At 38.7% G+C, this 540,366-nt stretch overlaps 2 protein-coding genes and 6 long non-coding RNA genes across 23 annotated transcripts; 3 read left to right on the top strand and 5 right to left on the bottom strand.

The window, feature by feature from the left end:
• The first annotated feature begins 9,066 nt into the window (after positions 1-9,066).
• Positions 9,067-12,872, top strand: LOC310881948. Of its 2 annotated transcripts, none has more exons than XR_014572706.1 (3): positions 9,067-9,110; positions 9,514-9,553; positions 9,639-12,872. It is a non-coding gene; the product is annotated as an uncharacterized lncRNA (long non-coding RNA). The 2 variants fall into 2 exon arrangements; XR_014572707.1 differs by lacking the exon at positions 9,067-9,110 and adding an exon at positions 9,126-9,246.
• Positions 12,873-52,808: 39,936 nt separating this feature from the next.
• Positions 52,809-58,592, bottom strand: LOC310882277. Its single transcript, XR_014572887.1, has 3 exons — positions 58,313-58,592; positions 55,931-56,034; positions 52,809-53,027 (listed from the first exon to the last, which is right to left on the bottom strand). It is a non-coding gene; the product is annotated as an uncharacterized lncRNA (long non-coding RNA).
• A 132,218-nt stretch (positions 58,593-190,810) lies between these two features.
• Positions 190,811-438,491, top strand: LOC310882273. 7 transcript variants are annotated; one of them, XR_014572877.1, is made up of 10 exons: positions 190,811-191,080; positions 193,847-193,953; positions 195,196-195,305; positions 199,789-199,886; positions 202,079-202,127; positions 307,861-335,421; positions 370,045-370,782; positions 374,701-376,839; positions 429,658-429,749; positions 435,492-438,491. It is a non-coding gene; the product is annotated as an uncharacterized lncRNA (long non-coding RNA). The 7 variants fall into 7 exon arrangements; XR_014572878.1 differs by lacking the exons at positions 429,658-429,749; positions 435,492-438,491 and having other exon boundaries at positions 374,701-394,969; XR_014572880.1 differs by lacking the exons at positions 307,861-335,421; positions 370,045-370,782; positions 374,701-376,839; positions 429,658-429,749; positions 435,492-438,491 and adding an exon at positions 202,986-205,135.
• On the bottom strand, positions 248,020-428,205 carry SHISA9 (shisa family member 9). Of its 2 annotated transcripts, XM_083800756.1 has the most exons (5): positions 427,785-428,205; positions 426,398-427,006; positions 419,119-419,246; positions 268,313-268,468; positions 248,020-250,728 (listed from the first exon to the last, which is right to left on the bottom strand). In XM_083800756.1, the coding sequence occupies exons 2-5, from the start codon at positions 426,919-426,921 to the stop codon at positions 250,358-250,360; spliced, it is 1,179 nt and encodes a 392-aa protein (XP_083656882.1). In that variant the 5' UTR covers positions 426,922-427,006; positions 427,785-428,205; the 3' UTR covers positions 248,020-250,357. The 2 variants fall into 2 exon arrangements, with proteins under 2 accessions (XP_083656882.1, XP_083656881.1); XM_083800755.1 differs by lacking the exon at positions 427,785-428,205 and having other exon boundaries at positions 426,398-427,773.
• Positions 438,492-442,876: 4,385 nt separating the features above from the next.
• LOC310882278 lies at positions 442,877-448,030 on the bottom strand. Its single transcript, XR_014572888.1, has 3 exons — positions 447,939-448,030; positions 445,563-445,616; positions 442,877-445,418 (listed from the first exon to the last, which is right to left on the bottom strand). It is a non-coding gene; the product is annotated as an uncharacterized lncRNA (long non-coding RNA).
• Positions 447,367-499,951, top strand: CPPED1 (calcineurin like phosphoesterase domain containing 1). Of its 8 annotated transcripts, none has more exons than XM_083800762.1 (5): positions 447,388-447,562; positions 457,869-458,087; positions 477,337-477,759; positions 478,770-478,977; positions 495,828-499,951. In XM_083800762.1, the coding sequence occupies exons 1-4, from the start codon at positions 447,463-447,465 to the stop codon at positions 478,949-478,951; spliced, it is 924 nt and encodes a 307-aa protein (XP_083656888.1). In that variant the 5' UTR covers positions 447,388-447,462; the 3' UTR covers positions 478,952-478,977; positions 495,828-499,951. The 8 variants fall into 8 exon arrangements, with proteins under 8 accessions (XP_083656886.1, XP_083656888.1, XP_083656889.1 ...); XM_083800763.1 differs by lacking the exon at positions 495,828-499,951 and adding an exon at positions 488,399-488,537; XM_083800765.1 differs by lacking the exons at positions 447,388-447,562; positions 457,869-458,087; positions 478,770-478,977 and adding exons at positions 465,469-465,614; positions 466,117-466,190; positions 469,971-470,061.
• Positions 448,145-455,309, bottom strand: LOC310882275. Its single transcript, XR_014572885.1, has 3 exons — positions 453,933-455,309; positions 453,093-453,383; positions 448,145-452,996 (listed from the first exon to the last, which is right to left on the bottom strand). It is a non-coding gene; the product is annotated as an uncharacterized lncRNA (long non-coding RNA).
• On the bottom strand, positions 489,897-526,236 carry LOC310882274. The gene is made up of 2 exons (XR_014572884.1): positions 525,991-526,236; positions 489,897-491,267 (listed from the first exon to the last, which is right to left on the bottom strand). It is a non-coding gene; the product is annotated as an uncharacterized lncRNA (long non-coding RNA).
• Positions 526,237-540,366: the final 14,130 nt, after the last annotated feature.

The raw sequence follows: 540,366 nt of genomic DNA, 5'->3' as shown, positions 1-540,366 counted from the left end.
GTTATTCTGGTGTAACTTGAAGAGATAAAAATGACTTAAAAGTTCTGCAGTTTGCATTGTCTCATTTTCTAATCCTTTCAAAGGAAAAAAATGAAGAAAATAAATAAAGGAATCCAAAAGGCATGCATTTACAATTCCTGTTTGTGTGCTTGCATGTACAATACATATTCATGTTTTAAATTTCTCCATGTTCTTGTCCTTCCATATAGAAATGATGAATATGCACTGAAGTATTGTTCTCTTTCTCCTTTAAATGGTGATGACATACTGGTGTTTTTCCCAATGTTTTTCTCAGGCAGATATACTAGTCAGTGTTGTATTTCATCTGTAATCTAACAAGCTTATTTAAAGTTGCTGACTTCTTTAATTTGATAAGGTAACACAATTTTTATAGGAGTCCTTTGTTGTATCAATGTGTGAACCAAAAACCAGTTTGTACTAAGGAACTGGCCTCATACTGTGTGAATATAGTGTGGCTCTCCCTGTGTGGCTTAATGCTGGCGTTGTCAATGGTCTTGGTGTATAAACTTCTAATTGATGCACTTAAAGAAAACATGAAATAAGATGAATGGAATGATTTCCACATTTTTCACTACTTAGCTTTCTAACAAAGATCTTTTGTCAATGTGTCTGCACATGTAAACCAGCTGAAATGTTATGTGTGCACATATATAGGCACAGGTATGTGCTAATAGAAATATATATGTATGTGTCTTAAGATTACTTCCTCTTCTGTAGAAGCAGAAATTTTCTGCAAGGGGTGATTAGCTTCTAGCTTGTAGGATCTGTTGTTTGTTTTTTTTCTCTCCTTTTTCCTTTTTTGAAGTCTTTATGTCAGTTTTACAAGCTTAGATACCAACCTTTTCTTAGCCGTATTGGTAAGTGGTGAAGGATGGTCTCTGGTGTATAAAGAAGTTCTGCAGTGAGTAAATTTAAGTTTAAATTCCAGCACATTTTCCCTGAGAAACTGTAATGTCTGCAGATCAGCCACTTTTGTTAATAACTTTGTGATTTCCTTAGAAAGAAGAGAGTTCACAGTATGTTACAGAAATATTTTTTTCAGTTAATCTGAGTATTTCATAAGCCCAAACCCAAAACAAGTTCAGAGAATATGATGCCTACATCCTCCATCTACAGTATGGAGTTATGCATCTACACTCAGACTTGGCCAGATACAAGTCTGCTGCAGCCAAAAAGCAGGCATGGGTCACTGGCCCGTCCTGCTCTTCTGGGTGCTTGTGGGGCTGCTGTGGTCCCCGTTAGCTGCTGGCTTGTCTCCGGGTAGAGCATCTTGCTCTTGCTGCTCCCTTGCACTGCAGTCACAACAGCTTCTGATTTGAAGGGCACTTGGACTGGTGGAGTTGGTGCCTGGCAGACCGCATCTGGAGATACATAAGCATGCATTTCCATGCAGGTTTTTTCTTGGATCTGAACATATGCAGGAATTTGTGAGTGTTAAATACTTTTATGATGGAAACTGCGGGAAGAGCAGATAGTAAGTAGCTGATTAATAATACTCATAGAGTGTATAAACAATTAGGTCTGTATAAATTAAAAAAGTCATTCTGGGTACCAGTACAGGAGTGGGTTTCCCTGGTCAATATTAGAAAAATCTGTCATGTCATCCAACCTGACTTGAACAGCTTCTGTAATCAGGTACTGTGTGTGGACCTGCATGTCAACATCTGCCTCTCACAGGCAACCTTTCTTTTCTTGAATAATCCAGCTATATACCTCTTCTTGTCTACCCCTAGTCCACTGGACTAAAAGAGCTTAAAAAGAACCAACAACCCTAAGAAGTTAATAGAAACTGCAAAAGCACGAGTGAGCTGAAAGGAAGAGGTGGAATAGGAGCTGAGGAATGTTACAAGCCAGTTTGCGGCATGCAGTGATTCTGAAATGGATAAACAGGAATGTCTTTTGGTAAAATGTACATGCAATATTCATGTGAAGATGAAGGCAATGAACTCATTCCATATCCTCTGGAAACAGGACTAGAAATCTCTCAGAAAGGGTTTAGGTAGTGTTATCTCTTAGGTATGGCTGGTGCCATGCAGGACTGGGGGACGAACTTTTTGTAGTGGTATAGTTAAAAAGGAAAGAACTACATATAAACGTTAAATCTGAGCATGTATGTAATAAGTAGAAATGAAGTAAAAGAATAATTATATGAATCTCCATGTTTTTATTACGTAAAAGGATTTTCTTGTTATTGATGCTGCATAAGTTTTTGTTTGTTTGTTTGTTTTTTCTTCTGAAATGAGTACAATGAATTTATGTGGGCAGACTGTTTCAGAGATTGACTGGCTTGGGTGTGTGAACCAAGCACAAGTATCTATAATAATAAGGAAAAAAAAAAACAAACACAAAGAAACTATTTAAAGACTGGTTAAAAAGGAGGTGCTTTTGCAGCTGAATGCATTTTTCCGATGTCTTCAACTGATGTAAGGAGGAAGGTGCCATCCATATTTATGCTTCATTAAATAAGCATAAGTAGACCTGAAAAATAAAAACTGCAACTTTCTTCCTTGTCAGCATGAAGGAACTTGTCAGTGAGAGATGCACTATTTAAACTTTGCCAGCCCAAAATGTGGAACAGAAACAAAACATAAAAGCTTTTATAAAACATATAAAAATAAAGTCTATTTCCCAGATTCCAAAAGAAAGAAAATGCAATTATTCAAAGTCAACAAACACCAAAAGCTTTTCTATGTGGTTCAAAATTCTGACATGAAGAATAAAATCAACAGCTACTAGACTGATTTGATATCTTCAATATTTCATAAAATGGAATAATTGTTTCTTCTTTTCTGAAAGTGGGAAGTTTTTTTTTATATAATGATGGTTCTAGAAGTTCTGCATTTATCCACTTTGCAAATACTGTTGCTAAAAATGTTTGCAACTACCCCTGAACATGATTATGTTATATCATAAATAGATACATATATATCTATTTCTGATTCCATCATGCATGTTTTGCTGTGATTTTATCATCAGTTCCATAACTGTGATGAAACTTCATGGTTTCCTTGATCTCCTAGGTTTTTACGTGGTAGAGGCATTTTATATTTGTGTTAAAAAATAGCATTTTCTTGGAAGGTATAGACAAACCTCAATGATGGTCAATATTAATGTTAAAATATCACAGAAGAGGTTTAGCTTTAGTATTCATGAATGATTTTTTTCTAACTTCGGCAGCATTATACCTTTCTCTATAGTGCTGGAGTCCTGCTGCACGTTAACAGGGTTTGATCAGAGTTCTATAAAACAATTTTTCTGCAGTGGCAGTGGTATGTATGCTTAGTGAATATCAATAGAATTGTAATACATAGCAGCAACTGATGATGCTAACACCTTAGCTCTTTCAACACAGGCTTTGTATTTTGTTCCTGCTGTCAATATTCTAGGTCTCCTAAATTTCCGTTAGTGTAATTTTTCTTCAGAAGTTCTATTGGCAGAGTTTATCTTTTAATTTTTCAGCTGAATGAATGTCACTCTATCTTCTTTCATATCCGTGTGTCCTTTGGTTTGGAAAGTCCATCTCTCAAGCACCTAGATTGGTTATAGGTTCTTCTCTGTTCACAGAAGTTTGCAGTTAGCTGTTTCTCAGCTTACCCTTTCCTTACTATGATTTAGAACTTCTCACTCAGGTCTCTGCGGATTATCAAAATGGTAAATAATGGAAGAGGCAAACCTAATAAGCAGGATTTTCAACTCTTGAGTGTTATAATACCTTGTTGTATTGTGGGGTAGTAGCTGCTTTAAAATATGTAACATTCAGAACAAAAGATGAATTTGATCAAGAACTGAAATATCAATGAATGTGTTTGAACTTTGGGGTTAACTGCGGTGTGGTTTATTGTGGAAATTCCTTTTGTATTCAGTATTCTGGTGATGGTTACTTGGAAATTCAGAAAATGCTTATAGCTGTTACAGGTTTTAAAATAAAATTGTGGGTTACTGCAACATGCTGATGTTGTTCAGTATATTGAAGAAGAGGGAAAGGCAGGACTATATATCAGGAAGGAGACTCCTCTGGTTTAATCAAATAAGCTATTGTCATATAATCCGTTATTGATTGTTGCAGTTCAGGTACCACCACTTCCTTTTGTCTTAGGCTGGAGCTGTATTGAATTAAACTGCTACTAGACATACCTCAACTCTAGTTATATAAAATGGCTTCAACCATTCTTTCTTATATGTGTTGCTATATTAAGTGTCTTGAAGTTTCTTACCTATAGGGTTCCATTAACTATTCAGAGAAAATTAACGTAGGTACATGCAGGAGATTGTTCTGTAAGTAAATGTTAAAAAGCATCCTTTAAAAATCACCATATAGGGGTTTATTTATTTATTTTTTTTCTGTTTGGACATACTCTTTCTGTTGTGCTTGCTAGAAGTCCCTCTTGTAGACTGTCACCACCATCATGTTATCCTGCTGTTGGGAAAAACTAAAACAAGAGGTAACATCACCTGTTGTTTTCTTTGCTGGTTATACATACTTTTAGTTGATATAGTCTAAGGTGTGTATTTGTGTGTGCTTGCATATCAGTTACTCTGCTTTTTACGTAATTCACCTAAGGTGTCTTACTCACTGCAAAGTAATCCATTACCCTCATGGTTTTTAGCTTCTTCTAGTATCTACATTCTGTATGTATCCTTGACAACTGATTTTAGGACAAGCTAACTTTTTTTAAAAAAACTGCCTATTAATTTTCTTTTTTTAAGAACAGTATGAATGCATTTTGAACATCGGAATGGAGATACATTAATAGCTCCAGTGCTATGACATACGTACAGGAAGAGAAGGTTTAAAGTAATGCATCTATTAAGAGCTGTTGGAAATAGCTCTTATCCAGAGCAGTCTGATCAGTGTCCACCAGAGCTTTTGAGCATGGTTGGACTGCAGACAGTTTAACAGCCCTTCTCTGATTTTCCCAACTTCCTTGCAGTTCATTCAAAAGCACCGAGATTTTTTCTCCTGCGATGTTCCGTTAAACCTCTCCTTTGTCAGTTTTGCTTCTTTGTCCCATTTGGTGACTGTGTTCTGCTACTCCCTCTGCAGAGAAGTTGGAGGAATTTGAAATGCTTTCAGTTTTAGCCAACTAATTGTCTTGATATGTTCCTGATTAAATCAGTCTGAGCTAGATAATGGAAACACCTGCTTCATTTGTTGTCAGGTTCTAGCTCCTTATACAAGCTTGTTAAAAGTACAATTATCCACACAACCAAAATCAGTTTTAACTTAGCAGCTAAGGCAGCCATCGTCAGTTTTACTGTTTTGCAACAGATTTGCTACATACTGTGAACCTTCAGCACATTCATAATTTTAACCAGAAGTTATAGAATACATATAACAAGAATATAGGCTTGAAATAAAAAACAGTTTTGAGATGAGTTTGACTGGCATTTTACACTAATTGAAATTCCTTTGTACGTCATTCAGAGCAGATAACCTCTCTCTCCCAGACATTCATGTCAATTTAATTTCAAAATTTTTTTCCTACAAACTTTTTGTGTTTTTCTTATTATCCTCAAAGACAGATATTAAGCTTTTTGTTTAAAAAATAAAAAAGGAAATCCTCCAAGGAAACACCCTCTCTCTGCAGTTTCCCATGCAGAAATGATGATGATCTGAAAGACAGAAATTTGAGTTATTATGATGTTGTAAATAGCCCTGTGTATTAAGTATTGTGTATTTAGCTCTAAATTGCTCAGATGTCATTATTTCTTCAGTCATAATAATGCCTCTTTATTCTCTTTGGAGAGAACAAAAAAAAACCACACAACAACATCTTCATAACAAAAAAAAAAAAAGGAAAGAGGCAGTTATTGCAAATATGTATTACCCATGTCATGTGTGATTGTTTTGCAACAACTTAACAGTGTATAGTGGGAAATTAGGCTTCAGTAGTAATCTGGCTAAGCAATGGGAAACCTTACATCAGAAGCTTAGATCAACTCCTTTGTTTCCCTGCTAATATTGTTTGAAAGGAGTAAATTGTTTAACTGTATGCTGTGATAAAGGAGAACACTTTATGCCATGGTAAAGATTTTTTTTTTTTTAAGAAATAATAAATGGTTTGTATAGTACTTTATTTTTATTTTTTCCCTCTCATTAGCAGGACCAGTTCCAGGAATCTAAACCGACAGTATTTTTAACTGAATTGAATGTGACCTCTTTCCTCTCTTCCTTTGCCAGTGCCCCATATCTTGCTGTATACTGAGCTACTCCAGGAAATCACAGCAGTGAAAAGCATGCATGTGGTACACCATACTGCGAGAAAAGTTCACTTGCCAGCTTGTAGTAGGAGGGATGCATATTCAAAAAGGCAGACTGTAGCTAGTTGCTGTTCTTTATAACTTTCTTTAACTTTGCCTTTTATTGTAGTATGCTTTCCTCAATACAGTTTCACAGAAAACTCAATTCTGTCATCTGGTGTGATCTAACATTGCACATATTTTTACCTTTCTACTGCTGTACTGTGGGTACACCAGTGGTATCCAACTCTTGTCCTCAATTGTTATGGCCACTTAAGGTCTGTTCCCCATTACCGTGTGAGTGTATATGCTTATCTCACAGAACCACTGTGCTCACTTTCCCTCATGTGATGCAAAGTATGTGCTTCATTATGTAAACCAGTAACTGCAAAAAGACACTACACTGTGTGGCACAGTTCAAGCACCCACTGCATATAAAACAAGTACTTGTGTCAGAGGTACCCCAGAAAAGTTGATGGCAAGAACCAAAAGTTCATAAAAGTCTATATGAGTTGTCCTGATGAGTTCTTCCTGGGCAGGAGAGTGGCAAATCTTATATGTGGTAGAGAAAGAACCTTATAATATCTACTAGCATATTACATATACCATTTCTTGGAGAGTTTTTTTTTTTCAAAGTTCACTATCCCTTTTATGTGGTGATTTTACATTTACATCCCACAATACTGGTTTTACCGCTACAGTTAATGTCCAGCTGAAAAATAAGGACTCTAACCAGTTTGGGAGGTCCATTGTCATTGTGGAAACTTGTGATTACAATTTTGGTAGACAAAACAGACTGTGAAAGGAAATGGAGTAGTGACTTACCTGAGGTCTCACTGTATTTCAATGGAGCCCAGGCATTCTGATTCCCAGTGCAGTGGGTCTTTTGATGGACTGCTGCATGACCTCAAAATTGTGTTCAAATAGTCTACTGAAAAGTTTAAGGATTTTTGTGAAATACTCCTCTGCAGAAGTCTCTGGTGTTTTTGAAATGAGGCTAAACTTTTCATTAAAGTTCAAGAATCTGAATGTTTGTATCTGGGAAGTGTTTACATCTTTGAATATTGTCCTGCTTAGCTAAGAAATGTTGAGTTACATTATCAATTGTACTATAGGCTATTTTTTTTTTTTTTGATAAATTAGTCATCCTAAAACTATTCCTTTCCCTTGCAAAAATGTGTATATGAAATACTGGATTTGTGAATCTTCACATCATGTTTTTGCAGTTACCAATTTTAGGACACAATTTTATCTGATGTCCAGACATTTAATTTCCATAAGTCTAGGCTGAAATTAAGAGGAGTTGCAGGTAGGCAGGGCCTCAGAAGAACAGATTTTGTTTGATAGATGAATGACAGTGAGACCAGGAAAATAAGCAGATGGTCATATGGTCATACAAATCAAGAAGGTCTTGACTGACAGTAACATGGGACTCAGTTCAATTCTTTGGACTTATTATTAAAATATTTGATATTTATGAAATATTTAGTATCATTTTGAACCCTTGCTCAGAAACCTAGGGGATTTTCCTTTTTCTTGTAGCTCAGAAATAAGCACTTTTTGCCATAACAAGCAAGAGAAAGGAACTACAGTAAAATACCAGTTTAGAAATATAGAAAAGGCCAAAAAAGCCAGGTTTCCTGTTAAATGTCCTTGCAAGCCATGCTCCCTGCTAGTTATTCTCACTTGCTTTTACTGGATTCTCCTAGTGTGGTTAATCGCTCCATCTGTTAGACGGCTAGCAGATTTTCCTTTGCTCTTTTGTGACTCTGATCGGGTTGGCTGTAGTTCACAGCAGCCTCTACGCTTCTCCAGTACATTCAGGACAAGATAAATGACAACTGAAGACTGCTGAAGATCAGAGCCTTTCCTTTAGCTGTCTTTGAAGAAATCATTGAGCTTGTTTTGCTTATAGCTTCTCTCGTTAAATTTGCAGGATCTACATTTAGTCAGAATAACATCTTCCCGGTGACACTTTATTGCTGGAGAAATGGGTGCAGTTTGGTTCCCCTTGCTAGAATGATCCTGCGTTGTGTCTCCCTCTGCTTTGCTTTTTGGCTGCTATTTTAAGGAGAGGTTCTGAAATACTGTGAGTATCAATTAGGCCTGCTCTGACCCAGTCCTTTGTCCTACTCTAGTCAACGCCGAGTGCTTTCATGGCTTTTCAGATCTGCATGGAGTGCTCCTACCCTTCGGAGCTCCTCCCCGGTTTTCAGCAGTAAGTGTGATTAACGGAACGGTGCGCAGTAGGCACTGGTGTCATGTGGAGAACACTTCAGAGCTCGCCGTCTGCAAAAAAGGACTTTCTCTTGTGCTCCAGGCAATTCACAGCACCTTAATACGGGAACTCTGCTTCTGATCTGCAATACACATTTTGATGAATCAGTCTTTTATGTTGTGTCCCAAATTATATATAGCGCAAAGGGAATTAATAGGCATTTGCATAATGGCAGAAGATGGCATTGTAAATTGTGATCATTAGAACATGTAGATTTTTAAAAAATGTTTGAAGCAGTTAAGTGTTTTTCTTTCATGTTGATTTTTTTTTTTTCCTTTTTGGTTCAACATTCCAAGCCTTTACAGAAAGGAATTAAACCACTGAGGATTTGGATTTTAGTTTGGATCCTTACCACAGTTTTTGCTTTTAAACTGTAATGGTAAAAGCCCTCCTTCCCCAACAAAAAACCCTCTCTCAAGCCTGTGGCTATTAAAGGTTTGCCATATGAAAATTTATCTAACTACCATGCTGTAGCAGAGGAGAGTTTATTAGCCTTAATTTATGCACCTGGTTATCTCTTAGAGTATGCAGAGGGTTCACTGAAGTTGGTGAGCAGCTGTGAGAGGAGCAGGTAGGATGGTTGGGCTAGGCTGGAGCGTGCTGTTAGGGGTAAGGGAGCAGAGGCAGAGTCAGCACTGACAGTGAGATGGGAGCGTAATTGGAGGGAGGCTTGAAACAGCGGAGCTTCACGGCTGCCGTGGAGCACGGTGAGTGGGCTCACAGGCCAGGGCTGAGCAGGTAAATTTCCTGTGCTTGTTACAGAGCAGTGCTTCTCCTCTCCTTGCCTTGAGCCTGAGGGATTTTCATGACCAAATTTGAATCAAACTTCTTTATCTGTTGGCCTCATGCTGAAGTCCTTTTCTCTAATCATATTCAAACAAGTTCTTCTTCGAATTATTAATGTCTTTATGCGCATTGGAAATGATGCTGTCAGGAGGGAAAAAAAAAAAAACTTATATGAAAAATCTTTCCAGGTATCTTTCATGTGTATTCCCTTCTGACTGAAGAATACATGTAAGTTGGAGTCAGCTCCTTTTTCTTTATAGCCTATTCTGAAACTGCTCTTATTCCAAAGTCTTTTTTTTTTTTTTCCTTTCAGTTGGTAGAAGCTGTATTTCTACCTCTTTCCTCCATAGTGTTTTTGGTAGACTTCAAATTCTTATCCTTGAATTCTGGCACAACTCACAAGGAGAAGGTTGTGCAATTCAGATGGGAGGGCCATTTGAGATACTGTTTTCACTGGGAAAACTGGGAGGGATTTTGCAGCTTGCAAAGAAAGAATACTTTCAGCCAGTCAACATCCTGCGGCACCTCCATCAGTAGAACACAGCAGCCCTTGCTTATAGGCTCGTAATGGGAGCAGCAGTAAAAGAGAAGCATCCTGACAAGAAGTAGTGGATTTTTGACATATGGGAAATAATGAAGTTGCCGACAACAGTTAAGAAATGGAGCAATTCATGTGGTCCTAACTGTGTGAGGACAGGCTCATAACAAAAGTAGTTGGTACTTTGGTATAAAATAAAATCTGAGGGTTTTTTTGTTGACTATGGTTTTTAAGGGTCCAGAATTCAAACCAGTAACAGCAAATTGAACGCACGCAGAGAGATGAAATAAAAAGGTGGCAGGCTGGCAAGTTCATTTAAATTTACACTTGAGCAGGGAAATGCTGATGCTCTTTACTTGAACATGCATCAGCCACTTGAATAACTGCATTGTAATCACCTAATGGAGAACACTGTAGATTTTATTTATTGCTCAGTAAAAAAAAAAAAAAGACAAATCTAAACTGTTAAATACTTGATGTCTCATCTCATTGTTTCATTGGGAGCTCTTATGTATCACTGAACAGCAAGAACATACCATGCTTGCTTACATTAGGGGGCTATTGTAAAACTTAAGTGTCACCAGCCAGGATAAATTATTTCAATTCTACACATTTCCAACTATTATGTTTTTTAATCAAGAGAAGGAAAAAGAGAAAATTGAGTCTTTACAATATGTTGCATCAAAATCCGCATTAAAGTTCCGATTACATGTTCATAAAAAAGGCATAACAGAAAATTAGATTTTTGAAATAATATGATCTTGCCATTTTTCCTCTCTTCCCCATCTCCCCCCAAGTCTGGTGTATTTCTGTTGGTTTCTTCTGATTTTGCATGGTTTTGTCTTTTTACCCATGATGTAGTTTTCAGAATTGGTAGCACTTCTCTTTTCAGCTGCACATCTGGTGACTGCAGGACTTAATTAGAACATTTCTAATGATCAGCTCTGTCATTTCTTCTTACAATATATAAAAAATGGGACATGGATGCCAAAGAGTCCTTTTGTCATTTCCTGTTTGATCATTCAATAGCACTGAAGCAGAACATTGATTCAGTATTTCACTTCTGCAGAGAGCATCATAAGGAGCTACAGTTTTTCTTTAGTTTGAGATCAGCGCTAAAGACTTCTGCTCATTTCAGATTGACTTTTTAATCTTCTGCAATTTAGTCTCAAGAGTTTCTTTGCTGTGGATGTTCAAAAATGAAAAGAATTCAGATCCCATGCCCTGCAACGTGAGATTGCAAGGATAAGATTCCTTTTAGTTTTCTTCCTTCTCTACTGTTTAAATATTTCCTTCTGTAAAATGAAGTTCTGACATATCAATTATGTGCAGATTTTTGGTGTTGTATGAGTTTTTCTGTAATTTGTTGGAAGGTTCTGTCTGCTTTCATGCCATGTAGAAATATTCCACTATCTGTTGTCTATACAACTGCAGATGAAACGGTATTCAAAATGCAATGATCACAGGGAGTTACAGCATGGACAATGGGGCTTCAGAATCAAATTCTGTTGAGCAGGTATTTTCAGTTACCCCACCTGTGGGGACAGAACCATTGCAAAGGCGCTCTGCTTCAGGAGCTAACAAAGTAGTGGTAATTGACAGTTTCTGTTGCAACCAGAATGAGTTGAGACTTGCATTTTGTCGCTGGTTTCATTTGCTGCTGTTGATACCAAAAGAATGTTAAATGGGGGACTCTGTACTTTACCAAAGGCTCCTAGCATGTACCCACAATGAGACTTTTCTGACATACCTTGTAAGCGTGTCTCTTCTTGACATTTCCCTTTGGTCCTCATGCCAGTTTCCTCCTGCTTTCTATGATTCTGTACGTCCTCCCTTTTGCTCAACCCTCAAAGCTCTTTCCAAGACCTCAAGCAACATTGGCATAAGTGACAGCAAAGTAACTAAACTCATTGCAAGAGCATACGTTGGTAGAGTGCCTTAAGAAGTTGTGCTGTCTGCAGCTCTCATCAAATTCTGCCCCTTTCCAAATGTCATTACAACTAGATGGGGTTTCTGCACGCCCTGAAGGTCAACTCACTGGCTGCTTTGGACAAAGACTAAGTAATAAAAAATTAAGTTTTCTTCTTTCTCAAATTTCTTCCTTTTTCTTTTTTGTTAATATGTTTGTTATCTCAGGTGCAGAACATTTCCTTTCTTCTTCAGTGACTCATTGTTCAGTGAACGCAATAGTAGACTACAAAAAAAACAGAAGACAAAAACATTAAAACTACTAACTGTGCACTTGATGCGTATACTTGATGACTCTTTCAGTGTTATTTACTAAAAAACAAACCAACAATTTACACTATAGCTTCTCAGTCTGCCTATTGTAGCAAAATATTAAATGGCAGAGAACAGTAGATACTTACTTCACAAAAAAAACTAGTGTTACTTATTGATTTCAGTAGCTGCTGACATGTCCTGGAGCTCTTTATAGCACTGTTAACTGGCGTTTTCTCCTATATGTATGTTTCAGTCATATTAAAAAATGAACAACTTTTCCTATTAGATGTAGTATTTAACATCAAAATCACATTTCACACAAATGTGGACTGTTTTTTCTTTTTTCCAGAAGTCCTGAATTCTGTTGTTGAGGGAAATACTACATGCTCATCAGACTGCATTTGTTTCTCTCTGTGCTTATAAACTTCAAAAACCACTGTCAATTGCTATTGCTCAGATAGGGGATTAAAAGAAAATGAGAATTACTTTTCCCAGTTAATGAAAAATTCCTAAAGAACATGAAATAGAATATTCTGAGTTAAAAATTTATTGTATTACAAGTAGTAAATCCATATTTATATTCCTGGGACTTGTTTTCTTGCACATAGTGGTGTTTCCAAGGTGATGGAAATCAAGAGAGCTACTGATACTGTGTAACTTGTGGACTAGTACAAGAAAATCTTTGAAGACAAATACTACATATTAACTAAGCGTTATAATGGTGCAAATTTCTGTGATTTGGTGTACATGTTGGACTTCAATTTCTGCTGTTAGTTTGTGTTATAACGTGAAGGCAACTTAATATTTAAAAGCATTTGACATACATTCAGAAAAAGTGGATAGTGGGAAGACTTGAGAAATATTTAAGTCTGTTTCCCTTGGTGGAAAGCCTTGTCTTCTGCTTAGACACAGAAATACGAGACGTACTGCTAGCCAGCGTCATCCTGTATAATTAATCTTCCTGGCATCAGGAAGTTTAATCCATAATATTGGGCTCTTGCAGGGCTTCTTGTAGTGTATTTGTAGGCTGTATTGAAGTCTTTGTTTGGGAGATGCTGGGAAATATAAATCTGTATTATAATCAATTTGGAACAGCAGTTCTCTGCTGCCTGCCTTCGCAAGGTACATTCTGACAATAATACAGATGCACTTCTAAAATAACGTAGGTGGCTGTTTACAAGTCTGCAAGCAACCTTCACTCCCTGCAACTGTTTTCAGGGAACAGAGTCAGTGACAGATGCCCTAGAAATAACTAAGCAGAGAGAGTGTGTGTTGCTATGGAAGCTATTTTACTGCTTTATGCACACTGTGTCATCCAATTTAGAACAACTTTGGAGCCAGTCAAATAGCTTACTTTTCCTTTTTTTTTTTCTTTTTTCTCCTCCTCCTTCCTCCCCCTCCCCACCCCCCCTTTTTTTTTTAAATAAAATTTGCCTTTGAGGGCAAATCCTGCAAATCAGAGCATAGCCTAAGTAAGCCGAGACCTCCAGGAGCAAAAAAGAAGTAATCTAAGCCTTGGTGTAGCTACTCAGATATTTTGCAGCTGTGTGACTTTCCGAGGCTGTGTTAGTGTTTGCTGTGTGCCTGTATTCTGGGGGGAAAACTGCAGTTTTCTGGCAGTTGAGTTTCTAGTTCTGGTAGACTTAAGGCGAAGCCTTGTACTACCAAGGGTAATTTCTGTGTGCTGGCTTCCCAGGTATAAATAAATGGTTTATTTCTCCCACTCTCTGTCTAATTTTTCTAGGCTGTAAGTGCTGCTAAGCAAAAGTTTTAAAGAAGTCTTTGTACAACTAGCGTGCTGGGACTCCGTTATCAAAGCTGCTGGAATACAAATAGCAACGACTGAGCTGGAGCCATTGCTCCTCCTCAGGTCCTCTCCCCTGCCCCAAGGCTGGTGCGAGACAAGGAAGAAGAGTTCTTCCTTTAGACAAGATGTGGTTTTCTGTATTCTACTCCTATTTTTGATGCAGTAAAACTGCTGGGTTCCAGCGTACTCAGGGGTGAAGAAAAGAAAGAATTGATTGCTGCATTGGAGCTAAGGGGGAGAAAACAACATCACTGGGTTGTTAAACATCTACGGGTTTTCTAAGAGTTGTGTAATCTTTACCACTTGCTTCTTTTCTCTCCATTTTTCCTTGTGCTGGTGCAGCACTGAATGCAATAAATTTACATGACAGGCTTTACATTTTGTGGTGCTGAGTACCTGCTGGCTTTCCTGAGCAGGGAATATTTGTAACTTTCCAGCAGAGGCAGGCACCAGTTTCTACTGGAAGTTTCAAACAGCTGAAGCAGTTTTAAGTATTGGGGAGGATATTTACAGTATCTAAATAATTACTTGTGCCATATATGAGATCTTGTTGTGATGTATGTTGAGGAGACCTTATAATTAGTTCCCTAGGGAACTGAAAGAAAATGTGACTCCCTTCTGCCCTTTTAAATAAAATGTGGCCTTGCTAATTAATCAATTTTAAGAATTCCAGGTACAGTCACATAAAAGTCACCATTAATATGGGCCCAGAGGTTAACTTTTGCTAAGAACACAAACGAAGGGGAGAACGGCAATGATTAATCATTCCCCTACTTGAAAGTAATTTTTATTTAAACCCATCCTCCTATTATATGTAACTGCAAGCTTGTTAATGTCTTAAAACTTTTTGCTGCATGTTGTTAAGTTGTTTGGGCAGATCACAAATGTTGCTCCAAATGAGCACTTAATAACACTGAGCTGGTGACTTTTTAATGTAGCTAGCAAAGTACTAATTCTTCCAGTGTGAAGTAACATTGTGTGAGACTATGGCATGTAAAAATGAGATGTATTTTCTTCAGAGCAGGACTCCAAAGAGTGCAGCACAGTGTTCCCTCTCTGCCGTTACTCCAAATGCAGCTGTGAAGAGACATCTGTACCTCACGTCTTCAAAATGTGTGAAATACCATTTCAACATCCTCTTGCTCACACTTAAACTATCTGGATGGATTGTTTGTTTTGTAGAATAAGGACAGGGGAGGGGAATAAATGTAACTGCAATTCCAGTTCTTTGCTGGGCCAGAGCAGATTTAGTACTCTTTAGCAATAATAACTTTGCACATTGGATACCATGGTTTAGCTCAGTAATAAACACCCTCTGTAATTCAGGATGGTGTTTTGGTGTCTAACTGAAGCATTAGTGGCAGAACGAACGTGCCAGTCGGTGCTGTCTGCATTCCTTACACCTTTTCTATGGAGGCTAATGTTTAATATTCAAGATAGCAAAAAGGATACCAAATTGATGTCCTGTGTCAGCAAAATATATTGCTACATCCATAACTGAATAATGTGAACTACAAGACGAAAATAATGTCAATATTAAAAACTTAAAGCTAGAGAAGAAAGTGAAAAATATTTGCTGTACAACCTACATATGTAGGGTGTGCATATATACATAGTATATGTATAAGCTTCCTCCATTATGAACACGTGTCCTAGACGCACCATGTCAGCCAGGTGGAACAGTCAGGATGACAGCATCTTCATTCATACAGCTGAAATCAGTTTCATGATCTCCAGAGCATGTGGCTTCATGGCTCTCACAACATCCTGTAAGTCACTCTGGCGTTCTGAGTGCTGTAAAAGCATTTCAAAGTTCGTCAGTGTCCAGAAGCTCAAGATAATTAATAATTAATTACTGTTGTTTAACCCAGCAGGCAGCCAAGCACCACACAGCTGCTCACCCATTCCCCTTCCCCCAGTGGGAAGGGGGAGAAAATCAGGGGAAAAAAATGGTAAAACTCATGGGTTGAGATAAAGGCTGTTTAATAGGACAGAAAAGAAATGGAAAATTATAATAATAGAAAAAGAATACACAAAACCAGTAGTGCACAATGCAATTGCTCACCGCCAGCCAACCAATGCCCAGCCCGTCTGCGAGCAGTGGCAGCCCCCTGGCCAAATCCCCCTGTTACTGCTGAGCACGAGGCCACACGGTGTGGGACATCGCTGGGCCAGTTTGGGTCACCTGTCCTGGCTGGGTCCCCTGCCAGCTCCTGGTGCACCCCCAGCCTCCTCGCTGGCAGGGCAGCACAAGAAGCAGAGAAGTCCTTGGCTCTGTGTAAGCACCGCTCAGCAACAACTAAACCATCAGTGTGCTCTTAGCGTTGGTCTCATCCTAAATCCAAAGCACAGCACCTCACCAGCTGCTAGGGGGAAAATTAACTCTAGCCCAGCTGAAACCAGACATATATGTGGATGTACTAGTCAGCGCTTTGGCTATGAGCTGGTGCTGCTGACTTCACGTGGATTTCATAATACATCTACTTTCCATTGGTAGGTGTCAGGCCCTAGGTGCAGCCCCCTCCCCTATCGTAAGGGTTTGGCTGCCTGTACTCAAAGCCAGCTTTCATGGGTTGCAGTTGTGTAACATTGGTCCAGAGTGCTGTGAGAAGAGCACTTTGAAGCCTTTGGGGACCTCCCCCTTTTCCTTGTGAGCTGTTTTTAAGCTCCATCTTGTTGTACTTGCTTGAGTTTTGTTGCCTGTGCTGGGCCACTTACCTCGCTGGTCCTGATCTTGACCCCCTGACTCTGTTTTGAGACTTGAACGCAGATCTGCGGCATCGCTACAGGCATGGGTGGCAGTCACCGGAGCGTGCCTCATCTTGGCTGCTGTTTCTGACCAGCTCTGCTCTTCTTGCTCAGGTACTGTGGGGATGTGCCCTGTGGCAATGAGAGGCTGCCTGTGCCTACCTTGTCACACTCAGCTCTGGGCTGTCTGCCTGTCCTGCTGCTCCCTGACACTGTCTTAGTACAGTTTGCAGTTGTGGCAGCCCTTGGGGCAGTTTTGTGATGCAGATTAACAAATACTTATTTCATTTTTATTTGTGATGTTAAAAAATGATTTGGAGATGAACCGTTTCATGTTTCCCGGGAATGAGTTTTACAATATTTATTTCATATCCCCAAGCTTTTGGAACACCTCTGTGTTTATAATCTTCCCTGGCAACATCCAATAAGCTATGCAAGGGCCACCTTTTTTTCCTCCCTGTGTTTGTTATATAAAAATGGTTTGCTTTTGAACACAGAAACTCTCTCTTATGGTGAGATTTTGAAAACAAAATGGCATCTGTTTGGAGAAGCTTGGAGAGGTAGATGACTTTAAAAAAATAAAACTGTGGAGTAAGTCACTGGGGAACACTATCCAGTGTGGCCTCGTATGTGCAAACTATCCCGACAACCTACACATATGTGTAGGTTATGCCAGTTTCCCACTACTTTGTTGTATATACAGCATGTATGTCAAACATCAGTTTTGATGTTTTTTTCCTATGGTTTGATAATGAGAACTTAGGGCACATAAATTGTTACTGTATTTGTAAATGCTACCAGTGCAATGAGTTCCTAATACTGGTGGCCCTAAGTAGGGTTCCTGTATGAGGACTAAGGACTCAGATTCCAACGTCCACCAATAGTGTCTGGATGTTGATGTCATAGCCCAGTGCTATGACAATTTGAAAATTCATCTGCATGTTATGAATGACATCCTTCTGATAATAGGATTTGCTGTTGCAGTGGAGTATGCTGCGGAAGAAATGCTTGTTTAATGTGGGATTGAATCACTGTAGTTACTGAAGATTAAAAGAAAATCTCAAATTAGAATCATTTCTCATTTTATTCTCTCCAGTAAGAAGTGTTTATTTTTCCTATGCAAATTTAATTTGGTAGTGCTTGTCAGTTAAATGGAGGAAAAAACTTTCTGACAGCAAAGTGAGAATTGTGGTGCATTCCGGTGCTTTACTTGAATAGGTGATTTTATTTTTTTTGAATTTTAAACTGCAAATAATGAAGAGTGTGTACACACACCTTTTTAAATGTGCAAGACTACAGTACAAGAAGCTATTCCTGAGAAGCTGAGCTAAGCTTGACTGAGCAGGCTCTCGCTGGACTAAACTTAATTCAGCATAGGGAGCAGATGCTGTACAACAAAAGGATCTGAAACGGGAAGGAGACCTACCAGGCAGGCAAACAAGGATGAGGAGAGACAGTGTGAGATGTTTCATTTGAACAAAGTCTTGCATGCACGTCCTAACTGTAAAGGTTGAGTGCCTTTTGAGGTGGAAGGGGTTTACGGATTCTGACATGCCATCCTGAAGCAAAAATAATGCGCTTCTTTCGATAGCACTGTGTCTGCCTCGTCTGAGTCTTTTTCCACTTCATAAAGAGTATTAATCTCCTATGTGGTGTGGCATGGCTCCAGTTGTTTGCTCAGGAGCACGGGCACTGTCTGCCTCTGTAAAAATCACTTCCACCTGAAGCATTACTCAGGTAGGGATTGCTGCTCAGTAGTCCATCTATAACATTTATTCTTATTTCTCAAATGTGCTCTTACAGTGAGGAAATAAAGAGGGAGAGAAGAAAAAAGTTGAAAGGCCAGTGCTTTACCTAATTATACAAGGAAACCTTTCAGGGAGGAATTTTGTTCAAGGAGAAAGGGATGCACAAAGCCTTTACCAAAACCGTTCTAAGGGCTGTAACCACAGAAGTCTGTGCTCCAATAGATGGGTCATGAGACTGATATTTAGGAGTGCCTGGATCTGCTGTAGCCCTGCTGACTACTTTCAGCTCTGTCTTGCCTGTTTAAAAATTAGTGATTTTCAGGGCCATGGACTCTTGACTTCTGAGTAGCATCAGTTTTGGAAATCATTATGCAAACTGACCTGAAGCAACACTTAGTAGAGACAATGGCTTTGGTGATCTGGACTTGAAGTTCTTTAAAAAGGACTGCCTTTATTAAAATAGAACCCCTGTGTTTCCAATCTTTTGTTCATTCATGTATTCTCGTTGACTTACTGACTCATGGGTTTTGTTTTGTTTTACTCCTCTTGGCACACACAAGGCATGCAGCTGCAGAAGAGCTAACTAAAGGTAGTGGGTTGTTTTTTTTGTTTGTTTGTTTTTTAACTACCTGTGCCAGAATCTTTCATCCCGTGTTTCAGTGCAGTGATATACCAGCTTTCTATCTCCGAACTGCTTGGAATGTTTGAGCTGCACAGGTGTCCATAAGGACCTCAATGAGCCTCCAACCTTTGTTGGTGATAGGGCCTGTGACAGAGAAGCCAACTTGGCTGTTAAATCAACTATGAGCATGCAGGGCTGTGATACTAAAGAAAAAAGAAAATCCAGCCAAATTTGAGATTGTTAATATAGAGAGTTTGAATCTATGATGTTTTGAATCCTGCTTCAGACAAAATGTTGATGAGAGGCTTGTATGGGATCTGATTCAATATTACTGTTTGAACGTTGGTCAAATACCTGAAGATTTGACAAATTATTTAAATAATAATTAAATACTGCTCTTCTGACCATCTCCTGAAGTTTCAAGTGTAATGTTTCCATGAAATACAGAGAAAACAAGCTTCGGATAACTTGGTGATGTATTATTAGATGTTTCATTGTCTGGTCTTTGACTGAGGTTCTTCACCCATATATTAAAATTAGTTTGCTTTATGTATTAGAGGAGGAGTTTGTGTGATGAGGCAGCAGTCTTATCCCAGAATAAATGTCTTAGTGCTTGCTCTATACTTGGAATTACTGACCAGCCTTTTAGCAGTGTGCTGTTTTGCCTACATGGTTGCAGCTGGGAGCTTGCCACTGGGAGGCAGGCCGCTGCTTTAGGCCATCCCAGATCCCTGGGATGCTGCAGTTAGTGTTAGTGCCTCTCCATACTTCCCACTCTATTTTGGCAACTCTCTCCTGACTTTGTCCATTTGCTTGCTGCCTCACAACAGTTTTTCATGAGCTTCTAATTAGTGTAGATCTCTAAGTACAATTAGAACAATTGAGAAATAAATGCATACCACAAGAGAGTTGTTTTTTTATTTAAAAAAAAAAAAAAGTATTAGGTAATTCATAGGCAATTTGGTCTTCCATGTAACCACAGGTATGATCAGGACCTGTTTATAGCACTAGACTTGGATATCCAGTAAAAAATCATTACATATGGCATATAAAAACTCTTACTCTGGAAAGGTCACTTGCATAGGGTTTTTTTTCTTTCTTCCTAAATTGAAATAAAATTACATCAGCAATGTATGTTTCTCTACATGTTTTAAATTTAGAATATGCATGGTGCTGGTAAAATCAGCAGCAGAAAAGTTATGGTTCCCAAACTAACCATCTTTTTTCTTTCCTTCCATTAAGCCAAGTTGAATTTCTTCTTCAAAGTCTCTAAAGATAAATGCAGTCTTCCATGCCAGGTTTCAGCACTTGAAAAACTTTTTATTTAGTAATAAATCCACCGGAAAAGAGGTTTACAAGAAAAGTGCTGACACAACCTTAACCATCATAGCACAATTAGTTTAGCTGCAGGTTTGTTGTAATCCCAGAACAATAACAGAGAAAATTGTCATGTCAAACAAATTCCATCTGTCCTTTGTATCATTCGGTCCCTGGATTATAACTCTTTACATATGATTATGTCCTCTTCAATCAAGCTTTTTAATATCAAAATTGCATCCAGCTTTTTAATTCAGTAAAGAAATACTGAGTAGAGAGGGAGTTAGCCAAAGACAAAGGACAGAATAAACACATCGTAAAGGAGATAGCAGTACTGTGCTCAGGGGTGTGTAGCGGTTTTTTTAACTTTTCTGTTACGAGAAAACAGTTCTGAGTTTAAGACAAACATGTTGACCACCCTAAGTCCTCTTGTATACTTGTTACAAAAACATGAACTATGAAGTGGGCAACAAGAACTTGCTTGTCTTCCTGACCCGCACTAAGAACAGACAGAAGAATGCACGTAATAGTGGTATGATTCTGTAAGCTATTCGTCACCACCATAACGAAATACCAAAGGGTAATGCTAAAATCTTTGCACTGGAAAAGTGGGAGGCAGAGAACCAAAAACCCTCTAAGTGTATATATAATTCCTTCACTTCTTCACTCTTAGATGTTACCTTTTAATATATCTTGAGACACTGAGAGCTGTATTTCTTAAAGGCTTGCAGAGGCAGTGTTTTCTCGACAGAGCAACATACCAAGATTGAACTTAATTGAAAGGGATATTTCTTACACAGGCTTTGTAGTGGCAGCAGAAAAAAATCTTTGACAAGGAAAAGGAAGAATTTTCTGTATGTGTGTATACGTATATATTTGCTGTAGAAAATTGAATCCTGTTCCAAGAAGAGAAGTGGAAACGGTATTTCTGCCTCCTATCTCTGCAAAATTTCTTGGACAAAATCCAGGATTAAAAATCTAGGAAATACTTCTCTTCCCAGGAGAGAAGAGGTAAAGAAATGAATTGGTGCTTTGCTTAGTTAAAGTTTTTATGAAGAAGTTGGATATTACTCAAAAGCTACACACTGGAAGCAAGCTAAGTAGCTTACTGAGGGCAAATGAACACTGAGAAGTTTGCATTTTCATTGTCACTCCCGGTGGTGAAACCCTCCTAGCTGTGGTGTGTGTGGCAGCGACGATCACAGCGTTGCAGTGGTGGGTCTCTTTCTTCCGCTTTAGACCAGGACTGTTTCTGTCCCTGCTGGAACAAAGGATTTGTGACAGGTTGTCACTTAAAAGATGGAAATTTAAATTCTAGCAGTGACCTTAGTTCTCGTGTAAGGTTAGTGCCCAGGAGCACCTTCCAGAATATCTGACATAAGGAGTGTTTTTTTTTTTCTCCCTAAAATTTTGGAGTTTTATGCCATTGTCAACCAGAGGGAACTAGAAACAGATGCATGCTTCGAATGTGCAGACTGTGTCTTTTGTCTGCCTAGTTAATGGTCTGTTTACCACCCTATGTGTAAAGGAATTTAAGCCAAGTGATAGGTATTAGCCGGAATCTTCACACTGATGTCAATGGCAGTGGGCTTTTATAAATGTTCTCAGTGGAGCAACATTTTTCTAGGGTTTTGAGGCATTCCTTTTTATCCAAGGCATGCTCTAGCACTAGCTAGTTCATTGATGGATACTGGGATCTCCTGTAAAGGTGCAGGGTGTATCTTGGCTCTGCCTGAGGGGTGTTTGCGTTTCTCATGCTCCCATAACAATGCTTCCTTACACAGAGCACATACTGCTGGATTTCTCTTTCCGTCTTTGCAGCCCTCAGGTGGTTGTGGTCTGCTTTAAGAGTGTATTCTCTATCTGAGCTTGCCATATGGGGTCAGTTGCCTTGCCACCTGCCCATATTTCCTGATGATACACAGTGTTTGTACAGCACACTGTTCCTTATAGGATGTCCTATTGTTTTTACCCTAATAGATTTCATTTTTGCTCTGTCCCATCTTCAGTTTCAAGTTAAATTGAAAAAAACCCCTCAGTACGGATGTAGTCATTGAACAACTTCATCACAAGGGATCTGAGAGTCTCTTTGGTTCCTTTATCACAGGCTAATGGTCTTAATATTCTGCGAGCGAGCTCTCTCCTTCCTGCGAGAGTGCAGATAAATGGCTCCAGCAGTACCAGATGAGGCGGCGGCACTTACAGCTGTTTCCAAAAAGCGCTTTTTGTGCTCAGAGATGGGGATGGATACTTTGCCGAATGTGCGTGCGTGGAGAGCGCTAGTTAAAACTTTCCCCAGTGAGTTTTTGTTTGAGTGTTTGGCAGGAACAAAAGAGCAGTTTCCACAACTGAATCTGTGCTTGTTGAGAATGAACTATGTTTATATGGAGGCGAGAATCCAAGCTCAAATAATGTTTTTTCCTCGATTATGATGCATTTCTCTTGTGAGGTTCCTTCACTTACATTTTCCGTAAACTGCCCCCATTCTTGCAGCCCATATGGAGGGAAAAACTGAGTCATAAACCGGAGTATTTTGGTGAAAAATAAAAAGCCCAGGCTGTTTTAGTGTAATATGCTAGAATGTGTCTTACAAACACCTCGAGCATGGTACTGCCCCCCTCCCCAGCATGTCATTGCTGTTATTTAGATTGGTTTAAAAGTGGACAATTCTGACTGTATCCCCTTTATGTAAATTGCTGCTCATGTGAAATGAGGCAGAGAATCAACTTGCTGTGTCTCTCTCTCTGAATCAGAGAGCTTGTGTGTGACTTCTGCAGAGGTATGCGCTGGGTATCAGTGCCACAGCTATGTAGCAAAGCCCTGGCTTCAGCAGCCACCAGCTGTAAACACAAGTTCTCAGGGCTTGCGTACGGAATAAATGAGTTTATGGAAATGAAGTGTTTGCTGACACCATTATGTGGTCACTCTTCTCAGCCTTCAAATTAACAGGGAGATGGATCGGCAGCTGTCCCTGAGTGTTCCTGCAGAAGGGACACCGAAAGGAGGGGTTTACTGGTAAATCCACCAGCAGCACCTGAAAACAGCATCTTTAATCTTCCTGTTGCAACTGAAGAAGCTTTACTCCACAAATGGAAAAGTGGCAGTGGCTTATCCAATGCCAAACATGGGGCAATTCTGGTACACATTTCAGGCTATGGGGTGTTTGTGCAGTCAGCACAGGAGCACTTGTAACTACAGAGGAGCTGGGGGCTGTCACAGCCTTACTGAATGGGAATTGCCTCACACTTTCTTGCTGTTTGAACCGTACTGTCTGCGCTTCACTTTCTTCCTTCTGAACCAGTGCTGTAGTGACAGAAAGTCATGTTACCTCCTGTGCAAAGAGCTTGCTCTTCCTACCGTGTGTCACTGCTATCGGGTCCACTGTGCGACAGTTCCTTCTCAACTAATCTGTAGCCCACAAAGCAGCGCAGCAACAAACAAATTGTTCAAAAGCATCATTTGTGTCGGCTGCCTCTCCTCACCTGGGGGCACGATTCATCAGTCACTTGCCAGGAGCCTCTGTCAGGCTTGGCCTGTCCACCATCACTTATTTATATTGCTGGTAAATTGTTTGCAGGCAGGCTGAGTGTGCTGGAATTGAGAAAGCCCAGAAGTTAAGCCCAACCTGCTGCTGCAGCAGGTAGCTCGTCTGCAACAGAGAAGTGAAGACCTTTATTATGCAGCTGAGTGGTGAATGATTGCTGAGGGCTTTGGGTATGAGTCCTTCGAGATCAATTGTTCTGTTTTGCTGAGTAAAGCAGCAGGGTTGAGCTCAGGGTTTAGGGATGGTTGTTTGGAAGGGAAAAAAAAAAGGCTAAGGTATTTGGGCAGGCAATTATCTTTAGCTTCAGTGGCTGTTAGGTGGCTAAATTCCCTGGTGGGGCTTGAGAACCTCAATGCTTCTTTACACTCTTAAAAAATAGACTTTTACCAAAAGCAGAGATTTATGAGCTTCTTCAGATTGAGGACTATTGCTGTTTCTCAGTTCTGTTTGCCTGAAATACCATGGGAAAGCATCAAACTGCTCTATTGTTATTTATTTATTTATTCTTGTGTTAAGTGCAGATATCAGACTTCTTCAGTGATTGATAAATACTATTGAGGAATTAGGTGAAAAAAGTCACAGGCATGTATATATTTTGTAAGAAACAACACAGTAACCATGCTGACTTTATGCAAGCTCCACAGAAAGGCCAGGAGCTGAGGAGTGTCTGAAAGAGGCTGAGGAAACACCCAAGTGAAGAAAAATATACGGTAGAATGGCAGTGTATAAAAATTTGGCTACAAGAATAACCACTTAAGTGTGTGTGTGTGGGGGGAACGGACAAAAAATTTCTTGTAGGTGGTTGTCTGTCAGCAGCTTCTGGATCTTCCATAGGGTGCTTGGATGGCTCTTCTTGTGCTCCCTCCTAAGATATCCTAAGATAGCCTGGGATACCTGACACAGCTTGAGCTGCACAGGGAAGTAAATCAGGCATTTTAAAAGGCATTCACCCACTGTGTGCAACAAATCTTAAAGCTTTAAGTCTTAAATTACTTGAACTTGAGGTGGCAACGAAGTTCCAAATCCCGTATCTATTCCTAATGCAACTTTTGATAGTAGGGGAATAGGTGAGAGCCTACAGCCATTTGCTGTTGTAAATGCAGGGGACAGGCTGGTTGCAGCGCATCCCCTGAGGACAATATTCCACCATTATGTGTACACAGATACGACCACAATTCCAGTCTGGCTTTGGACTGCACATACAGTTTTATTACTCGTGTTATTCTTTGCTCGCTTTTTGATGTTGAAGTGTTTAAAACTATTCCCAACCTTATCAAGAAAAGTGAGTCTGCCTTGTTTCTTTTTGTGAACTTTGTGAACTGCCTTAGACCATTTAATTTCAACTGACGCTGAGAGTAGCCTTCACTTTTTTTTAGAATTAGACTGGAATGTTTATATTGGTTGGCACAAGATCACAATCAGAAATACAGAGAGCAAATGAAGGTGTAGAGTTTGTTACTGAAAAAGAAATTACATATGTGATTGTAATATCTTTCTGATTTTTACTTGACATATCAGGGCCCAAGACTCTTGTCTCAAATGAGAAAGTCAGTGTGAAGTCTTAATATTTAAATTAGCAATTTCTTAATCAGTGACATACTTCAGAGTGTTTTCAATATAAGGCAGATATTGAGCAGTCAACTCCTTGTGTATGCGAAGTTTTTATATACAGCATAAAATAACAGATCCTGATTAGCTAGTAGTAAAAACCACTCCATATGTGAGCTGGATAATAACATTTTCTCCTTATAGTGCGGTATCATCTTTTCTGGAATTTCTCCAGTGCATACTGAATGTCGGCTTCATCTGCAGAGCAGTTTTGGTGTGCTTGTGCTAGATTCATGTTTCTTTTCTTTCAAAAATAAATACTGTTCCAGGTGCACAGCAGCTCTGCTTTGACACCTGATGGAGACGTAAGAGTCCAAACCAAGGACTAGCTTCTGGAACAGCTTTGAATGTCCCCATCATGAATGTGATTCAGTCCAAGGGATGAGATTAAACTGAGTTTGAAGTAATCTAAATCTAGATAGATACATGGAATTCTTGACTAGCTGCTTTGTCTTCCTAGTTAGGTACTGTTGTATCAAATGATTTGCTAAAGCATACATAACTGCGGGGAAGCACTCTGATAAGCTAAATTACTTCCAGAAGGCAAATAACAATATTTGTTTAACAAGATCTGAAACCGCGAAGCACAAGAACAACAGTATCATTTTGAGAACTTTTTAGATGTGGTATTGCTAACTTTTTCTTCTTCTTGATCCTCTTAGATTTTGTACATTGATGTGTATGTTTTGTTGATGAAATGTTACAATTTAAAACTAAGACTTTAAACACTTGCCTCTGTCAGTGAGCAGTATTTTTTTTACCAGAATCCTTTCTCATTGCTGTGAATCCTAGTGCTACAGAAACAGGTCACTCACTGAACTTCACTGCCTTGTCCGTTAGTGAGCACTGCACCCAAGTGAGTCATCTGTAACTTACATTTTTCTTGTCAATGTGTCTTTGGCAGTGTAACTTTTTCAATATTTTAGTATTTTAGAAACCCAAACTACTTTGTGATGCTAATGCATAGACTTGTAGACTTCATAATGGACAGAATATATAACTTAGCAGGTGTTTTCTTTCCTCTTCTGTGTGTGGATGACTGTTCCGGCACATGGATACTTGACAATATATGATACAGGATGTGGACGATAAATTGCCTGGACAATTGGGAATAGGAGCAAGCAGAGCAAGTTCCACATAGTGACACTGATTTTAAACTACCTATGATTCACAGGAGAACATGCGCATGAACATTGATCATGCAGCAACTTGTCTTGTAATTTGACTAGATCTGGCTGAAGGTTTTCCTGTATGCATGACATGCTAGCAGTGTGGGCCATCCTTGTTCTGCTATGCTATTGTTTTGCTGTAGATTCTGTTCTTTTGGGCAACTTCAATGGGCAAGGTTTTTCTTACATTTTGACCAGGACAGTAAGTAGCAATGTTGACAAAATTTATAAAATTTTATTTTGACTGGAGAAGATGCAACCTTGAAAAAGTAACTGGATTTTTCTGGCAGCTGTAGGAAAAGGGATAAAGGAAGTGCACATGAATGTTTTCTGAGCCTTTTGGAAGGCAGTAGGATGGGAGGACATTTTAGCACACAGCACACTTGCTGTGCTGTTCAGTGCTGTTCAGATAAATCAGTCTGTCTCACTTTCTTATGTGAAGCTGCTTCTGTTGTTATGTAGGGTCCCCTACCTAGCCCTGCTAGCTCATTTGAAAGTGTTACAAAGGATGGTGTGTATGTGAGTGAAATAACCTAGATGAAAACGTGGTTTTAGATGGCTGACATACTGCTTAATCTGTGAAACCATCGCTACTTCATCAGTATGCTATAAGAGACACAAGGTGAGCTTGAATTCAGAACGTGTCTTTTTTAAATGATTCTTTTGCTTTTATATTCAGTCATGCTGCCTTGTTGGGCAGTAGGGAGAGAAAACTATGATTGTGTCTGCAGAGAAAATCTTCTGAGTAATTGAACTAGATGTGTACTGGGCATGATGCATTTGCATCCCACCTTATATATTTGACTGGCCAGAATTAAGGGGGCACTTCTGAGCTGACAATTCCTTTTCACTTTCAATTCCTTTCCCTTCCACAACATTACAACTCTGCCTGATCTTCTATTAAAGAAAAAGAGATTGAGTAACTACAAACCATTTTAACGTAATAAGACTGAACTCATCAGCAGCACTGCAGAACATGTATTCAGTGCAGGTGAAATCAAATTATTTGTAAGTGTTTGTACTCACTGGCTGTTCCAGTGCTCGACTGTGGTGGAAAGGAAGGAGAGTATTGTTTGCAAACACTACAAGTTGCTGCCTCTGAGTATTGTCAGAATGGCAGCTGTGGTTTGCCTGCTAGACTTTTGTTAAAAATAAAGTGAAATCAGAAAATGTGTGTACTTGTATTTTATGACTTTCCATTTCTTTGTCCCCCCCCCCCCCGCCCCCCCCATCTGCATCTTTGTGATATTATGTGGAGTGTCAGAAATTCTGGTCTCATGGTTCAGGCCTCCTGGAGAGACAGCCCAAGTACTGGACTCACGTTCTGAGAATTTTGTGTATGCATACAATACCCCTGGGAATTTGAGACTAGCCTAAACAGTCACGTGAACATAACTTGAGATTCTTTTGTTATTAGAAATGTATTTTCTCAGGAGTTTTGACTGTGTGCCTGGACTCTGTTCCTTGGTTTGATCATTTAAGAGTAGCTTACCTGCTTATATATGTATATATTTATAAAGCAGATCTTATTTTGTGAGTCTGTTCAAAATATGGTTTTGTTGGAATGGAAATGTAGCCAGCAATTGACACAATAGTTAACTTCATAAATCATTGTTGAAAGTTTAATTCGAGTTCCTACTATGGGAAGTTACCTATTCCCACTTGTCTGTAGCCCGGCCTGAATGCAGATTATTGCAGCTGCAGTTTTGTTTAGGATTAGCATTTGTTGGTGCAAAGAGGAATGTGGGGTCCGGAGCAGTGAATGGGAAAACTGGCAGTATGCTTCCCCCCAGTGATGATTTGTGACCCCCAGCAGGACTGTCAGAAACCAGCATGTGTGTACCCCACAGTGCAGCGCACTGTATCTAGTGTATCCAATGCTCTTAAGGAGCCTGTCTCTGCAAAACTGGTTTTGTGCTAGTGTTAATTTGGATGTGCGGTTACTAGAGAATAGAAACCTACTACTAGTGGGAATACACTTTCCTTAAAAAAAAAAAAACAAACAAAAAAAACACAACACAAAACACTCAAAGCCTTACTTGATCTTCTCAAGTGTCCTGTACCCAGAGGCGCAGAGTCCCATTGAATGCTTTTTGAGTGGTAGGTGTTTGACACAAGCTACAACTAAGCTTTTCTTTGCTGTTGGAAAATGCATTTGCTCCTGAGCTGCTATGTTGTTTTCAGTTATAATTGTAGGCTAAAACATGCCTCATCAGATCGCAGATGTAAATCTCACAGCAGGATTACTAATATCAACATACAAAGATGTAAAAACAACAAAGAAACACCATGTTTTCTTCCCTTTGAATATACTTCACCCTTTACAGTCAAGTTACTTTGAAATGTGATTCCACTGAACAAAATACACTGCAAACTCAGGAATATTTGTTTAGCATCAGTGATACTCATATAAGCAAGAGTCTTTTTCTTTATACCTGTGGCTGACAGCCGGTCTGTCTTTGACATCCATTTTTGGTAGCTTGGGTTGTGCCCAACTTATGGAGAATCCTAGATTTCCCTCCATTACTTTACATCTGCTCTCTGCCCTTCTGTCTCTACATCAAATGAAAAACTTTTTCTGGTGTTCTGAACAGCAGCAGGAGGAGAGGCTTCTGAAACAGAAGTGTCTTCCTGCTTTCAGCTCGGTAGCTTGTTTCCTGCAGCCCAGACTGAGTGAGAGTCATGCTCAGTACTAGGCTGATCCTTGTAGAAGACTTTTGGTGGAGGCATCCTGAGGGATTTCTGCAAACTTCTGTTAAGTGGATAAAGTAATAATTTGATTTTACTTTAAAATGAGTAATATACTAGATGACTACAGATAACTTACTAAATGCAGCAGATATGACTATGAGGGCTTCCTGCCAAACTCTAGGGTGGCACGTCAAAGCACGTGAAAAGAGGATCGTCTTAAAAAAGGGGGAAAAATCTACATTTCTGTTTTTCTTTTCTTTTTAATATTTCTTGGAAAAAAAGGCATGGCAGGTGAAATAGGAGGAGATAGAGAGAAGATGAAAAGGAAACATTGGGTTTGTCAAAGCTGTAACTGAGAAGGGTCATATGGTTGTGTTTCTCACTTAAAACACTAAGAATAAAATTGGTCTATATGGCATGGCACATGCCCTGCAAAACTGCTGCTGTGTTTTAGTTATAATGTACCATACCAGCTCTTGCTATTGACAAGTTTGCTTTAAAATCTTCATTGTATGCTTGTGTTTTCTGGCTGGAGCTTACTTTTATCTATGTGGAAAAAAATAGTTTGCTTTGCCACTGTTTTCTTCTTGTCTTTGAGAACCTACTTGTTCCACTTGCAAGATGCTCTGTAGGCAAAATCAGAAGAGCGCTGAGTTTCTGTGCAAAAGTGGTGGGCTGGTGACCTGACAGTTCCTATGCAGAAACTTGGGCTGGTGACCTGACTGTCTCTGAGCTGTACTGCTTTGATATTTGGCTAGAACTTAGTGAAATAGAAGTTAAATAATGCAAGTTGAAAACATGTCATAAGTGGTACACAGATAGAAAAGATGCTCTGCATCTTAAAGCAGAGGTCACAAACCTATCCTGTGTTCTCTGTCTAATGAAAGAGTAACTGGCAGAAGTAGTAATAGCTGCTACTTCTGCCCTGAGCCTGGAGCTGGTTTACAGCCCAATGTCTCTTTTTTTTTTTTCTTTCACAACAGGGAAAACATCAAGCAGAGATCTGACTCTTAACTTCCCTTTGGAAGTTTCTGATTTTGCTGTCCTGTTCTTCCATCCTTGTTTTCTGTAAAGTCTGCATTTCCCGGTGACAAGAGTAAAAATGTTCATACATTGTTCAAATGTTCAAATGTACATACCAGTCCTATTAAGAATGGGGGGCCGCTCCTCAGACAGTAACTGCCTGGTTCCAGACATCCTGACTTCCAAAGTCTTTAAAGGTCTGCAAATGTAAATTAAGAAAATGCCAGTATCTTATTTGCTGTACTTCTTTTGTATACTGATGAATATTCTTTTAAATTTTGGTAAAGCCCTTTGGTGATGCCCTTTATGGACAATGAAAAAAGACACTAAGAGTTACAACTTAGCTGTTTCTGTGAATAACTCTACATCCCTTTCCATATAGATTTTGGGATGTGAGGAGAAAGAAGAGAGAGAATTAATGCCTATCCATACTTGCATCCCTACACAAAATAGATGCTGATGAGTTTCCTTTCTTTGTTCCTTCACCTCTTCATGTTGCTGACTGCTGAGAGTGGAAATCATGGACTTGATGATTCTAAAATATTACTGTAAGTGTTAATAACAAACAGGAAAAAAAAGCTCTAGAGTTCATTAAAAAAACCTCTGTACGTAAACCTTAGTTTATATACTAGTACACTTTAGCTTGCTCATGTAAAGGTTCCTGAATTAACAGTTCGAGAGGTTGATCTGTGCCTAAAGAAAGGTCTGGTATGACTTATCTGTATGTGCTCTTCAGAGACTTGTTATAAGCCTGAGGTATTACAGTAACGTGAAAATTATTGTAACTGTTGGTATCCAAAATTGTTAGAATCCGAATTCTGCATGGATGTATGATGCACAACTTGAATGAAGTCAATCATATGTGAATGCTCACTTTATATGAGAAGAAGGATCTTTCAGTGCTTTTCTTTGACGTATTACAAATTTTCTTTTAGAGAGCATACAATGATGGTGAACTGCTCTATAATACAGCAACATTAAATAGAAGTGCTGGGCGAGCTGGAAATTTGTCTTTCTGTTTGAATACCTATTTCAGTTCAAACAAATGTAGCAGTATTAAAAGACAAATAACTTACCTGAGACCAGCTGTCTTTGGATAAGATTATCTCTAGGATAAGTATCCTTGACAGAAGTCTGTTCAGGGAAGTTTTTCAGGGAGATCTTTAAGGATTTTATTAACGTACTGTGGTGCAAATAATGCTGTTCACAGTGTTATTTTATAGGACTTTATTTGGAAAGAATTTCCTTGTCATCTCTCTTATTTGATGTCCTCCAAGTTGGTAGTGAATTTGAAATTAATGTAGTACAAGGAGGTATGTTACCTTGAGCTACTTTGCTGTAAGATTTTAAGTTAAGCAAGCCACTACAATCCAGCCCAGAAGAGTGGAAATAGCTAAATTGCACTAGAAGTCATCGATTTGGTGAAATTTTTTCTTTAATGTTGTCAAGAAGCTATGGCCTAGCAAAGTGCAAATGTGTGGGGAAATGCTTGCTGAAATTGCTGTTTTCCAGGTAAAAAAAAAAAAGTGTGTGTGTGGGGGGGGAACCACCCATATAATGCCCAGGTTTTTCTGCAGTAACACGACTATTAGGGCCAGTGTCTTGACCAAACCTCCAATAATTCCTTGACTATTTACATTGTTTTCAAAAAGAAGAAAAATTGAAAACTGCTGCCTTTCTTTTTCCTCCCCCAGGCTTGCTCCTGAAGTAAAATTGTGTTATGTTGTATTGCTGTGCTTCATTAAACAGCTGCTCTGTTTTACCCTAGAGAGCTTTATGTCTGTGCTGTGTGAAATGATCTCTGGTTAGTAGCGGTCTTTATAGAACAATTTAAAAAAGGTTAGTAAATGTTATCATTACTTCTCTACTTCACATCTTCATTAGATGATCTGTAGAGTGTTTTTTGACCAATTGCAGCACTTACTGGGTGATTGTTTTTTTCTTTAATATTTTCCCTTCTCTGCTTTCTGCATATGGAGGAGATAATTCATTAGATTACTTAGAAACAAACAAACAAAAAAACACCACCACAACAAAAACTATAGAAAAAGCATGAAGAGCTCACCTCTAATCGCATATTACATAAGTTACATATGCCAAATATGTAGTTTTGAATTTCATTAATGCTTAGTGTTTGTAAGATAGTAGTGGCCATATGTGTCCAGGAGGATTTATTTCATGCATGTAATATTGTTACTATTTTCTGCTATTCTGCAAATCTATAATTCCTAAACTAATTTGTAGTGTTTACTTGAAGTTTTATAGAAAATTATATGGAGATTCATTTCATATTTTAAAGAGCCACCTGTGTCTACTTTTCCATGTATCCTGGTGTAAAAAATGCAATATTACATTGTTATAGTTAAACAGGTTATGTTTTAAGTAAAGGCAAAAATTGAAGATAGTGGTAAGATTAATTAGGAAGTAAAAGCAGTGACTCTGTGCATGCACCTTCTCCTTTTGTTGCTTATGAATGAAGCAGGTGGCAAACTTACCAGTTATTTCTCATTCCAGGATAGTTACTTATTAATTAATATAATTACCCTGCTCAAATTCCTGAGTGCTTTTAGCAACAGTTATGTCCAGTAGTCCAAAATTACAGGCTGAAGGAAAAAAAAAATCTGTAACTTCAAATTACTTACTTTAAAATAGCTGAATGCATTTCATGTAGATTTTAAGATCATTAATGTTTTAAGAGTTTATTCAGGTTTCTGTTGATTTTTTGTCTCTTTTGCCCTAGAAAGGACGCACTGATGTGCTGAAGATAACATTCTAAAATAGCATAATTTTCCCCATTATTAAACAATTCTACACCTACTGCCTATATTTTTTGTACTTTTCACAATTGATAACAGAATATTATGACTTTAAGAAAAAAATACAGTGGTTCATCAGAAATGCTGGTGGAGGTCACCCAGAGCACCCAGAGGTCACCCTCTCTTGCATTTTGATTAACCACATGGAGTCACAGAATAACTTGGGGACCTCAGGATTTAAAATAAAATTGGGTTTGGACAAGAAAAATGTGTTTTGGAGCTAACTTGATGGGTTGCTTCAGTTTTCGGCTATTTTCCTACTTCTCGTCCTATTTAACAATCCATTAGTTCTAATCGAAGGATTTTAACATATAGCTATTTAAAACAAAGCTTGCATTTTAATTGCACAAAGGAACTCAAAGAAACAGGTGGGAAGGCAGGTGTTTCCTTGCTATAAATTTTTCTGGTGGTTGGTGATTCACTTGTACTTCTCTCCATGGCAGTAGTGGATGTTATATATAATTCCACGTTGTTAGAGGGCCACCTGCCTCTCTGAGCTGGTCTCACTCTTATGTAATATACGAATGTATTCACCTTTTGCAGCAGCATTTCAATTCACATGCTTTAAGCTTTATAATTTAAAACAAAAAATTCTGAGTTTAGCATGTGTGTAACATTATACGTGACTCTAAGTGCCACTTACGAAAGTCAGTGATCTAAATTCAGATCAGATTTTGCTGTATATATAGTCCAGCTCATAATTTCGTTAGATTTAACAGGAAAAATATAAGGTAATATGAAGATATCAATTATAAACAACAGTAGTTGTACCATGTATATGGTAATTGAAAATGTATTTTCTATATCAAAAATGTATTTGTGACTTCAATTACAGTTGGATGGGATGCTATTAAAGTTGACTCACAGCCACAGCTATGGAGTGGCTTCTGCTAGCACTAGCTGAACAATTTGGGCTTTCTGGCTTGTCCAGACCCTTCCCACTTAAACTGCAGAGTTGTGACTGTTAACGGGCAGCATTAGCCAGCAGGAGCCCCTCAGCAGATCTGCCACAGACTGGGAAGTGGGGGGAAGATGCGTTCAAAAGCCAAAACCAGATGGCAACCTCTTAAATGTCACCTGAACACCGTGACACATCTCATCCTTAGAGTAATGAAATTTGAATTCAGATCTGCCATTGTAGACCTGTGCGTCTGAGTGAGGTGTGGGAAGGCATCCTACAGACCTCTGTAGGAGGTGTCTCCTCCTACTTCCCGCTGGCTCTGCGCTTGATCAGTTCATGAATTCATTACTTAATGGATTACTCTGGGAACTACCGGGGAACTAACTGGCTCCTCCCTTTATGAACATGCTGTGGTGATCATGTAAGGAACAAAATGCAGAATTACTGGCTTACCCTCAAAGCACACTGACCTGGCTTAGACCTTCACGCTGAGCTCATCATTGCTGTGTTTACTGTTTTCAGGGAGCTTCTGAACTTAGTAAATATGGTGTGAATGCTTATAACTGCTTAAAGGCATATCTGTCTGCTTTATATAAAGTACAAGGCAGAGCAGAGGGGCCGGGATAGATGTGATATACACTGCTAGCTGTTTGCTTGTGCCTACTGGTTTTGTACAGTGCCCTTCTGCATTGAACACGTGTGCTTGTTTGGGTTCTTACCTGCTGACACATTAATTTTTTCTTTCCTGGTATATGCATAGTTGAACTGTAGTCTGCAGATGGATAACATAAAAAAATATGATCCACTTGATACAGATTTTCTTAGACTGCACTAATGTAATCTTTTTGGTTTCACTTTGTCACCTCTTTTCTAACATTAAGCTCTAGCAATTGGAGGGCTGCAATGTGTTATGGACTGTGAAGCAGATGTCGTTTTAGCTCCTCATCTCTGTATTTAGTCTTAGGTCCAGGAACACATGTAAAGTTGAATATAGGCACCACAATATAAGGGCATAAAAACTATTAGAGTGCCCAAAGGAGGGCAACAAAGCTGTTGAAGGGCCTGGAGGGCAAGGTGTATGAGGAGCGGCTGAGGTCCCTGGATTTGTTCAGCCCAAAGCAGAGCAGGCCGAGGGAAGGCCTCATGGTGGCCTGCAGCTCCCTCACGAGGGGAGCAGAGGGGCAGGCGCTGAGCTCTGCTCTCTGGGGACAGTGACAGGATCCGAGGGAACGGCATGGAGCTGGGACAGGGGAGGGTCAGGCTGGGTGTTAGGGAAAGGTTCTGCAGCAAGAGGGTGGTTGGGCACTGGGACAGGCGGCCCAGGGCAGTGGTCACAGCACTGAGCCTCCCAGAGGTCAAGGAGTGTTTGGACACCGCTTTCAGAGAGGTGGTCTGATTTTGGGATGGTCCTGTGTGGAGCCAGGGGTTGTGCCCAATGATCCTTGTGGGTTCCATCCAACTTGGGATATTCTGTGGTTCATGTGCTCACTGTACAATGAGCAATGGAAGAATGGAAATGTCCCTGCCCAGGTGGCACTGAGCAGTGAGACGTACTCTTGCAGAATTATTGTTCTTCGCTGTTGCTACCAGCTAGTGAAAAATGTTCTCTTTATCCCCAAGCCCGAGCACAGGGAATGCAGTTTTGTAGTTTGCCTCTCTGTGGCTCTCTGTGGAAGACTGGAAAAGGAGTCTGTGTTGTTCCCAGGACTCCATATGAGCCTTATTGTGTATTCAGAGGCCAAGTCTGGCATCACTATGCATTTGGAAAGTAATTGTCAAGTATTGCTTAAGGTCTTGCCTTGCTTCTCTTCAGAAAATCATTAGATCTTAACCATATACAGCATATTTTGATATAAAAGTTATTCTATCCTCATCATTATTATCTTCTGAATTAGATTTTTTTTCCTCCCCCCTTTTAAATATCATTTTAGTTTTCCTCTCAAGTGGAAGCATTATATTGTTATAGTACACGGGCTCAAGAAGTCTGGTTCTGGACTCAACTTGTCATGCACAATTCAGTGCTGTTCTTCTGTGACGTGTTTATGGATCCAGGTCTCACACTGAATGTTAGAAGGACTGTGCGTGATTAAAAAAAAAATCTTGTCTTTCAAACTTACTGAAAAAGTATGAAAGGAAGAAGGGGAACTGAAGAGGAAACAGATGAAATGAAACACATTGTTGATGTTTTTGTAGGTTAGGAATTGCTTGGTTATTTTCCCTCAACTTTTTCTGATGTGTACTTCAGACTTTTAATTGCCATTCATGCATTTGGTGACTTGCTTTTTCTGTGGCAATTAGTCATGCTTGCATGATTAGTCTGTGTCGTCTGAGGTTGTTCTGATTCCTGCCATGTGACAAATGCACACGTGGTCCCACGTAATTTGGGGAATTATTGTTGCTCTATGTTTTTAAGATCCTTAAGATAGAAAGTTATTTGAAATTTGGTTTTGGTTTGGGTAAGGCTTAAACTCATTGTAGATGAAAGCAATCTGAGACATTTCTAGATCAGCTTATTAATGATTTAATATTCCTAAAGAAAAGCAGGATTAAACATAGAATAGATAAATCATATTGCTCTGGGATCACTTTTCTGATGCACAAGATTCAAGGATAGATGAGTAAGTTTTTCTTAAATATTTGATAGCGTTACTGGAAATCATTAACCAAGACAATAAAATAATACAATAAAACAATTCTGGGTTATAATTTACAATTAGTTTTTTCTTTCGTTGCTTTATTGTCTCTCTTTCCTGGCTTTATTGTCTCTTTTGCACAGCTTTATTGTCTTAGTCAGCTGGAAGGCTGGTTACTTACTGTCACTGATTCATTCCCCATGTCCTCCCCCTTCCTCAGTGACACCCTGCCTGGCTGCTGGTGCTGTACTCCCTGGCTCGTGCTTCCCAGTTTCCCTAGAGTTAGGTCACAGGCTTTGCACATTGCCCAGGTTTGCTTGGAAACCAGCGAGATAAGGTGAGACCAATCTTTGTTGTCAGCTGAATAACAGTACCTTTTGTGATGAGCAGCAAAAGGAGTGTTAAACTGATTTATGATTCAGAAAACATGCCTTCTTGTCAGAGAGATGATACTGTTTCTTTATTTCCAAAGGTGTTCTGAGGCCTAAATCACTGATGTTTGTGAAGTGCTTTTTGATTCTCCTTTGAAAGAATTATACTGTTCCATTTGGTAAGAGCAAAGTTTTGAGAAATTACTTAAAATTCTGACAAGTGCCCTCCTACCAAGGACTAAGCCAAGCCTAACGCAGAGCAATACTTCTTAAATTGTTAAAATGCTTTTCATTGTTACGCTTAGTGAATCACAATTCTGCTTTATGCTCCTTTCTCCAGGAGCACTAGCACAATTTGAAGAAATAGCTACTTTAATGGGATGTAATGAGCAATTAATGAGCAAAATAGTATCTGTGGTTTTCATGGTAACAGTATGTCATTGTGCTTTTGTTCATGTTCCCATCATTTTCAGAATCTGACCTATAACCAGTTTTCTTTTCATGTTTATCTACAGTATTATTACTTTAGGCAAGGCCTCATCCCCCCTTTCAGCACAGAGAAAGTCAATAGCATCAGGAATGCTTTTCCTCATGTAACTAGTTGCCCTCACACTCCACCTTTGTTGATAGCTATGACATCCCTAACCAACTTCTTGCTGTCTCTTTTTCCTCAAAGCAGTGGTGTTTATAAAATAAATGTCACCTTATAAGCTTCAGCGTTTCCATAATTCTGCAATAGTTTTTGCAAATACAGAGTTCTGAACATTTTTTTCAAGCCCTGATTTACATCTAATGTACTCCACTGGGCACCACATCCCAGTGCAGTTTTGCGAATCCCTTTCCTAGAGAATTCTGCTGGTGACAGCCTGTTCCAGCTCTGCCAGGACACAATCTGTGGGGAGGAGGTGACACGTGTCCAGTGCAACTCCTTGTCTTTGTGTGGCAGCTCCTGTCTCCACGTTGGGTTGGGCAAAGGAAAAGGCATTTACCTCCTTTTGTGGAGTAAGGGCGAATAGGGTCTTTTCCAACCAGCAGAAAACTCAGAAGAATAAAAACAAACTCTGAAGAAATCTGTTTCAGATGCAACTTTCTTTCAATAATTCAAGATTCTCAGAGCTATTTATTCTCATTCCCCAAATGGTGTTTGTCTTGAGAACTCAGGGGAATCAGCCGACTCCACTTCTGCCTCAAGGTGTATTAAGGATGGTATTCAAGAGCAGTAACTACACTGGAAGCCAGGAAGTAATAAAGCACAACTTGTTCCAGTATATATATATAATTTTTAATTTACATTTCTACAACATCAGGAGTTGATTTTTAATAGGGAGAAAACTATATTCTTCTATGAACTTTAATACTCCTGAGAATTCCAGTTTGCTTTAGTAAAAGAAGTAAAAGTTAGATAGCATGTAATCAAAATGCATTATTTCTGTACTCCCGGACAAAATATCATATTATATCTTTTTAATTTCATAGACTACCTGGGGAGAAAACAATATTGTGAAACTTAAGTATGCATTTTCCATAGTGATGACCAATGCTACAGTGCTCAGGTATTAGCATCACATAGTTCACCAGAACAGTATTGTGCTGGTCCTTGCAGGACTAGCATTGTAATTTGCCTGTAACAACCTAGAAGAATCTTTAAAAACAAACCTAGGCAGATGAACTTTTTTTTTCAAGATGTAGCGTAGATGTGATGAAAAGCAGGGCCAAAGCTCTTGCAGCATAACATGGCTGCCCCTTTTCTAGTGAATCTTCCTGCAATTACTTAAGTGTGAAGGTAAGCAAATGTATAATGTTTTGATCAGGTGAATGGAGAGGTGAAGGTTCAGTCAAATGTGGAGCCAGCTGTATAGTGGCAACTGTGTGCAAAAGGTCAGGCTGTGGTTTGGAAAGCATGAGAAACCTGTGGGCTGTGCTTTGGAAGGCAGGGACTTGCAAGCAGGAGGGAAAACTGCATGTCATTTATCCAGGAGAAAGCTTGCTGCAGTTTGCCTAGGTTTATATTTTTTACTGTTCTCATTGTAACTGTACAGCTTTAGTTACAGTTGTTTGAGTGTGTGTCAGGAGAGTTGGAAACTTGTGAGCCTAAGAAACAAATGTTCTCCAGGAAAGGACTTGGCCAAGCCCTTGTTTGCTCGTTTGTCATGTTAGGAGAACGCCGAGAGAGGTGAGGATGAAGCAGCAGTCCAAAGATGGAGCAGCAGGCCGTGCAGACTTTTCAAACTGATTTTGCATTGGAGGATCCAGATTAAGGGTTGCTGTGGCAGAAAGTGTTGGCAGTTGGAACTAATGATGAATCTGCATCTTAGCGTCCTGATGCACACACATTCTGAGTTTTAAAAACATTTGCTCGTATGGCTCTCTTATGAACACACCAAGGTTCATTTAGGAACACCCTGAAAAACTCTGGTGTTCTTCTGTGCAGAAGCAGGCATAGCATAATATGTGCTGATCTGTTTTCACTAAAATCCTCCTCATGTCCTGATAAAATTTTCCCACTGTGTTGATCTATGGAGCTGAATTGCTGATTTGATAAACTGTGATGAAAAAGTAATTTGTCTTCCTGAAATAAAGGTTAGCTGTCTGCCAGATTTCACTGTTCAAAACAACTGTTCTTTGCCTAGAGAAAAATGAGTTAGAGGAAAATATAAACCTAGGAAAAACGTCTTTTCCTGACCTTAATTATAAGGCTTAACTGGTTTTGCTAAATGCGAGTTGCTTCTTTTTAAAGTGAGGTGAAGTCTGTATGCGTAGATTCAAATCAAGAGTGATCTTCTCTTTGTAACCATGCCAAAGAGAAGAAAGAGTGTGGAGTTGATGTTGCCTCCTAAAGCACACCCAGATTCAGAGCACTTCGTGTTGTCTTGCTGCTGCATTGCACATGGAAGTTGGAAGGTGTGTTGTGAAATTCCCCTCTGTTCTGAACGGTCTGCTCTGTCTACCAGGCACCAGACGGCTGATGCAGGCACCCCAGTTCTGTTTCCTGAAACCATCCAGCAACATCAGCATATTCCTGTGCTCAGGTCAGCCACCCTGTCGCTGAGTGACTTGCCTAGGGTCACGCAAGAAAGCCAGATGTAGTCTTCAAGTTGCAGTCTATTGACTTAGTTTCAAGCAATACATTTAGAAAATACTGCAATACCTGAAGCTAAGAGCACTTAGGAGTTATTCTGAGCTTGATGTACTGCCTGGTTGTTTCCACACACAAGAAGTGTTCTTATCATGTAGTTAGGGGAACAGTTTGTAGGCATTGTTTATTTTTCTGATAAATACAAGAAAATAACTATTTACAGTAAAGATTCCCTTGCAAAGGGAATAAGCAGAGTTGTGCTGACAGGAAGTTACAGCGTTTTGCACATTTGTATACAGAATATAAATTTGGCTACCTACTGTAATATGTATTTCTTAATACATATTTTAACTTCAGTCATAATTTGAATACTATATAGCTGTCATTCTGCAGTAATAGTTTCCACGTATTAGGCATAAGGGTGTGTTTCATTTAGAGACATAATTTCTAGAATAATCTGATCTCTTTTGTTTTTAAGCAGGATTAAGTGCTGATATTTTAAAACCTGTTTCAGCACTGATCACGTACATACGGTGTAAAGGTCATACTGGTCAACATAGACAACTTTTGATTCATTAAAAACTTGAAGGTGGAATAACAGCCACTAATATTTGTCAAGCAATTGATTGGTTTCTCAGTGATAAACATGAAGGAAAATCTTTGTCACGAGCAGTTTTGTCAAGTAGCTCGGAGAGGCTGCATTTGATAGATAGAGCCTTCACGGAAGAACCAAAAAGGAAATCAATTGCTGTCCTGAATATAAGTTAGCATGAGTTCATCATTAAGCAGCTCTACTCATCATTTAATTCTCTGCAGTCCATCTACCATAGTTTTATGTTCATATACTACCTACTTTTCACGCTAATCACCTACAAAAAATTGAACTGAGTATTTAACATCCAGAATGTCTGTCCAATAGCAATAGCTTGAAGTTTTTGTTCCAGAAGCATACAATCACTTGCATTTGTTGGTTAGAACGAAACAGGTTGGAGACTGGGAAGGGAAAGGAATAGTTTACAATTAGACAAGGCAGTAATTTTTCTTCTTGTGTACTTGCAGGTTGCTGCTCTCACCTTCTGTCATACCTGCTCTCAGGTTAACAGTAAGCATTTCACAGCTAATTGAAGGTGGGCAAGGTTGTGTATTGTGTGTTCAAACCATAACAAGGACTGCATCATTTGCTGCATTTTCCTATGACCAATTTCCTTTTTTTCTTTTTATTTTTTGAATAACCTTAGGAGTTACATCCACTTTTCTGACCCTTTTCTGTTCAGATGCTTTGGGGATTATAAGGATAAAAATGACTTCATTATTCAGATTAAGGGACGATACTTGGCGATCAACACTGAAAATCAAAGGCAAATAAAGAATGAGAACAGGTTGTCATTAAAGGTTATGGAAATCTCTAGTAGTCTTAATTATGTGCAAGATGAGTAACTGAGATCGGGGTCCTTAAATCCTATCTTTGTTTTGAGCTTGGATGTGAGACTTTATCTAATCTTCATATTTCACATTATCATCTGTGCATTAGCAACCACTGACTTTAAGAATAAAATCTTTCTATTCATAATAACATGCCAAACATCAAAATGTTAAATAGCTTTCTTTATTCATCAGCGACTCTAATGCAACTATCACAACTGATGAATTTGATTTACTTAGAATTACTGACAGGATCTGGGAGGGGGGAGAATGCTTTTCGGCTTTTGTACTAAATGTTCTGTGTCAGTTTAGAAAGCGGGGGGACAATGTGCATAGTTTGCTTCTGGTGGTGGCAGAACCGGTGCCTGTACAGCACTCCTGCACGGCAGGAGGCAGGCGCTGGGGTGCGGTGGCTCACTCTGCAGCTCCAGACCTTGTGAATTTGGCTTTTAAATCCTAATGCGACTGCTCAGAGTATCTGCCATAGTAACAAATCAAAGCCAAGCAAGTACAATCACAATTCCTTCTGAAGAGAAGTACAGTCCTTTGGTAGCAACTGATGTCAGATTTATCTGGTATAGGTAACACGGGAAAAAACATTTAAACAATATTTCTTTTTTTACGTAACTTCTTTCCAGTTGGGAGGTAGAATGTGTTGAGTGAACTTCTTACATATCTTCCTGTCATTTTGAGAAGTAGAACTCTGGAAAACTTTGTCACATATGTAGTTGTACACATTTGTGTTTAAATGGCCACAGCAACACAAAGTTTCATAGAGAACATTTGTCTTCTGTGCCCCATTCTTTGTACGTAATGCTAGAAATGCCTGTTATTCTCACTGTAGAGCAGCCAGAGTAAGCATCCATAATTTATTGATTTATTCTGTGCTAGCTGCAGAGAAATGGCAGAAGGAGCATTAATTTCCTAAACAAAAGGTTAGCTCAGGTTTGGGTAGTCTTGTCACTCTGGAATGTTTTAGATTTCAGTATAAATTAAGTTTAGAGTTCTGTGAACTCTCAACTGGATATAATTGACTTAAAGCTGTACACGAAGTTTATTTTGGCAGTTGAGAACAAGGTCCCAGGATAGCTGTGTGTGAAGAGAGATATTGGAAGGGAAATGTAGGAAGTGTCATGGAAGGGGTAGCTGGGGCAGGGATGGAGCTGTGGAGCCTCGTGGAGCAGAGGAGGTTGGTGGCTGCTGGGAGCCTCACTTGCTTTTTGCAGCAGGTTTGTGATTTACAGTAAATTCAGCCAGCTGGAGCCTTCTGGTCTGTGCAGCTTTCCTACATGGGAATGAGGAAACTCAATAAGCAGATTTGAACTGCATTTTACCTGACTTTGCTCCAGGACTATCCCAATAATGGTTCCAAACCTAGAGAGGCAGAGGCTGGAGTGAATGCATCTGTGGGGAGAATATGAAGAAAAACTTGTATTAAATGAAGCTGGAGATCTAAAGTAATCAAAAACCTAAAAACCTCCCTCTTTCTATGCTCTGCATTATGCTGTTAACAGCAGTGGAAAGAATCAATGATTATGTATTTTTGGGGGGTGGGAAAAAAAAACAAGAGCAGACAACCTCCCACTGATGTTTTAATGAGGAATCCACTTAAGAAGAGTTCATTTTAAATTGTCTGTCTTGGTGTGCATTTTCTGTATTAATAAAAATGCACCATATGTGGAAGTTTAAAATTTCTGTTCAGAAATTATTTCAGGAAGCAGTTACTGGGGAGGAAAAATGGAGGTATGGCATCCTTATCTGACCTCTGGGGTCTCAGTGTAACCAGGGAGTCATTTTGGTTCTGGCTATAACGTGGCTGGGCAGTCACCAGAAATCTAGTCTAAAATCTAGTCTAAAGTCTTTAGATTTGGGGATGCAAAAAAGTCTGTGGAAACTCAGTGAAATGTTAGCCCTGCTTCTGGATTCTTTTTTTTTTTTTTTTTCCAGGCACTTCTTATCTTTTGCTTTTTCTGGTTGTCACAAACTTCTGTAACTGTGTGTGCAACTTGAGCTGTCGGTCAAACATCACCAAGCTCAAGTAGAACAAGTCTCAAAATTCTTATCTCTGTTTGACAACCCTGTTAAAAGGCTAGATCATAAAACACCCCTTACCATGGACAAAAAAGAATCAGTAAAGGGTTTGAGAATGAAGATGATGCTTCAGTTACAATTACATGTTTTGTACATTGAGCACAAACTTTGGAGAGACTTATCTTGTAGTCAGTGTCCAGACTATTTGAGAAAAGTACATTTAAGTAAGGCCCACGGTTGGCCTCTGTAGCTTAATTTTATTTTTATTATTTGAAAAATAAAGAATTGAAAACACCTTTTGGCCTCAAGGGAGAAGTGACCTACATTGCTACTCTTAGCTAAGTGGTCACTGAAGAAAAATCTCTGGAAGGTGGGCTGGTCATTCAGCACTTGGAAAAACTTTGTGAAGAACTTGGATGCTTTATGTAGGTCCCAAATGCATAGGGATGCTGACAAAACTACCAAGGCTCATATTATGTCCTGCAAATCCAGGCCAAGTCAAACAAAAATGCCCTGTGTTGGGAGCTGAAATTAAAAACAACATCAAAACAGGTAAATGTTTGTTTACCTAGACTGTAGCTATGATGCAGTGTTTGTAGACTAATACTCACCAAATACTTACCAAGAGGTTCCCCAATTCCCTGTATGTTTATGGGAATAATTTGTTGAGCATTGACATTGGGAATAACAGCTCTAAACGAGCCGTGGCAGCTGCTTTTGCATGATTAACACTGCAGCATTTACAGGTTTGTGGGTTTGCCTCTGCTAAAGCAGTATGAGGAAGCAGGATGGATCCTGGATCCTAGCCCGTGGACAACCCATATATTTTGATGTCACAGGGTCCAGGGCTGTAAAGGCCACAGATTTTGGCCTATTTGCTGATGTATTTTTAACAGCTAAATAAGGTGGAAGTGGGATGGCAGTTTGGGCCTGAGTAAAAAGAAATGACCACGAGCTGGGGGCCCTCCATGGAGGGGAAGGCTTGGCAGTGAGGGTCCCAAGGTTTGGTCCCTCCTGCTGTCCAGACCATCTTGTATTTTGCAAATGCTTTGCCCCTGTATTTGCCTTATTGACTGCTTCAGAGCTCTTGGTCCTTTCCAGCCTGCTCAGGATGTGCTTGGGTGCACCATCTCTGGGTCTGCCAACAGCCCATCCCAAACAACAGAGGTCACCAGTTCAGGGTCCCCCACCAGATTCTCTTTTCCAGGTTCCCTGGTCTCCTCCTTCTCTTCCAGTTCTCCCTAGCACTAGGACTCTTAGTTCAACTCCTTCATTTTTTGCCTCAAGGTTTTTAGTTTTCTCACACCCCAGGACTTCTGTTCCTATAAATCCACAGTTTGTATTTCTAGTCTTCAGTCTAATTAATGTTTTTGCATTTGATGCATTTTGATTTTATGTTCTTGCTGGTTTCTGTCACCACTACCTTCCTGCATTCTGTATTGAAGCAAGGTCGAAGCTTCTGTGCTCTTTGTTATTAGATTTCTTTTTTCCTATTTTTTTTCTTGGTTTGCTTGTTGAAAGAATAAAATCTTAGGTATGGGAGTGGTTATGGGAAACTGTGGGTGGTGAGAGCAGAAATGTAAAATATTTATAGCAATGAAGGTGAGTAATGACATATGTTGGTCAAAGTTTCTTTTTAAAAGCATAAGTGGAGAGACAAGGTTTTAGGTGCTGTTTGTGTGGAACATCTCTCTTTGCTTTTGAAATATCCAGGGGAGCCCAGCTGGGGTTGGTTGTACTGTTGGTCAAGTGTTTCAGCAAGCAAGAAGAGCAGCAGCTTTTGGCACTCTCTTTCCTGTAGGGCCAGAAGTTTAGTGCACATGGATGGGAAATTCAAGGTTTATAATAATTTGCAAACTGCAGTGATACCTACCTATCCATTTCCCTCACTCCCCCTAATTTATGCAGAGATACAAATTCTGCTTCTACAATATTCCTTGCTCTGGGCTTGTGTGCTTACTTTTGTACTTCTAGCAATGATGTCATCAAAATACTCTTTAATTACATCTGGTTATCCAAAATAGTGTAGAAAATGGAACAAATATGCTTTAGTGTAAATGATTACAAACACAAATGTAGTGTAAATAGAAGTGTAATATTTTATTTAATGACAGCATGGTAACTGCTGTGATCAAGATTTGGAAGTACTTTTTGAAATAAATGTTTTGTTTCTCAGCAGAAGCTGACAGCATCCAATCCAGAAAGCTGTAACTGGACTTCAGACATGAAATGCCAATTTCCCTTGCTCTCCTCTCCCCTCAATACAGCACAAGATTATATGTTTTTCTAAACCTGCCAAGCTGAAATCTCAAGGAATAGATTTACATGGAGCATTAACTGCAATATGTGGCTAGGAAGTTATGCAATAAAAGAAAGATATGCTGAAACTCCTGCAAATTACAAACCTAATCCACTTCCTGGCTGGCGACAGAGAGCTCCATTGTAAAGGATATCCTAATCTGAGCAAAAAAAAGACGAGCCTGGATGTATCTCATGTAATTAATGAGGAGAAAAACCCTGAAGGCTCATCTGAAAGAAGGCAAAATTGCAGAGAGCAGTGTGTGTAAAGAAGGGTTTTATATGAAGACTGGGACAATTAATTAGCTTTTTTTAATAGGAAATAGGGCTGTTCAATCATGTAGGAAGGTTGCGTAGTGGTAGTTGGCCACAGATGTAAGAAAGGAACTGGACTGTTACTAGTGAGTCCAAGTGTTTTGTTACTGATATGGAAATGGTCATTATGTTTAAGCGTTAAAATTGTGGATTAGTTGTGTTGTGAAGTGAGTTCAGGTAAGAGTGGATGACATAGCTGAAGGGTACCGGGGAACACTCTGAGGTGTGTGTCTTGAAGATATCTTAAGTTACCGAAATCTGATTGGGTTGTTTTCAGTCTCTCAAAACACCAGTGCGCGTACCTCAGCATCTTAAAGGAAAAGTTTGGGTTCGCCTGCATTTCCTTTTGGGAAGCACTGCCAAACTACATTGGACAACGAGAAAGGAGATAGTTGCATTGGTACTTAGGTCCACAAATGGATGCAATTATAAGTCTTATATTAATGAGCAGGATGGAATAAAGCATTAGTAGCAGATTCCGCATGAATATGCAGAGATTAGCACAACTTTAATGTGTTAGGTTTTGTGGCAGGATATTTGTGAAGAGACACATTTAGACACAAAATTTTATTTAGTTGCAGTGGTCTTTGTTGTGATGTGGTGGTTACTAACCTTTGCTAAGAAGTCACACAGATATGAAGAGAAGTACCAATGAATGTCCCTTCAGCAAAGTTTGACTACCTCCTCTTCAAGTGTTGCTGGAAAGTCTGCTTACATTGGTGTGAAATACTTGCATCTTCAAGAGGAGCTTTGGGTTTTGTGGCATAGAAACTGGTGTATTTATTCTGCACTTTAAATTTATCAAGAATTCTTCAGGTTCTTGAAATAACAATAGGTTAGCAGGGTATCTATCCATCAATCTGTATGGCATATTTTCCCAGAATGATGTTTCTCAATTGAACTTGATTACTGGAGCGCAGTGGATATTGCCACAGACGGACAGTTTACATAAGCAGTTGCCAGCCAGACCAGTGGTATTTTGTGTTTTGCTTTGAAACGAAGTCATTAGTCTAATCTTGGGGTGAAAGGCCGTTTGAAAGCTTATTTAGGCTGAGATCCTCAAAGATTTAAGTGTTGGTTTTTTTTTTTTTTTACAGGCAACTTTCAAATTAAATTTACGTTTGACATGTTATTGTTTCTTTAAAGCTTTAAAACTTAAACCTATTCTTTTATTAAAGAAAAATAAATTCAGAAAAATATGACTTAAATGTGTGCTACATAAAGATGTCAAACGTGCTATAATTATATTTCATCAAGTATAACTTAATGTTTTAATAGGTAGTGTCTAGGACTGATCTGACAAGGCATTTTTAAAGTTTTGAAATGAATGCTCAAAATAAGAAAACATGCCACTTAAATTTAATGAATCATTTCTGTAAGGCAGGGGCTTGCTAGGGATGCCGTAGAGGTGTTTCAGTTAGAAGGGGCTATATCTTGGCCTGAAGGGCTTTCAGGTAGGAGGTGTTTGTTCTTTTGATTTTTGAAGTTTAAAAAAAAAAAGTACAGTACCTTCATTTTACCTACTGTTAGGCAAGGAGAAGGCCAATGTTTTGCTAAAAGTCTCTAGCATAATTTTAGACTGAATCACTGAAAATTCTCCAAAATATAATTAATTGTATTACATTAAAGTTACCCAACCAGTCCTTCAAGTGTATAATCAACAGCGGTAAGTTGACAAGTTTATCAATCACTTTACAAGACAAATCCTGATTAAATAAGAAAGGGACTAAATCTTTATATTACAACATAAATCATGTGTACTGCTCACTAAGAGATGGGATTAATTTAATTTTCTACAGCTGTGCCACTGACAGCTATTGTTTATAAAGCAACATGGAATTACTTGCATTAAATCAAGAACTTGGCTGGAAGTATAACTTGTGTATCAGCTTGCCTGAACCAGGAGACCAAGAGCAGACATTTATCTCTGACTTCATCTGATGTAGCGTCTCCTTTTGCTGTGTGGTGTGACTGATACTTTCGTGTTGGAGGAGAGGCAGTGCAGCAGAGGAGCTTGGGGGTGGTGGGGGACAGAGCCTGTCTGCAGTCAGAGCTGGAGATAGGGAGATGTTACACCCTGCACATGGCCTATGAGTATCATTAGAGATTTTCCTGACTCATTTTATACCATTATGCATGACGTGTATACATGTTTGCATTTATATGGTTACATAGTGTATGATGTATCTACATTATGTATGAAGTTATTTTAAAATATGGCTCTAGTAAACCTTAATACAATAATTCAGTCCCTGTGAAATAGGCATCTATGATGACTGTAGCTTCTTACTTATGCTTCCTTCTCTTTTTCTTAGTTGTTATAATTGCCTTTATTTCTAATTTGGTTACTGAATTCTCACAGTGTATCTAATACTGGTGTACAGCACTGGAACTTAATGACTTCATTTATATGGGATTAAATGTAGAGACTTTGAAGTCCTTGACATGCAACTGGTAAATCCTCGTGTACTTAGTAGCATATTTGCAAAAGATAATCAGATGATGCTTAGCATCTGTCTGAATCTACAAAACCAAGATGGATACATAAAGCTGAGTGCCAAAATCTCTGCTTGAGTACACACGCATGATGGTTCCACCAAAGCCAATAATGGTTAAGCAAAGAGACGCTGCACACGTTTAACAGAGGGAAGGACTCCAAATGCTGGAATCTGGCTTGTTTTTAACGAGGCGGAGGCCCAGAATTTTGTGCTGTGCACTGCCAACAGGGCGCATGAGGCATGTAATTTTTTCAATGCTAAACCTCCTTTCTTTTAATTATATTCCTTTTCGGTTGTAGCTGTAATTTACTGAATATGCTTTGAAAACATACATTCATTTCCTTTAGTAAAGGATAGAAAAAAGTTTATTTCCTGCTGTTTGTGCATTACTTTTGGTACTTTAATTAATCGTCTGGACTAACAGTACGATATAGTTCTTGGTTCAGATGTCTCCTGCAGCTAAAGCGACGCATTTCCTTAAGGTATTAAGTAGCTATGAAGGCTAGGGAATGAATAGACTTTGGAAGTCTCCCAAACATTTCTTGTGTAATGATATTTGTCATGGTGAAAGCTACAGTTGCAGGTTCCAGGCAGGAAAATTAATCTCTGTTCCAACATACAGAAACAATTCCTAAATAGATCTATTGATGTTCCTCTTTTGCAGCAATTTGCTTATAAATATTTGTTCGTTCTGCAAGGAGTGAGAGTGACATGTTCTGCACTAGTGAGTAGTAGTGAGCTAATAAAATTCATTTATTTCCTAAGTCTTTCAAGTGTTGTTTTCTGGTACAAAGATGGTACTGACAGGCCTGTGCAACCATGAGACTGAATCTCTCAACATTCTGCAGGTGACAGGCTTGGGCTCAGTGGAAAGCTGCTGTTCTCCTTGGGATTTGTCTTTCCTTTCTCAAAGTTTGGAGCATATTCAAGTGGGCAGAGTCACAGCCCCTCTGTAACTACAGGAGGGAACATGACATTGTGGGTGCGGTGAAACAATGTCATGACAAAAGCAAGCTTTGTGACGAATTAAATTTGATGCATCCAGGCAGTATGCATGTAAGTTGATTTCAGTGATGACAAAATTGTAAAGCATTCATAGAAAAGTGAAAAATTGCAAGCAACTGTCAATATTATGGAATTTGTTCACTGATGTTGACTTGGAAGAAATAAAGATAGAAAAAAAATCTGAGCAAGATAAGCCACATTCAGGGAATATCTACAACAGGAAACTTAATTTTCTAGTCCATGGTTGTTCGCTTCATGTTTTACCGAGGACATTAATGGGATTTTTGGCTGATTGTAAGCATTGCATGTGTTGTTATGTCACCACAGTAAGGGCTAGACCTTGCTGTAAGATTTATTTAGTACATCTGTAAAATAGAAGGGTCCCTGTGCTGGCAAGATTATCATCAAGTAAATGTGATACACTGGTAAACTAAGCAGTGGTAAAGTACCGAAATACTATTAATAAAACTTCATACAGATAAGCAAGCAGATCGAATCAAAACCAGTCCTTTCATGTTCATTGAATATTTCCAAATACATTTCGTACGTTTTGAGCTGTGAAATGAAGGGACTACATGCTGAGTTGTATTTACAGGTAGGGCTTATTCTAAACTTCCAGCACTGCTGTTGAAACAGTCTGTTTTGATTCTTACATGAGAAAATAAAAATTTCAGTCTGAGAAATGCCAAGTCTTGGAATTCAAAATTAAACTAAAAGGGCTTTTTTTTTGCTGTTTTTAAAGCGTGCATTCCTTAGCAATGACACATGCTGCACTCTGTAATGTCATTGGTGCCCCATCCACTACTGATAAAAAATGTTTACCCAAGATTGATAAAAGGTTATGTTTCTGCGGTCTCCGAAATGCTTGGTAGAATATTCAAATGTCTTTTGATTGCCAAATTGTGAAATTCACTCTAATTCCTGATGATGATTCATTACACTGTTGCTCAGAGGTGACAGTGACTTTTTAATGCATACTGAGCGAAAATTGGGTGTGAGAAATGGCACTGGCAACAGTAGTTGTTGCAGTCATTAGTGCTGATCTGATTGTGGATTTTTTTTTATTCAACATGAGCTTCATATGCTTGTGCAAAGCCACCTTAGAGATGGGAACTGTTATAATGAGAAATGCACAACTTGAGTAGCATCCACACAAACAGTGTTATTACTGACACTTTACTGACAACTCTCTCCTGCTTTAGAGTTAATAGAAGTTAGCACAGAACTTAAAGTACTGAAATTCACCGTGGCTTTATTTCCCCCCACCTCGAGATTGTCAGCAGAACACCTGACTGTTGTACAAGGAGGAATTTTGCACTGAGAACTGCCGTCACGTTTTTCGGTTACTTCTAAGTCAGGCCCAGTTGTTGGTGTAATACTCTGGTCAGGTTCTTTCAGGTATTCCACATGAGGAGGCTTTAATACCCAATTTGCTTACTTGCTGCTATTTAGCATTATATGGGATTCTGCTGTAGCAGAATGATACAGCAGCACACTGAAATGACAACACAAAGGAACACATGGGCTGGACCCCACCCCGGCCCCTTGCTCTTTCCAAAGTTCATTTTGCTGGTTGTTCAGTTTTTATGTTGGGCTGAGCAAAGTATGCCCTTCTGCCATGCTGCCCTGGCCGGCTCAGCAGGATAATACTCTATTGATTATTTTAGGGAAGGCCATTTATATATAAAGCATAACATACATGTTTCATTTGTTCAATTCTTGCATTACTTATGGTAGAGGGAGTTCACAGAGCTTAGGGAACTGTTGTTTTCTAGAGATGCAGATCTTGGTTTGGACCACAAATTATTGATTTTTTTTCAGAAGACTCTTCTGGAACCATTTCAATATAGTGTGCATATACATATTTTTTAGAGGAAATATTTTGTATTGACTTTGGAATTTCTTCCAAGGTGTTTATGCATGCAAACCATTTCTGTGTCAAGTTGCAGTCTTAAAGTTACATTCATGCTTCTCATCCAGTTTTGATGTTTTTCTCTTGGCACTGACAGTATGTATCTAAGACTTCAACCCTCTGAATGAACAGAGACCTTAAAAAGAGCTGTCAGTGTAATGAGAAATGCTACTGGTGAATATAGTCTCAGGATTTTAATTTTGATGTTCTTGAAGGACTTTTCCAATCTAGGTGATTCTATGATCATTTTTCTTTGTTCATGCAATTCCTTCTTCAGCAATGTCTTTGACAAAATGACAGGCATGAAACCCTAGCCCACTGATGACCAGTGTAATTTAATTTGTACTTCTGTTTGAGAAGAAAAATAAAAAGACATCATTGCACATTACTTTGTGCAAATGCACACATTTTGTGTATATATATATATTGTCACTTCTGGGTGTCACTTTTCAGAAAAAAAGATGCCTTAAAAATACCTGATATCAACGTTTTAGAAAAAGAAAAAGCATTAAAGCAGTCTGGCCATGTTGCCTCTGATGTGGATCAAAGATAGTTGTATCTTTTTGAGGGTAGATGCCGAAGTAAAGGAAAACTTGCATGATCTTTAATCAGGTTCTTCGTGTATCTTGAGAAAGAAGACAAAGTAACATGATTTTGGGAGTAGCAGCTCTGGGGCTGTCAGGAAGATGTCAGAATTGATCTTCAAAAATAGATCTCTGTTACCACATTTAGATATACAAAAAAAAAATAAATGAGTGTAATTAAGTCGTGTGTCAAAACTAGTCAGATTTTTATAGCACTTCTTTAAGTCTTGACACAGCTATTTTTATTTCATCTGACAAATTAAATCTTATTGCTACTTCCTTTATGTTACTGAATCTCTGCTAATCTCTGAAGTGTATGTGAGAATATTTTGCCTATTCATTGTGTATTCTTTTCCTGGCCAGAAAAAAAGCCCTTTCCTTAGCTGAACATTACCAGCATCACAAGCATCTATGAACTTTTTCATTTTTCTGTAGAGTTCATTTCAGAAAGTCAAAGAACTTGAAATGTGTTATATTCCCAAATAGAATTGAAGATTTTGGATTGTCCTTGAAAAGGAAGTTATGAAGAATTCTGAGAAGACAAAATGCATACTAAATCCTCAAACAGATCACTCCAATAAAGTTGACGTTTTTTATTTGCCTTTATTGTTCATATTTTCATGAATATGCGCTTACTCTGAAATAATTTGGGGAATCAATAATGTGATAATTATCAGTTATCCATCAATATAAAACTGATGATTTAACTAACTCCAATATTTTGCACTTGCTGAAGTGAAAAACTTCTGCTGGCCATTCTCTGCAGCCGGTGTCTTCTACTGCCCTTCCTTCTCTGCCTGTTCTGTAAACAGAATTTGCACAGATGAACTCTACACCTGTTATTTTTGTATCTTAAAGCAAACAAATATATATACATACATACATACACACACACACACATATATATATATATAAAAAAAATATGAGCCATGCTATGGATATTTTCTCAGATTCTAGAAACTAGAAGGCTTTTCCAGGATCTGTATCTTTTCCTAGTCAAAAAAAAAACAAGCTTCATATTTCTTATCCTTATGATTTTTTGGTGGTAGCTGGGAAAATGTGAGGCAAAAGAGTAAAGACAACCTCTGTTTAAAAATGCAGTATAAAGAGCCTTCATCAAGATCCTGTGAAACAGTCAGAAGTCCAGAATTCACACTGAGGCAATGAAACTTTTCAGTTACACTAGAGGGAGGTTGTGACGTCTCTTCTGGTGCCAAGCCCAAACCTCTGATTAGTTTATTGTAGAAAAATGTAGAAGAAAAGGGACAAAAATGAGAGAGACTGACTGACTTGTAGGCATCTGCTGTCAGCCCCGGGTCAGATAACTAGTGTGAGCTCTGTAATCCCTCCTGCAGGAAGAAATACGAGGGGTGGTGATACAAATGTGTTTTGGTGTGGCTTAGCATGTGGTTGTATCATCTTGTATTTGGAGTGGATAGCTGGGCCTGTTGGTTTGTGCCAGTTTGACTCGGGATCACTTAATCGCGTCTCAGCTTTTTGGGTAGAGGTGCAGGGTGGCTTTCAGACACTTCAGGCCTGCACAGCACTTTGCTTATGGGGCACTTAACTAGTGGGATTTGCTTCCTCCTTCTCTGTCCTGGTGTCTCCCAATTACCTAGGTCAAAACTCTGCAACAAGTCCTGACAATATTGAAGTCTGTCAGACAGGCTTAGCTGTTAATTACTGATTATTAATGTCACAATTTTAGGTGAACGCAGGAGGTACTGCGTCTTTTATTTTGTTAGTAATAGTATTGGATTATAAGTAATGATGATGAAACTTGAAATCCATGGCAGAATTAAACCAAAGCGTTTCAAGGATGAGAGCCTTTGTAGTGTTCTGACATCAGCTTTCATAAACGTGCATGTGCTTGACAGCTACCAGACAGACCAAAGCACCCAGATGTGGCATAGACTTATTATAAAAAAAATATAGAATTTTGGTTCTTAGCTATGCTGGCATCCTACAAATTATATTCACTTCCTAAACAGTCTTTCAGCAGTTCAAAGCAAATGAGAGCTGTATTATTTCAGCTAGGCTCTGTTCTACCTTTGACAGTCAGTTTGCATATATACATTTAGTTTATTTTCTCTAAAGCTAGTTTTGGATACGTTGCAGCTAAAGCATCTCTTATTAGTGGTGAAAGACTATGAAGTTCTAGGAGAATAGTAAAGAATAAAAATGTGTTTGTAGCTACATTGTCCTTAATTGAAATAAAAACTGTCCTTGATTAAAATAAAAATAAATGTTTTAGATGAACTGCCTACTCCATTCATTTTTTTCCTTATTGATAAAGGAAAATAGTGAGACGAGATGATGAATTTTCCATCTATTAGGCTCAGATCTAAGAGCTGCTGGAACGTAGTTGCTGCAAGTGCTTGAGGTTGAGTGCCCAAAGTTATAAGCTATTTTTAGAAGTCTTTTCAGAAGAGTTTTCTGAATTGCTGTTTATAAACTGCACCAGTTTAAGAACTTCACAGAAGTACACTATAAACGTATAGAATGTGGTATAACTGCAGCCAGTGTGACTTCCATAAATAAGTTGATTTTATCCACTCACTAATTCTTTCATAGATTTCCTTTAATCACGCTCTGGGTACAGCTCAAGTGCAACATGACAATCATTTTGTCATGTTTATCTCTATATGCTGCTGCCTATCGGACAGAAAGGACTTTTTCCTTCATAAAATCTTCAGCATGGAGTTTAGAACTTGATCTGAAGTGAGAATGCATTTTTGGTGTAACTCATCATTTTGAGGCTACTCGAAACTATAAGGAGCTTATGTATGCCAAGAAACGTGCAAAAACCCAGAGTTACTGCAAACATTTCTGGAGGCAAGTTTCATGGTGTAGATGTTGTATGTCGACCTTTACAATGTAATGAATATCTTCCAAATGGAACACTTATGGCTTTTTCTTAGGAAGATTTTTGGAAACTGAAAGAAAATTGATGATGGTGAGAAGAAAAATGCTTTTTTCCTAAACTTAATCTCAGTTCCCATGCTAGCTAGTTCACTCATTTGCTTTGTTCGCGCTTCAGTCTGTGTCTGGTCAAGTTATAGATTTGTATCCAAGTGGCAGAGCTACTTCAAAAAACCTGTAATGAATAGTTGACTTCTAAGCATTTAGGTATCGCTTTCTTCCTTTATTTAGGAGAATTTCTCACTTAGAGTTCATGCACTGAATAGTGTCAGAGGATGCTTGTCAAAGTCTGAATCATTTCTGGGCCTGCACAAAGGTTTCAGGATATTTGTCTGTCATAGAGGAACGTTCGGGTCTAGTGGCTGCCTTGATAGAAAGGGAATCTGTGCACTTTAATCTGTGTTAGAATCCAATTTTGTCCTGAAGTAGAATATCTGTTTTCCTCATTCAGAGTTGAAATCAGAAATATGAGAGATCACAGCAAATCTAGGACTAGTAAAGACTATGAAATGAAGAGTTTCCATAAATATATAAGAAATTAATAATAAAGCAGTAAGGGAAGGGAAGGGAAATTGGGAATCGCTCTCAGTAAGGAAAAAAGAGGGGGGAAGAAGGGGAGAACCAACCCAAATTTATCCAAATGAGCCACATCCTCTGTCAGACAGGACACTTCAAGCAGATCTTGAAATGGTTTGTTCTGGGTTTGTTCAGGGCCCTGGTCTAAAGGATGTATTTGTTAGGAGCAGTAGACTTAAAATAGTAGAGTTGAAAGTGAGTTCTTACACAAACTGAAGCAAATGATTGCAATTCCAATTCATCTTGAAGACACTGGAGGCATGATCCCCTATTAAAAAGGCAGAATTTCATGAAGACAGGCGCAGTATAATCTGTTAAGAAAGCAAAAATCCTCAGCACAAATAGATTAGGGCATTTGTTGGCTTCACAGCATGCCATGGCATCGGTCCTGAAATACAGTGGATCAGAAGCAGGCTGTGTGCCAGTTTGTCAGGACTGTGGCTGCTTACTTCAGAAAGCTGCAGCTCGCTTGGGGATGTGTGAGAATGTCTCCTATGTGAGAAACAGGAGGTCATTAATCAGTGCTATTTGGTGCTAACAAGGCAGAAATAATGTTCAGCTCTGGATGTCATACTGATGTCCGACACGATGGTGTCAAAGATGCTGACAAATCTCAAAGGAGAGCAAAAAGAATGGAAGCATTTTGGAAATCGTAGCCTGCAAAGAAAGATTCAGTGAAGTAGGTTTCCTTAGTCCAGAGGATAGGGGAAGGCAAGACAACACGGCTCTCCATTGCTTGATGCCTTGGTCAGGCAGGCAGAAGAAAGGGGGCTGCTGTTGTTGCTGCCGCTGCTGAAACCAAGAAATTAGTCATGGGAGTGCTGCAATGCAGCTGCTGGGTTGGATGTTATGCCAGAATGCCTGTGTCTAATGCAAGTGATGAATTTTACCTAATTTTACATCGTCTGCAGCCATCGCAATGTTAACCCAAAGCTACAAGTACCAAAGGTTACCTGTTGCAATGTGAGAAGCCAGCATGAAACCCCCTGGGTCTGAGCCAGAGAAAACAGAGCTGACACAAGTTCTCTCAATGAGAGCAGCGCCCACCAGCAGGTGTTTATAATGGGCAGGCAGTGCTGTGTCACTCCATTGCCTATGCAGATATTCTTATCCTACATAAATATCATCTGAGTTAGTTTATGCCCAATGGGTTACAAATGTGTCTTCAAAAACTTAATACTGTTTAGAAAAATGAAACCAATTAAAACAAACAAAACAAAAACACAATGAAACCACAACCAAATAAAACCACCAACAAAACCAGCAAACTTCTCTATGGGACTGCATGTGATATTTATAGAGTCAAGGTTACTCTAGATTCAGTTAAGAATGTTACCCTGTATGTCTTTAGGAAAGTTTAATGATCATGAGTAGTAAAGGACTATGGCAGGCTATCTACAGAGGTTGTAGAATTTCCTTTGTTAAGAAGAGGCTTGATAAATATCTGTCCAAGATTATGTCAATATTCTGCAATCATTAATGCAACGTTTGTATTTCCTACTCTTATCTGTACCAGACCTCTATTTTGCTGATGCTACAAAAAATATACAAAACACTACCTTTTTTTCAGACTAAAGTTTTTTATTCTTCTATCAACTTTCGTTTCACTTAATTTTTTTTTTGTCATCTTGTATGATTAGTTTTCTGATCACATCTATTTTTCTCAACAAAATACATGCAACAAATAGTTAAAAGAGAAAAGTACTTAGCAGTAGAGAGGTAAAAGGAAGATTGGAGACAGGAAGGAGAAATAATAGTCTAATTACAATATCGTGTGTGCAGAATCCAAAGGGAATGCTCTTGCTGCGATAGAGCGAAATGCTGCAGGAGGAAGTAGGTGTAATAAAGAGGAAAGCAATGAATAAAGCAGGATAACAGAGCAGGTAAGGGGAAATTCAGGAAGCTTGTGGGAGTTGAAAGAAGAATGAAGACAGCCAAGGGAGCTGGGAGAGAGAGGCTGACAAATGAGGACAGGAGCTAAAGGGGACTGGATTGGAACAGTCTTTTTGGAGTGGGGGGAAAAACAGTGACATAACTGAAAACCTAGTTCAGAGAAGGTAGTAGAAATGGAAGAGGCAAAACAGCACTGTCTAGGGAGAGCTCAGTAAGAGGACTGGTGCTGGGGAGAACAGCTGAAGGATTCTGATGAGGAATTATGTTATCAGAGCCAGCAAAGAATAAAGAATTAATGTTTGAGAACAGCAGACAGGCTAATGAGCAGAGGAGCTCTGCAGAAGGCTGTTGCAGACCATCCAGCCAGCTCCTATTTTAGAGCTACTCTTGCCACCAGCCCTTTATCAGGCTCTGGTTATTTATCCCTAAGTGTTAATACAGCTTCTGCAGCTTTACCTGAAAATCCTGGTTTGATCTCCTGTTCACGAGATGTCAGTCTTCGCAAATTTAATAAACATTACCATTGCAAACACCTAGGAGAGAGCTTGTTTACCCTTCCTTTCCTGAAACAAGAAATTCTGAGCTGTGATTTCATCTATTTTACTGTGGTCATGTGGGACTTGGCTTCCTAGAAATTTTATGTTCATCTGGTTTACGTTTATCTAAATGGGTTAATAACATTTTAATGCTACTTACAGTTTCAACTTGAATAGATTTTTTTCATTGCTTTCCTGCTGTTTAAGTAGTTAATTGGGTTCAGTGAGTGTTCCCTGTACCGACTTTCTTTGCAGTAGCAAGAGCCGTGAACATACTAGCGAACAATGAGGCAGGCTTTGATGTGTCAGTGTGTTTGGGAATCACATTACAGGAAGTGAATTACGGTCTTGGCTGATGAAATCATTCCTATGAGTAAACACATGCTAATATTGCTAGAAGGAAATGAGCACTGGACTACTTTTATTGTGTTACTTCAAAATTCTCCCCTGGATTCACGAGGATTCATTAACCCAGTTGCTTACTAAGGCACCAGATACCCCTGTATATTTGCCTGGTATCTGTGGCATCAATCTGCAACACATCATGCCTGTACATCACGCCTGTCTCATAAACTCGTTGCTTTTCACTGTTTGCAGGACTGTTGCGATAGTGTGAAATACAAACCCGAACACGTGTGGCTCGTGTTTGTGTTATGGTGTGAACTGTGCCTCTCTCAAGAATGCGAAAGTGAGCTGGCAGTCTGTCTTGGCTGCAAGTTGAGAGCAATAGTTTTTCTCTACAGTCCAGAAATAAGCTCTCAGAAAAATCACAGGAAAAAAAAAAAAAGCTTTATAAAGGATACACTGAGAATGAAGACCAAACCGATAGCAGATATGAGAATACACATCTCCTAGATGATGCAAGTGTAAGAAAAGTAAGCCTAGGCTAGCTAGAATCAGTCTGGGCGTGATTGCCCCAGGACAGCAGAGTTAACATTGGGATTAGAAAATAACTGGAATTGCAAAGAATGGATTGAGTGATGTAACAAACACAATACATCACCAGAAGACTGTTTAAGTGAAAGTTTGTCTCAATATGAGCTTTCTGCTACGGCATATTCATCAAGCTGATAAGTGTTAGGCTTTCTTGGCAAACATTTTTCTATTCTATTCCATATTTCAGCAGAGGCTTTGGGACTTCCACCTTAATTTTACAGGGCTCAGCTTGCAAACACTTCTTGTTTCTTCTGCTTTAGAGATCAGCTCTGAATGAGTCTTTCCAGGGATGCTGCATGACTCTGCCCACAGTTTTTCTACCTCCAGTTGTCCATCCAGCTAACGTATCTTACAGTTCATATCTACATCATGGATTTTCCCAACCCTTGCCAATTTAGATGAATATTTATATTTGTGTGTGGTAATATCAAATCATGGGGGAGAACCTTCATGAGGGAAAGGCAAATTGTAAGGGAAGAACACAAGCAACTGTTAGTAGACGATCAAAGCCATGAATGTGCCTTTATGTATTCATCCATAAGTAATGTAACTTTCTGGAGTAATACACAAATTTTGCCCCAAGAAATTCTCTTTCCTGTGGAAAGGAATGCTGTCTGAGCAACATAAACAAAGTCAGCTGGAGAATTTAATAATCTGAGCTGAATTTCTTTAGTTTTTACTTACTTGTTAATAATCCTTTATTACTTGTTAACAAAAAGAAAAGAGAAGGTAAGAATAGTTCTTCCAATTACTTTGGTCAGGAATTGAAATTCAGCATTTACAAGAAAGGAGAAGTATGCTGAAAAACGGAAGGTGAAATCGTACCAGTTACAGATGTTGAAACTTCATGATTTGCTACTGTATAAATTATTTATATTGCTTTATAATGTAAGTAATAACTGGTTGGGGGATTTAAAATGTTTTTTGGATTATTGGCTTATGCTCTGAGGCACTTGTTTTTGTTCGTGGTAAGGGTTCTCAGAGTTATGAGAAAAACAGGACAATAAGTAAAAATATAATTGTAGGGTAATAGACAAACCAGGGAAAAATGAGACAAAGGAAGGATTACAATCATATTCGTCATTTTTCAAGGTTCGTAGTGTCAGCAGAAAATCCAAAGTCTGACAGTTGAATGTTTCCATTGTGCTCTTCCCAGAAAAGGAGAGTTCTAGCAGGGTTCTGCTTAAACACCTTGAAAGTCTCTCATGAACTGTAGCTTGTAACTAAGCTGCACTGTTTTGCTGGAGTAGGACTTGGACTCTATTTGAACACATAATAACAGTGCCTTAGCTACATGAAAATCAGCAGTCCTGCAGATACCAGTTCTTCCAGTGCTACGGATTATAATTGTTATCTTGTGTCTGATATGAGTGAAAACCGATAAGGAAAAGGTTGATGGAGAGGACAGTGGATACTCTTCTAGCCTCTGCCCCAAATCACCTCAAATACCATGTGCTGCACATAGTGGGAGAGTGAAGTGATAACGCCATGCACTCACCGTGGACTCCTTTGATGAAACTCCATGGTAGAGAAATGTAAATATTCTTGCACTGTCTTGTAGACTCTTCTTCTTTGTGTCCTGTCCTAAATTCAGCAGCTATTTCAGGGGGTGCCCGAATGCCCTACTAAGGTATGCAGGCTTTACAATATTTTGATTAAGGTAAGAATAGGATAGTATTTCCCTTTTTCCCAGATTTTCCTCATATTATTATTTAATCCCCTTGTTTGTGTTTTGTTGCATGAGGACACAGCAATTTTGATACTTAAAGTATTACTGTAGGTTACATTTCTTATTGTACAAGGTCCAACAGATATAGGCAGCTGTCGTGATACTCAGATCACTTACACTCCATTCACATTTCAAGGTTATCTCAGTAACTACAGCAGGCAAACACTTGTACCAAAATCTGCTAAGACAGATGGGTTCCCAGGATCAACTGAAAGGGCTGTTACCAGCCTTACTGCACACCACAATGAAAACCTTGAAAATGAAAAGGAAACAGGAAAGGGTGCCCGACAACCAAGCAACGTGTCCTGCTCCCACCCTGACTTTCTTCTGAAGCAGTATCCAATATTTAGTTTATATACTATGCACTCTGAACAGGCAAGTTTGTTCTCGTTTGTATAACAAACATAAACGAAAATTGTTTTATCAGACATGAGAGAGTATATAAGAAATAAGGCACTGGACATCAGCCTGTATTACATCACTGCTCATAGACTCATTTTCTACTACCTTCTGTTGTATTAGGGTCTGCTGAATTTCTGGGGCAGTAGAAATCCATGACTTTTCATATAAGTCTTGCATTCATTTAATTAACTTTTTTTTTGCAGTCAGACCCATGACTCTGGATCTCAGTAGTCAAATGGGTAATTGCATGTATGCTTAGGCACTCCTGGATTTATTATTTGGCCGTGCAATGGAAAGAATTAGGGAGTGCATGCTCGGAATCTTTAACATTAAATTTAATAGCTTTGATATACTATTGCTATAAAATTAGATCAGGAATCAAGTTTTCAATGTTTCTGTTTTTAAAGTTAGAAGTAGAAACTGTAAGATAAATCTCTCAATCTCTGTAAGAAGTCTTAATGAGACAAAATTTACCCTGAGAGAGACCTGTTTGGATCCTCTCTCTGGGCATGGAAGCTGTATGAAAACATACCAGAGTGTTTCTCTTTTATCAGACGCTTTAGCAGCATAGTTAAAACAGCTCGGTCTGCCATAGCTTCTGTTCTGCTAGCAGCCCTGTGTGCCAACTGGCCGATGTAACCATCTGTGTGGTGTTTTTTTTTTTTTTAAAGCATTTACCATTTTGAACTAGGGTATAAATGATCCAAGTCCTTGTAAATGTTTGGTGCATATGTATTAGAGTACCTTATGCATTATTCAGACGAGATATTTTATAAAATTCTAGTAAAATATTTTAAGAAATACTTCATATAAGTTTTTGTCAAAGAAAACAATTCCTGGTTAGAAATAGTAAAACACTTGCATGTCTGTATACAAGAATTTATTTATCTTTCAGTGTATTATCTCTGTAGAGTTAATGAGAAATGGGCTTTTTGTTGAATTTATTGGAACCATCTCGAAAATCAGAAGCCAAAGATTCTGCCACGTTCTTGAGCAGTTTGGGTATTGTGCCATGAGTACTGAAGGTCATTCTTACACCTTGCCACGGCTCTGATGTTGTTTCCAACTTGGCTGTAAAATCACGGAGAGGTTGTGAAATAGAGCTTGTTGTTGTTGGGGATGCATCTCGAATCATCCGATGACGTGAAATACTCTAAAAGATATTTGTTCCTAACAAATTTGTTTTCCGAAAAGTAATTAGTAATAGTAATTATTCTGGAGAGAGAATCCCATGTTCTTTAACATTGCTGGGGAAGAATTCAGAAACCTGGGAAAAAATGAAGTGGGAAGCGCAGGCACTTACCCAGCGGGTGGGATATTTATCCTGCACCACTGAGCTGAAGTGTGAGGCCAGGGTTATTTACAACTGCAGAATCCCATTGCAAGCATAGCGCTTTACACAGAATGTGAGTAAGGGAACTTTTTAGGGCTGGTGACTGAGTGGAAAAACCATGTACCTGCTTAGATCAGCAAAATTTAAACCTGCTGTTGCTCTCGCTAAAATGCTTTTCTTTTAATATCAAACATTGATTTGACCCAAAATGTTCAGGTTTTCAGAAGGGAAACATGCAACCAGAGTTATAAGCTTCTTTCAAGCAAAACGAGTGTCTTTGGGGCTTCTGGGTGAGCCACCGGAGAGGGGTTCCCAAAGGCGCCCTTCCTGCACCCCGGCATGGAGCGCCATCAAGCTGGCAGGGGAAGGCTGCCTGGTGGGCCATTAAATAATTCTATCTTGTTTCTTCCGTTTAATAAATAAATAAATCAGAGAACAAACTTCAAAATGAATTAAATAAATGTAGTGAATATGTTGAGATAGTCTTCTAACTATGCTTTTATTTAGACAGCATAATATATTGCAGAGAAAATGCTACTTTAGAGGGAAGCTAATGTTGCAAAACGAAGGTTCCAGAATGAAGGGCTGCTCTGTTGAAACATCACTGTCCTGAAAGCTGGACCGGGAGTAACTGGGGTAGAGTCTAGCCCTGTGAACACTTTGCTGTGAGTAGGATACTGTAGCTGGTGCTGGTGAGTGAAGTTACATCCCTTTTTCATTTTTGATAAATCCAGGAGGGGCATTTAGTTCAACCGCAGTCCCACCACATGACTTTAATTAGAATATATTTCGCCCCCCAGTCAGGAAGGAAGGGAGGAGTGATTTAGGTGCATGTATCTGTGCTGCTGGCACTTCAGGCAGATGCTTGTCCCTGTGAAGTGCAGGTGTAAGTCTGTTCTGATCTGTGAATAGTGTAAAGTGATGTTCTTGCCAGCTAGTTTGCGGACAAATGATTTGTTGTAAACATTTCAGGGTCTGTAGCAGTAATTTGTTAGTGAAATAAAAATATTGTTAAACTAACCCCTGATCTAGCTCCGTTGTTCACCAGTGCAAGTCTGCATTGATTTGGAGGTACCAATAGCAGCAGCATCCTGATTTCCATCACTGAGCAGAAGCTTGGGCTGCAAGTGAGGAACAGGCTTCGCAGCTCTAATTTGATTAGTGGCTGACCTAAAGGTTCATTCAGGCTTGCTTTCCATCAGAATAGATTGCTCGACATGTGTGCTATTGTATAATAATTTAGGCACTTTGTCTCAACAGGTAAATGGGCTGCATGGAAGACTAGAAGAACTGATATTTTTGAACCTAGGCAACTTTATAAAATGAGAGAGGAAAAAGTATCATTTCTTTGCACCCAAGTGATTTGAAGGGAAAAAAAAGTTCTAGTCATAAAGCTGTATTTGATGGTATTCAGTGGGAAATCAATCCCCAGTAGTGCTCTGCTAAGTATTCAGTTTAGATTCTGTGTTCAGATAGCACAGGCTGGAAAATTAAACATTCTCACATCAAGTAATTGAACAAGGGCAAAATCTGACTTATGGTTATTAGTTGCGTAAATGTGCTTTCTAATTTCCTTAGGTTGTAGGACACACAAATTTGGGTAGGAATCTGCTCAAATCTGTCTTACTTTCCTGATGCTCTTTGCATAAAGCAGAGCTCAGTACCAGCACATCTGCTGTTGGGGTAACTGTGCCACAGCTGCTCAGGCAGGGCTTTTCCAAGCAGTCCTGTGGGCAAAGTGGGCTGCGTGCAACTGCTTCAACTTCAGGACCTGCTCATCCTCACTCTGATCACATGAAGGGATAATATGCTTTCCATCCCCCGTGCTGTTACCCAAGCGAATGAAATCCTTCCTGCTGTCAGTTTCTGTGGGGGAGAAAAATTAGGTTTTATGTTTAAATAGCTTTCTCTTGGTCCATACATGAGTTAATGAGCTCATGAGTTCTCTCTCGCTTTCTGCCCCGTTGGGATCCTCCTGTCATATTTATGAGCTTTCTTTACAGCTGTGAGGGTGGAAATGGTATTTCGAAATAAAAGGCAGATATGTGTGCAGGTATGCTGTATTTTGATGGGAAAAAAATGCAGGATGTTATAAGGCGATAGCATTCTTTCCTCTTCCCATTACAACCAGACACATTCTGGAGGCTGCCCGAATGATGGAGGTGCAGCATGTAAAAACCTCTCCAGAGGAGAGAAGCTGAAAATGCAGAATATGTGGCATTTGTTTTATTGGACAGAAATAAGTACAGCGTGCTTTTAGTCAGTGACCTGCAGTTTTGGGCTGGCTTGGGAGTTCCTGTGGTGTCTGTACAGTCAGTAGCAGAGAGGGGCTGGAGAGGGTGGTTTGAGGAAGTTGGGCTTTGTCGTTATGCTGAGGGTACTTTCAGGCCAGATCCTGACCAATTAGCACAGTGTATTGGAGGTACAAATATGGCCAAGTAATGAATAAAACCCTCAAATCTTCAGTTCAGTTCAGGGTTGATACCTGTGATCCATGTGTAAATTAAAGACTGAGGTAGACAAAACAAACCTCCCCCCACCCCCACCCCCCAAACTTAACATGAAAGTCCATGGTTTGAATCCAGAGTGAAAGTCACTTATTGCACTAATAGTTTTTAATTTGTCTAACCACTACTGTTGAAACACTTTCTATTTGGCAAAAAATATCCTCAAACTGGCACAATGGTGTAATTATTGATGCATCCAAACTAATTATCTGTGCAGAGTTTTGATCCAAGGATACTACTGAAGTGCTTGTTGCCAAAATGTTTGTTAAAATCAGTGTTGATGCAATTCTGCTTGAGCGTTTGCAGTTTCAGCGCTGTGCTTCCCTTTGCACGCACAATGCGATGCAGTGTGAGTGCCTAACAAACCCACAGCTGCTGGTGGTCCTGCGCACTCTTTTTTAAAGGTTTAGCTGAGGTTTGCAAAGGAACCTCATCACAGGAGAATTTTTGTTTAAGGGGGGTGGCACAGTGCTGTTTTTTTTTTTTTTTTTGCAGCTTTTTGAGTGAGGAAGTTTGTTTTCTTAGGTGTGGATTTAAAAAACAAACAACTCATTCTGTAACTCCTTGGTGCTTGGAACTTGCCGTGCTGTGCTGAGCGCAGCACTGCAAAGTGAGGAAAAGAGGAGACCAAAACCAAGACAGTAGCCATTGGGCAATAAGGTGTGCTGAAATCATCGTCAGGCCTAAGCTAAGGCAATTGATATTCCATTCACAAAACAGATTTTGAGGTGGACAATGTTGGAAAAAGAAGTTCCTGTTTCAGAATGAAAATATCTCTGTGGTAAAGGGAGCTGTATGGAAAAGCGAGTTTGTCGAATTTCCAGGTGCAGCTCTTTCAACTACGGAGCTTCTCAGGGAAATACCAGGCCAAAAATCCAACACTGAACATTTTACTCTTCAGTTCACATTGCCATAACTTAGACTTTCACCTTTGATTTCTGTCTCAGCATTAAAAGAAAATACATATTTAGAGCGCCGCAGCCCTGTGTGTGGGCAGGCTGGGTCAGCCTGGGGCACGTTGCTGCCTCCTGCTCAAGGTGTGTCTGCAGCTGATTTTTGTGCCTCTCCGACTCCTGTCAGCCTTAGCACAGTGGGGCTGTTAATGAAACTTGGGGGGTTGTGCTGTCTTTCATAAAGGGAAGGAGAGGTCTGAATTTAAACAAGACTTAGCTGTGAAACCAGGCAGCTTTATACTACTATTTTAATAATATTGCTTTTCCAAGTAACAGACAAGTAATCTAGAAAGGCAGTGCTGCGTCCCCCAGCAAGCGTTCCCGGGAGGAAGTTGGGCAGCACAACCTGCACAAGCCTGTCAGGACCTGGTAGATGCCTCACCCCTGTTCTCTTACTTTCCTGATGCCTCTCGTCCTTCTGTCCCTAGTTGATACCTGTCCATACCTTCCAGCCACAGTGCATGAATCATGCTTCTCTTTGCAGCAAGGTTGGCCAGTCTCAAACAGGAGTTAATCAAGTTTACAGCCAGGAGTTGCGTGACCTCAGTGTGGATGAAGGGGCTCCTGGCAGGGTCTGATGGCAAGCCTTGCCTGCAATGCACCGTTTGCTGCAGCCGAAACGATTAACAGTGCTCATGACCTGTCTCAGGCAAGGGTTGCTTGTGTTGGTGTTATGCTGTATGCACAAAAAGTTTTTTTTTCTTCTTCTTCACTCGTCCTTCTACCACCAGTAAAACATTTATTTAGCTGTAGTGTAGTAGCTCTTCCGTTTTAGGGTGATGCATTAATAATAAGTGTATGAATGTATGTTGTGTACTGAGAACTGGGGAGTAGTGTTTGACTTAATGTGCAATTGCTGTGTGGTGGTTAATGGAATTTACATATTAAACATCAAAAAGTGGTTTTTGCCAGTATTGAGTGGAATTAATCTTACTAAATCACTTTAGGCGTGCACTTTCAAAGCAGTGACCTTGCTTCATTGCTGTGCTGATGCTGTTAACAAGAAGGTCTGAGTTCGGGAAGTTGGTAAGATACATAAAGCATTATTGCTTTCCCCTTTGGACTTTATTATTAGTAGGAAATTTATAATGAGCAAATCTTATTTTGTTTTCTGGGTAGTCCTGTGGGTTGTGCTTGGAGCACCTGCTACAGGAGTGCTGTGTGCTTTGCTGCCTGGTGTTGTACCAGGGAACTCTGGTTGGGGTGCCCTGCCAATATCACGTTGGATCAAACTCACTGCACATCATGTTACCCAAAATGCTCACATACAGCTAGAGATGAAATGACTGCGATATGTTTGGGAGCACAAAGATGGGCTTGCTGTCGTGGCTGACTCAATTGTTGCTATCTTTTTCTGAAGCCAATACTGATGGTATAGAAGGAAATCAGGAGTGTTAAGCTGCCAGGGATATTCCATGCTTTCTGCCTGGCTGTGCTTATTACTGGGCACAGATCCAGGTCTCAGGGGCTACTTGCTAGTGAGTTGGTGTGTTTCAATCAGAAGTGGCTGTGTTTGCCTGTTCTGAATGCCACTCAATTCCCCCCCAAGGCCCATCAAGTGTTATGAGCCTCATTCGAACACTGATAATTAACTGCCTGAAACTTGAAATACCCTTGAATTTTAAAACAGATTTTATAACATTTGTAAACAACAGTTAGCAGGAAAAAAGGTAAAATTGTATGTGTCATTCTGTTTTCTACCATACACAATTTGCAGTTCAAAGTGAATATATTTAAATGAACTCCCCTGCAGCTACTGTTTACAGTAGCCTTCAAAGAATGATGAAAGCTTTTAAATAATGTAGAATATTACATGACTTATTTTTCAAAACACATGCACTGAATGTTTTGGAGTGAAATGTCTGTGTTTCAGATTAGATGGATTGCAGACAGCTGCTGCATTTACCAAACGTTACAGATGGGAGAGAAAATAAATGTAGGGAGAAGATGTAGAAAATGAAGGATTCTTAAGAGTGCCTTATGCCCAAACAGCAGTAACTTAAACGCGAACCAGATCATCTCAGACATCATCTTGATAGACAAGAAAATTTCTCTCATTAAAAAAGAAGAAAGAAGGGAAAACAAAATATAGGGTCTCCGGTTTCTTATATGCATATTTTCTCCCAGTTTCTCTGGGAGAAGGATGTGCTGCTTCTCACATTGATTCCCCACTTCTCTTCTACTTGTACTGGGTGTTACCTAGTGGCAGCATTTAGCGTCTGCATTGTTTTATCAGGGAAGCCTTTAAGTGTTAATGTAACAAAGATATGTGAGAGGTTAGATAGACCAGATAGGCCTTTCTGTCCTCAACTGTATTATGGTTTAACCCGGCAGCTAAGCACCATACAGCCATTCACTCACAGTCCCCCCTCACTCTCTGGGATGGGGGAGAGAATTAAAAATGAAAATCTGTGGGTTGAGATAAAGACAGTTCTTTAGGACAGAAAACAAAGGAAAATAATGATAATAGTACTACTAATAAGAATGTGTACACAACAAGTGATGCACAATGTAATTGCTCACCACCCGCTGACCGATGCCCAGCCGATCCCTGAGCAGCCGGTCACCCACCCTGGCCAGCCCCCCCCCCCCATATTAATTGTTCAAATTGTTCAGCATGACATCATATGGCATGGAATACGCCTTTGGCCAGTTGGGGTAGGCTGTCCTGGGTCTGTCCCCTCCCAGCTCCTGCTGCACCCCCAGCCTGCCCGCTGGCAGGACAGTGTGAGAAGCTGAAAAGTCCTTGGCTTCGTGTAAGCACTGCTCTGCAACAACTAAAATGTCAGTGTGTTATCAGCATTCTTCTCATCCTAAATCCCAAACACAGCAGCATACCAGCTACTAGGAGGAAAATTAACTCTATCCTAGCCGAAACCAGGCCAACGTCTAACATTTTTACCCAGCAATTTTCTCTCGATACATTTATATCGCACCTCTTGACATATATTGCATCTCTTGATACGTTTATATTGCTGGTTATGTACGTATATCTGGGCTAGCTGCAGGGTAAGTAGTGAGAACACTGACCCAACTTCATGCTGGAGGCTGACCGGTCAGATATCTGCCCACCTCTATTGAGATGTTTTGCATTTTTACTAAGCTTTAGGCTATCAAAATTATAGTGCTTACACTATTAAGGTCAGACTAAAGTTGATTTAAAGTGTGTCTATGCAGTCCACAGGTGTTCCAGCCTCGTGAAGTATGATAGAAGATGCAAACAGAAAAATACTATCATACATATTTATGGAATAAGTAGGAAAAAAAATATTTCAGCTTAGCTATTGGATGAGTTATGCCTTGAGCACAAAGCTATACACTTTGCTTCTTTTGAAGTTCTCATTTCCTTTTAATGCACCCAAGTAGCTTTATGTTTTCTACCACACTTTTGTCTGCACTTTTATATGGAGGCAGCATATCACTGCTTAATTATGTATAGTATAAACTCATTTACCAGGTTTCCACTTGCTTTGCTCCTGATGCTTTGTTAAGAAGAGAATGTATTTGAATGGAACACTCAGGCCTCTCCTCTCTGAGTAGCGGTTCCTCCCTCTTAAGTTCCTTTTCTTAATAACTGTTCTTTTTTGCTGATTGCTGTAGTATGCATCTATTACTTAGCAAGGGCTAGATGTAATTCTAAGCATCTTAAACAGAAAATCAAATTCCTTTGTGGTATTGTAAACTCACTGTTTTGTCACTTTTTACTTTTTCCTAACTTGTTACAAATTCTCTCTTCTACTTACTAAAACAGATTGAGAGAGTTGTAGAAATGGTGCTACATCCCTCAGAAGCAGAGCACAGGACGTGTTCACCAGAAGGAGTAGGACTAATGGAGATTCTGCCTTCTCACCTGAAAAAAAAGGGTTACAGATCTTGTAGATAATGCTACATATACTTAAGTGGCCAGTAAAATTGTGGTGTATCCCAGAGCCATCTTATGGACTGCTGTAGGTATAGGAGTCTGTTCAGGGCTTGTTATTTTACCTCTCCTGGATGCTTATTATAGTGGGGCTTGGAGGACAAAGTGCTTACGTAGTTTTGTTGTGTGCGTGCTGGAAGAAGCAGGGCTTTTGAGAGGCAGTGTTCTCTGAAAACTTGCGCAGGAACAAGAATTTCAGTGGATAACTTTTTTTTTTTGTCTGGAGATTTCTGAGGCTTAATATTTAGGGGCTTTTCTTCCTTAGAAATGAGCATATATTGGATGTCTTACTCCTATTACCACATCTTATGTTGTGTCTTTGTCCTCTCTCTTTTTTAAAAAAAAAAAAAAAAAAAAGTACTTGCAGATGAACCACTTCTATGCGTAGTACCATGCGCCAACACAGAGCTGGCAGATGGTAACACACACCAGCTAACGTCCTGGCTGTCAGGTGCAGAACCCAGACTGAGATCAGGTAGGTGCAAAGGGCAAATTATTCTGTCACCATTACGAATGGCTCCACTAGCTTAGGAGAAGTTTTATTTGACAAGGCAGTTTGTGAAAGCTTGCGTCACAATGGGGTATGCATTTAGTATACTTGTTGAACCGTAGACAGAGCACTTAGATTGTAGGATTAATCAATCCATACATCTATTTTCCAGCATAAATTTAAACGCTTTTTAATAAAAAGCAGGTGTTCAAAACCAGTTACTAGCTATTATTCTCTGAAATCAGAATTGAAACTGGGCTGACAATACTTTCCTCTTTGAAAAGTGAAATTAAATACAAGCTATTCTATCACTGTATGCATCCATTTATGATGCCTTTATAAACGTAGTGTTTTGCAGAAGTAGAGTAGAAGAAACTAATATTTGTATCATGATGAGAGTTAATGAGAAGAAAAGAAACATAGTTTCTTTTCATAGCTTTCATAGGAAGCAATCTTACCAAAATCTCATTTCCCTAAAGAGGGAAGTGAGGGGGGTGTGATGGGGGAAAAAGTCTTCTGGTGAATATGCAGGAAGGCCTCCGTTCATCATAACACCTTCATCATAAGCTGCTTCTGTGCTGTTCTTGTAAAAACCATGCTGGAGTTTGGAAATGTTCTTCTCAGCAGGGTAAAATAGTCTATATGGAATGCTGTTCTGCAGTGTTCTGGTACTTTCCTTATTTCCTGATGTCAGTAGTAGTGCAGAGGAGAGGAAAATATTCAAAAATAAAATGAAAGTCTTTGTTTTTAATACAACTGATATGTCAAATGAAGGTGAGGGAATTTCTTAGAACTATGATTTATTTTTGTTCTGTTCCTGGAAGACTGATATTTAAAACTAAGACCTTATGCCCAGATCGGTATAGATTTATTATGCCTAACTGTTTTTCCTGAGCATATTTATAAATCTTTTGCACCCATATCAGTTAATATGAGCTATCTGTATAGCTGTAGTTTAACAGTCATGGTTCTACATCAGCTTGGGTTTCCCAGCAGAATATCCCTTCAGCTTCTCGGGATGCCCTGCAGCTCAGGCTGCCCCGGGGGCACAGTGCCACATCGCTGCCGGCATCTTTCCTAGCACAAGCTGCAGTTAGAGCTTTGACCTGCTGTTTGGATGCATCCTGAGTCTCAGGTTAGTTTTCTGACAACGGGTATGCTCATGTACTCAGGATATTAGAATATAATGTTGCCATACATCACCTTCCATGGACTTTTCTTTCTTTCTTGTGCCTTTCTAGACTGAGGATAGCAGTATTGCACTGTGTATAGAGATGTTCTGCAGAAACAAACACTAAAGATGTTAAAATGTATGGAAACAATATTAATGAGATCCTTCAGTATTCCACCTTGGGCTATAGATTTTTATGTTGTCATAAGACAAGGAGATGTGCCATCATCTTTTGAACGAGAAGTATCAAAACAGATTTAACAAAACTTGTATAGAGAAAAGGCATTCATTTGTTGGCTTCTCCTGTACAGTCACCTTTAAAAATAAGCATAATGCTTCTTAGGCGAGATTCCAAAAGTAGCGGTTCTTATTATAGTATTTTTATTCATATATATTATCATACACGCTCTTTATATTCAAATCTTGTTAATCTGTACAAATACAGTGAAGATTGTCCATATTGCTGTGTTTATTTTTTTGTATTTTCTATTAATCGAGCATGTCGTATGAAATGACTGTGCACTACTCTGAAGCTGCATGTCCCTGTTCACTTTTTCTTTTTGGGGAGAAAAAAAAAAGCAAATATTGAAAGACCTTTATTCTGTTATATGGTATGTATTGGTCACAATCTGAGAATTGTAATCCATCAGCTTCACCTATTCTATTGGCATACGTAAGTAGTGAGGAAAACAGGTCGTTGAGTTGAAAAATTGAGTCATAAGAAATAGATTTTTTTTTATGTGAGCAGAGAAGTAATACCCATTAAAAAGGAACCATTTCTGTTTAATCTCAATAAAATATTTTTCTTCCAAAGCATAAGTTGCAGCCAAGAAAACGTGAATATAAGAAGTCTATTTAATGCTGTAATACTTATTGATTTCTGTAGTTCAAGTATGATAAAGCTTTAAGCTGAACAATTACGCTATATTTCATGTGGTTCCAAGTCTAATGGAGTTATTTTATAGATAACTATATCAACAGTACAAAAGCCTTTTATTTATTAGCATAATTATTCCAGTCCTCTACTTTGAGTATTCTTTACATGTGTGTCTTAGTTACACAAAGCTTTATGGTTATAAAGTGTATTTCTCTGGCAGTGCTGTGAAACCTGCTCTAGGAAAGGCTGACAGCTGGAATGCATTTTGTCCTGTAAGAAGATTTTTTTTTGGAGCTGGATGATAAAGGAGCAGAACAAGGAAATATGCTCTGCATTGAAAGATGTAGAAATGTGGCAGTAGAAAATTAATGCTACTAAAATAATCAGAAGGGAATATCATAATATTTTCATCTCAGACAGCACAGGTTTGTAGAAGTGCTTCCTTTATTGGCTTCTGAATAATATTGCATTTGGTAAAAATGATAATAGCTATTGCCATATACATATAAGCTGTGTGCTTCCTCCTGTTGAAATCAGCATCCATGCTACAGGCAAGAAACTTCTGGTAGTTATTCTCAGAAGAACTTACTAAGAGTACAGATTTTCATCTGGGAATGGGAAAAACTTGTTTTGTGTTCTTCAGTACAAGCCCATGGTAATTTCTTTTTAAGCCCTTTTTTACAGAAGTAAGAGAAAGTTTTTGGTAGTTCTTCTGCAGGCAACTTCTTGACTGAATCAGGCTATCCTTATTCTTTCATATTTTAGTGAGTACCTCTTCTATGCTACCTATATGAAAATAATTATTTTCAGGAAGAAAAAACACCACATAACAAAAACAAAAAAAAACCACCATGATTAAAATATGTATGAGTTTATATGAGGTTTTGTTTTGCAAAAAGATGAAGAACCTCATGAAAAATAAATGACAAAAAAAAACAACCAACAAAACCTGTCCTAAATACTTATGTAGTGTGTCTGTGTTGTCTTCTCTGATATCAATTACGCTACCTGAGGGATGACTATAAGACGTTTCCACCTTGTCAGATAGTCTTCCTTTATTCATTTTTCTCTGTAAAATAAAAATAGAAATGAACTCTTTTGAACACAAATGGGTATTATTAATAAACAGACCCACGTCATTGAAATAATGTTTGATTTATCTATAAATATAAGGCAAAACATAAACTATATCATGAAAATGGTACACAAGACTGAGAATAACAGTGTGGTTTTATAGCAGGAGAATTGCCATCAAAGCATATTATTAAGTGAAATCATTAAGCCTAAAGATCTGTCTTTGCTGAGCAGCTGATTTGGGCTTCTTGCCAGGTTTCCAACCTCTTGCACATATATGCATACATTTGCATGTGTGCACACCCACACACTTTCCTTTACTGAAAGGTTCCTAAATTAAACTCAGGCAAAGTGGACCCTAGAGGAGATGCTCTTAATCTGTTTAACACCTCATTCTCATCTTCTCATCCTTTCCCACTATCCTTCTGTCCAGGATGAAACTTTTTCAGACTTTTTTTTTTTAAAGAAATTCTTAAGCTGGAGGACAGAATTGATCGTGGGACTTGTAGAGCAGGAGACCAGCTAGGAGCTACATGGAGAAGGGAGGGAGCAGAGTAGAGCAGCAGCACTTCAAGAAGTGTCAGGGAATGCAGAAAGCAGGAGAACCTGCAGGAAGCCTCACTGCTGCTCCTTACTGTGCCTTCTGGGCTTGAGGCTAACACAAAGAAAAGAGAAAGCTTCTGGTGGTCATGAGTTATCTCTGCTGCTCCTCTCTATATAATCAATCAGTCTGAAGCCTTGTCTTTAGCACTTAGTGCTGTTCTGAAACATCTTCTTATCCTATATGTTTTCTTCATATCAGATAAAGGAAAAAAAAAAAAGGCATTATCTCTGTACTTGTCTGCAGTCCTCTGCAAGATAAATTCTTCTGGGTATGATATGGTGGTCCTGAAAACAATTCCAGAAATTCTCAGCATACAAACCCCTGACACGTGCCTACAGTGTCTTGCAGAAGCAGTGGGAAGACATCATGATGTGTTTAACTCTGCTGTTGGAGTAATCACTGCTTCGTTAGGCTAAACCAGATCCCAGAGTGGTCAGGAAAGAATAGTCTGGTACTCTGCTGATGTTTTATGGGCTGAATGAGGCATGCTGTCAAGAAGTGTTTCATGCCTCATCTACCAGTGAGTGTACCAGTGAGTGTACCAAGTACTTTTAAAGGATTGAGTCTCACATTTATCCAACAGAATGACCTTGACAATTGATTTCATTATCTAGGCAAGTTATTACTGCAACTTGCTCTGGATTAACTGCAACTCTGTGTTCTTAATTCGAAATAACGTCTTAGCCTTGTGGTTACTGTGGCCAACCAAGTAAGAAACAGGAAAACAGCAGAAAGCACCAGTGGGAAATTTAGGAACTCTTTTGTTCATTAGCATTTTAAAGCTCCATTGAAATGCATAGCAATGGCTATAAAGATTTATTAATTTGATTTCATACAAGCATCCAGTTCTCAGGGTAAGCCAACATACTGAATTAAAGTCAGCTGAAGTCAGTGGACTGGGCTGTGAAAACGCTATTTTAAAACATTTTATCAAATCAGAAAGGAAAAAGACTAAAAATCCAGACACCTATGTATTTTTCTACTGAAAGCATCTGCAAGAGATTTATATTAAAATATGTATTTTTAGCATCTCTAACTCTTTTACACAGCATATGATCCTTAGAAACTCAAAGTCAGTTTTGATCTTCATCCACATAATGAAGCTTGAGTACTGCGTTATTTCTTGTTCATTGGAACCACGTCATTTCAGCATTCTCTTTCCCCAGAAGTGTTCAGTTCCCTCTGATAAGAGTTCTCTCTCTTCTGGAGCTTCTGTTACCCTGTCACACCTGACATACACTTAACAAGGTGAGCAGACAGTGTTGTAATTTTCCATCATATATGGGATGTCTTCCTGTGAATTATTGAACAGCTGGACATATCATGGAGTTTCTTGAAATCTGATCTTGTTATAATCTTGGACTCCATCCCTGGTTAATTGCTCTGTTAGTGGTATGTTGTGGGGATTTTCAAAAGCTCTCACCATGGTCCTATATCTGATCCCAAAGAAAGTTCTTGGATGCTGATCAGGATCCACCATAGGGTTTTATGAAATACCGCATGAGAGCTTTGAGACCAACACATCCTGTTCAGAGGTAAACTCTTTAGATCCAGGAAAATTTAGGTGGAGGTACATTATGTATTAAGGTTTCAAAAAGACAAACTGAAAAATGATAAGATTAGAAATTCTGAAAGATAAAGAAACTCCTAGTTGAGTCTTAGATGCCCTACTGTCAATATTTTGATCATCATCAAAGGAAGAGGCAAGGAAGCTAGCAAGCAATTGAGGTTATCCCATTAGAAAAGGACTGGCTATTGCTGATCTAAGCTTTGCTGCAATAAATCTATCACAGATCACATAAGAGTGAAGTGAGGTTTTTTTAATCACTAATATCTGAGGAATAATTAAGCTGAATAATAAGGGAAAGAGGGAAGCAGTTGCCTGCCATGACTTTTCAGCATACATTGCTCTTTCTTAATTCTTGAAGTTTGAGCTAGAGGGGTAACTTTTTTCCCCCCCAAGAGTTTCTTGACATTATACTACTGTGTTAGAGAATTTCTCTTTTTAATGAAAAGCATGAAAAAAAAAAAAAAGAAAAAAGAATCATCTTGATGCTTACATCAGAACTTTCCTTAACAGATTTTATTTATATCCTCAGTGTGCTTGTGGAAACGAGCTCTTTGGTCTTTCAAGTGCAAAGATAAATCCATATTTGTATTTCTTTTGCAGGGGCCCTCCACTGGAGATCTGTCCTGTGGAGAATACTTATAATGAAAGGAAGATTTTTTGTCTTTCTTGTCCATAGCTCAAGGAAAGTTAGTCTTATGTATAAGAAAATATAAGCCAAATATATTCATTGTATGCCTCAATCACATGTTAAAACTATTATCTGAGCAGAGTTTTGCACCCTGAGAAAGTCAGTGTTGAAATGGGATTCGGTTGATTTTTGAAAAATGTTTGAAGGTGTCCAGAATTCATACGTTTGAGACTTCTGTTGCTCCTTTATAAAATAAAATTTGATTATGTATCAGAGGAAAAGGGAAATATTTCATTAGGAAAGTGCTTTCAGACTTCAATCAGAATGGACAAGTGTCATCTTTTAAATATTTTTACAGATCATGTGTAGTTAAATGAGACTGACGAATTAATCAGTGCTTTTTTTTTTTTTTTTTTTGTCTAGTGTGGTTCTGCATTTTTGCTACAAACTTCTGTTAAGGAACTCTCTTATGAGACTTTTAAAATCTTGAAGTGTAAAGATTAGCAATGAAAGTCCTAGCTCTACAGTGCTTGTTCTTTTCTATTCTTGGTATGTTTTTTTCTGTTCTTTAATAAATTTTTACTTTTGACCTTCATTAATCCAATAGGGGAATTCTTCAGCTTGAAGCATTGTCGGGATGTCTAAAACCAGCACTAAGGTACTCGCATTTACCTAATAAATCTGTGAAATACTGAAAAAGCAAACAGTATACACATCTTCTATAACCTTTTACTGTCAGGGCCAGCCAAACCTTCTTGAGTTTCATGTTAATTGCTTCTTGCTTTTTACAGCAATTAATAAGCTGCCATATCAAGGGGAGAAAGTGGGAGGAAAAATGGCCGTTTTTCTGTGACACCAACAAAGGGGCAGCATTCTTAGTTCTGCATCAAACGTGATATATTTTAAATAGTGCTAATTAAATTATGAGCAGGTTGAAATAGGAGCACAGCTCCTCAGTGTTACCAGGGTCATCCCTGTGTGTACCAGGTAGATAAGTACATTTCAATAATGTATGAACAAAGCTCATTTCCTTAGGATGAAAAGGAAACATTGGCTTTTGTTTCAGAGCATTAGGGCAATGTAAGATGGATATGATGATTAAATACCTATATGGAAATGTCTTTTCATTATTTGAATTTTTCAGTGTCTCTCTTATCAATAATGCCTTCTTCTGTAGTTTTGTTATAAATATAAACCCAGATTTATAAAAATCTGAATGTCAGGAATGTTATCTTGCGTATCCTCAAAGGAGATGTATATTTTTGAGGTGTATTGTTCCATTCTCTTTATTAGAACTTAAGTTTTCAAAATATTTACAACTTACTAAAGTTACAGTCTGTGGCAGAAGGGACACAAATTTTCATGGTTCTGCATCAAAATTCCTGTTCAGTCACTGGATATTTAAAGATGTTCAGATGTTGCTTATTTAGCAAATTGTCTCTCCCATTTTAGAACTAAGGCTAGGGTTTAGAACATCTCTCCTATTGCGAGTGATGAATCTTTCTGAACTACAATCCTGAAAAGTAGCAAAGCAAGTTTTAAGTTCATTACTAATTATGATAAAAGGTTTTCCAAATGGGAATACAGATTTTCCTTTCGTCATGGAGAGTTTAAAAATGGAAGTTAGTTCATGGTGTCATACATTTTGAGACAATACAATTTTACATGAATAGATCATATACTTTTTAAAAAGTTTCCTTTCTTATATTATCTGAGCTGACATTGCTAGGAAATTATACAGGGACGCACCTGGCTGGTCCTGTTCATTGGACTTAGAAAAATGCAATATTTTGGGCTGTTTACCAAGCTTCCTGAACAGATTTGGATAGTGGTTTAAATTAGAGAATGCCTGAAACCTCTACTCATTTATGGATTTGTCTGTAGGCACTGCCTGCTCACAGCTGCATTGTATCTCTTCCTATTTCTTCACTGGAGAGGTACTAGAAAATGTATATGATGATTCTGTTTAATTGCTATTTAATATAAGAACATTTTAAAATGCTGGTTGAAAAACTGAAGATTTGAGAGAACTAATTCTAACGCTTCATTTAACGCAAAAGGAATAAATACTGGAAAAGTACTACAGAAGGATCAGAAAAAAAGAGCAAATTCTATAGCCTTTACCTAATTAAGTAGGCACGAGAGAAGTGTATGAGCAGCTAAACACTGCAGCCAGGCTGCCCAGGTCAGTTATGGAAGTACTGCAGGTTCTCAGAGCAGGAATGAGCAACCAGACGGAACTTTGCAGTTAGCTTGGCTATGATCAAGGGGTTAGGCTAGGTGATTTCCAGAGTTTTTCAGCACAAATGGCGCTGTGATTCTGTGAGAGTAAATGCTAATACTGCTGAAAAGCATCCATGCAGTGTGATTTTGAGTTCCCTGGTACCAGTATGGTTACACAAAGCTATTAGTTGTCAATCATCAGTACGCAGAATTATCATGTGAAATGAGGAGCAGAGTGCTCGCAACACTGAGTTGAGCGTACGATAATCGGGTTGGTTATAAACCAGCATATCAGTACTCCAAAGATCGGTCGCAGTGAAGTGTCAATGCAATTACCTGGTTGTGACCCACTTGAGCACCCTGCAAGAAGAAGTACATTAAATACTCATTAACTAGAATGCATATCATGATCCAATTCAGTTTTTTCTTAGAGAGTTAGGCTTGTAATTGGCTTGTTTCAGGAACTGCAGCAGCCATTTAATATAGGTAGAGGTTCATTAGTACTTTGCTAATTGGCATCAGTAAGTTTAAGGATCAAGAAAAAGAGACTAGAAAGTAATGCATCTGAACTAGTTTTCTGACCTCGTTCCTCTTTACTAGAAAACATTAGACTCTGAAAATGTTGGCACCAAACTAAATAGTATATAACCACTAGCTGTTAATTGCCAATGGAGGAATGAGAAAGGTAGCAAACTTTGAATATCTTCAGTTTTACTCTTTAAAGTCAAATTCTCTTACTAGGAAATGCAACCTGATGAGTCTCTATGCTGCTATCAAGTAAAAAGAATTGATCAAAGGTTTTAAACAAGGTTTCTTAGGGATTTTCTGGACCATCAGCAACCACAGCTGGCTAGTATCTCTTCCTATCTAGCCTTGAAGGCTGTCTGAATTCATGAAGACATCCATTAAAAACAAAACAAAAAAAGTTGAATAATTAAGCTAGTTACTTTCTCTAGTGATGCTTGTATTTACAATTTTTTAAGTTTCTCAACTGAATCAGGAAAACAAACAAACAAAAAAACAACACTAAAAGCCAGTATGCTTTCAATGTGTTATCTTAAGAGCTCCATGAAAACCTTCGCAGCTGTGATGGCTGGCTTGTCTGGCTGGGGAGGACATGCAGTTCCTCCCGCAGCAACAGCTCCTGTCTCCCTTCTTGGAAGGGATGGTCCTCAACCATCCCACGGAATGTAAACTGCAGTGCTGTCATTCCTCTGTCTCAACAGCACACTGTTGGCTCTCATCTTTTCAAGTGGATTGTTCTCCTCCTCTACCTTCTACAAAGAAGATGTGTTTTTGTTATATAGAATAACATGGGCTGGAAGGGATCTCTGGAGGTCATCAAGACCATGCCCTGCTTAAAGCAAAGCAGGGCTAACTTCAAAACTAGATCCACACGTTCGAGGCCTTGCCCAAGTGAAGAAACTGAAAGTCTTCAAATGGTGGGGATTTCATGGCTGCTTTGGGCCTGATGGAGGCTAGTGGTGAAAAACAAGTTCTTCTGTAGAGATGGAGGGTTAGCGTAAGCTGCCTTGGCCAAAAAAACTCATCCTGCTAGCTGCTCACTTCTGAAATGCCAGGGAAAATGCTGCTGGAAATGAGCTGTGGTGGACTGCAGTGGTCCCAAATGGGTAGGGCAGTGCTCTACAACACAGTTGTTGGGATTGACTGTGGAGGTCTTTGGATAACGAAGATAAAGAAGGACTGAGATGAATTCACTGGGAGTGACGCTGAAGTTTAACTATCTGTTGACCCAGTGCATTCTGAATGGCAACTTGGAATTCACTGGAAAAATATCCCTCAAGGAGGGAAGCAGAACATAGATGGCCTTGGTTAAAGGCTTACGGCAGGCTGGAAAAAATTGAATTAATCCTCATTCAATATAAAATTACTCTAGTTTTTCTGAAACTGTCAGTGCAAAGCAGAGAATATTCACCCACAAATTTTTAACTGGTGCTTCCAGGCCATGTGATTTTATGAGATAAACGTTCCTGTGAAAATAACAGAAGAGAAAAAATACAGACTTGAACATCAGTATCGGTTGATTTTGGTTGGATTCTGTCTCTGCAAGTAGATATTTAGTGTGATGTTGCCTGTTAGAGGCAGTGATTCATTTCACTCTTGCTGCTGCTGTATGAACAGCTCTCTAGACAGAAATAGCTTTTTCTTTTGATGGCTGGCTGAAAGATAACTCTCAGTTGATGCAAATCAGTGCAACAGTATTGTGATATGCACCATCTTTGAAGAAGCAGTAAGGTAAAGGACAGCCAATTATGCTGAATAATTGATATGTTAAATGGAAAGCAAATGGAGGATAATGAGAAAGAAGGAAGATCGTTGCCAACTGTTGCCTCTTTTGTTCTTCCTCCTGCCTCTCTATGGTTTCTATTTTCCCAAACATCTGGTATCCTGTTTGATGATAGTTTGCTTTGCTCTTACCACAGTCTCACACAGGATCTGATATTTGAGCATGTAAGGAAAAAGATATCACTGTATAAAATTAAATAGAATCTAAAGTAGTTTGAATATGTGTTTTTAAAAACATAAGCAACTGAATCGTGCATCAGAACAAGTTGTCCTTAAAGGATGTTTATTCCTGTGATCCCATTCTGATGGATAATGTTGGAGGTATTTACTGTGACCTGGAATAGTTAGCATGCTTTCTTAACAAATAAAACAAGACAAAAGGTAGTAAGCACATTAAATAAATGCGGTTTATTATTTAGACTTTTTTTCAGAAGCTTCTGCAGTTGCATATTCATGTCCTCTTGGGCAAATATGCAAATGAGATGACAATACTTGATTATGGTTGTCAAGTTTCTATTCTCATGTTTTACTTTTTTTAAAAAGAAAAATCTTTTAGAGCTTTCTTTTTCTTATCTGAAGGTTTCTTTTTTTTTCTTTTTTTTTTTTTTCTGTTTTGGTCTTGATAACAGTGAATTAAGAAAGAATATTTCTCCGCAGTTTAAGCAGATGGCAACTTTCTGATTTTGGTGGGTTTCTTGGTTCATGTGTACATTTTTACTACTGCCAAACTGGCTCCATGGATCTGAGTATCTTAACACTTCTGGGTATCCACCTGTATCTGTTCTCTGAATTGCAAAGAGAATTTGCAGTTGTAAGAAGATATATTATGTTTGGCTCTTGGAAACAGAGCAATGTAAGAGATAAAAGCATACTTATTTGATTAGAGATGTATACATCTAAAACACTAAAAAGTATAAAAGTATACAAACATTAAATGATCCCCAATAGCATATACGCATATGGTTTTGTCAGATTTTGCTTTCTGTTTTCTCAGGAAAATGCTTTGATATGAAATCTCATAGGAGGACTGGCTGAAGTAGAGTTGGAGCCAAGTGACAGAGAAATTTCCTAACACCTTTCATTTGTAAGGGCCTCTAGCAACAAATTCTGTTTCATCATGTAAGATAACTGCATAAAGTGTATAAATTAGTTGGTAGGCAGAGAAACAGGAATGAGGCAGGTTTAAATAACACAATTGATATGCTTGGTTGTGTTGCTCCAAGCACTTGGACGTGAAGGTCTGCATGCTATAGCAGAGGTTCCTTGGAAATTAAGGTGCCGTACAAGGTTATGCCATAATAAAAGGATCTTAGCAGGTTTAAGTCAGAAAGAAAAAAATATTTTCTCTAGTATTTCATGCAATATTGAGCATCGGTGTGAGGAAAAACAGCACTTTATTATGTAAAAGGAGCTGAGCTACTTTCCTTCTGCCTTCAGCTGCCATGGCTGTTCTGCAGTAGCTGTTAACCTTACGCTGTCCAGTGCCCTCAGCAACAATGGAAAAACATCCAGTCACTCTCTGTCCCACAACTGCAGCCTGCAGTTCTTAGGATAACATTAACAGCTTTTTTTAACAGTCTTTCTAACAGTGTTGGACATTTAAGACTATTCCTGTAAACTCAGCAATGGCTTGCTCTCTTCTGGCTAATTATTCCCGTTAACTTCCTGGTAGTTATCTCCTCCCTGGCATACCAGTGCACACGGGAACCTCTTGAACTTTCTTTATTCTGGATCTGTGGGATGAATGGAGTATAAATGGTTCTTAGTCAGGGCCACAGGGAGAAGGTTTATCAAGCAGCACTGTGCACCATCTGTGCTTATATGTAGAAATGCATTAAGGTTTAAAATGTCAACAATAAATTAAGCCAGGTGCTCCAACATAAAAGGTTTACTGCTGTTCTCTGGTGAGAGATCTTAATTAGGATGTCTTAGTTGGTAAAATAGTAGTTTCTCATGTACAGTGTGCTTTCAGCTTCCTTTCATGGTAATTTCTTCCTTTTTCCACAGTTTGTCATGGAAAGCTAATTTCCCTCTATTTGTCTTAGAAGTACAACAGATACCCATCTTATTATTTGTGCTGCCTTGTCCCTGTGGTATGAGATTTTCATGACTCTGATGTTAAGCTTGCTGCAGTAATAATATCTCCTGTGACAGATAAATCAGCTTCATGTGCACAATTCCCAAGCAACCCACCTCCTCTGAGGCTGGGTTTCCCCATATCCCTGGGGAGTGGGTGTTCCCAGAGCCACAGGTATGAGTCAGTTTCTCTCTTTCTAGGTCATGCTAATGAGAAGGAGACTTGGCCATCATTTGAAGACAGTCTGTTTTGTAGCAATGTGTGGTGTCACAAAAGACAAATGGACCATCTGAAACTGTGGGACACTTTAAATACTAATTTCAAAGGGATATGGGTGCACGTATGGGTGAGGTGTTAGAAACTGGTGTTAGAAAGAAAAGCCATGAGGAAGATCTAGCTAAAGAGATGGAACTAAAGCTTCTAGATGTGACTTTATATTCACTAAGAGGAATGTAAAATAAGGGACTGACTAACAAACTGGAAAGGTATAATAAGGGCAGAAGAAGGCAGTTAAGTTTGAATTAATTCTGTGTCTTGGTGTGACATCATCCCAGTGGTATTCTTGGTTGAGGGCAAGAAACTAAAGCTGAGAAGTTTGAGTGCATCCTTTAATTGCCTTAGGGATTTCAACAAAATGCCAAGTAATGCTGAAGGAATGAGACTGCTCTGTGATTCTGACTGTAAAGTCAGGAGCCAAAAGAGAATATGGTTGGGATTGCTGATCTGATAGCCAGATTGATTAGAAGGTATATATTCTTATTGATTCTAGGAGTCGTACTTGGCTAATGGATTGACCTCATAAGTGCATGCCTGTAGCATGGAGGAATGCAACACAAAAAAAACCAACAGACAATAGAAAGTTAAGGAAAGTGGCTTTTTAATATCATTCAACTAACCTGATGAGCTTGGTGCTTTCTTTTCAAAATGTTCAGGTAAGGGAACCTGGGATGTCTGTGGCTGTTAAGGTAAGTAACAGCTGGGTGCTTACACCTGGAGACGGCGGTAGTCTCATGCTGTGATTAATTGATGCGCTGTTTGGAAACTGTACATTGCAGGATGGAGTTGAAGATGAGGTGTCCATCTGAACACTGGACTTCCTAGTTGTCAGGTCAGGCAAGCTTTGTGTCTTGCTCAATGTGCTTGAAGACTTCTTTTGAACAGCATTCTGTAATAGGAAACAATTATGAGATCCATCCAGTCTTGCTGATTCAGTCTATGACGGACAGTTTACAAACAGAAAGCAAAATAAGAAATCCTTATAGTTCTACCTTTTCCTCTAATCTAGTCACAGGACAGGTTTCTGAGCTGCTCCAAGTCACACTGTCCTTTAAAATCAGGCATGGAAGAGAGAGAGCACGGGGGAAAATCAGTGGATTGAATCAAAGGCAGTGGAAATTGAGCTGGGAAGAAGCCAGAGGATTTTCAGCAATATTCCTCAGTGTAAAATTTTTCTATAGAAAATAGCAAAAGTAAAAAGGAGCCTCCAGATGGGTGGCTGACATCAAAATATATTTTATTGCTTTAGTGTAATTTAATATAATTTAATGTGATTTTTATATTGCTGGCTGTAATGCAGAGCTAGCAAAGTATTTGTTTTAAAAGCATTGGCAAAAAAAAAAAAAAAGGAAAGAAAGACCCACCAACAATTAATGCCATCAAAGACGTAAGAGCCATAGTGAAACAATGAGTAAATGGTGATGGGCTAAGGATTGCTGTGTTTATTTCTAGAATTAAATGTGAAGTCTTTCCACTGGGATTTCCATGCTCTCCTTTTACTGGTTGCCCAAATATAAATCCAGTGAGAATAGTTGTGCTTACACGATTTCTGGAATGAGATAACTGCATTAGAAAAGCCTGGGACCAAAAACTGCTATGTGTTCTTCACTCTAAGAGGATCCAGGCATTTTAAAGGTTGAATTAAATGCCACAACATTCTCAGTATGTGAATAATACCATTTTGCAAATGAAAAATGGATCTAAATGAGAGTGTTTACATGTTATTATCCATAAATGAGTGTTAATCTGAATGTATTCGGATTCAGTATGATGTTTGGAGGAGCTGAGGTGAAACTGAATGAACCTTTCACTGGCCTTTCACTCCAGACCTAGACAGAAATGTGAAGCAATTGCTTTCTAATAGAGAACTTTTTCCTACTAGAACCTAGATACCTTTTTCCTAGATACCATTTTCCTAGGTACAACCACTAGCTGTTAAATATATGATCTTGCCTGCCATTCACAGAAGAATCTGAAAGTAGGACAATCTAGTGGCACTATTTTTTAAGACAAATACTTCCTGAGTGACCATCTGAATATACTCATCCATGCAAATTTTCTGAGTCATGTGGCCTTTGAACATAGCTCTTCACAAATACTTGCTAAAATATACCGCATAAGATATTCTTTTATCTAGAGCCTATGGTGAATGTAGTTGTGACAAAGTGACATTGTTGACTGCAGAACAAATATAAATGTGTTTAGTTGGAGTGTTGGTCTGATAGTCTTAAATTTCACTGAGTCACTCATGAAAGTTTTCTTAGCTGAGCCTTTGCAATGAAAAAACAAAGTCAACTGAGCCTGTCTTGTTCCTTTTATAGTAAGCAAATATACATTTTTTGCGGGTTACAAGATGAATTTGTTAGAAAGAAGACTGAAATGAAAATGGTCCAAAGGATCATTTTTAATTAAAAAATCATCCAAGAAGTAATTTCTGTTGTTGTAGAATTCAGTAGGGAATGAGGAAAAAAATGTATTTTGAATTGTCTGATGGGGTTGTATATAAGGGCATGGTTCCTTGTAAAATTTTGTCAAAGCCATACTAAAATCAATTAAAAGTCTCTCTGAATGTGACTGGTGCCCTAGGTAACTGCTGCCACCTTGTCACATCATGACATGCAGAACAACAAATTACCACCACTAACCAGCAGTTAGAAAGAGAGCAACCTCTGCAGATCACAAGAAGTAGAGTGTTTCTTTGCTGGGATTTTGCAGGGTCACAACTGGTCCACTGAAGATCAGATAATCTCTAACTAAGCATGGAATTGTGCAACAAAACCCAGACTTGTCGTGCATGAACTGTATGTGAAGCTCCTCATGGCATTTAGGAGAAAATCAGCTCTTTTATCCATTCTGGCAGCTGTCACACCAACATGCATTCGGTGTGGGTTGCTTTTTCATTTTGAAATTGTTAATATTTTATATTTGAGAGGTTGCTTGACATTAGCATAAGAGGAAGAAATATAAATATAATATAATAATAATAATATGTAAATGATATAATATTTAAATATAAATTATGCTTAGCTAAAATGTACTTTCTGAGGAGCCTTCTGATTTCTTATGTGCGTGTGAAATGTGCTGGATGATTAACAGAAAGCTGTAGTCCTGGAATTTGAGTTGGACTGGTACACAAAGTGTTTCACTCTGATATGGTTTTAAGTTGTTTTCCACTGATCACCAGTATAGTTTACTCTATGGAAATACAGTCACTTCTATGAGCAGAAGAGATTGTATACAACAAAGAAGCAACAATAATATTACAGTAAAATGTTTTCTTCATTTAAAAGAACCCAAACTCCTGCCAAGGCTTTGCCATTTCAAATAAAAAGTGCTTATATTCTTGCCCTGTTTTCCCATCCATCGTTTGTCTGGAATACCTAGATGAAATAACAGTTGTACGTAGGTTTATGTACATAAGTAGAAATGTGTCCCTGCATCACTCCAAATGTTTCTTATCACTTAGCTCATCATAAAAATGTAATTCCTGTGCATATAAAAGAGGTGCATGATGTAGCTGTGCTTCAAGTGTAGGGTCTAAAAATGATAACATAGTGAAGGTGAAATTTATGTAATGAAATTTAGCAAGTACCAGATTCTGCATCTGGGGTGTGGCAGATACATGTACAGGGGATGAGAGGCTAGGGAGCAGCCCCATAGAAAGGGATCTGGGGGTTCTGGTCAACGGCAAGTTGAATCAGAGCCAACAGCATGTCCTGGCAGCCAAAAGGGCCAACCATGTCCTGGGGTGCTTCAGGCACAGCACTGCTAGCCGGGCAAGGGGAGCTTTCTCCTGATGTGTGAGGAGCGGCTGAGGGCCCTGGGTTTGTTCAGCCCAGAGCAGAGCAGGCCAAGGGGAGGCCTCATGGCCGCCTGCAGCTCCCTCACAAGGGGAGCGGAGGGGCAGGCGCTGAGCTCTGCTCTCTGGGGACAGCGACAGGACCCGAGGGAACGGCATGGAGCTGGGACAGGGGAGGGTCAGGCTGGGTGTTAGGGAAAGGTTCTGCACCCAGAGGGTGGTTGGGCACTGGGACAGGCTGCCCAGGGCAGTGGTCACAGCACTGAGCCTGACAGAGGTCAAGGAACGTTTGGACACCGCTCTCAGACATAGGGTCTGATTTTGGGGTGGTCCTGTGTGGAGCTGGGTGTTGTGCTCGATGATCCTCGTGGGTCCCTTCCAACTTGGGATATTCTATGATTCTTTGTGAGTCAAACCAAACAGATCTTGGCATGTGTCTGATACCAAAGTGTCCCTAAGTATTTCTCTGAGGTGTGCTGTGAGAGTACTGCATATCACAAGAAGGGTGGTTCTGATTTTTCACTCAGCAGCTTTTTGAGTCTGTGCTTATAAAGAGATGTGAGATGATAACATCCTACCCCCTGTGTGAGGTTAATCATTAGGATTGTTTTAGGTAGTGTCATGCCAAGGGTAGCAGATTTGAGCTACTGTCAAAAGTCTAATCTTTCGGTTTAGAAACTAGTGTTTATGAAATAGAGATAGAAAAAATCTATTTGAAAGGCAGATGTCACATTCTGTATAGGCATTGTTGTTTCACGTTAGACATATACAGCCACCTACATTCTTCTGCCAAATATATAAAGATGAAAAAAGATGGATTAGATGCTTTTCTGAGCACAGGTCTAGCAGGAGAGTTTCATGCTAACTCTGTAAGCGCTGCTAACTCTGTAAGCAACTTTTGTCACCCTAAACTAAAGAAATGTAAGATTTGTTATTGGAATGACTATTTGTTCTCTCACTTTGGTTTTTCAGTTTTTAACCTCCAATTATGTAAAGAAACACTGCATTCTGGTGAAACAATATTTCACCAGGAATTTAATGTGGAAAGACAGGGCGGCAAAATTGCTATCTAAATGTCAAAGAGATACCAACTGAAAGTGGTCAACTGCTCATTTTTGCTTTTAGTTTTGCCAGAGTTTTAAGAAGTACTTAAATCTACTCAAGTTTACCTGGTTTCTTTTTCATACTTGCACAGAACTATTAAGTGTAGTTAACACCAATGGGAATTTAGATACCAAGCAGAAAATGCATCCCACTGGACTGTGTATCCAATTTTTTAACCAGTATCTAATAGATTTTATTTCTATTTATTTTTTATGATACTTTTTTATTATTAATAGTGTTCTCAAAATAAGCTAATGAGCTGTAAAAGATTTGCATAGTTATGAAGCCTATTAATTTATTCATGGAGATGGCACACAGAATGAAGAATTGGCATTAATTCTGCTAGAAGTTAGCTGAGAATGCATGCTGCTCCTCACTGTGTCTGTTGTAGGGCTTTATTCCCCGTCAGTTTCAATGAAACAAAAAGAGGAAAATTCCACTTGACAAACGCTTCCTTTGTTAAATGTAATGTTGTAAAATTGTTAAATTGTAATATTTTGTAAAGTAGTTATAAAATACTTCTGGCGTTGAAATAATTTAGTATTTGAGATTTGATTTTAAAATTGTTGAGATACAAGAAATAGGAAATCCTGCTCAGAATAACTGCCAGCAGGTGTGTTCTGGATAGAGGTGAGTAGGGCAGATTTTTTTTTTCTATATTGACGTTAATCAAACACTTATTTTTCCTATTCAGAACAAACATGTAAGTCTATAGCTCTGCATATATGAAGGCAAATGAATCACTCATTATGCAATCTGCAATATGTTACCTGATTCTCTGTTACCTTTCGAGTCCTTGCAGCAGTTAGTGAGAATGAATCCTACAGAGGGCACTGTGACACGCTGGGCACACTTAGGGTGTTTCAGTGGCCCAGAATAAACGTGTGGATTTGCTGGGACTGAGCTGAAAATAATATATTGCTCCCCACACACACTCACACTTTCCTTCTAAGCATTGCATAGAGTTAAATCCTCACATCCTTCCCTGGAGGCAGTGGAACATGAAGGTAAACAGCTTATAGCAATCAATGCTCTTAGCAAGTGCAGCCCTCACTGCTGAGTACAAGTTGTCCATTGACCACAGTTTGGACAACTTTGATCATGATTTGAAATTCAAAACTGTCATTTTCTGAAGAAAATATATTAGGCTGTGGATTGTCTGAAACTTGCGCTGTTACAAATGCATGGAATATTTATTGTCCTGGGGTTTGATACCAGAAACATGTAAACAGTGGGAGCTGATCAGTCAGCTCATGTTTTGGGAGGAAGCCCTTTACCTGTTGAGTAAATTCACTTACTTGGTCATCTTAGTGGAGGAGTGTGTAGTGACTTGAATGAATCAGAGTTTTGGCCAGAATTTTACTTTGTGTGAATGTTTATGTCTAATTTTTTATTTTTTTTTTTTTTTTTTTTACATCTTAAAGAGCACTAAATAGAAAAAGGGTAAGGACTGATAATGGAATCATTGTAATTCAGATTTACGTGCAGTGCTGGAATTTACTCAGCAATAGATGATTGGGCAAATTGAAACATATGCTAGGTCTACTACAAAAATACGATGATAAAAAGGGTTGGGGCATAGGCAACTTGGGACTCATTGAGACCTAGAAATGTGCAGGAGAAGGCAATAAATTTTGTAACTTCCATTCATTATTAGAGGAATTGAAGCTGTGCATTTAAGATCTAAAGCTGAAATGGATTCAGACCTGGAATTATGGTTTAGGTTGCAAAAGAAAGAAAACAGGGTGGCAATGACAACCATATTTGGTTTATTTTTGTGGTGGCTCTTGATAATAAGTTTTGAAATGTTACTAGAAGAGTTTCTTAGTTTACTATACAGTAGATAATGCCAGATAGTAATTAATATTTTCTAATGTTTGGAGCAGAAATATGGATTTAATTTTTAACATGACACATTATAGGTGGCCACTGGAAACTCCTAATTTTCATTCTAATCTATCCCCACATACTTGGGCATTCATTCCTAAACTCATAAGTGGCATAAGCTACAGCTTTGCTTGAAAGTCAGATGAAACCATCCCTTCTCAGTTTTTTAACATGAAAATCTACCTGAAAAGAATTCCTTCAGTTACACAGGAAAATGTTTTGACCTCTTTCTCCTTGCCCTTCGATTGCCAGCACCTGTGGGTATCCAGCTATAAGCTAAAGAGGTTTTCATAACTAAAATAGTTATTGAAACAGAAATATGCTACGAAGACTAAAGTAGAGCTGGGAATATTTGTGTTTTTTTCTTCTCCCTATAACAGATGTTGTGAATCCTTCTTCTCAGTTACGTAGCTTATAGTCTGAGGCTGTTTGAGGACCTTGAAATGGCCAGATTTAAGTGGTTGTTTTGTTTTATAATATGGTGCTGCACCAGTTCATTTCTCATCTTTCATAAAAATACGAAGGTGATTGAAATTATATTAAATTGTAAGACTTTCTGGGTTGTCACAACTGATTGCCTGTCCTCGTGCTGTTATAGCGCAGGACGTAGACTTCATTTTGAATGCTTTAACTGGAGATAAACATGTTCCTGATAACTGGCAATTTACACTTTGGCTAGCAGAAACACTAATGTCTCTTTAGCAATAAGCTGCAAATACTGGTATGTTTCTGTATTATTTTTATTGCAGCAGAGAGGGGAAAGACTCTTAAAGGGAATTGTTATTGCATTATTAATTGTCTCTGGAACCTTATTCTTAATTCAAAGTACGGATGCTATCATTTGATGTAGATGCAGATAATTTCCTTACAGTCCTTGTTTTCAGTCAGAAAGAATTTATATGATGGATATCACAAATCAGAGAACAGTGGAGTTCAAGAGACATGACATGCATGTTAATTTACACACTTTGTGTTATGAAAGAACAAAGTACTTGCAGTGAAAGATTTTTTTTTCCCTTCTGAAGTGGACCAGTGTCAGTTATCCAATAGCTGAGAGCACACAACCGCCAGTGAAACAGAAGTCTCAATCTTTTGCAAATATTCTGTCTAGAATAAACGCAGTATCGTTCTTTGCCTCTGGTATCAGAACTGCTGGGTGATCCTGATTGCACTGATGATAGTAATGTCTCTTCTCATTGAAAAGATTTCAACCACATGCATCCTGTGATCCTGATACTTGGTTACCCAACTAGAGAAAACAGGAAGGAACTTTATATTAGAGGCAGAAGCTCTGTGCTGAAATGAGAGTTTAAATTTGGAAAGGCTTATGTTGTTTTCCTCATTAAAGAAGCATTTCAGTGTCACTATTTATGGAGAGGGTCATCTTCTCTGAGTTCTTTTTATGCTGTAAAAGGTTACTGGTTCCAAATGGACTATGGAGGAGACCACGGAGTATCACATAATGCTATACAGGGTAGAACATGTCCTGTGTGCTAGGAAGGAAAAGTAGGGTGTGAGAGAATTTGGACCACATCTAGAATTTCAATAGGTATCAGTCTGAGCCTGAAAGAGTAAGTTGCAGGATGTTTACCCTTTTTAGGAAATTCACCTTTCTTCCTTTGGATTGGTTTTTCATTTCTCTTCTCTTTGGGTAACTAGTGGATTTACTCATCCCTTCCATTTCAGTTGCTCTTCTGTTCCTGAAGTCTTTTTGAAGACCAAATTAACGGAAGAATTCAAAACAAGTCTTCAAATTAGATCATAGAATCAGAGAATCATTTGGGTTGGAAAAGACCCTTAAGATCATCGAGACCAACTGTGCTTGTAGGCAAGCAGCAGTTATGTAGTCCGTCATGATGCTGATTTTTGTTTGTAGATTAACTCTCAAACCAACTGTCAAACCAGCCATCTGCTTGGTCTAAACTTTCTTCCTGTTCCATCCAGGGGGAAGCAATTTAGCAGCACAAAAGCCTTATATAAAGAAAATTAGAATGGTTTTCAGAAAAGCTGAAGCTGCTGTGTTTTTAATTAAAATCCCCTTGTGTTTCCACATATAATAATTTGAGGTTTAGGAAAACAAGCATTTGAAATAAACTCCTGAAAGCATAAAAATGACCCAGGTATGGTTAGATATTCTCAGGGATTCTCAGTAAATGGTAGATAGGTTTTTTCTTTTTTTTTCTGTTATGAATTTGAGGAATAAACAAATGAACTATCGAAAGAAAGCTGTTGGTTTATTTAATGATTGGTTGAACCTAACTGCTAAGGATAGCAATATGTACAAACTGCTCTGTACTATTAGTACTTGCTTAATCATATTAACTAGTCACATTGGTGCTTTAATGCCCTTAGTTTACTGTGATAAGAAGACTAGCATATAATGGACATACACATGGCCTTTTATATAGTTGTGATCCAAACAGGAGGGTTCAGGACACCCGATTGTCTAATATTGTCTTTCAGCTTTAGTATATGACATCTTTTGAATTGCAAAAACAGTGCCATGGATGTTGTTGAAGTAGAAAATGTTTTCATGAGGTTTTCTCTTCAGATACCAGTTTAATCTTCTAAAGCTATTTAGAGTACATATCCTGTGATAACTCAGTTTCCTGTATTAATTATACATCGTTACTTCCCAAGCTGAAATGGGCATGCTGAAAATACTAATTCTCCGATTCGCTATGGAGAGGAAGACAGCACTGAGAAGCATGGACGTGGAAGAGTTCTAAGTGAACAACAGATACATGGGAGAGGCAGAGCAAATGTAGTCCTAGTACTTCACCTTGTCCTTTCAAAAATGAGTTGCTTAAGACTATCTTTTAAAATAATTTTAAATTCTAGAAAGATGTCAGTTTGACAATGCGGAAATAAGAGAGCTCTTTTTTTTGGCACAGTATTTGTTTCGTGCCTAACCTCTGTCAATCGTCTTTAACACTACAAGGAAGTATCCAATAGGCCAAAAATCTGCTGACACAAAGATGAAGACTACTATTGAAGTGCTATCAAGTTCAAGTTAATTTCACGGGAGCCCTCAAATATCAGTGACACACATCACAGATACATTCGAGCTGCACTGATGTTTTAGTGGTGAAAAGGCTCGGTGCAACGTTCTGATTCACCTGTTCTCTCCCCTCTTACTGCTGATTTTTTTCTTCTTGCTGAAAATGGTCATAATAGGCCATTGAATTTTGATGGTTATTTGAAACTTCATAGTAATCTCAATAACAAAAGAACTAAAATTATTCATTAATACTTTCATTTCCTGCTTCTGCTTCCTTCCTAGATGAAGACAGTATTCTCACTTCTGTTTTCATGGTGCAGTTTGTCAGCACTCATTTTCTGTGTTGCCCATTGTCTGTTGAATTTAGTTCTTGCCTTTATTGTCCTACGTTTGGAGTGTGGGCTTCAGTGAGGCAGGAATCATAAGTGTTTTTTTTTCCCCTGTATACATGTACACAGTAATACAGTTGTGGTTCATATTCTTGTTTTTTTTGTATGTATTGCCTCAGCAAAATGACTGAAAGGCAGAAAATGGAGGTGTCTCTTGACAAAAAAAGTGATTTTCAGAAGTGCCTAACTTCTATTCAGAAGCCTAACTCCTGCTGGGTGCCTCGTTCCATGGAAAAAATATATGGTATTCTGGGTTGTTTTCAGACATTACCCTAAATTATGTTTGGTCCTATATTGCACGCAGAATGAAGATCCAATGTCTGTTAAAAGGCTCCTGGAAATTTCATTGTGAAGAGAAATTGTGTATTCCCTGTGTGTCATCTCTGAGCTTGTTTCTTCTCATTATTGCTGTTCTAAAAATATTCATAAGGACTGCACAGACAAGGGGGTAAATAGATACAATTAAGTGGATCAAGTCTTAACTGTGATCAGGTGCATATTGCAGTATTTGGATAATATGCTCTGCTGAAGGAAATTAATTTTATTGATATTTACCCATGGTCTCAGCATAGAAGCTTTTGCCATCACTTAGGTGCCTGTTGTGAACTGGTGGTAGATCAAAAACAGAAAATATTTTGAAGAAAATGTATGTGATGAAAGCCCAGAGCAAACATTTGGTAAAATGAAACAATTTGCTAGTTGAGCTCCGAGACATAAAAGCTGAACATATGAGTTTGGCTGGCCTGGTGGCAGCAGCCTGCAGCCAGCTCCGAGCCTCAGAACTTGAGCACAAATGTGCACTGGGGAAGTTCATGCTGTAATGGCGTGAGAGGGTGAGCATTTGCTATGGATTTTACATCTTTTAGAGGGAGAAAAAAAGAGATTTGGGTGAGACTCAGCTATCCTTAGGTGTAGGTATATATGTGTAAGCCAGGCATCTCAATTCCCCTCATAATTAATGGACAGACTTTCTTTCATCTCATCTGAAGGCTGATATCTAAACCAAATTAAGTGAACACTGTGTTTCTCTTCATGGGCTTCAAAAGGAATCAAGATGACTAGCTTGCCTGAAGGTATCCAGGCACAGGGCAAAACTTAGGCCAAGCATCTAAAATCAAAAAACATTCAACAAGTTGAAATTAACTTTTCAAATTTAGTGACATAAGATGAGGGAATGTAGGTCCATTTCTAAGCAAAATTCATTGTGGCTCTAAAAGCAATTATCCTGTGGATGGAGAGACGAAGGGAAAGGTATTGAAGTCCATGCAAACAGAAAACAGGGGTACCTTCAGGTTCCTTGCCTGAATCTGTTTCTGTTGGTTCTGTGTTCGCAAGGTAAAACATTAAGTAAACTGACCAAAAAGTTCTGGCTTTCGTTGCCAGATATTCTGTTTACGCCTAAGGAGATAATAGCAAGATTAAAATGCCTTGGAAAGGAGCAAAATACATAGGACGTTTGCTGTGAGTTCATGTTCTTAAAACACCTCCCAGTAAAGCCTTGTTTCAGATGATGAAGTTACAGTTTAGGGCAATGTTTGCTTTGAAATCATCTGTGCAATAACTTATTCCGGCAGTTATTGGAAACAAGCAGAAAGTCCCCATAATTTTAGCATAAGCTAGCAGAATAGGATATCTTCATTACAGAGAGTTTGGGCTATTTAAATTTATGCCTCCTCTGAATGAAACACAGTACTATTAAATAACCATAGATTTAGTCAATGGGCAAAACTCCCACTGACTCGAGGTTCACTGCATTCGTATCATTCCAGACGAGCAAGGAGGAGAGATGCACGGTGCATTCCCATCCTGAATTACTTCACCTTATGACTTGGATAATGAGATATTGATTTTCACAGAGCAGGACGTAGTAAAGGAAAAATGAGAGACTCGGTTGCAATTATGAAAGTCATTTACAATTGAAAGTGAGGAAGGTTTTCTTTCTGTGCAGCAGATAATATTCTTTAGCTAAGCCTTTTCCACAGTTGCCAGGATTTGATACAAAGGGATATAAAACTGAAAGTAAGATAACTGTCCATGGAAGTATATATGCCTTTATTTTCCTAAGTCGGAAATATTTGTGATAAAGTGCTAATTAAAAGATGTCGTCAGTCTGTTTTGCAGGAATGATGGATGAAGTCTGTTAAATAATTAATATCTCAAAGTTACAGCCCTAAGTCACTGGGACTTTGCACAAAAACCTAGCAAGGCTCTCTGGTTTCACCTGCTCTTAGCAATCTTTTCAGCTGACCTACAACTGCTGAAACAGCAGAAAACATAACCTTGAAGGTACTCTTTTCTTTTTACAAGCACAACATTACTCATTCCAGAACTCAGTTAAATCAAGCTCTCCATCCCCAGGCAGAGCTTTCCGGTTCAGCCTTTCTCGTGCTGGAAGGCAGTGGGGAGCGCAGGGCCCTGCAAGGCTGATGGGGCTGAAGCACTGAGGGATGCTACTGTGCTGGGTCTGGCCAGGGGCAAGTAATGTCCTTCATAGCTACCTGTATGGTGCTATGCTCTGGATTGTTGACTGAAAGAGTGTTGATAACACGCTGGTTTCAGCTATTGCCAAACAGTGTTTCTCATCCTGCCCATGCAGAATAAATGAGGAGGTGGCAAGAGGTGGGGAGGGAACGCACGCAGGACAGCTGATCTGAATTGGCCAAAAGGATAGTCAGTGCTGTGTAACTCAGCAGTAAGTGTGGAGGGTTTGGTCTTTCCAAGGTAGTCATTGCTCAGAGACTGGTCTGGCATCGGTCTGCTGGTGGGAGGTGGTAAGTGATTGCTTTTTTTCTTTTTTTTTTTTTTTTCTTCCTTCACTTATTCAGCTGGCTTTATCGCAACCCACAAGTTTTCTTGCTTTAACACTTTCGATTCTCTCCCCGGTCCCGCTGCAGGAGGGGTGAGCAAATGACTGGGTGGCTGCTTTGCTGCTGGCGAGGCTCAACCCACTGCACCTAGCAGCTTTTTTCACAGGGCCCCTTGGAGGTATCACTTCTCCCCTTGGAAACAGTGGTGGCTTTTTTTTTTCCCCTTACAGAAGTAAGAGACTAGTCTCCTATTTTCTCATTTCTTCCTTTTGCATACTCCCCTGCTTTTCCATCCCAGTAGCCACCACCCCTTGCTCCACATCGTGCTGTTTGCTGGGGTTGTGCTTGCCCAGCTTGCTGTAGGTGCTGTGGCAGAGGGAGCACAGTGCTTTGTGTGCTCAGGCAGTCATTGCTGCAAGTGGTTCTTAAAAGTTTGATCACATTCTGCTTGTTGAGAATTTGCATCAATTTCTGTATGTGATTTCAGGTTTATACCTTAATAAATTTACTTCTAAAATCGAGTTTTTCTACCAGGAGTCTGATTATCAGCCTAATCTCTAGTCTTCCTCTCCATCCCTGTTTGGAGAAACTACATTATAAGGTCTTTTGATACCTAACTAAATCATTTGCTCAGGAAAAGTGTTTGTATGACTAACAGAGGTGATGTCTTCTGTGTGCTTTCTGTCTAGGAAAAAACCTGAATGAATGGCTCCTTCAGGATTTCCTTTACAGCTTTTCCCTGAAGATATTTTGTGTCTTTTTACTGCCCCCCTAGGAATACTTGTTGGAGGGTAGGAGTGCTCATTAAGGTCACTAATGTGTTCTTAACAGCTGAATGACTACGTGAAGAAGAGGGATGTTAGAGAAAATTTTGTTTAGTTATGGGCTGCTTTGCTGGAAGTGGGTGATGGAATTTTTGGAGAGGTAAAAAGTAAAGCACCTACTTGTCAGTGCTTTGCAACGTCCTCTCCTCTTGTTTTACCCCCACTTTATACTGTGCTTGTCTGTTTGAATGCATACAAGTTGCATTGCAACTTTCAGTATCTCCAAACCAGTAAAATGAATTTAAAATGTGACCATGAAAACATCATACTGAAGGAAAGTAATGCAATAAAGATGGAAAAATGCCATAATAAATAATATATTTTAATAAATGACTGTACGCTGTAGAATTTCAATTACAGAAACACATACTTTACACAAGTAATTGCTAAAGAAATTACTGGAGAAGCACATCCATTCATTGAATTACAGGACATAAATTCTTCCTCTGATTGCATCTTCCGTTGTGAGGAGAGCAATCACAGCAAACGCCAAGCTCTAATAACACAATCTTTTTAGGATTAGAGCTTACTGCTAGATGCGGAATGTGGAAGGACTAATAAAAGGTTGTTGCTTCATGTGCACAAAGGCAGTGAATGACACTAGCTAAAAGGAAAGCAGAAACCTTTACAAACCAGTTTAAGAGCAATGTGAATTTTAGGATACATACAGGCATGGCTTCGCAGTTGGAATCGGTTCCCATGAAGTAAAAATTTTATTTCTTGTGATGTGGAAAGAACTGTTTTCCCTGCTCGTGAACACTCAGAGTAGGTGTTTGCTGTTCAGTCCGACGTGCCAGCAGGACACCTGTGGGGTTACCTGGTGTGCTGACTCCCAAGTGCAGGCCTATTCCGGCAAAAAATAGCCAAAATGAGGCACATTGCTGTACTGTTAACTGCAGGTGACATGACAGTTTCAGCCCATGAAAGGTCTCTGATTTGGAGGAAATAAGAACTGTTGGCCTTTACAGCCACATTAGCTGGGCGCCAAAGTGATGTTTGTGTAGACCTGACCACAGGAACACTCTGAATTCAATGAACCCTAAGAACAGAAGATATGATTCTTGTCTTCACCATGCTGGTCATCAAAGCACAGCAAAAGGCCAGCCCTCCAAATACTGCTGAGATTGAGAAGTACGTGTGCATGTGACTGTCAAGAGGTCTGTAGACACGTGCCTTTTTCTCAAGAGATGTGACACTACCAGACCTTCCTGTTTGGAGGCAAGAATCATTATTTACTCCTTTGACAGGAATTCAAAATTTCACACGCTGCCAATGACTTTTGTTTGTGAATTTGAGCAAATGGGTTATTTCTGTTTCTGTGTAATCTCTGAGTCAAATTAGAAATGCTTGACTCATAGGACAGCAGCAACAATTACTCAAAGGGATATCAATTTAGTAAGTTCAAAACAAAACAGAGATGTGAAGCTGGGTAGTAGCAGATGTAGGCTAAATATTTCTCAGTTCCTAGCCTTCTTGCTATGGTTTTTGTTCTAGCTTTTGTCTTTTCTGTTTAGACCATGACCTTTTTTTTTTTTTTTTTTTTTTTTTTTTGGTCAGATAAGGGATTTCAAGACTCTCTGTCCTGTAGAGTGCTTGCATATTGGAGCTCTGCTTGTCTGATTATGGTTTGTTAGTGAAAAGAGCTGTAAAACAACCAAAAAACCACAATAACCCACAACCCAGCAACTAATATAAACAGTGAAAATTAACAGGCTGCATGGGAAAAACATGCAGTATAAGCTAAGTAATATTACATGCACAAAGTAAGCAAAAGGAAAACTAGAAAAGTACTCTCATTCATGTAGCATAACCTTTTCTTGAGGTGACGTATAGACCTGCATCCTGTTTCAGTTCAGACCTGAGACAAGTCTATTGATTTTTGTGTGTTTGTTTACATCTTAGGTGATAGAGCCTGTTTGATGAACTTTTTTTTTTTTAAATTGACTCTGTCTTCACAAGTCTGTGTTTTGAAAAGTATTTTGTTTGTACCCCAGTAAATGGCCTTTTCTTTTATTGTGCTATTAGACAGCTGTGTCTGCCCTGATGTTTCTGTGGATTGAATTTAGAAGCATTGATATATTTCTAACTGCTATCAAAACAAGGCATCTTGTTGATTTGTTTCCTCTAGGTTTTCTATTTTCTATTAAGGTCATCCTTCCCTCCTCCTGCTGCCCTGTTAAGACTTTGTGTTTCTTTAGCATATTCTTCTTGTGTTGTCAGTACAAGAATATTCTTCTAGAACCTGGTTATATTTTCATCCTAAAGACACCAGTGTGTCAGCTTAGCATACATTACAACGGTATTACTCTAGATGTTTTTTTATTTAGTAGATCTGAGTTCTTTGAATTTTTGCCACAAAAATAATTGATAAAGGTCTTCAGTGGCCTCTGCACTTAAAAACAAACAAACAAAAAGACATCTGTGGGAACACAGTTTATTCCTATTGCCTGGTATTGCTACAGGATTTTGATTAACCTTTAATGGAGGAAATGAGACTTTTTTTTTTAATTTCCCTTTTATTTAGTGTTGATAATGGTGTAAACATTTATCAGCTTCTATTCCTGAAATAATACATATGGTATGGGTAAAAATATCTATAAGATATTTAGTATATTACTTCAGAGCAAGAGTTAGAGGAACAAATCTTGTTCTGTTATGGTCTGACTGACCTTTATAAAGTAATTTCAGAATTCATGAAATGTTTGAACGTGAACGTTGCACAAATATTTGTGCTTCCTAAATCACAGTTACATACGTATTCGCTTCATGTTATTATTTTTCCATAATAATGTCATGAGGTGCTAATTTAAAAATCCACTAACAGATAACACAAACATCTTAAAAGGCCAGACAAACTGGGATCAAGCTTGTAGAGCTTGCGTATAATTCTGTTTTAGACCACAATTTTAAGGAAGGGCACTGATCTACCATTCCAAACCACTGTTTGTTATACACTCTGCACAAATTGTCTCAGGGACAAACTTAGATAGGGAATAGAGACCAAGAAATTGGCAAACACTTTGACAGCTTGGCATCACTTGCACAAATTTGTAAAACAATTGCTAATATTGTGAGTTTCTCTACACGGAGAAGTTAGTGCACCACCGTAAGTTCTGTTATAAATCTGCATCAGCTATTTTGCACTAACTCCATGTGGGCACGCTTGAATTTGCATACATACTTAACATGAAGTAAAGCAGGTATGTATTTGCAGCATATCCTTTGAAAGTGACTCTCCTAGCAATATTTAATGAGAATACTTGACAGTTGTTGCCTGATTGCCTGTTGTGGATTCAGCCCAAAGAGGCTACCAGATCCAGCTGCTTGAAACTTCTGCTTTCCAAAGTGACCACATCCACCAGTAGTTTAGTCTGTGAATTATCATCAGACTATTCACAGCAAAATCCCCACCATTAGCTTAGACAGTTTAAATTGGTAGGTGGTTACCAGGCTTGTTGTGTGTGCAATGACAGCAACCACTCCACCCACAGGAGGGGAGCTGCTGGGAGCTGTGCCCAGTGACCTTTTCTGTCAGCACAGCAAGACCAGGCTGTTCATGGTCTTAAGTACTTACAAGAGGCACCTCTATTTCTAAAACAATAAATTAACCCCCCAGTTTATTAGACACAAACTTCCACACAAATCTGAATCCTCAGTCTGTTGGTATGATTAGGTTGCAATTTTTCAGGAAAACAGTTTTCAGTGCAGATGGTTTTTATTAAATTCCACATCTGTTAAGACTGTCAACATTTGATTTAGAAAATATTGAGAAATTGTATCAAAATACATTGTTTCTACACTTTCAGAGAAGAGCATTTTGATTTTTGTATTGAACTGAACGTAGAAAAACAAACCCAAGCCTCCAGTTCCTGTATAAGATTTAAAATGTCAAGACCTGAATGGTATGTTTCAAGGGAACACAGAATGTTTCTATCATGTTTTCTACATGTCATCTTTCCGTGCTATATACATTAGGGAGCTTCTCATTAATGACATCCAGCCCTGCAGAGAAGGACTTGGAGGTACAGGTGGAGAAAGAACTAAATGTGACCCAGCAATGTGTGCTGGCAGCCCAGAAAGCCTCACATGCCCTGGGCTGCACCAACAGCAGCATGGCCAGCAGGGCGAGGGAGGGAATTCTCCCCCTCTGCTCTCATGAGACCCCACCCGGAGCCCTACTAAATACTAATATACAAATGCATTGTTGATGAGCATACTTTACTTTTACCACCAGTGAATCAAGACATTCAGGAAGGAAATTCTCCCATAATTCTCCCATACCTGCTTTGACCAGAAACCTTTTTTTTTTTTAGTATCTGCGTATCTGTATTTTTAGTATCAGTATCCGTGTCTATCAAATGCATCATTTACCTTGTATCCAGAAAGACTCATATGTTGCCTGTTTTGGACAAATGGGAATGATCTTGAAAAGTATTTGGAAATGTTCTGCAGTCATTATGCTCATTCGATTTGATATTAATGGGATAGATATGATATGAATGGGTTAGAGCAAGTCAGACTTACTCAGCATAAAGTTTCAATGTCTTGTAGTGCATTATAATGGATCAAGTTGAATGAGTCTCCAGGCATTCTCAAGTTGGAACACAAAAGCAGTTACACCTTGAATAATATTCTTGTTCTATCCAGATGTTGAGTTTCGTCATAACTTGTTCTTATGAGGCATTTAATCCACTTCCAATTTCCAGTGTAGGCTTATGTGGATGTTACAGAAGTCTTTGCAGATATGTGAATGGCTCCCTTCCCTTGTTCTCCACAGGAGAGGTTCATCCCTGTAACTGTACAAGGCTGATGTTCAGAGATGATGTAAATTGGGCACACTGAATCTAGTGAGATTTTGATTTCCAGATAGCTCCTGTCATCCTGTATACCGGCCACAAAGTTTAACAACCAAGTCTGGTAGGCAGATTTGGCCTCTGCTCCTGTGTTGAATTTGCTGGTGTCTTAAGATGTAAAGGGGGAAACTGCATCATTGCTAGTCAGAAGGTACCTGTGGTACTTATTTATTCCTGCAAATATGAATAGAGTTCACAGATTTAAATACAAACTGCTTGACAGTAGATACTGTAAAGGTTGTTCATACTTGTTTTTCCTTCTCCAGTCCTTTCCAGCATCCACTAGAATATGGACTAATTCTCTGTGTGATCAATTACACCAGTTACAATGTCATGTACATATAGCCTTAGTTACCGTTTTGTAACCATAGGTTGAAATGGATAATTTCAAGTCCAATTTTCCTTGTTATGAAGAGTTTAAACGCTAAGGAAAATAAGAGAGAACTGCATCTTTTTTTATTTGCAGAAAGGAAAACACTCTTCTTGGCAGAGTTTCCAACTTCCAGAAGTATGCATCAATTAGAGAACTGAGGGTGATTCTTGCCATGCATGCTGGTAGGTTGCACAGTTTAGTTTCTGTTAAGCTATCTTGGGCCATAGAGGTGGTAGCAAGCACGTTAAAGCCTGTATTAATAGAACAAGCTAACAAACTGTTGATGACGCCTTTCAGTTCTATGATAAAAAAATCGAAGATAAAAAGAAAATCTCGAAGAAAACTGTTTTTCTAAATAGCACATTTTTATAGCAGAAAACTGAAATGTAATATTAATAATTGAAAACCAAGCACATGTTTGCTGACATACTCTCTCGTTTAAAGCTTTGGATTTTGGGAACAGTGTTTCCTTTTATGATTTTGGCCCTTCCACATTTGATTGCTCCAACTTCAAATTGGCACCAACTACTAAAATTGATCTGAGCTTTATGGAGCAAAACTAATTCCAAACCTTAATCTCTATGGCAGAGGTTGAACCATTTTGAATAAATATGTGCTTTGGTTTACTCCATCAAAGCGAAGCATTGTCATTGAGAAGGTCTGGCTTGCTCCAAATGCCTCCAAGCAGCCTGCCAGGCTGCTTGAAAAGCTATACCAAGGAGTTAATGCCTTCCCAGTCCTTCTGTTTTGTGACAGTAGCCTGACCCCCGAATGCTCTGGCTCCATCTGCAGTGTACAACTGGGTGCTGACAGGGGCTGGCTAAGTGGGGAGGAGGAGAACTGGAACAGTTGAAGCATATAAAATTCCTTTTGAAATACCAGTTCTTGGGCATCCAGTTCAGTTGGTTTCATGTATCAGGCATCCTTTTAAGTTTTTTTTTAATTTATTATTATTATTATTTATTTTTTTTGCTTTGCTTTTAAAAGTACATGGAAGGCTTGTAAACAGTTTCAGATTTTTTTCCTGTACCTGTAAAAGTCCAATGTCAAAATGCCAAAGGCTGCAGAGCGCTGAAGGACATGGGAGGCAAACAGACAGGTAAATAACAATATGACCTAGAAGAAGAAAAACCTCTCTCTTTAGTAGCATATCTTTACTGCCCCTTGAATTTCATTCCAGTGGTATCTGAGAGTTTGCTGTACTGAATCTGCAGCATACCAGTATCTTAGGACACCTGTTATACTTGATTAGGGTTGCTATCTTATGGATGCTTCCTTGTAGCTCTGAGAGTTGTGCCAGTATGACTCAGCCATAACAGCAATACCTTACAAAATTAAAGTCATTTAAGTTAGTAGGAATATGTACATGACTTTATCTGTAAGAGACTGCTAGAAACAGAGGTGTTCATCAGTTCAATTCCTCTTTTGGAGAGTACAGAGTACAGTGAGTGGGAAAAAGTAAAGGAAATTCATAAAAAAAATAATACCTTGAGAGCATTTTGTAAGAGGGAAGAATCCAGGGAAATGAGCCTGGAGAGGAAGAGGCTGTGTGTTTACAGGCCTGTAATCTTTGGGTGACACTTCTGGTTTAATCTTAAATAAGCTTTTGCTTTCCATTCAGTCTGCACGCTCTGAAAAGCCCTCTGTGTTTATTAATATCTACTCGGTAGTTTAGGTATGTATATCTTTCTGACTGCTTCATGCTCTGCTTATGTCCTACAAGATACTGAACATCTGGAGGTTACTGATGGTATTACATTTTTACTAACATGAAAAGGAATTGAGAACTAAAGACCTAGTTCCTCCGTCGCTAACCAAGTGCTGCTTGACATGTCAGCGATTTTTATTTTTGCCAACCCAACTGATCATTAAACACAGTTTCTCTCATTTGGAAATCCAGATGATCTGATATGATTTACCATTTACATTTTTTAAAAAAGTGATTCAGTCGTGTTTAGAGTGAAGCACACAATGATATATTTGTGGTTTTTTTTTTCTCTAAATAATCAAGAGTAATAGAAGAAACAGGAAAAAAAATAAAACCATGTAACTGGAAGTTTGCAATTGTTCTTTGTTAGTTGAAGAAATACGGTACTTACTACCTTGAAGTACTACATGGGATCAAAACACACATAATGTTAATGGATACATTTTTTAAAGGACTTTTAAATGTGTTTTTTTCCTGTTAATTTTCAAGGTAAAAAGTGTTCTTTGGTTACAGCTGTTCTTCCCCCTAATATCAATACTCCCATTCTGTTATAAAACAGAAACATTGCCGTACATGTAGGATTATTAAACTCTGAGTCCAGTAGAACAAAGCCAGCTAGTCACAATATAATATCCTTATTTGTAGGTTTTGTTATTTGTGTGTGTGTATGTATATATTTCCCATTGCGGAAAGTCACAGGTTCTGTAAAGATTTGCTTGAAAATTCAATTGGTTGTTGTGGGGGAAGAAAAATAAGGGTTAAAATAAAATTAGAGCTCCCCGAAGATGAAGTTTTTGAACATCAGGCACAGCAAGGGCTTTTTGCTATGGGCTTGAATGCCTTTGGGGGAGCAGCAAGTGGGCTCTAATGAAGTCCATGGTTTGACAATTCATAAAGAACCTCATTGCTGACTTTTTTCTTTTACTTGATTTCTAAAATGGAAAATAACGATGGCTGATTTCAAGTCTCCCGATGCTGATGGGGAGATAATGCATCAAATTGGGCCTATTATGAAAAAAGTCCCTTAAAGAAAATTATATTCAAACCCCTACGTGGTTATAATTGCTGAGGAATGGTGTAAAAGGCTATTCAAATAACATCCCAGCTGTAGGCATTATGAACCATCTAACCAAATCTGAGGTTGGTTATTCCCAATTTTCTCACATTTTCTCCTTATGCCTAGATCTGCAGTTTTCCTTTAGGGTAAAGGTGTGCTAAACAACTCGTGCTAATTTAATTAAGACATTTTTGAAGTAAAACGTCTCAGGTTTTCAATATATGCAAATACATATGTAACCTCAGCTGAAGGGGCTCAGAGGTGGAAAATTGAGTGGTAGAAGTAGAATGTTAGACCAATATCCATTATCAAAGAAATCAGACCCTGACAAAACCTTTGTCATTTGTGTGGTCCCGATGCCGTCAGAGAACCTACTGTTGCTTCAGGGTGGGAATGGCAGTAAAGGATGGGCTGTACCGAGGAGGTGGAAGCGGAAATGAGACCTGTGTGTGAGCCTAGAACTGCAGGACAAGGTATGACAAAAACTGGTTGAACATCACATGTGGATGTTTTCTACCTTTCTGCTTCAGTCAAACACCTGAGCAAGGTGAGAGCTATTGTAAACAGACACGAAACTGCTGCTGATGTATCTAATCTGTAAAAACCTGGAGTCCTTCATATAAATTACAAGGATTAAACCCATTATTTACTTCTTTACATGCAAAATTCCCTGTGGAAGACCGTAAGAATTGCCAGTTGAATTCCCAGCAAACCCAGGGAGGTTCTGCTGGGATGATGCTCAACTCGTACTGCCAACCATACCAAGGGCTGTGAGGAAGCAGATGTCAAGTGGTGCCAGGGTGTGATATATCACAAGTGTCAAACTGTATTTTCTGAGTTTCAGGTGATCTTGCAGTGACCTGTAGATACTGAGCTGTGTTACAGTTTTGTTCAGGTAATTTATTACAGGAGATAACATTTGTTGATCAAAGCAAATGTTCTAATTGAAGTTAAAGGAACTAACATTTAAAAATAAATAAGTGCAATTAGACCCATGTTCTGCATGCAAGGCTTTCCCCAAGGAAGATGATTATTTCTAATGTTGAATGCCTGCTTCTCTTGAACTTAAAATTTCAGTTGAAATGCATCAAAAATTTATTGAATGAGATTATGGTGAGAAGCTGCAATGTGGAGCCCACTGACTAGAGGAAAAAGGAAAGGAGGACAGTATTAAACAGAAAAAATGAGTAATCTTAAAAGGACTACGTGATATAAAGGGAAAGAAAAATGAACAACCTTAACATAAGAATGGGAAGTAATCTGTATTTATTCCAAGAACTGAATTTATTCTCCAGTAAATTGTATGGGATGGTTTGTCAAACAAATTATTTGGTAACAACACCCATTATGAAAGCACCATAACTCTTTTCAGAAGTAATAGCTTTTATCATTATCATTGATTCAGGAAATTGAAATAAATATCTTTGTATATTAGCACATTATGTAGATGACTTTGGAAAAGGATCAAGGCTATTTACTATTTCATGCCCAAAATGAAGTTGTTCTGTTGCCTCAGAAAAGGAATTTAATTAATCTGTGATGGCTGAGAAGCAGGCAATAAGTACTGTGTTACTTTCAGAGCTCAGAACAAATCACCTAAAGTTGTGAGGCTGAATGAATAAAGATGGATATTCTACCTTTGAGTGTGAACTATAGCACATGGCTGTGGTAGGTTTATGAACTTAATGTACAGTAGGGATATATGTATACATAAAGTCAGAAGGTTCAGGACAACCCCGTGGAAAGGGATCTGGGGATTCTGGTCAACAGCAATTTGAATATGAACCCGCAGCGTGCCTTGGCAGCCAGGAGGGCCAGCTGTACCCCGGGGTGCCTCGGGCCCAGCACTGCCAGCTGGTGAGGGGAAGGGATTGTCCCGCTCTGCTCCGCCTGGTGAGGCCTCGCCCCAGGTACTGTGTGCAGGGTTGGGTGCCACAATATGGGAAGGACATAAAAGTACTAGAGAGTGCCCAAAGGAGGGCAACAAAGCTGTTGAAGGGCCTGGAGGGCAAGGTGTATGAGGAACGGCTGAGGTCCCTTGGTTTGTTCAGCCCAAAGCAGAGCAGGCCGAGGGGAGGCCTCACGGTGGCCTGCAGCTTCCTCACAAGGGTAAGAAATGATGTTTATCCATTAAATGTCTTGGGGCCTGATTTTTATATTCTTCTTTAGAAAAGGCATATTAAATAGGGTGTCCTAGCTCTTATCTGTATAAATAAGGAGAACATGTACTTTTGTAAAATCTAGTTTATTGCTCATCTTACTCAGTTTTTTCATATACTTGTATTTACATTTTTCTGTTACAAAATTGACTTAGGCATGGATGGTGATTTTATGGACAGTGTATTTCCAGGTCATGCCAACTCAGGTATAAATCAAGGGTCACTCAATACCTTCTGCAGTTCTATAAAAATCTAAAAATTAAGCTTTTTTTTTTTTTTCTTGGCGGGGGGGGCAATAGACTGTCTTTAAATGATGTACAACTGCACTTCTTTTTTTTGTAGACTGAATTACCATGCACTCACACATCTGTTGTTCAAACGAGCAATTCAGTACTCTGCATTCTATGTTAAAAATGTTTACCATTGCTGTAATATATATATATATTTCATGGTAGGATATGGGATTCTTCAGAGCGATTTCAAAGACTAGAAGTCAAACTAAAATACCCCTGTGATTCCATCCCAGGTATTCATTAATTTTACCAAGCTAATTTTGAGATGAAAAGTGAGATGAAAGATCAAGTGCAGAAGATGAGATAATTTAAGTATGAACAGAGTGAGACCATGATTTTGGAATCATCCAGTCAGGTGGATGAAGTATGTCTTTCTGTGATGTGCTTATGGCTTATGAACAAAACTAAGCAATCACTAAAATGCCATTATTCAGTGGGACCACTATCTGTGTAGTGACAGACAAATGATGTAGAATTGGAATAATTCATGATTGCTACACTTCTTAGAATGATGAAAGTCACTTTGCTGGATAGAAGCAAGTGCAGAATAAAATTTGGAGTTTTAGAGGCAGAAGACAATGTGACCCTGCCCTTTATTACAGAAGATGGTTGAATCAAGCTGCAGGTAGCTGTGATAGTTGAGGGCTGGGGAATAGTTATCAGTTATCAGTTTGATATTTGTTTGTTAGAGCTTTTGTCACAAAATTTGACCAAACTGAAAAAGTTGCTGCTATTCTCTTTTATAAACCATAGTAATGCCACCAAAGGTGTGTTCGGATGTAGTTTCTGAATCATACAGTGGCTGAAGAAGAGGCATGGTTGTCTCAAAACTTCATAACGAGGAAAAGTGTATTCCTAAAAGCAGCTGCAATGCTTGGGCAGTTTATTATTTAAGATGCACCAATATTAACATCAAAGAGTCTGCAGACTTCATAATTCATATCACTTTCAAAGTCAGACCTGTGTGTTAGTATGAACAAGTTAACATTTGCTGCTTGTTTGCTGTAATTAATGGGGTGTAATTCCTGTGATCACCTTGGTTCATTTAGCCTATGCTGTGTTGGCTATTGAGACAACTCACTGGACCTTTGGACAACAGAGAGGTATACATTTTTGTTGTACTAGCTTACATTGTTGGAAACAGCAGTTTAAAAATACCGGCAAAGTAATTCTGATAAAAACCTGCAGAGGAGGTCCTCTACTGATATGGGTATTAAGAACAGCACCTCTAAGATAGATTAGCCCTTTGTTTCCCACATTTGGAGACCCAGTGTCATCTGCATTAACAGTTGAAGGAACTGCTACAGGCATCCATCAATTAATGTGATTTGTCATTTTAAAGTACCCAGCTGGCTTGTAGCCTTTTCTTTGCCACCATCCAGCATGATCCAGCACACTGTTAAACAAGTGGTGACAGAAGGATGAGGCAGGTTCGTGCTGGTATCAAGAAGTAAAGAATCTTTGCAGCTCTTCAATGAATTGCTCTCCATAGGAAACATGGGATTTCTTTTAGGACCTGATTTTTGTAACCCTTGTGACAAAAGAAGTAAACTTCCCTGAACTTTGGTAATTTGACAAGTTTATGTGGAGCAGACCTAGTTGGTAAGGGTGAGGGTAAAATACTTTCATAGAGGATATTCTCATAGCCTGTACTGAATACATGAAGTACCCAATGCATGCACCTGCCTCGTATGCTACACTAATAAATGAGGGTCCTTTCACTGCCAGATCAGGGAGGAAAACAAAGAAGCAAGCAAGCCCACATCTATTAGAAGATGGCCTTGTTTCAGTGGCTTTTTGCTAAAGTGAATGTGTGATATAATGTAATAAAGTAGCCAAAACTGGGTACAGCTTTACTGCTTCCGTAGTAAAAGCAAACGGAAAGCTAATGTGAGAACTTCAAACTATAGATCTGTTACCCTGAGAGAGCCTATCCCTGCCCACTGCATTTTTATTTTTATTTTTATTTTTATTTTTATTTTTATTTTTATTTTTATTTTTATTTTTATTTTTATTTTTATTTTTATTTTTATTTTTATTTTTATTTTTATTTTTATTTTTATTTTTATTTTTATTTTTATTTTTATTTTTATTGTTAGATTTGTGCATGTAGTTATTTTGTGTAGAATTATGGGAAAGAGATATGTCTGTTTCCCTTATTTATCGTAAGAACACAACTTGAAAGTAGGAAACTTGCTTGCAGGAGTTTTTCCTTGATCTTTTCCATATTGTCTCAAAAATAAATTCTAAACTTAGTAAAAGGAGAGAGACATTCCCTTACAAAACTGGAATTAGCTGTTCTCTCTTAATCTACAATGAAATAAAAAAGCTACTTAGAGCCAAAAACTTTAACTGGGAGGAAAACAGTGAGGTGCATCTCTTTGAATTATGTACTTGGCAGATTGTGGCAAGACTGGGCAAGGCTTAGAGCCAAATACTCTGGAGCATACTTTTGTTGGCCTTTTGTCAAGAATCTGGTTCTCTATGCTTATTGTCATGGCAGAAATTTATCTGTATGTTATTAGTATTAGAAATCAAGAAAGGTTCTGCAGCTGGAATGCCATGTTAAAATAGTAGGGGAACGCTAGATATGTGTTGACAGGAATCTTTACTGAAATTGCCAAAAGCAGGCACTAAAGGTTCCATACATCTTCATGGGTAGGGACTGGATTGGTGTGTTTTTCTACAAACATTAGTGCTTAAATTTGAACTGACATTCTGGAAAAGAAATGATTCATGCCATATTTGTTACTAGTCATCTATATTATGTAAATATGATTTGGAGGGTTGAAGATGCATCTTTTTGAAATAGAAGCAAATATAATAACTTGGTATTATTCATTTTTACAGCTCAGCTAAAGCTCAAGATTTGCTATAAATTTTATCTTCTGTCTCCTGTTTATTACCCTCAATTTTTAGAAGAGTCCTATGCAGGAAAGAAGGTTTCCTGCTGTGACCTCCAACTGGGGAATTTACATTATTCTTCAAATTCCTATTTAGGATTTTTCTATCAACTTACCCAAAATATTTTTGCACAGATATTCTCTTTATTCTTTAGTATATTTTTTGGCCATTAAAGATAACTGCTAATGACACTGTATCAGTCAGAAAATATACTCGGAGGTTTGCCTGAACAAAGAATTCAGAACTGGATCCAGTATAGTCTTTTTTTTGAGCAACGTAATACAGCATACTCAGATAAGATGATAGAAAAACTAATTTGGCAAAATAATAAAAAGTACCCCCAGTCTTGATTCACTGCTGTAGGATTGGAGCTTTTCTGAGATTTCGTGAGATAATAGCATCACTTCTACAGAGAAGCACCGTACTTCTGGTACTCTTTGTGCTATTTCTCTGTATTCTGATCCTAAGGCTGTGTCTTTGAAAATAGACTTTCCTGGCATTAGGGCTTGCTGATTCTTCCCACTATCCATCTAATGTACAATTTTCTGTTTTGGCATTCAAGATGTTACATACATTTCTCTCTAAATGATTATCTATTGGCCTGAGCTTAAGACTGAAAATCTACTTTTTCATGATGTAAACATTTCAAAAATAAGGGCACCCATCAGTTTCAGGTTTCCTATCTCTTTTTCTGTTGTGCTTGTATATATTCCAGCTTCATAAGCCTTATTTCCATGGCAAACTATTACTGTCATATAGAGATAAAATATGCAATTAATGAGGCTGGACAATACATTGTATTCAAGCAAAGTATTGCCTGGCAAAGTCATCACAGACTCCTGGGTGTCTGCTCCATGCTGGCAGTGTAACACTGTTGTCTTTAGCACCAGCTGGTAGGTCCACTGTCATCCATAGTCACCAAGCATATACCGTGCAGTGATTTCCGTGGGCTGATTAGCTTATGCTACGGGATGTGTTAGAGCTTGGGTGCTCTCGGTAGTGTTGTGCTCTGCTGGTTACGTTTGCAATCCCGAAATAGTTATTAAAAGACAGGCAATTCAAAGGGCAGAACCTTGAAGCAGAACCTTTTTCACCCCTTGTATCTACACCTGCCAGTAGCTTTTTTATTACAGCACAGTGAAAACTGGACAGCAAGTAGTCTATGAATTTATCAGCTATTGCAGGCACTCACTACAGGCAGCTGCGTGTCATTATTAGAGCAGTTCCATAGCTCTAAGAACATTTCAGGATGTCTTGCCTTAGTGATCTGCCTGTGGTATGACTGACAGCATTATACGAGGCCGGTGAGCCATTTGGTGGGGACATTCCGACATTGCTTACAGAAAATGTAATGAGAATCATTGTTTTCCTGTAGCAAATAAAGTTCACAGAACCAAAAGTAATGAAGCTCAAAGACAACATTGTGAATTCCTTATAATAGAAAAATTGTAATGCTTACTTCAAAGTGGTCGAACACCTAGCACCAGCCATGGGTTAGCTAAGGTTTTCTTTCTGTTCTTGCCACTTCTATAAAGAAGAAAGCACATTCATCATCTGGGGAAGATAATAACTATGCTGTCTCAAGAAAGATTATACCTTCTTTGTCAGGGTAAATTTATTAAGCAGCAGAATATGTAACAGGCACAAAACCATACCAAACACTAAGGAACAGACACCCTTCCAGCTCTCTGCAATTGAGCAGAGGGAGGACATGAATTACGGTTTATTCTTCTTTCCTTTTTTCTGATCTCTTGGTACTTATGAAAGCACAGGTTTTCTGCACTGTGAGTAAACACCATAGAGTCTGCAGTTACTTGATCACTGCAACCAAATGTTACATGTTTACATTCTTTTTTCTTTGTTTTTAAAGCCATGTTTTAGAACAAAGTACTGCTGAATTCATACCCCCTCTGGTGGGGCTACAAGTTGCGTATGTATCCTGAAGCCTACTGAAGGCAGTGAGAAGATTCCTGTTGACTTCTTGGCTTTTGAACGGGACTTTGACCACACATTTTTATTGATATTTACAGTTAGGAAGAAGCACCATGCACTAGGTCAGCTAAGATAACTGTTAATACAAACACTGATTTTGCTTGCTGATAGTTTTAGAGAGTTTTCAGTTAATTATTATTTAATATTTAGTACTTCAGCCTATAACATGAACAGGGAAAAGTTAGAAAAATGGAAGGTGGAGAGGGAATGAACGGTAATGGAGAGCCTGCAAGCAGGCAAGGGTAGTGATCTGTAGTAGGTGTACACATTTGGCACAGTGCTCTGCACTCAGTATGAACACTGCAACAGAGCTGTTCTGCTCGCTGCTTGAGAGGACAGGCAGAGCCTGCCTGCAGCATGCCTGCCCTCTGTGCAGGCATACCATGAATTGGTTTCAAAGCAATTAAAAAAAATAGATTTTCTCTTTCTACTGGAGCAATCCAAGAGTAAGAGAAGGCAGCACTTATATATCTGTTCTGTTGATCTCCCAGGGATCCAGCATTGGTCTCTTCTCTTCTCTGTACTTCTTTCTGCTTCTACAGGGTGACTCTATAAAATTAGGTAGTAACAGCCTAGGACAAAAGTAGATTTTTGTGTGTTTAGAGCCACATAAAAGAGTCCTGTACAACTACTACTAGTAAGTTTTACAATACTAAAATGACTTGTATTATTATTTTTGTTAGCCAATTGATATTTAAAACGTATGACCTATGCTTGGTTATATTCCTATTGCATCCTATGGGACATTTCCATCAGAAATTCCATCAAACCCAAGAGCTTTTGATGTGCTATGGATAAGCTGTCGCAAGATCCAAAGACACTGCAGGTGATCTGAATTGAAAGCCTGAATCATGATCAGCTCTGTGCTTCATGGGATTTTCAGGCAGGTATGGGTCCTGTTGCAGTGCTGGCAGTATGCTTATTAGCAGTAGCAATGATGCCTAAGGCTCACATTGCAAATCAATGTAGGTGCTAGGATTTCCAGGTAGACAGGGACAGTTGGCTCCACACAAAGATTTCACATACAAATGCAAGCCAGAAGGTCATGAGCATTTGTAGTTCATCGTACTTCATGGCACATCCCTGCCAACAGTACAGTAGTACAATATTTGAAAAATGATTGAATCTCTAGGAATGATTCATAATCAATTTTTTTCTGCTTTTATTTAGCATATATTTTTCTCTGCTTGAGTTAAATGAATAGAGAATCTACCCATGGCTTAATCAGCAAAATAAGAAAAGGTGAAAAGGATGATTTAATATCATCTGGTGAAACCCTTTAGAAAAAAACAAACAAATAAAAACAAAACAAAAAACTTTTGGAAATTAAATAGTTTCAACCTCTTTTTGGTAAGGTGGTGTTACTATTCCATCATTCTGATCTTCAAAACCTGTACCCAATATTAGGCTATAAGGGAAAGACCAATGCGTTTCACTAGATGAAATACAAGGAGAAAAACAATCATTATCTTATCCTACTTTGTCATTCATAAGGGATATCAACATCAGGTAGGATGTTGATATCAACTTTTGATTCCTCAAGATTATCATCTCCAAAATGTTGTTAGTCTCCTGACTTGTAAACACAAAACCTTGTGTTTGTTTTCAGTCAATAACTGACTTCCACGCAGTAATGCCCAAAGCTCCAGCTAATGTAATTCCAGGTAAACAGCTGGAACCACAAACAAAATATCATCCCTTTAACATCTAAGTGAATTATGCCCCTATTTAATCACCTAATTTAAAATTAAGTGTATGATTCATAGAAATAATAATGCACAACAGATGGATTGTTACTGCTGGTAAATGGTGGGATACATAACATTCCTTCAACTTGATACGAGGTTTATAGTTAGTCATTAGATGTTTGTCAAAGAATTGACAACACATGCATTACAGTTCCAGTAATAATGACAAGGTACATTATTCTTTGTTACAAGAAAAGTGGAGGGGTTTTAACCCCTTCTGAGAGGGCAAAAATACAAACTCATAGACACAACAGAACTGTAGATTTCATGGGATTTTGTATGCAATTTAAGATCCCTTTTTGCAGGTTTGGCCCCATCAGATTAAACTTTACATATATTTGGGGGACAAATGCCATTGCATGCACTGAAAAAAGATGAAAGAGATGATGCTCATGTTTTTCATTTCCTGAAAAAAAGACAGAAAAAGGAGATGGAAAAATAATTCAAAATCAAGAAAAACAAAAAATCTGCAGCTTTTCAAATGGGATAGTTTCAAAATAATCTTCAAGGTAAAGGATTCAAGAGAATGTATGAATTTTTAAGTATCTGCTCAGTTGGAGAACTCAGGAATGTTCTCCACTTCATGTCGTACCTGAGAACTTCTAAAAGCTGCCAGTTGGTCAATATTTTATAGATACTTTGTACAGCTAGGCCAAGGATCATTTGAGAAGCTTTCATAGAAAGAGCAGGCTATGGATTTAAAAGCAAAAGTGACTGTAATATTTATAATAATCACTGTAAAAAACACTGAGGATCCTTACACTGAATCTAGTGGTTCTCAACCTTCTTCCTATACTGTTTCAGCCCACTTTTGAGGTATTTTCAATTGTTCAGTATAATGGAATTTACTGTGGTTTTTTTTTCTTTTTTTTTTTTTTCAGTTCTTTGACAGTTTTGCTGTACTGAGGATTTATGAAGGAGAAGCACTGACTTTTTTTTTTCATTTTAGAGCTCTGAAACTTATATAAACTTCAAGAGGACTTAAAAAGTTTAAAAAATTGAAAAAAAAAAAAAAGAAAAGAAAAAATGAGGAATAATATCCCTTCCTCTTAAGAAATAGCTGTTTTGATGAAAGGCTGGTACTGAAAATGGCCAAATTTTGTTAAAGCTGTTTTGAACAATAAACCTTGACTAACTGTAGCTGCTTCTACAGGAACTTGCCATTCACATTCTTGAAATTCACAATATCACACCATTTTCCTTAGAGAAAATTGAAAAAAAAAAAAAACCTTCTTGGGAAGGGATGGTGCAAAGGTTTAGTCATTTCCTTTAGGAGCTTATCCTCTCTACCAGTTTTCCACTTTCATTTTAGCATCCTCATTTTGTAGTTTTTTTTTCAAATCAGATGAAATGTGAAAAGCGGATCTGCCAGATAAGACCATAGTTATGCACAAAGAAACAGCACAGGGCTGCAGACTTCCAAGTCCTGTTGGCAATTTGAATCCTTCTTTCTTCCTGCCTGTGAATTCTACTTTAACGGACTTCAGGGTGCTGCTTTTTTTTTCTTTTTTCTTTTTTTTCTTTTTTTAATAGTTCTTTGCTCAAAATTGCTTGAGAAATTGTTGGTTAAGATCTATGTTAGACTAAGAATTGATCATTGCTTCTGCACTTAGTATCTACTATTTTAATTCACTAGTGAAAAAAATCACTTCTGGACCCAAGACTAGAATAAGAACATCTGCACTCGGTAAATCCACTTTCTATTTTGATGATTTCAGTGTGGTCATTGATAGTAGGGAAAAATTTCACCCTATTAGTATTGTGCAATGAATTTCCCAAGTCATTAACTCATATTTTGTAAACTGAAGAGATTTCAAGATCACTTCCAGACGTAGAAAATACTGCACCTGGAAATACTCCAGGTGCACATGCTGTTTTTTCTATTGCACATATGCCCTTGAAGTTTAGTTATTGTCACTTACTTGTTTCATCTGGATTGCAAAGCCCCAGAGGAGAATTTTTAACTTCAGTTCAAACAAAGGCTTGCAAACATTTATCAGTATCATTTACTGTTTTTAGATTAATATGAATTAAAAATACTGTTGCTTGAGTAAAGTTCCATGAGAATAAATAGATATTAAATATATTAACATTGCTTTTTTAAGCAATAGCTTTTGAGTCTAAGTTGAATAACTGGTAACTCTGTAAGCTGGTGTACTTGATAATGAAATTAAAAAAATAATATAAATATTGCAATCACTAGCCAGTAGTTGGTCACTGTAAAACAGTGGGAGCTAATTTGGTTTGAGATCTAAATGCCACACAAAGAACAAGGAGTTTTCAGAAATGCTCTCAGTTCTGCCGTAAGTTGAGTAGCAGTGCATCCTTGCTTGCCAGGGAATGTCTTGTTCCTTTGCTGGATACAGAAAAGATAACAGCCTGAGAAGCAGGTCACACATCCCCAGAACACTGTGGTGGGTCCTGTCAGGTGCTCTTATTTTTGGCTCTAGCTACGTTCTAGGGCAATGGGTGCATCCCCAGTTCCAGGGGCATTGACTGTGTTGTGAAATGCACCTCCTCATCCCTGGTTATTTCAGCAAGGTGTATACTGGAGCACACAGTGACGCCATCCAAATCTGTGTACTCAGTTTTCTTGCAAGGAAAACCAGGAACCATGAAGAGATGTTGTGTTGCAAGATCTTAACACAATTTGGACCTCAGATGTGAATGAGGAGCAGGGCTAGAAGCTAGGACTGCAAACTTTGGAGACAGACTCCATTAGGTGTCTGATGAGGCTTGGACGCCACTTTACTTCATCCTTTCTGGCAAGAACAGATTTCTGTATGTTGGCATTCTCTCTTCCCCATTCTCCTTTTTGGTACTAGACAGGCATGCTCGCTGTATGATGTAGATCCGTATCACATAAATAAAACTTTATGTGCATTCTAATCATAGGAGATACCTCTTCTTGATGCCCAGACACTCAACACTAATAGTGTTTTTCATTGCAGAAGTTGATTTTAACGACAGCAGCTCATAGCATAATGTAGCAAATCGTGAAGGTGATCTGTTGCAGATTATAAACAAGTTCCTAGCCCTTCATTCAAAAAGACGTGGTTAGAAGTTCTCTGATGCTAAAGATAAAATTTTGAAAGCTTTGCAGTACATTTTGGCAGTGTTATTGCAGGAGACATGTTTTAAACCCAATAGTTTTATGGGTATCTGAAACTACAAATGCCATTTTTTTATTACAGTTCAGAAGGCAGGGTAGACTATATTTAGTAGTGTTATTGAAAAACAATATATACCTGCCTTACAGCAGTTAAACATTCCAATCTTTCTGTCAATGTATCTTTCTATTGCTTTTATTTTTGTGTTTTTGCGGTTACAACTGGAAGGGTATGTGTTGGATTGTGTTGCTGAGAGCAGACTTAACCCTTGCCCAGTAGGAAATATCAAGCCTGTGAATTATGCAAAATTCGTTTAAATGCTGGAGGTTGATAGAACTTGTGATATTCTTGTGCCATTTGCCTATCCTTTTACAAGATTCAGTTTTATTCTAAAGGTCTGGTCTGAATAATGGTTCAGCCTAAAGGGAACGTAAGGGATCAAGCTTGAAAACTACATGTTGTTGCCCTATTTAGTACTTGCTTTAGCTCCTTTCCAGTTTCTCAAGTGTTACACGATAGCAAGTAAGTAATTTGCAGGAACAAATTCTGTTCTATCCATGTCCCTTAAATCTTCATTATCGTCGTATCTTAGCATCTTCTGGTAGCACATTAAACATTGCCATTTGTCATATATGCTTACATCTCTTAATCTCTCCGGAGGGAGAATTGTATGCAGAGTTGCATTTGGGATAATAAAGATAGTCAGCCGTCTGTAATTCCCCTGGGACAAGAAGAATTTGCTTTCCCATCAAATGTTACAGGTCATATACTTTGTACTTTGATCAAAACTTCAGCTGAAAGAGCTGAGAAAGAGATTTGTCTTGCTTTAAAAGAAAACACTCCACTTTTGTGAGTGCAGTTGCTTTGCAGTATACGAGACTCTCCAGTTCAAAACCATGTGGACTTTGTGCTCTTGCTCTAATGTCATAAATTCTTTTGATTGCTTTGATTTATTGTCTGTCTTCTGTTACTTTGTGTCCTGTTCAGGACCTCATATGCATTTTCTGACATAGAGCAGCGTTTAAAGGACATAGGAGAGTGAAACAAGTGGTGCTGTAAATTCTTCTGCTGAAGTTTTCCAGTGAGGAGTGTATTATTGCTCTTAAACTCATCAATAGAAAAAAAACCAGCATGATATTTTCTTGTATGTAGCCAAAAGTTCTCACTGTGCCTTGACATTAACTGAGAGGTAGAAGGAAAATAAACCCCAAAAGCTGAAACAGAGTGGTGCATTCATCTAAGAACAACGTAGGGTGGGGTTGGTAAAGATTAACTTCAACCATAATTCTCAGTTAAATTCAAGCATTTAGGACTTGGTTTTTCAAAATAGGTTGTGTTTAGTGCTATCAAAAATAGCAGCAACTAAGAATGGATTCACAGGCTTTCTGCCTCCAGCAGCTGTGTACTTCCAGCAAAACTTGAGGAAGACTGACCATGTTTCAAGGGCCACTGCTGAGATCATAGAATCACAGAATGGTTTGGGTTGGAAGGGCCTTAAAGCACAGCCAGTTCCAACCCCTGCCATGGGCAGGGACACCTCCCGCTATATCAGGGTGCCCAGGGGCTCGTCCAACCTGGTCTTGAACACCTCCAGGGATGGGGCATCCACAACCTCTCTGGGCAACCTGTGCCAGTGCCTCACCACTCTCTGAGTAAAGAATTTCTTCCTACGATTTAATCTAACTCTTCCCTTTTTTATTTTAACACCATTCTGCCTTGCTCTATCATTATCTGACTGAACAAAAAGTTGCTCTCCATCTTTTTTATAAGCCCCCTTTAGGTATTGAAAAGCTGCATTGAGGTCTCCCTGGAGCCTTCTCTTCTTCAGTCTGAAAGACATCTCAGGGTGAGCTTATTCTAAAATAATGCCCTAATTCCTGTCCAGTCTTTTTCATGTAAATCTTTCTTCAGTAGTTTATTTTGAAGAACTTGAAGGATCTGGCCAGGTCTGTTAAAACCTATAAGAAATTAGAATTTGTTTAGCAAAATGCCTACCAGTAAGAGTGTTTTCTAAACACTGATATGTTTTCAGCAGTCTCTACAACATCTGCAAATCTTGACATTTATCTTGGGAAATCAATATTTACATTTGAAATCGCAAGTTTTTAATATCAGTATTCCCATAAACCAGTGAACAACAACTGAGGAGGTTCGGTTTATCACTGAATCGACTAAAGAAATGTTTCAGGACAGTTCAACAAAATTAAGTACTTAAATTTGAATTAAACCATCTTAGAAATATATTTTAGTTGTAAAGAAAAGTTGAATAATTTGCAGTTTCCAAAAAAATCCAAAAATCTCCAGATATTCCTGGAAGCAAAGCATAACATACTGAGTTTCCAAAGAAGTATAGTTTCTTTGAAATACAGCAAGGAACAGCAAAAAAGGCCACAGAGTACTACTTAAATACATAGGTCCAATTAGTTAAATAATTTCTAGCCTTCTTAGCACTCCAGGCCTGCAGTATATGGGGAAAAAGTAGCTGGACAATTGTTGTTAGAATAGCATGTGGTTTGTGAAGTTCCTCTGTTATTTAAAATTTGATTTCATTGTTAAATTGTAAAATCTGGGAAACCAGGATGATTTAGGGGCATTCTGACAGGAGTTATACAGCACCTGTAGTAACTGTGATCTTGGATCAATTGTATTTACTCAGTAGAAATAGGATGGCTTCCTAAAGATAAATAAATTGTTCTAAATAGTTAAAAGCCTACTCTGGTTAATTAAATAAAGATAAGATGAATTCCACAGGTGATGTTGCATGAAGTAACATGAATTATACAGGTGGTTTATGGCGGGGCAGGAACAGACAAAAAGGAGGATAGCATTCAACCTCATTATCTATTTGTGTCATTCTTTGTAAATTCCTAAAAATCATTTAAGTTCTTTAAGAGAAAAAAAGTGGATTTCAGGGGCAGTTTTATTTGAAAGCAGCACTCACTCTTTATTGTCACATGTTTATCAGATTTGTTCCCTGTAGCCATATAAGTAACTAGCCCACATTTAATAATGACAAGAAATAGCTATAGTTTTCTGGAATTCACTGCAGCGTTGCACAGAGTGTTTTCTGAACTACCAGCAGCACTGTGCTGTGCCCATCAAGGATTCAAAGGGAAGTCATTCATGAAAGGAGGGGGAAACGTGTTCAGTGTGTTGAGAAATGATGCCAAGTACTTAAACAATGCCAGGCAAGCAATATATTTATCATTGCATGGCTAGAATAAAAATCATGTATTTCTTCAGTCCCTCTCTTCCATTCTTGGATAGTTGCATATGGTAAGACAGATGCAAGCACTGTGAAAACTAGGAATAAAAACCAAAACCCTTATATTCATAACCAGGATCTTCAGGTCTTGAAATCATGATTTATAGTGCTACTAACAGGTTCCCATCGTATTACACAGCCTAAAAGAGCTAGTGAAGGAGATTAGTTTGCTTGTTCATGGTAAGAATAGGCCATGACCAAAACATCGTTTCTGTAAAAGTATTCTAGGATGTTTCTTCCTGAATTTGATTATTTTCTTTTCAGAGATGAGATGTTTTAATAGCATTAATTCTTTTGTATTTTAGTACGTTATAATGTGATAGGGTGAAAGAGAAAAAAATGATATATACTACTGGGATTTGTGTCCTTTATGGAAAGCTCTAATTTCTGAAATGCAGATTGAATGCAGCTGAAGAACACATTTTGCTAACAATAGCAGTATCTAGATTCTCTGGAGTGGGATAGGTGACACATTTCTTCACAAAACAATCACTGAATCTGTGAGAAACTTTCTATTTTAAATGTGCTTTTGGTTATTAATGAAGATATTGTAGAAAATACAATAGAGCAGGAAATCACTAGTTAAAATCTTCTTATGTTAAATTGAAATATTAAAAGCATAGATTTCGTGTTATAAAAGATGAAGCTCTGAAAAATTTGAGAATGTAGGAAAGCAAGCCAGGCATTGCTAGCTCTTGACTCTACTCTCAATAAGATATAAGCCTTTAGAACATTTGTTTTATTGAACAAAATAATAAATAAAAATGTTAATAGAAAGTGGAATATGAGATGCTGGTTTTTTTACCACTGATAAGTCCTTCATTATTATTTTTGAAAAGATAACTGAGAAAGAATTTAATCAATCTGGATTTCAGAAACATAATACCGAATAGTAAATTAACTCAGGTGCAGAAATAATGTGCACATCTGTGCACAACTATATGCAAAAATTTTAAGGCCGGTACTGATGGTTTGCAGTGAAAGAGAAAGTATCAAGCTAATGCATTTAGAATTCCCAAGAAACTTTTCTTGTGATCTTGGCATAACAAGTACAGATGTGCTAATTAATTTGCCTGTAACTCAGATTTGAAGCTGACATCAATTTGGAGAAGTAATAGAATATTAAGAAGAAAAAAATGGATGATATTGAGTGTTATAGTGATAGAAATAGGATGAAAGTGGAAGAATACGGCATGCAAGATGAGGAAAATCTGCAAAAGTTGGAGACTCAGCAATTATAATCAAGAGTCAAAAACCCACCACTGTGCAAAGTTTTCTTGATGATCAGAAGGGAACTATTAGCTGCTGTGTGATATAAAAGTTAAAATTACACATGCAATTGGAGAAGTCCTTGCATGGGTGTTTACAGCAGAATTTAAAGGCTTTTAAAAAGTCACTAGTGGACCAAATCCAGGACACTTTAAACCATTCTGGTAAGCAGTTGCAAAAAATAACAACAACAACATCAACAACAAAGAAAAAAAACCACAAAAACAAATAAAAAACTCACCCCATCACCTACCAGGATAATTGTGAATGAAAAGCCAATTTTATAAGAAACTACACAATTATGGCTTGTGGTTGTGGTGCATTTCTGTCTCTAAATAGATCAATAAATTAAATACCAGTGAAAAAAGACGGATTTGTGCTAACACAAATCCAAATTCCAATTCGGTTATGAATAAATTTTATGTAGAAATTATCTAATTTCTAGCTGTAGTGGGTGTGTTGCTTTGGAATAGGCAGACAGGAAAAGGTGAAACAAAATGTAATGAATGCTAAGGTTGCTCACATTAGTTTATGCTGGAGAGTACATAGCACTGTTGGTGGCAATAAAAGGGGAACAGAGCTAAATAAACAAGGAGGTCTTTTCCAGTCCTATCTCCAGAGAAAGACTAAAAATCTTATGGAGTAAGCAGATCGATATCCATTTCTTTTTTGTTCTTGGGAATTGACTCTTGCACTCATTTTAACTTCAGAACTCTGGAGTTCAAACTTAGATCGCCCTACCTTTGGTTTTATATTAGGGGGAAAAAGTGCAGTGAGAGACAGAAAGATGATGAATGTAGTCTTCTAAGTGATCAGTGTCCCTGAATTCAATGTGGGTTCTTGCTTTCCCTCTCATTGAAGTTAGCAGTCTGAAAAAATGGAGCAGGAAGGAAATGAACATGTTTGCATTTGAATGTTGTGTACAAAAAGTCTCTCATTACAATTGTTAATGGTAGCATTTAGGAAAAGAATGTGACCTCAGCTAGAAAGTAGTATGTATGTTGAAACTGATAATTGGATTTAGCCACCCCTTCACAAAATGCCTTCATGAAAACATGAGAGACCAAGAACTTTAGTCATTAACAAGGCACATGTTTTTTTCAAGTTGAGACAATACATTGCATTGGCAATCAATTCTTCCCTGTCTTCTCTTGGTCCAATGTGATAATTTACTAATTTGACTTACTGTTGAAAGGAAAAAGTGAATCTACGACTTGTCCTACTGAGAAGCAAACCGTATATTCTTTAAGGAGGTTGAAAGTGAAATGTTGGATGGATTTGTTTGGTTGAACCTAAATCTCGATCTAAATCTGGACTGTGCACTTAATTTTTTTTTTTTTTTTAAATTCATGTTTTCTTGCTTGCCATTTAAAATATGTGTGAGGAGATCTAGTATATGACTGAAAGAAAAGCAAAATCTACAGAATGAGGTGCAGGCACTTTTTCTTCCATTTCACATTCATCCCCTATAGTAAGTACACACAGGCAAACACCGACACTTGTATTGTTGATATAAGTTGTGCTCATCTTGCATTTAATTAAATGCAGGACAGCTACTTAGTTTTAAATTGGACTATTACTACAATGTAGCTTTCTTTTTGTTTTGTCTTTTCTTAATGACCTTGCTGGGTATTTGCTTATTGTTGCTATTGGCAAATTGAAGGGTAGCTTGTTGTGAAAAAAGGAGGAAGGAAAAAAAAAAAAAGGAAAAAAACATTGCATTTGCCATTAATTGTAGCATAATTAAATGGTGAAGAATTCCTCTACATCTTTACCACGTATAAAATTTATTGGATCATCTGATTTTGCATGGCACCAGCAAGTGTATAAAGAACAACAAATGTTTCAAAAATCGTAATTCAAAGGGATTTTCTGCTTGTTTCAAATACATGCATTTGTATCTTTGCAAATTGGAGTACTCTATGGATGAGGTTGTGAATTTTATGTGGATGATAGCAATACATATACCCTAATGCACCAAGGATTTTATTCATGATACTACTTAAAAGCTTGAAATGATCTCTCTTAACCTCAAAGATTTCCCATATCATCCCCACGTTAATACACCAGGGCGATAAGCACAATGTAGGGAACTCCCATATGCATGCAGCTGACAACGTTCATTCAGATTTTGAGCCTGGATTTCTATCCTGTCATGAATTACACACAAATCCTAGTGACAGACACTATGCAGAATAGGCTTTGCTGAATCCTGTATTATTCATTAAAAATACCTCTCTGTATGCATATACAATTTCCTTTCTATGTGGATATTATTATTATTGTATTTCACAGTATGTATTGTATTTCCTTAGTTATTTACAGTATTAGTTAATTACAGTATTGTATTTCCTTAGTATGTGGATATTATATACCACAACTATATAGGTAACCTGAAGGACTTAGTACTACTTTGTGCTCATCTTTTACTTCTAACAGGAAAAAGAGCAATTTCAGTGTAAAAACATTCCTGTATTCTGGGCACGACCTGAGCTTACATCATCTTAGCTGATGCAGAGAGCCCTGCTTGGCCCTCTCGTGGCTTTTCCGCAGTCAGAGGAAAGAGGAGCAGCTCTGCTCCAGGCAGCTCTGTATGAGGTGCCTTGTTACTGTTGTGTCAGAGTAGGCTTTGAAAAGCAGCCCGTGGCACTGCAGCACAACTGGAAGGAGACGATGACTGTGGCTGACAGAATGGAGGAAAATGACTTTTGCATCAGCTTCTTGCATTGCTGTGCACTGCTAGTGACTAAGGCTGTTCTACAGCCTGTCAAGTGTGTTTAACCACAGCTAAATAGCAAGTGCCCGGGACTTCAAATCCGTGCTGTTACAAGGCATACTGAACACTGCAAATGTTAATTGTATCACTGCTTCTCAAAGTCCATGATATCTGTGAATGCAGACTAATGGGCAGTGTGGTTCTCAGTGAGGAGTTACCATGCAGAAAGTTGCAAGAAAGCAGGTCTGAGAAAGTGGAAAAGAGAGTGTTTGCGTGGATAAGATACTGCAGTGCTACTACTGGACAACTCTGAATGTGGAAAGCTGAAATTTGAACGCAAATATGCTGTGGTGCAGCCAGTAGACACTCAGTACTTCTGTAGTTCTTTAGAATGCCAGCCATGAGCGACAAGAATCAGTCAATTTTTGCAATGCCCAGGGCCAGGCCCAGAGGCAGTGGGCACAAACTGGAGCACAGGAGGCTCCCTGTGAGTACCTGGAGGCACTTCTGTGCTGTGCAGGTGCTGGAGCCCTGGCACAGGTTGCCCACAGAGATCTTCAAAAGTTGCCTGAACATGGGCCTAGGCAAGCAGCTCTGGGTGGCCCTGCTGGAGGCTGGACCTGATGGCCTCCTGAGGTCCCTTCCAACCTCAGCCATCCTGAGATTCTGTAGTTCTTGACCACAGAAAACACATTTATGACTGGTTTAGACAAGCTAAACTACTTGGTGCTAAAGGCATGACAATGCAAATTATAGCAAGCTGCTTTATTAAATCCAGTGACAATAATAGCTGGGTGTGTTGGTGACTGATTTACTTATAAAGCAGTGAATTTTTCTGAATTGTTGCATCCCTGCTGTGTAGCCTCCCTGCTCAGCTGTACAGAAACATATATTGTTTGTCACAGTGAAAGCAAGCCTTTGTCTCTGGTGGAAAAAGCTAAGGGATCATTCTGCAAGTTAGCGTGCCAGGTAAAGAAAATACAGGATTCCAAGTGCTAACCAGGAGAGAGAAGGAAACAACAACAATAACAAAACAACAAAAAACACACTTCATGGCTCTGACATCAAAGTGGAGAAATAGGAAGTGTGAGGAAGAATACAGTACAAATTTTATAGCATGTGAATAACTGAAGCCTGCTAGACACAGTTATGGAAGTGGATCAAAATCACTAACAGTTCTTAACCATCTGTTGAGAGGTGGGAGTTGGGTCTCTGCTAGGCCTCCTTTCCGTCTCATATTCCTCCAGCCTATTTGCAACTGCCTGAGACAATTGCTGTTCATGAGCTGTCTGTGATTGTTAAATCACAAGTCTATGTATATGTTTCAAGTAAGTTTTCTCTTTACATACTGGTGGCCTTCTCTAAATATCTGTTTAACTGGTACCCATTATATTAGCATTAGATCTATATAACTACTTCTGCCATTGTAGATGTCCAAGAAGTATCAGAGCCTAAAATACCAGATGGAAAAATTCCTTTTTCTGAACAAATGCACATGAGGTTTGTATATTTTTAGAATTGATTAAATTATTATGAATGCAATTTTGTTCTCGCAATGATTGTTTGGGGGCCTGAAGTTCATCAGTGGGATTGTAACATCTGTCCTGAGAGTGGCAAGATTTCTTATGGGGGTCTACGTCTGTTGTTAACTAGGGAAATTGTGTCCCATCAACCCCACTGTCATTAATAGGACTGAAGGATCCAGACTGCTATGAAGCACAGGGCTGTGAAGGGAACATATTGTTCACAAATCCTGGAGCTTAGTCTTCTGCCAGTAGGGGGTGAATAACGAAAAGAGCCCAGTCTGGGATCTCTAGAGAGCAGGGCTACTGTCTGAAGCTTTCATGAGGAATTCTTTTAGTTTTTGTGTGTTTACACAAACCTTTTCAGCTTTAAGTAGAAACCAAATTCTAATTTTGAAAACAGTGTTGCTACTATATTGTTGTAGTTAAAATGGTGTTTCTCTCAGTATTTAGTGAGAATTGATTGACGGAAACAGGGAATGGCAGAAATATGAACCAAAGTGCTCTGATAGACTCATAGCAAGTTAACTGTGCAAATGGGAAGAAGGAATGTTTATCAAACTTCCAGTTCTTAAGCTTTGTACTAACTTTATAATGAATTACATGTCTTTTCTTTTCTTTTCTTTTCTTTTCTTTTCTTTTCTTTTCTTTTCTTTTCTTTTCTTTTCTTTTCTTTTCTTTTCTTTTCTTTTCTTTTCTTTTCTTTTCTTTTCTTTTCTTTTCTTTTCTTTTCTTTTCTTTTCTTCTTTCTTCTTTCTTCTTTCTTCTTTCTTCTTTCTTTTTTTTTTTTTTTTTAACACCAGAAAAGTTGCTACTATATAAATGTAATCCAAGGCGGTTTCAGAGTATAGTTTAATTCATTTGATTTTTTTTTTTCTACCATAAAATTCCTCAGTGGTTGTTAGATCATTTCTTCTGTAAACCTTGGCCTTTATGACTGGACAATACAAATAGGGAAAAAGGCTTGGAAAAATGTGCAACCAAGTTGAAATGCAAAGCATATGAATGCTGAAGATGCCCCAAAACTTACACAGCAAAAAGGCTTCCGTAGGTACAAAAATGTACCACTAAATTCAATAGAATTACACGTGAAATTCAGCTGGATTGTGAGTATTGACTGCTGCAAATGATTACTAGTACTGTTTATCATGCTTGCACTAGAGCTATGCCCTACCATCACCACTGCAATGAGAAATGAATGGGGCATAAAATACCCAATTCAATACCCTGCTCTATATACCATGCAATGGTTTGATAAATCATGATATAAATAAAACAAAATGTTAATGAGACAAAATCATAATATATTCTTGTAAAGCCAAACAAACATTTAGCAAGCTATTCTTAAATTTACAGCAAGCTGTTTAGAAAAAAAAAAAAAAGTTTCATTCCCCCCCCCCCCCCAATGAAATTAGAAAGCAATACTGAGGGAATTTAGTGAGAAAAGTTAACTAAGAGCCAGGATATCATATAAAGCATTAATTTATCTTTGATCAAAGTATCTGAGCCACTCTAATTAGCCCAAGTGTTCTAGCTTTTGAAAATGGAATTGCTTTTCTAGCTGCAGTGTGATATTTCCTCTAATACTCTTGTGCCTAATCAGCAGAACAAAAGAGAAAGGTGAACTGTTCACTGAGAAATTAAAGTAAAATTCATATGAACAGCACAATTCTGCTATTACCATGACACTGCCTAATCTTAGCAGATCACATTTTCAACCTAAAACTCTTTTTGTGGAGCAGCTAAAGTAGCAACATGTACAAGGCATAAATAGTTGTGTTCATTTTAAAGAAGCTTTGAGAAAAGTAATTACATATTTAGAAAACAGTGCTGATTGTCTCTCTTCTGCACCAAAACTCACTGTGGGACAAGCTGGGGCCAAGAAAGCAGCTCTTGGACTGTGGAATGGGAAGCCCCCAAAGGTTGCCACCTTTGTAGTTAATAGGAGTAGTTGTGAGAACTCAGTATCTGGCCTCTTGTATTTGCTTGAGAATTGTAGGAGAGTATTTCCAGCGGAAGCCAAGGGCTGTGTGTGGCTCATGCTTGACTGACAGCAGTGAATTAGTTGGACATCTAGCTCTGGATGAACCTAAAGGCATACACATCTCAGCCTTAGGAAAGTAGCTAGTGCTTGACTTCAGAAAGCTAATACTTTGAAGGTTAGTACATTAGCCTAGAGAAATGTCTTCTTCTGATTTAAGCTCTTCTGAGGGTCTAAAATAACGCAGCTCCATTTAACATGAAAAATGGTGCAGTGTTGAGAGCTGTTCAAAACAGAACGAGCTCATGGCAACACACAACAAGAGAAGCCTCTCCCACCCCACACTTGTCACCCTTTCATTTAGCATAATACTCAGAAAGTCAAACAGAGACTTCCAGCACAGAATAACTAAATAAACTAAATACAAGGAGTTTAGCGGGTATTTGAAACCTCCCAGCATCTGGACAGACAGCCCTTAGAATACTTCTGCAAGTCATGCAACAGAAAGCCTTCACTCCCCAAGGCAGGCGAGGCACTTTTGGAAACTTTAGCTGTGCACATGAAAAAAACCAGCATCTTTCCTGGACAAGAGTATCTCAGAATGTTGTTATAAGGGTACTATTTACTTATCCATAGAATTAAGATTTAGAGACAAGTTAATAGCATTCTGAGTAGTTACATATATATAGTGAGGGCTGGTAGTGAGTCTAGTATTAATGCAACAGCTGTTGCCTATTGAGCCTCTGGACATTAGAGTATAAAGGACATTGTGTTTTTAAGTTTCTTTATGATTCTGCCACATTTTAGATCAAGCTGTTTGTTTATTCACTCAGGATGTTGCAAAGGTTAGGAAACCAGGTTTAAGGAGAACACTTCCACATTTTGATAAACTTCTGAAATGTCTCATCATTTTTTTATTACGGCGATGTGTTCTGTGCTGCTGATACTTTCTCCCCACTCAGAACAGCTGGGTTTTCAGTTTAAGGAAGCTCCTCACATTCCATCTGCTATCTGGCAGTCAGTATCACATCACTGCAGTCATTTGATCTTCTTTCACCTGAAGGCTCTGCAGCTGTTGTGTGCTTCTTGACAAAATACTTGTATTTGAGTTTTTGACTAAATGTCTTTGCTCCTTGTCTCCAGGACAGGACAGTGGCCTGGCCTGGGAACAGGACAAGGCATCAGCAAGCATATGAACAGGATTATTTTGCATGGTAGGGCAGGAAGTGTTATGCCAGCTAGTTCTATTGAGCAACGGTTTCTGTACTCTCCAGTAGTAAATCCAATCCTGGTGTCTCATTTAACTTTTTCCTTTGTTATTTATTCCAGTGGCATGAAACCTAATTTTTATTACATAAAAGTTCATGCCCAATAAATTGAAAGTGCTTTTAAAGATGGCAAAAAAAGGCAAAACTCTCTTTGACTAATAACCCTGTGATGAAAAGGACTGCAGCAGTATGAATATAAAGACCTTGTAAAGTTATCTAGTGGACTTGAAAGCACCTGAAATCTATCTTTTCCTCTGTGATCTGGACACTTAATGGAGTAAGGCAAGTTGGGGTTTCTTAGCTATGACTGCAGGCAGCTTCTGTGGAAACACAATTGCACCTTCAATCCAGTTTGTAGTTGATGAGCATCCTGTTTGCTGGCACTGTCAACAGAGAACAAAGGACTTAATTAGAGAGTTTCAAGTGAAAATCCCATAGTTATTCTCTGCAGATAAGAGATAAAGAACAGTGTTAGGAATAGGCCAAGGTTTCATCATCAGTGCCCACAATGAGAACAAACAAAATATTCCACTTGTAGGGTTTCTAGTAGTGCAGCTTTCAGTTGACTGAAATTCATTAAAACATTTTCTTGAAAATATATGTAATCATTAAAAAACATCTTGCATTGTTGTCATGACATACATAAATGTTCTTTTCTTCCTGAGATTGCAGCCAGCATAGGTTCACAAAGGGAAAGTCCTGCCTAACTAACTTAATTTCTTTTTATGACAAGATTACCCACCTAGCTGACCAAGGGAAGGCAGTAGATGTGATTTTTAAAAATTGTTTTATTTTAGCAAAGCTTTCAATACTGTCTCTCACAGTATCCTTCTGGACAAAATGTCCAGCATACAGCTAGAAAAGTAGAGAGTATCATGGATGAACAATGGGGATGTGGGTCAGGCTCAATGGTGTGTAAGAGGAGCTAAGTCAGGCTGGTGGCCAGTCACTAGTGGGGCTCCATTTTAGGGCCAGTTCTATTTATGTATTTATTATAAATGACCTGGATGCAAGAGTTGAAAGCATACTATGTCTGCAGACAACACTAAAGTAGGAGGAGCTGTTGAGTCCCTTAATTGCAGAAAGTTGTTTCAGACAGATCTTGACAAAATAGAAGGCTGGGCAGTCACCAACTGTATGAAATTTAACAAAAGTGAGTGCCTGGAATGGGGCAGATATTTGTATGTATGTGGGATGAGAGGATGGAGAGCAGCTCCACAGAATGGGATCGGGGGGTTCTGGTCAATAGCAATTTGAATATGAACCCGCAGCGTGCCCTGGCAGCCAGGAGGGCCAGCTGTACCCCGGGGTGCCTCGGGCCCAGCACTGCCAGCTGGTGAGGGGAAGGGATTGTCCCGCTCTGCTCCGCCTGGTGAGGCCTCGCCCCAGGTACTGTGTGCAGGGTTGGGTGCCACAATATGGGAAGGACATAAAAGTACTAGAGAGTGCCCAAAGGAGGGCAACAAAGCTGTTGAAGGGCCTGGAGGGCAAGGTGTATGAGGAACGGCTGAGGTCCCTTGGTTTGTTCAGCCCAAAGCAGAGCAGGCCAAGGGGAGGCCTCATGGCCGTCTGCAGCTCCCTCACGAGGGGAGTGGAGGGGCAGGCGCTGAGCTCTGCTCTCTGGGGACAGTGACAGGATCCGAGGGAATGGCATGGAGCTGGGACAGGGGAGGGTCAGGCTGGGTGACAGGAAAAAGGTTCTTCAATGAGAGGTTGTCAGGCAGTGGCACAGCTCTTCAGGACAGCGGTCATGGCACCAAGCCTGCCGGAGGTCAAGGAGTGTTTGGACACTGCGCTCAGACATAGGGTCTGATTTTGGGGTGGTCCTATGTGGAGCCAGGGGTTGTGCTTGATGATCCTTGTGGATTCCTTCCAACTCGGGATATTCAGTGAAAATAGTGAAAGGACTAAGTTGGAGTCTCAGATGTAGTTCCTGAAGCTTTCCTGACTTATCATTGAGGATAACCCAACACATGACTCTGTCAATAACAATTTCTAAATGTATCCATTAACTCCTTATCTGGAGTTTTTAAAATACTCTGTCATTGACTTGACAGAACAACTGGGACATCGTCACTGTACTGAATTACAAATTACTGGCACAGCTCTTTTGTCATTAACTAGTCAAACTTCAATACCTTACAGTATTGTACTCTCAGCACAGAACTGGGCTTATCACAGTGTGCTGTCCTGATTCCCCTCTGTCCTTTTTTAAGAAGGCAAGAGACAAGTAAACAGGACTCTGAAATACTCTTACTTATTTGCTATTGTATATTAGCCTCTTGAAGTCTCAATCATTTTATCTCACCTGTGCATCCAGGAACATCTCCTTCCTTTGGGTAATCAGAAGTTTAGATTAATTATGCTAATCAGCTACTCCAGGCTGACACAATTAGACAGAACATGCAGTATCTCTGGAAATCTGTACAGGATCTTTCCTGCTTGATGACTTTAATTTCATGATCCAGTGCAATAATTATGGAAAAAGAGAGTGCCCTCCATTTGTGTTTTCATCTCTATGGTTCCACATTTCAGCTAATTTTCATAAGAACTCCCCCCAGATTCTGAGTGCAGAAGCATCTTTCATCAGGCTGCCTTAGCATTTGCTGATCTGCAGGAATTTTTGTTTTCTCTTATCTCCCAACTTGAAAGATACGTTTATACACAGATACTGAACATTTAACCAAAGTACATTTCTGTTAGACTCAACACAGAAGGGTGCCAAGAAGCTCTCCCGCAGATCTGGCTACTGGAGTGATGGATCTGTGCGTGGCATTGTAGATATAACTTGATAGAGCTTATAGAGGGAATTAAATCCTAACTTGCTGCACTATGAGAATGCGAAGAAATATTTCTGTGGCAGTTTTTAAACAGCTATATATATTTGTATTTAATGTAATGGTGTCTCTTAGCACCTTCAAGACAAACAAGAAAAAAGATCTATCCATTTCATTTCACATTGGGTAAAGTTAAAAATCAGATTGTGCAGTGTGGCTTACAAGTTAGGTTTGAAACACCAGGATGAGCACATGTAGAGAGTGGCATTGTTTTCATTCACATTGTAGAAAAAATATATCTGCAACAAAATTATAAAAGAGACAAGTTAATCCATTTATTGTTTAACAACACTGTGGTAAAGATTATAAAGATTTAATGTTAAACAGGAATAGAGGGCCAAGAAGTCTTGAAATGATATTAGCTTGGTTGAGTTAATGGAGGTGGCTGCTGACTTAAGTTGGTTTTCACCAGGACTTACAAAGTTTTTTGGCTGTCCATTTCTGTGGACTCACTAGAGTTGGGGTACCTGACTTAATTTAGGACTTTGATTTCCAAACTGGGATTTAGATGGATTTTAAGAAGTAGATCCATTAAATTATCTGGTTTCCAACTTTCCACTGAAGCACCAATCCCCTGCCAGAGGTGTGAGCTAGAAGCACAGTCCTGTGGAGAAGAGTCAGACTCAGCTGTCCCTGCAGTACAGTCATTTTCTGACAGCCTCAAGCTGCTCCCAGTGTGTGCATTTATGGATCTGTGGTTATGAACACTTTCTGTGTGTGGCTTTAGTCTCTGTTTCTAGGCTTTTGATTTCACCTTGGGGGCAGCTACCCAAAATTTTGGTATGACATTGTCCAACTTGGAGATACCAGATTAATCCTCTTTTTGAATTGGGCCACTACCTCAGTTTCTGTATCTTTAAACTGAAAATGCCATTCCTAAACTGAATTACAAGGTTGTACAGAGAATTATTAGCGCTTGTAATGTTCTCCAGCGTGGCAGAATCCTGAGCACAAATGCTATTCTGCTTCTGTGTGCTGAACAGCGGCTGTTCAAGAGACATGACAAACACACACTCATCTTGATAGACTTTTGATGTTTTGAGTGAAAATATTACAAATTAGCTGAGCTGCATTGAATTGTTGAACTGTATGTATTTGTTTTGTGAAGATAGATAAGCAAGTAGCTATATTGCTTTCCTGTAGTGAGCATTGCTTGTTATCCTACCCTGTGCCTGAAACAGTTTGCTTATCTGTTATCTGTATCTTTTCCCTATCCAGGCAACTGTATAGCTTCTTAATATTGGAATTGTGAAAGTAGAATTTCTGCTTCATTGTGTTAAAAAAAAAAAAAATCCCTCTGTGAATTTAGAATTATTTTATTCATTTTTAATAATGATTGTATTAAATAAGGATTTTTCTAATATTGTTGTTAGTTTTATAAAGGAGAATTGTTTCCATAGGAATATAAATTTCCATAGGAATATTAGCATTTTAATTATTAACATAATTAAGAATATTTTAATGTATTTTATTGACATAAATTAAAAAATTAAAATATCTAGAAGAAATAGTGTACCAAATATGATTTAACCAATCTTTTGTGAGGTTATAAAGTAATTAGTAATGCCTGATATTAGATACTCTTCCGTAAAAATTATAATACTTTTCTGTCAAAATTCCTGTTCAGTCATATGAGAAACCATATTTCTAAGAAATCGTTCCTTATATTGAGGAAACTTTGATAAATGTAGTTTCAAGTTATATTTTTCTCTTGACCATGAGTATAAGTACCATTGATACTAACGCAAACATTCTGTGTAGAAGATTTGCAGACCTGTGACATCTACATTGTAAACAAGAAATCTAGAAGATTAGAATAAATTAGAAAAGAATCTTTTGCCCAGCATTTGAAAGAGAGGAGCTGGTATATTATTATAGACATAAGAAGCATAACTGTTTCCAAGTTATTTCCAAGTATCATGGGGAAGAAGAGTTTTGAGAAGTTTGAGGGAATATCATGACTAGAGGTGTTTGTGAAGAGATTTCGGTAAGTGTGAAGACAACTTAAGAGAAAACAAAAGACACTTATTTGAAAATATAGTCAGTGAGATTTGGAGGTGAGCATCATGGCTGCTTGATCTGTCACTACAGAATGAAACTGATAAGAGGCTGTGAATGACCTTTAACAGTGCAGGAAATAAAAAAGAAATCTAAAGGAAAGATGGAGAAAGGATGTTTGTTAGTTAGTTAGTTAGTTTTCCTGCAGTCTGTCATTTTAGTTTCTTTTCTTACTGTTGTATTACAGGTCAGCACTGAGGCTGCAGGTGCTTAGTCTCTCTTCTTTATTTTCTGTTTGGTAGTTTGTTTTTTTCACTTTCTATCACTTGTCTTAAAAGTCATAGTTTCAGAAGAGGAGAGTGACTTCTCTGAAAGCTATAAATTTTAAGTTATGCCTTTCTTAGTCTGAGCTCATCCCTGTGAACAGTGCTCACATTTTTTTGCCTGGGAAAATCACAATGTCCTCTGCAGACATAAAAATCTCTGCATTTGCTTTTGGAGCGAATGATGATTGCCTTGCTATCTATACCTGTAAAAAGTCTAATTCAGAATATTTTCTGCATCCTTCAGTCTACTGAAAATATCAGTGGGACTACAGGACACAGGTGAAACACATAATCAGCAGGCTGTCCCAGGGTACTCAGCCTTGCTTTCTCTTCCACTGGTTTCTCTCTAGAGATATTCTGGCCTCAGGAGGACCTGAGCTTTATGTGGCCCTGTATCATACTTTCAGCATGCTGTGGTTTGGTCTGTAGTGGAGAAGAAGAAATCTGAACATTAAATCCTTTCTTCTATGACATTCAGCAGCCATTTGATGATAGTATCTGCCATCATCTTCTTTGTTAGGAAGCTCTGAAATTGATGTTCAACTTTTTGTATATCTGCCTGTCATCTGTCTCCTTGTGTCCGAAGGATGATAAAGGATTAGCTCACCTTTTTTTTTTTTTTTTCTTCCCAGATTAGCTGAGGCAGATATGGGATGACATCCTCAGACTAATCTTCCAAGAGTGCAGTTATACTTGCTCCAACTAGAAATGCCATTTCTTCCATTGCAGAGCCATTATGGATCTTCTCGTCCAGTTACTGGTAAGTGACCTGTTTTTGCAGCAGTGATCTGAATGGCTATAAGCAGGCTAGAGAATGAGCTATTGCAATATTTGAGACATGAGATAATGAGATTCTTGACAAGAATCTGGCATGTAGATATTTAAAGTGATTAAAGTTTAATGTAGTGGTATTATGACTTGAAATAGGGAAAAGAGGTAGTAAGGGAAACCAATCAAATTTCTCTATATAGTGCCACTGATCTAGCTTTGAAATTCCTTAAAAGGATTACACTCTAGTTTAATTAAATCCTTTGCTCTCCCTAACATTGCTTAACAATTTTTAGTATCTCCCTAGATTTCTAACATTACAGAGCAGAGTTATGAGTCAGATTACTTTGTGTGTTGAGTTTTAAACATGAGCCATGAATCCCTGAAATCCTTTGTTGTTTAAGCAGAATACATTTAACTCTCTCCATTTAGGGTTTAGTCATCCTTTTCATAAGTCTTTTGATGAATAAGGTCATTAAAATTAACACAATATTAAAATAGCTGGTCTCAGTAATTATAATGTTTAACCATGGTTTCTCCTGAGATTAAACCCTGTTCATTTTATCTTCCAATCCAAGAGCTTTAACAAAGCTTATTTATAGCAGCCTGAAGACTTGTAGCTGGGTATAGCTTAAGGCTACCACAATATTCTTGTGTAAATCCTCTGTAAATGAGACATCAGTTACGTCATATGTTTCTGTGGTAAATTTTAGTGTTCTCTTTTTCCCTCTTCATCTCACATTTAAATATGTTTCTTGGTTTTTTAGTAATCATTTAAAAAATATTTCAGTCCTTCCTAATGCTAATAGGTATTTTGTTTGATACTCTCATTAAGTTTTCCATTAACAAATTTTACCTGTCACATATTCCCACCTACCCGTTAACTGAGTCACTGTATGTTGACATGTATTGTATGATGGGTTTTATGTAAGAAGAACCAAAAGTTTTGTGCATAATAAAATAGGGATTGAGATTAAATTTGTGGAAAAAAGTTTTCTCTAAAAACATATCACCAGGTTTCCACACTAGTTGAATATGATGACGCCAACATGATATAACGAGACATCCATAGCTAAAACTTCATCCTCTTAACAGAAGTGAATATATTTAATTTTCTGTATATAAATTGACCTCTTTTGTAAGCTGGAGTTGTAAATATTTGCTGAACACTGACTGCAAGTAGTAGCTCTAGGGAAAAAGTATATGAACTGGCTGAAGATGGGAATTACTTAACTGTAGTTGAGTTAAAGCCAGTAATCATAAATCCGTTAAAGTCAGAGATTCTGTCTTTCTGCAACTGAACACTAGCTAGTTGGAAAGCACATCAATGCAAAACGCTTGGCACAGCCTCTTGTGCACTTGCTTGTATCCATGTATCGTTCATCATCTGGTTGAATAAAAGGGTGAACTTAGCTAATGGAAAACGCTTCTTTGCAAACCTGTATTAACCATTCCTATTCAATGAGTACCCTAAAAGTCTTTGGGTACCTTGAGTTTTCATAACATTTACAACATCATAAGAATCCAAGTTTTAAGGACAAAAAAACCAACCACCTCACTTGGGAGATTTATTGAAAATGTTTTGTTTGAAATAATAATAAAAAAAAAAAATGGAAATCACACTGTTAACAGCATGTTTACCATAACTGGCTTGAGGATACTGAGCTGATTTCTGTGATGGGTGCTCAGTTTTTTAACTTCTTCTGTAGTCACCTACCTTGAAGAATTTATAGGTGATTTTCACTGCTCCTATTATCATAAGTGGTGGTTGGAGCCATTTAAAGGAGCTGATCTTTGAAATCTGCCCTTTATTTAGCCTCAGATGATAAGTCTTGCCATTCCTTTTGGCTCCTGTTTACTTGTCCCTTATATTCTGAAACTAGGAACTAGGATATCACATAGTTCTGTGGAAAATCATAATCCCTTCCACTTGTCTTTATTATGCTTTATGATTAGAATTTCTGTTGAATGCCCTTGTTAGCATATTTCTGGCTCCAGGCTGTTTTTTCTTGTGACTGCTTTCTGAAGAAACTTTTATAAATCATATTGTAAGATCTCCTCAAAGTGCAGTTTCCATATTGGATACATCACTGTTCTTTCTCTGTGAGCGTCATAAAAAGATGAAACATTATCACACAGAGAGTGAAAAATGTGAGAAATGCCAAACTATTTTTATGTAAATCCTCCTGGAATCCTTTTGTGCTTCCTTTTAAAGTATTTTCTAGTGTAGAACAGGTCATCCCAATCTTCTTCATATTCTATTTATACAGTATATTTTGAAAAAGGACTGAATCAATTTTTGGAGGAACCTTTTTGGAGTCTTTCTGCTAACTTTCTGCTTTTTTCTGTAATATCTTTTGTAAACCTTCTCTCAGTTGAGACTAGTAAACTCTTCTGGGCAGTGCAAACTGCAGCATGCTGTGAGCTAATTACCTTACATTAGCCATTTCAGAAATTACTGGCAGCTAATCTTCATAAAGCTAATCAGTCAGAAAAGAAGGCACCTAGCAAATAAATACCAGGCATCTTTATGCTTGAAACAATCAGGAATGACCCTAATCTGATTTTAAAAATTGGAGTGCTTACAAAAAGGGAACAGTGTGTGGCTGCCATCACTAATTTGATAAAGCTCTCGTGTTTTTTTAATTGACCCATCTTCTTGATGCACTTTGTTTTTCCTTTCTGATCCCTCCAAGCTTGAATTTTCAAAAGCAATTATACATCTAAAAAGGTAATGTCAGCTTACCCCCTTCATCACTTAGTGCTAGCTTTTAAGTCTGCTGTTCCAAATACATTATAAATTTCAAAAAGTTAATTTAAATATTTGTCTTCTTTCATTTCACTCATGCTTGAGTTTTGGAGAGAGTGAGAATATTTTCTCTTTCATATAGGATCTCTCCTCCTCCCACTCCCTTAAAAATGTCCTGAATCTGCTATGCTGCTGGAGTGGTTTTAAAAATGATACCACTTCAAACAACAGTTCCCAGGTTTTGCTGGATACGACTTATGGTGCTTAAGAAAGTAAATATCCTGAATTCAAAATACTTAGAAATAATTCAGCACCTTTCTCCCTCATGGTACCTTGCCGTATTAATTAACATCCTGCAGGACACAGCCATGCATGTTGTTCAAAGGTCCATTCTGCAGAAATAGGTGTGTATTTAATACAGATTACCTAAATCCATCCAATCGGAATGCCTCTAGACTTCGGAGATATTAAATCCATAGCCACGCGTCATGCATTGGTGCGACCATTACATTAACCATGGAACAGCTTATACTTAACGGTAAAGAAAAATGATCTTAGATAATGAGGGAAGTCAGCAAGGCCCAGAGGTGCTTGGTATTCAGCAGAATAGGCTAATACTGCCTTAAGAGATAAAACAGAAGTTAGCGTTCTGTCCTGTACAGGTGTGTCTTCTCCTGCATTTAGGTATAGAACAAGCTATGCAGTTTCCCTTACAGCAGTGGTCAATGTTTTTTACAGCATGCTTTGAGATCTTAAATGGAAGAAGAGTGGTGGTTCCACAGCTGATTTCCAAATAGGTAGGTTGCTGGGGGTTCAAAGTGGCAAATTTTCAGCTGTAGGTGAAATCAATTATGTAGAATTTTATAAATGGTAGCTTCAGAAATCTGTGTCCCTTTTGGAGCCCTGAAGGCACTCTAAACCACTTGGCAGTTATGAAAATTAAAAAGCAAGAAAAAAAAAAGATCAGCAAGGAAGTATCATATGGTGTAGACTCAAAATGAAATTTAGGGAAACACTCTAAAGATTTTAAACTAAAAAAAGGTAGATTTAGATTAGATATTAGCAGGAAATTCTTTGCTATGAGGATAGTGAGGTACTGGCCAGGCTGCCCAGAAAAGCTGTGGGTGCCCCATCCCTGGAGGTGTTCAAGGCCAGGCGGAATGGGGCTTTGGGCAGCCTGCTGTAGTGGGAGGTGTCCCTGCCCGTGGCAGGGGGGTTGGAACTGGATGCTCTTTAAAGGCCCCTTCCAATCCAAACTGTTCTTTGTTTCTATGATTACCAAATAATAATCAAACCAAGAAAAGTACATTAATATTTCAGATAGAAGTATTCCAGATGTGAGTAATGTGCAGTGACAAGATTGATTTAAGGTGTCAAATGATTGCTGGACTCCTAGCTTTCATTAAAGCAGTAGAATAAAAGAGCTTCCAGCTCATCTCCTTGATGGTACAGGAATGTCACATGTAAAATGATCACTAATGAAGCTTTTCAGTGAAAGAGACTTGTGTATACTAATTAGTTAGATTAATCATTTGTATGCTGGCATATTATAATAAGCAGTGCATATTAAAACTGGAAGAAATTTCTGTTGCCCATGTCATTTTATTTTATTTTTTGCTAGATGCTCTCATGATCTACTACATCTCTCTCTTCCTGGGCAGCAAATGGCAGTGCATTAAAAATCTGGTTGTAGTCCAGCATGATAGGCTTGTGTTTGATGAATTAAACTTTCAAAATTCTCTGTTTTTAGCAAATGGTGTCTGTGACTTGATCTGCTGGGTGTTGGTCTTTGTGGTAGCTTGTTACATAAATTTAAGCACAGGGAGTTTTAAGGTATCTGGATTTAACGGTTATAATCTACCCTGTGGACAAGGGCCCCTTCCAAAGGCTGTCCCAGTTTCTGCTCTTACACAGCAAAGTAAATGTATCCAGTTCTGAGAGCCCTGAACAAAATAGCCAGGAGTGAAAAGTGGAAAATATGTGAAACTGGAGGAATGTGAAACAACGCACTCTCTTCCAGCATGTATGCTGTGAATCTAAACACACATACTGTTGTGTTGAATTGAAACTTGTTCTTCATGACAGTAATAGATAAAAGAAAATTAATGTCACCGTCTCCCAGATGCTTGCAACCATCATTACTTCCTTGGGATATAACTTCATGGGAGTGAATATAAAGATGGGATGAATTTTAGGAATATTTTTTGAGCGCTGTAACACCGTAGCTGTAAAAGCCAGGTGATTTTAAAGACAGTAATTAAACGTGATTAGCTGAATATGAACACGATTAGCCAAATATCTGAAAACGTTAATGAAAATCTATTACTGTATTAAGTATTCCTCAAGAAAATCCACCATTATATCTCTAGTGATATCCTGAATTTTTATTTAGAATCTATATTTTACTTTTAAAATTCTTGTGCAGATTTTGCAATCCAAAGTTCATGCACAAAACATGTGAAAGAAAAATGAATCATCTTTTTAAAGAGCAGCCAAAAGCAGTCTTAAATGACCTCATATTTCAAAAGTAATCTGTAAATATTCATAGTAAGTAACTCAGTTTACAGAACAATTGTATCCTTCTGTCTGTCTTTGAATGGTATTTCTGCCTGCCTCATTTTTTACAGCTGCAAATGGTCGCAGATATGGAACCTTAAATGAGAAATCACTGCCTCATGGAATTGTCAGAGAATGTATGGAGGTGTCCCGTTTATTTCTTTGTGGTTTTTGACCTTGAAGTGCATTTATCAGGTCACAACTGAAATTCACTGAATTTCATTGAAATAGAATTTTAATTTTCATTGAAAATTAGAGCTTTCCTAAAACTTACATTTATTAATTAAAAGGCGAAAATAGACAACACCACACTTTTCAGTGTGCTACAAACCACAGTGAACATGAAAGATCATGGCAAATGTCAGAGGCAGATCCCAATATCCTGTGAAAGAAGGTAAATTAAGTTCTTGAAACTACAGCCGTTGTTCATAACTGAGCAGTTGAACAACTATACAGTTGTTCATAACGCTTAAAATAATTTACTACTGTGCTCCATAGCTGTGATTACACTTGCTAGTATGTGCCACAAAACTCTGGCAAGGATGGGAAGAGAAAATAAGTTAAAATGGCTAATGACAGTTAACTCTTGCATTTCATTTCTCACTTGTAGATTCTTAAGTGTTTTACAAAGGAAGAAAGTTGTCTCAATAGGTGGAGAAATGAAGGAGCTCTTTAGATCGTTGAATTTGTGCAGAGTTCAGAGATAGAGACATGGCTATGTTGCAAGGATACCCTAATCACTTTGTCAGTGGGTATCCTGGGTGGGATATCTGGATCCTGCATGGAGTCTAGTTCCTCTTTGACTTTATGGCAATCAGGCTGTGCTGTGATCAAAGCAGGAAACCAAGAATCAGGGGTGTGTGTTCTGCTATGGCCTGGCTTTGTATAAACAGAGAAATTCAACAAGGACGAGCAAAGTCCCATAGCTGGGTCAGACAACACTCTGCAGAGGTACAAGCTAGAGAGTGGTGGTGGCGATGCTCTGCTGGAAAGGACCTGGGGAATCATGGAGAGCAGGCTGCCGAGCGTCAGCCAGCAGTGTGCCTTTGCACTGATGGGAGCTAACACGGCTCAACAGGAACGTAGCCACAGGGATGAGGGAAGTGATTGTTTCCCTTCAACAGCAGGATAACGCATTCTGGTTTGGGCCCTCAGAACAAAGAAGGCGTGGATAAAGGAGTTCACTATGAGGATATGCTGAAGGGAACTGGGCTTGTTCAATTTGACACAGAAAAGGCTTTGGGGGACCTAGAAGCAGCCTTCTAGTACCTATAGAGGTTACTGAGAAGACAGGCTCTTTATTGATGTGTGCAGTGGGAGAATGAAAGCCAGTGGTCATAAATTTTAACAGGGAAGGTACAACTGAATATATGGGGAAAAAAATAATCACTGAGCACAGGTAAACATTGGAACAGAAATGTTTTCAGTCTCCATCCACAGACATTTTCAAGGCTTGGCTGGACAAAGTGTTGAACAATCCGGTCTGAATTTCAAGTTGTCCCATCTTGTAACAAGAAGTTGGTCTAGATGACCTCCTGAGGTCTCTTTCAACTTCAGTGATTTTATGATTCAATGTGAAGTAATTGCACTTAGTGGAAAAAAAGCCTAAATCACTGAGCTGACAGGAACTGTTGTAATCTGGGGAAGAATTGCTGCATGCTTGTATTCAGCTGGTCTGGCACTGCGTTGTAGATAGTCTCTGTCCCACTGAAACCCAGATGGGTCTGAAGGGTTCCAGTGCTTTCCAGATGGGGATTTGCAGCAGAACTTCAGAGTAAACAAACCTGTGTGAATCTCCTTTAATCCAGTCTTCAAGTTTGGAGTGAATATCAATACAGACAAAGAAAGGTTCTATTTCAGGAACAATGTTTTTGCTAAATGCTGAAGGAAGAAAATGTCAAGTACCTTTTCCCTATCCTGAATTGGACAGGCAATGAATATGGATACTTTCTTCTTTTTCTGCTTTTATATCCATGCCTTGTTTTATCTACTGGACTCTATAAATTTTATTGAATTTTAGTTGGGAAAATTAGAAATCTAGTAAAAATTCACTAGCTGTAGCTTGTATTCAGTTTGTTCTTATAGAAGGAATCCAGTGGCAGCCTCTGGCTGCATTCTGATTTGTTTCTTGTTTTTCCCTCAATCTCTATTATCATGCCTTACACGTTTCAAATGCACCCAAGTGATTCGGAACCTACATGCTATATTTTCAAAGAACTGTAGTGTCCCTGCAGTGTTGGAAATGTTCTATGGAATGTCTAGTTATTTCCAGAGAAACCCAGGATAGCTGTTTGCGGTGCAAACTTCAGGTTGCTAACACTGCAGGCCTTAGAGAATCCTTTCCCAAAGAAAACTTTTTTTCTACCCTCAGTGTCTTAATTTGGCTTACAGTACCTGGCTCATGATACTAATAAATGCATTTTCTCAAGAGAATGAATAGCACTGCAAAATTCCTTCTGAAATAGTGTGTTTTCTGTTTTTAATAGCCAATCTCTCTCTCTCTCTCTCTCTCTTTTTTTTTTTTTTTTTTTTCCTGGATCTCTGCAGTTCTGGAAGCAGAATAATGTTGTACCTCCAAATGAAAAGATTTTGAGACAGCTGCATAGTTGTCTCCTACAGTAAGTTTTCTGTATGCATCAAAACAGCTTTCAAACAGTTTCCCAAACCTTTCCCAAAGCAGGCAGGTCAGTGTTTGAGATTTTGGTTAAGCTGACTCTTATATTATTGGTGTATTGCTGTAAATTTGCTCTCGTCTAATTTGAGTACATTGCAATTGCTACTTTGCACTGCAAGTAGATTTTCTGTGTCAGAATAAGCAGATAAAATTTACAGGGATGAGCCTTCATCCTTTCATTAAAGCTTCTATTGTGTTTTCCAAGGCCTCATTTATAATTTAGCTTATATATGTCAAATTGTTATTGTTGCTGTTTGTTAGGCCAAAACGTCTGGGTGTGTATTGAGTGAGTTATAGAAAACTGCATCCCAAACATCTCAAAGTTTCATTTAGGCAATAATAATGGGGAAAAAAATGGAAAGGAAAGGAAAGGGAAGGAAGTGCTGTAATAGAAGAATGTGAATCATTTTATGAAGACAGATATGCATTCTGGGGAAACCATTTTTTTAGCTGTATAAATGATTATTGTCTAATCTTACACTACAGTGTATGATTAGACGTTATTTTTGCATGAAGGTAGTAGTGACTATGCAGAAGGAGGTCCAGCAGGTGAGCAGTGCTTATGCAGTAGTTTTTGTAGCTTGAAATGGAAGCAAGTACCAGTGCCTGGGAGGGCTGCAGAGGCATACAGCAAGATTTAGTCACCTGCTTGCCTAGTGGAGATACTCAGCCTCCTTATACAATACAGTAGTAAAGTGTATGCTTAAAGACTTTATGAGTAGGGGTGATCTGGAGCATGGTACAAGTCACAGCTGATGTGACACTAGGCAGAGTAAGTGCAAAATCATTCCCAGTTTATTAGCTAGCATGATAGGTGGTGGTGGTTCCTGGCAGTAGGAGTGAACAGGGATGAAGTTATGGATAATGCTTTCTGGGAAAAATGAAGAACATCTTTTTGGATTAAAGAAAAAAAGAAAAGTCTGTGATCAGAGAGACAAAGATGCAGAAATAGCTGTGCTTACTGTGTTTAGCCTGGACTGTGTTAGTGTAGCTAGATACTTTATTCCTGTATAAATGAATAAGTGTAAGTAAGCAGCACTGAAACTGCTGAATTTGGGATAATTTAAAAGTTATTTAGCTTTATATTCACCATATTACTGTTACATCTCCTCAAAAAAGTTTTCAATCAGCAACTTACTTTATTTTCCCTTCCAAAAACCTCCTACAAATGTGGACTAGATACTACAGTGCCTCAACCTAATATTCATATTTTTCCTGGCTGGAATAGCTGCTGCAAGCAATTGGGCTACACCGGGTCTTGGTATAACTCTTGAAATGAATGACATTAAATTACCATACAGTCATAAAAGACAAAATAAACAATCAGTCTTCTGCTATAATTTTTAAATTTGGGATGCAATCCTTTTGCACAAATAAAACTGAAATGGCTGAATAAGGCCTTGTGCTTAACTTAATTTTCTTGAGAAAAATAAGAAAAGTGTCACTTTTCTTAAAAATAAGAACAAAAAAAAAATAAGTAGAGTGCCACTATTAAATATCAATATGAAATTATTTCTGCATGCTTATATTCTTTTGGGTGGCCTTTTTCCATTAAAAATATTTTGGAAAGTAATAATATTAATAATAAAAAGTTAGAGGATAAAAAGAAATAGGTGTTTTTGTGGTTTATTTTTTTTTAAACTTGAACCCTTGTGACATGGTAATAAATGTTAGACTACTTTAGAGAGTTTTATTTTGTGGATTGCATTTGGTTTTGGTGAGTAGTATTTGTCACACTTGTATTTACTGCTTTGATATTTAATTAAAGAAAATTAATTCTGTGATAAAATAAAAGAAAATAATAGAAATCAGGATGTTATTCTTATCAGGTACGTCTCTTATTAAAACTTAAATATACTGTTCCATTTTCATCCATTTTCTGTTGTCTAAATTCAATGTGCACGGTTCCTCAATTTGCTATCAGGGAACTGAAGGCCTTACAAATACATAGCTTAAAATTTCAAATAGAATCCATAAATTATACCAACAAATTGCCCAAGTAATAGCAGTAACTAGCTCTTGTGCATTTATTTAAATATGAGAATGTTATTTAATCCCTATATATAGATTCCTGGAATGGTACTCTGCCCCTGGGCAAACAGTTTTGGTATGCACAAGAGTTGCATATATTTTTGTGGGGGTAGAAAAAAAACTTATCTTTGCCTTTACTTCATGCTGTGGTCTCAGAGGCTGTTCTGGCAACAGTTAGGTTTTTCTGACAGTTGCTCAGTAGTCATGAGGGTATGGCTTCAAGGGAAAGGCATTCATTTCCAATTGGCATATTTCTAATTAAAGCTTTTAGCCTATTTAAAAAAAAAAAAAAAGGAAAGAAAAGAAAAGAAGACAACAACAACAACACAGAAAACAAGACAAAACAAACAAAAAAACCCTCACCCTCAAACTCTCTTTTACTTCACTGCTTCTTGTTGATAAAATCCAATCAGCCCAGAGGGAATTTATAATTCTGGCAATTGCACCACATGATTACTACCGACAGGAGCAATCACTTACAGTACATCACCTGCGGACTGATGAATCATTTATTATCAAGAGTTTAATTGCTTGTAATACATCCTTGTGGCAAGATACACACACATGTACCTAATTTATACATATGTAGAAATATATGCCACTTATGTTGGGAATGGAAAAGGCTCGGTTCGTATTATGCTTTGCAAAATTAAAAATACCCAGGTTCTATTAAAAATACTTGAATCTAGATTCACCAAATGTGTTCATGCATTTCTGGATCTAGTTAAGACAAGAATTAAGGAAGGTTAAGCAAATGTGTGCGTGCAGGATATCATATATTTATTTGCATATTGAAGAGAATTGTCTGATAATAGCAGGAGTTTGAGGTGAAGGTTTTTGGGTTCTTGTTTAACGTTGTCTATTCATTACAATTTTGTATTGCTATTTATTGTATAAGTGGTGGAGGGTTATTACTGTTTAAAAGGGAGCTGGTGTCATGGATTCAAGAGGCACATGAGAGGACCACCAGCAAGAGATGCCTTCTTGCATGCCCTGCATATAGGGGAAGCAAAAGGCCCCTGGGGCTCACTTAAATGCTGTTTAGACCTGGGATGTGCTTTATCTGAAGACATTTGCCATTCTCTACTTCATATTACTTGATTGCTTCTTCAAAACAGTGCCAGATCTATGTAGCAAAATGTACTCAGGATCACAGTTGTTAATGTTGAAGCTGGGAGCCGGCTGCAAGGTATGCCAAAGCAGTACTTGCTAGAAGACTGAGGCAAGAGAGATAAGTGAGGTTGAATTACTTCTCTCCAGATCCTGAAGCCACATGAAAAGTGAAATAAATGCTGGCACCATGCAGACAATCTGAAGGTTTATTTAAATTATTTTACCTGGAGCAGTTTCTACTGCATCAGCTGAGGAAAGCCCCAGTGTTGCTTTCCCTTTGAGTACTGCTTCTCCCAACAAAATGTAAGGTGGAAAGGGGAGTAGGCTTAAGTAGAAGTTTAAGTACAAAAAGGTTGCATGAAGCTATCATTAAGAGAATCACCATTATAGGTATGAATGTGAACTTAATTCCCTTGTTATTGGTTAATCTGCTAATATAACCATGTGTGGGGAAGTGCTGTTAAAAGCACTTGGAGGAATTTAAGCCTGGAAGCCTGTACAGCTCGCTCACGAGCAGCATCTGGGGATTTGATCTGGCCAGGTGCTCAGCCAATGCCTTGATCACGGGTCTGTCCTTCCTTCCTATCATCTTCTGCATGGCATCCTTTCCAGGGCTGGGGCCACAGAATTTGGGTCTCTGCAGACTACTTGAAGTGGAGTTACTGTTGTGCTTTTGGATATTTGGAAGCCTGGGTACTATCTGAAATTGAAATGCAGGTTCCATGGTTAAAGGGATTAATGAGGCAGCCCAAATGAGAACATTTCCAAAAAGTGATTTTTGCAACTCTTCTGGATTCCATTAGAAACTTCTAACGTTATTCCTTTGATATTGAGTTAATCTTCTCTATAATGAGAATATTGGAAAATGTGCTACAGGCAGGAGTATCTTAAGTATTTTTGATTAGAGATAATATATGTGGGATCAAATCCTGCTTGTCTCATTCATACAGCTAGTCCCATTGAATCTAAACAGGAATGCCACAGTGAATAAAGGAAGCAGGATTGGTCCTGTATGTGCAATTTCTATATTTCATTTTCCTCTTGATTTCTGTTTCATTTGTAATTAACAGAGTGTACTGATTAAATCATTAACTGTATAGTTCATCTTTCATTAGTGGATTGTAGATTGAGATCCTAATGTACTGTAACCCATTGCTAGGATAGCTATAAAAGTTTTGATTTATGAAAGCAAATATTTTCTGTTCTTATATCATTTGTGATCAAGAAATGATACAAACAAATTTGTCTAACATAATCACATCCTCATGTCTGCCAGTCCTAGAAAACTCATCATAAGGGTATTTGGGATAAAGGGAAGAACAGAATTTTTAATTCTTTTGAAGTATATTAAACTCTGAGAGCTTCTTTGAGATGTCAAGTGTAGAGACCGGAGATTTACTGAAACAAAATAGGAAGTAGCCTTGCCTTCCTATAACTGCTGTCAAGATGGTGACAGTAAAGAGTCAGCCTCACTGGAAATGGCTATATAGATTTTTTGTTGTTCTTCTACCCCAGTTGCTGAAATCTGAAGTTTTAAATGTTTTATCTATTAGGTCCACCTAATTTCTTAATTGTCCCAGCAACTTTACGTTATAATAATCTAATGAAAAGCAGCTAACTTACCTTGTGAAGTGTTGTAAAACTGGCAGAAACCAATGTTGTTCTTGCAAATTTTGTTTACTTAGCAATGTTTTATGGCAGTAATTTTGGGTATATTATAAAACTCTCATAATCTTCACAGGGTGGTATAGAATGGCTATTTGGGTATCTTGGAAAGATACCTGCTCTCTCCCTCTTAGAGGCCCAAGTCCCTGGAACAGATGGTACAGTAGCATCTATAAATTGCTGAATGTTTGGGAGGGCTCATCAGTGGTACAGTATTAAGTCTTTATTTATCCAGTAGAAGTCAATGTCATAGTTAACACACAAGCCATTAATTGCAATAATGAAGGCTTAAAAATATCTCTAGCAAAACACAGAAATTTTTGAATGCTACCATAGGAAAAATCATCTCACAAAAATACCTCTGGGCATTCAAATAGATTTCATTTACAAATATAACTCCTGATTCTGCTCCTATCATTATGAACTAGGACTAAACCTGAAAAGAAAACGTGCATTTGGCACAAAAGGTGATTTTAAGACTCCTGATGTTCCAGTTACTTGTCTGCAGCCAAGTTCTATGTGATGGCTTATTGCCAATAATGTGTAATATTAGCCACAAGATGTCCTCACAAGAAAAAGGTTTGTTGCCAACTCTTTAAATATAGGCAATTTCTTTTTGAACCCAAGCAAACAAAGTCAGATCTTCTCCTTTTTAGGCATCCAGCGCTTTTGGACAACTAAAATTAGTCTTGTGAAAGTACTTCAGATTTCCTAAAATATTTGAAATGTCATGTGGCGGCTTTAACTGACCTGTTCCATGAATAATGCTCTGAAGCTATTTGAGTCTTAGGATTATTTGACCAATAATGAGTAAAGGTTAGCTGGCAAACCATATGAACACCATAAAAGCAGATAGTTTTATTTTTGTTTGGAAAACAGTTATTGAAACAAAGTGGAAAATTTCCTCTTTTACAGCAAAATGGACTTGCTCAATCACTGTTACATCCAGCTGTAGCTTTCCTGTTGCCCAGCAATATTAAGACATGGTAGGAAAATTGGTCATCCCTGCACTGAAACAGTCTGCTGTAGAATATTACAATGTGAAGTTGCTTCAGAAACCAAATGTGAGAGTAACATTTGGGAGTTTCACGGCAAGAGCAGTTGTGAGAGCTGTCAGCAATAACCTGCCCAGGGTTTGGCTCTCACAAACTCAGCAAAAATCAAAAGCAATTATTTACACTAGCATAGAGTTTCTGAGAGTGCCCATTACCCCAGAGACCTGAACCTGTGATTTGACCCTATTTCTATCCAAAACCTGCAGGAGAATGACAGACCACAAGTCATGCCTACGTCTAGCATATGGGCTGAAGGTCCAGTTCCCTCTTCTCTGCTGGTTTCAGCTCATTTCCTTGGGAACAAAACTCAGCTTTTCCACGTTCTGATTAATTTTGGCAAAACTGTAGCAAAATTGCTACACTGGAATTGTAGCAATTCTAATGTCTTTTTGATGGGGAGCAAGTACTCAGCCCTCAGCCAGGCGTGGTGTATGTAGCTGTCACCTGACAGTAGCTAGCTCCATAGTTAGTGCATAAGAGGTACTTGCAGCAGGAGTCTGCAGAACTATCCCGGTGACACAGTTCAGCCTATGAGAGTTAATATATGCATTTTGATGAGAAATTTGTGACCAAAATACAAGAATATCCTTTATTGCAACCATTTCAAAACTATTGAAAATAGTTTTAGTTTAGTGATTATGATCTTTGCAGCAAAGTGGAAAAGGGAGAGTTATTGACAAGACAACCAGTCAAAAATCTCTTCTTTGGAGGAGGTGTAGAGAAATTCGTATACATCTTCTTTCTTAAACATGGCTGCATTAGAGACTGGTAGAGAAAATCAGAAAAGCACTGAGGCTGTGATTTTTATTTCTCTTTTCCTTTTTTTTTTTTTTTCTCATCTTTCACCACACTCCTTTCCATCAGGTTTTGATCACAGATTCTCATTTGGCTGCAGTTCCTTTTCTATCTTTGATCAATGTTTGTCTTTAATCTCTGTGTCTGTCTCTTCTATTCTTTTGTCTCCAGTCCATGACTATTACATTTTTCCATTTGTTTTCTGTGCTATTATTTGCCTTCCAGTAAGCCTTTCTTCTTGTTTCATTGTGCTCTATCTCAGTCCAAAATGTTGTACCCAGTGTGAACAATAAATGGATTGATTTCAAATGAGTTGACAACAGTGCCTGCCAATCTATATCATATGAAGTAGCCCACCAAGTGAGTACAATAAGGGTCTCCTTTCAAAATGAATTCAAACAAACTCTTGGAAAATCCATATGGAAGGCTGGGGGCTGTGGCTTAGAACGGGTTTGCGTAACCAAGTTTCAAGAAGGTATTTTTGAAGCAGTAAAGAGAAATCGATGTCTGTCTTTTCCTTCTACTTTATCTTTGGATAGAACAGATTTGAAAGTGTGTAAATGATTAGTTAATGAGTGAGAGTGGGCCCTGAAGATTGGGTACCAAAGTCATGAGTAATGGTTAGAGATTGAAAAAAATGTAACAACGCAAAATCTGAAAAATACACTCGTCTGCCATCGAAAATTTTAAAACCTTAAAAATGAAAACAAGCTTGCTAGCAGAGGGGCACAGTTGCTAGACTGTTCCTCAGAGATGATGTTACTGTATTACTGCTGTATGACTTATACATGGGAGTTGAAAGGAAATATAAATAACCAGGAAGAGAAGACTAATAATTGAAAAAGCCTGACAGAAACTCCTTTGTGTCATGTTCCAAATCTAGAGTTTGTCACAAGCTCACTCCTAATAATTCTTACTGTTGAGCTAAAAGTGTTATCCAAAGGATCATGTCTGAATTTAAATTAGTTTTTCAGTTATTATTTTTTGAGTGGCTCAATCAAATATGTATAAAACTAAGCAAAAAGGCCTTGTTGTTTTTAAACACAAGTGCTCTTTCCACAGCATGCCAGAACCTGACATTTCTTTGAAGCTTTTCTAAATTTCAAAGGAGGTAATATATTTAAAACATCGGAAAGTTTTTTACATCTCTGTTTAATTATTTTTGATGTGATACTTCTCAGGACATGTTAAATGAAAGCATTTTCCACCTGATCTTAATTGAGAAAGACTCTTATCTCCTTCTGTAATTTCTGATTAACAAGATTTCTGCCTGGACTAAATTACATATTCTGACAAACTGGAACAGGCTTATTTTCTTGTCTTTCATAATACGTTTTTCTAAAGCTCTGCAATGCCCCATCCCCACGTCAACACTTTATTTACAGCTGCCCACAGTTGTATTATAGTGACTGGTATATAATTACTTATATTTCTATAGATTATAACTACCTTAGATATTTAAAGAGGATATATATAAGCACAATTACTGCAAGAGGAGAATATTACCATGGTGATTCCACAAGACTTACAGGGAAGATCCTTGGGAATGTACCAAGTCCTGGAGAATTTACCTCAGCCAGGGTAAATCAGAGTGACTCAAGCAAATCCATTTATGATCCCAGCAATGGCTTGGCAAAGGTGGGCTTCATCTTACTTCACTCAGAGGAGGGCAAAAAACAATTGTATCACTCAGCTAGGATTTGAAGGGAATTTATGCATTAAAAACAATGAGGGGATTGCCAGTGAAGAGCTATGTGACAGGAAAGGAAAAAACTTTGCTTTGTCATAGAATCGTAGAATTGTTTAGGTTGGAAAAGACATTCAGTAACAGCAAGTCCAACCATCAACCTGACCTACCAAGTCCCATCACTGAATCATGTCTCTTAGTGCCACATCCACAAGTGTCTTAAATACCTTAGGCACGGCTGGGTGTCCTGACACACTTCTGAGGTCTTTGTGGCCATTTTTGTACTTTTGGACTGAAGCTAGATGCTGGTGCTAATCAATAAGTTGCTTTGGTTTCTTCTGTATGTTATGTTCACTGACATTCTTTCAAAGAATAAATTTCTACATTAATTTGAAACACGTCTAATCAATTGGAAATACTTTATGCTAAAAATGATTTTTAATTTCTTATGTTTTCTGGGTCTTTATTTTTTGTCAGGTTAGACCTTTGAGTAGATGATTTTCATCATGACAGTTGCCAAATAGAATTATTTTCTGCTCATGGGATTTTTTTTGTTTGTGGACTTTTTTTTTTCTGTGTGTCTTGTTTTGTTTGTTTTTTTATTTTGAAAAAGGGACAACCCAACTGCATGCTGAATGACCCCACCTCCTGGCACTTCCCAGTTGTGTTTGTGGAGTAAAGTTTGGATTTTTGTTCTCATAATTATGAAGTCTTAGGAATGTATGCAGTATTTTTCAAAACAACATAAAGATTGTTATCAAATAATCTCGTTTAAGAGTTTCTTGATTGTAATACAGGAAAATATTTTCATTTGGAGACTGATAACATTTTCTGCAAAACTCAAGGCAAACTACTATATACGTGATTCATTTCAGTCTAGCTCTATGCACAGGTGTACAGACTATTTTACATCCAGTGTGTTAATAACAGTGCTGGGAAATAGACCCCCAAAACTGTAGCTAAATAAAGTAGGGATTTAAAAGAGCATGGCAGTTAAAGCTGAAACATAACAAAGATACTTGAGAGTAACAGACTTTCTAATAGTACCTGGAATCTAACAAATACAATTGTTTGTCATTCCAGTGTGGTATCTCCAGCATCACAGAGCCTTCAAGTGTTGTGTGGATGGTGGTGGTACCTTTTCAGAGGGAGTCGTGCTATCCAGTTGCCTTTGTTGACCACTGATGATAATTAAGGGGAAACAAAAACCTGGTAAATGAATTCCGTTTGCTTTATGGGTTCATTGCTGTCTTTTATACTTTTGAACAGTAAAGTGTAACTGAGTTTGTAGTTCTTGGTGCTTTTGTGAGCGCTGCAGAAATTCGTGAAGGAAATTACAAATTTTGTGCCTCTTACTGACTACTGGTGGGTATGCGTTCATCATAGTATTATCTAATGCTTGTTTGTCATCTTGGAAAGTAGAAGTATCCATGTTTCACAGTGTCTCTCACCTGGTCTTAGTTTACTTGTAGCTGGCAGGAATCCTCGGTAGATAAAATAAGAAAAGCATAAAGCAACACCTTATTCATTTTTGGAATGAAAGGAAAGCCATGAATCCTGAGATTTCTGAAATCAGCCAAGCAGACTAAAGGTCTCTAAAAGTTTAGCATGGCTCTCAGTCTAAATAACAAAACATCTTGATGTCCTTCAGTCCCCCTTCTGAATTACCACAATATATATATTCTTATTCTCATAAGCAAGCAGACTATAAATTAAATCTAAATTACAGCATCAGCAAGTACCTTCACAGTTTTGTACAGTCCTGATACATATATATACATATATATATATATATTTTTTTTTTTGGTTTGGCTGCATGGACTATTCAAAGTTTGACTTGGAAAGACTTGAGAAAGCTGTCCTGATCAATGCAAAGATATGTCAGTTACAGGTGAACAAATTACAGGATCTTCTCGAGCCAGACTTGTAGTAAGGGTTGCAAGCTCATGTGGATGAGGCTCACTGAGTTTTGCCACTAAGACTGTCAGATTTGGTAATACTAAACAATGTTGTATATTCTGTAGGCATAAAAAGCTGCAGGGTTGATTTAGAATAATAGTGTATTCATAGATAGTACTCAAATTGCTCTGAAACATCACAGTTAGCTGCATCTCCGTTCTGCTATCGCACTGCTTTATACTTCTGAGGCCTTTCCCTAGTAGACTATAAAATCATTCCAAATGTGAGATGATAAATTAATAGAACAAAACAAATTGGAGTCAGTAGGAGTGCACTTAGCACTAACAAGACCCGTCTGAGTTTCACATTTTCTCTTGCAATTATTAAAAATAAGACTAGTGTCAGAACTCATCTTTTCTTTAATTGCTGTTGCACAAAGCTCTGGATGTTTTCTTAAGGGCTGATGCAAAGGAGCAATCTATTCAATTGTTTATAAATATAATTTCTTCTGAACCAAGGGAGAAAATGTGAGATATAACCAGAGACAAATTTCAGATTACTTACGGCAGAAGGAATGAATATTTGGTTATTTACATTGAATCACCATGTACAACAATGGCTTTAGGGTAAATAATGTTAAATATTTGCAGTAAGTGAAAAGTCAAACAAGACACATTAAGAGGTGAATAGTTTAATGTGATATTTGAGGAGTCTAAGTCTTCTATGCTCTGGCTGAAAATATTGAAGTTTTTTTTTTCCTTGATGTGGAAAGAAAACTGCTGAAACATCCATATTTTGCTATACTTATTTCTTCTGTTCCAGTGAGCCCTAGCAACTTAGAGATTAAGGAACGGAAATTCTGTTCTTCTAGAGAATGAAGGACCATTAAGCTCTTTCTTGTTCACCTGATGCCTATAATGAAACTTTCAGCTAGCAAGCAGCAAAGATGTTGATTTGCTGATTTTTTTTTCCTTTGGTTTGATTTCTTGTGATTAAGCAGGTTTTACAAAGCACTATTTTTGTCCTTTTTATCATAGTTCATTATAGTTCCTTTGCTTTAGTCAACTCTAATAGCATCTCTGTCAGAAATGTTTAAGTCAACATGATAGGAAGGTGACTTGATTGAAAGTACAAGAACGTCTAGCATTCAGAACAAGAGACTTATTTTATGTTCCAATGTTATCTTCTCCACACACAAAGATGCCTTCCTATGGTCGAAGGCCATGGTAACATGCTGCAGAATTTTAGATTCATCCACAGAGAGCTGGCAGTTATTACACTACCCTGATTTCATCACTGTATCTGTCACAGCAACCTCTCCACACTTGTCTGGCCTTATGTGCCTTTTCAGACACCATTAGTAGGTTTGGAAGAGCCAGCAGTAAAGTTTTGAAAGACCTGTAAGCTTTAAAAAGCTCAGATAAGAATCTTGTGGATTTAAAACCATGTCTATGTTCTGTTACAAGCCTCTTAAAATCATTGGCTTCATGTGCACGAGAACCATTGAGCTGGTTGGGAAGGGATTTCATAGTATTAAAGAAAAAAACACTGCTAAGGAGTGGGAACTTGAAGCAATCCAGCAAGGGGAGAGCTTGCGAGTGATGCACTTTTCTTTCCCTTAACTAGTTACCCTTTGTCATAACAGATTCAACATTGACATGTTTTGCAGGGAGGAGGCCAGCCACAGCGTAGTGGAATTTAAAAAGCTGATCAGCTCCACACTGAAGTGCTAGAGTGGTAGCCATTTACTATAAAATGTTTTCAATGAGTTTTCTGTTTCCTTTTGAAAGAGGGAGGTGATGAAGGAGCCTACTTCTGTCCAAGGGACATTTTACATTCAGTAATTTGGCCAAATTATAAGCAATTTTCTGCTGAATGAAGGATTTCTACTGTTTGTTAGGAATAGAAAAGATAAATGATTACAGGACTCATTATCTTTAAGAATAAGAATAAATTACTTGGTCCTAAATATATAGTTAGAGATATTAATGGTACTTGATATTTAGTTGTGCAACTATATTTGTAAAAAAATTTATTAATGGTATTCTCTTTCTCTACTGGTGAGCACTGAAATCAAAACACAGCTTGCTATTCCTGTTCCTTTGCCACTGCCTGTGCCTTCTACATGTATTATAAGAAGCATAGCTAAGATTTTAGCAAGCTGTCTAGTTTAAACTAATTCAGATGTATTAACAGCATTTTATGGACAGGCATATTTCTAATGATCAGGAAAGTAAGAATGAGAGTCTGGCTAGAATCAACTAAATGTCTACTATGACACCCTTTTGGCAAAGACTGATGAAGTGGCAGCTGCTGGCCAAATGTCAGATGGCCTTCACACATGAGAATGTGTTAAGAGCATGGGAAGTTGTGGCTGAGGCTCTGTTTGTGTACTGTCCTATAGAACAGGCATGCAGATGTATCTTGGTCTAGCAGGTAATAGTGCTATAAACTTCTAAGATGTCTACATTTGCTAAATTATTCTATTCTGTTTGTATTGAATTATTTTGCAGTAATTCAGAGTGTCTGTTCATTGCTTGAGAACGTGATGACGAGGTAAGGATTAATTTAGGGACTTCTTTCACTTCCTCAGAGTGGAATGAAATTAGACCTTTGCAGTATCTAAGCATCATCTATAGATTAAGCAAAACAACAGAGTACCCATGCTCTTTTTTTTTTCTCTTAAGCAAAACAACGGAGTACCCATGCTCTTTATGTTTAGTTTCTTTCGTTGGATAATAGGTTATATAAAACTGCAGTTATCTTGACTGAAGTATCCCAAAAGCATTTGTGAAGAGGAGGAAAGTATAATATACTAGCATGAGTATGTTAATATTTTCAAAATACCAGCAGTTATTCATCTTGGTTATTAGGCTGAAAGTGTGAAAATTTTAGAAGTCAAAAGCTCTTCCCCCCCCAATTCAGAACATGAATATAAACAATTGATTTTTGATTCTGTAAAACCTTGTAAATAGTGAAGTTTATATCAAGTAGATGCACTAAGCTTAGTTTCAGAGGCAAATGATTACAAGTTTATATTCTATGGTGAGTGAATGCTTGTTAGTTGTGGCCTATTTTGGAAAATCAGAAAATAATACATTCAAGATCCTAACCTTTTACTACGTGTCTCTTCTGAATTTTAAAAAGTGTTATATGTGGATGCTGCTTTCAGAAGTATCTGAGAAATACTGATTTGATTTTACCAATTAGTTTCAGAAGTGCTCAAAAAACAGGTTCTGCATTGCTGCATTATATTTAAACAATGTCTTCATCTCAGGTGGCTCTGGGAATATTTATTTAATGCTCAGGTTTGTTTTGAACTTTACTTAAATGCTGAGTTGGCAAGCTCCAAATTGAGCTTTCCTCCTACTTTGCTTGTCCAACAATTGTCCAACAAACCAAATTTCTTAATGCTTTTATAACTAAGAGTTCCTGGGTTTTGATTCTGACTCTGACAATGATTTGCTGTCATTGATCAGATGAGCTGTTTTATGGACCCCTTTTCTGCAGGGTAATGAGGTAGACAGTGTTTTCATACCCTAAGAATTTATGATAATTATTAGCTAGTTCTTATGCAGGAGTTTAAAACGGGGGGGAGTGTCAAGTATAAAATCTGTATTGAGTAGCTTAATTACTGTATAAAAGCCATCATCATTAAGAATACTTTTTGCTGAATTTTATGCATTCATTGAACATGTCTTAAGTTGAGAGGTCTTGGGTACAATTGTCTTACTATTTTAAGTCATATTGCTATGGCCTGCAGATCTTAGGGTTGTTTTAAAGTCAGAACACAGATAAACCTAGTTAGAAAGGAAGACTTAATCTTAGACTGGAGAGCAATCCCATCATGGTAAATGCTTGATCACATCTTCTCTTCATGTAAAAGTAAGTATTCAAATCACTGTAATTAAATGAGAGCTGAATATAATTTCTATCAAGATGAAGCCTAAGTACTTCTCATTTACAGTGGCAGCAGACGTTGCTTGCTGTACAAAAGACTGGCAATTCTAGCTTGTACCATCTCCTTCAGCTAGCAGATATTGGTCCTACTGGAAAAGGCAAAGAAGTTCCTGTAGACTTATGATCTGATCAGGGCTGGCTCTATTCAAGAAGACATTTAAGCACTTTTTACATGCTTGTCTTCATATAATGTTTGATTTCATTTATATATCATAGGAAAATGGTATATCTGTTTTGTGTGTTTACAGCTATAGTATATAGTAGAGTTTCTGGAGGGATCAGGGAAAGACTGCCTTGTCCTGCCTGGCTCGGGGGAACTCGCCAGTGGTGGGAAATGGACCTGCCTGCAGAGCAGCCCTGTGTTCTCAGCTCAAAGAGCTCCCTGCAGTACCCCGGAGCAGAAAGTATAGGAGAGAACTAGAAAGAGCTGAAGAGTGTGGAAGATTAGGAATATCCCCTTAGAAAAGCTGAGTGCAGGTCATAGGCAAGCCTTAGATAGCAGATCGGTGACAACAAATAGCGTTTTCCTTGTATATTAATCGAGAAGAACTCATAAGAGTTTATTGGAAATCAAGAGGCCGTGGAAATGTATTGGACTAGAACGGAAAGGTTTCAGCTAGCGAGGATGTAACTGAAGCAGAGTAGATTTGATAACAAATCCTTTTATTGTAATCTGTTTTTCTCACTAACTCAAAATTTCTGTACTCAAGAATTCTAGCTTACTTTCAAATAAAATTAAATACTATAGTTTACAATATAGTATGTTTGCTTTAAAGCACAAGCAGTTTCATCTCATAGTGTTGGCTAACTTGAGATCCAATGAAAAGTGTCTTCTGAACTGAGGTCTGTTTGTGGAAGGATTTGAGTAATGGCTTTCCATGATATGAATCAAAGTAACTCTGAAGTCTGAGCAGCCCAAAGTGGATATGAAAAGCCCTAGGGTGAAGATTGTAGATCAGCTTTGTGATTTTTGTTAACTTCTGTGCTAATAAATTGAAAACTGAAAATAGATGTGACAGAGCAAGAGTGGAGACTTGCCTTTTTACAGGAAGTTTTAAAGAGTTCATGATTAAAGACAAACTTCCAGGCTCTTGTCAATAGTTCCAAAATTAAATTTGTCATAGCACTTTATATAATACTCGTGATAAGCTATTTATTGTGTGGAAAATGTCAGTTTATTCCTTACGTTCTTCTTTTGCTCTAATATTTCCTGACAGGCTGAAGTCTCAGCATTTAGTTGTGTGCACCGAGTGGGCCGTGGGAAGCACTGGCAGCATTTTGCTCTGGGCAGCAGCAGGAGGTGTGCACAGGCAGGGTAAGGTGCGGCACCTGTGTAACTGGCTGAGGGGTAGCATGGTCCCCAACATTAAGCAGGTCTTTCTAACTTTGGCACGTATCACAGCTGAATGGTTGCTGCCAATTGATGTATTGGTTGTGTAGCACAGCTCTAGTGTGAGGCCAAGAGCAGAAGAGATGAAATGAGGTGGTGGGGGGAGAGGCTCAAAATAAAGGAACAGCTTCAGGGCAAGAGGAGCTGGCTTTCCCTTAGAGAGGATGTGGTTGTTTGTGCCATTTGCTCAAGTAAAAATAGCATCTGCACGAAAAATAGGGCAGGGCTGAACAACAGCCCCAGAGCAGCTAAGAATGGGGTCATTGCCTTTGTGCAGCAGAGTGGGACCTGTCGTTGGAAAAGCTGTGTTCTGCCTTGTCTGACTGGGCGTTTAGAAAGAATGAAGACAAAGGGATGTGGACACGCGACACCTGAGCTCCATTTCTGGTTTCAGTGATAGCTTCACCATTAATTCAAGGAGGAGCAATGTTGGCAAGAAGGACTTAGAACTCATTATGACTCAGCATAACTGGTGGGCTTGTGATCTGAAGAAACCCGCTTACAAAAGTAAGTTAAGTCCCCACAGGTAGTAGAAACATCTGAGCTTAGTTCACCTGCAGAGCTGTTGGACAGAAGATTGCTCCTCTCACAAGGTTGAGAATACCTCTCTCTAACATACTTTTCAAGCTAAAGCTACTCAGTCTAGTATTAATTCAAAAATAACGTTAAGACATGAAAATTTTACAGTGAACTTACTGTTAAACATCACATTCTGCACAGGATTTTTTCTGGTGTGAGAGAACATAGGCAGGTAGGAGGGTGTTATGGAATGGATGTTCATTCTGTGAAGAACTCCACCAAGATCCTTTTAAACTTCTCAAATACCATATAAGTTCCAGGTGGTAATATATCTTGCTGTAAAAAAAAATAAAATAATAAAATCGGTTTTAGAAGTAGTCCCAAATGGAACAAGAAAATGCTGTGCAAGACTTTTTTTTTTTTTTAATAAACTCAATTAAGAGATTTCTGAATTCCCAAGTGATAAAATCATCATCATACTTGAAACACACAAAAATTACCTTCAGGCATAAACCATCTCTTAGCAGATCATTATGAATAGTTGTGTTAATAATGGTCTCTAAACTACTGGCAAGAAGGTAATGTATCATCATCCTATTTATTTTCCAGTTGCCAGAGTGTGGATAGGGGTAAAACATTTAAATAAATTCTGAAATAAATTATTGTAGATAAGACAGGCTTTCCCTGCATTCGTGATCAGCACATGTATACATACCCCTGTTGCATTTCTATCAGAAATATCAGTATCAGAATGAAAATTAATTTCTGCTCTTTTACTTAAAATTAAATTCTTATTCTCTAAGGAATTTCAAGCAATGAATTAAAATTATTTTTGTTTAAAGAGTAAGCATAAGTTAGAACTGAAGCGCCATGTATCTCTTACACAGAGCTGAATTTTATTTAATGGAATTACATCTTAAGGCTCAACAGCTGCCCCCAAACCACAGGTTATTGATTTGTCAGAAAGAGTAACCCCCTCATTAACTCTGCTCTGCTGGGATCTTCAGTGCAGGCGGCTGACCCTTCCTCTGCTGTAATTCCATGTTAAATCCAGACAAAAAGGTGTCATGGAAGGATAATATCCTCATAAATATTTTATATGCCAAGCTTATCTCTATTTCTCCAGTTACTGCTATGGTAAATGGAGAGCTAGAGCCTGAGAAGACACAACTTCTCCCTTCTGTTGCCACAGCCGCTTCACCAGGAGTCGAGGCCACCTAGCATGTTTGAGGCAGTGAGACAGCCCCCAAGGCTGGCAGCCAGGGTCTGGATCAGGCCCAGTGAGGGCGGCCAGGATCAGGCCCAGTGAGGGCAGCCAGGGTCAGGCAGTGCGGTGGTCCAGGCAGGTCTCAGGGATGTCTGTCTGTGGGCCCTGAGCTGTGGGTCCCTGCCAGGCATGGGCACGATGTGGTGGAAGCTAACGCCCAGGTGAGGACACACTCAGGGCATTGGCACAACCTGCTGTAGTCCCAAATGTCACTGTCTGCTCTGCTTTCTTGAAGACTTCCTCAAATCCAATGGAGGCAGTAGATGGCCTTCTCTTGATCTGAATGAGCATTGGTTTAGGCTAACAAGGTAACCTTGATTACTTAGATTTGGCTAAATTCCTCTCACCTCCACCTGTAATAGCAGCGGTAGGAAAATAATATAAAAATTGTCAGTCGTATAGATCTGATTAGTGTTTGCTGATCCCTGCAAAGTCAAAAGGTGAGTCCTGCTGGAATGTGATCAGAGCGAAATTCGGGTTTGCCTACTTCTGACTTGCTTACTTGTATACAGTATTTATGAAGCCTCTTATGTGATTTCATTTTAAATTATTTTATTCATGAATAAACAAACGACTCCTCACAGAAAAAAAAGTATTCCAGGTTCGGTTAGAAGCATTCTTGACTTCTAAAAAGTCATGGTTCGGACACGTTGTGCTGCGTTTTCAAAGCATTCTCAAGCTATGCATAACATTCCTGTTGATTCCTAGGTAGTTGTACAAGGTCACACAGATCGAGACTGTTCAGTGCAAGGAGACTTCGAGACATTCAGAAGAACTTAAGTCTGTGCTGCTTTTGCTTAGCAGAGAGTGTTCTAACGTATCAGCCTGCTGCTCCTTTCCTTGCTAAATTATTTCATCTGCTTATTTACTTTCTGGGAGTGAACAGTAACATTCACTCAAGGAGTTTTTCCTGTCCTGAGGACATGACAGCGCGCTGGGTGATAGTGCTATCTCAGCAGGATTTTCACTCTAAGAAGCTTTTGTGCTCACACATTCAGCAGCTGAACAGGCTCACCTCTGCGTTTCCAAGCTGTGAGAATATTTTGAAAGAGTTAAATTATGTTTGGTATGTTTTCTCCAAGAAAAGTAATTCTGCCCATTGTAATGACTCAGACTTGAGGTTGCTGATGTGTTGAATCCTTTTGTTTACAGTATGCAGTATGTCAACAAAACAAAAAAAACATAATGAGCAGAGGGAGCTCTGGAACCCCCATCCAGTTTCCACTGATTTCTCAGGGAGCTGGATTATTTATAGGCTTTCTAGTTGTGAGCTCCACATTGCTCCTCACCTCCCCCTTTACAACAAAAAGGAATCTTGTGGATTCCCATCTCTTCTTGCCATGATCTTAGGACATGCTGACTCTGAAAGCAGATGTACTACATGTCAAGGAGCAATCAAGCTGAGTAAACCAGAGCTTGACTCTTCTCCTGTAGCTTGGTTGAAATTGCTATTTGCATACACATTAAACTCTTAGATAGCTCCTTCAAACAGATCTTTTGGGATCACTGCAAAATGGTGATTTTAGAAAGCAGCTCTTTCTACCTTCATAGTGCCTGGGATTAAGGAATTGTTGAAGAACTACTACCACACAGTATAGTGGAGATAAATTTTATTATTGTACAGGAAAGTCACGGACATAAATTGGACAATGATGAGAGTACATTCTTGCTACCATGTTTGTTTTGTTTTATAAGCAGGTAAGGGAATATTGTCTTCTATATGGTGTTGTTGAAACACTATGTTTATATCTGAACTAGAAATATAGAATAATTTAGATTGACAGGGACTTCTGAAGGTTATCTGCTTAAAGCAGGGCTTACTTCAAAGCTTGATCAGGTTGCTTTGGGGTCTAGTTCTGACAAGCTTTAAATACCTTCAAGGTATGTGCCAATGGTTGACAGCCCCTCACTGTGAAAATTATTTTTCACTATATCTGGTTGTAGTTGTCGTTGCTGTGTCTTGTCACTATTGATCTTAGTCCCTTTGCTAGTCTCCGAGGAGACCCTGGCTCTGCCTTCCCTGTCTCCAGGTACATTACGTGCTCCAGCTTCCCAACTAACTGGCCCCAGTGTGTCAATGTATTTTTTTTTTTTTTGTACTGGGGGACACAAAACTGGAGGCACTACTCCAGCTGAGGTCTCACAAGTGCTAAATAAAAGGGAATTCTCAGTTCCCTTGACCTGCTGCTGCCTGTGCTCCTGCTAAATGTGCAGTGAGCTGTCCTTGCCCCAAGGGTGCACTGCGGATTCATGTTCATCTGCTGCTCGCTCCCTCTTCCTTTGTAAGGAAGAATAACCTAAGAGTGACCAGACACATTATGCTTCTTATAATGGGTCTGTCCATTGTCAGGATGGCTGTCGTTTCTTCAGAACTCATTCCCAGAGAGAGAAATCTGACTATACATTATATACTGGTTTGTACTATATATAGAAGAGAAGAAAAAGGTAGAAATAAAATAGTACCTTTCATCCAATACACACAATGCTTCTGAATTTACACACTCAAATGATGTATAAACAGAAGTGACCACGTATTGTGATTAGGGAAATGTTTAAAAGATTGAAACTGCTTGTTTGAATTATCCATCATCCTTATTTCCACTATGCTATAAAGCTATTTTATGACATCTGGTAATTAAAAAAAAACACTTTACACTTTTCCCATCATGCAGGTACTTTTACACCAGGTGCTTAACAGCTAACTAGTATACTGTTAAGTTGCCTACAGCTGACTTTTTTTACTACAAGTTTTCATTAAAGGTGGGTGGTTAAACTACCAGGAAGGTGTTTGTTTTCAGGCCCACTACCTTTTTTCCTACTCTGTGGGTGATATCTTACCAGATGTTATATTTTAAGGTAGAAGAACATTTAACTAGCAATATTCCTGTAGTTAAACAAAACTGAAGTTATAGCCAGGCATATTCTGTACTCCCACAGAGTCTATATTTTTCATTAGGTTTATTCATAATTTTACCACTGACAGAGAAATAACTTTAAACATTCCTCATTGTAGGAGATAAATGGTCTAATTCTGGCTTCCTAAGCAGACAGGCTTTGTTTATTGATTTCTGACTGCATTATGTAACTCTTCTTATCACACATTTAGGAATTCAAAGGCAGGTTTCTAGCCTGCAGGTTTCTGGTAACATCCTATTTTCTCTTGTGATTTTCAACCCACAATTTCCAACTTTGTGATGCTATTAACTCTGTGTCAATAATTTTAGCTGGTCTCTTCGGATAACAACAAAACCTAACTTTTGTGATGGATCATGTTTTCAATATATGAAACCTCCATGTTGTATAACCAATTGATTATTAAAATCTTATTTCTCCAGGGCTGGTATGCTAAAAACTTATTCAGTGACAACAGAGAGCAATTAATATTTGGGGTTTTCCTTGCAAAATTTTAAATAAGTGTATCAAAGCCAAGAGCCATGGAAATTCAAGTTTTGTATTTTCAGAGAAGATTTGAAGGTTTGTATGAGCTCTTACAGCAAAGCGCACTTTCATGACTTGAATTTGAGGCAGAAAGTTATGAATTCTTTGAATTTTGATCTAATCAACTATACACATACATCTCTGCTGAGAAAGTCTTCTGAGACCTGGCAGCAATGTCTTTTTTGTTTTATTACCACAATCCCTTTATATGGGGGAATTTCTGCTGTAACCTGTAGGTAGATGACATGTCCCGTAAGCTTCTGTGTCTTCCCATTGCCTGAAGTGGGTGTTTTTGGTCTGCTTCTGCAGCTCAGGCTTCATCTTAGATCCCTGCAATACCTGCTAAATATCTTTATACAACTAAAAGCAGGTTTGTAACTTTAAGTCAATCAAATCGGTTAAAAGAAAAAGCAAGTGGTGCTTTTCCATTTTATTGCTAGTGTGATAAAAAAGAGAAAAGGCTAAAGCAGAGTTGCCAAAGCTACAAAGCTTGCTTCATTCTTTGTGCAGACTGAAAGAGACTTGTCAAAGATGTTTTGACTGATGGAGAATGCAGCCCTCATCACCAGGTTGAAATACTGAAGCCAACTCTCTGCCAGACCTCTTCTGGAGCTCCTGAAATTCAAGGGCCTATGGAAAATACTGAATTTTCCCTTGATTTAGTGAAGTGTTGGAAAGTAAATAAAATGTGGTTTGCTGTATAAATTGTAGGGTTTGACCAGAGTCTGAATTGTTAGACAGCAGGGATTTTTGTGTATCCCTGGCCACCACTGTGTTTCCAGGAGGATGTTAAAATGGACAGGAGCATCAGGAAGGGATGTTTAATGTCTCAATTGATAAAGCTACATATTCATATAAAAACGTGGTTACAGGCATTATAGTTGTGTCAATTACTCCTTGGAAATGCAGCCCTATTACACTTTTGATAGACTAAAACTGGGTTTTGTGCTATTTCTGTTATGTGCAAGTTTTTCGTCACGTAATTTGGATTCACGAATTTAAGCATATGGGCTTTCTGATTTATTTATGTTGATGATGGTGTGTGATTGGTTAACTTCTTTATCTTACTTTTTTTTTATTCTTTCACTTCATGCCTGGAATTCTGACAAAATTTTAAATAGTGAATAATGAATTAAGCAAGATGTTTGGCTGTACCAAATGTGGCAGCATCTTTTGGGACTCAGAAATATTATACACACATACTGAAATCAGACTTTGGTTAGAAACCTGTGTGGGTAGCAGAACACACCTATCTGAAGTGCAAAGGCCAAAGACTGTAATAGAGGTGAAACATTTTCCAGAACAAAAGAGAGATGTATCTATACCGCTGCCTGACTACTGCAAAAGTTAATAGACTTCTTGGGTTTATTTCATGTTTTATAACTCACAGGTTTTTGTCCTAGAAAAGATAATGGAACCTCTTGATTCAATAATAATACCTTATTTGTAATACACGTGTTAAAGCAGGCTAGGTTGCCTCTTGCAAACATAACAAATGCAGTGCTTTCAGCATAACAAAGGGTGTAAAAATAATTTATAATGTAAGTAATAGATATGAAACATAACATAATAAAACCACAAACTAGGAATCCATCTTGCTACAATCTGCTTAAGCTGATGGGAATTTTTCAATTAAGCTCACTGGGAAGAGGTTTGGATCCTGGATAAATTGCTCTCTGCTCTCATTCTAGCACCACATCTGGATTCCTTCCAGTTTTGGATTGGATGAGGCCTCTGACTTGGGAATTCAGCAGCAGCCACTTTATTTTTCTTCTAAACTTTATTGAATATGCTGTCAATTTGTTTCCAGGTAGGTTATATATTACATGTTGAGTTTAGAGTACACCCCTGTTTACAGTGGGACTTACCCATACCAAAGTGTAGAGGTGTTACACTATGTTCTACCTCCATCTAGGACTTAGCTACAGTAGAGCTATGTGGTGTTTTCATTTGTCGCTTTTCATCCTGATTATGTGTGTGTGGTTGTGGGTGCATGTGGTAGAATTCAGCTGTATAGTCTCCACTTATGATTAATTGCTGCTTTGAATCGTGGCATCTAAATGTGGGATTAAGATATTACTACTGTTCCTAGCAGATGAAATAAATGTTATTTCTATGGTGGTGCACTGCGGGTGATTGCAAGTTCTTCCTGGTACAGAAGGCTCACAAAATATTCTATGCATGTATATGATATAGGAGATTGCAGAACTGTGGAGAAACCTTGCTGCGGGTTGTTTTGAGAGCAGCCCCCTCCAGTTCATATCAGAAATGCAGTACTCCTACATGGTGTCCTCTCCCTACAGCAGCAGAAGAAACCAGGTGGGTAAGGACCTTGCACTATGGACCAAAATTGGGCGGCAGGAGCTGTGTATCCAACTTAATCACTTTTTGTCACTGCAGCTCTCCAACAGGAAATAGTGAGTAGTATTTTGCTAAATGGGAGAAACCGTGAGAGAGAGAAATCCATGAATGACTGAGAAGCTGCCTGATGCTGTGGTAAGGACGACCAGGTGCTTAGTGATGTCAGATGCTAACATGCAGCTGAACAGACAGGAGATCTGATCTATCATTAGGTCATTTATTTATTGAAATAGGAGAAATTGCAAACTGTGATATTACCTCTGCAGTTCATCCACAGCTGTCTGCATTGCTATGTGAGGTAGTTTGTGTGTGTGGAACACCCCCAAGGAAGATCCATAGCTTGCTTCGCATCCTAGCTAGTACTGAGCACACTCTGGCACATCATTAATGGCCTTCCTTCACTACATCCTAGTAATTAAAACCTCTTTAGTTATATGAGGCCTCTTGAGAAATCTTATCTAAAAATATAGCAATGAACATCAAAAATGTGTTACCTAGGCAGCTGAAAGATTTTTTATTTTTATTTTTTGATCAATCTAAGTGAGCAGTTAGGGATCTGTCACAAAGTGGAAATAATCTTTTGTCATATGTGATACTTTGAATATTTCAGATTACTGACAAATTATCACTAATTAAGCAGTGAACAGAGCATCTGGATGCCTATTTGTGTGCCTGGACACTCCGAAAGATGGGGCTGATGTGTATTTTTTGTGTTGACTTTCATTTCTATTTTGTCTCTAATATGAAAATTAACATATCTAAAAAACTCTGGTCCCAGGAGTGAGAGCACCTCAGATTTAGACTTTTTGCTCTGTGATAGTGATTATGAAAATTTTTCTACTGCTGTGCTCCTTTTTTCATCTTCTATTGGACCTTTCCTTTTCAGGTGTGGGTAAAGTATCATGTATCAAAGTATCATCATATGTGTGGTTTTTTTTTCAAGGTCCAGCATTATCTTCTTACTTGTAGGCCTTCATGGTAACCCATGGTAATGCCATTTAGAAATGGTACTGATGCCCATGTACAATGAATATGGCGTGTAGAGGAGCTGATCTGAATAATTTGAAGGGTCTTGTGTGTAGCTACATTGATATTTATAATTGTAACTAACAGAGTTTTATAGGAGCAAATGTTATTAAAATTAGTGTGAAACAGCCAGGCCACAAGGCTTATAAGCCACTTTACTTCATCCACAAGATAATACATGAAAAACAGCATCACCTCTAAGGTAAATGCTATTATTCAGTGTCCTTAACTGTATTAAGAACATAAAGAGTGTGTTCATTAAAACTTAATTGCTTTTTATTGCAAGACTCACCTTGAGAGAGATTTGTAGTATGCTCCTACAAGTAACGGGGATTACTCAATACCAAGCCTTCTGTCTGATTCTTGGGTTAGACTGATAGACCTGAAAGAAGTCTTAGCCATAGAGATGATAGGGCTGAAGAGATTTTGTATGTTTGTTTGAGAAATACCTTGTTTATTCTTTCATACTTGCAATATATATTTTTAGCATTCACACTTTGTGTTCTGCAAGTTACACAGCAGTGTCTTTTGTGTAATGTTCAAGGGCAGCAGTTTAGCGTACACACTCTCCCAGCACCCAGTTCCCCATATGTGTAATTTTGGAGATTATAAGAAAGGGAATATACCAATTATAGCAGGTGCAATTGATCAGGGTGCAGACTGGCAAACACACAGTACATAACAAAGATTAAAAAATACTTTAAAAGGCACTGCCAAAGTGACACTGCGTTGGCAGCATTACCACACCACCTAAGAGATTTATTTCATGGTGGGAAGTTTTTGTCCTGTCTTTCTGGCCTTGTGATAAACTCAGAGAAACCTAATGAACAAACACGGAGCTATAAAAGCATCTGTATCATCTCTGACCTAAGAGTCCACCAGCTTTCTGGAGATGTCGATATAAATGCGCGGACCAAGCCACTTGTCAGGTTATGAAATAAGTCAACCTCAGTAATACGTTTTCTCAGTACTATCCTTATATATGTTCTGAAAACTCATTATTAATATTGTGGTTCAGCAAAAAGAGCTTCTGCTCTTGTACATGATGAATTCTACAAGGAAGGAAAAAAGATGTGATGGACAAGTAGGTCGAAAGTGCTCAGTGGTAGTTATTAGAACAAGTTGTTGTTTGTGGGGTGGGAATGTACACATAGGAAAAAATGTGTAAGAGCAGCATATACCACTAGTAGCTTGAGACGAAGATGTTAAAAATAAAGTGGCAATTTGAAAGGGCACGTCTGCTTGCTGCTGAAGCTACAACCAGAGTTTTGTCAGAAAGCCATTAAGGGCTGCGTCTGAACCTGGCACAGTGATTCCGCACTATAGAGTGTAGCTGTCTAACAGCATATTTGTCTAGGAGCCTACATATATACTTGTCACTGGCTGCAGCAATATTGCTGAGAGAGTATCTTTTTTCCTGTAGAAATGTGCTGTTAATATCCTCTTACATGTTTACTAGATATACTTCTGTAATGGTCCCCTTCCCCATAAGGACCAGAGCCTGCTGAAGATCAGAGCAGACCCCTTCCAGTGAAGGACCTGGCTCCTGCCCCTTACAATCTTCACATTACCCAGGACTGGGTCTGACTTCATGCCCCATGGCAAGCTTGTGTCCTTTGTGCCAACTTGTTTACTGGTAATGACCATGCCTGAGATCATAAAAAAGGTTTCCTGACAGTCATATGGAAGGTATTAGTTTGATGGCACAAACACTTACAGTCGTTTATATTTTATTTCTAGAATTTTATGGTTCATCTTTTCAGCTGTTTTTTTTTCTTCCTTGCAGATTTCAAATTAAGAGAGACCCCAATTAAGACTACAGGTTTTGAGATTGTTTTTTCTTTACTGCTTTTTTTTTTTTTAGAGGCCTAACCCAGTCCTATATGTGCAGTAAAAAACTTGATCTCTTTCCAAGGAGCAGGTCTCTATATTAAAAAAGTAAAAGTTTGTGCTTGCTTAGCTCCTTTGATACTAACTTTGCGGTACTTTAGAGGTACTAGTTAATTAAGTTCTGTGGAATTGCTGTTACAGCATAGACAAGGTGGATAAATTGTTAAATAGAGGAGAAGCATGATTTCCCTAAATTCATAATAGGATGAAGTCAGTGCTGTGATGTTTTGTTTAGCCGCTTTATAGAGGTTTATGCAATGTAAAATTCTCTTGTTCAGTGCTCCATTTTTCTAGCATGTGTAAGACAGCATTGCTATGCCCATTATAAAGGTGATCATTGCCTTTGTGAGAGACCCAGTAATAGCCACAATATTTTCCTTACATATCCTTAATCAGTCCCTTTGACTTTCTAAGTTTAGCTTCATGTTTCCTCTATGCTTCCAGTGCTATAAATATCCTTACTGACAAACTGCTCTGTTTTTCTAAAGCACATCTAGATCTGTTTTTTGGCATTATCAACTTGACCCATATCTCAGATCCTCCTTACAGAATTTCAGCACTACAGTTGCTTATAAGGAAAGTTTAAAGCTAAAGCTAATCATCATTTGTCTGTTTATGGTGCAAAAGTCCCATATGAAAATATGGAGGGTATTGCATGCATGCATACAGATGAACTCATACATTTACAAATATTCAATGTGTAAGATGACATGAAAAAAAATTTGGTGACTTCTGAGTCCTTAGAATAACGCATCATTTCTCAGTATCATGAATTTAGCTGAAGGAAAATACAATGAAGGTAAGGGTAGACTGACTTTTTTCCTCAGAATTCTTCTTTAAGGTACTAACTTGAAATGATATTTCAGCAATGTGAAAAACAAAACATTTGTACCAAACAGAAAACTGCCAAAAAAAGTTTACTTCTATTTTATGAAACAGGCTTCAGTAGAACAGTAGTTTTAGGACTAATGTGTGTGATCTTGATCTATTCTTGACCTATTAATAAAATGGGAAAATAGTCCCACATTGTTTGGGTGTGTTTAAAATACTGTGTCATTTTCACTGAAAATTAAAAGCACATAAATGTTTTAGGTCAGTGAATTAAGGTTAATCTGTGCTTTGCATTGGGTGTATATCTATATATTTTCTAAGGTGTCAGAAGAGAAAGGTTCATAGTCACTGAGTGATCAGAAATGAACCACAATTACCATCTCCATTCTCATTGCTAGGTTTATAATTCATGTTCAATTTAAACTGCAGTTTGCTTTAAAACAGATTTAATAAATCTTATTTTGTTATATCCTTTAAGATGTCACTTCGAAAAGTTGCTTGCCTGATTTTCCCCATTAGACATTGTATGCATCATTTCAATCTCCAAAATGGGAATGGATTTGAAGATAATATTGTCAGCAGTTATAGGTTTGTGCTAGGACAAGAACATGTCCTGGAATTTCCCAATCAGAGTTCAATTTTGGATTCAATTTCCATTTTAGAAACTAGAATTAATCAATTCTACCATCTTAAAATTCAGGCTGATCAGGAGGAAAAAAAATAAATAAAAAAATCAGAAAACAGAAGTAGCTATTTGTAGCAGTTCCTGAAACTAGCTCACCTACCAAGTTCATCCTGATCTTTGAGATGTATTTTTTCCAAACATATTTCTAATCCTTTAGAAAAGGAAGATCAGGAAAATGTGGAGGTAGTTTCAAAGTCTGCTCGCTTAGGCTCTATAACAAGCAGGACTGACGCTGAACTAATTTAGGTGGTCCTGGTGGTTTTAGTAAAACTGAATGCAATGAACAGCGTTTGGCTGAGTGCGTTACACATTTTACTTTTCTTTTCAAATTACAGGCAGGCTTTCTGAAGCCAAATCCTTCTGAAACAAACATCACTGCAGCTAATGAATGAGGAGAATAAGTGAACTGTGCAGGCGGCAGATTTAACTGCTACTGGCAAATACACAATAGAAGTTTGTTTATATGATAAGTAAAACATCAGTATAATACAGTCTTAAACAACAGTGAATAATTGACCTTTTAAAAAAATGTGTATGTGGTTTGTTTGGATATATTAAAGTTTTGCTCCAGTGGAATTGGATGCAGAATTGCTAAAAATTATATTTGAATAAATATCCTTATGTTTAGATGTCTACAATTTGGTTGATCTAACCACATATCTCATTAATAAAAGCTGGAAATTTCAATCTGATGATTGTCAAATATCTGGTAATTCCAGGGCCAATCTTGTCTGTAAACCAGAATGGAAAAGTAATCTTGGGATATTTCAAGTTGCAGTCTTTGATTCATACTGGTTCTAAAACTGAATGGGTTTATGTTTTTAATTAAATGAAAGTAATTTCAGTCCTTTCAGACCAGCATGACTGAACTTTAAGCTTGGTTTGGGACAGAATGATTTTCCTTTTTCTCTTCATAGCAGAGTTCACTTTGGTGGTACTTTTCTTCAAGCTAAAAGGTATAGTCATGATTCAAGTTTCTGTGATGTTTTTGAAGATTATTCATAACGCATGTGTTCCAGAACTCTTAAGGATTTAAATAACTAAAAAATTAATAACAGTCTTTTACCCCCTACAGGACATGCCAAAAAATCCCAAGTACTATTTTGCATTAATCTTTCCTGATTAAACAAGGGCAGATAGTCCTGTGATTAATTCATATTGAACAAATCAGCTGACTGTATATTTAAAAGCAGAGATCACATAGAGATATAGGAATACAGCTACTTTTTACTTTCTAGATACAGTTTTCTGTTATTTGCTAAGCTTTATGCCCTTTTTATTTTTCTTTTTTATTTCTTTGTAACTTTCAGGAGCACTCTGGCCACATCAGTGACAAAACAGACATCAGGCAACTAGCAGCTATCCATTAGAGTCACATCTGGTAGGTTTGACTGACATTCAGTAGAGCTGATTAACCACAGAATAACATGCCAGAAATGTAACAAGAGAAGTCACTTCTGCCTGATACCAATCAATCACTCACTCTCTGCAAGTACAAATGCACATTCACAGTGGAATGAGTTTGACCCACACTGTTATCAGAATAATAGTGAGAAACTACTACCAGAATTTTAGATGGAAAAAATAAAGTACAAGCCAAATGCCAGAAAGAGAATTCACAGATGGGAATACATGTTGTTAAATGGCACCATGGCATATGACCACCACAATCAGTCAGTTCTCCATATTGTAGAAGATGTGTTCAATATGATGATTGCCAGTACTTGAAATACAGAGCTGAAGTATGTAAAAGAATATAGCAAAATCCTGATGCAGTATTTTGACAGCTCAGTGCTTTAAAGATCACTTTTTCCATCAACGTAAGAGATAAAATAATCTGATGCTTAATGCAAAAAGCAAGGGTCTTGGAAAGAAAGCACTGTTTTTTGGCCCAGATAAAGTAAGGCGGTTAAGCTTGTTGTAGAGTTTTCTAGTAACATTTTTGCTGACTAAGAAAATATTTGAGTTCCTGGAAAAAAAAAAGGTATGCCACAGCCACCACATCTGGCTATATATTTGTTAGTCTGGTGTAAATTGGGACCACCTCAAAGCAAGGACCTAAATTCCTATTATTTCAATAGGAATAACAACTGAGAACAGAACAGGTTTTTATATTCAAAAGAATCTACAAAAGAAAATATCTATTACTTATAATTATTTCCAGAAACAAAAAATTGATTTGGTATGTAAATTTAGAGCTTGCATAGTATTTCACAAGAAATGACTGTGCAATAATCTTTTTTTAAAGAAGATAGCTCACTGAAAGTAAGCCATATGCATAATGCCCCCTAATAAGAGATGAATCTGATTGAAAATAACTGTGCAGATAATCTCATTCCATTTTTAAAAGCACTAAGCTCTGTGTGATTGGCACAATTGCATTAATAATTTATAGCCATTGGGAATTGTTGGTTTCTGCCTTTTTTGGGATTCTGAATCACAAATGATTGCTCATTTTAACAATATTGAAAAAGATTGGAGGAGTAAAGCTGAAGGGAGGAAATGTGCTGACAGAATGTGCAATAATTGTGTTGGCCAGCCTGGCTGCTGGAGCTGGCTATCAAGTGTGTTTTTTCTACTCAGCTAGTGAGAATCCTTACACGAAGGAAACATCATCTCTGAAAACAGTTCCCAGTGGCTGCTATTGTTTGAGAATGCTGAAAACTCCCAATTTCGTTTATTGTACAGATGTGGTATAAAATAAATTCCAAAATGTGAAACTAGGCTTTGGTTTGTTGCAATGTCAAAAAGCTTTAACGCTTAAGCTGTCACTGCTGTTCCTGACACAGCAAAGTAGGACAATCAAAAATGATGCATGAAAGGAGGCTCTCTGTGCTTGACTTCCTTGTTCTAAGCATGCCATGGAATATATTTTTTTATTGAAATTGTTTCTTTAGGGATCAAGTGTTTTGCAGAAGAATCAAAATTTTAATGTATGAGCAATTACTTTTCTTACTCTAAGACATATGCTTAATGCACTTTCGCAATTTTGAAAGTCTGTATAGTTCCTGTATTACATACCTCTTAGGTATTTTCTCTAATGCTAAAATACAAAAAATGTATTGGAAAATTCACCTTTCCATGCATACATACACAAAACAAAGATAACCAGACTTTGAGAGCAACAGTTGGTAGTTTCCAAGCTATATAAACAAATTCAATCAATGTTCATAAACCTTTACAAACATATAGCATTGTCAGCACAAGAATCAATTTGAATTGCTCAGAGCTGTCACACGTCCGCATTTGTTCAACAAAACTGCATGAGTAGTATTGAGTGTGCCTATTCCAAGCTACAGTTTTTGAAAGGCTTACTCTGTGTCCATTCACTAAAAATGATACTGTCTTAGTAAGAAGTTGTGTTTAATATATTTGGTTGTAATTTACAAGAAAAGAAACCAGACCATTTGCTTCTAAATTCTGACACTGTGGGAATGCTGTCAGGAAAGATCTACATTAACCAGATCACCAGAAATAAGATTTAGATAGAAGAGTCCCTCACAAATCACCATATATGATTTTCATCTTGCTTGTGTCCCCTTTTTTATTCCAGTTTTCCAGCTTTCAACTGATGTGGACCAACTGATTTTTGGGACAGTTTTTCCCAGCAATACAAAACCATGGGTATGCTAACCTCAATGCTATTTTCTATCAATATAACATTAACATTGAAAGGTACACTTTAAAGCTGTCTTATCCTCCAGCTTCCTCAGGCCTGCTGCAGTTCCTCTCAGTGCCATCGGCTTTTCATAGTTGCCGCCTGCACATTTCCCAGAGGGTCTGTGAGTGCCCAGGGTTGCCCAGGCTGGGGCAGCTTGAGAGGCAAGTCCATCATTGGTAGCATGTGGCTTCTGGTTACAGAAGTACATGGTTAACCCCTCATTGTGAATCTTCTCAGCTCAACCAAATTGAGAATCCTTTTGATTGGATTTTTGATTTGATGCCTTTTAGGACATGGTAGGGGACACTTGACATTTTTGCAGCAGAAATGTTGCCCATATGACTTCAGAGCTCCAGCAGATCAAGAGGGTGGTACAATTTACATGACTTCGGGGTTGCAAAATCCTGATGGGATCCTTTCAGCCAGACTCTCTCCAGCTAGCTGTAAGCACTTCTGAAGATAAATGCTACAATTTTCAAAGGAGCTTAAGGGAATAGGTGTCTGATCTCCTTGGATTCCTTAGAAAATCCCATTTAAAAGCTTTTATAGCATTAAAATATAATGTGTTCTTGGTTTTTTTTATTTTTTGAGAAAAAGAAAAGGCTTTGTTTACCGAAAATAAACCTCAAAAGTGCGTAGTGTTTTACATTTTTATCTTGTTCTTAATAGTCATGCATTCTGCAGCTCTTTATTAAGTATAACTATTGATTTTAAGAAGCATTTGTGGCGGCACAGGGTGAATAGATTGAGCAGATAATCCTATTATATTCAATCAGATTGCAGGAGTTACTGTAATTTTGTCCTCTGTGAGGGAAGGTGCAAGTCTTTTGTATACATGCATGTATATCTGAGTGTAAAGCAACATGCAGTAATTAGATAAAGTCAACAATAATTAAAAAACGGAGCTTTTTACTAATCATTTCTTGAGCTATCTCCATGGCTTTTGGTGTTTTGGCAATCATGTGTGAGGAAATTGAAAAGACCTGAACCTTTAAAACTTTGAAAAACACAGACCTATGTACTATAAAAAGTAAATAAATCAATAGATAAATACAAAACTTATAATTCTAAGGAAATTACTATGCAGATCTATCATTCTTGCCACAGGGTAACTAATTATGATGTGATAAAGCTTAATTCATACTAGATCTTTTATACTTACTCTGTACTGCCTGGGATCAAGGAATTCTTGCAGCAATGAATATTTCTGGCCTTGACTTATTTTTTTCCAGGAATGTCTTGTTTTTAGTCTGCTGTATGGACTCACTTCAGTATTGTATGTTTATTTGTACATTTTACTAGTATTTTTTATATAAACGCCAAAAATCACTGCAACAAACCCCAGAAGTATTTGAGGAAAATGAGAGAGCGTGCTTAAATTACTGATGTTGAATGTTACCTCGTTTTCAGATTAGTTCTGTTGAATAAATCTCAACAGGAAGGGAAAAGATACTAAGCGTTCTGAAGTCGGGATCTGATCTGTAATGATAAATTATAGACTAGTAACCATTTGCATTTTTTTTTTCATGACTAACACATCAGGAAAAAAAACCTAAAGTGTGAGAAGTAAGAAATATCATATGTCTATGAAAATTCTGTCACAACTTTTGAATTCATCCTATTCTCCCTTTTTCTTCCCCATATCCAGTGATTTAATTTGGATCCGGCAGAGCACGATGGATTTTGCTACCAGCAGCTTGGATGCGGTGTAAGTTATTTAGAGACAAATCTTGAAATGTCCTGTAGATTAAGATGAGACACAGCTTAGGTAAATGACAAAAATCTGTCAAAATGTAATCTGAATACAACATTTATAAACTGAAGTATATTTTGTAGTGTTTTAATTTGTTTCAGTTTAATTTCTGTTTATTTGCCCATGGTACATATTTCAGATTTCACCAAATTATTTAGTTTAGCTAGTGGTGTACATTTTATTATCCAGAAGTGAAAACCTGAAAGACAAGAACAATCAAAGAGCAGAAAAACATATTTGTTTCAAGTGATAGACCAGAGGAATGATGATTCATAACAGGAACTGTAAGTGTTGATTTTCCAAATCAGATGGGAACAATTGATTATGCTACTGTGCTTTTGAAACAAAAAGATGTAATGAGTGTAAGCAAGGTCTAATTCTTCTTGATGTTGTCTCAGAATAATTTCTCTACTTTAAACTGGAAAAGAGATCATATATCCCACACTGAGTTAACAAGCCTTTACTGTAGGTGTTTTTGTTATTACTATTACTTTAAAGGGAGGCAGTTATAGTGAGTATAAAACCTTTTTTACATTTCACTGATTACATTTTCAGTAACAGGTCATGACCAAATTAATGACTTCTTTAGAGAGCGTTCATTAAAAATGGTCTTTGTTATTCTTTCTGTAAGGCTTTCCAAGTTTGTGTAAATAATGATTACAGTTCACAACCTGATACTCTGCACACATTGAGTAACACCTTCCCACAGCGATGCAGTGGGATTGCTTATGTTATATAGTGGGAGTTAGAATACACACTGTGGGATCCATATGAGCCTGAACTGATGTGAAAAATCAGCAGAAAGTACTTACGGTCTTTAAAGCAATTATTCCATCAACCCATCCTCGTACTTCTAGAAAATGAATACTTTAGATTACTTGTGACTGTAAACTTGTGTCCAGACCTATATGATGAAGGTGTGCTGGCTCTGTTCCCCATGCTCATCTTTTCTGCCCACATTTTTTGAACCTGCTTATTCTTTTTGCTTTCTCAATTTATTGCTGTCATGAGATTATGGTTTGTTTGAAGAATTTATTTTAATTTTTTTTTTGGGGGGGGGGTAATATTCTGCTTCATAACTTCAATGAATGTCGCGTATTTCATGACATGGAAAATTCTTGCTTTTCACAGTGTTAGAAGAGGCATTAGATCAGACATTTGAGGAGCTTCAAGGGCTTCAAATAGGCTTCTTGAGTTCAAGCAGATTCCCAGTCTGGAGCTCCAAGCATCTGCAGTGATCCTGCTGCATATTAGCAAGGTATTATCGCAAGTTCATCAAAACTTTTTTTAAAAAAGTGTGTTACAAAATGGTATCCAGATGAGATTATTTAGCATTACAAGTCCTTGTGCAGCTTTTAGGAGAATCACTTATTTGCTAAATAGAGTGCAACAGCTCCTTGGGAGCCATTCCAGTCTATCAGGTAAATCTGTAATTAGTATCCAGTTGATCTGAAGCATGGTGCTGTCATTATAGTGATATAGACATACACATTATAAAACATTACTGCCTGGGCACAGTAGGCAATTCACAGACACTAACAACTCAGGCATTTTATTTTTTTAGTGCCTAGTGATTTTTTTTTCAGAGATTTTTGTTTTGCTTAAAAAAACCCTCGTAATTGCTACATAATTTTTAATTTTTAGTTAAGCATAAAACAGATGAGAAATAATTTTTGCTGTGATTTCTACATTTTGAAAATAGTCTGTTAGATTTTTTTTCAAAAAAACAAGAGGCTTTTTGTTTGTTTTTTAAGGAAATAGGTTGTATGGTTACATTAAAATGCTAGCAACAGAGAAAAAGGAGGAAGACCAACAGTTGCTTTTGTGAAAAAAAGTCTGTATTTAGTGTAGCTGAGTGGAATCCCACTTGATTTTGTTTGAATTTCATAATTTAGTTCCTGATATGGGAGAGGCTCATGCCCTTTTACAGTAAATGGAGGTCCCATATTTTGGTGTAAAGGTTTAAAATATGTAGCAATGACTACAACAGAAGGAAATAATGTGTCAACTTGTATTAACTATACTTCCATCATATGCAATAAAATTTAGTAATTAGACTAGAGGTGGATTTGGCTGTAAAAATGAAATTCAGGCATAAGAATGCTATGACATTTCTGTAGAAAAGAACAGATGCATAAATTTCGGGTAACCTCCCCGCCCAATTACCAATTTATTATATTTGCAAGTCATTCAATCTTTGGAATAGTTTCATTATTAACTAAGCATCTCTTTTTCTTTTTCATACATTGACTAGAAGTTTGGGATATGAAAAGCAAAGCTCAGAGGACCAATGTGTGTTGTCTGATGCTTAGAAAATGGATACTGTCTACAGACGCAAACACAGGAAAATGGGTCTCTTTTGTCAACTTTTCCATGGACTCGATAAAATACAGTGCAAGCATAAGACAGATTTCTTAATGGGCCAACATCAGTAATAAACTATTCTCATTTGTGTGTCATGTTTGAAAGGAACAATGTGAACAGAGTTGAATACTACATTGAGCATTTCAATCTGATACATTTTCAAACACAAGTACAAAAGCCGTGAACCGTTACATACATACAAGGTTGATTGATTTTGGTTTATAGTCACAGTTAATAGGAAAATTTGTCTTAAAAATAAGCCAAATCAGGTATGCTAGTATACCCAGTATAAGTAAAATCAAAAATGTGAGTGCTTATTGAACAAGACATCAAGACCAGTCTTGTGACTAATGCAATAGACTAGAACTGAAAAAAAAAGATAAATGCTCATTTTTCAGTTTATTTTCAGGATAGAGAATAATAGGGGCAAGAGAATAACTCTAAATTCCAGTTATGAAATATTTTGAAACAAATTGAAACAAATTTGTGTCAGCCAAGCTCTGGTCCTTTCAGTAAAAAAAAGAAAATTCAAACTGAACCATTAGAGGACATCTTCTACATTCACTCTCTGGCTTTTTCACCAGTCCTTTATGTGGCTGGGGGAAACCTCCTTTTGTTGTTTACTAGCTAATCCTTTGGATTAATTCTTCACCCACATCTTTTCCAGGTGGGTGTTTGTTCAGAAACTTTAATTTTCATCATAGATTTAACTTTGGCCTAAAGGAAACTTGGACAGTTTGCTAAACTCTGTTGTGCACAAATATCCAGTGTAATGACAGTCAGCAAATGATGGAGGAGACCAGAAACTGGTGATCAGAATATTCAAAACATTCACAGAGAATAAAAATTACATTTGATGTTGTAAACACGTTGCCTGGTAACACTGGAATTAAGACCTTATCCAATAGTTTAGTAGCACGTTTAAGGTAGGAAATTCTTATTATTTGAATGTCACAGACTCTATTGACAGGCTGTCTGTTGAACAGTGCCTGTTTTAATTTTAGAATACTGCAAATGATAAAAATAATGTTCCAAATCTAGTAAGGACTTAAAATTCATATCAGTGATATTAACAATTTAGTAAACAAGCCTGGGCTACAGTACCATCCTTTAAGAAGCACAGACTGATGATCTAATTCGCAAAACTGTTTTGCCACTATAAAAAATAAAAAGTATGACAATCAAAAAGTATAGTAAAAGATGAAAAAATATTTTTTATATATACATAATTTGATGTAGATAATGATGCTTTTACTCAGTTTAAGGAAGGACATATCCTGAATTAATCTGGGACTATTTGTTATGATGCATATAAAAAGTATGTATTGGAAAATGTTTAGTTTAGTGAGAGGCTTATTTGTAATTATTGCTCCAACTCCACTAAGATTTCCAAGCGTTCTGTTGTTTCTCTTAATCTGCCTCCTTCTGCCTGCCTCCAGATAGAATGATGCAATCATAGAATGGCTTAGGTTAGAAGGGACCTTAAAGGCCGTCCAGTTTCAACCCCCCTGCCATGTGCAGGGATGCATATCATTACATCAGGGTGCCCAGGGCCCCATCCAACCTGGCCTTAAACACTTCCAGGGATGGGGCATCCACAGTCTCTCTGGACAGCCTGTTCCAGTGCCTCACCACCCTCTGTGTGAAGAATTTCTTCCTAATGTATATTTAAATTTCATCTTGTCTAGTTTTAAACCATTCCCCCTTGTTCTATCAATATCACAGGTCATCCACCTCATATTCTTACACCAGAAAGCAAACTGAAGATGAGTTTGCACATTCATGTGGTGATACTTTTTCAAGAATTTAAGGTAATTCTATTGATTTAATTATGTTGATATTATCTGAGTGCTGCATTTTTTGCCATCTTCTAAAAAACATCCAAGATTTTTATTCACAGGCACAATAACAGAAGCATATATCAGCATATCACCCTTCATATATATATTCATTTCTCAAAGATGTCTCAAATATTGTGGTCTAAAAATCTTTTTGTATTTGCCTGTGCATTTGCCATCACTCATTTTGTTGATTTCATTGTTCATTGTGTGAAAAAAGTTTAGTACTTTTATTTTTTCCCATGAAGTAGAGATTTTTAAGAGAACTGTCACTTCAGTGCTTCAGCAATAAGTAAAGCCTCAAGTCAGGATAAAAAGGAAGTATTGCCACACCATTTCAGCTGTCTATTATATTAAAAGGATATACGTGTTTTTCCGTTTCACTTTTAACACTTGCATATTTGAGGACCAGGCAAGAGATCTAAGTGTAATATATGGAATCTGTTAATCAGAAAGCAAATTTGCTCATATTAAAACATCTCCAAGATAGAAAGCAATTTTGAAATACTGTGATTTTCTTTTAGCTAATTTTTGACATCACTGTTTTTGCTTTTCTTTTCCTTCTGCCTAGCTATTGTTCGGGGGGAGTTGGTCAATTTTCTGTTGAAGGAGAAACTAATGACATCAAGTCAGTGCATTTTCTCAGTTTAAACTGTTTCAGTTTTTACAGTGCACAAGCAGAAGTACTTATAAATAGCCTGCAGTCAATCTTGTTTTTTAATATACCATCCCAGACATCAGCACTATGTTTCTAGAAGGCACTGTGCTGTAAGAGCCCACTGGAGTTAGAGAGCATACTGTTAACTTGCCTATTGCAAGGGCATCACAAAATTATCAATACATCTTTCTTCAAAGCTAGGCTACAGCTTTATCAGGTGATAGCTAACATGTTTTCTCAGTGCTGTACATTCACCTAGATGAAGAATAATGGTCCAGATCAGATGTACAAATCAGCCAGAATACGTGGAATGAACTTTACACTTGCTTTGTTTCACCCTTAGGACAGATGATACTCTCCTGTTAGTGTTCCACAAGATAACATATTATTTGGGTTGAAAGGTTACGTTTTGATTATATAAATGGTTGATGCTGTGATTGCACTGTGAAAGCCCCAGCAGCTGGGTAAAATATGCCCCGGAGTAAGCGGGTCACCTTGCCCTTATACCTGTGTCTTTTGGAAAAGGATATATGTTCTGTCAGGAGAACTTTTGTAGCCTGCAATTCTGGAAGCTGCTTTTCCTGCTCCATCAGAATTACTGTTTTCTGAAATGAAGACTATGGTGGTTTGGACTCTCTCTCTTGGGGAAGGCTAGGGGAGTGTCTGGATAAGACCAAAATGATGGCAGTCTTCAGCAAAGACTGGCCATATGGGAGTAACAGAGGTGAAATCACAGACCTAGATGATATGAGGGCAGTGATGGATATCATTAGGGTAATCAGCAAGGACTTTCAGGCTCATGGGAATTGCTTGTGAATGTATGCTGGAGAATAGAACATTGAACAATTAGTGTTTGAAGCTGAAGGCACTACAAAACTCCAGATTAAATGATCAGGCTACGTTCATGTAATTGTTTTGTTTGTTGCTTTCTAAAGGTACAGATGATTCCAAGCTACAAAGACTCCTGAGACTTTGCAAGTGAGAAAAGCTGTTTAGTAAGCTAGTGAGACGTTAGATTTTCATTTCCCAGAGCTAGATATGGGAGTATAGTTCTGAACAGGTCTTACTTATTTTGGAAAAAATCCTTTGAGGCAGTTTGAACCTTGTTGTTATCATTTGTGCGTGATTTTTATTGAATAATTATTCTTTCATAAAATTTTTATTTTTTCTGCTTAATTATTACAGAAATTCTGTTCAAGTTTGTATTCTGTGGATCTAATTCAAGATTATAGGTTGTGTTAGAATTATAACAGGGATATATTTGTGCCACTATGACCAATATTTCTGTCTCTCTTTCTAGTTCTCAGGCTAGGAACCCTGAATCTATAATTAAATGTTATTTATCTAGCCCTTTCCTTTGAGAGCTGTTTCAGAGAACAAATATGTGAACGGACTGGTAAAAGGAATTTTCAATCTTTACTTTCAATTGATCAGACTTGAAATTGTTGCAACTTTTCATTTAGTCTTTTTCTCATTTCTTTACAATCAATCTGTACTCAAAGAACAGTTTATAAACTGAATACAAAGTAGGGATGTCCTATCAGCTCTGAACCAGAATTATATTTGGTGAGCCTCACAAACACTTTTATGTGCAACATAGAAGCTTTATAGAATGCCTTCTGTGAAAATAGATCAGATACCTTGCTGATAGGTTCCTTTAAAATAAGTTAGACAACTGGAGAGGATAGATAGCTAACATACCCCATCTTAGAGAGAGTTATTTTCCTTTATTAACTATGTTTCGCCTAAAAATATATACTGCTTCAAATATATTACATTTGTTAGATTTAGACTGATTATTTTTAGAAGTTAAAGCAGGATGCATGGGATATATATGCATCCTAGAAGGGAAAACATGATTATTTAATTTTTGAGATAGTTGTGGAATGCTACTGTTATTGTTACTCTAAATCGATAAGAAACTCCTCTTTTGAGGCCTTTCCCCAAAAGAGCAACTAGCTGCAGAATTGGCAAGAATTCCTTGTGGCCTGCAGATACTGAGAAAAAAGTAGAAGTTAAATACCTGGCTTCCTCTACATACATCTGAATAATAAGAAACTGAGACAAAATGTAACTTTCACTCCCCTCTGGATTACTGTGTCCTTTTTGACCCCTCAGAAAGATAGGGACTTACTGGAGTCCGTTTGGCTGAGAACCATGAAGATAGCAAAGGAGCTGGAGCACTGTGGAGCAGGAGAGATGGAGACCTACATTTCTCCAGTCTCAGAAGTCCAGTGCTGGGGGGATCTAATTGCTGACTTCAGTTACCTAATGGGAGGTTATAGAGTAGGCAGAGCCAGTCTTCTCAGAGATGCCCAGCAAAAGGATTAGGGCCAAAAGACACAAGATGCAGGAAGGACAATTCCAACTGGATATGCTGAAAAAGATTTTTCATGGTGAGGACAGTCGAACACTAGCACAGGTTGCTCCACGATATTGTGAAATGTCCATCCATTGAGGTAATCAAACAAGATCCTGAACAATTTGATCCAGCTCTTAAGTTGACCTTGCTGTGAGCAGGGGTTGGACAGGATAAAGTCCAGAGATTCCTTCCAGTCTAAATTATTTTATTGATTTCATCTGTGGGTTTCTTAGTACCTAGACAGGGGACGTAAGACAGAGCTTTGGAGGCTACCCAAATGAAAAGGACAAAATATGCTAAGAGAAAAAAGAATGCCAAAATAAAAGAAATCTGTGTACCCTTTGGAAAAAAAATCATACGTAGTAATTCTGTCTTGAGTTGTGAGTTATTGTTTGCAGATAATAAATGTTCTTTAATAGCTTCATACAAAGCAGGACAGCTGAAAGTATATTAATTTTGCCTCAATATGAGATACCAACTGTTCTAAAAGTTGTAATGTTCCTTAAATATTACAGCATGCAAAAAAAAAAAAAAGTCAGAACAAGCTAACAAACAAACAAACAAAAAACCCTTGTGTTTCTCAAAACAAATTAACATTTTCAAATGCCTTACAGTAGTGATTCCTATGGAGGCATGGATGATGACAAGATGTTGGCAAAAAATTTGTCTCTAGCTGTTTCTGTAACTGCATAAGCTGTTTCATGAAGAAATCCTGCAGATTTGTAAAAACATTTAAAACAGGGAGGGTATTGTACAGCTACACAGGTTGCTAGGGCCATGTATGAGGAGAAGAGGACTCAAGGTCTCCCCAGAGACACAGGAGATGTAAGGCACCATGAGGAGTGGGGAGTGCAGAATATAACAGCAGGTACCAGAGAATGGTCTATAGGCTGGAGGGAAAAGCACTTCTAGATATTGGAGTTTTTATGGATTTGTGTCCTGGTTTCCTCATGTACCAGTGTATTGGGACAAGAACATTGAAATTATGTAGTTACAGGTTTTTTAATGCTATTATTTTTGAGTAAGCTGTTTACAAACAGTTGTAGAAGTTGAAATATTTATAACCATATGTCATCTAGCTAGATGTAACGCACCAACATGATGTTGAACCTTCTTTGCCCACCTTATTCCTGCTATCCCAGGTTACACATCCAGAAGTTAAAGTAATCCAGATAACAGAAGTCTGATTACTCAATACATCCCTACTTTTTAAGCATACTATTAACATGGTAAATGCATATCCTGAATATATATGTTTTGCAATATCCTGCCCATAAAATTGTTCATGCTTATAGCGATAGAAGGCTCCAAAACTTTTTTAGGAAAAAAAAAAAATCATCTGCCTTGTGTTCACTTGTTGGAGACTTATGTAAACACTTCGGATGAAGTTACAGATGTGCATTTGGAAGGCTTTTTTGTCTGAGTTTTTACTGAAGTTCTGTAACGTGAAACTGCCAGGTTACACAGCTTCATGTGATAAATATCATTTAAATGTAAGGATGAAAATATTATGTTGCTTTTGTTTTATATCTGGTGAGTATGCATTCCAAGTATAAATATGGACAGGAGGACTTCCAACTAGTCTTATATTAAAGGTAGCAAATAAAAAAGCTAGTCAAATCAATAGAATGATTTATTAATTCTAAGAGAGTTAAAAAGTGAAATAGTCTGTAGTAATGACTTGTATTGGAATTTGGAATTAAATATTGAAATTTACTTCTTTTTTTTTATGGTGAGTAATAAAAAGTAAGATGTAAATAGGTGATCTCCTGAATTTTCTGTCTTTGTTTCTCAATGCACAGAAAGAAGGTGAAATAGTTTTTTTCAAGGAATGTTATGAGCAAATGCACCATAGGAGGAAAAAAAGAATCAGATAAAAAATGTATCAAATTTTGTTCTCTAGAGTAAAACTCTTTGAAGTAACCTTCAAATACTTGTCCAATTTTATTGCTCCCCCTGTTGCTGCCTTTGGCTTCTTCAATATATTCATACTTTTATGCAGATTGTGTTTCAATCCTAATCTATGAAAGCGGGGGGGGACAGAGGTGGTAGGAATAATGGTGTAAGTTGCACATCACATACTGTAGCTCTTTCATCTTGCATCTTCTTTCATCTTTCCTCAGTTTCAAACCTCTTGTCATGTAGGTTACATCATCCCACACTAATAGGCTACACTTACCAAAGCTATAGGAATGTATGAATTATGTTAACTTATACCTACCTGTCAAAATACTTTTCTGCCGTGCCCCTCCTTTCTCTCCATCTGCTAGAAAAGATTTATTTTTTTTCTAATATCCTGTGAGAAAAGGCTACTGACAGAATATACAGAACAATCTCATTACCTACTTCTTGGATCCCTGATCATTTTCTGGGTTGTTGAGACTTTTTTGTACATTGTTTAAATCTGAGCAGTTTAGCTATTTTTGGAACTCAAACCCACTTTCGTTAAGCCACGTGTATGTATTGACCAGGGTCTTTCTCCTGTTTGCTGTGTTTCTGATCTCTGTCTGTTGTGTAGCAACTGTAGGAGCAAGGGATAGAAGAAAGTTTAAACTATAGCTTTCTTAAATGACTTCATGCCCTGAAGTTTATATTATCTTTGTTTTGCCCTTACTCTGTAAAGGCTACAAGACATTTTGGGGAATTCTTTGTGTTTTCCTCTTTTAGTTCTTAAAAGGGTGGAAATGGAAGAAGAAATTACAACAATGTAAGAGACTTAAATACATGTGAGTAATGGCACAAGCACTTAACACTTGTTAAGTCAGATTTTTCTTTGAAGCGTCAAAAATTACTAAGTTTTCCTGGGAAGCTTGTGTGCTTCACACTGTGCTTCATCATTTTATTGGCAGCCCTTGACTTCCATTCCTAAGACCATAATGCCAAAACCACATACCAATGTAGAATAATGCTTCGTTAAAATGATACTATATAAAAACAATGGTGTGGTTTAACCCACTAATATTTGCTATTGTTTGGATGTCAAAACAATGAATAATTTCTACAAGGCATAACTATATGAATGGCAGCCTTAACTTCTCACAAGCCTTCATGAAACTAAGGGTTTGGGAGTGCATTTTGAATACATGGTCAAAAAGTGTGCCTTCTGACCAATGAATTTTGCTCCAATAACCTATAAAGCTATACGGAACCTACCCTTTGTGCATCTTGTAGAAACCCACACTTGTGTTATATTCCAAAATATGAGGCAAGGCCAGCAGTTCTTAGTGGTGTTCACAGATGTGACTGAATGCCATGTCAAACATCACTAGGATTTTCTAGGTCAGACTGTTTTACTGTGTAATAACATCTTGTAGTATAATAGTGCCATGTTTGCATAAAACTTCTTCCACAGTCCTTCCACAGAACTGCTCCACAGAAGCATTATGAGAACTTTCTATTATATGAGCACACATCAATTCCAATATTAGCTTGAATTCAGCAGCAATCAAATGTTCTAAATTTAATAGATGCAAATGTGTAGCATCTCATAGCATTTTGTTCAGAGTGTATATGCTGGACAGTATATCAGAATAAACAGTAGAATTTATTTTGATTACATTGTTAATACTTTGTAACATGGTAAATTTTTGTGTGGATTTTCAAAAAAAGTATTTTCAAAATTTTTGTTTAAATTTAAATATATCATTAAATATATGAAGATCACTACTTCTAACTATTTGATAATAGTGGCTTGCTGATGCAGTTGCATTTCCATTTATGTAAATTAGTGACACTGACAGGTAATGACTATGAAAAAAACTGAAGGTGTCAAATTCCAGCACCCTTGTGGCCAGTATTTTTCAGTTCCCTGGTACGATACTATGCAGCACAAGTAAATTTTTCAAAATCTGTTCCATTATAATGCTATTGTTACTGTGGCCACCTGTTGAGTAGTCTACACAGTGTCATGAAGTTCAGATGAAAGCAAATATCATAAATGAATATGCATTATATTCCCAAACATTGTTTTCATCTGTACAAGAGTCAGAAGGGGTTGACAATACCTTACTCTGGCAGTTTTACTTTTATTCAATGGACATTTGTGGATTGTTTCATTGGAATCAAGACCTTGGAGAAATTGCCATGCACAGTAATGGCTTGAAGTTAGAAATCTGTTGTTAATTGTTGTAATAATACATTTGCACATGAAAAAATAAAATACACAATTAAAGCTCTTACAGTTCTTAAAAGAAAAGCTTAATCAGTACTTACCAAGACTAGCATTTATATTCTTTTTAGAAGCTGGGCTGAATACTTATTTGAACTATAAAATTCTAGGTTACTGTATAGAATAGGTTCCCCCTGTGAAGTTTCTTCCTCTCCTCTAGCTATGCTAGATAAGATCAATACATATTCCACTGAGAAGTGAGGGAGTGCATCTCCAGTGGCAGCTTCTCTGATCTCAGTGCAGGTTCTTGTACTATGGATAATAAACAGAAGACAAGTTGGCTCCTTAAACACCTTTGTAAGACTGCAGCAAAGGCATCATTCATCTGTAAGAGATTAATGAGAGGCCTTCATTTGCCAGCCCTCCTACGAGCACCTTATGCTTGCTGACATCTGATATTTCCAGTGGTAGCTGGAGTTAACACATTTCCAACTCAGTGCCACAATGGAGCCTTTATCACCTCATCAGCAGCTCCGCTTGTGTTGGCTCTACACAAGGGACAGGTCATAGGACACCCTTTGGTGCTCAGTGCTAGCCCAGTCCCCACATGGTGCAAATGAGGCTGCTGAGCTGCCAGCTTGCGCTGATTTTTTTATTTTTATTTTTTCTGTGCATGCAACCAGAATGCCTGAAGGTAATTCCTGTTGTTCAGTCAGTCTGTTAGACAGATGCATTATTTTCCAATCTGTGACTTCACAGGTCTGCAAAACGCATTGGACATATATGACATTGCATAAAAATTATTTTATTTAGTACAAACATAAAACATGAGAATATTGCCTAGAAAATAAATGTCCTGCTAAGGGAAAGAAAAAGAGAAAACCTTTCATCTTGTAAAGCTTACCAAAATCTTGTTTGTAGCAAACAGAGAAACAAATACTTCTTTCCACACACGCAAGGCTGAATTAAAAAAAAAAAAAAAGTCATCAGAAAAACCTATTACCAAAATCATTGCTATAAGATAGGTTAGAGGTGGTACTTAGAACAGATGATACATAGCACATTCTATGGTGTGATATGTAAGATCCTTTTAAGATATCGATAATAAATTAGAGTGACAAGTTGAATATAGGCCACCCTTACCAATTAAAGTTTTATGTATTTGTTGTCAGGTTTTGTTATTCCAACAACTTTGATATTTGTTAGTCTGTGCTAAGGCAAAGGAACACTTTATGAATTCATGAGGGGCTTTGTTGAGTTCTTTTCAGATAAAGTATATTGATTTTCATCTGGACTAGAATTCTGATATTAAGTCTGTATCATAATAGCTTTGCCTAATAGGTGTGTATCTGTTAATTGCTTTATTTTGGGTCTATACATCAGAATGAATGCTTTGTCAGTGATTAAGATTTTATACCCATACATTTACATGCCCAAACACTCCCCACCATGCCATCCCATTTGTCCTTAGGTACCTTTTAACTAACACTTCCGGATGAGCTGACAGATTATGACCTTAAACCCTGTCCTCCTAAATATATCTGCATATTCATGGGGCTGGAGCACCTCTCCTATAAAGACAGGCTGAGAGAGTTGGGGTTGTTAAGCCCCAACAGAGAGAAGGAGAAGAGAAGGATCTGGGGAGACCTTATAGCTGCCTTCCAGTACCTAAAAGGGGCTACAGGAAAGATGGGGAAAGACTTTCAGAGTATGTAGCAATAGGACAAGGGTTAATGCCTTTAAGCTAAATGAGGGTAGATTTAGATGAGACATTACGAAGAAATTATTTACTATGAGGGTGGTGAGGCACTAGAACGGGCTACCCAGAGAAACTGTGGGTGCCCCTTCCCTGGCAGCGTTCAAGGCCTGGTTGGATTGGGCTTTGGGCAACCTGGTATAGTGGAAGGTGTCCCTGCCCATGGCAGCAGGTTGGACTAGAAGATCTTTAAAGTCTCTTCCAACTCACACCATTCTATGATATATTCAGAAAGTTAGCATTGCATCTAAAGGGCCTAAATTCACCTTCTCTGTTCACTACAGAGGGAAATTCTTTATTTAAAACAGTAAACTCCCTGTTAAGTGTATGTAAGTGGCTGAATTACTAGTAGGTCAGGTAGAACAAAATCTCACATGTATTTTCTCCCAGGCAATTCTTATTTCATACCCACTGGACTTTTGGACTCCCTCCTAAAGGAAATGTATGGTATTGAAACTTTCTTTTGTTTCATGCTTGGTATTATTGTGGGATAAAAACAAGTGGCCCAAAGCTAATTTTAAGGAAGCATAAGCATATGCTGTTGTTCATTTTCAAATATATCTTCTTTTCTTGGAGTTGTAATTATTCACATTGTGCTTATTTATTTATGTATTTATTTTTCCCATCTAAACAGCTTGGTAGTGCCAGTCCCTTAACTCCATCAATGCCAATGTTTATAAGGCCAAACAGGCAAAAATTCCCTTTTAGTCTCTTCTTCTAAAAGATTTCCTCCTTCCTTTCCCCTCATGTTAAGACAGAGGAAAACATCAGAGGATTAGGCAAGATATTTTCTTCAGTAGAAAATGTTAAATTTGTGTTAAATTTCTTAGCTAGTTCTAATAGCCCTACAGTTGAGTGCAAAAGAAACCATCATCAGCAAAATAAAGTTTCTGAGAAGTAGCAAAGAACTAACCCAATTTCTATTGCAACTCAGTGACATCTCTGGGAAATCTGCAAATCGGATTTTAGCTTCCTACAAGTTAGTTTGCCATATGTATCAGCATAAAATACTAGATATTTTTATTAAAATGCTTGGACAAACTTGCTCTAAAGCATTATCTGCTGCATTATCATCTGGCTTAGACGCTGGCCTGGTAGAGAACAAAGCCAAAGTGGGGGATACAGAAGTTTGTGCTGTGCCTGAAGTTCTGCCTTGTAACTTCAGGTGGAAGCAGATAGAGCCTCTCAGGAGCATGCAAACTACCGACTCCCATGAAAGGTGAGGTTTTCAGGAGCTTATCCTGAATGTTTCTGTAGATGTCATCATTAGGCAGCTCTTTGGTCACTGTATTAATGGTTGGGGGTCTTATTGTGAAACCTGGGACCTCTCATGCCTTTCTGTGCATCTCACTTTGATTTTCAAAGCAACATATTCAAAAACTCTGTGTTACTACACCCACATCCCTCTCCCTCCTCCCCCCATCAAGCTTTTTGTGAAAATGACTAGGCCTCAATCTAATTTGAGCCTTCCAAAGAAAATGCTAGAAGTCCCAGCTGAAGGGGATGAGACACGAAAGGCTGCAGGTGGGGAAGGTGGGACCTGGGCCCTGTCAGGGGGCTCCGGGGGTAGCTGTGGGCAGTTCAGGTGAAGAAGCTCTGCAGGAGGCTGGGCTTGAGGGCACAGAAATAGTCAGCCCAGAAAAGCTGGAGCCTGTTTTTCAGCAGCCATGGAAAAGATGTAAAAGAAGGTGCCTGTACCCTGCTGTCTAACTCGCCATGGTTTTGGAGGGGTTAGTCTACTGCTGAGCTATGGAAACTGCACTGCACGCGTATGGAGCAGTGGGAACTTGACTGCTTTATCTGTAAGTGATTCTAGAAGCATTTGAAAGGGCTGAGGATTTAATAGAGAGCCACAGTGAGACTAAAATTAATAGGGAGCTATAACAGAATGATAATATAATTGATATTTTTTTTCAGGGCCTGAGGGGAGGGAAAAACCATTCCTCAGGAAAATGGGTGGAGTTTGAATATAGTAGGGTCTTGTGAGCTAAGGTGGCTGCTGAGGCCATGTGGGGGGAGGGGACTAGGGCAAATGCAGGTTAGTTTTGTGTTCAAAAGCAGATACCTTAGAACATAGACATAGGATTTTAGGGCATTTACGACTATTTTGTAAAGGAGAACTACTACTCCTGGTCATGGGATAGATGTTAGACTGAGTGTGAAGCTGAATTTTAGATCATCCTCCATAAAGCTTCAGTGCAGTAGCTTGTTCTGAGTAACTTTTTGCTCTTTCCTCTAGGAAAGCAGAGGCTGCTTCTTTCTTCATTTTTTTTTTTTCCCTCCCTGAAGGACTGTATTATTTGTGTGTTGTAATTTGACTTATTGAAAGCAAGGGTGTAAAACTCTATCATAAGTAGAGGAAAACCTGAAGCTAATAGGAGTAAAGTGGTATAAGATGGCTTTGTGTGCTGTGGCCTGTGTGGAGACGGACATGCTTCATTTCAGAGTGTTATTGCAACAGCCAAAAGGTTTTTATGCATGGTTAAACTTCCAGATCTCATGGTGCGGATAAAGTATGAGACACTAAGATGTTCGTAACAACATGACTGGAAATAAGGCTCCAGTTATGAGGACTGTGCTAAATCTCACAGTGAAGTGGTGCAGTATTACAGCTAGAGGAAAAAATGCTGTATTAGACCAGCTCCTTAATGGAATAAGGATCATGGCCCAGATAAAAGATGTGAAATCCATTTCGATCATGCTCAAATTGAGAACTATGTTACTCAGTGGACAGTCACTGTGCTAGATCATTGTCACACATATTTGAAGTCACATAAGAATTGTTTTCTTTCCGTTTGTTGTTTTTTTTTTTTGTTTGTTTGTTTTTCCCCTCCCTCACTTGGGCTGTGGGGGAAAGAAATGGGAGCGGCTGGAGCATAGGCTCTTGCTCACGAGCTGCTGAAAGCACCTTCCCTGATCCTCCAGGCAGCCTCCTTTCTTGGAAGCACTAGCTCCTGAGACAACAGCAAAGTGAAGTTGCTATATTATATAAACTAAATGGGTCAGGTGCATTTGCCATTTCCATCAGCTATTTCAACCTCTATCTCACTGCTTGTGTAGATGTCAGACAACTATTCACAATACAACTGTTCGCAATGTGTGAGGTGGATATTCAGGTATGTCTAGGGCAGGTACAGGGACTAATCTTGTGTGTAACAGTGGTAGGTGCTCAGTTTAACTATGGACAGAATGTGAGACTTTACCAGGACCGAAGGAAAAAAGCTTAAAAAAAAAAAGTTTTTATACATGCTGACTTGTATGGTAACCAGAAATTTGCTGGTTCGTGTGCGTTAACAGCCAAAGATGCTGTTATGTGTCTTAAACTCCCCCTGGAGAGGGGATGATATTCAGTGTACTTGTTCTGCCTAACTTAGCATAGCCAGTAGAGGGGGGAAAAAGAGGCTACCCTGGACGTCATGAGCATGGCATGTGTGCTCTGGGCTTCTAGAAGAAGCCTGTTTGTCCCCGTTGACTACTCCTGCAGTTTCCTTCATATCAGCTACCTTTATGTGCTGAAGTTAATTTCTACCTTGATGACAAAAAGGCTAATATAATCCATGTATAAATGCTATGAAATGCTAAGCAGGCATGAAAAGACTGTTCAGCCTCTGCAGTTGGCACAGCTATAATTGCTATTGGAATATTATGTAGTGTTTGCAGTTCTAGAGGGAGGCCAAAAGCTGCAGGGTTCAGAGGAGCTTTTTTTTTTCCCCACCCTTAATGTAAAGTATAGAAAACATGTCCCAAGGTCAAGAAGCCCACTTTATTAGTGTATCAAACCAAAGCTCTGAAGAAGAATATGATTGGTTTATAAATACATGCATCCCATTCAGTAATTTGATAGAGGATTAATCAGTCAATTCAGCAGACAAAATACAACAAAAATTAATCTTGTAGTGGAAAAAGAACCAACTTGCACGAAGTTAAGAATACATGCTTAATCATTTATGTAAATTAATTGCTCGTGGAACAGCTTACCTTGGGTGATAATTATGTTATTGAAATATCTTTTAATCTACTTGGGATGTTTTTCAGGAGTGTATGGTTCAGGTAAAGATATGGTAAAGGTATGGTTCAGTGTTCAGGTAAAGATATTATACATAGGTAAGGAATTCATGTAAGGAAATCTCATTGCCTCTGATATGGAGGACATTAGGCTAAAGGATTATAAATGTTCTTCTGGCCTATTTAAAAAAAAAAAAAGCAACAAATTTCCTCTAATAGGGCTACAAAAATGACTGTGTATTACACAAAGTAGGAAAAATCTCTCTTCTTAAAGGTGAAGCAAAGCTCCTAATGCTTTGCTTGATTGATTAGCCAGCACCAAAGGACTGCCTGAATGAGGGAGGAGAGGAAGTATATTTTTGAACTAACAAATCTCTACTTTTAAATCCCTTAGTTCAGAAATTTATCTATAATTAGAAAAAAGACATCCATATGGTGACTTTTCTAGTCCCAGATGGGTAGCTGTCATTTTGCACATGATCTTTGCTTCTCTTTTGAAGTAGAAATGAGTAATCTTGGAAATATTAATCTGACTTCAACTATATTTATCCTTCTATCAACAGTGATGACACACTTTGATTTCTTTCTTGGCGTTTGCAGTATGTGCTGTGGTGCAGAGGATTCCAGTTGCCATAATTTTCAGTGGAAAGAATAATTATCACAGGGAACTGTAAGTAAGTTATTATGGACTATTTGTATTTTTAATTAGCAAAACCAAAATTTTCAAGAGTGGTGACACAAAGATATGCCAAATTCGAATTTCTGCTAAAGGGGTGGTAGAAGGTGTTTTTTAAGTACTCAGGATTGGCTCCCCTTTCTGGCAATGTATTACCTGGCACAGGAACAGCTGTACACCTGCTCCTGCCTGGCAGGCTGCCACTGGGAATAGTTATGTCGGAGCAAACAAGAAGTAAAAATAATTCGCCATGCCAGGAAAGATGTTTTGGTATTAGACTTTTTTTGATCTTAACTACTAGAGTATTAAGCCTTAGCACAGTTCTTTCTGCCCTTGTCAATATAGTTTTTGTGATGACATAACTACAGGCATCTTATGTGGTTAGACTTCCTTTTTTGCTGCTGTTATTTGTGGTGATGGGATTTACTGTGTGTATACAGGGCAGGTATTCTCTAGTGGGCATTGTGACTGCATAATTTTCCCTCTCTCCTTCATGAAATATAATTTTGGTTGCTTCTGCTTAAATATCCACATAGGCTAGCAATCTCTAAATGGTACAAAAACTTGACATTCCTCTTAGTAAGCATTCTCCTTAAAATGCAATCTTATTTTGGAGGGGGAAAAAAATGTTACACTACAGTTGTTACCACAGGCAGTGTCAGAGGCAAGAGGCCAGATCCAATCAAATGAAGTAAATGGAATTACCCTGAATTTACTCCTGTATAAGTGGGAGCTTGTTTCAAGCCCCAAGCTACATGAAAATGATTGCTGTTCTCTTCACTAGCATTGCCCATATGAAAGCTGACATAAATACAACCTAGAGTGAACTTATTTAGCAAGTCATAGGGTATATTTTTTCACCATGATTGAAAGGCCTTAAGAATGTAAGTTTCAGATCCATGAAGGAGCAGAGGTGCCTGAGTTCTATTAAGACCAATAGGAATTAAATGCTTAAGTGACGCAGTCCTATGCCTTGGAAAACCTTCAAGCATTTTTTTTATCAACTCAGTGATCTTTCAGCACTATCCTTATGATTAAATTTGTCTTTTTTTCTTTAACAACTATGAAACACCTGAGGAGAATAAATGTTAAAAGTTTACTTTTTTTAGGTTGACTTATTATAAGAAATCAATGTTCTAGTGTTGCTGGCTTAATAGTAGGGGAATTTTAGCATACTTGTAAAGTTTGCAAGCAAATGAAGAGGTAATGTTGAGTATTGACTTTGCCATGACAAAGGTTGGGGAGGACTGCAATCCACAGTGAGGAGAAACCCTACATGGACACTCGTGTGGAGCTGGAGAATACAGTTGCAAATGTGGCTGTATTATGACTTCAGACCTTGGAAGGTACTTAATACTTCATATCTTGGTGTCATATCCCCCCCACCCGCTGTTGTAGCAGATTCCAAAAGAAGAGATACTGTTCCTCTACCGATCTAATTTTTTAAAACTTTCTCTAGGATTTAAACCAACAAAGTCGTTTACTCTTTTACTTTAGATGTTCTTTTAACAATGTTGCTGTACAAAAAGATAGAAAGTTCAGAGAACGTCCTTGGAAATAAGCACACGTAGGTTAGAGCAGTAAGAAAACAGTAGGAAAGCACCACTGCTGTGATTTACTGGCTTGTTCGAAAGGAGGATGAAAAATGTGTGCATCCCATGATTAAGTAGCTTGCTTATTTTGCTGCATGTCTCTTTAAAGCTGTGAATATTAGTTATCAAAAACAAGCTGCATGTTTTACAGATAAGAGATTTAATAATCACCTAGCACTTACTCTTCAATAATTCTAAGCTTGAGTTTTACCTTTAAATGCTTGACTAAGTACGTAAGTTTAATAAAACCTGTATATATGCTTAAGGTATGCATTGAAGATTTAAATATTGTGGCAGAAACAAGCTCTGATGGCTATAGGAATATTTGTTGTGTACCTCTCATCCTAATGGTACCCTGATACTTCATCAATAAACCAACCCAGTGTATCTAAGGTCAACTGATGTGTGGCAACAGCACTGTTCAAATCTTGAGTTCTCAGGAGACTATGGGAAACATTGTAAATTCAACTGAACTAGAAAATTGTGGTTAATTGGAGGGAAAGATAATTAGTCAAATGATGGGTGCACAATAAAAATATTGGATTTAGGCAGGCTCTAAAAAGATATGGAAGTGGGGTAGATTTCTGCCCTTGTACAGGGGGACATTTTTAACTTAAAACAGGCACAGTGAATCTCAGCAAGTTAAGACTTGATAACTGCAAAATTTTCATGTTTGACATGAATTTGAGAGTTGTGGGTTCTTTCAACTGACTCTTCTTCACTCAGAGCATAAGAAGTGCTAGTGTAGAAAAGTTTCCTAGGTTACAGCTCTTTTTCCATTTGCAGTTTCTGCTGGAGACTTGCTACCATGTTAAATTGGCAGGCGTCTTGCAAAAAAATACACAAGGTAACAAAGAACACCAAATCACATACGGCATGCTGGAAAACAATATTTTCTTCCTTGTAGAACAGACCACGTCCAAGTCTTTCTGTTGGTCAAAATGGTTCAAAACAAGGACCTGCTGCTGCTATGCTTCAAGATTCTCCTAATAACTGATCAATGCTCAATAAGGGTATTATACCACCCATCACCCCGTGTTCTTTTCATTAAATGTAACTGTTAAGCATCTTGATCTAAGGCTCCCAATACACAGTTTCCAGATCAGAAATCTAGCAGAAAAACCTATTAAAAAAAACAACCAACACACGCAAACAAAATCTGCATACACACATGGATTTTGTCTTATATTGTCATTTTTGTTCATGTTGAATGATTTAGTCCCTAAAAATTACTTAGTGTCACCTAATTGTGTTTATCTTGGCTTCTCTTGGAATGTAAATATAACTGAAGAAGCAAAAGGCAGGAGTTGTAAGAGTGGGAATGATTGTCAGTTTATAGAGAGTTTTGGGACAGCCACAACTGAATTTTGCTGTTACCCACAATAAAATATGATGTATTGCTAACTGCTAAAACCTAGTCTTCTGCTATGTGTAATACGTTTGGTGCAATTTTGCCAGATGTACAAAAAAAAATTGTGATTACTGTGATTACTTTTAAGCAAAGGACCAAACAGACCAGTGGAAATACTTAGGAATCTCTTATGAATTGAAGAATTTGTGCAAAAAGAACTGGTAGGCTCTCAGTGAATGAAGCTCTATTCAAGTGCATTTATTTTTTTGTTAGTCTAGGAAAGAGTTGTAAATGGTTTGCAATATAGTCACTGTAGTAAAGGGAACTGTCCTATCAACATGTGTGCAGGTATGGCACTTTCCAGAGAGGTTTAGAGATCTGATTCCTCTTCTGACCTAGTTCGTTTAATTGCGTGCTGTTTGTCAGTTCTGGGACAGTTTTACAGTTTTAGAACTGTATGATCAGAGAAGAGACTGAAACCTCTATTCTTTTTTTTTTGTTACTGTTAATGGGAGTATGTGTGGATATTCTTATGTATAGCAACAACTAGAATGCCTTCTCCAACCTCTGAATTCTTATTCTTCCTTAACACCAGCTTTAACATTTGATACGCTATGTAAATGACAAAAGTCTTTAGTAGGTATAAAGTCTCTACTTCTCATATACATGTATAGAAAAGAGGGATGAAATCTGTGCAAAGAAGAGTCATTTAGAATGGAACAGGGGGGAGCTATGGGAAGCATTGCCCTGTGGTACTGCACAGGCTGCTGCTTCACAAGGCTTTGAGCAAATTAGAAACTATGCGATTGAGAATAACTTCACAGAAATTTGAGAGGAAAGGTGCAATTAATGTCAGTTAGTAACAAAGTAATTATTCAGAGACTAAAGTTCAATTATTTTATTGTGCCTAATATGTTTCTAACACGTTTTTCATCCATCTGCATTCTGAGGCTACGTCGTTATTGAATTTATTATTGGCCCAGTGTCCATCCATATATTTCTCTGTGTTTCAGGATCACTTAAACACAATGAAGGCAAATGCTTAGAGACAGGTTTTAATAGTATTGAAGTGACATTTCCTTCTGGGCCTTGGCCGTACTGTTTTAGCTAGATTCATGTCCCTTTAGGTGGGTTCTGAAGCCCTTATTTGACCAAACGTATGGGTGGGAGACTGGTTACATGTAAATCTGTTTGAGACTTGTCTGCTCTTTAGGAAGGATGCAAGTTAAAATGCTCAGATACCTCTGAAAAATCCTTTGCTGAATTTTGTGTATCCTTAGGTAGCTGTGAGAGACTTCTTTCTTATAATGTGTCTCTGATTGTTCTTCTCTTATATTACATCCCCTCTTCACGTTTAGGTGAGGTGGAACGATAAGAAATTACCAGTGAGGGGTCGAACAGTATAAGTGATGCTGCTTCTGGGCACCAGGAGGAGTCTAATAATGATGAAGTTCTATGCTGTTGGAGTCTCTCCATATGGGAATTTTTCTATCCAAACTGCGTTGTGATTCTATTTCCAGTGTCCATTTCTCAGTTACCTGGAAACTATCTGCATTCCTAAGGGAAACGTCTTATTTGAGCACTTCAAAGTTATGCACAAAATTTACTGCTCTATGAAAATGATGAGTTATTTGTTCCTCTCAAAAAAGGGAGTCCGGGGACTGCAGGTGATTAGAATGTTGCAGGGCTGCTTTATCAGCCATGTTATAGCCTGAGTTATTGCCTTCAGCTGTTCTTTATCTGGTGTTTACAAATACTTCTTTGCATCAGTGTCTTCTGCTGCCTTTTTATCTTCTTTTTCTCTCTATGTCAGTAAAAGCTGATTTTGTCACTCTCCTCTGGTTACCCATTTTCTGCCTCTGTTGACTGGCTAGTTGTTACACTATTTCTCTGTTATTGGAAAGCAGCTTTCTTTTTATTCTCTTTCAGCTCCTTAAAGCTGTGATTGCAACATCGCACCAAGCAATTCTATTGGGTTTTATTTATCTCCCTCTGCTACTATTTGCATTTTACTGAAAGTCATTTCTGAGTTTTTTCCTTTTTTTTGGTAAACATAATTAGCTCCTGTGAATAGGAAACTGTTTTTCTTGATTGCTTTTTAGTGAAGTATTTTTTTTTTCCTCCCTTGAGACAAAATTGTAAACAGGACTGTTTTGGAAGGTATTTTTCCTTGCCTTTGGATTTTGAGAGAGGAGACTAACATCTGTTAAGTCTTCAGTTAAACATTACTTGTTGAAATAGTTGTCCAGATCCTAGGTAGTATAAACTGTTAGCCTTTGAAATCTGTAAATCTCTACTTAACATACACTAACTGAAAATCTTACCTATTTTTTTCAAAAAAACATTAAAATCTATGTGCCAGATTCAATCATTGAATTATACTGACAGGAGTTTCTGAATGTCTTTCTGCTCAGTTAATTAGCTCATTCTCTGATAAGAATTATTTGGAAGGTACCTTATGGGCATGGTGTGATGAAACAGTATTGAATGGTGCAGGAGTGTATTCAGTGATCCTATCGTATCTAGATGTTAATCTGACACTGATTGTCTATATGTTCCGTATGTTCCTTTTCAGTGAAAACCCCAAAGATACTCCATCATCTAAATTACATTTCCCAATCTTGCCTAATTTGCAAGTCTTTAATTCACTGTTCTCTCTATCCATTAGTAACTTAGGACTCTTGTGTCAGATGTGTCCTTTGAAGGAATGTACACTTCTGGCATGGACTCATTCTGCACTTAGAAAGCAGAAAGGTAGTTTTTGCATTTCCGTTTAATTTGATACGACATATTGAGTATCCTCTGGGATGCTTTTCTATTGATTTTTGTAAATTATGTTACCATAATATAACGTGTTTAATCTATTTACTTTTTTGTTATCACTAGGATTTTATACTTCCTGACTGGAAGGTTCTTACAAAAAGAAGCCCAAAGGAGGCAGTGGCATTGGAAACGATGAACAATAACCCCAAATGAATTCTCAGGTGAAAGAATTTTAATTTCTCCTAAACTGAGTTCAGAGGATGATTTATTTGTTTAACTTTAAAGCCTGTAACTAGAAGAATTTGCATGTTTAACTTGTTATTTTGCAGGGACTTTATTTGTTTTAAATTTGAAAACAGCTTGTGAATTTTTATGCAGTCTGTTTTTTATAACTATCCAAAGGTACCTTGTGATGATTCAACTGTTAATAATACCTGTAAGTTGGAGTTACTAAGGTGTTTTTTGTGTTTTGTCATTTTGTTTTGTACTGAATATTCAATATCTCAGTGCAGGAAATGGCCAAATTTCATGTTAAGAATAATCATGTTTCAAGCTAGCTGGCTGATACATATTTTTAAAGTCAGTGTCCACTGAAAGCTTGAGCAAGATCTGTCCTCTCATGTCAGGAGACTAAATGTATTAAATATTTCTTAAAATTGTGCAGTTATATTTAAATATGATAAACTTGTTTATTTAAGAAATTTACAATATTTTCTGGTGAAGTGTTTGGCTTCAGGGATTCAGAGGCTTAAATGAAGAAGTTAAAACTGTTTTCGGGTGTCCAGCCAGTATTCTTTTAAGGTATTCAAAGCAACTGTTACTAGTACATAGTTTCTGGCATGTGTTAGGGGCAAGTATGCTTAAAACACTTTTTTTTTTCCACATTATTTTCCTTATAGGAATGAATTGAGGTGAATTATTTTGAATATGTTTATCTACCTTAATCAGGCATAGCTGCGGTATTAAAAAAAAAAAGTTAAGAACATTGTAAGGACCTCTTTGAAAATATATGGAAATGACAAACTGCATTAGGATTGTGTATGTGTTCTTTAAAGCTTCACTGAAATTCTAATCCTTGTCACTTCAAGTCTAAACAATGAAAGTAGTAGTATAGGTCTTGATTGTAAATGTGATTTATTTCTGTAGGATTTACCATTGTTATTCTATCTGAAGCATTTGTTATGGGATTCTTTAAAGTGATTTAGAAGACATTGGACACAGCTATATAACTGACCATAGTGTGCTATTTTATAATAGCTGAGGTAGCTACATTTAACTAAGAATACCACAGTATTAGTCTCCTCGTTTGCAAGCAGTGATGCTTCATTGCTCTGCCCTCGGAAATATTATCATCAAATTAAAATTCATAAGTAGCCTAATGTTTGTCACTGTACAAATTTACATCAACTCTAACTTGGTTAAATTTGTTACTGAAGAAAAATTAGTGAATTATTCTGTGTTTACTAGTCTCAGACATCCTGAGGTACAGCACAGTGCTACAGAGAAAACTTCATGCTGACTCCCTGCTGTACCTCCTGCTGGAGGGGCAGAACAAATACCTGCAGAGGTGGGCTTAGCAGATGCTAGGGCATCAATATTTTTGCAGCAAAGCAAGAGATTTTCCAGTCTGTCAGCCTTGACTCTTTTTGTCATCACAGATCCCATGAAAAGATGGAGTTCGCCAGTGAACAGATTTCAAAACAATTTTGATTCTGTCCTCCAGAGTGTCTGCGAACTCTTTTAGATTAGTGACATATACAGTTTTATAAATGCATCATGACTAGAAATATCCAGGCTGTTAAGATTAGATTAACTGTCTGTTAAGGACAGACTTGTGCAAAAATGTCTTTGAAATGACATCATAGTCTGACAGCAAAATATTGATAACAATTCTGAGTATTTCGTATCCTTGGCTTTGTAGTTGAAGCGTGGTAGCTTTGCAGGTCTTGTATGGTAAGTCCTGGTGGGTAAGCCAAAAGGCCAGTGTTTCACAGATGAATATATGGTACTCCTGGAGTTTCATGACTGACTAGCATAAAAATCTGAAGAGCTGCTCTTTGGATTTGTACTCAAATAGTGCAATATACAGCACTATAGTTAGAAAGTACATGTGCAGTTCTTGCTTGTACTTCATCTCTTCAGCATGATTGTCAGATTGTGCATGACAACTGACAAACCACTTAAAGGTAACATCTGTGACTCAGTGAGCCTAAATAATTATGCCCAGCCTCTAGCACGTGTCTCTATGCTTTGAGATAAGCCCTTTTGAAATGGCATCTCAGAATATCAATAGGAGAAAAGACACAAACTGTCTTTTTTTTCCTATTGCCTTCATCTTCCACTTACATTCAGTAGATTTTGATACTTACTAGTGGTGCCTAGTAAATATCATTTTTGTAACATTTTCCTGCAGTTCTTCCAAAATGAACAGTTTGGAAGTAACCACAGTGATGCAGCTACAGGTAAGTCAGCTGCACAATTAGGCCATATGATTGGCGTGTGGTCTGAACAGATTCCATCCTGTGTTGCTGTACTGTCACTTGCTCTATTTTCACCTGTGTCTGTGCAGATATATTGCAATTTTCTGTGTGCCAAATGTCCAAGGATTATTTTCCAACACAGGAAACTGTGGGAGAATGTTCCTTCTAAATACAGAAATACAGTTAGCAACAACTGCCACTTAAACGACAGCAAGCAAGCACCAGAAGAATAAATATGTGCATTGTATATAATTTGGGCAAAAACACTTGCAATGACACAGGGAAACTTCCGGTGTAGTCATAGCTGTAGTGCAACAGCAATAACTTGGATTTAAAGAAGGTGCAAAAGGAACCTTTAGACTATTTTTTTGCCTCTAATTCTGGAAGAGTCTTCTAGCTCTTTTTCATTATTCTTTCTTTGTCTCCCTTTTTTGCTATGACTTTCTTGCTGTATCTTTCCCTTGAAGATTCTCTTCCTGTATATTATATTCAAGTTGAGATATGTTTCAGATGCTCCAAATCACTCCTCCACCACTTCCTGTGTACATCCCAACCCCACTGCAGCAGAAGATTCACCTGTTCATCCCACATAGGTGGAAATTGCCATACTAATACCTCATGAAGGCTATGTCAGTATGTCTGAGGTACCCTTAGGCCAGTGCTATTTATTTTGCTTTCTTCACTTGGGGCATAGCTATGTCTCACAGTAAGTTAATCTCAGCTGTCTGAGTGCTGGGATCTAATTACCCTCCTTTATTCAAGCAGCTGCTACAAAGAGTTGAAAAGTAGAAGTCCCTTTGGTGCCCATTATGAGCAGGTTTTGCTGTGTTTGTTTTGCAGAAGCATTCATATTTTCCAAAAATGAGAGCACTGACTATCTGCAAAGAAGCTCAAACACAAACTTGCTGTTACATGTTGAAAAATAACACGAAGTTTCATATAAACTGTCACACAGTCATATGAATAAGCCAGCTCTTGTTTTACTCAGACTGAAGGGATCACTGCTGGTGGGCTTTGGCCTCAAGCGCTCCCCAAACTGCCCCGAACAGTCGAGCAGTACCCTGTTAGTCCTGGTGGGGTTTTTTTGGTCAGTGGTGAATTGTGTACCTCATCCTTTCCTCCTGACGTTAATAGTAATTCACATGCCAATCTGGAATTCTCTCTTGTACTATGGTTATGTGGATTTATCAGCCGCTGCAATTAATTTATTGGGAGGCTACCATTTGGTCATATATCTCACAGTTATGAGTTTGGTTAAGGAAGAAAATAAATTTGTAGCATGGTTGAAATCAGTGGGCTAACTTTTACAGTGACGATTAGAGCAGTTTAATCCAGTGTTTTAAGTACCCTAATGTAGGGAATTACTTAGATATTTGAAAGGGAAAAAAAATCGCAGGAACACAAACTCTTAAGTCTATCTGATCAGTGCTTAAGGACAGTATTACACAGCTGGAGAAGGAGCTCTATTTGCTGTGTATGAATAGCCCTTCTTAGATAATGCTGCCATGTATAAAAGTTTTGAAAGTCAGGAGTGTGTGTATTCTGTTTATTCTTAATTCGTCTCTTTTATTTTGATAAAATGTTCAGCTGCTGGTCACTGGAATCACTCTTAGTGGCAAAATCATTAGTTTTCTTCTAACTACTAAAAGGACTGCTTAAAAAGTGCTTTACACAGTCCCAGGTGGGAAATGAGGAATCAGAATGGGGATGGAGATCAGTTGTTCTACACAACTGCTGCTTACTCAGATATACAGGGGTTTGTGCATTTCATTTATATCAAGTTACTCTGCATGAGTGATCAGAAACTGTACTGCACTGTGTTAGGAAAATCTACCTCTGTGGACTGTGAATCAGAATTCCTCTCATCAGCTTTTTCCCAAAATTAAATGGATCTATAATAAATCAATTTTCTTGGGAATAAAAATGTCATATGTTGGCATTTCTAATTAAAAAGGCGTGTCAGTTTCTTAAAATTTAATGTCTCATGTCTCTACTGGTCTACTACAGCAGTAATACTGTTCACTTGACACCTCATAAATAATTTTCACTTGAAGATTTCTATATGGAAGACACTTTAGATCATCTGAATGGATTAATACATAAGAATTTCATGCATTGCAGAGAAATGGGTGAAATTAATACCAAGTGCTAAAAGTCATCAACAGGAACTATGTAACTTTGGATGTAACTCTTAATGTTGCTGTTAAGCAATAACCTTCACTACTTCTATTAATACTTCATGTAATCAGGTCAGCAGAGAAAAAACAATATTGAATTCTGTGGGCTCCCTATGTGAAAGCCATTCCCTAATTCCTTTTAGGATACAGAGAAGTAATTCTTAATAGCTGTAAGGTGACTCTGCTGCGATCTTGTACGTACATGCAAGCTCCATGGTTTTATGGTATGGTGTTTTGTGTGTTTTTGTTGTTGTTTTGCCAGAAGTCTAATGCTATGATGTTTTAGTGCATTTCTGAAGGTAAAAAGATGAAGAAACTGTTTAAAAACAAAAATAAAAACCCAAACAAAACTTTTTTTTTTGTTTTCAGTGCATTTTATACAAATTCTGTAAATAGTTCTGTGGTACAAGGAGGGCTTATGGTTAATCACTGTGGTTATTGGCCCTTGAGAAAGGCAAAAAAAAAAAAAGACACAAAATAGTATCAAGTATATTGCACTTTTTCTTCCTGCATGTGCACTACCTCTTTCATGTACATGTTTAGCTAGTTCTGTTCCAGGTAGTTTTGTCTTAATTGGGTTTTGTGGTCTGTAACCTTTGTAACCCAGCAAATTAGTGTGTTGCTTGAGGCTGTCCATTGCAATGTACGCACCAGCTAATTTTGTGCAATTTTCCTTATTCTCAGGACCCAAGCTTGAGGTACCAGGCATTCTTCTGTTTACTTGGCATATGTGATGTGGGTACATTTTTATTGCCCATATTCCACCTCTTCATTAGTCTCATTCTCTGTTTTCATCTCAATTAAAATGCCAGGATCTGCCACTTCTCTGCCAATTTCATGATGGCCTACACTGGCAAACACCCGGAGTTGTGCTATAGTCACTTCTGCAGGTGGAGAGGGCAGTGTCTCTTGAGGTTTGGTTTTTGAACACTGTATTGAAGCTGCCTTTTCTAGCTGTCTTGATCTCTGAATCTGATTGTTTGGGATGGAAGCAGAAACTTAAGATTGAAAGGGACTTATTTTTACAATGAAGTTCAAACAGTAACCTGCTGTTTCAGTAGATCTTTCATATCATGTGCAATTATTTTTTCTGGTTTTATCTTCTGGTCTGGTTAAAAAGTTAGGAATTTCGTTTTGAGACGTAACCTGGAGTGACCAACTGAAACTATGGTTCACATAAATCTGTAAACTCCCCCAGAACTTGTAGTGACTGTAGCTGTGCACAGGACAAAGAGGTCAGCATATCTAAATGAGAAACTTTCATCACGTGGCATGTGATACTTGCCACTTCTGCTTTCGAAGTTGTTTTTTAATTGAATATAAATATTTTAACCTCAACAGTGAACAGTGGGAGACAAACTGTTGCACTTTTCTGTCCCCTGCGTCTTATGTAGCCATACAAAAAAGCACAGAGGACACACAACAGCCCAAATGCCTTCATAGTATTTGGTACCCACTTCATACTGTGGTGAAATTATTCTAGATGCACAGTAGTAGTAATTGGAGAACAGCAACCTGAAATATATTGCAGCTACACAGGAAATCTCAAGCTTTTGGAATACAACAATTTTTATGAGGAAAACCCATTGCCCTTGAGGGGTTACAGTACAAGGAACGCAGCAAAATCTCCTGTTATTTGCTGAACCTTGATGTTAATGGAATGAGTGCTCTTAAAAAATAAGATGGTGTTCAGGTTTGCAGTTAGCCAGCTCTCAGCCAAAATAAAATTTTATCCTGGTCTCCAATGGCAGGCTTTGCAGCAGAAATCGGCTGTGGAGCCTTGCTATCAACACTGCATGCTGAGATCCTTCTTTCATGTAAATTATGACTTTTTCTGTGAGCAGGTGATAAGCTTTTTCAAATGGCTTGATAACCTAGGAAATAGAAAGCTTCCAAATTCGCATAAGGGAGTGGCATCCATTGTATGCCTCTTAGTGACCTTAATTTCTATGTGATTAAATTTTGATCTTTTAATGATTTTTGCTGTGACGGGTGACAGAGAAATGAGGGACAAGCAGGAGAAACTGACACATTACTGCTTGCAAATGAGCTCATTTGAAAATACATAAAATAGATTTCAATGTTCAACTGAACTGACTTGCTCTTCAAATTAAATTAGCTTGTACGCTCTTTGCTTTTTATTTGTCATAGGGATCGTTGGATTTCTGATTAGGAAACGTCAAATGAAACTTAACTGAAGTACATAATAAATAATTGAAATCCTAGAAAACTTGAGCCACCTCATGTTTCCTATACTGCTTATTTCATACAAAATACTTAGAACCGTTAGTGAATTTAGTTGTATAGTAATAAAATGTTTGATTAGTAATGTTTATTGCTTCTAGCAATATCAAAGATGATCTCAGGTGGAGCAATAGGAAAAGTGAGCCACTAATTCAACCTAATGCTCTGGATTCCAAATGCCCTTGAGTGAGTAGGCAGAGAATTATTTCAATGGATTCAAGTAGTATTAATTTTAATGAAGTTACTTCTCTGAAAATAACAATAGGATCACATCCACTTACTACAAAAAAAGGTGGAGATGTGGGGCTTGGAGTGGAACAGGACTTGTTTTAGAAGGGCAGCTAGTAATAAAAGCATGACATTATCCAGGATATTGATTCTTGTAAAAATGTCACAATGATGATATAGTAAATGATAGACTTTTGATTAATGCACCCTATCATGAGTTGGTCAGACTGTTTGAATCTGACCCCACTTGTTTACAAAAGTATTAATGGCATTGATTTTTTTTCTGCAAAACAAATGTGTTAGAATTAGACACGTTTTTTCAATTGAGGAAGACTCCATTAATGCCATGTGAGATTATAGTTACCTGTCAGCTTAAGATCTGATTTCACTAAGATTCTTTTGAACGGAACTGTTGTGAACTTCACAGCTATTTTCACAAGAAAAGGAAGGTGTCACGTAGTAGGCTTGAAATCATGATTCTCCAGCAGCAAGGGAATCCTCTACCTGAAATTGCTTCAGACTAGACCATAGGAAGGAGGGAGAGATAGTAAAAGCCTCTGGAAAACCCAGCTCAGTTAAAATCAGTGGCAGCTGGACTTGTCACTTGAGCATTGCTGAGTACAGTATTTTGTAAAGCACTAGTGTTGACAGAGGTGTCCAGACCTGGAAATTTCCTTTGTCTGTTATTCCTCAGGTGTGTTTTCCCATAAAATTAAAGTTCTGCTGAAAGTTGAAACACCTATATTATCTGAAAGATGTAAACTTTGTACACATATATGGCAATGCCTGCGAAAGTAAAAAGAAAAACAAAAAAGAAACAAAAACAACCCTTCAACAAATCCGTCTACATCGAAACTCAGACTAGACAGTTTTATTGTTTTTTGCATTACTCTGAGTACAGCTTTTAATATAGGACTTCTCTCTTTACATCTTTGCTAGGGACTAAATCCCCTTACCTAGTGGGGCTTGATTAAAAATTCCTTCTGTCTTACCAGCAAGTGTGGTGGTTAATTTAATAACCACTTTGTTGTAAAAGCTACAAGTAAAAGAATAGACATGCAGCACTGAGGTGATTTTGATACAGAGAACACTTAAGATAATTTTCTGTTGTGCTGGTGTTCTGTGCACCCAGTTTCCTTTGTTAAGCATGCACAAGAAGGAACTTAATAACACTGGATGATTTTTCCATGTGTAAACATTTGTAACTGTAGCCCTTGTATCTGGCAGTTTTAACTGTGCCAAGTCGCAAGGTTCCCTTTGCGTAGGAAAGCCAACAGCCCTCTCGGGTCGCTAGACCATCCCCAGTGTCTTAGCTGAATGTGGCAGAATTGGTGGGGGTGGAGGGGAGCAGGCAGGGGCATGGTGGTGGTGTTTTACCCAAAGTTTGGAACTAATGTTAATAGAACGGTCGCTGCGTTAGAATAGTTCCTATCTGAAGGAAGTTGCTTCTGATTTATAATTACATGCTGCCATCAGTTGTGGCTATTTGTAGAATTGCAGAGGGGTGTAGGTTGCAAAGGGCCTCTGGAGGTCATTTCAACTCCCTGTTTAAAGCAGGACCTCTCAGATTCAGTCGGTAAACAATTCATATGCCTCTGCATAACGAGGGCATGGTTTGATGCACAGCCTTGATATTTATTCAAACCTAAATAAACCCCTTGGTGTTGATGAGAACTTGCGGATTCTTACATCAGCTCTTGTATTCTAAAATTGTGTGGGATAAACTTCAGGCATTATGGAGTTTTATATGTTGCTAGAGTTGCCTTTGTCTCCAAGTTTTTTATGGAACACATCATTTCAGCTTGGATGTGAAGGCAACTGTAGCAATATATACATGCATTAATGCCTGAAGTTTATCCTGCACAGACCAGACCTATGAGCTCGTAACATTACCTGCATCATCTCAACGCTGTGAATCAGCTTTCATATACTGAAAACCCTGTGAGGCAGACCAGAGAGTCCTCCTGCTTGTTAGACTCTACTGGGAGGTGATACCGAAGAGGTTACTGTGAATGTAGATATGTTCGTATACTTATTCCAACAGAAATCAAAGCTTAGCTTTTGTGTTTCCCATCTGTATTTGAGTCAGCTAGTCAGGAACCCTTAATCTGGCAAGCATGATGTCTTTTACATATTTTGTTCTCTCTGTGAGAAGCTGTGAGCCAAAATCAAATACAACTTCAATGAAATTTGCATCTACTTTAGCAGGCACTGCAGTTCAAAGAAAAATGGTCCGTAACAGACCTTTGAAGCATCTTTTGGCAGTTATGTGTTATAAAGTAGTGACTACTTTGTATGTAAAATGGTCCTTGGCTGTATGGATTTGAAAGCACTAAGGAATTGTAATGCTAACAGCAGCTGCAGGTGATTTCATCTGGACACTAATATCTTTCAAGAGCATCATAATCTGGATTTTCTTTCCTGAGGCACTAAAACTGGCATAAACAGTACAGTGGAGTGCCATACAGTTGTGGTTAAACATGGGTGAGCCCCATGGGATAGCGTTTATTCTGGTCCCAGGCGTATCGGATAGGTAATGGATTGTGCGAAGAGAGAAAGAGGTGTTACGATCAAGTCACAAGTCTGAGAAAGTTGTTTAAGACTGTGCTTGTTTTTACTGTTTTAAATAATTTAACTTGCAGAAGTATTAAGAAAAGTGCTCTGCAGTAATTAAAGTAAGTGCCAGGGTGCACGGAAGTGTGTGTGTGGGGGAAATCAAACGTAACCAGACTCAGTCAACACGGACACCAAGAGACAATGACTGGTCAGCCCAGCTTTTCTGCTCTGTTGTGTGTAACCGCCAAGTGTGGGATAGTGCCACACACTGCTCTTGGCAGCAGCTTTACTTGGGAAGGTTGTTTTCCCTTTGGATCATTTCAGAGCTGTGGGTGACAAGCCACAGTGTGGGGGACAGGTGCAGCTGGCATGGGCAGAAGATGTCAGAGGGACGTGGCCATTTCTTAATGGTTTTGCTGCTTAATGTGTAATTACATCCTGCAAGGGTGTCTATGTGGGGACTGAATTATTTTTAGCAACTTAAGCAATGCTAAATCTCCGTATAGGCAATGTTATTCAAAATTAAATTGATCTTAATTTGGTTTGATCTAAATTACAGTGAAGGTGAATTAAGATAGATGAAATAAAAGCCATTTAAATTCTGAATGAAACCATCTGCATAGTTTTATGCAATTTAACCAATGTCCTTCAAATCTGCAGACTTAGTTAAAGTACTTAGCTTTTCTAAGATCCTCAAATGCAGTAATGGCAATTTGAGTCTGAAAACTCCTGTGAGGTGCAATATTTGGGAAGTACAGAGGCAATATCTTTTCTAAAACCCTATCAGCTTAATTTAGATAGCTCATGTTTTATCTTTACAGACAAAGGTCAAATTGAACGAAGTGTAAATGAACTTTCTCTGAAATGACTAAAAGTATTCTTACTCAGCTGGAGAAAATGACCAGTAGAAGTTTGTGTTTTCCTAAATGCAGAGTTTGCTAACGAACTTTATCACTGTTTAAAGGCACCGTGGAATTCTGTTCTGAAAGTCGAATAATTTTTGGCAACTTTTCAGGCCAAAGCTTAAAAATGAAGTTAAAGTGTAAAAACAAACAAACAAAAAAAACCTTCTTGGTTCCTTCACTGGAACTGAACTGAATTTACACTTGTTTTAGACGAAAAAATAAACATAAAAAATAAAATGAATAAATAAAAAGTGAATTAGAATTCCTGGCATTTCTTGAGAATATAGTTTTCAGAGGTATGAGGATTATTATGATAAAATATTTATTGTGGGTTTATAACATAGATTTCTCTTTGATGTAGGGCTTTGTTTTCATCAAATAGGCTTTCCATTTTTATATCAATAAATTTTTAATTACTTTGAGCAATGTGTACAAGACCCCACTGCTGCCTCTTACCTGTTTTCTATGGTAGTCAGAGACTAAATGCCTCCCTATTATCATCACTGTGGTCATTTTTTCTTTTTCATTCTTTCACCCTTCTCTCCGCCAAATGTATTCTGGCATTATAGGGCATTTATTTAACAAGGTGAAGGGGAAAAATGAAATTAGGTCTATGATGCAAGCTTCTGAAGGGACTCTAGGAATTTGTCCATGCGCTAAACTGATTTCTCTGCTCATGTTTCTCTTGCTGGAGGGAACTTTGCTAAGGTCTAGCCAATGTCACTACAATGTCTATCTTCATTAGAAAACACTAAGAGAAGAACATATAAGTGAGAAACATGAGAAATTATTGTAAAAATAACCTGAATGCTTTGACAAGTGTTATTTTAAGGTACTCGAAAAACAAGTTATTACTGAATTCTTCAGGTATGACATCTTGTTCCGTGTTGGGGCTAATGCAGGTATTAAGAGTTACCACTGAAATTATTTGTACAGAGCTGAATTCTCACTTAGAATGAGCTGTAAATTGCCAATATGTTGGTGAGCATCTGTCCATTCTTACAAAGCTGTTCTTCGCTCTGACTTGGGTTCAGACGCGCATGAACAGGAAGTTAAGATGTAACTCGGTTGTCTGCCAGCTGATCCTTGATCCTTTTGAAGGAAGAAGAAGGAAAGGAAAGGAAAAAGCAATGACTTGTGCTTTTTAACATGGGGGCATGTGCAGTGTCATCAGAGCTGGTAAGAGCAGAAGTCTTCTGGAAGATGTTGGTCTGGCTTGTGTTTGCATATCATTCGGGACTGCTCTGTCCATCTGTGTATGGCAGTAAATATACTGGCACTGAAATGAAATTAAACCAAGCGTTTTTTTTGTAAGGTATGGATATAATTGTAAAGAATTAAAAAACATTTTGCAATTAAGGTTTTCAGTTGATCATTTTGCTGTAAGAAGTACTGGTATCTGGCAAGAAAATTCTGTTCAACGTCAATAAATGAAGACAGTATGAATAGTACTTGATACTGCACTTTTCATGTAAAAACCTTGGGACATTTTATAGACTCAGTGTGTCCTCACGATGTTCCTGAGAGTAAAGGAATGTACAAGGGCATTGGTCTTGAGCAAGGATTTGTTCAAGCCATTGGCTAATAACAGATAGTCTTCAAAAACTCAGTTCTAACAATGATCCTATCCTATTGACTTTTATTTTGCAAAAACATTTGTCTTTTTCCTAAGTGAGAAAGTCTTTCTGAGAACATACTTTCTAAAACTCTATGTAAATTGTTTTGAGAGGCAACCCTAACTGTAAGTATAAGCATCACAGGGAAATATCATACAGGTTTTTACCTCTGCAGAAAGATTAGATTTCTATTTCACAAGTGTATATACTAGAGTTCAGTAGATACAGTCATTTTACAAGTAAGTACAGAACGGAGAATTCTTCAATGGTGATGTGTTTTTTGATTAGATGGAGTTACTTCATGAATTAAACAGCAAAGCCACTATGATCTGTATCATCTCTTCCTGTTGTTGGCTTCTTTCACCCTTCTTATGTTGGGAATAAATTCAAAGCTGTCTTGAGAGCTCCGTATCGAAGCTCATCTAAACATCATTATAGCCTTAATGGGTCCCATGCTGTACAGCTGTATGCCTATTTTATAAAAGTCACTAGATCTCTTGTAAGGACATCTCGTAACATAAGACATTACTTCCTAACTGTTCAGATTTTTGCTTACAGTTTTCTTACCTTAGCAAACCATTTACAGTGATGGTGTTAAGTCACTGTTTTATGTAGCTTTTCCATCTGCTTCATCCCTTTCATGAACACATACCTTTCATTACACCATTGTTGCTAAAACTCCTGTTCCAGTAAGTGGAAGGACATAGAAGAGAAATCAAGCTAGAAAGAAGAAAGATAGAAGTTTGACTACATAGTGGGAATCATAGAAAAGAATGATTAATTCCTAGCTTTTTGCTTACTTCTGATTCCCATTAGTTTAGTTAAGATTTCCCACTGCATATGTTACCTCAAAGTACTGACATTCATATGATGGCTATGGTATTCCTACTGGTGATATTTTCTTTTGACATATGCAGTGTTCAATAACACACAGTGACTAAGATGTCCCAAGCACATGACAGTTGTGTTTTAGGGAAACAAGCACCAAACTCAAAAGAGGAGGTTACAATTACAGTTCTTACACACCAGACAGCTCTCCCTCTAACCAGGCAGTGGGTGATTTAGAGATAGGAGTTAAAATTTAGATTTCACTCCTTTCCTTGATACTTTTTTTAAATATTGTCTTTTCCTATTACTGTTTTCTGTCTCCATCAGCGAGTTTAGCCTTTTATCCATCAAATATCATTAAATATATTTGGCTTGACCAATCTGAAACCATTTAAAAATGTTTATGACTTCTTTGGTCATTATATCAAAATATTTAAACTCACTCCCAGGTTTTCTCTTGGGAACCATTTTCTTCCTACGGTAGTGAAGCCCAGGACTTGTCTCACTCACTTCTCCATATATCATTCCTAAGAACTGAGAGAAGAGGAAGCTGTCACTAGGTGATAGACTTCTGCCAGACTTGACTGTCGCTTGAATCTTCAATGTGTTTCTATGCATATTTCCTGTGTTTTCACCTAAAATTTCATAAGTGTTGTATTGATGGAGTAAACCTTAGTGTTGAATGTGTAGCTATAATGCTAGATTACATATGTGATCTCTAAGGCAGTATCTGTTAAACAAAAATGCTCCTCACAGCAGTCCAATCTGCATTAAATTATTTGCAAGTTTCCTGAGAACTGTTCAAGGATCGTTGTTTCCAATATCAACTGACTGACCCCCCACCCTTCTGTTCCTCCCCACCAAGATTTTATAAAATAATTCACTAGAGATGAACTTGGTCACTCACCAGGGAGAGGTGGTATTTTTCATCCTTTTAAATGATCAGTGAAGGGAGTCTAATAATTATTTTTACGCAGCAGCCCTAACATGAGACAACAAATTTCTATTTCTGCAATATGGCAATCAAAATATGTGCTTGGTTGACCAGCTGTGGATCACTAAAGTCAATTGGATGTTGATGAAGAAATTCACTTAAAATATGCCTTAGTTGTCTTATTCTCAGATCTTTAAGTGAAAATGCCACAGAGCATTGAGGAAGGCATCCTCATTAAATATTCAGTACCTGTGAAATGATATCCTGAATACCCAAGCATTTTCCTGAATCAGAGCTTAGAATGCCTATCTGCATGGTTTTATATGAATCGTGAAAATCTCTGCTGACATCTATAGTTAGACAATTATTCTGAAGCTGTAGTCAACCCATCCTATAATTTTCCCACTGATTTATGCTGCTTTTCAGGTACGGGGGGAGAATTAGTGGATGATTTCTAAAGCTATGTTAAATAACTAAAAAAAAAAAAAAGCACAACTGTTTCTTGACTCATAGTTACGTATCCAATTCTCCTTTAATTTATTCTGATCTAGAACTTTCAAAATACAGTTTATAGTTCATCTACAGCGTCACAATTTCATTTTCACTTTTAAATATCTCATTTTAAACAATTTCCTTATGAGTAACTTGCTGATAGTTTCCCTCAGTGTTAATGCATGTTTGCATGTAGGATGCGTGAGACACATTTGCTAAGTTTATGATTTGAAATGAGTTTGTGAACCAGGTTCCCTATTGCATCCAAGATCTTCACTGCTGAAAAAGATTTTAGAAATTAATTTCCATTTTGTTGTGCAGAAGTAGGGAGAAAGCAACAGCTGGACAGCAATTCCACCCGCATCTCAGAAGGCTCATCAAATTACTCTGATACTGAGGAAATTCAGCATCATTCCTTTAACTCCTGTGCACTGGTTTTAGAAGGTAGTGATCATAGTGTCGTGCAGTTCTGATTTACTTCAGTGACAACGACCTGAATGTTTTGGAGTGTCTGCCTCGAGGCAGCTTGGAAAAGAAAGGGTGACTATACTTGTAATCACGTGGCCTTTTTCTTCCTGTTAGGCTGGATTATTTTAATATGGCAAACATGAACCAATGCAATATGTATTTAAATTTGGTTTTTGTCCCGGAGAGCACTGCTTACAACCCCTTATGTTGTAAGGAACTTTCTGGACTTTGGGTACAGTTAGATGCTAAATGACTATGGGCAAAAACATAACTTACTAAGATTCCTGGAGATATGTGTTAAATAATTACTAGCACAGCTTTTATCTTGCATCCGACATATACTTTTTTTTCCTTTTTTTTTTTTAATTCATGCTGTTTGCATTTTCATTAGATGTTTAGAGATTAGAAGAATGATGGTGTTTGCAGAACTATTTGAATTATCAAAGAGATTTGGATATTAATAACTAAGATTGGGTAAATTATGTGTGGATTATAGAAGTTTACACAAAATAAATGAGTGAGTGCTTTACTGTCTATACCAGTGGGACCAGGACTTGGTGTGTGACAGATAAGAGACAAATATTTTAACTAGAAATATGTATCTTGTATTATCTGCAAATTGGATTGTCATGAAGAGCGGGGGAGGCAGAAAAGCTAGAATATAAAGAATATGTGAAAGCATTTAGAAGTCATACCCTGTTTGTCTAATAGAATTAGGAGTGTAGTTGTATGTAAGAGTATAAACAACTCATAGGGTATTTCATGACACATTAACATGACTGATGGGAGGTACAAAGGTGTTGTTTGTTTGTTTGTTTGTTTGTTTTACATGCTACTGGACTGTCAAGCCAGTTTGAAGTAAAAGAGAGGAAAAGTTGTTTGACTTAGTTACTAAAAGCAAGATATAGGGGAAGTATGAGGAAGAAATTAGTCAAATAAAATTTTTAACCACTTTGTATAGTAATAAATAAGAAAAATAATGCAATCTGATAAAGTATATGGTGAGGACCTTTCCTCTGGAATTAATGGATTCTGTCTGTCTCTGGGATGTCACTGGCTGGTGCATTTTTTCTTTACCTGTCATACTGTTGAAAGAAAACTGTTATTTGTTCATTCTTTTACAAGTTATTGAAGCTTATAGCTCAAGCAGTTTTGTGAATGGACACTTTAAAGAGAATTACCTTTCTGATGCCTATTGGCCTTCATTAGTCTGCACTTAATGCAGTGTTCTTTACTCCTCAGCCACTGGAAGATCTTGTCAAACATCTGTTTCCTGTACAGAGCTTTGCAGTTGGTTGGTGTGATCTGCAACATGTTTCATCCAAACCTCTTAGAGAGAAGCTTGAAGGCAGAGATAATAGACCCATCTTCTTCTCTGATGTTCCCAGTTGATCCTGTTCTGGGGGTGTCATGAGCTTGGATGTCATGACTTCTTTTCTGCAGTCAAGTTGAACTTGAGAAGAGTATTCATGAGGATTTCTGAAAAGATATGCATAAATGCTCCATGCCATTCTTGGTCTAAGGCTTTACTGTTCTCCGTATTACAATTCTGCCTTCTCCCCATCCTCAGCATTCCCAAATGTACTGATTCTTATCCCAAAACGCATCTCTACTCTGTTCTGTTTACAGATTAGGCTCCTATACATCCTTTAATGAGACCATTCAAGAAGTTGTAGGATTGGGCTCACAATATGTAAAATGAAAAAAATTCTCTGTGAATGATTATTAATACATTCTGGTGTCACATCAGAAGTATTTAGTAATTATAAGCATTAAGAAGAAAGCACCTTTTCAGATTAAAGGAGTTTCCACACGTGAAGGTGTGTATGTGCAAATTAGAAGATGTAAAGGAAAGCATGTAATTTAGCAATGTCAGCGTATTTGAAATAATTTGGGTATTTTTTCATAGATATGCTTTTATTGAAAAGATTTCTATTCCATGTTACTGAAAACATAATTGATTACTAAATCCCCTGAAGGAACTGAGCTGAAGTATAGTGTAATAGCAGTGACTGGGAACTTGCAGGCATTTTTAGTATTGATTTGAAATGATTTGTCAGAGAAGCAGTGGAGGTTGAAGCTCCCAAGAAGTGAGAATGTGGTTGAAGAGTGGCAATCGCCTATCCCAGATAATATTCAGGGCTGGTGTGAGATACTTCATAAATAGTAATTTTAATACCTGTGACCTCCCTGTCCCCCTGCCACCAAAGATCTGTTTGTTGCTTATGTTATGGTCTTGACAGTTACAGTTCAGTTCTTGACTTTCCCTAGCAAGCAAAAAACATTTTACATTGATGCTGAGACACCTCCATGTGAAAGTGGGATTCTGCCCATGAGATATTCAGTGCAGAGTTAAGAGTTTTGGTCCTTTTTTGCATTCAGCACTCAGGCAGTAAGCACGACATACTATTGCCCTGTAGAAAGGCCATCAGGATGACTTTTGAGGAAAAGGGAATGCCAGTGCTCCCAAACTGGGTAACACTTGGAGCAACATTTCCTTTTACTGGAAATTGTCATCATCATTCACCTCTTCTGGAATGCAAAAGTGTTCCTTTTGTACCACAAAATGAAGGTGCAATAGATCATTGAGTATTTTCAGGAACATCCTCCTATACAAGTAGGACATTCTGCAGAGAGAGCTTCAAGAAGATCTGGGAATTGCCTATGAGACCCTATAAAGTAAGTTCATGTTTTCCACAACAGCACCCATCCATCTGTCCTTATTATTCTCAGTGTTTTAGTCTCCAAACAACTTTATATTCCAATTCTCAAGTAAAATCCTGTGTTTATAAAGTTCCCTATTTTCCTGCACAATAGGGGTGTTTATTTAAATGTGATCTTCACTGATTTTGTTGTTTATAAAAGTTATATATCATAGATTATTTACCATATGTTGTTACCACAGATTGATCTTAAATATTTGTTCAGAGACAATAACATGCATAGCAATTTTTAATACTCATAAAGCAGTGCTGCAGTAATAAGTAAATGTAATATTATGATAGATTATTCCCATGAGTTATGTTTTCCTGCCTATCCAAAGTCAGATGAAAATGTTTAAAAAAAAAAAAGTCTCACAGGCTAAAGCAGCTCAGATACTTAGTATGAAAACATCTTAAACCAAAACAAATTACTCCACATTAGCAATCTTATGAGACATGATTTATCTTGAAAGAATGCAAACAAGCGGGATGGAAATCATCTTTTTATTGGCTTTTAGGTTTTGTGTTTCCATTATTTAGCAACTTTGTGTTTTGTGGACTGAATGGGAATTAAAAGTACATTTTGGTTAATAAGAACCGTTTAACTTTACAAACAAAAAGAAAGATTTGGTCTAGTTTCTTGTTAAATGTTTAATCTAGCTGTAATAGGCTTTCAACATGTGTTATCCATTACAGCAAATAATTATCTGTGAACAGTTTACATAGTTATAGAAGGAGGAGGGCATTAGATCAATTTGCAGCTCCTTTCCAGGGTGCCTTTCAGGTTATGGGCTTCACATTTTTGCTGTAAAAACAGGCTTTGGCATGGGATCTCCCTGCTTACTAAGGTGGGCTCTAATAAATCCATCAAAATTCATCAGTTCCGAGATTTTTGATAAAGGAACAGGTGATGTTTATAAAGAAGTAAGGAACATCCCCCATCTTTTCTGTACGAGCAGATCTGAACTGGCTGGGAAAGGGCTGGGATTTTTCTGTTAGGATTATCTGGCAAGGGGAGAGAACCACAAAGAAAGCAGCTGAGTCACATTATCTCCCAGGGTTAATCCTGCCATGGTGCAATTTACTAATCACTCCATACTTAGAATTTTGTTTAGAAATATAAAGTAGGTCAGAACTTCTTCAAAAATGTCCCTTCTTTGTTCCCAGTTCACTTCAATTAAGTGCTTTTCTGTAGTACCCAACCAACAACCATTCTCAGAAGGGCTGTCACTCTGCTAGAAGAAGAAAATTCTGCCTTTTTTCTTTTCTTCTGCCACTCTCAGGCCTGCTATTACCCTGCCATGCCATACTTAAAATCTTCCATTTTCTGCTGGGCGAATAAAGCACATTCTCCCAACTTCCATCAGAACATGTGCATGAATACTGGCATATCTAATGTTTGACACATTTGTTATAAACAAAGTAGCAGATGTTACCTTACCCACGTATATTAGTTCATTAGAGAGCATATTTATTTCATTTTAATTTTTTATGTTAACTCTTATGTGCACTTTTGCTGCTAGCAGAAAAGCCAATATAGCCTTAAAGCTAATGCTTCATGTTCCATGTTATTTAGCATGCTGAATTAGATGGTTTTTGTTGTTTTCAAGACAGTGGCACTGCTTTTTCCTTAACTCAGGGCAGGATGTGTCTGAATGTAATCTTCTTAAATTGGATTTGTTTACAACATACATTAAGGAAATGGTTTTGTATGTTTATTATATATATTTAAAAAAAGTTCAGAAAGAGGAGCCAGATGGCAGGTTTGAGCAAGAAGCTGGCCTGGATCACCACCTGAGGCCCCTTCCAGCCTCAGTTACCCTCTGAGCAATCCGAGGGTCCTCCCGAATCCTAGTGCCACCAGGAGACAATGAGTTAACGATTCACTTCTGGATCAAAGTTGGATTCAAGTCATCCATGAAATGAGTTCATTGGTCTTAGCCTGAAGGCACAGCTTTGATCCTGCAGGCTTCTGTAGTGAGGTACTCATCTGTAGACGTTCACCAAATGTGACTCGGTACCCCTCTGCACCTACGGCAAGCTAGGCATTAAACTGTGAGCTGACACGCTCATTCCGCTTACAGCATCTCTCTGACCTTAACCCAGTTCTTGAGGAATTAACTGTTAGCATGTTGTTAGGACACCTGACCCAAAACAGTCTTAGGCCTACAATTACTAGGTTTCTGGGCCTCTAAATCCAATGATGTCCACACGCTGGTGGAAGAAGTTCTGCTTATGAGATCAGTGTTTAAATTGGCTCCTTTTGGAGAGCAGGGCATGTAATATAAAAGAAACCCTGGTCGTAGTTGATTTAAATTATGAGGTCTAGTTGTTTTGTATCTTTAAAACATCTTTATGAGTCTCTACTATTTTATTGCTAGAAAAATCTGCTTGGAACAAATTAGAAAATTATAACAATTAGTGTCGCCAGGAGTTACTCCTTCAGTGGGTTAAAAAGGAAACAAACACTGTGTGTATACAGCAAAGTAGTTATTTTTCTCTCTAAAGTCAACAGTTTTCCAAACATAACATGGATAATCCTTGGTGATCATGGCAAATGAACAACAGTCTGGCTGCCATGGTTGAAATCTTAGCTTGTTACATACCCTTAATGTGGATTGTGCTTGTGTGTGTATGTGTGCATCTTTGGTGTTTTTATATTTGCTAATGTTTTTTAAAAGAGATTATGAAATTGAGGTTGTTGACATAGGTGTGACTATATTTTTCTATACAGGCGGTATGCCTTTTTAGTTAGAGTTACATGGAATTAACTGGAGATAACTAGATAATGCTATGAATCTGTTTTCTCTGTCAAAAGATTGACATATTACAAAAAGGGAAATTTGGTACTGCAGAGAGGTCAATTACTATGGGAATTACTGAGTACATGTCTGTGTTTTAGTTAATTTTGATTAAAAGCAATTGGCAAAGAAACAGAACTGCAGTAAATAGAGGATTGCAAAGTGGAGAAGGGGTATTAAAAAAACCCACCTTCTGATATCTCTTGCACCTGTAAATACACTAAATACAACAGATGCTCTTGCAACTCATTGTATAGATAATGACTTCAGAGGCAAGGTGACGTTGTATAAGTGGGAAATATGAGGCTAGAACTTTGTGAAACAAAAAGCAAAGTTACCATGGAAGTGAGTGTATACATCACTTCTCAAAATAAAAAGGTTTTATTATTTCAGGACTATAGCTGATGATTCTTCTACAGGAGGTGCATCTTCTCCATTAGTGTCAGGGACAAAATCTTAACATTGGTATTATTACATCTCTGATTGATTTAGACAGCTCTTGACTGATCTATTCTGTAACACGAAAATATTTTAATATCCTGTAAACTGAAATGGAAATTCAGCCAAAAAAAATACTGTGTGAAGAAATGGGAGAATATCTGTACTTCAGCGTTGAAACTGAAAACTGTTTTCTCTAATAGAAATGGAAATTGTTGAGATGCTTTAATTAGAATGGAAAAAATGGGTAGTATGAGGCTGCAGTTTTAATCCGTAGCCAGAGGAGTAAGAAAACCATCACTGCTAATCTATTTGGCAGTATTTGCAACAAAGAATTCTATTTCCTTCCCCTCTTTTTGTAATGTGTGGAAGGAAAAACCTTCTTTTATGTACTTGCCAACAATGAAAGGTACCTAACAGGTTTTAGAAACTATCAACAGTTTTTGTATGATAACTATAACTGCTTATTACCAATCTTTTCCCAGGAACAGACTGTATATTTTTTTCTCATTTAGTAATTTTGAAAACAGGCCCACGGTTTTACATACCATTCTGCATTAGAGTGTATGGCTCATCATATTAATATTCCCCCTTAATTCTTTTAAATACAGTTTTACATTTTTATAAATATTCTAATTTTCATTGAATTAGATATGCTAATCTGTCCTTTAATAATATGTTTACATTTTACTTCTTTAGGGTTGCGAGTAAATTAAAACACATTTTATCTTTCAGTTCTGCATTTTCTGAAGTTTACATTGCAGATTGATATATTTAGAATATATGCATATATCTGTACGTATGTAGATATATATCATAACATGCATACTGAAGATTAGTGAAACCTCAGTTTAGTTTTACAGATCCTCAGGCGCTATTTCCTTCAGAGTTAATTATTGCTGCAGGTAATAAAAAACATTAAATGGATGTCTTAGGAACTCTTGGTACTGTAGCCACTATGGGAGTGTATTCCCTTGCAGAAGGGAATTGAGTATGGGATAGCTCCATGTGCCAGTGCCACAGTAACCTGCTCAATTTTTGCTGATATTGCAGAAACATCTTTATCTAGCTCCTTAGCTCTGTTTTCGTATACATTTCTGTCCCAGGGAGAAGTGTACTAAGTTAATGAAGGGTGATATTAATATTTGCATGCAGACAAACCTTCTGTCTTCCAACCATCTGAACCCCCCCAAGCATTAATCACTTTAATATGAGTTATGAATCCAAAAGAGAAGACACATGGACTTGTATTAAATATGCTTCTTAAAGAAACAGAGTGCAGGAGCTTCACAGGAGGTCAGACCCGTCGTCTGTCTGTCTGCCATAGTCACTGCAAAGTGCTAGAAACCTGCTGTGAGCCATTGGATAGTCAGCTCTCAGGAGAACACTGCTTTCTGTTCTGAGACTAATGTATCTGGAATTATGGGGGCTCGCACCCCTTTTTTTCTGTTTAGTTAGTATGCCTCGTTAGAAACAGAGCCCAGCTCAACTACATGATTGTTTCAGTTAATGCGGTCTCCCAGAGGGGCTTTGTGCTGGTGTATTCTAGCATTTTTTCCATGAATTGCTTTAAAAATACAGAAGTGTAAGGGATTAAAACCTAATTCAGCAAGGTGCTTAAGCAAATACTATCTTAGTGTATGTATAGTCACGTTAATTTCATCAGTGTGCTCATGGGTCTAATGTTTTGCTGTACTGATGCTAAAACACATAAATCCCTCTTGTGATGAGGTTCATGTTTAGGATGCAGAAACCTTCTGCTCAGTTTTGCTGCAGCAGTTCCTGGTGTCACATCACCATCCTTCGTGCCATAGGTTAACATGTCCACAAGAGTCGACAGAGCAGGATGTGTGTGCGCATCTCGCCTCCCTCAGCTGACAGGTTGGCATCTTCTCTTAAAGTGCTATTGAGAGTGACCTCTGTGGAAAGGCTGAGGTTGACAGCTTGGGGCAGTAACGTCTTAAGCTGCAAAATTCCTGAGGATATGTCAATCCTTAGAGAGCTACCAGGGTGTTGAGGTTTAACCTGGCAGGCAGCTAAGCACCACACAGCCATTTGCTTGCTCCCCCAGCAGCCCCAGCGGGATGAGGGAGAGAATTGGAAAAAAGGTAAAATTGGTGGGCTGTGATAAAGACAGTTTAATAGGGCAGAAAATAAAGGAAAAATAATACAAGAATACACAAAACAAGTGATGCACAGTGTAATTGCTCACCACCAGCCAGCCCGTCTGCAAGCAACGGCAGCCCCCTGGCCAACTCCACCTGTTACTGCTGAGCATGAAGCCACACGGTGTGGGACATCCCTTGGCCAGTTTGGGTCACCTGTCCTGGCTGGGTCCCCTGCCAGCTCCTGGTGCACCCCCAGCCTCCTCACTGGCAGGCAGCACAAGAAGCAGAGAAGTCCTTGGCTCTGTGTAAGCACCGCTCAGCAACAACTAAAAACTATCAGTGTGCTCTCAGCATTGATCTCATCCTAAATCCAAAGCACAGCACCTCACCATCACCAGCTACTAGGGGGAAAATTAACTAGCCCAGCAAAAGCCAGGACATGGGGAAATATGTAAGTGAAAAAAAGAGCTGCAGATTAGAAGAAGGAAAGATTAGTGCAAGGAAAACCTTTTATTATCTTTCAGATCTTCCTTTTAGACACCCATCACAGGCATTTGCAATCTGAATGTGCCTTATACCCATTGCTTAGGCAATAAAAATTTAACAAAATCCATTAATCCTATTTTTGAAACAAGCTGTACTGCAACCTGTAAGAACCTGCAGATATATGTTACTGATAAAGATGCTGTCCATCAACTATTCCCATTTCTATGTGCACTCTGCAATTTCCTAGCAATCTGAGGAGTTATTAAAGGCATGAAGTCTTGATCACAACATTGTGGTCATAGACACATCACCTCACACACAGTTGCACCTCTCTTACTGGCAGAAGCAGGCTTTGTTTTCCAAGGGATTACATTAATATCTCAGGCTACCTCACTTCACTTTTAAAATTATTACCTAAATCTAGTTTCTAGTTTTTTACTTATATTGTTATGTCTTTGATCACATCTATATCTGGGGGAAAAAATGGAATAGGAAAGATAGGGATTTAATTAGCGGTGACAGCCAGAGGGTATAACTGTCAGCACCAGAATGAATGGCTGCTTTCCAGTTGTAGCAGCAGAACGAGCAAAATTGTATCACCTTATTTATCTACCTGTTATTACACTCAGGGAATTCCCATGTGTGTTCATCACATACTTAGCAAGTGATTGATTAGTGTGCAGTAAAACTACTAAATCTTTTAACAAATATTTTCGGTTTCTCTATCTGCAGCTCTTCCATTTTGTCACATACTGTTTCCTCTAACTCAGACTCTAGAGAGATCTGTACGACACTCCTGTGCAGATGAGTTCTGCTGTTAATGCACAAGTCTCCTGTACCTGATGTGTCCTTCCTCCAGTCTGCATAAACTGACAAATTGCTTTCAGTGAGTTAAAAATGAGCTCCATTGTTATTTTCTTTTCAACAGGGATATACATTTCTAATTTCCTGTTGGAGAAGTTGTTTATTAAAAAATCTGTCCGTTCATTATTTGTGCTTATGAAGGTGGAGCAACTTCATATGCAGAACATAATTAGCACTTGGAATTGTTTTGATCTAGTTTTCTCTAGGTAAACTCTTCACTAATAGAATATTTGTACTGATGAGAAAACTTCTCTTTTAAACTCTGCATCAAAGCCAAACTACGTGCATTTCATGATTCAGATGGGTTTTCAGTGCAGTACAAATAATTTGAAGTATCTTTCTCAAACACCTCTCTTTATGCTAATTTTGCCTTGGGTTATTTGGTGGGGAGGTAGCATGAAGTGCAAAATATTTAACAAATAAATTAAATAACTGGCACATAGAACTTCTTCAGTCTGAGGCCTGTATGGAAAAGTAACACTCTGGAAAAGAGAAAAAATCCTCTCATGGCTGCACATTAAGATATGGAGAAGGGAGTGGAAAATATCTGTCATTAGAACTGCTGCAAGCATCTGAGGAAAGGTTTCTTGTGGAAATTGATTATCTGCCTTGGGTGTTCTGAGGTGATTAAATTAGTCATTCTGCGGTAGCTCTTTTCATTAGATCTTGGTGGTCAGCCTGAATGAGATCCATGAGAAAAATGAGCATGGAGAACATATTTTAAAGTGACTAGTACCCTTGTAAACCTCCTGGACTTAAAAGTGGAGTGTGATACATGTTCTAGCCTTCCAGGAGTGGCAGACCAGGAGATGCTGTAGCCCTGGTGCCTCCTGTGTTCAGCTGGCTGTTAGGAGTAGACAGAAAAAGCCAGCAGTTTACCCAGGAGCTGAACAGGGTACTTCAGTTCTGCCAACGCATCACCAGTTGGCACATTATGCCTTATTCCACCTCTTCAAAAAGTAAGGAAACGAGAACACTTTCCGGCTGCTAGGTTAGCTTCAGTTTCACTAAGAATTCAGATTAGGATGTAGTCCACATAGTAGTCATGAGAGGCTGTCCTGCTACCACAACAGAGGCCTGTTCCTTTGAAGACTAGATGCATATTTAGTGCATTACCCGTAATACATCTGAGGTAATAATGCTTTGAAAACCCAATTGCATTCTCGGCTGCTGTGTTATAATGGTCTATTTACTTTTCCTCTAATGTTAAATATCCTTCTCATTTATATGCATGTGTAAATTAAGAACAGCAGAGGTAATGAGTGTAATGCAAAGGTTTTCGAGAAATTGTACTGATCAGTCGGGTTCTGAACATGCAAAATCTGAAGGATTTTCTATTTTACAGGACAAATATTTCACTACTGAGGTACTCCATCCCCTGTGCTCTTTGTTCCATGTCATTCCTAAAGAACGGAGCAATCTTTGTGTTGCGCTTGCTCTGCTGAAAGTTGATAGGAAGCCCTATCCTTTGAAGAATGTTACATTCATATAATTAAAGTACACAGAGAGAGAAACACAAACTCCTGCTCTGAGCTAATATTTTTGGCTCTGCAGGACACACCTGAACATGAATGACTGTGTATCTTTTTCATTTAACCTTCGTTTTAATTTAATTTCACTTAAGGAGCTGACAGCATTAGTCTACCATATTGATTAATAAGCTAGAAAATATTTCTTCAGGTGATAGCAAAGTGACAGATTTATATCTAGAGAACAAGTATTGATGTGTTTAATTTGCTTGCAAATTGAACTGATAAGGTACAGATTATTTAGGCCAAACTTGAAAGTTAATTCTCATTTAGTAGGCATTCTTGCTCAGACTATGAGCAAAGATGCTGAAATCAATAATATGGTAATTTTTTGTTTGTATAGGTAAAATAAGTAGGTTCCACACAAAGTACGTGTGTACTTAATATATGTATATATGTACACACACACCATGCATACTTTCTAGATTTAAGACTTAACTTGGCTTTGTTTTTACTGATAATAAATGAGACAACTACCAGATTTCTTGTTAATCTGGTTTATTCCTCTCTTTCTGTACCACTTCTTACTCAGAGAATCCAGCATCTCCAGTGCTAAGTACATACCCGTCTGCCTATGTAACTTGCAAAACCACGGATTAAGAATTAAAAAGAATACCACCTGATCTAGCTTCAATTAATAATTTGTCTTCCTTCTCCCCATAATGCAGTCTCCCATAACATGAAAATTAGTAAATGCAATTGAAACAAAAAAAGACTTCCAAATGAAAAGAGAGTAAGAATCATAATCCTTAACTTATCCATTATCGCGCTCTCCTTCTGTTTAAGCCTCTTTGCTGCAATAATCAAAACTGCAGTTGCTTAGTCACTGATAATCCTACATCATATATTCATTCCATTATTTTCCTGCAGGCCTTAGAAGTACCTTTTGACCATGATACAACTTGTCTGGTGATTGACAAGTGTTCTGATAGCTTGTTTCACAGCTTTCTTGCATCTTAGGGGCTGAATTGCTGGAGGCACAAGCTGTGGAGAGAGAAAATCAAGCCTTATCAGTGCTTCCCAAATTCTCGTTCAGGTTTTTCCTCTTGAGCTTCTGCCTGCCTTTACTGATTTAATTAATGCTTCTATGTCCCTAGGTTACATACCTGCTGACTTTAAATCTGTTGTCATTTATCCATTATTAAAGTAACATTCTATGCCCGATGACTTGGCTGACAGCTATACAATGACTGCCAAACTCCCATTCCCATCAGAGATCCTTGGAAACAAGTACGTTAAAGACTTTTTTTGTAATGAAAAGGGGTAAAATTTATCTTAATAGTTTTAAAGTGTGATATCCTGAAGCTCTTCAGAAGCCAATTAACTTGCATTGTATTGACTTGGATATTGTTATTTCTCCTTTCACTGATGTCAGTGCTGCTTTGGAAAATAGATTCTTCTAAGAGCCACTTGACTATTCCTTTAAGGGTGAAGTTAAGGGAGGTAACCGATGTTACTGTAATATCTTTAGCTTCAAGCTTGTTTCCCTTGCTCTGGCCTCTTTGCTCTGAAATTCATGCTCATATCTGCTCTCAAATAGCATTCTGTTCAGGGGATGACTGTTTGTAAAAGGGGGCTTAGTGCAACAGCATCAAGTCAGAGGAAATCACGGCCATCTCTCTGAGCTTCCTGCCATTGGGGGAGATCCATTGCACAGCCTCATCTGTGAGAGAGAAAGGATTATGTCACTTTCCTAGTAAAAAATTCTTTAATTCTTTTGTATTATGTTAAAACAATGATGTACAGTAGCTCTCATTAGCCTCTCTGTAACTCAGCAATTTTAATGACTATTTCCTCTGTGCAGTTGTCCACTGTTCTGACTAAATGTTTTTCGGGTGTGTGTTTGTTTGTTTGTTTTCCCCCCGAATTGCAGGCTAGATTTTCTAAGAGAAGTGCACCTGTGCATAATAGGTTTAAAACTATTGATAAGAGACTTACTTCTCTGAATTAACGCTTGCTGAGGCTGTCGAGGCAGTCCATAGGACCTTATATGTCTGTGGATCATGAGTGGGATCTAGAGGGACTGGTAGGTTTGATTTAGGGGTCAGTATGTCCCTGGCTGTTTCTGTATAGATTCTTCAGTATTTCTATACCAGCATTTCTGTACTTTTTTCTTATCTTTTTGTGACCTTGGACTTTAATTAAAATTAACTTTTAAAATGCACAAGTTTTCATTTACTAAGCACCAAATATAAAAGGACAACAAATGAAATAAATGAATATAAAATTCCACATAGAGTAGTTAATCCTGTGTTCGCAATTCCGTCCCGGTCTATGTCCAGATGATCTTTCAAAATGCTCAGAGGGCATCAAATTAAACTAGAAGGAGGCAGATGCGGAACAAAAATGGCTTATTCTTCATGCCGTACAAATAGTTATGGAATGCTTTTCTGTGGGTTGTTGAGGATCCTGAAAGTTGTAAGCGTAAGATTTGTAAGGGAAACATGTAAGATCTGACCGGGAAACATAATGACAGAAAAAGAATACATTGAGCATTATTAAATAGAAAGCTGCCATCTCTGCCTCTGGAGATTCTGATCTGCAAACTGCTGGAAGCCAAGGGAGTACAGGGGTAAGTATGCTTCACCTGTTCTTGCACTCTTTCCAAAACCACTCCTACTTCTGAGCTTCTCTGTTCACTGTGAGAGATACAAGGCAGTGTGGTATTATACTGTTCTTATTTTATTGTTAAAATGTTTTTTTTCCCTCGGCCATGTCTTTGTGGGACTCTTTCAGGGTTATCTCCTTGGTTAAACATTTGCTATCTTTAATGTTTTAATAGTAAATACTAATCTAAAAAAATTAGGAAAGCTGCCTGGAAAGCTGCCTGGCCGAGAAGGACCTGGGAGTATTGGTGGATAGTCGGCTGAATATGAGCCAGCAGTGTGCCCAGGTGGCCAAGAAGGCCAACGGCATCCTGGCCTGTATAAGAAGCAGTGTGGCCAGCAGGTCGAGGGAAGTGATTGTGCCCCTGTACTCGGCTCTGGTGAGGCCGCACCTCGAGTACTGTGTTCAGTTTTGGGCCCCTCGCTACAGGAAGGACATGGACGTGCTCGAGCGAGTCCAGAGAAGGGCGACCAAGCTGGTGAGGGGTCTGGAGAACAAGCCTTACGAGGAGCGGCTGAGGGAGCTGGGCTTGTTCAGCCTGGAGAAGAGGAGGCTCAGGGGCGACCTCATCGCTCTCTACAGTTACCTGAAAGGAGGCTGTAGAGAGGTGGGGGTTGGTCTATTCTCCCACATGCCTGGTGACAGGACGAGGGGGAATGGGCTAAAGTTGCGACAGGGGAGTTTTAGGTTGGATGTTAGGAAGTACTTCTTTACCGAAAGGGTTATTAAGCATTGGAACGGGCTGCCCAGGGAGGTGGTGGAGTCACCATCCCTGGAGGTCTTTAAAAGACGTTTAGATGTAGAGCTTGGGGATATGGTTTAGTGGAGTACTTAGTGTTAGGTCGGAGGTTGGACTCGATGATCTTGAGGTCTCTTCCAACCTAGAAAAATCTGTGAATCTGTAAATATATTCATTCATAGCTACTCTATAGATGGTACAGGTGTTTCTGTTGAAATTGTTATGCCTGATTCGATTTAATCTTTTTAACAACATTTGTCCAAGATTTAACATTTCAGTGAATACAATTGAAAGGAACCTCAGCATTTGAAAACTAAGTTTGGGAATCCCATCTGCAGTAAAATTTCATGTTTTAAACACAACAAGTTTTGAAAGCATTGAAATCCCCAAATTATGACTTTGTTCAGTAAGATTGGCTTCAGTTCCTTTTTTTTTTTCTTTTGACCATCTTAGATAGTTTTAACCTCCTATTTTAGTAATATTTGTAACTAGCTTTTATATTTTTGGAAGATGACACTTTGCTATGATCAAAATTATAGCATGTCGAGTCTGAGGTATGCTGAATAATTCCTGCAAATATTGATATAAAAGTGTATCTGGCTTCCTTTTTTCTAGATCACTATGTTTGAACAAGTTGTGAAACAGCATCTCAGAAACTTCTAAATAAGTATGCATTGTCATTGCAGAAGGCCATGTCTGAGTAATATGAAATGTCATTTCAGTTGACAGCTAACATTGTACAGTGAATGTTTGTGCACGATTTCATACAAATAAACAGGGAAACAGGTACGATTGGAATTAAAAAGGAGAAAAATAGAATTCTGAAGTTGAGCCTAATATATATTCTACTGTAAATGAAAGCTTTAAGAATCCTTTGATTCTTTCCAACAGTTTGCTTCTATTTCAAAAAGGTTGAAAGAGGACTAGGTGTTTATGAGCTGTTTTACTCTTATGAAATGCATACCTTGGTTAGTTACTAAGCATGCTCATGGAGATGGTTTCAGGTATTAGTACTGTTTTGTCAGACGTGTGTTTATCAAGAAAAAAAGCTACAGCCAAACATCACCTAGACGTCAAAACAAGATCATCAAAGAGAAATGCCATTTAAGAATCACTTTTTCAGTTCACATTTTTGGAAATGTTCAGATTAATTGATCTCAAAAAAAAAAAAGAAATGAACATTTAAATTTTCCAGTTTAAAGTAATTTTAAATCTTTACATTTAGAAAAATAAAAATACCTTTAGAATTGTAAATGCTTGCAGCAGAAATGTTTCAAAAGGATTTAAAAAAATTCTAACATACTGAGTCAGAAGCGATTGTATTTTACAAAGCAAATGTTCAAGATTTTAAATTTGGATTCAGCTCTTTCTCTGGAGGAGGAGGTGGGAGAGTAGTGGGAAAGCTGTGCCCAGCCCAGCTAATCTTTGTAGAAGAGTAGCTGAGGTGTGGATTGACAAGGTAGGTTATATATTTGTGTACATGTATACACAGTCTGTGTCTGCCACTGTAATCTCCAGTATGGTTTTCCTGGGGTGGGATAAAATTTCTTTCCTGCTCCTTCAGCTTAGTCTTAGCAGATCTTTTATTGTTAGCATAGTCTTTATGTTCGCATTGCAGGAAGACATCCTTGACTTGTGTAGACAAATCCAGACTCTAGTTGCCTGCTCCGTACAGAAATGCTCCTTGTGGGAGAAGACAGTCTTTTTCCTGTTTGTTTTCATTGATAGTAGCTTACTGCATCAATCCTGGGATGCTCTTTTGTTTTGCCGCACCATCTCTCTCCTGGCTACCAGAGAGGAGGTTGCTTTCTCCATTCAAGCCACCTCTGGGCAGATTTTCTGTGGTTGGGGCTTCATGATAGTTTCTTTGTTGGTTTCTGCCTGTCTTGAGAGTGTAGTGGATCAGGTCCTCCTATGATAAGGGAATGCAGTTCAGGTGTATCATTTCTTTTTGCATTTTAACAGCTAATTTTTTGAGAAGGTTTAGGCATTCCATTGCTCTGGTTTCAGAACCAGGGAATTACATGTTGAACATTGCTACTCGCTTGGGATTGCTCCAAATCACAGCAACAGGCTGACAATGGCAGATTAAATTCCTTTTCATTCCTTGTTATAAGTTTGAGTGATCAACACATTGAAGATGTGACAGGCCTGGTTGCTTCCTTTTAGCACAAGTGACCCAGATTTTAGCTTTCCCTTATCAGAAAGGGGTATGGATGTGTGAGGATTCTGCAATCGTCTATCTTCCTAAAAAATCACCAGTTCTTCTGATACAGTTTGAAGCAATTTCAAGACTGTATTTAAAAGAGGCTCAGGGTTACCTTGGCAGTAATGCTGTGTGTCAAGGCTGAGGTGCATTGGCAGAACACAATTGGAAATGTTGCATAGTGTCTGTCTCATACCTATTTTACTTATTTATATTTCTGCCCTGTACATTCTAGCTGTTTTTATAAATCTGTTGTTTTAACAGTCATTGACATTCTCACACAGTAAAAGGAGGTGTATCTGACTTAATATTTTTTAAGTTTTCTGGTTTCTCTCTTCAGATACTTTTTTATCTTAGTCTTATGTCTATTCGTTTATATTCAGGGGAGCCTCATTCAAATCCAGTGAGCAATTACGTTGTGGTGTAACCATGAATAATATTGCTGTTTACACATGCTTAAGGTAGTCCATTTCTTGACAGGGAATGATGTTATGTAGATTGATACCATCTATATTTTAAAAAAATTCTGTCTGACTTGCTATCCATCTTTCTAAACATTTATGAAATATCTGTCTTTGTTGAAACCTTCCATTAAAACTGGAGATGATGTTATATCCAATGATGTATATTCTGCTAATGCTTACAAAGCTGTGGAGTGCATGCAAGCTGCACAGAGTCACTTACAGAAAGATAAAATATGGTGAGAGAAAATTGTGAAGACCTCAGCAATGGATAACGTGTGGAGGTGAAAGCATTTCATTAAAGGCAGCCTTTTATCCTTTAAAACAGAACAAATAGTGAAATCAAGAGGAATCTCATGTATAAAAGCTCACAGGCAGGTTAGATGGCTATGAGTCATTCTTAGGGGACTGTTGCAACAGGCTGCTTGCTTATATTTTTATTACTTATGGAAGATGAACAAAAAATACATATATTTGAAGCTTTATGTGAACATAATTTCATGAATTCCTGTTCCTTACACTTTTTTTTTTAAGGAATATACCCCTTAGCTTGCAGCAGTTTTGCAGAGAATGAAGAGACTGATCATTTTGAATGTATTTATGTATGGTGCGATTCCTTCTTCTGATGAATGCTACAGTAATAATTTCCCCCAGTTAAGAAGGTCTCCTAAGTGATCCCAGGACATCACCTTAATTTGCACAGGTGTTTCAGACCTTACTATGTAGTGCTCCTTGTTACCAGTGACCAGTTTTATTCAGAAAACTAGGATTGTATACAGCTATAAAAATATAGAGAGCTTAAAAAAAGGCTCTTTACTGTCCTCCCCTTTTCTTTTTTGTAGCCAGATTCTTGGTTTCCCTTTTTCTTGCCTTTTTTCTTTTCAGAATATTAATTGAATGGCTTCTTTATTCAGAGAGAGAGAAACAATCTAGTAATATTGATACCTGCAATTCTCTTACCACTGTTCTTTCATTTGCTTGGAAGAGAGTGCCCACTGAGGGGAAATGATAAATGTAGAAATGGAAATAACTAAATAGGCAAGCAATCTGCTACTATACATTACTTTTCTTATTTTATGTAAATAATAAATTAATGATACATCAGATAGTATGGTAGACTACAGAGTAAAAGATCTTAGGTAACTGTTATTTTTGTTGAGGTTAGATCAGTTGCTCCAACACAAGCACTGTGCTACAAAAGTCAATATTGGGCAAACCAATTTTACCAGAAACTGAGCTCAGCATGCAGACAGCAGTTTGCTGTACTGGGTTAAGTAATCCCACATACGCAGAAGGTATCCTTTTGATTTAAATAACTCCATATATTTCAAAAAAGTAGTTTCTCAGCCAAAGCTCAGTGCTGTAAGATGCATAAGAACACGTTTAGCTTTAAGTCCAGAGCCTCTGCCCTTAACTCTCAGATAACTGTCAGATATAAGGCGTGTGCTTAAATACCTTGCTGAGTAAAAGTTGTCAGGTGTGAGCTAATCCTTATGGAGGTCAGTAGGAAAGTATCTATAAGGATTAGGTTTGGGCATGATGCTGCCTCTTCTTGAAATAAATACCTCTAAAGTGATTCTGCTGGCATCAACAGTGCAGCATTTTGCTAATTTTGTTTACAACTTACAATAGTTTTTAAAACTTTAATACAATTTATACTTTTATCAATCTGTGTTTCTCTTCAAAAGTCAAGCTCATGCATATAAACTCTAAATTATGATTGCCAGTGTTATTCAGCAAATATCACCAATTTCCCTGTGAAATAGCTGAATAATTGTTTTACATTTACATTTATAAATATTAAGTGACCAATTCTGTAGTGTAATGAGTACAAGGAGCTATCTCTAAGTGCAGGGTAACTTGTAGGTGTTTTAAACATTTTATGTATAATTGTATTCATTCAGCTCTAGAATGTGGGTAGAGTATGGTCGTCTGTGGATCATAATAAATATACAAAATAAAAAGAAATATGCATACATTTCTTTGGCATATATAGGAGTTTCTCCCACAGTCTGTCCTGGAGATGGGTTCCCACCAGTACAAATGAGAACAGAAGTCCTGTTTAATGATCCTCTTTCAACACACCTTACAACACACTTGCTAGTAGAGACTGATACCATTTTACTAAACCAAAGACAATGATTCTCCTACAAACAGCAACTGTAAAGCAAAACAACATCAAAGAATCACAGCAGATAGAAAGTTAATGGCCAAAGCTCATGTGAAGTTCTAGACTAAGTAATGATTACTTCTCTTCAGATGCATGCTTTCAGTCACATCTGTACTTTCTGTTATTTAAGCCAAAGTGTTTTGCATTTAAAAGATAAAATGCCTGGGAGGGAACAGTTCATCCTAGAGGATTCGTTATCTTTTGTTGTAACTTTTTAGAAAAGACTTTGAGGGATCAAACAAAAATAATCACAGCTACTGCTAATTTGAGTTTCTTAATGTAGTCCGCATTTCTTAATGGGGAACTGACGAAAAAGAATTAACAGGTTTGGGTTTTTTCTGTGTTGCAAATGTGGCATACTTGCAACTAAATTTTTAACCAGTTTTTCTACTTTATCAATAAAAAAATATATACAGGCGTGCTACCTAAGTGTGACTGTGGGCTATACTTTTTACATGCACATCTGTACTGTTGATATAAATTCAACTTACATTTATTTTATAGGGCTTTTCTCAGTAGTGGGTAATAGCAGTAGCCTGAATTGGTGGTGTTTCCCAAAAGAGTAAGGAAGTCTCTCCTGCCAGTCTCTCACTGTTTTTTACAAACGCTTATGCTGCAGCCAAGGCAACAGCCCACAGCTCAGCATCAGCTGCAAAAGCAGCCCAGGAAAGCAGGTAGATGCATGCAGGATTAATCCTCATTGCAATCTGCATGATTGTATGTGGACATCTAACAAAACCCAAAGTAGTTGTTTTAAACATGTTAGAGGCAGGTGATGTAACAGTGGTTACTACAGTAGCTATTAAGAATGTGCCCATATGCACTGTGATCATGGCTTAGGAGAACAGGGAAGGAGCTCTAGCCCACGTGTTTTTTCATCCTGCCAATTTGGAGAGGTGACAACATATCCTCTAATGTAATTTAGTTTTTAAATTACAGTGTGGCAGTGCATAAGGTTTCCTTATTTGTTCTCTTGAACCCTTATAATCCTTCCTTGGGGAATCTTTGACTTTCTAGATGAGTCCATCCTCATGCTCTGAAAGAACAGGGTTTACCCTTTAAGTTTTCTGGTATGATTGAAATATGTCTTTTGTTTGTAGCACTTGTTTTTGTGTAATTTCTACATGCCAAAGCAGTAGGGTTTTGTGTTTTGGACATTGTTACAGTTTGGCTAATTTATTCTCAAGTACTCCTCTTTCCATAATTTCCTTTTTGTCTGGGAAATCCCACTGATTTAACTAATGAATCTAGTACTGATTTCTGAACAGCTGCTAATAATAAGAAAATTGTCTTGATGGTTATTCTCGAGTCTGGAGAATGAGCATGCAGGCAAGTTATTGGGTCTTTTTTTACTTTCCAGGATGTTTGGCTTGTTTGGAGAGCTCTTATGTCAAATCCCTTTTATCTGTAATTACAAAGCATTATGATTTCATCGTGGTGCCAAGGGACAGCGAATGACTGCAGGGAATATGAAAGCCCATTTGCTTATCGTAAGGCCAACTTTTGGTCACAGTGACATCATTGCCTAAATCCTCAGTGAATTTGTCTGCCTGTAGCTTTAACCCTGTGCATGCTTCCAGGGCTGACCAGAGTTTGTATATGAGCTCTACTGGGAGCAATGGGAAATATATTCTCTTCCCTTCTCTCTTAAAATAGGACGGACTAGACTGCTTGTCCCAGGGAACTTTATAGGCAAATCATATACAAATGATTTTTATCCCCACTTTGAAATAATATCACAAATAATAAACTAATACCACAAAAAGGAATTAATTCATCCTAAGTGATGTAGAAAGTCCATTACGGATGTGTGAATGAAACCTAAGGTTTTGGTAACCTAGTTTTGCATCCTCATTCCAAACCTTTCTACCTCTCTTCAGTGCTTTCAAATGCTTTCTGGGAAGCCAGCAGCGTTATTTATTCAGTCTATAGCTGTGAGCTGACTTGTAGAGGCAGGTTCTTGCCTTGTCTCTTAGACCACATCATCTCTAAAGGGTCATGGCATTGGAGCTGGGGATTTTGGATTTTTAGAGACTGTGACTGCCCGGTAGAGACATGAAGGAACTACTGTCAAATGTTTATATCAGTAATATGTAACAACACGGTTAAAACAGTGTGTGCCTTGGGAGTCTCTCTTTGCAGACATTGTAGCATGTCAGAATATATGCACTTGTAGATACTGAATCAGTCTGTCATGGGGACATTATGCAACAATGTGCAATGGCAGTGTAACAACTCTAAATCTGGGGGAAACCTCTGGTACCTGTATATTACTAATTACAGCTTTCATTTGCTGCTCACTGACGAAACGTGAGAGAGGATTCATTCCTAGGGGAACAGACTTTGTCTCACCTTCGCTGTGGGCATTGAAGGAAAAATAATAGAAGAGTCATAATGGACTTTCAAAGATCATCTAGTCCATCGTTCTTTTTCAAGAAGGGTTCAATGATATCTAAATCATTCTTGACAGAATCAGTTCAATGTTTCTTTGAAATCATTCAGCACTGGAAACTCCACAGCCTCTATATATAATCCATTTCACTGCTTGTCATTCCATGCCATTCAAAAGTTTTTTCTTCTAATACTTAACTAAATCATCCTTATGCCAACTAGTTTTTTTCCTGTCTCCAGTGGGGCATATTATTTTCCTCTTTTCAGCATCTCTTTACACAGATGTAATCACGTCTCTCTGTAGCTGTCATTTCCCTAGAATAAACGGAAGAAATACTCTAACAAAGTTTTATTTTATCTCAGTTTTTCTGTGTTTATCTGTGTAATTTCTAATCTTCTGACCGTTGCTTTTTCTCATTTCTGGAGTTCATTTATAAATTTCTGGATGCTACTTCAGCTAAAGCATTACCCACAGGAGCCAGAAGGATTACATTGTTTACCTTCTCTGTGACATGATAACCCCAAAATCTTTTTACAGAAAAGCTTCTTAGCTCATCATTTCCTACCTTGTCTGTTTTTCATGTCCTCGTGCTAGTAGCGCTTTGCCAATGCTGTTACTGATCTGCAGTGGTGTGAAATAGCTTGGCTCATCAAGACCATTTGAATTCCAGTCATGGCTTATGTGCACTTCTAGTCCCAAATTGTTCCGTTCTGCAAGTGTACACTGTTGCCTGTCCTTTAAGTCATGAGTGAAAATACTCATTAGTACTGAACCTCCAGAAAATTTTACTCAATACATTTGCCTTTCCCTAATCCCTGTTACTTGAATATTGGAGTTGGCACCCATTTTGCAGTAGTTCCATCTAGACGAGTTGAGATGGGAAAAGCGCTTTGGGAAGAGAGAGGTGCTGGAGAGTTAAACACAGGATCATCCTGTTGCGTGATTAAGTCCCCTTCTGTTCCTATTCAGTCTTTCCTGCTCTTTTCCCCTCTTACTTCTGAGCTGAGGTTGTGTTTGTTTGGTTGTTTTTTTGTTTGTTTGTTTGTTTGTTTTTTATTATTTATTTCTTTTCTTTCGTGGTATCATTTATGTACCCTGTGAAATGAGCTGAAATCAATGTGGCAATTAACTCCTCTCCATACTTCTGAGAGCAGTTTTCTTGCCCGTGTTTTGACCCCTGTTGGCTTCACACTTGCACTATTCTCACAAGCACTGTAATCCAAGCAGCAGAACTACTGTATTGCTGTTAGGGCCCCTGCCTTCTGCTAGGATAATGCCAAAGTCCATTGAGATAAATGATCAAAACCCAATACTCTAAGGAGTGGCAGGCAGGAGGAGGTCAGCCTTTTAAAGCACTGCGATGCCAGGGGAGGAGAGGCCTAGCTGAACACCATTAGTGTCCAGGGTGCAATTACTGGATTTGCTGTGGTGTAAATCGAGCAAGCCCTTAAGTCTCGTTTGGTGTTCCTGCCTGTTAGGTAATTCTGCTTCCAATGTAAGATCTTTGGAGAAGGGTACTCTGTTTCTAAAGGAAACATGCAAGCAACTTCATGATGCCATCTAAATAGTGTCTTATTGTCAGTTACTGACTATATGATGTCTTTAAAAAAATAAATTAAAAAGGTCTGCATTTGTTAAATATCAATGGACCAACGTCAACACCGATGTCTGTGTATGTCACCTGTTACTTGCATTACTGGTGCTAGAAGCAAAGAAGCTAAAGACTCAAATGGTTTCACAGTAAGTTATGGCTGCACTGCTCTTTGCATTTGACACACTCCTGTCAGGTGAAGTCATACTATGAAAAGTTCATATATGTTAATGCTTAGCTATGGCATTATACTGTTTCCTAAATCTGACACAGACCTTGAGGCTCTCCACCCCATTTATGCAACACAGGAACTTGACTGAAATTTGTCAGTGGGTTGAAATGTCTAGTGGTGGAGCTTACACAACTTGAAGTAGTCTGTCCACCGCTGAATCTTATCTCTAGGAAGATTTTCTGAATATTTAAGGTGCATAATATACACTGTACCTGAAGAATCTTGTTTTGACTCCACAGATTCACACAGATTCACAGATTTCTCTAGGTTGGAAGAGACCTCAAGATCATCGAGTCCAACCTCCGACCTAACACTAAGTACTCCACTAAACCATATCCCTAAGCTCTACATCTAAACGTCTTTTAAAGACCTCCAGGGATGGTGACTCCACCACCTCCCTGGGCAGCCCGTTCCAATGCTTAATAACCCTTTCGGTAAAGAAGTACTTCCTAACATCCAACCTAAAACTCCCCTGTCGCAACTTTAGCCCATTCCCCCTCGTCCTGTCACTAGGCACGTGGGAGAATAGACCAACCCCCACCTCTCTACAGCCTCCTTTCAGGTAACTGTAGAGAGCGATGAGGTCGCCCCTGAGCCTCCTCTTCTCCAGGCTGAACAAGCCCAGCTCCCTCAGCCGCTCCTCGTAAGACCACCATACATGAAGAGTTCTACTCTCTTTTCAGTGTCTCTTTGTTATAAATTATATAATCTGTACATAGTATCTCTCTTCTGTTGTCTTCTCTGAAGTATAAAAAATATTTTTTTCATGGTTTTCCTGTGTTTTCTGCACCTCTGCTTATTCATACTGACTATTTAAGTAATAACTGATTACAGTAATCTTACTGGTTTTTCCCTTTCTGGTACTTTCCAGATGACCTGTATATTTCTGGAAGCTTGATGGCCAAAGCTTGGCACAGTGTTCAGCTGAGGCTTTATTACAGCTGAGCGGAGTGGGAAGATCACTCGATGTGATTTTTCTATTTGGCCTGTCTGATTTTCTTGACTCATATTCAGTTTGTATCGTGCTGTAATTCCCAGACCCCTGTTTTGCAGATCTGCTGCCTGAGTTGTTCTTCCCAAACTTGTATGTCTGTGCTCTTAATTCCTGCTTAGAATATGTGATAAGTATGCGTATATAGTGGTATGCATTAATCCTTGGTGCTGCATCCTGTTTATTTTACTCCACCACTCTTAATTGGTAAGCACTTTTTGATTCTTATTTTGCCTTCCCATTTTAATTCGGTGGGAGTAATACTTTTCCTTACTGACTTAGACAATGAAATACAAATATAGTTTGATATTTAGAAGTAAAACTTTAGAAGAAAGCTTCTTGATTCTTCTTTGTGGTTCATTTTAGAGGATTACTGGTAACAATGTTGTTCCATTATGGCCATACTTTCCAGCAGGCTAATTTAACCCCCATTTCCCAAATTTCTTATGAAAATGTGAGATAAGACAGAATCGGAAGTCTTGATAAAGTGCATGATATCTACCGCTACTTGCCATCTTCTTGGTTGGACACGTTGGCATTAGGAACGAGCAGCTGACTTTTCAGATGTCATTGGTTGAACGCAGGACAGAAATCTGCACTTCTGATCGGGATGCTCCAGGAGATATTTTCTCTGCTCACCAATAGAGAGCCAAAAGTGTCTTTCTTGCTAGCACCTCCATCAGTCTGAAGTTTTGGATGAGAAACCTATAAAACAGCTTTCTGGCAAATCCTCCTCCTCTTGCTGAGAGCAGGAGATGAAAACTGATGAGAGCAGAGGGCTCCTTACTCTACCACATCTTCAAGCTTTATATACAGGAATATGCACAGGGGGTATTAGGATTCTGTGTGTATGCAAAATAGTCTCCCAAGGGAAACAGGCATGTCATACAGCTTGAGAGATCGTACAGCTTGAAAATAGTAGAAAACATGATATGGAATAGTATGCTTGGAGATAAGATGCTTTTTATTCCCATCTGTGCTTCAGGGGTTGAGTTGGCAGCAAATATAAAAACCTTTACTAGGCAACAGAAAAGATCAAAAATATAGTATATGCATGGCAAGGCCTGGGATACAGCTTTGGCAGGAGGTAGCATACATCCCAACTGGATAATAAAAGCAGGTCTGGGGATTAACGTAGAGTGTGAACTTTACAAATGTTTTTTTCTAATGCTATGTCAGTTTTTGAAGAACCTTTATGGATGATGTTTTTTGAGCTCTAGGTAAAATCCCTTTGAATAGAATTATTGAAGAGAAGCCCCTACACTCTATTATTTTTCTGGCATTCATTATTGTGCAACATATGGATGTGTCCCTCTGTGGAGGTTGTGTTGTCTGTCTCAGCTGCTATTCCACATTGATAAAAATACTGGTTCTCTTCTCACTTGTATGTATTAACAGCTTGAGTGTAAGTGAACATACATGCCACAGGTTCTGGAGACTTATGATCTCCAAGAGGGAAAAAAAATCTCTGTTTATTATGGTATATCTCACGTGGTTCCCTTTTGCAGCTGACAAAGGGGAAATTAGCAGATGGTGTAAAACCTCTGTAGTTATTAACAGGCAGTGCTATCAATTCTATATAGCTTTTCTTGTGGCAGTCTTTAGTCACCTCTTCATTTTTGTAACCTTTCTCTTGATCTAGTAGGCATTTTTGATAATCTATCTTTTCCTTAGTTTTCTGTTTGTTGATGGGAATATGATCTTTCTGATATTAACAAAGCCTACCAGCCAAACAGAAACAACCAATCAAAACCCAAAGCCAATGCAGAGAAGAGAGGGAAAAATAACATAACCTCTTTGTAAAGTTAATGCCCTTTGCTTAAGGAGGTTCTGACAAGGTGGGTGTCGGTCTCTTTTCTCAGGTGACTGGTGATAGGATGTGGGGCAACAGCATCAAGTTGCACCAGGGGAAGTTTAGGTAGGATACTAGGAAGAATTTCTTTATCGAGAGGGTGGTTGGGCATTGAAACGGGTGCCCTGGGAGGTGGTGGAGCCCCCATCCCCAGAGGTATTTAAGAGACCTGGTGCTAAGGGACATGGTTTAGCAGTGGACATGTGTTAGGTGATGGTTGGACCTGATGATCTTAAGGGTTTTTTCCAACCTAAATGGTTCTGTTTCTGTATTAATGCAAGTTTGCTGCAGTTAGTGTTGGTAATACACCCTTTGGCTAATGTTCTGTAACACTGACAGCATACGTGGAAGGTGTAGCTCACCTTACTATCTGCTCTGTGTCTCTTTTTTGGTGCTTCTTTTCACATACATATATGTACATATGTGTATGTGTAGGTGTAAGAGATGCAACAAATGTTCCTCCCATTTTCAGATAAGACAATAGAAAAGAGTATTCAAGGTTAACAATTGCTGTAGTGTTTTACAAAGAATAGCCATGCAGTTTTGTCTCTTGTATTTTTCTGAAACTGTGACCCATCCTAAAAGGTCATCATTGAAAGTGAAGAGATATAATAGAACTTGCTGAAAAGCCATTAGTAGAAAGTCAGCTTCGTCTTTCCCTGGAGTTGATTAAATGCTTCGCTTCAGTCTCTGTAGTACTTTTGTATGAGAAAGTATTGTTACACAATGCTTGTGGCTGTAATACAGATATGGAGAATGGGACTTGGGCTGTTAAAGACTTGACAGTATCTCTTTACTTAAGAGTAGCATCTCTCTTCGACCTCTTTACTCTCACTCCACACAGACATGATCTTGCAAATTTTCCTATTATGAAAAAAAAAATCTTTAAAATGACATAATAGATTTTGTAGTGTATATAGGAATTTTTGACACAGTAAATTTTTCTGTTACCAACCTGTCAAGGAAGTGCAACCCCCAAAATAACTGAATTGTGCTTATGAGTAAATCTAGGGGTCGTAAAAGTGGTTTCCTGACAAATACTTAATTTAACACTGTTGTCTGTGGACAATACAATCTCAACTAATAATAAAATAAATCGTACACAGTGAAGTAACAGCATGTGGGATACTTGTACTTAGTGTGGCATTTTAATTTTGTGTAGAAGCTTGAAAAATATTGTAACAGGTAAGCAGTCAAATATTAATTAAGAGTCAAAGAAACTTTTAAGGCAGGAGTTTCTAAGAAGCCATGTAGCAAATGGAAATTAATTTTGAACTGAGCTTCAAGCTTCAATATATATTGTGATGCTATCTGTAGAAAGTGTTTAGTTTTGTACCTGAACTGTGATGATTTTATGCAGACCTTATTTTCCTAATGGCCACAGTGGCTGTCTTTCACGTGGGATTTTGGACACTCATGTTGGAGCCAAGCAGCATCCTAAGGATGTATGTCTCCCCTACTCATTATGTGCTGTGTCAAAGTTACAAGACAACCAGGCAGATGAGATACTGGCAGGATAATTGCATTTTGCTACCAGGCAATATTGCAGCTATTATTCTGTTGAAATGCAGTCTCAGCAGTGACTGAGTCCAGGAGATGTGCGCACTCCTGTCATGTACCTGTCGCATCCCCTTTCATATACCATTTAGTTGGCTGATTAAAAAAAAACACACTTATAGTGGAGCCTAAAAAGGGTTGCATGTTGAAGAGGTGAGTGAATTTGTGTTTCTATGGGTTTTGGTTTTAACATCTGCACACTGACAAGCCTGCAACCAATTCAGCGGTGCAGGGTCAGGGCCTTTGCTGTCAGAGCCATGCCATACAGTGTTGTATGTCCTGCTCTGTTTAACAGGGCGCCTTTGTTATGAGTACTCTTAGCATTACACCTTTTAGATGCATCTCTTAGGACAGAAAGAAACAACCTTACAAATCACTGTTAGTAGAAGCCAGAACAGTTTGCTCTGCATAGGCAGGCTTGTACAGAGCCTTGCACATAACAGCATACACAAGCTGTCTCTGCCTTAATGGATCCTGTCAAGTTGCTCGCTATCACTCTTAGTATTATCATTCCCCAAGCAGTAATGGTAAAATACATTACAACATTGAAGGACACTTTTCATCCCTAAAGTTTAGACTATGTCTTCTTTAGAATGTCACATTCTTTAGTATTTCATTTTCAAAAGCATGGAAGTAAATCAGGTCTATAGATCCCATCTTCAAAGTGATTTAAGGCCCCTGAAATGTAGTCAGGCAGTTAGGTGGATTTTCCAAAGCGGTGTTAATCTTTGATGGTTGCAAACACCAAATGCTTTAGGGAGTCGGGCTCCAAAGTTCACAAAACTGATTTGGAAAAGGTTGTAATGTGTGTGTGTGTGCAGGCACATACAGGTGTACATGGAGAGGAAGGTGTTTTTTTGGTTTGTTTTTTTTCCGAGACTACTGCATAGTTACGGAAGTTGAGAGCTGAAGAGAGGTGTTAGGTGTGATGGGATACTCAAGAAGACTTGTAGGGGTTCTCCAGAGAGAGCATCAGTTTTGAAAATACTGCACAGTTCTCCTGACGTGAGCAGTGGGAAGTAGCCACTGAAATCACTTTTTAGGACACACAGTCAGCTACCCCAGCCACATGGGCCAGCTCGGTGAGAACTCTGAGAGGGCCGAGTGGACGGCTTTGGAGGGAGCTGTTTTATTTTGGGGGCATAGTGGATGTGTTTGAAGCCTTCTTATTTTTTTACTGAGTTGTATTTACTTTTGTAACCACCACCAACAAACGTAGTACATTCCTGTGAAATACATGTGGCATATGGTAAAGGCAGTACTAATGCAACAGCAGTCCAGTCTGTGTCTTTCGATTGCACAATTGTTTTCATTCACAGTGTGTGAGGGAGTCAACAGGAAGTCTCTGTGCTCAGCAGTCAGTGCTATCCCCTGCAGAGCGCCTAGCAAAAATCCCTACTGAAGTATAACAGTGCTTTGCAAACTTGAGATTCTTGACAGAAGAGTAGTCATCATTCAGCTTTCTCCTCACCCCTGTAAGGAACTGTTAAGGACAAAGCGAAACCTAGTTTCTCTTCACCTGCAGTGGAGAAAAAGAGTACAATTATGGTATTTTATGATTTTGTTGCTTAACGAAATAGTAAGTAACAGGTAAAGTGCTCTTTCCCTTGGGGACCAATTACTTTGGGGAATTATATGCATTCACATTGGCAAAGGTCTCTCAAATAATAACTGCTGTGATGATCAAAATGTTAGTGTGAGCCCACATACTGGAGAATGAAAATGAGGCCAACAATTGCATGCTGTAAAGATGAGAACGTGCTGCTGCTCGGGCGGCATTAGTGACTTCACTGACACACCTGCTGCTTGGTAAGACTCGTTTCCTTGACAAAATAATCCTGCCAATGACCACTCAAAAGCCTGGTGATTATTCCCATTTTTCAGTGCCGGTTAGTAGCTGAACCTCAGGCTGAGCAGCTGCACTGCCTGACGTATTCTCTTGACTGGAAATCATCACTGCTGATAGCCTGTTGTGCTTCCAGCCTTATTTATTGCTAGGGATGCACACAACACTTGGTGGGCAAGTTCAGATGATGAACTCTGCCAGTGAAACATCAACCCCTATTAACAGGCAGTGATGCCTCATAATTTAAATGCAGGAGAAGCTGCTAAGCAAAGCAAGCTAGTGTTGACTTAATAGACAAGATGCGGCTCTGTGTGTAACAGCAGAAAGCTGAAGCCCTGAATAGACCAGAAAAAAAAAATCCTCTACCTTTAGTAAGGAAGAAAAAAATGTAAAATTTAAACAGTTTTGGGATGCAAAATTGTTCTCAAGTTATCTGCAGAGAAAGAGAGGCACAAAGACCCTCTTCATGCACCAGTGAAGGTCCAGATCTGCCATAATACTGCCTCACGCACCTGGGTACAGGTACTGTCTCACTCTTTTCACTTATGTGAAGGAGAGCAGCAGTGACAGATTAGGATGCTAGAGTTGTCTCAGCCTCAAGTAAGCAGGCATTCATTGCTTCTGCTTCCCAAAAAGGGAGCCTAAACTCTGAGGGTGGAAAATGAAGTGGAAATGAAGGAAGAATGTTGCTCTTGAAGTAATACTGTTATCTTGCCGGAAGAATGGGGTCCTGGGATGGAGAGGACCTATCCAGGGAGCCCTGGACTATTCAGGCATTTTTTATTTGGCAGATAATGATGTTGAAAAAAACATGAAAACTAGGGACCGATTTCCTTCCAATGTCAAGAAGTGTAATTTGTTGGCACTGGTGATAAATACGTCCATCTCATATTTTGCTAACCTGGTAGAGCCAGCAGGGCTGAGTGGGGTGTGTCAAATTCTTCTTGGTGCACGTTCTGCAGAAGCATTTACTATGTCCAGTCAGCTGCATTGGTCTGCCTGCAGCTTTTGCAGATATGCAGAATAGAAACAGAATCCTAATTTGGCCCCAGCTTTCATTAGTGCAGCTGGATGGGGAGGAAAGTCCTGGTTTAATGCTAACGTTCCAGATCAGGTTGGCGGGTAGGAGGACACAGCTTACTTGCAGACTGAGCAAATTCAAGTCTGGGAATTTCTAAAGCATAAAGTGTGAATTCCAAGAATTGTTTTTTACAGCCGCTTTTCAAATTAGAGCTGTATGTTGGTGTTTACATTGAAAGTTTTCCCCTGGGGTTTTAGCTGTAATAGCATTTGCTGGCTCTTTTCTTTTTTTTCCCATCTGTAGGCTGAGATTAATGTGCTATTATGTCACATTTTTCAAATGAATTGATTTAGTGTTTTAGCATAAAACATTGAAGTTTATCTTCCCTCATTAGTCACACTCATCTGCCATTACCCTCCTAAACATGGTCCTAGACAATGTATAGCAGGAGAGCCAGCTGGGCTGATTGTGCAGTTTGCTAGAGCAGCATGCAAGTGCTGCAAGAGGCGTGCTCGGAGAGTAATAATCCAAGGTCCAATGGTAAACTGATATTGCCCAGCCTCTTTCTTCATCTCTTCTTTGTGAGATGCAAGATATCCACTCTTTGACATTAAGCCTGTTCTTAACTGAAAACACTGCTTATTTACTGGGGAAACACTAAGCTTGATAAGCTTGAGTTTGAGTCCTAAGCCATCAGGTAAGACTTGCGTGCTCTTTTGTGGGCTACCCATAGTGGGAACTGCAGAGTATGACGTGAGAGATCGTCTTGTGCATCTCTTCTCTTCATGTGGGTGGAAGCTGGATAGTGTGGTCAGAACCCAATGGGAATGTAATGCAAGTGTATGTAAGTCACACCTTGTAAATTGGAACGGTGTCATGACAGGTCCTCCAGGTGACCTGTAGAATACTGCCATTATATGCTGCATTTTCTGCAAAACTACTGGTAAATCCATAATTTTTTCTATGATTAGTAAACCTCAGATTTTGTTCTCCCAAACCAATCTTGTTTCTAGAGGATTAATTACCAGGAATTTTCCGAGTAGTTCCTCATATTTAATATAGCCAACAGTGTTAATAATTAGTTTTACTCCATTGGGACTTCATTATTGGACTAATAAAGGATTTATTTGTTTTTACTTAGGATTTAAATGTATCCTGGAAGCTATTTCTTACTGACCATGTAATAGTATTTTAGAAACAATCCATAGAGCAAGTTGTTGTATAACTTTACATGAACAGGGCTTTCATTCGTCCTTTGTGGCTGAAAGTAGCTTTCATACCCAAGCTAGCATGGCATCTGCACTATTAATAATATGCATTGTATTAATACTGATATAACTGACAAAAGTTATCTGAAGTAATATAAAAACAATAGACTTAGTCATATGGCTTTCCCACCAAAAATTGTTATACAGTTGGTATAACAATTAATAGGTATAGGCTGCCCAAGGAAACTTACAACATGAATACGATCAGCTTTAAATTTGCAACAGTAAGAACATGTCCTGGAAAATAGTAGAGAAAATGAGATTTAATTATTAAATTAAATCAAATGGCCACAAATGAAGATGGAGAAAAGGATGTGACACAAGTCTGTGGAGGGGAGCTAGGAGCAAACTTTCGGAGAGCAGATCCAGAGAAGATGCTTTTTGTTTTGTTCAGGAAGAGACTATTAATGGTTTAGTGGGAAGGGCACTAGAAAGAATATGGTGCATAGGAGAGAAACTCAGTGCAGCTTGGTGAGTATGACAAACAGAGGAAAGATGTAGACAGTTACATCTGAGAAAGATCATGTTTGAAAATTCCAGAGGTCTGCAAGGAGAGAAGCTGAAAGGCAAATGAAAATAACTTCTGCTATGCTGATTGATGTGTGCATCCCACAACTTGCAGATGGGATGAGGTTGAGGTATGTAGTGATTTTGTGCCTTCCTAATTCTGAGTTATTTGGGGGTCTGGAGAGATGTTGATGGATGTGAGATTACACATGGGACCTCTGTAAGGACTAGCGCATGCTTCATGCCTTTTCTGGTGTTTTGATGTTAGGTTGGAAAGGCAGGAACTGGGCTTTTTTGGAGTTTTTTTGACACTCTGATAAGAGTCATGGCTTCTTATGAATCGTGAATGAATTGTTTAAAGAATTTGCAGTAAACCATGCACTGAGCTGATTCTGAAGGTAGGTAGGTATCCTGATTCCTTGTTTCTTCAGAAATTCACCCAACATCACTGCAGCAAAGCAAAGAGAAGAAACTACCAAAACACTCCTCCCTTCAGAGGGTTCTGTTCACGGTCAGGTTTACGAGCCATTAGCAGTAATGAGAACCTATAAAGGACATTTCTGTTCCAGCTGGCTTGGTGAACAGATGTTGTGTACGGGTTTTTCTGTAGTGAAAGTATAAAAAATCTGAAGCAATGTACACCAGTGTTTCATCTGTGCTTGCTGGGTAGCTCCAGTCCCAGGAAGCAGTTGAAGCTTACTGCAAAACTCCCATGCAGTCATGAGGAACAGGATCTGGACCTATGCATTCTTACCTTATTTTTCTGTCCTCAAAACTGTAATTTAACTGATCAAGTGACACAAGCTGTGTCACATGGAACTTTGAAAGGCATGCATACCTGGTATGTATTGTTACGTTGCACGTAACATACATTGCACATATGTAATATGTACGACGTGTCTGCTTTCCAAAGAACCTCCTGTTCACAAGACTACCAGCAGAATCAAGCCATCATATGTGCTGAGATGAACACTGCTGGCTTCAGTGAAAGGTTCCAGAAGCTCAGTTAGTTCTCAAAAATTGACTCAATAATAAAAGCTTAGGAACAAGCCAGCAAGTTGGATTCACATAGAATCAGTTTTTATTGCCAGGTAAGAAATTCATATTAATATAGTGAATACATATGTTTACAAATAAACATTCTTAAAAAACAAACAAACATTTTTTATTGTAGGAAGTATTATTGGTATCATAAACTCTGTAGTTAACAAGTATTAACACAGCTTTACTTACAGAACATACAGTTACTAAAATATTTCCACATAAAATATGCTCAAGTTACACGAAACCTGTGTAAATTAGAGTGCAGCTGTAATGTGTATCTAAAGCATATGGATTAACAGCAACATTCCATAAAAGGTCAAATTAAGTCAGCCAGTTGTGAAGGCAATAAAAATTAAAGGAATAAAAGTCAGATAATGGAGAGTCTGGGTTGTGTGCAAAGTATTTGTCCCGTGGGCTTTGTCCACTTCTGATAGTCTTAAAACATATGATCATACAATTTAGCAGCACACTTATGGAGGGGTGCCAGTGCTCTCAGGATGCAAATCAATCTTGAGATAGCTTAAAAAAAATGGTCTTTCCACTTAACCGTATTTGAAATTCTTAGCCCTTGCATCCTTCAGACTGAGAAGAAACACTGCCAGTCAGTTGAGTACAGTAAGAAATGCCACTTCCAATTCTTGTTACAACATAACAGCTCTCACTCCTCCCTGCATACTCTTCCAAAACTAATCTCAAGAAGAATTGACAGCTGGTGAGAATTCAGCTGTAGTAAGATAGCTAGTTAGGATTCAGCCAAATGACTTGTTCTGGGGGAAGGGCAGGAATTTAAGTGAAAGACTGAGTGTGTTGCCTGCCGTCGGGCTGGTGCAGCACTGCCTGCCCATCCCAACTCTGCTTACCTCACCGTGGATGTGCAGAGGCGTTACAGGCCCAAGGCCACAAGGCTGCTACCAGGGCCCAGTTCAAGAGCGGTTTTATTCATACAAACAAGGCATCCAGCTCATCAGAGCTGCAGCCAAAACCACGAGTCCAGTTGTTTGTTTAGTTTAAACCCAGACCTCTTTGACGTCTGAGGCTAGTCCAGTAGATTCTTCCATCAAATAGTCTGCCAAGAGGGAACGCTACCATAGAAAGCCAAACAATAGAGACAATATACCATATAACATTTAATTGAACTACAAAGAAGAACTACTATGGCTAAAAGCAAATACAAAATGAGAGACTAGAGGGAAAAAAGTTTAAGTTGGGAAAATGGAGAGGCTAACTCAATAGTCTTGACTGTGCAACCACTGCATGGAGATGGAGTTCAGTTCCCCTTCAGGACAAACAGAGAGGCCGAGCAGGACAGAACCCTTGTCATCCTTAGCAAAACATGAGGAAATAGCATAAAGGAACAGAGGGGCCACTTTGAGAAACAAGACTGTCATTGAACAATAGTAATACAGTAAAGGCACCACCCACGCTTATTTTCAGTCTGAAGCAGTTGAAGATAGGCAAAACATTTAGGTGAAGTAAAAGTCCTGACAGTCTGCAAAGTGAGAATTGTCACCATCTGCCTGAAAACAGGAGGACTGAGAGGAATTTTTTGATGCCCTTATTCCTCCAGCAGCTTTCTGTGTCATATGATATCTCTCTTCTTGTTTTGGAGGTTCCCAAAAATTTCAAATCAAACAAAGTAAACTGAAATAAAATCTTCTGATGTTTGTTATCATCCCCAGAACTCTCTATCAGCCATAAAGGTCCCACATGCTCTTAATCGTAACAGTATTCTTGAATTCCAGGTGAAGAGAGTCTTTGTCCCTTATTGTATATATATTTTTTGCACTTTCTATAGGATGGTATACAATAATAGATGTTAGGAGTTGTACCAAGATGCTTGCTCTTGGCTTTTCACAGGTCTAGTGATTGTTAATAGGTTTTATACAAAATTCCTCACTGAAATAGTATATTACAGTGTATTGTTCTCTCTTTCTTCCTCTGTCTCAAGGCAGGAGCATAGAGTAAATGTTTAAGCAGACATAAAGTTTCTCTAGATTGTGCTACTTCTCATCATGGATTTTAGTTTCAAGTAAAAAAATTTAGTCACAAGGGTTTGTGTTCCATTGTGAAATACAAATGGAGTTTATAATTCAACCTTCAGTGTGTATTGCTGAATGGTATTAACCCACTCTTCGGTCTGCACTTGGCTGGCTACCAAACGTGTCCAGGTGGAAGTTCCTTCTTTCCTTCCTTCTTTCCTTTCTTCTTTCCACTCCCATGTTTGTTTTTTCATTTTTTATATTTAAATTTATTTTTTGCCTTTCAGTTGAGTGTTTGTGTTGTGTGTATATTTGTGTGTGGTTTTTAAAGGATTTCTTTAAAATAAAAAAAAAAAAAAAAGGAAAGAAAAACTCAAACAGTTACTTCTGTCTTGCTGTTGGTTATGAAGTATGGCTGTGGGCCCAAATAATGCTGGCTCCGGGTTGTCAGTGGGTCGCTTAACGTCGGGTCGCCCATACCGTGCTTTCCCTTGTTCGCGTATGCTTGCCGTCTAAGAGACTGGTCGTTGGGATCCCAGGTCTTGTAGTGGGAATTGTAGCCTAATGGGTGCGTGTGGATCTTTGCCATTTTGGACTTCTGCCCGTTCTGTTTGGTTAGGCCACTGTCGATTGTGTATGCTCTGTCGTCTTCTATGCGCACTGGGTGGAGCGGCAGGCTCCCCTTGGCAGCCAGCTCTGCAAGGTGGCGGCGTTTGGTATAGAAGTCATCGTTGACTTTGTCAGCTGTTTGGATTAAAAAGGGGGAGGGAACAAAAAATTAGTTAGACACAAGAAACTGTTGGGCGGTTTGTAATAGGTCGTGCACAAGTCATCTGTGGAGCCGATATGATTACACGTATGCCAGCAGAAGAAATCCATGCCACCCCCTCCCCCTGATTTTTCTCTCTGTAGTATATCTGTGGATGGTATTATGCTAGGCATTATGTGGATGTATATGCAGACAAAGACCTGCTGTCCTTTAGCAAAAGACTGTCCCTGGCAAAATCACTCAGGTTATGCTGATATTTATTACTATGGGGACATGTCCTGTGGATCTTACTTCACTTGCACTGCTTTAGCATGAAAGGCACTTTTAGAAGGTCTTCTATAATTCATTTTGGATAACCAAGGGATAAAGGCAGTTCTACCATTCTGCTGATCATACACTGCTCCTCTCACATAGCATAGGAAGTTTAGGAACTGTTCAGAATTATACAGGCTTTCTCTGAAATGCAGACATCTTGGGATGCCCTGTTGCACCAGAGGACATCCTTTAAATGCAAGGGGTGGTTGGATGTTTAACCGAGCCAGTGGTAAGGTCCAGCTGTGTGAGGAGGACCACCTTATGCTGAGTAATGCCTCAGGGCAAAATAAAGAATGGGATCACTTCTGAACGGTTGGAAGTTCACTTATGCTTTATGGGGCTGCTAATATTTTGGGCTGCTGAAGGTTAGGTATTTACACTGTGATTTTACAGACAATGAAAATCTTAAATTCCTGGTCCTGACATCATTTTCCAGGGGCAGTGCTGCTATGATATACAGCAACAGCCCAGCCAACAAGTACAACATTGCAGTTATCAAATTAGGATTTTGCCCTCTGCGATTTTCTGGACAAGTGTATGCTTTTGCTCAACTTTGATTGTTGTTGTGGCTGGCATTTATTTGGCCTTGCTTAAAAATATGAACCATACTCAGGAAGCTGAAGGCATTCTGCAGCAGCCCAGGAATTCATTTAAATTTTGAGACTGAGCATCAGGGGCTTAGGGGAAGCTTAACCGAATTTCATTTTTTAAGAGCTTACTTGTACATAAAGAGGCTTTATGTACCCCCTTCAAAAATCTAGATGTGGATTTCACATAGGGCCAAGTATATAGATTAACTAACACAGTGGTACATCAGCCATCTGTGGTGTGCCTTGAGTATGTGACAGTGTCAGCTGGGATTTGACTTTTGCTGTGCCCCAGCTAGATCCATCTATTTTCCTTGAAGCTACAAAAGATAAGGCTTCTCTGCTGAAGTTTTGTATATCTCTCTGTACAGCTCAGCACCACTTGCCTTTGGGACAAGTAGGATTTTAATTCCTTGCACCGTTTTGTTTATTGTCCCTCTTTTTCTCTCTTCCCAGTATTGCTAGGAGGCTTTTGCAGCACTCTAAATTGTCTCCTTCTCTCTAGTTCTGGACTGGATCCTTATGCAAGGTAGTGAAATTTCCATGAGCACCACATTAATCTTCAAGATCAGGCTTCAATTCTGCATCCCCCTTGTTTTGGCACCTCAAGGGGAAAGAATATTACCAACAGCACTTGCAGTTTATCATCTGATGACATTTTTTGTGTAATGACTGTATGACTGGGCTTTGATCTTAAATCTTTAATTTTGTCATTAAAGAGGTGTGTCCTCTTAGATGAACTGAAATTGCTTGTCTGCGCTGTATAATTAGGCTTTGCATGCTTTACCCATCTCCATCTGTCTCTTTTTTAATTGGTGAGTGAATGCTTTTCTATAGGATACAGGTGTCTTCAGTTTTAAACAAATCACAGAAGATAGATAATGGCCCAGTCTAATTTCAGTACAGGATGGGCAATTGCAAAGAACCTTTGCTAATTCTGACTGTGGATTGTTTGGTTTCATTTGTTAAAATTCATTGAATGCCACACAGACACACACGCACGGAAGTTTTATGTACAAACCAAATAAAACCAGGAAGGAAACGCAATCTATGTTGCTAATTTCTCATGAATGTTTCTGCTACCAGAAAAATAGTTGCAAAAAATACATTGTGAATATACACATGAGTATTTATTTGTGTAAATTTTTACATGAAAGACACTGCAAGTCAGCAGGTTAGGGCTGTAAGCTTCTATATCCTTGTCAATATATGAAAAGTCACACTAGCTTATATAATTTAAATTCAGCCTAGTTAATTATGTCCAACTCTTAATATAGATACATTTGTGTATCTGTGTAACAGTCTGCCTGTTTCATGTTTAAATTGGTTTAATTTGCATAGAAAAATTAAAAATTAATCTCATGTAATATAAGTGGAGAGTAAAATTTTACATTTGTACTTTTAACTTGATTTTAGTTAAGCTGCAGCAATTTGTCTGGCATAACCAAGGACTTTGGTGATCAATTGCAAGGTAAATAAAAATTTCTGCTTAGAGAAATAACAATTATGATGCAGTTAGATAATGATCTAAAACATTGCAGATAATTGCATTGCCCGTTTTTTGTGCCATTTTTGTCTATTGCAAGGTTAAGTGAAAAAGTCCCCAACAAGCTCAAGCTACTTCCTTAGCTTCTGTAAAAACAAGCAAGGAAGAGAACAGCCTCACAAGGACTGTGCCTGCCAATCAGCTGTGAGTTCACTTTTGCTCTTGTTTATGCCATGTTCTGTGTAAGATTTTCAACTCTGTTTCTTATGGAAGGCCGTACAGAAAGTGAAATGGTTAATTCTGTGAATGTGGTTGTATTAAAGTTGTTCTAACTAATTTAGTCCGTAGGTGCTTTCTAAGGCTCTCGTCTGGAAACTGAGATTGAGGGGAACAAACCAGGCTTTGGTCTGTAAATCCTCGCCAGGAAAGTAAAGCAGAAAGCTGGCAAACATAGGACATATGGCTGAGAGCATGCATTTATGGCAGTGATAGTATGGCAGAGCTACTCTTTGTGCCTGTCCTGGTCAAATAATGCTTTCCAGGCTTTTGCCTGAGAATTTCTTATGTATGGCTGGGAGTTAAATGCTAGTAGCAAAAGCCAGCCTTTCTATCTCACATTTTAACCTCTTTAAAATCGGCTTCTTTCAGCATGCTTTTCACACCTACAGGTAGGCACATGTAGCAAAATGGGGTGTGTTGGGGGGAAATACCAGTGTAGAAAATACCATTGTGGCAAATAGGTGGCACAAAAGGAGCACTGCTAACACCAAATTGTTAATTGTTCAAAAGGGCTTTGGCAAGTCTTGAAGGAGTCCTCATTTTTGCATAATAACTAGATTATAGGTTTTACAATACCATTGTGCTATGCCCCAGTGTAAGTAACCTGATGCTAATATAATATGGAAACATTCTTATAATTTCTAATTTTCAAAGCGGAGAAAATTCGGAAGTGTAACATTGAGCATAGTTTTGTAACGAATATTTTATCAAGAAAAACATTTATAGTATCCTGACACCAACTACTTTAAAAATCATCTGTGAATCTCAGGAAGTTCCTTTTTTTTTTTTCTTTTTTTCTCTCTCTCTCTCTTTTTTTTTTTTTCCTCTTAACCAGCTCCTATAAATATTTTGTGGATTTCAAACATGCAAAGAGATGTTTTGGAGTTACAGGATGGATTTGTTATGTGACCTTGAGTACATGACTCAACATTCCTCTGCCTTGGTTTCACCAGCTGTAAAATGAGTTGTTAACACATTGGAGGAGGTAGTTCAGTGCTATGAAGATTAATTGCTGTTTGCAGAGTATACTGAGTTTTCAGACGAAAGGTGCTATAGGAATGTGTCTTGCATTGAGTGCTGTATGTAAATCAGTAAAATAAGGATTTAAAGATATCACTGTCATGTTTGCAAAAGCAGCAAAGAATTAGAATTGCAAAACTGCCAAATGAACAATGGTAAAATAAGGGCTTTAATTCTGAATGTTATCCTTTGTGTTCCCTCCCTCCAGTCTTAGCAGCTAATTATACAAATGATCTCAATTTCAATATTTTTGTAAGGTTTTTACTTCCTTAAGGTAATGCACCCACAAATTTAGTTACTGTTGTAGCTGTTCATCAAAAAAAAAAAAAAAGTTGAAATATGAAGGTTTTCCAGCCCAAAATGTGATTTAAAGCATGTGCCTGGGAGGGGGGAGAACTTGGGCTTTTGTTTCTGCTGTGCCTGGAATGAATAACTAATAAAATATAGAAACAGCATAAAGATCAAAAGCAGGACTCCTCCCCTCCAACTGAGTGCCCTAACTGTTAAGCTGAAGAGATGCTTTCTCTTCCTTTGTCTTTCTAGACTAATAAATCTTGAATTTTCTTCTGCTTCATGGCACAAGTTCATCAGGAAGTGAATCTGGGTGGGGACCGTCCTAGCAGAAGCTGAGCTGATCCTTGCTGGATAGGAAATGGAGATAGAAATCTCTCAGCTGTAATAGTTGGACAGCCAGGAGTCCATCATCTACACGGTGGATCCCACCGCGCCTCACTCTGGTCTGAATGAAACAATGTCTTAAAGGAAGTGACTACAGCTGTGTGTTTTATCATCATCATCTTGACTGTGCCAGTAGCAGAGTTCATTTTCTCAGGTTGGGACCCTTCAGATGCAGACCTCTGCCTTATTCCTAGCTTTCCATTTTGGTTTTGAAAGTAGACGGCTGCCGAGCTGCTTGGGATGGGGAAGTCTGGGAAAGGCCTGGAAAAATTACACGCGTGCATTAGCAGCGTGTGATGCTTTCTCTTTCTTGTAAAATATTGCACTTGCAAGCATTTCTCTGTGGATAGTAAAGCTAAATAAGGAGATCTTAAGTAATTCTGAAGCAGTTTCTCGCCTTTTTTTTTTTTTTTTTTAACTCTTTTCCTCATTGACAATAGTGTCTGTCATCTTTGTTGGTCCTTAAAATGGCTCTAAATCCTTGGACTTTTTATGTCAAGGTGTAGAATGCTGAAAGACAATCAAGTCCTATGGCTTTTCTGAAAGTAGGCACCTAGGAGTGGGGAGAAAGCTCTGGAGTAAGAGAGGAGAATCTGCAAAGGAATGAGCCCTGGGAGAAGCTCTAAAGAAAAGAAGAAAAAAAAAAGCTTCAGTGACCTCAGTGAAAGCTTGGAGTCAGCCAGAAAATACAAATGTAGGGAACTCTATTTTCTCAGTACAGGTTTCACAGATAGTTTGTCATCTGACCATATTTTAAGAACTACTTTGTGAAACACAGAGCTTTACTCCTGCCACAAAGAAACTGTATTTCAAATCTAGGGCTAGAGGTAAAGCAAGCAAGAAGATGAGAAGAGCTAAAGGACAGGACAACAATAAAATGACTACAGTTTCATAGCAGTTAACAGCTAAAATACATTACCTGCCTATTTGTAGATGGTTTCTGTGGAACAGTACAGCTCTCTGTATGTAATATTTAACAGCTCATAACAAGGCTTTGCTTCTACAGCCATGACTTTGCTTAGTCTTCAGTGTAGTGACCCGGAGCTATTGGAACCTTACATTTCTCTCTCTAAGCAGTGAAACTGAAAGCTGAAGGAGAGACGAAAGGGTAGTGAATCCTGAAAGACAACATGAGAATTTTGCCCAGGGAAATACTAGCATGCTGCCTTTGGTAGTGCTGTTGTTGATCCTGTCTGAATGTGTGATTGCTTCTTCGTTTGCTTTTCTAAGCTGGCATCTCAAACAATATGTTCAAAGGCTTCCAAGCTATGAGCCAACTCTATGTGAGAGTTTTAGCAGAAGTTCATGTCAAAATCAAAGAAGTATCATTTCTGTGCTAGCGTCGGTGTGTTTCTTGGGTGAGGGAAGAGACGAACATGAATCGAGTTCAAATGAGCTGTCCCTGGATATGAGTTTGATCCAGTATATTCACTGAAAAGTGTGTTCCATCAAGTGAAACAACTAATGGCCTGCCCTTTTGAATGAGGGGGTTCACCTGACATAGTACAGCATCGAGGAATTTGCTTTGTCAGACCTGAAGTCTGTTGGAAAACAGAAGGCAGCTAGATGTTGCAGGTAGACATAATCATGTTCATACCGTGCCAGCTGTGGGTAGGATAATCTGATAGATCTGTGTGTTTTAGCATGGCCAAGAGGAAGGAGCGGGGCTACATAATGCTTGGTCCCAAGCTGCTCTCTTCTCGTGGGCACTGAGTGGCTGTGTTCAAGGTGGAGCAGTTGGAAACCTCGCTGAACTCTAAGAAAGGCCAAAGGCCTTTAAATTTAAATGATTTAAAATCATTTTTGCATCTCCCCCTCTCCATTCTTGTATGGAGCTCTGAGAACACAGAATTCAGCCTGTAGACAGCAGTGCATTGATTTCTGTCCTAAATATTTGCCTTTCTTCCCCCTAAAAAATCTAATACCAGTTTGGCCTTATTTAAGAAGTCCTGAAAAGGAAGATAGTATTTTTTATCTGTGGATTCTGTCTCATGATTTTTAGTCCCTGCCACTAGTAGGGGTAAGGAAAAATACATAATGCTTGGAGCAACCATTAAATTAATTCTAATTTTGGTAGAATCTACTTTTTGTGGCTCTGTATTATTCCTCTCTTAGCCCTCTTTGCCACTTTATCTATTTACTCGTTACTCACAGAGAACTGGAGAGAGGCCAATCATGAAAAGGCATCTTATATCAACCTTTTCTTCTGCAGATATTGTTTGAAAGGAGCTTGTCCACCTCCAGACACAGGGCTGCATTTTGTTTTCCCAGTGAAATAAAATTCTACTTTCATGATATGAGACATGATGAAACATAAATATGTAGGCCCAAACATTTCGTCTCTTCTATCAATTACTTTTATGACAGTTTCTGAAAGGCTGAAGAGGCCAGAATATTTCTGGGTTTTGAAATGCATTAGGAATGGTTTAGAATGGGAATGTAATTAGACTTGGTAAGTAGAGCCTCCAGTCTCAGCAATGTTCTCTTTATCCACTACAGGCAGCGAAGGCTGCTGCTTGGCTGGGGATGCTGAGACAGAATTCAATTAACTCCTCAGGCACCTGGCATCCTGTGTGGTACCTCGTGCTCAGGGTTACCACTCCCTGCAACATAAAATAGCCACATCTGCATGAGCACAAGCCCCTCTCTTCTTGACAGTGTGCCAAAAAGCACAGCACTGTGCAGTCTGTTTTTTTCGTTCTCTTTTTACAAATATTTATTTGCTGTGTAAGATTAAGCAGGTTTCTCTCTGGCCACGTAAAACAGCTTTGCCAGCTGGACTTTGTATATTTGACTGCATCAATTTACATAGTATTAAATTGCAGTATTTATAATTCAGTTTTGCAAAGTGCTGCAATGATATCCTGCTTTGTTTTTGATCAAAGTATTCCAGGCACTTGTACACACATTGTACCTATGCAGAAACCTACGAAATGCAGAATACTTGGGTCTAACCAGTGAAAGAAAAACAGAGCATTTCTCATTTACCAGAATCAATAGATCCTGTCAACCTGGAAACAAATGGTGGCTACATCACGTTAAATTTATGCTAAAATTGTAAATGTTTTCAGGAGACCAGAAATCTGTTGCACGCAGATAGACAAAGATCACACTACACATATCCTCGAGCGATTTAGCATTTGAAATTCAAGCATCAAGATGTTAAGTTGCTGGTTCAGTATCATGCAGTGAATGATAAACTTGAGAAGGAAGTAAGATTGCCAGTTCTATGCTTGCACCAACGGATGAAATTGTAAAAGAAGTCTAATAGAATTATGTATTTAAATCTCTGAGCTTTCTTTGAAAATGCGAGCCAGTGGCTGTCCTGTAACTGTAAATCTGTTTTTTTCATTATTTTTTTTCCTAGAGGCCACTAAGCTCATGTCCTTTCATGGCATCTACAATGACAAATAAATATGAAAAGTTCTACTGTGAAGTATTTATTTCTTTTTTATCTCAGGCATATTTGTCAGTCTGCGTTTTTCTGGAAACCTTATATATGGTAAGAAAACTTGCCATTTGAAATAGGAACTATCTAAGGACTCATGCTGTCATGCTTAACTTCTGAATAAAGCATGACTGCAGCATAACCTGATTAGAGGAGAGGAGGGTTTGGGTTGCTTTCTAAAAATGCTGTCCAAAGCCAAAGATGTTAACACTTAGGAGATTTGTTTAAAAGGCTTCTGCCACTTCTTCCTTCAATCATCTTGCTTGCTTTTTTACTGGGCAAGTTTTAATGCTTCACAAGCAAATCAATTAGGACAAATGTGATGGTGTCAAACGTTTGCAGCAATGCCTTTATACAGCAACAATAATACAAAATTGTTTGTAGCCCTTTTGGTCAGTGAGGATCTGCAGTTTGTTTAAGGGCAAGGCATCCTGACTATTCCAGGAGCGCTGCTTTATTGTCTGTTTGCAGAAAAACTGTGCAGTCATGCAATAACAGGCTGTGCTATGGCAGTCGGAGTCACTCAGGCAGTTCACACCCAGCCTTGCTCCTGGGAGCAGACCACAAAGCATGTGGGCATTCCTGGAGACTGTAGGCTGAGTATTACAGGGTCACATTGGAAAAAAATCCAGTGCTCTGTGCTGTGATTCAGTGTCTAAGAATGCATGCTTGCTTTTCCTTAAGGTATCAATTTATCATTATTTAGCATATTATTATTTAGCTGCTATATTCCTGACCACATTTATTTATAATAGCTGTTCTTAGTGTGTATCTTTTTTTTTTTTTTTCCACATTGCTGTGGGCATTCTTCCATGTACTAAATTTCATTTTTGTTTCTTCTAGTGTACTGTTGGTTATAACTCTTTAACGTGTCTGAATCAGATACAGATATTCCTAGTTAAAATGTTGTAGAAAGCTGCATGAAGACCCAGAAGACCCAGTTCAGGTCTCTGAACACTCAGTTCATATGTGGGTTTGGTGCTGAAATAAATCTGCATTTTTCTGTCTTTCAGCTGACATCGTACCAGATTTACAACACTATTTGTGCATGCAGGGTGAGGTCTGCAGGCTTTCAGAATTGTACTAGTTAAATGAAAAAAAAAAAAAGTCCCAGTAATGTAATAACTTTTTCAGGAGTTATTTTATCTTGCTCTGTTTTTTAACTGCTATAATTTTAAAGAGTTTTCAACTATCATTCAGTATTGAAGTCAATTAAAAAAAATAACTGTAGCGTAAGTTGTTTCTAATAGAAAAAGTTATCTTTTTTTATTCTTTCTGCCGGAAGGAATTCTTTTCAAGAGTGGGTTATTAAGCAATAGCAGAAAACTAGGGAGTAATTCCATATCATACAGTCAGTTCAGTTTTTCCTCCTCCGTTTCTTCTCTTTCTCCCATTAGACTGTGTTTATTCTGAAAATCTTGTGCATAATTGTCTGTGGTTTCCAAAACCTTTTGTCAAAGCAGAGAGATGTGTCAAACTGAAAAGAAATAGGGTTCACTGGCAATTTCCAAAATTGCACTTTCAGGAGAAGATCAGTTTCATAAACTTCTCACACAGATCGGGCAAACCCAAAGGCAAAGTGCAACTAAAGCCTGGTCTGAGCAGAACCCTTGAGTCGCCTTCAAATAAAGCAAAAACATTCATGACTGACAGCCAGTCAAGAAAGATGCAGTAATGAAGCTCTCTTCACTGAATATTTAATAGTGTGCATACACACAAGGCTCCTGCCATAGCAGTGTTCAGCTCCCACCTGGACCTTCTTTGCCAGGAATTGCAATCATAATTTCACTTGTGTAAATGAGACCCAGCAGCGCTGAGCTGCAGATCTGCCTTCCCCACTGTGGGAGGTCCCTTGCAAAGGAAGGTGAACTTTCCCCAGGAGTACCTTACATCGTCTAAATAGCTCTGCAAGCTTTCCCACTACCAAAATTACCAATTGCATTTAATATTGTCATTAGCATGTGATATTTATTGATGCTGTAGTAGCATAGCTAATGTATCAGAGACATTATTTTTGTTTCCAGCTTCTCTTTTCCTTCTCATCCTTCTTCAAATAAGGTGGCAAGGGAAGGACCTGTGGAAAAATGAACTGTGCACATTACAAATCATGTTATTGCTCTTCCTCCTCTTATGCCTCCAGCCCTTTGTTATTATAGTGTGAACATGTAGGAGTAAAGCAATGATCTCTGTGGCTTTTATCTGTGTGATTTCTTTCTTAAACACATTTACTGCCTTTAGAACATCCTATGCAGAACGAAAATAGCAGGCAGATAACTGCTGCTATTTATATTATATTTTTAATAAGGGTTTCATTCCTATCAGCTATCTTACTAGTTTTCATTGGTATTCATGGGTAATGCTGAGGAACTTCCCACTACTGCTGTTGACATATATCCCTGTACAAAGCAGAAGAGTGTTCAGGCTTCTCTGATTTGAGTTCTTGAATTTGGTTGCAACAAAAAAAAGTAAGTTATTATGTACTTAAACTTAGCTTGTAACTGAGTAATCCTCATAACTACTTAAAATTACCAAGCCAAACCCATATGAATGTTCACATCACAAACGTGAAGGTAACAATCAAAATTTTATGGAGATTATAGTGAGATTTATATTTGAATATTGTTAGTATGAAAGACTATTCAGTGAATAAAAGTGGTCCTCGAAAGCCTCAAGGTAGACAAACTTTTAATTTAATTCAAGAAAATTCTCTTTGAGATTTATTTTCCCAGAATTCATCCAAAGTTGACTCTTTAAAATCGTTTAGATCTAAATTCTATGTGCTGAGCTTAAAACACTGTCTGAACTTGGGACAGATGTTCACAATCTGTTTTGTGTTTTTTTTTTTTTTTTTTTTAATATCTATGGCTTCATTACATTTTAATACCTATGGGTGGATTTGGATCACCTGTAAAATTAAAAGTTTTGATCTTGTGTCACCTCTGAGAACCAATCGCTTGATATCCCAATTTGAGCAACTGTTCCAAATTCTTATTGCAAAAGTATTGTCTTAAATGACATGAGCTTTGCACAGCTAATGGTATGGGACAAAAAAGATGAGTGGATTATGTTGAGAGCAACCAGTACAATCAGTGTGTAGACTACACAATTGGAAGTGCTAAAGTCACACTTCAGATTAAATCTAGACTTGAGCTGGCATCCCGCAATATTGCTGTTTATCTGCAAGTGTTCACAATTGTTTTCGCTTTCTTTATGATCAACCTCTATTCTTAAATAATCAGTGTAAATAAGTTTGCATTGTGGAATGACAATGTTTATGCGTAGATATATGTTTATACTGCAAAGTAAAACAGTTACTGGGAAGAATGTTTAAGGAGCGTTGCACTTGAAATTGCTTAACATTGATAGACTTTGTCTTTGCTTGAGCTGAGCTCTGCTGTTTATTGGTTCTCTTCTATTTAGTGGTGTACCCTAAGTGTAAGGTTTCACTTCACTCATGCCCTCATATCACTTAATGTGTAAAAAATCTTGTGCATAATTTATTAATATTTGATGGAAATAGATCTGAATAAGCCATACTTGATTTAAGTTTTATTAGTTTCCTTCCTGTGGCCATTGCTGATCTTAATAAATGGAAATAAAGCTTGTTCTTCTTAGGTTGTTGCCTCTGAAGACTGCAGTCTTCAAAGAAAACAATCAGGGAAATATCAAACAGGGAAATGTTTTGATCAAGAATCACCAAGTATGTTTTAATGTTTGGTTGTTTTTGTTGCTTGCTGTTTGTTTTTTAACCCATGACAGTGTGTGCATTGATATCTGAAGCCAATTTGGTAAATAAGAGAAAAAAATTGGAAGATCTAGTGGAAGCAAGAAAAGGTCTTGAAAGCCTGCACACAGTGGGCAGGGTGTGAAGTCTGGGGGGGGTCTCAGCAGAAGCCCCAGGTGGAACAAGTGACCCTAGCACTTCATCTAGCTGGGAGATGGGAAGGGTGAGGGAACAGTACTGGTGAGGCTTACTACTGGGAACTGCTTTGCTTTCCTCCTGTCCCTGTAGGAGTAGCAAGGATTAAAGCAGGAAAGACTTCCTTAACAAATGAACACCAAAAAACCTTCACGTTTTCTCGTTGCATTGGTTAAGTAAATAATAATAGTGAATATATTTCAAGCTTTTATGTCATACTTCCTTGAGACAGATCCATAGCTCCAGTGCAGAATCAGGCAGATTGCCTAGTGTAGCATTCTGTGTGACGCTGAACGTACCTTTGGATACACGAAATCATTAACTGAATCCCTCTCTACGTATGACAAATGCTGCATTAATCTGTACTTCCCTGTCTGTTTTGTGGTGTTAAATCCAGAGAGCTGCTCCCGTATCTCAGATTTTTTAACCCATTTTTGTGCATTAGTAGTAGCTGAAGATTTCTTTACTCTTCCAAATGAAAATGCAATTGCTTTTTAAGCCTTCCAAAGAAACATGAGTATTTACCTCCCAGTGTAACAGTGTTTGGTATAGGAAAGTAAAGTAACACCAGGGTATTGTGTCCAAGTACTCTGTAACTCTGCTTTTTCTAAAAGTCACCTGTATCAGCTCCTGTCCATGTATGTGCAAGCCTTTTTCCCTCGTGTGTTTTCATTTTTCCAATTACAGTATTTCTTTCCAGCCTTCCCTGTCTTTGTACAGAGGTCCCTGAAGCAGAGCACGGGGCTATAGGGAACAGCACAGAATCTCTTCCCCTGCTGAGATGCGTATCAGCTTGTTGGGGGCAGCAGGGAAGTCACTTCTAGTCTCAAAAGACATCTTGTATCAGCACAGACTTACAGTCGTTGTGTTAGAAATTGAAGGTCAGAAGCTTAAGAGAAGGCATCACCAAATTTCACACTGGGCAGGATGGTTCACAGATAACACCTTACAGTTAACCTTATAGTGATCTCCTTTGGATCCTGGTGTGTGTAGATGTAAAGAACAAACAAACCGGTCAGTTCTCACCTTCTTCACCTTTTTAAGGGAGGTGATGGTTTGTGCATTGGCATGCTGGTAGCCACAATGTTATCTACGTGGTAACAGTGACCTAAACAGGAGCTGCTTGTTCTTTGTGTGCTATACTTGCAGAATCTCACCTCAGAATTTTTCAGCTGCAAGCAGAGCTAGAGCACTGTCTGATGTTTTCCTTTCCAATCACAGAACTATGAAGCTTCAAAAAATGCTGGGAGCTGTAGTCTTTGAGATGTGACAGGGAGTCTGCTCTTAATTATATTCTCCTTCTAGTTTCACTATATCCAATCAATTACATCTGATTTCATCCTATACTACAACTCCCAGTATCACTGAAGGCCTTCTCAGTTTCAGGGAGGAATTCTGTCCATTGTGCTTTCTGCAGCAAAAATATGAGCTGGCTTGGTTATTTCTTGTAAAGTCGTGCCCAGGCAGTTCCTCAAAGGTTTGTGTGTGCATGTGTGGGTAAGAGAGGGGAAGGAGAAAGTTCATGAAAGAAATATAAAGTCATGTTAAATTACAGAAATGCTTATTTTCTCATTTTTTATGTGCACCTCTCCAGCAGCCAAATGGTCTTTTCTCCCAGTCATGTGGGTCTTAAAAGAGTTGGATTTGGGGTATTTTTTTAATTTTTGCAGGAAGTTGTAAGAAAGAAAGTTGGTCACTCTGCACTACCTGAAACTCAGGAAAGAAAATTAACTGTTTCTGAGCCTGGCTCGCAGACTAATGTGAGTGAAAGAATAAATGTAACTAATACCACAGGATATTGAGGCCAATTTGAGCTCTAGGAAGCTCTTATTAAGCTACAGGATGGATTCCAACTCTTACAGCTTAGCAGAGCAGAATTCGAAGTTGGACTGTTCATGCTTCCTGAATGAATGTACAAATGAGATCTATCAAAAAGTTGTGATGAGCTACCTTTGCATGTCCTGGGACTTGAGTTTCACAAGGTGTTCAGATACAAGATCTCCATCCACTTGTAGCAGCATTAGGCATGTCAGGATTGCTTAAATGAGCAATAACCATTTAAGCATAGAGTAAAAACATGGCTGATGAACTGGAAATAACAATAATTTATGCAGAAAAACCACTTTCGGCACTTTTAACATAAATAATCAAATACTGTGAAAGCACCAAGGGAAACCAAGATGATGTCATCTCAGGTGACCAAAAAACTGAAATATCCAAACACCGAGTGTTTTATTGCCACACAGCATTCAGTGACCACTTCTGGTAGAACTAGTCTTAAGTAAGAGCTTGTATCTGAGCTGTCCCTCACATACAGTTTCTGACATTTCTTTCTGGGAGAAATTTAGCCCTGTTAAAAAAATAAATGAATAAAATCTCTGGCTGAAAAATGGACAAAAAATGGATTTATAGAGTGCAACAATCAATCAGTCAGGTAAGCTAGAGATGCAAGGAGGTAGGTCACCGCTCCATTCTTTCAGGAAATGCATGTAGCTCTGTCTCATTTCCAAAGGTCCCTCCACCTTCTGCTGATTATTCCCTGCTGGTGTGTATGTCCAGGTAGAAGGGGAGTACAATTCTGCTGCAGTGAGGAAAACGGCAAATAAATCTCAACTCACCATTACCTTGTTGTGCTTGAAGCACTCATCTGAGAGTATAAAATGGTCACAGAATGTCCTCATGTTACTTGGAGATGTAAATGCCACCAGACAGTAAGAGTAAAAGGTGAATTTGGTCAGCGGCTGCTGGTCAGTACTTCAGGAGTTCTGGAGGCTGCCACAGCTAAAGAAATTCCTAACAGGAAATGAGGAAAATATCCCCTTCTCCTTAAGAGTGTAAGGGTTTGGCTGCACAGTTTGAACTGGGTCACATAAAAATATTTTAGTTTTTGAATAAAATACATCCACATTGACTTTTTCAACTCTCTTCTCCCCCGTTGTGCTGAATCAGCCGCTCTGCACGGCACCCGGTGCATTGCATACATGAACAAACATCCCCACTTCGAGTTGCATTCTGCTAAGCTATAACATTTGGGGTCTGGGATGTAGATTTAAATAGTTTCCTAGGGATCAGCTTGGCCTCCCTGGCAAGGTGTTGGTAGTTCTCCATCAGTAACACGATGCAAGGTAATAGCAATGTCATTATTGTCACTTGTTTTCAGAACCCTTCAATACTGATGTTAATGCAGATCCCAGGCAGGACCCAGAACCAAGGTTGCTGTGACTTGTTGCTTCTCCAGGAAGTGAATTTTCACAGCAGCCAGTCACTGAGAGATGAGTGGCTCACTTCTAAAATTAGACAGCCAAATTTTTAGGACATCTGTAGTTCAGAAGAAAGCAGCTGTGTGGAAATTAATTTAATACCGCCTCTGGTAAAGCATCACTTTTTCAGTTATCTGAACTTCTTACCACTTATGGCCACATTATGATGGGTGGTATTAATACACTACAACTCCAGTCGCTAGAAACCAATAGGAATGCTTCCTCCTCCACCCACCCCCATTAAAAAAGGCAGTTAAGAACGCCAGACTGTATCCAAACAATGGGATCGGGTAGAGTGAGAGGCATTAAATGAATATGGTTTGCCTCAAATGCATGGAGAGATACAGAATGCGTCCCTTATTAGATTTCTGTTGTGGCAAATGAATCCACCCTCAAACCACTATCTGTGTGTGTAAAGGGAGATGGGCTACACAGAGTCGTTAGTCTGCTAGGTGGTTCAGTAAATCTGCCGCTGAATGTTATTGCATGAAAAATGTCATGGCCCTGTGACGTGAATACCTGGCTGGGGTGAACTCAGTCTGTGTCTATTTATTGAAAAGTTGTTGTCAGGTTAAATTCATATCGTTGAGTCTGATGTGGGCCAGTTACTGTTTCCTCTCAGAGCTCTCGTAAAGCCAATATCAACTCTGCAAGGTACGCCAGCTTGATGTCTGCACAGTCACAAACCCAAGCGTGGCTGGGATCTTGGAAAAAGTGCTTTGTGATCTCGGGATGTACCTAAAAGGTGAATCTGAGAGGAGTCCTGGCCTTGAGAGTATGAAAGTGGTGAAAAACTGAGTGTGTTAACTGGCTCCACATGGCCAGACAAAAGCTGTAAATGCACGTTTGAAAATCTCCAGTGTTTTCTGTTGAAAAGTATGGATAACATTGCAGTGATTTTGTCCATTTCCTGTGAAAATTTACCTGAGTCTACAACTTGGCTAATGTGTTCTGTGACAGGTAGATCTGCAGGAAGGAAAATGAGATAGGGGATAGGAAAGGTATGGGAAAAGCACAGGGAGATGGTGAAATCCTCCTGGAAGAAAATGTCCCTGAAAGTTATGTTTAATTTAGATGAAGCTTCTGAGAGGCATTACATGACTTCTGGAGCTGCAGTGCACAATCTTTTGAGCTTGATTTAACAGTATGGTTATATTCTAGCTGCTTTGAAAACTTGTACTCAGACACCCAAGAATTATCCAAGTTCTAATTTAATAATTTTAAAAAACAAGTACATTCAGTGACTCTTGGGCAGATAAGAGCAGTTTCTTTTGAGTGTTTAAGCTCTCATTTTATTATGCTTAAGCACCTTTTAGCTTTGGTGGTTGGCTTGACCTAAACTGACATCTAAAAAAGAAAGCTGGTATTAGTGCCTAATTTGTGATAATCACTACATCATTGCACAGTATCACCTTTTGAAGGACGAATATAAAGCTACCTTGCCTGTATTCAAAATCGAGCAGAAAGATATGTCTTTTATAAAAAATATTAAAAATACTACTTGTCAGAAAACAAAAAGGCAAGCTAAAGCAACACTAAACTACTCAAGATGGGGCTTTGATGTGCATTTTGTTAGAGGTCTGGTGCCCTGAAGTTTGGAGAACGGGATGTCAGTTTGTGATTAAAAATCTGAAATTGTGAAGTCAGAATCCTCTCAGCTGTTCTGCTGTTTTTCTGAGCCAAATAGCTCTGTCTGGGAACAGGCAATGTGATGCTGCTCTAAATTCATGGGGAAATGATTTTAACGTATGTATGCATAGGCTGAGCTGAGCAAGGGTTAGTGAACAGCTGTTTGTGAATAGACCTCCCTCCAGAAGTTATTCATTTAGTGTTGTCTAGCAGGGGCCTGAAATGTAAGGTAAGAAAGGCTTTCTGGTGTCCCACGATGTGCAGCAGGTATTTGCAGCTCCTGAAAAGCACTAGGAACTTCTGCTTCCAATGTGAAAGTTACACTGCTATGTTTAGCCACCATTGTCCTCTTTCCTCCCCACAACTGTTTCTTTGAGGACATTCCCCCGTTTTCTTAAAATAATCGTGTATGACATTAATCGATAGCAGCTACTACCAGGGTCTTTATTAGGAGCTTTTTGATGCACCGGTTGTTGGAAATTGTAAGGCCTCGGAATATTCCTTTGGCAACCTACTAATGCACATCCTGCAGAAAATGTGAGAGCGGTTCCTTCTGAAGCGAGCAAGTTTCTTCCCTTCTCAGAAGTATTTGGCACGTGTCTTAAATATATGCTTTGAATTTGCAATATACCTGATGGTTTTCTCTCTCATTTGTGCAGATAGAGATGGAAAGCACATACTGAAGTGCGTATGTAGGCATATTCAGGGCATGAAGAACTAGGGCTGAACACAGAGTATACAACACAGGTGAAACCGTAGTTTCCATTAAATTTGTTATACATTTCCATCTAAAATAATATGAAAATAGACAAATTCAGTAATGAAGCAATCTAGAAGAGCAAGAGTTTGTTTTAACTTTGAAGCAGAACGTCAGCTGACAACAGCAAATGCAACATGCTGATCTGAAGGAGAAGTCATGCGTCGTGTTGCTTACTTACCGACTGCCTTCAGAGAGGCATACTTGTTAAGCTCTTTGCCTGGGGGCTGTTGCTCATATGGGTTTGTGATCTGTCCCAGGCTGGGATACGAATGTTGATGTGCCATCTGAGGAAGGAGGGGAGATGTTGGCAAGACGTTATTCATCTGTGGTGGATCTGTATTAAAGGAAATCGACAAATATTAAAAAAAAAAAGATAAATCAGTCTTAGGATTCTAACATCATTATGCTGTACAGATTAGACAGGACACGTCATGAGATTTAATGTAACAAAGCACTATTTACTATGAAGTGTGAGTTAGAGTACAGCAAACGCGTAGTTCAAACAGTGATAGCATGATTAAAGGCTGATGAATGATTGTAGCAGCATGTGCTAACTTTTGTAGAAAGAAGATTTTTGAACTAAAAAGTAGACTTTCAAAACAATTGACCGCTGAGATAAGACTGAATTTGTTGCAGTGTCAAGATAGAAATCAAAGCATAAAGTTTATCCAAGGTAGCTTGAATACAGGGCAATAGCATCACTCTGTGCAGTTCAATAGCCAAGCTCCAGCAGGCTGCTGTGTATGCATGGTTATACTGCTTTTAGTACCAAAACGAGCTTGGTTATTTGCACAGTGTTATGTCGTGTGCTGTAGACATGCCCCACGGTGCACAATGTGCAGTTTTGGCTCGTGACTACCATTAGGTAATTTCTTCACAGCTCATGCTTTGCCCTTATGTTTTCTCCTTTTCCCTGGCAGTAGGTATCATAGTTTTATACCAATATATCTTTTTCTGTAGCCAACATACCTAAAAACGGAAGCTAATTACTGGTAACATACCGTTTTATACCAGCGCTCACCCCATATTAGTTGCTTTATAGTAGAGAACACAGCTTGGATACTTTTTCTTTCTAAGATACACCATAATTTATTAGTTTTGGTAGTGTTTGATTCCAGCCTCTGAAAAGTTTGATCAGAATTGTATGCTGCACTTAATTTGCAAACCTACATTTCAACAGATTTCAACATGGTCAGCATATCTTTTTTTGATGAGTCTTTCTCCAGTGTGGGTATTTTGAGCTATTTGGAGCTGATTGTTGATCTGAGAACCTTCTCAGGGCTTCTGAAATCACAGAACAGTACATACATAGTTCTTCTGCAGTGAACCTGTGGTGCTGAACTGGTAGCAGTAACTCCCACAGCATCAAGCACGGGCTATATGATCATGTAGAAAGAAAGCTGGGCTGTTAGGGGAAAGAAGGCTTATAATGATGGAGTGAGTGGACCACCCCCCAAGTGCCCACAGGATCTGGCAGGTGCCAGATATCACTGCAGTTTGCCAGGGCATTAAGGGAATTGAGCCACTTGGCTGTCTACAGCTCACTAATGAAGCCGAGTGCATGAGCGGGAGTTCTGAAGCCAGTTAACAGATTTACTGCTGGGAGAGGAAAGGAAAGCTAGGGCGTTTTTCAACTTTCTTTTTCTTCACCATTGCTGCTGCCTGGTACAGTCTCTGCTGGTCAGGCTGAGGCTGCACCTGCCTCTGCAGAGCAATGTGATCAGCCTTCTGCCACATGCCATGTAAGTAAGCAGTGAGAGCACCTCTTGGCAGCTCAAGAAGAACAGTAGAAGCGCTAGCATCTAATAGCAGCCTGTTTCTCCTTGCTGTTGCTGGTTGTTAATTGGGAACAAACTGATATTAGATACCAGGTAGAGCTGAAAGAGGAATGATTTTCACATAACAGAAGAGTTCTTTTTGCAAATATGTTGTCATATCGAGAGAAACATTTTGTTAGGATTTCAAAATTGTGGATATGTGTGTGTGCATATATATGAAATAAGTTGGCTTTTGAAAGAGAGGTTCACTTTTTAAAAGATATTTGTTATTTTAGATAGAAAAACAAACTTCTCTGTTCCATAATTCCCCCAAAATGTATTGGAATACTTTCTGAATCTATTTTGATAGGTTCGGTTTGAAAGGGTAAGTTTGTTAAGTCATATCTTTCACAGAAACGGTATTTTGCTGACTTGCCATTTTCTAGTGAATAAAAGCTCTCCGGTAGTTTCTCATCAGCTACAGCACTGGTGTGTCTGATGTGACCAAGGGGAGTGACTCTTCTTTTACTGAGAGCAAGAATTTACAAAATCCTATTCCATTCTATCTCTAGAGTACAGCTGAGGAAAGTCTCTAGCTCCAATGGCTCGCACCGAGCTGACCACTCTTTGCAAACCATCTGCAGCTTCCAAGTGTCTTTCTTTTACGGCTGTATCTACAAGTACACTTTTGAGGAGGAATGCTAGTATGGCTGTATTTCAGTAACAGGGCAACTCAAAAAATGCCAGCATGTTGGGACCTTTAATGTAAGGAAGGTGTCAGCCTTTTACCACTACATTCCCTCATTTTGTTCTGAGTAGATCTAAATCAGCACTTTGCAGATACCACTACCATGAAGTTCCCTTGTGGCAGTTCTTACTATTCAGTCTGTCAAAACATCTTCATTTCACTGTGATAAAAGTATCGTGAGCTCCAGTATTTCTGTGCTCACTGCCAAAGTGACTTGCAGCTGAGGAGGACTTGCTAAAGCAGTGTAAATAAGGTGTAGTTAACCAGGATTGTTTTTCTATCTTCTGGCTCTTGCTTAGACCTATCCCTTTTATTCAGTCACCTCTTTAGAAGTAATGAAGAAATTTACCCCAGAAATGTACTAGGGAAACTGACTTAGGTGTACTTGTTTTCCTTCCAGCTGTTCTAAGGCAGACTAAGTTGTTACTGGAATTAATTTTGCTGGGTTTTGGTGCTTTTGAGTTTTTATGAGAATGTAAGGAAGTACATTTTCCATTTCCAGATCATCTTTAACTTCTGTTTTGTCTTGTTAAAATCCCTCTTCTAAATTATGAACTTCAAGCAAATTAATGACAGTCATGTTTTCACTGCTGCACTGACTGCACAGAGCCACTCATTCACACCCAGCTGCTTACACAAGACTAAGTCATCACATAGAAAATACAGTTCAAATTACTCATTCAGTTGGCCATTTGCACAAAGTAAATTAAGCAAAAGGCCAAACTGTAGCACGGTGAAGAAAGGTTCCTATTTATAAAGAGACTCCCAGTGGACTGGAGTCCCAGGGCCTAAAGGAAAATCTCAGCTTGATATATTCACCTCTTTAAATCTGAACCATTCTGGTTTTTCGTCTTCACTGGTCATAACTGGGGAACGTCCAATTTCTTTGCAAGCTTGCTAAACTGTATGTGATGTGATTCCTTATCTGTGTGTTTCTGTAAATGTTAGCAAATGGAACGTTTATGTTTTCTCCGCACATAATTAATGTAATGATGGGTGAATTCACCTGTCTCTGGATACTACCCACGAAATGTTCATAATTGAAGTAACAACAGTGTGATGCAAATTGTGCAGCAGCTCCCTGCAGCACGGAGTGTCAGTCTAGCCCCTCAAGGGAGCCCAGGTTTAACTGTGACCCCAACTAGCAGGTTCCAAACAGGACTTATCTTGTCTACATTTGAGCAATTCATGCTTATAACTTCAGAATATGTTGGCCCCAACAGTGGTATACTCATAAATACCGCTTCAGTCTCAGCAATACTGGATAGGGATTCTTTCAGGGAATGCAGAAATTTGTCTACATTTCCTTGAAGATCTCAAGGAATCTCTGGGAAGTTAGAGATTTTTCAATTTTAGATACTGACTCTCTTCTGAAATTGGATAAAAGTGTTAAGTTTTGTGGAGCAAATAACTCAAAGAACTATTTAAAGTATTTTTTGATACTTTTGAATCCAAAGGGTTAGTCTCAATTGGAAGAAAGTTTAACCAGAAAAATCCCACCCAGTTTTATCACTGACATCTAGTGCCAGGCTAAATCCTTTATATTTATAAACCAGATATCTTGTGATGGGTATTTGCAATAGCTGGCTTCACTGATTAGGGACATCTTTAACCTGAAAGCTGGGGCCATGCTGATAGATTACTTTTGGCATCCTGACACTGGTACCTTGTCCAGCAGGGTATTCCATACACCCAGCTGCACTGTGATACTGCCAACTTATGTATTTATTTTTAAAAGACAGACAACACAAATGTCACAGTCAAAAAAATACTTGTCGCAGCTTCTGGTGTGAATAATCAGAGCTGATTAGTGATGGTGATGTTGTAAAAAAGCAGCAATATTAACAACCTATCTTATATTCTGCTGAAGCAAGGAAATATGATGCCAGACTTCTCCCTAACCTCCCAAGGCTTTGAGGGGCCATTCTGGGCATGGTGTTAGTGGTTTGCTCGATGTCTGCCTACGACCATCCCAAGAGAAAGATTTGGAAGAAGCATGCTCAAGTTCACTGTTCAAAAGCTAGACACCTGCTAGGCAGAAAGTGAAACAGACAGGAAACAAGAAAAAAAAATCTTCAGATGCTGAAGTGCTTTTGACTGTTATTCCAGTAAGAGGTCTAGGTGCAGAAAAAGCTTGTGGGAGGCAAATGGAGCAGAAAATAAGCATTGGGGGGAAGCTGCACCAAAACCAGTTTTAGCTAGAGAAAATGGGTTGTACGTCTTAGCTACCACCAAGGAGCCTTTGGAAATGGCTAAGGCATCGGCTTCTGGTCACAGTGCTGGTGGCTGATGAGGACTTTCATCATTATATTACCTGTAATCTTGATTTGTATCTCAGCCCATGCAATTGAAACTTGTCACAGCTAACGGCTTACTGCATTTTTCAAGTGAAAATGCTTTTTTGGAATGTTTGCACCCCCCTCTAATTGTCAGTTTTGGAGTGGCTGTAGTGCGCATCTTGGTGACAACAATAATATAATCAGTTGTGGTTACAGCTGCACAGTTTCCAATTAAGATGGTGTCACGTCTAATTTATGCACTTCCTTTGGAAATTAGGGAATGGGCAGCTCAGCAATTACTAAATTATTGAATCTGAATAGGAACCCAGTGTTGACCTGACATGCCATGGTCACAGGTATGAATGTGGGAGAAAAAGGCCAAAGCCCTCCAGGGTTGGTTTGTTTGTTATTTTCTCCTTGCTGTTTATAGCATATGTTATGCTGTTCACCTGGCCTTATTATTCTTGTCAAGAAGCTGACAGAGTTAAGGGAACTATTCAGGGTTAGACAAAGGGATGCTCTTAATAACAAGCATGTTCGCTGTTTGAGAGCCAAGAGCAGACTGTGAGCCTCCCAGAAGCTCAACCACTGGTCTCCTGCTCTTCTGCCATGAGGGAGTGAAGCCTCCTCTGCAGAGTGGCCTGGGGATTTGTTCCTTTCTGTAGCAGTGAAGTCAATGATTTGGTGCTTGGAGACATGGAAAATGAAAAAACTCCATAGGCACAGAGTGGGATCTACTAGTAAATGAGCAGTTACAAACATAAGGAAAAGAACAAATGAGACAGACGATGCAGCAACAAAACAGGGGAGGAAGGGGGAAGGGCAGGAAAGCAGAATGAGATTCGGCTATAAAAGCCACCTGCAGACACACATACAATAGAAATGAGAACAAGACAGACAAAAGAAGACTGGGAAGTCAGGGGGGAAAAAAGGGAAAATTCAGAGCAAAATATAATAATAGCTGAGCATTTTCAGATACTCAGGAGGAAAAGATATGCCCTGAAATAACTAAAATTGAAAACAGCAGCTCTGAAAACAGGATAGACCCAAGTGATTAGGGAATACCAGCACAAACCTGCTCTCCTCTCCTCCATAACTGCACTGCACCAACACGCGTATTTGTCTTTGGTCTTGAGTGTACTGCACTTAATTCTAACACCAGCTCATCCAGCACTGTAAATCCATGCTCACAGTCCTGCAAGCCTCACCAACAAAACCTGCAGAATCCCAGATATTATCAGATCTATGAGATTTTAAAATCTTGACCATGAGTGTGCACTAGTTCCTGTCAGGCCGGCTCCTTTCTGGGACTGTTGTTTTGTTCATGGGACTGAGCCTCTGTAGCTCATCCCAATGTAGGTGAACGGATACTCCCTGGGTTCTTTTGTGTGTATTATGTGAATTTTCTTGCAGCTGGATACCTTGCATATTTTTTCTTTTTGTAGTTAGTGCATTGTCATTGCTTTTATTTAGATTCTTTACCTCTTCCTTCAGATTTACATTAAATGTGTTTCTAAACAATGTTCTTACCTGCATCCAGAGCATCAATACATACACTAAAGGGTGTCTTCTGCAACAGCTGATACCTCGAAGTCTGGCTGCATACCGTTAGTTAATGCACTGTTTGTGCATATATAGACATGTACATAATATATGGGATCTATTTGGTTCAGTAGCCACTCTGTCCAGTACATGTCTTACAGGAGGGTGCAAGAGCCCTAGTGGTATTTGTAAGTGAAATCGTCTGTGAAAGGTGTGTGTTAATCCCTACCAAAAGCAGCAATGCAAGTTATGCCCAAATACAGCATTGCAGGTTATCATTTTTCCGTTAACTGTTAGAAATCTTCATGATTACAGAATTACAGAACAGCTCGGGTTGGAAGGGACCTTAAAGCCCACCCAGTTCCAGTGCCCCTGCTGTGGGCAGGGACACTTCCCACTACATCAGGGTGCCCAGGGTCTCATCCAGCCTGGCCTCGAACACCTCCAGGGATGGAGCATTCACAGCTTCTCTGGGTAGCCTGGGCCAGGGCCTCACCACCCTTTAAGTGAAGAATTTCCTCCTATCATCTAGTTTCATAAGGAGTTTTAATAATTAGTTTTAAACAGTTCCCCCTTGTCCTATCAGTATCTGCCCGTTTAAAAAGTTGGTCTCCATCTTTTTTATGATCTTGTTCTCCACATAGACATGTTTTTTCAGCTCTTGGCAAATTAGTGGCAATCCACAGCAACATTTTTCACAGTCAAGAAGTCCTGAGCTGGAAAGTATTCCTATTATCAAATTTTAATTTCTCAGCCTTGCAATTTAACTGATTCTGTTTTAGCAAGAACAGATGCTCCCAAATCAGTTTCTGTACTATTCATTATTTTATATGCTTTTTTTTCCATTTTTCAAATATTTGTCTCTTATCTAAAATAAATAATTTTGCTTCTTTCAGTCTTTCTTCATCTGACAGTCTTTGCAAGCTTTGCTCATTATAGCTGCCATTTCTCAACTACTTGCCACCTCGCAGCAGCTTTTAAGGTGAGGTTCTACCCTCAGTTTTTCACATGGAGTTGTGTTATTCTGTATATAATGGTATCAACAAGTCACCCCTATAAGTTTCTCTCCCTTATGGTATGCAGACTTTTTTTTTTTCTTATCGGTGATGCACAAGTCACGTGAGTAATCATATTTTCCCTAAATGTGATAGCTCTGAGACAATAAATACTTTTCGTGGCAATTTATGTTAACCAGTTATCTGTTCTGTCTCCGAACCGTATCGCAAAAACATTCTTGTAACACAGACAACTTCCCCGTCTAATCACCATCACAAAAAGGATCTGAGATGAGTGGGATGGCATTTCATCCAGCAAAAGAAAATGTTTCTGTTTAATGGAAGTGACAGTCTACACTGTAAATGCCTGTCATCAAACATACTGTTTTGTGCCTTCCTCTGTCCTATCTAACAATTGTAGGAGTAGTCCCGTGCTACATGCTGTGCTCTTGCTTCTCCCTGGTGCCACTGAGTGTCTCTCAGCTTCCTGATGCGTAGTGATGGATGCTTTCTCTTCGTTTCCTACATGATTAGCCTCTTGGTCTGTTACTGGGTCCCATGGTGGAGGTTGCCTGCTATTTCACATATGAGTATCTTCTGTAGATTTCTGAGGATAAACTTTTTTTTCTCCTCCAAAACTGAAAAATGCTGGACCGAGCAACATCTTCAGTTACACTGTCAAATTCAAAAAGGTATTAAACTTCTTATGAAAATCGTTTTGCAGGCTGTGCTGACAGCGAGTAGCGTAGGCAGGTGAAGGGTATCCCCTGCTGCAAGCGTTTGTGAGTCAGCGGGGTTGGTAGTGCTGGCTGACCCCAAGAAGACCCATTGGTGCACGTTGGAAATTGGCAGGAAGACAGGATGGCGTGATCTCTCTTAGCACTTCATTGATCTCATTTAAGATGCTGTTGGACAAGGTCTTTGTGGGCACGGTCTTTATGTTAAAGCATTATTCTATGAGGGATTCATAAGCTGATGTTCAGAGACAATGTCACTTGTTTGGACATGGGAAAGAAGGTCAAGGAGCCAGGTCACAGAATCCACAGTACTCTCTGCCTTTGGTCTATATCTTAGGAGGAACTGACTTTCCCCTGGCAGGAGAGGTGAGCTGCAGAGACGTATCAGTAAGCCCTGCACGCAGAGTGCTGCTGGTGCTCGACAGTGCCCATGCCTGGTTTGTCAGTGGCAAAATTCCCATTTCCTTCCAGTGCAGTCGAATTCAGTGCTGCTGTCAGATGGAGGCAATGCTATCAGCACACACTTGGAAACAGATGGACTCTTAATTCTCAGTACTTTTGTCTTAAGTGCAAATGAGGACAGCATTAATTTTACAATACAAATCCCCCTCCCTTTAATTTTCTATCTACGTCCTTCAGGGATTTACCCCTGTGACTGTCTGAGATGTTACTTCTTTGAATAATGATTTTCAGGGTAGCTGAAACATAAACAAAAGAAATTTTGCAGTGATGTGGCCAAAGAGCTGTGGGGCTCCCCTGCCATCTGAATTGAGCAAAGGAAGAGCACACAACATCCTCTAAAAGTTTAAAAGTTTAAATCTGTGGGAACTATATATATATATATATATATATATAAATGTTATGCCTGTGACAGGTTACAAATGGGAAAAGAGTCAACTGCATCGTTGTGTATCGGTTAAATTCAAGAGCTGGCCATAAAGCATCCCACCGCCTTCTCGATGAAGCCTCTGATGCTGTGAGGGGCTGCATTCTCTGTGGTCGCAGTGATTTGGGAGATGGGGACTTCGTCATGTTTCAGGTTTGGGTTCTTTGTTTCTGGTTGGACTCCAAGTGTGTAGGAGCAGAGTTCTGTGAAATCAGTTGGCAGTTTTACTGCCATCTGAGGAGGGTGGGAGGGGGACATCGCTGGCCTTGTGACTAAACTGGCTGGAAGCCTCTCTCCTCTTTTTCCTTTCCCTTGTGCTTGGTGTTACACCATCTCACATCTTTATAATATTTTCTGGGCTCTTGTATTGCAAAAGCACTACAGTCTGAGGTTGGTTTCCCACATAGACTTTTATTATGTGACACCCTATCTTCTTTTATGAAGGTTATTTTTGTGTCCTCTGAAGGTTTGCTTTTCCTTCATAATTACTCACAACCTGACAGACTTATAATCCTCTGATAGGATTTGTGACATTGTAATCTTCTCTGGAGCAACCCATTGTGCCTTCACAAACAGGGGATTATAACCTTTAAGAAGGCAGTAAGCAGATGAACTCCTCAGATATCAAGACCCTGCTTTCATATCAATTTCCAAGTGCTTGAGTTGTAGGAGGGCAGGGAGCAGTGCTGTGTTCTCACTCCCACCCACGTTTCTGGTTTTCTTCATCTTCTTTTGCCTCAAGTAGCAGAGTTGAGAAATTAATTAAACCCACCAGTTACACACACTCTGAGCACTGCAAATATCCTTAGCTATGCAAATTAAGAAAAGATAAATTCAGCAAATTTGACTTACATGACAGATTTTTTTTGCCTAGAAGAATGTTCTTTACACTTTCCCATAAGGTATCAGTTGTTTTACAAATGAAACAGTTCTGCACCTTCTCATAGAAATAAAGGCTGCTAAGATGTACCAACCAACTCAGATCCTGTATTTTGCTGTTTTATCTCTTTCTGTGAAATCACTTTTCTCCCAACAATAAATATACTTTTACTTAGGAATGGGGACCTGGCTGTCATTATAGTATTTGGTGTGTCTTCTAAATGTTTATTTGCCTTCTGTGCTTGTTGTTTTCTCTTACCGTAATGACTGCTGGCCACCAATAAGTGTAAGTTTTTATGCAGCTGAATATATCAAAAATCCCCTTACTTGAGGCATTCCACTAGCTTGTCTATTAGCTGTCCTGATGTATGAACAGTGTAGAGGGGAAAGATTGGAAAATATAAAAACAATAAAAACAAAGATGTTACTGACTTTATGTATTTGTTATTTGCTCTTATGCTTAAGCAGTAGCATGGTGGTCCTATAGCTTGTGGGTAGAAAATTGCTTGCGGGATTTTCACACTGTTCTTGAGCAAAAGCAATTGAAGAGTTACAGTTTAAGGCAGAGATGAAGTTAATATTTGAGGAAGTTACTCAGCGTTGTTGCCCTTCGGTCAGCAAAAGGCTGGTGACAATTTCAGTAGCTAATCATCCGGCTAATGTGGAGTTTAAGGAACACTTTACTGAAATATGCATCTCACCTGAGGTTTATCCCAGTGGCCTATGCTGTCCTGATATACCAGACCCAGCAATGGAGAAAAGTGTTCTTCTTCCCTTCTGGAATAATTTAGTTGTTTTTTTTTTTAGTGTCTTTGTAGAGATGAAAATACATCAGTGTGCTACAGTGAAGCTGCAAAATCCAGTTATACGTCTCTTCTTCCCTGATCCACGTGTGCAAATCTTATTAATGTTTGTGCCATTTTTATTTTGTTAGTCTGTGTTAAGCAAACAAAAGCTCGGAGAGAGAACTTTGAAGGCTAGTGAAGAATTGCAGTCCTGTCCTTAGTGAAATAGCTGTAATTTGTTACCTTTTAGATTGGCGGGGAACAAAATTTACTTATGACTGAGTGGGACGCATGTGATCATGTTGCATAGAATTATAGAAAATACAGATGACCAGCTCTTCAGAAAATTCTCTCTTTTATCCCGTATTCCTCTCAGGGAGGATTAACTATACTCTGTAGATATTAGCCATGTTTTTTAAAAGCCTCCAATGAGAGTCTCCACAGCCTACCTGCACAGCCTGGTCCAATTCTCATGCTATTCTGGTGGCATCCTCACCATGAGCAAACTTGTCCTGTTATCTTTTTTACATCTTCTTTGAGGCAGTTTAACTCCATTACTTCTGTTATCCTCCAAGGACATGGAGAGGGATGATTACCATCCCTTCTGCTGCTGTTTTTTATGTATTTTAAGGTTGTTACTTCCTTCAGCCTTCTCAGGACTACATAATAGAAATTTTTTCAGTCGTCTCTCACAGAATGATGAGACGTCTCAGAAGTCCAGCCTTTCGGAACAATCATTTTTCTCATATCTTGTAGGATCTCTACTTATTAATGCATCCCAGCATACCTTTTCTCTTCTGGCTTCAGCATGATATTGTTGATCCATTTCTGCCTCTGATCCCCTAAAGCCCAGAAATTCTTTTATGTCAGACCGCTCCTTACCTTGTCGTTCCTATCCTGCATTCATTCTGATGATTATTCTTATCTATAGAATCTTGCATCTCACTTCGGTGAAATGCACCTTATTTTTTCACACCATTTTTCCAGCTTTTTAAGGTTATTTGAATTCTAATTCAGTCCTTCAAGGCACTTGAACCTCCTTCCAGCTTGGTGTTGTCCATGAATGTAATGAGTGTATGCTCTGTTCTGTCTTCCTCCTCATTAATGACAATATTGCACAGTGTTAGAGACAGAACAAATCACTGCAGAACTCTGCTTGGTATGTCCTTCCATTCTGAAAAATATGAACCACTGGGGACTATTCTCTGCATGCAGTTTTCTAGGCAATTTTGCACCTACCTTCTATAAACAGCTTCTGAAGTCTTATTAAAAATCAAGATTTATTACATCTACAGCTTTCCCCCTATCCAAAAGTCCTGTTATATTGTCATGGAAGGACAGCTAAGCTTAGGCTTAGCTCCATTTGTTCTTGACAAATCTTTATTAGTTGTTATTCATGATTGTGTTTTGACCGGATGTTATAAAAAGTTTGATGAACTGTTGATTTCTACTCCTTCCTGCCTTCCTTTCCCCTGTCCTTTAACTCATGAATTAAATTTAACTAAGTGATCTATCTTTCTGTTCTTTCTCCCTTTTTAAGGCTTGACAGCACTTTTTTTTTTTTTGTTAGTTTTACGGAACTTCATCCACCGGGTGAGTTCTTAAAGATAATGGCACTTAGAGGACTTGAGCCCTTTCCATGAGTATGCGGGATGAATCCTTCTGTGCTATCAAGTAGGAGCACGGTTATAATTTTTCTAAGTGCCCTTGAAACCTGCCCTTCCTCTTGTCAGGTGTGACCGCTCCCGTTTCTGATGCTAATTTTGGTTGGTTTCTTTAAACTATTGCCTTTTTAGTGAATGCTGAGGCTCTGTCCTCTAAATGGGACAATTTGATTCTTTGAATCTTTAGATGTTAGTTTTACTAAAAAATAAACAAAAGTGAAATACTTTGAGTCCAATACATGGTTCCTTTTAATCAACATGGAGCATTATAAAGCAAGCATTTATTTGAGCCACAGTAATTTGGACTGGCCCTTTTATGTAGAATAATAGTTAAACATTCAGCTGCTTAGTTATAGTGTTCCTTGTTGCTATTTCAATAATTGCTAGATTCGAATTATTTCCTGTTTAGATAATGTTGTTTTATCCAAATATATGCACAAGAGTTTCAGGAGAAACATTAGGTGAATAAGAAAATCAGACAAGTAGCTTCTTTTGAAAAAGAAAATGTTATCTTTGGGCGGGAAAAATTATATATTTTTTCCTTCTCTCTTACTTCTAGCCCATCTCAATTGCTTTAAGCCTGTGAGGTGAAACTTTAAATATAATAACACAAGCAAAGTAGACTAAGTATTTTAAAAGGGTAAATAGAAGGCTGGTAAGTGTCTAACTCATTTCCTTGCAAGTAAATCACTTCTAACCATGCTGCCTAGGAAATCTGTTATTGTCATACCTTGCAGATAGATGGTCTGAAAGTTGCGTCCTGTTAACAGAGCTTGAAATTCTTACCAGAGAGAAAACATACTTAAAAACCCCTGTGATTTAAGAAGAGGTGTACATTGTCTACTGACAAGGTTTACTGGTCTTTTTAATCACTGCATTGCCCCCAGCGTGTGGCGGATGTTTAGGTTCTAACTTGCTGTGTACTTGTCACAAACCAGCTACTTCTGTTTGTAACTTTCTCGTTACTCACCAATATGTCTAAGTGTAGCTACTGACGGCATTTCAGCTAGAAGTGAAATAAGCCTGCTACCTGCTTAGGCTCTAGGGGCACGAAGAAAGAGAAGATGGGGAAATAAGTTTTATAAAATACTTCATTTTGCACTTAAAATTATGAATTTCAGATCCTGTCAAGAGAAACAGGGAAGGAATAACTGTCCATGTTTTTAGTGGACACCTTCTAAAGTATTCTAAATGACTTCCTCTGTCCTCCCACTGTTTGTTCCTGTCTTCTGATGACGAACATTCAGACTTATTGAAGGAAGTGCGAAGTAGGTATAAGAGTGGAGGAAAGTGAGGAAAGAGAAAATCTTTCCATAATTAGGACATGGGTAATCCTGTATCAACAGGAACATGATTTTCCCTTTCACCATTTCAGTAACGCTCCTATTCTATTCTGAACCTTTCAACTTAAAAGGCAACTGTGATAGCTACTGTCTCAACCCCCGCGTTATTTTAAGAACCTCCTCTTGTGTAATTTCTGTGATCAATAATGTCCACTGACATGCAGCATAAAGCTGACCTACTTCTATTTCTGCATTTTAACAGCCTTTTGTGGAGTGGTAACTCCACTGCTACAGGGACAATGATGAACATGTTTCAATAAATGAGAAAATCCTAGTGCTCTCAAGAAGTAAATTTCCATGGCTTTTAAAAGATTTCTGCCACCTGAAGGTGGATTGAGATTATCCATCCCATTACAACCATTTTCCCAAATGCAAATATTTTCTTCCAAACAGTCTTTAGTGAAAGCAGCCATCAAGATAACTGCAGTAGGCTAGGCACAGGACACTCTGCTCCTCTGAGGATAAGGCATAGTGGGCTACTTTATCACAGGCAAGTTGCTTCATAAAGAATACTTCGAGGTATGTAGTTGACATGAAGGGAAAGCTGCGAAAAGCCTCCACCTGGCCAGTGATGGAAATCAGAATGGGTAAGTCACGTAAGGCTGAGCACATGAGCTAGTGTGAACCCTTGTGCTATGAGCCATAGACATACTAAACATCTCCTTTGTGTGCATATGTACATTAATGCTGTTGTTCTCACTGTTGTTATCACTACAGCTGGGATTGTTCTGTTGGATCAGTGTCCTGAGGGCGTGTGCTCATGTCTCATGCACTGTCCTCTTTCATCCCGCCATGCCAGAGGAAAATGTGAGTCCTGCAGCTCCTCCTGCCACAGTTGTGCTGCTGCTAGGTTTCTCTCAGAGCCTGTACTTCTTTATTGCTTATTTCTGTCCTGCATTACCCTAGGCTAGACCTCTTTTTGTCTTTCTTTTCCCTATAATCTGTGCAGGGAATGGCCATTTGGCTGTGGGGCACCTTCAGCCATGTCTTCTCTTCAAGTCTATATCTGTCTGTGCTGCCTGCCCTGGAAAACATCCTCACTGCAGATGTCTGTACAATCTCAGAGAGGCAGGAATCAGATATGGCTGTGAAAAATCATCCAGCCTAACTCTTTGGTCTCTACCGTATGTCTGGAGAGCCAAGATAGCTGGCTCTGGAGCCAGCCTCATCCCATGCTCTGTCTCAGTGCCCAGACTTGTCGCTGGTGCGGGGTGAGGGCCCTGCCAGTCCTTGCAGGCAGGCAGAGGAGCTTGGCTCCAGAACAACCTGCTGGGGCAGGCCCCAGGCCCGTGAGCAGCCAGCTCAGCTGCAGGTAGCTCTGCAGTCTCGTCCGAAATGTGGCAGTAGCCAGAAGGGCAGGACTAGAGAGGGGAGGGTGGCAGCAATCCCCTCCTCTCCCTGCTGCCATACCCAGGGGTATTGCTCAGCATGCCTCCATACAGGTTACAAGCACCAACTCACCCCAACCCAGCACTCTCCATCACTGCAGGCATACAAAAAAGTCCTGGCTGCTAACACAGCCCATGCTGGAAGACGGCTGGGAAACTCTTTTGGGTCCCTTGTTCCTTGCCAGACCTTTTACCTTGTTCCTTCTCATGACTGCATTTAAGGAGACTGTTACAGCAGGAGGAAGGTATGCTGTTGTTTCTGTGTACCACACAGGTGGCTGCCCCTCCTTTGAGAAGGAAAGCAAGTAAATATACCAGCACTTTTTTGGTTCTGAGGAAGAATGGTAATGCTGAGCTACCCTGGAGCTGCAGGAATTGGAATACATCCATTGCTGTAGCTGGGTCCAGATCGGTCACGCCAGACACGCTTACTAGCCACTTTCTTTTCTCTGTGCTCCTTCCAGGTTTCTGGTTTGAGAAGGCAAAGTTCTAGGCACATGCTACTCTTCCATGGCATAATAAGAAAAAGTGAAGAAGATGATTATTCCCATCTAATTGCTGCTAAATCAATTTAAAATAAAAGGTGTCCAGCTCTTATGATTATTATGTAACTGGCCACAGTATGAATCAACAGCAAAGAAACTGGCCTCAGTAAACTCCTTGTTGAACAGTTTCTTTGCTCTTCTTCAGAATAAAAAAAAAAAAAAGAAAAAGTAATTAAGCCTCTCAGCTCCTAGACAATTCCTTTCATGGCCCCTATTTGCTTACTGTTCTGTTCATTACTCTCTCTTACTCATTAAAGAGGCTGCATAATTTGTAAGTTGAGGCAAAACTATGAACGTGGAGATGTGATATTTTGAAAGCTATCTTATTTAGGGTATGGTTTTGATCAGTGCTGAGGCTAGCCTTTACTTTGTTCCCAGTGAAACTAGGAATTTTCAAGAATAGCAGAACTGGACAAATTTAGAACATTTCTGAAGCTCTGTATGACGGATTTTATGAACACCTACTTTAATGGAGTTAGGCCAATGTTTAGAAGCTGAATAGCAGTAATTCAGCATGTCTTCTATAGTGATACCTCATCTGTGGTTAATTTACAAATGCAGAGCTGATGAATTAGGTTCATGGTACCTTTTATATCCTCAAACACAGCACACTTGTCACTGCGTTTATTTGCACTCCTCGTTGCCAGTGCGCCCTAACCTCAGGCAGAAGCACGGTACCTCACTGAAATATCTCGTCCCATTCATCCCTTTTGACCTTCCTGATGAGAAGAGCTTCTTATTAGTTTCTCTTTCAGAGCTTTTTATAATGTAGTCACTGGAAAGTGACTGAGAGCAACAACCCTTCTCACAAAAGCCACTGAATAAAAATGAGTTGTTAAATTAATTCTCAGTCCCTTGCAGCCAAAGGTGGGTTATGTTTGCACTGATGCCTTGGAGTGGGGTCACTGTTACCCCATGACAGTTTCCTGAGCTCTGGTTCTGTCTTTCATTAAATCATAGGAACATTATTTTGAATCTGGTATGTAATTGCTCTCTCTGGCATCTGTATTCATGCAGTATTATCTTCCGTAAAGAGGCAAGGTATTAATGACTGACATTTCTGGCTTAAGGATTTTACTTTGTTTATTTAGTTACAACCCAAATAAGAGGCTCTTATCTTACAGTCCTTTACTTTTCTGTAGGAAAAGCTGGACAAGTTTACTGAATGTAAGAAACTTCCCAAAACTGGACCCTTTCCCTCTTGCTAAGTTGATAGGCAAACAGGATTGCTGGGTTTCACCACCTTGTCACAGTGCCACTAGATCAAATGTAAGTTCCTTTAAGAACTGTGATTAGCTGATACAAAGTGATGAAGAGTGGACTGGGACAGTTTATTTAGCAATGATGCTAATTAACAGTGCTGTTGAGCTTAAGTGCCTTTTGGCATGGGAACAACATCCAGAACAGATTTTGAATGCCTGCCCAACGCTACCTGCCTAAAGTAAAACAAGTCAGAAGGCAGGCTCAGCGGGAGGCACAATTTCTGTCCCTTTATAATATGACCTTTTTTGTCATTTCTGTCTCCTTATTAGCTGGACTGTCTGTCATGGTGCGGTTCTTCTTAAAATAAAGTACAAGCCCAAAAGAGGAAGGAAAATTGATGCTTCTGTTCTCAGATGTTTGTAGTTATAGCTTATTATTCTGCATACATTATTTTTAATGAATTGTGGAATGCCTCTTTAGCTTTCTCAGAATGTCTTCCAAGAACAAGGCTTTATGGACTCCTGCCAGGCACACGCACGTGTGATTTGTATGCTGGCCTTTTCTTTTCTCATTGGTAACAAAACTGTTCTGGCAACAGCCTTCCTACACTTCCTTCAGGTGTGTCTTCCTCTAAAACTTGGAGAAGCCAAAGTCTCAACCTTCTCTGCCTTAGTGTCAAATCCAGCCAGGTACCAAAGGGCTCGGTTTTCTGTGGGCTTTCATTTATAAGAGCTTAAATGAACAGCCCCTGGAAGAACCGGGTGAAATCCCAGGTACAGCACAATTGATTGGAGCTGTGCACGGCATCAGGTGTTCATCCACAAGGGCTCTCACTTGCCTGGAAGGCTTCGCTCCTGAGCAAGAAGCTTCCTGCATGGCTGACTGAGGCAATGAGCTCTTGCAGTGTTACCCAGTTATTACGAAAACTTTCCCATACAATCTTATTATTATCTATTTATTCCTGACGTGGTAAGAATTTGCCCAGCAGAAAAAGGCCCAGTGCCTGCCAAAGGGGAGCCTGCTGGAAGCTCTGATGTTTGGCTGCCTGTGAACTTGCTTCGTGACCAGAGGCGATGTCCGTGTGTTAATTCTGTCAAAACTATTGCATCTCACGGGGCGTTACTGTAAATAATCTCTGTTTACAGCAATGGATCATTACTCAAACTTCCCACAGAAACTCAATATGCTCTAAGTGTGTTCCCCTTTGTCTTTATTATGTTTTACCTCCAACTTTAATCAATACTACTTCAGGAAAATTCCATTGCATATTTACAGCCAGAAATATTGTGGCTAACGGTTCCTTTCTAGTATAATTAAAGATAAATCACATAGCAATAATTTAACCCTCCCTTCTGTGTCTTAATTATGGATTTTGGATCATGTTCTCATTTTCTATGTAGTATTTCAATGACCTATTAAACAACTGTCATGTTTCACCCAAGGGTGATTCTTGCTGATAGCTGCAGTGATGATAGCTTTGCTCAGCTGGTAGAGTAACCTGCCTCTCTCCCCTTCCAAGGAGAAGACAAGGACACTTTTAGTTAAACAGTGGTGGTGGACTCGCAGTCCAGGACCTCAGTCCCTGACTACACCACAGCTGCTTTGTGTACTTGTGGCAAAGTCGTCAAGACTGGAAACATAAACAGTGCATCTAATCCCCACTGGTATATGGTTTGGAAACCTAATACTCATATCCTTCTGCTACTGATTTCTATATTTGCAGATAGAGAATTGTTACAATACAACAATTTCTTCTTTTTCATTTTGAGTAATTGGTCTGTACAGACTTCATGGCAGCTAGCATTTGCTAATTGCATTGGCCTGGCAGGATGGAATCACCTTTGGTTGGAAAACTAGGTATTATCATGAGGGAACTTAGTATCCACAAAGCTGCTCTAATGATTTGTTATATTTTCCAGTGCTTAGGTGGATTCATGTCAGGAAAAAAAGAAAAAAAAAAAAGGAATAAAAAAAAACTTCAAAGAGAGTTTGCCTTTTGTTAAGTACCACTTGTTCTTAAATTTAGTGAAAGCAACTGAATATAAAAGACAGAATGTACGTTCACAGACACAGGATAGGACATCAGAACAGCTTTTCTCCTATGTTGGGATTGCTAAATGCTCATTAATCCTGAATCTTGCATAAAAAATCTCACAAGAAAAAATAAAGATGATAATATCCTTATACACTGTATGCAGTTCCTTGAATGTTATGGATATTAATGCTGTAATAGCCTCACAGAACTTGGAAACTAGAAGTCCAGATTCTCTCCGTATTTTTAATTAAATATTTATAATGGAATAAACTTGGGTGTTTGCAAGCCACAGCAAAATTCTGTGATTTGCCTGCAATCAGGATAACATAGTGAGAGCTGTACAACTCTGAGACTTCTCTCCCATGAATAAATGCCATAAGAATGTCTCCTATGTATGTCAACAGTTATTGTATTTATTGAAATAAATGGTAAGATCTTTCATTCTTCAGATTGGAGACAGACCTCGAAGGCAGATAAATGTGTGCTTAACTGCCAATTATGAATCTCTTTGGCCTTAGCAGGAATAAAAAACGTAATAGGACTTTTCTACCTCTTCTCTTTGAAATTCAGTAAGAAGAGAATAAGGATTTTTTTGTTGTATTTTTTTTATTTTTTCCCCTCATGGGTGGATGAACACCCTTTGCTTAGCTATTCCTTTTCACAAAATAATAGAGGCACAAAGGGCATTTCTGTGATTTATTATACATGCATCAGTCCACTCGAGTAAAGATTGGTGAAAGAAAGTGACCTTTATTATGAGAAAGGGGCTATAAGTGGAGGACAATTTTAATGTAGGCATTCTGTTTTGTGGGTGTGTGTGAATATGTATTTGTTTTTGAATATTGACTGTTGTCACTTTCCTGGCTAGCTCTCCTTAGAGAATGGTGCTTGCTCCTATTCATCCTTACACTTACTATTTACGTTTAAAACAAAGGTGTGAGGGATTTTGTTTATGTAAAGACAGTGCCACTTATGCCAGAAGTTGGGAAAAAGACAATGAAATGCACACCTGTTTTTCAGAAGGGTTGTTGTTGTTTTTTGGTTTGGTTTGGTTTGTTTTTTTGCAAGTAGACTATACGTTCAGTGCTTTGGGGTTTTAAAAGATGAGTCTTTTATATGGAGTGCAGTGAAAGCAAGTGCTATGGTTTTGTAGCAAGGGAGCTATTCTACTAGTAGCGAGGTCGCTGACATTTTGTTCCTTTTATACCAGTCTGCTTGTGCTCAGTCACTGATGTCATCTGGGGTGTAACAGGTAACACCTTTGGTGGGGTGGGGGGAAAGCAGGATTTCTGCATTTTAATCTGAACCTGTACAATCCCGGCTCCTGGCAGGAATACTGCTGAGTCAGGGTGCCCACACACAGGTTTCTGAGCAGGGCCAGCTGCTGCTGGAAGAACCCGGCACCACCACTTCTAAAGGCAGGCCATCCCAGCCCCAGGCAAGTCAGGTACCACACGTAACCATGTCGTTTATGCAGACGCATTCCTCTTGCAAACTGCTAGCCCTGCTGCAGGCAGGGAGGGACACAGCTTTCACCCATAATATTTTGTTTTCCATGTGGCACTTTGATAAAAAACAATTGAGCACAACGTATTAAACATCTAAAGCTATCCCATGCAATGCTGATATGTGGGCACCTAAGTGTTCTCCTGGATGAAGGCCACACATCCTTGGTCAAACCCCTGATGGCAGATACTTTTCCATATCATCAGTGGGGTTTAGACAAAATACTGGGTTTCAGCAATACTGGTCACAGGTATCTCTGCTTTCAGGATTCAGTGCTTTGTAGGTCAGCCTTCAACCACACAAACTAATTATGCAGGGAGATAGCCCAGATCTGCATGAGCCACTGGGAAAAAAAAAAAGAAATATTTTGTAAAATTTTTGTATCTCCTTCTCTAAATAGCTTAGTTCACATCTATATCCTGGTAGGGCTTGATTAAGCAGTATCAGAGCCAGTATCAGCAGTATGCAACGATACAGCTGTACATAGCTGAAAGTACCAGGACGTGTTAACCATCTGAGTCGTTACATTGCTTCTGTATGTTGTTGTTGTGATTGTTTCCAAAAACAGATTTGAGAGAGATGTGCTAAACCTCTAAACTTTCAGCAATTACCGTACATTAGTGGCAGTTAGATGTGAACCAGACGGCCGCCCACTCATACGTTTGGAGCTGTGTAATACTAAACATGGTTAAGTGTATTGATACGTTGTAGCCAGTCGCTGTGTACATGCCTGGTTCATCGAAAATCTCTATTTTGGCAGCATAACGGGTTTTACATGAGTGCAGTACTATCAGCAGAAGGCAGGGTTGAAGGCTGTGGATGCAGAGGTCAGTTTTTCCTTTGCCTGCTGTGGTTGCTTATCCTTAACGATAACATGAGGAGAAAGATACTTTATAAAAGTGCTTTGGAATGAATTGGATGCTTTGTGTTTAGGACCAAAGCCTGATATATTTACTCTAGAGAAAGATTAAACTTTTCTAAGGACAACTCATAGGAGTTTTGGCCACATAAGACCAGCTTTGATCCTGGGTTCATCCATAAAGTAGGCGTATTCAAGCTGCCTTGCATCCCAGCAGTTTGCATACTGTGCTGGAATATGAGGCTTGGGTATAAGCTTATGTATAGGCAATCAAATTTCTGTTTTGATGAAATACAGCTATAAATACCATATAATTGTTATAGGCATAGAATTAAAAACATACATGGAAAGAAATAAAAATATATAGCCTGGAAAGAGCAAAATAAAATAAGTGATTGCTTGGGGAGCTCAGCCACTCTCTCAGGAGCAAGCCAGTTGAATCTTAGGTTCAGAATAAGGTCTTTTTATTTAAAGAATAAATTAATAAATAATTTATGTTTCCTTAAATTCTGAATTTACTTTTATTTTCCAAAACAACACTTGAAACTAAAGGAGTTCTGTGCAAAAAGCTGAAGCCCAGTAGTAAAACTTCAAGCCCAGGGCTCAACAAGCATGATGGGTTAATTGTTCTGATTTCCAGACTAAGTGCAATTAGAACAGCTTATTGAGTATCTACTAAATATTAGCATGACCCTCATGTAAGTAACGTACTGAGTCTTAATTCCAGCTATGTAAAATTACATCAAATTCAGTTGTGAATTCATGTTTTCGTGTGGTAGTATCAGTGAGGGGAAAAATAAGCAGCAATGAATGTCTGTGGACAATTCAAGTCTAATTGCTGGTGGCATTAATGACATTTATTATTCATGTTTTTTTCCAACTCTTAAATAGCATAAATCATTAGTAATTTTTCCTTTCTTCAAAAAGGATAAAATGAGGACTAAAAATGTAAATATTTCAAATTCATGTAAATATGATGCTTTCCTCTTGTTCTGAGTCTTCAGAAAAAGACCATTTGACAAGAATCTTCAGGAAAGCCATTGTTTATCTCTCGATTGTCGGTAGTGTGAAATCCATTGGGCTCTAATCCTGAACACATTAAAGTCCATGGCATCAGGCCTGAGTCCCAAGAATGTGCTGCTCTCAAAGAGTGCATTTTCAAAGGAATCTGGTGGAGACAGGCATCCAGCTCTCGTGGAATTTGCGATTTGGAGCCTCAGCTAAAGCTAGGCACAAACGCTTTGACTGGAGAACGCTGATTTATGAAGATCAAAGCATTACCCAGGGGCAGGTTGGTTTTAACCAAAGGCTAATGAAAAACAATCAGGTTTTGAAAGTTGTATCGGTCTCTGTCAGCTTATCTGCCAAGGCCCTCAGCTGCCTGCCCAGCGTGCTGATGGGGTTCCGGGAGCTGGGAGCTGGCTGCCTGCCTCGGCCTCGGCTGCGGCACAGCTGCCGGGCGGGCAGCTCCAGCTGCCAGCTGATGTGCAGCTCCCCTGGTGCGCCGATGAGGCACCGGCGCTTTGGCTTCCAAGCCTGCAGCTCCTCGGCTGTCGGCTGCCTGGCAGCTGCGCCCGCACCAGTGAGCTGCAGGACAGCCAGAGCTTAGCACCGGACTGGCCTTCTGCAGAGAATGCCAAAATGTGGAGTTTTCCAAGAAGTAAACCAAATTCTGAAATTTCATAACCTTCCCAAGTGTAAAACATAATCTGCTCTCTTTTTGTTGTTACTTTCAGTTGTAACTGTTTGGGTTTTTTCCATGGTAGTAAACAACAACAAGAGGATGCATATTCAAACATTACTGAGCAGTAATATTTATCCAGAATTTCTCTGTCTTGGAGCTACCATCTCCTAAACAACCCCAAAGTGCAGAACATAAAGGTATTCTCCTGACAAATGCATAAGAAGAAAAAAAAAAAGAAAATCATGTAAGCAAAGTAGCACAATCTTTTGATGGTCTAGTTGCACTGGAAAAGTATCCTTCAGCAGGCGGTTTTAATAAGAAATAATTCAGCATTCTGCTGACCTTTACAACTTTAGCCTTTATGTAGGAATGAATTGTTTGAAAAACGTTTCTAGTTTAGTTGTCACAAACAGACATCAGATTTGCGGCTGATCCGTTTCATGAGCAGAGCCTTCCTTTTTCTTTTTTTTTAAAGCATCAAGCTTGATCTTGCACCCCATCTCCCATAGTTCTCAGGTGCTGGATCAATTCTGCTTCCTCGCAAATAAAAGGCTGTTTGAAAAAAAAACTGTGCACGTGGCTAAGATAATGAGGATAATAAAAAGGTAATCTTGGCAATTATTGTTGCTTACACATTCAAAACCAGACACGGTTTCCACCTCAGGAGCCATGCTGTGCCAAGCTGCTGAGGAAGGAGGAAGGATGCAGACTTACTGCTTATATGCACACACACATATATATATACTTATATATATGCACACAAACGTACATTTATATACATGAGGGAGGAGAATGCCTTTGATCTTTGTGTTTATAAAAGGAGCAACAGCATAGACCACTTGCTGTACAGACAAAGATATGAGACATAATAAAATCATTTATTACCTATAGAGCTCACTGACAAGAGCAGCCAAGACTCCAGCTGCAGCTGGTCACGACATAATGCCATTTGCTGACTGTTTTAGACTCCTTTCCTATCAGATCTGGCCCCTGATGCATAGCAGTGAGCAGGACAGAGCACCTCGCTTTGTGGCTGGGGAGGACACGCGAGTGCTGGCAGCCGGTGGCTGGTGCTGAGAGCTCAGGGCAGCCAGGGCTGCTGCAAGCAGGGGGCGAAAAAGGCAAATAGGGCAGAAGATACTTGCTGCATGTCAAACTTTACTTCTCGAAAATGTGTGAGAGGACGTTTCAGGGCCCCCATTGTTATTAAAAACAAATAGTATGTAATTAGCAAAAAAAATGCCTGGAGAATATTGTAAACTGGAAACTGACTTTCTAAATCTGTTCTCCTCATTTTACTTATTATCAGTTCTTTTCCAAACAATGCATATATAGCTGAGAGAAGTGCTTTTCCCTTATGAAAACTGCTCATATATTTTGATAAAGACAAAGACATAACTGAGTCATTAAACTTCATTATTTTTTTAGAGCTAATGTACCACTCCTCTTTTGTGGACAGAGCGCAATGGTAACAGGGGTTGCTTACAGCTCGACTTAGGCACTGTGCAGGAAGCTGTTTGGAAACGTGCTATTAAGCTTGTAGACAAGTAATTGTAAGACAGAGATATCGCTGAATCACCGAGGCTTTGCTCTGTAGGTAGTGGAGTCAGAGGTCAGCTCTGTGCTGCGGTTCCTTACTGCAGAAACGCACCAAAGACTGCGCCACTGGCAAGGTTCTCCATTGTGAATGGAGCGAGCACGTGGCCCCTATGGCAGATGAGTTTTATTCATACACTGTATAAACTTTCTCAGCATTTTTCGACTGGCATCAGTCAAACTGGAGTGGCTTTTCCTTCGCAGGCCTGTAGGACTGATTTTCAGCTCAGTCACAGGCTCACGCACAGATGGCAGAGCTCAGAGCACGGGTGGGCTGCATTTTGCTGTATGCAGCTCCCTGGAGCCAGAGGAGGTGTATGGGATTGCCAGGTCCATCCGAGCCCCACACTGTGAGTCTGAAGCTGCTCAGACCCTTGTGTCCCACCACAAGCCCACCAGTGGCAGAAGTACCCATTGGAGGCCGCCAAGGCGAGGAAGCGCCTGCGGCACAGGCAGCGCACGGGCAGGGTGATTCAGTCTGCGAGAGCAAGTTGTTTCTGTCATGCAGAGGCTGGGTGTCTGAGTGGGAAGGAAGCCAGCTGGGCTTTTTCTCCAACTAACGTACACAAGAACGGGAGTGTGAGAGTTTTTTTGATGGGGTCAGAATAACAGTAACAAGTATTATGCCTGTTACAATGGTGTGAATCTACATTTTGCCTGATTTCCTTCCTCCGCTTCTATTTAGAAGGAATAAAAAGAGGAGAATGGCAGAAAAAGCCATACGGTGCGGCTCAGGATAATGAGGTTTCGCTGCAAAGGAGCCCCAGCCGGTCTTTTGCAAGTCCCAGAGGAAAGACTGCCCGGTCCCTTTCGGGTTCATGGCACACACACGGAGCCTTCTCCTCTCCCCGGCCTGGCTGAGCAGCTCCATGGCTGCAGCGGGGAGGGAGGAAAGTACGATTTCTCCACTTCTGCCAGGGGCTTTGGGAATGCCTGTAAGGAGCAAAAAGCTCCCATGTTTGGCTGGGAACGCCTTTTTGGTCCTTACAAATAGCTGACATGGGGCAGGGGAGAATTGCGTTTATTTCTCCTAGGTGCTTTATAGTTAAAGAAGTATCATATAAGATCAGATGAAAAATGCCATTTTCCTTCAGTATTTTCTCATTTAGCCGCTTTCTCCTGTTAGCTGCAGGTTTTGCACCCAGGATTGTAAACGTTCAGCTCTTCATGAAATGACCTTTCTAAGAAAAAGAATGTAAAAAGGTTTATGAACATAAACTAAACTCTCTCTAATTAATGCCTTAGAGAAATATTTTTATTTAGTGGTTTCTTAATGTGTTCTAGTGAAATATGTTAACGTCCCTGCTAATTTATCTTGACTGATGAAAAGAAAGGAAACATATTCTGCCACCTCTAGTAATCATCCCACCTGAAATGGCATTTTTTTACGTATTTACATAATATGCAGATAGTCTGCATATCTGCTTGTTTTACCAGTGTTTACAACCAATTAATCTTGAACAAGTTTATCATCATCATGCTTTTATTCCAGGGATTCATCTTTATATCTGCGCCCCCCACCCTGCCCCCCCCCCAAAAAAAAGAAAAAAAAAAGGTAAATTTAAGTTTTACTATACTGTTGATATTGTGCTACTTCTACTGCGCACACCCCTGATCTACAGGCAGTTGTAGATTTAAATAAATAGCTGCTTCCATTCAAACAAAACGAGAGAACAATTCTGTCTCTTTTTAAGGTGTCCCTTTTCAATACAAGCTGAAATAATGTTGCCTGCCGTCCAAGGCCTCTACTAAATTCAAATATAAGAGTTTGATTGATTTGTTAGTAGCTGTGCATAGAAAGCAAGAAGATGAATTACCCTTGGAAAAACAACCAGAGCTGCCTGCTCCCAGCAGCAGAGGAGTCACCTGGGCAGCAGAGAATTGTCTTCCAAATGTTTTAATAAAGGGAGCAGGAGAAAAAGATCAGTAGCTGATTAATCATGTTGCTTGTGTTTTCAGGGACATGGGCTAATAGAGAAGCAAATGTTAGGAAAATATGTTTCAAGGGAAGGCCAACAGAAAAATCAGAGGAATGCACCCACTGATAATATCGTGTATAGAGCTTGAAGGAAATAGGAAGGAAAGAAGAGCAGATGAGAGGGTAACTCATGAAAGATCAAATCAAAACCATACACGTAATAATTTTTAAAGGTCATAGCAATACAAGAGGAATAAAATGAAAAAAAAAATGAAAAAAAATAGCTCCCTGACACTGTGTTTTCTTGTGAACCGCTATTGTAGGTGTTGGAGGGTTGCTTGTAAATGACAAAATGGCCGAGTAATCTGTGTCCTCAAGTCACCGTGCGTAAACTGAATGAATACTGAGAATCTGCCCTGACAGTGGACTTTCATCTTTGATTTTGGAATTTCCTAAGTCATTACTTGTCAGTTAATTAAGAGAGGCACTTCCTTCTGCATCCCTTCAGGCCGGTCTCCTCTGTTACAGAAAGATGAACTGTGAATTCTGAAGGCAGCAAGATATCATGCAGGCAGAAATGGCAGCCAGCCAGGGGGAAAGGGCTGTTGAGTACATTACATATATTGAGAATTACCGTGCTGACACTACCCAGCATCCCTAGATGAGACCATTCTGTTTCAGTGCAGTAGCTGCAAAACACTAATTGTGTGTCTGACAGAACAGTCATAGTTTCATTTGAGAGATTTAATGAGCTTCATGGTCTTGCTGAAGAATGGGAGAGATTTTTTGTTGTCAGGATGATTTATTAGTAATTGTATCTATTAACATTTTTAAAATGTTCAATAATTCCTTCAATACACCTTGTAAATTAATCTTAATAAATATGCAGTAGGAATCAGCTTACCCCAGTAATTGACATTTAATAGCATACAATAGCTACAATTTACTAAGATAACTTCTCAGAGAGTTTAACTCTTAATTAGCCCTAGGGAGAATGCTAACCCTACAGACAGTTATTTGTTTATAAAAAGCGTAATGTGAGAAAACACGCATGAATTTGTTTTTGCAGATTTCTGTGGGGTAAGTTACATGTGTGAGAACAGTTAGCAAATGGAAAACAGGAGCATAAATACATTTTCACTTTAGTCTACTGCATTTATCACCTCCAAATTCACAACAAGTACAACTTTAAAATCTTCTTTTTTTTTTCCTTTCATGCATTTTAAAAAATGTATCATTACTTAATTTTACTGTGTGGGCAGACTTGGAGTCATATGTATTAGAGGAGACGATATTCCCAGTGGTTTTGTTTTGCTACGAGTGTTACAGTGCCCTAGACCAGTGGTTAGTGGGGACACAGGAGACTGATTTGTGATGATGGCAGTACCAAAGTCTCAAAGGAAGCTTTGGTTTGAGAGAGAGAGAATCCTTTAGATACCTTGGCCTCGTCCCCAAAATATCTTGAAATCTGCTGATATTTGGTCTTCACTTCTCAAAATATCTTTTGATGGTCCTGTAAAACTGATCCAGGGTAACCTCCAAGGAAAACTAGAGGAGATCTCCAGGGGAGAGGCTAAGTTCAGAAATATGAATTGCTTGGGTTCAGCAATACGTATTGCAGAAAGTGAAGATAGTGAGTTACCATTAATGCTTATCTGCAGAAGTTTCAGGCTAAGCTCTCTTATTTCAACTTACTTAACTTGTTTAAACCATCTATTGCAAAGCCTTTGTTCCCAGTGACATTTTAGTTCTCACTAAAGAAACAGACTCATCGTGTAATTACATCACTGCTATTAATTATTAGACTTTTTCCTGTGATTGCTGCCTTTTTTGGGCATGCTGCTTTAACAACAGTGACACATCAAAACAGAAGACACTTTGAATGAGGTGCACAGCAGCCAAATTCACCTTTCAGATGTTCCTGTCTTCTTCTATATTCCCAAGCCAAAACGTTTCAAGAATTTTATGTATAAAACTATATTTACTATGCAAACCCACTTAATCAATAAGCAAAGTAATAATTACTGTCAGATTGCTTAATAATGTGACTTTATTATTGTTTGATTCTATTTCTATTTCCTTTGGTTCCCTATTATGGGACCATACATCTCTCACGTTAGTACTCCCGTGTTGCAGGGCTGCATTTCCATTGTGGTGATTTTACTTTTAATCTTCCTCTCTTCTTTGTCTCTGTCTTTCTCTCTCCATGTCCCCTGCTCCTCCTCTCCCCTTCCGTTCCCTTTTTTCCTTTGATTATTTTTCTGGCCATACTTTGCCAGCTGTGCACAGCCATTCAATTTCTGAACTGTCTGTTCCATTTAAAAATAAATAAATGGCAGCACATTCCCTTTTGCCTCTTCTCAGCCTCATGTCAGTGATATTCTCTTCTTGTTGCAATTATGCAGGAGTCTAAAAAGTTTTCAGCCTCACACCATTATAATGATTCCCTGCCCACACCAGTCGCTACTTTGATATAGCTCCATGTGATTTAGTTTTTCTCCCAGAAAGCATGAAGTACTGATTCCTTCTACCAGCCCATTTCAAGGTTTAGGGAAATTGCCTCACCCTTAGAGAACACAAGGATACATTCAAACAGTACGAGGTACATTTTCAAAGGGGTTCTTTGAAAGGGAGTCATACATCTCGTTAGCAAGTAATTGAGATTCATGGGCACAAATCATTGGCTGCTTTGAAAATGTACCCCTACAAAGCCTATAATTTGCTGAAGTTAAAAGAGGGCAAACTATGTTTGAGTGCATCAATTGTCAGTGAAAGCATATGTGTAGATGTGGATGTTCTGAGTCAACTTTAATCCTGGGTAAATACTCTCTGTTTCTCATGCTTGTCCTGGCCTCTTGGAGATGTAGATGGTATGGATTCCTTCTCTTACAGCAAGGAAAGTATATTTAGGTGAAAGAAAAGTGCATTTTGTCCACCCTATATTCAGCTGCACCTAAAGCCATGCAAAAAGGCTTTGTCCACTTTTATTGCACTGCCTGTCCCCCTCCAGTTAATTAATGAAAGGCTGAGGCTTGGAGGAGATAGAGATCTTGCTACTGCAGACATTTAAAAACAAGGAAACAAATAAAAACCCTGAGAAATCGTACAGGGAAAGAAATATTACAAAGGCTCATTGAGTAGTGTTCCCCCACAAAAGGGAGCTTTTCTGTGTCTGAGCTCTTACCATCCATCACTGGGGTTCTTCTGAAGCTAACAGGGCCAAATGCTCCCATCTCCAATATCATGAACAGTTCTGTCGACTACTATGGTTACTTTATATTAACCAGGATGCTAGAGAGCAAGATTTGGTTTACTGCATTTGTAATTGATGAAATGGCATGAAGTTTCCATTTTGCATCCACAACTGCTGACCATTGAGGCACAGACTCCCACACGATTTGCCTGGTGCTCACGCTGAGCGAGGTCTCCCCTCCTGGGCAGCAGCCCAAGGAATTTTAAATTCTGTTCTCACATTTATTCTGGACCATGCTTCTCTCATTTCAGTACAGCTAGGTATCAATTCCCATGTAACAGCTTGAACAGGTTCTTTGGCAATTCTTGTGGCTGTTGTATCACCCGAGAGAAATCACTTATGCATATTGCTTTAGAGTGTTATCTTGAGCTGAGATGATTTTCTAAGCTGGTGTTGTTGTAACGGAAAAAGCATCATCTTTGATTCTGATACTATATACAGAAATATTACAAAATGAGCAAAAAGATACGACTTTTTTTTCTTTTTTTTTTTTTTTTGATGGGCTGAGTGACTATATGGATGAGGTTGTCTGTGAATCTTTGCACAGGGAAAGGCTCTTAAGCTCTTGCCGTTACACTTGCCTGTATACATCACTTGTTCTTAGCCAAGCCAAAAAGATACATTCTTGGGGATTCTGCTGCTGTGTTGCAGCTTTCCTTCATCTAAATCAGAGGTAATCTTGGTTAGGTAGTTTGATATGTCGATGTGTGACCAACCTCTCCCTGCAGATTAATATATATTGTATAAAACCTACCTTCTTTCTAGAATTTAACTTTATTAATAATTGATCTCAGAATAATCCATCTAAGGAGAAGCTTTATGTGGACTGCTAAGTCCTTGTAATCTAAAAGATAAGAGAGCTGTATGCAGCGTCCTGTGCCTTGGTAAAAAAGTGGAGTTCTTTAGGAAGTTTAGGTTGTTTTAGGGAGACAACCCTGTTTTCTAATGTTGCTTGTAGTTTTGAAATGCTGGTACTCAAACATAACATACTGAAAAGAGCGGGTTATGTTTATAAATATGTATGTATATTTAAATCATTAATCTGTATTTTCTGGAAAAAGAAAGGTTATTTATGTATACCTTTTCCCCAGTGGAGGTGCATAGCCCTTACACTCCTATAAAGGCTGATAGATAAAGGTATGCATGGTGCAGCAAGCTGAGAAAAACATCATAAAGAAGAATTACAGCTTCTGTGAAGGGACATGGTGAACTGAGATTAACTTCACATCAGCATATAAATTGACGAACAGCAGAAAAGCATTTCATGGAGCTTGGCATGTATCTAAGTAAGTAGGACAGCCATCTCAAAGTACGAATAAATACAAAACAATTGTATGTGAAAGATACGTTTCAGAAATACCTGCTCTTTTATGTCAGTGTTTGATATTTTTTGGCAACACTAAGTATTGAATTTCATATAATCTCTTTATTAGAGATTTCTTAGAATTACTTAAAGCAGGTGTCTCAACAGAGACAGACAGCCATCCTGTTTGAATAACTGAGCATCTGTCTCCATTAGTATAACTCTCTCTGGTTTACTTATCCTTTTGTTTGATACATTATCCTTTAGCGATAGGATGGACTATAAGAAGACCGAGAATTTATAAAAGAATCCTGAAAAGGAAAATAGCTTTTTAGGTTCAAATTTAGTTCCTTTTTTTTTTTTTTTGGTTTTCTGACAAAGTATTTATTAACACTCAGCATTAGATAATATACTGCCTTTTTCTCAAAACAAAACAACAAGCCAAAATGAAGTATAGGTTTTTATGTATGTGTTTATTCACAGACCACAGAGGGGTAGGATGGTGGCAACATGCTTCAACCAACCAGATGTAAAGTGTACAACACTTATGGTTCTGATTTGGAACAGGCAGTTTATAAACCTGCAAGGGTATCCCTCCTCTCTGTTCTTTCGAGTTCTCTTACATTTTTTTTTCTTTGTGATGGAAAATAACACACCTCTGTTTTTCTAATTTATCTTTACTACATATCAAAATGAAGGTCCTGTGTTAAAAACGCATGAATTGTGTCACCTTTTTGTGATACTCCGTGCATGTGTTCCTAAGGCAGGTACACCTGCACTCCTTCAGAAAACCCCTTTTCTTCTGAACCACCTAACTACTATTGAAATGAAACTTAATTGCTTAAATCTGGCCGCTGCTTCATGTCCTTGGCTGAAAGGATGTGAAAATGCTTGCTGCTTAAAAGCAAGGAGTGCCCGAGCTGTCTGACCTTAGCACTCTGAATATTTCCTGCTGTCAGAAGAGGAGAAAAGCCCACTTCTTAAATATCAGATTAGTTCTGCAAACCTTCTGCCTTCCCACTCATTTATGGATGATTTCTATAGAGGGATGGGTGAAGCTGTGAAGGTGAAAATACATGAGACACAGAGTGCTGCCTTCAGAAGTGTTAATGGGCTAATGGGCGGGTTACGGCCCTGGTCTTCCCAGCAGTGAGCGATCCACTGGCACCACTCGCCCTGCTTGGCAGCCACTGCCGTGGAAGTTGTGATCTCCTCCACAAGTGCATCTACTTCATCTGCATATGCTTCATCTCTGCTTCATCTGCTGCTTGTAAGTGCCACACTGGAGTCAGATATCTGCTATTCTAAAAAAGCAAAGCCATTTTAATTTTTAAAGCACTGCTAAATAACTTATAAGTGCTTTTTAAGGAAGTACTTGACCAGATCAGGAAACTAGCTATCGCTTCCTATTCTGTGGCTACCTACAAGTTAACGCATTAGTACAGGCTGCAAGGAGAGGAGAGCTCTGATGCTCTTTGGAAATCTGATATGGAGAAATATATACTGTATATCAGAGAGATGTATCTTAGTATCAAGGTAGCTAGTGTTGTGTCTTGAGTGCTAGCTTCCAGGGGTACACAAGTGGCGTGAAGAACAGAGTTTAGCAGTTTTCTCGTAATTTTAAGAAAAATGACCTTGTCTCATAGGTAAGAAGAAATGTTATCAGCTTCACTGAGACGAATACGTAGAAACCGGGAACACTGAAAAAAATAGGTACTTAGGCAGTGCCGATAGTCAGAGGTTGATGCACAGTTTTGAGAAGGCAATGATTCTGGGAGAGAGGGATTTATCTGCATGTGTTTGCACTCCTGATCTCTCCTTCAACTGCAGCACCGCTGTGTCACCACTCCCTCCAAGTGTCCTGGAAATCCTCCAGCTCTGAGCCCTAAGGATAAATATCCCACCCTTAATCAAGCACTACTGTTTTGTTGTGTGAGTGGATATTGCTTTTCTTTTCAATTTCTAGCAAAACTTATTTTTTCGGTTATGTTTAGGTTACCATTTGTTATATAACAGCTCTACAAATCCTATCCAGTGGCTGGACTTTTATGAAGAAAAAATAATTAATATAACAGCCTACAGTATGACAGCCTTTTACTAGTTTTAAAGCCATTTTCGATCTTTACTGGACAGGAGGAACAGTACTGTGAGAGCTAAAGCTTTTTTTACTGGATGCTTTATGCTTACATGCTTGAATTAATGGCTGTGTGGTTTGTTATGCCTGCCTGTCTTTATATCAGCTGAATAAGGAGAGTACAGACATATCACGTATGTTAATATCGTGTTTAAGGGTATCTCTTGTGTTCTGTTGTCATTCTTGCCGTAATGTCTGATACTGAATTCTTAACTGAGTTAAGTCCCAGGCTTCACTCAAAGCAAATGCTTTATAGAACAGATACACAATGGCCACTGCTCTGTGACGTATGGATGATATAAACTCATGTGAAAGGTACGGTCTGTCTTCTGCTCTATGGAATGGAAGTTCTTCTTATGGAACCATGTTTAACCAGGATGTGTCACAAATCAACCCTTAAACTTGTACTAAAATGTTAATAATTTTAATTAAAGGCTAAAATTTTAAACGTTTAAAACTTACACGCAAAAAAAAAAAAAAACAAACAATCTCAAATGCAAAGTTCAATTCAGTTGGTAAATTGTGCTGATCCTTGTCCTGATGATGTACTTAAATCCCCTTATGTAAAAGACAGCGCACAGCAATGATAATATACGTGAAAAATATTAGAAAACCTTCCACTGTTAGATCCAGATGCAGAGATGTGGAAATGCCTCATAGCTTTTTTGCATTCTCTCTGTAGCCTTTTTCCAGCTAACAGACTCAGCACACCTTCTGCTCCAGCAGAGCCTGCCTCTGAAACATCTAGTGCACATTAGTTACCCTGTTAACCATGTGCATTCCCTAAGGATTTGGTAATAAAAGAGTCCTTTTGAATCATGGTATTTCTAATGTGTAAAATATGCTTCAAGTAAGACATTAATATTTTCTTTCTTTTCTCATTTTAAAAGAAAATCCAGAACAGCAAGGTGCCACATGTTTTAGAACATATTGATATTTTAGTGGGATTTTGAAACTCAGCTATAGTGCTTGTTTTGTTGTAAGTTCCTCAGAAAAGAGAAAAAAAAAAAGGAAAACTGAATTTATAATTAAGACAAAACTGTGACTAAACTTAGTGCTTTTAAGAATTAATTCCTCTATTTTAAGAAGTCAAAAATTATCTCAGAATAAAATTTCAATCTGATACTCATAGTCATAGAGGATGGAGTAGTTTCACTGGTCTGAAGATGCGATGCAGACCTGAATTCAAGGCTGTGATACTGAAAGCAAACATTTAATGCTGCAAATGTTTTTATCAGAGTAATTCCCATGCATATTACTTTACCACAATAAGGGTTTCTTCTAATGATTGTGTACCAAAGGATGTCATTGTAGTGCTCCCACTTTCTGTGCCGTTCTGACCTGAGCAAGGCAAAGGAGCAAACTCTTTCCTCAAGGTTGGAAAGGAGCAGCAGCTACCTCCCCAGCCAGTCTGTCTGTCTGTCTGTGTCCCAGAGGTGATGTGCAAAGTGGAGCAGCTTGCCTGCTGTCCCCCCTGGAAAGGACAAATACAAAAGATCTACTTGGGCTCACTAGGACAGGGAAGTAGGGAGGCTGAACACTCATCTCTGAAAGGAAGGAAAAACCAACTCCTTCAGTAAACCTGTATTTACTATATGAAGAAATATTAACCAGAATTGAAAAAATAATCCAACAAACACTACCATCCAATAAAAATCCCCCTCCCCTGTCACTAGTAATTATAGAATTAGAAATGTTGGCAGTGTTGCTACCAGAATTAAACTATCGGAATTTCACTTAATAGGGTAAGAGTCTCCCCGGCCGTGGGGTGTCAGGGCAGGCAGAGCAATGCCTGTGACCCCACGTCCAGTGACACATTGCTGGTCACCAGGGGACAACCCTGGGGGGGGTTCTGGGGTTCCATCCCCAGGCACATCACGCTGCATTATTCCCAGGCATTGATTGTATTTGTTAGTATGGCTGTCATGTGAGAAATAGTGCACTGGCACTCTCCAAATTTGAGTCAAGTATTCTCTATATTTAGTTGGTTAAATATAGCAGTAAGGTCAACTGGGAAATCTTAAGTTCTGCTGTGGAGAGCAAGAGCTATTAGGAAGCCACACAGCTGTGGCATGCAAAATGGCAATACGCCCACCCACTGGACCTTTGTCTCATTTGCTCAGCTACCCAAATTTACAATGAAAAAGGACCCACAAAGTTTTGTCTGTTTATATGATGGTAATTTTGAAAATGTTCCTCACTTGACAAATCTGTTAATCTGTAGGATGCTGGATAGCCTGGCCAGTGGCTGTATGAGCATCTTCTGCTCCTGTGCCTCAGTCCCAGAAATACCACACGCTGTGAAAGATTGAGAAAGGCTCATACTGAGGACTCAGGATATTGTTGATCTCTTTGATGACAGAGGCAATCAGGGTGTTTGTGCAATATGTGTATTTGACAAATAAGAGCCACAGGGAAGTTTAAGTTGCAGTATCAGAGGGACTACATCTGCTTTACAAATTTCCTAACACTGATAGAATATGCACAAACTGCTCCCAAATGCTATTAGTTGCCAAGTATCATTATTATAAGTGCTAGTAGAAGACTTATGATCAACTTGAATTATCAATCCCTTATATTTTTGTAGAACCTAGAAATGAACGGGAAATTTCCTCAAACTTGGTTTGGATGCCAATTCGAGGATGACATTTGCCTAGTGGCAAATAGTGGCTATAGCCACTTAAATGTGAAACTCCTCCACTGGTAAGACTCTATTAATTTCCAAATGACTGTGTTTCACATTCTTATTTTTTGAAAGATATGTCAGCTAATCAGTATGCTTCCTGAGAGAAATCAATGCATCTTAGCAACCAGAAGCTTCAGAACTGGTAATAATGCTAATACTGGTCCTCAGTCTTACTCAGAAAACTTTGCTCAGCCTACACAGAACTTCTGAAACAAAGTGTTCCAGTTTCACATCAATTTCTGGGAAAGCAAGTGCTTGCTTATACCTCTTCTGAGAACCAGACTGGGCTTTGAAAGGGCTTGGTGGGAAAAAAGTCTGTTCTGAGCAAATATAGAGTTAATTGATATATGGCAATTTTCTTATGCATGTCTTTAACTATATTCATATCTAGGCTCTTTGCACTTGTTTATACACCCAGAGCTGTGTGTTAAGATTAACGTGCTGTCACAGCTAATGCACAAGGAGTGTAATTACCTGTTTCCCTGGTTGATTTTTCACATGCTTTGATTTTGGCGTGGTTGGAGGTTCTCACCTGTTCATCTTTTCACTTCTATTATAATTCATCTCAGTAAAAAGAAAACAGATGAAGTAAAATTCTGCTCATATCTTCGGTGTATTTTCTTGCAACTTTTTTTGCCACTAAAGCTCACCTCTGATGTTCCCACTCTTCTCCAGTCTCTTATTTGCCCTGTCATGATGCAGTTTGCCGATCCCACAGTTGCAGACATGCAACTCTGTGTGGGTCTGCACAGTAAAATGGGTCATGAAATTATCAGATTTAAAAATAAATATTTTGTTGTTGTTTTTGTTTATAATAAATGAAAGAGCAACATGGGACAGAGTGAAGTGATGAGGACAAGGGCAGGACAACTCTGCCTCTGAGGTGGAAATTATTTATGGAATTACATCCAAATCAGCTCTAATTCATCTGTTGTGCTTCATAATACAGTCGATACTATAATTACTAACACAGCCTGGTACAGTAATGGCAAGACACAAGCTCCTGCATAGTGATGGTAAAGAGTCATTTCTTTCCAGATAGATCCCATCCAGGAGCTCCTTGTTTGATGCATACTCAAATTCTAAAGATTGACAGGTTAGGTGAGGGGCAGCCCTCTGTCAGGTTTCGTCTCTGTGCAAATGAGTTACCTTTTAGCATGAGAAACCGAATCTGTGCCTTTATCAGAGTGACATAGCACTGCAGTGTACAGCAGGTAGGAAATAAATGAGGCTGTAGATGACGTACTAAGGACCTGGTTTTGGCCTCAGGAAAAAGTCCAGTCAGAAGGCATCCACAAGGCTTGCACCTTCCAGCACTGCTTTCTGCCTTTAGCTTCTCTTATTTTGTCACTTCTTTTATCATTTCCCAGCACGTGCAAATGCTGCATGTGTTCCCACAGGTGTTTTATGTACTGCATAGTGTCAGAAGCTCACATACAAAATACCTGCAGGACTGAGCCAGTCATGCTGTCTTTGGTTTAATTTGTTTTGTTGATTTTTTTTCATTTTTAAAAATAAATAGCATTTTGCTTTCCTTTGTGGGATCATTTTTTTTTCTTTTTTTTTTCCTTTATATGATTTGTTTGTTTGTTTGTTTTGTGATGAGAATCCTGGTATGATAAGGAAGGTAACAGGAAATCAGCCTAACCCTAGTGAACTTTTTTCATACCTGTATAATTGTGAACATAGAATCTTTTTAGCTTCTGTGCTTTGCAGTGCTCTCTCTGGCAATCCTATCAAGCCTTGATTCAACAGCCAGTGATTTTTGATTTGCTTCTTGGGAGAGTTTTTGGAGCTCTGGGTGCAGGCTATTGATGGGACTGAGTTTTATTGCTCAGGAAACACTGACGTTGCCTTTGGTAACTATTCTTTTGTCTTCTCGGTGGTGAATCGTATGACACAGGTACCCCTGGCAGACAAAATGCTGTCACAGGTGGACTTGCACTTACACTCAGCAAACGCTGATAAAATGTCTGGGTGAGTGACTGGATTGTGTTTTAAGGTGTTACACACCAAAAAAAAGGTTTCTAAAAGATTTCTAAATCCGGAGAGACTCATCAATACCCCTATTACATCACAGCTTCTAAAGGAAAGTGCCAAATTTACTGCTGCTCAGTAATCCAGATTTACTGTTCCTTTTCTCCATCAGCACGAATGGAGAATCAGTCCCTCCCATTAAGCAGCCAAATGAAAAGGCTGTTAAACTGCATGGAGGTGATATTTATTTTTCCTCGTGTTTTGTGCATCTAGAGTGCATTGTGTCAAAGTGAGGAATGACTCTAAGTAGGGTAGCAATAATGGCAGTAATGAAGATGGTCTCTGAGTTGGATGGTCAGTAAATGCTGTGGAATCGTGACACTAACAAAGAGAAATGTTCCTATCTACATGTATTGCTTTATCTTTCTCTTCAGATCAATAAGCTGTCTCTAGTTGCTTTATTCTGCTTTGGACTGTACAATTGAATTGTGTCCTGTGCTTCCCTCTGTCTTTTGATGCATTATGCAGAAGTCCTCCATTTTGCTACAAGAAATCCAGACTTGTTTAATACCCAGGTGATTTGCATTGCCAGCACCCAGTCTTGGTGCCTTGCAAATCCATTTTTTTCATTCCTATCTATTTTTCAGAAGCTGGGGGGCTTGTTTTCTACCAGAGCCTTGTGCAGCCTCTAAACCATCTTTCCTTACACAGGAAAAGGGATTGAGGCTCTCTATGAAGAATGTATTCTTCACCATGCTTCTATTTTTTTTTTTCTTTCTCGAGCCCTCTTTTTAGGCCCTGTAATCAGCCATCTGTAACAACGAAAAGTTAGTCTCTTTGCTGAAGGCTGCTGCACATCATTTGCCTGTTCCCCAAATAGTTTCTGATACCTGATTCATTCTGATTAATTTCACTGCAACAGATCTTGTGTCTATGAAGCAGATACAAGAAATCACTGGTTTACCTGTAATGATACCACCAATGCAGTTAACTTCTAAGTGCACGTAAAGGAAAAAAGAAAAAAAAAAAAAGATTGTTAGGAGCTTAGGATGAAACAACTGGTTTTAGGAAGGTCTTTTGAGGTAGCTGTAGCATGAAGAGATATAGACATAAACCTCCGTGTCTGTTCTGCATTCTTTACTGAATTGCTGAAAATACTTTATAGTTGGTTGTACATGGAAAGGCCATAGCTGGGACCGTGTGCGACACCCTGGGAGTTTCACCCACCACAAATGAGATAGTAACAGCTACCACTGACTTCTCACGAGCTTTTTTCAGTGTGGTCCTTTCTCCTTACACTGGGGGTGGCATTACCTTGCTGCTGCTTGTGCCTTGCCTTTCCCTATGCAGCCTACAGTGCCTCTGCAAACAGTGGAGAAGGAGTTGCTTCACTCTTAGCTTGGGCTCAATTCCCCCTCCCAAGGGAGCTGAAGAAAGGCCCCCCTCGATGTTGGTGGGAGCTCTTCAGCCCTTTTTACTACTGCCGCCAGAAAAGACACCCTTAGCCTTCACTGTTCCAGCGCTGCCTTTGCTGTGGTACATACCGTGGTGGGTTCTGTTGAGCAGAGTGTGCTAAGTACCCAAGCTGGGGATCATTTTTCATTGCCCTAAATCTTGTAAAGTCTTCATGCCAGTACAAAATGGATGTCAGATGCTGATCTAGCTGCATTTTGCATCCAGGGCTTGTTGTTTTATTGTGTGGTAGGGTAATTTATCAACTTACAGTTAAAGTACTTTCTTCCCAAGAGACAGATACTTAAAATCAGCTGCTTAGAACATCAACTTCTTTCACTAATATGAAAGAACAAAATGTGTAACTACTCAAGATATTTTGTTTTGTAAAATAGTTAGAGTATGCTATAGTGACTAATTTCCTATCAAATTTCATGTTTACATTTAATGGTCACAAACAGGGTTTGTTTACTTTAGTATAATTGGGATTCTGCACTAAATTACAATCTCTTCTGTCTTTGCTTAACTCTTTCAATACTACTCTTAGAATTATATTTCCTGTTTTCTTTCAGCCAGAGATGGACAGCTCTCATTTACACAATGGCAAACAGGGAACTCAGGTGGGGCCAGATTCTGTCCCAGAGAATTATATAAACTCTGACTGTGTGAGTACCATTTCCTGTGAAATTGAACTTCTGTGTAGCTAGTTGGGAATTAGTAGATGAGCAAAAAATCTTTTTTTATTCCCTCTGATTTTTCTTAAATCTTTTGAAACATTTACTTGGCTCACACAACACTGGCCTCAGGAAAAATGGCTACGGAGGAAAGATATTAAAAATATCAAAGCAGTTAGAGCAATACAAAATACTACCAGAAAATGTTAAAATGTCCTGTGAGGAATCGCCTTCTTCTAATGGAAAACTTGGAGCACATCAACTTGGTGCTCCTACGCCTACTGTGCCATACCAGGGGGAGTTTCATGTGCCTGACCAGAAAACACCGACATACATTCCTGTTTAAATATACTTTTCTGTCCCCATCTTCCTATTGTTCTAAGTAATATATTCCATACAAGATGAATTAAGCAACCTACTTCTCAACCCTGACATTTTTCTTCTTATGGATCAAAAATAAGTATAGACTGGTATTCCACAGAAGTACACACTGAATCATTCCCATTAATTAAGGATCACTTTTACATCCACTTCAAATTTTTAATAATAGTCTTGAGAGTATCTGTTTTGTTAAGATGAAATATATGAGCAACTATGTTACTCCTGCAGCTTTTGGCAACTTGCAGGAATGCAGCACCTATGCGCAGCACCGGGGTCCTGTGAGAACAGATGTAATTGCCCATCCACGCAATTCTTTTGCATACCTGGGGCCTGATTGCACATTAATATTCACATTAGTGTTTGTTTTATTGTTACGCTGTGATTTGCAGCAAGCAAATGCTTCTGACAAGTTAGTGAGGGTAGCAGAGCTGGGTCTCCCATGGTTTTTTTTCACTGAAGTGCCAGAAGTTGGTGGTATGAGCCATATGCTTAGTCAAGCACATGCCTAAATACCTTGCTAAGCTGAACCTGTAGCACGGAGACCACCATAAAATTCTGTTGTCTCCTCTCTGTAGACAAGTGTGGGTACCAGGACAGTCTGCCAGACCTCTAAATAGCTTCAGCAGTGGCAACAATGAGCTGCTGATAACTAGGATAAGATAGCTAAGAGGAGATTGTGCTGTACTGTAGTGGCTAAGATCCTCTTCTGTGCTGAACACAATGGTGACAGCACTAAGAGCGGCAGTACTTCTTGGGCAGTGTGCTTTCCCCAGTCCCTTTCTGTAGGATTGCAGGCATGCTGCTGGCAGTCACAGCAGAACTGTGAACTTTAGCTGTTGTAGACCCCTTCATGCCAGGATGCCACAAAGTCTTCAAGAGCAGTTCTCAGGACAGTTTCCCATCTGCAGCCCATTCTGTGCTGTGATGCAGCTACTGGCTGCTAGCCCACTTCTCACCTGGGATCTTGATCTCCCAAGCGACCAGCAAGTAAGGCTGCTGCAGCAGTTGGAGCTCCAGACTGCACCTTTCCCTGCCAGCTGGGCTGGTGTAAGTCCCAGTAGCTGATGAACCCGAGATGACATGGCACACGGGGACTGAGCTCACTGCACAACAGACTTTGGGATGCTGATCGTCTTTGAGGCCCACCTACAGATCTTTGGTAAAGCTTTCTTACTGTATCTGAAGTTTTATATAATACTCCAAACGTAATCACTGAAACGTGCTCAGTTACTATGGTGACGGGAGCTGGTAGAGATCTCTGAGACAGATGAATTGGAGAACAAAAGAGTGCAGGAAGCCAAGATCCCCAAGTTCACTGTGCAGATCTAATTTGTCTGTGTAATGTTTAAAGAATAGGATGAGGAACACTGCAGAAAAAAAGTGAGGCAGATGTAACTAACAAAGGATCTCAGCTGGTACTTGCATACCTAAGGTAGCAATGTTCCTTCCCATGTTCATTTATTTCTTTCATCTTAAAAATAATTGCGCAGGCTTAAGGAAACAATGGAGAAGTTGGCAGCTAACTGAACAGTCACTGGAAAGGGGTCTGAGTTTGAGGTCAATATTGTCAAGTGTTAGTGGGAATATCAGAGGGATCACTGGAAATTCGTGGGGGACACCAGATGGTATAAGAGAGGCATGGGACAGCATCAAGGAAAAAGACAGAGCCATAAATGAAGAGAGGCTAAGCAGCCTCATACCAAGTCTATTGAACATTTGATCCTCTTCTCTTGGCTCACTGCTCTTTTTGCTAGTATTTGACTGAACAAGTATCATAAATGTTTAAAAAAAAAAAAAAAAAAAACGGGGTGAGGGGGGGACTGGGGAAGGGGGATAGGGTCTGTCCAGCTTGCAAAGAAGTGAAAAACACTCTACATTTGCTGAGAAAATGAAAGGTTATTTAAGCAGGAAAAAAAAAAATCTGTGTACATTTTCCGTATAAATGCAATTACTACCAGCAGTCATTCTAACTCTCTGTGGTTTGAGCAGTGTTTCAAAATATTTGTTTCAAAATATTTGTTTCACTTTCCTTGCCTGAAATCACTTTGCGTTTCCTATAGCACTACTGCTGTGACAGTGACCGTGCCGTTTGGGAAGCATTATGTGCTTGACTAACTTCCCACTATTTAGGTTCAACAAAATGTGTTTCCCCAAGCTCTGTACAGCAAGATTTACAGCTACTGTAACAAAGGAAGGGGAGGATGGGCTCGAGCTCATTGACCATGGCCCTGCAGCTTGACATTCTGCTGCAGTTACTGACAAGACTCTAGGAGGCAAATTGCAGCTTTATTGTGTCGATAAGCACAAGAGGCATAGTAAATGGTGGCTTAGAGAAATCAGTTTCCCTGTCAAAGGTCAGTAGAGTTTGTAAGTGCATCTGTTTAGAGAATAGCCTAATCCATCCCATTGATGATGGTTATAACTCATTCACAGCTAGAAGTTGACTATGTCCATTTTATGTGGAGGAAAGAAAGGAAAAAATATTAGGTTTTGGAATAAGACATCGAGCTAGGAATGGAAAAGCTTGTGTATTTTGTTGCTAACTCTGCTACTGAGATTTTATGCAGTATGCATCTGCAATAAGGCCATATCTTGTGAGAATCTCGAGACACAATTGGAAGGAAAAGAAAAAAAAAATGCATCCTTGCCCAGTAGTTCAGATGTATAGCAGACAAAGATATTGCTGGTATTAGTTCTCCTGTAATAGGCAGGGAGAAAGAGAAGAGTTTCTTTGCTCATTTTGTACCCACGTGCTTCTCTGTATGCACCACTTAAATATGTTGGACGCGCTGTGCTGACAACAGGAACAAATAACTGAGACAGGAAGAAGAAAGCCAGGAGTAATGTGTCCTGGTTTTTCACTGCTGTTCTGATAGCAGCTTGGTCCCAGCTCTGAGTCTGAGCTCAAGAACTCATTTTTCTCTCCAACTGGTGTTCATCTGTCCTGGAAAGGAGCTCTGTCAGTGTATCAGACTGAATTTCCTTAAGGATTAGAATGGAACGCACACTTATTAGATTAAATGCAATTTATCTAAGTGCTTTTTTTATTATTGTGCTCCAGCATGTTACAAAATATGAAGGTCAAGAGATCAGCAAGCGTAACTTGCTGCAGTTTCAGAGTTCACTACTTTATTAGAGACTGCTAGCCCCTAAACGTTTCTGTAATACGCCGAAGATGGGACCAGGAGATTAATGAAGTTTTAAAATCCCTTCCTAAGCATTTTGTAAACTCTAATGTGATGTGACTCGGTAATTACTGGAAACCTTAGAGAGACAACTGTTCAGATGGAAGAGTTTTTAATAAACCCATTAACTTTGCAAGTGAAGTGAGGCCCTCTCAGGAGTTTCATTGATCCTTGCATTTTTTCTAATGGTCTCATGGCCCTCAGGAATGTTTTGTTTTAAAAAGATGCTGAGTCTGAATATGATGCTGATAGAGAAGCCAAGATATCTGCAAGTTCACCTAAGCTGATAGTTACATTTAACAAATATTTCTAGTTTACTGACAATCACTATTTACTAACCAATGGATGAACACATTGACTGGTGAGAGAATGTTGCTGCAGGAATGTTTGCTGAATTCAGAAATAACCATCAAGTCTACCAGACTTCCAGCATTTATAGATAATCTTCCAGGATTAAATGCCTTTAAAATTCAGTACGTGTATCTTTCCAGGAGTGATGGAGCACCATAGTCACATAAAATCCATTATAGACTGCATTGTTAATTGTGGAAAGTTGTAACAATCCCATTTCTGTCTTCTGCATTGTGATACATCTTTCTGTTAGTTTTTACTGTCCGAAAAAATATTTTCAGGAAAGAAAGCGAATTGAAATTCTTTTTTAATATGACTGAAGCTTTGAAATTTAAAATGCTCACTTTTTCTTTCATTTTTATTTTATTTTATTTTATTTTGTGAAACTGAATAATAATCATTGTAGGTATTGCACAAAAGTGATTAAGACTTAAAAAATGCACATGCTTCCCTTGAGATATACTTGTGAAAATGTTACTCATGTGGTAATCAGATAAATACGAAATATGCTTTTACTTTTCTCATCTATGTATACCATCTTTGTGACTTTTGTATTCCATTCTCAGGTTATTGATTAGTTGCTCAGATATACCTACATGGTTGAAGGCAGAGGAAAGGTGTTTTTTTATTGTTTGTTTTTTTGTCTCTGAGTTTAGACTCATTGCTCAGCTTTTTAACGGGTGGAGCTTTATTCAGAAATGTGTAGTTTGTGAGACATCATATTGTCTGAACTATTCGGTATTAGTCATCCCTTGTAAACTGTTTATTAAACTGAACATAAACAATAAGTTACGCAGAATAAATATATAGAACAAATATTTTTAGATTTCTGTAAGCTCTTCTGAAGGCTTCATTTTATTGAAGTAACGTTCTCTTTGTAAATTGATGTATTCAGAGCACAGTTCTGATACTAATGTCTTTTAAAGCAGCATATAAAATAGCAACTCAAACAGAGTACGTGCATTACTGTGAAAGGCAAATGTCAAAGGCACTCACAAGCTACCGTCTTTGTGACGTGATTCTGAAGCAATGGCGAAGTGTGCAAAGCACACAGATCTCAGTTGTGGTGGAATCAGCTGAGATAACTCCCAAGCTGACATTGGCACACCAGCCCTTTCAGTGCAATAAAGAAGAGGCCAATAGCTACAAAATCACCCTCCTTTTTTATCTTCTGTAAGACTGAGCAGTTGTGATGCTTGCTGTAACGAGGGAGTTGTAAGTTTATGCTTTTTACACCATTTATACAGATGACAAGGTTCTTCCATATTTGCGCCTGGATTTAATGTAGTAGGCTGTCTGTGTTCAACACCGGGTCCTGTTCACACTGGGAAAACGCAGAAGATAAACATGCCCCAGAAGAGCTGTAGTTGTTCAACACGGTACAAGTCACAATTCTCCTCAGTGGGTTGTGTGTGGTTGTCCTGACTCCAGCCACAGGCGGCCATTTTAGACGCCATTTTTGTCCGTGAGGATTTCTGGTCTCTTAGGTGTCAGAGCTGAGAGACAGTTGTAGCTCTGACCTTCCAGTTTTCCTGTGAGGGACTCTGCTTCAGAAATTAGTCCTTGTGCCTTTATTCCCCCTGTTGTGGACTCTCCTGGATCTGTCACTGACAGACACAAACTACTGCGGCTATTTCACCAATTCGCTTGTTCAGTAGGTGCCACTAGGCCTGGCTATGTGAGCCTTCCATGCAAATCTGTGACAGGGCCTGCAGCACACATACTGCGAGGAGAGCCTGAGGGAATGAATTTGTTCAGCCTTAAGAAGAAAAGACTGAGGGGATCTTCAACTCCCTGACGAGAGGGTGGAGAGGAGTTGGAACCAGGCCCTTTTCAGAAGACAACAATGATAAAGCAAGAGGTAATGGGCACGAGGTGGAACATGAGCTATTCTGTTTAGGAAAAAAAAAAAAACCTTTCACCATAAGGGGTTTACTATAACAGGATGTCCAGGGAGGTTCTGGAATCTCCATCATTGGAGGTCACTCACAACTTGACCAGACAAGGACCTGAGCAGCCAGACTTAAATTCACCCTGTTTTGAGCAGGTGGTTGGACCTCTGGAGGTTATTCCAGCCTGAATTTCTCTGTGATTCTGCCTACTGATATGAGTAAGAAGGCGTCCATGCACACACTTCCATATTTTCTTTACCAAATCTGAACCCAAAGCACAATACAATACGCTTTCATGATCTATCAGTCAAAATGGGTTAGTGATTGCAGTACTGTTTTGACTATAAATTCCAGTCACTCTTTTTAACCAACTTTCCCAGGTAAATTGCTGCATGACTCTTAAGCTTTTAGAGCTCCAGGTTGTCACTGTTATTCAAACAAGAATGCTTTGCTAGAGCTCACTTGGGAAATTAAATAAATGTAACTGTGACATGTGTATTGGTCCAGTAAATCTATTGTAATACGTTCAGAGACTCTCAGAGGGCAATTCTATCAAGTAGTACTCTCATGTGTGATGCTTCTACCGAAAGTTTTTGGGTGAATCAGTTATACAACCCTCAGGACTTACATTTAGTGGACTTCACAGTTTTACTATGGCTGTTACATTTCCATGGCTGTTTGCTATGCTTTTCGCAATGTTTCCATGAAGTTTTAATGAACGATTTCATTTCATGCAGTTTAGTGCTGTCTTGTTCGTGATACAGTTCAACAAAAACATTTCTGTTCTAGTTAAAAGTCCTAAAGAACCAATAGAAAAAATGTTCTGTATAATAGTTGAATTGCAACATTTGTCCGTTATAGGAACAGTGTACAATGAAAACACTGTCCCAAGTGTTATACGTTAAGTATAGTATCAAGTAATTTTATAAAAGTGGGATTCACTTTTTGTTTCCTCAGGGAATGTTACCAAGGAACATTCCTACTTGTCTCATACCATTGCTCTGAACCAAATTGGGCACCATTTTAATTTTGCCCCCCTATTCTTATTCAGAAACATTTTTGAGTGCTTTTGCTAGTATTTAATTTTAAAGGCAACTGACACAAGCTTTTAAATACTCTAATTTTTAATTTGGAATTCTGGAGATATTTATCCAAGTCACATAAGATAGTATAAAGTGCATAATGCTGTAGCGTATGGGATGGGTTGGCCACATTAGTCATATGAAGTGATGTCCATTCAGTGACTTCCTCCATGTTTGATATAAAATCTAGAAATTTGATAATAAAAATCTTTGTCTATAAAATTAAGTTTAAAAATAAAACACAGCTTGTGAAATGCAAAGGAAAATCTGTAGAAATACCACTATTATTCAAGAATATGAGTCCTGACAACACCTCTTTTTTTCTTCAAAAGAAACAGCAGTAAGTAACTGAGATCCGTCAAATGCTTTTGCATGGTTCATTAACTGTATTGCCTCCACATTTTCACATTTTTTAAACATTTTAAGTGCAGTCAGTCAGTCAGATTTTGACAAATACAGCTTTGCTTCTCATTTTAAAATGTGTCACTTACCAAGGAAAAACAGAATCGTGAGATTTCTGATCAGATTGAGTTTTTCACAAAGATTTTACAAATGATTTATTTGTCCTTTGGTTGGACAAACACTTAAATAATCCCAGTTTCCAGGAAAAAATCCGTCATTTCAATGTTTCACCATTGCATGGCAAAAAGCTTCTTTTTTGGGGGTAGGAGACATTCAAGATGGCAACACCAACTAGTCTTCAAAGAGCATATATATATGTGTGTCTTGTTGGCTGGCGAGCTTTTTTTTAAAAAAAAAAAAAATAGAACTAACTCAGTCACTTTTAGTTAAACTTCAGTTGTCCATAAGCAATACAGAACAAGCTCTGGCTATACCTTCCACTTATGAGTTTCAATAGCGTGGCCAAATCAGGTCACCTTCTATATATTACTGGACACTATTAAAATTCTTTATATGGTACAATAATATTTTAAAATAAATCTTGTGCTAACACTGGCTCTAGATTAGCAAGCTATAATATTACATGGTGTGTTAAGTCTCTAAATGTTGTATATATATATATTATAGTATATAGTATAGTATAAATGCTATATAAAATACATATAGTAAGTGATGAAAATTAAATATCAGATAGCAACAAAAATGTATTGTATCACTGATTTCCTAGAGTAGTCTATGCCTGCTATTGATATTTCCTGGATTTTCCATTTAAAATTAATTGGCCATTTCAAGCAACACTTTTATTTACCTTTTTTTAGTCTAGTTAGACTGGAATTTCGTGTCTGATTTTGGAGGTTTTGGAGTCTTGTGTGGAGAGGCTGAGCGAGCTGGGCCTGCTCGGCCTGGAGAAGAGGAGGCTCAGGGGGGCCTCACCGATGTCCACAAATCCCTGAAGGCAGGGTGCACAGATATCAGAGCCAGGCCACAACAGAGGTTGTGGAGTCTCCTCCTTGGAGATCTGCAAAAGCTACTTGGACATGGGCCTGGACAAGAGGCTCAAGGTGGCCCTGCTTGAGCAGGTGTTGGACCAGATGGCCTTCAGAGGGCCCTTCCAAGCTCAGCCATCCTGTGATTCTGACCTCTTGCAGCTCCAGGAAGAATGAAGGAGCTGATCAGGCCTTGTGGTTCGTTAAGTGCTGGTTCATACATCTTGATTATCTGTTTGTTGAACAGGAACCACTGTGCTACGGTTACAGTAATGTTTTGGTTTGTGCTTCTCAACCCCTTCAGTACATCTGCATTCTGAGGCCCCTGCTCTATCCCGAAAATCTCTGACAGAACAGAACAGAGCACTAGGAAATCTGGAAAACAATTCTGAAATCTTGATGAAATGCACTTTTACAGGAATCTTTGAGCGTTCCCAGCTGTTTTCTTCCGACTGCCAATACCCTCTTACAGAACAGCAGAATATGTTATTAAAGACAAAAGCTTTAGCTGTTTATTTTATCTACTTCTGTGATAGGAATTCCAGAGACATCCCATAGAAGTAAGGAGAAGATGGGGAATAATGTATTGCAAATAGAAATTGTGGGTTCATGGGTATGTCTTGTGATTTGTGAGTTTGGGAACTAGATGATACCCGCTGTGTGCACACGACTTAAACCTCTTCATGCTCAGTGTAACAGTCAGCTGGAAAACACATGAGTATAATCTAAATGGTACCCTAGTTTTCTCAAACATGGCTGTGCTTTTTGTTCTCAGCAGAACTGCTACCTTTGTTTTAACTCTTTCCTCTGGTTTCTCTTATCTCTCACGCTCTTCCACAGTCAGAGCTAGCTAAAAAATGAAATTAGGAAAAAAAAAAATCTTATGGCAAATGATGCTTTTGCTGACATTTACTGGTTTGGTGGTTTGGTGGTATTTTTTTGTTGTTGTTGTTTAGTTTGGGTTTTTTTTTTTGGATTTTGTATGTGTGTGTGAAATACAGATCAGAGCCTAATCTTCATCCCAGAGTATTTATTTAGAAGCACCACAGACCAGTTCATCTGGCATATCAAAATCTGAATCTGAGAAACAGTATCAGTGGGAAAATAGTCAATACTTGGAAAGGTATCAATGTCAATATAAATATTTTTTCCATACAAGGAAAAATCTCTACTTCTCCAGCTGGTTCCTAACATTTTCTAATGCAGGCTAAAACGTCTTTTGCGGGTAGGGTTTTTGTCTTGTTATCAGGCTACATTTTCCTCAATGAGTGCTTAGTATCTGGCTAGTTTATTCAAAAACCTAGATAGAAGCTGATCTGTTTGGAAAATCTGGATCTCATTTTTCAGAAAAACATCTCAAGAGTTTTTATTTTTTCAGCCAAAAGAAGTTAATGTCAAGCATTATCCGGACAAACGATCTCCCAATGTTAATGTTTCACTGCCTGGAATGTCTTTGGACAGCTGTAATATTTGTAGCAGTTCTTCTAAGTCATCACTTCTGTCAATTTGAAAATGCCAGGGTATAAAGTTTACAACCTTTTTCTTTTACAGTGCCACCCATTGTAAATGCTGCTGTACTAAGGAGTCAGTCAATATGGCATTATATTATAAGATAGCTCTTGTGACAACAGAAGTAGAATAATATAGCTGGTTTATGTCATTTTGTCTTGAAATTTCTACAGTTTGTCTGTTGTGACACAATTTGCATTCAACTTTTACAAAAAATGTTAAATGTTTTCTAGTCTTTTTTGATATACCAACTGATTTCAAAACAGAATTTGCAAAAGTGCAATGCTTTGTGCCCTATAGATACACCAGAACCAAAGCAATAGCAAATGATGCTGTGACAGATTCACCAACTTCAGTGAATTTGTCCTGAGTTTTGAAACATGTACCCATATTCCACTAAGATTTACTGTAGAACTTCAGAATACCTCATAGACTACCTTCATGTCTTTATATACCTAAAAGATTCTGATGAGTATTTGATGAAATTGGTTTGATGTGTAACATTATATAATTACCAGCCTCTCTGACTGCACAAGACTCTACTTTCTGTGCAGTCAGCCGTGGCATACAGACTTCCAAAATGGTTGGTAGTAAATGGAAAGCTGTAATTGAAATTAATGGAAGTTTTTTGCCTTTCAGTAGGATTTTGCATAATAGTAATAATAACACAGCATATTGTTTGCATTTTAAACTTGCTGCCTAAAAAAAATCCTATATGGGTGATGCAGAGTCTAGAAATACTCAAAATGCTTTTAAACTGCATGGAAACAGGGTACAGAGTATTCATTCTGATTATCTCTACTTCTCGACCCACCTAAAAGCACAGGCCCCCATTCCACAGACCTGTAATTAATATGAAACTACAAAGCTCTGTCAACACAGAAATTCTCTGAACTGTCAGTTCCCTTAACTAATCCAATTTCTACAGACAAAGCATCTGCTGTGCTTTTACTAAGTGTTGTATTTGCTGATAGAAAGGGAGGAAGATATCGGTGTGGGGATTGTAGTTGTGAACCTCTGTAGGAATTAGAGATCCATTTGCAAATAACTAGTAAATGTAAATGTAAAGCAACAGCTCGTTGTGTTCAAGAAGAGCCTTTGGATCTACTCAGTGAGAATTTGTGTTTCAGTAACTGCATGAAAATGTATAATAAGAGCTTGGTCTGAAAACATAATGGAGATACTTCATCTCGTGGGATAATCTTTCAGTGGTTTTGAGTAGATAGCACTCTACATACTAGTTTCAATTTTTTACTCATTCCCATTGAAATGAACAGAGCTGCTGCACCATTGATTTCAAAACCACTTCATGTAGCAGGAAGAATATGTAATAATAGTAAAAAGACATTCTGTAGTAAGAAAAATAGGTTGTTTGTGTTACACGTGACTCAGGAGAGCCCAGATTTTGTAACTGTTCAGACGAAGTGCTTGTTTGGCAGTTGCTCCTGCTCCCAGTAAAGTCTTGGCCTCAGGCATCTTGTCATATGTTTTGGGTGGGAATGGTCCAATGGGAAACCTACAGCTTGCTTCAGATGCTGAAACAGAGCAGGAGTTGCAGCCCTGTGATACAGATTAATTACTATCTTAAAATCACTAATTAACTTTAGTATTATTAAAAATTAATTTTATAGTACATCATCTAAAATAATCCCAGGATCCTAACTTCAGGGGTTAGCCAACGTCAAGAAAGAATAATAAGTGGTTCACTCAAAAGTAAAATGGATGTATTAAAATGTTTTCTCTCTACTCTCTGGGGCAGAGAGGCAGCAAGCTGTGCAGGACAGGCATCCCCCAGTGGGACTTGTCTTCAACTAAAATCTCTGAATTTCTTCCTCCCATCTCAGCGTGCTGTAGGTCCTGCTCTCCACTTGCTACCCTCTAGCAAAAGTTAGAAAACTTAACAGAGGCTGGCAACCTCCGCATAGCTGGCTTTCTAGAAGGATGTCTTCCAACAGCTGACTGGACTAGAATTAAGAAGAAAACACATAGCTCTCCTAGTATTTTAACCTTCTGCTGAATGCAGGTACTGCCTGGTTCTGTTTATTTGACCTCATGTGCCCTTGGCTTTTATGCTGTAGCCATAGCATCCCTGATACGAGTAGAAAGTCATCCGGGGACAGATTTCTAAAAGAATCTACGCGCCTAAAGAGGTAGAAAATCACACTAGAATTTTCGCTTCATATTTAGGTGCCCAAGTACCTTTAAAAATCTGAAGTCTCAAGACTAAAGCTTCAATTTCTGACATCGTACTAGTATCAGAACCCTGGTTCTTGTCCTGAAGAAACTCATCTAAACAAGAGCTCGGGAGAGAGGGGAACAACAGAACTTATATTCAGGCCTTAGTAGTACAAATAAGACCAAAAGTTTTACAAAAGTGTATCCTAACAGTTACAAATCTGAAAAAGACCTCCAAGTGTATGCTTTTTAAACTACTCATACTTTGAATTGGTCTTGTGGAGTTCTCCGGGTTTTTGAGACCTAATTTTTGAAACCTTGCCTTTGCAGCATTACGTTGTGAAATAAATACACCGACTGACTCATTTACCCTCCTGCTGAAGTATGTACAGACAATGGGAAGATTTAGCACAAAGTAGCAGCTTCATGTCGGAACATCTCCATTTTTGGCAGCCTGTACTTCATTCTATTATTCAAACATGGGGGAAGGAATTGAATGTAGAGTGTTGGTTTTTGTTTTTTTTTTGTTTGTTTAATTATTAGCTTAGAACCAAAAATAGTGCAAGTCCTGATTTACTTTAACACTAACGGGCCTATTCATAGAATACAAGCCACAAACATGAGAGAATTGCATAACTTAGGGACATAATAACTGTAATTACAGGAACAGCAAAGGTCACTGGGTCCATCATCATTTCTTAATTTCGCTTTTACTTTTATCCCTTTGTGTGTATAGTCCTATGTTATCCAGTACTTTAAACATCTTCTTTTGCTATAAGCATGAGTTAACTCCTTGTCACAGAATTAAGCAGCACACCAACTCTTCATGAATGTCTCCATTTTTGTTCTAAATGCCATAACTCTTCAGTCCAACCATCTTCTGTTCCACATTTTTATTTGAATTTTGAATCAGTGGGGAATTGACCCACTGAGAGTAGTGTTGTTCTTGCCAGTGGGTTCCCGTAAAGAGAGGCTTCAGCTGTCTATGGAGTTCTTCCCACTGTGCAAAAGCATTTCCTCAGCTTACTCTTCACAGTGTACATTTGGCTAACAAATTGTTATATTTTCACTCAACCTTTGCCTGTTCAAGGAAAAATACATGTTACCTCTCTATGTTAAATCTAATTTGTGGTGGGTTCATGGGTCTTTCACCTCATCTTGGAGGTTGGCTGCTGCTTTCACTTACGAAAAAGTCCACATCTCTTACACGGTACCATGTTACAGCAGGGAGCAGTGTCTGCAGTGCTTCTGATACACTGAGACAAGATTGTTAAGGTTAGACATGCTCTCACAAAAGACTATTACCAAAGCAGCTTAGAGCCTCCTCTCCTGTACAAGATCAGATTTTGAAATATTTGTATACTTAGCTCTAAAGGAATGCTACCAAATCAATGCAAAACTATCCAGGGAGCTATTTGATTCTCATCATCATTTATCTTAGTGCTGCGCTGTATTCAGTGGAGTTTCTGGACTTGCTAGTGTGATTGTTTCCCTCCATCAGATAGGGCCCTGAGACTGAGTACATTAAATAACTTCTGCTGAGCTGTATCAGGGATCTACACCTATGCCATGAATCAAACATGAGTCTTCTAAACCCCTTATCAACAACCTTGGCATAAGTCATACCTCTCAGGAGAAGTCAAGTTGCTTGGCATTCAGGATTCCTCAGAATTTGCAGGGGACTAGTCTTGGGAATTTTCTACTTCTATTTTAAAAAATCATGTCTTCCCAACATGTATTATCATAGAATGTCACAGAAACAATATGACCCACTGGCAGAGTAACATTAGTCTAGGATAAAATGTTAGAATAGGGATTTCTCTCAAACCAGGAACTGTCTTGGTGGTAAGTGGACTTACAAGAACAGGGCTAAAAGAAAGGTCAGGTTATTTTTACTTATGCTCCAACCTGAATTATATCTTTGGTAATAATGCTATATCATTTTACTTACAATTCTGTTTGGGTATTAAACTCACCACACAATTCCCTTTCTGTTATTTACCAACACTTTGAGTGTAAGTCTTGCCTTTAGGGATTTTTTGAAATATTATCAAAAAGAGCTTTGTGAATGGTGCAAGTTTTCATCCCTCCTGCAGGATTTTGTAGGAAGGATTCACATCTTTTTGACATGCTCTAGTGTCTGCCCTGCCTGATACATTATCATTTCTGGATCCTACACTCAAGGAGCTACCTGGGGCTCTAGTAGCAATAGACCTGCCTTAAACTAGTGTTTTGCTCCCCGCTGAGAAAGCTGAATTAGCCCAGCTGGAAAAACATGCCCATGTGGCCACCTTTTGCCCTCTCTAGTGAAGATTTATCTCTCCTGCTTATCCAGCGCTGGAGAGATAGCTCACTGTCTCAGACCGTATTTAGTTGGAATTAGGGTGAGTTTGCCAACATCCAAGTCAGGCAAGAACAGGGAATCAATAGCGGATTTAAACAAGGAGCAACATGGAAACACTGGAAGTAAAGTCAGTCTTTTACTGGGTTTATAGTTTAGTGGTGATCTTAAATCCCAAAGCCTTAGTCAGTGTAGAGTTTAAAAGTACTTGTTTTAACTTATAAAACTGCTCAAACTTAACAAATCAGAACTAACCTTTTTTCCACAGTCAACCCTTACCTGAGAACAAGTGCTCAGAGTAAAGCCACCTTGTGAATAAATGTCTATTCATATTTTATGCCTAAATAAATTATAAAAATTAAGAGGAATATTTGTGGACATGAGAGATTAGTCAAAAATCATTCAACAAACACGTGCATATTTTAATGTCAAGATGGCCTACTTTCTTGAAGGTCTCCAGAGTGAAATTGGGAAAGGTGTGGAAAGGATTTGAAGGAACAAGGAAAGCAAAAACCCCTGCACAATGTTCAGTGAAGCTTAATGGGCTATTGAGGAAAAAAGAGATGAAGTAGCACGTATACCTAAGATACTTTTCTAGATGGAAGAATAATGTGGTGTTTTGAGCGAAAGGAAATAATGGTTTTGAATGGTGAATGGTGCGTGTTACAGGTTAGCTTGTTAATAATTAAGTTCTTAGTAGTTGGTGTCTGCACATTCTGTGACTACCTTTACCTGAAATATTTTCACCTGGAAAGTGAAGTATACTGAGCACTGTATACTTGATAGCAAAACAACTGTGTTTTAGTTGAAATCGTAACAAATCTGTCTTTATTCCAAATTCGAAGGGTAAGGAAGATTGCAAACTGCATTGAACCACAATGTTTCCTTCAAAATATAGCCTAAAATCTGCATAGATAGCCATATTTTTTGCACAATAACCATGATCTAAATGTTTAGTTTAGACTATTTCTTGAATATTCAGCTTAGGCTCTCTTTTTTTCCCTAAGTTCAAAATTGTGGGATTCTTTCAAGGAGATACGCTGCATCTCTGTAAGCAGCTACTTGTACTGGTGCAGTATAATAAATTGTCTAGTCTCCTTGCAAATCACTTTTCTGCCCTTGTGGGGTGTGAGAAGTAGGAAACGTCGCATCTGAGTTGTTGCACAAGCCCAAAAGAGTAATATAATAAGAAGCAAAAATACCTGTTGTAAAGGAGGTATTTGATTTCTGTCACAGAGGAAGCAGATTCTCTTTGGAAGGTACCCCATTGCTAATTAATTCACATGCACCTGAACTGTGTGATTTCAGTTTAAAAAGCTAATCCCCTTGCATGAGTTCAGAGATGTTTTTTAAAAACAGAACATTTGAAATGCCTATGAAAATGCAAAGAAATTTACAGGGGTTAAAACTTAATCTGATGTATTGTTTCTCCAAAAGCATATCTAGAAAGGATTTGTGAGAATGTGTGTGTATATACATAGGTATGTAAATATATTTTAATGTATATGACAATGACTGAGCTGATTGACATTAAGCAAGATGTTAATGAACATTTCTTAGTAGTTAGCCTTACAAATTCTTAAAATAGATGTAAAAAATCCTTGCCAAAAAGCACCCAAAATGTAGATTTTAAAGTAGTTATGCATAGAATTCCAGTGGTGCTCTGGTGTGATCAGGGAGTTCCTTATAGGGATATTTGAAGGCACCTCTCCCAGAACACTGCCTCCAAGAAGGAGACTTGAAGTGCAAGAATCATGGACCAACATCAGAGACCAGCATTTAGCTAGGAGAATGAAATGCTGCCGAACAGGTTTATCCATATATGAAGCAATTTCCTTCCAAATGTTGATCCTTGACAATACAGCTTTTTACACATTTTTCAAGATTCTAGAGAATAGAATGAAATAGAAGAATTGCTTTCAATAAACACATAGGCATTTTTAAATTGAGCTTTACATTTCTTGTATCAAGTGACACAAAACTTCTATTTCTTAATTTGGAAATGCACAGAAATATCACAGTGGTAGCCACACAGCTTTTTTTTTTTTTTCAGAAAGCAGCATTTTTGAGAAAATGCAATAAAGTCTCTCAGACCTCTTGCATACTGCAGTGCTTAGAAATATTTATTTTCTGCTCTATTATTTATTAATTTTCTCTTTCTTTATACTCTCATGCCAACTTTCCTTATTTGTATTCAGGATGAGTAGGGATGGTAGCAAAGAATAGTTGTTTGCAGACAAATACTTTTGCAAGACAATTAAACTAACTCCCGACCTTCATTTAGGAGGGATCACTGTAGAGATAATACTGTGAGGGAAAACCCAAAAAGATTCAACTGCAAGATCCACCCCCCCAAGAGCTAGTGCAAGCCTTGGGCTGAGAATGCACGGAGCTGTAAGAGCTGTTAGTCATGGATATATTCCCTGCTCATCAGCAGTTCTAAGTCTTAGAAGTGCTACAGTACAGTTAGGAAAAGGCTGCATTAAAAAAACAAAACAACAACAAAAAAAAGTTCTTTACATCCAAACATAGACTGCAGTTTTAATGCATATGAATGTTGAAACTTGTGTCATGGTAGATGGACCTGTGTTTAGCTTTAGCTCTGCTGTTACTTGTTCTTTGACCTTGAACCATTTTGTAGAGTTATAATATTCTGTCCAACCCTTTTAATCAGAAACAAATGAGACATTGAGACATCATTTGAACCAAACCAATTTTTTTTTTCTTTAAAAAACTCCCAGAGTCACAGAACAGTTGAGACTGAGAGGGATGCTGGAAATCTTCTGGTGTGACATCCGTGCTCAAAGCAGGATCAAGTAGACCAGGTTACTTAGGACTGTACCCACTTTGGTTTTGATTGTCTCCAAGGATGGAGGCTCCATTAATTCTATGGGCAGCCTGTTGCAGTATTCAATCACCTTTACAGTTAAAAAAGCTTTTTTGTTTGTTTGTTTGTTTTTTGTTATATCTAAATGGAATTTCTTGTATTTCAAATTTTGCCCATTGCTTCTCATCCAATCACAGGATGCCACAGAGAAGAGTCTGACTTTGTCTTCTTCCTTTTTTTTCCATTAGGTTTTTGTACACATTGTTTAAGCCTTCTTGTCTCCAAGCTAAGCAATCCTGGCGCTCTCAAACTCTCGTATAACAGATCTTCTAACCCCTTAATCAACTTCATGACCCTTTACTGCACTCACTCCAGTATGTCCAGGTCTCTTGTACTGGCAGACACAGAGCTGGACACAGCACTGCAGGTGTGGCCTCAGCAGTGCTGAGTAGAGGAGATCACCTCTTTTGACCTCCTGGCCACACTCTTTTTAACTCAAAGAAATGCAGCTTAAGGTTAAACTTTTAAAAATATAAATTGGAAGATGAGTTGAAACGGTTGTGATGTTTTGCCATGTTCCAGCTTAAAAAGCTGAGAATTCCTGACCAGCTGAGTTCTTTCCCTCTCTGTCAGACAAGGTATCCATGAAGCTTGAAGTCTTGAAGGTTTTGTTAAAGTTTGCTAGGCATTTTATTACCCTTGTATGAATACTCCTTAGAAAACTAAACAAAAAAAATATTCTTAATGTGAGCAATAATCTGAATTTTGCTGGTTAGCAGCTCCACATACGCAGGGAGCCTCCAAATATCCACTTACTACAGTGCTGTTCTCACAAAGTGTTGAAAGAGGATGCAGTAATAGGTCAGGACAGAGAGAATATCAGAAAATCCCAAATAGATTTTTCTTGTAGCTTATTGGAATCAAATATATCCCGGAGCAATGAGAAAGAAAGGAGTTTTCAGTCTGAAATGGAACTTCTAAGGTTTTTTCATCCTTTTCATAAAGCATCTGAAAGTCTAAGGAAAAGTAAGGGAAAGGAGGCAGAAGTGGGAAAATACCTTGAGGGACTGATGTTCATGTCTCAAATAACACTTTCATATTTTGCAGCTCTCAAGCTTTTTTTTTTTTTGTTCTCAGAAAAACAGATTTGTTTCCCATAACACAGAGTGTTCTGTGCGTGCAGCAGCCTCTGTTCTAGCTGTGGTCTGATGAGTGCTGACTTAAAAGAGAAAAATCCTTCCTCACTGTCCACTGGTGGATGTTCATACAGGCTGAGGTACCGTTGGCCTTCTAAAGCAAGAAGTGCTGCTGGTGCATGCTCAGCCTCCTGCACTCCCCCAGCCCTTCCAGCAGAGCTTTAGAGGCTTGTCTGAAGGTGCAAGACCTCGCCTGTGTCCTTGCTGAATTTCCTGAGCCTCTTTCGGGCCCCATCCTCCGGCTGGTCTAAGTCTGTCCAAATCGCAGCCATGCCCTCAAGCACACTGACTTCACCTTATGTTAGTCTGTACTCCTCAAACAGTTTCCATAACCTAAAGAGAAAACTTTTCAGAAATGTCTGGTAGGGGCTCATTTGTTTTTCTGTCTAGCAATGAGTGCAGCTGCACTTGTGGCATTTTAAATCATCTTTAATTTTGTTTTGGCCAATGAGGTGTCCCATTTTCATTGTGATTCTGTACTTCAGTGTCGTGTGGATTTCTTGTTTATCTTCTCTCTTTTTTCTCACTCAGTACCATATTTTTCATGAATATTTTGGTATTTAGTTCTGTGCTGTTTATCATGTCTTATGTGCAACTTTGTTCATTTGTGATTATTAATAGTGGTTAAACTGACAGCCTGTACCCAGAAGCATTTACGTGCCATTTTCTATTTTCTGCATGCAAACCTTAAACTGGCACGTGCAAATCAAGATGCTAGACACAAATGCCTATTTTCATGAAGAAAATTGATGCATGTTTGGTTGTATGAGTGACTAAATATAGGGCAAAGACTGAAGATGCATAATTTTGGACAATTAACTTCAAAAAATATCACCTGGTTTATTTTTAACAGCTTCTGATTTTTTAAAAACTAATTGCTCTTGCTCTGATTCATATATCTGCAGAGCTTTCTGTATGTTTGTAGCTCTGCTCAGGCTTCACAAACTGAGCAGTCAGCAGTCAGCAATTAGTCAAAGTCTGAGAAGCTTGCTCATATTAGTATTTCTGCTACAACCGGCACTTTGGGCTGCACACAAGGCTATGACTAAATGTCTTTCTTGGAAATGCTTCTTAGAAGTGTAAGGCGTAAAGCACTCTTCTGGTTCAGAGTGAGCTTGGAAGTCTGTTGGTGAAAAAGCAAGAACAATGGAGTAATATGATAAATACCAAGCTGGTTTAGGCATAACAGGGGTGTACAGATTGTGACCAACAAGTACAGGATGGCTTCCTTTATACATTTAGGCCCTGGCCCAGGCTGCCCAGAGAAGCTGTGGATGCCCCATCCCTTGGAGGTTCAAGGCCAGGCTGGTGGGAGGTGTCCCTGCCCATGGCAGGGGGGTGTGACTGGGTGGGCTTTAAGGGCCCTTCCAACCCAAACCATTCTCTGATTCTGTGATTCTATGTTTTTAATACCAACTTTTCTTTCATAACTATTACTCAATGAGACATTTTTGTGTTAGAATAGGCTACAGGCAAAAGTGTTAAAAGATTATTAAGATAGCAAAACTAAGCATGGTGAAATGAAGAAGTGCCTTTTATCTAGCTAGTATGAATACGTTGCAAGATAATCTTTAATCACGCAGTCCCATGTTGCATTTTCTGTTTACCTAGTGCAACGAATTCATTCAGCTTTTCAGGGGAAGGCTGAGTAAAATATATATCAACTAGTTAAGTAGCAGAGAGTCTGGCAGTGGAGGAAGGAAATAGTTAAGCCACTCTGTGCTGCCTCTCAGTAAGCCTGAGGACCCAGGAGTTTGGGCCTGTCTGACACCTTTTTTCATGTTCCTGCAGGATCTCATTAAGTAGGGTCCTTTACATCCCTCACGTGTTACACGTATGTGAGAAATCTGGCAGACTGTTAAAGGACAGAAAGTGAAGCCACAACGGAGAGGCCTGAGAGCTCGTTTCGGTGGGACGAGTCCTGGGGCCTGGCTGGGCCTTCACCTGAGGGGAAGGGGCTGCACAGTGACAGGCCCTGGGCCCATGCTGAGAGGCCTCACAGAGCTCGCACGCGGTAGTGGTGCTGGTGGTGGGCGGCTTGTGCTGAGTAATGCAGATGGGGCTGGTAGGTCTGACATAAGCCGGTGTTCCTCCTAAAATATAAACTGTCCGGGTGATAAAATACCAGACCTTCTTAATGAGACAGCCTTAGCCTAGACAAGCAGTGTGTGTTTCCTTCGCCTTTTTCTTAAAATTGATGAATGTGTTTCTTCAGTGGAATTTTCACATTGAAAAAGAGTCAATATGACTCTGGCATGAACTAGGGAACTAGCTTGATTTATATTGGTCTGAACAGTTAAAATTTCAAAAAGTAATAAGCAATTGAAACTGAAGTCAAACAGAAAAGAATTAGATGCACAGAAAACATTCAACGCGTAATAAATTTTTTAAGTTTCCCTTTTCTCCTTTAAGGACTATTTTTTTTCTGTCCTGTCTCAGAGAAATGGCATAGTTTGAACTTGGCAATTATGTAAAATATTCTCATGAACTTTTTAGGCTTGTAGACAAGTAATGCACTCCTGCCTTTCAACATTCCGTCAGTTGCCTTTGGGATGAAAGGTAACCTTAAGCACACAGGGCAGTACAAGAGGTGGAAAAGATGTGCCCTGGGATACCAAGTTGAAACCTCACTCTCATAAACTTCATATATGCTCCTGTCTAAGATGTAGCAAAGATAATTGGTGGATTGATTAATGCTTACAAATGTATGAATTATTTGGTTAGAGTATAAAGTTTCTTTATTCTAATCACTAAAATCTTTTTGTGATGGTTTCAGATATAAAGCATTATTAGTAAGAATCATTGCTTGTGTATGATAAATTTTAAAATCTTTGTTTATGATAAATGGTGTTTTTTTCTTTTCTCACATCTGACAATATAATACAATAATGCTGAGCATGACTCATACATTGCAATGATTCAGCAGGCTTAGAAAATCAAAAAGTAGATGTAGCTGACTGGAAAATTGGAGAGACTGAGCAGTCAGAGCTGTATAATTTGTCTGTATAAAAAGTAATGTAATTTCAGTGAAACTGTTATGTATTGTGTACATATACACAAAAGTACATATAGGTTGACCCCAAGAAATATACCAGGGTCTGATATTGCAGTTATTAAAATCAATAACAAAACTGCTAGTAATTTAAATCCAAGTAGGACTTGACTCTAACTTTCTGTAATATTCCAAATACTAATATGAACAGAAATATCTGATATTTCTTAAGAACCAAGACATCTGCAAGCAAAAAGTTTTTAAAAGCAACAAGATAAATAGGCTGAATAGGCTAGTTTTTTCCACAGAAAATCTGGTTTGGTTCATCATGTGACATCGGAAATGGCTACTTCTAGGCAGTCAACTGATCATCGGCCAAACCATGTGTTTTCATCTTCATAACAAATCCTGTCAAGATACTTTCATAGTTTGGCACCAGGATTCAGTCGAATTTGGAGAGTAGATGCTCCCAAACACAGGGAACCACTTAAGGAGTAATAAAATAACAAGGCATGGCCTTATTAAAGGGGGCCAGCCAAGGAGAGAAATATAAAAATCCCTGAGGCTGAGGGTGGGAATGACAGGAGGAGGGGGAGGCAATAAAAAAGAACTAAATGGAGAAAGGCAGATTGAAATTAGATGGCAATTACTGAAAACATATCATCCATGTCCTTCTAATGGTGTTCTCTGTGATCCGAGTGCCTGGAAAGATCTAAATACCCGGTTGTTGCCACTGGGCAAATTCAAATGCTGAGCATTTCCACTTCTGGCTCCTCCGAAAAGTTCGGAACACCACAGGTCAAATCTTCAGCGGGTGGAAATCATCTTTGCTCCATTAGCGTATGATGTGTCAAGTCACTGGGGCTAAAATGGTTTACATCAGCTGAAATTCTGGCCTATCAGAATAATCTGAGCTATCAGTATCGTCGGTTTGGGGTCTTTTTTATTGTGGGAGCATTTAGTGGCTTCTGCTCTTATCTGGGCTCAAATACCACAAAAAATACACCATTTGTTTTATTGTTGATTTTCAGCAGTGCCAATTCTATTTTAGCTGTAGCCTAAAGTATTATGACAGTCAACAGACCAAAAAGACCTGTTATGTAGATGCTGGCTACCCACTAGAAGATATTCTTATATGGGCAGGAAATTGAACTGAAAGATCAGTATTTGTTTTATCAGGGTATTTTCCCCATTTCAGTGCTAGATCAAATGATTCTTCCTGTCTGTGCTGTTATTTTCCTCTTTTTAGAACTGATTCCTGATACTTTTGTCTTTATTTACCATGGGATCCCACCTGGGAAAACCTTAAAAAGTTCCAATATGTATCACCTAATTTTCATGCCGTATCCTTGTCTCACTTGTCAGCACTGATGTTCTTAATACCTCAGCTCCCAAGCTCCCCTGTACCAGTAACATCAGCTTGATAACTCATCTCTTACATTTTTGAATAGAGATCTTCCCGCTTAGCACGAGCTTCCTAACAGCACTCGCAGAGCTGTGTTGTTGTCCCCCTTCATATCCTTTCTGAAAGCCTTTATTTTCCATATGCTGACAGAAAATTTTGAGTGATTATGAAGCTGGTCTGCTTGGACCTCTCCTTTTCTTTTCACCAAATATTGTCTTACTGTTATATTGGGCTCCGTGAATCCATCTGTTGCCTCTTTCATATGCCTAGATGGTGAGCCGTGTGTGACAGCTCCAGTCCACAACTGTGTAGGTGCTACGGCAATACGAGGTACAGAGCAACAACAAAGGCATTCTCTGTTAATAGGAGCGGTTCCATCAGAAAGCCTCTCCTTTCGTTACCCTCTCGTACTTCAGGGGAAAGAATTAGGAGCTGGAAACTCAGCAGCCCAAAGCAGCCCAAACCTGTAGCTTCAGTGCGTTGCTCAAGCAGACAGAACCACCAGGTTGGGAAAGTTTTGCAGATCAAAACAATATTCACCAGCTACTCATGTATTCATAGCTGCCAGCGAGTTAGAGACAGACACTGTCAATGTAAATTATGTTCTGTTTTAAAGGTTTCATGTAGGAAGATTGTTCCGCCTCTTCCTCCTTAGTACATTAGCATGACTGAATAAGCAAGGAGAGAAAGGACTGTCATGATACCTGCCCTCTGCAAGGGTTGTACTGTTTACTGCAGGCTGATTTATTAGTGCTTGAGCTTGAAATTGTTCAACATTTAGCTTGGCCTCTCTCAGGCAAGGTGAAGTCCGTCACGTACCAAGAGCTTACAATGCTTTTGCCAACCGTGTGAGTGCAGATGGTGCATCTTTGTGCTCAAACTTCCTCCCAGTAGCTGTCCCCATGGTTACTCTCAGAGAAGTTAACTCCTGTTTTCTTGGTATCCATACCCTGGAAGCAGACTGCTCCCATCTCAGATGCTGTCAGCACTCCTTCACTAGGACCATTAATTGAAGCCCGATGTATAGGGGTCTTTAAGGTTAATTCTGTCTACTTACAAAACAGAAAAGGCATGTTTATTAAAATGCAAAAAATAACACACCTCCGAGTACATCTGCCTAAACAAGAAGTTAACCGAAGTGAAGCCCATGCAGGCTTTCCGAGCTATCAGAGCACAACCGTAGGTGCAGCTCGTAGCTGTCTGTGGTGGGGGCAGAGGCTGCCCTGGTCCAAACAGGTGCAGGTGAGGGAACGCAGGACACTGCGGAGCTGCCGCTCTGACCCAGGGGCACAACACATATGGGGGCGGCCAGTAAGAACATGGATTGTTATTGTTGTTATCTGACGGCCAGGCATACCTCGAGGGGGAAGCATTGTGTCCTCTCTGTATTCCTAGTGGAGCAGCGTGTTGGTCTGTAGCCCTTAGGTAACTTCAGAGGCTCTCTCAGGAGTTATCTGAAGTCTTTGTTAATAGGATAGCCCTAATTTTCTTCTTTGGCTATGCAAAAATTGCAGCATTTTCTAATTGACAAAAAACACTTAATGAAGTTCAGTACTTTGTGCTAAACATTCTAATTTCTTTTTTGCATATTCAGCCACTTCAAAGGTCTTTTCTAAACTTCAAAGACTACCTTTTGAAGTCTCTTAAATTGTGAGCCAGCTAAAAGGATTTACCTCTTCCATACCTCCTCCATTCAAGGCGTATTTAAGTAAATGCTTCCACTGGAATAATTTGTTTTTATTTTATTTTGTGAGTGTTGCCCCCAAAAAAGTCTTGCTGTACTGAAAATTCCTGTACTGGTACTTGATAAAGTGTCATGATAACGTATTTCAGTAAGACAGCTATTAACATATGACTTTTAAATACCTACTAAACTGCTGCATGGAAAAGGAAGAGGGAATCAGCCTAGTTTTGATCCTGAGAATATGATTTCCTTAATTCCAGTTAAATTTATAATAGCACATACAGATGGGTCAGCAAAGCCCATCAGCATTTTTCTGTGTGGTAATTAAAACTGGAAGGTTCTGTCAACATCCTTTCAGAGGTAGGCTGTAATCCCCAGGCCACAGAAACGCTGTGGAGATGCTTTTTGTCTTTCCACTACACTCCTCCACCAGCCAGGAGAAGAAAGAAGCAATAATTTCTCAGCTGAAATGATCTTCCTCCTTCCAGCCATATGGACTGGCTATTTTGGATAGGACAAAAAGGGCTTCTGAATCTGGGACTGAACTTCCAAGTTAATTCATCTCAGAATCACAATTATAGCTCAGGAAGTCCTGAGGCAGGTGTTCTCAAGCATTTCAGGATAGTTTGTTTGTACCAGTTTATTTCTAGTCTTTGCTACTGTGTGAAATCATGAAAAGGTTAAATGTAAGTATGGCATCTGTTAGTTTACATTTTCTGAAAATGTAGTGTTCTCTATATAAAGCTCAGTATTCTGTGAATTTCATACATCTTTCTGGTATCCTTATTGCAGATTCGATTTGAAATTTTTCTTGAAAAAGATTTTTGGTGGAAAAAATGATTTTTCCAACAAAATCAAAAGATCTCCAAAAAGTGAGTAACCTTTAACAAGTAAAATGTGAAATGCAAAATGTCCAGCAAATTATCAAAATAATAATTTGAAGAGGGGGAATTCATAGTTTTATTTCATCACTTCACATTCTGGAGGAATTGTTCAGTGCTATATCTTCTCTATTTAAAGACGTGTCAATAGAAGTGGCATATTAATGTGCACCCAATCATAGAATACAACAATTAAATATCAAGTTATGTTTCTTAAATAACTAAGATCAACAGATGCCCAGTACTGACTGATAAAGCATCTTATGCTTTTTCCTAACTGTCTTCAGCATTGTTCCAGTGAAATCATCAGAACTGTTGTATCAATGCCAAACAAGCTAAAAATAAATGTTGAAATACTGATTTACCGCTTAAATGGAAATCCCATGTCTGGCTCAGATCTTGATCATCTCCCCACATGTCTATATGTTCACAACACTTTTTCATCATCTAAACAATTTGTAAGATACTGTTTGTCTCTCTTTAAGAGTTGAGTGGGTTTGCCTTTCTGTTTTGTTTTGCTATTCCCCTCATACTTTGGCTAGACTGTTTCAGAGACCATTAGGTTAACCTGTCTGATTGTCATTTAAGTTAGGAAATATCTGAGACCTCATGTTTGCATGCTTACTTTTCTGCCAGGAATAGGTTTAGCAATTTGGCTATAAGACATCTTTGACTCCCAGATCACAGCTTTGCACTCACAAGGGGTTTGTGTTTCAGAGAGGCTAGAAGTAGTTTCTTGCTAAAGTAGTACCAAAGCTCAGTCGCTGCATGACCAAAGTAGCCATGTTCCCTCAAAATGCAGCTTCTGAAGCTGCCTTCATAGATCACAAATACCATTTTAGGCACCCTAAATAAAAATGATACACCTTCCAAATATGCTGTGTGCAGCTCCCATTTTATTTCCCTGGGATTCATAAAATGTAATTAGGCCACTTACAGTGTAGGATCCTAAAATGTGAACGCATTTTATTTATCTAGGTTAGAATATTTTGGCCCATTGTTTGCTTCATACCCACGGCTGCTCTGCTTTCTAAACGTATTACAAGGAAACAGGTTTCTTCAGTCCAATTTAAACATGTTGTTTCATAAATATTATCAGTGTTCAATCTTAGCTGAAAATAATGACTCTCATTTTGAGGTAGACCAGAGATTAATTGGTAAAACTGCTTAATTGTCTTACTTACACACTGTGTTCTCTGCTGAGTTATTTAGAGTGCTTTCTATACAAAATGCATTATTCAAAACACAATCTGTGCTCTTGACTTGCAGACTTCCCATACATTACAGAAGCTCGTCTGTTCATTGTTTTCTTTCTTTTTCTTCCCTATTCCAGCACCTACGTCTCATAATATTTATTTTCTTCAAAAAAAATCTTCTCTTCAGAACTTCTTCACCCTTACAAAAAGCTAATCTAAAGCACATTTCAGGGAGAAGGACAGAGACAGCATGAATACACTTTAAGATGATAAAACTCCCTCTGCTGTCCTTTCCAAGTCATTGAACAATAATGGCATCAACAACAGTTTTGCTCATCTTTCTGCCTTCCTGGTGGCTTTCAGCAGTTGAAAACACCCTCTTTAAGTAAAAGAGCAGAACTCACTGGTATGCTGTGGTATTTTCTTTACATGGCAGATTGCTAGGAAAGTACTATGTTACAAGAAAACAAAGTTATAAAAATCCCATTGGAAGGAAAGAAAAGGCAGGTGGTATCATTCCCTAGGAGTGTGCCAATATATTGCATCAAGCTGTTCTTGACATCTGTGATTGCTGTCTGCTTGTTAGGAGGACGGGCATTGTGACTGCATGTTGTAAGTGGGAAGAACGAAGTTTCCTGGCCTTTCTGTGGTACCTGCTCTCACGCAAAAGTGCAGTTGAGATACTATTACAAGGTAATAATAATTATAAGAGAAGTTCGTTAATTAATTAAGGCCCCAATTAATCAGCAAGCAAGGTGAAGTTCTGTCAGCAGGTGCTAAGAACCCTGTGAAATCCCTGTGACTGTTAGCTTCCCAGATGAATGCCTCGTTCAGGCAGTGCCTGCATTGCACCACTCATCTCCTCTCCTGTTGCATAACAGTCCACCGGCGTCCCGCTGTGAGCTGCTCCGGCTGGTGGAGATTTCTTTTTGTCACCTCACCTCGCTGAAAACCCCGTTCCTCGCTCTCCAGAGGTACAGTTACCGCTCTTGGGAAGTGCTGCTGCTTGGGACGGGTCTTAGCTACATGTTGCCTTGTGCACAGCACCCCGTCCCTGCATTACGGTTCTGAGAGCTTCTCTTTTTTCAGTCTTACAATAACAAGTGGTAACAGACTGTCTTTAATCATTGATGTGTATAGTAGGTAGCCTCAGGAATTATCTTCACAGATCTCTATTTTAGCACTCCCCACATGCTGGCTTGCTCCAGTGATCAGGGACCAGGGATGCTTTTGAATTATTTTTTCTAAAAATTATATTTCCTAAAGTCCTGGTTAGGAATTGGAAGGGAAGCTTTCCATGTTATTGGAGATGGAGAAAGAGGAAGAAGATTCCTTGAATTAGCTTAAAGCTAAGAAAAGGTTTGGCTTTAGTCTGAGCTTCAGGAGAGACTTGCATTTACCTGCATGTTCCCAGCCGATTGGCTCTCTCAACCATGTTTCTTTCCATCAAACCTTAAAGCTGTCATTCGTATTTTTACAGGTGCTTAAGATGTTATGCGGTTAAACAGTGCACAATAATTCACCTTCAGTTGCAGTCATTTTCTCTCCCATAACAAGGCTGTCATAAATCATTCCTAACAAAGTAAATAAATCTCCCAGTCCCCACCATGCACCATTACTTAATTTCAATCCTTCCCTAAAATAAAGATGAATGCATTTAGTTACTGCAAATAACTAGAGCTGCCATACTTTAAAATATTGTCTCCTTGTATAGAATTCAAACTAGAGAAATGCATTTACTATTAAGAATGTGAACGTTAATCTTGTGGCAGAAGTGGCACACATGCAGGCTGGCTGTGGAGCGGGGCTGGATTTGACACCTCCAGGGACTACCAACAGTGGCCTACAAAAGGAGGAGTGAAACATGATGATGCTTCGCACAGAAATATGAAAGCACTCCTGATATATCCCCCACTGTTGGCAGCCATTCTGTGCCCTTGAGAATCTGTTGTAACAAAAGTGTTTAATTATTTGCATTAGTTTGGCAGTTAATTTTTGTACTGTGAACACTTCTGCAGTTTCATTTTCATGTGCTTATTTTCACTGGGATCAGTAAAGCTCCACAGTTAGCCTTGCGTGGAATCGGGTCCTCTTGGTGTCTCAACTGCGTGGCAGATAGGACTTCTATTTGTGTTCATGTTCTTGTCCATGTGCAACTAAATGGTTATTCTAAGAAGACATTGATTTATTTTTTAGAAGTGCTTGTGATATTTCATCTAGGGATTTTCTGGGGATAAAAGATTTAGTGTTTTTAGGTTTTTCCCTGTTGTTTGTTGTTATTCTTTTCATTAATGTTTATTAACCTTTTAATATTAACTTCTAAGAATATAGAAATTTTGGTCTAGGGCAGAAAATATGTAGTAGTTGGTTTCCATTCTATTAAGCATGAAACCTTGTGTGGTGGACAATCATAGTTAAAAAATCATGTTACTTGAGAATACAAAAGATCTTCTTGATTAAAAAATAAATCCTGTGGTGTCTGTGTTCAGGATAAAAGCCATTATTTTCTTTGATGGTTTCTTCAAATTAGTAGATTTTTCATAAAGTTTAAAAATGATGTTATGGTAGAAGATTGCAACTGAAGTGAACTAGGAGATCCCAAGACAAGAGTATGGTTCTCTGATCAGTCCTTAGCATGTAATACAGTGGATGGTGGAGGTCAGAGTAATAGTATTATTGTACACACTTTGAGATGTAAATGACTGCCAGAAGTGATGGTAGCAGTGAATCAGCCTAGCTGTATTTAACAGCTATTTTAGTAGACTAAACAATGCTTACATTGGCTTTCTCTGAAGGATCTGTGCTTTTTGAAAGTGAATGAATGATCTTAAAATGTAGCCCGTCAAGACCTACAAAAGATGTGCTTCTTGAAGGAAGTAGTATATTTACACATTTGCATTTAAAATTTGGGTCCAAAAATCACTGGCAAGTGTCTGTATCTTGCCAGCAGTGAACACAGTATCTGTTAAAACCTGCATTCAGGACACCTTCAGCAGCAAAGTTCGAGTGCAGGGGTTTTTGATGTGCAATGAAAGGCTCCCCATTATTGATTTCTAAGCCCTCACTGATGCAAAAGCTTGCAGAGAGAAATAACTGTACACACATGAATAACATTTCTCATCCAGGGCAGCTGTTGGCATCATACAGTGTCTGTCTTCAGACATCGGGTGAAATTTTTTGGTTTCTTTATATGTGTTTGGTTTTGTTTTTTTTTTTCTCCACAGTTGCCTAAAACAGCATTTCCCTTTACAGTAAAAAACATAGTGTATAATGTTCTTCTAATGTGATAGGTAATTAAGCACAGAACTAACCACAGAAGTTAAAAATAATCACCTTTGTTTTAATCAAAACTGATGTTTCTTTATTTTCCCTTTCCCAGTCTAATTGTAAGGACCCCATGCAATGTGTGAATTGCAACTCCAGAAAAAAAAAAAAAAACTTTAGAATTTGACTGAGGCTTCTTTATGAATTAATACAGGTACAAAGAAGCTAAATTCAGTCTGAGTCTCTGCACTGACTGACATAAACATTTTTTCCTGTTAAAAAGAAACAAAAAAACTAAAAGGAGAAGGGAACATTTTTATTATTCTATTTCAAACTTTTTAACATTTACGATGAATCAAATAGAATTATAGGGCTTGCAGGAACCAGAGTCAACCATACCTAAGGTGTTATATTACCTATAGTGATCCTCACTATAAATTAATTCCGGGTATCTAGAAGTATTGTAGTTATCCTTCTGTGAAGCTGCAAATGCAGGGAGCCTCTTTGTCACACACTAATTGGATAGAAAAGGCTTTCCATTGAATGTTTCCAGCATACAATTGCTATTATATGTATTTTTGTTTGTATGATGCAGCTGTATACGGCACATGCTGTTATCATCTACTGTACAGATAACACTATGGAAAGACCTGGAAAAGTGACAAGAAAAGCTTTCCTTGTACTTAGTTAAGCTTGCCAAAAATTGGCGTGTTGAGAGTTTTCTTTTTTTTTTTCCTGATGAAAAGAAAATCCATGTCACTGCGGTTGTTGTAAGTGACAGAAATAGCCGAAGGTAAATAAATAAACAGAGCAATTTTGTTCTTTCTCCTGAGTTGTCACAAAATAGCATGGCTCCCTTGCAGTTAACACAAAACCACCCCAAGAACTCCATCACTCAGTAACTTAATACCCTTCTATAGCAGGTGAGGTAGTCTTGTGCCTTCTCTTGATCTCGGTTTTTACAGGTTTAATCATTTCCAGTGAATAATCAAGAGAGACTGTGTGTATAAATACTGTCCACCCCTACCTGGTGACATTAGGGAAGCAAATTTTTGCCTGTTTGCCATGTCAAATGCTTGAGAGCAGCGCACACACTCCTCCTATCCATTTAAGCACTTAACAGAATGTTCACGTATCGATTTTAGAGTGTCTTTTAAACCACTCAAATGAATTACATATGAGCATCGCAGCATTTGTGAGCTGTCCAAATGGGCATTGATCCTCCATAATGACCTTGCTTCCACAAGGATCATTCTCTTTATTCCTTTCCTTCTATTTTCTCTTTGGTTCGCCTTGCCAAGGTATAGCATCCTACATTAAGATTCAGTCCCCTATCACCAGATGTGCCTTAAACATTTTTGTTGTAATGAAAGAAGGAAAATGATATTCCACACACTTGCCCTGAATTCTGCATTAACATCATAATAGCATTATTCCTCGCTGAAATCAGTGTAAATGAGAACACAGGCAGGTCAAGGGGGTTTCTTTATAAAGGGGTTTTCTCTATGAGTATATAAACAGCACAGTGGACCTCACTAAGCACGGGATCAGACTACAGACCCACACAAAAAACTTACAGGATACTTCATCTTCTGAGGTTTAGCGAAGCTCAGTGCTTCATCGTCACATCTTAAAGCATCCTGCACGTAGTCTGCATTGTGAAACATGGTTTCTTTAAAACGACAAAATAACTCCGAGAGGTTTCTCGGTGTGTCCCAGCATCGATGGGTGCTGCATGCTGCCTGGGGGTCCTGGCCACGGGGTGGACAGGGGTGGCCTTTCTGCCTCCTGCAAGGTCCTGCTGCTGCTCTCTGTCTTCTCATGGTTGAGCCACTCAATACTGACACAAATAATACTCACTAGCAAGAAAGCAGCACAGATTTGCCTTATAAAAGGTGTCAGAAGGCCACTAAGTGACCAAGCCAACAGAATTTAAGCAGTGGCCAGAGTACAGAGTGAAATGTTTAGCGCGGTCCTCCTTGGGCAGTCGGGCTGGTGATTTGTGGCCGTCCTCCCAAGGAGCACATGGTTCAGCGGCAGGGCTCAGTTATTCTCAAGCACAGACAGGATGCACAAGATGCATTTTTTCAGTATCTCAGTTTTTACTATCTGGTCTGAGGGCTTTGTTTTTGCGTTATTAGTCAAATCCACGTTTAGTTGCAGAGGCAAAATGATGACTTAGGGTAATGCAATTGGCAACACAGAGCTTCACTTACAAAATTATAGGTCTTTGTTAAAAATCAGTGCTCTCCCAACCAAAACTCCATCAGTGGTCACTGATCACAACTGTATTTCCAGCCCTTCCTGCTCTTATTTAAAGGCTAAGAAATGCATAGAAAGATTTAGAAAGATCTTTTGTTCTACAGGTTTACTGGGGGGTATAAGTTACAAAGAAGTCTAGACAGGGACACGGAGCCAAATTAAACCCAATTGATTTACTATAGTATTTGTACATTTATTTAAATATGCCTTTCTGTGATATTGTCATCAGATACAAGTTGTCTTGAAGTAAATTCATTTTCCTTTGGTCAACTCAAGCTTCTTTACTTCTGAGTTACAGTAGCCACATGAACTGAAGACTGTGTTGAAGATAGTTTAAATTTGTATCTCCATTCCAATAATTCTGTCTTTGCTTTCCTGCTTATCTTTCCCCGTGTAGACATGGCATCACAGCTGATAGAACAGAACCCAAAGGGGCTGACCTTGACAACGTGATGTAAAGTCTCTCAGTGTTGTCTAGTGCTTGGTACTGCCTGTTCCTTTCACCTCGGCTGAATCACAATGATGTACTTTGTAACAGGAGCTGATATGGATCATTTATAACTGGGACTGTTTTTATACACATTAGACCAGAGACAGCATGATAGGTACATTTATTAAAACTCAGAAAACAGGTGGCTTGTTTTTATTATTATTATTTTTCTTTTAATTCAGGCTTTTATGGAGCTGTATTTCTTTCAATGAACGGCTGGCTGGCTAGATAGACATCCTGGCCTTAGTGACCCAGGAACTGTCTTTCTTCCTATGTTCCTGTCATATAGTTAGCTTCTCGAAATTAAATCATCTTTAGGTTTTAAGCATGTTTGTCAAGTGTCTTCAGGTTGCTACGTTTGCAAGAGAAGGGGTCACAAAACTAGTTACTAATTCAAATTATGACAGCAGCACCAGAAAAGCCAAACCACACTGAACAGAGCTTTTTGCTGACCTCGCTAGAGGTTAGAAAAGGCTCTTGCTCTGCCCCAGAAGTGCAGCGAAGGAGCACACATCTCTCCCTCCCAGTGCAGCCAGAGTGCCAAGGCAGGTGGCAGCCCAGGGAATTGGGCTTTTCATCTCACAGCCTGTACGTGTGAGTATACTGGGACTATGCAGAGCAACGAAGCAAAAGCCTTCACATTCTACATTGCTATGCCCATGTACTTCCCGATATTTACTTCTACATGCAACACTTGCAGGCTTGAATGCACCTGTGCTTTGCTTTCCTCTTAGCTGATAATGTCCAATTGTAATAGAAATAGTTGTTCAACCATTTAAGTCAGGGTTAAGTAACTGGAGAGCGCATGGTAGAGAAGGCAAGGGAATATGAGAGCTAGCAAGTGTGACATGCTGATCAGCTTGGTATCCTTGTTCTCTGCTTTATTTTGGTTTATAAAACATTGTATTTCACAAAATACATTATGTACTTTCTTCTCCTGTGCTGTCTTTTATGCAAGGGATCTCAGAGCACTTTACACACATTATTAATTAGGCCCCAAAACAACCCAGGAGTTAATTAAGTATTTATTATTGTACAGATGCATGAGCTGAAAGAGTCTGAGACACAGGGCCTCGTTTACATTAAAGCCCCCTTGGACTTCTCTATCAGCATAAAATAGCCTTAAAATATTTGTAAATTAGAATCTTAGGAATATTAGTGCTTTTTTTATCCCTCTGAACAGTGTAAAGAACAAGTTTGTTCACAAGCCAGTTTATGTATCTGATCCTGCACGTGAACTGGCAGAGCACAACCTGTTCTCTTCTGTCCTCATGTACAGATATCTGCACAGAGCCTGTTGTAGAGGCAATGTGTGTTGCTCCCAGCACCATTTACATCGACAGTTCTGAACTGCAACATTTATAAGTTGCAAATTTAATCACTCTCGTGATTTCCCTGTGAATCTGCACTTCCTAGTTACACAGCGCACATCTTCAGGAGGAGGCAGGAGGAGTGGTCCTATCCCAGTCTGTGTGGTCTGAGCTGCTGAAGGTGGCTAAAGTGCATTCGATTGACTTTGCATTGCAGTGAAGTGGAAACCAAGTGTCTGTTAGGATGTCTCAGAATATGGGTGATAATTTCCATCTAAAAAATGGTAATTTCTTCCATTGTTATTATCTGCACTTGCCCTTAGTTTTAATTGCTGAGGTTCCTCCTAAGGATATTCTAGGTACCTCTGTTCTTCATTTGTTTATCCCTAAGTTCATCTGCAAACATCGATTGCCCTTGTTCAAACTTTCTAATATACTGTGTCTGTTTTTTTTCTCTCTCTCTCTTTCTTGCTGTTTCCTTGGCAGATTTGGAGCAAGAGAGAAAATGATACTGCTTTTTAATACACAATGTAAGAAATACTGTGCTAGGCAATTCCTTCACAGTCTACCTGTGCTTTTAACTAGGACACTTTGCTGTAGGGACAGCAGGACTTTGCCTCTGCTTCTCACCAGCAGAGCTCAGCTGAAGCCCTACCTTCCCAGGTCTTCATTACCTACCCCTTCCCAAGGGAGCTACACTGAACTGCTTTCTCAGCATAAAGGAGATAAGTCAAAGGGAAGTTAAGAATATCCCCCTTCCAACTAAGAAATCTTCATAGTACAAAAAGGGGAATGGTTGCTGGGCTGGCCTGACTGGTGGCTCACCTTGCTCTCCTGTAGACAGTGATCCAGCAAGTCTCCAGAAAGGGCTTTTCCTGAACAGAGAAGTAGGTCCCATGCATGAAGAACTGTGGATACACATGGGCTACACGTTTCAAATGAAGAACCAAATGTGAAACATAGTGCAACATTTCCATCACTTGAATTGAGTAGGCGTGTGCCCCTCATAGTGGAGGTCAGTTTCAAAATCTCATCTTTGGAGGTACCCATACTGACACATACCAGTAAGTATTAGCTCCCGTCCCAAAAGTGTCTATATGTTAGTGTGGCACTGGGGGAAGGTATAAAAATCCTGCTTCTTGTCATGGCTCATTGACTCGCAATGTCATTGGCCTTCTGCTTCCAGGGCTGGTGTCGTCACCACTGATCCAGGCTCTCTGCTCAGTGGCACAGACATCCCTGGAGGTTTCTTCCTGTACAGAGAACTCTCCGTGTCAGATGCTGTTTAGGAATGCAGGCAATTTCTCTTTGCTTTTCTGTTTGAACTGATGATGTCAGGGTAGGGTTGTTTTTTTAAGTTAATCAAGGTACCTTCCACAGCTGCTGTGGTAGCGGAAAGAAAAATAACGGCAGTGATTATTGCCAGTTGATTTTGTCCCTCAGCAAAAAGGCTACAAATTTAGTACACATGTAGTTTAAATGTGGAGGACGTTCTGGACAAATTTCAAGGTTGATTTGAATTTTGGGCATAAACCACCTGACAGCTTTCATTTTATATTGTGCAATTTTAGCTGTTAGTAAGTATAGCATCAGTACAAAACACAGCAACAGCTGATGCACAAACTAGTAGATGCTACTTAATTTGTCCTGACAAGAAGTTGCTGCTGTTCAGTTTAGTTTAGGAGTGAAATAACCTTGTATCGATCCAAGTGTATACATAAGAGAGTTTCAGCTTCTAAGTAGGAATGTTTCACATATTCTCCCCTACGACTAAGATTTTAGACATTTACATCTCCCAAATACTCTGTGGCATTTAAAGGAAACCATCTCTCTCATCACTGTACCATGGCAGGAACAGGAAAATAAGATTGGAAAGGACTTTCTGGATTGTCACCTCCAGTTGTGTTCTTTCTCAGGCAACTATGGTATGAATGTCTCGTGTGTGCTTTGAGGCTGTTTGCTTTCCTTGCTCTGATAGAGATGTTGGTTCAGGAGCTCACCCCTTTCATGATTAGAAATCTATTATTTGCAACCTCTGTACATTTCTAGCCAGTCTACACCAGTTTGTACTTGTACCGACTTTATTTATTAGCCCATACAACTCTACCTCCTACGTTGTGTTTCCCTCCAAATGCTATTTTTCCCTTTTTATGGCAAAAGTGATCTTGGCTCCTGCCCACCTGTCATTTTGCTTGGGCTACCACACCAGCTCTTTTTAATCTTATTCTGCAAAACAGATTTTTTTTTTTCTCCTTGATCTCTCTCATAGTCCTTCTCTACACTTTCTTCACTTTGAATTAGTATCTCTTGTTTGTGCATAGCCAGATGACCAGACTTGTGTCCAGTAGTAACTAGGAATTCTTTTTAGTGCCTTGGATCATGGGATGAATACATCGTAAGGCATTAATTAGCCCGTTAACAGAACTTATTATTAATCCTGAGTGCTAGTATTCTGTTTTACACAGGCAGAATCCACCTGATTTTTGTTATTTCAGTCCTCAAATCATTCTTCTTCTTGCATGATATTGCTGTCTTCCATATGGGATCTGCATCTCACCTTTAGTCATCTGCAAATTCAGTTAGCACACTGCTATTTTCTTCTATTTTCGTTGATGAGAAGATCAAATAAGCTCAACCCTTGCACTGGTCCTCAAGGAATTCTCCATGAAAAATCCTTCCAGCCCAATAGTTGCTTTCAGGATGACCTCCAGCACAATCAGTCCTTATCCACTTTATGATCCCATCTTCTCCATCATAAATAGAAGTGGCATATGTGGCATCATGTCATAAACTTTGCTTTGCCTTGCTGAATACCTTTTTTTTTTTCCTATTAATCATGAATTATCCTTTCCAAGAAATATAATACTTAAATTTAGCATGTAAAACTTGAATGTATTCCATTAGTTTTAAGAAGCAGTTTATAGTCTTTCTCTTTGCCTTGTCAAGAGGAGGAGAGACAAACTTTTATAGTTTGCAAAGGAAACAGCTGCCCAGTACTCTCCTGTTACATAAATGATGCCTAGGTTCAGGCACAGGTTCAAGCACCTGCACATGATTGCTCCATTTCCTAGCAATCAGCTTGCTGTCGAATATAGAGATCCTTCCAGCTCATTTTCTCCAAGACTCATCTGTTCCTGAGCTGACCGGCTCCTGAAATGCCCTGAAGACGGTGCGATACCAGGTGTGTGTGACGTGTCCCTCAGCATGGCATGAGGGCACGAGGACTGCTCCTGAGAAACGGCCCTTGCAGGAGGGTACAAAACATGGCATGACCAGTATCCACATTACCTGTTTGGTGGATTTTAGAGAAAAATACCATAGCCACTGTGCCACGGTGTCCTCTCCCAGAAAACTTTGGAAAGTCACCTGGGAGTGAATTGGCAGCAGTGTGGTGTGGGCAGTCAGGGAGTCTGGGTCCTGGCACTGTAGAGGTGGCTGTGCTTGTACCATTTCCCTGGCATGTGCTGTCCCAGCCCAGATGATGCCTGGATCACCTGAACACCCTGTAATCTGTGATTCAGTGAAACCTGACCAACTTGGTAATTTGAAAGTTATCTGATGCCATTATGGTTTCTAGATCTTGAGCAAAGTATCTAACACATAATCTTTTGGGAACCATTTATTCATTTGCCTGCTGCTAGCTAAGGTTTTTGCATTGGCTATTTCCTTTAAGGAATAAAAGGAGACATTTACTTCTGAAAAGCCAACAGGACCATGATAACTTATTTTAAATTTAGGCAAAAGCACTTTTTTTCTTTGCAAATGAGTATTTTAAATCTATGCACACCAGAATTATTTAACTGTTGCTTTCAATTAGAAATAATAAGATTGAAGAGGCAACCTCAATTAAATTACACAGGTATGGAAAGAAATTCTTTTCAACTAAGCAAGAATGAAAAGTCTAAATGTTGCATTAGAAGTTTAAAGTGTACAGCGAAAATCCCCAGTATACATTTTAATTTGCATTTAATATCTGAGCTCCTGTGAGTGAAATCCCAGTTGCTTATGAAAGGCTGAGGTTTAACAACTGTCTGGTGGCCATAGTCTTAAGGCAGAAGGTCAAAGAAGTCCATTAGTGAGAGAATAATTAAGGGTCTGCTTCTCAGCTTGGCTAATTTGATGCAGTTCCTCTGAGGTTAATGGAGCTTGGCTGATTTACATGAGCTGATAACTTACCTTCAGAACCATGATTTTAGTGAGTAAAATAATTCTCTTCCCCTTTAAAAGCAGAACTGCAATTATTTGCTAAGTAGTATCTCATACCCATTTAGGAAATATTCCACAATAAGGGAACAAATGCACAAAGGAACTTAATGATATTAATCACCTACAGGGCAGTAAGCAAGAGCGAATGACAGAGATAAAGGTGAAGGTCTGCTCAACTTCTAAGGTATCTGTAGGGTGCACTTCCTGTGCACTTGCTTATGACAAGTTGAATAACATAGTGCAGGATACACAGGACTGCTGCTAATCCTCTGTGCGTACCTTACCCGGATCGATTGTCATTGCACTATTGCAATATACAATATTCTCATATAAACTAAATGCAGATAATGTCTTTGTACAGTATCTCCAATATTAATGGGAGAAACAATATCTCATGGAAGATCAGCAGTTCCTAAAACATGGATGTTTGAAGATGCTGTGCTATGTTATTCCAAATGTCATGATACTTAACATCTCATTTGCTGAATAATACTTGAGTTGTTAATAATGCATGGGATTACCATAAATCCACCAACAGGTAGCTGCTGAATGAATTGAGAAGTAGGATAACTCAAATATAAGCATGCATTAGGAAAGGATTGAAAGGAACAAACTGTCTCAGTGTTTTCTGCTGCTCTTTGATGGAGGGTAGCTTTTTGTTCAGTAAGAATCATTCAGAGACGCTCTTTCTTAGCAAGGGTAGCCAAATCTAGATGAGTAAGTAAAGGTCTTCAATGAGAATGGATGGTTTTGTGATCAAAACATCAGACAAATTTCTCTGCTGTCTTTGCTATACGCTTAATAAATGTGAACAGACTATTTATTCACTTAATTCTCCTATATCCAAATTGCCCAACAGTAAGTCAAAAATAATATTTGGTTGAGAATGCTTTCTTTTGAAGGAGGAAACTCTTACAGCCTTGTTTAATTTGGATGTATTTAACACGCTCAAATGTGACAAAAGTAACTGCTGTAGATGGGCATGACAAATAGCAGTCTGGTTGTCAGGGTAATTAGCTGGTGTCAGGTTAGAGAGCAACCTCAGCCGTTCGGAGTGCAACGTGGAGCAGCCAGAGCTGCTGCCTGATTTTTGACAGGGGACTGTTCACCCGTAGCAGCGGGAGCATTGCATCCATCACAGATTTCCTTTGCCTCTCCTGCACAATGCAAACACATCACCCAGTGGAAAGCGCTCTCGTGGTCATTTTTCTCCCTGATGGGTGATGACCGGGACAAGACTGAGACCTGTTCCTGTGTGTGCTGGAGAAAGCATGAGCTCTGCTGTGTCGACTTCCCCATGTTTGCCTGAATCCACGTTTTCCGTAGTTTGTATAAAAAATACAAATAAGGGAATTTAGAGTACAATCAGGGATAGCTGAATAGCCAAGCAAAGCTGGAAACTTTTTAAACAGATTTGTTTCCACATTTTATTCATTTTAGACCTACCAAAATAACATGTCTACATAAGAAAGAAGTGAATGCTATTTTGGCCAATGCATCCTCAGTAGAAACATTGTGTTATATTTAAAGCAGCTTTTTGCTTTTAAAGTTTGGATCAAGAAAAAGCACTAACAGCCATATCATAGTCTGAATTTACTGCACAGGAAGACAGAAAACCAGCTCATAACCAAATCTGATAGAAGAATCCTAGAGACAGTTCATACAGAGCTCCATAATTCTGTTTTTCAGGGAACACCGATAGTTCGGATTGACTTGGATGGAGTCATTCTTTGGATTATACAAGAGGTGCAAGAGATGCTTTTTTCTAACTGTAAACATGTAATTTATGAAACTGCAATATTTTCATGCAGAGTCTTGCAGTGGAAAAAAAGCACAAATATGCAGTATTGTTTTAGGATATTACAGACTGGGAATAGGACAATCTGATCTGACTGAAACACGGGAGGTTTTCTGCAAGCATTGTTCCAAGTGTGGTTGCTTGAGGACTGAGAAGTTTCACAACTGGCAAAGAATGTGCTTAATAGGTTTCTTCAGATATTTTTCCTAAAAGAAGTATTTTTTTATTTATTAGCTCTATTTCTGTTTATTTACAAGGTACTTATCCCATAGCCAGACAAAAGTGGGACTGTGGTCTGTGGGCTACAGTCCTGCTCGCTTCAGTCAGTGAGGCACAGACTTCCCATGTGCAGATGGCACGGTGTAGCAGAGCAAATCCTGATTGCCAATGTCCCTACATCCCACATGCTTTGACAAATTCTGCTGATATATCTTTTTAGGATTTCCAAAGCCTTAACAGGAACTGGGTTCTACTCAATGGACTTCCAGCTAACAACACATGGATATCATGCACGTCTGAAGGATAAAATCTGGGGGAGAAAAAGCCAAATTCTTGTCTACTAGACTTGAACAGAATAATCTCCCAGACACACTGGCCAATGCACAGGTTGAACAATCATTAAGAAATTTGGTCAGTATTGTATGTATTGCACACTCTAAAATTACAGATGTTACAGATATTGGTTATTCATAACCTCTAAAGCTTTTCAATTCTGTCTCTGTAAGAAGGTCAAACAAGCCTATAAAATCCATGAATAGAAGAAAAATATTATTGCAAAAAGTGTTATAACCTACCATTAAAATTAATTGGGACATTTTTAGTTACCTAGGTCCATTTTGAAAGAAATCAGTGATTAAGTGTCAGGATTCTGTTTCTGGTGGTGGCAAGAAGAAAAAAAATACCTGAGCAATGGTTAAAAAATTGCTCCTTTAAAAGATAATGCTCTGACTTTCTACTATGACAGCTTAATAGCCTCTAACTGATGCGATAGAAAGCACTCGCACAGCCTTACAGCAGACACACACACAGACACCATCCTGCCAGTGCAGAAAGCAGTATCTTCCTAGGAAAAAAAGAAGAAAAAAAAAGAAGAAAAAAAAAAGGAGAAAAAGCTTATCAAAATTCAGCCCTTAAATATGAGCACTCTTGTTACTGCTTCAAATTCTTATTAGTTCCTTGAGCGTGGCAGACTTTGCCCGGCACAGTGTGCTCCCAGCACCCAGCACTCTGGTGATGGAGCAGGGTCTGTGTGGCTGCAGACCTGCAGTGATTCCACCTTCTCTTAACTTACTTACAGATCCTCTGGACAATTTTAATTTTCAAAGTAATGATCTCTTGTTCTGAGCTTCAGTGAGTGGGAAGGGATTTGGTGGAATAAACTGTTGGTCCCTATTAATTATGTTTTATTACACTCTATATTCAAGAAATACAGTGTTCTGGACTGCTTTAATCACTCAGGCTTGTGGTAATGGTTCCTCCCACTTTTAGACCACTTGTGGAGTTTTCATCTCACGTATGTAGTGTTTTCAACAGAAATACCTTCTACATCAAGTTTCAGAAATGTTTGTACAGTATTTATTTCTGAGAGCTCTGACTTCCCTTTCTCTCAGCAGACATCTATCGTTATCAGGTGTTTTAAATACCAGGATATTGTTCGGATTCATGGAGCCTATTTTTTCAGTTTAGTAATGGCACTAGGGGCAGCTCTAGCAGGGACTGCTATCAGGCCAACGAAGGTGTATTTAGTATTAGGTGAACTAAATCCTACTCATGCCCTCTACGCCACCTGAGTTAGCCTGGTTAGATATAGTGGTTCCAGCTGGGTAACTTAGAGGCAAGTGTCCTGTCAAATGCTTAACTGGAAGGGCTCCAGCATGCTTGAACTCCCTCTTTGGCTACGTATTCCTTTAAGATATCATCAGCTTTTAGAGTTTTTTTATCAACGAATCTCTGTGCACTGTCTTAATTATAGACTATTTCTCTTCTTTTTTTGGTTCATTTGAATGCAAATCCTGTTCCTTACTGCGGAACAATGGAAATGTCCACAGCCCTCACTTCCTCAGATCAGGGTTCAGATTTCAGGAATCAAAAGAAAAGAGCTGTGCCAAGCCTGGAGAAAATTAGAGTGCTTAAAATGCTTTTGAATTGTAATACTTCACATGCAATATAAAGTTAATAGTATTGAGCAGTAATTAGGACGTGTGTGTATGCTGTGCCCTACCACATAAAATAATGTCAGCTATTAATTTGATAACTGTTTTTATTTATTGAAAAAAGCATCTGTACAGTATGCTGAAATAATCTCCAAATGCTTTGAAAGAAACCAGCTACATTTATAACTCTTCTTGCTAAGCCCTCAAAAGGAGCACTTCTGATAAAGACACAGTGCTGGCAACAGATCTGCTTCAGGTGAAAGTAGGTCAGTTAGAAATTGCTAAGTCAATAGTTGAAATAATTGAATAGTTGAAACCAGAGGACAATTATTGAAAGATTCAATCTTCTGAATCTGTGTACTGTAAGAGTATCTACGTGACTCTGAAATGACAAAGGCTATTACAATGGAGTTCCTCCTTTCCGAAAGACATGAGATCAGAAAGTGTATCTTCCAAAAGAAAGATGGAGATTTGGAAGGGATTTCCCAAATGAATGTCAGTATAAACAGATAGCTGACTTTCCTACCACTACACGTACCTTAGGCACCTTGAGATTAATACTGTTTTTTAATGAAGAGGTAATGTTTATTAATTTTAACCAGATAGGCCTATTCTCTACCTTTTTTTCTTTAACTTGTGTATCCTTTGAGTTCCTAGGTAGGTTGGTAATTCATATGACAAGCAAAAAGTTGAAAAGAATACTAACATAATTTATTTCTCTTGTTTCGATTCTCACAATTTAGAAAGGTACATATAGTCAAGCATTTTTCTTATTACATCTCTGTATCATCCCATGTGCAGCATGTTTCAGCTAAACTGGGTTCCAGAGGGAGAAACAGTAATGAGTGCAAGTGGAAAGTAGTCCTTAGACTGCATTGCTCTCAGGATTAATGGTTACTCTGTGTTCTCACAGTCAGTGGAAGCCTCCTTGAGAGCATGGTGGCTCCAGCTCAGACCCTACAAGGGCAGAAAACCTCGCCCAAAGGTTCAGGCTCAGTAACAAAAACCAAAAGGAATAAGCGTTCTCTCTGGCATGCTTATTTACTGAGAGCATAGAAATGAATTGTTCTTCCAGGAGCGTGTTGACAGTTAGGAATAAGGACAACATAAAAATGGAAAATTAGGGAACTTGTTGATTTCTGAGTGTTATTAACTCATGATCAGGTGCTGCATTTCTTATGCACTTTGGCGCATCCATCTTTTTGTTAATTGGGACAAGAGAGGGAAGTTCAAAAAATGTAACTGGTTTACATGGCCCAGCGGGTTGCCGTATGTTTTAATCGTATTGGGCTAGATCTTCCTGTATTTCGATCACTAACCATTAACAAACGATTACAACAGATGAACTAGTGCAATAAGTGTCTTGGATATTGATACTGTAAGACAGATAACAGTGTTTAAAACACAAATCTTTAAAGCTAAAATAAAATATGTTACCAAGATTGTATTCAGTATTTGTTTTCCATAACAAATGGAACAAAAAAAAAAACCCTTTCCCGTAAAAGTAATTCCTTCCTCAAACTTAAAAATATCAAGTTATAATAGTGGGAAAATAACATGTGCTGCTAGCATATTGTGATGATATTCAATTAAAGCTTTTTTTCTCCCCTTTCCAGGCCATAGTAAAAAGAAATTTGTTCTATTTTTGTCAGCACTGCAGACAGAACAGTCAAAGTGAATTAGTTTTCACTGATTTTCACAGTCATCTGTAAACAAGATTTATTAAAATAATTAAATGAGGATTTTGTAATTTGTACGGCATTTAACTCAGAATTTGGAAGTGTTAAAAGTATTAATATACTTAGAATTGATTTGCCTTTAAATTATGAAAGACTTGCAGATAGTGCTGTTTCCTAATGGAATCATAATCAATTCAAAACCATTGGGTTTGTGCTTATTTTTGGAGAGTGTACATTTGGGGGAAGAACTGCGACATTGCTGTTGGGAGGAAAACAACCTGAAAACGTCCACACATGAGGGGATGCCGCGCATGGGCTGGCAGCAGTACAGGGCCTGAGCCTCACCGCAGGCAAATCCTCCCGTGCTGTTTTCACTAGGACTGCAGCCGAGGAATCTGACTGTTGATGTTTCTTACTTTAAATTCTTTTTCTTTCCATTCGCCACACACATTTTCCTCCCACAGTACCCAGCCTATACTCTCCTGACCCCTCTAAAGTTTTATCCCCCAGTCTTTTGAGTCTTTGCCTTGCCTGGTGATCACGGTGGAGCTGCTCCCCAGCTTCCAGCAACCTGACTGCTACCCACATTCCCCCCATACAGCCCTCTGCTGACCTCGAGAGAGCTCTGGCAGCTGCTTTCTTCCTTTGTGGCAACCCTTAGGTACTGTGCGTACCAACTGCAGCCAGCTCCTTGTAATGGGCTCATTTAACCCGGTGTGTGAGCACTGGATGTGTGGCCAGAAAATTTTTGCTGCTTTTAAAAACAGTTTCTTTTGAAAATAATTTTTCATTCCTAAGAAGTGTTGCTTTTCTTTATTTATTTTTGTTAAATAGACTCTAATCATTCAAAGGGGAGGTAAGAAGTTGCTGATCTTAGTACTCCTCTGCTCTGTCATCTGTGTGGAAGAATGAGCTACAAGGGTTGTGGAAGCCACATGCAGTGATTGTTAATAGAAGTACAACAAATAACTTCTTCCCTTCTCCTGTCCCAACTGAAGATTTCAGTGTTGGAGTGCAAAAGTTACAAGGGATGCTGTCCAGAAGTGCTGGGGCTGCCACTTCTGGGCTCATGGCATTGGGAAATTTGGGGATGTGTTCAGTCAAACGTCTGCTGGCATCAGAACCTCCAAACACTTTTTTCTGTTAAGTCCCTCATTCTTACACACTTGTTGCTGTTGTTTCAAAATCTGCCATGTGAATCGTATCATTTCACCAGAACACTTTGTCTTCCCATTCAAACACTGAGGAACATGAACCTATTTGTGAGGCACTGGGGCAGAGCTTTCTGTTGGGTTTCTCCTCTCCAACAGGCGAGGGACTGCACGACACTCACCCCTGTTTCAGTCCAGGAGGCTGCAGAGGTGAAAAGCCAGCATGCTCTATTGCTACCAGTCTGTCTGCTGGAGGGGAGTGCCAGTCGTGCAGGTGATACAAAGCAGGGCTTAGTTTTCTCCCCACGTCACAGCAGCCTGCTGCATCTGTCTTATGGGCTGCAGACCTCTGCTGCATTCTGAAGTCCTGCCCCAATGTGCTCTTGCAGCAGCCCTGCTTGGCTCCATCCACTTCTGCCTACCTTGTGCAAGAGTCTGTCTATTGCCAGAGCTGGTCTTTGGGCAGTGGGAGGTTGATTTAGTTTGGATTTCTCGGGGTTTGGTTGTGTTTTTTTTTCCCTTTGTTATGTCATTCGTTGTAAATAAATCAGCCTAATGTCAACTGAAATAACTATTGACTGGAGACTGTGGGTCCTCTGAAGAAAATCTATTGCTTTTAGAGTGACATAATTGGCATTAAAATGTTATCTGAAGTAATGTAGTAACAAATTAAGGTGGCTGTTGCTAATTGTTCTCTGTATGTGTTCAACTCTGAAAGCATCTTAGCAATTTTGTTTGATTTCTATTTTCTCTTCCAATAATACTTGAATCAAGTTATCTTCATTTCTACCACTCTCTGACCATCTCACCCTTTTATCTTCCCTTCACTCCACCTCATGTTGTTTCAAATTTAAGGTTGTCAGTAACTAAAAAATTTAAAATTAAAATGTCTGCAACATTTATACTGGATTTAAGCAAATTGACAATATAATTCTAGAAAGTCAAATGACTTTCTTCTTTGCATTCCTGTAATGGGCATGCAAGTAGGGAATAATATTGGCAAATTTCTATTTTTGAAGTAATAGCTAAAGTAATAGCTGAGATTGTTCCATCAGCAATGATTGTACTCATCATGCAGTCTCCATTGCTGAAGAACAGAGGAAGCTGCACAGTTTTTAAAAAAAGAATTTTTAAATATATGGAGTAGAAGTGCTGAAAGGCACTCAGAGCCACATGGAGCAATTGCTTCCCTGCTGAAAAAAATATTGGCTACTTTGCTACTCATTATTTTACAGATTGCTTTATAACCATGGTTAAGAGAATGGGACCTGGTGCATAATGTATATATTTTTTAATGCTGTAATTGTTTCATGTTGATTTTCATTTTACTGTCTATGCAGCCTTGTTAGAAATGGAATATTTCTATTTTCTATTTCATATAGAAATGGAATATTTCTAACGAGTATTTTCATGAGCAACCACATCTGAGCAGTAGCTTTGCCTAAAGACCCATGTGGGATCATAACTGATGTACCTTAGCTGCTTCTCCTGTAGTGTCCTGGTAATCTTGGTGTATGCATGTATCAAAAATGCTACATATTTTAAAATCCATATATTTTCCATTATTAAGCACAGCAAAGTAAAATTCAGCTTAGTATTTTACAATATTTCAAAAGTACAAAGGAGTTAGTTCCATTCTTGTGATCAGAGGGCTTAGAGTTGTTTAACATGGTATTCAATATAATGATGACATTTGTTTATTTTATTTCCTTGATAAGCATTCAAACCTTTATGAGCACATCTGATGGATTTGACTGTCAGAATGAGTGACACCAGCATGTACTGCTGTTATCCCTCTCAGTCCCTTCCGTCCTGCCAGCTGGGGTTGGCGCCTCAAGGGTGGCCCAGCATGAGCTCAGGCCCACGTGAGCCTTTCGAAGGCTCACCCCATTAACTTCTGACTGACAACCTCAATTTTAATTTCAGTTACTCTTTCTAATTTCAATTTCTTCAGCATTATTGGAAAATATTTTTTTATGGGTTTGATTGTAAGTAATTTTTTTTTAAAAAAAGAAAGCAACTTAAAGAGGTAGAAAATTTTAAAAAAGAGTTAAATTACATTTGTGCTAATTCTGGACCTACAGAAAAGCCACTCAAGTAACACCATATCATATGCAAGGTTTAGAAAAGAGCAACCAGTAAACTGATGAACTAGGGCTGTGGACAGGCTCCTTGAGCTGTGTGCTGCACACAGGTACCGCGTCAGTGTATGGGCGCAGTGCGGTAGGGTAGGGATTTGATGCAAAGATCGCATTCCTCATTATCCAGGAAAGTCAGTTTGTACCAAAGTTCAGATCATCATCAGGCAATATATTGTGATGCATATAGAAGAGCTCCTTGTTTCCTCTTGTATTCGCATCTGCCTGCTTATTAGCCCTAAAATTGGATTTTGTTTCCATAAACTATACTTCTATGCATTATTAACTAAAAATTGTCCTAATCACTCTCAAAAATATATCACGACATATTAGCTGTGGTTCCATGAAGCTTTTTTTTTTTCCGTCATTTCACGGTAGCAATGCCAGCTAAACTTTATGAGGAAGGTTAAAAAAACGAGACATGCATGCAACATAGGTTAAAATTTGGGGTGGTTTCAAAGCCATCATTTTAGACCTGTAGCATATTGTTCCAAACAACAGTCCTGTTCCAAAACCAAGCTTCAAGGACTCCATCTCCCTCTGTTGTCTAGAGCAAGAGCCCATACCTACAGCCCACCTGGGTATTTAAAGTTGTTTGGTGGTTATAATTGTAAACAAAACCACTAGCTTTCCTTTGATATGACTTCGAACAAGTGTCTTTATTTTTAAAATAATCACACTGCATATGTAGCGGTGACATTAATTACCACATTGGATATATAAAATGCCAGTTTATTTGCACAAAATTTCCTCCTTAATGATTGCTAGATGTGCAAATTAGGACAGCATTTACTTTTGCATACACTGGAAAAGATGTGCCTTTGCTACAGAACAGATAACAAGTGAACCCATCAGGAAAATGCCCAAAGCGCACATCATTTCTGCTGTAAAACAAATAGCTGCTCCCCTGCTACAAGTGTCCCTTCTGCAGTAACGTTTTAACACATAAAAACTTTAATATATTAATCCTGCAGTAAAAAGTCATTTTTGAGTGAAGACAAGGTCTGTGAAGCCAAGTCATTTTGCTCTGTAATGACATATACATAACTGTTTTTAGAGCATACTAAAATTATAACAGCGCAAGCCTCTGCCCAGTTTCCATTCCTGTTTCCATTACCTGCAAAATAGGAACATATCTGAAGTTAAGGGAATATTGTGTATAAATTACCAATTATTTTTATTGCTAGGCATGGTATGTGTTTTATTTTCCTGTATCTGCTATACTCAAGGAGAATGCAGCTTGGCATTCTGAGCATATTTTAAATATTAAATTGGCTAAGAAATACTCAACTGGGGATCTCAAACAGGTCAAGAAAAGGACCCCGTTACGTGGAATGTTATATAATTTAGAGGGTATGGGTTGCAGCCCACTATTCCTCAGATTTTCTGTATTGCTTGGTTTTAGTCCTACCAGAAATATGTACTTCATGGTATTTTGGCTGCCATCTCTGATACTAAAATGGAAAAATGAATTGTGGGGGTGGGAGGAAAAAAATGAAAAATCCTGATCAGCTATAAGAATTTTAAGACTGCGACCAAATTTTGGGTTGAGCCCACTTCACGTTGGGGGCTACCATGCAGGTCAGCCCTTCGGTTAGAGAAATGCACTCCTCCCTAATCGGAAGTGGTTTTCTCGTGCTAGAAATTACACTACTTCTTCAGAAACCAAGCATGTGTGGGTTCGGCTCCTGGCAAGGACAATTTTTAGCATTCAGATAGTGTGGTGCCCTAGAAATAACTACGATAGACAGACAGAAAGAATGAGTGAGGTTAGCACACTAGTCACAGTTACAATACTGAGTCATGTGTATATATTTATTTCACTGTTGATTGCCAAAGGCAATGCAAGAGTTTGAGACTGGGTCACGTTGCACAAAGGACATCTGCAGTATTGCTCTGAGAACGATACGGTCTTGTCAGAGCCAAAATACGAGATATAAAAAGGACAAAGCTCCAACTTTAGAAACACAGATACAATGGTAGTGCTGAGCTTTCTAATGATAGGAAATTAATTTGACTCTTATTTTATATTGGATTACATTAAACTCAGTTTGTTTATAAACTGTCTAGTGTTGATTTCCCTAACACAGATGAAACGATCTGTCCTTCAGTTAGCAGCTCCTCAAACAGGGACAGTCTTTTCTGTGTCTTTTGGAAACCATCTAGCGAACAGTTTGTATTCAAAGAGGAAATGATAAAATTAGGATGAAGATTCCAGAAATTCCACTGGGGAAGGTGTTTGCAAGGATTAAAAAATCAATAAATACTTTAATGCCTCTCCAACAGCGTGCAGCTATGCCAGTACTCAGGCTGGGCTTAGTGGGGCTTGCTGGAAGGCTGGCAAAATGCGGATTTGCTAATGACTTCCAGTGATTTCATGGAATTTTTTTTAGCTCTCAGGAAGAGTTAAATTATCTACCCAGCATACTCTGAGGCATCTGTAAAGGAGGCTGGAGACATAAATATTGATTACTGTCAGCCAATGCAAATTCTTATTGGAATCAGTCTGTTTGAGTAAGAAGGAGAAATTGTATAATAACATTTTTTTTCACCAGAAGAGGCAGCTGAGACACCCGCTTAGTGCAGCATTCATTATCTGTTTCTTTTGGAGCAGTTATTTCTTTCCTTGCTCTGCTCAGAAGCATTTCCAATCTGTTGTTATTACTTATCCTAATACCAGAAGAAGTATTGTCAGAGCAATTAGGAGTCCCGAGCCATTTCGAAGGCTCATTGCAGTTAGTTTTGTAATGTCTTCCGCAAGATTTTGCCATCCAGCTACAGTTTAGTATCCACTAAAAGTTAGTGGAAGGAAAGGAACTGCTCACAGAGAAGAGAAACCTTGGGGCAAGGCAAGAATCTTGTGACTCTCTGCGCAGCTGTTTGGCAAGATGAAGTTTCTTGAAGCTACCAAATACTTAGTGCACTGAGCAGAACTGCCTGGTGTACTTCTGGGAGGTAATCTCAGAGAGAGCCCCGCTGCCTTGCAGATTAATTCCTGCATGACAAGTGGCAGACGATGTGCCACAGCCTTTTTGTTTCAAAGGGTTGCTACGATGCAGCCTACACGCTCGTACTACTGCTTTTCAATATGCTTTTCAAGATGGTTTTTGCTCACTTCCCCAGTTCGGGTAGCAGCATCCCTTTGTACTCCTTATTTCAATCGATGTGACAGAAACGGGAAGGGCTTGCGATGCAGAAACCTGCACCAGTCCTGAGCCCTCACAGCCCTGTCAGTCCGTTCGCCTCCTTGTGCCTCCCGTCTCCCCGCAGTCCCAACTCCTCTGCTCCTGCAAAATGACTCTGCAGGCACATGGCTGGTTCCAGGAGAGCCCATTTCCATTGCAGCTCAACTTCTTGCACCCTCCCACGGCCGGGCGCTGGAGGACCGGGCGCATCGCCTGCCCTTGGCGGCACCAGCAGCCGGAGCGGGAGCCAGTGCAGCGCCGCCGTCCCCAAGGCAACCACACATGGCGTAGCCCTGGCAACGCGCTGCAACGCGCTGGATGGATGGAGCCCCAGCCAAAAAACGCGTGCAGTTTTTCCACTTGCAAAAACACTTGAAAATTGCTAAAACATGGCGTAAAAAAAAAAAGCGAAAGCAAAGACAAGAAAAGGCAGCGCTGAATAGCATCGCCTTTTCTGCACAAGATGGATAGCCGTGGACATAATAGTTTTGTCTTTGCTATGTGAGGGAAATGGCTTTGTGATGATCTTTTCCTTTACTTGTACGACGGGATAAAAATAGGGCACGTGTGTGGTGCATATGTGTACAACTTAGGAGTGCAAAAATAGTGTGTGCGTCACAGCAGGAGTAGATAGCATACACTGAATACTTGCGTGGAATATGCTGTATCTTGTGCTTTCAATTCAGTATAAGCAATTGAAAAAAGTTAGCATGAGGTTGAGTGGTTTATTTCTTTATTTATAGTCTGTTTCTCTTTTGTGTCTATTCCTACCTGTGTTTGAATGCCTGTGTGTACGCACTTATTTCAACTGCCTCCTTTAAGGGGTTATTTGTTTTTAAACAACAGGAGAGTGACCTTAAAATACAATTCGCATTTTGCAGTGCAGAACATATTTATATTCCATTTTGCTCTTGTGATTTCCACAAGACTATTCTTGGTCATCACGTTCTCGTATAGGTACTGTTGTTCCATGACAGGGGAAACGGAGACCTTCCCGTGGGGCAGGGCAGGGTTTCACAGCCCTGGCTGAGGGCAGGGCCCGGGGCAGACACAGCTCCTTCCTGGGCCTTCCTCTTCCCGGGGGCTGGCCCCGCACTCAGTTTGATAAAGGCGTGCTGTTAAGGGCGTGTTAGGGGGATTATGTAGGAACTTGGAAATGGAAGACTAAAATTACAGCCTGCTTAAATCCTAACCCGTAATTCAATTTGACTGTACCTCAGTGGTTTCAGCAGTCAGAACTCGGAGGGCATAATTTGAAGGTGATTTGTAAATGAGAGTAAAAGGCTGCTTGGCACCTTCACGTCGTGCAGAGCCGTGGGCCGCCTGCAAGCGCTGGCGAGCGGTGTGTGCACTGCCACCGGCACCAGGCACCTGGCGAGCTCGGCACTGCCACGGCGCCACATGGGCTTGAATGGCAGTGGAACTGAGCCTCCCTCAGACTGCTCAGCCTGCCCAGCTCTGGTGCTGTACGGAGGGGTCCCGTTCAACAGTGACTTATTTTACAACTCTGAGAAAAATGAGTGCAACTGTTCATGAGACTCAAGGTCATAAAATACGTCAGCTCACACCTTTCACTGTTTCTATTCTAACTCTGAAGTGGCCTTAGTTTAATACTTCAAATGCAGCTTAGCGTAGCTAGGAACAAGCTGTTATAGGTGTTTCCTAAGGAAATTCAAACTTCTGAATGTTTGAAAACTTCCTCCCCTACTGAGCATGGTTTTCCTCTGCATGACCATCGTTGTCACTTTGTCTTTTCCTCTTTTTTTTAATTTATTTGGATTTGCTTCTCCTTGCTAGTCAGCATTTGTGTGTTCAGGTGGCATTTTAAAAGTATTTTCCTGTTGCTTTCAAAACACATGATCCAGTTTCCTATCGTTTTAGCTATAGTACTATGTAACTAAATGCATCTATTCAGACCAAACATAGGCTGTGAATAATCAGAAAGGGCTAAAAGGTGTTTGGACCTGAAAATATTACTCAACAAGTCCCATGCACAGCTATAAGCCATGATGTTTCCTTAATCTTTCCCTTTTTTTTTTTTTTTTTTTGTGTGTGTGTGTGTGTGGTGGATCAAAATTAAAGTGGATTGGGGTGAATTGGGTCCTTTGGGGAAGGGCTCTTACCATTCTTTCTATTGTGGTCTCTCTGCATGTCACCAGATAGTACTCATGACCTTAGTCAAGGTTTGACATGAAACTCCTTTGTTTCTCAAAGATCACAGTGCTAACTTTGATACTAAATGTTCAAAATAGTTTATTGGGATCGCGTACAAGTTTTTTAACAAACAATTATTATACACGTCTGCTATAGATAAAACGTCTTTCCCATGCTACATGAAAATGATTGCCACTCTGCTATTGTCACTAAAAAGAGAGATGATAAAGGCTCTGTCTGAAGCTGTGGATGTTCTGACAACATTTCAAAATATATTTGGGGTTTCTTAATGATATATGCATATATTCTGAAAAGGAATAGGATTTTTGTCTGTTTTTTGGGTATATGTGGCTTTCTCAGCTATGTCAGATAAAGACTGTTACTAAATGCTCAGTCTGCAGCATGATTACTATCTGGTAGTAGAAGCTGAACTGATCTTTTAGGACTTGATCCTATGCCTTGAGCTCTTATGACTTGGTCCACAAAAGTTTTCTCATTGATTCCAGCAGAAGATCAAAGACTATAGTGCATGGTTGTAGAAATATTTTGGAATTATCCTGGTTACAAATGCTAAACACTAAGTAGAAACCTAAGCTTTACCAAGACCAAAGGACTTGTTTGGGGGTACCAGTGAACGGTCCCAGCAGAGCTCCGTCCCCTTGCAGATGTAGCTCTAGGAGTAGCTGTCATATGGGTGGTTACACTCACATTTGATGACTTTACTGTATCTGTACCGAGTCACCATATAGAAGTAAAACAATCCCTACTACTAGAATCAGAGTTTTGTTCTTATCAGCTGTTAACTTGGAGCACATTTTTGGCTCATGTCGGTGAGCTGCAGTAACAGTGGAATCCCTGTTGCTTTTGGGCTGGAGCCACATTTGATCGCAGGCATTCGGGAATATTTACACCCGCTTGTAATCCTGTGGAAGATATTTAACCTTACTATTAAACACCACTTATTAACATTAATTAGTGTTTAGGTTTTACCTTCACAGGAGGTATATCCCATACAGTCATTAACTGAGTACCTGCTTTTGAACTAAATGATTCAGAAGTACTGAAAATGTTTGTAACCAGTGTTTTTTTTTGTTGTTGTTGGTTTTTTTTTTTTAATTGAACTGTTTCAGAACTCTAAAATACAGCATACAGACCAGGCAACCTTATGAATGTTACCAGAAAAGCACCAGGGTTTTAGCTTGGTATTGAAAGTCAGTTTAGTACCCTTTTTGCTTTTTTAAAGCAGTAGTGCAGCGTTTACTTTTGTACATGCTGGCTTCAAAAGTCTACATAACCTCCTGAAACCTGAGTAAATTCCAGAAATACATGTACAATATGGTATGTCATAAAGTAGATGACAATATATTGCGACTAAATATATATATGTCTGTGTGGTTGTGTATACACACCTGGTGTTTGTTTGATACAGAAGGCCACCCTACAGCATCCACATAAATTCTGTATAAATCCCCACAGGCCTGCTAGAGCTTGGTAGCCCCTGCAAGGAGTGCTGCCTTTTACAGTTGCACCAGCTCATGTGGATGCATAACAGAGTCCATAACCTCAAGACAAGCACTTATTTCAGGGAATTAATTCACTCTGGTTGTTGCACACTACCAATCACCTAACAAAAAAGCAATTTGCACAGCCCTCTTCAGACTGTAACTGCATCCAGCCCTGAAAATACTATTTTGGCCTTTGGTTCCTCTTTCCCATCTGGATTCAGAATGGTACAGAGCTTTACTTTAGCTAGTGATAAGCTCAGGATGGTTTATATTTCCTTTTGGGGCTAGTGAGGAAGCCTTACTGAATCCACTTAAAACATTAGATGTTAATTAAAGTTTAGCCTGTCTAGTGGAAGCCCTTCAGCTCCACCCCAGACAAACCAGCAGTATGGATATCCTACAGGTGTGCCAGAGACATACCTAAAAGTTCTTGGAGAAATTCCCCACCCTAGCCCATGTTGTCTGCTCAGGATGAGCCCCAGAATTTGTCAGACTTGCAAGCTCTGCACCCAGCGAGACTCCAAGCTCAGACTCAAGGCAAATCAGAGCTTGCTGGGTATTTGCATGCTTGAGCGTGCCAGGAGGACAGAGAAGCCACCAGCAGTGCCTGGGCATGCAGCCTGCAGGGAAGCTTCCAGATGTCAGGAAGAAAGTCAGATGGACAGGAGGCAGAGCACGGTAACACCTCAGCAGCTCCAGACCTGCTGTTTTCAGAGCAGCACAAACTTAGCTAACATGCAGCGCTGGCCTCCAGGCTGTAGCCATCCTGAGAGAAGGCTCTAGGACTCTGTACTTCCAAAATTCATGAAGAACTCTGCTTTTTGCAGAGGCAAAGAGTGCACAAAGCAAAACTGCTGAATTTCACACTGGCCTACCCCAGAAAGTCCTCAAGCACATAGTGTAGCAACGGCTAACTTGGACTGCCAGAGCTCTGTGATATTTTCATTTGTAATCTTTAATTCAGCGTACTACAAAGCTGGGCTTCAGGTAACGATGACACTTCAGGTGGACCGGGTATTGATTTTGGTAAACTACTTTCCCCCCTCCTGGTAGTAAAAGTATAGGTTTCCAAATAATATAGTGGCTGCCAAAACATTTGTCACCTGTACACTAAATAAGAATTGTAAACATCTGTGAAAGGTAATACACTCTGTACCTTTCCATGGTGATTTTTCACATATCTTTGTAATTCAGACATAAACGAAGATGACTGTGGTACATAACTGTAACAAGTGCCTTTAAGTACATTATAAAGTGTCGCCATGGCAACATCCTTCTGCTCATCGTATTTATAGTGAGAAAAAGAAAACAAGCAAAAATAATATTAACCCTGAAACCTTTCTGAAATCTAGAGGTTGAATGAGTATCCAAAGTCAGGGTTCTTCTTTTTTAGTGATGTGTAAAGAGCCTTGAACACGTTACCAGCAAAATAGTAACTGAAGGTAGGAGCAGAATATTTTCTTTTGATTTCACTTTATATGAAAATACCAAATACCTAGTTTTTGTTTGAGTCACTGTGACCAGATTCAACTTGCTTGCAATAGAAGAAAGTTGGAAAAAAGATGGCACATTTGCTCAGCTCTTGGGGGACCAAACCATGCCAGGCATGACAAAGGAGCAGCTGCAGAAGGCTGGAGGAGCAGCACTTGGGAAGCTCCCCCTCAGACATCCTCCTCTCCCCTGGACTCTGGCATCGTGTGAACCTGACTCCAAACAGATTGGCATCCTTCTTGTCGGGGCTCGAAGGAGTGGCAGTGATTTCTCTGTTCTCTTGCTACAGCTTTTCTGCAAGGTCTTTTGAAAGCCTGGAATGCCCCGGTAAACTGGAAGGAATCATGTAGAAGTGTGACAGGGTGCCCTGCTGGAGAACTGCACCTTAAGTGCTCGTCTTAGCATCACCTACTGGGCTACAGCTGAAGAATCTTCCGGATAACATGCTGCAAAATAACTCTGGATCCCAGCAGTTATATCTGTTCTTGCATTCTCTCTATGCATCTCCCCATAGTCTCCACAGCCCCGTGTTATAGGAACACTATCTTCAAGGAGTGTCAAAGGGGAGTGCAGGCTCAGCAAAAGGCTCAGCTAAAGCTCAAGGCAACCGTAGCGTCTCAGGCCACCAAAAAGGAAAATGGGCAGATTCTTAGGTAGCTCATACAAATTCCTTGCAACTGTGGATGTCTGTGGGTGGTCTGAATATCTAAACAAATCGTACCACTTCGTTACTTAGGTATCGGTACCGGGTCTAGAATTTAACCACCTACTTTAGAAATTATTGGACTTCTTTCACTCTAGTTCATTCCCATTCATCTAACTATTTTAGAACAAGTTCTTTGTTTATATTCAATATAAATAGGGAAGGAAACTAAGGGGAAATAAAAAGAGATTCTGAATTAAACCCAAAAAATCCAACTATTTTTAATCCTTCATGAATTTTTCATTACTACTTCCCACAAAACACCTCCTGCCTTCTCCAAATGTTCTAAAAAGTGCTGCCATTTTTGGTAGATAAAAGCAGGATAAAATAATTGTATTAAGCAAAATTCCTTCCTTTTTTCTCAAACAACTGCTATATAGTGATTTTTCACCCGATGTCTTCTGCAGTACGAATAACTTCTTTAACTGTCAAGAGAGTGAAAGCTGTTAGCTGTGCTTACAGACCTGCAAGGGAGCTTGAGCACAGGGACAAACTTAAGAGGCCCTTTTGCTCATTTACACAGAGAATTACAGAACAGAAGTTCATTCTCTTCTTTCTGTTCCTGTTTTTAAAGGAAAAACTGTAGTTCTGGTACCAAAACAAGGAGGAGATGCTCTGTCCTTATGCTGTGTCCATCAGTATTCTAGCCACAGCAACCTGAGTGAATTGGAGCGGGGAAGGGTTTGGAGGAGAGGCCACCGGACCTGTCGGGAGAGATGGCAGTCTGCGTCTCTCAGGCTGGAAGAAAAAGCAGTCTGAAATCCAGCAGAGGTGGAATTTGCTAAACATTACATTTAGAGCTGATCAAAAAACTTGTCCAAGTTCAGCTCCCTTTCTTCTACAGATATTTTCCCATACAAAATCAGGTTGGATGACAAGCAGGCATCACACCACACAGGTCACCTGGGCGTGAGGACCAGCTTTATCAGATAAATCTCCTCGGGTTGCCGGACTGCATTTAGACCTTTCTCCTGCTTCAGGATTGAATGCACAAAGTGGTGAGCCACTAGCTTTTCCCCTTATTTAGGTCCTGGCAAAAGAAAGAGGCAGGCAAAGCAGCGAGCAGGAGACAGAAGCCACAGTAGTTTATTTTGGAAATACTGAGTAATACCTATCAAATTTGTTCGTGTGGGGGCAGCGTGTATTGACCTTGATCAGTGATCCAAACTGACTGTGTCAGGCGTTGGACGGAGATGGCCTTACCAAGGAACAGTGAGTGAAAAACGACACCCTCCTTTAATGTTCACTCTGCTCTTCGTGCAGGGCCCCGGTACATCCGAAATGAAGCCCTTGCTGAGGGTGGCTTGCCCTTGACTACTAAAAGCTGAAACCTTGAGCTGCCTAATACCGTGACACAGGGAACAGTAAGGGAGAAAATGTTTTTGTTCCAAGTGTGTTCTAGGCTGTAGAGAAAGTGCATATTTTGCCACTCCGGTGCCCAGAGTGATCAGCAAAGCTTAATTGTTTGCTTAAGCAGCCTTTGGAGCAGCGAGAGCTAACAGAGCTATAAATTGGCAGGGCTGGCCAACGCAGTTGAACAGCAAAAAGACTTTCAAAGAGAGGGTTTTGCTCCCAAGTGCTTATTGTCAGCTCTTTGAGTTAAACAGATTTTAACAACCCAAACAAAAACTCCGCAGGGGAGCTTTTTACAAACAGAAAACAAAGGAGCCAGGCTCCAGCTACATCAAAGCTTCCAGGCCTTCCTAACCTCTGGTGGCAGCTTGTTTCATCCAAGGCCCCTAACTCAATGCTAATGTCAGTTTTCCCGCCCACCAGTGAACCATTTTGGGGAGTTTCCTGATCTAGCTTTTAGCTGACTTCAGAGAAGAAACAGGCTTGCTTTAGGCAAAGCTACAACCATCCATCCGCCTTGTGAAACCGTGGTTGCCCCCACGAAAGGTGTGTGAATGTTGTGCTGCCGTGAAGCTGCAAAGCCTCAGGTGCGAGGGGACGTGGTCACGTTGAACCCACCCTGTTCGGATTTCCTTTGCTGTGCCAGCCATCTTCTCTTGTGCAGGCTGGGAGAATCACAGGCAGGTTTGGGTTGCTACCCCTGTAGCTTATCACACAATCCGAAGATAAGATGCGACAGTTCATTTTTCTCTTTTTTTCACTTCCATTTTTATTCCTCAGCCCAGTGTAAGTATGTGTTAGTAATAAGAGATTGCAAATTATAAGAAGTTCATGGTAGTGAAATTTCTAGCACATTTAAGAGAGAATGTTAATTTTAGTGTGTTTGGTTTTGTTTTTTTTTTGTTTGTTTTTTGTTTGTTTTTTTTTGTTTTTTTAAATGCAGTTTTGTTCAGAATATGAAAACATTTAATGCTGCAGTTAAAGGGGGTATGTTCTTGAAGCCCTGAATAATTAATGACAGAGCAGGATGCAGCCCCAGCGGAACAAGCAGCTGGACCAGCTCCTAGCTGCTTCCCTGTGACATGACACAGCAGGGTACATGCTGCTCTGGTAAGTCCGTACCTGATGGAAAGAATGGACTGGGTGCTAAAAAGTAGGAAAGGAAGATTTGGAAAGAGAGCAGAAATGAAATATGTTGTTGTACACATTGTAGGTACAGTTGAGATTTCAGTTGTATGAAACCCATTGGCAGTGGCAAAATGTTTTTGCAAGAGGAGGGAGGTTGCATAGAAGACATAAGAACGCTTAGACGTCTTTCACACAGACAGCACTGGGACCTAACTGTGTCCACAGAACATGTAGTTTTTATCAAGAATAAAAGTAATTGTAAATATTCAAAAAAAATGCTTAAGGCCCACACAAAAGATTTTTTTTTCCTCTGTGTCTCTCTAAAAGAAACAGTCTTTCTCTCTCCAAGAAACAGTCATGTTTTTCATGTTTCAGTAAAGTCACTGTTCTCTAGCCCTCTTACTTATAGGGCCTTTTCAGACAATATTTCGCTACCTTTAATGAACTAGAAAGCTGTGAAGACCTCATCCCTTTCTTTGGTCTTCTCTTCTCTGTACCTCCAGGTTTCCTAAGCCAAGTAGGTGATTGCATAGTCCTGAACAGTAGTACAGGCTTAAAAATATCTTTTCACCTAGGATCATCCTGCTTTTCATTGTGTCTGTGTAGGCTGAACAATTCTGCCTTTGCCATTGTATGTAAAAGATTTATTTCTGTCATCAACCGGAACATGCCATATATACAGACTCCTCTTGAGACCTCCATGCCTGCTTACATTTTTAGCAATATCTCACAGACTGCAAAATACTGACATGTCAACCAGATACTTATTGTATTAAAAGAAAATACTTTTGATCCTGTCACATTAAAAGTTGAAGGTGTAGGCTCCAGATGCCTCTGAGTACCTCATTTTCCTTCCCTTTGTGCCATCATAAAGAATCTAGTCCAATCAAATATTTGTTTCTTGGGAGGGGGGTGGGCAGGAACGAGCGCAAGTGCAAACGTTCATTTTTTTCACTAGATCAAGTCCTCTTTAATTGTGTGAAAATTGAAAGTTGTCACAATTGTGAGAAATCATTTTCAGTGGATAAATGACATGAAAGAGAAGTGTAAACTTCCTGTGATGGTGATTGCAGGGCAGCACAGAAAGGATGCAGTTACTCATGCAGCCTCATACAGAGAGCTTCTTGCAGCCTCGCACAGCCTCTCACACAAGTCTCCCCCAAGGGCTGCTGTCAGAGAGCTAAGTGGCAATGTCTGGGGGGACAGGCTAGGCTAGACCAGCCATCATCCCGCCAATGCACTCAGCAGAAATGGGACCGGCTTTTTGGAAGCTCATTGCTACAATTTGCTCTCAGTGTAACTAGGCAGTAATCACAAACTGTAAGAGGAATTTTAAATATTACATAATTCCTCTTACTCCTACTAGTCCTGTAGTTTATATGTTTGTGTACACTTTTTTTGCAATAAAGCATGAGTTGCTGTGACTCTGAAGGGAAGAGCTTAGGTCCGGTTCTGAGTTTCAGTGCATATTGGTTTTGCTCCCAACAATTTTGCTCCCAGTTTACTCTTCTATGCTGCAGTAGCAGAAGAAAAAGATGCAGGCATGTTAGATTTAAGATATCTGTAAAGCTTCATGTGCCACACCTGTGGAGAACATGCCTTCTGCTAGGTTATACAGGGTTTCGAGTGCATATGAAGTGGTTTTCAGCTGGACACAGGGAAATAGTAGTGCCACCAGGGGAAGTATTTGACAGGCTTTCTCTAGACTACTGTTCTGGCCAGCCTTATTGAAATGTTGAGTTCAAAATGCAGGAAATGTAGAGAGGGCATTCCCAAGAGAACGGGCACAAAAAGTCCATTTTGTGTTAGGCAGTTTAACAGTTTAGCTCATTTAGCTCAACAAAAGAAGGCTGAGAGGAGATGTGATTGCTCTTGGAAAACGTATCTGCAAAGTAAATAGTACAGAGGAAGAGAGACAGCACAGAAAAATGGCTGTTTGTAAACTGGCCACAGCTAAAGTAGAAGCAGGTTTCTAACTTGCAGAGAGGTTAGGTTGTGGAACAACCTAGGAGAGCATCAGAGATGAAAGGGGGTTTGGGTGGACTTCTGAAATACAGAAGGCTGTGCAGCATGCAGTCACCAATTCAACCCCTTTGTTGCAGTCTCGCCTTGCTGTAAAAGCATGTCAACTCCATGGTTACAACTGGGTATTGACCACAGTGAAATTTTAATTGAATGGTTTGTACGCTTGGATTTGAAATTTATTCATTCTAAAATTGAAGCAATTAGAAAGAAGTTTCTCACTTTGCTCTCTGAACGGCGGGTGTTGGATTAGAAGTGCATGTCCCGTATTTTAGACAGAATAGAACTTAATGTGGTCAGAACTTAAAAACTGGCACTAAAGTATCTGATTTTTTGAAATATATCAGGGGAACGTGTTCATGTTTTAAATTTCTAGCTTAGACTAAACCTGTGAAGAGGGATGTAAGAAAATATCTGGGAAAGCTGCAGTGGTTACAGTACCATAATTCTATAGGAAATATCTTCCACTATATTAACAAAGTATATTTTTCCTTGCATTATGGACATCTTTCACTACCTGTTTTTTCTCAGTCATCAAGATATGCACACAGTGTAGGCTCTGAATGAAATGTGCGATTAGAGACCCTTTAAGATATGTATTTCACTTCAGAAATAGAATGGTCAAACACTGATAATTAGGTGTATACCCCCTTCAGTATTGTGTCTGAGAAACGTGCTATTTCTAATGTGTCTATTTCTAGTGCTACCAGAGAGAGAAACTCTTGTAGTTTCACTCATCAAAAAACTTTTGAGTGTTAGTAATGAAGGCATAGTAGTAAAAATATCCCAAACTAAAGGCAGATTGAAATACCATGACAAACACTGAAACCTTTTGATGTCACTGCCTCTTTGCTGTGGTAAAGTATCAAATACACTGTTATAACTACACGTAGAAACACTTCAAAATTACCAAAATCATGAGTTTAAAATTTGTAAATGCCAACATTTAAAATTGTCCATGTAGCAGCACTTGTATTTTTCAGTTGTACCCATGTTCCTATTCTCTAGGCGGTGTCCTTTTCTGCAGGAGCCTTGCCTCTTACCGTGCCAAGGGCAGACAGCTCTCCCAAAAAGCTGCCCAGCACCTCCCGATACACTTCTTATGCAGTGTGTGGCACCGGCCTTATTTGTTTCTCACTGTTCAAACCATCTCAGAAGAGAAATAGTTCCCTCACAGACTTTTCTGTCTCATTTATCACTACTGTCTCTAAGGGCTTCACAATGACTAATTAATTTAACTTCACAAACTCTTGCGAGATAAGGGATGGCATTTAATTGAAGCACAGAGAGATGAAGGTCAAAAGTATCTCCTCACTTGGAGGTGCAGTTCTGAGGTGTTCTGAGCATGGTGTTTAGAACAATAAGGCTTTTTATGTCCAAATTACAAATCATTATTCATCTCAGTTGCAATAAATAGTGCTCAGCATTTCTGTCAATCAGGATGTAAGCTCAGGACAGACAGCTATAAAACAAGAAATGAGTAGTTATGAAAAATTTGCTTTAAGTGCCTCAGTTAATGACAGGAGGACAGGAAACCTTTGACAGATGCAGAGCTATAATGTGAGGCAGCATTTAACATTCAGGACATGTTTTCTTTTCCTGCAGCTCCTGTCTCATTGTCAAAGATCACCTCCTCCAAGCCCAAGAATGGTCTGCCTTGATGAGCAGGAAATCAAGGAAAGTCAGCAGGAAGCCTGCATGGATGAACAAGGAGCTCCTGACTAAGCTTAGATGTAAAGGGAATGCATACAAGACACGGGAGCAGAGACAGGTGACCCAGGAGGAAAACAGAGGCACTGGCCAAGTTTGCAGGCATGGGCCTTGGAATGCCAAAGCCCACCAAGAGTTGAATCCGAGGAGGGTCATGAAGCGCAATGAGAAATGCTTCCACAAGTACCTCAGCAGGAAAAGGAGGACCAGGGAAAATGTGAGCTGACTCTTGAATATGGCCAGGATCCCAGTGGCAAAGGACACAGGAAAAACCTGCTGTACTCAATGCCCTCTTTGCCTCAGTCTTTACTGGTAAGATTGGCCTTTGGGAATCCCATATTCCTGAGACACATTTCCTGGGAAAGTATGGAGCAGGGAAGAGGAACCCTTGGTGGAAGAGTATCAGGTTAGGGAGCATTTAAACAAACTGGACATACACAAGCCCATGCGACCTGACAGGCTGTACCCGCAAGTGCCAAGGGAGCTGGCTGATATCATCGCAAGGCCACTGTCCTTTATCTTTGAAAGGCTGGGGTGATCAGTTTCCTGAAGACTGGAAGAAAGCAAACATCACTTTTCTCTTTGATAAGGAAGATCAAGGGAACTACAGGCCCCATCACAACCCATGAGAAGGTAATAAAGAAAGTTGCCCTGGAAACCACTTCCAAGGTTTGGTCTGTTCCTCCGGAAATTTTCTTCCTGAGTTTCTGCTTCCTTACCCAGTTCTGTTCTACCTCCATCAGCTCGCTTTTCAAGACCTGTTTTCACCCATCTCTGTCATTCCCCTATCTGCAGGCCTTGCTGGTCAGTGTAATTTCTTTTCCGTCCTCCTTCAAGCTGTCTTTCCCCTTCCAAGTAGCTGTCTCCCAAATCAGTTTCCTTCCCATTGGTTCTCACTTCTCCCCATCCCTGTTGCCTCTTCCTGTGCCCTTGTGGCACCTATTTGCTGAGCTAGATTAAATGTTTCTAAATTGCTGAACTGCTCCTTCTGAAACTTTCTCTAGCTAAAAAATAGTAGCTTGAAGGGGACAGCACAGAAAATGCAACTCACATGGTTGAAGTTCCTCCGTGCTTTAAGAAAGTGAAATATGATCTTACAAAGCAAAATGTTAAGCAACCTTAATAAGAGACAGACCTACTAACATGCAATAGCGTTATCTTTTTTAAAATGCCCAAGATTCCTAAATACTGTCCCAAACAGAATTACAGCTGATGTCCATTATAGCACAAAACAGCTTGCATACTAACCGTCTATAAAAACATCTGATAAAAAAGTAATTTTTTTTTCAGAAAACCTTTAAAATGCATAATGAATATGTCAGGTATTTGAAGACTTAAACTATATTTATCATTACTCTTCTGCAATTTTAATAAGTATTGAAAATCAAAATATGCAAACAAGTACTGCCCAAAAGTTATTAACATAGAGTGACACTTAGCCTGCAGAAACAAGCACAGCCTACACTGATTCAGTGCATAGTTTCTGGAGGCCACTATTTGGAGCTCATGTCTGCAACTGTGTTATCAGTCTGTTGGTGTGAAGAAAATTAACTATCAACCTAAAGAATATAAATTACTCTATTGACATTTTTAAAGAATGTTTGTGAAATCAATAAATGAGTTCAAGAAAAATTGTAAAACCACAATAATTTTGTGAAAAGAAGAAAGTAAATTTATAGTTTAAATTATTTCCATGGTAGTATTCACATATATACACATATATAAGTAATAAATCCTGTGTTGGTAGCAAAAGATGATTTTTAGGATGTTGTTCAATAGTTGACAACGATGAAGTCAACTGAAATGTATTTTTAACCAGAGGATAAATCCTGTTTGAAGGCTTTATGAAGGAACCTTATAAATTTAGACCAAAAGCATGAATTTATTTTATTCTCTGGACCTCAGTTTGGCTTTTGATCACAGAAAAGCTGGTGTAAATCTGGAATACCTCCTTTGAAACCAGCTAGGGTTTTCAGAATGTAACCAAGAGCAGAACTTAACCCAGGGGCCAAAAGCCAGCTTTACTGAGCAGGAGACATTTGGTCTGGCTGCAGGGGGGAGAGGCTGTGGCAGCTGGCCAGCCTTTCTCCCCAAGAAATGATGTCAGGCTCATCAGCAGATCCCTTTGGGCATCCAACATCATGGGAAATAGCCAGAGTCTCTTCTGAATAGCAACTGTGAGGGACGGCCAGCTGGCACCTCCTTCCGAAGGCTCAGGGGAGATGGCCACCACCTAGAGGTGCCTTACTGGTGGTTGGCCTCTTGTTTCAGGGCTGCCGTGACTTGCTCTCAATCCTCAGTGTTTTCGTGACATAATTTAATTTATGACCACAAGAAGTGCAACAAGAAAGGGAAAAGATGAAAAATATTATGCTAAATGCAACCAGACATATACTTGAAAATGTAAACATCAAACTATTCCCTAGATATGTAATTACAGGCAGCTTCAAAGAGGAAAAGGCACATTTTCAGCAAATACATCATATTTTGTGTGTGTTGCCTTTACTTGAAGGACAGTCTGCTTTCCACAGGAGCACAGCAAACTGTTTTTAAAGGGATCATCAACCAGAGCTGATCACTTGGAGCTCCCATGAGACATACAGAGTCATGACATGGAAGGGAAAATAAAAATACAAAAGCAAATGTTGCACATCTCCAGCATGTTCCTCTTTCCTTCCCAAGCCCCCAAAGGATGGTCTGCCAAGCCATGCTCTGGGGTGGTGGGACCCAGGAGGAGCCATCCTCTGACACATTCCCACTTCCCAGCTCTACGAAATGAGTGCTGGAAAAAACATCAGGAGGAATCCTTCTGCTCCTGTTCCAGGCTGTCAGTGCCATACAGGGAGCTAGAAAGGCTGTGCTGGATGGCAGATTTAATAGCACCAACTGGTAATAAATGCCCTTAACAGCCTCCCGCCCCACTGCTGCCGTCCCCCCTGGGAGCTGCACTGGGCTGTTGTAAATGTCTCCTCCTTTGGCCTCTGCTCTGAATCGGGTCACGAAGTCCTGGCTCTGGAGAGACACACATGTGAGCCCTGACCCTGTGAGCTCCCTGGTCTCTCTCCATGATCTTGGTCTACACTGCCAGAACCAGCTGATATTCTTCCTTCACTAGCATGTTCCTCTTTGCATGGTGCAGATTTAACTGAGGTGTCTGCAGCTCCTGCTGAGCACCACGCGTGGTGTGGGACGGGCCTTCTGCATGCAAGCTCCAGTACTGGCAGCAGGAAATTCCCTTGCAAACCCTGCTTTACCTGCTTCCTTCCAATGGCCTTAATCCTCTCCCTTTGGAAGGGAAAGGCAGTCTGTGCAGTGGGCTGTTAGGACTTTTGTCATCAGGTTGTAGAACAGCATATCTGTTGCTAAAACCTCAAGTTTATTGGCACTGCCTGTCTGATCTAAAGGCTTCTGCACTCAGTGGCTTTCCAGGCAGTGGCTTTTAGAGGAGATCCTATAATCAAAATTTACAGTTCCACTTCATGCAGGACTTCTAAGAGGACAGAACCTTTTAGGCAAGTTGAAGATAAACAGAAGTAAGCAGTATTTTTCTACTGATCAGGTAACATCAGAACATTTTTTAAAAATGCATTCCTATGCAAGAGAGAGAACACATGTAAGTAAGCACTTCACAGAACTCTACACCTTCTAGTCCCTAGCACTTAAATAAAAAAAACCCTGAGGTGTGACCAGACTCAACCCAAATCATCTTAGACATGTGGAAAGGTAGTCACCTCAGTGACGAGGAGTAAAGGGTAACGTGTGTGTTCTGGTAAGGAACAGGTGAAAAGGAGAAAGCCCAGGCACCCAGACCAGGGAAGGCCTTTGTGCTCAGGTCAGGCTGATCCCTCCACAACTGAGGGCTAGGGGGTGTCAGCAGCAATCAAAGAAGACGACATTTTTAACATCCTGAAACATTTCTGATTTGTGGTAGTAGCAGCCCCTGTTTGTTTTTCAGAGCTCTGGTAGAGGCAAAGCAAGCAGGAAAGCAACGGCTGTTTTACAGTCCCCAACACTTCACTGCCTTGGGCAACTGTCTCCATGGGCTGTTCCATGTGAGAGCCACCTAAAAGCAAACACTGATGAAAAAGTTCCCTGAATCCAGGCAATTCTATATTTGTTTTATCTTCGAAAACATTTTTCACCTCAAATAAAAAAGCCCAAGAAGATAAATGCTGCCTAAGACCTGAAACATCTGACTTGCGTGTTCTTTTTAACAACTTTCCCATTCTGAAACTTGTTAGCCTGTTTGTGGGGAATAGCAGCTACTTGTTAGCTTTTTTGTTCCCCTTGTTCCTTCTTCTGCTGGTATTCTTTGTACTAACTAAAAAGATACCTTGGTCAAAAGATTGGTGGAGGTTCTTTGTGGAAGGAAAGAAAAATGTTATAGTTCAAATTTATGAATTAAGAGATTTCTTACTTAACTTTTTCAAACTTTTTTCTTAAATAAATGGAAGGGAAAAAAGTAAAAAAACGCCAGGGAGAATAATAAAAAATAAAAAAAAAATCTGGTAGCAAAAAGATGAGCTGAGACAATTCTCATTTGCATTCTAGAATACAAGTTTGGACAGCCCAGAGAATCAGACGGAGCCTGAGGATGCCTCTGTGAGTAATTTAAACTCATGTTAAAATCTCTCTTGTCTGTGGCAGACCATTTTACCTCTGGCAAGTAGTTCCTGGTGTCCTAATTCCTAAATATGCATGTTTTGCATTTATTATCTCCAGCCCTCTGTGATGATGTTTGTTTCAGAATGAGCGTGGGGATTTATGTGGCTGCATTTGATTTGTCTGATGCTTGAAAGCTGAGGGAGTAACTTAAAGCAGAGAAACTATTTTTTTGGATTGTGAACAGGAAAAAAAATCGAACCATTCCTCATATGTTAGGAAGATCCTCAGTCATTTCACTTTAACAGGCTTTCATTTAGCAAATGTAGCTTGACAAGAATCAAATCCTCAGCATAATGTAGCACTTCTCTCTTTTGAGTATTTGTTTCCATTAAGTGACTGACTGAGAGAAACTATCTGTATATTTTCTTCCATTTCTTGTGAGCAACAGTAGAGCAGCATCAACATTTTACATTTCTGATAAGGGAATCAGACTATTTTTTATTATTACCCCAAGACATTAGTTGTACAAATGACCTAAAGGCAAGTGTTACTAGCAGCTAGAATTAGTAGCTACAAATAAACTGCAGGGCCGAAAGGCAGAAAATTGTAGAGGTGGTGAACGATTATCCTAATGGTATATAAGAGAATTCACTGCTAGCCATATTAAAAATTCATCTTGCTGAAACATAGATTTAAAAAAAAAAATCAGCATAAATTAATGTAATGTATATATAATAGTTGGCTAAAGTGCTCTGTTTTACAAACATAGTCACTAAGAAAAACATAAGGTAAAGAAATACAACAGTGTAAGAACACAAAATACTTAAGGCAACACAAAAACATACAGAGTTCTTCATACAACATGCTTCACATACAACTTCACATACCTGTGATTTCTACATAATATTTGCTACTTAGCAATTTTTTATTGACTGGGGGATCAGCTGATTATTTCCCAGCAGCTGGAAGGCTAACACTCATCAGCTGATTGGTGAGCTGGAAAACAGAGCCTTGTTCTTTCCCAATACTGTGCTGGTTTCAATAGCCAAAGTCCTTTCTATGAGAAGTCGGTGAAGAAATATTTCAAAGCAATTGTTTTGCTTGTCAGGTTTTTCTGCCTTTCTGAATGCTCAAGAGTGAAGGCTTAACTCTTCTCCAGGGCTGGGTTCAAAGCCCCCTGCAGTCACTGCAGTGACTCCCGTTGCCTGTAACAGGCCACAGATGAGGGCCCATGTGCGTAGCGTTTAGCTGGGGATGCCAACCCCATTGCTACAAGGGCAGCTGAGGGGATGCTACTCATACAGACACACTTCCTTGCATCCACTTAGAAAGGGTACAGCGTGTGCTTCCTAAGTGCCCAGACAACTCTCCTATCTGCTTTATCTTGCAGATTAGTGGAGGTTGAACAATGTTCTGACATGGGGCTGAGGAGCTGCAGAGCTCTGCCAGGACTGCAGGTACTCCTGGTTCCTACCCAGAGCACCATGCGAGGAAAGGTTGGAGATGTTACCCAACCCCAGCCCTTCCTATGCCCTGCTGATAAAGCAAATACATTTCTTTACCAAACTGTAGATTAATACCAACCTGTAGATAAATAGTTTGATGCTAAGAAAACTGTGATTCATATTATTAAAACGAGTTGATTTTATTCACTTTTCTTGTGCTCCTGTTTTACATTCTTCCTCTGTATTTGCATTATAGCGCTCCCTAGTACTTAAAAAAGCCACAGGGGATAAGATATATACATCTCTTATTATGGTAAAAAGGCAAAGAAGCACAGTAGCAAAACTTTTTGCTTATCTATTAATTCCCAGGATCTTTGAAATTTCAGTAAAATTAGAGTGAGCCTACTGGTATTTTGATTTAATTAATGCCTACAGATTTCCTTGCCCTCCCATTACAGGAGGATTGGCTGAGTCTAATTTAGGATCATGGCCCCACCTGTCTGCTGGGTGGGTAACGGTGGAAGGGTGGGGGTGAGCGCTTCCTGGGGGATCTGGGCAGGTGGCTGGAAAGGTTTCCTCAGCCTATGGCAGCTTCTGAATGCAGAGTCAGAAGCAGCTATCAAAATTCATCTCTGGCAGGGTATGTTCTTGTGGTTGTTCTTACTTTCATGCTGTAGTACTGTAGTACCTATGCTGGGGCACAGTTTTTGGCTCCAAGTGGCTTCTGAAGTTTGTACTTACATTTAGCTCTTCTGAAAATTCAAGGGAGTTATTTATTTATCTTGAAGACACTGTAAATGTGCTATTAATATACAGAAAATCACAATTTGGTGAGGGACCGTTATCAGCACTTGCTCAAGACCAGTCAGGTCTCTTGGGAAAGGTGCAGCAAAGTGGATATGTGCTCCAAAGGGGGAGGAGAGGAGAGGTGAAAGGGGGAGTTTTCAAACCAATTAAATACAGTAAACTAGCCCCAGTCTGGACTACGCTATTGCAAGAATTAAGTGCGCTCACAGTTTCTTTAAAGTCTAGGTCTAAGTTATTGTTATTATGATGTTATTTAAACCCTCTTAATATTTAAAATGTATGCATTCTAAGTAAGCGTTTCAGAACTCCGTATGTTGCTTGCTGCTCCATGGAAACATTCTGGATTTGCTGTATGGACAATTTCTGTTTGCAATTATAATAGTATGGGAGTAATACAGATCAGTGGAGTACAGAGGACTATTATGAATTAAAACTGCATTAAAAATTCAAAATCTCAAAGGGCAATATCTATTGCTTAATAAAACAAAGCAGCAGAACAATGATTAAAGTAATGATTGATCTTGTTTAACTTTAAAAATCTAATTCCTAAAGATTTTTTTGGGGGGGGAAAAAAAAGCAGTAAGGACACAGCCAATGGAATTACTTTCTGTGGCACCCGTGGTATTGATTTCTAGTGGTCAGTCAAAATGGTGAAAGACTAGTCAAAGAATCTGTTGCAGTCTTCCCAAACTTCTGTATAGTAGTTAATCTGCCAGCTCCAGTGTATGCTCTGAAGTTATGTCCTTTAATGTATGGTCTTCAATTGTCAATCTGTACTAATGCTCTGTTTTCTAATACTCATCTTCATTTTTTTTCTTAAATTGCAAGACATTTAGTAAGCAGATGTCTCCCTCTCACCTATCATAGGTTTTATCTCACTAAAGTTATAAATTAACTCTCAAGTGAAATGTAAGGAGGTGTAATAGGGAATTTTCCAGACTTTTTTTTTTTTTAACAATGAAATTACTTAAGTAAAAGAAATACTTGAGAAAAGATCCCTTGCATTTTTATTTATCTAAATGGTGAGGATGCATATATTTGGAATTAAATCCTTTAAGGATACTGTGCTGGATAATTGTGCTTCTCCAAAGAAATGCAATGAGGCATCTTTTGAGTATTAGTCAGCTGTGGACAGCATTACTTTCACTAGTTCTGATTAATGTGCCATTGCATCTCGGTAAGATTAACGAACTGTGAAGGATATGTGGACACTATCTCTTCATTTCAAAGTAAGAGTGTGAAGAATTCAAATACACGTAGCATTTAGATGGCCTGTTTTGTCAGGATCTGATTGACTGTGTCTGCCTCTATAAAGCCTGGCTGGTTTTGGTTGGCTGGCTTATAGGTGGTTTTGGAGCTTCCAGCTTTTAGACGCTAGCTATGTTTGCAAAGAGCAGCCACTAGGTAGTATTTCAACAAGCAATGAAAACTTGTGCTGGATGAGCTGACTACATCAGCTACTAGATAATGGTATAAAGTTTTATAGATGCTTTTAAATCTGATTTCTCTGAGTTGCTATAAAACATGAGTAAATCAGAAAAGGAAAAAAAAAAGTTTAAAAAAAAATTGAAAATAGAACAGAAAAAGCTGTAGCTTCATCAAGGTCTCTTATAAAGAAAAATTTAATGGTCATCAACAAATGGTGGGTTTGATACAATTTCCAAGTTTGTTTTCAATTTGTAAACTTTGGCTTAATTTTTTTGTTGTTGTTGAGGTGGAGTTTGTCCTTGAAGTCTTCTATAGCACTATCTCCAGTAATTACTGTCAAACCTTTGTCAACCACAGAGAATTAAATTCAATGGCTAGGAAACAATTCTAACAATTGTTTCTAATGCTTCAGGTGACAGAATGTTATATCCCTACTGATTTTGAAGTAGTGCATGCAAATACTAATATGCTATTATTTAAAAGAAACTAATAGGAATTCCTTGTAGAATCCCAAATTAACATTTTTTCTTTTAAAAAAAACTCTTCTGTTGCTTTCATTTTCACTGTACTACCTTAATCTCTCTATTTAGACCTACCTTACGTGATGAAGTATTTACGCTATAGGAGACTGAAGTGTGACTATGAGCCTTAGGATTGAAATTAAAGATGCTTGTTTTTACGATCCATTATATAAAATTGACTGATAAGCAAAACACTGCTTATTTCTGTAATATTCATTGTTCTACTTGAGTTGAAGACATCAGTGGCTGATCTTTGGACAATTGGTAGTGTTGGGGGGAAACACGTCCCCACATAATATCTACACACGTACTTGGTGCTAGATATTACTTTTCATTGCAGTTTTGGTAGAAGGATTGCAACCTCTGTGATTTAGGATTGAGTTACTCATTCAATCTGAACTGGAGGCTGTGGGTTGCATATTGGTGTATGTTTGTCACTGCAGTATGGGAAGACCAGTCCAAACACTTCCTCAAGAGCTGCATCAATGAACTTTGGCCCACAGATCCGTTTAATACAGCATTTTCCCGAAGGTGCAGAATAAACATCTGGGCAAATCTAATCTCTGGCAGATTCACTCTACTGGAGAGATGCGGTTGATCAAGTAGAGGAAAAAGCAGAAGGGGAAAGCCAGCTGTAACCAGGAGGAAAGGTTTTCTGCGTTTGCCAGTGCTTAAAGCTCTAGCAGTCAATTCAATATAGCTAAAATTGTTTTGTATTTATCAGTGTCTTTAGAACTTTCAGCTGCATATCATGATCATCAACCAGAAATTACCAAGCACAGGTCATGGTGCACAATAATAATGGCAAAGAGAATAACTTAAGGCCTTCAGACTAAAAATAAATAAAATTGTAAATCCCTTTCCCTAACAATATGTAACCATGGAGTCAGTGACTCCACGTTGTTCTATGCAACTCCATAGTTGTTCTATGCAAATATAGCATAAATAGCTCCAAAAAGCCATCATATAAAGTCTGACTCTTTAAAAACAAACAAAAAAAAGCCAACAAAAAAAAAAAACTGTTTGGGTTTTTAGGCAAAGCAGGAAGTCCAATCCAGTGACAGTGCTCACACCACTGGGTACAGCTTTGGAGTAGCGTGAGAAATCCCAAATGGTTCTGCCTTTTAAAAAAAAAAAAAAAAAAAAAAGGCAGCCTTCTCTTCTACGTCTGTCCCACATTATGTTCTTTGTTATTGTCTGTGAATCACCAAACATCCTTTGTGACGTTTATATGGTATAGTTATAAATAACTCCAGCACTCACATGTTAAACAGAAGGTGATTTACAAAGTGCTGCTCGATCTGACAGCTGTTACTACAACATAGACAGAATAGATTACTTGCAAGTTTATTTCAATTATAGATAGGACCACAGTGAAATACTATATTTACCTGTTTTGTACAGGGACTGAATAATGGTGGCAAACAATAGCATGAGCTAAAATAGAGTGCTGGCCTTTGTATAAGTCACTTGTTTTCAAGTATGAGGTTTCCACCTGGCTGTTTATAACAGGTTTGTGACCAAATGAATCCTCCAAGTGGAGGATCCTCCTTGTGACCATGTGAATTGGTTAGACGTCTATTTGAAATGCACAGAATATCCACAAAGACCCACTTAAAATATGATGCACTGAGGTCCAGCTTTCCCAGAAAGAAAATTGCCCATCAGTCTGGGGCCAGTGATGGTACTCAAGTACTAATACCAGCAGGCTTTTTTCTTTGTGGGAAAAACTGCACCCACTAACAAGAAAAAACTCTACTTTCATCCTTCAGATGTTTCTTTTGTGATGCCATGAATCACATCTATGGAAACAAACAATGAAATAAATCCAATTTGTGTAATTCAGTACTTTAGAACCTGCCTTTCGGAAACAAGGAACTGTCCACAGACCATGTCTTCTGGATTAAACAGACCAATTGGAAGACCAGGGCTTGCCGGTGGGCTTCCCCCGGTAAAGAAGACAAGTGCTGGAAATACTAATTCAGAGAACTCTCATGCAAACCCTATAAAGACCCTTACATCACCCTAATAATTCAAATTCTGCCAGAATAGAAATGTTACATGGTAGAGATCCTAACTCTGATCTTGTATAGTGACAGTTACGAGACTTAAGTCTTGAACAGTCTTTGTTTTGGATCTCTAGAAGATCCTTACTTACAATAAATATGGGAATCTTTGTGGCGGAGAGGAGGAAGGTGTATTGTTCTTTCATGAATACGTAATTGTAATAACCTAGCAGAGTAATAGGTATTCCAAAAATAATAATGAAAAACAACTTCAATATACTCACTGTAATACCTTGCACTCTGGGTTTCCTAAAATAGGTCACTGACAGAGAATCTCTGGTTCAATTCTAAATGGTAAACATTAATAGAAGGTGCTTCACTCTTCTGAGGTAATGTGACCTTCTAACCAAAAATTATACATAGTACTCTTGTGTCAAATCTTCAAAAGGAAGGCAGAAAGCATGTACAGTTTTAAGGCAAAAGCCTTTTTTTTTTTTTTTGAGAATCTCATTCCTAAGTGGTGCCAGACTTCAACGCTGATGTTAATCAGCTGTGCAGTGAACCCTGGGCCTTGCATGGAAAGCCTGCAAGTGAAAAGTCTTTGGGTGGATTGGGGAACTGTAAGGAAGAGAAGTCTCCAACCTTCAATGGAAATGTATTACCTTGTGTTAATGCAGCTTCTGATAATATATTACCATTTTGTTTTTTTATTATTTTTAAATCAAACTGTATTTAAAACATACCACATACAGATTCTCTCTGTAGATTTCCATATATTGAAAGTATATGTTATTTCAAGCTTAGGAAGACCTAGTGTTTTTACGAAGAGTGGAAAGAGGGAACTATTTTCAGTGTCCCTGAAATTTGGGTGAATTTTGTCATGAAATACGACTTTCACATTTATAGCATAGCAATATTATATATTCTGTATTCAAACTTGAAGCTATAGTAAATTGATTGCAATAGCTTGAGCTTCTGTATTAACATTTCTGTAGAGAGACTTTCAGTTTCATCAGTCTCTAAACATCACTGCATCCCACCAGGGACATCTTATCTGATGCCCTCTGCTGCTTTGTAGGACTGGACAGTATAAATTACCCTCTGACGAAATGTAGATACAGATGGAATCAATTAATTACTGCTTGCCTGCTCTGAGAACGATCATCAATGCAATATAACTGAGCAATACTAATCTCTAGTAACCATCTGGAACCATTAAGACAAACTCTCTCTCCTTGCCCAGGGGAGGCAAAAGTTTTGGAAGCCCTTGAGGGCCGTGGCCTTTCTCAGTTGCCTACAGTCACAGCAAGCTGACAACAAAAGAGCCAGAACCAGGTTTCCAGCAGAGCTTGTGTTACTTATCCGTGTTGTGATGAGCAGAATGGGATTTTGTGGTAGAGCGTAACTGCTCAACTTATGTGAAAACAAACAATGCTTTGAAGGTAATAGCAACTCCAGGATTAGCAGAAGAAACAAAGATCTGGTTAAAAACCTAGGCATAATCCCGGATGGACTTAAGAGGACCAAAGGTGTGTTGAAGATCACCAGATGAGTGCAAAAGCTGCATATTTTTTTTAATTCCAGCTTTGACTTGTAAATATATCATTTAGTATTGTACTTTCTACGTAAACCCCTGGGTTTCTTAAGACCCAAACTGGATTTCATATGGCAGAGATGGTAGTTACAAGCCCATCCAAATCCTGGCATCCAAGTCTCCCCAAATGAGGGGAATGCATGTCAATGCAAATTACTTGGAATTAAAGTCTTACTGTGTGATTTTGAGGGTGCTGTGCTCATAGCTTACAGCCCAGTTTTTGTTTTTCTCTCATATGCTCCCACCACAGTAACTCACCTTTTCCTTCACACCTCCATGGCAGGAGAGCTTGAAATAAAGTGGCAATGTGAGAATTTAGTACCCCAGATACTTGTCTTAACATCCTGGCTTTTCTTTTTCCATGCCATGTTACTGACACAGAAATTCCCAGGCTTGGACCGGGAACTGTACTGTGTACTCAGTATATCCAAACCACAAAAAAGATTTTATTTTTCCAGAGAAAGGCTTTCTTAATCATTTTCAAAACACTGTTGTAAAAATATGAGGGGAGGTCCCATAAATTACTCCAATTCTATCTCAAAAGCATGTGAAAGCGCATTAGGATGATGTTGTAGCAGGAGTTTAAAGCTCCAGTACTCCTCAGGATTTACATGTCTGTACCAAGTAGGTCAGGCCCTCAGGAAGAGATAACAGATTTGAGGATTGCTTGAAGACCCTTTTTAAAACTGAGAAAGGACAAGCTAAAGAAGGGTGTCACAGAGCTGGCTGAATGATTTTGAAATTGTGAAAGGATGGATAGGTAAGTTGTGCTGAGATCATGAACCGCCAAAAAACAGTGGCTTCTCAGTGCCTTTTCTGCAAACTGGCAGCTCAGTGCCATAATTTTCCATGTTAGGAACTCCTTGAGAGCAGTTGTGAGAGCCACAAGTATTGCCTTCTACAGCGTGTCTCATTATGTAGCAGCCCTAAGCAGTGTTATCTAAACCTATCCAGTTCCTGCGTAGATGACTGCCTTACAGTCTGTACTTAGCAAGCAGAGTACTGACCTGGCAGGTAGATTTGGGGTTTGTACGCCTTTATAAAGCAAGGACAGGCTCTTGCTACGCCACACTGAATTTTTTGCGTACTCTTTACGTGAGGGAGTAAGCATGGTCTCATCAACAGCAAGGCAGCTTGACAGGCAAAATGCTGCTCTGTTCTAGTCACAAAACATCCTCCTTTTATTTCCGTCCTGTGCTCCTCGATGACAGTCAAACAGCTGGTTTTGTTCTTACAGTCAAGCATTGCTTACCAGTCAAGAGGAAAGGAGATAGAAGGATCTTCCACAAAATGAAGGGCAAATAGCAACATGCTGTCTATAATGGTGTCAATGGGAACAAATTTATTTTTTCATTAAACAAAAAGGCTGATAGGTTTATCTGGTTAAATCGCTGTGTATTCGCAAAAAATGATCACTTTGCAAAGCTCAGGTTTTCATGCACTCACTAGTAACCATCAAAATGGCACCAGATTCTCTCCATGTGGGAGATAAATCTTGAGCTTCTAGTTATGGGACAGTATTTGCCAGATGGTTATTGCACAGAGACATGTGGGGATGTACCTTGCCATGCCACAGCCTGTTTGAGTCAGGCTGTTGGAACCAAAGTAACTATGAAAGAAATGCTGCGAATGTACATCTCCTTTACAAAATCCGTCTAAAGAATTATTCTATTCTAATATTTCACTGTTTTTAAATTGATTTTGAAGACGATTTGAACATCCAATTCAAAGAATCATAACTTCATATGCACATTTCAGTGTTTGAAATATACAACCCTGAAGAAGGGGAAAGACCCCTCCATGTTTGTCCATGAGAATTATAAACTGTGACAAAGGTGTAACAAAAGCAAGTGAACTTTTATGAACCCCATTTAGCTGATTTACCTCCTTTCCCTGGAAGGAGATGCGTCTAGCTTTATGAGACACCATTCTAGCTGCTTAGTATGCAGCCTAATGCTGTTGGTGAGCATGGTTATTGTTGATTTATATTATATCAATAAAATATGTGAAAAAGAGCAAGACCCATTCACAAAGGGATTGGAAACTACAGGAAGTCGTACAAGGTCAGGTAGAATCTCCCACCTCATGCTTAGCTTTTATTTGTTTCATTTTGCATATGGTATCTTTAATTAAAAATAATAACAAAAAAAAGTAAAAAAGGCTCCATTTTATTTTAACATGTCAGAAAGGGAAGAAGCATGTGTGGCAGGAATTTGCTGTAGCAGACAATGGTGCCTGGAGTGCACGGCTTCTTGGCTGGAGCTGGTTCATGTCTGGCCAGTTCATGTTGCCCGCAGCAAAAGGTTTCAACTCCATCTAAACCCACCTTTAGAAATTACCCATGCACATACCTTATGGTGGTCATTAGCACAAGCCAATGGCAAAAGCTCTCTCACTGTCTACTTTTCTTTTTCACACACAATTTGAGCTTACTAGGACTTCTGTCCAAGTGAGGTAAGGCTGGTCTGACAGATTAAGAACAGGCATTGACTGCCACCTCTGTTTATGTTGTCTTTAAATTAATCTCTTCTACTTTTAGAAATTCAGAGAAAATGTTGCAGAGGCTATCAGGCAGGAAAGAGAGAACTTACTTAATTTCAGGGCCTGACTGGTTTTCAGGCTGCTTCTTGCTCTCTTACCCTACACCATGTGACTCTCCTCAGGCTCTCCTCGTGCTGAGGCATGACATCTGTTAACTGGGGTGAAGTGATGCAATGGTTTACACGCAAGTGATGACTTTGACCCCGGTCAAATCTTGTGAAATGCTGAGCACTAAAACCAGTAGGAAGAAAGGGTGGCTGGCACTTTCAGGCCTGGCCTCTATAGCTTTTCCTAAGAGATTCTCTCGTGCTTTACACGTTAGCTCAGTGATATATTTCATTGTTAATTGAGAGGAACTGTTATGCAGAAAAAAAATGTAAAATTGCATCTGTTGATAGATAGGTAACGGCAACTGTGGGTTTTCTGATGTTTTTGGAGTTTCTTGTTTTAGTTATTTTGTTTTTTAAAGACCGATCTTGGCCAAAGGCTGGAAAATATGGAAAATATATTGGCATCTCTTCTTTCAGCAAATTGGACTCAGAATTTGGAACTAACCTTGGTATTAGATGTTTCCAGGTAATTGATAAATGAATATCGAAATCCATTTTCTTGGCAATCAAGAACTGTAGAGGCAATTATTGTCTTTTAAAGACATAACAATAATGGGCTGTTTGCTCATAATTACAGAGTCAAGGTCATCAGAATCTGAAAAGAAACAGTGTAGTGCCTCTGCTGTCTCTACTGTTATAACTGTTACTTCAAGTTTATAATGTCCTATATACTTCTTTGAGAACCTTCTGCATCTGTTTGAAAAAAGATCTTTAAAGCTGATGAGACCTTGAACTGCTTGCGAATCTAATGCAGCATTGGATTATCTCTTTTGTCTCCTTTTTGCTGATTGGAAAGAATTATTTGTCCCTGAATGCCAAGGACAGTTCTGCAAAATTGGCTGAACAAATGAACCAGTAACCCCAACCTGTATGTTTATCCTCAAGAAAACAATATAGAAAAAATAGCTGTGTGTGTATACAGAGACAAAGACTTTTTTTTCCTGATATCGTCTCTGACATTTTTGAATAACTAATACTCAAAAAGCAGAAGTAAAAATGTTGCTTTGAAAATAAAAGCTATTTAAATGCCAAATCCTAGTCAAAAGATCTTAGTGCTCTGCACACTGGATGGCTGACCTTCAGAGAAGCCACGCTGCAGTAAATAGGCAGGAGGAGAGAAGGGACTGGAGCAGGTTGGAGGAGGTGTGCTTGGTGCTGTGGTCTCTGCAATTTCTCGTGATTGCCAGCCCCAGAGGGCAGTGGAAGCCATGCAATACTCCAGTGTTGGTAATCTAGTAGCACCAGCTGCTCCAAAATGGGAGAAGGGGGACGTGTTGTCTCCAAGTCTGATTAATTTGGCCCAGTGTGCATGCATGCCTTGAGATGCTGTAAACCAGAAAGCCACAAAACTTGCACACAAAATTCTCAAAAGATGAAGTTTAACTTATAGTAAATTTGGGCTATTGTACTTATACTTCATTGGCTGAAATCTGCTTGAAACTCCTTTTTTATTTAAGTGTGAATCTTTCAGAAACTCAAGCTATAATACTAAGTAAAATAGGGCCTTTTTAATGCTGCAGCATTAGCACAGATGTCCAGCCCGCTCACTGGCTTGTATAGTCTCTGATACAGCAGCAGTGCCCTGTGGGTCTGGGCATAGCTTGGGGAAAACACGGGCAATAAAATATTCCTGGCGAGTGGTTTGGATGGGGCCACCCCATCTGGGACATGAGAACTGTTAGCTCTGTGGCCATACCATTTGACATCAAGCCAGCTTGCTCATGTAGTCATAAGCTCATGGGTCTGGTCAGTGCTGAGAAGTCTGGCTTGGCTGTGTTGTCCTGCCTCACTTGCTCTACCATTTCAAGCCACGTTGAAGTTCTGTTTCTCAGTTACTGGTTCATTAAATGTTTTTTAGAAACTTGAACCTAAACTTTTTTCATCTTTGGGAGAAGTTCTGCTATATGCTGAGACAAGTCACTCTATACTGCAGGTCTAGTCACTCTACACTGCTTGCTGCTCCAAGGTTTGCCCAGGGAGGAGAGCACAAAGAGCACCACAACATATTTGGGGCATAATTTGGTCTCAGAGTCCTGGAGACCAAGGGCTATAACTCGTATTTAGTGCCCAGGAGCACCGTAAGTGAAAAGAGTTTCAATGTTGAGTCAGAAAAATGGGCTGCAAATCTAAAGGCTAAAGAACAGAGAGCATCTTCTGTGTGCACCAAGAAGTTCCATGTTTAAGTCCTCTATTGCAGGGCAAGGCACAGGGCTGAGCTTTATGACTACAGCTCTAGGTGTTGATAAGAGAAGAGAAAATCCTAGGACCTGCCATTTCAGGTTATTTAGGAGAGAAGTAAAACAAAATAAGTTGTATATTTCTAACTGTTTATTATGGTAATGTAGAAAATCTGTTCTTTAAATGGACAGAAGTATAGCTGCTCAATATTGTGTAAGAAGCATTATATGCTTTTACAAGTCTGTCACATATCGATTATTCTTGATTTCATTTGTCAATTAAATTATTTTTGTTTCTATTCAGTATTTGAAGAAGTGAGCTAAAAATAAATTGCTATATTCAGTTAAAATCAGCAAAGTGCTTAATTCTGAAGATTCTTGGTTTTATTTTGGAGAAATGGGATTTTGGATGTTTTAATAGTCAATTCCAAGAACTACCCTAAAACTACATAAAGCTATTTTAATTTCTTGATTTAAGTACATGGAGAAATAAACTTTCATTGCGTATTGATTCTTTGGTCTGAAAGCAACAGATTAATATTTCATATTATTTAGTTTATATATACTGTAATTAAGGCTGATACACTGTAATCAGTCTGCTTCAAATCATCTTCTAGAGTGTCTCATAAATTAGACTGAATCCTGTTTACTTTTCCTTTTAGTACTGATATGAAAAAATAATTACACATGCAAAACAATATATCTGAATCCACCAGTCATGACACACATTTAATATAAGACAGAAAAGCTATGGGTAGGCACATTATTGTCTTTTTTAATCTATCATGCTCTTGTTTCCTGCCAAAGATATGCACAAAATAAATGCAGGGCCCTATTGTTAGACGAAGTTTAGTCCTGGCAGATCCAGCTTGCGATCCAGCTCAGCTGAGCTTCGTTTGAAAAGCTGCAGTTTTCCCTCTACCACCACATGCTGTAGGGTGATAACATAATGCTGTACCCATCAGATGTAGAATGAGATTCTAGCAGACCTTATAATGCTGGATAGCAGTACATATATAGAAGTGGTTTTAGTCCCTAAATATAGATGGTAGAAGAGTCCTGCGAGCACTTGACTGGAAAAGGTCATTCCTATACTGAGGATGTTGGTTGATGTCAGAGTTTGACTGGTAGCTGAGAGCTGAGGCTCCCACAAGTTGCGTATTAATTGTCCCTTACAAATGAGCAAAAAGTTACAGAATGAGCAAAGCCCTGAGGGGTAAATACTCCAAAGACATACAGTGTTTCAGCCAATGAAGTCACTGACAATCACCTAGCTATGGCTGATTGGAGATAACCATATAGTGAAGGCTGCTTGTGACTTTTGAAATATTTAGCTCAAAATAGTGTAATCAGATGGGACACTGACTGAAAACTGCAGAGAGCTCACTACATGTATGTTATGAATACAACAACTAAATATCTGTGAATTTTACAGCATGTCAAATATAGGCACCCTGCATTGGAAACATGCCTCCTCCGATTTTTCCTTCATAGGAAATTTCTGTCACAAAACATTTTATTCAGCACTTAAACTATTGTTCAGGGTTCTTTTCACCATAAGACAATCTGTTGAACTTGAATATATTTGTCATCTTTAATCTTCCTAGAACATTGTACAGAACATTCACATTTCCCATTTTGTTATTAAAACCACCATTCAAAATAGAAAGCTTTTATTTATGAAGAATTCTGTTCATCCAACTACCTGACATCTATACACTCCAGAAAATGGATTTTTGTGTGTTTTCATGTTATGAAATGGGATGGCTGACATAGCACCAAAGCAGCACTTTTCCTCCTGTACTTTCTCTTCTCCCAAATACCTTTTACAGCAAATTTTCCACCAAATCTACCTTCACTCTCTTCAATGTCCCCCCTTCCAAGTTTGAAGAACCCTCTGCCCTAATGTGGCAAGATCACAAATAACTGCAACTAGACTCATCTCTGTTGCCAAGTGTTCAGTATATGTTGTTTGCTCTTTATTCCTGATGAAAAAGTAAGTTACATCTGTGGAGCATAAGCTATGCTTGTCACAGGTGTTTTGTGTTTTTTTTTCCTGTTCTGCTTTAATTGCAGTTTAAACTCAGTTAAGTTGCCAGAGTTCTGGTGAAAATTTAATGCTGTAAGGAAGCAGGCTTGATGGTTTTCATTAGACTAGTTAGATTACATTTTTATCCTGAACTAGTATGTGTGACTTTCTTTAAAAACAAGGATTATGCTGGTTGCAGATTTGAAGAACATGTGAAGGATCACTTAAGTAGGCATCCATGCAGCACTGTAACAAGCTAAGTAAACCATACTTCATGTCTCTGAGTTGCAAATACAGATATACATTTGAAAATTAACTTCCAGGCACTGTTGTAGACTGATAGCACTTCAGAAAAAATTCACAGATATTGCAAGTAGAAAAAGTACAAATAAATCATTAAACTACAGTACTAGCTTTGGTTACGGGACTTTGCATTTATTTAAAATAGCCGACAAGATGCAGTTATGCAAAGTTTTCTAGTGGAATGTGTAGCATAATTCTGGAAGAGTCTTGCTGTGAAGACTGCCTGACATTTCGTTAGGTATGTAAGTTCACTTGTACCACTGGACACATCTGAATCATCGTTCTTAAAATGCTGGGAGACTTGGTGTTTCCTCCCCTTTAACTCAATCTATGTATTAATATCCATCTGGAGATCTACAACTCCTGTACCACAAATTTTCTCTGGAGATGCTGAAAAATATTACCTAAGCAGAAAGAGTAATTTATTGTATCATCCAAGATTTCCAGATCTCTGGCAGTCAAGTAGGAGCAGTGACGTCTTACAGTAATTCTAACGCATGCTAAAATGAATACAGGGGCATGCACAGAGCAGTAAATTGCCCTGTGAGTTCAGCATATCTTAAAGGCCTCAGACTTGCTATGCAGTGTGTCCTACCCCTGCTTTTCTCCTGAGATTTCCAGAACAGCTACCTGCATGCCTGAAGTGTTCATTACAGGGAGCTGGGGGTATGGGTGCCCCTCATTTGTTCGTGACATTATGCAATGACTTCAATGAGTTAAGATTTCACTATAAAATTAAAAATTTCAAAACTGAAAAATACTGAGAGGGCTAGTCAAACTATATAAGTGAAGTGCGTGAAAAATAAGTAAACTTTTTTTTCCCCCCAGTTTTCAAGTTGAAAATGTAAGGCACTGCTTTATCAAGAAATTCCTTTGTTTATCTTTGGCTTTGTCATTTGTGATGGTACAAACCATCCTCACCCCGTTTCATGTGGCTAACAACACCAGATGGGTATAAACCAAAGCCTCCCTGCAAGCACTGAGCTTTGGAGAAGTTCATGTTCAGCTTCGATCCAACCCTGGAGATAAAGCTAATATGCGTGGGGAATAATTTTTGGTCTGGGTTCACAGTGAAACTACCTATGTTATGTAAAATAGATACTGAGGTAAAAAGACAGCAGAGACTCCAAATTTCTGGAAGTCCAAATATCAGTACTAGTCTGGTATCTGTCAGGGACTTAAACTTGGATTATCTTGAAAGACTTAACAGAAATACTGTCAGGGAATTGGACATCAGCATATATTCAGGACAGAAATAAGATCTGTCCCATAGCATGCAAGATACCATAAGCTCTCGGAAATGCGCTAGCACATTTGGCAAATGAAGTTTCAGATTTCCAGCTGTTTAAAGTTATTTTCAATAAAATGTCATCTTTTTACACTTGCCTTCCATTCCAGAATTATGTGATGGCATTGAATATTCAACATATTTAAATCAGAAAATAGGATGATTGTGATTATGGAAAAAAAATGGTCAACTGACATACAATTAATCATTTATTTTAGTCTAGTTGGCATTGTAAATGCAAACTCCTGAAAATAGGCTTTAGGCGAACAGATTTTGATTTAAAAAAAAAAAAAGATTTTAAGATTTTTCCTAATGCTTTTATTACTGTATACTTTTTGAACTTTGTTTAATTTTTATAACTTGCACGATTTTCCTCATGGAATAGCTTCCATGACTAGAAAATAATGCACAGCTGTTCACGTATATTTGTTTATGTGAGTATTTAAACAAGTTTGTTTAAATACTTCATTTCTCCCTGGTTTTGCCTTCTGCAATTATCACAGCAAATAAGGTTAATGTCAGGAATGCCATTGAAGAGTATTAGTATTTTTTTTGCATCTTCTATTGTACTGTATTTTACAGTAGAAATTGTAATAATTTGGTTTAAGAACAGAGGCAAGTTACATGGCATAGGTACAAGAACAACACAGGCTTCATGTTTGAGTCCAACTACACAAATAATTCTTAACGTTATTTGTTAATCATTGTCTGCTGATCACAATTGAAACAAAATGAGGCAAGGCCAGCAGTACAAAAGGAGGATCTCTGTAAAGTTGAATTCCCAGAGCAAGTAGGCAGTTCTGTTTCTCAAGTGGAACGTGGCTGTACAATTTTTTCTACCTTGCAGAGAATTTCTTTGCACAATATGTAACTCCTAGGTCACACTGAGCACTTGACTACTGGAACCAGAAGCACAGTTTAGCAAGGCTGCTTTGTAGGCTTTGCAGGACTGGTAGCAGCTGGCCCAAATTAGAGAAACCCACATCATGCTCTGCTTTAGATTGCAGAAACCAGTACAAAGCTCCCTTTTCTGGAGTGGAAGTTCACAAAGCTGCCCGGCACCTTTACCCTGCTGTTAATCACAGTGAGGATGAGGGCCATATTCCTTTGCAGAACCATCAGCAGTAGTGCCATGCCTGGTTTGTGTTCACAGGACATTTCACTTCAGATTAAGCAGTCTAGATTGTAATGTTTGACTTCAAAGGAGTTTGCAGAGTATAAACATTAATACATTCATTAACAGAAATCATAATATAATGCAAACACAATTAGTTTAAAGCCAATTTATATTTAATGACATAGCAGTTATCAAAGCTCAATTACTCTAATTAGAATTTTATTCAGAAAGGCAAAGAAAGTGTTTGCTCAGCATTTTACTGGATGAGTCCCAGAGACAAATGGTGATTTAGGTTGTGTTTTTTTTTAAGTGAGTTTCTTATTTGTACATTCCCAGAAAAGAAATGAGATGTCGTTTATCTGCCTTTAGTAAAGTACCTCAATAATTTTTGCATAATAGTAGCAAAATACCTGCATCATAGCAGTTTATGAAATCAACTCATTCATGGGTATCTCATATACTTGGTAATACACTTGTTCCATCCCTCTTCAGTCAGTGGGATGTTTCTTGCTACAACCTGCTTTAGAGTTTATTCCTGCTTTTGAAACTACTGACTTGTAGTATAAAAGTACATAAAACTTACAAAGCATTTTCATGGTACTTTATTCTGTGTTAAATTTGTTTTCACTGAATGCAAGTAGGGCTGCAGTGACTACTCTATTTATTGTAATAAAATCCATGATCACGTTCTCCATGGTCCTTGGTGAGGTTATGGAGCAAATTCCCTATAAAGCCACCTCTAAACACATGAGAGACAGGAAGGTGATTGGGAGCAGCCAGTAGGGATTCAGAATGGGCAAATCATGCCTGACCAACCTCATTGCTCTCTCGGATGAGGAAACTGCGCTGTAGAAGAGAGGGGGGCAATGGATGTTGTATAACTTGATTTTTAGCACAGCCTTTGGCCCAGTCTGCCACAGTCTCCTGGCGGCCAGTAGCTAGTAATGTCCTCAGGGACTAGCAGTGGGATAAATTTTATTTAATGTCTCCAGTAATGATCTGGGGGATGGGATGAAGTACATTCTCAGCAAGCGTGTGCACAACACCAAGTTGGGGAACATGGTCAATATGCTGGAGGGCAGGGCTATTTCTCAGAGGGTCCTGGACAGGCTGAAGAAATGGGCTGAGAAGAACTTCATGGAGTTCAACAAGAGAAAGTGGGAGGTCTTGTGTATGTGAAAGGATCCCATGGCACAGTGGAAGCTGTAAGGATGTTGCTCTGCAGAAAAGTGTCTAAATATTGTGGTGGGGCCCCCAGAAAGGTTACAGAACCGCTGCGGTGTTGAAGACTTGGTTGGACATGACCCTGAACAACCTCGTCTATTCAGACCTAGTTTGAGCACAAGGTTGGACTGGACATCCTCTGAAGTTCCCCTAACCCCTAAAATATGATTCTATGACTATATGTTGTTTCTTGTATGGTGCACTGTGTATGAGTGGAGACTTTGAAGAACATAGCATTTAAGTTAATTTAGGTAATTATTATGTAAAGTACTATTGGATGGCTACTGCAATGTCATCTTATTATTTTTCTGTGAGTTAGAAAATTCTTCCTACTCTGAAAAACACTGTTTCATTAACTTCTGCTCCAAACTAGTGACACAGATATTTAATAACTTCTCTAATTTCTCGCTGGAACGCTGATCAATGTGTTTCTGTGCCCTTTTTAGGAGATTAGAGGACACAGCATAACATTAAATGTCTGTACAATTATTTGAAAGAGGTGAGAAAAGGCCACAGTCTTAAAAACAGGCCCATCTTGTTAAAGACAGGCTATAGCAATGTAGAGATCCTACTTTAAAAAATAAATTAAAAAATCTTGAAGTGGATTTCATGGACTTTATGGGATTGGTACTATGACCATTCATGTGTTACTATGCACCATAATACAGAAGTAAAGGTCATCTTGTATAGGTAACCTGTAGCAAATTATCCACTACCTGTCTTTCCTGTCTGGTAATACTGGATCCCCATTTGCAATGGTTTTTAGAACTCCCTGGTGAATATTCTAGATTGATACTAAGCAACCGTTCTAATACAATGTACATGTAGTTCCCTTCCACGTGATACATAAACATGACCTGTTTATATAGGTGCATCTTAAGTCCAGCCTAGGACAGTTTTTTGTTTTCATTTGTTTTTTCCACATGAAAGGATAATAGATTTAGAGTTAATTACAACTGGCAGCTAAAGTCATCCACTGGGATAGTTCTGGCAGCCAGGGGTTAGAGAGTCACGGGGATGTTCAGGCCACACACCTTCTTTCTTGGAAATGCCATCTCCAGCTGCAGGAGCACAGCCACACAAATCACTGGGAGAGGATGTGAAACTGTGCCCACAGAATCCACGTATTCCAGGAAAAATAGTAAGTGTTTAAATTACTGTACCATGAAAAGGGAGCCGAGGATTACAAACTAATCATTACTAGAAAGCAGGAAATTGGTTATAAAAATTTTAGGAATTGAAGTCAAGCTTTCTAACTTTTCCCCTAAATCATTAATTCGTTTGTTTATTTTACATGGCACTTTCTGTACAAAATTATTAACTAGCAATGAAAGGCCTCAGTCTGCTCAGCTAACTGATGTGCCTGGATGCTATGTGTTTTATCAGTAGCATAGACATTTTCTGCAACACGGACAGTCTGTGGAAATAAGAGAATTTGAAAGTTGTCTTAAAATGGATTGTCTTTAGTAACAAGAACCTCAGGAACACCTCAAAGGATAGAGGCCTGTATTCACACGCCATGCTCATGGTGCTAGAAGACTTCCACCGTGTCAGGAAGTAACTGTAGAAGCACAGTGGCAGTGCCTAGCTAGCTGCAGTGCCTTTTTTTTTTTTTTTTTTTTTTTTTTTCCAACAGTCTGTTGTACTTAGTATGGAGACCTTTGCACAGCATACCCCATAAAGCGTGCTTTCTTCAGTCCTATGTTGAGACAATTTTCTCATGGATAAGACAGTCTTTAAGAGCATTTCTATGTCCAGCTGGTCCTGACATAGAAATTATAAAGTAATTTTGAAGTACCCTTCCCTTACTCCACCCTACAGTTTCAAAATTCTCTTATAAAATGGCACATTGTGATCACGGGTGGGTAAGTTCATCTTTAAATCCAAAGTGGTTTTTTTTTTGTGTGTGTATATATATACACATCATTATAGTATAATATTTAGTGACTATTTTATACAGCTAATACAAATGGTATCAACTAACTATATATAAAAATAGTATACAATATTTAAGAACTTTTCTTTTCAAGGCAAGGGTATTTGATTCTTTCATACCAACGAATAAAATGTGAGGGATAATGGTATCTGACTACATTTCAAGGTCATTGAGTGTATTCCTGTTTCCACTCTTCTGTCACTGTTGGTGGCGAAAGGTCTTAATTGCAGGCAGCTTTCCAGAGAGCAAATGCATCAGGTTTATAATTTTGTTTTTGTCAAGGTGCTGCATTTTATAGCCTAACTATGAGCAGAACAAAGGAGGCTTTCAGCTCTCTGCATCTTGAATTAGTCTGGATCCTGGTGTAAGTCATGAATGGCTTATTGGGCTTTTTCTAATCCATCAAATGATTGTATTTCATGTTCTACTGTAAATCTGCTCAATTAATTAAAATCTATATCCTTTTGAAATTTGCTATTAGAAAAGCTGTATGGAAAGAAGGTCCTCTCTCACCAGTTGGTTCCACAGTGGTAATGGCGATGCTATGAATTGTAGTATAAACATAACTTCAAAAGTTCCCAATATTTATAAAAATGCCAGTAAAAATGCTTGTCTGACGGGGGGGGGGAGAAAAGGAGCCTATTGTTTTTATTTAGAAAACATTATTATGGAAGAGCTGAATATCCGCTTTGCACAGTGTGGTCATTGAGACTGCTGAGTTCATTCCGGGGTTGCCTGATTGCCTGTAGATGCTGAAAGAAAAACAAAACACAACAAAAAAACGAAAAGACTGTTTGCATCTTCCAAAAGGAAGCAAGGCAAAAAGTTCTTTTTGGCCATGGGCTCCATGGCAAAGTGACCTTTTGCTCATTTTCAATACGCTCTGTGAAGGCTGCTGACAGTGAAGCGCTGGCACCCTGGAGAACACATCCCTCGTCGTCACCGCCAGGGCTCGTGTTACTGTCACCGGTACTCTGCTGGCCATAAATGAAAGGTCGTTGGCCAGGAAAGAAACAAAACTTTGTTTCCCATTCATTCTTTTATGCTTTTTGGATTGAAACCTCATTTCTATTGACTGCTATTTGGATGAGTGTTAATGGTTTTCAGTTAGAAACCACAGGGTTGTTTCTGGCTGCATAGCCCCACCTCTCCCATACCTGCCTCGCAGAGCTCCCAGGGACTTGAGAAAACCATGGCAGAGAAGATGCCTATACTGGGAATTATTGAAATATTTCTAAGTCGGCAGCAGAAAATTGAGAAAAATACCAGTGCAAGCCTCCCATTTCTCATTTGTCCCTCATGTTATTGAGGAACCAAACTATTTTATTCAAGGCACAGAATTAAAACAGTTATTTAAAATGCCTGCGAGGACAAGCAAACACGTTGCTTCATTTGTCTACAACCATCAGTCAAGTACTCTCTCTAAAATAGTGGTCACATTACTAAAACAATGAAGAGATTAAATTTTTACTATGTTTTAGGCTGACAAAACAGAAAAGAGGAACATAAAATGAACTGATTAAATTAAAACCTTTGATTAGCTCTTCTAGGATAAATTACTCTCCTGGTCTATTATGTCTGTACACACATATGAAGAACATGGGATTAATGTACAATTACTTTATCACTACGCAAGTCCTGTTGGTACATTGAAATATGTGAATGGATTTGCTTTGTGTAATTCAGAGCTATTGGGAAATCAGCAAGAAAGAAACTCAGAGGTCCTTAAAGGAATTAAGAGTCCTTAAGAAAATAGCCATTAATTTAGGGGTGCCCGCTTCCTGGCTCAAATCTGATTAGCAGGCTTATTTCTCTCGTATTTCAAACTCAGAAGGACATTAAATTGTTGAAAACAAACCTTGTGTCTACAGGAGAAGAAATATGAGCTGCCTGCAGCTACAAGTGGAGGGATGCCAGCAAAAGAGCTTGCTCATCGCCCCAAGCTGTAGCCAGCTTCCCTGGTGTTCTTCCAGGCCTATTTTATAAAGCCCCTCTGAAGACTAGATGAGGGGAACTGGTCTGACTTTAACTACATATATAGGTGTTTTGTTGTGTTGTTTTTGTTTTTCCCCAAGCTATTTTAAAGCCCTAGCAGCCCTTCAGTCTGACTCAGAAGACAGTCATGAAGCAGCGATGCTGTTGTAATAGTGGGAAAGAGGGCGGTGATGCTCCTCAGTAAAGAGGCATGAAAAGGAAAAGGGTTAGGGGCTGAGATGAGCACACTGAGCCGGCGATACTGCTGGAAATGTCTGGTGACACCACGGTCACAGAACAGAAGGATGCATCTTGCCTGAACCACAGGCTTTCTGGGATGTACCTGAGGCATGTGGGTCACCGAGTACGTCACTGTGGGTTATGGTAGTCATAGGGTTGGAGAGGAGAGCATGGGGTATGGTGAATACACCACCTGGGGCTCGGTGCTGAGACAGCTGGAATTAGGTAGGAAAACCTTCCATTTTGCCTGTCCAAAAAGCAACAAAAGTGTAGGATTCGCTAGTGGATGGTTTTGAGGGACTTACTAGCATCTTACTGGCATCACTCACTGCATTCTTGTGCACGACAATGGGAACGCGGTGATTGCAAAGCCTTGTGATCCAGAGTAAGGACGGGATTAGCCAGCAGCTGAAGTAGGGCCTGGCAGGTGGAGGCAGTACCCGCACCGGGATGGGCGATACCCAGGCTGCTGTTCACCCCTAAGCCATCACAACATGGCACTCTCTTCTTCTTATGTAAGAAAATAATTTGCACAGCTAATGATTCTATCTATCACCCTGTTAATAAAAGAGCAATAACAAAACCTCGGGGTGTACTATAAATGGAAGGCATGCTGCCCCCTCATCATCCTCAACAAAGTCTCCACAAAAAGCTGAGTTAGCTTTGCAGGAGGAGCTGGAGGAGAAGCGCTCTCAGTGGTTCACAATGTGAGCAGGATGGCTTTCTTACACCCAACATAAACATGTTTTTACTCCAAAGGTTTTGTTTTCTACTTCTAGCTCAATTGATTTCCTAATTTGACCTACTTCATACCGAATAGCATTTTGGTGTGGGCACCGCTGGCATCTACTGAACGGGGGACTTGCACACCCCCATATGAATCAGCAGCTGTTCCCATAGGAACTGTTGGCCAAATTGTGTGCTTATTTATTGAAGACTGTGGGACAGAAATGTAAAAGTTTTGGGTGGAGACATCCAGCCTGTGGATTATGTTTACCATTGTCATATATTGTACGGAATTGGATATGCTGAAATAGTTTCAGTTACATTACCTCATGAAGTTAACTTACAAAAACATTGTGCTGAAATGCTTGTAATCAATGGAGGTTTTCTTAAGGTGGAGTATTATCTGCTGTGAACTAGAGGATCTGTTACCTAATCTTAGAGCTGTATGTCTACTGTTTGTTTGACTACTGATTTTGTTGATACGAACTTACTATAGATAGTGAAAAGCCTCTTAATTGTTTGAGAAATACTTAAGCCTCTTCACTTTTATAATTATTGTGATGTTTCATATTGGAAACACTGCCAAGACCATTGTAGGTAGAAACCTTGAATTGATGGTAATGTCACAGATGTAGTAAACCACAGCCATAAATTTGTTCAGAAGAACATGGTATATGATCTTTAAGTGCTTATTTGATGTTCCTGTTTATGTAATTATCTTGCCATTTTAAGTTGGTGTCAAAAATTACTGGTTTGGAAATATTTTTAAATCCACTGATCATTCATGAAATGCAATTATTCACTTATTTTAACACAAACAATTCATAATATATTAAATTTTAAGTATATGTTAGAATAATAGGGATTTTGTTGTATCCGTGTTTGCAAAATCAGGACTGGTACAGTGTAAATGGTTTGAGACTTGAGATATACACAGTATAATTGTCTGAAACAGACAGAATAGTTGTTGCTGTGCATGTTGCTGACTTGTTTCATTCCCTAATGATGTTGTGTTTAAAGGTGTTGGAATTGTGGCCGGTAGTCTCTAGTATATCTCAAAAACTAGGAGAGAAATTTCTGATACATTAAGAAATAGAAAATAACAAATACTGTTTCCCTAAAGTTCACCTTCAGAACACAGAGCTAAAAAGATCATGCACCATATGCTACCTTGAACAGTGCTTATGCTGTACATTTCCAAACAGTACATGATGTACAATGAAACTACTGTGCAGGCACTTAGCAGGCACAGGATTAAACCCAGTTCATGTTATGAAGTGAAGTAATAACAATTAGCACATTTCCTAGGTGGGAGCAACCCAGACAAGGAGGTCATTGCTCAAGGGACTGGGTAAAGGAAAAATAAAGTTGTGGCTACGTGATGAAAAGGTAATGAAAGTTACTTTACGCTATGTAGCTGGGTGTTATTTTGGACAGTTGCCCAAAATTGGCATTGGCTGTAATCCATTTTTTAAAGCTTGAAGCGGCACTGTAAGATTGCAAAGTTGATATTGAAGTCAACAGGAGAGAAAACAAAAAGGCCAGAGTAACTGTAAGTAAAAAGAACAAAAAAAAAATTACACCTATCAATATGATCTCAGAAATTCCACATATAGTTTTTTTCCTCTGAATTCACTCCACATTCATCCTGTGCTCTGAAAAAGTCAAAAAAGCCGTTCACCAGATATTTGAAAAGTATGTGGCCTATACACAGTGTTTTTACATATGTCACACTGAACATATATTGTTGAGGAAAATAAAATATAAGAGTCTGAGAACCGAAAACGGATTTTTAGTTTTGCCTAATGTTAAGGATTTGGGTCATTTTGTGTTTTAGTTTTTCATTGTGGCTGTGTGGAAAAAAAGAGTGAAGGATTAACATTGTCCTCTGAGGACGCTCTTTGATTATTTTTGCATAGAAATGACTAAAGTAATAACTTGGAAAAAAAAAACCAAAAGCAGTCCTATTTGTTCATTCCTTTCTAATAATTTAATTTATTTCTGTAATAGTCCACTACACCTTGTTCGTCTTCTATCAATCTCTGTTATCTAGATAAATAAGTAACTGGTATAGTCCGCCACATAGAAATGTCAGAGATAACGTACAGTTTAAATAACTTTCTGTCTCAAAAACAGTCACGTGGATTTTAGCATTTGAAAGTAATTGAGACTGAGTGAGCTTTTTTCATGCATATGCTAACAGTGTCAAGCAACAGCGAGCTACTGCCTTTACAGGTTTAGTGATTTTGTAGTTTGGCCTTCTGCTAGATGACTAAACTTTCATGATTAAGACACGTTTTTCAGTGATGTGGATAGTTCACATGTTTAGCACTGGTATTTTCAGTGTATGGTCTTCATTTCATGGAGATTCTCTTCTGGAAAATGGTAGTTTTGTCTTCTGTATAAGTTGTTGCAGAAGACTGCTCAACAAAGCAGATGTGAAGTTTTGTTTCTCTCTTAAAGTAATGCTAGGACTGGTTACTAGTGCTTCAAATGCTATGTACCAAAGCCATCATTTAACATAACAAAAAAAATGAATGCTTCTGAAATATAAAGAGGCTCTAAACAAAGATCATCTTTCTGTCTGCACGTGTATTAGAATGCACAAAGTGGATGTCAGACTACTGACAGGTCTCTGTCTGTTCATACTGGTATCAGCAGAGACACTGAACAGCAAGGCAACCTTCTCTTCTGTCCACAGTCTGCACCGTAACTCTGCAGGTGCTAAAGGACATTTTCAGGAGCAATAGCAATTACTTTGTAAAGTGAACTGTGCCCAAGGAGGTGGTTGAAAATATCTGCAAGTGGAAGAGGGAGCCTATTGCAGAAGAAGGGGACTGACCAGGGACAGACCTTTAGAAGTCACCACCTCCTCTCTGAAAGCCCTCCACAATACCAACCACATGAGGTAGCAATGTGGGCATAAAGTAGATATTGTATTAGTTCCCTTTATTTAGGAAGCTGGAAATTATCTGACTCGAGACAGATGCCTTGACTGCTTGGACTTCAGTAGATTCCCTGATCAGGCAGAAAGCTGCAAAGCAAATGAGATTCGGTAACACTGTGGTGCAAGGAGATGTCAGTTGCCTATAAGTGATGTGCACAGATATTTTTTTTACAGCACTGTCTTTAGATTGATCAAAAGCTGTTAATATACATCTTTTCCTTGACTTCAATGAACTTCGGATTGGGCCCTTTGAGAACAGATATAAGCTAAAAATATTGCAGTGCCAAGACTGTGTAAAGTCAGTAAAGAAATATGATCAAATTTATCATTATAATACTCAGCAGTTTGTAAACTCATTAACATTTGCAGAGAACATGCTGTTTTACCTGTGACCTATAAATTTGGGAAAGCTCGAGAGAATTGCCACTCTGAAAAATGTTGATAGCAAAGATATTTGGGGGGAAATAGGATGAAACCAAGCGGCATCGTTTAATTTTAGTTGCTATTGTTATAAAAGGTTCATGGGATGCAAATGACAAGTTATTATGCATCTAAACGGTTACAGAGATTGTGCAGAGTGGGCTTTATGAAATTATCCAGAAAAGTGGGAGTTGGTTAGGTTAGTGAGATAGTGCCCACATATTAAAACACATTTCCTGCAGTTTATATTTACAGCAATGGGACGATGGATGATGCTCATGTCCCCCGTTCCAGCTATGGTAAATGTGCTTTCCAACTTGAAAGTACTGAGAGCAAAAAATTTAATTCCTGGGTTAGATCAGTAATAGCAGCAGCACAAAGGAATGTAGACACTAGAAAGAACATTGGAGGGCAGAAAAAAAGATGTAACAGACATGAACAGATTTAGGCACCAAGCAGAGAACTGGGAATCCTTAGTTGTGGTGGAACGTGTTGGAGAGTCAGCACCACTGTCTCATGAGAAAGAACACAGATAGTGCTTGCAGTCTTTTTATATGAAAAGAGCCTTTCCATTAAGAATTTTTTATTTGTGTGGTTTAGATGATAATATCAAGTGTTTTTTTTTTTTTTTTAATATTAGAAAAATTGAAGATTCCTGCTAGCTTTTTCTAGCTTTACTGATCATAAATCAGTAGCACTGTATATGTAGTATTTAGAGCTTATTGTTGTTAGGGACTGGACGTAACTAAAGGAAGATCTGAAAAGAATCTTTTGTGTTTCCACCATTTACGTCCTATTTTCTTCAGTCACAACGTGCTTTACAGCAGTCTGAAGGCAATGCCAGCCATTCTGGCTCCTGGTGAGTTCCAGCACTATCTGGGGCTGCTGTTATCAGGACAACTTCAGTGATGCTCTGCTCTTCTTGTCCAAGGGCTGTAATCTCTGGTGCACACTTCAGTTCCTAAAAAGGATGGTGCAGCCTTAGCTATCTCAGAACTTCTGGCTGTCTACACCAAATCCCTGGCCCTTCTCACCCCAAGCCAGGCAGCTGGGCAGGAACGGACCTGACAGTGTTTTCCATAGTAAAAGGTGCGTTACAAAAAAGCAGTCCAAATCCTGGCCAAGATCAAGCTAAAATGTAGGGACCAAGTAAGGCTGACAGCTTTCTGCCTGGTGTTGACAATTGTATATAGTGCTGTGGGATGTATTTGTAGCTGTGCTTTGGTGCAGAGGTTTTTTGAAGTGCATTATTTGTGCAGGTAAAAAACAATAATAAATTATACCAGACACGCCAAGTTAATGCTAATAACAATTGTGCCATACCAAGATACTGCATATTCACTGCTTGTTTGCTACCATTTGCTACCAGTATTTAGCAATCATTTCAAAATCTTTTTAAAAAAAATAACTAGAGCTGTGAGCCTTCCTATATGCTCTTTATTACTAGTCTATCATCTAGAAATCAGGGTAACTACCAAAAACTCTAAAACATTATTTTGCTTTCAAAGAACTTAATATTAATCTGTTTGTATCAGTTTGGCAAATGCTGTTAGGATAAGATCAAAATTCCAGAATATCAGAGTAGATCTCAGAATACTTTGGGAAAAAGCATAGGAGTTGGTCAGTCATGTACAGATCCTCAGGAAATTAACTGATGTGCTGAATCACATGGCCATATATGTGATAGGAGTTTATTTGTGTGCATATCTTTATCTATAGAATAAAAAATAAAATAGCTGTGAAAATGTAGTCCTGTCTCTCGTAATTCAGCCTTTGGCCTCACTGCTGAACTTGCAAATGTGCAGCTGGAGGAGGGGAGAATCAGGAATTTCTGCTGTAGACTTTTGTCCGGTAGGAAATAGATGGAACTGCCAACTTATTACACATGGGCCATTGAACACCAAGCAAACACTACTCTTTCCCTCCTGCACATTCGCAGTGTCTGTGGGTTTCCTCAGATAGTTACTTATCGTATTAGCTTAAGGGAATAGCTCTAATTGCATTCACATGAAAGCAAAATCTTCAGTATATGCTGTTTCCATTAGTATTCTTCTCCTCTTTCCTAATATCACTTAGGGTTTAACAGAATTCTCAGGATTATAAGCATATTTTACACTTCTGTTTTGTATTAATATATGATACCAAAGCAAGTAAAGAAAAGTATTTATCAAAAGTCAGTAAAATACTGTATAATACAACCCTTAGTACAGAAGGCTATCAGCAGTTTGGCTTCACAGCTCACATGCTGGTTTTAAGAGCTGCTGCATAAAATTGTAGGACACATATTATAGAGGGGGTGTCTGTATAGATCACAGATCTATAAAACTCATTTCTTCTTTATAAACTGTGAATCCACAAGCCTATGCAGCTCCCCTGCATGCTGCATTTCATAGCTTAGAGGTGTTCGGAGATGGAGGTCTGCCAATGTGAGCACGTTGCTGGTGGATCACATTTTTGCCCGTTCACTTTTTCCTTGTCTTCTCCTGCAGTGAGGGACCTTCGATATCACTGAGGTTACTTTAGCCCTGAGCGTGTTGTAACACCAGGGAGGGAGGAGAGGAAAGAGAGGCTCAGCACCACACCGCTCAGCCCAGTTACACTCAGCCTGTCCCAGAATTCATTCCCCCAAGTAACGATTCTGCCTGAAATGCAATCAATAAGGCTAACATCCTACTGTTTAAAAGACCTTTATTTTTGTTCCTTAAGACCAAATGTGTTCATAAATTAAACATTTGCTAATAAACACTCTCATCTCTGTTTTTAGCAAGTCTGTCTGCTTAAGAGAGCAGGTTACTGACACCATTAAGAACACTGACAGGCTTGTTTCTTTCCAGAATATTTAATGACCAAAGGATTAGAAATCTAGTGATGGATAGTTTAGGCTGCAAACTTACAAACTGGCTGGTGTTAAACTTGCTAGGCTGTATATAAAGAGGGGATCTGGATGTGAAAAGCTCCATGTTCTATTTAATCACCATCGAGTCCCTTCAGGCTTTTTTGTTTCCATGAATGATTTCTTCAGTGCCTATGTCCATTTCAGTAGAAGGAGTTTTTTCTTACACTCAGCTTTTATATGACTTTTGAACCATCGTTGCTAACTGTGCTAATTTCTTTAGTGAATTGTATACAATTTAATACACTAGCCTGAATAGTCATTTTACTCATTTAGTCTTTCTTTCCTTTTTTTTTTTTTAATATTTCAGTACTCTTACTTGAAGCATGATAGATGCTAGAAACTTGTACTTCTTCCATTCTCCCCCAGAAATGAGCTGCTAATTAGTGCCAATTCTTAACTTCTTTGAAGTGTTTGTTTTAATAACCTGGAGTTGCAAGGGAAGTGGGAAGTGTTCCCCAGTCAGCTGTTCCGAGCCTGGCAGACCGCCAAGATGGTTGTGACCTCCAGAAATCCTTAAGGTTTTGATCAGCATTTCCTTATCCCCAATACTCTGTTGTTTCTGTTTTAAATTACATCTCAGTGTACCCAGGTTGGGTAATAATGTTACCGTAAGTGCTATAACAGATTGTTACAAGCATCCTTGGATTATGAGATGGGAATATCTTGATTATGTAAACAATGATAGTGTTTATTGTATTATATTTCTGAAATTATTATAGCATTATGCTGATACAAATTATACTGTCACATCTCAAGTGTATTTATTTAAAACATAGTGGATGCAATTCAAAGACTGTCAAAGACAATGAAAGACAATACCTGACTTTTGCTGCTTTTGTATCAGGATCGGTACGCTATCGTAAATTTTGCATTATTTTGTGCTAATTCCTAGGATAAGAAGATATAAATTTCTTGACCTTTCTGTGCCTGTAGTGCTAATCACTTCCATAATTATAAAACACTGTAAATAATGGGCAGAAAGATCTTGCTGCTGCTGAAACACATTTGTTACAGAATATGTAGTAAGTTAGTTCAGGGAATCTTGTGATAGTAACTGTGCATGATATAAGAAAATGCATCTCCTGGAAGTTGGTCGTTCATACAATGGTGCATAAATATAAATGAACAGCTTCTTTTCCCACTAATGCTTAGAACGGACAGGAAAATGAGGATTGTTTAAGCGGCTGAAAAAACTGCATTATGTTCATCTCCATTTATCCTTTTGATCCCATGCCAGTGAAGCACTGAGAATATTATGTACTACATGTCCCATAGTACATGACACATATATTAGTGTAGGTAGCTAGAGGTGCTATGGCATCTTATAATACTCTGTACGTACAGGGCCTAAATTCAGAAATTTAATGGGGACAGAGAAGGAACATTGTATTTGATCACAGAACACATATAGAGACGCCATGTCTTGAGGTGATAAGAAGGTTAAAGGGTGTAGGAAAACACAATTATTTGTTTTTAAAAAATGTGTTATTCTCAGCCAAGAAGCAAAACTTCAAGCTTTTAAAAATCCGTAACACTTTTTCAGCTATTGTGGTTGTTGAAACTGAGACAAATGTATACTGTCCCCAATAGCACCTTTATGGATCCTTTTGCTGCAAGGACTTTTTAACAGCAAGTTGCTTTTCCCATGCATTTATAAATGTTTTTCATTGTGTTTTTTTTTTTTCTTTTAATTACTGATGACCTTTAAACAAATCTGTTTTTTTCTCTAAGTTACAGAGCATGACATAAATTTACATATTAGTGATCACTTCCAGAAACTAATGTCAAGTATTCAGTATTTCATTTCGTTTCTTCTGGCAGAATTTTTCTAGAATGCTTGCCTTGTCAGTAACTGTGGCATATCTTCATTACTACTGTCAGGCACAGAAAAGCAGAATCACAAACATGAAGGCAATAAAAGCTTTGCTGGGAGAGAAAAAGATCAAGTGAGAGAGAGAGAAATTGAGCTGAACAGTGGTATCATCCCTGAGATACTCTCAGGGTGGGGAGGAAGAGACTTTGCTTGGACTGCTTTTGAGTCACAGCTGGGTAAAGCATTAAATTATTATTACCATTGTGGTAAAATGAATTTGATTTTCAGGCTCATTTTTGCTTATTCTCTTTCTGATATTATTTATCTGTGGATTAAAAAGAAAAATACAATAGGGTTGTCATCCAGACATTTACAAGTGAGTTAAACTGACACAGTGCCAAACGGTCAGTCCAGGTATGTTTCCCCGTGGGGGTAATGGCTGTTCTGCTGGCACAGCTCTTTGCTCTGAAGGTTCGGTGAGCTATGTAGGTATTACACACTGCCTAGTTCTGCAATTTTGAATCCTTTTTCAAAAAAGAATCTCTGGAGCATTTTAAATTGAACCCACTCTCTCTCTGTGCTTTCTGACATCTTCCTTGTGAAAGGCATCCCTTCATTGTCATCTTTGATGAATTTTTTGCCTGTATATTCCTTTGACAGCTCCTCTCATCCCATGAGTTCAATACATCCTCTCTGAGCACGTTACCTTTTCATCTAGCGTTTCTCTATGTTAAGGTTATGCTGATCCTCATTCGTGAATTGGATTCTGCCAGGCTTGCTGATACTGTGTACTGTAGTTTGCCAGACCTAGTTTGCTCTGACTGGTAGTGATAGCAGTGGATACAACTTCAGACAGCTGTGGCAGCAGCAATCTTTACTACCCAATTGCAGGTGTCTAGCCATAAATATGGTAATGTTGTACTGCTGGACCAGAGCCAGCTCTGCACTGACTCCTGCAGCACCTCTTTCCAATATGAAGCACAAAGATGATTTGATGCTCAGATAGGCCCTCAGCTTGCTTGCAGTCACACCAAAACAAGCCCAGGGTGGCTTCAGAGGGTAAGACCTCACCGTCTTTTATATGGGCAGGGTGTCAGGAACTGTTTCAACACACGAGGAAGTGTGTGCCTGTTGTAGTCCTGTGTACTATGTAGAAATGCACTCCAAATCTTAACTAGAGGAAAGCTGGTTAGACTGACAGAGTTAGGAGCTGTCACTGACACCAAGTCCACAAGACAGAGAACGCAGTCTGGATAGCACCTGCAATTTTCTCACACAGGCCGTATCTAATGAAATCTGTGGCTGCAAGTTACTATGAGACTATTTTAAAGGGAGTCGTCAGATGAAGAGTATTCAGCATCATGACATAGTGGCTGCCAGAATTCAGTCATCCCTATGATGTTGGAGTATGGCATGCGTATGTTCTAATTTTAATTTGCTTGGGTGATAATTAAGATAAAATTATCCCTCTTCTGTTAATTCCTCCAAAGTTGAGAAGTCCTGTCAGCAACTGTATGAAAGGAGTGTTCTTAAAGTTGCTAGTTCATGCTCACCAACTTCCAAGGTGCTCCGGTCTTGAACTCCATGTATTCTACAGGTCTGTGGGGAAAGTAAATCCAATTCTAAATCCATACATACACACAGAGCAGTGTGCACTTAGGACTCCTCCGTCTGTAATCTGCTAGTTAGACTCAGATTGCTTAACACCAGTGACTTTCCATCCTTGAAGCTGTGCAATATCTTCTTTCCCAAGAGTGTTGCAAGCCATAAAGGAGGATTAATGCTGCTTTTGAACTGCATTAACTATTGTGTGGATTTTCCACTTGGAAGGTTCTAGAATAGTCTTAGCACCATGTAAAGTAGAAATAAGAATAATTGGCAATTAATAAATCATCTGCCAAATTCTGAGCTTGCATTTTGCTCTGTGATAGATCTGATCTTCTGATATATCTCCACTCCCTTCAGACTTTCTTATACAAATAGTTTAGAGCCTGCAGACCGGGAATCATCCTGACTGATGGGAGACAACTTTGATCAGTGGGGAAGGGGATGTGCCATGGATTCTTTTATCCTTCTTTTCTTGTTTTCCTGGCATGCCCAACCTTTGATAACTAGATCTCCCCATTTGACAATTACGGACTCTCAGAGCAGCATCTCAATACTTACTTGATTTATGGAGCCAAATTTCATGCTAACAATGCCCTGTAGCCTTTTATTGCACTTGGTAAATAACTCTAGATTTATTGTTCTTAAAAGAGAACACAGCGAATGTAATTTTTTGTCTAGCTCCCCGTTACTCCCCATAGTAACTTTTAACCCATTTGCCCCTTGACTGCACAGAGGCAAAAGGCTACATATCTGCTTGTTGGTTTGTTCTGTTTGCTGATCAATCTGTACATGTATACCAGAATAGATAGCTTTGAAAAAGCCAGAACATATTACATTTTGTCCAGGAACAATCAACAAACACAAGGGAAACCTGAAGCACTGGTTACTGAAATGAAGAGGCAGTGGAGTGCAGAGGCACAACCCTTGCTGTTCCTGGTGAATCACATGAGAGGTGGTAAAGAGGAAACAGGAACATCGGTCTTATTTCAGTTCCAAGTTCAGCAGAACATAAGACTAAGTTACAGGGATCGCGTTTTCTTTGACCTCTTCTCTTTCTTTCTAAAAACATTTGAGTGATTCTGGTGATTACAAAATCTAAAAATCTTTTTCTGTGCATGGAATGGATAGGTGATTGCCACTTTCCACCACAACTCTAACTCCATGTCTCTGATTCTGGGGTTAATCTCCATCTATGACTCTATAGTTGTAGAAATGGAGATGAAGTGTCACATAGGAAAGAAGGTGTAGCTTCCAAATAAATATTTCTAGCCTGATTTTCATAAGTAAATGTTAATGGCTGTAAAATGCTAGACTATGACAGTGCAAGAGCATCATATCGTAAAGTGTGTCACTTGTATGCACTTGGAAAGAATCCTGATGACTTTTTCCCTGTTGTAAATTGCTTACCCTGAAAGGAAATAGGCCTAATCTATTTGCACACAGCTATTTATACCTCCCTACAAGAGGTGTAGAATCATAGCTGGAAAAAGAATTAGTGTTCGGTAATTCTTAGATAGGTGCATTAAATTATTAATATAATGAACAAGTTAGTAAAAGAGCTTTCTTGTGTTTTGTATATGACCTCTATAACATAGCTGTTTAAATGTGGACATCTGAAAAGAAGCCTAAATAATTTTACTTCTAATATTCTTCAAGATTCAGAAGTTTCTGGTAATTGTTACTGATTTTGCTAGAAGCATTTTTATCCAAGCTCAGCTCCTGGACTCTCTGTCATCCCAATCAGACCTTGGGATATATAGAAATAGTATGCTGAGCTCCACAGGTAAAATTTTAGTTTTCCAGCTTTGATGTACAGACTTGCAGACACAAGATGAACCTTGGACAGATGCTAGAGAGCAAGGAGCTATCTCTTCTAAGTGAATTTTGCCCATTATAGCTCTTGAAGAGGTCTTTCTTTTAGTCTAACTTCTATGAAAAAGCCTGCTGTAAATGTCTTACCCCACAGAGTATACGCTGATTTTTTTTCCTGATTTCCTCTGGATCTTTTCTGTGGAAAAGATCTTGGTTGGGGCCAATTAATTTATTTCCAAGAGAAATTATTCCTTTTCACAGACCTCTTTCAGAAAAAGCAAGAATGAAAGAAAAATAGTTTTAAACTAATGGAAAAAAAGTAATCATGAACATGCATTTTTCCATCTCCAACACTGAATTCTCTAAGCTGTATAAAGTTTTTTTTTACAAAGCTGTAAGCTAAATTTCTGCATCTCTCTTTACATTTATGCTGTATTCAAGATGAATAACAAAACACTAATTCCCCTCTGTAAGGTAGGTGTGATGTCCTAAGTGAGTTGTAGTGCCCTTGCGTGAAATCCTTGAGCCATTAAAGAAGGTGAATGCTTTACTGTAACTTTTGTCTGATCATAATTTCATCTAATTGATTTAAAGTATGCATTATTGTAAGCACTATCAAAATCCTACTGTTGTTGCAAGGCTCCCAGCCTGTGCCTCCCCCATCTCTGAACTGCATGTTGTAATTTATGGCTGAAAGTCGTTCCTCTTGAGTGCCCTGTCAGTAAGATTAAATGCTCCTAGACATTTGCCATACTTTTCTGTGTTGTGGTACTCTTTCATATGCTGTCCAGAATGGCCAAGCACATGCTTTCTAAACCAGCAGAAATTAGCACCATCAAATAGTACTTGTCACTCAGAAGGCTCAGCTTGTTACAGGCAGCAGAAGAGGCAGCGATACAAAGCACAAAGCTCAGTATGCATGGAGAATATGGTAAGAGAAAACTATAAAGCAGTTCAAAAGTGATAAGGATTGATCAGGTTACTCCTGAAAGAGCAACTGGCTACATGGGAAAGGCTTTTTTTTTTTCTTTTTGTTTTTCTGGCTAATGCTGTAGAGTGTAAAAGCCAAAAATAACGCAGTAAGAGCAAACTCTTCAGGGTATAAAACACATCTGTGTTTGAGACACTTGGTTTATTATGTATGCTTCCAGATAAACAAATAGTTGCTAACCCCACTAAAGTTGTCAACATTTTGTCATGCACATGCTGTCTCTTTTGTGTATGCTCATGTGTGCATAAATAACTATATATCAAACATGCATTTCCCTTTTTTGATAAGGAGTAGATGGTGAAACCCAATTGGATTATTCTGGACTATGTTGCAAATTCACTGCAGACTCAGAAGCAGCCTTAAACTGAGACATATGTTTCTTAAACATATCAGTTAAAAGCAAAAGTATGTTAGTGAAAAGCACTTAAAAGCTATTTATATGTGCTAACTTAAAGATTAAATTTAGGAGTATACCTAGGAAAACATTGAAGTCCACTTTGTAATAATCTGTGAATGATTGTTAATGCAGCTTTGTGTGATGGTTTTAGAGAATTTTTCAACTATTGTTTCTATTATCAAAATCAATAACAAAGTAATTTCATAAATATTACCAGACTGAGGTCCCTTCTTGATTTTATCTTATGATAATAAAACTGAAGTCAGAGCTGATGTGTACATTTCAAGGAAAGCTATGATATAAAGCAGAGAACAAAGCTTCTGAAAACCATTTATGATTGAAACTGTAGTTTGAAATTTGAAAACATCATCTCACTGAATTGCATGTCACAATTACCTGGTAATACTGGGATGTATTTTAATGTATTCAGCCAACCTCTTCTACTTCATTTTGTAACCAATATACAGGTTCTGGTTGGCAAAGTTGGTATGACTGCATTAAAAAACAAACAGGGAAGTAGTTTTATAGAATGTTAAATTTCTGAGAATGGTATTTTAAAATCTAATATACAGAATCAAATTTTCGAATGAATAGTCATTAAAAGTGTGTATGTTTAGCTGTGGATAAATCAGTTTACAATAGTTTGTGCTTGCGCCTGAATGCATAGACAGAAACCAACGTAGTACTGAATTTATGTTTTTATCATTTGTGTTATAAATCTATGATTTTTTAGACAAAATATGAGGGTGGGAGTTAGTGGATTTAGAAAGATGATTAAGCTGTAAGTCAACAGTTAAAAACAATACTGTTTTGGCATGGAAAAGGCGAGTGCAGTTTGTCTTTCTGATGGTATTGGCAAACCAACCATGAAAGCAAAAGGTGCTTTTTGTTTGCCTTTTTGCTTTTTTTTGTTGTTGTTGTTTGGTTTGCTTTTTTCCCCAAACACAATTCCTGTTACTTTAGCATTGTTTCCCATACCAATTTTTGACAGCAAGAATCCCAGCAACATGAAAGATTGCAATAAGCATGAGGCATCGATGATGGATCTTGCTGACAGTTGTGGTAAACAGTGGGAATATTTTGCACTGGAATTTCTTGAACATTGAGAATCCTATTATTCAGTGTAGCTCTCCAAGGACAAAATACAATTTTAGATACTGAATTGATATAATGGGAATAATGCCTTACTAATAAAATTTAACAAGTAAAACTTAGATTGCAAAGTGTTGAAGTGGTAGATGATGCTTATTCTTCTAAGGCTTAACTTTGTTTTCAGGTTAATGTTTGATGACAGTGTGTATCAATACTTAATAACAAACACCTGTGGAACTAAACCCTTATTAAATAATTATGATGATGATACAGAAGTAAAAGTGGACTCCCAAGGGAAACGCGTAACTGTTTTCTGAAGTCAAACCATATTTAAATATTGAACTTCTCATCTGCTAGATGGTAAATACATCCCTGTACTACTGGGCAGCATTTCAAAGTACTTCAATCTGCACCCCAATGACAGCAAAATGAGTCTCATCCTTTACATGTGCTTTTCAAGTTTAAAGTTGTGTGACTCAAAACTACCTATGTAATAGTCTGTCACTGCAATGCTCTCTTCTGTTATGACAATATTTTTTGTTTTGTTAATTAATCATTCAGCCTTTTAAACTGCATTATAAAATATAAAAGTATATTGCAAATAATTTTTATTCCATAGCTAATTATTGCCACTAAAGGATAATGTCAGTGATTAACTGTATTTCTCCCAAATACGTTTTACATTGATGAATATTTTTATGAAGATATGTCAAATGTATCTGAATTAAAAGCTCTCTAGAAGTAAATTATAGGATGCAAGACAGTAATCTAATATAATTATTCTTATTGCACAATAAATGAAGACAGAGCAAAAACTTCATTGTTGAGTCCAATTGGAAATGGTTATATTGAACAGAGCTTATGAAGATCTACCCAATATCATTCAAAACATATCCCACTGACTAAAATTGCAGAAAGGGTACATGACATTCTCACTAGGTTTCCGATAAAATCATATCCACCAAGAAATATTTTAGAATAAAGAGGAAACCCAGTGAATGTACGCAGTGACTTCAAGTTCACAGTTGTATTTGATTATAGATGCAGGATACAATCCCTGAGTCCTTGTTGGTGGTGCAAACTATTGTCTTTACTATTTGCTTTAGTTTATTAATTTGCTTGCTAGATTAAGCCAAAAGGTTGATACCAGAGGCAAGCAATTAGTAAGAACTTTGCTAGAGTTCTGACATATTATGCTAGGTGAAGACAGGTGTAGGTGTTAATAAAAGGCTACTGTGTGTAGTATATATTAACATTTTCAAAATCATCCATTTTTTCTAAATGAATTAAGGGAAAGTACTGCAGTCAATGCTTAATGAGATATTTCATTTGTTTTACTGTTTTATCTTTCCTAAGTAAACTCACAAGCTCTCGTTATCAGGTTGTAATTAAATTCCTTGAAAATCCTTATTGGTGTTTCAAGAAGGTTCATAGCATCTTCTCATAAATCAGCATCATGAATCTGAATTAGAATCTGAATGTAAATTACTAACATTTTTATATTAATGATTGTGAGACTAAACACACATTCAGAACTGATTAAACATCACTGTCTGACACTGAATGACTGAGTTGCAAGAAAACAACATCTTTAGACTTGAAGTTTGTATGAGAAATTGTGTGTCCAGCATGGAAGATTTGGAGCTGTAATACTCTTCCCCTATAGCTAAGAAAAAATCCATCACCAGTTTGCTAATGCTTTGAAGTTCTACTAGATACTATAATTTCAGTTGAAATCCGTATCTAGAATTTAATTTAAAATGGTTTGAAAAGTTTGCTGCTTTTAAACTCAATCAGAAATGATATTAAAAAAATATAGTATTTCTTTTGACATTGCTGGTGATGGTGATGTGGGCTTTTTCTTTGGTGATTAGTTTTGTGACATATGTAATTTAAAAGTAGAATCTTTCTTCCTTGTTGTATATGACAACCAAAATGTACTAAGTAGCCCTCTCTCAGGTTACTTTAAGCCTATTGGCTTCTAGGTTAGGAACTACCTAAAGTATCTGATTTTTTGGAATAGCGTTAAGGTGCTTCCTGGGGTAGACCATGGATCAGTAAAATGAGGTTTTGCATTCTGGCCATGAAAACTAAGGTTTGAAATGGAAACAAATTCCCCGCGCTTACTGACTAGAGTTCCTTCTCTCTGTCACAGCATTGTAGTTTCTTGTGAACTAAGGACATCCTCCAATTAAGTTGGCCGTTTTATTCTCCCTCATTCTTCACTGCCTCAGTGCACTCCATCAGCAGTACTTCTTCACTTCTTCTGTCACTGTGCATCTTTTTCTTGGATGGAAACTTATTGGTGTTCTCCATCTCCCCACTCATAAAACATGGCTGGAGCCTTGCCTATAAAGGGCAGCTTTTCTGCCTGTACTCTGCCCTAAGTGAGGAGGTGAACAGCCAATTAACATTTATGAAGAAATAGCCCAATTCCTCTGGGCTGGACCTGCACATATAGCCAGGCCTGAAAAAGCATTTTACTGTAATCAAGCAACCCAGATACCAATGAGGCCAAAGATAGTTATTTGTTCAGTCCTTTGCATTGTGCATCCCTCCATCAGAACAATGTTTTTAGTAGAGCTTCAAGGCCCCTACCAACACAAGTATATTATTAGAGTAATACCTCATGTTCTCTGCGACTACTTCTTTGTTATTACACAAGTATGTAAATTAGTGTTTTATGTCAGTAGGAATTGGGCTTAGATAATGCAATGCAAAACCATACACTTGTTTATATCAGACGGTTATATCTGTAAGTTAAACACAAAAATAATTAGTTTGCCAAAGAGCTCTGCATTCAACAACAAAAAAGCATATTCATGAGGGATGAAAAAGACTGCAAAAAAACTCTTGCACATTCTAACTGTATTTTCACAGTGTCAAACTGGTGACAGTTTCTCTCACTGGAAAACAGGGGCTGAGCTTCTACTTACAGCCATGGGGGAAGTACAGGAATACACAGTGCAGCGTGTTTATTCTAATATGTGAGAACTTCAAAAAATACCCTCCTCTTTACACGTTTACTGTCTCAACACAAAGAAATAATAAAAGTTAACTTATCATAAGGCACCCGTTACAGAAACGCCTTAGCTTTGTTTTCAGCATTAGCATTTGTAGTCAGTAAGTATCCAGGACAACTGACAATCAAATGCAGCAGCAAACACATTATTCCCTTGCATATATTTAAGAAGAGAAAAAGTCATTTTAGTCACGTGTGCTGCAAATCCTTGGCCAGTATTAAAACCAGCTATTTTGATACAGCAACACTTCCTGCTTTCAGTGGTGTGTTTGCAATTCCCTTCTTTTTTGTTATGTTAAATTAAAAATGAAGAAATAACTTATACATGTCAAGCTAAGTAAAAGCTAGCATTTTGCACCTTAAAACCATCATAATCTAGAATTGTCTACCCTTTAAAATCAGCTCTACGTTTGAACTCTGCATAAATGCTTTAAATATATGAGCGCAAGGCCAGTTATTATTGAGGAGATATTAACCAAGCTTTCACTGATCATTAGGAAAAGTGACTGTGGATAGCACTAACATAAGTATTTGTTTCACTGTGCCGTCATAGATTATGAATTAGAAATAATAGTAGTAATCACCTTCCAGAAATGAGGGATGTAGCTAGAAAGCCTCCTAGCTCCTGCTGCACTATTATTATAATCCCAACAAGTTAAATAAATTGCTGACTGCTAACACAGTAAGTAGAAAAAGAAATCCTGAATGCTTCTGCTTTCTTAAGGTTCATGAAAGTTAAATAGAGATGAACAGAACTGATCTCAAATTCTGCAGAAATGTTTGCTCTTGGTTTTGTTTTTAATATACATGTCTATTTTATTTTATTTAACATGCCATGCTAGAAAACTTGAATGCTGTGATTCTTGGTAGATAACTGCTGCTTGTTTACAAAGCATTGTTCCATTCTAAGGTGCATAAATGAGGTGAAATAATGGAAAAGTAATCCTAAGGAAAGCACATTATAGAAAGAAAATTATGGCAACTATCTACCACTAAGGACAAAGTAGCTTTCACTAATAAGCATCTAGGTTGTCTGGATTCACATGGGCACAGAAAAAAAATATATATATGTGTGTTTTTCTAGAATCTCCAGTATGGCTTTTCTTTTCTGAGTATGAGAAAAGAAGGGATAAGAAACTCAGTAAACTGCACGTCTTAGACTACAGGGCACTGAAAAGAAATGTCTACTTTTGGTCTTCCATTGCACAGCTGGTTTTGGCAAATAGCTGTGCTTACTGCAGGCAGCTTAGAAAATCTTTGTTCTCTGGTAACAAGCAGTCCAGGGATAAAAACACATTCATTTTCAGTGTCAGATGTCATGCAAAGTTCGTCCCATGCAAAGTTTGCCAGCCCACTTTTCAGAGCTGGCAGCATCAGCAAGATGTTTTTTTCAAGAGGGCAGAAACAGGAACTGAACCTTCAAATCAGAACATTTTTAATAATGTTTGGCCTTCAAAAGTTTGTCTACAGTATCTTGAAAGACACAATATGGAAATGGTATATAATGCCTAATAAATTGCTCCTGCCCTCTTCTTATCTACGGACCAATGTGAAAAGTACATCTCATTTTGAAGTTTCATTTCGAGATGGCTAGTAGATAGAAAGGAGAACTTATAAAAGAGAACTTAAAAATATATATTTATATAATACCAAAGTGTCAATTCTATAATTTTGTTACCACTTCATTTTCTCTGTATAAGTAAAGATCTGGAATAGAATTCAGGTTTATTTGCTTGTAAATATACCCCCAAAAGCCTGTCACTTTTTCAGCACTAGTAATATGTAATACTGCTCTGACAATGTTTCTGCAACATCCCCACTCTTGCAGTGTTTCAGAACTCCACTATAAAATTTCAAATCGCTAAGATACTGGGCTTAGAGTATCTGTCTTAATAATGTTTCTTTCTAAAGCTTTTTTCCTGCACCATAAATGCACATGCACTCAACCCACCTTAATCATTTGTGATGTATTGGCTAATTCTACAAGGTCATTTAGTCATGTTTTAGATGAGTTTATGAGGGAATATAGTGGCAACAAATACAAAATAATGAGTAAGTGTATAGAATATTGGTTAATTCGAATTCAAATCCAAGAAACTTAATGAGTTTAAAGACCTGCTGTGGTATATTGTATATTGAAGTATACAAAGATCTAAGCAAAACAGTGTGAAATTACAAAATTCTAGACACAGTCAATGCAGTAAGAATCTATTTACTTTCTGGCTCTCTTCATTAACTGGGATTCTTAATAAACATTTCATGTGTGAGAGAAACAAAGAATTGTACCCTGAGTTCATTAGCATTTTGCATTTTCCTCCTTGAAAACATGGTCACAGGGAGGATGAGAAGAGATCAGGCAAGAGCTAATACACAGAGCAAAGAGAGAGAGAGAGTGCATATCCTCCTTAAACCACAGGAGCTTAAAGGGGTTAGAGCGCCTTTGATTGAGAGAGAGAAGCATAAGTTCCCCTCGAGAAGTGGCATGTTTTTACACAATTAGAGTTGTTCTGCTGCAGTATGTAGGTACCTCCCCCTCTGCACTGTACAACTGCACAGACCCAGGTGGAAGTACTTAGCTGGAGAGCCGTGCAGACAGATTAGATGTCAGAGCTCACTATATGTGGTATCTTTATTAGAGGTCACAGTTTTAATTCCCTCCTATTATCCTGTAACCACGCGAATAAGAAATCACAGTCAGCCTCTACCACAAAACAAGTATCAAGAGTGCATGCAGCACATGAATCATCTCTTTCTCTCATTGTCCTTACCCTGTTCCCCCAAAAGAAGGGAGCAACAAAATCTCACAATAACTGCACAGTGCAGTCTGAATAAAACTAATTCTTTGCCCAGCTATAAGCAAATTTTCTGCTTTCTGCAGTTACAGAAAGATAAGGAAAAGACCAGTGCATATAGTTTAAATGTTTCAAAACACAAATACCAATGCAGGAAAAGTATATTTGCAGTAACATGCTCAACTACCTTGATCTACAGCACAGAATAAATCCATCCACTGCCTAATAATCCATACCTTCCTGAATGACAAATATATTGAACTTAAAATTGTAAATATATCATCTAAAATTTCTATGTATGCATATATATAATATAGATGAATACAAAATACATAAACACGTGCAAATTAAAATTACACTGAAACTGTTCATCATGAAAGGAAAATTTATCTGATCATGAGAAAGATCTGCACTGTGGTCTAATACAAGACTGAGAAATAAGGTGCCTAGGATTTCAGAACCCCTTGAAATGTCACCACAGTTCCTCTGAAACTCCAAGGTGTACTTTTTCCTTGCCTTCAATAGCAAACACATAATAGCAGGCACAGAATAAAAATAGTATTTAAAACAAAATAATAGTCTTTCTCTCATATTTCCATTACAGAAAAGAAAGAGAAAGTGAAAACCACAAACAACCTTATGCTCTCCAGGAAAGTATTTAACTTTTTTACTAGCAGAGATGATATAACAGCCTAATGAGACTACTTTCCTATTGGGTGTTACAGCTGTATGAAACGTCTCGTTAAATCTTGCTGTAAGCTTAGCCATTTCTATTTTGATATAACAAAACATAGAATAAGGGATGGATTGATGAGCTGAAGAAAAACACCAGTTAGGAGACAGAAGTACAAAGCAAATATTAGTCAACCAAGACACCTAATTAAAATAAGAACAATAACTCTTTTTCTAATCAAAATCGCTTTCTGTTAGTGTTGCACTATTTGCACCAGGAAATCCTAGATATTTCTAGTTCTGTGATAAAGAATCTTCCTAATTTGCAAGAATCCTTGTGCCGTCTATCCTCATTTAACATCCACCAATATTCATTCCATAGTACTCATTTTAGTGCCAGCATTCCAAACATTAATATAGTTATAATGCAACTTACGTAAATTATTTGGAGGAGGTCTTGTATCCATGTTTTCATAATGTTGCACATGTACTACAATGTTTAGATCTCTTTCCATATGATCTGTAGTACAAGGACCTTGAGGTCGCATAACATCTGCAAGAGCCCTGAAAAACAAACAAACAAAATCAGAATAAACCTGTTGCAAAATATGTAAGGTATTTGCAATACTTTACGGTTTATTTAGTTTGAGATATGGCCCATCATAATGTCTCAGGACAAATCAGGACTCGGATTCATCATGAGACTTTGCAACTAAGGCTATTTAGCCTGCCTTAGTGTGCTAGCAGTAATAGACACGTTAAGTTCTTCAGCTGTCTTGGCTCTGTAGGAACATAATTTTAGCTTGTTGAGACTTGCAGAGTTCTGCCATTGCCTGAGCTCAGTGACTGCCACTGCAGCTCTGCCACTGCACTCGGCTGGCAGCTGAGCAGCACAGCACCGGCCCCTGCAGTTACCCTCACACCTAGATTCCCAGCAGGGTCTGTTGAGGTTAACTCCCATGCATGCAACTAACTGCACAGAGCACCCACCACACAGAGATCTTGGCCATTTTCCTTGAAAATTATTACCAAAGATGAAAGGTCACCTTACTGTAGCAATCCAGTAGGTATATCACCTGCCATAATCAGGGATTTAAGCTGTTCCCATCCAGAAAGGGAGCTAAAAATTGTCTTTTCTCACTTCTGTGACAGCGACCTGATCATTAAGATGGAGCAAAGCTTGCATGGCAACACTGCTGGCTTCCTTGAAGCTAGTTCAGAAACAGGATGAAAGCTTTATGGAAGGAGGGAGAGCAAGCAAAAGGGGTCCTAAAAGATAGGCCAGGCCCAAACAGATAGTGGTTGGGGGGTGTTCTGCAGCGTTGCAGGCAGCAGCTGTATCTGACATGTATCTGAGATGGGTTCATCCTGTGCTTGTGTATTTTTTTCCAGACTAGTTTCACTGCCAAGCAACCTGCCTAGTAGAACTGTTCTCAGGCATGTAGGTAAGCATGCACACCTGTATCAGCTACATTTTAAGCTCTGAAGCTCTCAGCATGGCATTACCTACCCCTCTCTGTGATGCTGGGCCATGGATTTCTACCACTGACTCCACTAGGAGCAGGATTAGCCCCTAGGTACATGCCATGTAACTACCTGCTGAAGCTCAGTGGCACAAAATAACTGGCCCGCCTGCAGAAGCTGTTCCCTTGGGCAAAGGACAGACATGGTGGGTGGCACGAAGGTCTTCAGGGTTCCATGCAAGGCCTCTCTGTTCACGTTAACGCAGCACTGACCATTATTTGCCTCTAATTTTTAGATCTCTTGAGCTAGTTTTTAAGGGAATGGCTGCATCTTCTGGGCACTATGCCCAGTTTAGTTTAATTTTCTGCAAAAATTATATACAATGTCCCAGATACTGCATCAAGGAAGACTAGCTTATAAACTAATAAATAAATAAAAATAACGACATTCACTTGTGAAAGCCACAACAAGTGCCATCTAGCTCCTCCACTGCACTTCTGTGATATGTTGATTTCTTGATCAAGAAGTACTGTACTTTTAAATATTAAATAGTAGCTTCATTTAAACTACAGAGAGGCATTCTGAGCTGGAGCTTGCTCTCAGATTGCAGGAGCATTGCTTTGGTACACATCTGAATGATACTGATGTTTCCTTGTGTTTATGGCTAGCATTGTGTTATTAAAATATTAGTTACAGTTGTGATCAACATGTTACAGAGTACTCTGTTGATGCTGTAAAAGGTCAGGAGATAGCAACCAAATGATTAATGGTATCAGAGCAATGTTCCCATTTGAAGCAATGCTTATACAGCAGAAATAGCAGAGCTGGCCTACATAGCAGAAAAATAAAAATTCACTAGGAGAGATCTCACAAAGGTAGGTAGAAAATGGTGCAAAAGGAAAGCATTGTATTGCAAAACATAGTTTTGAATACGTGGGCACCAAAAGCATCAATATCTAGTCAATTTATGCAGTATTTCTTTATACAAAGGAAATTATTGACATCAATATTCTTATTCTAGAGGCAGCTGGACGAATTTCTGGGAAGGGAAGAAAGGCAAATGAAAGTTCCTAACTTGGATGTGGGAGTTAAAGCTGTGTGATCTCATAATACATAGATTAATATTTCCCAACTTTGTGAGAGAGGGTTTTCAGAAATGCTTTCCTCATTGCCCTTAATCTGATGGTAAATATTGTTCACTGTAGACTTTAAATAACACCACATGTGATAGCAGATTAACTGCTGCCTGTCTGTGAAAATGCCAACTAAGTTTCCTACCATTTTAAGGTGGCTTTTTTTGAAGCGGTTTTAAGGAATGAGCTGTCCAACTCCAACTGTATTAAGGAAAAAGGAACTTCTCATAATCAAGTTGTATTTTTAACGGCATGGCACCTATGTTTGTACTGTGTTAGCCAAAGTTGTACAATCTTCTCAGGGCAGAGTAGGTCACATAACAAAGAGCTTGTCCTTACTTTCCACTGGTGTAAGGGAGAGTTAAAAATGTGTGGTAGCTCGTATTACTGAAGCACAAAGGAAATGCTGTACCTGTATTTGGTTCTTTTAGGGATTTGTCCATATAATGTAATTGATAAAGGAAGTTTTGTGCCCTAGAACATGACAATATGCTTGAACAGATGTGTGCTTCAAAAAATTCTGCATAGGCCACCAGAATGTTTTAATACCTCCATGCATTTGTCTCACCTGAATATCATCACACAAAGTAGGTCCCACTGAAAAATGATATATATGTGGAAGATCTTTATCCACACCTTTGCTGTATTTGATGATTTTTTAAGGAAATGCAAACTACAAGATAACCTTGTAATCAAGTAGCCATATCAGTATGTTCTGTATATTGATATTGACTGTAGCATTACAGAAGTGAAGAAATGTTACCTACGTGTGAGTTCATGCCCCAGAACTATCCAAGCATCACAAAACTTCAGGATTTCTCTTGCCACAAGATTTTTCTCTTTGGATATATAATATAACTTGCAGATGTTATAAAAACATGTGGAGCCATGCATTTCCCTTATGGTTATAAGCCTGAAGAAGCTGAAACACAGGTTATTTCATGAAAGGTCAGTTGTCATATTTTGCCTCCAGAACTGGGTCAAAACCTGTGAGGGAAATAATTTCACACATAGGATTCAGTATTTTGGCAACTCAGACTATTTTTGGCCTCAGGTACATGCCTATTGAATGATCAACAAAAGACTTGACTTGTGAGCTCAGCACATTGTGAAGGATAAAAGAAGAGCTCAGATGGTTCATAATATTCGAAAAGCTGCTAACAGGCTGTCAGAAGCACTGCTTTAAAAAAAAAATCTATAGAGTATGAGTATGATTGTAAATATTGTTCTTTCGGTTCCTGGTTTGTTTGTACATTCTCCGCAAGGATTAGGGAAGAAGACAAAGGTGTAGCTTTATTTACAGAAGAATCTCCTCCATGGAACAAAAGTAAAGCATTTTCCTTTTCCACAAATTTTTGAGAGAGCATTCTCCACTTTAACTAGGGAGCCTAAAAGTCCCATAGCTGTAGTCTTAAGCAGCAAGCACATGCTGCCCTCATATGCCTAGCGGAGCTTCTAGGTTTGCTTCAGGAGGCAGATCCTTTCTCTGTTTCCTTTCAGACACGATGCTGCCACATGTGTTCCCTTTGCCATGTCTGGTAACATCTTACTCCCTTGCCCTCTTAGAAGGCAGGAGAGTAAAGGAGTTACGCTGCTTGGACCCTACTCTTACTGCTTAACTCTTGGACACTGTACCCAAGGGAACATTAATCTCCTTTATCTCCTTTTAATGTCAAGTAACAAAGGGAGAATGATATACACAATGTATTATCATGTGATGTCTAAAGGGAAATATGCCATGTAGAGTTAATACTGTCCTTCCCTCTCCATTATCATCTTCCATATTTACAGTTCCATACCAACAGTAAGGTGTTTTACTGAAAAGCACTGATCTAACAAGAAAGAAAATGTCAGTAGTTCCACGCTTGGAGTCTTTTTGCTTAAAACAAAAGGAGGCAACAAACTCCCTTAAAAAAGAATAAATTTTGACCTTTTTTTCTAAATAGACTTGCCCAGTAGAGATTTTTTTACTATGGATTGTTTTCACTGCATAAGTACATTTTTCCAATGCTTTTTCATTGTTGAATATTTCAGGAAAAATCAGGGAAATGAATAGAGCATTCTTGGTTTGTTTTGGTATAGCAGTAAACAAAACGTAATGAAAGACTATAGAAACTACACTCACCGAGTCTGTGAAGTTTCCTCTATTTGCATATTGTACCACTATAACACACACGTGTCTTACTTCAGCAGCAGATTACTGACTATAAGATGAAATAATATAAGGAATTAATGTGTGGCACACTCTTGCTTCCTATTTACAAGTCAGCGTTCTTATTCCCATGTGCCAGGTAGCTGTTCATATATTTTAATGTAAATAAAAAATGGAAATACATTATTTACATGGAAATACATTATTTAGTGTATTTGGTTCACTTTTAAAAAAATCAGCCCTCATAAAAAAGATCAGTTTACATTATGCATTGCCTTTTTGATAAGCAATGCCAGCCCTTCCATAGGTGAATCTTTTCCTAGGATGGAGAGGATTGCAGTGTTTTGTGTATCCTTTGGCTAGGGGAGGGAAAGGAGACAATCTTAGCTAAGGAAACAGATAACAAATCAGCCTCCGTGTGTTTCTTGCTGCCAGCCAAAATGGAGTAACACTTAGTCCTTCTGGTTTGGCCTACCTAACAGTCTCAGTGCATTACACTTTTGCTTGTTAATAAGGTTCAGTACACGAAAACCATAAGGGGTGTTCTTTCTGGTTTTGTTTTTTGTTTGATATTATAGTGATGTGTGTTATAAAAAATGGTGAATATGAATACAGGCTAGATATTACTTTAATTGCTGGTACCATTAACTGCTTAAACAGATAAATTATTTGTTTCTAAAGCACTGCAGCCTCGTTTGCAGAACATTAGTAGTGTAAAATGAACTAGGATGGAATATTTCAGTTAAACACACATCTGAGGACAAAGGGGTTACTTCAATTCTTCACTCAATGAACAGATTTTTAGATTGCCCAAGAGATTTACAAATTAATTCCTTTTACAATTAATGGTAAACCCACCCCATGCAGCTGTAATAGGAGTGTGAGAACTTTTTTGGGGAAAAAAAAAAGCAATAGCGCTGCTTTTTCAGAACATGACTAGCTATTATGTGTACTGAGTGGGTGACTGTTTTTCCATGTGATCATGACTTTCCAAGTTGCTATAATCCTGACTTGAACATTTTCATGGTGAGGAAAGATCTCAGACAGTGTTAAGTAATCAGGGTAAGACATGACCCTTCTAATAACCACTTCAGAAACCTAATCTTTATGCACACATCACTGAAGGATTTCAGAATGATTTTCCAATCCCCTAAAATTCTCTTTCCATAAACTAAGACAGAATATCCTTTCAGAATACTTTACACCTGTACTTTAAATAGCCAATATACAGAGCTTCTTTAGCAAATATTTCTGTTAGTAGAAAATGGGATCTATTTAAGCTAGGAAGGGGAAGGCTACACCTTCACTTTGTCCTGGTTTTTGTAACTGTTACAAGCCCTGTCTTTTTGCCTGCATGAAGACACTACAGAAATAGACTGAAGCAAAGGAGAGCTTTTTCCAAACAAGCTTCAGCTCCTTAGTTTAAGAGTAAGATTTTAAAAAGAAATTGGGATCCATGTATTCTTTTTCTCAATTTTGTAGTGCAGAATATTCAAAATGTCTAAAGGATTAGTATACCTTTCTCAACTAAAACTGTCTTTGCAGAATTACCACTGACACACAGCGTTGAGTTGACTAAAATTTCTGTGATGTGCTTTGTTCTCGGTAGTATCCATATCAGCCAGTTTAAAAATAGCAAATAATTGCTAGTGAACTGGTGATGCATTTGCAGGAGTATTTTTGGTGGCTTTTTCCTGTTCATTTCAGGATAAGCTGTTAAACAAAAATCCATACAGGAAACTTCAGTAAAAAAGATATGGCTCCAGGTGTTGAGTTGGTCTCCTGGGCTGTATTTCAGAGGAGGACTCTTCATCTAAGCTTTAAAGATTATGAACCCAATCATTACCAGGGCAAGAGGAAGCTTTCTGCCACACTGCACGTCCAGTAGAAGGCATCGTTTTAATTGCATTTCATCACCGAAGTTGCCAAAGATGTTGGAATCGATTTAGACTTTTTAATGGAGCTATTTGCCTTTTTCAATGCCTTTCCCCCATCTGCTTTACTTTCATGTGCTTCGGATTAGCATAAAAAATCAGACAGACTGCAAACTTGACAAATGTGTTATGCCTCGGTTTTGAACTGCTGTGACAATCTTGGTTTGAAATATGTTGTTAAAGCCACTGGGCTCTGTCCCGAGCTGCCCACCTGCCTCTCCACCACTAGGCAGCCAGGATCTGGAGTAGACGGCACACAGCATGCCTAACTCTAGGTGGGGGAGGTTCTCTTTGATGTAACTCAGCCATTACACTGTGGATATAGAGTATAACACACACGTATATGGATGCAAGATTTTCATATTCCATTTTTTACCTCTCAACAGTAACTGGAAAATATTAAGAAATTCTACAGTAGCTTTTCCATTTTGTTATCCCTCTTTCCTTCTACCCTGGCTCATTTTTACAGCTCAGATATTTTACAAATAGCTCACACACTTGCAAGGGTTGGGGGAGTAAGGAAGGTCCTGCCAAAACCATTTTGCAGCTGGAGAGGGAGGGTGAGATGACATTTGTTTACATGCTTCAGTTGAGAAGTAAAAACATTTTCCAAGCTTTGAAACAGTTGGAAGAGGGAACCCATCAGGCTTTCTGTAATTCAGTGTTGCTGGTTGCAGGATTTTGTTTTCCTATTCATGCACAGTGTATCTGGGAACACTTGATGGATCTTACTGGGGAGAGGGTCAGACGCTGCAGATAAAAATGGACTGCTGTCTGTGCAGACTCCCCAGTTATTTCTAGTCTTCCTCAGTATACATGCACTTTGATAACCTGGGCTTGGCGAACCACAGGAGCTCTGTTCTGCGAAGTTGGTCTCTCTGTCGGTCGCCTTGCAGGGGAACGCAGCCTGCCTGGCTGGAGGTGTTTGTTTAGCAGGAACACACGGGCTCCTCTCTTCTTTTTGTGTGTGTGCTAGAGGGGGAGGTGGGGAGGGGACACAACACGACCCTGCTACCTGGCACTCAGCCTTACCTGGACATGTGCTCCCGCTGGGGTCTGTGCGCCTTCTCCAGCCCTAGTTTGGTGAAGATCCCCACCAGCACCATGACTGCCACAACCCCGCAGATGATGTAGACAATGAGGTTGGTTTTATCCCTGGTGGGGTCATGCAGAGGGTCGTCGATGCGGGAAGGAGGCTTCCCAGTGTTCATCCAGAGCGGCGTCTCATAGTTTGTGCAGGTGCTTTGATCCAGCCTCGTCTTCTTGAACTTGCAGCAAAACCTGAAGCCACAAGTGCCGCAGCAGAAGATGAACTCCCCCGAGCTGCAGTTAAAGGGGGGGTCCCACTGCCCCATCACGTCAAAGTAACCCCTGCAGAAGTCCGGGGTGGGAGGTGGCTCGGAGGGGTCCAGCTGCTCCCCGAGGCTGGAGTGGTTCCCCCCTGAGAGCACCACGAAGCTCCCCAGCTGCTGGCCGGCTTTCTCCTGAGCCCGACACACCAGCGTGAGAAGGTCCGCCACCAAGTAGCCGAAGAGCAGCCGAAGAAAACCTTCCATTCTGCCTCCCAGCCCCGGCTCAGCGCTGCCTCCTCCGCCGCCGCCGCCGCCGCTCGAGCTGCTGGATGCTGCGCTGCGCCAGGAGCTGAACATAAATACGAACATACAGGGGCTGGCTCCGTCAGGGGCCGGCCGGCCGCTCGCACTCAGCCCTTCAGCACCGCGGACAGCCCCGGGCGGGCCGGGCCGGGCCGGGCCGGGCCCCGGGCGGTGCCGCAGCCCCGCAGCCCCGGGCGGCACTTGTGGAGCGGGGCGAGCCGGGGGGGGGCCGGGCGGCGGGAGGCGGAGTGCGGCGGGGGCGAGGGGCGTGGAGGGGAGCGGGCGAGCTCGGAGCCTTCCCCGCGCCGCCTGGTGCCGCCGGGGGCTGCCACCTTCCGCTGCCCCCCTGCGGGGCCCGGAGCGCTGCTCCCGCACAACTCCCTCAGCCCGCCGCCCAGCCCCGCCCGGGAGGAGGAGGATGAGGATGAGGCGGCTGCCCGGTGGCATCCAGCCCGGGGAGAGCCGCCTGGGCAGGCGAGGCAGAGCCGGCGAGCCCAGCCCGTACTCCGAGGCGCCCCCTTCCCTTGCACCCCTCTGCGGAGCCGCCCCCCGCCAGCTGCGCGCCGCTGAGCGGCTTCCGCGCGGCCATCGGCCCCAGCTCGCCCCTCTCAGCCCCGGCCCTTACATAAGGGACTTCCCGCCCAGACGGGCGCTCCCCACAGGTGCGCCGCCAAAAAGCCCCGGGGCGCCTCCTGAGGGGGGCCAGGGCGGCCGTGTCCCCGTCTCCTCAGTCCGCGGGCTGCCCGCCGAGGCGGGCGCCTGAGGGGAGCGAGGAGAGCGGGCAGCCGGCGGAGCGCTCCTTCTCCCCGCCGAGCCCCACTCACCTGCGAGGCGAAGGCAGGTGCCGGCAGAGCGGCGTCCATGGGGCTGTGCCTCCGCTAAGCCATGGGCGCTGCCCCCGGCCCGCCGCGCCGCGCACAGGTGCCGCCTTACTCGCTCCGCACACCTCAGAGCGGGGCTGCCTTCGTGCCTGCTGAACATGAGCTGCCCCGGCGCATCGTTTGTTTAAAAATCTTGTTCTAATGTCAGTCAGGCTGGCTCCAGAGGACGCGGTGAGGCTGCGGGTTGTTTGTGAGGCACAGAATTAAAATAACTTCCCCCCCCAAACAGAGAACTGACTCTGGAAGAGACTTTTTGGTGATTCACTCCCCAGCCCTGTCGTTTAACTCTCTCATCTCCACCTTTTGGGTTGGCAGCAACCTGCGCAAGTAGTGATAATATTATCCTGAATACTATGCTGCCACCAAATGTAGGAAATAAGCCCGTTATGGCGTGACTTAGCAGTGTGGGCTGGTGCTTCAAGCAGCTTCCCTTTTCCTCTCAGGGGACACGGCTGCGGTGGCCTCATTGCGGCCTTGGGGGCTCTTCTGCATGCGGAGGGGGGGCTGCTGTCCTGGCGTGCCAGCCCTGTCCCCCTGCCGCACACGAGGGGGTTGTGTCGTTGTGGCACTCCAGGAACTTTGGCCAACTTCACGTGGAGCTGTTGAGTGGTAAATACCCAGAAAGGTGAGGCAGAGGACAAAGCAGACGTCTGGAATCGGAGAGGGCTGTAGTTAGCTAATTGTGATCCTTTGCCTTCTCTTAAAAATAGACTCTAAGTACAGTGATTATTCCACCACACAGTTTGACAGTAAGCCTTGCATCCTTGTCCAGGAGGCAGGTTAGAAAGCCCCTTTATTTCTCAGCAGCGAAAAACAATCAGTCTCAGCCAAAACCAGCCTTTTTGGGTTTTAATATTTAATTCTTAAAACCTCCACCTCATCAACATCCCCTTTCAAGTCTCCTCTGAAATCATATCATTCCTCCCTTGTGTATACTTCTCTCTGCTATTATTTATTATTTAACACTTTGTGATGCAGTTTGTGCTGAAAATACTGCACAAAAATGAATCTGTTCCATACGTATTATCGCATCTAGAGACATTCAAGGTCCAGTCCTGTCAGGCGCTTAAGATTATGCAAGTTTCCCTGTTGATCTCACTGCTAAAAAGCTGCTTAAATATTTTGCATGATTAGTGCTGTACATGTGTGGAAAAAATAACATAAAATTACTTATTTTGTGGGCTTTTAATCCTGACTGCCTGTGGTACAAGTTTCTTGTTTGGGTTCCTGGGGTTTTCCTTAAGAATTCCCCAACAGCAAGAAGACCAAAGGATTTAGAGTGTAATTAAACATCTGCTTGATTCAGTTCCATGAGATCAGGATCTGGTGCTAAGAGGCATGTGCTAGCTCAGAACTAAGGGGAAAAAAAGGAGGGTTAGTCAAAGCTCTCTGAAAAACAATGTTTTCTATGTCACCAGTAGATCCACAGAACCCAGAACCCATAAATCATGTTGCCCTAATTAATCATAAATTACTCTAGTTATGCTCTCTGTGCCTGTTAATTATGTTAGCAGTAAAGTTATTTTCACAGTATCATGTCTTAGAATTGTAATCATAAGGTAGAGTTGTTCTCGACTAGAGCATGAGCCTGTTTTATTTGGCCTTCTGCAGTGTGTTTTAATGTCTTCATAACATGTAGATGTAAAAGTATCTACATGATCAAAGTATAAAACCATTAAGTACAATAATGGAAACAACAGAGCTAGTTGAGAGAAATGTGTGTTTCACAGAGTAGTGGGGCATGCGTTGGGTTATTATGTGATTTTATAAAGCTTTTCTTGATGAAGTCAGTCAATAAACTTTTAATTTACTTTAGTCGTCTTTATGAAGTTGAGAAATGCAGAAGATTTCACAATTTAGTACCACGGTGTTCCACTTCCAAGAATTCTCTTTTGACATTGCATTGGGGTAAGTAATAATTACTTACTTTTCTACAGTTTTATCCCATAACTAATGTATTTTGCCTCTAAAACAATGGAGAAGATGAATGAATATTTCAACTAGAACTCATAGAACGGTCTTTGCTCTAGCTCATACCCACTCAGTTAAGAGAAATACTTAATTTTAGGCACAAACCTTATACAAAGTCCATTAATGCTATTATACTTTTCTTTGTTTTCTTTCACTTGTTTTTACCAAGACTTTCACCTGTGGATCAGTGCCAGTGCTCTTTGTTCAATTTTAAGCTAGAAAATAGGCTGTTTGGGGGAAATCCTGTAGCAATGTATAGCCACATCTCAGGGGAATTTATTTGAACATACACTGACTCATACTCTTTATATATGTGTGTGTATTATATATGTTCAGTTTTGTGCTTAGCTGTATAAACTATTAGAACCGATTCTTGCGGGCTTTTTATACAAATAAGAGGTTTTGAGAAAGAAAATCAAGAGAGAAAGATAATGTGTTAATCTGAATAGAGGTGGAGATAAATCTGAAGAATATAGAACAATCAGAACACAGACCAATTGCACTGATCATGTTCCAAATTCTACGTCTCTTTTTTTGTTAATAACAACAGTGTTGATGCAAACGCTGAGTATTTCCCAGGGACAGATTACCTGCTAGGGAGAATGGTCCTTTGCTGAGCAATGAGCCACTGGAGCCTTCTAGCCAATCATTAATTCCCGAGAAATGCCATACAGCTCAATCATTATTATTAACAGACATTCCAGAACCATGAAAATCTGTCAAAAAAGCAGCTAGACAGGCCTGATCTCAGACAGTATTGATGCAAAGGGTATTTTGTGATAAGAAATGTCATGGGGAAACTGGAATGAAGCAGTCAGTGTCTGTTTCCTTGATACCTATTTCATACCGCAATGGGATATTTGGATGTATAGATACGAAATGTATTGCAGCTGGAAAACAAAAGAGATGATTCTACTGTATGAGGCCAAGTGGCATGTTTGCAATCACTAGTCTTTAAAAGTACATTTAAATGTTAGAACATGTCTGCCGTGGGGTAATAGGGTAGCTTGAGACGTACAAGTTACCTTAGCAGACATGTCTTGGAGAAGGAACAAAATGTGTTCAGCAAGGAGGCTGCAAGAGATGTGAGGTTTGTAGATACTGAAAACAGTCCAGTGATTTACAAATATTGTAAACAGTCCTGAATGACACAACACACAAGTTTGTTTTAAACACCCCTACATTCTTGAATCATCTTGATTCACATTCATCATACAGCCCCATCTTGTGATATTAAGTTTTGTCATTCTTACTGTTAGGAGAGGAGTATGCTTTGCCATGGGTGTTAGGCTCACTGGATGGTTAAAACACAATTGGTGCTAGACCTTTCCTTTAGTTACACAGCTAACACTTCATAAGCCTTTGGTATTTTTACCCAGTAACTACAATCATTAGTAACATATTAGTGCAGCACTGTGTGAAAACCCAGCCTGCAGTGTGTTGACACTAAATATGCTGCTGTAATTATCAAACACACAACTTTTAAACTAACCTTTTGCTTTTCATTAATAAAGATGCACCTACAAAATAGGACAGAATGAGTTTTTTTCTCATAATTTCATGAATTTGTAGCACCTTTAACTAGAATATCTTATAAAAATTACACATCATATTAAGCACTTTTTAGCAATTGTCCTCAACTCTGACAAAATACAGCTTGCACATAGCAAAGAGATCACCATCAAGAGATCTTACTGAGCCAGGATGTGCTTCATGAATGAAAAATCACAAGACTTGTTTTCATGGCTCACTGAGGAGGAAAATAGTTTATTGCAATTCTACAATGTAGAAATTACCTTTATCACCTAATATTTTCCTCTGACATCTTGTTGTAAAACCAAAACAGTAGTAATTGCATGGGGTAAGGTGGGGGGAGGCAGTAACAGCATTCACGCTTGGAGTGGATTTAAGGAAACACTGCCTGTTCTTGTAGCTTCAGTTAAATGCAGAGGAAATAGTTTAATTCAGAAAAATAAATAAATAAATAAATAAATTTAAAAGGTAAATGGAGTACTTTTAAATGTAGAAGAGGAAACGTGTACTGCAAGGGTCTTCAGTATACAGCAGGGGAAAAGTGCCAAAATGTCACCAGCAGCTTTCAGCAGTATAGCTGAAAAATGAGTTGTGCCCTCAGGTTTGCCTGTTGCACAGCTATTCCTCTAATTCTGAACAAGGAAAACTGCCAGTCAGTTTCTCTCTTTGGTGAGATTGATGTTGCTTTTGAATGTAACAGTATTGCAAGTACCTGTGAACAAGGTATGTTTCTGCTTGTTAAAAATTAGACTGCCACAGAATTTAGATCTGGAATGATTGGCCAGGTGTCTGAGGATTACAGCAACTGACAAAGCAAGCTCTGCAGATCATTCCAGACTCATGCCAGCAAAATCTTTATGTCTTGTTACCAAAAAAGAAAAAAGGGCTACAGAGGATCAAAAAAAAATTGGAACTGCTTTTGTATCCTTCCAACTGAAAACCCAACTACCTTTGTTCCCATGAGTTCAACTTTTCAAGGCAGAGAGGAAGCCTTTCTAAACAGACCTAAAATAGCATTAAAATTTTTCAAGGTTAAAGGCAGTATAATAGGCTGTATACTGTGTCTGAGCATAGAGAAGCTGTGCTTAGGCATAGAAGAGGACACAGCAGAGAAAATTTTCTAATCCTCTGCTGTCTGACTGGCATATATTAGAACAGCTAAGGAGCTGATCTAACCAATACCTCTTGTAAAAACTCCTCAGTAACTTTATATAACAGGGACTGGGAGGTGGACATGTCTTACTTTAGAATGCTCTTTCTCCAGGCCTGGAACTTTCACAGATGGAAGTCAGAACAGGAAGAAGTCCAATTAGTGAGTCAGTTATAGCCTTTCAGTTCTAGCACTATTAACTCTCAGGAGCTAAAAGTGAGCTGTAAAGCGCAGAAGTGAAGAACTTGCTCTTTACATAAATGTAAAGTTTCTGTATTACATAATTGAAATAAGATTTTAGCCACTGCATATTTTCATGTCTTCCAAAATGTGCTAAGTCAGGCAGCCAAAATCAAAAGTTCTTACTGAACATTACTTTCTAGTGTGCTTCCCTGATAATAAGCTTTAATGATAACTCCCCATATCACTGTCACAACATGCCCATCCAAGTATTTCTTATCTTACATGTAGTAATAATACGTAGATGTAGGAACTCTCACATTTGTGGAGAAGGAAAAGGAAATTTCTCTGACAGTTTCATTTTTAAAGGATGTTAACTGCTAAAAGATGCTCAAGATTTTCAAGTAACAAGACAGATGAAATAAGGGGTACAGAGAAAGTAATAACCATCTGAGTTCTGTGATACTTTTTTGATTATAAGACACTGCAGTTTTCATGTGGCTATCAGATTCACTTATGTGATTACCATGCCTGGCTGAGAATGTCAAACGTGGTTGCCAAAGATTAAATAGCTACAGTCCAACTCAGTAGCTATGAAATTTAACAACCGTCTTTCCATTGATTTAAAATGGAAACTGCACTTGGTGATTTTGTTCAGAGATGCTGAATAATCACAGCTTACACTGAAATCACCAGATGTCTGAGTGGTCAGTACTGAAAATCGGGTCACACATTTGAAAGCCTAATAATGAATTCAGTGACTAATTTAGGCACATATGTTGGAAAACTGCTGACATGCACAAATACACATACAGGTTCCAGACCATGCTTTTAGGCAGATGGTAACAAATGTCCCTTCTTGACTCCACTTGACAGACAATGTAAAGAGAAATACTAAAGCTGGCTCCAAAGGGATTTGCTTCTCTGTCCTCTAGGGTGTTAGCCAGTGAGAAGAAATGATCTATGAACCAGGTGTACTGACATACAGGTCAAAAAAAAAAATGAAGATCTCAAGGTGGGAAGTTAAATGCAGTTTCATGTGTTTTCTTTCTAGAGAGCACTGTTATAATGTTAATAGGGTTCATCATCGATAATTCTCAGCACAGTACAAGTCTGTTATGCCTACCTAGAGTATCTATCTAGAGCATCTGTCTAGGTATTGTGTTATACCTGTCGTGAAGGAGAAGACATCAACCTTGCTTTTTGCAGCATGTCAATAGTACACTGAAAAGTAAATGCTTAAAGTAAATAATGTACTCTGTAGAGAAACAGTTTTGATAATCGTTCTTTTTTTATCATGTGGTTTCGTTGAGTATATTTGCTTAAGGTTGTTTTGTATTTATTTTTTTAAATTATTGTGAAAGTACAGTGATCCCACAGCTACTAGATAATGGGTCAAATAAAAGGATTTTAACTGTTATGTGAAATGCACATTAGGGAGTCTTGAAGTGGTGCAAGAAGATGCTGAGAGCAGATATTAGTGGTATCTTTTCATTGTCATGTTTACTTAAATCAGCAGATTATCTCTAACCTGCTAAATATAATATAATTTTAATAACATATTCAGGATATCTGCTCCCCAACACATAAATAGGAGATTCCAGTAAGGTTAAACACGTTTTTAGTACAAAATGCTGGCACCTGAGAGTACAGATTTCAGAATGGTTTGTTTATTCTGCATATTTGTATAGGCAAGTGACATTGGAATAAAATGTAAAGAAGATGCAATAGGAATACATATGTATAATACAGAAATTATATAGATATATTTATAAATATATATATATAAGGCCAGTTGTAACTTAATATTTGATAAAAGGACAACTCAAAATTTTCTTGGGTGTGTGTGGGAATTGGTCTGTCATTCACTTCCGCACACCTGATAGAAAGCTGGCCTCTTTAAAGTGAATTTTGTAATTTATATACACCTTGAAGTCTTAAATATGATTTTCCAGTTTAACAAATTCTCCCTGTGAATATAGTGATTGTTCTTCTTTAAAAAGAAAAAAATAAAATAAAAAGGAAATCACATGTCATTTCTATGCAAAGTAGGACAGTTGAAGTGAGTCTTGATAATATGACAAAGAAACAGATAATTTAGATGGCTGAATAATCGGATTGCTTTCCCACATGAACAATGCAAGCATTTCTATACGTAAAATGACCATAAGTGAAAAAGAGCAGATATCTCATAATACCCAATTATCTCACTTGTTTCTGTCATAATGTTTGGCTCCAGTTAAAAAAAAAAAAAAAAAAAAAAACACTTGCATAGCAAGATCAGAAATAGATCTTCAGTGCAAACACTGAACCTTGGTCCAGTTTTCAATCTTTTCATCTCATCACAAAGGACATTTGTAGTATTAGGTCTATTGGTTGTCATTAATTTCTTATTGACAGCTGTATACAGAGGACAAAATCTCAATGTTTTAGTGTTAAGAGGGATATTGCTATTAACAGGAGAGAAGATCCCACAGTGAGGATCAAAATGTGGTAAGTTTATTCTCACTGAGACGTTCTTCATAGGACATAAAATTCCTTTGGTTACAATGGGGTTACTTTGTAAGGCTGGTGTTATTCATAGCAAAAGCAAAAAAAAAATCTAACATTAAAGGATAGGAAAAAAAAGCACATAGAAAATGTTAGACAAAAAATAACAAAGATTAGGGCCATATTCTCAGGCCTATTACATAGAAAGAATATAGAAATATTTAAGGAAAGAGTATTTTACATACAGTGCACCTTTAAGCGCCAATGCAGATAGCTCTATACTGCTCAAAATGCATTCAAACAGCGCTGGTTTCTATGTCCATCAGCACATTGAAGCCCAAGGGAGGCACGGTCTGCTGGCAGAGTGATAAGGACAGCTCTCTAGTGCATATGCTGAGGGAAGCTGCCTGCACTACTAGGGAAGCCAATAAAAATCAGCAGCGTACTCAACAATCCTTGTTTCCACCTTCCTGCCTACATCTGTCCTAAGCAACTTTTCTGTGCCCTGACAGTGTAAGAGGATGAAGGCTGCTTCTCTCTGACTTTGTGACCTTTCACTACAGCTGCATTTCACTGGGACAAGAGAAGTCATCTCTATGCCATGAACAGATAAAATTTTCTTGGCAGCTGGCATACAGCTGTGGAGTTCATTCCCTGGTGACACTGGAACGATTACAAATCTTAGCTCCTACGGAATAAAATGTAAAATCTGTTATTTTCACCTACCTGTTCCACAACAATGAGAAAAACAAAGCCATCCCTCCTCGGACATGAACAGAAAGATAGAGATCCTTTACTGTGATTACTCTTGGAGCTTGTAAAGGTGTTCTGGTACCATGGTGATGAACACAGTATAACTGCCAAGATAGATGATGATCCAGCTGGCACTTCTCCCTCCTCCCCCACACATCATGGTGCTCACCACAACAAGTTTATGATTTTGTCCTAAAAATCTGTTGAGTCTTGTTGGTCTTTATGAATTTATTGCAGAAACCGCAAAATGCTCTCTTCTCTTTTGATTTAGTCTAGACTGTATGAGAGAGGTGCGCAATTTTGGCAGAAATGACACCCATGTGATATTTTATTCTCTTGATTTTTCAATGGACCAAATAACTCACCTAAAGTTTTAGCGGATTAATAAATATATGTGAGTTCTCCTTCTGGGCAAAAAAAAAAAAAAAAAATCTGTCTGCTCAGTTGTCTTAGTCAAGTTTTACCCTGAATGATATGATTATGTTTGTTCAGGTGATATTTGTTGTTCAGAAGCTCAGTGAGAAAGTCCTGTCTCTACCTACATTGCACTTTTTCTGTTTACATAGGATTTATACAAGGATGACAGTTTGTTGTTTGTTTGGTTGTTTTTTAATCCAGAAAATAAATAACTTCTAGACTAGTGTAAGATCATAGCAATATTGAAAATGTATTTTCTTCAAGAATGGAAAAGTGTGAAAAATAATAGCAATGGCATTGGTTCGCAAAACCTTTCTCAAGTTATGCTGCTGTGGGAAAAGCAGATGTCAGTATCCAAGGTTTATAAATCCATTATTCAACATACTAGGAGCTGATTAAAACATTTTTCATTGAGAAATTAATTTTGAATGGATTTTAGCAACTGAAATACTTTATCTGGATGTTTCCAATACACCTGCATGTTTCCAAAACAATTATACCTTAGAAGCTGCGTGCAGTAGTAAATACTGGGAGAATATTAGCAAATGGAATTCTAATGGATCTAAATGGGACCAGGGCTCCTTTCAGCCAGGGTGAATTTGGCTCTTTATTTGCTTGAGTTGCAGAAATCTGATTAAGCAAAGTTTATCCAGAAGTAAATTAGCGCTAAAGCTTTAAAATCAGAGCTTTGAGACTACTAGCATAGCCTTATGCTAGCTTTTTTCATCCAAAGAGTCCAATTAAACCAACTTGGCAGAAGTCTTAAAGGCAAGTATTCTCTGCTGGTTGTTAGTAAAAAATTGATCACTCTTTATATTAAGACAAAGGGTGCCTGTTTGCCCAATGAGGAGCAGAAGAGGAAAAACAGAGCGCAACACCAGAAGTACACAGTTTTCTTCTGGCTTTGGAAGCCAAGAGGAAAGACTGGAAATTCTAGTACTAGTCTGTTAATGATATCATTATTTCTGGCTGACAGCAAGGTAACAGATGCTTCTTCAGGTCAGTGCTTCCCAGCCTGTTCCTAGACAGACTTCCCATCCTTATTTATGATAGATGGACTTCAAGTATTGCGGCATATCAAGTGCATGAACAGACCACGTACAACGGTCAATGACTTAAATTGCAGAGTGGGAGGATCCCTCCTACAGTGTAGCAACAGTGGCTTACAGAACCTGCACTGGAAAAGAAATTTAGCCCTATAAAAATAGTCAGTTCAGTCCCAAATAAATTCTCAAAAGAAGGCTTAGGGTAGTCAGAATTTATGCACAGATTTTATGCTGATTTTCTGCACCGATTCCTCCTCCTTCTTCCTAGATGAATGGAAATATGCTTACTTGTGCAGGTACCTTGTTTAGATGGCTATCCATTTTGTATTTAATAATATTTGAACTTTGACTGCAGCTTGCCTGAAAATAAACAAGTAAATCAACCTGACTTCCTGTTAAATTTGACCAGCTCTTGAGCAAATTAGCCACAGAGAAGCAGAGTAGTTGCTTTCCCAACAGCTTGTTTCAGCAAGGAATGTGATGATCTCCATCTAGGTAAGCTCTCCATCTAGGTAAGCTCTCCATCTAGGTAAGACAGACATCTGGTCCTCTATGTAGGACATATAGAGAGTTAGATGCCTCGGAATAATGAACCTTGAAGTCTGAATACTAAGTGGAAAACATGACAACCAATAATTAAACACTGATCACAGAGGTCTATCTCACCCAGTGCCCATCTATGGAAGTTAAATATCTGGCAGAAGATAGCAAGCAGGTGCCTCTTTCTATTCAATTCCAGAATCTGGACTCTGAATTCCACATTCATCTTGTCAGCGTAAGAAGAACTCTGGTCCCTGGTTTCTTTCTGTTGTATTTGTTTTGTTTACTTTACAAAAACCATTATTAAGAGATGAAGAAGCTACTTCAAATTAATATGAGGAAGGACAGAAAAAGAAAGAAGAGGTTCTTTGGAGAGTGGAAAGCCTAAATGTGAATCATTTGGACTTCACTTTGCTCTTCAAAATTCAAGTGGTAGGACAAGTATGAGTACTACACCAACACTAGATATACTCCACTAGCTCTCCAATCAGTGATTACTTGTTCATATTCAAGGCCTTTCTTCAAGGTTTTCACTGGAGTGCAATATAATTCCTATGGCATCTGCAACTCAAAAGGTCACTGCATTCATTGAAAACATTCTGAGTTATGGAACTCATCATGAAATGGGAGTAAGGAGACACGCCTTCAGAGTCTAAGCCTAAACACCAAAGATCAAAGCCTGAAAAGATTTCTTCCATTCATGAGAAGATATTAGCATAAAAACATTTAGAGGGAAGAGACACATGCATAACCACTTATCTTACTGTGAATTCGCATGTGCTACAGATTTAATTAAAAGACAAAAGGTCAACTGTATTTTCTAGATATTAAAGTTAATTGGTCACTACCAATCTGCAATCCTGGCATCTTTGTCAGAGCCTTAGCTAGATTGTTAAAATGCAAACACCACCACTCTTCTAGGAATTATATGTTCATATTTTTCTCATCTGATTTTTTTTTCATTCAGAAGCCCCTAATACGTAGGAAGGTATCGTGGTTTTGATTTATGTATGTAACTCCAAATGACAACATGTACACTGTGTATGCCATAGCCTCAGGCGTTAGGAAAGTTTTGAGCTTCCACTTATTTTATTTTTATTTTTTTTATTTCCTCCTAGGCACTCATTACATTATTCCTATCATGCTGAGCTCTTCTAATGTTTAGAAATATTATAGAATTGAAAAAAAAAAAAAGAACAGTCAATTAATTCTTTCATTTGAATAATTAAACATTTAAAATATTCCCTCCATACCTTATGTTCAGCTATAGATATATTATTAATAGTAGCTTGTACTGTGCACTCCAAGAGAATGTTAGGCACATAATTCCTAGAACCTGGGGTGGATAATATTTCCTGACACCATGAATTTACCTGCCCAATGAAAAAGTTATTGTGTTCTAATTCAAATATGTTTCACAGTGTAATAATTACACTGTATGAATGTTGTGCTTTTCTATGAAAAATTCAGCACAGTTAATTATTCAAAAAAATTGTTATGGTTGATGAATCCATCCCACTGTGTTTAAAAAATGTTAATTGTGCTTCACTATTTTTAGGATGCTCTTGTTCTATCATTCATTCCCGTAGCTTACTCTGTAAAGACCATCCCATAAATGTATGACCATAGGTTGGTAGCCAGACTGACTGTCGTCAGTTGGGTATCAACAATGGTTAAACGTGGTTTGTTACATCTCTATTTGTTGAGTGTGTTCCTGTAGACAAACGGCCTTCAGTCTCTACTTCTTTCAACTGGTGTTCTGTAATTATCCCGCTCTCAGACCCGGTCTTGAACAACAACATCCAGTGATTCCATCATGCTTGTTTAACAGCCTGATTAGGCTTCATATTAGAGGCTCTTTTCTTCAGCAGACTGTGTCCAAAGGCACACAGAAAACAGTCTTTTCAAATGAGTATAAGAAGTGACTGAATTATAGAACAGTTTGGGTTGGAAAGGACCCTAAAGATCATCTAGTTCCAAGCCCCATCTTTAATTTTTAAGTTTCTGTCTTATCAGTATGTACATCAAGATTAAACTTCGACTTCTTGGTTGCTTTTCTGAACAACCACAGAATATTGATCTAACTCGGAATATGCCTACAGTAATCACAAAGCCTAAATGACAGAGACATCTGTAAATGACAGATAACTTCAAGTCTGTCTCTTGATCACTTCTGATTAGTTGTAGGCAGGCTATAAGAATTTAATAGAAGTTGTATTTTAATAGAAAGATGCTGCCTTATTGAGAGAGTTTTCTGGTACCCCCAAGCTCTGTAATTTAATTATTATCCATTAATATAATTGCCACGATGCCTAAGTGATAATACACTGACTTAGCCCCAAAATTCTGATGGCCACGAGTCTTAGTTTATCTGATTTTAGAGCTAGAGTGTCTGAAGCACAAAATGGTGGAGCAACTCTTTTGCAAGGTCATGGGGTAAACTTGCCAGGAATGTATTTGCTGAGCATTGAATGTCTCATTCTTCTCGTTCAGCCTACTGTTCTACAGAATGCATATCTTCTGTACATTCTCTACCACAGACACCTGCAAACAGCAAAATGATCTTTAATGGTTCCATATCATCCGGAGAAGAGGCACTTAAGTTAATTTCATCCTTTTGCCTGCTGTATAGGTGAAGTATCTTTGTTATGCTCATCCTTCAGAAATGTAAGGATGTATCAATAAGACCAAGGAATATTTCCACCAATAAAATTTCAGTTCCCCATTATTTTAAAAAATTAGAAGTTCAATGAGCAGGAAAGCGCCTTTTCTATCAGCAATAAGCTCTGCTTTTTTGTACATAGACATTGGACTATGTTGTATTTGTAAAAGAGATCTGAAAAGAGTTGGAGGGTTAAGTATTTAAAAGAACATCACAATGGGAATACAGAATGTTTGCTGTCATTGACTTAGTTGTTATGAATAAGTACAGCTGGAAGAAATCTGAAAAAATCATCACAAATACAGTGAAGGAGGAGAGTAGCTGAAGTGACAGGTTAGTGCAAACCTGGTAGGTTACCTTTGCCTGGTAGGGGATGCAATCTTATCCTTGTTTATTATTAATTTTGCAAGTAAAAGTTTTGTGGTACATGTTATGTCTTCACTCATAAATCAGCCTCTCTGTGCCTCCACCTGTGTTCAGATTTGATCTTTATCTCTCTTTACCTAAGGCCCATAAAACACCTACAGATCTTTAGACCAGGAACCTGAGAGAAATGCAAAATGTAATTTATTAGTGAGATAATACTATTGAAAAATGGATCCATCTGCTTATTTAATACTATCCTTAATGGAAAATGGAAGGTCCTTGAAATTCTGCGAGGCAGAAGTGCTAGACACAGCTGAGAGTCCACACTGAAACATAAAAAAATCTAGTACTATTTAATTTTGAAATCATATTTCCTACAAATAAAACTAAGAGGTTTGTAATAGCAATAATTACCTATTCAGCATCCTTCATCAGTCTCTGAACTCATTTTCTTCAGTCATTACTTGAGAGAAAAAAAAACTTAAATGGGTCATTTATGCTTAAATTAATCTGTGGTTTTCCCCACGTACCTTCTTTGTTCATCTCTAGCTTTAATTATGGAAAAACATTTTGTTTGATAGAAATCTATGGCAAAATAGGTGCCTACTTCTTAGTCATCCTAAGTTCAGTGATTGCTAAATTAGTGACATCAATTGTAAGATCTATTTAACTTGAAAAGACCTGGCCCACAACATGAATGAGCAGGAACATGCAGAAGAGCTCTTTGAAGCTTTTAGAGGACAGGAGTCATTCTGCAAGGCAGCAAAGATTCTCTCAGCTGCTAATGCAATCTATCTGTAAGGCTGTATGTTGAGGGGAGGCTCTGCGAAGGCCAGTCAACAAGAAGGTTTATTTGCTTGTTTGATGTATAATTTACAGTTGCCACTTGTGCAAAGGAGGACACCTCTGGGGTGCCAAACCTCACCCTGCATTTGGAGAAGCTACAGCTTCACAAAGTAGCGTGACAATGGTTCCACTTTCACAGGTGTGGTTTTTTTGTAATCATTAAGACTTTTTTTTTTTCTCAAAGTATTCTGATGTTGTTGTTTCTTTATGTCTAGTTTGTAATATACAGTCAGAATGGTGATGCACATGTGCTTCTCAAAAATATACATGATTTAACCAGTGATCTGGAAAGAACCTACGAAGAAGCTACGTGCCAAAACTTAGGAGACAAAAAAAAAATCCCCATTTATGAAAGAGGATGAATTATGTTTATACAAGATAGGAAGAAAAAGGAACATTTTTTACTCAGAAACCCAAATTGTTTGCATGTCATCTGTAATATAAAAATGAGTTTTTCCTGTTTGAAAAATAATTTTCTGGTTAGAGCAAGGAAACAAAAGGATTGTCCTTGTACTTTTGCAATGCATTTTGAGTTAACCAGTGTAGCAGTAAAACAAGAACATCCTTGTTGTAAGCCTAGTTGAAAAAACATCTAAATGCTCTGATTGTTTATTGAATTTTAATACTTGAAGGATTGCTGCTTCTTTGCTTTTTTGGCAGAAATAGCAACTGTGGTTAATGATCATCTGGGTTTTTATTTTTTTCTAATAAAATGTCATTTATCAGCAAAGAAGGAGAAAGGAATCTGAGAGTCATGCATACAGATGCATGAGCTAAATACTGCTTCTTTTGCCAGATTTCTGCTTTTGCTTGTACATTAATGGAAAATCTGTTTGTTTAAAAATAAGGGAAGTCCAACAAGTCCAAATTTTGGATCTAGATGTGAATTACAAGCTCTTATATCTAGATTTTATTCTCAGACCAAGTCCAATAGTACGTACCTGAAGCCTGTAGTGCTCAGAAACATATATTGAATTGTATCTTCACATGTATTTATATACGTAATTTCCCCCTATTTGTGTCTGGACAGGTCTTGGTGATCACCAGGAATTATACACTACACACAATTCAACATGTATAGAGAGCATTTAAATGTTTAAACATCAGGAAGTGCTTAGGTAGTTCAGGATGAGGTGGCTGTCAACCACGACCTTTCCACATATTTTTGGAGAAGGGTACTTCCCTTACAGCCTTGATTTTGTTACTGAGCTCTAGGCCTTCTGTGCATTTTTTCTGTGTCTAGCAGTTTCAGTGCAGGCTTACAACCCAAAGTTCTATGGCTCTTCAGGAGCAAAAATCTAATGTGTCACAAGTATACACTAGTGCAAAGAATTACTCTAGTCTGGTGCTCATGTTCACTAGAATGGTGACTGGTCATGGCTGCTGAATTTGCTGGCACCACAGGTCTCAACTGCTCAGCGAAAGATGAAAGTATTGAGTGTATGTGAAAACGAAATCTCAGGATAGGGAAATCCAGAATCAGAGGCATCCTGAATAAAGTAGATCTCATGAATATTTGGCAGCACATAAAATGAATGAGGCACTTCTTACAATCTTACAAAAACTACCTGGATCTAGACAGAACCTGTATCTGTGTCAGAAATGGGAATTCAGTGTGCAAAACAAATTGAGTTAAATAGTGTGTTTAACTCATTACATCAACTTTTATCTCTCTCATAGTTACAGTGACTCAAGGAATATATTACAGGTTTCTTGAACAAATGGAGCCTGCCCACACTAAATGAGTCAGATAAAAATCAATTACATTTTGGATTCTTAACTCTGGAAATAATCGATGCCATCATTGTTCTGTCCCTAGAAGCGAAATACTGGTCCTGGTCAACCAATCTTTTTAACTTGGTTTGTGCAAAACATTTTAAGTATTTTTTTATCTTATTTTTTGGACCCTTTGAAAATGGATAAATATTTGGTATTGAGGCCAAATATTAATAGGGCCTTTTTAAATACCAATAAGCACTGTTTAATGACTCATTTATGTTCATATGGAATGTGACCTTAAGTTTTATCATATTTTGTAATATTTGATGCTCCGACTGGTAAATTTATTTGTATTTCTGTAGTCTGGAGTCTTCTACTCTCAGCAGTGTAATGGGAGATAAAGACAGAATGGGCTAGTATAAGCTACTACTCAAAGTTTTCAGAGTTTAGAAATTTGTATCCATTAGCTGCTTGGGGGAGAAAAATGTGTGTCATATGCCAAACCTACCAAACTATAACACCTACTAGGAATGCTGTACTACTGTTACAGCATTTATGCAAGCTGGAAGAAGAAAGAAATAGAAAACAGACTTGATACATTACATTATATGCTTTATTTCTTCAGCCTGTGTAAGTCCATATTGTCTCTAAACTAATACAATGGTGTGATACTCTTTATATCATCAGTTTTTATTAATTCCCCTTGCTTTCTCTAACTTATCCCTCAAGGACTGATATATATTAGCAAGCACTGAAAACAGATGTTGATAATTCTTTGTGTGTTGTTTACACCTCCAATTTTCATTGGATTCCCTGCATTCCAGATGGCACATAGTGATTCTATTAAATGTGTACGATTAAAATGGTTTACTTTCAAATCTGCATGTCTGTTTGTGCTTTGTAATTTTAATTCCAATGTCTTGACCAATCCCATTCTGTCCTTTTGACCTTTTGGATTCTTCCATTTTTGCAATTTGTTATCTTCTTGTCATTTGCCAAAAATAGAGAAAAGATTCCCTGCTTCAACCATTCCTCATATGATTTGTCATCAGCGATAGTAAATTTTAGAATTAATTACTTGTTTTATTGGTACATTCTTTAGGTCTCTCAAAGTGCATGTAACCATACTTAATTAGTTGTAGTAGGAAATGAAGTAGACTGTCTGCAACTGTTTTTTGTTTGGTTGGTTGGTTGTTTTTTTGTTGGGTTGGGTTGGGTTGGGTTGTTTTTTGTGTTTGTTTGTTTGTTTCAGAACTTCCAAGTTAAGAACTATTTGGATTGGCAGTATGATGTAATACGTACTAGAGTAATTCTTAGGAGATTTGGACTCCTCAGACCTGCCCTATTCTAATCAGTTTTTACAAAGCTAAACCTCATATAAACATTTCCTTTTCGCTGCTTCCATTTCTCGTTTTTGATCTATCTTATATTCAATATACTGCATGCTTTTACAGAATGGTATATTCTCCTGTGTATGTTCACAGTAACTTTTAAAAATTATTAAAACTGTACTCAATTTATACTCTACAAATAAGATCAGATACACAGTACTGTAAATTATTTATTCAGTGCCATTATATTCATGACACTTCATATAACAAATCAACTCCTATGACAAAATTCTGCTGCTTTATCTAGGTCTCATCTGGAGTAAGTCCATGAAAAACTATAATTAAACCAACATAGATTTGTAGTAACTTTAAATGACTTAGTCATAGTAAAATGAATATAGCACTTGGTCTATGATCCTGGCTTCAAAAATGTGTACTCCAAATTTGGCAGAGTGAAGGAGGCAGGAGAGAGCAGAAATTCCCCTCCTGCACATACATTCGCCATCCTCAGGTCTCACGTTTATATGCAAATGTTCCTTTATTTCTGCAGATGAAAACACTTCTGCACTCAGCCTGCAAAATCACAAGAAAATGTGTTTAAATTACAAAATGGAAATTTCTCATGGCATCCTCATTACAGTAGACAATACTCATGCAGATGTAATATCAGTGGATTCCATTTGAAGAGGAGGCAGTGTAGGCACACTGCATACTCACCATACTCATCACCTAGAAAGAGCTAAGCATCCTGAAGCTCATCCATGACCCATCCTGCAAAGAGATCAAATACAGTACTGACAACAGAATTGTAGAAGAGAGCCCCCTACACAGATGTAAAGGAAAAAAAAAAGAAAGAAAGAAAGAAAGAGAGAGAGAGAAAAAAAAAGAAAAAAAAAAAAGCTGTGAAATTACAGAGATTTAGATAAATCTAGAAGATCTTAAAGTCCATATGGCTGTAACCATCTACATCTGCACCAGGTCTGATTCACTTTTTCAGATGTGCATATCTTGATTTTAGAAAAATGGGTGTCTTTCACTGCACATCCAGGTTAAGAAAAAGGTAGCTCTGTGTGCTGATCAAAAGCATGTCCTTGTGCTGCAAAACTACAGTAGGCTGTCTTGCCAAAATAGTTATGTTCTCTCTACACTTTTTTGGCATGATCTTGATGGTATTTCACTTGCAAAATTCACCCTGAGTTTAGCTGAAGTCATGCAGCTTGGAAGATTATATTCTGCTATATGACTGTATGGCCCTATTAAGCAGACAAGTTGAAAATTGAAAAGAAACAGAAAAGGTCGAAAATCTCTTTGGATCATTCAATCAATTGCTCTTATTAGCCAGAGCTGTTCCAGCATTATACTGTGATCACCTACTACTATGATGGTGTTATGATATTTACATAGGCTGCACCTGAGAGTGACAAGTACACTTTAATATTTACTCGCTTAATGTACCAAATGCTGCCTCATGAAGAGGGGAATTGACATAAATGACTTAATAAAAAGACTTCCTCTGGAGCTTTGCATCTAATGATCATCAAGTAGTTTACAAGCAGGAATGAAAGTGGCATCAAAACGGTCTTCATTCAGGGATAATAATACCACCATTTTACAGATGGAAAAATAATCCAGATATAGGAATGTATTTTAGGCAATGACAGCAGCCTTATCCAGTGCTTCACTGCAGGTTTCATAGGACGAATGAAGAGGCACTCAGAGCCATGTCAAATGGTGAAGAATAATGGGACTGTGGCTGTCCTGCCAAGGAAATTACCATTGTGCGGCCTTTCATACAGTGCTGGGTCAAAAAGGGACTCCAGTACAGAAAAGATTAGGAGAACTTTGCCTCACAAGGGTTACCTCGTACTGTTACAGCCTGACCACGCAGCCTGCCCAGGGACATGGAGACTACATGGGCTGTGGCAGCTCACGCAATGGAGAGCAGGCACTGTACCTCTGCTGTTTTTGTGTAACCATTGGTGGAGATGTTGGTCTCTTTTCTCCGGTGACAAGTGATAGGACATGAGGCAATGGCCTCAAGTTGTGCTGGGGAGGTTTAGATTGGATGTCTGAAAGAATTTCTTGACAGAGAGTGTGGTTGGGTATTGGAATGGGTGCCCAGGGAGGCCCCATCCCAGTCCCCGGAGGTATTTAGGAGATGTGGGGACATGGCACTGAGGGACGTGGGGTTGTGGCAGACTTGCAGTGTTCGGTGGTGGTTGGACCTGATGATCCTAAGGCTCTTTTCCAACCTAAACGATTCATTGTGCGACTTTGTGAGTAAAATCGAGGCAAAGGCAGTGCAAGCTGGAAAACATCCCTTCACGGTGCAGAGGAAGACTGCCAGCTCTTCCAGATGACGTTGGCTCTCCTCACTTGACACGTTAGGAAACACTTGAAGAAAATCCTGCAGCGTTTTACCGACTTTTACTCCTTCGGGTGTACGTGTCTCCTCGCTTCTGCTTCACTTTAGCTCCCCCCTCCCGGGGCCGCCCCCCGCAGCCGCCCCCCTCAGCCGGGCCGGCCTCCCCCGCGCCCAGGCGCCTCCCCGGCGGAGGCGGTGCCGCCCCCTCGGCGGCCCGGGGCCCGGTGGCTGCCGGCGGCGGCTCCTCTCGGCATGGCGGCCACGGGGGACGCGTTCCGGAGGGCCTGGGGCAGGGCCCTGTCCGCCTTCCGCCACGGTACGCCGAACTTCGGCGCGGGGCGGCGGGCGGGAGGTAGGGAAGGGGGGGGACGGGCAAGGGCAGCCCGCACCGGGCCGGGATCCCCGCGGTTGTAGCAGGGAGCGGGGCCGGGCCGGGGCCTTCCCTGGGCCTGGGCCTTTCCTCCCCGCCGGAGCCCTGCACCGGGGCCGGCAAGGTGCGGCTAATGCTGAGCTCCGCAACTTGTGAGGCTGTTGGTGCCGGCGCTGTGCTCCCGGGGGCCTGCAGCCGTGTGGGTGACCCAGCTCGTGGCACCCGCCCGGGCAGTGTCCCTGCAGGTGTCCCTGTGGAGCCCAGCAGGGCCCCGGCTGCCTCAGGGTGGTGCAGCCCCTCGCAAGGTGGAGGGCAGCTGCGGCTCCTTTCCTGCGGCTTCCACCTGAGACCACCTCACCTGGGCAGCGACCGCACTCGCCTCCTCCCAAGTGAAGGAAGTTGGAGGCTTCGGCTGCTCCTGGGGGCACACCAGCACCGAGCATGCTCTTGTGTCACACCTCTTTGTAAAAGGCTCCAAGGATGGAGAGCCTGTGCTTTTCCTAGGTCTCCGGCACCTGGCAAGCTTTAGCAGTCACTTCGTGTTGCCACACATGGAAGGTATTCTGTTGCAGTGTACCTGTTTATAAATTACAAGTTGTATTGGTTTGGCGAGGTGGGCAGGGCTATTCAGTCCCAGTGATTCTGCTGTATTTTCTTGGGTATCATTTGGAAATATTTGGCTTTGCTTGTTGCCAAATAAAGAGAAATCACCAACTCTGAGCATGTGAAGTATATGTATACAGTCATCCTGGCAATCTATTAATTGCAGATGGTCTGGTTGGTTTGGAACAGAATGCCAAGCATTTGCTGAGGGGACAGATGGCAGACAAGCCATCTAGTTACATCAACTATATAGGGAAATCGTAATAAAAGGAGTGTTCGAGGCAGTGTAAAAATTTCTGGCAAAAGTTGTATCGAGTGCTTCTTGAAAATTGCCTTAAATGTGGACAAAAATGTGATTTGGTTACCTGTTTTCCAGGTTTGTTTCATTCTCCTGAAGTGTCCTTGTTTGGTGTTCTGTAAATAAATATTAATTAAGGCTTTTCTCAGTGACTGCTCCCTTTTAATGTTGTTTAGAATGTGTAGCCCAGCTACCGTCTCTAAGTACAATGTCTCTATATTAATGTTTTACTTAGCTCTCTTCTAAGAGTCTAAAGTTCAATGCAATGTTTTAATGACTAAATGATTGGGAAAAAGAAAAAAAAAAGACTCAAAGGCTAACAAAACTGAGGCAAAGTTTCTTGCAGTTTAAAATGTAAATCAATTGCCTCCTTTTTTTTTTTTTTTTCCCTCTGGCTTTAGAGTTCTTTCATCCTACAGACATAATTACTTCTGTCAAGCAGTTAGCTACACAAAATATTTACCAGTACTGTTATGGTTTGGCACAGTTAATTTCCTTTTTTCTTACTAGCCTTTCTGCAAAATCATGCTTCCACACCCTATCCCCCAGTAGTCATTTGTTCAGTCTGCTTTCACATGATGTGGAGGTTATACCTCTAACCTGTGCTGATCTACTCTTGATATGTGAGTTGTGTGAACCAGAAGCTCAAAGTTCTAAAGGTCTAAAATATCCATGTAACTGATGGAGCGTAGTAGCAAACACCACATAAATTCCCTACTTTATTGGAAGGGGACCTCTGTATGTTTTGGCTTTTTTTAATACATTCTCTGTCTGTCTTATCCATGCTTCAGATGTCCACTACCTTTGTTAGTGTTTTAGTGACTACACACAGGACTGTATGTTTAGGTAAGTTCTGTCGTTTTCCCCACCACCTCTCCCAAAATCTCTAATGCTATAGCATGCCATGCAAAGAATTTCTGGGAAAGTATGTACAGCACTTTTTCAAATAACTGTACAAGCAACAGTACCATCAGCTGTTGTCAGGTTGATTTATTTTTTCCTCAAGTGGAGGAAATAGTCCTGTTTGTGTTTCTTGCAGGGTGTCTGGTATGTGTGAGAAAATAGTTGTGAGAGCAGGGAGACTGCGTGGTGCAGGAGGGAGCATCCTTAGTGCCCCAGGTGCTTGGCTAAATTCTTGGATAGGTCACACAGAGATGAGTTAGGATCAGATCTGGTGAGAAAAATGAAGTCACCACAAATGTAAAATTAAAAAAATAAGTAATATCAAATTATTAAAAAAAAATGAATAATCCTAAATCCACAGCCTAACTACGTGTTTGAGAATCTGCTAGTTTTGTCTGATGGTTCCAAAACCTTGATCTGCAAGAGGCAGGTAACCAGAGTTGTGTATTCATGTGCTCAGTCCCGCCAGTGATGGTTTCTACCTCTGTCATGTTGCTGTCACTCAACTTTTGCAGACTAAGTTTATTCAGCTGGTCCTCATATTTTTTATTTTGTCCTGTTCTTTATTCTGTTCCTAACTATGCTGTTTAGCCGTTATTGTCTATTGAGGTAACACCTTTGTAGTACTTGCTAGAGCTTTGATTGTTTCTATGAAGTTTGTGTTTGGTTGGTTTTCCCCTGCGTGCGCTGCTGTGCACTTTTCTGCACTGAAGTTCATCAGCTTTCTTGAACAGTGACTCTGAGTAATGAAGTCTTTCCTCAGTTCTTCACAACCAGGCCTTGCTTGCATTTAGCCAACTAGCTTGGTGCTAGCAAACCTCACTTCCTTGCTATTCAGTTGCCCCTACAGATGGTTTTGAATATATTGAACAGTATAGATGCCAGTACAGATTCACTTGGGAGCTGTGCAACTTGGCCCCTTTCTTTTTTCTGACCTGTTATTTATGTCTGAGAACCTTCATTGATGGCAGCTGGGCTCCTGTAAGAGCCTTGGGTAAGGAGCTGTGTCAGACACCTGTTGGAAATTCAAGTAGACACTATCAAGTGGATTTCCCTTGTCCACCTAAAAGCTGTTGATGACTTTCTGAAGAATCAGTACATGCAGAAATTGTTTTTGTTACAGTTTCTATTAGCATTGCTGATCAGTAGGCACCAGACTGCTCGGTGCTCTGTTAAGTGTAGAAGTGATACTGGCCATCTTCCTGCTTCTCTGTACAAAAGCAGTTTTAAGAAAGAAGTAACACTCCGTGCGTTGGATGGTTGTGGGTTTTTTTTTTGTTTTTTTTTCTTCCTTCAGTTACTTTCAAATTCTGTGGGTGCCATCTAATCCGAGTGGTTTGTTGGTATTCACGTCTATTTGTTGAATCATTTGCTGGTATTTGAGCCTGGTCTGATGCCCCATCTGTAAGGAAGGGTTCTGGCCTCAGATCTTCACAGGTTCTTCCACAGTGAACAAGGGTATGAAAATGTACATTGTTTTTCTGTTCCACCTTTATCTTTGGGTGCATCTTGCATGTCTGGAGCATCTGTTAGTCTTAGTGAATGTCTGCAGCTTACCTGCTCACACTGCTTCCAAAGAGGGCTTTATTAGATTTTGGATTTATGCTCTTTCTAGTTGTTCTTCATTCTTTTAAACTGATTTCTTGGACTACCAGTGTATAAACCTGGAAACCTATAAAAGTTAACCTTTTAGTATATAAAATCTTTCCCGATTTCCTTATTTTGGATGCTTCAGCTTTTTTAAGAGTGCTTTCCTGTTCTTACCACCCTCCTTATGGCTGTTATGTTGTTCAGTTGGGCTGGATTCTTTCGGGCTTTTCTCAAGTCCTTCTCAGTAAATGCTGTGCATATGGTCTGAGCCTCTGGGATAGTGTCTTTGAATAGTTTCCATGCTGTCCTCAAGGATTTTTGCTCTTTTTAAAAGCTTCATAATTACATATAATTCCCCTTCCTTTGAAATTAAATACAACTGCAGTTGATTTCTTATATTTTTTCTTGCTTTCACATGAATGTTGGATCTTTGCACATTATGATTACCATTCTAGAACTCAACAGCAATATTTTTGATCAGGGTTTTACACTGATCAGAACAAGTCAAGAACTGCTTCCCAGCTAGCATATTCCATTCCCAGTACTGCCTCCAAGTCTCATAGAATTAGGCATTTTTTTTCACGTGGGCTTTAAGCAACTTTCAGTGACTTCACCTTGTCATTATGCAAGCCACCCCCCTTCACACCTACAGTCATGGGCTGTAGAAGTTTCTCTATTTTCTGCAATGGGTTTACATGCTGAATTTGGGGGTGGGCATAAAGGCATGACTAGCGTTTAGCATTTCATAGCCCTCAATACAAATAAACTGTATTGGAGGGGGTATTTCCTACCTTGATATTTTATCTTAGTTTATTTTATCTTAGTTTTTAGATAGTTTATCTTTAAAAAATAGTAGCATTGTTTAAATTATTTGAGAAACTATTCTGTCAGTGTTTCTTACTGACAGCTCTGTAGTTTAAGCTTACAGTACATCATTTCTACAGCAATTACTCCTTTAGGGAGTTTTATTTTCTCCGCTAAAATGTATTTTGATACCCATTTTGAAGATTTTTCTTTTTGCTGATACATAAAGTCATGTCTCCCATAGTAGGTTACGTTGGTCATTCAGCAGAACCCCCTGTCATGTTTTTGGTAGTCTCTAAGGTACACCTGGAAAACACAGCTGAAAGGAATGAATGCTTCATTAGATTGAAATCTTCTGTGTTTGAACATACAGAAAGTAATGCCAGTATCTTTTGAAACCGTAATTACTGATAATGTTTTAATAGCAAACAAGGAATTATTAAAGATTTAGTGCATGTACTTTATTGGTTTTTAAGCTGCTCCAGGAGTGAAAACAGCTGTTTGCAGGAATTAAATTGACTTAAAGGTGAACTGAAATTTTTGCCTTGTGTGTTGTTTGTGATACACAAATGCGGCATTCATTTAAAAAAAAAATTGCTTTTTTAGAAAACCAAAGTTATGCTTCTTGTCCAATCTTATGTCCATGATTTGTTTTTAGGTATTTTATAGGCAGACAGCTAAAAGCAGGGAAGCATGTACGTTCTGTTGCTATTTCATATTTAAAAGCAGACAGAAGAGGGACTTGGGCCATCTTTATCTTTCAAAAAAAATGCTATAGAAGTTATTAAATGCTTTTGGTTTGCTTTTTGTCTTTGGTTAGCAATCTGAGTCATGGAAAAAATCTACCTTTCAGTTGTTTCAGTGATCTTTCAGAGAAGCGAAGTCAAGTCCCCTGGCAAACCCAGCATCAGAATAAGGGTACTTTTCATATTTATTTCTGCCCATATTGTACTGAGCAAGCGTGTCCACGTCCTTTCTCCTCTGATAGTGCAACGTCCACTGAGAGACTGCAGCCAAGAGTAGCTTCTCATAACTGCTTTGTTTCCGTGAAATGCTGTAGAGTGTAGAGATAAAACCAAAGCAACCTCAAAGCCAGAGCTTGTTGTGTTGACAGTCCCACCAGTGCCACTGGAAGTGCCACCAGTGCTACGGGGCTGTTGCAGGCCTGCTTGCAGTGCTCTGTATGACATCTCTAATGGTCTCCTCGGCCTTTGTAGTCTGAGGAGAAATTAGAATAAAAAGGGAAGAAATAAAGGCACGTGACAATAATAGCTATTGTACCCTAGAAATGGTGAGGTTTGACTTAAATCCCACCTAGGTCACTGAAGTCTTCTTGTGTGTGATCACAATGCACCACCCAGGTTTTCTCCTGCGTATGCTGCCAACTGCTCTGGCCCTTCACAGAATTAATCCTTAGATAAAATTAGAAGCTGGCACCATTTTTCAGTCCGTGCTACTTAAAATACATTGCATTGATCCTCTCTCCGTACTTTGGTGTGCATGGGAGCAGAGTAAGAGTGGGAAGCTATCGAAACTGAGGCATAGCAACATGTTCGGAAGTTGGACTTCTCCCGTGGCAATCGGATGTACGGCTCTTAAGGAGGCCTGCGAACAAAACAGATTTGGAATAGGAGCTTTGTGGGGCTCTGTCGGAGCAGCTCTGCAGACCTTATTTGTCCTTCAGAAATAGAAGCCCTATGTACATCACTTGTCTGAGAAATCTGCTGACTTCTGTCTGGCATTTGTGGTTTTTGATTGCTGTGGTAGTTTCAAAAAGTCATAAATGACCTCTGTGCCAGTAGTGATAAAGAACCAATTTTCAGGTGTTCTCAGCTCTGTTCAGTTTTGCGATGCAAGGGAAAAGGCAAAAAAAAATATTTACTAATTGAGTCTGTCTTCTATTGCTTTACCTTTGTCTAATGCAACTATGTAGCTTATTTAAAGGCTTGAAAAATGGACCCCCCATGGATTTGAAAATTGAACCTCCTAGCCAGAAGGATGCCTTTGATGTCATCCACATAAAAGCCATCACTTGCTCCATTTGAAGGGAAGATAGCAACTGCACACGCTCTTTAATTGGAACCTTACAGAGAAACATCGAGGACCTGGATCATGACTGGATGATCACTGCAAAAACAGCTGTTTGTTACTAACCTTCTGCCAGACTTCGGCATTCCCCTGGCATACCAACAGGGTGGTTTGTCTGAGCATTCTTGTGATCCACTGCATAGTCCAACAAACAGGTCCAAGCAGCCTTCTGTTGTGCCTCTCTTACCACTTGAGCAGCTGAGGGTCATTTGCGTGGCTTATGTACACCTGCTCTGCTGGAGGTGCTGACAAGCAGCTGGTGAGGGAGAAGCAGGGCATGAAGATTTGCTAATAACTGTCTGAACACAGATTGAAATCCATCAATAAATCATGTAATTGACAGGCAGAAGACTTCTGGATCCAGCCACAGTAGTGGATGATGTTTTTCTATTCTGTTCCTCAGTGCTACGCTCTTACCATGTTGGTCTGTTGTAAGAGCACTTGTGCAGGAGTGCTCCTGGGGTTTTAAGCCAAATCAGCCAAGTTGCACCAGTAGCAACAACTTAGTTTAACTGGACTGATGTTTTGCCTTGCACTGATGCAGAGAAACCTGTGTGAACTGCTCTGCAAGCTGCAGTAAGGGCAGTTAAGAGTTATTTCCTGGAGGAGCTAGTTCCAACTGGGGCTTCAGGCTTGGTGCACATGCAAATATGCACCAGTGCTGCTGTACCAGTACAACTCTCTTCACAATATTCTGCTTTTAATTGTAGTACTTGATAGTAACTGGAACATAGTGCTTTATAGTAACTGAAACATGTTCCCGATAAACAAAAACTTAAAGTGGGTGTCCCTGTATTCTTTTGTTTGCATACATTCTTCAGTGTTTTTTATGTGGGGATGAAAGTCAGTAACTATTAAACTTAATTGGTAAGTGCCACATGATAAATGATAAGCTAATGCAACCTGGTTTAAATACTGCTAGGATTTTTTTAGTTAGGTTTCTAGTAATCAAATAGCAAGAAAAAGGTAGATAAAATTTATTCAACCTCACTGTTATTTTGTAACTATTTAATAAATTGTGTAATACTAAAAAAAGAACTTTCAACTAAATTTGACTAAGACCAGTTAATTAAACTAACATTTTAAGTAAATGTTATTTATGTAGACCCGATTCCTGTGTCTCTCCTGTTGTCCCAGCTTTGTTTTCTAAATTTGATTCCTTTTTGTATTTTTTTCTTTCCCACAGGAGACTGTGGCGTATATTACCTCTGCATCAATTTCAGTTTTTCTCTTTTCACCCCCTATCTCTTTCCTTTTCTCCCCACTCTTCTTCACCTCCACCTCTGCATCTTCTGCTTCTCCTTTCTTCTGCCACTTCTTGGTTCTGTCTGTGTGCTGAACTTCTCTTTACAAATTCATCTTATCAGTCTCTCTCTCCCTCTGCCTCACATGACCATCACCCACCCACTCAAACCAGAGCATCTGTGCACAAGCTTGGAAACATTCAGGTACCTAAAACCTAGAGAGCTACTCTGTTGGCATAGATGTAAGGCAGGGGAAAAGAATGCCGTGAAATGAGAATAGCCCCTGCTCTGGCCTTACAGAGAGTTTAGCTCCAGCTCTGCAGCCTCCCTGACAGCACGCTCTCTGCTTGCCAGGCTCCCCTCTGCCCAGGCAGTGTACATGAACCTCCTCGGTACGCGGGACCAGGTCCAACCCTGCTACCTGGCTGCCACAGCTGTGCAGCCACCTTCACCACCACACCACCCCACGGCTTGAGCAGGGGAAGCATGGTGCATCCATCAGTGAAACCCAGTCCTTTAAAACAAAGATTAGCTTTTCTAAGTGGTTCCTGTGAAGATAGATGTCTCTCCGTTGGCTTGGGTAACTATTGTAGGAATTACTGGCTTCAGGTTAATCAGTGCAAAATAAGTCAATTATGCTCAGCATCCGTGATCAGCGCTGGCTCCCAAGTTACTGGAAAAGGGACAGGTGCTAAGGATCCCACCACATTGCTCAAAGACTAAAGCTTTTTTTCCCCGAGCATCAGTTTAGTGAGTGTGAGGTTGTTGCACTCCTCCATAACAAGCTCCCATTTCAGACTTTCTCTTTTCAGCCTTGCTTTGTATAGGTCATAAAGGATTTCTGATGCAAGCCTCCTTAACTCGTTTCTTTATAACTTTCTGCTTAGAAAAACTATGAGGTGATTTCTCTGCCCAAACAATGCCTTTGGTACAGCACGTAAGCTGATTTTTATGGCAGTCATATTTTTCATTTTCCATGCAAGACACACACAATAAAAACCTAAATTACTTCATGTCATTCAGCTGGTTCCATAAGGCTTCTATTGAAAACTCATGGATAGATGGATCATCTCACTTCTCCGAATAAGTTATGTAATTGGAAGAGTTCATTTCAGAATTGAAAGCTAATAAATGGCTCAGAGTTCTATCTATAAAATGTGATTATTATTTAGAACAAGGCAATGCTAGCGTGAATTAACAAACAATGTTAATGGATGATAAGTAATTTTGTTTAGAAATTAAAGGTTACATTAACCAAAATGTAGAAGTTTGCATTTGGCAAAATGATCTGATGCCATAGCAACAGATGACAATTACAAGCAGCTGTGGGGACTTGCCCACATTCCTTCTTAGCCACCCCAGTCCTTTTATATCCATGGTGCAGATGAATTATAACCCCTGCTTTCCAACCTTCCTTGAAAGAAAACATACCCCTCTTCTTAGAAAGTAAGAAGGTCCAGTACTAGGCCACTTGGAAGAAAACAAGAAGTGAATCCATGCGGTAGACATGTTACTTGCTTATGTGCTGCTAGTGGGGGATAAATCTAGAACTGCTTCAAACTGTACGTCAGATCAGGCGAACACAATTTGGGAACGCACTTATCTATTGTATTTTAATTTGAAATAATTTGCTGTATCATTTTTTACATTCAACTGTAGATTGATATAGTCACAGACTTTCTGATGGTTGAAATGCTGTAAAAAAAAACAAGGCAATAAAACTAAATGTTTTAAACAAAATAGGAGTTAGACATGCTCGTAACAAGCATAGAAGTGAGAAAGCCAGACCCAGCTGTCCAAACTGAAGTTTTCAGGTCACAAATGAATGTCTTTAGACAGCTAGAGAAACCCCAGTGTACTTGTGTTTGTGCTTTAATTCAGAATTGAGATGTAAGTCTAGGGAACATGATACCAATTTTTGTTTTTAATCAGTAGCAAGCTATAGCTTTAGTTTCTCAGTGTGAGATTTCTTTTTCGTAACGTGCTTACAGGCAGTCTTATGTATCACACTTCTTTTGTGCTACTTGGTATTGGAGTATCAAAGAAACAAGTATACAAGAAGATTGTAGCAGTACAAATTCTGTAGTATAATCCATCTGCACTCACTCTACCAATGGAAATTTGTTTTGTTTTGTTTTGAGTTCCCACCTTTTTATCATAGTTCTTGGAAGCTATTGTGGCAGTTCCAAATTAGGTTTTCCATTACTGCTGCCAATTCTGATGTTGCTGGGATTTGTGTTTGCTGACCTTGGTTCTGTTTGGTGGCATTAGCCCTAACTCCAGAAAGTGTATTGCAAACAGCATTTAACTCAATAATAATTTAAGGACAAGTCTAGTGGAGCCATAAAATGTGGAATGTGTTGTGTGTGTTTTAAGTTGTTAATTAAAGGAGCAATAATTGGAGTATTAAAAGAATCTACTGAAATGTAATGTTACACACTTGTGCTCTGTTGTAGTCTTGCAATTTCCAGCACTATTTGCGAAATTCTTCACATACTTTTCCTCTAATCAGTCTGCAATTACCATGTGGTATAATTAGATTAATGTACTTCAATTTATTGCAGCTACGCCTTACAGGAAAATTTTGCAATTCTGCCTTTATATTTGTCCTATATGAATGACTACAGAGTTCTATACTTTCATGAAAGTGGACTCAACTTATTTAAGTGAAGAGCAATCAATTTAATGAGGCATAGAACTTTTCATTCTCTCTAAAAGTTTCTCTAGTACTTCACTTTTTTTTTTCCTGTGTTTTTAGATGATGAGTATGAATGGAAGGGACCTTTCTACTTCATCCAAGGAGCAGATCCTCAGTTTGGACTGATAAAAGCTTGGGCAGTTGGAGACACTAACAACGGAGATGATGAATGGAAAGAAGAAATCAAGTTAACAGAGCAAGCAGTGCAGGCCGTTAACAAACTAAACCCTAAACCCAAGTTCTTTGTGCTGTGCGGAGACCTTATCCATGGAATGCCAGGTAAGGCAATTAAAAGTATAACAACTCCATTTTCTTTATATTTCAGATAGGCAACAAGGCTAATTCCCTTGACTTCACAATATTCTTTCATAGCATTTGGTATCCTACTGTTTTGGTGTTCGGAAAAAACAGAATGTTTTTAGATGATTCCTGAGATGTATCGAGCATTTAAATTCTTAAAATGCTAAAAGTCAGCAAATTCAAGTTGTAGCATTCTGTCCTGTTGCTGTAGAAAGCAGTGATCAGTGTCTGTGTGTGTATGACCATAGGAAGAACAAGAGTGTCTAGAAAGGTGCGTTATAAAATTGGACAGTCATAACTTTAAAACAGACTCATAATATTGGCCATTTTAAGATAAATACTCTTACTGGAAGTGAATAAAAAAGTCATCTTACCAGTTGGCAAGTGGTCTCAAAAGCAGATCTAAACAAAGAGTCTTTGATTTCTTAGCCCTGATAACAAACAGAGCTGCAGACAGCCTTAGCAGTGCAGCTGACAGCACAACAATCCAACAAGAGAGCTTGCAAATTGAGTCCTGCATACTTTGCTCCACCTGAGGTGGTGCTTCCTGGCCCTTGTTTGCCCAGCAAGGTTTGAGTGCATTAGACACCTTTCACTAATTCATTCAGTGTCTCGCAAAGTGGATTTTAAAACCTTAGCTGCTTGACAAGACAAATTGAATGACATTGTTATTTATAAGCTACAACTGTCTTTTTTTCCAGAATACAATTTTAGTGATAGAGCAGAAAAGTATAAAAAAACAGGAGAATTTAAGCTTGCTAGGTTCTATTGCGTAAAACCTCAGCAGCTTGATCATAATGTGAAGTCTGCTGTTACACTGTTTTACTGATTTATCTTTTTCCATTAATTTTGGAAGCATACAGGTTTAGCCCAGAATTATAAGCTAATCTCTTCCTAAGAAGCATCTAACCTTCTCATAGCAAAGGTTTAATAAGTATTTCGATTAGGACATAATTTATGGAAGAGTTCCACATGTGTTGCTTTCAGCATCCCTTGAAAGGGAAGGAAAGAAACTCAGAATAAACAATAGGTGTTCTGCATCCTGTCAAGAAGGGTATTTCACACAGAGATTTAAATAATCAAGAAACCTAATCTAATTTCAGTTTACCTTGATATTTCCAAACTGCTCATAAAACAATGCAGAGTTCTGTCTGATACCTTTGTCTACCTTTGTCTATTTTGATTTTATCAACATTATTCTAAGGCCTATGCTGTTGATAGAGAACGAGTGCTAATTATAGACAGCCAGCAGTCTTCTGATTTCTGCTAGGTGCTGGATCGCTGGATAAAATAAATGAGTGTTGTGTGCTGCAAGTTTGTTTTCTCTTAGAAATGGATCTTTCATTATCCCTTCTACCAGTGTATGTCTTGGACTTGTATAATATTTTAAATAGAAACCTATCGAGTGCAGCAAAATATTATCATCCATTCATTTTACTAGCAAACATGTAAAAGAAATCAAATAGGTTGTACTGCTGAGATCACTTGTGGTGTATGATGTATGTGCTGTGCATTGTATAAATATTTGAAGCTACCTACTGCAATTTCCAAGCAATTGCAAGAAAGAGCAGTTATTAACTTGCTTGAGCTCCTGTATTTTATTTAATTCGCCTAGTAAGTTCTTGTTGATTTAAATTATATTCTTTAACACTTTATAAGCCTGTGTTACCACATCATTAAGGAAATAGTAGGAAATATACTGCTGAAAGGAATTTTAGTCTTCAGCTGAAACAATTTACTGTCTTGTTTCATTGCTTCTTTCGTATTTATACAAATGACTTTGTGTTGTGAGTTGGTAAACATATAAATACAACTTTACAGCCAGCCATTTGTCTTTCTGTCCAAACTGATGAGAGCCAGAGATAGAAGCCTGAGATAGAAGCAAATCATTCTTCTTTGCAGAGATACCTGGGGATTAGCACACTGATCAGTTGCCCCAAAGGGCAGAGAGACGTGTGTGATACAGCAGGGGGGATAGAAATGCTGAGTCAGAAAAAAATATTTCATAGAAGGTAAATCGGAATCTGTGTCTTTTAAAGGAATTTGAAACAAAGTAGTTTAAACTGCATGCATGTCTATTTTGGAAGTGAAATAACAGGTTTTTCAAAGGATTTTGTCCTACCTTTTTCTCTCAGTCTCTGGAATAGAAACTCCTTCAAAACACAAAAAAGGTTAAATAAAAACTCTAAGAATATATATTTTAAAGCGAGACAACCCATACCCTGTTTTAACAGTGTTTTATCAAGATACATATTAGCAGTTTCTTTGGTGGGGTTTGTTAATAGCTGTTACTGCATGAGACATTGCAAGACAACAGCATTAAGAAGCCAAGTTGTTGGCTTTATAAGAACTTATTTGCTGCATATTCTTATCAAATGGAAATCCCCTGATGTTAAAAATGAAACCTTTTCGGGTTCCTTGCAGTGATAGTTTCTGGAAAACTTGGAAATACTGCAGTCACTTTTTCTGTTTTTCTGCCACATTCCATGTTAAGCTCTGGGGGTCAAGGTGACTCACAGAGGAACGAGTTCCTAAATTTCTTCTCTTAGAGGGAACATGTTTGAAACTCTAGTATATTTCTGCACCAGTTCTAGCTCAGTTTTAAAGCAAAAATAATAATATAGAGCCGTTATATTCTATTATCAAATGGCACAAGTCTCTTTCTGCTAATTCTGATACAAATACTGTGCTTGGGATTTCATACCTTACAAATACATTCTCTTTTAGCAATTCTAACTTACAACCACAAAGAAATAAAAAGTTAAGTCAGTAACTGATTAAACTTCTAGAAAATTTTAGAAAGAGTTCAATTTTAAAATTATAATAAGAATATTGAAATTTGCCAACACTTTCAGCATCTTTTATTTAAAAAAAATCAAAATTTTAAGTCTTTCTGCAGTAGTACATTAATGAGTAAGAGAAAACAGGTAATCTAAGATTTGTTATAGCCAATAGCTTTTCAGGTAGCATGAATGCATAATTGATTGCATGCAAGACCAGAATGGAAGACCAGTACTTGCATTTCTTTTCCTCGAGGAACTTAAACATTCTGACTGCATGTTTGTAGTGGTATGGTACTGCCGTCATTTCATGCTTCTCCACAGAGCAGTCTCTCAAAGAATAATTGCTGTGCCAATTCCATTATCATGTTAGTTCAATAGAAGGAAGGATTAAAAAATCTTTTTTTCAGTAGGAAAAATTAAAAATTATATAAGACAAGACTTTGATTTAATTTTAACAGTTGTGAATTTGGCTTATCTTATTTAATATCTCAGATTACCTTGTAAATCACTTGTGTATATCAGCTATATTAAAACTATATTAAAATCAGGGTTAATGAAAGTGTATCATAGTTACTGTTGCAGCATGGTTACAGTCAGGTGAGGTTAAGCTTATTGTATGATCCACTGGCTGATGTCTGTCAGGTTCTTTGGATAACATTACTTTATAATCAGTGCCTGACAATAAAAAAGGACAAAAAAACCCACACACATTCCTCTCTTAATGTGTTTTATCATGAAGAGCTCAATTTAAGGTTTGTCATGACTGTTTTAAAGCACACACTCTAGCTATTAAGCTGAAGCAAGGTTGAAGCCTTTTGCAAAGGAACTCCAAGAAATCTCAGAATTCCAGCAGCTCGAAGTGATGAGCAGAATCCTGATCAGCTGGGAAGCAATCAGGCACAGCACTTGGAATCCATTACAGATGTCATTAGAGCAATGAAGTAATCAGCACCAGTATCTTGGTATTTAGCTGCTGATTAAAAGTAGTTTGTACTCTGAATATTATTTTCAAAAGTTTTTCTTGATTACATAATCAAGAATAGGATATCTATTTGTGGTAACGCTAATATTGTGGTATATAATCAAGAATTTTAAGCAATACCTTATAGTGCAACTTTGTTACTAAAAACGGTTTCTGTGAACTTGATACTTACACCTAGACACATCATGATAATGAGAGACTTGCTTCTAAAAACATTTGTGTGCATTAAGTTAGTATACCATAACTTACTACGGCAAAAATAGTAATCTGCAAAATATTATTGATTGGGTAATGTGTTTATTTCACTGCATTTTTGTAGCACTCTGGCAACTTCTTTCTTTTTTTTTCCTTTTTTTTTTTTGCCGTATCAAGTTTGAACTTTGTTTTGGTTTATGACAGCTTCCCATGTCCTTCCATCAACCAACACCCCTTGAGCACCACAGTGCAGCAAGGTTCTCCACCCACCTAGACTGCAACATCCTAACTCCACAGCCTTTGGAAGATAAAAAGTGCCTTGCAGTGACATCAGCCAACTCTCTGCATTCTGGGATGCTTCCCATCAAGTCCCACAGACTTGCTTGGGTTGAAATTTTTCAAGAAATACATGATTGTATCCTCTTGCACTACAGATAGTTCCTTTGCTTCTGTAAGTCTAGGCCCAAAGGCTTGGGAGAACATTTCAGTAAGGACTGAGACAAAAAGAGCATTGAGCACCTGTCACTAATCACTGCCTCACTCAGCAGTGGTTCTACATTTTGTTTGTTATTTTATTGCTAAAGTAGCAGCAGAAACTCTTGTTGCCCACCACGTCCCTTGCTAGTTTCAACTCTTGTGGAGCTTTTGTTTTCCCAACGTGAGCCCTGCATGCCCAGGCAGTTTGTCTTTGTTCTTCCTTTCAAGCTTATCTTTGCTTCAGTCTCCTTTTTATGTCCTTTTTACATCAACGCTCAAAGAGTTCCCCATTTAGCCAAGTCATTCTCCTGACAATCTACGCTTTTTTTTTTTCCCCTCAGTATAAGGATGGGCAATTCTTGTTAGGAGGAGGTTTCTTTGAAGACCTGTCAACTCACTCAAACTCTTGCCTTTCAGAGCTACCTCCCACAGGATCCCATCTACCAATTCCCCAAATAACACAAAGTCTTCTCTCCTGAAGCTCCAGATCTGCTGTCTGCCTGCTTTACTCCCCTCAGGATTATGAACTCCACTCTGATGGCTGCTGCAGCCAAGGCTGCCAGGGATTAACACGCTCCCTAGCACCTCCTGTGTTTGTGAGTAGCTGGGCTGGAAGAGTGGGCCCTGGTTGGCCCACAGATTTGCATCTGTGTTAAGAAGTTGTCCAGGCTCCCTCCTGGATTGCTGTCAGCAGGTACTGGGGAGGTTCGTCTCCCTTAAGAGTCAGGGTTCGTGATCTGGAGACTTCCTCAAGTTGCTTATAGAAGACTTAATCTGTTTATTCACCCCTATTGTCTCTAGCAAAATCCCACTCTTAAGGGCTGACCTCTCCTCTGATCGTGAACCACAGGCTCAACAAACCCAGTGTCTGGTCATGGAATACCCCCCTCCTTACATGGAGGGCAACCCCCTCCCACCTTCTTTCTTACCCTTCTTCCCTGTTTCATTTAATATGCAGCATTGTGCTTTCTTTAGCATTCCATACCTTTAGTCTGGAGCAGCGCTCAGGAACCAGCTTCTGCATTTCAACATCTTTCGTTACAGCAGCAGAGAATTCAGCTGTTTGCAAGGTCACCCCACTGCAGCCATGGAGAAATGCTCACTTCTGAAGCTGAGAATGACAGCTCTTTTTATGTGGCTGAATTCCCTTGGAGGAATTTATTTAAACTGCATTTTTGTAATGATGCTATTGCTATTAGTGGCATGATAGACATCAGTTCTATCCAGAAAAGTCTTTTATGTGATGTAGCTTTAGACCAGGTGTTTAATTATTTTTCATTAATTGCTCTGCTTACAAGGGTGAAAGAACAAGTAAGACAGCAAGTCTCCTGCGAACTTTACTTAGCTCTGAGTGTAGTAAAACGTAGCTGTTTAGAGACTAAAGGAAACGAGACTTGTCTAATAATGTGTATAATCAAAAAAAACTGATAGAACTTAAGCTTGATCTGTTAGCAGTGTTATAATGGATCAGTGAGCAAGCAATGTTTATGCTTGCAGTTTTAGATTAATTTGTATGTATATGTTAATTAGAAGAAATCAAAATTACTAGAATTGAGTATCATGGCACTCAAAGTACAGTGTGAATACCCGTACTAATTCCTCCAAGTGAAGGTGTAATCTCTAATACACATTTTTCCTGCCCATGTCTCCATGTGCTAAACAATCCACCACAAGCCTTTTCAGTCAAGTAAGCCCAAGCAGTAAGATGTTTCAGTTTTTTTCCTCTACCTTTGTTTTATATTAATAAATGATTTAATTAAAGGCTTTCAAACTGTTCTTTCTGACACATTTCTGAAACAAATGTGGTTCTGGTGGAGCAACCTTCAGCTTTTGCTGAGCGGACACAGCATTTGGCAGGAACAGCCATGCATGTTGTGCTCTACTTCAGAATTCCTTCGTTTTGCTGAGAGGTGGGAAGGAGGAAGACTTGGATCTGCTATTACAAAGGTCTTTTCTCTAAAGAATACATCTATTCCATTTTTATATCCCTTTGAAAAAAAATCAATCTAGACAGCTGTGTAAACGATGGCAGGAGACTAAGCCATTGTATTTGAAGTAGACTGAATTCCAATATAAGAATTATGTTGTCTCTGTTCTTCTGACATGCCTAGTGAATTAATTATGATGGCACTTCTTCATTTTTAATTAATCTGCCTATATTTCCATTTCTCTCATTAGTTTCAGAAGCAATTGTCCATCTTTCTTTCTAGTTCGATCACGTCAAGATAAGCAATTTTGCCTGTTTATGCTTTCTTACTCATTCCCAGTGTCTGATGTTGTGGGGCTTTTTTGCACAGATTTTTATTCATTTTAAAGCAGACAAAATATTTAAGTGGTGTTGCTCATTTGTTTTCTGTTTGCTGAGGTCAGAGCTGCCTCGTGCCATTTTGCACCTCAACAGTGGCTCTGAAATTGGTACACCTGGTTCCTGGGGAGATGTTGCACAGGAAGGAAAGCAGTTCATTTAATCCTTATATCTACCTGGGAGCTTTGTTTGTTACAGTGGCTCTTCCTCCTTTCCTAGAGTTTAGGGAATACTTGTGGTCTTTCAAAGATACCCAGTATTACTGCACATGGTGGCAGTACTGTAGTGAAGGTGGCTGTGAGGAAGGACAGTAGCTTTGTAGGTTATATATAATTGCAATATGAATTTTATATCTAGACTACAGATAAGGTCTCGTGAATTTATTTTATTCTATTATTAAATATATTTATTTAACATCAGACAGATTTGCCATATGCATTCAATTTTTGTCTGCCTGGTAGAGTAAACATCATCCTTGTTTTCATGTGCCTATATATATATTTGCATATATTCTTCCATTCACATATATGTGGATATACATTTCAAATCCTTAACAGGGCAAGTATTATAAATGTGATACACTGCAGAAAAAATGGCATAAACTGATACTTTTTTCAGATGCAAACTAGTTACCCCTTAATGAACAGAAGCTGGTTGGGGAGAATTAAACAGAAGCTTTCAAGTGTGAACAAAGCTGCTCTGGTCTGCATGGTGCAGGAAGAGGAAACACAGGGTTGTTACCAAACATGACATGGCATGGAAAGGTATGCAAGGAGATGTTGTCTAGTATCAACAGTTTGACTGCTCTTCAGCAAAGCAAACTGTATAATACTTAAAAATGTCTACAGAGCTAAAACTGGGTAGACCCAGTTTCTGAACTTACTTTTGTACGACTTAGGTTTTTATTTAATCCACCAATGCCAACCAAAGCCTGAATTGCCAGATAATTCTCTGTGATAGAGTTAGAACACAGAGTTGGTCAGCATTTTGGTACCGTAAAGCATGATGAAATGTAGATTTTTATATAAGTTTGTTTTGTAAATGGAACAAGTTAAATCATCTGATTAATTTTTTTAATCAGCTGTACAGAGCTGCAGTCATTCAGTAATATTTTCTTATTGCTCCTTGGTGTGTTTGCTGTCTGTGTCTCCTCTCTGTTGAGCTGCAGTTACGACTTGTAAGATCTTCCAGGATTGTGTCTGTTACATATTTTCTTTTTTTCTTCTTCTTTTTCTGTGTGGTCTGATGTTTATTTGGGGCTGTGAGCGCACACAAAAAAAAAAAAGTGCCAGAGGAACTTCCAGGGAGAAAACAGAAGTACACATATGGAACTTGATGGGGTAAGGTTGCAGCTAAATGAGATCAAATTTTACAGTATGAATGTCTAAATTCTACTTGAGGCAGCTACATTTTTTTCCCATATCTTGCTGTAAAATTTAAATGTGCTAAAAAGAATAGCAATGTAGCAACAATTGCTGTTTAACCCACCAGCAATCCATGCTGAGGCAACACAGAAGATTAGTCTTAAATTTGTAATAGAACTTCTGGCACTGTCAGAAGGAGGGAACAACTGTCTTGATGGAGGAAGAGATTTTTGATGTGCACCAGTCATCTTCAGAGGGATGGGACCTTTAGGAACAGCCTTCCGTAGCCTGGTCCATAGGTGCATTACAGCCAGGTGCAGGTGTACGTTGGCCAGGATCAATGTGAAACCCATACTCCTTTGGGAATGCCAGTTCATACTTTCCTGTTACCTCCCAGGTTTTTTAAGGAGGATATTAATTATCCTAGGTAATTACAGACTGGCCGCATGTAGGTGGGTGTAGTTGCCATTGCTACACACAGGCCACTAGCCTTTTGCTAGTGTGCTTTATGATGGCTTCACGAGACCACAATCCTGGCCTACCAGGCTCGTTACCAGCTTGTTGTAGGAACTGGCTGTGTACTGGTGTGCCAGGCTCCCCACTCTCTGCCTGCTGCTTCCAGGGTCCCCAACGCTTCTAGGGCCATCTCACCAGCCAACCAGTCCCCCCCCCAGTGCATACAATGCTGTGAGCATGTGTGCATGTTTATTCCCCTCAAATTCTGCACATTTTTGCTCCACTGTCACTCTAACTCCCCAATAAAGCCTTAGTGCTTAGCAACTCAATCTGACTAATTACAATTTTGGGCAGCGCTATGTGCTTTATGTGAAAAGCAAGTAAAACTGCCAGCTACATGTGTCCTTAAAATTATGTACTCCATTCTGTAATCCTGTCTTCCATACAAACAGTGTTTTTTTCCATATAATAATAGAGGCAATGATATGCACTAAGTTTTCCAAGAGCAGGTGCCAAATGTTAGGATTCTGAGTTCAAATTTAGGCAGCAATTAAGGGACATGATTTTCAAATCAGCATTTCTCCATTTGACTTCTGCTTGACAATTTGATGATCAGGACACAAGACGAGCTGGGCGTACTGGCTTTTATACAATCAGTACCTCTTATAAGCTCTGACACGTACGCTGGAGAGAGTGAAGTTATTTACGTTCAGAATAGACAGCTTCAGAGCTGAGGAGCATCAGAGCTGATGGCTCTGTTGTCCAGACAGCGGTATGGCTTCATTTCTGGTTATAATCACTGTAACGTTTTAAGGCATTCCCACTCCTGAGAGAATTACTAACTTGAGCCGCTTTCCAGGGCCCAGATGTGATGTGTGACTGCTGCAGTTCAGAATATTCCAGTCTTCTGTTTCTGTTAAATATTGAGTCCCTGAATACGTCTTCCTCCAAAACTCTAGTTTTTATAGATAATAAATTTTAAAGCATAGGCTGCAAACCTCCACCTTAGAGGGTAACTCTAAGAAAACTCTTCAACTTATTCAGTTTTCTAAACCAAGAGGAAAGTACATACCATAAATGGTCCTGGTCAAAGCATTTTCTTTAAAACCAAGATAAAGGCACCTCACTATTGTAAATACTTGAGTTTCTCTTACTTCAAAAGCAGCCTTGGGCTTGACCAGGAAAGATTAGTGAATTTTTGGCTTCGGTAAGGGCTGAAGCTTAGTGCATTACAGGCAGTTCTGCCTGATTTTGGTTTGGAGCCAATAAAAAGGGGTCGTTGAGATAATACTGAGTTTCATAACTTTTGTTATATTTAATAAAGTCTGCAGTCATTTGCATATGAATGTTCATCCTTCTCTTTAGCAAACATTTCGCATGCATTTAATGTACAAACTTGTAAATTTTTCTGTTGATTTCCTGACATCCCTTCCAGGAGGCAGAGTGCTGCACTCGTCCTTTGTTATATCAGATACAAACCATCTTGGTCACATTTCAATAACCGAGTTGTTGGAGATTTGGAGCTCTTTGCTGCTGGTGGCTTTTGTGCACAAGACGTGATAAGAATGCAAGGCTGAAATCTGTATGCAAATGCACAAACTGCCATTTATATGTTTGTGAACTGAATAAATTACAGGGAAAGTCAGGTCCCATACAAGTTCTTAATGTTATATAGAGCGAATTAGCAAGACATCATACAAAGGAAGAAATGCCTGATAATGCTTAATATCTTCCTCAAAAAGTGATTTTTTCTGTAGTAAATCTGGCTGTGAACTGCTTTTGTTATTGCTTTTAAACTACCATTAAATAACCCATTTTGCTAAAACAAAGGAACAATAACTTAAAAAAAAAAAAACTCACCAGATAACTTTAAGCTGCTCTGCCTGCCCTCAAGGGAAGCATGTATATAAGGAGATAATTAAAATTAAGCCTTTATAAAATAAAAATACAGTAATTCTTAAATGATTTCCCTTCCTCATGTAGAAGGCGAGAGCACGAATGCTGATGTTTGATTTGTTCATATAACAAACACAGAGCTAATTAAAAGAAAAAAAAAGTCTACAGAAATAATGCTTAAAATATCGCTCCAGCTTTAAAAATGACTGTAGGCATGTCACCTTTGCTATATTTGTCTTTTTTTTCCTCCCTTTTCGGAACTGGCTGCTTGGTTTACTAACAAAAGCAAGTTTGTGTGTGGTTTGATTTTTTATTTTTTTTTCAAAACTCCCATCAGCCTGGCACAGCTGGGGAGGAGGCAGCTGTGTTCAGCTCTGCCACATGCGGCTTCAGCAAAATTGTCAGCTAAATCCCAATTCCTGAATCTTTGTCAGTGGAGATTTATAATAGAGCACGAAGTAGAAAAGGCACAGATTGACTTTTCAAGTGCAAGGTAGAAGCAGTGGAGTTGAAATGTTTATACTGAAGAAGTTATAGGTTAAAATTTTATTTGTTGAATATTCAGTAATTTTTTTATCAATACATCATTGATCACTGTTGTGGTATTTTTTTCTGCACTGTCATCTGAAATGACATGAGCAGTGTTTTTAAGCGTGATCTAATTTTCTGACAGTAGCGTAGCATACACTAAGTTAACTCATTGCATCCATTTGTCTCGCTGTTGCAGCCTATTGATAACTTTGATATGCTGGGTGTGATGGAGCCCAACCAAAAGGATTCTCAGCTATTTTCTTCTCCAAACCTGTATCCACACGTCAATTAGTAACGTAACCCAGTTTCTTAACTGGGTGGGTCCTACAGTATATGTCAAACATCCAATAGTACCGATTTCAAGAAATGTCACTATGGTTGCATAAATAAACATTTTATAGTAATTATCTGTTTCTAGTAAAACCTAATGGAGCATTCAAAGCCTCCAAGCTGCTTAGTGTGAAATTTAATTTGCTGTAATCAGCCCAAGAGCAGGGAAGCATGAGATATTCTCTGTGCATGGAGAATATCTGCTCAACAATATGATTTACTCTCATACTGCAAACATACCATAGTCAGAAGAAAGTGTTTAACTTGAGCAAGTATATACTTATTTGTATTTTGGACCATAATCTGTGGTCTGCTCTGCAGCTGATCTGAGGAATCCTGTCAACCATAACTCTCTGAATGAGAATCTTTGAAACATGATTATTTACACAATTGTCCTAAAACATACACTCTTCCATTGTACTAGATGATATATAACATATTATATATACATATATGGAAGCATAGTTATATTTTTCTCTATGTTATAGTAAAACTTAATCTCTCAAACTCCAACTGTAATTCCTTTTCCTCCTTCTTTCTCAGCCCAGAATGTTTTCATTTAGCTTAAGAACCTTTGAAAATGCATACATGGAGTGGACATCCACAAGGAGTTATTTATTTGGCCTGTTGTATGGTAAATATATCTCTGTTTGAATCTTTGTTGCCTCTTTCTTGTTTTTCCTTGGAATTGCATGTGCTATACATAATGAGTGAGTTGCACAAAATGAGTGCTTTGGGTTGTGCAGGAATTGTCAGAGCAGATGACCACAACAGGCCTTTGAGCATAAGTGTGAGTGCTTTTTCAAAGGCGCGTCTCCAGGCTTTTCCACGCCTCTGAATTGGAAAGGATTTTGTTCTTCTTCCTTGGAAGTCAGTGGCAGAAGATTTCGCCCACGTCATTTTGACTTGATTAATCAAACTGAACAAAGCTGTCTTTTCCAAACTGCCAACTCGTACATAGTCAATGAAAAGTAACATGGTTTTAATGGGCAGGCATTGGGCTAAAGCATCCAGTTCCCGTTTGAGGCTCTTCTGCCTGTGGCACATTGCCTGCTTCTGCTGTAAGCTCTTCTCTAACACCCCATAGCAGACAGGGGTGCGGTGCAAAGACAAAAATGGCAAAGGATTATTATTTAGGTTAGGAGAGCATATTCTAAAGAAAAAACGGCTTGTTTAAGCCATTGATTCTGGCTGATATTAACCGCCTTTTTGTTATGCACTTGCTCTAGTAGCAAAGATGTATTTGTAAGGCTAGACAATGCCTCAGACATCAGGAAAAAAACATTTATTTTTAAGTAATTTTATCCACTTACTGGAAGCATTTCTCAGTTTAACAGTGTGGACAACTTCATTGGACTTAAGGGACTAGTATTTCAAAGAGTTATTTAGTCATGTTGGTAACTACTGAATATGAAGCTGTAAATATTGTGAAAGTCTCAAAAAGCTGTAGTATTTCACAGGTCATCATCTGAAGAAAGTGAAAGATTAGAATCTTGCTCTGTCTCTTAAAAGTGAAGGCTTAGTGAAGACAATTTTGTACCTTTTGTACTTTTTTTTAGTAAGTTTGTTATTCCAACTTCTGTAACATTGCAGCTTTTTTCACTGCTTGTTAGGATTTCATCAGCAGCACAAACCCAAAGGCAGTGGTGGCCTGTGCCTGATGGGACAGCTCTGAACAGCGAAGAGATGAGGAAGGATAGAAGAGCAGAATCGGGCTTAAATGAAGCATAATACTTATTTTCACAGCAGAAGGCAGAACAGTAAACTCCATGAATTAGGTTGTTAAGTGGACACCTGCATGGCTGGAGCTCAGAAAAATGTCAGCATTTGCAGCCGTTACATTTAATGTTGTTCACTGAAACCCAAGGAGAAGTTGAGGCCCTAACAGGCTGCCTCTTTCACTTCTGGGGGGTTGTCATTGCTTTAATATAATAATTGTTAATTATTAGCTAAAACCAGAGTTAAGTTTTCTTCCTGTTTCAGTGCCCAAAGATATAAAATATATCTAATTTGTGTTTTCATGCAGGGAAATTCTTTAGCGTGATCCCTTTTTGTGGCTCAGAACAGACTATTACTTGTTTCTAATGTACTGAAAAAATCAGTTGCTTACAGCTGTAGACAAATGGGTATTTCAGTTCCTGCTTTTCAGTGGGAACTAATGAGATGAGGTATTTTATAAGTTAGATCGAGCAGGCAGTTTGTCCAGGAGTGAGTATATAGTCATATTTACATGATCTTTAAGTGTGTATTAAATGGTTTTTGCATGCCATAAAAATAATGTTTTCAGGCTATTTGAAATTAGAAACAAATATGTCTAAAGAAGAGAGAGGAGACATTCTGGCTATTACAGCACGGGCTAAGCCAGAAAAACCTATTTCAGAACATGACCATGCTGGGTTTATTAAAATCGATCGGCTTATTCTTGCATGTAATAATTGGCAACGGTACAGTGTATTGCATGACTTCATTATGGCAGATGCTAGAGGGGAGAGAAAAAATAAATAAATTTAAAACAAGAAATAATGAAGGGTACAGACTGAGTAAGAGGATGGCCTGCTAGCTCTTTTCTTTCTATACCAGTGTCCTGTGTATTGTAGAACGAGCCTGTAAGATACAGTTTGATTCTGGGGATACCATTGGCTTTGGGCCTAGGTAACAAGCACAGCAGTGGGGCTGTCACTGGGGTCAGCACAGAGATGCTGCGAGGGATGCTGTAAGAGCTTAGCTGTAGCCCTGCTAAACTGGAGCTGACAGCCAGGTGTCCAAAACGGCTATGGAGATGAAAGGCAATCCCATTTTGAGCAGGAGGAGACTGCTCTGACAAAGAGAGATAGAGGCAGTGGTTAAATATGTCTCTGTGAAGGTACTTACAAAAGGAGCATGCTGTGAGTATAGCCTTGGACTCCTCTTTTGTCTTCCCTAGAAAGTTAGGGAATAATACTAGGGAAAGTCCTCTAAATGTCACGTAAAAGGAGTCGAGCAACTGCAGACAGTCATGAAAACCACAAAAGGACAAGCACCTCAAGAAAAGGAGAGCCCAAAATAATTAGACTCTGATTAGGTGATTGTGGTGCAAAGATGATACAAAGATGAACTGTAAGGCCCAGGAGAAAACACAAATCTGTCTTTTGTTTATAGCAGTCATGTGATTGTTCCCATCAAGAATTATCTGCCTTCTGGTGTCAGAGTAGCTCTTCTGATTTCATTGTAAACTACAAAAGGAATGGGTCCAATGCTTTTGTTAATTCAGTTTTCATTGGTGATGTTTTGACATTTTGTATTTTGCTTTTATCAGATATAGTTACTATTTCTATTTGATGTTTTATGTAGTGTTTTAACCTGCAATTTAGCTCTTACCTGCTCTGTGATATTCTGTCTCTTGGGTTAGATGTTAACCAGATTGCAGTTGTCATGTCAGTTCTTTTCAAAAGTGTTGCTTGCATAAAAGCTTATAGTTAAACAATTTTCTTTTTAACTTTCTTCTTTTGCTACCTGAAAATTTGCATTTTTCTTTTAAAAGGATGTGTTTGCAACTCCTCAAAGGTTTAGGACACTTGTATGATACAATGAAAGACTGAGACTGAGTAATTCCGAAATCCAGAAAACAATTATGCTACATTTTTACATTTTTTTATGTAATTTAGAGAGTAATTTTCCCCTTCTGAACAGGTGAAGTAGAAGAAAGCAGAGGCCTCTCTGGTGGCTGATAATAAGTAGGCAACAAGAGAAATATAAATGTACTTAAGACAAAACCTGCAAGTTATGCTGCTACTTCACATGCTCTCATCCCGCACCTTCTTGCCCTCCCTTAGGTTCTTCTTCATCACTGGAGCCTTCTCTGGTTCACCTGTTTTAAAAGTAGATTCAATCGATGCACCACCTTTTGGGGGGGAGATTCTCTGCCAGGTTGGTGAACTTGATAGGTTTGCAAAGGAATTCAGCAAATATGACAATGGTGTGAGGCTGGTGGGTGAGGGCTCCTAGGCAGGAGCTGGGATTTTCACATTTCATAGTCAAGAGGTTGATCAGTTGGCTGAATCTTCAGTAACTTCACCCTAAAAGTGCCTGCACTCGTCCTCAGCCGAGCAAAGGCCTTGCAGAGACTCAGAGACGCCTTAACTCAGTGGAGGCGACGTAAATATGTACAAAGTCACAGTTAGGATCCTGTTTGCCAGACTTCTAAAGCCAGTTGTTAGGTTAAACTTACTACTAGACATTTGGTTGTATTCACCCACGTTGTTTTTCCTGTAGCAAACCATGACACAGTAATAATGTCTGTGCCAAGATTTGCAAAAGAAGTAGACAAATAGGACTGTTCTGGCTCCTGAGGAAAACCAGCCCCTAAAGGAGCTTTAGAAGCAGCAGCAACATCAGCATCGCTTGTCAAGCTGCAGCACTTCTTCCCTGTGGTACGGGGCTGGTCTGTACCAAGCAGATCACTGAAGTGACTTCTCAGTGTGTCGTCAGAAAGAGAAATGTGGTATCATCGTGTCAGGTTGAGTAACTGACCTCTCTCTGGTGGTGGTCTCTGTGGATTTATGACCGATACCTTTGATTGTTCAGCAAAAGATGTCTAATTACCTCACTGGAATTTCCATCTCTTGAAAAACGGTATGAAATTGGAGGCGCAGGCTGATGCACCCACAGTTTCCACGCACCCGTGTCCTCTGGCAGAGGTGGGGTAGTACTTGGGGGTCTTTTCCTCCTAATTCATATCAGTAGATAAACAGGTGTTAGGTATTTGGAATACCTTGCAGGGTGGGAAAGTGATGATGGTGGTGGAGGTTGCTGTCAGTGAAGGCTTGTCTCGGATACAGAACTGCAGACAGCACACATTGCAGCACTGCGGTCTGGGGACAAACCGTTTCAAATTGTTTTTATAGCTAGGGCATCCAAAAAAAAATTTTTTAAACCCAACACTTTGCTATAGAGGCATGGTCTGGAATACCAAAGTAAACTGCAGCATGGATTATCAGCAAGAGGATTATTTCTTTGGCAGAATAATCTGAATTCTGCTTGTGCTGACTAAAGCCAGCTTCAGCAAAAATGCTTTAGAAGTATGTTCTTTCTTGAAATTTACTCTTCCAGTGAGTGAAGGCAGGTTGCCTTTACTCCTTAAAGCAGTGCAAGATAGAGCATTGCAAGTGTGTAGGCAAACAGCAATGTAACCTACAGCATGAAGATGCAGCGCAGCAGAGACTTTGACATTGCACCTTCATGCTCCTGTTCACATCGCTCAGCCTTCAGAAATGATAAGCTGGGAAGCTGTGGAGAATTACAGGCAACTGCACCAGCACCTTCTCTCGCTTTTGTGTTTTTTCTAAAAGCCAAACTGTCCTTTATGGGCTATTAATTTAAGTTGTTTATCTTAGGGCAAGACTGTATTTACAGAGCCTAACATAAAGACAGAATATTGTAGCTTGGGATTTAAAAATGTCACCGCACATGATGCCAGGATAAAGAGAACAGAAATGAATTTCGGTTCCATCCACCCTGACACTTCCCAAATTACTTTTTTACACTGCCTCTTGGCATTATATTTTCTTCCTATTTGCCTCCAACCAATCCTCTCTCTAAGCTAAAGAAATATATACTGGCACATAAAAATGTTCTTCGTAATCATTGGAATGATTAATTATTATAGCTAGCCCTGTCCCAAAGACTACAGAGACATTGCTCCTCCTTTTCGTACCTTTGTAGGTTTCTCTTCTTTTGAAGATGTTTTGACCTTCTACCAAGAAAAGGTCAAGCCAGAATGTAATTGTCCTGAAATAATCTTTACTTAGTATGATTTCCTAGACTCTTTGGGCAGAGACCTTGTTTTCCATTTTGAGCAATCTGTTTTCTGCAATAAAACACTGAATATGTCTCCCTGTTGCTATAGAAATAATATTGCATTAAATGAGGGAACCAGTGCCCTGCTGTCGACAAATCTAATCTAAGTGTTAGTCTCTGGAGCTTGAATTTCACCACTGGGAAGACATATACATAATTCTACAAATTATTTCTGTAACTTATGCATAAATGTCTTTATACTCTGAAACTGTTAGCTAAATTTCCCAAAGTGATAGCGTGTAGATTAGCATGGTGTAGTGTGTTTACATATCTCTTAATAGAGCCTTCCCCCTCGCCTTTTCCCCACCTCCCTCCCACATGGAATACATTTTTGTATTTATAGCTTGAAATTTCCAGCTCTTCACATGGGAAGGCAGGGAGGGGCAGGGCAAGCAGATTTCTCACTGGGCTTCCTGCCCCATGGGCAACAAAGTACGTCAGATTTATTTTTTGGTTTGTTTTACATCCAGCTCCTCCAAGTAACAGGAGACGTTATTTGCCTTGTTCATTTCTAGGAGTAATAAGGATTTTCCAGAACTGGAAGGATGGCCCAAACTGACCATGCTCCTGGTACATTAACAAGCCCTACAAACCTACCTGCCGTCCTCTACTTTCTAGATACTTTCTAGTGCCATATGGCCAGTATTTCTAAGTTACTCAGAGATTTTGCTACAATAATGTTCTGCCTGGTTCTGCAGTTAAAGATGAGTGCTGTGGATTGCCTTCCTTTGAATTGACACACCACTTATCAAATCTCGCACCTGTCTTTACGTTTAGATATATGAACATGTTGGTTTTTAGTACTTTTCTCAAACCATAAGATTCTAGTAACAGCAATAAGGTGTACGGTTTATCTATAGGGTAGAGAAAAGGAATTGAAATACTAACAACGGTTACCAAGGGTCAGTGTTCGGAAACATATTAATTGCAAGGATTTTCAAGAAATGTGGATAAAAAAAATCTTTTGTCTCCTACTTACATGACCAGAGTCCCTGTAATACATTTCTGTATATATATACATGTGTAGTTACAAAAATAGAATGTGGTCTAAAAATACATGATGATTGATTTGCATGGACTTGTACTCAAACCTATATTGTAATTCTGATTTCAGAGTTCTTGTGAAAACCCTGTTAAAATTTCTTGGTTAACAAATTCAGTTATTATTTGTGAAATAGGCCCATGTTAGATAGTATTGCAGGGCAAAATGCACTTTATAAATGTGCAATTCAATTCACAAAAAGTAGGCATATCAGTGACCTCTGTGATTAAAGATTACTCTTTAGAAAACTGAAAAATCTGTCATCATTAGAATAACTTTTTTCCAAAAAAAAATAACTTCTTTCCAAAAAATTTTTTAAATTTGTTTAGTGATTGTCAATTAATTAAACCTGCCTAGAGAAGGACAAATTTCAGAAAACCAGAAAAGTAACTGTCTGGGTATGCATATTAATGTAAAAATGAGATGAGGGAAAAACTAGCAAAGTACACAATTACCTTTCTTTGAAATTAATGCTATGCTTATTATTAAAGTGGACTCATCATATAAACAAGTCACCACAAGACACTAATTACATTTTTGCTGTTAAAGTAGTTCTTGTAATGAAAAAAAAGATTTAATTCCTTTACACTGACATAAAATATAAACCAGATTTAAAACCTGTTTTTTATCCTTGTTTAAAGCTGACTTGTACTATCCAATGTGGCTGCATTTCTTCACCAGATTGTCAGTCTATAGATGATAAGAATCGGACCCCAAAGCTTTTGGTGCAAAACACTGACTATTAGATCACCTACTGCTGCATTGTCTGTTGGTTCCTCTCCAGAGCCTCACTTAATGAAAATTTCAGAAAAGGCTGAGTACTCGATAAGCAGGAGGGAAGGGATTTTCTGGACATACCATATTAAAGTGAAGGTATAGTCTATGTTCCTGCATATTACCACGATCACAAATCTAATGCTAAATATTTCTTACTATATGTGGTATTTCCATTATCTAAAACAAACAATGAAATTAGGAAAAGATGGCATAAACAATAAAACTTTTTTGTTTGTTTGTTTGTTTGTTCTATAGGATCTCAATGGAGAAAGGACCAAGAGCGAGATTTAAAGAACATTTTGAAGAACACTGACCAGGATATCCCATTGGTATTTGTCAGTGGAAATCATGATATTGGCAATACTCCAACAAGAGAAACAATAGATAATTATTGCAAGAGCTGGGGAGATGACTACTTCAGCTTTTGGGTTGGAGGTGTTTTCTTTCTTGTGCTAAATTCTCAGTTGTACTTTGATTCTTCCAAATGCCCAGAGTTAAAGCAAGCCCAGGATGTGTGGCTTAATGAGCAGCTGGCTGTTGCTGAAAAACATAAATGCAAGCATATAATAGTATTTCAGCACATCCCTCTGTTTCTGAGAGAACCCGATGAAGACCATGATTATTTCAACTTGGAAAAATCAGTTCGTCAAGGGATAATGGAAAAGTTTCATAAAGCAGGTATTTTCTTGAATTTTCCTCTCTCTGATTTTTTTTTCCAGTTGTTAATCATTACGCTGCCAGAAAAAAATAAATTTAACTTGCGTGGTACTGTTTTCAAGGAATTTTAGATTTAGATTATAAGCCTCATTGTTACTTTTAGGGCAAAATTATCAACTGAATCTAATCATCTCTCAAATGCAGCAAAAGAAATTCAAAACTTTGAGTGAAAAGTAAAGAACTGAAAGTGAAAAACTCTTTAAAACAAATAACAAGGATTCCATTTTGCAAGTGCTGGTATATACAAGACAACCTGAATTTTTCCTACTGAAGGGATAGAAGATCAGGTATTGCCATAGGAGAAAAATACAGAATTTATTTTGCATAAAACAGAGAAACAGAATTCAGAATTACCTTGGAGGTTGTTTTCTCCCACACTGAGCCAATTTTAAACCAAGAGTGTAATGTGCTCCAGATTTATTCAGTGTTAAAAGAGTCTTGCTTTGCTAAGATCCATCCTTTGTTTATCCATCCTAATAGGGGCCATTTCTGGGATGAAGGCAGGTGGAACATGCTTTGAACGAGAATATTGTACCAAATCCCTTAGCTTTGTTTGATGAAACTTGAATGCCGTGGAGACAGATACAGTACGCAGCTACTCCTCCATGCTGTTCCCATTGTTTCCCGTTAATTGCTTTCATGTTCCTGGAGTGTGCTAGTCCCTCAGAATCTCCTGCCAGCCTACCATCACTGCATCAGAGTGTCATTTTCTCTGTATCTATAAAAGAATACGTTATTTGGATTACTGAACAATGGAAATTGCTTATGATATTGTTTGTAATTTGCCATATAATTGTTAAGCCAAAACCAGCTACTCATCCAAAACTCATCCAAAACCAGCCTAATTTCCAAGCTCTGAATCTCCTCCTGTTTCCAATCAGTAGGGCCAAAATTTACAATTATCTGAGGGCTCTCCAGGGGACTGACATATTTGCAGATTCAAGTTTTACAAGATTTTTTTTTCCCCTAAGGAGACGTGCTGAGAAGTGAGGAGACGTTACCTCGTAATATCTTAATACAAAATATAAAGATATTGGTTTTGGACATGAGGAGGATTTTGGTTAAGACTTTTGGTTTTATTGCAACAGAAGGGAGATCTTGTCTTCTTTATTTAAAGAAAAACAGCAGAATTGTATGCTTACATATGGAATGAAACTGATAAAAAGAAAGAAGAAAGAGGTAAGAAGTTAACATAAGTTGAAATATGTGTGTGTGTAAGCCAGGCACATATGTTAGTTCCATCTTGAACCATGTACCTTTTACCTTTTTTCCCTGCTTCGCTTCACGCAGGTTTTTTTTTTTAGGGTTTAGTGTTGTTGTGTTTTAAAGTGCTCAGGGCAATGGCTCTTAAGGTGTTACTCCCAAACCTTGCATAAAGTTAATAAAAATGGCAAATAGAAGGAAGCCATACAGTAAGAAAATAAACAATCACTCCATGATAAGTTGCTCATTTAACTCATGTATTTTCATCGCAAATTTGAAAAAAGAAAACCTATAGGTTTGCATACGATGACATTTTTGCTTTGACAAGATTTGCCTTACAGGTAGGAGCCTAAAATTTAATATAAAATATTTGTGCTTTTTTCTTTCTCCAACTTTTCCTATGAAAAAGAAAAACGTACCTACCTGATTATGGTCTTTTCGTCTGTTCGTTTTTGTGCTAGTGATAATATAGTGGGAAATATTTCTATTGGAAAGTTGGGCAGCTGAATGCTTATGTACTGTTGGTAAAAACACATCCTAGTCCATTAGAGAGTGTGTTAGCAGAAGGACGCTACCATGCAGGCGTATCCCAGTAAAGGAGCATTAGGGTGGAAACCAGAGCAGTTCTGTTCTAGAGTTTTCTGACATCCAGATGGCTTGCTAACATTTCACAACAGTCAGCACTGGGAATATAATTAATCAGAAGGAGAGAAGAGAAATTATGCAAAATGTTATCACTGTAACATTTATCATTGTTAAGTTATCATGCTTCTTACAGGGATATTTCAGGCTCTTTCTCCTAATGAGTATCCAGGGGGTTAATCAAAAGTCAAAACTTTTTTCAGACAACTCACACAGGCTTCAAGGGAGAGGGAACAGTGAATGGGAAGCCAGGAATACAAGACAACTCTCACAAAAAAATTCTGAACTTCTTTTTGTGCGAACATCCCATGCGTTCCTTCCCTCCATCATTTCCCACTGTGCCCCTTGCTCCCACCCAAAAATCCTCCCCAAATGGCCTGTTGTTTGATTCCTTCATGAATATGTTAATAAATTGATCTTTTCCTTGCTGTTTTAGACAACACTGAGGCAATAAGTAACATTTGCAATCCAATAATCAAATGTGCTAATTAAATGAATACAGAGAGCAAGCAGTTCAGTGTTACTCAGAGTGCTGGGAAAAATGAGCTGCATCAAAAGTTGGCTCAGAGTTTCCTTAGTAACGGGTGCATTTGGCTTCCATTTTATTATTCCTTTGAAGAACGGTCTTTGTAAGACCACAGAATGTTATCAGTAGATTACAAAGAGGCAGTTAGCATGGTAGGACATAAAATTGGCTCCTCCCAGTTCATATATTAATGGAGGATTAAAACACAGAATACTGATAATGAAACCCCAACCTACTTTGCATTTGTTGGGGTTTCTTTTGTTTTGTTTTGTGACTTGCTGTTTAAGAAGGTTAACCGCTTATAGCACATAATTGAGAAGTATGGTACAGCTTTTTATTCTGGAAAAGGCAAGGCTGCCTTTATGAGACCCCCACTATTCTCCGTCCCCTGGCCCGACACCAGCCCGTCCTTCCTTCTGCTTTCTTGTTCTCCATCTCTCCCTTTGCATCCTGGCATGATGCTGTCTTGCAGTGTTTCCAACCACTCTGAAGGATTGTTGTGCAATTACAAAAAAAAAAAAATCAGTTTAATCAATGTAATGTGCATATTCTAGGGCTTAGTTTTGGAAATGCAACGTCAGTAGATGGGCATTGTATGATAACCCAGGATCAGACCTGGAGCTATCCCAGTTTTCTTGCTTATACTTTTCATGTTCATAGCGTCAAACATGGAGCAGTAATGCATCTGGTTAGAGAGAGAGAGAGGAAAGGAAGAAAAATCTAAGGATTTCAATCCTTTCATAAACCAAGAAAGTCATATGGGTTTTTATAGAAAATAAAATGATACTGAAAGCATGGATCGTAGCATTGCACAGCTTCTTCAGAGTGAGGTATGCAACTTCAGAAAATGATTATTTTAAATCCTGAGCCCAAATCTTGTGTAGTGACTCCCTTCTGACCGCTTACATATTACAGAATGTTTTTGGTTTAAGTATCCGCTCATTACAAGCAGAGATAAAAGACTAGCTGTAGAGGCTACATCTGGTACAAAGTACTGAATTACATTTCTCACATTAAAAGTGTCCTTAACAGTTGGGCTAATTAAAGATAAAATCATGTCCTTATGATAAATATTTATAAATTGAAAATATGGCACTTGTAAATATGTATTACTACTATGCAGAGTTAAACCATACTTGTAAGCTGCATGTCTAAGAAATCTTCCGAGTCCCATTTTTTTTAAATGCATTATAAACAACCATTGTCCATCAAAAAGCAATTTCAGTGATAGTGAAAGTCAACTCAGTTGAGAACATAGGTTATCATTTAAGTGAGAATATATTTCTGAAAGCATGTTTGTGTAATGTTTAGCCCCAGTTGGTAAGGTTCTTCTCCTTTCTGTGCAGAAGCTAAGTACAGGAAAAAAAGCCTGTGTGTGAGTACTGGGGATGAGCTGAGCTAACATCCTCAGTGGTGAGGTCTGCTCTACTGCGTGAATTGCATATTCAGCTTTTAAGAATTTTATAGCAATGATATAAATAGGCTTGCTTGTAGCTTTGAAGGGAAAAAAAGGAATCCAGGTGGTGGTCTAGCCCAAAATCTGCCCTGTGTGTCATGTTTCTTTGATAAACATTAGAAATTAGTTTTTAAATAAGCAGTTTATGCAGTAGAAGACATACTTTGTCTTACAGATCTCATTCAATTATAATTTTATTAGGCTTTACAGACTTTTTCTGTGACCAGAAAAAGACGGGTATTCTTGCAGAGCTATGGACAATCTTTTGAAGACTTCTTATCCTGAGAACCATCACCAACACACTGAAATTTCTTCGGAAACTTAACACAATAAGGACCAGAATGAAGTGAAATATTTAAGCAGATGTCTGAATAGCTTTAAGACCTTTTTCAAATAAAACCTAAATTACTAGCTGTTTCTTCACCAACAAAGTTGATAAAAGAATTTGTGGTTCAGAGTGCTGTGAAGAATACAGGTGGTGTATATAGGTGAGAGACTTACAAGTCTGAGAGAGAATCACAAGATAAGAGACATAAAATAATAGAAGGAAAACCCCTGCAGCATCCGGCTTTTTTAATTAAAAAGTTCTAAATTCATCAAGATGACTTCAAAGCAATTTTTCAGGTGTGGTAGAAAGCACTTAAATTCATACATACAGGAAAAAGTAACAACCTAACTTTATTAAATGTCTTTTTGTTATTATATTTATGACTGCAGGTGCTGTAACTTCTAACACCTTCACTCATTAAGAGAGTGTAATACCTACCTGCTCCTCTTAGAATGTTTTGACAGGAGAGTGGTATTAAAGGGAGAAGCAGCTCTCTGAACATCCACAGCTGAGATATGTTTGAGTACAAAGTTAAAGCATGGAGTGCTGAAAGCTGTTGTTTCTAAAATTTACCAGACAACATATGTTATGTTTCATTATTTTCTTTGTTGTGTAATCAAAGTTGACAAGGGAGTAATATTTTCTTCTTCCTGCCATTGAGACCTTGATTTTGGCAAAGCCCATATACCAAGTGAGTAATCTCAGTCCTTGCTTATGTGTTGCTTTGTCAGTATTTAAGATAATTTAGATTTAAATACTCTCAACTTCAGTGTTTAGCTCAAACTCTTTCAACCTTGAAATTATGTGCTCATGGTACAGGTAACCAGTTTCAATATCTTTTGTGTATCTGTGTAAGAATGGTGTTTTTTAAGACTGCTTCCTAAGTATAAGAATATCATCTAGCACATAAATACACAGAGACATACATTTTTTTCTGAAATTCAGCAGTGAGATGCTGCAAAATACAATTATTTAGCATAATCCATAATGAGAGATTAGGTAATGTTTGTTCTTTGATAAATTTTTGATGTCTGTTTTCTCCATTGGGCTGTAGTTTTGGTTACCTTCTTTTCACTCCTTAGAGCACACGGTAAGCCAGGATCATCTGGGCTTTGTATCAGATCTTTTAGAAAGCTTCATTTTCAAATGGAAAATGTAGCAAAAGCAAGAAATAAATTCCACCGAAAGGTCACAAGAGGCATTCACAAAGATAAACCTGAAGCACAGAGTGACCTTCTACAGAGAGCAGCTCTAACGGCTTATTTAGAGCTGCAGTCTCGTTAGGTGATCTGGAGTCACCCTCTGGCTGTGCCTGCTGCCTCTCCTCTGGTTATATAGGAAAAACAAGCGTGACTAAGGTCCTTCTCTGTATAGCTGCATTCAGTGGTGTCCTATAAAAAACTACTTTTGTCATAGATAGACTTTGCAGACTAATAGCTTGTCTCCCACTTACATAGACCCACGGATTTCACCAGTTGTATCAGGCTCTGGATTTTTTTATTCTATAAAGTGGATTTAATTAAGTTTTCCTGAACATTTCTGGGGTATTGTTTGCTAACAACAGGCAACAGTGTGGTATTTTTTTATTAAGATGCTCATGTTGCTGAGCTGTAATTCTAATTACACAACGCCTCTGATGAAGAAGGTAGGATAATACAGAGCTTATAAGGTCTGCACAGAATAATTCTATAATGGTTATTTAAGGTTGATTCAATGGTGATGGTTGATTTAAGGTGTTCCCTGACACCTACCAGTGGGAATATTTCCTTTTACTGGAGTTCCACTGTAGGGAACTGACTGGGTTTGTTGGAGATCAGGGTCTGAGAACTGCCTGAGCACTGAACAGTCCTGTTAGCACTGCTGTGACTGATGCTTTCACATCTTTGTTTGCTTCTGTAACACCTGCTCGGCAGATGGGGTGATGTGAGCACTTCTCAAATTGCAATGAGATAAAAATCAATTTAATTCCACAAGAGAGATTTTGTTTACAAAGACTACTAAATATTATCATTCGCTTTGTAGCACTGAAGTCTTGAAAAAATGATATACACCACCTGCCCAGGGGAGAGGAAAAAGGTACAGCAAAAAATGGCTATGGTTAATGTGTGCTCTTATAGGGAAGCTGAAAGAACGTCATTTTGGAGTGCAAAATTGTTCTGAGAACAGGTATTACTGTTGAACCGACCACACTGTTCAGCACTCTAAAAAGCTGCTGTATGCTGCAAGTGAAAGGAAGGGAAAAAAAAAAAAAAACAGTTTGTGCCTGATGCTCTAGGGGAGGTGCTCAGGATCAGTTTATCCTTGTGACTTAGATCATTGTATTTGCCCAGAAACATTGCCTTTTTAAAAAAGATAGATATCTACACATAGATGTGTGTGGGTACATACACACACCCTGAGTCTGTTACAGTAGCATCTCCCTGTGCCTGGATAATACTTGATTTTGTTCTCCTGCCCATGACAAGTCTGAAAGGGTACCGAGGAGTGTTGATAACATTCAGGTTTTTCACTGAGCGCAGTTGTTTCCTTACAGAACTGCTTCTCCATCTGTTTGCTTCCATTTTGGCTCTAGTGCTGTTCCTGTCTAGCCCCTGCAGTTTCGGGGACAAATACGTATAGGTTCAGTTTTTCCCAGTATATACCCTTTCTTCAATTTTTGAGCAAGAGGTTTGGCCTGGGAAGCTTGCGATTTTTAAATAAGCATAATTGTATTTTAAACTTAGTTTTATCATTAAACTTAATAGCTAACGTAACAGTAGAGTAACTAGACCAGAATGATGGTCCCTGTTGTCCACTCCTCTGCTGCTCCTTCTCAAACCCTGTAGCACAGGACAGCAGAGTGCATAATGATACTTCTTCCAAGTATTCTTCCAATCTCCAACAATTTTTCTCTCAGGGACTTACTGAATCATATTAGTTTTATCAATACAGTGCTATTTAGGGGTGGTTCTGTGGATTTGTTGAGTTGACTTTTGAAAACTCTCGGCTTTCACCGTGGAAAGGAGTTTCCCATTTCACAGCTGGTGCTCTGTGAAGAAATGCCTCCTCTTGTTTGCTTTGAACTTCACCTGCAGTCTGTTCTAGGAGCCATAAATCCGTTAATGAAATGCAGTGAACATTGGTTCGTGTCTGGAGTTATTTTAAAAAATTGTTCATTAATCAGCACTTTAAGGGTGGTAATCTGGACCACGCAATAAATTTTGTTGCCCAGTCAGAACTACTTTTTTGCCTGAAATCTCTACAGAGTGCAAGGGAGGAGAAGAAAGGTCTGTACTGTACTCATTACATATTTATTATGTCATTCATATTCCACTAATTTAGCCTTCTCATTCTCTTACAGTCTCATTTGCTTTTGCTGAGAAAAGCATTTATTTAATTGAAGGCTCAGTCTAAATAAAGCATGCTACTGATTGCCTATGCTGATTATTCCAGGCATTCTCTTCCTAATTTGGAAAATCTGCTTGCTTTTCTTTGGTTTATTTTTATATTGGTAATTTTCTTCCTATATTTTTACACTATCCATAGTGCTGGGTTGAGCAGTTTGATTTCCAACTGAGACTAGGCCAGTTGCATTTTGGGCACAGAAAACCTGCTTCAAAATGGTCTTTGTATGTTAGGAACTAGAGTTGGAAAACAACTTCTTCTGAATTCAGGGTTTTTTGGAAGCAAGCCATGGAAGTGTGTGTAATTATAGAAATTAGATTCAGACACCCCTGGAATTTAAACTAGTTCAAGTCTGAATTCCAGCCCAGTATCCAGGTTGTGTGAGAAAATTTGTTTTCTAGGTGCACATATCTTTATGAAATTATATTTAGTATTTCAAGATAAATGTGTGAGCATCATTTTCCATCCTGCTTTAGCTGATTTGGACCTCTGCAATCAACGCATCTAGATTTCCTTTGAGACTGGGACTCAGTTTGTATTTCTGGAATTAACTTGAACTAACGAACATCCAATTTTCAAGAAGTTAGGAAAACAGATGTACTTACAAAATCATACTGTTGCATTGAGATTTTTTCCCTCTTTGCTACCCAGGCTTTCATACGTCATGCTAGTCTGTGCTATCACATCAAATCTCATTAATAGTGTTATGTGCAATGTTCTGCTATACTTCATTTATTCCTATAAGCCGTTGAGCTCTATCACTGCAAGAGCTCAGACTACCAGCAGCTGGAGACTTTTGGCAACATTCATGACTTGGTACAGGAAATCTTGCCAGTAAAAATAAGTCATTTTTATTGAAATACTGCTCCATGGGAAGACAATTGAAGCTTGTGACAATACTTCAACAGTGCAAGCTTTCGGAGAGGTCTTCCAAACAGCACACTTGATTTTACTTGTTTATTTTTTAAATCGGGATGTTTGAAAGCATGTGCATCCTGTCCATGCTGACTGTCATCTCTGCTGGGCTCTGGTGCCATGTTATCCCCAATGGCCCCGCACCGACAAGTACCTGGCTGCCTAAGGGTGACTTCTCCTGCACGGAGAGGGATGTGGCCACCCTCTCACTCACACGTGAAACCCTTGGTTTCAAACATGTAGTCATGTAGTCCTGTAGTGCTCTTTCCCCTCGCTCCCGCCTTTATGGGGAAGGAGAGAAGACCAACCACTGTATGTCTAATAAAATATGATAAAAGAATGCTAAGAAAAAAAAAAATTACAGTTCATTGGCATAATGTTAAGGAATGTATCTGCTTTCTGTTTAATAAAGCAAAAATAGGTCATGGTGAGCGTTTCACTTTTCAAATAGAGCCATTTTATGATTTAACTATTTCTTGAACTAAAAGATTGGTCAAAGGAGAGATTGAAAAAGATGGAATTGTCTGTTGGGCCTCTAGGAAAAGTTGGGTTATGGTCCCCTTCCCTCCCTGCCCCACGTGGAGTTGGAAATAAGCCCAGTCTTCTGTGTCCCTGCATTATTCTACACTGCAGAATACAAGAGCAGTGCAGTAACAAGGAAGGGAGGGAAGTCTGGGGGCTGTGGGACTGCAACCCAACAATAAGCTGTGACTGGGACATAATCGCTCTCATAGGAATTACACATGATACACAGCTAAATGCCTCTGTTTTCTTACAGTGCAATTATGTCAAAATCTTGCTGACCCCTTTTCCCTGGTGCTGCAGAACTGTTGTTTGGAAGGGTTTCTCAGAGTGATAAAGTATAATTTGTGGGAAGAAGATGCTGTACTTTTAAAATTCTTTAAAATAACTTGAGCTTCTCCTGCTAACCAACTGCCTTCTGCGTGATATCCAGCATGCAGTTTCTTTTCATGTAATGAACTGCTTTCTCATCTGATTCTTGTCAGAAGTAAAATCGACAGCATGCTAATGACATTGGCATAGCTAAAGTTTTCTTTAAAGTTTTCCAAAATTTTTTACTCTCAGTAGATGGAAAATATTTCAGTTAGGACTCCATTCCTTTCAGAACGATATTCTGCTCAGGTCATGTGGGGTCATCAAGAATAACCTCTTCCAAATCAGAGCTGCTGCACTGTGTGAAGACCTGACAGCTGTGTTCATCGAGTCGCCCGTGGGCCCGGTTGGCCAGGTCATCCCTTTCTGTACCAATATTTTCCGTGAAGCAACCAAAGCAAATTTCAGATACTCATTTGGATCTGTTTCCCCAGCATGCCAATTAGTCAGCTTAACAGTAACCACTACACCATCCGTGTAGGAAAAGCCCTTTGTAATGCAACCTGCTGTTCTAGTTCACAAAGCTTGAAGAGAGAACTACGAGAAAAAGAGAAAATGGGAAATGCCAATAATACTTGTCAGTCTTACCAGAGCTTTGAACATGGATCAACAAGAGCTTGCTGAAGCTCTTGGAATGACTGCTTACTTGGTGTGTTGGCTTTAGAAAGCAGACACTGGAAATAATGGGGGAGAAAAAAATTTTAAGAGGAACGTTTGGAATTCTCTGTTGAGAAATGTGTGCAGTAGAAACCACGAACAGAGTATAAAACTAAGTACAAAGTGACTTGGCCTTTAAAGCACAAGTCTGCATACAAATGACCATACAGATAGCATTGAAAGCAGCATGCCCAGTTACATAAGCTGTTAATCACTTTCCTTGGCATTCACCTCTTGCCTTAGTTTATCCACTGTGTAGCTTTACAACCTGAGGGAATGGGTGAAGTGACACAATGCAGGATGTAAATACAGTAGCGTAAAAACAAAGTATTTATTAACTTGTGTCGTGTCCAAGACAATGAGGATTTATCAACACATGTAAGACTTCCATCTGGTCAGATGACTCCTGAACAATCCTTATGATGCTTGTTTGTTACGTCATGTAACTTACTTATTTTATGCAAAATCGGCTGCATTGGGTTCACAGAATTGGTGCCATAATAGGTATTTCAGTCTTCAGTACAAATGCATTATTCTACAGGGAAGAAAGGTTATGATCAGTTCTTTGGAAACAGCAAATCTTTTTGTCTTTCAGATTCAGCTTTGTCAGATCAGAACTGAAAAGGACTTTTTGTGCTTGATCAGAAAATGAGAGTAAATTGCATGCTAGGAGGAGGACATCTTTGCGTCACAAAAATCAGAATCAATTCCTGTACTTCAAACCTTTTTTTTTTTAACAAAGACATTAATTTTTTCAGATCGATGACTCTGAAAACTCATGTTTGGTTTGCAGGCCTGAAGCTCGTTGGTTTTAGATGCTTTTGTGATCCAAGGCATGGTTTTAGAACAGATGAAGCACAACATGATGGCCTGCACTGAGTTTTCCATCCGGAGTATCTGGATTCCAGTCGTGTACTGATCAAAAATGAACGTGTCAGTTCAGGCCTTTTTTTCCGTGGTAGAGATGTTACCGCTGTAGTGTCGTGCAGTGTGGTATCTGACTGTGATGATCACAGAATTGTGTGTGGTTTGTTTGTTGTTGTTTTGTTGTGTTTTTTTCCTTTCTTTTAGTAGTAACTATCTGCACAGTTTTTGACTTTATTCTGAACTTAATCTGTTTTTTTCTTTTAATGACTAATCCATTAGGAGTGAATAATGTCTTGCTGTAAGGGATCCTGCTCTTTTGGCTAACGGATATTGTAAAACCTTCAGTCACATTTAAATTCAAATCACTGCGTGTTTCCTAAAAATGAAATAATGCTTGTGAGGGTGCCATCCTTTGGAATTTAGTTACACAGTGGCTTTTGAGTATTTCATATTGCTTTTATATCAAAGCTTTTCTCATCTGCTCTTTCAGAAGTCAACGATGAAAAACAAGATCACTGTTCTACCTACCTCTTGGTTTTTTTGTTTTGTGTTTTAGTGGGAGAGGACAGCACCCATTTGTGAATAGCTGGATATACTGAACTGCATTAACTGACCTGCACACGCCTTAAAGCAGGTTATTACAGGGAGACCTGCCAGGACAAACGCTGCCCTTTTCTCACAGGGTTTAGAAAACGGGTTTTGTGTGTGAGGGGACTCGCGAGCAACTTGACCGTATTACTTCAGAAAAACATCTGAAATGAATAAATTAAATTTGAGTGCATACATCTTGAGATTCTTTTTATGTTTAAGATCAAAAGCAAGAGCAAAGTAAATTGCCTGCTTGTCATCTTAGTCTTATTGCATTGACTGGTTCAGATTTCCTTCTTATGCTAACTAACAAAAGTGAGGGGAAGACAGTTGGGTGAACAAAAACATACTACTGAAGTAATAAACAACATCAGTTAGACTTCTATTAATACACAGCAGTGACCTGTTTGTTTCTTCGTTCAAGATGTAAGATTGTAACACCACAATAACAAAAATTTAATACTAGCACTGGAAATAAAGAATACCTGAAGTCTGGGCACAACTTTCACTGGGAGGTATCAAAGGCAGACGCTGGATTCTAGCAAAGGCTGATCCTTGAGCAGCTCATTCCACAAGGGCATTTCAGCACTGAACACCCATCCAGCGAAATTAGGCCCTGAATGACAGACGTATGCTAAAATGGGGAATTTGAATGAACAGTATCTATAAACACCAGCTTGTTTAGACAGTCTGCCTCACAGAGCCAACAGGAGGTAAAAGAGGTTTTAAATTGCATCCTCTGTTGTGAGGTATCATATTTGCACTGTTTATCAATCACTCTTATTTCAGTTCTGTACCAAAATACCTTCTTGTGTGTAGGCAGGTAGCAGATGTTAAACATAAGTGGGGGGAAGTTGCAATATTTGCCTGAGAAGAAAAAAAACTGCATGATTCATGGGCCAAACTTCTTACCTGGCGTCTGCCTGCTGTTTTTGGCTAAAAGGTCTAGGATGGGTGCCTCAAAAAAATCTTCCCGTGAATTTTCAGACAGCAGGAGATTTTGGTTTCCCTTATAAGTAAGGTTGCTTTACTGCTTTTGTACTCTTATCCTTCTAATTGCACTGAAACTGTGTGGTTGGGGTTTGGTTTACATATGTGATAACAGTCTTGATTTCTGTTCCTCTTCAATTCCAAAGGCTAAATTCTCTGCAAGGTGGAAAGCTGAACACGATCCTTCCAGTTAAAAGAGAGCACTTTATTGCCCTTACAAAAGCACTTACACTTCCCTTACAAAAAGAGTGTCACATGGGGTTTATATCTCACTATGGTTTTATGATTGTTATTTTGTCCTAACTTTCACAGACTAAAGCAGTTTTGCTTACCTGCAGAAAAAGTGGAAAACATTGAAACAAATTCATGTTTCCATAGTAGCACTGTCACTTACTAGAAGTGAGTAAGGATATTTTACAGATCTAGCTGGTGCAGTAAGAAAGCAGGCCAAACACTTGGTTCCTAAATGTTCAGTCCTCGAAGGCTGAACCACAGCTTAACTCTGCGGGTGAAGGCGAAGGTCCAGCCAGGTCCATGCTAGTTGTGTGCCTGAGGGAGGAGTCCAGAGCATTGCTGGAGCTCGTCGGTTATTTGTGAGGTGCTGCAAGGACAGGAAGGTGCTATACACATGGATCCATTACAGCCAGCTCTCAGATGAAAGCAGACTGGTTTTATTAAGCACAGCGTGTCCTCTGTCCACCCCACAAGTGCCTTGTTCAGAGGCTGCAACAATGCTGGAAGCAGCCCCATCTACTTCAGCATCCACTTCTCCCAGGTCAGGGCTTGCTCTTCTAAGGGCATTGCCACAAAGGAAGACGCGTCCCACTTTAGCAAGAAGGATGTCATACTTAAAGTCCCACGAGGCTGAGTTTTGCTGTCTACTGGAAAGCAATGGAAGGAGATCCCCAGCCATGCCCTAAGCAGCTCTAGGTGGGCACGTGCTGCCTGTCACCGCAGGAAGGAACGGCGGGGCTGGAAGGTGGGGGACAAGTGTAGCCTCGTGGCTGGGCTGTGTGTGCCTGTAATGAGAAATAAATGCTGTGTTCTGTGCCTGAATTGCTCAAGTATGTTACGTTAGACAGTCACTGTAATAAGATACAACATGGAGGAGTTGAGAAATGACTCCTCACTCTCAAACTGACTATAGCATCAGTTTTAAAACACCCTTATATGATGATTCTAAAGATCCAAATAATACAGAAAGCACAGAATCTGCAGAGAGCCCGTTATGTCACGCCATCACCTTTTGAGGTATTCTGATGGGGTTTCTCCCAAGGGGGGGAAAAAAAAAAAACAACACTCTTCTGCTAGGTTCCTGCCGCTGAGTCAGAGCAAGCTCTCCAAGTTACAAGTGTAATTCTCACACCAGCTAGGTGAGTATGTTACACAGAGCAAAAAGAATCAGTACCGATAAACTAAAATAGGATAACAGACAAGTTCCAGCTGGCAACAACCTTCATATACCACTGTTCAATGTAAAAATTACTTCATTCTGTTTTCCCTCTTGAGTCATTTGCTATCTGAGTAAGGTTTGGATTTTGAAATATGAAAGCCCATGTAGCTTTCACCAGGCACACAGAAGAATAATTTATATTTTGCTTTCCAAGTTGCTTAATTTTTAACTATAGGTTGATCCTAGTTTATATATCAGTCGGCAAATCACTATCTCCTATGAAAGCAAAGGACAGATATAACCAAGTTTGTTAAGACAGGTCCCCTACTTCCATCTTCATTTAATCATGGTGAACTAGGTCTAAATTACTGCAGGAGAAAGGGTGGAAGGTGTTCTGGCGGGGGAGATGAGCATCTCCTGTGAAGTTACAGCTGTGTTCTTAGGCACAGCTCTCTGCCTTTGCATTGCCTTTAGTCTTTGCCAGGCTATCTGCTGTCTGAAGGCAAAAATCAGTTGTTGCTAGCATTTTTTTTTATGCCACGGTTATAGCAACACAAATGACCCATTTGCTGGCCTACCGCTTGAATAGCACTGAGTGTGTCTTACCTTTTGTGGGAAGCATGGAATGGCAGATTGCTGGAATATATGAAACAATTACAAATGAATCTTGGTGTCCATCCCTGCGCATCATTGTAGGCTCTGCTCAGTGTTTTATAATTACAAAAATAATGCTTTCACCTGTACAGTACATGGGATCATTAAATTCCCCTTATGTCTTGCTAGAGATACTAAGAATGCAATAGCATAAGCTTACACAATTCATTTCTCTGCCTGTGCTGCAGGGATTTCAATTTTTTTTTCAACTTCTTCGACATCCTTCAGCTTTTTTATATAGTGAAAGTTTTACCATTTGTAACACAGTTTAAACACAAAGATATCTCGTTATTATCTTAAGGTAATATTTTCCTTCTTAGACACAGTGATCTTTTGGTGCTTGATGTGCAGGTACCAGGGCATTTGATTACATCTTCAAAACTGAAAGAGTTCTTAAACAAAGATCTCAGATGTACCCTTCTTTCTGGCTTTTCTGTGTAAGGCTGGCAGGTGGAGCAGTGCTAGCTGCCATCTAGGCAGCTCACTGCCAAAACTGAGTCTGGATTAATCTTTGGTCATGTTTACTGTCCAACTATTGAAAACAAGCAATGCATAACCAGATTTAGAGGGAAGTCGCATGGACTATGTCATGTATTTTCTAGAAAGCCACATGGAACAAGTAACAGATCCTACTTTGAGAGGTAGTCTTGTCAACCTCAGCATGGACTTACTGGATGAAATAACTGAATTATTCACAGTATTACTCTGGCTCTCTGAAAAGCTGGAAATTCCCATGTCATGCTGAGGAACTGCAGGAGGTGGTGCAACGCAGGCGATGACAAGGTCCTCTGCAGCAAGACCAGCTACACACAACCTCTTTTCCTTTTTTCCTTGCTTTAGTCTTTGATACTTTGATATTTAGTCTTTGAAAGATTAAATTTCATAAAATAATCGGTTATTCTGATAAGCTGCTTGCTATTTAATCAGAGTTGTCAGGGAATACTTAGGTGTGTTTCCTGAGTCACTCAGTATTAACAATATATTTCCAGATGCTTTATGAAGAACCATGGAAGTGTCGCTATGATTAAGGATTACACAACCTCTTGTGTTTCAATAGGGAAATTACAGCTAAATCATTTAGGTGCTTTTAAAATTTTTTCAGTTGTCATTAACAGTATCATAAATCAACAGATCTAAATGCTTCCTGCAACAGTTTTCAATATTAATTTATATGTTTCATACTTGATGACAAACAACAGAATTCCTAGTATTTTCAGCTATCTGGTCTAGTAATTTTTCAGAGTAGTATAAAATAGCACTAAATACAGCTTCAGGAAGTTGTGCATTCTGAAATCCAAGGATCTTAGACTGAGCATACCAAAAGATAATCCCAAAACCTGTTTGTAAAATTTGCTATTTATACTTAGCTCACATTTTCATTTCACATGTAAATAACATGATTGCAGAGAAAAAAAATAAATGTGATTGTAAAGAAAAAAATTATATTGCCCCATCAGTCACAGATATCAATACTAGGATTTTCAGATATCATATCTAAATTAGCATGCGACTTAGTCACCTTTTGTGTCATCCTGGAAAATAGAATAATATAAATATTCTTAAAAGAATTTCAGAAATCTTTTCAGAAGCCTGTTAGCAGCTGATTCAGTGTTACCATCAGTGTTACCTTACTTACAGACCATGTTCCTATCAAAATAAAATATGCACCATCTTAAATTAGCAAGAAAGCTGATCAATAATTTTTTTGCTTAAAAGAAGTGGTGTATGATGCTCAGCTGTGTATCCAGCAGTAGCTAAATGCTAAAGGATGCTGGCTTAACCTGGAAGGGAAATGTTTGTCTGTGGTAGCACTTTCTTTCTTGTGAAGAACCTAGAATCTCAGCTTTGTTATTAATGGTTTTACAAACTTTGATGTGAAAGATAAGTACTTAGCATTAAAATATGTGTTTTTTTTTTCAACTTTTGTGACTCATGAGACTAATCAAGGTTTCATTATTGCATAGCAATAAAGTGATTTGATTAAAATTTATAAATCATGAAATGGAGAGGGAAAAATAATCTGTCTGGTATCAGGAATTTAACCTGAAAAGACAATCAGAAAGGCCATTCAGAGCAGTGAACGCAGCTTCTACCAGTTTTTAAGTTTGTTTTTCCAAGGCAGAAGAAAGAGAAAGTTCCATTTTGGAGATGAGGATGACAGTTCCATCTAATTTGAAACTGTTTCAAAAATTCTGCAAAAATCCCGTGGCTACTGAGACGCATGGCAGGAAAGCAGAGCTGACATATGGGTCACCTTTAGAAGACGGTCAAAATCAGATAGCATATGTAAACCTAATTATTTTTTTTTGTTGAATTATTGTGTTCTGAAAGAAGAGGAGGGGTGATTGGACTTTTTTAAACATTAGTTTGGCTAATCAGTTAGAATGATTCAGCCAAGGATTTCGACGTACATTATAAGGCCTTAAAAATAAAGTACGCTTGTTCCTTGTACCTGCTGCTGTTTGTCATTTAGCTTTTCTTCTACCCCTGACCAATCTTGGATGATATTTGCATGCTACCTACCGAGAATGATCAGTGCAGCATATTGTTGTCTCCTTCCCCAGATCAAAAGTATCTCTTTCTTTCAAGCTCCTAACAGAATGATTTTTAACCCAGTGCAATGTAAAATATAAATAGCCTATAAAAATAAATAAATAAATAAAGCTTTAAATCATCAAAGATACAGAGGAAATTAGAATAAACCTGCTTTGTTTGTACCCTGTACTGGGTAAATGTTAATTCATGTCATTGCCATTCCTGACTCGTGCAGATCATCAACCTTTTCTTTTTTGGGTGCTCTCATCTTTCTTCCCTGTGTTATTATAACTCACAACCTCTTCTGCATATTAGGTTTCTTTCATGTATCTGGATTTATTCCATCTGTTATAAACCCTAAATGTCTTTGAGAATAGATTACAAATTATCTTTTTATCCATGTTTTTTGTCTTGATTTTTTTTTAAGGTCACCAGCCTTGGGTAAATAGGTTTAAATTCTCCTTAGTGAATTTTTTGCATGTTAATTGTCAAATATAGCTACACAGTCCTTAGCTTTCAGCTCATGTTTCAGTAGCATTATTCTTTAGGCAGTTATTCATTACTGATTTTTTTTCTACTTTTAATCTGCTTCCTCTAGAGTGTTCCTTCTTTCTAGCCAAAGGATTAGCAAGATGACAAACACCTTACAGCAAGTGTAAAGAAGGGGGACTCCAGTAACCCTAACAAAGCCAGTGGAGCATAACATCATTCCTTTTACTAATTATTTATTCTTTATTAAAATTACAGTTATTTATTGCTGTTTACTAATTATTTGTTTAAAATGCAAGTTCAGGTAAATGGTTTCCTCTTAACTTTATGCTTTATGAACTATTAAGGACTGAAGGACACCTGCAGTTACCATAGAATGTTCTCTACAACCCCACTAGCAGTGTAAACCTCAGCAGTATCTTTTAGGATAAACACATATATGAACTGCAAATGCTAACTAAATATATGTTCTTTTTCTTTTTTTTTTTCCTTTTCTTTTTTTTAACAGGCATTAAGGCTGTATTTTCTGGACATTACCATAGGAATGCTGGAGGGTCCTACAGAGGCCTGGAAATGGTGGTTACATCAGCAATAGGATGTCAGCTGGGCGAAGATACACATGGGCTTCGAGTAGTTGTTGTGACAGATGAAAAGATTGTTCATAGATACTACAGTTTAGATGAATTGAGCAGCCAAGGCATGGAGAAGGAGCTGCTGGATATGCTTGCTAAGCAAAATTAGGCTGTCAAATCCCTTTTAACTCAAATGGTTGATGTGAGTTTTGTCTGTATTTATTAGACTAATAGAAAGAGTTTTAGAAAGTTTCTACAAGCTGAAGTCACAGATGTACCACGCCCATGAACTGTTCTCAGTTTGTTTCTGTGTTGACATATTTCTCTTTTTGAAAATGAGGCCTCTGAGGAATATGGAATAACAGAACTAATATGCTAACGTATCATTGAAAAGATTTGTCTGTTCTGAGCATTTTTACTTACCTCTTGGATAAGACTTTCTTAATAAATAGAGAGTATAGCCAAGAGTTAGAGTAGTACTTCAATTCAAGTCTATTTTCATTTGATGTTTGAAAAGACACTTTAAAATCAATAAATTTAGTCACTTCAGTTATACTCTGGACAATACAAATGTGACATGTTTTTACTCTGTAGAAATAAATCTCGAAAACTCAGTGAAATCAACAGACTCCCACTGACTTCTAGCAACCTTTGAATCAGATCTTGTTACCCAGAGGTCATGTTTTCACCCATTTCCCATTCTTTCATTTTCTTAGCTCTTCAGAGCCAGCAGCAATGGGAGAGCAAGCACATTCTGTTCGGTGGAGTCACAGCTTTGGGTTTCCCTTATATCCTAGTTTGATATAATGAAAAATCTATAAATGAGGCTAGTATAAATGCCACTGAGATAAACTTAGCATGGAACAATTATTTTCCTTTTGAAATTTAATCACCATTAAATTAGTATATATTATTGCTATAGGTTCAAAGGTTGGAATAGCTGCAGAGAGAGAGAATATTCTGTACAGAATAGTGTCACTTCATTGATTCTAAGACAAGTGGAGAACTTCCATTTCTAAATGCAATTTAAACATGCCTTATTGAAATATTATAGCCATTGAATCTTGAAAACCCTATAAAGTATGTTTTCTTCACTGAAATAAGTCTTACAAAATAAATCATATAGAAAGAAGAGACAATTGTATTCTATATGTGCTGCAATCTAACTAATATTTATAGCAAGTATGTCTGATTACTTTTAAATTAAAAAAAAAGTCTTCATCTAATTAGCACATACCTCAATTTTTAAATATTTAGTTGAACACATCATATAATCTATGCCACAGGTGATCTAGAAATACAGATATAGCACAACTTTACCACCTGAAGATGGAGGGACACAAGCAATACTGGCTAAAAATGCAATGCACTCGATCCATTTTATGTGTACTTGCATACAACATCATGCCCTAGAACATACAGGTACTTAAATACAGTGCAGGAAGTGAAATACTGTGCTGAAGAGTCAGTTTTTTGATATTTTTGTCACAAGTTTACTTGTGAGGCTCATTAAAGCTTCATCTGTGGGGCTCATGAGATTGTGAAAACCCACGGCTGTGATGTTTTGGCCAGTTGTACCAGTGAAACAGCTCTACCTGCAGATGGACAGGACCAAATGTGGGCTACTGTCCCACAATAATAACCTGAGCATAGGTAATGTTCAGTTTAAAAAGGAAGAAAATGATTCTGCTTTTATTGTCTGGCTGCTTTTGTTTAGCTGAATGTTTTCACAGACTCATTTTCAAGGGAACAGCTGGGAAATGAGAATGAAAATCTCAGGGTAGATTGCTTTGAAATGGGTAGGTACCCAAGCACCTGAATGGCAGTTTTGCTAGGAGTTAAACACCCATTAGTTCAGATACTTACTCTAAAAATCTGGGTACTTACATATCTTTGAAGCCACTGACTACTGGTAAAATTTGGTCTTATATAGGTGGGAGCTATTTAGTAATCACAGATCATTAAAGGCTTCACGAATGAGATGATGCTGGTTTATGTTTGGCAGGGGGAGAATAGTCTTGCTATAACTTAAATATTTTAAGTATGTCGGGTTACATCTTAAGGCTGAAGTTCAGCAGAGGGACCTGAGACAATCTGAGCATGGAATATGCTCGCTGCTCTGGCACAATATTGTAAAGCTGAACGGCGGAAGTGTTTAAGCAGTTTTTTCATATGCCTGTTTATTAAAGGATATAATTTTAACTGAATATATGAAGCCTGGGAGATAGAAGCATAACTTCAGGAGAAAGTCTTTCAACAAATATGAAAATGTTAATAGTAGTGGTATTACAGAGCTCTGTAATTTTATTTTCAGAATTACAGTGTACTAATGTGCAATGCAAATGTTTGTGTAAGCATAATTTTAACTCATAGCTGTAAATTTTTTTCACTTGTGTCATTTCACGGTAAGAAATACTGTGCATTCTGTCATGAAAATATTACTCAAGTACAAATGTGAAGTTCAATTTTAAAAAGTGGCTTTATATCTCAAATATTTTATTTAGTTATTTCTAAGAATGTGTTCTTATATTCATGTGTAAAAATATTAGCAGCTTTGTCTTTAGTTTGTAGTTTTGTAAGATAGAAAAGTTAGGCTGCTGATTTTTTATTAAATGCATTCGCTTTGCATGTAGGATTTTGGGCGCTAACACGTGTTGTGTAACTGCACCTTCCACTGCATTCTGCTAGTACCACTTAACCTTTAACCTAATATATATGGAGAGTAATATTTGTGGAAGGCAAGAAGATTGATCAGTGCCTTTATCCTCACAATTTAGTGGGCATGTTGTAGAATCGTGGCTCTTCATGCTCAGATTCACCCATGAGTAGGGTTGAAATCAGACATCTGTGTTCCCAGTTGTCAGTGAGCTGGTAACGCCAGCATTGTTCCACCTCTACTGCTACATGTAGATTTGCAGAAAGCCTTCTGGACTGAAATTCCACCTTCTCTGCCCTTCAGATCTCCCTCTAGACATCTGCTACCGCAAGCCAGCTCTTGTACAGGTTTGCTTGAAAACAACAGTGCTGGTATGAGCCATCTCAGCTTCTTCCAACTTTGACAATCTTCTATTAATCAAATAATGGGGATTTTTCTGTCAAATTGTAATAAAAGAGTAGCACTGCTGCCTCCATTGCTTTTCCCTGCTGGTGCAGCTGCCAAGCTTCAGTTGCTCGTACACCCGGGGGACGTTTTTCAGTTACTTAGCTCAGAAGGTGGTAGACACACAAGCAAACAGGAACCAACCGTGGGCTAGAGGAGGCCAGCCGGGTACCCCAGCCACCCCTCCTGCCTACCCCTGCCTGCAGGGGGCTCGGCTGTGAAAACTCATTCACAAAATGTAAAAGTTGCAGTAGAGTGTAAGTAAAACCTATATCATATGTCACTAGCTGCTATGAGTTTTGTTTTAATACAAGGTTTTTATCAGTATTTTACTGTATAATTACTAGAAAAGATGAGTGACTGGGGTGCAGCTGTGGCACACATTTTTGTCATACCTCTTGTGAGGCCAGGTAAACGTTATATAATTTACTTTCTATTATTTTCTCCTGAATTAGCTGGTAAAGTAGGAAAAAAAAAACCAGGTATTTTCTTAAAGACTTCATGATCAACATGATTAATGTCACAGGAAGAAGAAAAACAGTCTCAAAGTTTTAGATTTGAAACATAGAAGACATTCATTTTTGTTCTTGCCTCATGGGTTTTCAAAAGGGAGAAAATTAAAGTGTCAGGAACAAGTTGTGTGCATAACCATCACTTCGTAGCCTGGCTGACAGTCTGGTGAACACACCACTCACTGGAGTGATGGAATGGCCTCAGCAGTATTTTGACCTTTTCTAGCCCGTTCCTCAGTTCAGTGAATTAAGAATTCCTTGCACTAGCCCAAAATAGGATGGGGTGTCCAGCATCTCATTAGCTGTTCATTTTGCCACTGCCTTTGTTTCTCAAGCAGAGTCCCACCTGGCGCACATAAACACATAAACACTGGCGCACATAAACATCTCAGCATCCTAAAACCTAAGGTATGTGTAAAAGAAATAAAATTATTTCCCTTGCAGCACACATTGTTTTAAAGTATTTCTTTCTTTGAATAAGAACTCAGAACTTCCACATGGTTTTAGTTCATATGAAGTGGATGTCAGCATGGATAACTAAGATGAAAACACAACCTCATATTTATTATACTATACAATTGTGGGAAGGATTTTTAACCATGGTGTGTTGTTGAACATTACCATGTGAAGCAAACAGTTAAAAAATAAGAATGTACTTTTTTACCAGCATAAATGGCAAATTATGTTGGATTGCTTTCCTTAGCATGGTCAGCTAACTTGGAATTAATTCTGATGCCTTAACTAATTAGAAATGGCAGAGGTCCTTGTGGTCAGAGTGTCTCAGCTTGTTTATGGAGAGAAAAATAATTCATATTGTGTTAAATTATAAAACAATCCACCCATGGAGACACTAATTATCATTTAAGAAAACATCTTTTGATGTTGAGGATGTTATTTTTGTATCTCCAGCAGGGCTGATAATTGTAACTCTCTGTCGGCATATGACTGCCTTTAAAGTACAGTGTCACTAAAAGTTCAAACTGCTGGTGAACGAAAGAGCAAGTGAGCCCTCTTTCATTGCTGTGCACGCAGGGGGTTGGGCAGAGAAAAAAAAAAAAAAAATCGGGTGACCACAATTCATCCTAGTTTCTTGGAGACGGCTAAAAGGCTGAGATAACCGCTTATGGCTCATTAAATGTGGAAAATTCATATTAGAACACCAGAGCAACCCGAGAAAATAACCAAATACTATATAATGAAATACAAACTGAGACGGAGACCTGTGAGCAGGAGGCAAGTTACAAAAAATGTGTCTTTGAGATCAGTCTTGCTTTGTCGGTTTCAATGTCTGCAACAAACTTAAGAACATGCTTCTTCCAGATCTTTCAAGAAGGTTATTAAGCCTTGACTCTATTTGCATACTGCTTGCCTTTAGTTCATTTGGTTCCAGTATCTAATCTTGCAAGTTGCAAGAGAGGCAATATTTTGATGGGATTATAGTATTCAACTTCTGGAGACTGCAGACAGAAAATAAATGCTTGATGTCTCATTAAAAATTAATGACATCTTATGTCAGGAGGGGCAGTGACAGAAGTGAAGCCTCCTCTACTATCTGCTTGCAGTCTGAACGTCCTGTGTTCACTGTGTCTCTGCCTCAATGACTGCTCTCTTACCTCCACACAGAAACTTTTCTAGTCTCTGTTTTTCCAAACATTATCCCAAGTAGCTGTTGTTGTTCTGCTCTGAGACCAAATAATGAGAGATGTATCTAACATAAGCAAACATACAAAGCATTAAAAAGTAAGCATTTCTCTGCTTAAAAATTCACACTTCTTCCACCTATGTATGTCATTGTACAAGCCATTCAAGGCTAACACGTTGTTGTTTCAGCAAATGTTAATGCTGTGAATAAGCTTCTTTTCTTAATGCTCTCATTAAGTCTTCTTTGCAACTACCATTTGAGCACAGTGATACCCTCCAAAGCAAGAGAAACATTTACACATTAGTTGTCAGAAAACTTGCCTGCCAAATAAACCCTGACATCATCTGTTTCTGATAAACATTCTTACTATGTAGCAATACCAAGTTTAGCGCAGAAAATTGTAAAGAGGAAATTTCCACTTCAATACTATTTTATAGTTACTAGGACCCTCCATCTCTTCCTCCTCTATCCTGACATATGAGATGTCCCATCATTGGCAGGTATGGGGATGCAAAGCCAGGGAAGTGTGGGGTTTAGGCTGCCAGCATGCCAGGCTCGGTTGCCATGAACCGCTGCCAAAATCACATCCTGCAGAAGAGCAGATTCCTTAGGCAAAGATAAGACATTATTAAGAAAAAAAAAAAAGGTACAAGAAAACAAGTACAAGGCTCAGGATGTCAATCTGTTGCTACAGTTTTCTTCACCCAGAAGGCTACGGGAGTGGCAGCTTCCACATCCTCCATGCTCACACTTCTTCCAGTGGGACGTTGAAAGGCCAGCAGGTGCTGTCAGCTTCATGCAACTGGCAGCAGTTACAACAAGCAGGGCTTGAACAATGAAAGACTTGCAGACATTTTTAGAGCAATGTCTCATTAGTAGTTTGCGCCCATTCTAACCCTATCCTCCCTAACGTATAGTTTTATTAATTGTTACTGAGTCACATAAAAATTAGGAAAGTCAAAGCTGATAAATGAAACCACAGTGCTCTTGGATGCATTTTCATTGGAAGATGCTCTGTAAAAAAAACTGGAAAAATAAAACATATGATAGAGAAAAAGCATTAGACCAGAATACTAAGTAAGTCTCCTGTCTAAATGAAATCTAGCTCCAGTGCAGCAGATTCAGAAGGAAAGAAAAAATACAGAACTAAGACAGAGACAAACCAAAAGATTTTCAAGCAACAAGAAAAACATGCCAGCACTTCTTTTAAGAAGAAAGCAAAAAAGATAAAAAGAAAAAAAAACTCAGAGAGCCATTAATTTTTTTTAATTGACATTTTCATTTGTTTCTCTAGAAGTAATTTCCTTCATTAGCACTTTGTCAAATGCAAGTAGTTTAGTACATTTCTACTAATAACCAGCTTTTTTTCCTCTAGGAGACCCATTAAAGCCTCATCCTATTTAAAATTATAGTGTTGTTATGTCACTTTTGGGTAGCCAGCAATTGAAACATTCATCTTCTAAGTAGATGCCTATCTTTCCTGAACATTGTTTAGAAAGATATAGCATTGTTAAAAAATACAATGGGGCCTTTTAAATTAATTAGCAATGGGATTATCTGTGTATATTCAGACCTTTCTCTCCCATTTCCATATACAAAAGGCACAGAAATGTAGCAAGGTATCTCATACTGCTCTAATGAACTGAGATCACTAGTCCTACATGTGAAACTTCCTTGCCCAGAAACTTTCTGAATAACGTGTCAACAGCACACCAGGGAGGAAACCAATGACTTGTATTTGGATATCCATGAGAAAAAGATAGTATTACCACACAAGAACATGGTTCTTCTAGCACACTACAAGCACCGAAGCCAAAAGGGTGATGACAGGGCACAGTGCATAAAGACCATCTTCTAGCTTTTTAACAAAGCCTGAGCTTAACTCAGTCTTACTATTCTATTAATTTCAAGTCGTGGGCTGGCATAACATATAAGATAGATCACCCCCACTTTTCTTTAGATGTGTAAAAATTGGTGTCCCAGTCTTGTCAACCAGATTCCTTCTTATATATGGAGATCCATAACTCCAGGAGGTAACTGATCCTAGCCTGCAAACTAGCTGTGCAAACTAGGTGGACTGAATTGCCCCTGAGGGTGCTTCAGCTGACAACTGCGATAATGTTGGTGAGTCACATGCACAAGATTCCTACCCTTCATTTAAGACTTCATTTAAGATAACCCTGGAGTAGACAATGATTACCCCTATCCACACCTAGCTCCTACTCCACAAAGCTGGAAGGCCGAGGTGTGGCCTAGAAGCCTTGGGTGTTGGAACAGCTCGCTCCTGAGTTTTCTGATTCACCAAAACCCTTTTTTGCAAGAAGACTGCCTTGTAGGTAGGGCACAGCTGTGCTCTGGGTGTACGAGACAACATTTAATAATCCAAACCAAACCACTGGTTGCATGCAGATTTTATAGCTTATGGTTTATGAAAGCTTGCGGGACTTTTTTTTTTAAATCTGTATTTTTTTACTTATGCAACTGCGAACTTCCATTGGAGTTCAAACCTTTGATACTTTATGTGACCACAATATTTAGTTTAATTTCTTCCTTGGGCCATTGCTCCCGATACTATCCATAGGTTGTAGTATCATTCTCACTACCTGCTACCCTTCAGGGAACATCTACTTTGGGTAATGCAACAAATAAATTCATTTTAAAAAGAAACAACATACCAGAAATTGAAAAAATAAAACAAAGACAAAATTCATATTTACTATGAATTATAATCTCTCTAAGCAGTGAGGCTGTTTAAGTTGTTTAGATGATTTGCAGTGGCAAAACAACTCGTTACTCGTGGAAATCTTACACTGTTCAAAATAACAGGGTTTAGGGGGGGGTCAGGCTTGTTTGCACCCAACACCCCCATGCTATCCTGGTTCTACCAAATGCAAAGGAATGCCCTAGATTTGAGCTTCTAGACCAGCTATGCTCACCCAAAGAGGGCGAGGCATCCTTAGCCAGCAGGACTTCTACTGTTAATAGAAATTCACCTCAAAAATTGACTAATAAAGACATGCTAGATGTGTATTTCACTTTAAAAAATATTGCTTAACATTCTTTTTCACATTCTTTTCACATCTAATATATTCACATTGTGAAACAACAAAATTATTCTTAGCCATTCAGCACTGCTCTATAGTGACAGAAAATGTTGTTATGTGCAAATAGGACTATTAAAGCCAACAAATAACTTCCAAAACTGGCTATACTTAACATGATAATCTAATAAGCATCTGAACACTTATTATTGAGGCTAGTATCTTTCATATATTTGGAGTCTAAACAATTTCAGCTCTTCAACTATTACTACTTGGCTTGGGATGTCTTTGGGAGAAAAACACTTCCTCCCGCATATGCACAAATGCATCTTTCCCCATATCATGAGCTATGTGGAGACTTTGTAACAACTCTGTCCTTAAGAAGCATGCAATAGGGGTAGCACACACACACACACGAAATTTATAGTGCCATGCATTAAACCCATTCCGGGTAGCAAATCCATACACTGATTAAAGGACGATAAGGCTTCAGATTTCTCACTTAAGCATGCTCTCTGATCCAGGTCCATCAAGAAGCCCTTGCAGCTCTCAAATTCCACTGAAGCACAGTTCACCCAGGTTACCCAACCTCTTCTGTGCTCCACTAGACTAGCAATCAAATCACACGCACCCTCCGCACTGAGTGACTAGAGGCAGACTACAGCTGCTGGATCTGCTCCAGTCTCCTCTACTTTTTCTAAGCAGGAGAAAGTAGTCACCATTCCCACCGGGTCTCACCCAGGCCCTCCCTCACAGCAGCAGCAGGATAGAAGCTGATACAAACATCATACTCATAGTCTTTCAAATTTCTGACTGTTTTCTATACCACAATCTCTGACCTTCTTCAAACCTTTCCACACCCGTGGGCTTATCTCATAGTTAAGCATTAAATCTAAGCTGGGATGTGTGAGACTGAGTGCAGCAAGGCTAGGGCAGGAGTCAAGGGGCTGGGGCCTGAGCTTTCACCTCATGATGTCACCGTCCTTCCAGCAAGGTGCAAACTGGAAGGCTGGCAAAGAGCATATGGGCATGGCAAGCAGATTATTTGCACTATTTGCACTATTACTTTGCACTATTAACAGCTACTTAAGTACTGGTTAATATAGCATGCAGGTAGGTTCCCCTATTGCCCTGACATTCGCTGGGCTCAACCCAGGGCAGAGTACCTCCTCACAGCTCCACACATCCCATTACACCCTTTTAAGTGTGCCTCACGGGGATCTGAGGCATTTCTGCTTTGACTCACAAGGTAACAGCTATGATTTTTCACAAAACTTTACCCAGCCTATTTAATTGCCGGAGCAATTCAAGGTTTAGCTGGAGAGAAATGTAGCACATGAGCTTTGTAGGCTGGTGCTCTCATTCTCCCTCCCATTACTTCTTTTTTAACTAAAAAGCATGTTTAGGAATATGTTGACTATAAAAGAGTGTAAGATTAATCACTCTACTTTATTTCATTTTACTATGGTCCCATACAGGAGATGAAGTGTTCATTACCAAAAATAAATTTCAACAACTGGGATTGCTGTACTTATTGAGTGCATTTCAGCACGGTTTGTTCAGACTGCAGATTTCTGCATTCTTCTTCAAGGAGTTTTACAATACAATATCATCAAAAACAGCAGTAAGGAATAGGAGCTATCCTTCATGAAAAGGATGATCTTTATGAGTACACTGCCTCAATGCAGCAATGATTAGTTTCAATCACTTTTTCAAGAAAGTGAGGTAAAAGAGAATGAGAGAAAAAACGGAGAACGCTGCCTGCTACTGTGACCCAATTTGAGAGCTGAAGTATATCAGTTATTATTTAGAGAACAGCAGCCCTTTTCACTGGGTAGCAATTTAACCCAGACAATAAATGCATATTCAAAATTCAACTGATTTAAAACTATACATGTTACCAATCTACCCAATCAAGGGATTTTTATTATGCTTTTCATTTGGTACACTGTCACAATAGGATAACTGAGAAGAACATTTTCCTAAAGTCTATTTCTTAGCCCTGTTTTTAATATAATTTTTTTTTGCAGTGGATAAATACAGGAGGCAGTATTTTCAATGTGGGTCATTCAAAATTAAATCTAAATTTTACAGCCTGCATTTTTTTTATAGATTAGTTTGCACTAAAATCAGACCTCAAGAGAGACTAATAATTTGACATCAATAAAAAAAACATGGATACATATCAAAGGGAAGAATCTAAACACATCAAAAAAGTGATGGGATTGCAACAAAATTCATCTCACAATAAGCTTTATATTAAAGGACTTTTACAAAACTATTTGTTTCACTGATGTTCTTACCTGTGCATTAGGCTACATAGAAATTGCCTATTTTTTTTTTTTGAAAAGCAGCTCATAGCATTAGATTATTTCTAAGCTCGCTATTATCAATACAGATATCTAATGCTTCCTCTTCTCCTCCTAAGAAATAGTGCAATCCTAATTTATTTCTCATTAAAGATGCATTGTACCACTAATCAGCTAAAGGTATTTTACTTGAAGCTTCTGAAACTTATTTTTGTCTTCAATGTTTTAATTGCTTAGCTTTGCCTTGCCCTTGGGTTCCTAGAAATTAAATATAAACACACGACTTCCTGTGGAATTAAAAAATAACCCATGAAATTTCCGTACACTTAAACATTATAGCAATGCAAATTTAGGCATTTACATATATTGCTACTGTTTCCAGTCTTCTCCCTCGTCTCCTCTCCCCACCTCTTTTTTTTTTTTTTTTAAAGCAGCAAAGTAAATAATTCTTCCCCTTATTGACCTCATATATTAATTATAACTGCTGTGTTTTGGGATATTTAGCTATTTCCTGGCCTTTGAGTATGCCTCAATTTCCCCCTGTCCTCCTGTAATACACACTGGGAAGAATACCCAGTTGCAACAGCCATAAGGGCAACGGATTTGCCTGGCTAGAGCAGTCTGGATAATCAAGGTCTCAGGACCTCAGGGAAACAGGTATCTGCTCTAATACATAGATATGGTCTAAGTTAATTGCAAAGAAGGACATTAAATTATTCAAGGTCATTTTTATCCACCTTCCATACAGGGTAAAATCTTACCGTTATTTTACGTTTTGCAAAAATAGGAAGGACATTGTTATAGAATTAAATTATGCAACTCCTATACTGAGATATTCAAAGACATCCTACTCCCCAATGAACTTGCCACTATTCAGAAGCTTCAGTTGTTACTGCAGGCTTTCCCACAACGTTAGAAGGCAAAAGCCACTTCACTTTGGGCCAGTGACTGCAGTCAAGGTCTTAGAAATTTCACAGTTACACAAAAGACCTGCTGATTAGCATTCCCAGTTTTAATTAAATCTGGTGTAGATTCACTCCCCTTGGGGACTGAAACATAGTGGAGATATTGTTCAGGAACTAGAACAAAGCCTGACAGAGCCTTAGCAGAAAAATTGCAGTTGGCAGGAAACCACAGAGTATTGTCAAGACAGAGATCTGAGAGGGATGCAGACTCCAGATCTACAACCAAATGTCAGTTAACCACAGCCAGAGTCTAGAAGACAGAGGTTGAGCTCACTCTTCTAAGTAAACATGCTAGCCAATACTGGAATTATTTGGCTCCTTTAGCTGGAGCAACTGATTATTCAAGCCAGGTATTTCTTTGATGGAAAACTGTCTTTTTACAACACAAAGATCCCTTTTTCTCCTGGGGAGTTAATTTTATGCATTACTACAAATGACTTCTCCCACTCTCCACAGGTTCTCTTCACTTCCTGCGTCAAACACAAGCAAAACCAGCATTTGAAGCACACATTCAGTGCAAGCCTCCATGTATCAGGTGCAGTGTAGACTCTACCTGATCTTCCCACACAGCTCACCAGTGGCTTCTTCAACTACCACTATACAAAGGATATTTAATTATTCCTCCCATTAACCCTGAATAAATGACATCTTAAGTAAGGTCTGGTAATGAGACAGAGATCAAACTGATGTTTGATGGCAGCACTCAAAATTTTTCAGCGTAATATTAAAAATGACATGTTCACTCACAGTAGTAGTGTCAGTATGCATTTGTGATGTGCTTCCAACACCATGGACTAATCATTGAATATTACTGCTTATTATTTACAAGGAATTATTTAGTAAATAAGAGTATCACATTTCATTTTAATGAATCTTTAATTTAATGTATTTTAGGAGAATTAAATCTCTTCTTACCATGAGACATTGCGAAGGTATCTAGGACAGTATCTCAGTGAGGAAAAAGACAGTCCTGAAAGACTCATTGAGTATATAAACTCCTTAATGTAACAATTAATGATAAGGTCTATTCCTCACCTTTTCAACTTACAGCACTAAAGACTGAGAGTGAAGATGATAATTTTCTTTTAGAGTTCTTTATATACATTTAATAAGCAGAAGATGAATTGCTGCAATTTACTTTGATCTCTTGTAACTGTTTCTGGGGTGTCTCAATACACTGTTTTATACCTTTCTTCTCAGATGTTTCTCTCTTTTTCCTTTCTATATCAGTGCTAATAGCAAGCTATAAAAATATGCCATTGCGAGAAGTTTCTATATTATTAATACAGCAAGGCATGTATTTGTAGAAATTACTGTATACATGTAGGAAAACTAATTGCAAATGCTATTAGTAAAGAAATTCTGAACTTAAGGCCTTTTTAGAAAAATATTTTGACTTCATTGATATTAAGTTACTAATTATTAATTTAAGATTAATTGATTAACAATAAAGATTACATCTTTATTATTCTGCACTGACGAGTCAGCCTTCTGTGGCCTTATACATGTAGGAAGTACATTCCTTTCTCTGTAGGAAAATATTGGAGCAGCCTGATACTTTACAAGGCCACTGGAAAGAGTTCACCTTAATAAATCATACTCATTTGTTTTCTTTAAAAAATGCAGATCAGTGTTTGCCAGGTAGTGGTGGGGCACTTCAGTTTAAAGTCTCTCAGCAAAAATAGTCAAGGTGAAAGAGAAAAATACACTTGAAATCTGCATTTTTATAACACAATAAAAAGCTAGAAAATATAGAGTGCATCCATCAGTATCATTTATTTCTCAGCTGGGGAACTCAGACAACCTTTTCCTTAATGTTTATGCTCATCTTTGACTCATTTCTTTAATGCTACCAGAAAACTAAATTACGGCCAGTGTTCCCACTGTTGGAACTTAAAAGTGCCTCCAACTGTGCATAGGATTTCTTACAGGATGACACATTGAAGCATTGCAGAGGGAACAGGATATACTGAGTTTCCAGGAGGTTCTCACTTTGTGAATTCAGACACAGATGGTGTCAACTTAGAATCAGTAAAATTATTTTAAATTAGTGCCTTTGTCCAGAACCAGCCTGAGGAACTGTCCAGCCAGCTCTCCACGTTCAGAGGCTTAATAAGGGAGAAAGAAAAAGAAAGGATAGACTGGACATTTTTTTTCAGACTGAACTTTCCTTGAAAACTGGTACCATGACAGCAAATAATGTATTACTGAGTATTCAAGCGCATTGCACCTTTTTATTACCTCAGCCCGGAGTAGCTAATATTGCAGTGATGAGTGCTGAACAAGGCATGTGACTAATGCATTTTAATGCACTTAGAAGTCTTGATAAAAATAACCATTTATCAAAGAAAGTTTTTTAGTAAAAAAATTATGAGTTTGAATAGTCTCACAGCCTTTACAAAGCAGAACCAAGTTTCACTCAAATTAAGACTTTAAAAGCCTTCAGAAACACTATTCAAAAACATTTTGATGTGCTGGAATTGTTAGCCACTTTCTAAGTGACATCAAAGGAGGAGGAAATTAAAATCTTAGTAATCCTCCAAAATATCCTAATTTGATTACTTGACCTGGTATCAAACTGTATGGAAGGGTTGTATTCAGAAATGTCAGCTTGTCATCATCTCTGCTCCTGGACATTAAATTTCCCTAAGCACAGTGTAAAAGAAGCAAAGATACTACTAAAATTTAATACCTAATATATAGTAGCAACCAAAATACACGGAAGTGATTTTATTTCCTGACCTTAGCTGTAAATTAGGACATCACTGCTTTTAACTAAAGCTTATCAAATGCTATGTGAAAATTTTATTGAATACATTTTGTAATATGTCTAGAAAAATCTAGCACACAGTTCAAATCCTTCAAAGTTCTGGTGTGTTCTTTATTAAGGGCCACTGAAAACAGAAACTACACAAGCTTATATACAAAGGGGTATATTTTAAAGTTGGATTTGATTACAAAGGGTCTTTGAATGCTGAAGAAGTCTGGAAGCTTCTAGTTAGCTGTCAATGAACCTATAACATGTCATATTCAGTAAATGCATTATTAGAACTCCCCCTCACCTTTATGTGTAAATTGCACTGGATATTAACAAAGAAACTCCCAGGCAGGCGCGCTTCAGATTGATAGTTACTCTCTTCATATCCTTTTCACTTCATTCTCAACAGCATGTTTTTCACTTTCTGCTGGATGGTACTGTTTAAGGGAAAGCTACAGCAAGAAAGCAAAATACTGCTGTGAGGTACCGAATACACAACAGATTACTTTGCTCAAACTAAAGCAGATGTTCAGTTTGGTTCACAGACTTACAATACCTATTCTGAAAGAAAAAGAAGTCCCTACCCTTCAAGAGTGATCCAGAGCTGAAGTCAATTGATAAAGCATGTTGATCATCTGGTAGGATTCAGTGTGAACTTATCTCTGATCTCAACCACTGCCACACAACACAGAGCACTCTATGAGCAATGAAGATTTTATTTGAAAAAGTAGGTATATGGAGGAAGAAAGCATGAGGAAAAGTCCTCCTCCTATTTCTGTCCAACACACTTTTTTTAAACCTGCTTTAAGATACAGAGAGCCTCTTCAATGTTTCCATCTAGCACAACATACCGGAGACATCCCTATCAGCTATTATGCTTTATATGATCTTTGCAGAAAGGCCCAGCTGAAAGCTCCACACTGGTATTGATTAAACTTGTCAATGAGCTACACATTGTAAAAATCTTTCTGAAGCTCTTTTCAACGTGTTTGTCTCAAGAAAAGTAGATCTGATAATTCACCTCCAGCAGATAGCAATTTTCAGTAAACACTTCCTTTTCTTTCCATTCCAGGTGATATAATACAACTAAAGAAATCTGGATGATTGAGTGAGTCGCAGAACAAAAGCATTTGTTCAAAAGACTGAAGCCCACAGTCAAAATGAAGCAAAGATTTTAAAAGCAACAGGAAACATGAACAATTCTCTGTTGCAGGGTACATCCTGCTCATGCAGAGAAATTGCACAAGCTTTGCTCCTATTTAAGAAAACCTGTTTTTCACTGCAATTGCAAATGTAAGAATTCATAGCCTGAAACATTCATTTTTGTGCCAATAGCTGATGTGTTCTCAGTTTTTCTGCAAGTCCATCCAGCTGAAGGCTAAGGAGAGAAAATAAGGCAGCACCTCTGGAAGATAGCATGCACGTACGGTTTCAGAAAGGATGGTGGAGCAATTTTCAATTTTTTTTTTCGGTTCAAATTGTCTGAACAGATTTTTTTTCATGTTCTGTGTCTGTCAGAATATTACTCAAACACAGAAACATACCACCCCCACTTTTAGTCCTCTACATCAACTACCTAGTGGAAGATTTGGGGAAGCCAATACAAAGGAGGATTTCCTATCTTAGCAAAATAAAAATTAGATTTGCCAAATATTCTTACAACAAATTTTAAAATTCTTATGAAAAAATATTTGATACTTTTTAATTTGTTCCAATAAATAACTGACCAGGTTTTCAAAGTCAGCTGAGTGCCTACTATCCCTACTGGATATTCTGTGATTCCCTCACATTGAAGTGCTTCAGGCAAAGCAGAACTCTTTGGCAAGAAGTGTCAGCGAACAATGATGATGTTATGCGGCCTGAAAAACTAAGCAACTGAACTACATATCCTAACACAGCTGCCAGCGTCTGCCACTCTTGAAAAGCTGTTGCAAGCTTAATGCTCTACTGTACATACCAGAAGAGCTACACAATATCAGAGTAATGCCTTTTAAGATGGTCAATAATTACAATAACCATGTTGTGCTACAGAGCAAAGGAACAGGAGTTAAAGTGATTAACTGCAGGTTATTTTGTCTGCAGATAGCAGCTTACTAAGTTCTACAGTATAGTGTCTGCAGCCCTTTTAAAGTCTGTTATTTTTACATTGCTAGTAGAGAGAAGAAAATGGATCCATGTTTTAAAGGTGGCACTTCTGAAAGCAAATGCTGACATAAAGATTTAAACATTTCTAAAATATTTGCACATTTCTGCTTTCAAATGTCTGTCTTCAGACATTTTGGTTTTCATTTGAACAGAGAATGACCTGCAGCATCACTGAGTTCACTGAGAATTATAGTGCAGGAACTCAGGAAAAAGTAATTTTGGCAACCATGCATTAGGATGAACCTAATCACTGGCCTCCAAATAGCTTTCCCCTTTGTATATACAAGAACTGTCAGTATATATATTGGCTGCTTGTCAGCCAGACTAAATATGGAAAAAAGAAGCAGCCTAAGGATGCAAGATAACATATTAACATGGAACTTCACTTCTAATCTGATTTAAAGACTGCTTAAGATCACAACTAAATTAAATGTTCCTGGGAAATCTGACTACTTCGTATTCTGGAAAAATGATGCTGGAATAATATTGCAAGGTCCTGCTTGGGTATTACATCACTGATTTGAGCTATTCTTTATTTTAAAATAATGGCAATTTCCCTTGGCTGCTTGGACAATGAAATCAAACTGGATTACTTTCTTTGTCGTAACAATTATATGAACCATAGACTGAGAAAGCCATATTTACGTGTTTCAGACACTGTAGTAAGTGCTACCTTATACACACATATCACCAGACTAATTACGCCTCTCCAATCTTCTTCATTGACTATGTAACCTCCTTCACGACAATCTTTTAATTCAATAAATACTTTTTTCTTTTGTAAAATACAAATGAAATATATGCATTATTTTTAGAGTCAGTTCAAGTTTTCATAATACTATATGTTAAACTTTCTATCCAACACATTAAATCCTGGTATCCTGTGGAGACATAATCACATTAGAGCTCTAAGTATAAGTAATACTTCTATTTATTGATGTGTCAGAGAAAAAGAAGCAACCTTAGCTCATTGACATTATTTCATACTCATGTACCAACTAGACAACTGTCACATGGTGACTAGCTATACATACTATCCTTCACATTACTATTGAGTAAAATACCAATGTGCATACAAGTCTCAAGTTAAGTAACGGGTTTCCCAGTCCCCTCAGTTTGCTGAATTTCATTACAGAATCACAGAATGGCCAAGGCTGGAAGGTACCTCTGAAGATCACCTAGTCCACCCCCCTGCCAAGCAGGATCACCTAGAGCACATTGCGCATGATGGCATCCAGGTGGGTTTTGAATATCTCCAGAGAAGGAGACTCCACAACCTCCCTGGGCAGCCTGTCCCAGTGCTCTTTAACCCTCTGTGAGGGTTAAAAAAAAGCAGTACCCCTTCATATTGAGCTGGAGCTTCCTGTGCTTCAGTTTGTGCCCATTGCCTCTCATCCTGTCACTGGGCACATCTGAAAAGAGACTGGCTCCCCTCAGATATTTATACACATTGGTGAGGTCAAACAATAACATATATTAGAAACAATAAAAATACTAAGACTTTCAGGCTCTAAGATGCAGGCTGCTGTCCAAGATAAATGATGACAGAACTTTGATTCCAGACAGACTGTGACAAGTCCTTCAGTAAGCAACAGCTTATAAGGACATCAACTACCAAGGGAGGGTTTTATCAAAGCCCATCAACAGGATGAGCAGAAGTGCCCAGGACTGTGGTTTTCTACGGTCTAGGAGTGAGGGATAATGAAGCAGATGAATGCCAATAATTGCTTTGCTGAACAGATGGTGGATTGGGAAGACCCTGAAAAGGATGAATTAACAAGTGAATGAAAGTCAGCATAACCTAACACAATTGTTAGGAACTATATCAAATAGTGTGGCCTGTATGTGTGCTTTTTGGACCCCCCCCCCCATGAACGTAGCTGAGACGTTAATAAGTACAGAAGTATTCCGGAGGCAACAGAACATTTCCAAATACTTTACTAGTATATTACTAAATGCTGGTGGTTTTTTTTTTTGCACTCATGCATATCATTGTCTGCAAAGATATCAGATGCATGATTTCACATTGTTTCATCCATACAGACACCCTTTGTTGATACATCAGACGTCAAAACACAGAAAATTCTGTTTTGAAAGGGACCTCTGGAGGTCATCTGTCCAAACCCTGCTCAAAGCACATAGTTAGAATGAAATATGCACATAACCTCATCTTCTCCTGACACCCAGCATAAAATATTTATGAAAAATAAAATCTTATTTTAGCACCCTCTGATCACATTTCCACTGCCTGTTCCACTTTCATTAAAGAAAATGCAATGACATTAAAAGGCTCACCAAACTAGTTTCACACTCTGGATAGCCATGTTATTTTACAGCCCTTTGCTTATTCCCTGTTGGCAAATGGGAACACAACAGCAAACAAAATAACAGAAGTCCCAACATCTACAATGACCTGAAATTTTACCCTCATAATTTCATTCCACTTTAAAACAAAGTTTTAAGTACTTTGTAATAAATGGGGACAAGGTTATTTTGTAAGAATCTACTTGTTAGCAAGTTATTTTTATTCATATCATTAAAACCTGTCTTTCTTACTTGTTCAAAGAGAATGCCAGCCTGATCTACTGATCATAGCTTTTGTATATCCGTGTTTTTCAATTTTTAGAATGCACGATTCAAGCATTAATAAGAGATGTAATTGCTTCCATAATTTCCTCATTCTAGAAGCCTAATACTGTAGATAAACAGAGTTGTGGCTACTGAATCTTACTGTGAAGATGAGGTTTTTGCACAGAGCCACTTATATGTATGTCACTACAGCTAGAACCAGCTGCCATTAAGTACACACCTTAAGAAGTCCTGACTTGTTTTCTTCTCCAATAAACTTTTCTTAAAAAAAATATACATGTGCAAAAAGAGAAATGAAAAAGCCCTGCTGTTTTCTTGGTTGGTTGATTTCTTGGTTTTGGGTGTTGTTTATTTGCTTGTTTGTTTTTGTTGTTGTTTTGTTCATTTGTTTCTTATTTCTTTGTTTGCTTGTTTCACATAAACAACAAAGAAGCTGAGAAAAAGTCAGCTGCAGGAAAATGTCATTCTTCTCAACAGGTTGTCTGCCCATGTGTAAGATATTTATAACTAAAACTCCCTGATATCAACCCACTTTATATCTGAGATTCCAAGACCTTGCTATTTGACATGCTCTTACCAGGGTATTTTTCATTCCCAGAAGTGCAAAACAAAACAAATGAGATTTTTTGGAAAAATGTTTGAATTCCTGTTGGTATAGATTTGCTGTAGAAACTGTGCAGGCTCTGCCAGCTGTGGCTTCCCATCCCTGTCAAGAATGTTTATTACGGTGCAGGTGGTATGAGCAAAGCCTCTGTTGTTGTGTATCCCCGACTTTCAAACACAGTCAAAGATGCTCCAGCTTTGAGTCCTGCTACTATCACATATTTTTTCTCTATTTCAATGTCTGGGCATCACTTGCTACAGATTTGAAACCTCTGATTACGCTAGTGTTTGTATTAATGCTGCCACACCATAACCTAGATGAAGAAACAACATTAGTTTGAGTAGGTTACCAAGGTGTAGTTTATAAAAGGAAAAAAAAATAAACCTACTGTTTGAGCACCAGCCATTGCTGACCAATATTCACATCTCAAAAGCTGTTCTTCTGGCCTAGGGGAAGGGGGAGTTCCTTAATATGTTTCTTTGTAATAATCAGTATAAATCTCAGCTTTTAAAATTTATTTATTAAAGTTTCTGATCCCCATATTAGTAGAAAATAACCAAAAATCCTTTGTCTGCAGCACATTAACTCATAACTCAAAAAATAAAGAAAAAATGCAAAGTACATTCTTTAAAATGCTTGATTGTATCATGATTTTGGGGACCTGACTCATCTTTGGATTTGGCATTCTCAAGTAATTTGCTTGCAAACATTCAGGCACACTGTGTCAAATTTAATGGAAGCAGGAAGGATATTCTCATGCTCAATTTTTCTAGTTCAATAAACATTTCTCACCTGCTGCATTTGCTGTCAAGGCATATCATACATGTACTCTCTTTAGATACTACTAATTGTATTTTTGGACTTCCTCCCACTTCTTATTTCTGAAATCCAGCATGATGGATAAATGCTTCATAGCTGTTTTACTCAAGTCTTAACTCCAGATATGCCTTAAAGATCCTCTTACAATATCAACAGTTTTCCCTTGGCAGATATGTATCAGCTGAATATTGGTCAAGAGTTCATCCTGTTTAATCCAATATTTTAGCAAGATTTCTGAATCTCACTAAACTAGGGGAACAGATCCCTAGTCAATTATGTAGTGTTATACATCCATTAAAAGTGTTTATTTTAGTATGTCAAGCTCAGCCTATTTCTAACATCATGCTTCTGTTATGTCTGTTCTTAAAAACTGTGCACTCAGAACTTGAGTTTGAGCTATTTAATCAAAGAAAATTTAATAAACATAGGAGTACTACCTCAACAAAAATTAGTTGCTCTGCAAATATGCAGTTATAAAATATAAAAGCTATAGCACTGACAGCAGTACCAACTTGATGTACAAGTAGTAATACACACAAAGTTCTAAAACGTGTATTTTTTTTTTTTTACTGAGCTAGAACACAACTACATCATTTCATAGTACTACATTTCAAAAGCCTTATTTTTTTTACCATCCCATTAAAGACAAAATATGTGGCCTAGTAGAATTTGTGGGATTGTTACCTTCTGAATTTTATGTCCTATCTTTTCCACTTTATCCTGTTTCATAAACAATTATCCTTAAGTCAATGCTGTCTACATAATTGCAATGAATTTGGTTTTACTATCAGGAATTCAGACAGAATAAGTGAGAAAGCTTAAGAGTCATCTCAGTATACATCATTCTTATCTTCTTGCCACTATCCTTAATAAACTCTTGTAACAATCAGTAAGCTACTTATTATCATAAGGTAATATATTCCTTAATGCTCTCCCAGCTATATTCTTGCTTCAGGCTGTAAACAAAGAGCTACGGTCCATATATTCATTAGTACTTATATTCATTAGTACAGCCTCCTAGTGCCTGCTTGCACAATCTTACGGTACCAAGCCAGACCCTCTGCACAGTACTCCAGGGTTTTCCCTCTACACCTGCAAAGGCTCATCTCTGTCTACTAAGATCTATGTTTGTCTTCTGGCATATGTTAGTCATACTGAATACTTCACTTCAATATGTGAATTGCATATTTCACACACTAAAAAGCATTTTTAAATTTTACATAGGATAAACACTGTATTTCTCCAAGGTAAAATAAAAAAAATGGTAAACAACAGGGAAAATACCTGAATTCTATTAGAACATAATGTATTTCACAATTCCATTAATTTAGATTTTTTTCCAGATATAAGTGAGAATTTGGTCTGGGGAATTTATGTGGTGATATTCAGTACTGACCAAAGATTCATCTGTCTGGGAAGTGCACACATAGGCACATGAAAGCTCCTGTAAATAAAAGCATTGTTTTTGAGAACCTCAGGCAGGGATGACGGTCCTGAAGATAAATATGAAGGCAACATCAAGTACATGCATATGTCTTGGAGCTACTAGTGTTACTAAGTACCAGTAACTATCAGCTATAGCATGGCTCAGTGACTTGACTGATCTCTTCTTATATGACAATGACTTCATTATAGGTTAAGCAAGCTCTGAGACAGGTGTCTATTAGGCTGTGATATGAATATTAAAATAATAATAAAAGAATAATAACTATAGAGTTTCTACCAAAATGTGAGCCTTGAAAAGAGTTGCTTTTTCTCTCCTCACATGATGTGGATGGCATCTGGTGACAACTGGTGTGTCGATGTCACATTATTGCTGACACTTGAAAATTTCTTCCCTGCACATGCATAATCAAAGCATGCATGGCCTTTGGTAGTCCTCTCCCAGCAACATGAATATCAGTATTGGCAATATTTGAAATCTGTAGCAAATCCATCCTTACTCCATTTGCCATGTGTAAATTTCAACTTGTATCAGAAAGAATCTCAGTTATGATATATTTATATTTATTACCTTTTCCTCTTCTCTCTGTCCTAGTTTTCATGAGATTTCTTTTCAATACAATGCCATTGCCATGCACAATGCAAAGGCAATGCCATTACAAAATTATTACAAGCTAAGGAGTTCTGTCAGTTTAAAGGCTCTTATCGCTTTATAAAGACCACATGCTGCAGGGGACAACTGTCAGGATTAGGTTTAATACTTTAGGGTACACCAGATCCTGATGACCATATGATGTTGATATTAAACCTGGTTTTAGCTGCACTATTATGGTTTCAACGTGCTTTATCTACCTTCATGCTTTCTTGACATAGAGGAAGCACTTTTTTTTTCTTTTAAGATTATTTTGGGTTGATACCGACTTCATTTTACACTCCTAGATAATTCTCTTTCAACAACAGAAATAGTTGACAACATCTGGAATACAAATGTATCATAAGTTTGCAAGGTCGTCTTCACAAATAATAGATTGGAAGAGGGATAGTCCATAGACATTTTATGGAGCTTTCATTGAATGTTTATGTACATCATCAATACCTCACTTTGGATAATGTTTTCTTATACAAGGAACACTGAGTACATATGGAGGTAAAAAAAATAATAATTTCTGTTATGGCAGGAGCCATCAAATCTGGAGGGCATTCTTTAAGAACGTTTCCCTGGAAGAAGCTATTTGAAAATGCAGCTTTTGGGAAGGCATCAAACCAGTGATTGTCACAGCAGTAAGATTCTATGTAAGGCACCAGCCAGAAAGCATCCCTTGTCAGTTATAACATCAGTTTATTCACAGTCCTACTCTTCATTGGCATAATATAATAAATATGCAAATTTAGCAGTTGTTAATGACAGCAGTTATTTCCCACTTTTGCTTTAAAACCCAACGGGAAAGTGTTACTGCTATATATGTATCTGTTGTTTAGCAGGCACGTAAGACCCACCAGAAGATTACAAATACTCTGATTTTACTGAACTTCTTCATCTGGTTATGAATTTGTTTCCTACAAATGAGTGCCAGATCAGTGTCATGGGATTCGTAACATAAGCACAGCAACAGCAGCAAAAATCAGGATCTACTTCTCTTCTGCAGGGCTCCCCAAGGAACTATATCTGATGACTCAGACACTTTACTACTTGTTTATAGTGTTTGTATGCATGGAGCTGTGGGAAATTATAAAAGTTGGTACCTGGGGGTAAAGGAAGAAGAAAATAGAAAGATGACTGATCAAAGCAAATGTTTCTGCATGCTTGATTATAAAAAGGAACAGAAACAGAAAGGAAAAAAAAAAAAAGAGTTCTAGGTCACTTGCAGCAACACTTATAAACAGTGACTGACTGAATGTTCATCACATGGTAAAGCAGTTTGCCCAAAGAATAAGCACTAGACTATATCGCCTTTCATACATATGCTCCTTGGTCAAATCCCATTCACCCTGCCTGCAGCAGTAAAAACTTGTCGTCAAATTAACAGATAGAGGCGGATTTCCACTTTAAGGGAGAAAAACTTCAATATGAAGTCAGCAGGTAATGCAAAGATCAGAATGGAAGAAGTCTCTCCTTACCCTCATGCTGAGGCAGAGCTCACTCGGCTGTTAGAGGCATATCCTACTACATGTCAAAGATACTTTCTGGAAAAATAAAACAGCTTGTGATTCAATGAACAATGAAGCCATTTTACCCCTAGGAATTCATATAACAGAGGGGGACAGCAAGAAAAACTCAAGGACAGTGCAGGGTAAGATTCTCCCATTCAAATCCTAATACCACTGTCATGAGAAATGATCTCTCAATGGCACAAATGAAAAACAAAGACTGCAGGTACACTACTGCACAGCCACCCAACAAGATGCTCTGTGCATTTCAACTAACATTGGTGTTACAATCAACAACAGAACCCCCAAGGAACGGGCAGAGAAATGGAAAGCAGCAGAGTCTTATTGTCTCTCTTCTGCACTGCAGGGTTTCATTATCCCCATGTGGTGGATCCGTACAACCAAATTAATTTAGCATACTCACCAATAAGCATGTGCTGAAGCTGAAAAATGAATGTAACTTGAAGGAATATTTTCCCAGTACACTTCAACACAAGACAAAATGTTACAAGACACAAAGTTGGAAAGGTCTATCACAGGTAGCAAGCAATTTGGGAAGTCTAAGACATGAAACACAATCCTCATAGGATAAGGATAACCGGGCCCACTCACATACCTATACAGCTAACAAGCCCTATCTATACAGCTAACAAGTCCTAGAGAAATGCCTATAAAAAAATAATTCTTATAAGAATTTCTTTAAAACTGAAAGGAAATTCCTTGAGGGAGACACCTAATTTTTGTCACTTCACAAAGTTTTTGAGGATGAGATTCTCTCTTCTTTTAAAAAAGAGGAAATCCCAAGTAAGACTTATATAAACTTGCGAAGCAATTAAAAATATAGATATCATGTCAATGACACATCAGGAGTCTTCTTGACCCTATACCATTCTAAGAACAGCAAGGATTGAAAGACAACTGACAAGGCAAGACTGCCTTGTAGTATTAAACAAATCAACTTTTTGTTGTTACTAATGATTCTGTGAAATGGATGAAAACATTTTACAGTGTAGCTGCTACATAGATGAATAAGCAAATCTGATTTGATATCTTTGTAGCCTGGAGTACAAAGCAAGACCATATATTTTTGGCATAAGGGAAGCTATGATGATTATAACACAACCTTGAACGTCTGAACTCACACAATCAGGTCTTTTCCATTTTCATTTTCTTTTGTCTTTTCATCCCCAGCATGCAATCTTCAAAAACATCACTCTGTTGACTATAACTTTGAGTTAATATCTGTACCAATAAGTAGCTGTTTGAATAAAACGTTTTATAGCAAACTGTAAATTCATTTTCCCTTTTTCCTAAATATCTTAATACTAGTTATGACACAGATACAATATTTTAATTCCTTTTGGGGCTACAGACTTACTGTTTATATGCAAATGTGAAATAAAAGATTAGAGGAGTCAAAAAGCTTACCCTTAATTTGAATCCAGCATGTGTCATAAAAAGCAAGACAGCTGGAAAGAAGGAGGAATATGAGGTAATAGAGATTTACATTTTACAATACATTCAAACAGACAAGGAGGAGATTAAATGTCCAACTGGGAACCTGGGTATTTTATTTTCTTACCCTTTTCCTTCCACCTCCCCAGAAGCCAGAGCTTGCATTGCATATTCCCCCTTACAACTTTTGTTTGCTAGATACTGTTGAAAAACAAAGAAAATAAGGCTCATGGCAAGCCTGCTACCCTGTGCAGTTCATAGTTTAGAAAACTTTATATATGGAAGTGTGTTCACGTTTTAGAAAAAGAACTCTATAAAGACCTGAACTTCTTTTATGAGAAATAATACGTGAATATTTTTGTTCTGCAGCTTTGTGATGAAATAGACTATCTAAAGAAGGTGTCCATTACCAACAGTGTCAGAATTAATCAGTATTAGCTATTCCAGAAGTACTTGGAAAATATTCCTTGTATAAGAGAAGACAAAAGTGACAAAGCTCTGCAGAAACAGTACATCAAAGCTCTACTGAAGAGACAAAACAGGAAGGAGGATCAAATCTCCACTACAACTAACCACAGCGAGAATGAAAAGTCTAAGAAATACGGTATCAAGACTAACAGCAAACAAACTCATGAAATCCCAGTCACACTGACTCCAAGCACATGGAAGATAAACCCTACAAGAGGATGAAAGCCTAGAGACTTCTTCAATAAGTTCACTTCAGTATGTATAAAATCCAAAGAACATGGAAAAATGACAAATTTCATTGCAATTCCCGATCTCCATGGTCTACTCACAGCTTTTCTATGACAGTAAGAGACAAGGAACAACAGCTTGGCTTCTGTTTGTGCCTTTTCTTTTAAAAGTTTGTGCTATGCAACTTCAGAACCAATCTGAGAATTCTGAAAGTATAAAATCATTCAGTCTTGAGGTCCTGGCAATGACACTGAATACTGCTGTTGACTCAACAGCTTGGGAAGCAACCATCCAGAGGCCAGGATGCCTGCCCTGAATGCCCTACAGAATTTCTCTCCTTCTTTCCCCACTGTAATCAGAAGATCAAGCTGAGTCCTCTCCTGAGAGGAATGGGGGATAGGAATTTCATTCCTAAGGGAATGAAAATGATGCTTCACTTTCAGACACTAGAGAAACCTCCCTAAGCTTCCAGAGAAACAGAAAAGTGGATTTTTTTTTTGTATAGAAAGAATGGAGATAAGAGGTGGAGTTGTGTCTTCTACAGAGGAATCATCCCCATGTCTCTGATTTAGTGGTACAGAGGGAAAGTAGGAGGAGAAAACGACCGTTTTCACGATCTTTGTAGGAAGAGCAAAAACTTTATCTTCAACACAGGAAAATTAGGGGGACAACAAACATCCAGTCCAGGGTTATTGTAAAGGAGGGGAGAGAAGGCCACAGCCACAGCAATGTGCGCATTAGTTACCCATGTCAAATGTGCAGAACCCAATAGCCAATGCTTGAATCCCTGAAATTCCCAGTAGCTAACCTTCAAGAAATATGCACTGTTTTAGCTTCCTTCTCCTATTTAACTTTTATATCCTCTATTTTTATCAAGTTCATTCATTACCCTAGAGCTTGGCAAGGATCCCTGGTTCTGCTAAAGAAAGCCATACACACGTACATTCAACACAATTTTGTGCAGACACTGTTTTTTCAAAGCCCTCGCAGTTCTGTGAAAGTCAGGAATGCAAACACCTACACTTCACAAGAGACACAGCTATAATGATCCAAAACACTCACAACCAATGTGTACAAATACAACCCATCAATACTCACTGAGAAAATATGGCCTGTGACTGCCTCTGCTCCCTGAATCATAATGGAAGAATTATCCTCCCACATCTAAAAGCAACAGAGACTACTATTGCACTCGCTGTATCTTTTCTAGAGGCAAGTGTTTTGTTTTTGTTGAGGGTTATCACCGTATCTGAGTTTTCTGCATGTCCACCACACTTTTGTCTTAACTAAAACACCTATACTTACCTTACTGGTTTGCAGAATGCCACTCACTAGTTAGCACAGGAATAGGTGGGGTCCTTGTTTGTTTATTTGCTTGTTTTGGTGTGTTCTGTTTTGGTTTTGTTTTTAAATCATTGCTATTAACAGAACCAGGAACCTGAACCACATGGGATTTTCTTGTTCCACAGCAATTACACTGCAGATCACCAGCAAATAACAAGCTATGAAAGATGTTCTAGGCTATTTTACCGCAGACACTGGAGAGTTCTGTTCTCTGACATGTTTTGGGAACTAATTAAGTAACTCCTCTTGGTCTGAACAGAGATTATTTTCCATTCGCTTCACATTCAGAGGAATTCTGTGTTCCTTTTTCAAAGACAGAAGTTGTCCAAAACCCTTCACAATGAAAGAAGGTCAGGGTCATACTTCTCCCAGAAGTATTTCTCCTATATTTCTCTTGAATTCCCTTTTTCCTATTTTTGCTGTAGAAATGTACAGACCAAGCATGTAATTGCCTATAGCTGATACATATCTCACTTGATGCAGTAAAGAAACAGGTACACAAAAAATGACAATAGTGAGGAAAACTGCCTACAGGGCTGTGTGGTTACATAATCATATAATTTCCTATTATCAGATAGCACCTTTCTTGCATAGGATTGCGAAGGTAGAGACTTGTTTTATTTGCAGCCTTTTCCACTTAGAACTTCTAACACGTGACATTGTCATCAGTCACAGACATTGTAAATAGAGCAGACTTTGCATGGTAGGCAGTCATTCTATTAAGAAATTCTGTTTTGTCAACATCTTCCATAATACATTACAATAGGTGATGTAAACCTTGAATAAAAATACACTATCACAATTTAGGAATAACAATACACTGGATTATTTGAAACCTTAATGATAACAGGATTTAGTGTTTAGTGTGAAGGATTAGGAAATGGCATTCACAAATTGTTTTCCTTACTACTGACTTTCTCTTTACCCACAGTATTTGCAGGTTCATTTGGTAAGGCTGATCCGTGTCATACTACTGCAACTGAAACATTAAGACAGTAAATTACTGCACTCCCATATTTCATACCAGGAAAGTCATTCACCTGTATTTGCCTTTCTCTGTTCAATCAAAAGTAGAGAACAATTGTATTTACCTGCTTGATGGGGTGCTATACCAGTAAATGAAACTGCATCTGATAGGCAGTCTGGAAGCAGAGAGGCTGAAGAATTATGAAGGGCTGTTACCTAAACTTGTATTAAAAATGTTAACTGAATTGAATCCTGTTCCAAACCACAAATCAAGTGCTGTGTGAGGCCTGGAAACTTCAGATAAGTGGTTACAAACTTTATTTTTTCATTAATTTGGCAGGTGAGTGCTGCTGAAGTACAGTACCAAAAGAGAATCAAATACACTCAGAGACAAAAAAGCATCCAGTCTATAACATGTGCTGGATAGAAAGAGAAGAGACAAAGGTTTCTAGCATAATTTTGAAGAGCCAAGAGGTTTGGATGGTTTCCAAGCTTACTGAGGGTTGCCATCAATAGCATCAATTCATATTTAGAAATGAGTAGTGACTGTCAGTTTTTAAAACTAATTATGAAGTTCATTCAAGTATTTTGCTATGGACTTTTGTAAAAAGAAGCAAAGCCTTTGCAAATGAGCTAATGGCATTAACAGTGAAAGCAGCGTGCTCTCCATGACTCACATACAAAGGATAGCTTTGTTGGTCTTCCTGAGGTGGTGAAAACTGCAGATTTCATCCAGAACTTTCCCCCTAGCTAATTCCCAACTTAAAAGTCACAGGATTTCAGATATCTGATCATTACATTTTAAGCGCAGGTCTCAGGTAAAGCAGTGCTATCATACTTTGGACTCTTTTGTGAGTATTTATAATACTCCCTTCTGTGACAAGTGCTGCAAATTGAGTAAATACTAGCATAAAGTAATTTAAATTTTGACACCTCCTCCTCTATTAACTCACAACTTCTTCTCTCATTTAGTTTGCAAACGAAGAACAGAAGAAGCAAGACAAGCATAAGGGATGTTTCCCATCGAACAGACAGGCATTAAACATCTGGTGCCTTTTCCTGCAGCCAAATACAACCGGCAGCAGCTGTCTGCCCTGGCCAACAGCAGCATGCTGGGGATAGGACACAATACATGCCAGCAAGCACCGGTTCACTGCTCCCCAAAACACGACTTTTCCATATATAGCTCTATATCCCATGTGGGGAGCACACTAGAGCAACACAAGAGTTAGGTCTAAAAGCTTGTTGTTGGTTGTTTTTTGTTTTTTTTTTTTTTAAAAATCCTGCTAATGTCCTGCAAGGCAGAAGGAGGGAGGCACCTGCAGCCTGCCCAGGCGAAGGCCCTGCTGAGGAACATTGTAAAATGACAGATGATTCTAGAAACCCCCACCTGACACCCCTGGGGGATTCAGCCACACATGGCCAACACCCATATTTAAAACACTCGTTTGTGAGAGGAAATCAGGCATCCCCAGGGCAAGACCAAGCTGTTTGTGAGAGAAACATGGGCACCCCCACAACATCTGTGAGGCGCTGTGAAGACAGAGCCTCAGCTTTCAGTACCTTTGTCAGAGGTGCTCAAGCAGCAGACACCACAGTCTCCAGGCTCTTCAGATGCCACCAGCTCCTCTCAGCTCCTTCGGTCATGTGGCGTCATAACCGCCATAACTGCCATTTTGTAGTTTAAGTCCCCACACTGATAGCAGTCAGGTGTGGAAAATACTGTCAATTACCGGTAACAGCTGCAGGGTGCAATTACCGGTAACAGCTGCAGGGTGGAGCAAGTACTTGGGGGGGGGGGGGGGGGGGGGGGGGGGCAGAAATCACTGAAATGTTAATTTAGAGAAGGTTGCTAGAGAAAGGCACCCCATGGGAGGAAAGTATGTAAAGGTTTTAGGTTGATGAAGAAGAAAAAGTTTCCACAGAAACTCTGATCTGCAGCCAGCATGGTGGCTGGGAGCTGAGGTGACCTTTCTGAAGAGAAAAATCCCTCCACTGCGAAGACGAAGGCAGCTGCTTTATGCAGGGAGGAAAGCTTATCAACAAAGCCTGAAACTTTGATTTTGTCTGGAAAAGACAGCAGGTGAAGGGCAATGAGCCTCCTTGAGACACCTGATGGAGGACTTGGCTGCCTGCAGGGCCCAGAGCTAGAAGGAGCTCACCCATCTGTGCACACTCCTGTCTTCACAAAAGCCAAATGCCACCTGCGTGCAGGCAGCAACACCTCAGAGCTCAGCCGAAATGACTGCTGGGGGGGGGGGGACTCTGAAAATACCATCCCTGTGTTTTCTAACCAGCCATGGAATTGGTAGTAAGTCTATATATGGCTTCTGCTGTATTCAAATTTCAGGCTTGCTGAATGCCCATCTCCATGAGGCTGGGGTGGGTGACAAGTATCTAAGAGGAGATGAAACTCAGAAGAATGGCAGAAAAAGTGCCAGAGAGACGGGCATTACTGATCACCCCTTATCACAATGGCCTTTCCTCCTGCACTGCTGAGATAACGCGTGTGCCTTCTGCTTACAGAGAAGACAACTTGCTGTGGCTGTAATGTTACACAAGTACCTGTTTCTTGACTAGTCAAAAGATAAAGATTCTTTTCAGGTACTGATATCCTTGATCTCAAATACTTAACTGTATGTTGTAATCAATAATGCTTTCAATTTCTCAAATTTCTATAATGCTGTCCTGCTACAATTTGGAGAAAAACAAACAAACACTATGCTCTTTGGTAGTTTGACCAGGCAATTTGTTAAGTTCATCTTTTAATGCTGACTCCTGGACACTGCAGATAACCAGGATGGTAAGATAATTTGCAAATTCAGGTTTTGTTCATGAACTTTCAATTTGCCTTTGACACATAAAACCAGTAATTGATTGGAACAAAACCCAAGGGAATCTGAGATATAAGGGTATGACGTGTCACTATTTTCTGACATTCCTAACTGACCTGCAGAAAGCTAAGATATGCAAGAAATTAATATAAAAGCAAATATACATATTTTGACCATGTTTTGCCAGTACCTCATCCCACCAACCTGTTACAACTGGGAAAGTACACTACTACCTACTGGCTCCCAATATTTTCTTACAAGTATCGTGCACAGATTTAACACCTACAATAAATATGTCAGTATGAAGCTCTCATCAGTATGTATTTACCTGTGGATGTGAAAGATGGTGTAGAAAATATAAGCCACTCATAAAAATACAAAATTTTTATGCAGGGTTTGGTGACTAGCTCAATCTATCTAGAATGCTACATTTTTTTCTGCTTGCTGAATCACCTGTTAGTATAGATCATGTAATATTTCAAAAAGTTTGTTAGCAGGGAATTCTCAGTAGAGATTCTAATCTCAGAATTTTCCCCTTGCAAAGTTGTACTGTCTGTGTGAACCTTGACTGCTTGCTAACAGCAGTATTCATACTTTTTTTGTTGTTGTTTCCTAGACAACCACTCCAGGTTCCCCCCGGAGCTCTTGCTTTTGTGTTCCCTGATTAAGATGTACATGCTGCCTTTGGCTGATCTTATTTGTAGGAGTAGTATTAATTTTCATAGATGTGATATTGATTAACTTTTTATTTTCCCAAACAATATTAATTCCGATGTTTGATAAAGGATGATAGGATTACATGAATTTTAACTTTGCTAAATTATAGTTTCAGCTCCTTAATGTGGAAGTTATTCTAATTTTTCTGCTCAAGGCAATTTTCCATTTACACAACAGACTGATTGAATTCTATAAGTTCAGTTTTTCTCAATTTTTATGCAGACCAGCCATAATTCTAAGGTGCTCCTCTTGTCCTGAGCACTCCTGGAGCAATGTTTTCAGTCTCCTGATAATGGTATGTTCTGGGTTTGTGATTCAAGTTTTAACTGAAATATAGATGGCAGAGATGTTGCTCCCCCACTGTGGCTACTAATGCTGCTTACAGTACTGTCCACAAGTTTTCCTGACAGTACAAACGCCATAACATCTACGTCCTGTCTTCCCTTGCCTTGGTCTTTGGGTAGGTGATTAAGTTTCAGCTGAGGCCAATTTTCACTCTGCTCAGTGTAAAAGCAAATTGGGGGAGGAGGGGGTAGAACCACACTAACGTGGTTCTAGGTGAACATGGTGAGCTCTTCCCTTACTATCTGAAAACAGATCTATTACTTCAGCAGACAGATAATCCTGAACTGAAGTGGATCAAAAACGTAGAAGAGGAACCATGCTAGAAAAAAACACGAAAATATTAACTTAAAGTTCAGGTTAAGTTTAAGTGCTCTCCTACCTAGAAAAACATCTTAAGAATGTGCCCAATGTGCTACAAAATCAGGAGCCCAAGGGGAGCTAAGATCTGGCCAGAAAATGCAGTATCTCCATATCTTTGCACAAGAAAATTACATTCCATTGTCTCTCCAAGCACTTACTATGTTAAAATATTAATACATAAATTATGTTGTTTTACAAAAAAATAAAGAGAAACAATTATACATTGAATCTTCATCGTCATGAATCTACGGTTCCTAATATAGTTACAAAATCTTACATATTGGACAATGCATATCTGATTTATATTTCACAATGCATTCAAAACTTTAAAAAAAACTTTAAGCCGTATTATTTCTGGTATTTTTACAGCTTTTTTCAATTTTGAAATGTTTTGTGAAATTTTTGAATCTTACAGAATGTATGCATATTTTGAATGCAGCTATTTTGGTTGCTGAAAATTTGTCTCAAAAGTAAATAGTCTATTTTGCTTAATATGAAAAGTTAAAACACCATTTCATGTGAATGAAAATACAAGAATCTGAAGCAGAAACTATTACATCTGCTTTTCACCAACACAATAACAAATAAACAATGGAGCTCATTTTTATAAATCTCATTCAATAGCCACTACAGTGTTAAATGTTTTATAAGGTAACCTTAGAAATATAAAATGCATGAAAGGTAAGTGGAATTTTCTGTTGTTTTTTTAATAAATATTGTTCCTCTTGGGAAGGAACGTATTACTTATGCTGAAGGAAAGCCCACTTTGCTTCATGCAGTTTATGAAAGTTTTCAACTATAACTCAGAATCTGAACAATATCTGAATTCACTACCTGAATAAGTTTTTTGGTGTCTCTTAAATTTAAAAGATCACTTCTTCAAGAATAATGGGAGACAATGAAAAATGGTTTTACTGCTTGAAAGTAATTCTGGATCATGAGCCCTTTTTTAAATATTGAACTAAGTACACAATAGGTTTTCCATTTGTATGCTGCTTTAATTTTTTTTTTTTTACAATTCCATTTACTGTTGCTTTGTTTTCTCAGGTAGTTCTTTTTGGGGGAGCATTATACACAATCACTCAGCTTTATACGTTTCAGAATTGATTCTGATGCCTTTCTTTCACACTAAAAAGCCTCTGTAGTACATTGCACCACTTTACAAATGGGAATCTCATACTAGCCCTTTATGTACATATGTAAATTGCTTTCATTTATCTATGCCAGTGGCCTCTATGCTCAAACTGTATGACTGCTGAATGAACAACTTTTCTCCCTGAATTACTTTTTTATGCTGTTCGTGTCTGCTGCCATGCAGTGCAGGCTATAACCACCTAAAGAAGTTAGGTGTGCTTAAACTTGGAACATGATTTGGTTCCTGAAAATCCTTGGTAATACCTTGGAAATCCTTTTCACCAGCTACCTACTGGAGGAAGAAACATGTTTACACAGATTTCAGTTAAAGTCTAAGTGCCTCTTTTGATACAAAGAAGAATAGTGAAAGACATAAAACAAGTTTATAAAAAGGTTGCTTCCATAAGAATGAAGAAAAATCTGAACTACCATCTGTAATAACTACAAATGCTAAGAAACTAGTCGATGAAGAAGACTTACAGGACTTAAATACTTCAGGGAATGGATGTCTCCTCAAGATGTTTGCTTTTATTTTATTCTTCAACTAATCCCCCCTTATAAGACCTCTGATCTGCAAACAAAAGAACATCATGTGAGCAACAACTGTGGCTTCATAGATTCCCTACTTGCCATTTCCAACTTACTATTCCTGGAATGTTAAAGCTTGCTCTTAAGTATCTCAGTTTTCAGTAGGTCAAAACTAGTCTCTTCTCTCCAACCCTAAAAATTTGCTGTCTCCGTTAGAATAAGAGAATAATGTATGTAGTGTTGAAGAGGTAGGTGTGAATGACCAGTTTTTATAAACTTTGGTCTATATGTTATCTGTTCCATAACTTCTCCATCAAAATATCTTCCCTGTTCCCTCCAAAACAATGCCATCCTAACTGCCTGTGTACAACCGTAGCTTATGGGAGTATCTCTCCTAGTGTCCATGAGTAAGCACATTTTTCGTTCTTGTGTTAACAAAAAAAGATAGCACTACACCATCATAAGTTTGATACCACCCTTCCTTTCAAAGGATACAATAATAACAGCCCTCCCTCTGATTCCTTGTAGAACAGGTATCCTTGAGACGACTTGCCAACAGCCAGACAGCAAGTATGCACTGCTTCACAGTGAGTGAGCAGGCCAAATGAATTGCTTTCCAAGCTGTGTATTATGCAAGTCTGAAAAAGAGAAAAAATAAGAGCAAGGAAAGCATAAAACAGACACCAGAACGAGAAAAGCATCAATCTCCAGTTCCAAAATGATCCACTGGCACCTATGTTTGCCAGACTTAGAGAAGCCACTCCGAAAAAATACACGCAAACATGAAAATAAATTTTGACTCAGGGAAACCTTTTGAATCCAGAACAGACAGAAGTAATTAATTGCAGAGCTTTTTAAAAGTTAATATTAGAATACTACATACTTCATTAGTCTCAACTAACCTACATTTAATGGGAAAATGATTATTTCTTATCCCTTGTTTATAGCTAATAAAACATAATAATTTGAACTGTTCAAAAGATTTTCCATTTGTTATAAGGTCAAACTCTACACCATTTACTTCACTAATATCTAACAAAAGATGTACGGTCACAAAGAAGCATTTTTTTTCCTCTATTCTCTATGAAGCTCCTTGAATTGGCAAAATTCCATAATTTATATTCACTAACACCGCATCCACTAGTGCAATGCACAGACCTCCATAAATGCTAAACACTGTTATTGTTATCAATGTAAATCAAGAGGTACAATTCTGAATGAGTAACAGAAGTCAACATTTCTCGGTAGATAATGCTATTGCCAGCTGAGATCTTTGTGGTTATATTAAACCATATTGGAAGAGTCTCATTTCTGCAGCATAAAAAGAAAATAAAATCTTGGGTCAAGGAAAATATTTATAGTTTAATCCAATGCCTCTCATATAGGTGATGCCTTGTAAATAATTTGTACCAATGGAGGCAAAGAGACAATCATTCCAGCAATCAGTAGAAGCTGATGAGCCCTAAAGTTTTAAAACAAATTATACTGTAGTCCAGTATTCACAGAAGAGAGATTTGTTTTTTAAAAACACAAACAGATATGAAAAAATAATTAAAAAAAGAAAGACTCGCCTCCCACTTTCCATTTCCATCATACAAATTTACAGGAAACTGACGGAGTTCTATCATCCCCAACTATTTTAGCAAAGACAGGTAAGGCACATGAGAGATGTTACACATAAACACAGTCTTAAGGAACTTCTAACTCAATTCTTCAAGAGGAAGAGAAGAATGAAGGAGTCTATAGAATTCAGGCCTTCCATTTCTACATGAGGGAATTGATGGCAGATTTGATTCAGAGGGAAAATGTTCTAGTTATCCGTAGCACTGGAGGCAAGATAGCTGTGACAAGATGTCCCTGAGCTATACTGCTTTAGGGATCATACTTATATCTCTTGCCATTGCACTGGGCCATGTAGGGACACTTGATTATATCACTGACTCCTCTTTAACCTGGGACAATTCATGCCCCAACTCCCCAAGTATGAAAAGGATCGGTAACATTTATTTTCTTTCATCTAACACATGTAATGTCTAAACTCTTGGTTCTTATATGTATGACTTTTCATTAGTGGCAAGGATGGTTGTTTTGAATATGTGTATATATATGCAAACATACATACATGCAGATACAATTTTTTTTTAAGTTTCCCAGTTTTAATTATTTCTTATATTCCGTGTAGAAGATACATGAAGGAAGCTTCATCTTGTCAATTGAATATTATAATGATAATGGGTCAATGCTGGATTTCGATGTCATGGTAGCTGACATACTTTTCTTTTCTTGTTTATACTTTGTTTAAAATACAGAACATTAATGTTCACTGCAGAATGTGTTTATGTATCTGCACTAAGGAGTCATCTAAATCCCACTGAAGTAAAAGGAAAGCCTCACAGACTTCACAGCATCCCTGACCTTTCCCTCACATCTGCTCTCCTCTTCCTACGCATACAAGTACACAGAGCCAAAGGATTTACAAAGCAGGAAAACAAATGGAGTCATATGAGGCATTCATACTGGGTCACATCCCTGCTCTGACAAGGTACAGTTTAACCTCCGAGTGAACCTGATTTTCATAGACCATGGTGAACACTTATGTAACAATGAACTGTTAAAACACAAATAGACAAAGATTATACAAACCAAAGGAAATGTAGATTATTAACTGGTATTTTAAAAAAATACCTTTCACACTAGCTTATCTTGATCTAAATACTATGAAACTACAACCTTAGCATTATTATCTACACGTTAGTTACTTCTCATCTTGACCAGATAACTTATTTGATAACATACTGATGATCCCTATGCTCTAAATAATTTAAAAAGAATGTGTCTCAAGGAAAAGCTTCAGTGTTAAGAATATATCTCTGTAGTATGGCTTTATACTGCCTTAGAACTGGATCTGTGTGTGGTCGGCCCTTGCACAGCCAGAGGATTCTTCTGAGAGACACTTCTCAGTGGGATATTGTTGCTATTTCTCTCTTTCTGAATGTCACAATTAAGGATTTTTCAAACTGTCCATGACAACAGTTATAGTAAATTGTACTGCACAGCTTTTTACCTCTCTGAGTGAGAAACTTGTCTATGACAATTGTAGGAGTCTATACAGTGAAGACAATGTAAAAACCCAGAAACATTAAACATGCCCCCTCTGTCTTTTATCCTTCTCTTCCCTTATTAAAATGTTTAAAATTCAAGCACATTCCAACTCAGTTCATCTAAATGGAACACTACATTCCTGTTTAGTAGCATGTGCAATAAGACAATAATTCATAATTCAAAATCAAGTCCCAAAATAATGTGGTGGAAATAGAAAACTGCTTTTACCCCCTTCCTTATATAGGTATGCTATATACCTTACAGTGTTATATGTGATGCAATTTTGCATTTATAAATAAATACCAATTCAATAAAGAGAAGGGTAACCAGAAAGGAGAGAGAGCTATGATCTATGGGGTAGTGAAGACTGACTTTGGTTATTCATGAGATTTTTTCATAAAACTCCTTCCTGTAGGAGAAATCTGATGGCAGAAGGAATCTTATGTGAAGTTCAGAGCCAGTAAATAGCAAAGAGGTTTAAGAATAACCACTCTTCTCTATAGCAGGCTGTTGGACACTACGCAGTTTGCAGAATTCTTTCCACTAAAATTTGACTCTCTTACTCATTCTCTTTCAGTAAATCAAGAGATGACTCATGGAAAATCAGAATCTAGGCACAACAGAGATACCATATAACGAGTCATTTGTTTTATACTGGGAATGTTGGCAAACTTATGTGTATACAAGCTGACTGCTCTCCTTAGTATGCAGTTAAGCTTTTGACTGCTGGATAATCTCTTTGTACCTTAATCAATCGCACCGTGTGGCATTAGGTTTTAAAACAGGCTGGTTTTCTTCTGGTAATAATGTTGTACAGCTGACTCAAAAACAATTGTTAAGGCTAAAATTGTAATTAAAGATACATACCTATTGCCCAATTCATTTGTGCTTCTTAAGAGCTGTTTATTACTTGTTTGAGGAATGTTTTCAAACAGATTAGATTAAAAACATTTCTGTCTATGGTAGGCATATTCAAACAAAGTATAAATTGCTTTTCCATTCAGAATCCAGTATATGAGTTTCAGATTTAGTCCTCTGCTGAGAGAAGCTTTAAATAAAAAATAGGAAAGAAAAGTTGAGGGAGCTCAGCTATCAGCTGGCTGCCATCTCCTAACCTCCACGAAGTGACCACAAGGCTGAAGTTGGTTTGGGTTTTTTTTGCTGTTGTTTGTCTAATCCTACTCATATCTAACAGTCGTATTTGTGAGCAGTAACCAAAAATGTATCTTAAACAAGAATCTGGAGACAAAGTGCAATATACTGCATAGTAAAAGATACGATTGCTCTTGCTACTACTTATGCCAGGGTGATATTATCATTATATGTATTAGTAAGGCATGATATTAGCATTTGCATGCGCTTCATAGCATACAGTAGATAATTGCTCCACATGGCATTATCCTTGAACCTTGCTGATGAGTCTACATAAATACTAAAGCTAGCCTCTGTTATTGTGTGTTCTGCAGGACCTGTAACACAGGTCTTTGTGAAAGATAGCAGTTCTGGTAATCTTTTCGTTTCAGCTGAATGTTTTTTGTTTTTGTTTCTCTCAATCATCTCATATCTCATGCCAAGTAAGTTTCCAAAGGGCAATCCTGAACCTCTTATAGCCCAAGAACTCCAGATTAAGGGATTCAACTCCTTGAATGCTTTAAGTAATTGAAAGAAGTGGATCCAAAGGTCAAAAACAATCTCTCTGGACCTTGTAATACAAGAATCCCTTCTGTTTTCTTCTTTACTTTACTTTTCTACTCTATTTTGTTAAGCAAGTTCTTACACTGGCCTTATCAATGTGCTGTCTGAGTACATTTCTGACTTGTGTTTTGTTCTTATCTTGCTCTCTCAAACAAATCACCTGTGCTCTACTATTATATTTGAGGAGGAATTTGTTTTACATTAGAAAGAAGTGTTTGTATTTTGAGGTTGTACAATTAGATCAGAAACCATGGAGATCTGCAGTTCCATAGTTCTTGGACAGGACTGCAAGGACTGTAGGTCTCTGTTCTCTCCAAAATTACAGGAGAAAGCACTTAGCATCATAATCTCTACTTTCAAGCTTGTACCCCAAGCACTGATCTGATGCCCAACTTTCAGAATTGTCTTCAACATTACAGGTATCTTGTCGTCATCCCCCAGTGGTTGTTTCACAGATAGACAGCTAAGCTCCACCATGCCACTCTCTCACTGCCTCTCCTCAAATGAACAGGGGGAGAAAATATGATGAAAAAAAGCTCATGGATTGTGATAAGGAGCAGATTAATTAAAGGAAAACTTAAAAAAAGTTTGCAGCAAACTTAAAAAAAGTAAGTTATCAAAAAGTTATAAAACTTACTATAAAAAGTAAGCAGCAAAAGGAGAAAACGATTATTCTCTACTTCCCATCAGCAAGTGCTGTTCAGCCATGCCTTGTGAAGCCGGGCCTCCACATGCGTAGCGGCAGTTTGAGAAAAAAGACACTTTCATAACAAGAGCCCCCCTTCTTTTTCCCCTTCTCCAGCTTTTGTTGCCAAGCATGACACCATACCGTATATCATCCCTTTGGCCGGTTTAGTTCAGCTGCCCAGGTGATGTCCCCTCCCCACTTCTTGCCCACCACTAGCCTACTGACTTGGGGGCGCAGGGAGGCTGGAGGGAGTCTTGGTGCTGTGCCAACACTGCTCAGCAACAGACAAAACATTGGTGCAGTATCAGTGCTGTTCTAGCTGCAAGTGCACAGCACAGCACAGCACGGGCTGCTGTGGGGAAAGTTAACTCCATCCCAGCCAGACCTAGTACACCCCCTTATCTTATTTTTATAAGATCAGGAATAAAACCCTTGCATCTTTCATCAAAACACCCTATGCTGTATTTTATCCAGCCAACTTCATACATCATAAAATATTTCTATACAGGCAGACTCCTTTCTTTTGAAATCATTTTAAAAACAACTCACACCTGAATACAGACTGAAGGTTTCACAAAGAATCCTTCATCTGTGAGCACCACAGAGGAGCAGAATAGTTTCACAGATGAGTGTTAGACAGCTGCCTCCACCCTACTGGTCATATTGCTGTTTCATATATTAACACCTCCAACACCACTGCCTTCTCTCTTCATGTCGCCTGCCCATTATACACAGGCTGAAAGTGGGCCAAGGACACACTGAAGAATTTTAAAAGTTAAATCAATGTTTGAGTCAAAGAAACAGAGTACTGCTGCGTAAAGAAGTCATTTGGCACAGTAAGTCACTGTCAATATATAAATAAAGAAATAGTCTGAGTGTGTAGCAGAATTTCATGCTTTAGCACAAACAGGCCATGAGCAGAGGGTGAGTTTCTAATTAACAGAGAATTGCTATGGTAACCAAAGGTGGTCACACATAATTGGGTGTGAAACCACATGAGGCTTCATGACAGAGGTGTCTGCATATATTATCCAGCACATTTTCTGTTTTTTAAATAGAATTACATTGTCAGGTCAGACAATGTTTTCCATATTTTCATATTTTTAGCAACCAAAAATGCATCTCTGTGGGCTTCAGTGACAATTTCAGCTCTTCAGCACCCTTCTTACAGCCAAGACAGAAGTCTAGATGCAACTCCCTCATGAGTTAACAAGCGACAAGAGAGAATGACATTTACAATGTATTTATATGAGACTCAAGAAGGGGTCTCTGTTCTTCAAGTGATATCAGAACAGTCTATTTGCAAAGACAGGCTTCTCATCCCTAACTTACCCTTGCCCATGGGTCAAGACCAAAGTGAGGATGAATGGCACAGAGGAGCAGCACAATTCCATGTGTTGGCCGAGCAGAGAAATCAGGGACAAAATCAGCAGCACTCTTCAAAATGGGAGTGTGTACACTGTCCAGCACCTTGATATTACTGTGTGTTAGTTAAAGCAGTTACTGTTTGAAGTTTGTATTTTGTTATCACAAAGAAAAGAAAACAGAGATCATCTTGGAGACTGAAATATTCTGTGCAACCAAGACCAGTCTGGTAGGAGCAGAAGGAATGCTTGAAACTCACACTATGCTGACACAGTGACTCACCTGCAGCAACAACCACCTGTGATTAAACAAGTTTACTTAATTTACGAAAATTATTTACGAACTGAAGCACCACCTACTAGACAGTTTAGAGCATTATCTTAACTAATTAGATTATGCATTATCTATGCAATGAATCACATATTATGTGTGTAATGAATCCTAATGAAGATTAAAGGAAAATCTCATTACTTCAAATTGTTGCTCTGGGACAAGGTTTCTAAGAAATCTGTTAAATCTTTCTTGAACACATGGATATGAATAAAAGGTCAGATCTTGGACTGACAAATCCACATTTTGCTGTACCAGCTGCACATAAAGGGCACAGAGCTACTTCAAAGCATTAAATATTCCTCCTAGTCTAGAGGAATCTTGTGATGCTCTCAGGACAGAACGGATTCAGGATTGAGGCAGATAGGTAGATCAGCTCCTGCAGACTACCACAACTGCAACTGAGAGAAGCTTTGAGACTTGGTTCTGTTAAGAACATTTTCAGGATCTTAAATTGCCCTTTTCCAGTTCATATTTTACTGGTTCTCAAGGCATACTGTATTTGAGTTTCTCCATATCCAAGGAGTCAGTTAACAACTTGACATACACTTCACACTAAGTCTGACTTTACATGTTTTTGTTTTCCTGTTGTCTACAAACCAAGCATATATCTGGTCTGCATCTTTAAGTGAGGCAGTGGGCTGTCATTGGTCTCTCCACATACCTGAACTGGCTGTTCACCCACTCTGAAAGTGCAGTATGTATATACATTAGGGCATTATGCAGTCAGGAAAAGCATATCTGACTGAAAAATAGTCAAGGATAACTCTAAACTCTCACTCAGCACTGTACTGCCAATCTAGCTGGATTCCGCTGTTTCTGCATGTTCAGATTTCCCATTAATTACATGTCAGCAGGGGTTTTGCATAAAATCATGTGGTAAAAGAAATTTTCAATTACTAAGGGAAAGCAGAGTATCATAGTCTACCTCTGTCATGCAGGGAGGAAAACTTTGCCCATGCTGATTAAATACAGCAGTTGACAACAGATGTTATTTGTTAATTATTGACATATCCAAAGGGTCCTGTGGCTTGACAGAATGCCGAACAGATACATTCTTTACTTTGTTGTATTTCATCATGGAACATATGGTGGCAGTTTGATGGAGTACAGATATCTTCTTTGTGTCTATTCCTACACCGAAGTCCAAACTCCTTTTTCCTTTGCTTCTTGCTGCGTCAGAAAGTGTGCTTTCTTTTGTTTTCCTTTTTTTCTAGTATCCAATTACCCTCTATTTTCTGATACATTAAAACTGCTTAGAGGTACTGATGTATCATTTGCCAATTCACACTTTATTTTCACCCTTAGAAAATACAAACCAGATGGTTTCAAAAAATGTCAATTATGTCTAATATATTGTTTGAAATTAAAGTATCACTGCAAAATGCCTCACATGTTATTAACTGCTTGAAGCTATACGTAGCAGTTTGGATGCATGAAAAACTGCGTATTCCATCACTGTATTAAATAAAAGTCTACTGAGAATTTGAGCTGCTTCAAGATAAATTTGAGTGAATAGCTAAATTGTATGCTACAAATTATTAATGTGTATCTAATGCTTAGATCTGAAAAGCATCTCCTTCAAATAGTTCAGCAGCTTAAAGAGCACAGTACAAAGGACATACCGATTCTTTGTTTAGTCTTACAGTTAAGAAATAGACTTGCTTGTGTACATCAATAGAGACAAGATACATATTTCTGATGAGAAATGTTTGAAGTGTTATCTGCTCTAACTTGTCGCCAGAAAGGTATTTAGCTATATTAAGTGATATTTAATTTCGTACCTCTCTATAAGCCCACATTCCCACTTTGGAAGGAACCTGGGGATCTCCGCTACTGAAAATTCATTTTCTTGTAACACATAAAATTAGGAACCTTAATATTCATAAATTAGTTTCCTATTAGGAACTGAAATGTTGAAACTGTCACTGAACTTCACACACATGCAAAAGACTTAATTCATGGATGAATTAGTACTTGGAAAAAGCAGGCAACCAAGGGACTAAAGAAGAAGAATTATTTTTAAAATTATATAAGAACTTATAATAAATTGTTTATAATATGCATTGTAATTTATAAAAATACACAAATACGTAATAATATATAATAAATAAAAATTACTATTACATTGATTTAACTCTTTTCTTGCTTAATTCTCTCAACCAGTAAGTATTTTTCATAAAGTGAAGCTATATAATATGAAAGTGAAGTCTGTTTTACTGTAACAGTAATTCCAAAAGAAAGGCCTTGTATTTGACAGCTCTGGCAGATGTGAGTTGGATTTGCTATAAAGAGGCTCATCTTATGCAAAGCTGATGACTTAGGACTCGGACACTGAGGAAAACAAACCCTTCTTGTACCTCACCTGCATCTGAAAAACAGATAGCACCAGGACTAAAATGAACTATGAAAATATTCTTCAAAGAAAAAAATGAACTAGTGACAGTCAGATGAAGTAACATGAAGTAACTATGAAGATGAAGTAACTATGTAAACAGAAATTCATCAGGCATATGAGTTATAGAAAACTGGGGGTGGGCGGGTCTTTGTGATCCAACAGAAACTCCCAAAATATCACAAACTCAACAGGAGAAGGTGTAAAGAGCAAAGTCCAAGTGCACAAAAAAAAGAGTACATAAAGCTCCACAGACAATGAAAAAACACAAGCCACCGCATGCCTGGCACTTGGAAAAAAACAAAAACAAAACAAAACAACAAAAAAAACCAACACAGAAAGCTCAGAGGCTCACCCTACTCTGTAAGAAGCACCACCATGTGTGCACACAGCTGGGGAAGAGCACAATGGGCTGCTCAGAAGAAAGCTTGATGGGACGAAATCTA

This window comes from Anser anser (assembly GCF_964211835.1).
Source record: "Anser anser genome assembly, chromosome: 15".
NCBI lineage: Eukaryota > Metazoa > Chordata > Aves > Anseriformes > Anatidae > Anser > Anser anser.
The sequence above is the reverse complement of the archived record's forward strand: the minus strand, read 5'-3'. Positions and strand labels throughout refer to the sequence as shown.

Excerpts from the sequence above, each read along its gene's own strand:
- SHISA9 (XM_083800755.1), bottom strand. The coding sequence starts at position 427,407 with ATGCCACCGGGCAGCCGCCTCATCCTCATCCTCCTCCTCCCGGGCGGG. Across the intron at positions 419,247-426,397 it reads CAGCGGGAGCACATGTCCAG|GGCTCTTGCAGATGTTATGC; the intron begins GTAAGGCTGAGT and ends TTTGTTTTTCAG. Across the intron at positions 250,729-268,312 it reads TGCCTCTCTGAAGGCAGTCG|CTGACAAAGTCAACGATGAC; the intron begins GTAAGTAAGCAA and ends TAATCCAAACAG.
- CPPED1 (XM_083800759.1), top strand. The coding sequence starts at position 447,463 with ATGGCGGCCACGGGGGACGCGTTCCGGAGGGCCTGGGGCAGGGCCCTG. Across the intron at positions 447,563-457,868 it reads CGCGGGGCGGCGGGCGGGAG|ATGATGAGTATGAATGGAAG; the intron begins GTAGGGAAGGGG and ends CTGTGTTTTTAG. Across the intron at positions 458,088-477,336 it reads CCTTATCCATGGAATGCCAG|GATCTCAATGGAGAAAGGAC; the intron begins GTAAGGCAATTA and ends TTTGTTCTATAG.